This window comes from Talpa occidentalis, unplaced genomic scaffold, assembly GCF_014898055.3.
Source record: "Talpa occidentalis isolate TD23 unplaced genomic scaffold, MPIMG_talOcc4v2.1 talOcc4.10, whole genome shotgun sequence".
Taxonomy (NCBI): domain Eukaryota; kingdom Metazoa; phylum Chordata; class Mammalia; order Eulipotyphla; family Talpidae; genus Talpa; species Talpa occidentalis.
This window is the reverse complement of record NW_023600993.1, coordinates 11,394,406-11,951,453: the sequence shown is the minus strand read 5'-3', so window position 1 is coordinate 11,951,453 and position 557,048 is coordinate 11,394,406. Positions and strand designations below refer to the sequence as shown.

The 557,048-nt window shown below is 42.1% G+C and overlaps 8 protein-coding genes and 1 long non-coding RNA gene across 31 annotated transcripts; 5 read left to right on the top strand and 4 right to left on the bottom strand.

The window, feature by feature from the left end:
* The first annotated feature begins 12,894 nt into the window (after positions 1-12,894).
* Positions 12,895-129,825, top strand: COL6A6 (collagen type VI alpha 6 chain). 5 transcript variants are annotated; one of them, XM_054689701.1, is made up of 39 exons: positions 12,895-13,101; positions 21,373-21,486; positions 27,238-27,299; positions 43,241-43,338; positions 44,228-44,824; positions 45,737-46,357; positions 47,663-48,223; positions 48,995-49,552; positions 51,856-52,431; positions 54,542-55,111; positions 61,577-61,920; positions 62,006-62,084; positions 66,745-66,899; positions 70,341-70,433; positions 71,702-71,755; positions 72,161-72,232; positions 72,319-72,345; positions 72,614-72,658; positions 72,739-72,792; positions 73,813-73,875; positions 75,878-75,943; positions 77,176-77,229; positions 84,071-84,106; positions 85,746-85,808; positions 87,765-87,827; positions 93,524-93,586; positions 94,993-95,055; positions 95,627-95,677; positions 96,773-96,808; positions 97,513-97,575; positions 101,991-102,053; positions 103,081-103,116; positions 103,236-103,272; positions 105,390-105,401; positions 108,768-109,261; positions 110,994-111,090; positions 114,745-115,416; positions 117,033-117,126; positions 124,423-129,825. In XM_054689701.1, the coding sequence occupies exons 4-39, from the start codon at positions 43,272-43,274 to the stop codon at positions 124,610-124,612; spliced, it is 6,789 nt and encodes a 2,262-aa protein (XP_054545676.1). In that variant the 5' UTR covers positions 12,895-13,101; positions 21,373-21,486; positions 27,238-27,299; positions 43,241-43,271; the 3' UTR covers positions 124,613-129,825. The 5 variants fall into 5 exon arrangements, with proteins under 5 accessions (XP_054545676.1, XP_037380381.1, XP_037380367.1 ...); XM_037524484.2 differs by lacking the exon at positions 27,238-27,299 and having other exon boundaries at positions 43,264-43,338; XM_037524470.2 differs by lacking the exon at positions 27,238-27,299.
* Positions 127,543-176,292, bottom strand: PIK3R4 (phosphoinositide-3-kinase regulatory subunit 4). Of its 2 annotated transcripts, none has more exons than XM_037524501.1 (20): positions 176,271-176,292; positions 168,578-169,354; positions 164,203-164,336; positions 161,889-162,471; positions 158,452-158,586; positions 156,357-156,578; positions 154,288-154,461; positions 149,519-149,664; positions 146,449-146,652; positions 142,887-143,088; positions 140,831-141,018; positions 139,902-140,112; positions 137,442-137,607; positions 136,115-136,279; positions 133,546-133,757; positions 131,910-132,041; positions 129,478-129,578; positions 128,970-129,058; positions 128,687-128,795; positions 127,543-128,079 (listed from the first exon to the last, which is right to left on the bottom strand). In XM_037524501.1, exons 2-20 carry the CDS (start codon positions 169,308-169,310, stop codon positions 127,909-127,911), a joined length of 4,077 nt encoding a protein of 1,358 aa, XP_037380398.1. In that variant the 5' UTR covers positions 169,311-169,354; positions 176,271-176,292; the 3' UTR covers positions 127,543-127,908. The 2 variants fall into 2 exon arrangements, with proteins under 2 accessions (XP_037380398.1, XP_037380392.1); XM_037524495.2 differs by lacking the exon at positions 176,271-176,292 and adding an exon at positions 170,164-170,489.
* A 44,741-nt stretch (positions 176,293-221,033) lies between these two features.
* ATP2C1 (ATPase secretory pathway Ca2+ transporting 1) lies at positions 221,034-326,521 on the top strand. 5 transcript variants are annotated; one of them, XR_008549547.1, is made up of 29 exons: positions 221,034-221,447; positions 278,085-278,195; positions 279,619-279,735; positions 281,525-281,614; positions 283,608-283,643; positions 286,057-286,118; positions 286,658-286,766; positions 293,245-293,400; positions 294,001-294,069; positions 295,219-295,294; positions 297,665-297,731; positions 301,819-301,943; positions 303,101-303,198; positions 305,015-305,110; positions 305,194-305,283; positions 307,035-307,139; positions 311,824-311,980; positions 314,538-314,708; positions 315,684-315,781; positions 316,911-316,961; positions 317,896-318,062; positions 318,780-318,848; positions 319,450-319,566; positions 320,349-320,496; positions 320,936-321,031; positions 322,173-322,314; positions 324,453-324,577; positions 325,140-325,245; positions 325,602-325,639. XR_008549547.1 is itself a non-coding variant. In XM_037524404.2 (29 exons), the coding sequence occupies exons 2-29, from the start codon at positions 245,122-245,124 to the stop codon at positions 325,158-325,160; spliced, it is 2,775 nt and encodes a 924-aa protein (XP_037380301.1). In that variant the 5' UTR covers positions 244,602-244,641; positions 244,949-245,121; the 3' UTR covers positions 325,161-325,591. The 5 variants fall into 5 exon arrangements, 4 of the variants coding, with proteins under 4 accessions (XP_054545055.1, XP_037380297.1, XP_054545089.1 ...); XM_037524404.2 differs by lacking the exons at positions 221,034-221,447; positions 325,602-325,639 and adding exons at positions 244,602-244,641; positions 244,949-245,127 and having other exon boundaries at positions 325,140-325,591; XM_054689080.1 differs by lacking the exon at positions 325,140-325,245 and having other exon boundaries at positions 325,602-326,521.
* A 5,595-nt stretch (positions 326,522-332,116) lies between these two features.
* On the bottom strand, positions 332,117-343,259 carry ASTE1 (asteroid homolog 1). 7 transcript variants are annotated; one of them, XM_037524421.2, is made up of 6 exons: positions 342,752-343,259; positions 341,066-341,188; positions 339,613-340,920; positions 336,900-337,110; positions 334,981-335,176; positions 332,117-332,613 (listed from the first exon to the last, which is right to left on the bottom strand). In XM_037524421.2, the coding sequence occupies exons 3-6, from the start codon at positions 340,897-340,899 to the stop codon at positions 332,283-332,285; spliced, it is 2,025 nt and encodes a 674-aa protein (XP_037380318.1). In that variant the 5' UTR covers positions 340,900-340,920; positions 341,066-341,188; positions 342,752-343,259; the 3' UTR covers positions 332,117-332,282. The 7 variants fall into 7 exon arrangements, with proteins under 7 accessions (XP_037380318.1, XP_054545348.1, XP_037380323.1 ...); XM_054689373.1 differs by having other exon boundaries at positions 341,066-341,166; XM_037524426.2 differs by lacking the exon at positions 342,752-343,259 and adding an exon at positions 342,084-342,273.
* On the top strand, positions 337,051-492,291 carry NEK11 (NIMA related kinase 11). 8 transcript variants are annotated; one of them, XM_054689165.1, is made up of 18 exons: positions 342,611-342,685; positions 342,764-342,911; positions 345,553-345,820; positions 376,793-376,958; positions 388,720-388,838; positions 395,486-395,550; positions 397,095-397,221; positions 404,598-404,747; positions 404,836-404,914; positions 407,088-407,173; positions 409,966-410,085; positions 411,134-411,227; positions 411,884-411,988; positions 413,756-413,870; positions 439,342-439,496; positions 452,998-453,058; positions 463,655-463,751; positions 487,946-492,291. In XM_054689165.1, the coding sequence occupies exons 3-18, from the start codon at positions 345,603-345,605 to the stop codon at positions 488,217-488,219; spliced, it is 2,031 nt and encodes a 676-aa protein (XP_054545140.1). In that variant the 5' UTR covers positions 342,611-342,685; positions 342,764-342,911; positions 345,553-345,602; the 3' UTR covers positions 488,220-492,291. The 8 variants fall into 8 exon arrangements, 7 of the variants coding, with proteins under 7 accessions (XP_037380352.1, XP_054545164.1, XP_054545140.1 ...); XR_008549589.1 differs by lacking the exon at positions 342,611-342,685 and having other exon boundaries at positions 342,703-342,911; positions 487,946-490,627; positions 492,091-492,287; XM_037524455.2 differs by lacking the exons at positions 342,611-342,685; positions 342,764-342,911 and adding an exon at positions 337,051-338,669.
* Positions 343,394-343,911, top strand: LOC119256670 (10 kDa heat shock protein, mitochondrial). The gene has a single exon (XM_037524448.2). It carries the CDS (start codon positions 343,495-343,497, stop codon positions 343,801-343,803), a length of 309 nt encoding a protein of 102 aa, XP_037380345.1. The 5' UTR covers positions 343,394-343,494; the 3' UTR covers positions 343,804-343,911.
* On the bottom strand, positions 359,239-367,789 carry LOC119256700 (uncharacterized). The gene is made up of 5 exons (XR_005127863.2): positions 367,709-367,789; positions 359,946-360,095; positions 359,705-359,801; positions 359,436-359,576; positions 359,239-359,341 (listed from the first exon to the last, which is right to left on the bottom strand). It is a non-coding gene; the product is annotated as an uncharacterized LOC119256700 (long non-coding RNA).
* Positions 492,292-494,880: 2,589 nt separating the features above from the next.
* On the top strand, positions 494,881-498,321 carry NUDT16 (nudix hydrolase 16). The gene is made up of 3 exons (XM_037524436.2): positions 494,881-495,018; positions 495,099-495,368; positions 496,073-498,321. Exons 1-3 carry the CDS (start codon positions 494,881-494,883, stop codon positions 496,241-496,243), a joined length of 579 nt encoding a protein of 192 aa, XP_037380333.1. The 3' UTR covers positions 496,244-498,321.
* A 22,973-nt stretch (positions 498,322-521,294) lies between these two features.
* Positions 521,295-553,471, bottom strand: MRPL3 (mitochondrial ribosomal protein L3). Its single transcript, XM_037524393.2, has 10 exons — positions 553,260-553,471; positions 551,792-551,976; positions 550,753-550,844; positions 549,875-549,973; positions 542,390-542,489; positions 540,288-540,348; positions 529,165-529,273; positions 526,756-526,833; positions 526,385-526,462; positions 521,295-523,078 (listed from the first exon to the last, which is right to left on the bottom strand). Exons 1-10 carry the CDS (start codon positions 553,349-553,351, stop codon positions 522,926-522,928), a joined length of 1,047 nt encoding a protein of 348 aa, XP_037380290.1. The 5' UTR covers positions 553,352-553,471; the 3' UTR covers positions 521,295-522,925.
* Positions 553,472-557,048: the final 3,577 nt, after the last annotated feature.

The following is a 557,048-nucleotide window of genomic DNA, read 5'->3' as shown; positions in this document are numbered from 1 at the left end:
CCTAAGAATCATGTGTCTGTGTGTGTGTGTGCATTTGTGCATGTGTGAAGTGCAAATATGTACATGATGAATACATAAGATCCTTAAGTCTGAAATTAGAATGGGTTGATCAAAAAGACAAGCCATAGGAACTCACTCTTTGCTGATGGGAGTACAAATCTTTGCACCTTAAAATAGTATTTTATCCATATCTCATTAAGTTAATGCATATATCCTAAAACACAGAAATTCCACTGCTAGATCTCTATGCCTATAAAAGCTCTCACACATGTACACAGGGACCAAATGCAAACGTTGACCACTGTGTTGCATGTTTTGGTGAGGACTTGAAATCAGCCAAAATGTCCTAAATGTGGTGTATTCATACAATACAACCATTAAATTGGTAAATGAGAACTATATCTATAAACATGAACAAATCTCAAAGATTATATTGAACAAAACAGAGTTGTAGGATACATTAAGACATCATTTTACAACATGTACTATGTACAATATTTTAAAACCTGATCTACAATGCCATGTGTTGCTTAGGGATACCTCCAGGTACAGTAAAAGCATATGTGAGAATGATGAGCACCAAATTCAAGACAGGTTATATTTCAATGAGGAGGGGCAAAGCAGGGTCCAGTTGTCATTATAATGTTTTATTTCTCACCTTGATGATGGAAAAATGGGCATTCCATTTATTAGTCATGAAAATAAATGCAAAATTTGATTTTTTTAAGTAAATTATTATGCTACCTTAAGAACTGTGTTAAGATTTGTCAGGAATTAAGTATATAAATTATCCTTGCCCTTGAAAAATTTGCATTAAGTCAAGGTCACTAGAGTTGGGTACCATTCTAGAACGATGGTTGCCTTTGAACACCAAGCGCCAGGGAAACTTGTCCCCTTCTCTTATATGCCACATAATTTTGATCAGTGTATAAAGTTGGCTTATTTTTACCACTGAGTATACATTCATTTTTAATGTGGATTTATGTCTGAATGGTTACTCGAGGTTGTATGGAGCACAACAGAATTTTATGCATATGAGTGGTAAAAGGAGTGATATGAAGTGACAGTTTTCCCTGGAGGAACGATTAGATTGTCAATATAGCAAGGTTTTAAGTAAATTTATTGTCTATTTCAAACAGTCGAGCCAAATATGTAATGCTTGGACGTGTGCTGTGGGCACAAAATAGTTGAGAATCAACAGCAGAGGGTAAATGCAAGATGATAAAAATACTGAGCATGAAGGCAGAGGGAGGCTGCTAGTAGGGCCAGTCACTGCTTTGGAAATCAAAAGAAAGAACTACTGACTTGGGTTCAGATCACTAGAGAAGACTTCAAAAAAGAAATGAAATGCACTCCAGGTGTCTCTGTCTCTGTCTCTGTCTCTGTCTCTCTCTCTCTTTTTACTGACCCTTAATGCTCTCCTTCCAGGTTCATGAAGAAAACAGTACAAACTCCTTCCACACCTTGAAAGACTGCAAATGCTGACCTTTCTCACCTTTCCAACCTCATCTGTTCCCATTGCAAGGAATCTGCTCTCCTCCCTTCTATCATCCTTCTGGGTTGGCTCTCATTGCTTGGGAACACCCTCTGTGAGCTCCCCAAAACTGGTGAGGTAAGCCCATGCCACTGTTGTACTTCACTGTTTTCTCTTAGTCCCCGGGCTCTCCCTCTGGGTCCTCCTGAGGAGGGTTATAAGAGCCTGGCCCACATACTTGAAGTGAGCACCTCTGTTTGTTGTCCCCACCAGCCCCCGAATGGTACCTGGCCCTTGAAAGGCACCCAATGAAGATTTGATGAATGGGTAAACAGACTCATCTGCAAAGATAAATACGGTTTCATCTGATGGGGGTACAGGGGCAAGGAGCAATTGGCATGAACGATGAAAGGAAACAAAAGCTAGTAAGAACTGTATACATTTGTGCACTCAGGCGAGTAAGAAATTGGCAATGTGTAAGCAGAGGCCATTGTGACTGGGTTGGAGATGGTGGAAGCTGAGGCCAAAAGGCAAGTGTGGTGACTTGCTAAGCTACTGAAACACATTTTTAGAAGCTTTGAAAAAAAAAAGCAGGGGCCTCCCTGGTGGCATAGGGGTTAAGTCTCAGCACTATCATGCTGTCACCACTGCAACCTGAGTTCAATCCCTGGGAAGGGAGCTGATCCACATGGCACAGCAGACCTCTCCTGCTTTACCCACTGCTCCCTTCAGCAGTGTATTTCAGTAGATCTGCCTGTTCCGCTCCCCATTCTGTCTCTGGTGAATCCTCTTACCCCCCGCGCCATGCTTCTGGCCTTCACCCCAGTTCTTCTATGCATAAATAAATAAATAAATCTTTAAAAAGCAGCAAACTTAAAATCTTAAACCTTTCCACAATAGTCAATCAATTTGAATATGTTATGATCTTTAAGCAAAATTGCATGCCCTCAAAAAAGAACCTGCAGCACATACATTTAGCACTTATTTTTCCTGGGCGGAAATGACCTATGACTGAGTCACTGCAGCCTTACATGACATGACAGTGCCGTGTAGCACAGCTGGTCAGAATTACAGATGACTAAGAATCCTGTGATATCTCTGGCCAACTTCATCTCACATTTGAAAGCTGATTGTAAATCTTTTATCTGAGTGTGAGCAATGGGGTTGAGAATTTGTGCAACCCCTATTGGGCTCCCTAAGTTAGAACCTCCACCTCTAAAGTATAACCCTGTAATTTTCCTTTGAATTTCTTCTCTAGTTCACCATTGACAATCCCAGCACCTCTCGCCTTGTGGAATGCTGGGGGTTAATGGGTGCTAAAGTAGTATTTTCCTTTGTGCAGGAAGGGATAAGCAAAAGTTAGGGATAAGTTCTATTTTGCTCAGCTTGGCTAACAGCCTGGTGGCCTCCCTCTCTTCTACTATCCAGCTTCTGCTTCCCAAACTAAATTGGGATACTGTGTTGAAAGCAAGATCTGTAGCAGAAGTTTGTCCTCTATCCACATGCTGCTGATAAGGAAGCTCTTGCCTCCTGTGATGAGCACAAGAGCCATCTGGCTCATAAGACAAGTGTTTGCATGCTCATAAAAATGAGTATATAGGACTACAGGATATTATGAGAATAGGCTAATAAACTGCATAAATCATCTTTTATTCTCTCAATTCTGCCGCTTCTGCAAAGTGCAGTTTTTCCTTGCATGGCATAAAATGATCTACAGGTGTCCTGTATTTCATGGCTTCAGAAATCTGCAATCTTAGCTACTCAAAATGTAGCTGATGGTCATGAGCCGGAAGGATCAGCATCATCTGGGATCTTGTTAAAAATGCAACACCTCTTGGCTCCACCCCAAGTCGATCAGATCAGAATCTACATTTTAATAGCATCTCCAGGTGTTTCTTATGTACAACCACACTTGAGAAGTGCTGGCTTAGAATTCACTTGCTGGACGTTCTGCAAGTGAGTAGCTACATTTTGTAGACTTTTGGCTCAAGCTTGGCATAGTATACTGAGCATCTACCATGCAGCATGATGATGCCAAGCTGGAGAATATGAAACTAAATAAAAGGTGACATATACCTTAAGTTCATGGTCTAGCTGGGAATTCCGACCCAGAAAGAGATCACTTCTATTTAATATGGTAGTGCTAAGGTGAAGATATGCAGAGAAAACCGTGGAAAGATAGACCACTCCTTCCCCTAGACAGGGGGCCAGAGAAGGTTTCTTCAAGAAGTCTTTGATATGAATGAAAATGATGGACTGTAATTGAACCAGACAAAAATCAGGTAAGTGATCCAGCAAAAAGGAATTATCTCTCCTGGCTATTTGTCCTTAAAATGGGTTTTTGTTTAAACAAATGTTGGCGAGGTTGTGGAGAAAAAGGAACTCTCCTGCACTGTTGGTGGGAGTGCAAACTGGTCCAACCACTATGGAGAGCTGTGTGGAGATTTCTGGACCTACTAAACATAGAGCTTCCATAGGATCCAGCAATTCCACTCCTAGGTATTTACCCAAAGGACACAGAAACATCCATTCCAAAGAACACCTGCACCCCTATGTTTATAGCAGCACTGTTTACAATAGCTAAGCTTTGGAAACAGCCCAAATGCCCAAAAATAGATGACTGGATCAAGAAGATGTGGTATATATACCCTGTGGAATATTACTCAGCATTCAAAAAAGATAAACACATGCAATTTGCAGCAACATGGATGGCGCTGGAAGGGATCATGCTCAGCGAAATAAGCCAAAAAGAAAAAGAAAAATACCGGATGGTCTCACTCATAGCAGGAATCTAGAAAACTTAAATAAGGGATCAGGAAAATGAATAACTATAAGAAAGTGAAAATCAAAATCAACAAAAAACTATGAAACAGAGACACTTTTTGGGGGGTGGGGGGCGGGAGGGGATGGATTGGGGTCAGGATGGGGGGGTTGCAATTGTATGGGGAATATAAAAATAAAATTTATTATAAAAAATGGGTTTTTGTTTAAATCTTAACCCCCATTGTGTTGTGGGCAGGGAGAATTGACTAAGTGGATTTGGTGTTGCTAAACTGTGTCTAGAAGTGATGGGAGATGAGGAGAGAAAAATGAGTGCAGTCAGCCATAGAGGACCTTGTTCACCATGTTGAAAGCTTAGTTTCTGTTCTGCAGACACCAGAGAAGGAATGTGATTAGACTTTTATTATGGGTGCTACTGGATGCTGAACAGAGGGAATTGGAGGGAAGAAGAACTTGTCTCAGGCTAATCAGTGAGTCATCCAGCCAAGATTAGCCAGTGGTGCTCAGGTTGGAGATGAGTGGAAAAGGGAAATATCTAAAAGGTAAAAAGGAATAGGGTGTGATAATGGATTGGTTTAGACAGAGAATATGGGAGCGCACTGGATATCTGGACCAGTGATTCTCAAACTTGAGTGTGCATAAGAATCCTCTGGAAACCCCACTCCTAGAGTTTCTAATTCAGCAGGTCTGGGGTAAGACTCAGAATGTGCATTTCCAATAATGCATACCTGATGCTGCCGTTCTAATGTGGCCCAGTGGTTTTCACTTTTGATGACTTGTTGGAATCCCATGGAGAGATTTTCTAACTACTACTGTCTGAACTTAACCCCCAGAGAGTCTGATTGAATTGTAGCCTGGACACTTGGCATTTTTAAAGCTCTAGGTAATTTAATTATGCAGATGAATACCTTACCCTATGAATCTTTTTTATCTGTCTGTTGATTTGTATCCTTTAGGATCCTTTATAATAGATCAGTGATCTAGTGAGTAAATGGGTTTATAAGTTATGTATGCTGCTCTAGCAGATTAATCAAGCATGAACAGGTTGTCCTGGGACCTTTGATTTATAGTCTGTCAGAAGCACAGATAATAGTCTGGACACCTGAAGCCTGAAGAGGGGCTCTTGGGAACCACCAATCTGTAGCTGATTGGTCAGAAGCACTGGCTTCCACGGGGCTCGCCAGACAGCATCTGAAGTGGAAGGTGGTCTTGGGAGACTGATGCCTTAGTCTGTGAAATCTGACACTACCTTTGGATAGTGTTAGAATTGGGTTGAATTCTTGGACACCCTGTTGGAGTTGGAGAATTGCTTGTTGATGTGGGGAACACAATCCTATTGGAAATTGGTCTGTAGAACATCACCAACAACACAGTCCCAGGTGGATTTATTCTGCCCTCATGCTTGCTTGAAAGTTTGTACAGGGTTGAATACTGTCCCCCCAAAAATTCATGTCCACTTGGAACTTCAGAATATGATCTTGTTTGGAAATAAATTCAGATGTAATTAGTTAATATTAAATCATACTGCTTAGCATGGGCCCTTAATTCAGTGACTGGTGTCTTTATAAGAAGCTCATGTGTAGCTGTGGTAACACTTAGAGGTCTTATGAAGACAGAGCAGAGACTAGAGATGTGTTTACAAATCAGGGGATACTCGGGGTTACTGACCATCAGAGAAGCCAAGAGAGAAACATGAGACTTTCTCAGAGCCTCTGAAAGCAATCAGCCCTTCCTACACCTTGACTATGGACTCCGGACTCCATAACTGTGAAAGAATAAATTCCTCTTGTTTTAAGTTACAAGTTTATGATACTTTGTTAGGAAAGTAATACATGATCTGTGTGGATATAAAGTTCTGTGTGGAGCATAGAATTGAACATAATCTGCTCCCAATTGCAGCAGCCTTGCTCCATGGTATTGTGCCTTCCAGAGTTGGCTTGAGAAGTCTAGTGCCATTTTAATTCCTATTTCTTTGTACATGAAGTCCCTTCTCCACCACATCAGGATATTTATCTTTGGTGTCCTAAAATTCATGTAGACCTTTCTTATTTTTTTAAATTGAGGTAGGCACACACGGAGTCTTTTTAATCTAACAGATCAAATCTTTTAGTTTTGAGAATTGCTTTTATGTTACTTCGTTGAATATTTCCTTTCCTCTATTTGTTAAAAGTAAAAAACTCCCCAATTGACCTCCTCAAATTTCTCATCCTCTCTTTCCTTTTCTCTTCTTCTCCTTTCTGATATTTTGTTTGAGATTCCCTTGGTCCTGTCTATAGCTCTATTATCTCCAAGTTGGTTTTTCTGCTTGGATCTTCCTCATATTGGAAACTTTACTCCATTGTGCAGTGATTCTTGGTTCTCCGTATCTAAGACTGTGGCAGCAAAGAATTGATTGGAAACGCTCTGAGGATGAGAGCCTTGTCACCCAACACGAGGAAGAGAACTAAGGTCACAACCACTTTGGATGAAAGATTTTAAATACCTTTCTATGGCCTCATGGTTCACCCACATCCTTTGCTCTTCCTGCTGCTCTAAATCCTGAACTTTTACAAGGTTCTGAGGGAAGAATGAGACTGTTTCTTGTAACTCTCTCTCTCTGGCACCCAAAGTTTGTAATTTTCTTCATTCAGATAAGAAAGTCACCATAGTCTTTAGAAATTTCTCTTCAAGAGTTTTGTGTTTTCATTGCTGGTTACATGTTCTCTAACCCTGTTGTCCTTATGCATTAACATTCTTTTTTTCCCTCTCATTTATTTTTTTATTTTTGTCTTTTTTTAGAGATTTATTTATTTTTATACAAGAACCGGGGTACAGCCCAGCTGCATGGGAGGGTAAGAGGATTCACCAGCGACAGAGTGGGGAACAGAACAGGCAGACTGACAAAATACACTGCTGAAGGGAGCAGCATGCGAGACAGGAGAGGTTTGCTGCGCCATGTGGGATTCTCGCCAGCTGGCTGGCTGGGATCAAACCCGCACTGCAGAGGTTGTGGGCAGCCTCTGCAATGCTGTGCTCAACCACCTGCGCCACCAGGGAGGCCCTCCTCTGTCATTTAAAGCAGTTCCAGGGGCCTCCCCTTGTGGTGCCGGTTTGTTCCCCAGCTGCCAGGGAGGGTCCCACACACACACAAAAAAAAAAAAGCAGTTTCAAGAAGAGGAACTAAATGGGGTCTATGTACCATGTTGAACCAGAAGTTTCTATGAGTAGCACACAGTAAATAATTCTATAACACTGTTTAGTGGGAAACTTCCGGTGAGACCAAAACATTGGTATTGGAATAGAAGCAATAAAGGTAGACCCAGTTCTATATTTACTAAACATTTTTGTTTCTTCCTTAAAAGAGAAGTGGAAGCAGCCATCAGTGAGTAGGCAACACTAATGTACAGTGTTTGTGCTTTTAGCTTGGGGGTTGAGTTGGCATTAACTAGGTCACAAGTAGGAAGAAAGTGACAGAGAGCTTTGGGCTAACACCTGTCCCCTCCACAGACCCTCAGCATTCTCCCCTATGGTGTAGGATAACAATGGGAAATGACTCAACAGAGTTACTGTTATAGAGATTTTTTTTGATAGTGATAACTCCAAAGAAAAACATCAGTGAAAAACACAAGCTCTCTCTACCTTTGGTGAAAGGGTGACATCTCCACAAGATTAGGGATAATTAGAAATGAGTTTCTAATTAGGGATAATTAGAAATAGTTTCTAAAGACAGTTTATCTTTTTCAAAATCTGTCAGATCCCTCAGGAACAAGAAAAATTTAACTCAGAGCCAGAATTCAGAAAGATAAAACAAATTACTCATGGCTCAAGAAGAGACTTTTCACACAATGTGTTGAATTATTGTATTAGAAATACAAATGTTCTCAAATTCCCACATGCTAGATCCAGACTGACTGATTTCCTCAAATTTTAGGTTCTGCTCAATGAAATATTATTTCACTAATAGCCAAGAGATTCTTATTACTGAAAAGTAGAATATTTGTACTGTGAATGTCAAGAAAGTCACATTTGGAAATATTTCATTATTTCTTGCTGCTAAAGATGAACTTCTATTTTCAAATATTACTTTGCTGGTTATAAAAATAATATGTCCATCATAGAGAATTTCAAAAGTACCATTCATACCAAAAAATTCTGATGTTACAGAAAAAGCTGGTCTCAATTTGGATGTTCAGTTTTCATCAAAAAAGCCTAATCTATATTTATATTTCTGAAAATTAAAAGTTAAAAAAGTAGATTTGGTATAAATATATGGAGTATAGAATTTTTTAAGGCAGTGAAAATATTCTGTATGAACCCATAATGGTGGATGCATATTATATATTTGTCCATACCTGTGGAATGCACAATAGCAAAAGTGAACCATAATGTCAATGGAGAACTTTGTGTGATTATGAGTCAATGTTGATTCATTGATTACCTAGAAATGGTATTACTAAGTTTAAATATGCCAAGTCTTAGTGAGGACTCTCCAGGGAAAATCAAGCTGGTGGGATATCTATCTGTATCCCTATGTCAGAGATTTATTTCAGGAAGTTGACTCATGCTATTGGAGAGGCTGGTGAGTCCAAAATCTGCAAGGTAGGTCAATGCCCTGTACTTCCAAGGAAGAGTTGATGCTTCATTGTGAGCTTGAAGGCAGTCTCCTGGCAGAATTTCTTCTTCCTCAAAGGAAGACCTTCAACTAACTGGAGTAGGCCTACCCATAAGCTATAGAATATAATCTGTTTACCCAAAGTCTACTGATTTAAATATTAATCTGATCTAAAAAGCATCTTCAAACATCTATAAATATCTACAAACATCTTGTAGAAAAATGTTTGACCAAATATCTGAATACTGCAGGCTAAAATTGTCACATTAAGTTTTAAGTTCTTGATACACAATGACAAATCAAAGTAATAATTTATATGCTCATCCACGATATATGAGCTCTCATATTACACCCTGACAGGTAGTCATTATTGCCTTTTCCCTATCTTTTCCTCTTTCTAACTTTTCTCAACACAGAAATATTCCATAATTTTAATTTACAAACTTCTGATTCCTATGAAGTTAAACATTCTCTCATATATATTGATCATTGTGCTTCTGTTAATTGTCGACTCATTATTTTTTGCCTGTCTTCTCCATACTAAAAGTAATGAATAAATCACAAAGGAAAAAAAAGTGTATTACATTTAGTTCTACAAAAGTTAAGAAAATTTGTATAGAGATTAAAAAATAACAGATTAGGAGACCATTTGAACAGTGATCTCATTCGGCATTGATTTATTCATGTCAAATCTCTACTTTCCAATTATGTTTTGGGAGGCAGTGAGCTTCCCTGGAGAGACAGTATCTAAGTCAAGGCATGTATCCAGTGTCAGGGATGCTCCCAATTGGATTCCAAAATAATAATCCCCTAAAATACTTTCACCAAAATGTGATACTAATAATGTCCCTTCCTCCAACACTGGCCTCCTGTACAAAGATCTTTTTTTATAATTCTGGCTATTTAGTTGAAGTATTTAGTGTTTAATATGAAGTATTTAGCGCAAGTATCCATTTGACACAAGAGCTTTCCATCAATGCTAGCCAGGCACTGTCCTAATCACTTTACAAACTCATACCATCTTTACAGCATCCTTATGCATAGGTACTATTATAATCTCCATTTCAAAGATGAGAAAACTAAAGCCTAGCAAGTTTGAATGATTCAACAGTGAGTTATAGAGTGGTGACACAGGCTTGGCATTCACACTTGTGTTATTTCCACTAATATGGCTGGTTATGTGTTATTTATATTTCCACTGATCCTCAGAATGATCTGGGATGCCTTTCAAAAGTAAAAGAGCAAAACTGAACATTGTTCGGATATACTGAGGTGAGCACAAGGAAGCAAAAGGAAAGGGGAGAGACACTTGGCAGGAACTTTAGAGTGGCCTGTACTGTACCCCCAAACTTTGAGGACTTTTTTCAAGATACATTGAATTTTGAAGAGTAAGGAACCAACACTGGTTTCCCTTCCTCAAGGAAATGATTCAGAAACAAAAGGAGGAAAATTCTGGTAAAACCAGTTTCCGAGGGACAAAGACTGGAAGTGGGGGGAACTTGAAATGTGAGCAGTACCTGCCTCATGGACCAGCGCTTCCCAAGTCACCGTAGATGGCAGATCTTGAAGGGGAAGCTTCTGAGCCTCCAGTCTGACTTGAATTGCAGCTGACTTCCCCTGGTGTGAGCCTGGGAGGGAATCGCTCCAATTCTGGACAGTTAATAAATGAAGAATACAAAAAGTCCCTAATACTGAATAATAAGTGCCCATAGGGAAGCAGATGGAGTGCAATAGAAAAATGAGCAGCATCATGCTTAAGGATGAGATGACTTCATTCAAAAAGTACCTATCAGGCAGCAGCTAGGTCAGTCCTTCACACTGTGCACAAAATCAGACAAGTTTTCAGATGGGAATTTTATAGATGCATGAGGGAGACAGTCATTAGTCATATAACCACGGGGGGGAAACCTGAAAATACAGCTGTGATAATACAGTGAAGACACATGAGCCACTGAGATACCTGCTGTAGTCCAGACTATTGAGGTGGGTGACCATGGAAGAAGGGATGGGATTAAGACCTGAAGAATAAGTAGGAGTTAGTAGGGGAAGGTGGAAAGGCAAGTTGGAGAGAAAAAGACAGTGTATGAGAAGATATTCGGGGCTGCCCTATAACAAAGTCAGGGAGCTGGGTACCTTCCTCCTCAAGTCAAAAATGAAGAGTAATGCCTGTCCATGCCACCATTATCGAACACTACCCAGGAGATACTAACAAATGAGTGAAACAAAATAGGAACCGAAGAGGTGAAATTATTATTCTCAAATAACATGATTACCTACCTAGAAGCCCTAAGAAAAATGTATTAACATACTACTGCTATTGGGTGTTTAGATGAATGATTGGTTAGACAGATGTACAGAAATCTGTGACTTCTTATATAGTAACCATGAGAGCAAATTATTTACAATTATAGTAATGTAGGATACTTAAGCATAAACATAATAAAAAAAGTAGAATAACTGTAACATTCTACCCATCAATATGAAAGAAAGCAAACAAATATAGTCCATATTATCTTAAAAGGCAGGAAATGTAAAGATGTTATTCCACCCAAACTATTTTATGACTTATCATGTTGGGGAGGGTAGGTATGGAAATTGTACCAATTTACACTCTTACCAGCAATTATGAGCAGAGCCATGCCCTCCAAATCTTAACAAAACTGGGTAATAACATTCATTTCTTTAAATCTCTGTAGTTTAATAAGTGGAATTGTATCTCATCTCTTTATCAGAGACTAATTTCATTACTGTTGTGGGTGAACATTTATGTAGATTAGTGTTTTTTCACCACAGGCACCAGAAAACAATTCTGAATTATGGCAGGATGTCAGGAAATGAGACAATAAGGAAGACTAAGGAGAGAGATAAGGACTCTGAGTTTGGGGTCTGCTCTGCATGCTGTGGGGAGTCCTTTGAGGGCATTAAGTTAGCAGAGTGATTGATCAGATTGTGATTTAGAAAGATCCCTCTGTCCGAAGAATGAAGGACGAATTGCCTGGAATTGAGTGGGCTGGAATAGATTGGACTTTCAAAGGTCGAAGAGTAGGCAACTTCAATAGCTTTAGGGTCTGAACTCTGAAGGTCTAAATGGGCTAAGTTTTAGAGACTTTTAAGAAGTCTGTAAAGCAGAACTATGGTTGAACAAAGCTCCCCCATCCCAGACTGTCACGGTAGACCAGCTCCTGTGTGTGACTTGGGCTAAGAATTGCCCTTCTGAAAAGGTGATGATTTAATGAGGTTCTCTCAAGTGTCAAAAATCCATCAAGCACTTCTGGCACCCACATTTCCACTCAAGTTACAGATGTTCCTATAAAGACCCCAGAAATATAGCAAAGAAACTGGCTACTTGCCCAAAAATCAAGGGTCGCTAGTCCAAAAATCAAGGGTTGCTTACTGGAAATAATTAGGGTCTCTTTAGGCAACCAACCACCTGTATTTACAAGATCCAAAGACCATTTTCCTCTCATTTTTTTAACCCTAGTCTGGATGAAAGGCAGCCTAATTTTGGGGGTGTTGGTCAAAGTTTGGCCCAGTTCTGGACCTGAACTGGAGGTGGAAGTGGGAAGGTGAGCGCCACTTGGATCTTAGGGTGCACACAGCTGCTAGTGTTGGTTCCCAGGCAAGAGAAATTCCCACCATCTGAAATGAAAACTCTCTGGCTCCCTTTGAGCCCCTACCTTCGCAAAAGGACCCCAGAACAAAGCTGTCAAATGAAGGCTTTTGTGCCCAGAGTTGCGCGCTGTGTGGATCTGCTGGGTACAGAGAAGGCGAGCACCCTAAGCCCCCAATAAGTCCCTTTTAAGCGCGCGGGTGAGGACCCACAGCCGTGCAACCCGTTTCATATCGGGGTTGCCCTGTAACACCATGGCCCGTGCTTCTGCCCAGGGCAGAGGTTCCACTTAGGAGAGAAGCCAGTGGAGCAGTTGCAGCCCGCAGGATCCCCACCTCCCTATGGTTGCGCCCCCTTCCCGGGGGACGAGCGCTGGGCCCGGGGCCACCGGGGTGGAGAAGGGTCGGGCTGGGGCGGGGAGAAACATTTATATAGCAACAAGGAGGGATGTGGGAGCTGCCACGCGCTGGCGGGACACCGGGAGGCCAGAGGCAGTCTGCGCGCCACCACTTCTGGTCCCTTCGCTGTTTCCAAAGTCGACCCTCCCTCCTCCGGTCTGCGGTCTGCGCTACACTCCCTCCGGTGCGCTCTGTGCACAGGGCTTGGAAAGTGCAGGTTTGGGGAAGGCGTGGAAGTTTCCCTGAGGTAAGTCCTGGGGCTGCTGTCTGCTGGGACGGCGGGAGCCTGAAGTAGGTTTGCAAGTGGCCAATAGTTACCTGGGAGGGAAGTGCTGGACTGAAGGGTTGTGAGAGGACCTTGGTGAGGAAAGAAGTAATTTCAGAAGCCCAACGCTGCCTCCTGTTTTTCACTTCCTCTAGGCAGAGGCAGCAGCCCTCACCCTGTCTGTCTTTTAGTCCCCCCTTTCTGCATTCCTCTGCTAGAAGCCTCGGGACTCCATTTCCCCCACCCTGCACCCTGTCCCGGAGCCAGCACAGGGCCTGGCGAGTGGCAGGCGCTCGGGATTGCACCAGGAAGGAATGAATGAGGCTGACCGAGGTCAGGAAAGTCGCTCCCAAGTCTGTACCAACCCAAACTGTCCTTTTGGTTCTGCATCTCCCACAGATTTATTTGGGGTGGTTTAAGCTGTATTGTCTGAGGGAAAGGGAGAAAGCAGGGGGGTATAGGCACCCTTTTATGAATGCCTGGCTCAGCGTCAACTGTATAAATAATTCTGAGGGGGCAAGAGGAAAAGAGTGGGACCAGCAAGTGGTTTCTTTACTTCTCTGTCCTTTGTGATAAAGACTTCTCCTTTCGCATTTTGGAAATCTACTCTGTGGAAATGTTTAAAGGTGATCTTTGCCAGTGGGGGGAAATATGTAAAGAGGGGAGGGGTGGTGATATTCCTTAGGAACTGCCACCTGTTCGAGGGACACTTACTTCTGAGAAGACTTGACATAGGAAGGACTTTAGAAGTCTTCTGGTAAGAATTTCTATAATTACAGAATTAGCGGTTACATTGATTTTGTTTTAAAAAGAGGCATCTATTTGACAAGTGGTGTTTTTAATATAAAATTTTCAAGCATGGCACTTAGAAGTTCCAGTGTTAAACTCAGGTTTTCATGTCCTCAGAGGCGGACTCACCTACATATGGATCCTGAGCAGTCTAAAGTGTTTTAAATTACATGGCCTTTACATAGATTTCCTTATGAAAGAAGTCATCCATTTCCTCCCTCCTCCCTTGTTTTATTCCAAAATATTAGAAATGCAGAGGAGAACCTGAAAAGAAAGCTTGTCTCCCACCCAAAAATACATGTATTTTGGACATCGTGCCTTATGAAATCATATTTTATGATGTGCAGAAGAAAACGTGTTTAGCATTCACTGGGCAATCATCTTTAACTTTTTTTTTAAGTAACAAAAATCTTTCAATTTTGCTAAATCATTTTGTGAAGCATCTCCAAAAAAAGACGATTGTTATTTGTAATATTCTCTATTTCTACTCTTCTGATTCCTTCCTGGTAGCCCAAAATTCAGAAGACTTTGAATAGTTGGAATTTTTATAGAGAAAAGATTTGTTTGTTTGCATAGATAATGCCAAAGTGACTAAGTCACTACATAAAGGTTACAAGAATTGTGAATAAATATGACTGAATTATTAAGTTATCTATATATAGACTATACTACACAGTCCCACAAATATAGTGGCTTAAAAATGACAAAAAATTTCCCTATCAGTAAATATCCCTATCCCTGGAATTTCTCAAAAATAAGCTATTGCAAGGGATACATCTGCAAGTAAAGTGAGCCAAACCTATGAGGATGTGGTTGCCAACAAAGATAGCTCACTCCTACAATCCCAAGAAAGTAGTATGAAGATTAAGTTTTCTGTACTTCCACTTTTTTACATATCTTCCATCTAAGACTTTTCCAGAGTGATCAAATGTTGGTCAAAATTGATTATCTCAATTCCTGACCCTGGTTGAAAGTTGAAAGTTTTGCTCTGAAACAGACTTAGTTTCATGTTACAGATCATGCAGGTCATTCCCTAAACTTCCCCAAGTCTTTTCCCACCTGTCCTATGAGCAGAGATACCTTCTTCCCTCCCTCACAGGGATATGTGAGAAAAAACAGGAAGAGCCTCATGATATACCAGGCATCAGTAGTTAATAAATGGGGTAGGCAGTGAGGATGCTGGTGGAACTGAAGGGCCAAGACAAACAGAAGTGATTTCCAAAATTCAGCTAACCTGGAACCCAATTTTATTCAGTGTTTTGACCTCACTGAAAAACCTTTCCATGAATGTAACACGATTAACAGAAAATGCATAACTCATCAACACTGTACACTCCCCTGTCTCCCCTCAGAGTATTCCATTTCAGGAAAGATCTGTCTTGGAAGAGATGTTCGGGGCTTGAGGCTATTCCTATTTCACACATGGCTCTTCATATCTAATGATTTGCAGTGTGAGGCAACTTTCCACCAATAAAACACTGTTCCTGCATAGAGGTGGCTTTGAGAAGTACACTATGTTTTCATTTCTTTGTTTTTTTTTTTTTTTAAATAGAGGCATGTTTTTATTTATCCATTTATTTATTTGTTTGTTTGTTTATACATGTACTGGGTACAGTCAGAAGCACGGGAGGGTGAGAGAATTCACCAGAGCCAGAGCGGGGAGCAGAGCAGGCAGAAGGACCGAAGCACACCGCTGAGGGGAGCAGCGGGCGGCAGGAGAGGTCTGCGCGCCATGTGGGACCCTCCTCCGGTGGCCGGGGAGCAGCCGGGGATCGAACCTGTGTCGCAGAGGCCGCGGGCAGCCTCGCAACCCAGCGCCCAACCGCTGCGCCACCGGGGAGGCCCTGTTTTCATTTCTTTGGATAATGGTTTTAGGGCAACAGAAATACCCTTTAATTCTCAATAGAAAGGTATTATGGTGATATTTTCAGAATTTTGAAATAAAGACCCCCCAAAATAATCTTAAGTTCTTCAAGGGAATGCAGAGTTTAAATAGCACAGAAAATTCTTTACAAGACCGTGATTGACTAAGGGCCAACTTTTTAAATGAATAATAGAAACTCGGTCTTACTTCTTCACCAGATTCCAAACTTTTCTTTTCTGGGGATAACCCCAAGGCCCTGGCAGGGGAATTTTATGGAGTACCATGAATAAAAATAGGTGCTGTCTGGCTAACACAACATGTGCAAAAGAAGAGGTCTCTTGTGTATTTTCTATACCTTAACCCTTCCCACAGTACCCAACCATTAGGAGGTAATTCAATAAATACCTGATAAATGAATGATTTAAAACTTAGAGTCTAGCTGAAGTATCTTCTCATGTACTGAGAAAATCTACTAACGTGCAAAATCTCAAGCAAGATAAAAGAGGCAGCATTACCTCTGCTTGTGTCTCTGCTTCTGAACTTCAGTTTTGCTAAAGCAAGACAATTGCACTGTCACTACTGACTATAAACTTCATTTTGCTGAGCTGTCTTGCTTGATTGGGATGACCCTAAATGCTGACACTTCTTTTGAGTCCAAAAACAAGTCTAAGGAAATGTGTTTATTTAATTTTGCCGTGAATTGAAAGCTCAGTTCTCCCCCAAATGCTCAAAGGAAGAAAAAATAGAGCATCCACACTAATGTAGCCTCGTGAAGATAAGTCTTAACATTCCCCTCAAGTCATGAAGATGAAGATAAATATACATTTACTTTATTAGAGACATGATCTTTGTGCCTTTACAATTAAGGATTGGGTGGCGACTTGGCCCTGAAAGGTTTTTTGTAATGCTCTAAGTACTGTATCATCGACTTGCAAAAGGAAAGATTTTGCCATAGTTACTTGGCAAAGGCATTTCAATTGGCTTGAAAAGCCATAAGCTAATCATTTACTGAGTCCTTTAAAAACAACTTGATTAATATTTGGAAAGAAATTCTGACTTGAAGGCTCCATGACATGAGTCCAAATGCAATAGAGCTTTGAAGATCTTGAGCCAGTCATCGTCACATTTAGTTATTATTATTTGGTGGAAAAAAATCCCACAGTTTGTCAAGTGGTTCCTGTGCCATATTTTGGTCTCCCTACCTCACTGTCAGTCACCCTGTATAGTTTAAAAAGCTAGATTCTCACTTACTTCCACGTATCTCTGCGACAGTTAGAATCTCTCATACTATGAAGATGAGTATATGTGGTAGCAGATTTCTCTAGTTTTTCTGTCCTCTTTTCTATTGATTAGCAAATGATGGCAAAGCCCTCTTCACATTCCCACTGCATCCACCAATGTCAGTGGATTCTAGAGACTTTCTTTAGGCACCTGTGAAGGTGGCTTTCCCTAGCCTTGAGAGCTTGCCTGACTCATGCAGGGTACAGCCAAAAAGACCTGGGAGTTGACCCCAGGGAGCAACCCCTCATCCCATAATACATGAAGTTTGGTGAATAAATACCCGCCTTCCTCACACCTTGGAGCAGGCAGCTGGGGTGGGGTGTGTGTGAGCTATGCAACCTCCCCCAGGGACCAAGGGGTGAGCTCCAGCTGCTGAGAGTGTTCCTCTCTGCTCAATAAGTATTCTATGGTGACTTCCTTCCCTTCCAGGAGTCACTCCCCACTCTTCTACCACTGCTTCCAGGGAGTGTCTCCTAAATAAACTAATTGCATAAATTCTTGTGCAGGGTCTGCTTTGGGGGAAACCCAAACTACTATAAGTGCGTTAGCTATATATTTTATTTTAGTAAATGCTTGTACCTGTAGTCTATTATAGGTTCCATTCTAGTCAAAAATTATATCAAAAATGGAATTCTTGCTTTCCATGCCAGAGAATAGGATTTTGTTCCTCATCAAAACTGTTTCACTGGTGTCTGGGTTGGTTAGTTTGTTGGTTGTGGCTTGATCCTGAATTCCCACCAGCTCTTTGAAAGCTGTTAATGGTACAGGGAGAGAGTGTGAGCAGTGAGGTCTCAGGGTGACCCCATTGTTAGAGAAGAAGCAAGGCGTGCTGGCCGTGAGAAGTCGCCCAAACACAAGCTCTGTAAACCTAGAACTGGCTTCTCTGTATTTGTGTTGGGTCACCACTTACTGTCTTAGTCAGGATCCTCCAGGGAAACTGAGCCATAGGTGTGTGTGTGTGTGTGTGTGTGTGTGTGTGTGTGTGTGTGTGTGTGAGTGAGTGAAATTGTATTATAAAATTGGCCTATGTGATTATGGAGGCAATAATTTCTCTAAGCAGAGCACCAGGAATTGGTATATTTCAAGTCTGAAAGCCTGAGGGCAAAGGGCACCAACATCCAAAGGCAGGAGCACTCTCCCAGCTCAAGCGAAAAAGGCCGACGGCCTTTCTGCTGCTTTTTTGTCATGTTCAGGCCCTCAGCAGCTGGGGTGCTGTCCAGTGGTGAGGGTGATCGTCTTTCATATCCATAGATTCAGATACCAACTCTCAGAGCCTCACAGACTCATCCAGAAATAATGTCTTACCATCCCCCAGCTCAGTCAGGTGACAATAGAATTAGCCAGCACGTTAACCACTTGCCTCCTAACCCAGCCCCTCAAGCCAGACCTCTCATCAGAACTCCAGACCCAGATATTTGACTGCCCACCGGCTCTTGGACATCTTCCACCACAAACCCAGCAAAGTCCCCGTCCCCTACATTACCTTCCCCACAATCCTGCCCCTCTTCTTATGAATGGCACACCAGAAAATTCTAGAGTAGCCCTGTCCTCCCAGCCTTCATTAATAACCCACCTAATCCATCTCCAAGTTCTAACCATTTAATTTCCTAATGATCGCTTCAGAATTCTCCCCTTCTTCCTGTCATCTCTGGTCCTAGCCCCAAGCCCCATCCTCTCTTTCATCCAGACAGCAACTGCCTCCCCAGGTGCCTCCCTGCTCTGGCCCTGCTCCTTTTCTAACATTCTCCAAACTGCAGCCTGAGTGAGCATCCTAAAACCATCTACTCATACTTCCTCTACTTAAAATGCTCCAGTGCCAAAATCCTTACTGTGGTTGAAAGTTCCCCCACCATGCATCCTTTGTCTGCTTCTCCTGCCTCATATCTCCCCATTTCTTTGCCAGAATCTCCCATTTCTTTAAGAAGGCCTTATTCTCTCCTACCTCCTGCTATTTACATTTGGAATTTTCTCTGCCAGAACAGTATTCTCTAGACTCTAAATATATGCACACCTTCTTTTTCTTTAGGGCTCAGATAATATGTCTGCTTCTTGAAAAAGCATTACTGGGCCCTTTTTGATACCCAGACTGGGTTCCCATAGTACCTTGGGCTTCTCTGGTCACTCTTGTCTCCCACTAAATGGTGCTTACTTTGTCTTTTGTGTACAGTGGACTGTCTTCAGTGCTAGCCACTGAAGATGCTCTATAGCCACTTAGCAGATGCTCAGTAAATATCTGTTGTTTGAATACATGAGCTGAAATCTGCATCCTGACTAGCTGATGACCAGGAAGAGCAAGACGTATGAGCTCTCTGAGCTGTATCTAGTCCTCTAAAGTCCTTCATCTAAAGTAGAAACAATATCCAGGCCCAAGATATTGGAAAGAACTTCACGGAATTATAGCTCTTTGGTAGCTGGTGCTGGATAGGGGATAATTCCTTGGGACTCAGCAAGAGAAGTGCTCTGCTTGACTTGAGACTGTGATGTGTCAAGACAATAAAGGTCACTTTTATCATTAGGTATAAACTAAAAGGGCCCTCAGATATGCAGAGGCTTTGGGTGGAAGCCAGAGGAGAGTGTCATTGCACTGAAAGCTTCCTGCTCTCTTGATCTCCTTTCAAATCGTGCATGGAGTGAGTTTTGGAAATGTAAGGAATAGAAGAGCGTATAATGGCATCTAATTCCCTCGCACCATTCTTACTAACAAGCCTCCTTCTCCTCAGACTTCAACATCTGCAGTCCCTGGACAAATGCCATGAATCCAGTTTCTAAAGTGAGGAGCTTTTTCCAAGAATTTTGCCTTAATAAATTATTCCCAACTGCATTTCCTTCTCAGTTCCCCCCTTCTCCATGATTACTGTCATCATCCTGAAACTGCGCCATTAAGTACCTAATTGTCACTTCTCAGGGGATCTGTCACAAAATGCTCACAAACCCCAATGCACATTTGTAGGTGTTTAATTGGGGGAGGCAAGCACTAAACACATTATCGGACTTGTACTGGTCAGTGACTAAAGCAAAGAACTTTTTAGTGGGAAGCAAGTTAAATGCATAATTGGAGAAGAAATCAGCATAATTGCACCTCAGAGAGCTGTCTGTGCATTTTAAAGACTGTTGGTTCTTATTTGGTAAGTTACTGTCTTGGCGACTTACCTCAGCCTATAGCAATCCAGATTTCAAATTCCCTAGGCCAGAGGTACCCCATCCCACCCCAATACACACATTTTGTAAACCTCCTTTGTTTCTATTGATGCCAACAATTTGAACACACACAGTTATTTGTGATTTACAGTCAATCTATAAATGGTTATTGATATTCAAAGGTGTTGTCTTTATGGGAAAGCTATCTCAGAGGTCCATAAATATGTATCTTTAGACACAAAATACTTTAGATGGCTAGAGGGTTTTCATGTATCCACTTATGCATTTCATTTCTATGTTCCATTGGTTCTTTCAATTCTTCACAGAGAAAGTTGCAATTAAGCAGGGATGTTCCAGTGTCACCTCATTCATCTCAGTCAGTAGCTGTAAGTCTTATTGAGTTGGGAGAGGCTGTGGTTCCATTCATGCACTCCTGCGAAACTGCCCCCTGAGAAAGGAGACTGGGGGCCGCCTGCGTGCACCCAGAGCTGAAGCTATGCCCCGAGTTCCAGCCAGCAAGCAAGAGGTGACTGACCCCAGCTAGAAGGAAGTGGTTGGCCCCAGACTTCTTTGAAGGGTTGATCTTTGAATATTCCAATCCAGGGTGTTGGCTTTATCGATTGACTCAGGGCTTACTCAGCACTATACATATATATGTCATCACATTCTGTGTCTTCAGATTTCTTTCTCTTTACTTTTTAATTCTTTCAAAAAAATTTTGTTGGCATGACACTGAGTTCTAACCAAAGTTTCAGGCAATGCCAATGGGTAAATGAATAGAGAAGAGATGGTGTATGTGTAGACATGGTGGAATAATACTAGGCTATTAAAAAAAGAAAGATGAACTCTTGCCATTTGCAATGACAATGGATGGACCTTGGTAGAATACCAGAGAAGGACAAATACTGTATGATTTCCCTCACATGTGGCAGAAAAAGAAACAAAGCAAATGAACAAACAAAACAAGAATAAACTCTTAGGTACAGATTGGTGGTTACCAGAGGGAAGGAGCTTGGGTGGGGGTGGTAGGGGTAAGGAGAGCAATTCCATGGAGGTGGAAATTGGACTTGTGGTGATGATGATGATGAAGTGTAGAGAAATACTGAATTATAATATGTTATCACATTTAATTCTCACAACAATCCACTGAAGACAGTACTGTCATTATCTCCCTTCCACAGATGAATGTCTGAGGTTCTAGCTTGTCTCAACTGCTCCAGATCACAGCTGGCTGGTAGAGAGATTTGAATGCATGATGTGGTGAAAACCCAAGTCTGACCTGCCTATTCTGCTGGGTAAGCTGGAGAATGTGTACTTCAAAAGCTAGATGTTTCTTTCCTTTTTTTTTTTTTTAAAGATTTTATTTATCTATGCATACAAGAACTGGGATACAGGCCAGAGGCGCAGGAGAGTGAGAGGATTCACCAGAGACAGAGTGGGTAGCAGAATAGGCAGATTGAGTGAAAACACTGCTGAGGGGAGCAGCGGGTGAAACAGGAGAGGTCTGCTGTGCCATGTGGGTATCTCCCTGCCTGGCTGGGGATCAAACTCATGCTGCAGAGGCAGCAGATAGCTTCACAGTGCTGTGCTCAACCCCTTGCACTACCAGGGAGGCCCAAAAGCTGGATGTTTCTAAGGCTGATGTTCAATCTATTGATGAATCCCTGCATAGTCAGAATCATAGTTAAGAATTTATATTTTTCAGGGTGACAGGAAACTTTGACTCAACATATTTTTAGATGAAGGCAGAGAGGGAGTGTTCAGGACACAACACAAAGATCAAGTCCCAAAGAGATGATGTTTGAGTCGCTACAGAATTTAGTAGCTTGAATCTGCCTGCGAAACTGATTTCAGTGACTATTCAAAAATCCTTCTCATTTTGCTGTTTGAATTTTCATAGAATCCTAGAATTTCTGAGCAAAAAAATGGGTCTTAAAGTATTGCTAATACTTTGGCATTAATGTTATTATTAATATCTAATTAAAAGTGTTATTAATACTTTTCAAATATTATTCATAAACAAAAGTGATTGGTTCTTCCCCTACCCTTCTCCATAATGAAAATCCTCTAATGACTTCCCATGGCTCTTGGGATGAAAACAGAAACCATTAAGAGGCCTAGCAGAGCCCTGCCTTTCCCAGCCACTTCTTTCCCAGCTTCACTGAGTGCCATGTCCCTCCCCCCACTCTCTATGTTGGGTTCATACTGAACTTTCTTTGGTTCCTTGACCACGTAGTTCTCCTTCCTACCACAGGACCTTTACACAAGCTATCCTCCCTCCTAAAAACTACATTCCTGTTGGCCTGGTCAATGCTCACCATTCCTCCAGAACCCGACTCAAATAGCAGTCCCTTAAGGAAGGCTTTCCTGACCTTTCTGAGTTAATCAGTTTTCCTTATTATATGCCACTCTGGTATTTAATAATTCAACAAGCACCTACAGAGCACCTTTTAATGCACAAGCCCTATTTTAGGGGCTGCAAACCAAGATTGGTGAAGTCCCACATCCAGGGAAACTATGAACAATAGAGAAATCAACAATTAACTTCTTGGTGGTGATAAAGGTTAGAAGGAAAAGGAGTTATTTAAGGGGTCAGTGACTGACTATAAGGGGGAGTCACTTTGGAGGGGATGGTCAGGAAGGCGTCTTTGAAGGGGTGATGTAAACATGTGAGACATGAAACCACATGAGAAGAAAAGACATTTCCAAGCAGAAACCACTTTGCATATTTGGAGAAAACCAAGGAGGCTGGTATGACTGGAAAGGAGGGAATGAGAGAGAGCATAATAAGGAGGAGATCAGGGATCGGGGGAATTGACCCATAGCACGTAGAGCCTATAGGCCACACGTCCAAGTTTTGAAATGTAAGCCTGATGGAAGGCATGGGAGATTTTGAACAGGGTGATTTCCATCTAATTTATGGTATTCAAAGATCACTCTGACTATAGCATGAAGCATCTATTAACAAGGGTAAGAGTCAAAGAGGGACATCTCCGATTGTAGTCACCCTGACAAGAAGCGATGGTGGGAGGAGGTGTGACTTAGAGAAATGTCCTCTTCACAGCATGTCACACAGGTGCAACTTTACCCTTATTTGATGTGAATTTTTCAAAAATACCTTGCTCCCTCAATGGACTGTAAGATACACAAGGACAAAGACCTCCTGATTTAACTTTTCATTGCCTACCTGACATCTAACACAGTGCCTCGCATCCATAAATGAATGGATAAGTAAACAAAAGGCATGCTATTTGACAGAGAAGGACCATCAGTCTCAGAGTTCAAGTTAAAGGATCGGACCCAAGGCCTCTCAGCTCACGGCCCACACTCTGCCCGCAGGCTACTTTCCTGGTACAGTAATGCCCCTTCCACTGTGCTCTTTCATTTGGGAGGAAGGGGGACCCCCAGGCACACATGGCAGTCAGCATTATTCCAGTCACCTCTAAAACTCAGCTGGGGCATCTTGAGTCTGAATTTCTTCCTGTGTTCTCTGAGCTGTTTTCTTCAGTCATCATCTTATCTCACTTTTGGCGAGAGTTAGTGCCGAGGACCCAGAGGACCCAGCCGAAGCCATCTGACTTGGGTTCTGGTTTGAAAGGCACTACCTTTAGACCAGAGCAGCTGGTGTGCTTCATTTTCATACAAGAAATCAGCCATTCAGAAATGTTCTACCCCCTAAGGGCATTTGGAAAAAATCAGTGGAAGCAAGCTGCGATTAACAGGGAAAAAAAGGGAATAGAATACAATTAGTTCCCTTACTTCTCTTGGAAGGGAAAAGCTGCCTGAAATGTAACTTTCTTAAGCAATGATCACATCCTTGGCCCTCTGCCTTTCTAATTAAATTCCCGATATATATGGATATTTCATTTAATGAGCAGCTGGTAAAATTGGATCCTTGCTCTGCGGAGGATCACCAAAGCGCTTCAACGTTCCTGTGTGATTGAATACTAATATTTAATCCTGGAATTACAAAAAGAGGAAATTAAATCTAACCTAGCTGCTCATCATCCAGGACCTCCTAGTGGACACCTTCCCTAGGCTACATAATAATTGGTTTTGTTCCTTCCCACCGAGGCACTTCCACGTTGCTCTTCCTCTTTCCACTGCCCCCTCTGGGTAGCAGCCCCCTGTGTACGCTCTGCTCTTCAGAACTCTCCCTCATGCCCTGAGACTCAGCCTCCACCCTCCTGAGGCTTCCACTGTAGTGGAGGGACAGAGATTAATGGATAAACTCTCCAGTGTGTGATGAAGAAAAATAATGTGCCCTGAAAGAAAAATCATAAAGGAGATCTAATTGATGAGGCCAGGAGAGCCCTCCTGAGTTAGCATGGCTATGGAGGGGTCTGTGTAGGCGTGAGGAAAGGGGGCAAAAAGTGGCAGAGAGGCTGGACATAGGCAGGGATTCTCACATTTTGCCCTACATGCGGCTCACCTGGGGATCCTGTCCCACTGCAAACAAATGCACGGGGGCTGGGTCCTGACATTTCTAACAGGCTCCCAGCCACACTGATGAGGCTGATTCATGAACCTCACTGTGATTAGCCATGGTACAAGACAGGGGTTGGCAAAATTTTTCTCTATGGGTCAAACTGCCTTTACTGCAAGTGCTCCACTGTGCCACTGTGATATAAAATACACATCTATGGATGTGGCTGCATGCCAGTAAAACTTTTGCTAAATAGAGCAAGCCCTAAGGGTCAGATCTGACTTGCTGAGAGTAGTTTGCTAGGTCAGGTGTGTCGTTTTTCAACCTTGGCTGTACATTAGAGTCACCTGGGTTTCATACACCTCCCAACTAGGTCCTACTCAGTAGGACCAGTAACATCAGGATCTCTGGGAGTGGGGCTAAGGCATTAGTAAGGTTGAAGAGCACTCCCACTGATGTTAGGGTACAGTCTGGTTGGAGACCCACTGTGAGTCTTAATCTTTTTTGATAGTCCCATGTTCTGTGAACTCGAATAGAGGTAAAGAAAGAAACAATGCTCCCTTTCTTTAATTCTGAAACCAAGGGCCCGACAGCTTTCAAGGACAGGAAAAAAGCAGCAGGAAATATACATGAATGTTAAAATCAGGGTGGGAGGAGCAAATGTTCATTTTGAAGCCAGAAATGTTTTACTTTACTGAATATGTGAATATATAGACAAGGAAAATTAGGTACAGATTTATTGTGCAGATCGTGAGATGATGTGCCAAGAAGATTGAGGCAAAATATTGTAATTTATCCTGCTAACTGTCTTTGGGTCCCCACATGTGCAAGCACTTCCTCACAGGTACATGCTATCACCCTGTTTAGACACACTTCACCTCCTCCACAGAACCCCTGTGTAGTGGCAGGAGGACACGGAGCAGGATCTCTATGATCTGAGCAGATGCAGTAAGGATGAGAGAGTCCTGGAGCCCTCAGTGGCTTTTGCAGGCTTTTATTGGGATTTATCAGGCACACAGCAGGCAGGGGTGCCTCCCAGCCCCCAGCAAGTCTTCATTCTTTCTGGGCTCTCCAGCGTTTTCTCACGTTCTCTCGTGGTTCTCTTGTGGTTCTCTCTGCTTCTCTCGGCTTTTGCTGGCGTCCCCGTGACGCTGCCCTATAAGCCCAGTCTTAGCCCAGGTGAATCCCATCTACATAGGCCCACACCCTATTCCAGGTGCCGGCCGTCAGGCAGGGATCCATCATCAATCCTAATGGCGGGAGGGCAGAAAAGCCTGATACTTTTTCACTTACCCTACATCCTGGTTTCTCTGCTTCTCCCCTGGCTCTCAGTTTAGCCACCCACTTCTTCTGGGGTGTCTTCCCTGGCTCCATGCCACAGGAATGGGTCCCTGCTGGGCACCCCTCCTTTAACGAGGTTCCTGTCCACGTCTTTCTGCTCGTACAGACTTATCCTCCAGCACTGGAGACGTCATGAGGGACCGTGACTGCTTTGTCATCATTTTATCTCTGTCACCTGGTGTGATGTTGTGATTTTTTTTTTTTATGTGTTTGATCTTCACAGCACCATCACAGGCTCACAGCACCCTAAGCACTGAGAGCACTTTTTGTTAGAATAGTTGGTTTCTTATTCTTAGTTGTTGAAATCACTTCAGAATCATAAGTTGAAATGGGCGTTTGACTATTTATAACAAGCCCCTTTCCACATCCACAACCTTTGATGAACACCTACAGGTGGGGCTGGTTGCCAGGGGAACCAACCCTGAAGAGATGGTTGGACCCTTCAGTCCCACCCCCTGACTTCCGGGCTGAGGCAATCGCCAATGGCTAGAGACTTAATCAATCATGCCAACGTGGTGAGTCCGCTATAAAGACCAAACAAACAGCCGCCGGACAGAGCTTCCATGTTGGTGGACATGTGGCATCTGGTTCTGGGAAAGCGGAGCACAGGTGAGCAGGGGAGCTCCGCGCCCTCACCCAGACCTTCCCTGTGTGAGTCTTCTGGCTTTTCCTGAGTTGTCCCCTTTTATAGCACGCTGGTGGCATAGTAAGTAAAAGGTTTCTCTGTATTCTGCTCTAGCAAGTTAATGGTATCTGAAGAGTTAAGACTTAGAACCCTCTAGTCAGAAGCACAGGTGACAGCCTGGACTTGTCATTGGCCCCTGATGGGGTTGGGGGCTGAGCCCTTAACCTGTAGGGTCTGACACTATCTCTGGGTAGGCAGTATCAGAATTGAATTGAATCATATGTTGAACGGCTGGTGTTCAGAATTGGTGGGGGCTGTGAGACCCCACCATCCGCCTGCACATGGAAATCAGTGGCCAGACCGTGTAACTGGAATGCAGCAGGGACTGGGGAAGTTGTGGAACGTGTGCGCTGGGGCCAGTCCTGCTCACCTGGACTCCTGGTTTAGAACATTCATTCTACCAGTTTCTATCACCTGGGAGGTCAATAGAAACGCAACTCTTTGGGTCCAACTAGACCTGCTGATTCAGAGTCATGAAGTAGGACCCACCAATTTGTTTTGATGAACCCTCCAGGTGATTCTGTGTGGGGACTATACATTAATTCTGAAGCCAGATTGCCTGGCTTGAAAGCTGCCTCTGTGGTCTCATTACAGTAACAACAACAGTGGCCTTGACAACAGCAGAGGGGAGCACCTGCTCACAGTTAAGTGCTCAAGTAAGTTAACTGCCGTCAGCATGACCCATGCAATGATGGGAGTATTAACTTCTGATAATTTTACTTTAAAACAAGACTAAAAATCTCTACCTCACAGTTTTGGAAGTTCAATGCATGTTAACTTTATCTGTCACTTGGTGAGGGCATGGTTCCTTGGTCAAACACCAGTCTAGACGTTGGCAGAAAGGGATTTTAAGACGTGACTAACATTTAAGTCAATAGAGGTCTCCATAAAATGGTGGGCCCCATCTAATCAATTGCAAATTTAGACAAGACTGAGATCTTCCAAGTCACCAGAGAAGACTGCTTCAGACCCCAGATTGCAAGTCAACCCCGGCCAGAGTGTCCAGACTGCCCTGCATATGTCAGGCTTGCCAGTCCCACAGTCACGTGGCAATTCCTTTAAAACCTTACCACTTTCTGCCTCCGTATACATTCTACCATCAATCTAGATGTTATAGAGATAGTTGAGACATGAACAACTAGGGGGTTAGAGGCTTTTGACCCCTGTGTCATCAAAAATCTGAGTTTAACTTTGACTTCCCAAACTTGACTATTAAGTCCCAAAACTGAACTATTAGTGTGCTCTGGATCAGAAATCTGACTGATAAACTGTTGATTCACACGCACTCTATGTTATATGTATTCTGTATTCTTACAGCAAAGTAAGCTAGAGAAAAATGTTTAAACAATGAAAGTACGTTTACAGGATTAAACTATATTAATACCATAAGTTTGCATCATCTGTTTCCAAGAAAATCCAGGTTTAAGTGGAGTCTCAAGTTCAAATCTGGGTTGTTTAATGGTCCACTAGATATTTAACATACATATTATATATAACATGCTGTAATATACACACATGTCATATGTGTATACACATTGAGCACCCTGACTTATACAATCAAGATCAGATAATTCTTTGCTGTGGAGGCCTGCCCCATATATTGGAGGCTGTTGAGCACCATACCCACTAGCTGCCAGAAGCATTTGTCCCCTTCCTGAGCAGTAAAAATAAATTTTCTGCAGACTTTGCCAAATGTCCCCCAGGGACAAAACCACCATGAGTGGTTGAGAACTGCTGGTATAAATTATAAAAATGCAAGAGACATCTCCCTAGTACACTCCCATGAAACCAGACTGTACTTTGCCCCAGTAACCACACTCTCCTCCAGTCAAAAAGGTTTATCCCTCTCCATGAAATCTGGTTCTTAACCCACTGCCAAGAAAGGAGACCCTGATAGCCTCCCTTCACCTTTGGCTCTCGCTTTTCCACCATCTTTTCAGTTTTCAGATCTCACATCCATGTGTTTTGTGCAAAGGAAGGGGCAGACCTGGTAAGAGGAGTAGACATTTGGATTCAAGTCCAAACCCCACTCTGCACCAGCTCATGACCTTGGGATAGTCCTTCCTGAGTTTCAGTATTGATATCTGTAAAACAGAAAAAGAAAATTCTAATTCACGGACTAGTTAAGAAGTATGAGCATTGTTCAACTGTAAAATGAGGATCCCCCCATACACACACACACACACACACACACACACACAAGAGAGCAAAATCATCCATTTGGTTTGTTTTTAAGAAAAAAAAGCTAGTACAGAGGGGGTTTAGGATGAAATATGACCTTGGAAAATGACAAATGAACAAAAGAACACATGGAGTTGCTTATATTTTCCTATAATTTGTTTTACTGTCTTCTGATAGCTTTTGAAATAATGTAGGCATATCCTTTCTGTGTCCTTCTGAAATTAATATATAAATTACCTAATGGGCCTGTTGCCAAGGCAATGCAATTTGCCTAGTGATTTCACGTTCCCAGAAATGATGGAACTCATCAATAATTCCGCCTCCTCCCTTTGTCCACATTTTTATTCCTCAGGGAGTGCCCACTCTTGAGACCAAATATCTATGTTGGAAGCAATCTTCCAGAAAAATCACCTCGCTGTCCCCTAGCCACCTCCCCTACCATGGTATTGAGATGCCTCTTTTCTGCTTTCCTGCACCGCCCCCTCACCCTCAGCCTTGTCCACCTGCATCGCAGCATTGCTCTGCCTCCTCTACCAGACTGTGGGCTCATGAGGTTGAGGACTGTGTTTACTGAGTTTTGCATTCTGAGGGGCCAGTGCTGGTCTGAGCAAAGCAGGTGACCACACCAAGAGTATGACAGTGAGTCGCCAGGGCTCTGAACCTGTGAGAACATTTGCCAGCAGCTCTCCATTTCTATGATGGGTAGGCTCTAGCAACTCAGCATTTTTAAAAAGCTTTACTTGATCTTCCTGTACCAGTTATCAAATTTTGCAAAACAAACCACTCTAAAATGCAGTGACCTGAAAACAATCTTTGTCCCATTGTTTTGTGGGTTGGCTGGGCTCTCCTGGGTGGTCCCTGCCAGGGTCCTGGTCAGATGGCACCTGGGTCTGAAGTCAACAGTCATTTCCCTCTTATTGATAAGATAAAGGATTTTTTGTGTGTCTATTGATGTCTGCTATGGATTGCCTTCTCATATCCATTGTCTATGTTTCTATTTGGTTGAAGAGTTTATTAATTTGTAGTGATAATTCATGTATGTTGTTCCTCTAGCTTTTTACTTACATATTTTGTTAACATTTAACATTTTAATGGACTTACATTTATTTCCTTGTGGTCTGTACTTTATTATATCTTCCTTAAGAACTTCTTCCAAAGTCATAATGATTTTGGTTTGTATTTGTCATGTTGCTTTTGGAGTTTTTAGTGGGATATATCACGGTTTAGCCTTAATAAATAAATACCTGTGCTTTTCTTGAATAATACTCTCCCCCACCCTCCATGTTATTGCTGTTGAATATTTTAAAATGATGCTGTATTTAAACACCCAAAATTAATATTTTTCCAAGGTCAATATGATAATGAAAATGCAGGGAGGGAGGGGGAATATAAGGGGACAGGATTTTCAATAGGGTACAAACCAAGAGTCTCTGGAAGGAGAACATGATACCTAAATAGGCATCTAAGCAAAGTAAGGAAGAAGAAAATGGAAAGACTCTGAGATAGAACAAACTTGCCTGGTTCAAGAAAATGCAAGATTAGTGAAGCTGGAGTGGTGTGGGGTATTTGGAGGAGATTAGCTTAGAGGATTCGTGGATTATGATCTTTTTCTTTAAAACAAAGTACAGGAATTTGTGATTGAGCAAGAGTGGGAGCAAGGAGTCTCCTTAGGAGGTTTTTGCTAAAATCCAGGTGAGATAGTAGTGTCTTAGATAAGGGTAGAAGTCAGAAAGTTGTTGAACAATGCTCGGGCTGAGATTTATTTCTTCAAATAAAATCAATAGTTACTTGTACAGGGGTGGGAAAGAAAGAGAGGAATCAATGATAACTCCCATGTTTTCAGCCTGGGCAACCTGGTAGCAGTGGTACCATTTGCTAAGCTGGCCATTCTAGGCAAATGGACAGAATCTAACAGCTCATTGTCCTTGAGTTACTTAGTGTATTTGCTACAGCTCAACAAATTTATTTTATTTTAAAGATTTATTTATTTATACAAGAGTTGGGGTACAGGCCAGATGCGTGGGAGGGTGAGAAGATTCACCAGAGACAGAGCGGGGAACAGAACAGGCAGACTGACCAAAATACACTGCTGAGGGGAGCAGCGGGCAAGGTAGGAGAGGTTTGCCGTGCCATGTGGGTATCTCCCGACCCGGCCGGGAATGGAACCGGTGCTGCAGAGGCTGCGGACAGCTTCACAGCGCTGCGCTTAGCCCGATGTGCCACCAGAGAGGCCCGAACAATTATATTTTAGATCTATGCCCCTCAGCATAGGCAAACCCTATTGGAGACACTGGGTTCACAACTAAATTGATTGATTAGTTGATTCTATCAATTAAGGGCTATGTGACTTTTAGCAAATGACTTAATCCTGTGACTTAGTCTCATCTGTAAAATGGGTCTAGTATTTGTTGACACTCATTGGGTTATTGAGAGGATTAAGTGTATCCCTTAGAGCAATGCCTGACATTTAGTTGGTGCTTGGGATGTATTAGCTATTATTACTCACTCTGGGGACACTTCCTCCCAATTATAGTCAGTTAAGTTGGGGATCTTGTGTGTTACTTTATTTATGCAAAGTCAGAATACATTTCAAAGCTGATAAAGAAAATCTTTGTCAACTTCAAGATACCACTCTGTCTGAATCTCTTCAGTTACCTCTTGCTTGCCAACTTGAAATTTGGGAGGAAAACAATTAGATATTTGTTGAATGTAAACGGTGGGCTGTCAGAATGTTAAAGAGGACCAGTTAGACCTAATTGTTACTTCCTGCCATTCTAAAGCATGTATGCTTTTTATTTAGCTCCAATGAAAAAAATATTTTATGTGATCCAAGATATTCCATTGCCTCTCTAGGCCTTCTGAGTACTGCTGGACAGCTATCAGACTAGCTGATGTCATTGTTGGCTTTTGTGAATTGTGTCAGTATGGCTGCCCTTTTATAACTTCAGCCAAATACAAAAAAAAAACAGCAACTTGGAGATAAGAAGCCTCTATTCAGACTAAATGAGATCAGCTATAAACAGCAGAAATTCACAGCAGTTGATATCCAGTCATTGAGAAAGAAGACAACTTAATTTTGAGTAAAAATAATTATAAGCATTGATTATCTAGTACATTCTAACGTGTTAGATAAAATGCCTTCATCTACAGAAAACTAAATAGCATGCAAGATTTTGCCTCAAGCAAAGAAATATGATGTCGTGGGAAAAGCACTGCGCTCAGAACACTGAATCTCATTTATAATGGCATAAAAAAAGATGCATTAGAGTTGAGTTTAACTAAGGTGATGAGAGGTCTGTACATTGAAAATGATGAAAAAAATGAGAGACACAAATGGAGAGCTATTCCATGCTACTGAACTGGGAGAACTGGTATTATTAAAATGTCCATGTTATCCAAAGTAATCAACAGATTTAATGCAGTCCCTATCAAAATTCAAAATTCACTCTATATATCTATGAAATTGAGCAAGTGATCCTAAAATTTTTATGGAACTATAGAAGACCCTGCTTAGCCAGAGTAATCAGAAAAAGACCTTTTCTTGTTCCTCATTCTAAATAGAACACTTCTAATATTTCCCCAAGAGGATGTTATGTCTTAAAGATTTTTAAAATGTATCAGTTGTCAAATTTTTTTCTCCTAGTTTGCTAGGTTTTTAGTGATAGGTTGTTTTTCTTCTGTATTTATAGTTTATCTCCCTTAATCTTATCTCCCTTAATCTGTAAATGAGGTGTCATATTAACATGTTTTATAATTTTAAAACATCTTGCATTCCTGAGATAAACCCAGCTTGATAGTGGTATGTCTGTCTTCTATGCACTGCAGGAGTTGACTTGCTAATGTATATTTAGGATTTTTTATATTGATGAGTAAAATACTCTTCAATTTTCCTTTCTCATTCTTGTCTGGTTTTCATATCAAGATTACTCTGGCCTTGGTAAGCTGGGAGGCTTGCCCATGCTGGGCGCCTTCTAGCCTGCAGTTCCAGCCCAGAGGGGAGCAGCACCCACCGCTGGGGCAGACCGGGCGTGCAGGGGAGCGCGTCCCCGGCTCTGGCATTTTGCAGCAGGGACCCTTCTTGCTGGAGACTGTGTGAACCCAGCAGAAGGCTCACCGAGGAGACAGAGCAGGGACCTGTCTTTGCTGGAGACTTGTGAACCCAGCAGAAGTTCCCCAGAGGAGCCAGTGGTGAGCTGGGAAGGTCGCCCAAGATGCCGGCCAGTACCAGCAACACAGTGTCACAAGGAATACGGCAAATTAGAAAACAGGCAGTAGGGAGTAGAAAAACAACATGCAACCCAGCAACTCCGCAGCAAAATAGCACACCACAAAAAGAAAACCATCTACCAGATTGCAACGACAGTAACTTGGAAGAACTTCTGAGCCTTCCAGATAGAGAATTTAAAATTGCTGTGATTAAAAAACTGACAGAAGTCATAAAGGAAAACAATGATAAGGGGAAAATAATTAATGACCAGAAGAATGAAATTGAGTCCCTAAAGAGGGAAGTAAAAGAAATGCAGGAGATCAAAGAATTAATGGAGATGCTAAAGAACTCTGGGAAAGGCAGTGAAAGCAGAATAGATGAAATGGAAGAACGAATAAGTACTCTTGAAGACACAGAAATAAAAAGAACTAAAACAGAAAAGGAAGGAGAAGTACGAAGGAAAAAGACCGAAGAAAGACTTCGGGAACTATCTGACTCCATGAGGAAAGGAAATATAAGAGTTATAGGAATCCCAGAAGGAGAGGAGAGAGATGTAGGAACAGAGAAAATATTCATGGATATAATTGAAGAGAACTTCCCAAACGCTAAGAAGGATCTGAAAATTGATATACAAGAAGCAAGAAGAACACCAAACTTCCATGACGAAAGGAAAAATACAGCAAGACACATAATAGTAAAGCTCCCAAGAATCCAAGACAAAGAAAAAAATAATGAAACTAACAAGAGGGAAGAAACAGATAACATTCAAAGGGAAACCAATCAGACTGACATCAGACTTCTCTGAAAAACACTATGGGCAAGGAGAGAGTGGAGGGACATAGTCAACAGACTCCAAGAAAACAGATGCCAACCAAGAATACTCTATCCCGCAAAGCTCTCCTTCCTCTTTGAAGAAAGAATATAGACCTTCCCAGACAAACAGAAACTCTGGAATTTCATTGCGACTAAACCCCCACTCCAAAAAATACTACAAGGAGTCCTAAAGCCAGAACCTCAGAGGGACGAATAACAACAAAAGAAGGCCAAAGAAAGTTATTAAAAGAAAAGTAAATAAAATCAAAGGAAAGACAAACACAATGGCAAATACAGATGCTAACATATCAATACTAACTCTAAATGTAAATGGACTAAACTCTCCAATAAAAAGACACAGAGTTGCAGGCTGGATTAAGAAACAAAACCCAACCTTTTGCTGTCTCCAGGAAACACATTTAGCTGCAAAAGATAAAAATAGACTCAAAGTTAAAGGATGGAAAACAATTCTGCAAGCAAATGGACCAAAAAAGAAGGCAGGAACAGCTATACTCATATCAGATAAAACAGATTTCAAACTTAAAAAGATAAAAAGAGACCCCAGTGGTCATTACATTATGATCAAGGGGATAATACTTCAAGAAGAAATAACACTCTAACATATATTCACCAAACGAAGGAGCACCAAAATATATCAGACAACTATTGGCATCTCTGAAAACAGACATCAGAGAAAACACATACGTAGTGGGAGACTTCAACACACCACTATCAACAATGGATAGATCAACAAGACAAAAAATAAGTAAAGACACTAAAGCTCTAAATAAGGATCTAGAGTGCTTAGGCTTAACAGACATATATAGAACACTAAACCCCAAAAAATCTGAGTATACATTTTTCTCAAGCGCACACGGATCATTCTCTAGGATCGATCATATACTGGGGCACAAGACAAACATCAACAGATACACCAAGATTGAAATCATACCAACCATCTTTTCTGACCATGAAGGCATCAAACTAGAAATAAGCCATAAAGAGAAGGCAAGGTATTCTCCTACCTCGTGGAGATTGAAACCCACACTACTGGAAGTCCACTGGACTAACGAGGAGATAAAAGAAGAAATTAAAAAATTCTTTGAATTGAATGACAAGGAGGACACCAATTTCCTAAATGTATGGGATGCAGCAAAAGCAGTAATAAGAGGAAAATATATAGCAATAGATGCTCACATCAAGAAACAAGAAAGAACTCAAAGAAACAACCTAATCTCGAAACTCAAAGATCTAGAAAAAGAACAACAAAAAGCCCCAAACCAGTAGAAGAAAAGAAATAATAAAAACCAAAGCAGAAATAAATGAAATCGAAACTAAAAAAAAAACAATCCAAAAGATCAATGAAACCAAGAGCTGGTTCTTCGAAAAAATAAATAAAATAGATAAACCCCTTGCCAGGCTCACAAGGGCAAAAAGGGAGAAAGCACAAATAAATAGGATAATAAATGAAAGAGGACAGGGCCTCCCCCGTGGCACAGCGGTTGAGCGCTGGATTGCGAAGCTGCCCGCAGCCTCTGCAGTGCCGGTTCGATCCCCGGCCACCGGGTGAGGGTCCCACATGGCGCACAGACCTCTCCTGCTGCCCGCTGCTCCCCTCAGCAGTGTACTTCGTCAGTCTGCCTGCTCTGCTCCCCGCTCTGGCTCTGGTGAATTCTCTCACCTCCTGCACTTCTGACTGTACCAGTGCTTGTATAGATAAATAAATAAAAAAAAAAAAAAAAATAAATGAAAGAGGACAAATCACAACGGACACAGCAGAAATCAAAAGAATTATTAATAACTACTATGAACAGTTATATGGAAACAAGTTTAACAATCTAGAGGAGATGGACAAATTCCTACAACTCTACAATCACCCAAAGCTAGATAAAGAAGAAATAGAACACCTAAACAGACCAATTACAATTAGCGAAATTGAAATGGTAATCAAAAACCTCCCCAAAAACAAAAGCCCAGGACCTGATGGATTTACAAATGAATTCTACCAAACATTCAGAGACGAATTGGTACCTATCCTTCACAAACTCTTCCAAAAAATTGAGAAGGAAGGTATAATACCTAACACGTTCTACGAAGCCAACATTACACTAATACCAAAACCGAACAAGGACAACACAAAAAAAGAAAACTATAGGCCAATCTCCCTAATGAACACTGATGCAAAAATCCTCAAAATTTTAGCTATCAGAATCCAACAGTGTATCCATAAGGTAATTCACCACGACCAAGTAGGATTCATTCCAGGGACACAAGGATGGTTTAACATCCGAAAATCAATCAACGTTATCCAACACATCAACAAAAAGAAATATAAAAACCATATGATAATATCAATAGATGCTGAGAAAGCTTTCGACAAAGTGCAACACCCATTCATGATAAAAGCCCTTGAAATTCTTGGGATACAAGGAACGTACCTCAACATCATAAAGGCCATCTATGACAAGCCAACAGCCAGTATCATTCTCAATGGTGAAAAGCTGAAAGCAATTCCATTAAGATCTGGAACAAGACAAGGATGTCCACTTTCACCACTGCTTTTCAATATAATACTGGAAGTCCTAGCCAGAGCAATAAGACAAGAGAAAGACATCCAAGGAATCCAAATAGGAAAAGAAGAAGTCAAACTATCACTCTTTGCAGATGATATGATAATATACATAGAGAACCCCAAAAAATCCACAGAAAAACTAATTCAACTCATCAATCAGTTCAGTAAAGTGGCAGGATACAAAATCAACACGCAAAAGTCAGTAGCCTTCCTATATACAAACAATAAATCTGAAGAAGAAGAAATCAAAAAAACCATCCCTTTTCTTATTGAAACAAAAAAAATCAAATATTTGGGAATAAATCTAACAAAAGAGGTAAAGGACCTATACAAAGAAAACTATAAAACACTGTTAAAAGAAATAGAAGAAGACACAAAGAAATGGAAAGACATCCCCTGCTCATGGATTGGGAGAATAAACATTATTAAAATGGCCATCCTACCAAAAGCAATATACAGATTCAATGCTATTCCAATCAAAATTTCAACGTCATTCTTCAAAGAAATAGAACAATTATTGATGAAATTCATATGGAATCACAAAAAACCCCGAATAGCCAAAGCTCTCCTGAAAAAAAAAGAAGGGAATGGAGGCATCACACTCCCAGACTTCAAACTCTACTACAAAGCCACAATCATCAAAACTGCATGGTATTGGAACAAGAACAGACATACAGACCAATGGAATCGAATAGAAAATCCAGAAATAAACCCACAGATTTATGGTCAACTAATCTTTGACAAAGGAGCAAAGACTATGCATTGGAGCAAAGAAAGTTTGTTCAATAAATGGTGCTGGGAAAACTGGGTCGCTACATGCAAAAGAATGAAGCTTGACCACTACCTCACACCATATACAAAAATCAACTCAAAATGGATTAAAGAACTAGACATAAGACCTGAAACCATAAAATACATAGAAGGAAATATAGGCGAAACACTACATGATTTGCATATCAAAGACATCTTTACAGACACATCACCCAAAGCAGTGATAGTGAAGGCAAAGATCAACAGCTGGGACTACATCAAATTAAAGAGCTTCTGCACAGCAAAAGAGACAATAACAAAAACAAAGAGAAACCCCACCAACTGGGAGAAAATTTTTGCACCCAACACTAATGATAAAGGACTGATCACAAAAATCTGCAAAGAGCTGATGAGACTCAACAACAACAAAGAAAATAATCCAGTCAAAAAATGGACAGAGGAACTAAAAAGAAACTTCTCTGAAGAGGAAATGCGAATGGCCAACAGGCATATGAAAAAGTGTTCAACATCACTTGCAATCAGGGAAATGCAAATCAAAACTACCATGAGATACCATCTTACACCAGTGAGAATGGCACATATTAAAAAAACTAGCAACAACAAATGTTGGCGAGGTTGTGGAGAAAAAGGAACTCTTCTGCACTGTTGGTGGGAGTGCAAACTGGTCCAACCACTATGGAGAGCTGTGTGGAGATTTCTGGACCTACTAAACATAGAGCTTCCACAGGATCCAGCAATTCCACTCCTAGGTATTTACCCAAAGAACACAGAAACATCAATTCCAAAGAACACCTGCACCCCTGTGTTTATAGCAGCACTGTTTACAATAGCTAAGCTTTGGAAACAGCCCAAATGCCCAAAAATAGATGACTGGATCAAGAAGATGTGGTACATATATACCATGGAATATTACTCAGCATTCAAAAAAGATAAACACATGCAATTTGCAGCAACATGGATGGCACTGGAAGGGATCATTCTCAGCGAAATAAGCCAGAAAGAAAAAGAAAAATACCGGATGGTCTCACTCATAGCAGGGATCTAGAAAACTTAAATAAGGGACCAGGAAAATGAATAACTATAAGAAAGTGAAAATCAAAATCAACAAAAACTATGAACCAGAGACACTTTTTGGGGGGTGGGGGGCGGGAGGGGAGGGATTGGGGTCAGAATGGGGGGATTGCAATTGTATGGGGAATATAAAAATAAAATTTATTAATTAAAAAAAAAAAGATTACTCTGGCCTTATAAAAATGAAATGACTAATATGTTGCTCTTTTAGGCTCTGAAGTACTTCATAAAAGATTCAAATAATCTGTTTCTTGAAAGTTTGGTGAACTTGCCACTAAAACCACCTTGGCCTGATAGTTTCCTTATGTGGATATTTTTAACACTGTGTCAATTAAAAAAAAAAAAACTTTATCAATAATTATGTCTCCTTTGTTCATTCATACAGTTAGTTACCTGTGTTCCCCCCCACACACACACACACAAGGCCCATATTTTAAAGCTTAACTTTATCTTTGCTTATTAGTTTGCTGATTTCTACAAATTTTTAGTATCTATTTCTTTTGGATTTCTTCTGTACTTTTTCTAATGTCTACATTGAACACATCATTGCTAGTGGTTTGCTTTATTGAAATTTAGTCCCATTATGTTCAGGTAGTTGAATCCTGAAGGTTTCCAACATATTTTGGCCCAGACAGGGACATGCCAAGCCCTTCCCCTTGCTGCTGCTGGCCCCTCCAGCAGAGGACTGCCCCAGGGGTTGGGGTGGGGGAGGACATGGAGGGGGCAGTTCCCTGCTTGGGACAGTTTGAAAATAAGTGCTCAGTATTTTGATGTGCTCTTGGCTTAATTCACATTTTTCTTCTAGCGATACTTGTTAGGCCAGAGAACTGTTACTGTGGGGGGCTGCTGAGATCCAGAGAGAGGATAATCCATTGTGCTTCAGATTCGGAACCTGCAGAATGAGGTGGAGTGTAAGATCACACAGCAGTTTAGGGGTTGCTGGGAAGGAAGTGGAACCCAGTCACCAGACTGTAGTGTGTGCCCTTTCCACTGAGTCAGGCAGTCATTGATACAAATGGTGTTCATCTTACCAAGAAGCAATGTCACCCGCATGGCCTTGTTCAAATACAATTAACAAATACAGTCTCTCTTTATGATTCCGGAAAATACAGTTGGAGGAAATTGTGGGATTGACAGTAAAACTGGGTGTGCCCGTGAGTGCTTATGTGTTTTGCTTTACTTACCATCATTGATTCAATATTGTGTGTCAAGGATTTATCCTGCCACAGTGACTTTATTGTTGTCGTTATCATTGTTGTCAGTCATTTACAAGTCTGTGCAACTTTGGGGGTACATTTTCACTCTTTTGTAGGAACACATGCTTCATGGACCCTCCACCAAACTCTCTTGCCAATGCCTGGTCCCATTCCTTCCCCGGTTCCCTCTTCCCACCCTCTGTGGTATCCAGTATATTCTTCACTGCATCTAAGAAATGCTTTTACTGTTCTTTGCGAGGATAAGTTTTTGGTTGTGTATATTCCACAGATAAGTGAAACCATCTGATATCTTTCACTTTCTGGCTTATTTCACTTAGCAGGACCATTTCAAGATCCATCCATATTGTCCCAAAAGGCACTTTTTCATCTTTTTTAATATCTGAGTAGCATTCCATTGACTGTATATCCCTCAATTTCTTAACCCAGTCATCTCAGTGGGCACCCAGGTTGACTCCATGACTTGGTGATTGTGGACAGCACTGCTGTGAACGTAGGAGAGCATACGTCTCTTTGTATTAGAGCTTTGGGTAAATACCCAGCCAAGGTATTGCTGAATCATGTGAGATTTCCATTTTTTAAAAATCTCACTTTGAATATTTTTCTTTCTACCTTTTGTGTTCTGAGAAGTCAAATGGGCCTGAGGAAGGGAAATAGTGAAGAAGTTGGGTTAAATAAGCAAACCATAGATCTTGAACTGTGGCACAGACTCTGTTGTTCCTTATACAGTAACAGCTGACTATTATTTTTTCTGAAGAAAAATAAAATCAGCACTTAGAAATGACATACCCTACATGCTCATCCTAAAGGGAAAAATGGTATTTATCTTAATTCTGCTTAAATCACTTTTATTCTTCTGGAGTCTTAATATTTTTTTATCAAAGACATGTCCTGGATTATGAGTTGGCTGACATGGGGTAAAAGCCTTCCTGAAACCTCTGGTTCATAATAACCCCTAGAGGGGTATTGCACAAGTTCTAAACATTCTGGATTTTAAGCCAAGGGTTGGGTGGCTATGGAGCTTTTGCAGCTGTAGTTGAAATTAGAAACATTCTACCCTCTCAACAGGAAGTTTACAGAGATCGATTTCTCAAAAGGCTTTTTATAGAATATAACATCCAAAAGAGGTTTATTAGCTTCAACCTTCTTGATTCAGAATGAATAGAGTGCAACAAAATTCAGATTAGAGAGACCTCTACCTTTGAGAGTTTCTGTAATGAGAGGCAATCAATCTCACTGTTAAATTAAGATGGAGAGCACCATGAATTTAAATTTTATTTGCTACTTTAAATATCTCTTCAGTTCTCCCCTCTTCAATGCTGGTATATTTTTTAAATGCTGGTATATTTTTTAAATGCTTCAATGCTGGTATATTTTTTAAATGTTACGTAATGTAAACCCTGGCCATGCCTGATAGTAGAACAACATACAGATTTCAGGAGCTTCATCTGTGTTTTCATATGATCAAAATGAACCCAATTCTACCATGAACTTGGAGGTTTAGTCCTAAAACATGCCACTCCCTCCACCCCACCCGACTCAAGTCAGGGCATATAGGACTTCAAGAGAACTTTTCTCTGGGCTTCCCCATTGTACATCCTATGGCACCCCAGATTTTGGATTCCATTCAAAGGTTGAAAGAAAATTGTTCCACAAGACACTAACCCAAAAAACTCAGCATTTAATGTACTGGTAGTAATGACCATCTGCATTGGGAAATTTCCTGATGCTGTGGCTGTGCCTAATCCCCACTGTCCTATCCAGGTGTTCAGCTTTCAGTCTGTGCCATTTTCATCCATCTTGACTGCTGAAACCTCTGACAGTGATTGCTACTGTCTTCCCAAAGCATCTTCCTTCTATCACGCATAACTCCTTAAGGCAGGACTGACTTCTAAAGCTATAATATAAGCAGGGAAAAAAGTGAATAGCCCAAAACCCTGGTTTAGAAAATTAAAAGTAAAAAGGCATGAAAACAAATACCGGTATCTCCTATACTTAAGAAAAACCCATTAAACAAGGAAATTTGGAGACACTTTTTGTGTTCAGAACATTGTTCAGGATTTAGGGTAACTGTTAGAAAATGGAGATTTTACAGTGAGATATGTAGACTATCTCAACTGTGGCTCATTTTATTACTGGGACCGTAAGTTAGTTATTTACTAACTAACTAATAGGAATGTTTCCTTCTCTGCAAAGCAGGAATAATAGCACCTGCTTCTAGGTTTGTTATCAATATCAAACAGGAGAATGAAAGTAAACCTGTTAGTGCAGGACCTAGTACATAGTAAAGCCTCGAGAAATGGTGAAATTTGTTATTGTTCAATGCCTTAGAATATTTTTATAGGTGGTATGACTTGTTTTAACTTTGGGCAACTCTGGCATTAAAATTTCTTTTAAATGAAAGGATTAGACAAAAAGTAGCCTCTGACTGGTTCCTTCCAACTCACTGATTATCTCTAAAATTTAGAGTCAAAAAATCAGTTGACTTACAGCCTGAAAAGTTTATATCATTTGGACTTCCTGTGAAGGAACTGAATAGAGTCTCCAATTCCAGAATGTCAGAGCAATGATGGAATAAATGAGGAAATTGGGATGGAATCACTGATGGCACCGTTCCCTTTTCTAAAGGGGTGGAACACTGAGCAGTAGGGGCCTGCCTGACAAGAAGTGAGATGGCCATATATAATAGCCCAGATGGTGTGGCTCAAAGAGTTAAGCATCAGCACTATGAAGCAATCCACAGCTACTGCAGCATAAGTTCAATCCCTGGCCAGGGAGGTGACCCACATGGCACAGCAGACTTTTCCTGTCTTCACCTGCTGCTCCCCTCAGCAGGGGTTTCAGTAGATCTGCCTGTTCTGCTCTCCACTCTGTCTCTGGTGAACCCTCTTACCCTTCCCCCACACCTCTGGCCTACACCCTGGCTCTTGAATGCATGAATAAAATAAATCTTTAAAAAAAATAACATCACAGATACATGTTTGGGTGAGAATTGAACACATACTGGCTTATTAATATGATCAATTCATTTTTCATTCAATGGATGAATGACTCCAATCTGCTTAGTTAAAATATCAAATTTCAATATCTCTAACATCCTATTTCATTCCATGAAGAAACTCGTGAAGAGGTGGGAAATGCTTCAGATCACACTACAATTGGAAAACCCTACCTCAAAGCTCTAGGTTGTTGGAAGCAAAATGGTGCAAGACACCGATGGACTATAGAAGGTCACTGCTTATTTTTTCACATCTTCTCTCAAAATTAAGGGTAAAGGGAATTAGTTATCTTTCTAATCATGCAGGAAAAGAAAAAATTTATTTTGCCATGTCTAGAAATACCACCCAAATGTGAAACACATCTACTTGTTCTTGGAGAAATTTACGGAATGGGTATTAGACTGTGTCTCAACCAAATACTCAGAATTGTCTTGGCAAAGTGTGGACAGGAATGACACGAGGGTACAGGGAAAATGATTATTAGGAACACACAATATTATTGGAACTAGAATGTGTGTGACTACTTCTACTGACGATCCAAAATCTCATGTTTCTACAGGGCCAGGGGACCTGTAGAAACTTCCATAATTCAATAATTGTTGGGGTTTACTTTAAGGTACTTGACAGATTAGAAGGTGAGGAAACCTCAGAATCCCCTGTCCTTTTGTACCTACGTACATAATTTTGTATGCTCTTATGCTTGTGACTATTGATTCCAACCAAATAATCTCCATAACAGTTTTAGATGTTTATATTTATGCCTTTTCAGGTTTCAACTTGGATATTTTTCAGATGAGAATATGAAAATGCTGCTGATTTTGTTCCTTGTAACAATGTGTTTCCAAGTTTCTGCAAGCCAAGATTCTGGTAAGCAAAAAAAAAAAGGAAAGAGTTCTTTAATTTTCATATGAAAAATAATATGAGTTTGGCCTACTTAAACATTAGAGTTCTATTTTGCTTTTGATAAGATGGGGGTGATAACTCAGTTTTTTTTATGATGTTGCCTGCTCTTCCTTTGAAGATCATGTGTTTCTGGACATTATGCCTTGATAACGAGAGCAAGATATGAGGGCTGTTCTTGCGCCCTCATTTTCAATCCCTTTAAGGTCTTCTGGGAGGTTACATGAAAATTCTCTCTCAATATTAGGTTCAGGCCTGGAAAATGTGAAATGTCTCATCTTAATTTGTTTGTGCTAATATGTGTCATGATTAAGCATCATCCAGATGTTCCTCTTAATTTAAACTGTTTATGGTAAAGAAAGTGCTTTTACCCTGAAGAGAACATTCCATAGATGTCTTCTATCTGTCAAGTGGACTGTCAAATGGACTGCAAATCAAAATACTTGCCTGCCCTTCACTGCCTCTGTCACATTTAAAGCAGTGTGATTCTCAATTAGAATTTTTATAAATTGAGACCAAATTCTTAAGGAAAAAGGGAGAAATTATCCACTAGAGGTAATAAAAACCCGTGATTTTTTTTTTTTTACTTCTCTACATTTATCTGTGTCTAATTAACTGATTTCTTGTGAACAATTAATTTTGTGTTCCATTCAAATGAGAAGATATATTTAAAAATCAGCTCAGGAAACATATTTCTTGAGAGATGTGTAACTTCAGGCTATTTTCAGTTCACTGGAAGGTATTAAAAATACAGACATAAAAGGAAAGTAAGTTTTGCCCATGTGGTTGCCATTAAACATGGTAGTTAAATTTAAAAATTTTTGCTTTGTTTATATGTTGTTTTGTGGGTTTGCAGCCCCTGAGTACGCAGACGTGGTGTTTCTGGTGGACAGTTCCAACCACCTGGGAGCTAAGTCTTTCCCTCACATGAGAACCTTCATCAACAAAATGATCAGCAGCCTCCCCATCGAGGCCAGCAAGTACCGTGTGGCCCTGGCCCAGTACAGTGATTCGCTCCACAATGAGTTCCAGCTGAGCACCTTCAAGAGCAGGAACCCCATGTTGAACCACCTCAAGAAGAACTTCACGTTCCTGGGGGGCTCCCTGCGCATTGGGAATGCTCTCCGGGAGGCTCACAGGACCTATTTCTCCAGACCCACGAATGGCAGAGACAAGAAGCAGTTTCCCCCAATTCTGGTGGTCCTGGCTTCAGCTGAGTCCGAGGATGACGTGGAAGAGGCTGCCAAGGCCCTGCGGGAGGACGGGGTGAGGATCGTCTCAGTGGGGATGCAGAGGGCTTCTGAGGAGAACTTGCGGGCCATGGCCACAGGCCAGTTTCACTTCAATCTTCGGACAGTCAGAGACCTCAGCACATTCTCCCAGAACATGACACAGATCATCAAGGAGGCGGCTCAGTACAGGGAAGGCGCGACCGATGATGCTCTTGTAGAAGGTAGGCTTAGGGGGCATATGTTAGGATGAGAAAATGATTTTGAAGGAAACAGCTTCAGTCCCAACCCTCTATTCTGCAGAGGACCCTGCAGGGGCCCTTGGAGGCAATGTGCCCTGGCAGGGCTGCAGTTTGAAGTCAGAGGGAGGCAGGTGGGGCATCTGGACTCCCAGGCCATGTCATTCAGCCCCACGCTGCCTCCCTTTCCGTTGTTTGTTGTAAATTTGCTTCTCTGCAATTCATTCACCTCCAACCTGCTGTCCCGGTCTGTCCTCTACAGATTGTTCAATTACAAGAATGACCAAGAGTTTATGAAAATCGTTCATATGAGAGGGCAGGGGAGAACCAGGGAAAAACAGTTTGTTCCAAGCGTAAAGTCCCAATAAGTAGCTTGGGAAGCTCATGTTATTTCTGGTTAATTCGGTTTGAATGAGTAGACAGACATAATTACCAGTTGATAGAGAATGATTTTCTGGTGGTAATCCATGAAAATATAAATCCTAGCATCTTTCCCAAATAAGGTAAGTGAAAGTGTAATTGTTACTCCATCGACACCTCTTAGGAATATGTGGACCCTTAACTACTGATCTGAACAGCTTGGATTACATGAATGATTTGAACGTGATAGCAGTAGTCAGTGTTCATTGAGTGACTCTTAGGTACCAAGCCCCATGCTAAGCACCTAGTCTCATGAATCTTCATAACAGTTTCATGAGAATATTATTTTCTTCATCTCACACATGAGGAAACAAGCTAGGAGTTTAGCTGAGCCCTGGGATTTGAATCCAGGACCCTGTTCTCAGCTTCAGAATCAGGTTGTAGGGCTCCCCCCTGAGGTGTGTACCCAAGCTCTGCTAGCATTCTGGACCTTCTGCTGCCCAGCTAAAGCCCTGCTTGTTGTGCTTGCTCACACAGTGTGCCAGGGCTCTTCTGTGGCCGACCTTGTGTTCCTGTTGGATGTGGCCATCAATGGCAGCCAGGAGAACTTCGACTCTCTCAAAGCATTCCTGGAAGGAAGCGTGTCTGTTCTTGACATAAAAGAGCACTGCATGAGGATTGGCCTTGTGGCCTACAGCAACGAGACCAAGGTGATAAGTTCACTGAGCCAGGGTGTGAATAAGTCACAAGTTCTGCAGTATATACAGGACCTCTCACCCCAGGTCGGGCTGGCCCACACCGGAGCTGCCATCAGAAATATCAGGAAGGAGGTTTTCAGCACACAGAACGGCAGCCGGAAGAACCAAGGGGTGCCGCAGATTGCCGTGCTGGTGACCCACAGGCCCTCCGAGGACAATGTGACCAAGGCCGCCTCGAACCTCCGGCGCCAGGGCGTGACCGTGTTCACCTTGGGCGTGGAGGGCGCCAGTGATGCCCAGCTGGAAAGGATCGCCTCCCACCCGGCGGAGCAGTTCGTCTCCATGCTCGAGAACTTCTCCGACCTGGCTGCTCACAACCAGACGTTTCTGAAGAAGCTGCGGAACCAAATCGCGCACATGGTCTCTGTCTTTTCAGAGCGGACTGAGACCCTCAAATCTGGTAAAGTTTTTGCTTTAATGCACGTCACAACCCTGTTCTTCTTCTTCCTCCCAGGAATGATATATGCAGAAGGGATGGGTGGGATGTGAGGTGGCGCAGAGAATAGGTTCCTCCATGTTTACTTTGATACCGTGAGATATAGATAGGCGGGGGGCTATAGGCTATTGGAGTATTGGAAGGGGGAGAAGAGATTTCCCCCTTACTTTTGTACTTCCTTGAACTGGATTCTTGGTTACTTGCCAGCACCAGCTTACATCCTTCACACCTTCCCCTGTTTCCTTTCTCTTCTTTGCCTCTCACATCCCTGCTTTTTCATCCTTTAGGACTTTTCTGCTCGCACCCCCAAATAAAGAATAAATGATTTGGATTGAGGTCAGAGTGATTAATTTGATATGGAATACTATTCTGCTTATCTGACAGCTGACAGAGAGGAATGTATTTTCTGCACTTAACATAAATACTTACATGCTTTAAAATGATCTGTGCATACATGTCTATCAGTGTGTACATTCCTCAGCAGAGATTTACAGCATGTTTACTATGGTGGTGACCTTGACTTACACACATTAAGTTCATTGCCAAGTATCCCTAGCTTTGCCAATGACTAGGAGTGAGGGAAAAAATAATTTATTCAAGGTTTCAAGAGAGGGCGCTACTATGTACAGTGTCTAATTAACTACTTTCTCCATTTCACAGTGATCTTGGCTTTTCGTTAAGCAGTTACTCACTTTTGAGAAAGTGATGTGCAAAAAGCATCTTCATGTTTTCTTTTAATCTTTTATTATATTCAGATTTTCCCTGATTCATGATAGAGAATTATCCAGGGTCTTCAATTGTCAGGAACAATTCCTTTGACCCAACTGATGGCTAAAATAGCCCATTTGAAGCTGGTAAACCTCTCTTTTTTTATTGCTATAAAATTGACATATCAGTTTCAGGCATACAACATAGGATTTGATATTTGTATATATTGGGAAATGATCACAATAAGCCTAGTTACCATCCATCGCTGCACTTAATTACGCGTTTTTTCCTTGTGGTGAGAATTTGTAAGATCTGTTTGCTTAGCAAATTTCAAAAACAAAGTTATTAACTATAGTCCCCATGCTGTACGTTTTATCCCAGGATATTTGTTTTATATCCGAAAGTTTTCTCCTTTTGATCCCCTTCACCCACTAAAAGCATCTTTTGAGCCTGATCACTTACATTTCTGTGTCTTCAGAGGCACCTGCAGTTCTTCCCAGCTGCTCCCATCTCTTTCTTACTTGCCCCAAATGCCACCCTCAGCATCTTCTTCCACCTTAGGTTGTGTGGACACTGAAGAAGCGGACATCTATCTGCTTATTGATGGCTCTGGGAACACCCAGGACACAGACTTCCAGGAAATGAAGGCCTTCCTGTCAGAGGTGGTGAGGATGTTCAACATTGCTCCCCACAAGGTGCGGGTGGGGGCCGTCCAGTATGCAGACAGCTGGGACTTGGAATTTGCTATCCACAAGTACGCAAACAAGCAGGCCCTGGGAAAGGCCATAGAGAACATCAGGCAGATGGGTGGGAACACAAACACAGGTGCGGCCCTGAACTTCACGCTGGGTCTGCTGCAAAAAGCAAAGAAGCAGCGAGGAAACAAAGTGCCTAGCCATCTCGTGGTCCTGACGAAGGGCACGTCCCAGGATGGTGTGTTGGAGCCTGCAAATAGACTGAGAGAAGAGCACATCCGCGTTTATGCCATCGGGGTCAAGGAGGCCAACCAGACGCAGCTGCGAGAAATTGCAGGCGAGGAAAAGAGGGTTTACTATGTGCATGACTTTGACGCCTTGAAAGACATTAGAAACCAAGTGGTTCAAGAAATCTGTGCCGAAGAAGGTAGGAGAAATGGCTTTACCTTTTGACATCAGCTCACAAATTGCCTTGTTGCAATATTTGACACCGCTGGTGTAGAGAAACATGGACATTTCCGAGTTGAGACCGGTCGTCCTGTGCGGCTGTGTCTGTTCTCCGGAACAAAATGAGGCCCATGATGGTGTTGCTCTGCTTCATGCCTGAAGCATAAGAAAGGGATTTGGAGGCCCTCTCCCTAACAAGTATTATCTGCTTCCTTCCACACATCTCAGCTAGGATAGGTGACTGATGAGACAATGCATGTATAATGTAATCAAACGAGCTTAGACTTTAAAGAGTACTTCAGGTTTATCTAAAATGTCTTTTTATAAAACTTTTATGAAATTTTTTAGAGCTATATGAGGATGAATTTGAACCCTCAGGGAACACTTGGTGATGATCTAGAGATGCTGGTGGTGCTGGTAACTGGGTATCTAGTGGGCAAAGGTCAGGGACGATGGTAAACATTCTACAGTAGCCTGCAGGGCATGGTTTGCTACCCACGATCGGTTATCCCAAAATGTCAGTGCTGAGGTTAAGAAACCTTGACTTAACTATTGAAGCAAATTACTAAATAGCAAACAGAATAGTTTCATTTCTTTGCCTCTGATGCTGTATTTGCTGTCTAACAATTCTTTACCAAACACACATTTAACTTCAATATAGAAGCATTTGTGGGTTGAACCTTCCTGTTCAGTCCTAATGTTTTTAACTCTAAACCAACTTTGAATCAATATCTCCCTTTCTCCCATGCAGCCTGCAAAGAGATCAAAGCTGATATCATGTTTCTGGTGGACAGTTCTGGTAGCATAGGACCTGAAAACTTCAGCAAAATGAAGACATTTATGAAAAACCTGGTGAGCAAATCTCAGGTTGGAGCAAATCGGGTGCAAATCGGTGTCGTCCAGTTCAGTGACATCAACAAGGAGGAGTTCCAGCTCAACAGATACGTGACCCAAAGTGAAATTTCAGATGCAATAGAGGCCATGGCCCTCATCGGAGAAACCACCATGACTGGCGGTGCTCTCACCTTTGTGTCCCAGTACTTCAGCCCTGCCAAGGGGGCCCGGCCCAACGTTAGGAAGTTTCTCATCCTCATCACAGACGGTGAAGCTCATGACATAGTCAAGGACCCAGCTGCAGCACTTCGACAAGAAGGCATCATTATCTACTCAGTGGGAGTGTTTGGCTCCAATGTCACGCAGCTTGAGGAGATCAGTGGGAGGCGGGAGATGGTTTTCTATGTTGAGAATTTTGACATCCTGCAGCACATTGAAGATGACCTGTTTTTTGGAATTTGCAGCCCCCGTGAAGGTAGGCCTGGGCAGGTCCACTGGTGGGGTGACCCAATCACCATGTGTCCATGCCAGTCATTATTTCTTTTTTTATTTTATATAATTCTTACATCATTTTTCATTTTTGCATAATGTATGCATTTTCATTTTGGTTATATTCCCCATACAGTTCCCACCCCAGTCATTATTTCTTGAAATCAGTAGGTTACTGTTTGAGCATGGCAAACTTTTTATGCGTGGAGATGTTTATCCTCATGGTATTTGACTTGGACATGAAAGTCAACAGAACTGTTGAATTTGGAGACCACCTAGACTCTCGTCTGTAGACAAGGAACATGAAAGTGATGAAGCCTCCATTAAGGATGGGGCCTTCATGTAAGATGATGTCACATAGGGTCATTAGTCAGCTTCCCTAGAAGCAGAAGCTGAATCAGGGGCTTTGTTGGGAGTGATTTATCAGGGAGGCGCTTCCAGTGGGGGTTAAGAAAAGTAGGACCGGACATGGAGAGGAGCTGCACAAAGGTATTTGTCTTAGTAGGAGTCTTGTTTCAGCCTCGTCCCATGCAGAACTCTAGAGTGTGAGGCATAGCAGAGTGGGCTCCACCCTGAGTACAGGGCCAGGCCTGGTCTGGCAAGTTCTTGGACCACAATGGGCACTAAGGAGGTACTTGAGGGCGTCAGCTCCTGGGCAGGTGGCTCCCCTTTGACCCAACACTGACTCTGTGTGTATGTTGGTTTGTATTTTTTTAAAATAATTTTTAAAAAGTAATTCTTATATGATACAAGTAAATATTGGTTAAAAATACTTTGATATATATTCAATCCTAAAACAGAGGAATATAGCACTAGAACTCAAGCAATGGGTGCTTCAGAGGACGTTAGTAGCCTAGTCCCATTCCATGAAGCTATGAAAGGGAAGGTGGGATAAAACCCACCCTTAGAAGGGATTGCTTTAAACCATGGCCTTGGGACCTGATGACAGAGGCATTCTGTATAACCTCTATGAAGGAGATAAAGCTTAACTGAGCTTTGAGGGAAGAGAGGAACGTTGTTCTGTTACTCAAATAACAGTGCTGTTCAGCTTCCCTAGATGGCCTGGGAGTGTTGGTCTGTGTGTGGTGGGAAGAGGAGTGCACCTGGGTTGTATTTCCTGGTGATCCCACCCAGAACAAATGTGAACCCTTGGAAGGGTTTTCTCACACCACCCAGCTTATCCCCAAGCCCCTGATCAAGCCAAGCAGGCTCCCAGGGCAGCCAAAGGCCAGAGAAGTGTGACTCCTCCTTTTGTGGGACCAGCCTTCTGAACAGTGTGGCTTGTGGCTCTGTACATGGGGCTCCAGTAGTGGCTCCAGGGTTCCCAGCAGCCCTACCACATCGCAGGCGAGTGGCTGGCAGGAGATGGAGACATGCTGAGCCTCTGGGGGGCAGGTGCAGTTCCGTTTCTTCAGAAGGGATGATTTCATGTTTGGAACATACCTTTTTAAGGGCTGAAGAGAGATTGTTTTCCATAAGGACTAAATAATTGACCATCTCACAGGGCCACTTCCCCAGGATGAAGGAGTTGGGGTTTAGAGCTCTGTACCTGTGGACAGAATATATTCCTCATACATGGATTAAGTATTCACCGGGGCTTTCCTTCTTTGCTTTTCCATGGCATTGGCCTAAGGCTTCAAAAGTAAATAGGAGCATCATGCCAGGACAACTTAGGTTTGGCCAAGTGTGAAATGGGCTTATTTCTACGATGAGGACCAAGGATGAAAATAGATAATGTTATATGAAGTAAAAAAGGGAGAAAATGTAACCTTGAAAAGTCAGCAATCATAGATCCATGAAAAAAAATGGTGTTGCCAAATTCATTCTTACTTTGTCATTTCCCCAAGGTTTATCTTAAGAATAAAATCTCATGATCCCTGTGACTAAAACAAACCAAAAAAAAAAAAATTGTATAAATGAAAGCACATGTTGAAAGAACCATTTCTACAAGATAATTTCCAAGGATTGTGGGGTTTTTTTTTTCCAGTACAAAGCATTTGAAATGTTTATTCCTGATGCCTCTGATTGTTGCCCACCCCCTCCTGACCTCCACAGTAGTTTTCACATCACATCTGCACTGTCCTAAAATCTCACCTAGTTGGGGATCACTGTATCCTGGCAACATAAATGTATATGTGCTGTGTCAGCTATCCCAGGACTGAACACTGGAATGGATTCCACAGAGAGGACACACCCCCCAGTTACAAAACAGGTGGTGGGAGGGGACTCAAGCCTCCGGTGTAGGCCAGAGCTAACCAGGATGTGGTTTTCTTTCTCCTCCTCTTTCAGAATGCAAGCGGATTGAAGTTCTAGATGTTGTATTTGTTATCGACAGCTCTGGCAGCATTGACCATGATGAATATAGTATCATGAAGGACTTTATGATTGACTTGGTGAAAAAAGCTGATGTGGGCAAGAATCAAGTCCGGTTTGGGGCTCTGAAGTACTCCGATGATGCAGAGGTGCTGTTTCATCTGAACAGATTTGACACAAAATTGGAGGTGATCTCAGTGCTCCAGAATGACCAGCCCAAGGGGGGCAACACTTACACTGCCAAGGCATTGAATTTCTCAAATCACATGTTCACAGAAGCTCAGGGCAGCCGCCTGAACAAGGGGGTCCCCCAAGTCCTCATTGTCATCACCGATGGGGAATCCCATGATGCGGACGCCCTCAATGCCACAGCCAAGGCCCTGCGGGACAAAGGCATTCTTATCCTGGCCGTGGGGATTGCTGGTGCCAACCCGGTAGAGCTGCTGGCCATGGCGGGGTCACGTGACAGATATTTCTTCGTGGAAACTTTTGGAGGCCTGAAGGGAATATTTTCAGATGTGTCAGCCAGTGTGTGTAACTCTTCAAAAGTAGGTAAGGTTTGTCAATTCCATTTTTCTCCATTACCAGCAGAGCTCCAAATAAGGGAGACACCAAAGCAATAGCCCTTAGGAACAAGGAGAGAAGAGAAGGAACAATAACTGTTTCAAAGGACTTTGACATTATGAAATCTCATAATATGGGTCGGAAAGATGTCAAGAACATTTCATCCAGCCTCCTCCCCAAAGGGGAGAACCTTGTACGTTCTTACTCCTCCCTAAACCTCATGATGGGGAATTCACCATTTTCAGCAGGCTTTGTTTATAGATTTCCCCAGTACTAAGGGTTGAACATTTCTATTGGGTAGGTTATTTGCGGGATGCTGTTATTCATTTATATGAAAAATTTTTTAGCATTCCCAGAAACAACCTACCAAATTATACCAAATAGGAGCATTCTACTTTCAAAGGCAGAAAAACTGTACTGGAACACAAATTTGCTCATGTATCATATCCACCCACTAGTTCTTCCTGCTCTTTGCATAAGAAATCAAATTCCATCTCCAAGAACCAGCAGTTGTTAACCGAAGTCTGTACTCATGCTGGAACTTCCTCATTCCATCTCCCTGTTTCTATCATGCACGTGCTTGCTTAAAACACAGAGCCGAATATTGAATACTAGACTGGCCTTTGGTGTTTCCAATGCAACTACTGTGACTTCCTTTTGCCACGTGTCTATTTTGGCAACTAGAGATTGCATTGTTACATTTATTCATGCAATGGGTGTATAGTCATCCTTTCATCCAGCTGCCATTTTATACTTTTCTTTCAAAGGGAGATTAAAATTCCTTTGTATTTTGGGCCTCCCCTGGTGGTGCAGCGGTTGAGCGCTGGGTTGTGAGGCTGCCTGCAGCCTCTGCAGAGCCAGTTCGATCCCTGGCCACTGGCAAGGGTCCCCCCCCCCCAAAAAAAAAAAAATCCTTTGTATTTTTATTAAGTTGTATTTTACTAAATCTTGATGTGATCAATTGCTGCTAATGCAGGATTCCAACATCTTGATGCAGTTCCCTTCAAAAAAATCTGACTTTATAGGTTTCCATATGGCTTCCTTAGAATGCAGTGCCTAGCTTTTTATTTTACAAAATTAACAGAATCTGAGTCTTACTGGAAATGAGCTTTTACCTTTTTGTTAGCCGATGCCTAAAATTCCATCTGTCCTCTACAAGTCCACTGTTCAAGCCCATTGAATTTTAATATTGAAATTTCTCCCTTGGACCAAAATAAAAGTACTTTATTTCCTTTACTTGAATCAAACTAGAGGAATTTGTTGAGTTAACCAGTTCCTGAAGGATCTGATTATCATTCCTATCTTTTCCTTGCTTATCTTGACAGCAGGAATCTCAAGACACCTTTCATCTCTTCTGAAACTAGAATGAGAATTAAGTTCTGGTGAGATCTCTAGGGAACTCAAGGAAACACTAATGCTTTCCAGAAGGCAGAGACACACTTGAGCATGTGCCAAGCATAACTCATGCACTGGCACTGGTTTTCCCTGTTCCTTTTGTTTTGTGTCCGCTGTGTTGTTACAAGAGACACATCATAAAACTATACTACACCGATCAAAAGTAATTATTTTCAAGATGTATTTGCCTGTGTGCACCAGAAATGGGGCTAATACAAACAAAAACTGACTTGATAGAGAAGTCATGATTTGAAAACCTCCCTTCAACTTGTCCTAAGAAACTAGAAAAGTGCTTGTTGGCTCAGCCAGCCAGGGACAAGTTGGTAGAGCCAGCCGTCCTCTCTTGTCACAGCCAGTAAGTGGACTTTGTTGTTTCAGTTTTCCTTGCTGTGCCACTACTGTCTGGGGGAGGCCGGATGGCAGCAGGGGAGATGCCCCCTGTAGTACCATCCCCAGCTTTCTGCCCTTTCAGATAAGAAAGTGGCATAAGACCTGATAGGCAAGAGGAGCATCACAGGATACGCAGGTGGTTCACATAACAGTTTTGATTTCCTCTCCAAATAATGTGGCCACCAGAGGGCATGCAAACTATGACACCACCTTCAGAAACGTCACCTGCACAGAGGCAAACGTGCAGTTTACTCTCAATGATTAAAGGAAGACTAACTATCTGATGTTTCCTTGTTGTTCCTTTTGCTTGTAGATTGTGAAATTGAAAAAGTAGATCTTGTTTTCCTCATGGACGGCTCAAATAGCATTCACCCAAATGACTTCAAAAAGATGAAGGAGTTCTTGGCCTCCATCGTTGAAGACTTTGATGTCAACATCGACCGAGTGCGTGTCGGAGTGGCCCAGTTTAGTCATACCTACCGGCAAGAGTTTCTGCTGGGAGCTTTCACAGGCAAAAAGGAAATCTCATTTCAGATTGAAAACATCCAGCAGATCTATGGGAACACACACATCGGCGCTGCCCTCCAGCAGGTGGGGCATTACTTCCTGCCAAACAGGGGCAGCCGGATAAATGCAGGTACCCCACAGGTGCTGCTGGTCCTCACGGATGGCCAGTCCCAGGACGAGGTGGCGGAGGCCGCGGAGGACCTGAGACACAAAGGAGTCGACATCTACTCCGTGGGCATTGGGAACGTAGATGACCAGCAGCTCATGCAGATCACCGGCACCGCAGAAAAGAAGCTGACCGTTCACAACTTTGACGAACTGAAAAAGGTCAAGAAAAGGATAGTTCGCAACATCTGTACCTCGGGAGGAGAGAGCAGTGAGTATTTAATGCATCTTATCTGTCCCTCCCCTGTCTTCAACTGAGCTTGCCTCGGGCTCTGTGGACATCCCCAGAGGCTGGTGGGAAAATTTACATTTGTACCTGTAGTTGTAGTTTTCAAATGGAACTTTTCACTGTTAACAAGTCTATTTTGGTGTGACCTGCAGGTTGAGAAACAGGGCCTCTGAGAAGCTGTCTTTTTTTCTCCCTGCCTCCTGGGAACAAATGCCCTCTTTGTGAAGGGGGAGGCCGTGCTTCAGAAGGTGGGAGAAAAAAGGCCATTGTTCAAAATCTGCTTGGTTTTAGAGGTGCAGAACGTGTCTGAAAGACATTGACTTTGAAACACTGGGTTGCCTGGCAGTGGGGCCTGCAGGGCTGCTGGGTGCTGCAGTGTTTAAGTGCAGAGGCCAGTCCTTAGAGCTGGCTCTTTAACATGAAACTTCATGCAGAAGCCAGTAAACGTCTCCTTAAAAATTTGCACACTGTAACATTTCTCCAACAGATGGAAGGAAAGGTTTTAAAGGAAGGGTGCATTTTTCTTTTTTTATAAAAGTGCAGATGGGTTGGCTCTTTATCCTGCATCATCACCATGGTGAACATTAACCCTGGATTCCCAGCAGGGATGGGAAAATGACATGGTGGTTAAGAGGCAACTTGAGAGACAGATAGCCAGGCTAGAAATTTTCTCATCTGTGACACATGAACACCAAGGAGCACCTAGCTCAAAGATGACCAGGAAGGTTAAGTGAGAAAATGCCTATTTAAGCTGGCTTTGAACAAGCATGAAACCTGAGATGTAATTACAAAGTCACTGCATTTGAGTTGCCACTGACCCATTACGTTTATTCCTGAGCCCAGCTCTTCCCTCGCCCCTGGTCAATTTCAGGAAATAAGTGAACCATTTCTCGGTGATTAAATGTCCATCCCAGTGTAAATATGGAAACATCAAGCAACTTTCAAGGTTACACCGCTTTTCCAGCCCGATGTCTGCTGCTCACCTGCCCATGAAGAGGCTGCAGGTGGTTGGCATGCTGACCCAATGTTCCATTGGCTGCTTCTACCTCCCTTCTCCCAGACCCTGCCGCCTCCTTGCTATCCTGGGTCTCTGGCCTCTCCAGAGTGTTCTGGGAGAAGAACTAGGGTACAGAAAAGATTTTCCTTGATGACACTTGTAAGAAATTGGTTTTCTGTGGCCATAGCCCAAGTCTAAGTTGGTCTAGTCATGAGTGCAAAGATCCTCCACGCCCCACTTCACCCCCACCATGCACATTCATCAGAGGATCTCACAACCATTGTTCCTTGGAGGACTCAGTGCCAGGTAGGCCTATGCCTTGCTGTGCATCCAGGCACCTGGGGACAGCTGCAGCTATTTCTGCTGTGATCTCTCTGTCCTCCCAGCAAGCCTTCTTAGGCAGGAGGTCAGAGGTGCCTGCAGGAGGCTTTCTTATAAGTGGCTTTATCAGCTCCATAGGAAACAATAGCATCTCTATTGCCCCCCCAAAAACACCAGGAGTCACTCTCACCTTCCCTCCAGTGTGGCTGCCTCTTCTTTGCCGGGAGGCTAGCATGCCACTCTATGTCTCGTTCTTTAGAATTTCTAGGTTTGCGTCATCTCCACATTATCTCTTCAGGCTTCGCTCTTTAAAGAGGAAGCTACTTCCTCTCTTTGTATGTGTGTGTGATCGTGCATGTGCTGAAGCCTTTAATAAAACCCAGCGTGTAGGTTAAAGGTTAAGTGCCCCGTCATCAATTAAGGACTGCAGTGTGCTTCATGATCTTCCCATGCTTTGAAATGTGTGTACTGACCTTAGCCAAACTTTCCACATTAATTTCCTATTTCACGTGAAATACCCAGTTCCAATTACTAGGCCAAAAATGGTCTTGAGACCATCTCGAGTTGACTTGAAAACAGTAGTCACGTGCAGAGTTCAAACCAGGAGCGTCTACCCCAGGTAGTGAGTTGCCTTTCGAGGTAACTCATTAATCTGAAAAATAAACAGGTAAACAAGGAAAGTGCTCTGGGTTAAGAAACTGAAATCATTACTCTAGCAAGTAAGAATGTGAGTCCTCGGGAGCCACTGTGGGATGAGGATTGATGGGCCTGCAGTAAACACTGATAAAGCTTCAAAGGCATGGAAAAATATATTAGTGGATGCCAGTTCTTAAATTATAAATCCCAAACCAAGGCAATTGGACAGTAGCTTGGCGAGGGTCAAAGCAAACCAGACTTAGAGCCTGAACATCTGGTTTTGCTTGTTAAAATGTGTCTGTTTGGGAAAGTCAATATCCTTTTCTCATCCATAAAGATAAATCATCTTTGAGTTTCTTGAGTTGAACACTGTGATTCAATACATGCGAAAGGGAGGTGGGCTGCCTCAACACACAAGGGAAGTGACTAGTATTTTTCAAGCATCTGTGAAGAACTGAGCAAGAGGCACTAGGCATTTCAAATGTTTTATCATTAAATTCTCCCCAGACCCTATGTTTGTATTTTTACTCCCAATTATAAATGAGGGATCTATGGCTCAAAACTATATAACCTGACCCAGACTGTACAGAAGCCATAGACCAAGAAAATGTGGGTATGTTTGACTCAACCCATTTTTTTTTATTATAATTTTTTTTATATTCCCCATACAATTGCGACCCCCTTATTTTGACCCCAATTCCTCCCCTCCCCGCCTCCCCACCCCCCATAGAGTGTCTCTGGTTCATAGTTGTTTGTTGATTTTGATTTTTACTTTCTTATAGTTATTCATTTTCCTGGTCCCTTATTTAAGTTTTCTAGATTCCTGCTATGAGTGAGACCATCCTGTATTTTTTTTTTCTTTCTGGCTTATTTTGCTGAGCATGATCCCTTCCAGTGCCATCCATGTTGCTGCAAATTGCATGAGTTTATCTTTTTTGAATGCTGAGTAATATTCCATGGTGTATTTGTACCACATCTTCTTGATCCAGTCATCTATTTTTGGGCATTTGGGTTGTTTCCAAAGCTTAGCTATTGTAAACAGTGCTGCTATAAACATAGGTGTGCAGGTGCTCTTTGGAACTGATGTTTCTGTGTCCTTTGGGTAAATACCTAGGAGTGGAATTGCTGGATCCTATGGAAGCTCTATGTTTAGTAGGTCCAGAAATCTCCACACAGCTCTCCATAGTGGTTGGACCAGTTTGCACTCCCACCAACAGTGCAGGAGAGTTCCTTTTTCTCCACACCCTCGCCAACATTTGTTGTTGCTAGTTTTTTTAATATGTGCCATTCTCACTGGTGTAAGATGGTATCTCATGGTAGTTTTGATTTGCATTTCCCTGATGACAAGTGATGTTGAACATTTTTTCATATGCCTGTTGGCCATTTGCATTTCCTCTTCAGAGAAGTTTCTTTTTAGCTCTTCTGCCCATTTTTTGACTGGATTATTTTCTTTGTTGTTGTTGAGTCTCATCAGCTCTTTGTAGATTTTTGTGATCAGTCCTTTATCATTAGTGTTGGGTGCAAAAATGTTCTCCCAGTTGGTGGGGTTTCTCTTTGTTTTTGTTATTGTCTCTTTAGCTGTGCAGGAGCTCTTTAATTTGATGTAGTCCCAGTTGTTGTTCTTTGCCTTCACTATCACTGCTTTGTCAACCCATTTTTTTTTAAAACAGGCTTAATTCACTTCTCATATATAAAAACTATGTGGTGGCCACAGCTGGAGCCTAGGTCCTCTATACAGAGAGTCTGTGTGGGTCTTCACAAGATAAGATGGTCAGTGACTTCCTCATAGGAAGACTTGAAGACAGTCTCTTACCAGAGGTTGGGGGCAGATAGCTGAAGGTCATGGAGATGGCATCAAAGGTGCCTTGGCAAAGTTGGCCAGGCTGGTAATGCAGCCCCTGACTGAGGTGTGGCAATTAACAGCAGCTTCTTCGACACAGGAGCTGAGACCTTGCAGTTCCCCTCGGGGCAGGGGTGGAGTGCATCATCACAGAGTCACACAGGCCGGTCACCTGGTAAGGGATGGTGGAGAGGGGGGGCAGTTTGCTGCTCTTGTTCCCTCTGTAGCACCAAATGGAAATGATGGAGAGGTGGGCCAGGATGATGGCTCCTCGGATGGCACTGGCTACCTCCTAGGGGCACTTAACACCCAGACCAACTGTAATCACCATTTTGACCCCTCAGGAAACACTGATCTCAGATTGTTTCTTGGCCTTGCCTATGCGAGCTGAGAGGCTCCAGCCTGGACCCCAGTTAGTGTTGAAGCTTCTTTTCTGTTTTTATTTTGAAGATTTATTTATTTATTTATGCATACAAGAACTGGGGTATAGGCCAGAAGTATGGGGTGTGAGGGGACTTACCAGAGACAGAGTGGGAGCAGAACAGGCAGATCTACTGAAATACACTGCTGAGGGGAGTAGCGGGCGAGATAGGAGAGGTCTGCTGCGCCATGTGGATAGCTCCCTGGCCGGGGATCAAATTCATGCTGCAGTGGTTGCTGATTGCTTCGTAACACTGCAGCTTAACCCCTTGCACCATGAGGGAGGCCCATACTGTTGAAGCTTCTGCAGAAGCCACCGAGGCCTCTCATTCTAGGGTCAGCCCTGCCAGTCATGTGGATTACCTTCTTAATTTCTCTTGTATTAATTATCTCATTACAATTCCCACTCTTGCTATCCTAGTTTAATCCTTCATCACTTCTCTTTGGAAACCTAATTTGAGCCTTTTGCCTTGCTGACTTGTTAACTTTGAAGGGCTCCTGACTTTAGGGTAGCTACCTCCACAGAATTGGCGAGGCCGTTCCACGGGAGCCCCCTTGATTAGTAGGATCTGCTCACTCTTCTTATGGTTAGATACATGGCTGCTGCCTCTGGACTTGATCCCCAAATTCCATCCCTCTGATCACATTATTATGAATCATTTGTTGATTTGAATCAGTTAAATAAATACAAAGACCTTGGTACCAGTTCCGAACTATCAGTAATCTAGATGAAAATTCTCAATGTTTACAGGGGACCCTTCCCAGGATAAACTGAGCATCATTTTGACATTTTTGCCTGTGTTTAATTTTTTTTCCACAAAAGACTGTTTTCCTTAAAGGCAGTGACCTGTCTTGTCACTTGAATGGTTTTCTGTTCAGAGGTTGACACAGTGTTCATGCAGGAGTAAAACTTTCCACCTAAGATAGAAATGAAAGGATAAAGGCTGAAGAGAAATCCTGGAGAGGACATATTCCCATGTTTCTCTTCATCTCACCTTCTAAATATCTGAGAAGAGATTTTTTTTTTCCAACAAATACAGTAAAATAAGACCAATGTCCAGATTTTTTTAATAGAACATTGATTTGCCCTAAATCTCGTGATGAAAATTGATTATCAAATAAGCTTTTCTTGCCCTTCACCCAACTCATTAAAAATGAATCAAGTTACTAGCCTTTGTTTTGTTTTCAAAGATTTACAAATGTCCAACTGACTGATGCATGTGGAGGTGGTGCGGGCAAGCATTTGTCCACATAACAGATATCTGAAAAACTGCTTATCAAAACAAAACAAATTAAAAATACATACTCTTCTCCCTTTTTTTTTTTTTTTTAATTTACCATGCAACCTGTATGTGTTGAATTTTCCAGAAAAGATTAAGGGTATTAGCCAATCAAAAAAATTCTTGAAAGAAATTATATAAATCCTATGACTTTATCCCTCTCTAGTTATTTGCCCTTTAGAGATTCAGCTTATATTCAAGCTCCTGCCAGTTTCTCTAGTGCTTAAATGACTTGAATTAACAATGAGAACAAATGCAGCCTCTCTTCAGAGATCTCTAAACCCCCAGGTGGCAGTGTCTTTGGCTTCCTCAGTGTCTGCAGGTAGCACCATCTTTGGGTGAATGTGGGTACTTCAGTGCCCCTTTCTCCACTTTGGAACTTAAGCCAAGTAAGATTTCAGAACGTCTCTTGGATTTTTTATTTTCCTTTTTCTTTTCTGATAGGATGTTAGAAAACAAAAAGAGGGAATCACAAAATCAGGCCTGACTTTAAAAAGTCCTTTGTGATTTGCATTTTCTAAATGACTCTACTCAAATGTTTTTATATTTTCTTTATAGTCATCATTATTTAAAACTTGTTGGATCACCTCAACCTGATAGGTAGCATGACAGGAGTTTCCTATTTTAGATTATTAGCCTCTCCACTAGAACCTTGAGAGATATTTAAATGAGCCTGTATGACTTTTCAGTGGCCTTAATAAAATCTTTCAGAACGTTTTATAGAATCATCTAGGTTTTATACCATCTGAAGACATAATATACACCTCCACTTTCACAGCGTAATAAAAAATGATTCTGAGCCTCGTCGATTTTTCACTCAAGCGCTTCCTTGTCTGCTCACTGTACAGCTGGAACAGAGTAAGAATTCCAAGTCCCCCGATTCAGACCTGGCATCCGGATCAAGTAAAGCTATGGGATGATCTAATAAGACACAATTTTCCTTTGCCTCCTAGATTGTTTCGTGGACGTGGTGGTGGGATTTGACATCTCAACTCAGCAGAGTGGCCAGACTCTCCTTGAAGGTCAGCCTTGGATGCAAACCTACCTACTAGACATCTTACGTGCCATCAGCTCCCTCAATGGGGTGAGCTGTGAAGTGGGCACTGAGACGCAGGTTAGTGTGGCCTTTCAAGTGACCAATGCCAGGGACAAGTTTTCACCCAAGTTTGAGATCTACAGTGAAAACATATTGAACAGCTTGAAGGATGTGGCAGTGAAAGGACCATCTCTTCTCAATGTACACCTCCTCGGTTCCCTGTGGGATGCATTTCACAATAAATCAGCCGCCCGAGGAAAGGTAACTTGGTTTGATTTGATCTGTTAGTCTGTGGTTGCGATTGCCTCCTTTTTAATCATTTTTCTTTTTTGAATACTTTTCCTAGGTGGTTCTTTTATTTTCGGATGGGTTGGACGAAGATATTGAAAAACTAGAGCAGAAATCTGAAGAACTTAGAAAAGAAGGTACTGGGGAAAGAGTGGGGAAGGCATGTTTGTTAACTTTGTAACTTCAGGACTAGACTCTGGCTCTTCAGTTTCCAGGCGCTGGAACAACCCTGAATTTGCCAAGCCTTGCTCTGTGGATTCACTTGGCAGAGCAAATGAGTTCTCAGAACATGTTGGCACCTGCTTTCCCCCTCATGCCCTGTATGTTTGCAGCAGTGCCGAATGTGAAGTCCTGGCCTTTCTCTCGTAGGACTGTGTTTCTTCTTCCTAAAATTTCCTGGCGAATGTTCCTGTCTCCCTTGTCCCCTTTTTCTGATGATGATGTTGCATTAGCATCAGCAGAAGTGAACATTGTATTTCTCCTTGACCAAGAAGGAAGAGTTGGATTCTTTTCTTCTACTACTCTTAGAGTTTCCAGAGTTACAAGTGTTGTTGGACCGGTCTGTTCACGTTGTGGGGCTTTCTAATCCATTCTTCAGACCACATATGGCCCAAGCATGGTGTTGGTGAGTGTTAAAGCCCTGGCACCAGGCTCTGGGCTTTAGAAACCAATGTCCAGCCTGACTTATTATCACTTCTTAACTAAAATATGAATCAGTGGAAGAAAAATGCCCCCACATGTTCTGGTTTGATTAAAATTAGAAATACTTTCCTGTAAGTGGGGTGCTCCACCCAAGCCCCCTTTCCAGCACCTTCTCCCTCCTCCGGTGGCTGAGTGTGGCTACTAACAGCTGTTCTCTGAGGAGTTGCCTTGGCCCAGGGGACCCCCTCGCCTGAAAAGTTATTCTCTATCCCAGCCCTGGGCACCAGATGGAGATCAAAGATTTAGCTCTTTGCCTCAAAACGGACACTATCCTGTGGTTTGATTATGCTCGAGTTCCTGTGGGATCCATGAAACTAGAACCCAATCCAACTATGTTGCTCAGCCCCCTCCCTCGCCACATCCTACTTCCCTCCCGCTCTCTTCTGAGGGTATTTCCCCAATAAGTTGTATGCCTCCAAACCCGTACCTCAGGCTCTGCACTAGGACCCCTGATCTAAAGCATCCACCCCCCACGTTGGCTTTAGAAGCTGACTAGATTTTGTCTCTTCTCTTTAGTTCTCTCTCCTCAACCATAAACAAATTGTAGTTGGCTGAGTCTACACCTGGAGAGAAAGGATCTTTATTTTGCCCTTTGTTGACTAGAGCTGTTTTCTCTTTATCAAGTCATGGCCTTTTTTGTGTGCTCCAGTGGATAGTGTAACAAAGACGGAGAACAAAACCCTTAAGTGCTTAGTCTGGATGGTAGGGTTTCTTCAGATTTTCTTTTATGGGGAAAAGATATATCTCTAATAGACATTGGTCGGTGTTGGCAGTTTCTCTCTGAATATCCAGATCTCTCGACCAGTTTTTTTTCTTTCCAACTCCCAAGAAATAAACTACTAAATGAGTTTCAACTTCAGAAGGTAGATTTTGAATATCCTCATATAGGATCTTTGCGGGAGCTAAGAGATAATGGGTAGAATGTTCTTTAAAGTGTGAACTGGCTCTCGATGTGGTTGAGGAGTTGCCTCTAGTTCAGGCTTCCATATGTTAGCATCCATGATTTCAGTTGATGTTGGGTCCTAGAATCTGTTGACCTGGGAGAACCTCCCTAATTTGAAACCAGGAATAGATGCATGTCAACTGCAGTCATCACAGAAAGAGTGGAGAAGAGGAAAAGAATCTTCCATGGTAGATGTTGCTTTACAATTCATCCTTATGTAGTAGAGATTGTGTGAATTAGCTTCTTAATTTTGAAAATCAGCTACTTTAGGATCTAGTCAATGAGTCTTTATTCTCCCAATTTTTGGAAATCTTGTCTTCATTAATTCATTGTTTGAAATTGAAAACTCTGTATTCCAGATCATATTACTCATTTATTGGATGATTCTGGAGGGAGCAGGATTGGCATCCCCCATCCTGTTGAGAAAAACAGCTACAGATTATAATTGTATGCATATTTACTGTAAATCAATAATCCATGGTTCTCATAAGTCTTAAATTTTTACATTGCCTAGAACACATAAGAAAAATCAAATTTAAGGTTTTTCCCCTTATTAACAGGCCCACCAGCATCATGCCTTCTCCAGATCACTGAATGCCAGCAGATGAACTCAGCATTCCTCATGGCCTTTCCAGGCCAACCCACCATCTGTCTTACCCATCATTCTCCTTCTGGGGAGAGGGACTAACTCTTGTTTTCTTGAGAAAAGCCAGAAACTATCATCATGAGCATGAAAACCAGGAAACTCCAGCGAGCCAGACAAGCTGGTGATTCCAGCCCTAGGTTTTCTTCTTATAGCCCACTCATGCCAGCCACTCAGATGCCTCTCCTAGGACCTGAGCATCCCTCATGTGCCCCTGAAACTGTATTCTCTTTTTTCTCCTCCGGCACTAACCCCTCATTTCATTCAGAATCATAGTATGCAAACTCAGATAAGAAAGCCTTCGTACCTCCTAGGCAAGGCCTTGAACACTCCTGGATCTATTCTAACACACTGGTTTCCAAGTCCCATCCAAAGAATTCTTTCTTCATCTGAAATGAGGAAACACCTGCCAGTAGAGTCAGGTCTTCAAAAATTAAATGTCTTCAATTTCAGGGTTGTTCTTTATGGTTGTTCTTTATGATTTTTTTTTTAAAGATTTATTTATTTATTTATACAAGCACTGGGTACAGTCAGAAGTGCGGGAGGGTGAGAGAATTCACCAGAGCCAGAGCGGGGAACAGAACAGGCAGACTGACAATAGGCACTGCTGAGGGGAGCAGCGGGCGTGGCAGGAGAGGTCTGCGTGCCATGTAGGACCCTTGCCAGCGGCCGGGTATCCAACCAGCGCTGCAGAGGCTGTGGGCAGCTTTGCAGCCCAGCGCTCAACCACTGTGCCACCAGGAGAGGCCCTGTTCTTTATGATTCTTTATGCTACATTTTGGCTACTAAAGTATCCTTTGAGTGTAGGCTTTGGGATTGGGTTGTCTGATTGAAACCTAAAATCGTCACTTGAGCCAGCCATTTCACCTTTCCAAGTCTGAGTTTGCTTGTCAGTAGAGTAGACTATAATTGTACATACTTACTTTGGTTGTACTGGTATCTCACAAATAAGATAATGCATGTAAAGCCCTTACCCAACTTCCAGGCATCTGGTAACTGTTAATAAATGGGAGCACTGTCATTGCTGTGCTTACCTCCCCCACAGGGATTTCTAGATGTATTAATACTCTTCAGTGTTCTTCCAAGATAAGCCAACCCTCTGTTAGTACCTAAACATTTCTTTTTTAATTATTAAATTTATTTTCTTACATCATTATTCATTTTTGTACAGTACTTGCTTTCTTCCCTCAGGTGTAGTCCCCATAGTTCCACCACCATGACACCCAAGATCCATCTCCACCACCCTTTGGTCTTCCCTCCCCTGCTTTGGCCCCTCTCTCTGCCCCTCCCCTGCTATAGGCCTCAGATTTATGGTCAGCTTGCAATTTTTTACTTTTTCCGGATCCTTTGGCTGGCCTCTCTTTATGCCACATATAAACGAAACCATCCGATATTTCTTTTTCCTTCTGACTTATTTCACCAAGCATAATCCCCTGCCAACTTCGTCTGTGTTGCCACAGATGTCATGCATGTAATCTTTTTTGACCACTGAGGAGTATTCAGTGGAGTTGTGTATATATATACCACATCTTGATGCATTCTTCTGTTTTGTAGTCCCTAAAAGTTATCTTTAAAATATTTTGGTCTAGGGCCTCCCAGGTGGCGCAGCGGTTGAGCGCTGGGTTGCAAAGCTGCCCGCGGCCTCTGCGGCGCCGGTTCGATCCCCGGCTGCTCCCCGGCCACCAGAGGAGGGTCCCACATGGCGCGCAGACCTCTCCTGCCGCCCGCTGCTCCCCTCAGCAGTGTACTTCGGTCCTTCTGCCTGTTCTGCTCCCTGCTCTGGCTCTGGTGAATTCTCTCACCCTCCCGGCTTCTGACTGTACCCAGTGCATGTATAAACCAAACAAACAAACAAACAAATAGATAAATAAATAAGACATGCCTCTAGAAAATTAAAAAAAAAAAAATATTTAAAAAAAAAAATATTTTGGTCTATAAATCCCAAAGCTCTGGATGATTACATGTCACTTGTTTCTCACTGCCTGTCAGTGTCTCTTACTGTCTCCTGCTACCTAGGATTATCAACAATTTATGAAGTTATTTAGAGCTGCGCTTCTGTCTTTAATGTGCATACAAATGACTGGGGATTTTATTTAAATACAGATTCTGATTCAATAGCTCTGGGATAGGGACCTGAGACTGAATGTATAAGCTAGCAGGACCCCCTTTGAGTGGCAGATACCCGGTACACCGCCTTCCTTGACACCGAGTTCCTCTGCACTTTAACTGCTTTGTGGACCCTTTTTAACTCACTTCAAATCATAAGGGAACTGGAAGTTCTGTTACAAATTCCTGCATCTCCTATTTAATTAGTCATGCAAAAAGTAATTCATTTTGTTCTCTGCTTATAGTCTTGTCACCTGTTACTTGTTTTTTTTTTTTGGGTAGACAATAAATTGAACATCTTCATTAAGTCATTGTTTGCCTGGAGTAATAATTTGATCCATAGGCTAAAGAAAATGAAAATAACCAAACACCTCACCCAGGAATGGTAAACTTTGTCAAATAGGCCTGAACGCCCTCCTGACGGTTGCTTTGGATGGAGCCACCGATTCAAGTGACCTGTCTGATCTTATCTACATTGAATTTGGGAAAGGCTTTGAGTACAGGACCCAGCACACCCTTGGAATGAGGGATCTGGGGAGCCAGCTGTCAACGCACCTGGTAAGTTACTCAGAAAAGGCTGGTAAGTTTCGATTCTCTATTTGTTTTGTAGATGGGTTTAATATTTATGGTTATGAATTAGAACTAAGTTTGTTCATTTGGTAGTGAAGAGAGGTTTTTGTGATTGAGTGAGCAGTCTAAATAATAGTGTTTTGAAAGAAATGCAGTAGAGAAATGGCAGGGGAAGTCTAATTTACATGCTTGATAAAAAAGAAGGAAGAGAAAAACCACCTACCATCCTGCCCAAATGACATTCGGAGGATGTAAGTGCCAGAGAAAATCTGAGATGTGAAGATGCGGTTGGTTTTCACAATCCTGGTAGTGTCCCAGCTCACCACGCTCAGTATAATTCAGTGTGTGACATGCATCTGCCCTGCAACACTGGCTGTGGGTGAGAGAGTCCCATGTAGAGTCATCCAGGGGAAGAATGGGCTGTTCTAAACAGGAGTCTAGGGCAAGACATGGACTCTCCTACATAGTACTTTATGAGCCTTCAGAAGATTCTTAGTTTTTCTTCCCTCCTCATGATTTTTGCCGTGGAGTCTATTTAGAGCCTAGTGACTACATAAGATGCACCTCCACCGTATTTTTTAGAAACACAGAAAATCGCGGGCCTCCCGGGTGGTGCAAGGGGTTAAGCACCACATTATGAGGTAATCCACAGCCTCTGCAGCATGAGTTCGATCCTGGCCAGCCAGGGAGCAACCCACATGGCAAGGCAGACCTCTCCTCTCTTGCTGCTCCCCTCAGCAGTGTACTTCAGTCAGTCTGCCTGTTCTGTTCCCTACTCTGTCTCTGGTGAATCCTCTCACACACACATACACCCCCCCCCCAACATCTCTGGCCTATACCCCAGCTCTTGTATGCATAAATAAATATTTTTTAAAAAAAAGAAAAAACACAGAAAATCCAAACTAGAGTGAAGTATTAGTTTTGTGACACTGTTTTCACCATAACATATGGCTAGTAATTTGTCATTTGCTTATGATTTATGAAATTGTAGTCAGCATAACAGAACACTTTCCAAGGAAGTGCTAGCTGCTTCTCTTTCCCACCTATGGCATTTGTATATAAATAGGTAATTAGTTTATTCAGTGTATCAATTATGTAAATTACTTTAAAAATATGGGTGTTTTGTTGGAATTCCTTTCTTACATGGCAAGACTTCTGTCTACTACATTTTGACATCTGTATTGGTAATTCACAGAAGGAGGAAGTTATTTTTCAAAACAGAGATATCTCTGTAGATATCTCATAAATGAAACACTGAATAAGAAAAACAACAACAAAGAAAATAATCCAGTCAAAAAATGGGCAGAAGAGCTAAAAAGAAACTTCTCTGAAGAGGAAATGCGAATGGCCAACAGGCATATGAAAAAATGTTCAACATCACTTGTCATCAGGGAAATGCAAATCAAAACTACCATGAGATACCATCTTACACCAGTGAGAATGGCACATATTAAAAAAACTAGCAACAACAAATGTTGGCGAGGGTGTGGAGAAAAAGGAACTCTCCTGCACTGTTGGTGGGAGTGGAAACTGGTCCAACCACTGTGGAGAGCTGTGTGGAGATTTCTGGACCTACTAAACATAGAGCTTCCATAGGATCCAGCAATTCCACTCCTAGGTATTTACCCAAAGGACACAGAAACATCCATTCCAAAGAGCACCTGCACCCCTATGTTTATAGTAGCACTGTTTACAATAGGTAAGCTATGGAAACAACCCAAAAATAGATGACTGGATCAAGAAGATGTGGTATATATACCCCATGGAATATTACTCAGCATTCAAAAAAGATAAACACATGCAATTTGCAGCAACATGGATGGCGCTGGAAGGGATCATGCTCAGCGAAATAAGCCAGAAAGAAAAAGAAAAATACCAGATGGTCTCACTCATAGCAGGAATCTAGAAAACTTAAATAAGGGACCAGGAAAATGAATAACTATAAGAAAGTGAAAATCAAAATAACAAAAAACTATGAACCAGAGACACTCAATGGGGGGTGGGGGTCGGGAGGGGAGGAATTGGGGTCAAAATAAGGGGGTTGCAATTGTATGGGGAATATAAAAATAAAATTTATTTTAAAAAAATCAGTTTTTTGGGGGGCCTCCCCAGTGGCATAGCGGGTTGAGCACCTTGCTGTGAAGCTGTCTGCAGTCTCTGCAGCGTGGGTTCGATTCCTGGCCGGCCAGGGAGAGTCCCACATGGCGTGGCCGACCTCTCGTGTCTTCCCCACTGCTATCCTCAGCAGTGACTTTGGTCCGTCTGTTTGTTCTGTTTCCCTCACTGTCTCTGGTGAATCCTCTCACCCTCCCGCGCCTCTGGCCTGTATCCCAGCTATTGTATAAATAAAAAATAAATCTTAGAAAAAAAAGAAAGTCATTTTTAGAAATAGGTCATTTTTATTGTTCATAGTAAAAGCTTTGATGCTGTAGGATTTTGGTGATCCAGAGAAAATTGATATCTGATAGGAAGTCACAGAATCCATTTTGTTGTCATTATTACTTGATTTCACACATTCAAGTTTCATTAGTTTTTCTGATATTTTCAGGGACAAATTTTTCCTAATGTCAGAAAAGAAACATTCTATGATAGGAAACAAAGCAGGAAATTGCTAAATTGTTATGACAAAGGATTTTCATTTTTGGTCATACTTGCTATTTGATGGGAAACGTCTCAAAACAAAGATGATTCTACTCCACTAAAGTAAAACATGGTCGTGACTACAAAAAGAATTTTCCTAAAGATAAATCTTATGAATTAATCATAAAAATGCAATAGAATAAGTCATTTATTCAGGGAGTGACTGGATGAAATTTTCCTGGATGAAATTCACATTTTTAAATATTTCACATGGGTTTTTGGCCAATATATAAAGAAGACTATTCTCCCCTCACCCCCCCACCTCCACAACAATTGCTTCTAAAATACTGAGACTGTAATTGGTGTTTTTTAAATCCTATTTTGCAGACAGTGTTTTGGAAATGTTTGCCATTGGACTTGGTTCCAGCTGGTGTGACATTGGTCACTGTGTAGATCCTCTAGGGTACAAAGATTTCACAAAGTAGGAAGGAAAGGAAGCCACAGTCAATCACTTGACTGAAGAAAGTATTCGGGGCAGAGTGATAAAGGGTAATCAGTAACACCCGGTCAGTGCTGCGGTGGGAATAGGAAGTCACATTAACACGTTTGTCTGCAACAAGTTGGCCTGGCAAATGTAAAAGCATCTTTGAATTGATGCTGGGTTCCTCGTGTGGTGCAGAATGCAGAGCACAGAGGGCAGTGGCACCAGGTCTCCCTCTCCAGAGCACGGTCATCGGCATGGAGCACAGGCCTCTGATGCGGAGGTGGAATCTGAATCATGCCCTGAGCTAGGGTGTGTGGCCTGGGAAGCGGTGCCACCAAGTGTGATGTGTTTCCCCTCCCCCCAAGGTCAATGTTGCTGAGAGGACGTGCTGCTGTTTGTTCTGCAAGTGCATTGGGGGAGAAGGCACGATGGGAGATCGTGGACCACCGGGGAAAAAGGTGATTTTAGTTAAGGTTTTGGGCTCACTGGATTCAAATAGGCTGCGCCTTTCAGACCTGGCTCTAGGTAGAAATAAGGGGTGATTTTAATTTGTAAGTGCAGTCTCTGAGGTAACTGTATTAGTCTTTTGATGTGTCAGGGTTTTTCATCGGCATGCCAAATTGCAGTCTTTTTATAAAAGAAAAAAAAAAAAGAAATATTCAAAAAAAAAAAAAAGAAAAAAAGTTAAATAGCAGCCTTGGGAGAAATAACTGCCAGGATTCTTGACTATCCAGTGCTCTGGTGGTGAAGACACTGATGCAGAAAAATCAACTCTGATCTCTCACGCTGAGTAGTGAAAATCCCCTCAGTGCCCATAGCTCGCTCCATCCCCACATCCTGAGAGTATCAGGTGGGAGGTTGTCTGGTCTGCAGAAAGTCAGGCTGGATCACACATTTGTCACAGAGGAGATGCCCCAGCATCTCGCTCAGCTCTGGCTGGGCCCAAGTGCTGCCACAGATGTGCAAGCAAAACATGGGTCGGTTATAAAACTGGTAACTGATGACAGAGTCATCTACTTCCTAACTCAAAAAAAAAAATTACGTATTCTTCTGTAAAAAAAAAAAAAAATGATTTGGGATTTTTGGAAATGTCCAAATACATAGGAACATGCTATGGATATATTTAGTAATGATTTTAATACTGCTTGTTTACATATGTGTTTGATTTTGGGATAATTTATAGATAGCACCATGACTTCCCAAATCACCATAGCTGTGTCCCTGAAGAAGGTTTTTCAGACTAATTATTTCCTAAAGGCTTCAACTTCATGTCAAGAGAGTGGTAGAGTTTTTGTTTTGTTTTGTTTTTTAAAAATCAGCGTTCAGAAAGAACAGAAAGAAGTGTGTGTGGTCTCTCTTTCTGTGTGTAGCATAAATCCTAAAAAAGATTCTTGTATTGAAAAGAGGATATATCTAGTTTGTTAGGGGAAAATAGAGCTGTGTTCATTTGAATGTTTGTAAAATAACTCCAGCACTATATATAACCCCAGAGAGAGTTATGGATAATATTATGATTCACACACACATGCCCTTGAGTAATCTGGATCCTGGAATCAAAACTCCACTTGTTTTCATGTATGTAAATGCAGCCTAGGTTGTAGGGGGAGGACTATTATGTGTAAAACTCTTACATAAAGTAAAACTGTAATGTTGAAGATTTTTGGTTGATTACCTTTGGTTTTTTCTCTACAGAATTCTCATGTTTTCTCCCTTTCCTTATTTCCAGGGACCCCTAGGTTTTAAAGGCAGTGAAGGCCACCTGGGAGAGGAGGGCACTGCAGTAAGTCAAGGTTTTTCTCAGTTGCATTTGTTCCTAAGAACATGTCTACAATGTGAAATGATGTGTGTCAATTCAGAGGAAAGCAAAAAACATCAGATTCTAAGCATGCAGGTGCAGAATCAGAGGTCTGTCTTAATCTTCATCGTGCTTCCTCGTGGAGGAAGGTTTATTAACCTGCCCTGTGCTCTGACTCCCCATCACCACTGCACCATGAAATCATGCACAAGTTCCCCTCTTCACCAGGGGAGTCAAATCACTGCCATTTCCCCCAATCCTGCACCATTTTGCTCTATTAAACCAACTCACTGAATTGTTCATCAAGGAGCTATTTCTTGCAGCCAGCCTGCCTGCCTGCCTGCCTTCATTTAACAGTGATATACTCATCTGGTATGCGCTCTTTCTCAGGGAGAGAGGGGAGCTACTGGACCTATGGGAGAGCCAGGTACTAAGGGATGCTCTGGTGCCAAAGGCCCTAAGGTAAGGGTCACATACGACTTTGTGGAATCTTCTCGACATCGATCCCATTTTCCTACACTAACCACTACTCTCCTTTCTGTTTTCAGGGAAACAGGGGACTAAATGGACAAGAGGTATGGCTCCAGACACATCTACTTAGTAGATTGTACAAGTGAAGTTTCTGTTGACCATTTTTAGTACCATTCATTTCACTTTGCTCATTTTATTGTATTCAGGTGACATGTATTATTTGTTGAGTTATTTTTACTGAGTAGTCTTTGATACTACCTAAAGCCAGCCAAATAAAGAGACTGTATATGGCACCCAAAATTAGACCTTTTGTTTGTTGTTTGATTTCTTCCTACATAAATACAATGGAGTCTTTTCTGGTCATCTTTTCAGGGAGATGTTGGGGAAAGCGGAATTGATGGATTAAATGGAGAACAGGTAGAGTCTTCTCTTGGTACATAAAGAACTTTTTGAGCTATTAAGAAAATGGAAATTGGAATTTTTTCTTTGTTTTTTAGGGTGACAGTGGCCTTCCTGGAGGAAAAGGAGAAAAGGGTGATGAAGGAACCCAGGTAGGGATTCAATGAAGGGGCAACATGAAAACTGTACTGGGCATTAAAGGTGTGAGGAGAACAACTGCACTGGGTGTGTTCACTGGTGCCACAAAATTGCTTTGTGACAATCTAAAAATCTCCATCTGAAACAACAATAAACCCTTATACCTGCATATTTAGTAATTGAGAGTTTCAGCTGATCTAGATAGAACACGGATGCCTCATGTGTCTGTAGGTTAGCTGAGGCCTTTGTTCCAGGTGTCTCTTGTGCTCCTCCTGGAACCAGAGAACAAATCTGGTCAGGTTGGCCATGACCCTGCCATGACCAAGGCAAAAGCACAAGGGAGCAAGTAGAAACACACAAGTTCACTCAAGACCTACTGAGGCCTAGCTGTCAGTGATACTGCGGGCTGTCAGCCAAATGACGTCCTGAGCGTATCAGATGTAGGGAATCTCTCCCACCATGGCTGGAAAGCACAGCAGAGTGCCACGGCAAAGGGCATGGACACTGGAGAGGGTGGAATAGGGGCATTAGGGAAAGGCAGCTGCCTCACGAGCCACAGCTGAAGGCCAGGGTTAGCGGTACAGGGCAGGACAGAGAAGGTATGCGCCATCTAGAACCAAGACCACTGTCGCCATACCCTCTTGCTCTTTAGAGTGTGAGCAGGAGAGGCAAAAACCCACTTTCTAGTAATGCAGCCACCTTGGGAAAATGGAGTCATCTCTTTGAATGACGGCCACCTCATTAAGAGAAAGATAATGAGCAATGCCTGGTTCATAAAGTACTTGTAAAAACTCAACTTGACAGCGAATGTGTCTGGAACACAGAGTTCGCCACTGTGGCACATAATTGAGATCACTCTTCAATTATTCATATGATGCCTGAAACTATTTTTTGGTTGTTTCATTTTCCAGTTTAGTAGAAAAAAAATCATTATTCAAAATTATTCAGACTGGGGATAAGATAAGCTCTGTGTTTCCTCTGCTTTTATGGATGTTGCTTAAAATACTTGTTCTTCTGATTTGTGTTAACTTTAGGGAAGCCCAGGAAAGAGAGGGATTTCTGGTGACCATGGACCAAAGGGCCTTCGAGGAGACCCTGTAAGTGCCGGGGCTGTGAACTAACATCAGGGCTTGTTCTCAGCTGCCCCTATGCTAGGGAGCGACCTCCCCATTTTTTTAAAGATTTGTTTATACAAGAATTGGGGTACAGGCCAGATGTGCGGGAGGGTGAGAGAATTCACCAGAGACAGAGCAGGGGGCAGAACAGGCAGGAGGACTGAAGTACACTGCTGAGGGGAGCAGAGGGCAAGACAGGAGAGGTCTGCTGCACCATGTGGGACCCTCGCTGGCTGGCCGGGATCGAACCAGTGCTGCAGAGGCTGCGGACAGCTTCACAGCACTGTGCTTAACAGCCTGCGCCACCAGGGAGGCCCGAGACCTCCACATTTTAAGGTGCTGAGGATTTAAATAGCTATCCCGAGCTTAAATCATCACAATTGTTCCAGAATTTTACTAGCCCATCCCTTGTGTTAAATCCTCTGCATACACCATGAGGAGGTATGCAGTGAGCATGGGCAGTGAGAAGCCCTTAGATAGGATTTGTGCATGTCTTGTGTGAGAAAGCACATTCAGAAGTATCTTTGTGCTTAAGAACTATGAGGGACTCTGGTCCATTCCATCATCTTCCTCTGAGTACCTCAAAATATGCGCCAAACGGCAGAACAGGGCCACCTTCTCTCTTCTGTTCTCCAAGAGTCTTTCTCAACTGAGATCATTAAGCTTCACTTCCTCAAATCCAAGCAGCTCTGACTGTACCAGATCGTATTCAGATTGACCAAATGATCCAAATGCAAATCATGACGTCCAACTCTATCGAATGTGCTGCTGTGTATTATTTTTTGAATGTCATCTCATCAAGTAGTTCAGCATTGGACTACAATAAAAGGTTTACACATCTAGTGGAATAAAATTCAGGGCCTGCCTTTTCCTTGCCTTTCTCACTAAATACAGTTTTCTTACATTGTCATTTAGGTTTATCCTCTTTAAAGGACTTCACAAATATTTAAACTTAAGAGTGAAAACAAAAATGGTCTTTGGTTTTGGTATGTAAGGGGAAAGAAGTAATTTTCATACATTTTAGTAGTATTAACTATAAGAGTAAATTCTAAGCCCATCTTTTTCACTCCTTTAGCCTTTAAGTTCTAAGTGTGGAAACTGCTTGTCTAAAGAACTCTAAGTATCTGGAGTAATGACATGTCCCTGCTGGTGATCTCAAATTACTTATTGATTGATGAAGGCAATCTGGGCTGCTATCAGCCCAACAGTCAGACAGTCGGCGCTCAGCAGGACTGGATAATTGTCCCCTCTCAATTTATTGCAACATTGACTGAGTTGACTGGCTCAATTGATTGCCCTGGCATCCCAGTGACACTGCTCTGTTGCTGGTCCTAACTAGCCAAGATGGAAACTTGACCTGCTAAGGACAATACCCCACAATGTATGCCTGTTGGCATTGAGTTCCTGCTGGAACGTTTGTGTGAACATAGGGGGAAACTAAAGCATGCATGATTTTCTGAAAACCAGAAAATGGGGGTAGAAAGCAATGAGGAGAAGAAAGAGACAGTGTGGCAGATTCCACCCTCAGAATTGCTCCAAGTACACATAACATTCTGGAAGAATCCATTGCAAACTTTTGCCTTTTCCCAAGGGCAGAGGAGAGTAAAATCCACCAACCCTTAAGTTTAAACTTGCGTAGGCGCCAAGAAAAAGTTTAGGGCAAGGAAAGTCAGTAGCAGGAAGGATACCTGTGGACCCAGGATACGGACTGTTATAAATACACATCATGTCACCTTGTTTCCCTTGGCTAAAACTTTCCATCATGAGTCCTTGCTTTTCCCAGACACTGTCACCTCAGGTCTCCACTCTTGTACAATACACAGCACAGGAGGAAAAGAAAACACTTGTAAATCATTTATAATTTGAACCCGTTCCTGCTTTCAAGTGGGATTCCTCTGGTCAGTTATTGCATGTATCATATATAAGTTAGGCTTCTAAGGAGAAATGTTCAATACCTATTCATTTTTCTCTGTTTTTCTTTTAGGGAGTTCCTGGATTTGACAGTAACATAGAAGGACCCAAGGGCTTGAAAGGAGAACATGGAAGACAAGTAATTATGTGGGCACTTGAGAGTAAACTTGTAAAATGATGATGAGATACCATGGGACTCAAGCATTTAGGGTTAGAAGATGAAACGCACAGAAAGAATTTGGAATCTGAGTGGATAATATATACTTGATACAGAAAAGCTATTTTGAGGAACAAAGGCTTTTTTTTTTGTTGTTGTTCCTCCTGGCGACTACTTTATGATTCAAGAAATAGTTGTCATCTTCTGAATTTGGAATAATTAGTTTCACCAGGCCATACCCTTGAGGTCTTCATATATGAATGGTTGCATCAAAGCTCATAACTTAAAATGTAGGACTAGCTGATAGGGAAAAAAGAGCTATTGACCTTTCCAGGACCCAAAGGACACATATCTTATCAGCACCAGTACGTGATAAAGAACAGGATCGGTAGACCTAAACAGTCCATACTTCAAAGCAAGGCTCTGGAATTAATCTCATGCAGTCTCACAAGTCACAATTTGATCATCTTGTTTTTCAGGACTGAAAAAACTTATCTGGGACATGAGTCTCTGGATCTTCTTGATGAGGAAGATCCTTTGGTGACTCTCCCTAGGGGCTAAGTCCACTGCAGGTAGAAAGAACTTTCTACTGTGGTAACAGGTCTAGATCTGGTTCCATGTCCTGTCCTTTAACAGTTTTGTGGCCTTGGGGTACCTTTTGTAAGCCTCCATTTTCTCATCTGCAAAATAGGACAAAGAGCTTACTTTGAAGGTTATATTGGAAATTTGATGACCTGGTCCTACTACATCATAAACCTTAAATAAATATTAAATATCACTTGTCATTCAAGGTTCATAATTCCCTTCTTTGCTATCTTGGGGACACCTGTAAGTATTATGAGATTTTATTCACATTAGACTATTAGTGTACCGGTTTAGACAAACCAGTAGTCATGCCTGAGCTATGAGCCCTTCTGTGGTGACACAGTGGGATGACTTGACTTGAAATGTCTGTGACTTGCATCTCAAACATAAGTTTGACAGTGGTGAAGAGCAGCTAAAGGCTTGTCATTAGCATTTTGTTCCGCAGCCCCTCATCACCCATGTAGAGATGTGATTTAACAACCAGTGGAGGCAATGCTTCATTCCAAAGGGAGGTACCTCTCTCATTGGTGTGTACCCATATATCCTCCCTGCAGCACACAAGCTGAGATCAAAGAGGAAATGTGTCAATGCTGGGTAATCACTGTCACATCTGTCTGTTCATTTGACAGGGTAGAAGAGGCTGGCCAGGCCCCCCTGGAACTCCAGGCTCCAGAAGAAAGACAGTAAGATCCTTTATGGCATCTATCAATGATGGAAATTGTTGATAGTAGGGAATAAGTGGGATGGTTCCACTGGGGCTCATTATCTTGGGGAGATTCACTGGGGCTATCGCTGAGAAAAGAGCTGGCCATGGACTTGAGAAGGTCCTTGAAGCTGAGGCAAGAAGGTACTGGCTGAAAAGAATATCAGGAGGGAGAGCTGGGCAAAGAGAAGGGAAAAACAGCTACATAGAGGAAGAGCAGTCAAGTGTAATCTACTCACCAGCTGACTGGGTGCCATTGATGTCATTTGAAACCCAAAACTCCATTCCTCTGCCTGGTGTTAGAACTACTTGGTAAAGTCAGCCCTGGTGTAAGGCTTCTGTTGTTACTTCCATGTTCTCTGCCGTGCAAAGAAGAAGAATGTGTTCTAAGATGCAAAAATATTTTCTTTATGGCATATAACAGTTGGTTCTATGAATTTCTGCTCAGAGAATATAATGCTTAGCAAATGCCATATGTTAAAGTAGTTTTTATTTGTGTTCTCTTTTAAGACATATTTCTATAGGCATAAAAATATCAAAGAATGAAATTAAGTCTCTTGTCTTTGCTTATGGAAAGTTGGGGGTATTTTTATTGTTCTCAAGGTGTACTTTTAGAAATGTTCTGTGGTTGACTTCTTGGAGGTGCAGAGACTGTAAAAGAAAATCTTTATCTAATCAGAAGTGATGATTTTAATAAAATATACTTCAGTACTTGGACTAGGTTCTGAATTAGACCCCCCTTTCCTCATTTAGCAACTTTTTTTCCATTCTTTATTTAGTTATCCGGCCTTCTCCAACTTCTTCTATCTCCCATCCCCCAAAAAAATATATTTTAAAGTTGAGCACAAATAAAAACTCATAAACTGTATTTATTTTGCCTTGTATTTTTGGGGGCATTAAATGTTCATAGAACCAGCTGTTATACTCCATCAAGAAAATATTTTTGTATTTTAAAACAGTCTTCTTTCCAAAGCAGAGAAAGTGGAAATATGAACAGAAATTACACATCAAATGTGTGGTTTGATTACTGGGGGAAAGCATTGCTGTTGCCATTTGAATGCAGCTAAGGATAAAGAAATGTACTTGCAATTCATTTCACTTTCTGAAAGGGTGTAGCCAGCTTACATACCCCAGGAAAATATTTTGAACTTAAACAATATCATCCAAAAAAATCCTGGCATGGGAGTTGTACTTGTGTTATTTTATAGAGCCTATGGTCTCTTTAGAAGCTAATGCAGTGTCACCATGTATTATTTATGTCGCACATCTTCTGAGAAATAATGACCCCATCTTGGGTTTTAGATTCGGCAGTGTCATTCAGGGATAAAAGTACGACTTCCGCCTAAACACAGCCAAACCAAGGTGTTTATTTATACTAGTCTTTTGCTCAAATCACCAAAATCAACACAAGAAATTAAAAACAGATGAATTGAAAATATCACAACATCAGGCCACAAATGACAACAAGTTTGGCCAACTCTTGTTGAATCTGGATCCTAATTTGGGCAGAGAGGTGTGGGAGAGCTGCCAGTTGCTACCTCAGACCTCAAGCGGTAATCAGAGTCCCCCAGGAGTAGCTGCCTTAGGGCCACAAAATGTGAGCAAAATCCAGAGGCACTGTAGATTTAATGTACCAATAGAAACACTTTAGCAGAGGAGGCATAAATGACACAAAATGAAGAAAACTCCACCTTTGTCTGCAGCTAGCACTCCGCAGCAGAAATTGTGACTTATGGGACTTTGTGTGAGTTCCATGAGTCTCCTAAGAGCCAAAAGTTGAGGGGAGAGGAAACTGCAAGGTAAAAGAAAGAATTCATTTGATGTTTGGGAAAACATCTCTATCAGAGCTACTGACCCAACGCCAGCTCCACCTCCCCTTGCAGTTAGTTATGGGTGCCCTATTGGATGGAGATTAAAAACCAGAAATAGTTATCGTTTTTATTATTAATCAGAAGATAAGTCATCAGGACTTATGCATAGAAATTGCAAGAGGAGAGGAAAAGACACGAGCAACTGGAGGATAAACCCTCGTTTCTAGAGCAGTTATTCAAGGAAAAAGAACAACTCTGGCAAAAGTTCTCCAGAGTCTCCAAAAAAACAAAAAAATTAGACCACATGATTGCTTTTTTAAAGATGTGTTCAAAGGAGGGACAACATGGTGAAGAATGCAAGCTGATGGTGCTTGGGAAGCAACAGAAAAGTGGGAAATGGAGAAAACAAAAGAATTAGAAATATATGACAGCTGAAGGTGCAGTCAGACAGTGGCAATCGGGCCACAAAAGCAATGACAGAGGGCCTCCTTCGTGGCACAAGGGTTAAGACGCAACCTATGAAGCTATCCGCAGCCATTGCAGCATGAGTTCAATTCCCAGCCAGCCAGGGAGCAACCCACATGGTGCAGCAGACCTCTCCTGTCTCACCTGCTGCTCCCCTCAGCAGTGTATCTTGGTCAGTCTGCCTGTTCTTTTTCCCCAATCTGCCTGTTCTGTTCCCTCTGTCTCTGGTGAATCCTCTCGACCCCCACACCTCTGGCCTGTACCCCAGCTCTTGTATGCATAAATAAATAAATCTTAAAAAAAAAAGCAATGACAGAGGTAGGGTGCACACAAAGCGGAGCCAACAAGTGTGCAGCTTGTGCTATGAACGTGAACAGAACAAATATAAGTCATAGTCAGAAATAAAAGATAACATCTTGAAACCAAGATTGAAAAATACAGAAAATGCATAGTCTCTGGGGAAGAAATGGTACAAGAATATCAACATGAAGCCACACCCAGGTGACTTTATATTACAAAGTGTATATAAAGTATGAGCATTTCTTAACAGAAAAGATAGGAAACTTGGTCTGCAGCCCTGTTTCATCATTCAGAGTCAAAAGGGAGCTGTAAAATGGCTGCAGAGTTGTGAGTGAGTGTTATATACCCACCCACATTGTCCTTATGACTAATCAGCACAATCAAGGCTTCACACGTTCAGGCAGAATCAGCCCCAGTACGCTTTCTATAAAATTTTAAGATAATCAATTTGAATTCCTTTAAGTGTCAAAATTAGACTAAACCATAGGTCACAGGAAAAAAATGTGAATGTTCTACATTTAACAATTTAAAAGTCATATACAAGTGGAAAAAGTACAATAGACTATGCCCTCATCTTTCATTGTAGAGAGTCGATGTCAAAAAATCCTCTTAAGCTAGAATATTTATTACAAATGTACCTGAACCCCCTAATTTTTTTTCATAAGTCTTTCTTCTCTTAGGAATGGATATCTCTATTGTCAAGAAATGCTGCCATCTGACACTTCTAATTCTTTTGAGTTTTATTCTATTAAATTCTAGTAAAATTAAATTTAATTTTAAAATAGTATTATCCTATCTTAATTAAAAGTACCACTATTTAGAATTCTATTTGTAAACATGCAAAAAAAGATAATCAAGAATCATGATTACCAAATGCTAATGATAGTTATTTCTATATGAAGGATCTGGGATGATTTTAGCATCTTTATTTGGTGTATTTTCTGCATTTGGAGATTTAAAAATCAGCATGTGTCATTTTTATAATAGCAGTAAAATAATTATCCTTTTGGAAAGAAGAAAAATCTCACTCACTGAAAAACTAAATGTCTTATAATGAGCATTAAGTATTCCTCAGTGCAGCAAGAATCTACTGAACTAATGAGTGATTGGAGAATGGCCAGTGGAAGGGTGTGGCCAGCAGGGAATAACAGCAGCTGACCAAATCTGACCTCGATCCATCGGGCAGACATTTATCAAGCACCAGCAATGTACCAGCAGCTCCACTAACTACTAGAGCTACAAACTCAAATAAGACATAAACTTTGCTCTCAAGGAACTAAGGATCGGGTTGTAGAGTGTGGTGTCTCAACTAACTATTAATATTTGGGCTGAATAATTTTTGTCGGCTAGACTGCCTTGTGCATTGTGCAGGGTATTAGGTATCATTGTGGCTTCTACCCACCAGGTGCCAGTGGCATCCTTGACTTGTGACAATGAAAACGTTCTCTAGGCAATGCCAAGTGTGCCAGGGGAAAGGGTTGGGCTGAGCCCTCCTCTTGCAGTGGGAACTCTTCATTATAGAGGGGCTGGGCCTGGTGGGATAACAAGCTGTTACTAGCGCCCTGCCAGGAGTCTGTAATGGCTTGCGTTGGTGGGAGGGAGGAAGACTCAGAACCAGAAAGCTGCAGTTACTGGAGCAGGAGGAGTGAGAATGTGGATTGGCTCTTTCTGAGCCAAAGTGTACTGAGAATTAGAAGAGATTCCTGTCCATGGATAATGAGAAGCAACTGCCTCCAACTGAGCATGGCCCTCCGTCCTGTTCAGCCCGGAGACTTGTTAGTTATGCTTTGCTCTTTTCTCCCTTGGCACTGCTTTGGGCAGCTGGGAGTATGCGGGGACGGTGGCTCAGCATTGTGGGTGAGCTTGCTGGTAGACAGCACGTTAAGCATACTGCTTTAGTCCTGGGGACCCTGTCTGGAGTCAGTCCTTACCCAACCAGGAAAGTGGGCCCTGGTAAGCCACCGGAATTCAGCCTATGCGGAACCAGGGGACTGAGTGCCCTGTCTGGGGTCTTGTTAACTCTCAGGCCTTTCTTGGTTGACGTGCCGTTCACTCTCCTTTCCACAGTCTGGATGTGTTACCACCATCAGCCAGCCCCTAGGCACACCTTAAGACCTGTTGAGATGTCATCTTTCCCATTTGAAAAATTGAGTCAAAATTGTAAAATCATCTCCCCTATTTCTTTGTCTTTTTTCTGTGTCTCACATCTACCCAGTGAATCTAAACTCATGATATTCATTCTGTTTAAATCCCAAATAGCCATTCATGAAGATGCTTCTAGAGATATTTCTATGTGAATGGTGGATGAAAACCTACGAACTCCTGTCTAGGGACCAGAGTCAGGTCTGGCTCACCCCCATACCATACCCTAGTGCCTTAGGTGGAGCAGGAGCTCAATAATGTATTGAGATGACTAATTTTTTTTTATTGCGGCACTATTTATTTTTTTTATTTTGTATATTTTAACATCATTTTTTGCACAATGTATGCATTTTCATCTTGGGGGGGGGATTGTATGGAGAGGACTAATTTTAATCAAGCTCTTTCAAAGCCAAACCATAAAGACACAGAAAACAAGCATTTATTGATGTTTCAAATACTGGCAGTGGACCAAAGAAAGATTTCTGGACCTGGGAAACAGTCTCATATCCCTTAAATGATGGCCTACAGGAAGCTCATTATTTTATAGGAATGTGAGTTTCCATCAAGTCGTTCCACTACTACCTGAGGTACCCACCTAAGGTCAAGGTCCTGCCAGTACATTTCCTGCTCTAAAAACACAGTGTTTTCTGATATAGTATCTATCTTCAGCCTAGTAATTTCAGGCTAGTAAGCCTGCTCCTCCCCGATCCTCACACCTTTGACCCAGGCTTCCCACTATCAAATGCACCCTCTCTGTTCTCCTCTGCTTCATTTCTGAGGCTGAAACCTCATAGAAAGACCTGCTACATCCTCTACCTGTAAATCTCCTACCCATCCTCTGAAAACATCCTAAGAATCTCTTCCACCAGGAAGATTTTCCTGTTTTGACCCACTGGGTGCAATTTCTGTCTTCCCCTTTCTTTACCCTGGCCATACTCTGCCATGTAAATACTTGTAGTATTTATCTGCTGCCCATAAATCGAAAGATTGAGGGTCACCTGAGCTCAGGTACTGTGTGTGTGTGGTCTTTATGCTCCTGTGGTTCCCATTCAGTTGGCTTTGTAGGTAATAGATCCTTGGTAGATATTTTTCTGATGGAAACTAAAGTGAACAGAATCAGAAAGATTGTGCTAAAGAAGTGGAAAGAGTATCTTTCCTCCTCCTGACAGAAAAGATTCAGATTATCAAGATGACTCACCAGGATTTTAAAGAGAGAGACTTCTAGTCACTTCCCCAAATATACAGCCTGCCTCCTAGATAGCAATATATTTTGACTGAAATATGATTAGTAGAATTTAACGTCGACATCTCATAGAGGCCTGATTAAGTTTCCATCAAAAAAAATACTGATATTTATTTGCGATTTATTTTGCGAATCCTAGACCTCAGACTTGCTGTAGCCTAACTGAGACATCCTAAGTTAAACAACAAAATGTCTGTTTCTTAATTTCTAAATTTATGAAATGTTGATCAGGACTGTATCCAAATCCTAATGTCACATAGGAAAATAGTAGGAAAATCCACATGATGTACTACTGCTGTTTTAGGTGGGTGTTTTAGAATTGAAGTGAGAACTTTTGAGTGCTTAGGATGATGATTTCATTTTTTGATAAGCATATTATTTGGCTTTGAGGGCAGGGAGACAAAACTAGTCTGGCTCTCTTTATGTTTTTAATTTAATCTATAATAAAGTTTATGAAGTTAATTCTCCCAGTTTTTCCTCTTGATTCCTGCCTTTTGGCCACATCACTCCTGATTTATATCTTTCGTGGAAAAATGAAAGAAATTCAAATCAGTCCATTGTGGAGCTTGAAAATAGCTAAAGTAACAATTCAGTGGAGCACAAGCTATTGTCCACATCTGGTCTCATAAGGATCCACAGATTTCAATTGTCTTTGATTTTAATTACCTATTGCCGTAGGATAGAAATTCAGATTTGGGAACATTTTGCTTTCTTGGTGCAGTGGATAATTAAATGTTTTAAGCAATATGTAGAAACTTGTTTTTTTAATGTCAGCCCCTTAAGGTTCATTACTAATTTAAATAAAATGTAAAAATCTTTTTTTCAGAGTTAATGGTATCTGCATTTTTCTCCTATTTTAGGCAGTTCGTGGCCAAAGGGGACTGTCAGGACCCCAGGTATGGTGATTTTTTTTTTTTTAAAGATTTATTTATTTATTTATACAAGCACTGGGTATAGTCAGAAGCGTGGGAGGGTGAGAGAATTCACCAGAGTCAGAGCGGAGAGTAGAGCAGGCAGACTGACAAAATACACTGCTGAGGGGAGCAGTGGGCCGCAGGAGAGGTCTGCGCACCATGTGGGACCCTCACCCTGTGGCCAGGCATCAAACCAGTGCTGCAGAGGCTGCAGGCAGCTTTGCAACCCAGGGCTCAACTGCTCCACCACCGGGGAGGCCCTGGTGATTTATTTTTAATGCAAAATGACAAGTAATCTCTGTCCAGTCTAGGAACTGGAATAAAATCTCTTCCAAGTCTGGAGTTCATTTGCTTTTTTATGATATTGGTTGTGTAATAGAATATTAGAAAACATTTTGGGCTACAATTTTAAGAACTCCAATCTTGAAAAAAAAGAAAATGTGGGCACTTTAATCAATAACCATAAAAATTAATGACCAGAGATAACTACTTGGCTCAGTAATTATTAAATCTGGGTTTCAGGTACAAACTCCAGTAACTTAGTGGGTAACATTCTTGGTTTTTGTTCAGTTAGCTCTAAAACCTTAAAATTTGCACAAACCTCATTTAAGCCAAGAGAGTATAATAAAACTCTAATACAACTGGGATATTTTAAATGTTTTGTTCAAAGATTGACTTGACTAAATATGTTAGCATATTCCATTTGTTCACATTGGTGATATTTCATGAACCTGCAGTATTTATGAAAGGTTAATTGTCCCTTAGAATGACACAGAATTGAGGAAACATGTTAAAAATACAGTGAGCATAAATAATCCATTTTTGATTGCATCATGGTGAAATTCCAGAATGTTAAAGGAACACTACCAGAAACGACAGTTTTACCCATGAAAGGAATGACAAATTGATTGCAACAGATTTCTGTCTGGTAGATGAACCCTAAGAGCTTACCACTCACAGACATTACCCCAAACATACACACTTTGAGGTCAGACTTCAACAAAGTGCAGAAAAATTGAGTGAAATAAATGAAATCGGGGGAAGCTACAGTAGTAAGAAATTTTCTATTTCTGATTTCTAGGAAGAGGTATCAGTGAGGGATATTTATATTAGTGTAACAACTGAGACATAAACTTGGACTATCTTAACAGTTGTCTAAATGAAATTGTCTTAATTCATCCTTACTCTTTTGTGGAATTATTATCTGCAGCAGAGTTCAAGGACGATGTGAAGAGAACACTCAACTTTTGATCCCTAGATATTTTATCTATTTGAATATAATATAATGTTTTAAGATGCCTAGATATTTTTGAAGAAAATATGAAGCAAATTGTGAGTTTTTCAGACCAAGTATCCAAGTTATATATGTGTTATTTTAGAAAAAAAATTTGTGAAAATGTATGCTTGTATGCAAAGAGTAAAGCAAATACAATAATACATTAGCCGTGGCTGTTTCTGCTTGATAAGATTGTGGGAGATTTTATTTTCTTTGTGCTTTTAAAAATTTATCACAAGATCCCATACTGCTATTGTGATTGAAAAAAATATTTACAATTCTACAGATAAAGAAGACAAAACTCTCAGAAAACAATGTTAACAGGTTGATTCTCTCTCACCACAGGGGGAACCAGGCATTCCAGGCCCAGAAGGGCTGGAAGGCTCACTCGGCTTTAAGGGCCCTCAGGTAAATATCAGGCATAACTAGGGTGTGAGAACATAAAGAGGAACCTGAAATCTTGATAGAACCCCTGCAATCAACCCCTGCAGAATTAGAGATGTGTAAACTGTTTTCAGGGTCATACGGCTGCAGGAGTTGTCTACAGCATTTGGTCATCCCCCAGTTTTGTCAACAGTGGAAAAGAAATAGAGGATACTAAGTAGTGATCCCTATGTGATGGGCCCAATGTGACCCCAGGGCTTTCTGGAGAGACTTTGCGCCAAGAGAAATATTGAGCCCAAAACAGGAAATTTGGGTCATTTTCTCACAGTAAAAGCTTAGTGTTACATATCTAGATGCCCACAATGTGGAAAAGTTGGCTGTACTCTAGGAAAGAATTGCTCCTCCACAGCTGAAGTCCTCCACTTTGACCTGAAGTGTGGCGTGCAGCCGGTGCGCTCCAGCTCCCTTCTCCAGGGAGCTGATGCCAGCACTTTTTCCCTTTGTCAGGAATAAGCCACGATTGGCTCTTTACACTGGCCCATGAGGAGAAAGGAAACTTGTGCCAGAAAAAGCCAAATGTACATAAAATAATAACAAGATGGGAAAGGAAGTCTTAGAAAATGCTGGGAAGAAAAGATCGTCTACAAGAAGTTCGAACATACAGATTTCTCGCCCCCCTCCCCCCAACCAAACTTTAAGTTTTGAAAACCTGAGAAATAATTCTACTGTCTGGCAACCACAGGACAATCCCTGGTTCTGCAGCTTTTCAAAGTTTGAACCCATAGTTTTAAAAAAAATTAGAGTGACTCTTGTATGTTGGTATCTCAGTGCATGGAAGTTGGGCAAACTTTGACTTCAGAAGAGAAACTTTGTGCCCCTTGTGCCAAGATTTCAGAACAGTGAAGACCCTGCCCCTCAGACCTCTGTCTCTTTCTAGTTTGATTGCTTTCCTTTGGCTTGCCAGCAGAGGAAAGGTCACTTTTCTTACTTTCAAGTAAGGAATATTTGCCACTGGGTTGGGGTGGTGTAGTGGGTAGGGAGAAGCATTTCAAGAAATTGACTGGCTTTACTTTAGTTCATGCTAAATCAGTAATACAGCAACATCCCTTCTTCCATTTTCTAGACTGACTTTCTTCATGACATTATTTAAAGGGAGATTCACAAAAAAATAAAATAACATAGTGTGAGGTCTCTCTGCACAATGCATGGAAGCCACAGTGAACAGACAATATAATAGTCCAGAAGAAGAAATACCCAAATTTGATTCTAATGTGTGCCGTATCTTATGTATGACTTATCTTCAGTGTGGTTGTTGAATAGAAAATCCATTTAAATATTTCAGGTTTTTAATAACTAAGGGTTATTCTTGATCTAAGAAACACATGCATTTGGAGTATAAAGATGATTAGAATAATTATGAAGCAGTACTGAATAGTTCACCTGTTCACGATTTGTTCACTTTGCCAGCAAATGCCCAGTTACCTAAATACCTTCAGATTAGACCATCAAGTCCCTGCAGGAGGGAGAGCTGCGCCACTCCAGACAATCAAAGGCATGTGTGGATCACCTTCCCAGTTGTTTTTTTTTTTTAATTTTCTTTTTTTTAAGATTTATTTATTTATACAAGCACTGGGTACAGTCAGCAGTGCAGGAGGGTGAGAGAATTCACCAGAGCCAGAGCGGGGAGCAGAGCAGGCAGAAGGACCGAAGTACACTGCTGAGGGGAGCAGCAGGTGGCAGGAGAGGTCTGCGCACCATGCGGGACCCTCCTCCGGTGGCCGGGGAGCAGCCGGGGATCGAACCGGTGCCACGGAGGCTGCGGGCAGCTTCACAACTCAGCGCTCAACCGCTGCTCCACCGGGGAGGCCCCACCTTTCCAGTTTTGATTCATGTTCCTGATGTAGTGTTTCCATTTTTAATGCTTAATATCCAAATGTTCTCTTTTAGGGAGAAAATAATGCTTTAATTCTGTGTATTTAGGGTCCAAGAGGAGAAGCTGGTGTCAAAGGAGAAAAAGGAGGTTTGGGAAGTAAAGGTCCCCAGGTATGTAACAGGAGAAAGTGACTGTCCCTGGCTTTGACCTTGGCTTCCAGATGGATGTCATTGTAGTTTATTCCCTGCAGGTGAAGTTATTTTCTGCATGTGAACCTGTGAAGTGTATTAGATTTACCTTCGGTACTCTGTGCAGTGGCTGCGTGGTCCCTCCCCTGCAGAGTGGGCTGTTGCCTGTCAGGACAGAGGTGGAATGCTCGAGAGCTCAGCCATGACTGTGAGGTTAATAATTCCCCCTCTGTGAGACCAGTTCGTGCTCCTCTCCACTGTACAGGGTGTTCCCATCTTATCTCAAATACAACATACTCTAGTGGCCATCAACCTGTCCACACAGGAGTATCTCTGGGGTCAACAGTAAAACACCTGAGACCCTCCCCAGACCACTTCTATGAGAATGTCTGGAGGCCAAGGTATCAGAAACTTTAAAATCTCCCCAGGTGATTCTAATACACTCATCCAGTGAGCACCAAGGTGATGGTGATGTTGCTGGTCCCTAGACCATACTCTGAGTAGCAAGACTCAGCATGACCTGGTTTCTGCCTAGTGCTATCAGAATATGTATTTATTTGCTTAACCATCTGTCTTCCCTTCTAGATTTAAGCTTCATGAGGGTTAGGACTTAGTTTTTTTTATTTAAAAAAAAAAAACATGTATATAAGAACTGGGGTACAGGCCAGAGGCATGGGAGGGGGGGCGGTGGGAGGATCCACCAGAGACAGAGTGGGGAACAGAACATGCAGATTGACTGAAATACACTGCTGAGCAGAGCAGCAAGTGAGAAAAGAGAGGTCTGCTGCACCACGTGGGTAGCTCCCTGGCCGGGGATTGAACTCGTGCTGCACTGGCTGCGGATTGCTTCGTAGGTTCAATCTTAACCCCTTGCGCCACCAGGGAAGCCCAGGACTTAGTTTTGCTATACAGCAGGATCTCAAATAATGTCATTTTGTTCAATGTTGTTTAGTTATAATTTTCATCAGAAAGAAAAATAGATTCCCAGTCTGGGCACTGTGTGGAGTTTATATGTGGGTTTTCTTTGTGGGTTTTTACTGGGTTCCCCCAATTCCTTACACATCACAAAAATGTGCATGTGAGGGGTATTGAGTATCTCCATTGTCCCAGTTGGGGAGACAGTTGTGTGTGTGTCCTGTGATGGAACCCTGTGTGGGGTTGGTTCCCACCTTGGGCCCTGAACTGCCAGGATAGGTTCAACCGTCTGACCCAGACCTGGAATAAGCTGGTTGGAGGATGAATGACTGACTCAATGAATGAGTGAATGAATATAAATTATTGTTTGATATTGGATGTGTTTTGGGTCTATATTAAGAAGTTTGGTGATATTTTTGTGACCAGAGATATGCAGTAAGGACTTAACTCTTATTTATGTCCGATAAATTACGTTAAAACTGGCTCCCTTTTGCTTGAAGAGGCAGCTCCCTGCATATGATGCAGTAAGTGACAACTTCCTATGCTACTGTCTCAGCTCAGATCACTCATGCTGGCACAGAAGAGCTCAACACATGTGCATAATGAATCAATTAGTAAATGAACAAATGAAATTAGTAAATGAGTGAATGAGACTCAGTCGGGACTTGCATCCTCAGCTAACACAGGATAAAGGGACTCCATTACTTCCTGGCCATTAGTTAACCTGGGCAGTGGTCCAGCCCATAAGTGGATGTGTTCATCATCAAAATAAGAAGTTATTTGCATAAACTTGTATCTGTATCTCTTGACAGTGTTTTAAAACATTTTAATTACTGCTCCTGAGGATATTTGTTCCCAATTTTGATGAATGTGTTCCTTCAAAAAGCATGAAAATGATAAAATTTCTTGGTAGAACTAAACTGATTGATGAAAAGTAACTATTTTGCATCCACATCCTTGAATCATTAAGTACTTGCTGGCACTGTAAGTTGGATAAAAAAAACAAACAAACAGTAAATGCCAAAGGAAACATATATCAGGTGATTAGATTAGCTCATCTGTTTTTATAAAATATTGAACTATAGATGGGTTGAAATCCAAGGAGCTTAGCAATTCCCTTCCTCTAGAATACAAAATTGTACCCAAATAGCTTTTCCCTGCAGTCTTCATCTGCGAGTGAGTCCCCCTTAATGTGGTGTTGGCAGGCTTGGCCATGGTCATAAATCACTCAACCACCTGGCATTACCAAAAGGCTCCCCCTCTCCAGTCTAGCTCTCCGGTTTATCTAGCTGGAAATGGCTCTCTGTCTTTGTGTGCTTGCTTGCAGTATCCCTGTCAACACAGTGAAAATGTTGTTTCAAAGACGTGTAGAATTTCCTATGTTCAGGACATGATGAATGAGATCTCAGATTTGTCATTTCCAAAGGAAAACCACAGAGACAGGCACGATAAGACGTTGGGGAGGATGTTATTCTTTGCTGAGTCTAAATCCACTGCCATAGAGGTTTCATATTAACACCCACTGGGACCAGTCACTAGGGTGGAATAATGAGTGTTTTCTGATTGCAGGATTTAAAGTTTTTCTAAGGATATACAACTAGGAAAAGGGATGTGATTTCTGCTATAGTATCCTGAAAATATCTAGCCAAGTGACTATATTATAAAAGAAATACAGTCTATTCTCAGAAAAAAAGGAAGAGTTTTAACAGGAATGGCTTATTCCTTCCTTGCTTGGCTTCTTGCTTGGCTCACCCAAAGTTCCTACTCTGATGTAGCCAATGACTGGAAAAGAATAGAAAATCAGACACAAAATAAGTCCAGTTAAAGCCGGACTTACTCTTTATTATGATGAGGATTTTTTTTAAGTGAAATAATCATTAATTTCATGTACAACCTGGAGGAAGGCTAGAATTATTTCATTGCTGATTTGTGATACAAAGTAGAATTGTTATCATTTTTGCAAAGCATAGCCTAGTGGTTGAGGACCTAGAGTCTGCAACCAGTGTTGCCAGTTTTGTAACTTCCTAGCTATGTGGACTTGGGTAATTAACCTTTCTGCACCTCAAATTTTCTCTGCCATGAAATAAGAATGGTTATAGTAGATCCCTGCTATACACATCTGTTCCGCTCAGCTGTTTGGGGGCACTTAGGTTATTCCCACAGCTTGGCTATTGTAAACAGTGCTGCAGTAAACATGGAGTGCAAATTTTCTTTTGAATTAGTGTTTTCATATTCTTTGAGTAGATAGCTAGGAGTGGAATTACTAGGTCACATGGCAGATCCATTTTTAGTGTTTTGAGAAAACTCCAAACTGCTTTCCATAGGGGGCTTTTGTGGTGGGTGTGCTGCGGTAACTACATCCAAAGGGGGGGGATTTTATATTCCAAAATACTAATAACAGTGTAAACCAATGATACGTCAATAAAAAATTTAATTAAAAAATTTTTAAATGATTTAAACCACATAACTTCTCAGGATAATGCCAGAAATATAGTAAGCCCTATATCAATAGTTCTTAATTACTGCTGTATGCCTCAGCATTACCTAATTTAACAGGAGCATTTTATGTCCAAAGCATGCCAGTCACTGAACCAAGAAAGAGCACGATAATAATGTAACAAATATGGACTACATATTAAGCACATCTTTAACTTTGTTGAAGAAACATACTCCCGAATTCCGATTTTCACACCAAGTGATAATAACAGCCTGGCATTTTAAATCAAAAGGAGAAAAGGGTAGGGAGCAGTGTAGAGAGCGGTCAGGCTACAATCAATGAGACCAGGAGTTTGGGTGGAATGTGGGAGGGCCCTGAAGCAGACAGTGGTGATGGGAGGACACAGCAGTGGGTCTTGCACAGGGAGAGACTCTGTGGGACTTGAGATGGATTGGAGAGGTGAGTTAGAGAACAGGGTCTAGGTGATGCTTAGGTTCCTGGCTTGGGTTTCAGGGAGACTTAAGGGCGCCGCCATTCCTTAATAAAAAGAATATGAGGCTCGGAGCGTTATCTCCGGTAAATGTGATTATTTTGGAATCACACTAACAATTCCTATGGGATATTCAATAGGGATTTTAATACATGGATCTGGTCTTAGGTGAGTGGTTTGGACTGGAGATGCATGTTTAAGAGTCATTTTGTAGAATGATAGAATGTAGAATGGCCATGTGAATCTATGAGAATGTCTTCCGGAAGAGAATATAGAATGAAAAAATAAGGTTAGAGGATGAAGCCATGGGACATGTGGCGATTTAAGTGACAGATAGAAGGGGAGGACCTGATGGTTGTTGAGAGGGGACCAGAGAGGCACAAGGAAGACCCTGGAAACTGGGTTCATAGAAGGTGGTGGTGGTGTTTCATGTGACCCATGACCAAACTGCAAGAAGATATGGACAGAAGAGTATCAGTAGGATCCACAGAGCATGAAGTTTATGCTAACATTTATGTGAATGAAAGTTAAGTCTACCTTTAAAAAGCCAGCATTTTTGGAACTGGAAGTTAGAAGGGCGTGGATTGAGAGCAATGGAGAGAGAAGAAACTGAGACTTTAAGGTGGAAAAGGGAGAGGGCTGGTTGCATGGAGGGTGTGGAAAGCCCATAATTATCTTCCTTGGCAATCAATCCATTGTTCAACAACACTCCTTCTTATTAGACGTTTTTATGAGCAACTTTATGTTTAAAAGATGACAAGGTTAATGTCATGTTTTTTCTACTGAGCAAAACTAATTTGCTAAGTATCATGTTTATTACACAGATTTGCTTTATTTATTTTTAAATCATAGTAACCATGGCAAAAAAAAATTGTGAAAATGACTTCAATTCACGGGTATTGGGATTACTCACAAGTACTTTAAACAGTTTCACCAAAAAAGATTTCTGTTGTCATGTTTGCATTTCCCCAAGGAAAAATCTGATCTCAAGTGTCCATACGAGACGAAGACAGTTGTGCTGTCTCTGAATTGGTTTTCTTTTTAATTTTCAGTTCTAAAGCTGTTCCAATAAAATCTGCTTTCTAGAAATGTTGGAGACACTTCTATTATATCAAATAGATTTTCCAATTTAGACACATGGTATGTTTATCTAAGTTTTGTTACATTCTTTAATAAGAGCTGAAAGCTTTTTTATGTAGGCCTTATATCTTTGTTGTTATATTTACTCTATGTTAACAGTGTTTATCTCCTACTGGTAACTAGGAATTTATTTATTTTTACTTCTCTAACTTAGCACTAGGAAAGAGAAAGCTATTTGGGAACACTTGTCTTAGACCAGATGAACATTCCTTCTTATGAATGCTAATTATTTTTAGTAAACTTTATTTAGAACTTTCTAATATATAAATCATATTATTTGCAAATAAAGATAAGCTTACCTTAAAAAAAAAAAAAAGCTTTCTACCAAAGCAAGGAATCAGTAATGATATAGGTCAAGGCAGAAGTCATTTGAAATGCCTTCTTTCAGTGTTAGATGTTTTAGCCACATCTGCTCCTAGAGTAAAATGGTGAGAACCTAAAATTTCTTTGGAAGAGAAGACTTACAAGGAACTACAATCATTTAGGCAACATCTGGCATGAATTACTTTATTAATTTTTTTTTTATTTTCTAGTCTTTATTTGACAGCTATGATACTTTTTTTCCAGAGTAGGAGTCAGTATAACCATAACTCTTTCCCCATCTGTGCTTCATTTGTGTTTCTTAGAAGAAACAAAAATGCTTAAAGGAAAGATGCTTTATGTTCTGCTAGATTTACAATTCTTGTTTTGTTTCAGGGGCCTCCAGGACCAGAAGGAGGGGCAGGGAGTCAAGGCCATTTGGGAAGCCAAGGAAATAAAGTAGGTCACATTCTTCATACCCACCAAGCTGAGGGTTTTTTCCTCAAGGGAAGTGTATCTGGTTGTATTAGCCAGAGTCCTTTCAACACAAGGGGAACATATCTCATTGTCCCTGCACCCTGGCTCAACTCCTAGAAAGTTAGCAACCTCTAGCGACGTGGGTGTGAAGTCAGGTCATGCTCCAGCATGAGGACAGGGACTCTAGCTCACCAGAATCTCACAGGGGGCGTCACCCCATCTGAGCTGAGGGACGCTTTTCCTCCCATTGAAGGACCTTCTACAAAATACCTGCCCAGTGTTCCTAAGGACTCTTCAAGTCATCAAGAACCAGGAAAATCTGCTAAATTGTAGTGGCCTACAGGATCCGAAGGAGACATGACGGGTGGGGTCGTGGCAGCAGGTGAAAGCCAAGGAAGTCTGCATAAGGACAGACTGAATCTGGCTTCCCTTGCTGCAACAGGTGCTCCCTACTGAGGCCACGACTGTGGGGTCAGCTACAGAGGAAGTGTGGGTGGGGAAGGTAGGAAAAAAATTATGAAAATGACTTCAATTCACGGGTATTGGGATTACTCGCAAGTACTTTAAACAGTTTCACCAAAAAAGATTTCTGTCATGTTTGCATTTCCCCAAGGAAAAATCTGATCTCAAGTGTCCATACCAGACAAAGACAGTTGTGCTGTCTCTGAATTGGTTTTCTTTTTAATTTTCAGTTCTAAAGCTGTTCCAATAAAATCTGCTTTCTAGAAATGTTGGAGACACTTCTATTATATCAAATAGATTTTCCAATTTATCCACATCTGTGGCCACAACATTTCTGTAGTCAGAAAGCTATTCCAAACTTAAAAGTGTTTTTGTTTTTGTTTTTTTAATGAAAGGAGTTAACCTTCTTTTATAAACCTTTGTTGTCTTTATAAGAAGTTGGACTTTCTTCAACATCATACTGAGATTGAGTTAGAACCCACAGTAGATATTCCACTGTTCAGAAGTCAGAAACTACTGCCAGGAATGTCATGTGCCCTCGGTTATCTTGACTCAGCCTTAAAACCTTAGACCTGGATGAATGAGTGTGCTGTCTCTACAGCCGCCTCATGACTTGCCCAGGTCATCATGAAAACAATTCTGTGAATTTTTCTGCAGCTCTTACAGGGGAAATGAAGTGGTGCATGATGTTTCCAAGGGAGCGGCTACAATGGCAATTTGCACCGGGGTTTCTTTACCAATGGGGAGACCTCTGCAACCAGGCCAGCAGCCCCCCATCTACTGCTTGCACAACCTGGTCTGGTCACAGACTCATGACCCACATGTCACTGTGTGTGACACACGTGATTGCTTTAAATCTTTTGTCTCGGTGCTCTCATTTCTCATTCCCATTATCAAAAGCCTAATAACCCCTTTCTGTTTGGCAGGGTGAACCTGGAGACCTGGGAGAAAAAGGAGCTATCGGCCTTCCTGGCCTTCGAGGCTTGCCGGTTTGTGTTTTATCACTACTGGTCCTTGCAGGTACCAAATATATCCTGGACAGGATGCTCGTGAAGCCAAACAGACAAGCTTTATCTTTAGTATCACCATAACACTTCTTCCGGCCTTTCCTCCCCCTGGAAACCATTCATCCAAAACCCAGCCTACCTTTACCGCAATCTCAGAAATTCTCAGTAAGGCCTTCTAGAGGGTGCAGGCAGTGAGGAAGTCTTACATTTACCTAGCAAACTGAAAACAGATCAGAACTAAGGAATTAAAGCACAAGTGTTAACCAGAGAAGATAGCACTGCTACTTCCTTTCGCTAAGATTACTGTATGCCTGGACCTCTGTCATTTAACCCTCCTTGTGATACTATGTGAGTATAATTGTTCCTGTTTTCTCAGGTGAGACTAAGGAATAGCGCAGTCTGTTATGGAGAATGACTTTAGTCCACTCTCCCCAGTGTCATTGGCTGCCCCCAGGAATGACCCACCTCCACGTTTCTTCAAACCCTTGGGCTGGCCATCTTGTTTTCTTGGGAACAAACCTGGGGTGTTTGTAAGGAATTTCTTTGCTTGCAGGGTGGTGACGGCAGCCCGGGCTATGGGGGAATGGGGAGTAAAGGAGCCAAGGTAAGATGCACCTGCTGGAAGCAGGCTTTGCCCACTGACTTCTTACCTCCTTTTGTTTGCCACATTTAAGAGGGGGAGGCATTAGAGACATTTTGATCATTTATTTGCTGAGACTCTGTCAGGAATGTGGTATAGTCCAGTCCAGACAAATGGACTTGTCGTAAAGTCCGAGCCCTTTTAAAGGATCAGTGTAATCCGAGTGATGTTGTCCCATGCGGATAATGCAAGAAGCTCTCCAAAAAAAAAAAAAAAAAAAAAAATGCAAAAGGTAGAACTTCTTTGAAAAAAGAAGCTAATGAATAAAAGATTTCCAGTGAGGTGTTCACTAGAATAGAAAATATTTGAAAACAACCTTATTCTCATAAAAGGCAATTATTAAGTGATCTATAGAATTGAAATATTAGCCACCCTTCAAAATTCATGATGTTTATAATTATGTAAAGAAATAACTATATGACAGTGTCAAGTGAAAAATCAGAACATAAACAGAAAAATAATCCCAGTTGTGGTAAAATGCAATTTAAAAAGCTCAAAGAAAATATGACACATTATTTCTAATGGCTAGTTCTGGGCAATAGGATTTGGGTGGTTTTTCTTCCACTCCATATTTATTAGAGGAGATGTGACTTTTAGTAATGAGACAGGATATTTTAAATGAAATAATTCTTCCCCGGGTGGAAATCACCATGCCTCTTTAACCACAGGGAAGTACATGGAGGCTCAGAAAATGAATGAAGAAATGTAGACACTTGCCTTCCCAAGTTTCTCCGTTGGACTGTATTAAGATAACCATTGCTGAGTTACATGCCTAATCCACTGTCCTGCTATGCCTGCCATAGAGAAACTGATTTAAAATTCTTCAGCTGTCTGCATTTGTCCACTTCTCTTAGATTTTCATTTTGGTAAAACCAGTAAACCATTTTAGAAATTAGAGTGTGTTTCTCAAATGCTGCTCTACAATTTCACATCGAATTGCTTTAGCTCTTTCTTGGCTCAGAGATGCCAAAATAAATAAGGCGGGAGGTAAATTAAAATTGACATAAACCTACCTTGGTGAGAGGTGCATATATTAATTTTCTCTACTGTCAATTATAGGGGCAAGAAGGATTTCCTGGAGAAAGTGGACCTAAGGTACCCTGTACTCATGCTAACTTGATGTCAAACAGTTATTTTGGGGGCTACAAAATGTACTACAGGATAATTGAAGAGTAGCTAATTGTAAATAAATACAAATAAACCTTTGGTGGGAGGTGGGGTGTGAGGGGAAGGAAGAAAGAAACAGGTTTTGGTTTTTTTTTTAAATTCAAGTCTTGTTTCTTAATTAGTAGGTAAAGGAAAAACGTCATACTTATTTTTGTCCTCAAATGTGTGCCTTCCCCCTACACCCCCATGTATTTTCTTCCTTGATCAAAGGAAAGTGAAATGCGCGGAAAACTGCAATGACCCGATTTCTCCTGGCTCAGTTTACCCGATGTGTTTTTCTACCCCCTTCCCATGATGTTAGCAATGATGTCCTCCACCTTCAGGCTTTGACCTTTGCTGGAATCATTCCCTGAGCTCAATAAATGCCAGGTCCTGTGATAGGATCAGGCAACAAAATAAAGGTTAGAGTTTGTGTCCTCATGAAGGTAGTGTTGTCGCCACAGAGACAGCAGGTGAAACCAGGCGGGCACAGCATGCAGTGGAGAGAGTTGTGAGATGAGTGGGGCCCAGGAAGACCCTTCAAAGAATTAACGATAAAAACATACATGAAAAGCATCTCATGTACCTCACACACTGAGCTATCTCTCTTTGATTGCAATAACCATTAAATTTTATTTTTCTGTATTTATTAGGGTGAAATTGGGGACCCTGGTGGTCCAGGAGAAACCGGGCCTAAAGGAGTGAGAGGCAAGATGGTAAGCTTCTAGATTTCACTGCCTTGAAACCTCAGTTACTTTGAGGAGTTCTCTTTCATGCTTTCACAATAATTGGCATTTATCACTTGGTCCCAAAGACTGGCCACATGTGGGTGTTTTTAAGGGAAACTTGGTGAAGGACAAACTATTACTCATCCTTCCATGCCAGCAGAATATCAGGAACTGTTCACTTTTAGTGAGTAAATTCACCTGCTCTGGTTGTCAAAACACCACACTGGAAATAAAAAAAAAAAAAAAATTAAAGGAATCTTCCTGATCCAAAATATTTTTTGTACTGCCCAAAGATGGACAATTTGATTAATCAAATCTCCCTGATAGATTTGGTGCATCCTAATGCCTTCCCCTGCAGCTTGTCATCACCAGGAAGATTTTGTTAAACTATTTAACAAGACATATACCCCGAAAGATCGTCTCCTTTATCTAGCTCATGAGGGAGCCTTATGAGAAAGTTCCCATTCATTACGTGGGTGATCATGTCTTGACTCGTCCATGGAGGGAGGAATATATTTGCCCACTGGTCACTCAGAATAAGCATGAATTTCAACTCTGTCTTCTGGGCATCAGGTCCTGTGGGTCAGGAATGGCTTTTTGCTTTTGCTAACCTTTTAACTGTGAATAAATGAGATGACTGCTTTAGGATAGCCATCTTCATACATTCTTTGTCTCTTTTTTTAATGGAGAAAATTGTTCTATTTTGAGTATAGAAAAGGATTGCAATGGTCATTTGACTTAGAAGTTTAGGGATTGAAATGGAATAGTAGGAGAGAAGTTGGGGTAACTCTTCACAACAGCACTGATCTTAATACCATGTCAATCAGCAGGAAAAAGAAGACATAAAATCTGATAAAAATTGATACGTGGAGTCTTTTCCAGTTTCATCATCATAACTAATATTATTCTGATATGTTTTATTTTTATTTTTTATTTTTTTTTAAAGATTTTTTTTAACAGAGGCATGTTTTTATTTATTTGTTTGTTTGTTTTGTTTGTACATGCACTGGGTACAGTCAGAAGCACGGGAGGGTGAGAGAATTCACCAGAGCCAGAGCAGGGAGCAGAGCAGGCAGAAGGACCGAAGTACACTGCTGAGGGGAGCAGTGGGCGGCAGGAGAGGTCTGCGCGCCATGTGGGACCCTCCTCCGGTGGCCGGGGAGCAGCCGGGGAGCAGCCGGGGATCGAACCGGCACCACAGAGGCCGCGGGCAGCTTCGCAACCCAGCGCTCTACCGCTGCGCCACCTGGGAGGCCCTATTTTTATTTTTTAACAAACTTTAACAAGACCTTTATGTACAAGAGTACTTTGGGGTTTTAGGGGTGCACCAAATGAAGAAACTTCTCTGTCCCTCGGTCTTGCTCCCGAGGACTGCGTCTCAGCTATAATTCATTTCCTCATCCATTATTTTGGACGACTCTCCTTTAACATTATGCTTGGGGGGAAAAAGGGGGATCAAGACTCATATAATTAGAAAGATAATTGGAAAAAACTTTCAAATTAATGCAGATGTCATCTGGAATGAAATATCTCAAGCTCTCTTCCCTCGGTTTGATAGGGAAGACATTTACCCTTGAACCTGGGGCTCATGCTGACAAGTTCCATGGTCGCTGCTCTTCCTCCCCTCTGTGACATAGCCATCAGTTTTTTAAAAACAATAAACAAATGGGGAATATATACACTTCTTCTCTTGACCTTTGTTTACATGAATTTCTATTCCCCCCAAATTGGGTCAACTTTTCGATTCTTTTTTTCCCCCGCCAAGTCGCTGCTTCCACATCTGCTATTTTTTAATTTGAAGTTGAAATACTGAAAAGTCCACGTTTTCTCTTTGAAAAACCTGCCATTTGTGTTGGGAGATTTGGGTAAAGCTTTGCCTGAGATTTTTGGGGCCTCCTTAGTTTTCTTAGAATGAGTCTATCCCGAGTTTGTTTTCTAAATCTCCACCTTGATTTTTACCCCCAACTGAAACATGGTCTCGATTTTTTTTTTCTACAATGTGCAACCAGTTTTGTGCAGACCTGGTGTTGGCCTGTATCTGTGCTTACCGTGAACTTGACACACGTTTCAGAGTAAGGTTTCACAGCCTCAGCACTGCTGACCCTCGGGAGGGAGAATTCCCTTGAGTCCTGCTCGCTGACACTGTTGAGCGGCCTCCCGGGTCTCTGCCCACTAGATGCCAGCACCATCAACTGTCTCTCCTCCCCCTTCCTGTAACAGTGCAGCTAAATTCATCTCCAGACACTGTCTGATACCGAACCACTGGCTTGACTAGTCACACCATCTCGTAGCCTTGTTAAGGGGGGCAGTGCCTCCGCCCCTTTTCTTGGCTGTCTCCCAGGTGGTCTCTTTGCCCTACTTTCTGGGCGGTTTCTTTGGCTTTACCTTACAACACTCCTCTTACATTTTAATTTTCAAGAACTCATTTTTGTTCTCTGATTATTTTTTTATGTGTCCTATTCTGGTTTCATGGTTATAATGTCTTCTTTCTCTAAGGCTACACAGTAACATTTTTTTCAGTCTTCTTTGCCCAACATAGCCTTTTCCTCCCTTTTTTTTTTTTTTTCTATTTTGCTATTCTGTTTTTGTTTATTTCTATTCTATTTTTGTTTATTTTCTGTTTTTCTTTTTTGCTATTCCTCACAAGTCTCGGGAATGGGTGATGGCTTTCTAGTTAAGGACAGAGGACAAAGTGCTGATTGGAAGCCCCAAGGACAGAGGGCTGGTCAACCACAGTACAAGCTTCACTGGAAAGGGGTCTGGCTGTGTTCCTAGCAAGCCTCTGCTAGCAGTATCTCAAGACTTTCTTCCTGATCTAGTGAGATTCTCCTGAGAAGTTACTTTCAACTTCCTGCCTAAGGGTAAAGGTCTGACTGGCAGCTTTCTAGTTGCTAGGTGGAAAAGGAGAGTGGAGGTTCTCACATCTGTTTCTTACACCCGCACTTGATCTTCCTGTTTTCCGAACTGTGTCCTTGACCTTCAGTCCTGCACAGACACTTGGTTTTACCTCTGTCTGTTGCTGGGGTGCAAGAAGGGTTATTGTCCCAAGTGTGGAGAAAGGAGAGGGAATTTGGAGAGTCTGAAAATGATTTTCAACCAGCCTCCTCATTAGCTTCTCCCCTTCCCCTCCACTCCTAGAGCTGCCTGGTGCTGCCAGTGCTGAGCCTTCTGGGACTGAGTCACACGCACAGAACACACTTGCCTGCCGCTGGCTTAGATGCAGCTTTTTGTGATCTGCTACGTCATTTAACACTTAGACATCTGCTTTCCAGCCTCCAAAGGTTTATGACTGTTTCTCCTTCTCCCCATCCTTGTCAAGGTTATTTTGGCCTTAAAAAAATCCTTACTATCATTTCAGTAAGACACTGGGCAGGAGCAAAAATGAGAATATACATTCAACCCGCGATTTTATATCCTGGGGGTGAATCTCTGTCTTCTAAACAACATATGCAGTAATTTTCTTTTCTCGTCCCAGTATACTGTAAATATCATTGAAATATCCAAGGGTATTAATAATTATTTGCTCTTCCATAAGCAAGGCTTTTACATATTAAGTTGATTTTAGACAACTTCATTTTTTATTCCTATAAACGGTCATAAAACCTGTAGCATTTTGAATCAACAAAGGAATGTGGCCCTAATTTTAAAACTAAATTATGTTTCTTTTTGATTATCTTGTTGAATACACATGGAAAAATTCATGGCACATAGTAAATAGTCAACAGCTGTTGTTTTTCTAACTGCTGTTATTCCCCCCCACCCCCCACCATTTCGCTGCAGATATTTTCAGGCAATTATTGCTTGTTTTTTTGTTATTTCAAGGGTTTTTATATTTAAATGTTTTTCTTGACTTTTCATTTGTTTTTCAGATATTTTCCTGCTGTTTAATTTAGATAAAAATGTCTCCTTTGACCTACAAATTCCAGTTCTAGCAATCCATGGAAATAATCAATATTATGCATATAACTTTATAATTGTGTTGCTTACTGTAAAAACACCAAATCCTAAATGCCAGAAATAAAGGACTGATAAAATAAATCAAGGTACATCCATGTGATGGAATAATCTGCAGTCCTATAAAGTGATTTTACCAAAGAATTTTTAGTAACATGAAAATGTCCAGAAATGCACATTTAGCTTAAAAGGCAACAGAAAAGAAGTATAGCATTATATGTTTAAAAGAGTATATATCTTAATAGCAAAAGAATAATATTTAAAAGCAGAAAATACACCAAATGTTAGCAATGATTATTTGGGGGAGAAGGAAATATTGAGGATTTTTTTTTCCCTTCTATGTGCTTTTTAGATAGCTCTTAATTTTCTAAGATGAAAGTGTATTGTCTTTGAAATTTAACTTACACACATATATAAAAATATAATTTTGAAATACATTCTGTTTTAAGACATCTGCTGGGCTTCCAGGAGAGCAGGGATCCCCTGGGGAGCAAGGACCTCCTGGACGCAAGGTAAGCTGAAAAGCCATAAACAACACTAGATCCTTTTCCAGATAAAATGTCCATGGAGACATTTTTTTGTCAGTGGAAGACAATGGAGTCTTCATTGTCCAAGCATATGGCATTTTGTCTTTGCAGCTTGGCTACTATTTTCACTGTTTTCCCACATTTTAGTGCTCAAAAAGGAGGGTAAATGATAATTAAATATTGGTTGCCATTCTTGGGGCAGGGGGGAATTAAGAGAGAAAATGAAGAGTATTACACTAAAATGAGATTTCTCAATGATCATTAAGTTTTGTTTATCAGTCCAATCCTTGTTCTCTTCTCATAGTCAATAAGTGATCAGTGAATGAATCAAAGAGAAAATAATGAATAAAGGATCAAAGTTGACCCATATGGAACTTAGTACCTCCAGGAGTTTGGGGGGAAACTCCAGTGCAGTTTTCCTGGGGTGTCTCTTTTTGAGTAGCCAGACTCACCTGTTCCAAGATGGGATTGAGCACTTGGAATAGAGCCAGTTCCATGTCATTCTTTCTATCCCCAACCCAGACAGGAATCTATATCTGTATTCCTTTTTGGAAGACAGTTGGGATTACCTTTCTGTATGTTGGGTTTGAGTCTGGTCCCCTTGACCAGTGATGGGAACAGACACAGGTTTGGCTCCACAGCCTGGAGTGGAGGAACCCCAAACCTCTGCCTTCAGAGGAGTGGCCACCATGGGTATTGCGCCATCTCGAGCTCTGAGTCATGGGCTGCTCCCAAGCACTCCATCCTTAGGTTCTGGGAAACCCTTGTCACCCAGAGATGGGGAAAGTGGCTTTTGGAGTCTGTATACTTCATGCTTGCTGCCTGCGGTTTATTCCCCTTAGAATGCCTCTCATGTAGTTGATGGGTATCCTACCAATGGTCTTATTTCCCCTATCTTAATAGGAAACACCTCAAAAAGTTATCACTCTCTTAGGATGAGGCCGTTCGCTTTCTTGCTATGGATGTATGTGTCTAGAGCAGTAAGCTTGCATTTGTTTGTCTGTTTCCCTAGGGTGTGAAAGGGACCAAAGGACTGGCTTCATTTTCCGTATGTATCTCCTGGCTCAGCAGTGTGCTCTCAGCACTCCCTTAAGCATATTTATTTTTTAAACCTCAGGACCTGGCAGCCCGTCAGTTAATCCCTTCTTTTTTATTTTTGAACTGCAGACATGTGAGCTCATTCAGTATGTGCGGGACCAGAGACGTAAGTACCTGCTTAAAACGATCAGCCAAGGAGTCAGCATTCACAGAAGGCAGTGAAATCTGTACTCAGAATTGAGACAATTTAACAGCCAGTTTCTTAAAATTAGAAATGTCAGTGCATATATTTTGAGTTAGAATAGATGGGTGACTATTAACTCCCTTCCTGGCTGCCAGTATATCTATTGGAACCCGTTCCAAGCACTAAGTAATAATATATCTAGTACTTTTAATCCAGGAGAAATTGTCCTAGGAGGTCAGAACCCTGCTGATGTTGAAATCAATCTGTAGAGAATCAGATTGCACTTTGGAAAGTGATTATTAATACCTGACAGTCACTGACAGGTGACATCACCTGGTGTGAGACAGCCATGATAATAGGGCACCCCAGTGGGTGGGGACCCTGACTTTGGCTGATTGTTCATTACTCCTTTCCTGGAAATGCATGCTTGACTGCTTTTAGCCGAATGGATTGATAGGCTTGTAACATCATTCATTCTGCTATTATATTCTCTCTGGAAATTGTAAAAGCAAAAAGGCACTTTGATTTGGCAAATGCTCTTTGTAATTTACTTTAAGATCCCGATAGCAGCCTCTTCTATCAGAGTGTGTGTGTTAGCACATCAGGGGAGTCCTTGTAGAACACGAGAGAATAGACTCATCTGTTAAATAGTCCGTAGACTTGAACAGTTTGCAGACTGTTCATCAACAAAGGCACAATGACACCCCAAATAAACACTAGGACTGGAAGGAAGAGTCAGAAGTTTCCCAGAGCATTTTGGGGGAGAAAAATAAACTCTAGCCTGTTTCTGTAGTGAGCATAGATTGTCAAGATGCAGAGATATCAACAAGCTTCGAAGGCATGGGTGATCCTCTGCCTCTGTAACAGGCTGGACCCACCCATATGTGATGGGATTTTCTGCATGTCATAAAAGCACAGGGCTGTGGGGACATGTGCCCAGGGCCCCTGCAAGTGGGAGGCTGGCACCCGTGGGCCAGTAGAACTTTGGTGCTGGAGGTGGCCACTCCCTGTCCAGTGCTGCGGCCACGAGCTGCCAGGGACTCTGAGTACTGAGTGTGCTTGGTGCAGCAGGAGAGTTGAATTCTCTATTCCACTTAATTCTGATGACAACATAGTCACCTGTGGCTCGTGGCTTCCATATTGGACAGTGCAAGCCTGAGCCTCAAGCTTCATTTGCTTCCCAGCAGCTTCAGCTCTGATGTTAACGTGTGTGCACAGGTGTACAGGAAGAGCATTCACCTTCAAACTACACAGGGCGGGCTGTGTGTGTCTACATCCGTGCTGGTTTTCTTGTAAACAAATGACATGGTGTAGACAAATGCATCTGTACTGCAAATGTGTTTTATCTTCCTTGTGATTCTTTCAATATTGTCTTTTCTCCAGCTTCCTTTATTGTAGAAAGTCACATATAACATATACAAAATGTGTTAACCAACTGTTGATAGTGTCAGTGAGTTCAACAGCAGACTATTAGCTAAGTTTGGGGGGAGCAGTCAGTAGTGATATGCAGGTGTTTTTGAAGGGTCAGCCCTCCCAGCCCCAATGAGTCAGCCGTATATGTACATGCACCTATGTGTGCGTGAGATGTATACACATGCGTGTATGTTTGTATGTTATATATATGTATACACCTTCTATACATACATACACATAATGTGTGTTTGCATGCACATATATTCACAAGTTATATGGCTATATAATTGATACATGTGCATAAATAAAACTGATAGCTCTAGATAGCTAAAGTGGGTGGACCAGAGTTAAGAGAGGGTAGGACCTTTTAACCTTCCAGACACAGTGCGCTCTGCAGCCTCCTTCGTGGGAGACACATGTCCTTACCCCCTGACGTGGCTGCAGGCTGCTGATTCTGGCTGCCTACTGTCCAACCCCCCAGTCCATTCCCTATGGAAGGGATGATGCCTTTACACAGAGGCTGAGATCTGTCTGCATTTTCTCCAAGCCCTATGTGTGCCTTGATTTTTGAGTCATCTGCAAAAAGCACATGGGGCAGAGCCTCGGCTCTGTGTAGGTCATCATCCTACACAGTACAGGACTGTTCTACCAAATAGTAACCAGTCTCCTTTGTGCTTCTTCCCCAGCTGGCGGACATGGTGAGTGGTCTTTATTTGCAGCATATTATAATCAAGCCCCAAAACATCACACAGCTGGGAAAATGAATTCAAATATTGTGTTGCCTGCCGAATGACACGAATTTTCTCTGGGCTGTCTCTGCTGCTTCATCCTGGTAACCCAGACCTGCGCTAATAAAAATCACTGAGTTTTGGTGGAATCTTACAGCTATTCTTCAACCAGCTGGTTTGATTTTTTTTATCTTTAATATTTTCGTGATTAACATTGCTATTTTACCTTGTCAGTGGATTTTTTTTATGCTAGTATTTTTCCCTCCTTTTTTTTTTTTTCCCCTTTTTTTCAGTATTATTGTCTCTGCAGTCTGGTGGTTAAGGACTAAGAAAGAGTGGGCAAAGCATGGGGAAAAAGCAGACGTGAGCCCTAGCATGTAAGCTGCACTTGCACTCGGGAGGCCGCTGCCCCTGCTCCCCGCCTGATGTTAATGACCAGCCAGGCTTGATGCCTCTCAATGCTGGTTTTCAAGTATCGTACAGATGTTTATTATATGATTTGTATCACCTACTTGTACAGCATCACCCTTACACCTTTTTTATAATTCCAATTGATTTTATGTATATATATTTTTAATTTGTATTAATTGACCCCTGGTTTACAATATGGTCTAAGATTTGGGAGTACAGCTTCATGTCTCCATGTGTGTCTGTCCCCCCATGGGCACCCCTGGCCTCCAATTACTGCTCGCTCATTCAACACATCTTTATTGAAAGCCTGTTATGTGCCCTCTCTGTGCTAGGCCGTGGGAACACAGAGCTGAATAGGATGGATATGATCCCGGTCTTCAGAGCTGGGTCCTCATGGGGGATCTAGATAGTCACAAATAAAAGAATTGCAGGATCCTGTGGTTGCCATGAAAGAGCTCAAAAGCAGGAGGCTCCATCACAGAATAATGTCTAGGAAGAAGAGACTCGCCCTTGCATGGAAGGCGCCTCTGTGAGGCAGGGACTATAAGGTTTGGGCTGAAGAAGTGAAAGGAAATAGTGTTTGGAAACCAGGCAGGGAGAACTCAAGTGTTAAGGCCACCAGCTAGGACAGCCCTAGGTATTTTCTAGAAACTGACAGAGGCCCAGTACAACCAAGGCTTAGGGAAGGAGAGACTGGAGAAGTAGGCAGGGACCAGATCAAGCCAGGCTTCACAGGTGATGATGAGGAGGCTAGTTTTGTTTGAATTGTAAGAGGTTATTAAAAAGGTTATTGGAAGTTCTGGAAGGAGGAGAGTGTGATCTGATGAATAATTTCTTAAGGCTTATTTGGGCTGCTGTGGAAGAGGCACGGGGAAGGGAGAACTGGAGGGCTGGCAAGGAGGGTAGTGTGTTCTGGGCGAGGTGGTGATGGTTGGGAGGGGCCACCTTGCCGTGTGTTGGTTACAGGCAGCCATTTGGGTTTGCTGTCCTATGTCCTTGTCATCCCCTGTACTGTGCCAAACAGGAGCCATCCACATAGACCGTGTGTGGCCGCAGAGCCACGGGAGGGCTCACCTCGTCACCACAGCCCCAGCAGGCCCTCCTGGCTGCCATAGCCATTCAGGTCTGAATTCCTCAGAGCCGTGGGATTCCTAGTAGCTTGCTGGATCATAGAGGATGCATTTTGCCATTTGAATCGACCCTTAGGTTTTTTTCCCCAAAACTGGAGAAATTTTTTTATTCGTATCTTCAGCCAGTCCTGTGAATCTTTTTTTCCCCTTGATCTCTAAATTATACCTGCAGCTGTGGCGATCACTGTGTCTGTATGCAAATAACATTCCCAAGGAAAAGCTACAGCACCACTTTCTCTGGGGTTACAGTTCCAGATTTTTTTTCTTGTAAATTGACATCTCAATTTTCTTTAATACCTAATTTTTGGTCCATAAATTAATAAATTTTGTCCTGTCTCTATTGAGATGCAGTTTGATTTGGCTTTGACTGTTTATTACTAGTCAGAATAAGGTCACAGGGTCCTGGGCCACAAAGAGGTGACGCCCTAACACTAAGGTGACCAGGACTCCCTGGGTTCCTGTGGGGATGACCCCTCCCTGGTCACCCTGGCCTAGCCCAGTGGGTCTGAGTGCCTGAGCTCCCTGGGAAGGGCTGGTGAGTGCAGGAAGCATTTATTTAATCTCCCTGTCCGACTTGCTGGCATCTGAAGGACGTAACATCATTGAGATTTCCTTTTGCCAACATACATCTCAACGCCAGGCATCTCAGCCATTATTAAAGCCCAGTTTTCTTCCTGTGCCTGCAACAATGAACTGTCCTTTGTTTCATTCTTTTTCATGCAGTCAGTGTTTAGGAGGTCCCAGATAGACAACAGGGACTAATAATGTGGCAGATCAGAGAGAAAACATCCCTGTCACTGCATGTCATAATTATGGGTAAGGCAAACATTAATCAGATCATCAGACAAATAGAAATTGCCAACTGTGAAAAGTGCAGGGCACTGAGATTAGAATGAATGAATCCATGAATAAATCTGATATTAATGGCTATATTGAAGTGTAAGTCTCAATTATAATTCAGTGTTTCTCTAAGTAATAAGTCCTGTTTCTTGGTTAAACTTGCATTTTTACTGTTCACTAAAAATATGTCAGTGAAAGCTTTTCTCAGTCTTTCAATGATACAGTTCTTGAACACATGAAAAGCTCTAGGATGAAAATACTCACAGGGGTGGCTTGTGTTAATTGAGCACCTACTATGTGCCAGGTACTGTCACTTAAGTGCTCTGTGTTGATTCATTTAATCCTCGACACAGGGCTGTGCAATGGGGGCTCTTGGGGTTGGGATTTTGTAGAGGAGCAAACTGAGACACAGAAAGTGTGAGTCATGTGGACGAGGTCCTGTGGCCAGTAGGGGCTAGCCCAGGGCTTCTTGCACTCCCTGCAGCACCTGAGGTCTTGGCAGCTGGGGGTCTGCTCCGTGTACTGCATAAGCATGCTTCCAGTCTTCCTGGAAGTATCAACAGAGCCTTTGCATCCTTTTCTTTCCAGGTAAAAATTGAGTAAAGTTCCAGCAACAAACAAAGCTACTGATTCAGTCTCTGTAGGTAACGCAGTAGATCTGCCTACCCAGAATTCTTTATTATTTACTGGCAATTTGGTAATTAATGTGCACATTTCACTAAAAAATTGAATTACAGACTTTTGCTTAAGAGAACAAATTCAGTTTTTGGAATAGAATTTTTGCCCATTCAAGATTCAAATAACATTTTAAGTCTTTTTTACATTTAAATTGGTCATGCTTATTAAATCTTTAAATATTTGACTCTGGTATTTACTGTTACTTTGCCATCTATGTGTTTTGTATTATTTTGAAGTAAGTGGGCTCCGTGATGAGGATCAGTGTCTTGTCTTTCAGGGAAGCCAGAATGCCCCGTGCACCCAACCGAGTTGGTGTTCGCTTTAGAACAGTCCCGGGGTGTCACCAAGCAGGACTTTGAGCGGATGAAGAGGATGGTGTCCTCCGTGCTGAGGAACATGAGGGTCCGGGAGAACAGCTGCCCTGTGGGCGCCCGCGTCGCCATCCTCTCCTACAACTCCCACACCAGGCACCTCATCCGCTTCTCAGACACCTACAGGAAGAAGCGCCTGCTCAGGGAAGTCGAGGCCCTCCCCTATGAGGAGTCCTCAGACGGCGGGGAGATTGGCAAAGCAATGAGGTTTATTTCCAGGAATGTCTTCAAGCGCACGCTTCCCGGGGCTCACACCAGGAGAATCGCCACGTTTTTCAGCAGCGGTCAGTCTGCTGATGCCCAGGCCATCACCACAGCCACCATGGAGTTCAGCGCCCTTGACATTGTTCCGGTGGTGATCGCCTTCAGCAACGTGCCCTCCATCAAGCGCGCCTTTGCGGTAAGAGGGGTCAGCCTTCCTGTCACTTGTAAGGCGTGCACTCCCTAGGAAGCATGGACCATACCACGTCACTGTGGAGTCTGCTAAGCCCTTCCTGTGTGTCACCCTGGTTGAGTCACAGCGATGGGAGGCAGGCGTGGTTGCGGTTCCTAGTGTGTGAGTAAGAAACAGCCGGGAGAAGTCACCTCTATGCCCAGGGCCTCACAGCTAAGAAGTGACAACTGTCGGGGCTCAAAGGTTTGCTTCTCCTCGGGCCCCTCTGGGTTAAAGATGGGAAATCAGAAGACCCATAAGCACCCGTGGGTGTCACTTTATAACTGCATAGTAGTCGTTGCTGTATCTGAAAACCAGTCACCTGGTTTTATAAACTTATCAGTCATGTAAATATCTGACTTTGATCAAGGAAAAGCCATTCCTGTGACGGCTCTTTAGCTGGAGGATGGAAACTTGACTGTGTGGTCCCGAAGGACCCCGGGGCCACGGTGGCTCGGAAGGTGCCTGACAGTGAGGCTCAGCCACAGGGTCACTCCCAGGAGTCCTGCTGGCCCCAACAAAGCATCCACCCGCTGCTGTGAGCCACCCGCTACTCGGGGAGGGACAGAGGCCCCGTCCAAGCCAGCTGTCTGTCCTCCCGCCATAGATAACGCACAGGCAGAAACGTCCCCGAGAAAGAGACTCAGTCGGAGGGGTCACAGAGGAAACTGCCCTCTGCCTCGTCCCTGAGGCATGAGCTGGGATCATACCTACAATCTCCCTTTCCCTGATCCCTGAGTCAGCGAGCTGGAGAGCTCGCGATGCTTCACTGCTTGGAACCTTGGAACCGTCTTATCGCCCCGGCTCGCTCTCCTCAAATTCCCCCTGCAGATCGCTAACCCGCAGCCAAATGGGGAAGGACGGGGCGTGGTTCAGAGCACAGCTCCCCGGCCCAGGCTCTGCTCTGTGTCCACATGGCAGAGCTGCTTCCCCAGGTTCTGGGCGGGGTGGAGGGAGGTTCAGAGATAGTGATGAAGCAGGGCCCACAATTCCACGTGGTTCTCTGGGACTTGGGGCGGGGTGGGGGTTCCGCTTTTCTTCCTTGAGTAGCTTCCATGTAAGTGACTTCTTTTTTAAAGATTTATTTATTTATACAAGAACTGGGATTCAGGCCAGATGCGTGGGAGGTGAGAGGATTCACCAGAGACAGAGCGGGGAACAGAACAGGCAGACTGACTGAAATACACTGCTGAGGGGAGAGCAGGTGAGGCAGGAGAGGTCTGCTGCGCCATGTGGGACCCTTGCCAGCTGGTCAGGATTGAACTGGTGCTGCAGAGGCTGCGGACAGCTTCACAGCGCTGTGCTCAACTGCCTGTGCCACCAGGGAGATGAAGAGAATATCAGTCCCTTCATCTTTCTCCGAGTTTCTGTGTCCTCCTCTGGGTGATGAATGTAAGAATGAACTCCCGGACTGCTGAGCTAACAGGTAGGGACATGTGGCTCATAGCATGCAGTGTCCACCTGGGCTACGAAGCATTTTCAGTTGCGACTTCAGGTAACGCTCACAGTGTCCGATAGCTACTGGTGTGATTGTTCCTTGAGGAAACAGAAGCAAAGTCACTTTTCATGCGGCTAAGGGGAGAGTCATGCTTCGCCAAGCCTCCCACGACCCTCTGGGAAGGGGCAGCACTGAGCTCTCAGAAGCTCATGATCAGCACGACCTCCCACTAAGCTGCTATTTCTCTTCTGTGCCTTGCAGATCGACGACACTGGCACATTCCAAGTTATAATGGTTCCATCGGGGGCTGACCACACACCAGCGCTAGAGAGACTACAACTGTGCACATTCTGCCACGGTAAGACCCACAGAGAGAGCATAATTTGATTAGGCCTATTAAGTGCGATGAGTCACCATTGGCAGGAGCGGCTGACACTTGGCAGCAGGGATCTGAGTGGTTAGGGACACTTTCCCTGGCGCTCCAGGCTCACCTCACCACCCTGCGTCATCCACAGACAGAGCTGCTCAGCTCAGTGACGTGGGTCTCCACCTATCAGGATTGCATTCCAGACCCCTCCACTCTGTGGTTTCCAGAAAACAGTAATGACTTTTAGAAAAGTCAGCCTGTCTCATTGCCGAGTTATCATGCTGTCATACAGGTTCATGTTTTCTCCATCTCCAAAGAAATGCTCCACAGCAGTTCAGCCCCTCCTGCCTGCTTGGGAATGTGTTTCAGTAGAACGGAAGTGAAATTAGCAGAAATTCATGCATCTCTCACTGGAAAGAGATTTGATTTTTTGCAAGATTTATTTATTTATACAAGAACCGGGGTACAGGCCAGATGCACAGGAGGGTGAGAGGGTTCACCAGAGACAGAGCGAGGAACAGAACAGGCAGAAGGACCGAAGCACACTGCTGAGGGGAGCAGCGGGTGAGTCAGGAGAGGTCTGCTGTGCCATGTGGGATTCTCGCCGGCCAGCAGGGATCAAACCAGAGCTATAGAGGCTGCGGACAGCTTCACAGTACAGCGTTCAACCTCCTGCGCCACCAGGGAGGCCCAGGGGAATGAGATTTATATAGATTCCCAAATGTTAAACATCAGAAAAGATCTGCAGGGCCGTTTTGTCTTTTATGTTTTCTACCCAGTCTAGAGATGTAGCCTAGCTGGAAAACTAGCTAGCCCTGCTTTTGCGCATTCTAGCAGTTTGCTTGCTCTAGTGCTGAGGAAGACAGTGGAGGCTTCTGAGGTTACTGGTGGTGGGCATGATCATGCATGATTTAATGCTTTGCATGATGATGATGATGATGATGATAGTTAGTCCTTAAGCTGTTGTGCTTATAGTGCTCCAGGCTCTCTTCTAATTATTCCACTCAGTCCTCTAGTGGTCCGAAATATTTGCACTATTACTAGCTTCATTTTACAGATGAGGAAGATGGGAAGAGAGAGAAATTGCCCAGGGCCTCACATCTATTAAAACATCAAATTCAGGAAAGCTGACTCTTTTTTTAAATCTCTGATTTTTTAAAAAAAACTTTATTTTCTCACATTGGTGTTCATTTTTGTACAACCTTTGGTTTCCCCACTTGGGTGTAGTCCTCATAAATCTCCCACCACCACATCACCGTGTATTCCTATGTTTACTGCTGCACCATTTACAATAACCAAGACAGGAAACAACCCAAATCCCAAAAACAGATGACTGGATCAAGAAGATGTGGTCTATATGCACAGTGGAATACTACTCACTGACCAAAAAAGAGAAACTGATGCCATTTGCGGCAACATGGATGGAGCTAGGACTATGCTCAATGAAACAAAAGGAAAAAGAAAAATATCCCTCCCTATAGGAGGGAAATAGGGGAACCAAACAAAGGGTCTAAGGCAAGAAAAGAAAAAGACAAAATTCAAAGGCAAACTATAGATCTGAGACAAACAGCAGGGGAGGGAAGGGAGAGAGGGAGGGACGAGCACAGGGGATGACGGTTCGCGGTGAAAGCTGCCTTTTAAATGCCTGCAATGTGGGAGTGAAGATTCCATTTTACTACTCCCAGAAACTCCCTAAGAAAATGCTTAATTCCTCTCCACCCTGTGTCAGTGAGATGCTAGTGCTTGCCATATAGATGACCTCACAGGGAGGTGGTAACTCTGGGAAGCAGGATTTTCTCCCCAGCAGGTGGCTCCCAGCAGTTCTGTGCTGACGGTGCTGTGGGACCTGCGTCCCACCCTCCACATTCTCGCATGTGCTCTCAAACATGTCGCTACAGCAGCGCGCTGGGATGTCACACAGGCAGAAGTGGCACGTGTGTGACTGGGGATGGATTTTGGCTCCATTTCTTGGCATCGACCCTTGTTTTGACTCTTAGGCATATAATGGAAGATTTTTTGGCCGTTGTTTCCTGCCATTAGAAAAAATGAGCAAATGGGCAGCCTGTTGTCCCCGGTTCCAGAATCTGCCTCGCGCACAGGTGTTCCCTGTCACCTCACCATTGAACAGGGCCATGAAGTCTCCCTGAGCTCAGTAAGGGAAGCATGGCTGTGCAGAGGCTGCGCATGAGACTGATGTGGGGAAACTCGTGGCATCCCTTGGGATCTGTGGTCTTAGGCTTCCACCTAATACAGCTTTTACTCATGGCTGTGTCCATAGCCAGCACCAGTTTCCATGTGCATGTTATTCCCTTTCTCTTCTCTGGTTCTCAAAGAGGCCATTCTCAGTCTTCAGCCATCAGTTACTGCTGAGCACCAAGGACTATAAAATGTGAGCCCTGGGAGGGCTCCCTGGGTCAGTCTGATCAAGCACCTCACCCTGCAGATAGATCCTGTGGCCCGTGCTGGCCCGATAAGGCACCAGTGTGTCTGGGACAGACCAGAACGCAGAGTCCTGGCTCTCAGACCCAGGGGCCTCTCCCCATTAAACCCCTGGTCTCTGTTGCGCCTTAGACTAGACTGCTGACTTCATCCACAGAACCTTCTAGAGGACACTGCTGTGTCCTTTGGAAAATGATTTTAACTTCTCTGGCCTCTTCTGACAATTAGAATTCTCTAATTATCTAATTCTTTAACTTCTCTGGCCTCTTCTGTCTCTTTGGACTATTAGAAGATCACATGAATTCTAAGAGCCTTCCATTTCCATTGTTATATTAATCCCCCTGAATATTCATTGCGGCCAGATTTCATTTTCATAAAATTCACTATGATTTTATTACTACACATTCTTTTGGTAAATGAGATGTACATATTTATAAAAAAAAAGATCTTACAGTTTCGGAAGCCCATTAATATGCAGTATTTATATCTATTTATTTTACAAGCACAAATTGAATTTTCAACTGAAAGCACCATGGAGATATAAATAGGAGTCGTAACTTTGTCCTTAACATCTAATGTACAGCTAGACTTTGAGTTATAAACCTTTATTTAAGTTGAAATAAATTGAAATAAATGATTGGTTTTTTTAAATTCTCACTTCTTAAGCAGATTACTTTTTTTTTTTTTTAAGCAATATTTGCTTCCCCCAAACCCTCTCAGGTTGAGTCCCCATAGAATTTCCTTCCCCAAGGCACCCGTGCACCATCACCACAATAAGCAGATTGCTTTCCAGAGAAGGAACTGTGAGCATAGTGCTAAGGCCACTGACCTCACCTGCCTATTGTCAACCTAGAGATGGAGCATTCGTTTTCACGTCATGATCCAGCACACCCTACCAGTGTGATGAGCGAGATCCTCCGCTTCAGTCTTTAGGGATGTAAAACACCACCGAGGCTAAACTTGGGTTGAAAGCAGCTTAATTTTAAAAAGTCAAGGAGCCTTAAGGGGCTGGGGGTGAAGTCTTTACTTTGGGGATGGAGGTACAAACCGTGCACTAGGAGACCTTCCTGTCGTTGAGATCAGAGTCATTTAATAACTATCTTAACATCAGAGATGAAGCAGTCTCTAAATGTCACGTCTCTGTGGTGCTGTGCTTCCTCTGCTCTGCCTTTCTGTTCAATAACCCCAGTGACTTTGGGCCCGCAGATGTGTGCAACCCAGATGCTTCTTGCCAGGAAGCCCGACCACCCACCCTGCAGTCCTATGTGGATGCCGCCTTCCTTCTGGACAGCTCCCGGCAGGTGGGCAGTGCTGACTTCGAAGACATAAGAGACTTCCTGGTGGCCCTGTTGGATCACTTTGAAGTGGCTGAGGAGCCAGAGACCTCTATCACTGGAGACCGGGTGGCCCTCGTGAGTCACGCCCCCCCCAACTTCCGGCCCAACACGCGCACGAGCCCTGTTAGAACCGAGTTCAACCTCACCACCTACTGCAGCCAGCGCCTCATGAAGAGGCACGTGGAAGCGTCGGTCCAGCAGCTCAACGGTGATGCTTTCATCGGCCACGCCCTGCGGTGGACTCTGGACAATGTCTTTTTAAACACGCCCAATCTGAGGAGAAACAGAGCCATATTTGTGATATCTGCTGGGGAGACCAGTCCCTTAGACAGGGAGACCTTGAAGAAAGAATCTTTGCGAGCCAAATGTCAAGGATATGCCCTATTTGTGTTTTCCCTTGGGCCTGCTTGGAATGATAAGGAGCTGGAAGATCTCGCCAGCTCCCCTCTGGATCAACACTTAGTCCAGCTTGGCCGAATTCATAAACCTGACCACAGATACGGTGTGAAGTTTGTGAAGTCCTTTGTGAACTCGCTCAGGCGTAAGTCATAAAGTGTTCTTTCTTGCACATTGGGGTGAACTTGGTATTTCCAAAACGAGGAGTCTTGGAAACCTCCTGTTTGTTTTGAAGGGTATTGTGGGGTCAGAAAGGAAAATATGTGATGATGAATGGTGGCGGGTGGAGGGGAGGGAGCCCTCCTATGCAGTCAGTGTTCTGGCTCATCTTCTTTGACTGTCCTATGGTTCCTGTGGAGAAGCAATCATAACAGACAGCTGCTCACATCTGTCTGCAGGGAGCAGTAGAGTCTGGGGTGTGAAGTCACAGATTCAGCTAGAAAGTAGAAACCCTTGCCAGGTACCATTAGTACCCTGCCCTTTGATGGCAAATTCCAGCAGTTAACGTGCCAAAGAGAGAGCCCAAGAAAAATGAAGCTCTTCTTGCCTTTGCTTTTTGCAAGTTCCGAAAACAGGACTTGAAGTGCTTAGTATAGATACCACTTTACCTTTAAGAATGAAAGCTACATCCTAGCAAAACGTTCTCAGCCTGGTTAACATTTTTTGTGATTTTAGTAATTAGTGTAACTGGTGCCCATAAAAAAGAAACATGGGCTGTATTTCTTGGCATGAACTTACCTTGAAAGTGTGCCGGCCCACAGACATTCATCTGCCTGGCACTGCCATGTCCATCCGGCCCCTGCCCCTCACAGCGCAGGTTTGGTATGCGGAGGAATGGCCAGAATACACATGGTCACTGCCCTCCTGGGACTCCAGTGCAGCTCATCTAATTCATGGTGACACTGGTGCAAGCAGAGTTGCTCTTGAGCACAGCCTACTGCCAAATCAGCACATTTTCTAAGAGGGGGAGGTAGCCTACTGACAAATGCCCTGGCACCTCAGAGTTAATATACACACACAGGAAAAAATCAAAACTCAGGTGAACGAGGAAGGGCATGTCACAGCCATGGGCATCCAGCCCAGAAGCGCACAGACTAGCTGCAGGCGTGGCTCGGAAATGGTGCCTTCGATGAGCCTGGGCCACCAGGAAGACACTGTTTAACAAGTCTGGTCAACTGAATGCTTCCAGGAAATAGGACACTTTTTAAAGCTTCACATCAAAAAATGGCTTTTGAATGTTTAAGTGGTGTGGAGAAGCATGCTTTGGTAGCGTGAAACATGAATGTAACTTCAAATGAAATGAGCCCCTACTGAATTAAATCCAAGATAGCGTCACTGTTACTGGTGTTGATGACGATGCAGTGACCACGAAGGGGACGTCCCTTTCTACTTGCAGGTGAAGATCCCAAAGGAGCCAAAAAAAATTCTGATGAGTTCCTGTCAATCAGAGGCCAGGGTCTTAGAACTGGTTCATAACATTTCCTCTAAGGTTTGACCAACTTCAGCAGCTAAGGGCATCTTATTCAGATGGAATTCTTATTGATTTGGATTCTCTACCTGTAAATTCAACAAATATATATATATATATAGACCCAGTGTTAGAGATGCCCCCAAGAAACCTGCTTTTATCTTTCATGGACAGCTTCGTTGGTATCTTTCTTTGCTGGACTTTGAAAGCGGAGAAGTGACACGTAGCATACAGATTGCTGCAGTATTAATAGCCATGAGCAAGAAACTCATCACAGATTTTTCTCTTCTTAGGTGCAATCAACAAATATCCACCAATAAACTTCAAAACAAGGTGCAGTAGAATCAGCTTGACAGACCCAAAGCAGCCCCCACGGCAGTTGCAAAGGTACCTTCTGCTCGGCGTTACCTGCTGGGTGAATGTGCCCTCTCCCTCCTCCTTATCCATTGTTTCCATGCCTCATTTTCTTCCACTTCTTTACCCCAGTTGGACCAAATTTATTGCTCCATGATATTTAAATATAGTTGAACAGAACAAAAGATCACTGGAAACGACCGGTTGATCTGAAAAATAACCAAAGAGCGGGTCTTTGAAGTGTTAAATCTAATGGTTGAAATGTAGCTAATGCCCAGATTTTGACTTCTAAATGCCATTCCCCATGAAAAGGATTTAGGGATTCTTGGAGAAATACGTGATTTCTAGATTGCAGCAGGGCAACTTGTTATGGTTGACAATAAGAAAGTGGTCAAAAGCTAACAGTGTCATGTCAAAAGGACTAGGGAACAATCTTAAAAGGAGTCCCACTGGTCTCATTTTGGGCAGTTTGAACATCAGAAAGAATAATGATGATAGGCATTTAAGCACAATGACTTTTTTTTTATATTTCCCATAGAATTGCAACCCCCTTATTTTGACCCCAATCCATCCTTTCCCTGCCCCCCCACCCCCTATAGAGTGTCTCTGGTTCATAGTTGTTTGTTGATTTTGATTTTTTCTTTCTTATAGTTATTCTTTTTCCTAGTCCCTTATTTAGGTTTTCTAGATTCCTGCTATGAGTGAGACCATCTGGTATTTTTCTTTTTCTTACTGGCTTATTTCGCTGAGCATGATCCCTTCCAGCTCCATCCATGTTGCTGCAAATTACATGTGTTTATCTTTTTTGATTGCTGAGTAATATTCCATGGTGTATATGGACCACATCTTCTTGATCCAGTCATCTATTTTTGGGCATTTGGGCTGTTTCCAAAGCTTAGCTATTGTAAATAGTGCTGCTATAAACATAGGGGTGCAGGTGTTCTTTGGAATTGATGTTTCTGTGTCCTTTGGGTAAATACCTAGGAGTGGAATTGCTGGATCATATGGAAGCTCTATCTTTAGTAGGTTGAGGAATATCCACACAGCTCTCCATAGCAGTTGGACCAGTTTGCACTCCCACCAGCAGTGCAGGAGAGTTCCTTTTTCTCCACATCCTCGCCAACATTTGTTGTTGCTAGTTTTTTTAATATGTGCCATTCTCACTGGTGTAAGATGGTATCTCATGGTAGTTTTGATTTGCATTTCCCTGATGACAAGTGATGTTGAACATTTTTTCATATGCCTGTTGGCCATTTGCATTTCCTCTTCAGAGAAGTTTCTTTTTAGCTCTTCTGCCCATTTTTTGACTGGATTATTTTCTTTGTTTTTGTTGAGTCTTGTCAGCTCTTTGTAGATTTTTGTGATCAATCCTTTATCATTAGTGTTGGGTGCAAAAATTTTCTCCCAGTCAGTGGGGTTTCTTTTTGTTTTGGTTATTGTCTCTTTTGCTGTGCAGATGCTCTTTAATTTGATGTAGTCCCAGCTGTTGATCTTTGCCTTCACTATCACTGCTTTGGGCGATGTGTCTGTAAAGATGTCTTTGAGGTGCATGTCATGTAGTGTTTCACCTATATTTCCTTCTATATATCTTATGGTTTCAGGTCTATGTCTAGTTCTTTAATCCATTTTGAGTTGGCTTTTGTGCATGTAGTGAGGTAGTAGTCAAGTTTCATTCTTTTGCATGTAGCGACCCAGTTTTCCCAGCACCATTTATTGAAGAAACTTTTTTTGCTCCACTGCATATTCTTTACTCTTTTGTCAAAGATTAGTTGACCATAAATCTGTGGGTTTATTTGTGGGTTTTCTGTTTGGTTCCATTGGTCCGTGTGTCTGTTCTGGTTCCAATACCATGCAGTTTTATTATGGCTTTATAGTACAGTTTGAAATCTGAGAGAGTGATGCCTCCATTCCCTTCTTTTTTTTTTCAGGAGGGTTTTGGCTATTTGGGGTTTTTTGTGGCTCCATATGAATTTCATCAATATTTTTTCTATTTCTTTGAAGAATGACATTGAAATTTTAATTGGAATAGCATTGAATCTGTAGATTGCTTTTCGTAGGATGGCCATTTTGATAATGTTAATTCTTCCAATCCATGACTAAGCACAATGACTTTTTAAAATCCACAAATTTGCAGAAAACCCAAAAGGGAAGGAGGGAGGAGAGGAAAAGTCTTTTTTTTCCCTTAAGATAGAAGTACATTTGCTAATAAACATAGGAGTGGTAGACTTAGAAAATAGCTGATTTGCAGTCCCCAGGGTAATGTGAACTAAGTCAGGCACCAATCAAGGATGCAGAAACACTGGTGTGGTTTGTTGAGGGGCAAGTTATTCACAGGGTCTCACAGGACCACCACAAAGTGTTCATTACAAAGAGGAAAAAGTACCTGTGGGTGGTGAAATCTGGCAGTAACCATTTTCACCAGGATCTGACTTTATGAGCCTTGGAGAGTGATGCAGTGGGGAAATAAATGTCACTAGGTGAGATTCTTACTGAAAGTGTTTGACCTAAGCCTAGCAAGGCAGAAAACGCTGGCTAATTCCAGATTGTGGGATATTCTTCCTAGGTCTGTGTCATGAACAACAGAAGGAAGTGGGGTGCTGTTCCAGAAAGGAAGGGACTAAGGAGACAGAACAATCAAATGGTGTGAACTTGGATCCTAGATCAGAAAAAAGAGCTTTTATGAATGACATTTGTGAGGTTCTTGGAGAAACTTCAATATGTTGGATGTTAGTGTTGATTCATGTGGATTTCCTGATGTATGCTTATAGTGTTGTATTCATGTCAGAGAAGATCTTTGTTCTCAAGAGAGGGATGTGCAAGTATTTAAGAATAGCATGCATAGTGGCTGCAGCCTGGTCTCAGGTAGCTTTCCTACAGGATGTGTGTGTGGTGTTGTGTGTGTGTGTGTGGTGTATATATGTAGGTGTCTATACACAGACTAGCACAATGGCAACAGCTGGAAAGTCATCTAGGCAAGAGGTAGATAGGAATTTGTTCATGGTTCTGTTCTTTACAATATTCTGTGAATTCGAGAATTTTCAAAATAAGACAACTTTTAAAACTCAATGAATGGATTAAAAAGTAATGGACACATCTGAAGAGAAACAGAGTGAACTGCAAAAAAAAGTTGAGGGAATTCCTCAGAATGTAGAGTAGATATAAAAAGTTTAGAGACAGAACAAATACATAGGACTGGATAATAGTGTATGTCAAACATAGTGTGTGTCAAAACTGCTGGGATGCATCAGAATTTATAATTTAGGAAGGTACATAGTCTTACTTTTTATGTGAGGGGAATTCTTAAAGCTCGAAAGCTAATGAGCTAAACGTTGTTTTTAGGATGTTATGGGGGGGTGGGGGGCGGGAAGAAAAATACCCAAAGAAAGAAATGAGTAGAACAATGTATTTTTCATGAGAATATGAAAGAATATATCAACAAAAGCAAAACAAGTTCCTTTAAAACTTAATAATGTATGTAGTTATCACATCTCTCACATGTATGGACATCACTCACATTTTTAAAAAATAGAAATAACTTAAGCAGCGAGGAGAGTGCGTGTTTCTGCAATGAATCAGTCACGCTGACCTAAACGAAGTCTGAGCTTAAATGTGCACCGACCCCTGGGCATCGCACCTAAGCCAGAGTCTCAGCCACATGCAGCGTGTGTGGTTCCATGAGATCCGGCCTGAGAGGCACCCCACCCCCACGCCCCCAAGCCAGAAGCCTGGCCCCATCAGCTCTGAGCCTTTGAGCATCCGGCTCCTCCGTGGGCTGCGGCAGGGGAACTGTCCAGCAGCGAGGGCCTCCTGAAGTCAGGCCCTTCCAGGCCGGTGCGCAAAGAGCGGGGCTCCCCCTACCGCAGGTGTCCGGGAGTGTGGAAAGGGGCCTCGCTTTCGTTTGTCCGTGCTCCCCGCCCTGTGTACTGGCCACCGATGGCCAGAGCAGACGCTGGGCCAGCTGAAACCACTCCCTCACCACCCTCTGCAGTCTGAAGAACATGAGCAGGGGAAGCAGTCACAGTGCTTTCGGGAAATTTCTTCACTTTGCACTGACAGCACTGCTTCTCTTCTGTACCCTTTGACTTGTTGGGGTGGCTGACGTTGGAGACATGTCGTCCCTGCTGCCGCGACCCCCCTGACGGCCTGCTAGGCTGGCACTTCCCTAGGCCCTGAGTGGCCACAGACTGTACTAACAGGTAACAAGCTGCGCAGCTACTGCTGGGACTCCCTGCGGAGCCTTTCAGGAGGACTGTAGACAAAGGGAGCACGTCGGACCGAGGGAGCTGAGAACGCCTGTTCGGCAAGAGGTTGGGTCAAAAGACGACTCGCGACGTCCAGAGAACATAAAAAAATCATAAAGCGTAAAAATCAGGTCCCAGTGAGAGATCTGAAGAAATACAGGTAGAAGCTCATTCTTACTGGATGGGGAAAAAATGCACTGAACCAAATTGTAGGCCACTGAGGCGACAGATGGCCATGGGAGGTGAGATGCAGGGCCACCTATTTGTAAGCAGTCAGGTCCACTCGGAGACGTAAGGCAGCCACCTGCGCTCTGCTTCATCCTGGCAGGGAAGCCCGGTGCCAGATTTTAAAGTGGTGAAGGCCAGAGCAGAGCAATCAAATGGTAAAAATGGACACAGTCACCAATGCCATATGAACGATGCATCTGTTGCGATTCTGCATTCCAAAGCATGTCTTCTGGACACACAAAATATATTAAGATAAAAAGAATTCTGGAAGCAGAAGCATCTTGTCAGTATTTCCTAGCACGCCCATGCACCCAGTTGTGTAGGAAACTCGGCATGGCCGACACCTGCTCTTCCACATCGATGGGGGAAACCTGGGACGGCTGAGAAGTGAAATCTGTAATTAGTCCACACACCTCAGTCCATCTAGTTGCCATGTCTTTTAACAAGCTTCCCTGGAGCCAGGCACAAATTGCAGAATGAACTATTTTACTCCTGGGTCTTCGCCTTGACTACCTATTGTTCGAAAGAAGTGTTTGCATATAGAGTCAAAGTCCGCATGGTTCCCAACTAGCGTCATCAAGTCATTCTTACCAAGCACTTAGCAAATACAGATGCCTGTGTGCCACGCGGTGTGGGGGCAGGAATGGGGGTGCAAATTGTATTGAATGTGTTCCATTCTTTTGAGAGCAAAGGTGTTTCAGGAGTGTAGGGAGGGAAGGAGAGCAGTGCTGTGCTGGTGAAGCAGTTGCCAATTCAACAGCTTTGTCCGAACACAGAGGATGAGAACCTGGACAACTAAACTTGCCACAAAAGAAGACCCGACACAGAAAAGGAAGTGGAGGGCGTGTAAAGGCAAACTTGGGCATGAAGAGGTGTCCCAACACAGAAGAATGTTCTCCCTGTGGACAGTGGAGCCACGTGGCCAGAGAATATTGGACCGTAATAGTCTAGAAATCAGAGGAGAGAGCAAAAATGGGGGCCGGGAGTGAGGGGAGCTTGTGGGTGAAGAGCACGTCTGGTAGCACCGTGCAAGGCCTGTTACAGGCACTTGGGGCCTTGAGCTTGAGCAGCCAGATACACATTATGTGAGGCATCAGGGTCAGGGTCTGTGTAACGTGAATGGTGTGGTTCTCCTTCACCCCTGACTCTGTGTGGTGTGTGAGACAATCGAAATAATTTTGAATTTTCTGTATCTTTCACTTACTGTACACAGTGATGTTTTGGTGAGAGCCATCCAATTCGTAGCTGGTGAACGCATGGAAATCCTAACATGAAGGAGCAGGTCCTGGTGAATGTTGCCTGTCCTCCTGGTCTGTGTTCTTGAGTTCTCTAGAGTCTTCCCTTAACCACAATTCAGCTCATTTCTGAGGCTTATCAGTATTGAAAACCTTCTCTTCTCGCACCTCCAGGTGCTCTTCGTTCTTTCTAAAACGTGCAGTGTCGATGTGCCAGGCTCCTCACAGCTTCTTAGCTGCCCAGGCAGCCCCAGGCCATCTGCCTGCCTGGGGTTTTGCACCCATATCCGGGCACTTCTGAAAGCATGACATTTCTCATTTTGCTTTCTCTTTCCAAGTAATCTTGGTACTATCCATAGTGTCCTGAATTAAAACCTAGTTCAGAGGAAATAACAGAGCACTCAGTGTTAGAGGAGTTGGGTTGTAGTCTCAGCTCTTGTCACTGACCTTCACCCTGTATGCATCTCGGTTTCCTCATCCATAATTAACAGAACACCAACATACCAACAGTTGGTAACAAATGTAGGGGATTTCAGCTGTTGCTCACATCACAGGTTGTTTCTATCCCCATTATCACACCTGAAGTAGCAAGGATCGCTCTAGTTAAGTGATGTGTAGAGCTGGTCAGCTAGTAAGTACAGGAGTTAGAGTGTAAGAAAGTTTGGGGGCCCAAAGCCCTTTATACTACCTCCCTCTAAAGTTAAAATTTGTCTGAAGTGACTCGTGTCCCACACATTCAATGCAGTAGCCACTGGCTTTCAAGTAAATGAAATTTCAGATCAGTTCTTAAGTCACAGTAACCACATATTGAGTGCTTCACAGCCACAGGTAGCTAGTGGCCGCCATACTGGCCCTCGAAAATTATAGAACATTTCTACCAGCACAGAAAGTTTCATTGGACAGGCTAGAACTTCTAGGTACCTGGCCTCTATGATTTCCTGGTTTGAGCCTGGCATTCTAGACCTTCTAGAGTCCTACTCCAGCTCTCCTGAATCTCACCCATTTTGTGTCTACTGGGCTGGTGGCTATGCCCACCCTGTACCCAACACAGCACCATCTGTAGGGCAGGTAGTAAATAGATGGATGGTGGAGGGAGGGGGGAGGGATGGAGGGAGGGAGGGATGGGTGGATAAGAGGAAGGCAAGGAGGGAAGAAGAGGGAGTATTCATTCATGCTTTCATTAGATATTTTAGACATTTACTGTCTTCTGGGTTCCTGGAATTTCTATGGTGACTACATATGGTCTATGAAACCTTCTGCCTGGGAGGGGGGACAATGCAAGTGGGAAAACTGTAGCTATGTTGGTCTCTGAGGAGGTCCCCTTTGAGCCCAAATCTGAACCTGAATCATCAAAAGAGAAGCCAACCACATGACGTGCTAGGTAGAACATGGTCCACGAAGAAGAAACTGTGCTGTTGAAATTATACTTTTGCATACTGTGACGAGCTGTCGTATTCATCAGCTTCTTAGCCCAGTATAAATCCCCAGTTTAATAATCTTAATAAAATTACCCTGAAGCATTTTACAAAGAATGGATACAATTAATTTAGGAAGATGGATTAATAGTTTATTAAAGTTGAATTGGTATTTGTCTCCTATCATATTTCTCCTCTTTCATTATATAGCTTTGTTCCTGGACCACAAAAAGCTGCTCTCAAAGGAGATATCTTTCGGAAGGCAAAATTCTTTCAAGATAAAAAATTTCTTTCAAGAGTAGCAAGAGGCGGGAGAGTTGATATTGTTCAAAAATTTGCCAGAAATATATCTCATGCCTTTAAAAATGGGAAAAAAGTAATAAAAACTGCTCCCAAATGACAATGAAAAAACCAAAAGCTCAAAGAATTCTACCCTACAAAGCATGGAAAGACTCCGAACTGAACTGATTACACCGCACAAGTCTGGGCGACTCTGCCTGGGCCTGCTCTGGAGGCCGCCGGCCTAGGCTGCAGACTGCAGACTGCCGGCACCTTGCCGCCGACACTTTGCATGAGGACGCCTCTTGCCCGTTTGCTTGACCACTCCTGCCAGTGGCAGCGGTCTAAAGCCAATAGGCTCAAGAGCTGTTCTCGTTAAAAGATGCCAAGAATGAAGTGTTTTGAAAAGTCCTGAAGGTAAATTTTAGTGTATTCCCGTGTGTAACGCCGACTCTTCTGACATCTCTCTGCAGGTGCCAGTCTCTGTCTCAGTCCACTTTCTGCAAACCAAGTCCTCTCTCCTAATTTAGCAGTGCAGAGGCTCACCTATTTAACTGCAGGTTAATGTTTTGAAAGACCGCAACATTTACTCCAGAAAGCGATGCTGTTTGTATGTCATGATTAGAAAATTTGACTTTCATTCTTTATTCCACTTAATTCCACCACTGTCTCTGAATGGATGGGCTAGTCCAACGCGGGGCTTATGCTGGAAGATTCCTCCCACCTTCTGCGTGTTTGCTTGGACCAGGTGAGAAGCAGAGGGCAATTTTCCCCTCCTTACTTGAGAAAAAGTCATCATTTTCCCCAGAATAGAAATTGCTTTTTAGCCGTAAGTTCCATCTTCATTCATGCTTGGTCATTTTGATGGACTTTTATTCTTGATCATTTTTTTACTAATACATCCTTTAGATAAGAAAAGACACATCTTGCCTCTGGTGAAGCTGAGCTACTTTTTACCATCAGGCAGCTGTCTAGTCAGTGGGGAACAGCACCCAACAGGACTGGAGGAGTTCTGCCAGAAGCCTTAAATGTCTGCTGAGTTTGGAAAACCGTAACATTGTTTTGATCCACAAAATTTATAGGGGACTGGAGAAATGTGGATGAGCTTGGAGTAAGTAGAGCAGGAGAGGTGTTTCTCTCTTCTCACCCTCATCCAGGAGACCTAACTCTTACTCTTATTTTTTAACAAACACCAAAGTAGCATTATTTCATTTAGTTGTAATGTTGGGAACTTACCTCGGATTCTAACAGCTGGCTCTGCAGTTGGTAACATGGCCCTGCAGGGGCGAGCGTCGCTCTGTTGGGAGGGAGGCCCTGCTTGGATGTGTGGAACAGATGGTTTCTGACACCAAAGACCAGCAGTTACGGTCTAATTTTCTTTTCTATGTCTATCTTCATACAACCCGTGTAAAAGAGCCACCTCCAGTATTTGTTAAGCCCATTTCTGCCATCTTTTCTCAGGAAACTCCATAGAGATGGCTCCTAAAATGTCTTCAGAGGAGCAAGGAGTTAAATGTCATATTCGTGCTCAGGTAACTGAAAAGAATACAATTCCCAACATGGCTTCTTCCTATGTCCTAAGTGGTGCTTTTTAGGAGAAATTTTTTATGTCCTAAGTGGTGCTTTTTAGGAGAATTTTTTTTCCAGTATAGGAAACCGCTGAGCAGCGTCCAGGAGGTATTTTAGCAGCAGGGGGATTTCCAGTTAACTTTCAAGTATGCAAAAATTCCTTGTGTGTGTTATTTTTAAATATTTTTGGCACCAAATAATTCCTTGTTAATGGATTTGGGTCACTTTTTCAAGTCGCTTTTAAAAATCCCTAATATTAGTATTTTCTCCTCTCCTTAAAGGGGAAGCAGCAAAAACTGAGTATAAATTAAAACTCCGTTAAACCAAGACTAGCACAAAGCAGCAGGGATGCTCCGTGCTTTAAAATGTAAATGAACTCAAGGACGCGCATCCTGTTATCTCTGCCCTGAGCCACGAGTCAAATGGCGTGCCCAGCTCGTCCTACTTAGTAACAATTCAACCAAATGATCTTTTTTTCAAAAAGGGACTTTTCAGCAGGGAGGAGGAGGGCAGGAAGCTGGGGGGAGAAGGAGCACGCAGCCGTGCCCTCTGTTCCTCCCCTCAGCACGTCCCACACGCGTCAGTCTATGGCTTATCTAATGGTTCCAGGCTGGAAGCTCATTCTCAGCTAAGTTTATGGCTCAGAAATTTCCCCTAACCTCTGCCTCTGACTTAGAATGAGAAATTCTGTAACTACAGTCTTAGCACTTAAGGGAAACAGGCAATGCCAAATGTGCGGGTGCTGACCCAGTCAGCCCTCTGGCCTCGACAGGGCTCATCACGCCTCATGTCACCCTTTCTGAATGACAGGATTTTCCAGTAGTTTTGTTGTTTGCCTGCCTAAACAATAAGTGTAGCGAATCGTGAAGCCAGACATAAGCATTGCAAGCTCTCATGTAATTAAGAAATACTTCAGTTCTCTGTATTTTCCCCAGATTCAGTTTATCGATTCAACTTTTTGGTTCTGTAGACTCATGTAACTCATTGAACACCGTACATCCTTGCGTGAGTGGATGACAAATGAATTAGGTTTGTGTATAAACAATAAAGTTGAAAGATTTATCTTAATAGGAGAGGCCAATTTGGTCTTTCATCAAAAATATAAGTTTTGTCATGTTTTTGAGTTTAATCCTTTTTTTCTTTTTCATGCATTTAACAAATAACTACTCCGGACAAAAGCCGATGGACCAAGTTTCAGGACTGATTGTAGAGCCTATTAAAACAGTAATGGTGGCCAAGAAGAGATCTATTTCTCTAGAGCTGAGACACGGGAGATCAGTTCTGCAGTGTTCTAGTAAGGCAGAGCATAAAACAGGAAGAAAGGTAAGAGCAGGAAGGGCAAGACACACAGAGGGCAGAGAGCTGGGGTAGGCCTGGCTCTGTCACTGATTCTTTACAACTAAATCCATTTCTGTACAAGAAGTGCTGCTAAAATTTTTTTCCTATCCTAAAGTTAACTTAAAAATAGCAACAAAAGGCCCTTAAGATGTTTGAATATAGTTTATTGGCTAGTTTGAATAGCATTTTTAATAGCAAAAATGTGTTCGTAGCTTACAGCCATCCTTTTCAATACAAAGTAAACAGATATGTCTTAGCACTTTAAATTCCTTACCTCTGTGACATCAAATCACCTGACACTGGCCTGGCGGACTCTCGCAGAGATACACACGAGCAGATGAGTGCAACTTCCTTAACCACCTTGGGTGGGATTTGTTTTATCATAAAACAGTAACATGATTTTTTAAAAATTAATCAAAATGAATCTCTTCTTGCTTCTGTTCTCTAAAAATACCTGTTCTCTTGAGTGTATTTATAACTTTATTACAAATTATACAAATCACTAGGTTTTCACTTCCACACCTTAACAATCCCATCTCTAGAAGCGGTGACGATGAAGCCCTGTGTTGTCTGGAACGTGGCGACATCAGTGATGATGTCATGGTGACCCACAGGCAAAGACTCTGGGCCCCTCCGAGGCGTATCATCACTCGGTCCTACCTTCTGCTTATTCTGAATTTCCTGTTTTGTGGTTAAAAATGAAGGAGAAAGTAGTAGTTAAAAGGCTGTACCACATATTCTGCCTCGTCTCAGTCTGGCTTCTGGGAGAGGCTGTTGAAACTAACGCCTCTCGTGAAATGAGTAAGGAGAGTCCAAAATGATATTCTAGGTTTCCAAGTCACTGGATTCCATGATTAGCCACTTAATACATACAGATTATTGGCCTGTGTATCATTTTATCTTTTGTCAACATCAAGATAAAAAGCAGGTGTCCTAGCATTTCTACAGCTGTCTTGAAGGACGCATGCTATCATCTACCAAGCACTTACTGGCTCAGGGACTTCCAGGTATGAATCTTTTTTGCTGCTTATACTAGCTGCGTGATCTGACAAATTACTGAGCTTCCTCATTTGTAGAAAAAAAATAAGTTACACACTTACTTTGTCCTAAGACCATATAAGAAGGTGCTTACTTCGAGCTCTACACTCACATGTGCACCTTTTATGTGCATCATACCTTAATACAACTTCATTTTTTAAAGTACAGAAAAGTAAAAATATACTTCTTAAACTCATAGTTCCACTCCTAGCCAAAGTGATTTTAATCAACTCAAAAAGACTGCTTGTACCTGGACGACTTCAGTGCCTTCAATTATCTTCCTGTAGTAGGACACAGATGGAGAAGTAGTACTTCCTGCAACAACATAGGACCTCTCTGGGTAAGCCAAGTCCCAAAACCTGGGGGAGAGGAAATGAGGTGATAATCTCAGCAGGAGAAGGGAAAAATAATCACTGGTTTACATTCATCCAAGCATCAGCATATTCTTTAGCATTAGGAAAACAGAATTTTCTCGAAATTAACACCACGTAGTGTTAACCATAGTGTCCACATTATATTACCAGTTACTGTACCTTATTTTCATGTCTGAACCAGCTGTTAGCAGGATGGGATTTCCATCTGCAGGACTACAGTAGATCCCATGGACACTGTGAGGAGACGGCTTAAAAGAAATAGACATTAGTCAGATGACACATCAGAGTTCTGTAAATGATGCCCATGAGGAGACGAATACGTGCATCTTGGATATGTCTGTCTTTGGAACTTTGTGTTCTGCTTCCTAAAATGTTCTATTTGGGATGATAAGGACCCTGACTAAAACAATTCTCTTTAATTGCCCAGTGTCCTTCATGGGTGAAAAACAAGTGTGTAAGCGAGTTGTGTTCCACACTTCACACTGGGCTTTTCCCAACTAACCCAGATTTTACCAGGGTTCCCAAGGGACACCACACACCTTAGAGACACTGGGACACCTAAGGGATTGCAGAGCACCCACAGCCCCCTAGTTTGTTTGACAGAATGTCGAAGTGCTCAGGATGTAGGAAATGACATGGATCTTTAGAATAAAGATAAAGGTCAAACCTGTATCTCAGAAAGTGGAGGTGCGCTGCTCGCCCAGAGGGTGAATCTCCTGTCACCGGTCTCCATGTCCCACATGGACACCTCGTTGTTGCCCTGCACAGCTGTGGGAGACAAAGGCCAGGATCATTACTCACCCAAGAACAAGCTCAGAGCTTGGCAGTTCATCCTTTCTCCCCGTCCTGCAAGAAGTTTCTGTGGCCTTGTCAGCAGACTGTGTGTGACCCACAGCAGGTGGCTAACAGCCCACCAGTGAGCACTCACTGGTGTTCAAACAAGGAGAACTCTGAGGAGGAAAGGTGGATCATAAACTGATTCTGCCTTCAAAATCTCTCCAGTCTAACAAAAAAAAAAAAAGGATTAGACAAGGGAGGACAAAGTTCCACTGAAGGGGAAAAGAGCCCCGCCCGTGGATGAGAATCAGGGCAGAGATGTTTTCACCGGGCCTGCAAGAACAGGTAGAAATCATTTTAGGCAAAAAGACTGCAATGAGGAAAAAAAATCTCTGGGTATCGTGGAGACACGGGAGTAATAGGTTTCACGGCAGCACATGTGGGAGGTGAAGGCAGAAAAGTGACTTTTGAGCAGAGGGAATTACAGTAGCACAGGCGTCACTCCCTCACTGGTACTTACTGAGCCAACATCACTTCTGTGAGCTAATCACTGTCCTAGACACTTAACAAAAAGGAAAATAATGTAAAAAAAAATTCCATTTCATGAAACTTACATTCTCAGTGGCAGGGTAGCAGGGCAGTCATCCCCACTTGCACTCTTCAGGTTGGCCTGCATGGGCCCCAACACCACGCTCCTGCCCTCTGGCTTCTAGATGGGTTCAGCCTGTGGTCCCTGCCACCACCTTGATCTTAGCAAAACTTAGTCTGAATTTCTGGCCTCTTAGAATTATCGGAGAATAAATGTGTGGTGATTTGTTACAGCGGTCAGAAGCCTGAGTAGGAGAGCAAAGGGGTGGCTGAGAGTCAAGCCAGACACCTCAAGGTGCCTGAAAATCATTGCTCCACTCAATGTGGCGTTTGCTACTCAAATTCTTTGCATACTCCAGTTACCACCCTCCCTGCCTTCTGCTCTGCTAGTACTAGCCCTATTTTATTGCACTATCTTATGAAGCTCCCACACCCACGCCTTTGTAAATACTTCCTCTGAAAATAAAGCTTGGATTTTCCAACCTTGGGTGCACCATCTGTTTCCTGCTGGAATGCTGACTAAGACAAGTGGCAAGGGGGCAAATCCCATAAAGCTTCTGGGCCAGGGTGAGGAGTCTGGTTGTCTCTTGGGATGAGAATCCAACAGACTAAGGTAATGGGCAGAAGAATCCAATAGAAGGGAACGGGCAGGAGTCAGAAGACACTGCATTAACAGAGAACAGAGGTGACGGTTGTCTGGACTAGAAGGACAGGAGGACAGTGCCCAGATGTGGATATATTTCAAGATGTACCACACAGCAGTGGCTAATGGTCTGAGAAAGAAAGCTCAACAGCAGGTTTTTTCTGAGCACCTACATAAAAGAGCTACCGGTGACTGGGAGAATGCCATAGGCAGAGCAGGTCTGTCTTGGGGTGAAAGAGTGGTGGGGACTAGCCGAGAGGAAACCAAGTGTTCAGGTTGGACTTGTTAAATTTAAGACAGTGTATCAGATACCTTTGAGAAGATTTTATATAAACAGGTATAACAATCTAAACGAACATGGTATGTAACACTTGGGGGGCAGTGGAGTAGGAAGACAGCGTCCTGGGCAGACCACAATTTACAAGTCAAAGATGAGGAGGAACCCGCAATTCAACAGACAGGAGACCCGAGTGATGTTTTTGAAATGGGGTAAGGACAGTCTTTTAGAGAGGAAGAAACCAAGCAAGTGTTGAGAGAGGGTCAAGCGAGGACCACTGAATCTGACAGGATGGCCTGACAGCGCGCGCCGGACCACGTGTGAGAGACCACAGCGAGGAGCTGGAGCTAGACTGCGTCGCGCACTCGGCCGTGTGCCAGGCTGCATCTTTACCTATTTCATCTCAGAATTTCCCAGCCACATTTTCCAGATAAGGAAAATGAGTTTCCCAGACTTACCCAAGAATTCATGCAAAAAAGTGTGACTGCCCGATGAGGGACAGGAAGCTTGTAAGAAATACAACAGAAGAGTTGAGACATGGCTGCCGCGAAGGCTGCATTAAGGCGTCTCACTTCATTTCTAGGTTAGTTTTAACAAAAATCGTGGAAGTGGGGAAGTAAAACAGAAGGGGCAATGGTGGCAGACAGGAGTGGGCGGTTGATGAGATCATGATTAAACGACAGGTACCAGAGGTGGGGACTTCCATAAACAGACCAAAATCAAGCAGTCAGGTCACATGTAAAATAAAAACTTAAGAATAGGAATCCTGGCGGCAGGATATTTTGCCCTTTCCAAGAAAATCCCCCCCACTTACCTGCAATCACCCAGGACTGATACAAAGGATGCATTGAAAGGCGCCTGATCCGAGCTCTGGAAGGGTGGCAGTGACTAGAAATTGGCAGCTGGAACCTCATGTCCCAACAAGCCATAGTGCCGCTGCTTGTTCCTTAAAGAAAATAAAGCCACAGAGCACAGCGGTTACAGCTACACGAAGGGTAATCACGTTACCTTATATGAACATATTTTAAAACAGTCAACTAAGAAAAAGCCTGTTCCCGTGAAGCTATCTCCCTAATTTCAAATAGCCTCTCTAGCTGTTAAATAACAGGTACAAAAAGGCTTATCACAATACTGCGGTATTGTGACTGTGAGCGGTCCAGTGACTGTGAATGGAAAAAATTCATTAATTACTGGTACTTAATGTCAGAGGCACCCAAGAAACAGGCCTACACGAGGAATAAAGTGAACCTGCTACATCAGTGTTGAGACCGCCTTCCACCAACAGGCGTGTGCCCCTGGCACTCAAGGAGCACCTGACCAATCTACAGCAGCGCCAGCTTATAACTGTTGGATCCAGTCACATCTGTGAGCCTTTTTCTCCAAACATCCTGGAGACAGAGATGGTGTCCAATCACGGCAGACCTGGGGTGGGCACCTGCGCATCTGCCTGTGACAACTTAAACTCCAAAGAGCACCCCCCCCCCACCTCAGTGCCTACGCTGACACTAAGTATATTCTTAGGTGGCCTCCAATTCCAGTGGAGAGACTGGTGAGGGGGAAAAGTGGGCAGCAAGTCCCCTGTGTCACTCTCAGAGCTGCAGGTGGCACTGGCTGCCCTCCTCGGAGCTGACCAGGACACCTGTGAGTCATCACTGCCCTTTGCTGAGTGCAGATCTAGTCTCCTAGGCCTGGTGTTAGACTGCAGACAATTTACACAAAAGGCAAAAATGACTATTCCGCATAAACTATACAAAGTAATAAAAGGAAAGGGCAATGTGACACATGTGGGTTAGGAAATCTAGAAACCAGAACACAATTTAGAAACACAGTGGATTTATAATCCTAACAAGAGTGCCACGTGGGCAAAAATAATATGCGGGACCTTCTCAGGGGCAGGCCCAAAGCCTTATGGGGGGGGGAGTGAAACTAACACAGAGGAAAGCCAGTCGCACGGTATGTCTTCAGCCTTTGAGGAAAGGGGCGTGATGAACCCTATGGCAGGAAGACATTGTTTAGCTCCTTCCTCTACCAAGCAGTGCGATGCTGCTTATGAAGCCCCCAGAACAGCCCCCGCCCGGATGAGCCCCCTCTGAAGAGGAGTTAAGTAGCTTGCCTGAAGCTGCTGGAATTTAAAACCAAGTGCACCCAAAATTCAAATGCTGCCATGCATAAACCACGCCTGCAGCTTTCCTAACAGAAGAAGAACATCAGCAAATCTGATCATCATAATTTTTAAAGTAAATAGGCTCATTTAAGAAAAAGGAGAAAGAGAAAATTGCTTTATGTGTTGGGATACTGATTTCACGCTCAAATCTTTTTTAATGAAAAAAATTAAATTGCAAGTGATTACCACACACTAATTATGAGGGAAAAAAAAAAAAAAAGACGGGAAAAAAGCCATTTCAGGCATTAGCAGCATTCAGAACGCAACGATGCAGCAGCCAGCTCACCGATGCAGAGCCAGCACTGGTGGATGTCCACAGCAAAGGAAGTGATGAGGCCAGACTTCAAATCGTGCTTTAGTGTCCACGCGTTGCTTGAAGACCTGAGGTCCCAGCCGACCAGAGAGCCGTTCACGGTGGCGTAGGCCAGAACAGACTGGGCCCCGGAGTTGAAGTGGTGCATGTCCACCACGCAGCCATCTTCCTTCTGGTCTAGAATCCTAAAGAAACACCAAAAAGCAAAGACGTTGCCAGACACTAAACACACAACACCAGTGTCCATTTAGGATGACTGTACCTGCTGCCCATCGCCAAGAAACTTAAAACTGACTCTTCAAGACAATGACAACTGAGGCGTTATTAAAATAATTCAGGTGCACAGAAGTTACAAAATAATACAGAGGATGGTGTCTGTATATTCTTCACCCAGCTTCCCCGTGTTGACACTCAGATAAAACCACAGGGCGCTTATCAAAACTAAGACATCAACCTTGGTGCAACACTAGAAAGTAAAGAACATTTGGATTTCGGCAGTTGTTCTACTAGTGTCCTTTTTACCCTTCCAGGTCCCAAGCCAGGATAGCACGTGGCGTTTACCCTTAAGTCTTCTCTACTCGTGACAGCTCCTCAGTCTTTCATGACTTGACATTCCTGAAGATTACTGCTTAGTTTCTTGGTAGACTGTCCCTCAATTTGGTTTGCCTCATGTGTTCCCCCAAACAGAATGAGTTTATGTCTTACTGGGAGGGAGAGCACAGGAGTCACAAGCCCTCTGAGCACACACAGGAGGAAGCAGCACGTGTGTGACTGATGTTAACCTGGCCATTTGCCTAAGGTGGAGTCTCCAGGCGTCTTCACTAGACGCTTATTTCTCCACTTGTGAGTACTAAATATTTAAGTGAAACTTTTGAAATTATGCAAAAATCCCAATTCTGCTTAAATTCTGCCCACTAATTTTAGATCTTCTGATTATGCCTGTGGTGTTCTAACACTGACTGGTTCTTATGCTTACTGAATTCTTTTGTAAGGAAGAGTTGTCACCTCTAATTTACTCATGTGCTGCTTGTACCAGTACGGACCTATGGATATGGATTTTGTTCTCAGCACAGCCCAGTGCTGCCACTACTTGTGTGGCCCACAGTGTCCCAACTCTGGCCACAGGAAGCTCTCCAGGCTGCAGTTTGCTGAGTCCTGTCTCGGATAAACAATTCTATTTACAAACATTCTAATACTGACTATATTCCTCTTAAAGCAATGCAAAGTACCAAAATGCATGCGAAAAGGTACCACAAGTAGCTCTCCAGTGACATTACAACAGTGGAGCTGAAGGAACAAAAAAAAAAAAAAAAAAAGGTTCACGGCAAGTTCCCTTGGAGCACACCATCAGGCAGTGACGTCTAAACTTCCAGGCTCTCTCTCCCACTCTGGGTGTCACGTTAGGGTACAAACAGCAACCTTCACAGTGAAAACTGCTGTCTGCTGAGAGGTGCCTGGCGTGACTGCCAACACAGTCACAGCACGTCTTCCAGCAGGTCTTTGTTAATTTACATGGTGCTCAATCGGTGTGTTGCTCTATGTCATCCTCTGCTGAGATGACTTTAAACTGGCAGTATCTGTTTTGCAGTTAAAGGCCATATATAATGCATCATGACAAAAGTCTCAATCCATCAGTAACACTAAAACAATATAAACAATTAAAATCCTAGGTGAGCCAACAAATGTCCTTTTTTGCCTTACTTCTGACCCCATGGTGATGACTTATAATCCACTAAGCTATCATCATCTGCTCTTTCTGCTTTCCCCTGTGGGGCCCACCACCAATGGCGGCCGTGCCCTACTGACCAGCCTGACGTGGATGGCTGGGTCTCACCTCCTTCAGGCCTTCTGCCCTGACCCCTGCAGGTTGGCGCCCTGGCCCTGTGATATGGCACATGATCACACAGCACTGACACCATCTGTTGCCTTGTCTGTTACTCCACCAGCGTGTAGTTTCTGAGAATACGTTACATGACTTTGTTTTGGGGCTCCTCATTGTGTGGCACATACTGGGCAGAATGTTAGGCTTTAAATATCTTGCCGTGCACGAGTAATCTGTAAGCAGCCACAATTTGTAAGATGGGAAGCAAATTCTTGAATAAAATCAGTGTATATTTTGTTTTAAAATAAGCAAATCATCTGACTAAATGTCCACTCCAAGTTCAGAGGCTTTAGTGCTAAGTGATTGTGAAATACTGGTAACATTTAATTCCATAGTGAAGACGCAGTCTCAAAATCATTCAGCTAGAGTTGGGCTTTTAGGAGTTGAGACAAAAGATTATTCAGACAGATTCCAGACTGGGAAGAGCATCAAGTTCAAAGCCACCACCCTGACCTTTTGATAAAGTGGAAGAAAATCAGATACGTATGCAGTTTTCTGAAATCACATGTGATAGATCTGAGCTGGAAACAGTCTTATTTCATGTATTTAAAAACAGTATAATGTCTAGTAGGCCCTGGCTGACCCACACTCCATTAGGGAGAGAGTGTTCAGTGGCCCTTGTCCACTCAACACTGTTTAAAAGACATGAAAGACAGATACCTGCTTTGTAGAGGATGGATCTTAGGAGACTTGGGCAGCTTAGATGCCTCAATTGCTAGAAGCTGGACAGCCCCGTTGTCAGACGCGATGGCCAGGTAGTGGGAGCCCTGGCAGAACGTCAGCGTCTTGACGCGCCCTCCGATCCGATTATATGTAAGAATAGACCTGCACATGGGAGAGGTGACAGCGTGTCCGGAAGGGTCACAAGGGCATTTTCATGAACATTAAATAGCTATGAGATTAACAAACAATTACTAGGTAGACGTCCATTTCATTTCCTTGCTCTTAGGACCAAAGAAAAGAATCTGTCTCAAAAGCACTGGTACAAAAATCATTTTTACTTCCGCTATTTTCAAAAAGTCATCTTCACACACTCCCTCCTCACAGAAGAACTGCCCACCTCTCCGTTTGGACTTCCCCGCGTGCGGTCCTGCCACAAGTTCTCCTTCAACTCTTAACCCTGCCCTCAGCCCTTCGGTTATTCCGTAACCCCCGAGATGCCGCGTGGCCCAGCAGGAAAAGCACTGGCTTTAGAGCCAAAAAATCCAGTTCCACTGCTGACTACCTCCACGACGCTGGCCAAGCCGCTCAGCCTCCTCAGGTCATAAATGAGATCCCTCTCGACGTAACAGTGGGTCAGCGGGCATCTTCTCCTTACATAGCAGTAACCAGTGCGTCATTTTCTCACTTTTCTCTTGCACGTTCTCCAGTGACTGCACGTGTGTCCTCTGTAGTCTACTCTCAACACACAAGTCAAAATGACTGTTGAAAATCTGACGTAGATCATGTTTTACTTCTGCTTGGAATCTTCCAAAGGCTCCTTAACTTATTCAGGCTGAAGTCTTCCACAGCACCCTACTCCCCGCTCTTGCCCGCTCTACTCCAATCACGCCGGCCTTCCTGCTCTTCCTCCAGCACACCAAACAGCCTCCACATCAGGGCCGTGGCCATCCCTGTTCTCTCTGCCTGAAATGCTCCTCCCAAGACATCCACGTCTCTTTCGCTCACCCTTGGCAGGTCTTTCCTCAAGTGACGTCTTCTCTGCGAGGCATTCTCCAGGCCACTTACTTACAATTCAACCCCATGCCACCCGACTGCATTCCCTCTGCCTCGTTGCTATTGTATTTTTCCCCAGAACATGTTTACCATCTGCCATCCTATAGACTGTAGTTATTAATACTGTTTGTCTGACATTTCCCACTAGAAGGGAAGCGCCCCAGAAGAGGGATTTTTATCCATCTCTCATTGCTGTATCCCTTGACACCTACAACAGCGCCTGTCAGAGTAAGCGCTTGATAAATACGTGTCTCCTCCAAGCACATGTTACCTGGTAGTGGTTGTCTTCCCCTCCATCTTTTGACTGTTCCAGATTTTCACTGTGCCGTCATTTGAACATGTAGCAAACAGTGAGTGTTCATCAGAGACTCTAATTCGATTCACAGCAGATTTGTGTTCATGAAGATGTGCAACAAGTAGCCCTTTGGGACGCCATCCTAAGGACAAGCAAAGGAGTCTCAAACTGTAATTTACCAAGGCCGGCCTCCCCTCCCCCTGCCCCACTCCGTCACCAGCCGCCAGCACAAGAACAATCAGACCGAAGGGACCAAGAGCTCGCCCACACGGAGGCGTCTGCTGGATCTGGGCAGATACCAACGTAGTGATGTTCAAACAGCCTTAGAAAGTCTGCACTTGGGGCCATCAGCTGGTGACTGAGAAGGGACGACTCTCACTTGCTTCCTCAAAAATCTCATTACTTGCTCAATGGCAAAAGGTGAAATGATTATCGTGACCCAGAGAAATGAGTCACTAGAGAGGGAGTTTGAGTCTGAAACTCTCAAAGACCCAGGCCCACCATACCACAGATATGTGACCCTGAGGAACTTACTAAAACTCCCTGAGCTTCAGTCTCCTCAAATGCAAAATGAGGGAAATATTAATCCAAAGAGTGACTATGGATAAAGGAGATGTAGAGTCTGATGCTGCCCCAGGCTCATAGTCAACACCCAAATCTTGACATTCTCTACACTTGTAATATTTATTCTATGGCATCGACATGTTAGTATAAATGGTTTTATAAATGATAGCTTCAAAATGCCCACATATTTTTTAGTACTTTCTTTATAATATCTATACTTTTGTTTTATTGTTTATACTTTTTGCTTATGATTAATTTCCTCTAATAAAGTGCAAATTCTGTGATGCCAGACTATGGCCTTATCCACTGACAGGTACCTAGCATGTTCCTGGTTTGTAACTGTCTTCACTGTTTGATGAATAACCTTTTATGTTCTAGTAAATATATTATCTAGTAACATTTAATATTACTCATTTTTAAAATAAAGCAAAAGAGAAAGCTCTGCTGATGATCATACAGTTTTGGGAACCAACACTGTGCCTAATTAAGTCATAACAATGTCATTGTAGGAAGAAATTATTTCTTTTTACCAAAAAACAAAAATGAAGCCAAGACAACTGCCAGACTTGGCTGACTCTGAAGATAAACTAATCATCTCCCTTTGGATCTCTAGTCACGTTTGTGGCCAGAACAGCTGATGTGATTTCAGGAAGGGCAGGCTGGATTTGAAAGTGATCAAAAACACTTCTCCATGAAATCCAGATAATCTGCCAGAATAGTTTGAACATTTCCTGATAAAGAAAACTGATGTCACACAATCACTCAAGTGTGGAAAGAAAAAAAACCCCAAAGTGCAATACTCATTGCACTGTTTTCCCGAACTACAAAATACTGTGATTATTGAATAAAATGTATAGTCCCACTTAAGTGGAGTGTAGAAAATGCCACATAAGTATAGATTCTATCATAAAATAGTTTATGGTCAACATTTTTAGGGTTTTAAAGCAGGGCTGGTAATAATACCCAACCATATTATAGAACAATTTGAACATTCCAAGATATTTTGATAAAGATTTATGCAACCAGAATCTCGACTCACCACCTGAACATATTTTTAAAATCTTTAAATCACTGGTCTTTATTGGCATTTTCCCCGAGTTCACATGGGAGCCCAAGGGAAGGCACGTGAATTTTTAAATCTCTACACACAAGCACACCATGCATTTCTTCTCAGAGGTGAAGTTAAATTTTTATTAAAATTAAAATATATATATATATATATATATGTATGTATGTATGTTCTCACTCATAGCAGGAATTTAGAAAACCTAAATAAGGCACCAGGAAAAAGACTAATTATAATAAAGTAAAAATCAAAATCAACAAGCAACTATAAACCAGAGACACACTACGGGGGAGGAGGGAGTAGGATCAAAACAAGGGTGGTGGGAATTGTGTGGGGACTATAACCAAGATGAAAATGCACACATTGTGCAAAAATGAAAAATGATGTAAAAAAATACATAAAATTCAAAAATAATAATAAAATAAAAAATAAAGTATCCATTATTTTCTAAATGTTTTGTCTTTTTTTTTTTTTAAAGAAAATACATAGATGTTAAACCCTTCAGAAATTAGGCCAGAATCTATTTTAGGAAGCCTGAAATTCAATGAGAATGTGGCATAAACACCAAGCAGGTGAGTAAAACCTACCACTGCAAATGGGGAAAATGAACCCCATTTGCAATTGGCCTCCAAGGCTAGGAAGACCCCACTCTACAGATGATGACTTAAGATTTCTCACTTATCGCTCCTTCCTCTGGGCTTCCACTGCCAGTTTTGTTTATTCCTTCGCCCAGCAATGATCAGCTTCTCCCATTACACTAGGCCTCAGCCTGGGACGGACAACGACTACCCGCTGTGGCACTTTACCCGGCGGTGGTGGTTTACTCTCCCACTCGGCGTTCTCCATCATCTGCTTGGCTATCCTCTCCGCTGTGCACTGCTCCCGCTTCTGCTGTACGAGCTGCTGGAGTTCTGTTTTGCAAGTTGTGATCCGAATCTGGTAGGTGGACGGTAAAATTGTACTACTTAAAACCTGTATTGTTGGTTTTCTATTTTGGACAACTGTCACTTCTGGAACCTGCAAAACAAACAGAATTATAAGTACTTGTGTCAGAACGTACCCATGTTCTCTCTAGCCTTGGCCTTACTTACCTATCAGTTTTTAAATCTATTTAAATACAATGACATGTTTTCAATGAAAATCTAGTTAAAATGAAGTTTAACCACAAATATTACATTTCCAAAGACCTACATTATTTTTAAAAATTATCATTCAACAAAAAATCTTATAAATTAAAAGAGCAGAATTTTAATTTCTCCATTGGTTCAATTAGTTTTTCATCTAAAATATGACTGGCTAGGAAAGAGTTACCTTAATCTATAAACTTATTTCAAGTATGTCAAAATTACCATGACATTTCTCACACATGGCAAACCTGGGACTTTTCTTCCAAGAAATATTTCTGCTACATTACAGATATAACTGTTACATTAGGGAAAGAATAAAAGACTTAACAGGCTCACTGGAACCTAAGTATAATCACAGTTCATAATGATGTCTTCAAGCCACAATTTGAAATCACTTTACTGGTGAGTACTTTAAAATAATACCTTCTTCGCTGCCTTCAGTAACTAGATTTCCTCTTGGCTTGAAATTAAAGATAAACCTGTCTTAGAAAGCTGTCTTCCCTAAAGGACACTGTATTGATTTTCCCAGCACAGTATCCAGGCTTTTAAACATCTGAAAGAGCAGAATGGGAATGAGAGACAAAAGGACATTGCCTAGGTGACAGTACCTGTGGAGAAGTTGACAAAGGGGCACAAATGCCAGCGGAGGACTCAGAACGAGGAGGCTTCCCAGTCTGAATTACCTCCTGGTCACCCCCTTTAGGTAAGGCCTGTGGGATGTTTGCTGGTTCCAGTGACCCAAACATGCTTTTCCATTCTTCATTTACATTGGAGTCTTGTTTCACATGTTTTCTGGCTGAGAAAAAAAAGATTCAGAATAGTTTGAAGGAAAGCTCTAAAACTGCTGTGCTTTTATTGCCTTATGTTCTTTGATGGAGGGACAACAGGGCCTTCACATCCTATTTATTCTTTACAATCTAAAATTTATTTACCTTTCTGTATCAACTCATTAACTCACTTCATCTCTAGGGGAGAGCGAGCAGATGCACTTTCAAAGGTATTAATAACTAGACCTAACTGCTTCCTAGCTGCCCAAAGCTAGCTCACATTCCAGTAACCATTTTATCTGCAGAATCAACAAAAACTTTTCAACTGTCAGGATGTCTCAATATGATGTCTCATTTTCCAGTACTGGTTAATGGTGGAAAAAGATAAAAATACAGCAATCGCTATTCAGCCAGCTCCTGACTATAGACAGATGAGAACCCTCCCTGCTTTTTTTTTCTAAATCCTTGTCTGATTACAAGTACATTAACACCAAAATATTAGCACTGCCAAAATATTACAAGAATCACCCCTATAACTTTGTGAAATATATAGCTTGATGCTATGCTACCATTTTCCTTTGCCAAAATAAAATGACACATTTCAATTATTTTCCTTTTTTTTCCCATTGGGAAAACTCTTTTTTTTTTTTTTTTTTTTTTTTGGTGGGACCCTCGCCGGCGGCCGGGGAACGAACCGGCGCTGCAGAGGCTGTGGGCAGCCTCGCAGCCCAGCACTCAACCGCTGCGCCACCAGGGGAGGCCTGGGGAAAACACTCTTTTATATATTTCTTCACATGCCTGTCAAAGTATTTCTTCAGAGAAATTTCCATAACTGAAGTGAGTCAAAATACATTACCTTCTAAAAAAAAGTATACTCAGTTTACCTCACAAACAATGTAGGAAAATGCCTTTCTCTCTAAGCCCTTGCTAACACTAGGTATCCTCAGTCTTTGCTAATTACCTAACCAGAAAATGGCATCTCATTGTTTTAACTTGCATTTATTTAATTTGCACTTAATGACTTACCTTTTCAAACATATGCATTTCCATTCTTCTATCAGTTGTATATTCAAATCCTTCACTACTTTTCTTTTGGGGTAATTGCATTTCTGTCATTAATTTGCATGAGTGCTTTACATATTATAGATGTAAACCATTATTAATTTGCATATTACTTTATCCCAATTTGGCAGCCAGAGGTTTATTTTAAATACAATTCACCAGCTTCCCTCAAAATCTTATATTGGAATAGAGATTAAAAGGCTTGAAACAGAGTCTGAAAGGAAGTGATTATACCTCCAGGAAGGTTAAGGAAGAAATCAAAAGGTCTTAAAAACCCCCTATAGTCAACGTCATTGTCATAAGAGCTGATGGTTGCGCATCTCTAGACTTCAAATGGTTAAGGCTGTTCTGGTCGCAATTCTTCTATTTTACTGTTAATAACAAGACTGTTCACTTTACTGGATACTGTCTACTAATAAAAAACTAAAAACCTTATTTCACTTTTCATCTACTACTGGTTTGGAGAGGGTATGGAAAGGATTAAAAAAATAGAATCTTATTTTCAATCATTCACCTTCACAGAGGCAACATGATTTTACTTCAACAGCAGAGATCTGGAGTCAGGCTTTAGTTTGAATACTGATTCTGAAACATACAGAACCATGATTTTATCAGGTTACTTAATCTCTTAGTTGTTAATTCATTTCTCCACTTCCCCTCCTCCAAACTGTCCTGTTATACCATAAAGTCACTAAATTTGAAAGCACTACATCTGGGAAATTTGACTTTTTCATTCGTTGCCAGTTAGTTAAAATTAATCTTATGAAATAACAAGTTACACACACACACACACACACACACACACACACACACACACACGGGGAAATGTACTGACCTCGCTTGTCATCTGGTTCTTGCTTGGTTTTAACAAGGTCAACTTGCCTCCCAGTTATGCCCAGGGCTGCCAAGTCAATCACACCTTTCTGACTACTGTCATGAAGATGGCTCTGGTCTACTATATTGGCCTTTGCTTTATTAGATTTCATCATGAAGTCTTTCAGTGCCAAAAGTTTGTCTTCCTCTTCCTCTGTCATTCCCTAAAACCAAATACAAATAAGTTTTAGCTTATTTTTGCAACTAACAACAAGCCTCAAAATAACGAACTAAAAGATCATAACACCCAATGTAAAATTGTAAGACAGGATAGTAAAATGAAGCAAGCAGGGCCTCCCCGGTGGCGCAGTGGGTTGAGCACAGTGTTGTGAAGGTGTCCGCAGCACGTTTCTACCCGTTAACACAGTGCTGGGAATCATTCATGTTTCCACCAGGTAAAGGGGAACAACCTCTTATTAAACTCAGCATCATGTTCTCAGAAATCCTTAGTAGACAGACTAAATTGGCCAGTGACCAAAGATTGCTCTGAATCTGTCTTAACAGCTTAAAGCAAAGTTTGAAAGGCATACACTGACTCCAAGTAACTTAACTGCACAAAGCTAACCCCATATAAAGGAATTCAACACCCAACAACATAAGATTCACAATAACAAAATTGTGTGGATGACAGTCAGCAACTGGAGAAAAACTTACATCCTACCATCTTCTTATATCTTTTCAATTTTATACCTTGTGTCTATACCACCAAATAAAAAATTACTAAAATCAAAATCATTGAAAAGTTAAAAATGTACTTGTCATTTAAATGCATGAAATCATTTTGTATTTGCTATTAATGCCTGATTAAACAGACATGAGTAAAACAGGGCGCTCTTGTAGATCAAACAGCCTGCCATGTGTAATCTCCAGATGGTTAAGTCCCACTGAAAATCTGGACAACAGGCAAATTCCAACTCCATATGGGTAATGTTCCAAAACTCTACTTTAAGTCTAATATCTGAAACTCTGAACATATTTCCCCATTGAAACAATGCTAGGCTAGTCTAAAATGGCCTATTTTACCCATAATGTATCTCCAGTGTAATCCTATACAAGACAGCACTTAGAACTCCAAGCAAAAGAAATCTGTAGGAGTTTCAGATTCCCACATATGTCTTCACTCCATAGCCATGATAGTGGGGATAAGGACTCAATTCATACCTCCAAAGATGCTCCCCTGACCTCCCTTCCCTGGACTCTAAGTCTCTACAAGGAATTCCAAGACTTAAGCAGTGTGGGAAGACATCAAGGTAGAGAAAAAGCTTGCAAGGGGCTGAAGGAGATAAGCTGTGCATATGCTTTTTCCTAAGTCCATATAAAACATAAGCGAGTTCTCAGTCTTAGCCCTCTGTCCTGTGTTCGAGAAGCAAGATGGCATAGTACAGGAGCATGGATTTTGGTGTTAGACAAGTTTAGGTTCAAATATCAGCTTTTAAATTTACAGAACCATGTGAGCACAGCTAGTTAACTACCCTCATTGAGGCTCAGCTTCCCTATCTATGAAATGAGGATGACATCTGCTGAACCAAGCTAATTTTTTTTTAAGGTTTATTTATTTATTTATACAAGCACTGGGTGCAGTCAGAATCGCAGGGGGGTGAGAGAATTCACCAGAGCCAGAGCGGGGAGCACAACAGGCAGACTGACGAAGTACACTGCTGAAGGGAGCAGCGGGCAGCAGGAGAGGTCTGCACGCCATGTGGGACCCTCGCCCGGTGGCCGGGGATCGAACCGGCGCTGCAGAGGCTGCAGGTAGCTTCGTGGCCCAGCACTCAACCGCTGCACCACCAGGGGATGCCCATGAACCAAGCTTCTTTAAAGTACACTCACAAAATGGAAAACACCAATTATAGTGGGCAACTCATTGTAATGCTTCAAAAGAGATGGATCCCAGATATTCTGGCACGTTCACCCTTCTACTAGCAGCAACAGAATACTCCTAACCCGGGGATCTCCTCAAACTAGTATCAGAAACAACATAAAACAGGCGATTACTTGTTCCTTGTTTTCTACTCATACATATGATTACATCAAACACTGACATTTCAGGGAATACAAGTCAATGAGTTTTAGTGATTTCATCATGGTCCCTGGTAATGGGGTTGACATTGAAGGAGTGCAATGGGGAAAGAACAGTAGGAAGTAAAAACTAGAACGGCTTACCCATGGCAGTGCCAACAATGTAGCAAGGACAAAAGCCTAGGACCAGGGGTTAGGATAGCTACATGAAGTAACTAATGACTTATTGTAAAAAGCAAATTTCAGGTTTTTAATTTAATATACAAGATTTGCAGGAGAGAAAAATACAGAGGCTCATATTATCCAAGCCCTAAAAAATATACCTAAATTGGAGTGGTTTTTATTGCATGGTGAAATTTTTTGATAAGAATCAGGAAAAATAACAAAAAAGTTTGATTCAACATCCATAAATTGCTTTCTGAAATATAAAATGCATCTTCTGTACAAGTCAAGGTTGAAAGAAGATTCAAAGAAACAGCTCATTGGAAATTCAAATCACATCAAGTTAAGTATTCTAAAATATAGGAAACAGAACCACTGAACTGGAAGGGACATTCAGAGGCAACTGCAACCTCCAGGCAAATTTAGCCCTGAAAGAACCCCGAGGAGTCTATTCCACATGCAATCACCCAAACCAGCATCTGGGCATCGCACAGCACTGATAGTCAGTGACAACTACAGCACATGAAAGGAATTATATCCCAACCCCAATAAAATTCTCTCTCTGCAATTGAATTATTTTCTCATCTTTTTTCATTAGCCAACACATGAGTGACAAGCATTCTCTTAACCAAAACGTCCTACAGACTTTAAGATGGTCATTAAGGCTGTCCCTCAATATTTGCTTTATGGCTCATGGAGCATTTAGTCAGAAACAGTATTCCTTATTTCTAACCATTTTTATTCTTCTCTTGACTGCCCCAGGTGGCACACATCCCTCTTGAAACTGGATACTGAGACTAGTCTTATTGTCTAAAGAGGTCTTCCAAATTAAAGATTACTTCCTGATCCTACCAAGATTTATTAATCGCTCCAAACTCATGCTCTTCTACAATACAGCAGTAAACTGGTTTATGCAATAATACACACTCTAAATCCTAGTAATTTCAACTGTTTGCATAGAGTGGAAACTCTAAATTTGAATCAACACGGACCATGATTTTTTTGTAGTGCACCTGTATTTTGCAGTGTTTTTCCTGATTGAATTTTAACACACTTTTGGTGAGATATGAAACAAAATCAAGATTATGTAAATTTAAAGTTATATCTACTCTCTCCCTCATTTATATAGTAAAAAGAAACTTAACAGGTATCCCATGATGCTTTGAGGCACAACCCAATGCCTAACCAGCAGCCCAATATTTTCAAGATGCCAAAGTAAATGCAGGGGATGCTTGCCAGACGTACACACTTTCAACCAAAGATATTTTCAGTAACTAGAAGGAAGAGTCAACGTTTTTATGAAATTTACATTTAAATGTAAGAGTTCAGAAAGGCGACACAACCTGTGAAATGAGTTTCTTCAAAAGCTGTGCTATGGCAGGATCGTCAGGTGGAGGGCAGTCAGGAAGAGATCCATTTCGTTTCTTTTGGCGCAGGTGAAGATGTCTGAACAAGCTAGTGATATCTTTAGACCTCAATGCATAATCAAATATAGAACGGCTCACTGGCTCTTTTAAAACACTGAGTAGAACAAGTTTCTTTTCAATCTATATTTAAAAAGAAAAAAAAAAGAATAAACAAAAGAGAAAACACAGAACAGTTATTTTCAAATTCAATAATTACAACCTGACTGAAGTTGGCCCGTTTACTTGCTAAGAAAATGGGAGATACAAACATCTGCAATTTCTGCTTAGAAGAAAAAATACAAAAGGCCTTTAAAAGAGCTAAGATCTTTCTTTTCATTATTAGTATCACAGTACACATCTGTGCCTATCATACTGAGAGACTACTAATAAACATCCAGGCCAGAAAGGTTGAAAACAAGATCTCAAGCTGGCAAATGACTTCCTAGACCTAAAAAGTACCTGCACTTCACAGGTCTAATTAATACCCAAAGAGTAGAGACCCAGAAAAGACAACAGTTACAGGGCTTCGCTTCAGTCATGTCTCCAATAGATTCAACCACCTCTAAAAATCATGACTCTCCACACAGTTCACAACATCCTTCCTTTTATTATCCTCAACAATCCTTGCCTTGCCAGCGCAGGTATAATAAAAAATATGAGCACTACTAACAGTAACTAAAAGGGCAGGGGAAACCAGCAGAAGAGTGTAACTAATTCCAACTAGGAAGACTGAGGAAGGATACATCTAAATTTCCGAGTCTAGTCTTTTCAAAATATAAAAAAATGATAAAAGCAAAAAGAAAATTTTTTTCCTTAACAGAAAGGATCTGCGGTGCAGATTTCTAACCAACCGCTCATATGTTAAAGTTACTATAGTCAACTACTATTAAGAATTATTACAAATGCATGAAACTTTCAAATCCTAGGGACAGTTTCTCCATACTGTGCTACAGAAGAGTTTACTAAACAAACTTCTAAATAGAATAAGTAGTCAAGGGTAGTAGAGATTTCTAGACTTGATTTCCAAGAAGCTTTAGTAATCTTTAAAAAAGGCATTTTCCGGGCCTCCCCGGTGGCGCAGCGGTTGAACGCTGGGTTGCGAAGCTGCCCTCGATCTCTGCGGTGCCGGTTCGATCCCCGGCTGCTCCCCAGCCACCGGAGGAGGGTCCCACATGGCGCGCAGACCTCTCCTGCCGCCCGCTGCTCCCCTCAGCAGTGTACTTCGGTCCTTCTGCCTGTTCTGCTCCCCGCTCTGGCTCTGGTGAATTCTCTCACCCTCCCGTGCTTCTGACTGTACCCAGTGCATGTATAAACAAACAAACAAATAAATAAATAAATAACATGCCTCTATTAAAAAAAAAAAAAAAAAAAAAAAAAAGGCATTTTCCTAGTATATTATCCATCTTTTATGTATACATAAATTTTCACTGGGTTATGTGCTGTAATTTATAGGAAGTATATATATTTGGCCGTTCAGATGACCAAAATAAAAATCTCACACATGTTGGTCTTTATCCACAGTTCTCATTTCACAGCTTCCCCAAAAGCCTAAGCATTTCCTAAGGGTTTAAAGTGTTAAAAATAACTTTCATGTTATGTTGATGAAAATAACCATTGGTAAACTCCAGAGATGGGGGTTGGTTGCTAGGGAAACCAACCTGACTAGAGAGTAAGACATTCAATCCCAACCCCTTTAAATCAGGGATGAGAGAGGGGCTGGAGACAAAGTTCAATTGTCAATGGCAAGGAGTTCAAGAGCCTGGGGAATGAAACATCCATAAAATCTCAAGAGGAGAGGGATTCAGGAAGCTTCCAAGATGCCCTGCCTGACCCCAAATTCCATTAGGATAGAAACTCTTGTGTTTTGGTCCAAGACCTCGCCCTGTGTTTCTCTTCATCAGGCTATTGATATCCTTTGTAATCAATTGGTGATTTAGTGATTAAATGAGTTTCCTGAGGTCTATCTGCCATTCTACCATGTTAATCAAACCTGGGGAGGAGGTCTGGGACCCTCTGACTGAGAGCCACAGAAGTACAGATAATCTAGGCTCACAATAACGACCTGAAGTCTGGGGATTGCTGGTTGGCATGGGAAAGCCGCTACTCATACATTCACTGAAAGTGGGTCCAAGAACCCACAACAAAGGATAAAAATAAATTCAGCAAACTCTATGAAGTGAAGAATAATGATCCCCAAAAATGATGACTCTAGGGGAAAAATAAAAACTGAAGGCACAACCAACACCTCCTTGTTCCCAAGGGAGATCCAAAGCCGTTTTCTCCAGCCAAAAGGAAGGCACATAGAATGGAACAAGGAGAGAGCCAGAAAGGCATGTGAATTTGTAAATGAGAAACTGAGTTTTAGTAAAAATAGGATATTTCAGGATGTTTTAAGTCAGTCATCCCTCAATAGTCCAATTTAAGTATATATTTTAATTCTTAGCTGTCCAGCAAGAGGAAGGGTATAAACCCCAACAAGTTGGATAAAAAACTTGCCTTGTACAAACCAAAGAAAAAAAGTTTATCATCAACTTTACTATTGGGGTGGAGGGGGTGTGGGAGGGGCAGGGGCATTAGACTCAAAATGGAAAAAACCAGAACCAATTTAGTGGTCCAAAAAACAAGCACCTGAAAGAGCGTCTTCTAATTTATTATAAATGCTGACTTGAGCTGAAATCAGTTATACTTTTTAGAATAAAAAGAAATCAATATACATCTCTGCTAGATTACATTCCACTTTAACAGATGTTTTACAACATTACACAAATGAAAAGTATGAACCCTGAGGTCTATAGCATGCATTAACATAATGTGTAACCTCATATTCTCTTGAATTTTTCTCATCTTCAAAAGTGCTGGTTAACTACTTTGAAAGGAATGTGAAAATGTTGTACCCAATTTAAATCTTTAAAAATAGATTAAATAAATATAGAACTGATTCCCAACAGTTTCTAAAGTGGCACAGGTTTTTGGAAGGAGAACTGACACCAAGTTGGAAAATGCATACCTGTATAATGGGTTGGGTAATGTACGGGTCAAGGTAAGGCATCAGTTTGCAGTAGACATCAGCGGTGCTTATCTGATGAGCTACCACTGTGATGAACCCCACAGCACCGTAGCGGATCCACAGATTGGGATGGCACAGGAAGGGAGCTACAGAGCAAAATGAAAAATAAGGATCAATTCATGTTCAGAAATACTTTCAAACTATCTAATACTTTTCAAACTAATTTATAAACAAATTTTCACTGCATAACATAATTGATAAAGGGATTATACCACAATGGTCCCTATCAGGAGTCCCCACAAATTCAATCATCCTGTCATAAATTCAAACATAATAACAACAACATTCCCTGTCATAAATCTCAGCAATAACATAAAAGAACAAAAAGTCTCTTTTCTAAGGATTTAAATAGATATTTCACTTAATAGGTGGGCACCTACTCATTTATAAGACTGGGTATAAAAACTACTTGAACATTATATATGCAAACTATTACTCCCCCATCTACTACCCACAGAAGCCCAAGGACATACCCTCTACTACAGAGGGGTAAAGAAACTGAGAAGCAGTTTTTTCCCCAAGGGATAAACATTAAGGAAATAATGCCATCTGATACATCATTCATAAATTCATTCCCAGGCATTATGAATGAAAACAAAAAAGGTACAAACCATGAGCCTATTCTTTTTTTTTTATTATTATTTTTAAAGATTTATTTATTTATTTATACAAGCACTGGGTACAGTCATAAGTGTGGGAGGGTGAGAGGACTCACCAGAGCCAGAGTGGGGAGCAGAGCAGGCAGAAGGACAGAAATACACTGCTGAGGAGCAGCGGGCGGCAGGAGAGGTCTGCGCGCCATGTGGAACCCTCGCCAGTGGCCGGGGATCGAACCGGCGCTGCAGAGGCTGCGGGCAGCTTTGCAACCCAGCGCTCAACCGCTGCGCCACCAGGGGAGGCCCCCATGAGCCTATTCTTAAAGAATTTAAAATATAAACTTAAACCAGAAAAATTAAGTGAATGTCTCTTCACCACTTTTCACTATTTTGTGTCCTAAACCCCAAATCAATGACTTCACCTAACCAAAATAAGATTTAGGATAAATTCAAACTTCTGAGAGAAAAAAATTTCTGCATTGAGCAAGCAAAAACATCAGGATTCAGAGCATATTTAAAAGAAATCCATGCTAACAGAGAAATAAGGTACTGTCACATGCTAATGTTATTTATATAAAAGGAGGAAGGAGAAAAGATTTGTTCAACATAAATGTTGCCAAAATTCTCCCATTTCCAATTCTAATTACATGGAGAAGGCTTTTCATTATTTCATAAACACCCTGGAGCCTCTATGGCCTCCAACAAGGGGGGCTGGTAGCTTCCTTTTGACAACCAGAAAAACACTGAAAAAAAAAAAAACCCCAAAAGTAATTAAATTCAAAAAAACCTGGCAAGAAGCAGGCACTCTGTGAGGCTGAATTCCTGGCCCCCTTTCTTTCTGTGGATGTCCTACATGGTGGCTCCTGCCATGTGCTCACGTTGGACAAAGAGGACTTCTCTGCCTCTTGCTTTCAGGTCACTCATCTTACCTGCCTTTGCCAATGGGATAGCAGTGGATGCAACAGAGGCTAGGCGTGCTATCTCAATCTCCTGCCGTCACCCACAACATAACCCAGGCAGCTGCTGCCCCTCTAACCTGGGCCCCAGAATAAGACAGATCAATCAGAGTCACCACAGAGACCCTGGAGATGCAAAGCCTACAGCAGAGACCCCTGCACAGCCCATAGATGCCTGATAAACACTACTGAAGTGTTATGAGATTTCTGTGGCTATGTATGGCATTCTTTGTATCCACAAGGAGCTAACTGATACAAAGCACCTCAAACATCCACAGACAAGAAACCAAAAGGAGACCTCCTTATAATGCAGTAATATCCCATCTTTTCTCCGTCCATTACATTTCAGTTATCTGAATATAAGCCTCAGAGAAAGTGAGCACAGAAGAGAGCCATTTTTAGAAGAACTACCACAGAACTTCCAGCAATCAACACCACGATCCCCTTTAAGGTGGACTACAACAGGCTAGCTAAGTATGGTTTAGAGCCACAACAGAGATTCTAGTTTATCATATACTTTAAGCAGGTGGGTATTTCTAGGTTACTAAGAACTGTTTGTTTGTTTTTTAAGTAGTTTAAAATACCGACAAAAGATTTTATTTTTCTCAGCAAAGATTCCTCTCTTTCCCCAATAGGTGGTACCACACTCAGTTCCAGTTCTAAGGGTCTTCACCATCCAACAACTTGCACCACACTGGGTTATTCAATACCTAAAGGTAACAATTTATTGTGATGCTAAGATACATAAAGTACCCCACAAGTTCATCCTATAATCAATGACTAGAAACAGCAGGGTGCATGAAAATCTTGGCAAAATTTGAGGGGTGAAAAACTGAGTTTGATGATTTTTGCTTAGCAATTGGTGGACATCTATTTTTCAGATAAACAAAATGTTATTATAAGTTATACTAAATTTCAAAAATAATTTCTGAGTATAAGAGTACATGTTTATATACAAAGTCATTAAAATAAAGATGATAAAAGGAAAAAGAGCTCAACCATTTAGGGGTAACGCCACTTACAGAAGAAAAAAGAAAACACTGATGTAAAAATTCAGAAAATGAGAATGAGCAGGAAAACACACTTGCAGGTAGCAAGATATGTGTGTTAAGATGATGTATTTTCGGGCCTCCCCTGGTGGCTCAGCAGTTGAGCGCTGGGCTGTGAGGCTGCCTGCAGCCTCTGCAACACCAGTTTGTTCCCTGGCCGCTAGCCAGGGTCCCAAAAAAAAAAAAAAAAAAAAAAAAGATGATGTATTTTCTTTTTAATATCATTTTGAAAATTGCCTTCTGGATCTGACTTACATCATGCAGGACCAAAAATTTTAAAAATCTATTATCTTTTGTTCTACTATAATACTAATTTCTGGTTTTGAAGTTCTCAGCTCTTAAAAATTGGGAAAAATAGAGATATAACTCTCTCAAGGGTCAATATTCTATATGAAAAACCAAAAACATTTCAATGTGTTTTTTTCCCTCATTCTTATGACTGTGCTGCCAATATCAACAGTTCTCTATAAAATGTGTAATCATTTTCGGCCTCCCTGGTGATGCAAGAGGTTAAGCACTGCACTATGAAGCAATCCGCAGCCTCTGCAGTACAAGTTCCATCCCCAGCCAGCCAGGGAGCAACCCACATGGTGCAGCAGACCTCTCCTGTCTCACCCACTGCTCCCCTCAGCAGTGTATTTCAGTCAGTCTGCCTATTCTGTCCCTCACTCTGTCTCTGACAAGTCCTCTCACCCCCCGCATCTCTGGCCTGTGCCCCAGCTCTTGTATGCATAAATAAATAAACCTTTAAAAAAAAAAAATTGTAATCATTTTAACATAATCATCAAAAAACTCAAACCCAATCAAGGTTATAAACTAAAAGAATTATACAGTATTAAAGTGCAAAATAAGAATTGACATATACTTAAAATTACCATAATTTTTTACAAACCTCTATACATGCTTTTAAAATTTCCAGAAATGTTATGTATATCTACCAACTGCCATCTAGCTTCTCATCAATTAAAGTAACTCCTTTGCCTTTTTCCTCTGAGGATTGCGCAAGAAAAACCAAGTCTAACCAATTCTGGCATCTTTTAATTTTCCTTGGAAGCAATTACATGTTTTTATCTAAAAAGGCAATTTTCTAAGATTTCATGTCCTCCCAGTACAGAGCTACTTGTAATCTTATACTACTAACTTTCTCAAAATCAAGTGATAAGAAGTTCCAGATGTCTTAATTTTAGATCACATCATGTTTACTTGTTCGCTCCTAATCAAATTTTAAGTTCAGGGAAGTAAGTGTCATGAAGGTCAATGGATGAGGTCCTTTCATTTGTTAATAAAATTACTAATAGTTGTAACTTCAGCACCATGAATTCTTAATTGGCAATCAGTAATGGTAGATGTCAAAGACAATCCTCCATATCCAATATCCAATTCCAACATGACTAGTGGTCAAGCATCCAAAATAATACAAGTTGGGCGTCCTCTGTGGCACAGCAGGTTGAGCACAGCACTCTGAAGCTGTCTGCCACCTCTGCAGCACGGGTTCGATTCCAGGTCGGCCAGGGAGATTCCCATATGGCGCAGCAGACCTCTCTTATCTCATCCGCTGCTCCCCTCAGCAGTGCTTTCAGTCTGTCTGCCTGTTCTGCTCCCCACTCTGTCTCTGGTGAATCCTCTCACCCTCCCATGCCTCTGGGATTTAAAAATTTAAAATCTAAAAAATTTTTAAAAAATTAAATTTAATTTAAAATTTAAAAAAAATTACAATTTAAAAAAATTTTTAAAAAATTTAAAAAAAAATACAAGTTGATTCTTCAGAAGTTAAATACTTCAGTTACATCATGTTAAACAAAAATAAATAAATAAATAAATCTTCATTTTTCAAGAATCTCAAAAATTAACTACAGATAAAAATAAAGAGCTATTGCCCAACCTGGGCTGGGAGACCAAATGATCCTGTTTCTTTGCCTGTCTCTTACATACATACAGACACAGACACACATGCATATATATAGGCAGGAGCATGCGTGTACACACAATACAAGAATAAAGTGGAACATCTGACAATACTGCCTAGAATTTTTAAATGATCTATCAGTTGTTATTTCTCTTCCCACACCCACATTTTTCCAACTTTATTGTGAAAAACAAAAACTTACCAATATCATTGGCAAATTCATATACATGTGGTTTTTGCAGCAGCCCTAACTGGCACATACAGGTAAGGGCATTAAGAGCTTTCACAATAACAAATTCCTCAGCATCACTAAGTCCTTGTTGTAGCAGGGGTTTGAGAATTGATGAGCTTTGCCAGCCAACATAAGCAGCAACACCTGAAAAAAGAGAAGCAACATTACATGATCATCCTATATCTCACAGTATAAATGTGACTACGTAAAATAATCAAAAGCCAAAAATATAAATCACATTTCCTACCCAGCATGATAAATGAAAAAGACCCACAGCAAAGCAACTAATCAAGAACTCCAAGGGAATAAAAGAACCTATGAACTTACAGAAAGAAATACAAGTACCCTAAAAATGAAAGAGAATCAGAGTGGTATCAGATGATCAGCAGCAACAATGGAGGTCAGATCACAACAGAGCAGCACTTTCAAGGTCTAAAAGAAACTTTGTACTCAAACTGTGAATAAGAAAAATAATGTCATTCTGAGACATACAAGGGCTACACAGGTTTGCCTCACATACAACCCCTTCTAAGAAAGTTTACTGAGGATGTACGCCAGCAAAATACAGATGGAGGCAGAATGTATAAAATGGAAGACATACCCCAGGAATTCAAAGGCGGTGAGGGAAATAGAACAGCTAGCAAAGAAACAGAAATCAATCTGACTAATTACAACAAAAAGCTAATAAATTTCAAAATTATTCCCAAGTAGAAAAGTGGATTAGATTACAAGCAATAAATAAAATTAGTAAGAAAGAAACTAGATATCACAGACAAGATGAAGAAAGTTATTATATTACTTTTACCTTAAAAGGAAAACAAAGCAATTTAAAACTCCAAAACAAGAAAGTCACGGTATCTATATGAAATTAAAATGTGCAATGTATTAGTAACTGGTAGAGAACAGAAAGAGGACTCTGTTGACCTGGATGCTATAAACATATTCATTAAGTGATACAGGGTCATGGCACTGGAATTATGGTAAAGCAAATATAAATAGTACATTATCTCTTACTGATTCTACTTCTGATTTGGGGTACAATGAGCTTAATGCCTGTTTCTCTCTTCTTTTGTTACTTTTGGCGGATAATACAAGTAACTGTTAATTGACAATTCAACCAACTACAGAGATGTACTGGGTTACAAAACGATAAAGCTTTTGTATCATTAAAAAAACCACCAAAAACAAAAGAGCAAATTATGGACTGGGAGAAGATATTTTCACATCATATATCCAACAAGGGTTAATTTCCTAGATAAAGAAAGAACTCATACAACTTAACAACAAAAAACAACCCAATCAAAAAATGCACTCCTATGTTGATAACAGCACTGTTCACAAAAGACAAGACATGAAATCAGCTTGAAATGCCCACTGACAAATGACTGGAATTGTGGAATACACAATGGAATGTTATGCAGGTATCTAAAAAGATAAAATGGTGCCTTTTGGGGGAAAAAAATAGATGGACCTTGAAGTGATGATGTTAAGTGAACTAAGTCAGAAAACAAGAGACAGTTAGTGGATGGTTTCACTTAGCTGCAGAATATAAATAACCAAAGAAAAACAACAAAATTAACTCTCAGTCTCTGAAAAATATAGTGATTATCAGAGGGGATGAGGGAAACGGAGGTGGGAGTGGGTATAAAGCAGGGACTAGGACAGGGTATTGGCACTGGAGCTCTAATGGAAGGTGAGTGAAGCATGTGTACATACAGAGGTGTGAAGTTATACTCCCCAAATTTAGACAGATATATAAACAATTAGCAAATTAATAAAATTTAAGAAGGAAAAAAACATACACAAAACAGTTTTCAATGACCACATGGTATTCCTTCATATGAACCTATCGCTGTTAATTAACCAATCCCTTGATCAACTAAGGTATTCCTATCACCCAAAAGCAGCTTAACAAGAGACTAGAAACTCATTTCATTATTAATGAAATTTGTTAACAGTATCACTGCCGAGATCGCATGAATATTTAAGACAATCCAAAATCTTAAAGACAAAATTTGAAAACAGGAGAAAAAACATACCAACTATACTATCAAAAAAAGCACCACGTAGATGCCAATCATTCTTGTCATTTAGGAAAGTGATCATATGGGACAATAAAACATCATTGGCTTTCTGACGTCCAAAAAACACACACAGCCGGGTTATTCCATTTTCCATTAAGGTTTGTTTCACGATATTTTCAGGATCACTTAACAAAGTGACAACTTTCTGCTGGACCATTTCATGTAGGGCTTGAAGCTCTAAAAAAACAAAAAAAGTAAAAATAGATCAACAATAGACCCAGTGCTTTCTTACTCCTCAGGGATAGAATAATTACATAATTTACCGCTGAAAATCTGCAATCACTAAGTATCACCCTACTCAAAGCTCTGAAGGAGAGATGGCAAAATGATACATAAACTGAAGAACATCCTAGCAAAGAGATTCCACAAGCACCGTTACCATCTTGTTAATTAAATAGTCCTATTCATGAGGCTCAAGGAGAAAACCATGGGAAGCACCAGGAAGACCACACTACCCAAGAAAATCAACTTAGCCAAGAGCTGAAAATACTAGATTAGTTCAGGATATAATCTGACAGTACAGGGCAATACTTTTATAAAGTGTTTTCAAAGGTCAGTTAATATATTTTAGAAAGCCAGAAAATACACTGTAAGTCCTCTGAAGGTTTTACATGACCTGGCCATTGCCTTCGTCTCCAAGCTTACCTCCTACCCAACCTCCCCTTCTCATTTACGTATTTACTTGTCTGTCTTTCCCATATTAAAACACAAGCTCAAGAGCAGGTATCTGTTCTGTCTGATTTACCACTATACCCCTAGTACTTAGAGCAGACACGAAACTGCTTAATACAGACCATATGTTTAACAATTACTCACTAGCTAAATGAATGAGGGCAGAAGATCCTCCGATACAGCCACTGTCAAGGGAAAGGCTGAACTGATATTCAAAATTACATGTATTAATGTTAAGACAACTCCGTAGAAGTTTTAACACCTAACTCCATTATGTAAAAAGATCTAATTAATGTAATAAAATGTAAGACAAGTCTTTCTGTAAGTTCAAAATTATTCTGTTGTCATATAAAATAAAAAATTCTGTTGTCCTCAATTCCAGATAACATATGCTATCTAAAACGATACCATTCTATCATAATAAATAACCAGAACAGTCCTTTCAGTTGTCTATAGAATAAAAATCTGAAAACTAGATTTCTCTAGTTTTTCTCAACTAGAAACATCTTGGAACAGATCTAAGTATATTATTTTACTTTTAAATTTTTACTCAATAAACATTAAATAAAAGCCTATTAAGAACAGTATAGGGCCCGCCTGGTGGCGCAGCGGTTAAGCGCTGGGTTGCGAAGCTGCCTGTAGCCTCTGCAGCGCCGGTTCGATCCCCGGCTGTTCCCCGGCCACTGGAGGAGGGTCCCACATGGTGCACAGACCTCTCCAGCCGCCCGCTGCTCCCCTCAGCAGTGTACTTCGGTCCTTCTGCCTGCTCTGCTCCCCGCTCTGGCTCTGGTGAATTCTCTCACCCTCCCACGCTTCTGACTGTACCCAGTGCTTATATAAGTAAATAAATAAATAAATCTTTAAAAAAAAAAAAAAAAAAAAAAAAGAACAGTATGGATGTAGATAAAACTTCCAAAAGGACCCTAAACGCAAAAGAATTTACCATCATATCTGCTCCTTTACAGTAAAAGATGTGGGTTTCTATATGATCATATATTATGAAATACACAGTTTCTGATTGAGAATACTCAGAATACACTCTCATATAAAGACAACAGATTTAGATTCTTTTGTTATGAAGTTTCCAGTGTTTTTGCCTTTTTTTTCCCTCTAAGAATTATATAATTCAGTTAGCATTACTGTTAACACAAATCAATTCTGGCTGAAAAGCACTGAGCTTAGAATCTGTGGTGACAAGCTCATCATTTCCTGGCTAGATAACAGGATGTAAGAATAGAGAGAACAGTCAGACATCAGGGGCCTTCCCATCTGTGTCTGGTATTCTTTTGTCTCCATGAAAATTATAAATGGTAGGTTTGTGCCAATTTGCAATTCATTCTAAATTAACAAGAAATCTCAAAGAGAAAAATCATATTACCTGTGTCATAATTTCCATTGGGATGTGAAACTTCTTCTATTTCTTCACTATTTGGGTCATTTTCCATATTGAGATTTTTTAATTGTACTAATTCCAGAAATCTCAAAGCTGTTTCTGCCAGCAAAGCTATGTTTTCTGTAAGATAAAGGGAGAACATTTATAATTATCATCGTAAACCTTTGTAATGCTTATAACTTTGCCTAAGTCCATATACATATAATCATAAAACAAAGGAGGCAATGGAGGAATTTTCAATTTAACATTTAACCTAATTAGTTTAGTAAGTTAGCTTGTAATCTACAACTATCCCAAGCTACCAGTCTTAATAACGAAACAAGCATATTTTTAATACCAAAAAAAACCCCACCAAAATACAGCACTCAAATGAAATAAGAAAAAACAAACAAAAAACCTTAATCCCTCTACAAAGATCTACCCTTTAATAATATCCTGACATTAGACTAACAGAAAAACATTCACAATTCAGTAAAATATCAAGGTGGGCGGTTAGAATCACACAGATCTTGGATCAAATCTCAACCTAGCCACATTCTAGTTGGCTGGCTAACCAACCATTGAGTTTGTTTCTTCACAAATAAATACGACAACGAGCCAGTGGCAGGCTGAATCAACCATTGTTAAGTAGTCTTCCAAGTGATACTATGACAGATGACATCCTAAGTAAAGTATCAGTCTATTTGCCACGCTTCTGCAGTGTCTATTTTCTCTCCTTTCTGATAATGTATTTGTTTATCGAAGGCTGTTATGCCTCACTACTGTCACATTTGCTATCAATTTCATCTTCTCTTTGCTTATACTTCCTTCCTTCCATTTCATCCACTCATGTGTCTCTCTCTCTTCTTTCCCTCGTATGTCTCTGCCTGACACATGACCATACAATTCAGACTGCACCCACTCTCCCTACTCTGCAGTGAGCAGCACTCACCGTAAAGTTGAACTACCCTATTTTAATGATTCTTGGACTCATTTTTTTACTTTTTAAACACCTCTGAAATTGAGATGCATCTCACAATAGTTGAGATTTCGGAGTTTAACAAATGCAATGATTCCCTCCATCTTGGTCTCCAACTGCCCACCTCTACTAGGTTCAAAATTGTTCTGAATAGAACAAAAATTTATCTCCAAGTAGGCAAGATATTAATACCCTATAACGCCCGCTTCACAGGAAGAAGATGGGAGAATTCTGGGTCATCCTGGGATAAGAAGTTAAATCCTAGAGGAGTATCACCACTTTGGTGATTACTAAGTAAAGGCTCTTCTTTCCTAGGCACCTCTAAAGTCTGGCTAGATCTATGCTTATTTCTCCATTTAAGTTCACAAACCATAAAATACTTTAGAGTTTATACAGAATACAAATCTATAACAGCATCTGAGTTAAAAACTACTGGTTAAAAAAAAAATTAAAAATCGATTTTAAGAACTCTTGTAACAATCATGAGCAGTAGATGCCCTGACACACAGTAGGTTTTTCAATAAATAGTAGCTATTATTTTTATGCTATGATTATTAGTAATTGAAAGGTCAAAACAGCTGACCCTTGAACAATGTGCAATTAGGGACACAAAACCCTAGGCATCCAAAAATTGGTGTGCAACTTAGGAATTGGTGCTTCCTGTCCTCCCTGATGGCACAGCAGGTTGAGCGCAGTGCTGTGAAGCTGGCCAGAGCTTCTGCAGCACCAGTTCAATTCCCGGCCAGCCAGGGATATACCCACATGGTGCGGCAGACCTCTCCTGTCTCGCCTCCTGCTCCCCTCAGCAGTGCTTTTGGTCTATCTGCCTGTTCTGCTCCTCACTGTCCCTGGTGAATCCTCTCACCGCCTTTCCCCCAGCCCCATGACTCTGGCCTGTACCCCAGCACTTGTATAAATAAAATCTTAAAAAAGAGAGAAAAGAATTGGTCCTTTCTAGCTGTAAGTTTCATGTCTGCAGATGGAAACAACAAAATTCTGTGGTTGGTTAAATCTGTCAAAGCAGAACCAACAGACAGAAAAATGTCCACATACAAGAGGATTTGTGCAGTTCAAACCCATACTGCTCAAGGGTCAACAGTACGTATACCCGGCACTATATAGCCACACCTTACCTATTTTACACAATTAAGAAATGGAGTAAGATATACTGGGCCAAAATAAGTCCTGAAATTCTTTAGAGATAAACTTTTAACTAGAGATAAACCTATAAACTTTTCCTTCATTTTATCTGGTGCAATTATTTACATTTGTCGAGTAAGTCACAAATATGCTTTGCCACAGATGATAAATTATTTAAACAAATCCTGGATTTTCTAGGCCTGAAGTTTACATGAACATTTATGGAAACCAGAAATGATAAAGAGGTAGATAGGCAGATGAAGAAATTTAAATAAACATATATTACAGGTCTTCCAATAACATCATTTCATTCTAATGATGAGAAAGAAAAATTCTGGGCTGACAATGAACAAAAAGACACTATTGCAGGATCTGCTTTTGCTATATATTCTTTTCAAGAATCTACTAACAATGTTAAATGAGAACATACTGTGTAAGGAGAAAAAAACCACCCTACAACCACCAATCAGTTTGTGGATATGCTAAAAGATAAAGTCAGACTTCAAAAACCATTTGTCACATGTTCCATTAAAATAATTACAGGAAAATCATAAAATGAATTAAGCTAGTATCCTTCCAAAAAGAGACACTATCATCACCACATATATTTTAAATTCTGCTTACAAAGACTGCAAACCAGAGTCCTTGATTTGCGTGATTACATTTTAGAAATAAATTATGGAATTATGTAAATGTCTCGATGACATTTTCCATGCAGAAATAGCATTTGGAATTAATTTCAGGTGCATAAATCTGTATCATCTGATTTTTTCGAGTGAGAATTACAAGTAAAACAGGTAGGTGTGCCCAATAACACACCCACCTCATCACAAAGAAGCCATACATCCTAAGCACTGTAGTACCTAAAAGAACCTTAAGTTCAGTAAGTTAGCAGGCTTTCTTTCGACAATTACCAGCAAAATCAAACTTTTTCAACAGTAATAAACTGTCACATCTTAAACCTTATATTCAAATAAACATATGTGGTCAAAAAACTTTATGCAGGCCCAAAGACCCTAGATCAGAAGTACATACTTGTCTAGAAGAGTCTTACTCCAAATTAAATGTAATACTCCCAATAAAACGGTAAAAGTCTATATTATGTACTTTTTACTTGTTAATTCTTATCACTTTGAAAACAAGAATACATTCAAAAGCTGAGTTCCATGAACAGATTAGCTATAAATATAACTAAAATGTACACAAATAGTTCAAGGACTAAAGTTCACTTGGAATTCCCAACCAAATTACAGAAATGAGGTATGATTATAGTCACTAACTTAAAAAAATATGAATGGTTAGTAGCTGGACAATAAACTCTTACCAGCATAGGCTAGCCTAACAATAGTAGCATCATCTTGGGCTAAATGAGCTATGCCTGGCAGAATATATTCTGGGTAGATGTTAATATCATTTCGAGGAACCTCTTTGACAAGAGCAAGAACTTTGGTCAACGTCCTCAAGGCTTCAGCCCTCACTCGAGGAACAGAGTCATTGCTGAAATGCAAAAGGTAGGGAGTAATACGATCCAAAAGAATTTCTACACTTAATTTTGGGGCCAAATGGAGAATTAGTTCCAAAGCAGCAAGTTTGGAATCACAGTATTTAAGGGTCTGTAGGCAAGATGTTATAACAGACACCAAGATGACCAGTCCATTTTCCTTCGGCTCGCCTTCTGTTTTTTCCGACAGATCATGTCCACAGAGATTGTGAATGATGTTGCCCAAATCCTTCCGTATAACCAGAATACGCTCATCTGCAGAGAGAAATGTTTCCTTGGCAAACTGAGCCATGTATGGCTGAAGGAAAGTGTAAAATATCTCAGGAAAGGCATTGCCGCGCTGCTGCTTTAAGTAATCTTCTGCCTCTAACCGTTTATCTGGTTCTCGGTGAATCATCTGAGTTACCTATACCAAGGGGAGAAAGGGAATAAAAAATAGACTTGAGAACAGCAAATTAAATTAGATGAAAGCTATGAGGGGAAATGTGACACCAGACTTAATGGATTTTCAAGGTAAGTCTGACTATGCTCAATGTTTACCTTCTAAACTAACCAGGACCTGATTACTGAGTAATAAGTAATTCTATTTTTGTCTTAGAAAGCACTAGAAAATTACACATTATTACAGATGGCCCAAACACACAAAGAGGAGAAATATCCTTTCAATATTCCCTATTTATTAAGACAGGGAAATAACACACTACTGCTCACAGTTCAAGGATCCTTAGTTTTCTTAGCAGGAGATAACCATTGAGAATCTGAGGAAAGAAATGGAATTTTCTCCAAAGAAAAATGTACACACACAATTTTTGTATACAAAATTGTACACAATTCTGAAAAGAATCATAGAACCCCTGAAATCTATTTACATATTAGAATCTAGATTAGAATCCTATTACCACAAGGAATACATGGGTTAAGTGTGTGGCTCTAGGGTCTGGTCAAAAGGCATCAGTACTTCGAACTTTTCAAAATATAAAAGAGATGTTAAATCCTGTGAACACTAGAAATGATATAACCTATGTGAATCTATTGTGTTTGCTAGCATAAAAGGGAAATATTTTTTTCAATATAAAGTTCAGTCTCTTTCCTAGACCCTCAGTGTATTAGTCATCATTATTTAAATATACAAAATACAAAATATGTATCTAGTTATTTTAACTTTGTTTATATTCCAAACAGAAGGCTAGCACTGAATTTGGGAAAATCAAATGTACTATACATAAGAAAAGGTAACTTTAATAGGATTACTTTCACATTTGAATTAAACCATAAAGGTTAGCCAAATCCATTCCTCTCACAGTTAAGAAATCATAGGTCCATATTCACAAGTTACTTGGCCAATGTACCAAGACAAATCACTGCCATTTTTAAGAAAGAACAGTCAGTTATGCCAATTCCTAATCAGGAGCACTGTGCAATGAATATGAGCTAAATACTGGCTCACTCTGAAGCATCTTGGCTTTTATTATTTGCCATTTTGTAAGAAAAAAGAAAATGTCTATTTCCCTACCTACTAACGAATATTTTAAAAAATACTATAACCTTTCCACGATTCAAGGCCATCAGCATCAGCATCAATCACTGTACTGACTACCTTAAAGATCCACTCAAACGGCAATATAAATTCCTCATATCTGTTCTGCTATACTAACTTGTGATTCTATAGTTCCCTTTCCAGAACTGCCCTCAGGATCAAAGTCATACAAAGTTACCAGCAGCCATATAAAATGGCCCTACACTGCTATATGAAAGTTGATGCTTCCTGTTGTCCTCATTTTACATACATGCCTTCTTCACTTCTTTCTTGGAAGGTCTATCCTGAACAACTCTCCAACCTGCAGGGATCCTGTTACAAAATCTGTCCACAGCAAAACTAAGGAGCATAATGGGAAGATACATGTATATGTATATAAATATTAAGTCAAATGAGCTGTTTCTGAGAAGAGTAAAAATTATACATTCTCCCAAAAATCATACAACATTTTACAAAGTAAAATCAACAGACTGTTTGAATTAGTTTATGGGGCTTTGTTGCTTTGTTCCACAGTCGTAACATTCTAAAGAGCAAACTAATGTAAAAATGAGAACATAATTTTATTAAAAATTTTATGGCAAATATTTGTAGCATAGTTACCAATTCTCTGATACTGCCATCTTCTATTTTATTTAGCACTTGTTCAGGGAAAAACTGTCCATTTCTATAAGCCAAAAGTTGAGAAAGATCAAACAGTGGCACGCCTTCTGTAAAAAGTTCAGCTATTACACAACCTGGAAAATAGATATAAAATTCCATTAAAAATAAGAATTCACAGAACAAAAAATACAAAACCCCAAGTTAACTGGATTAAAATTTTAATACAACAGGGGCCTCCGTGGTGGCGCAGGCGGTTGAGCGCCGCACCGTGAAGCTGTCCACAGCCTCTGCAGTGTGGGTTTAATCCTGGCCGGCAGGCAAGAATCCCACATGGCGCAGCAGACCTCTCCTGTCACGCCCGCTGCTCCCCTCAGCAGTGTACTTCGGTCCTTCTGCCTGCTCTGCTCCCCATGTCTCTGGTGATTCCTCTCACCACCCACACCTCTGGCCTATACCCCAGCTCATGTATAAAAATAAATCTTAAAAAAAAAAAAAAGTATCTACATTCTCAAAAGGACAAAAAGGCTCCACCAAATCATTGTGTGGCATGGAGTTAAAGTCTAAAAGAAATCCTTAAATAACCTTTGTCACAGCCTTGCATCCGCTGGGCCCTCTGGCTGGAATGGAATCTACCCCTCTACCCGCTTCCCCATATCCACATAGCTTGTACCTCGACCTCTTCAGGGCTTTAATCAGATGTCGTCTCAGCGGTAAGGCCTTAACTGCCCAATTTAAAATCACAAGTCCTATCCCCACAGCTATCCCATGTTCTCTGTCTGTCACATTCTCCCTTTTCTGTGGTATCTTCCCCAAGGCACCAACTGCCCAATGTATTTAATGTATTTACTTCTGTCTTGTCTGTACAGCCACCAGGATGCAACCTCCGTAAGGAAGGAATTGTCCTATTTTGTTCACTAAAAAAACTCCAGCAACTAAGACAGTTTCTGACACCTGTAAACCCCCAACAGATTTCTTAATTTCTCTACCTAGTGTCAAGTTCTAGAGAATATTTAAAATAGCTATTCAAGATCCCATCAACACGAAGGAATCAGAAGACCTGAACAACACTACAAACCAAGTGAGTCTGAAAGACATCAAAGGAACAATTAAATCAACAATAGCAAAGCACAAAGAAAAGTACACATTGTTCTCAAGCACACATGAAACACCAGATTAGACCACAGACTAGATCATAGACAAGCCACGGAAGCTTAAAAGGATTTAGAGCATACAAATTATGTCTTTGAAACCACAATGGAATGAAAGTAAGAACTCGGTAATAGAAGAAAATTTGAAAAATTCACAAATAATTGGAAATTAAACAATACACTCCTAAACATCAAAACGAGCTGGGAACTGTGATGGCTGAAAGATTATTTGCATGGTCTTAAAGTGGTTTTTGCTTACCAGTTGAAAAAAAAAAAAAAATTGCAGAAGAGAGAAATTGGATAAGACCTTGACCAGAGATCAAAATTAACATTCCCGACAGATGCCATATGCCTCTAGATGTGATGCTGTGAAGATACACCATCACCTTGGCAGTACCTCTACTCAGTACTTCTAAATCTAATCATGCGAAAACAATCTTACGAGCCCTCTTTCAAAGGCCTATCTTCAGTCAAAACAATGTAGGGTTCTTTAGTCTGGAAAATTAAATGGTGATTTAAGAATTTTCTTCAGGTTTACAAAAGTATAATGCAAAAACAAAGGATAAACAGAAATTCTTCAACCTTAAAATTTAAAAATACCAGTTATAAAGCCATGGGAATGGGTGTATAGCATGAGACTATAGATAACACTAATATATATTTGAAAGCGATTACATCTTAAAAGTTATCATTACAGGAAAAAAATTTTAGACTATGTATGGTGACTGTCGTAAACTAGATTTACTGCAGTGATCATTTAGCAATATACACAAATATCATTAGCTTGCACAACTAAAACGAATGTCATAGGTCAATTACACCTCAATTAAAAAAATTTTAACTCAATTTAAATGTAATTTTAAAAAATACCCAAAAGCTAGAAAGTGGTCACATTTCTAAGCCAAGAGTCCTACTCACAAGACAGTAAATTCAAAAATGTTAAAATGGTTCAAGAAAAATGTAAATATTCAATGATCAAGAAAATTGTGATTCTGGGGCCTGTCTGGTGGCGCAGGGAGGGGTTAAAGTCTCAGTGCTATCAAGCTACCACCAGCCCCTGGGGCAGGCATGAGTTTGATCCCAGGCCAGGGAGTTAACCCACATATGGCACAGCAGTTCTCTCATCTCTCCTGTCTCGCCTGCTGCTCCTCACAGCAGTATATTTTAGTAGATCAGCCTGTTCGGCTCCTCACTCTATCTCTGGTGAATCCTCTCAACCCCCACACCTGTAGCCTAGGCCCCAGTTCTTGTATGCATAAATTAAAAAAAAAAAAAACACAACAAAAAAAGAAAGTTGTAATTCTGATGACTATTTCTGATCTTGTATTTACAGTCCGAAGGCTACCCATAGCTGACCAAATACACCCACCACTAGATTGTCTTGGGACACAGATTAGTGAGCTGAATGGATGGACAGAGGTGTGATACAAGCTAACAATTCTTATTCATTCCCTTGAACTAGACTTCTTCATTAGTCATGATATTGTGCCTATGTATTCTAAATTATAGCTCATTTTTTCTTTGCAGTAAACCTACCAATGAAAAAAAGATTAGCTTTAATCTTTGCAAAATTTGTGGAAAATGGCACTGATGCCAGACTATGCAGTGTTCATCAGGATACCATTTTCAAGCCCCCTCTTCTCCTAGACGCTTATAACTCACCTAGAATCCATGGCACAGCTTCCTGGGGTCTGTATATGTGAAATAATGCACAGCAATGCATGGTGCTTTTTCCCAGGGAGGGAGGATAATGATTTCATCAGATTCTTTCAGGGGATTCCACAGAATCACTTCTTACTCCATTGGCTACAGTGACTACCTATTTCCTGGTAACTCCCAAATCTCCATCTCCATTCCAAAAGCTCTGTGCCCCATGACAGACAACCATACGCTGTACTTCTCCTGGATGTCCCCCAGATGCCTTCAACTCAGCATATCTAGTACAGTCCTCATCATCTTGCCTGCTCCTCCTCCTATCTCGGTAACCAGCGTCTTCATCCCCGGTTTCCCCAGCGGGAGGAAAGGCGTGTTCTTGACATCATCTTCCAACCAAGTCCCAACAATTCAACCTACTGATGATCCCTTCAGCATTCCCTCTCTCCACGCCCTCTCTAATTCTCTCACAGCTGTAAGCCATTGGGGAGCATGGTACCTGGCTTGTGGCAATTTACTACCTACCATCTCCAACGCAGCTCCCCTGCAATCCAACAGCCATGCTCCAGTCTGGATTTTGTCTATAACCCACATCTCTAATGTCCCTCTAGATCCTTTCTGGTCTGGGCCTTGCTGACCTCATACCCTCTGTTCCAGATACGAGAACTATTTAAAATGTCCTAATATATCAGCGCACCATGCTCTGGTCTTCAAGTCTTTGTAAAGGAAACATCCTCTGCCTGAAAAAAACTATCCTTACCAAAATTAGCTATTATCTTTCTGCTCTCAGTTTATGTTTTATTTTTAATTAATGAAGTACCACTGTTTTACATCTTTAATATTTTGACAATATAGGATTTCTCCCCTCAGGTGTGGTCACCATAGTTCTCCCACCACCAAAGCACCCATAGTCCTCCACTGCAGTCCATTTGGGTGCCCCCTTCTTATCCCTCTCCTTCCCCCTTGGATGCCTCAGATCATGGTCACTTTTCAAGGGTTGGTTTTAAAGTTTGTCTTTGTTGGTTTCTCTATATTCCACATATAAGTGACACCATCCAGTCACCTTCTGGCTTATTTCACTCAGTATAATCCCTTCCAGCTCCATCCATGTTGTCTGGTCTGTTAAAATGTCAAACATCTAATAGAAACTTTTTCTGATCCTGCCTTTCTACCCCTCTCCACCATGGTGACTTACTAACATACAAATCTACATATCCCTATAACAGCACCTTATATTTATCACCACCACAGCAAACCACTGAAGTCATTTTTCAGTATCACTTCTATCACCTTGAAAAGAGGGATACAATAACCCCAGTCTCCAGTGTTTAAACCAGTGTCCCACACATATAAAAGAATGCACTATTGTGAATTTTCTAGGCACATGTCCAGTGAAAGAATGCTGCATCTATCTGAAACAATGTATGAAAACAAAGCAGAAAATTAATTTTGTTAAGTATGGGGACTTAAAAAGTCCCCATTAATTTTGTTAAGTATGGGGACTTAAAACTACATTTCTGTGTTTTAAAGTTAAAATAATGCACATTCCTCTTAGCAAATTCCAATTCAAATACCTGCTGAGAAGATGTCCATTGCTCGCTTCAACTCTCCTCTTGTTCTCTGATTGCTATTTAAGTCTACAAGTGGAGTTGAAGGATCTCTCATATGTTCTAACTCGGTGGCAAATAACCCACCATCAACAAAACGTTCCGGAGCAATATAGCACGTTCTCCTCCGTGAAGTGTCAAAGAAATAGTTGAAGTCTGCTGGGTTGTCCTCTGGAAGATAAGTGGGTTTAAAACTGGCAAAATCAGTTAGAAGGACCCAGTTCCAACTGGTGACCATTACATTCTCAGTCTTGATGTCCCCGTGACGGACTCCAGATTTGTGCGCTTGGTCCACAGCTGTCAGGATCTGGAACGCGATCCAACGTTTCTCAATATTATTTAAGAAGGGGCGGGTGCTGATGCGATCATAAAGGTTGTCTCGCACATATTGCCGGAAGAGCATGGCTGCTTTCTCAGATGCTTTTTCTGCTGCTTTCTGAAAAGGTAGACAATTCTGTGCAGAATGAAGCCTGATTTTCAGTTCCTCCAGCTCTTGTTTATAGCTGGTTAATGGCAATGTTGGATCCTGAATTGCAAAGACCTTCACAACCACCAGACCTTCTCGGTGCTTTGCTCTAGCAACTTTAAAAAATCGAGTACTCCCCAGGCTTTTATCATACTCAAAGTCATGGATGTCCGAAAAATAACTCTCCACAGAGAGGATCTGCGAAGGTGCTATGCCAGCAAGCTGATTTCCCATAATGGCAGCAAGCAGCTATGGGTCAGTAAATTAGGATACAACACCTACCAAAAAAAAAGAGAAAGAAAAGAAACAAGCAATAAAATGCCATTATTTACCAGGTCTCTTCCTCAAAGATAGATGCACCCTTTTTCTCTTCCACTAGAGCACTGTACAAGCCTTATAGGCAGCCTCTACGTTTCGGACACACTGATCTAAAAAGATTCATTTTACATCATCCTTTCCAAGAGTGTTACTATATTTAAACAGACTTTTCAATATTAAGTTGAAAATATCATAATTGCATATTTTCTGAAAGTTAAATATGAACTTTTACTGTGTGTTTTGTTTGGGCTATGAAGGTCACAACATTACTACAAGACAGTCTCTGTCCAAAAATCTTTGAGTCTTGGATAAAAGACACAAACATGTCAAAAACTTAAAACTGACTACGAATCAGCTGATAAAAATAGTCACAACGGAAAGATCAGGCTATGATCCAAAAAAAATCGGTATCACCTGTGCCCTTCTTGGAGCAAAAATGACAAACACATTAAAGACTTGAAACTAACTAAGGAACCAGCTGATACAAATAGTCATTGAGCTCCTAAAAGGTCAGGCTGGGATCAAAAAAAGCAGTATCACCTGCGCTCTTCCAGCCTCGTTCCACTGCGCCTTCCTCTCCCCACCCACCCCCACCCCCAGCTAACAACGCACAAAGTTGTCTGGTTTGCAACCACCGGGGACAAACCCTGGCTGAGATGTTAAAGTAAACCAAAATACACTCGTGCCCTACACTGTCCAGGATTCTCCTAGCTCAGGTGTTGCGGGGACAGATAAACACACTCACGCCATGCGCACACACATAAATTACCCCAGGCCTCAGAGTGCCACAGTCGGTCACTAGCTCACTCTGAGGTCATGGCGGGTCACTGTGGGGTCTGAGCGGGAAAGGCGTGAGCAGCCGGGTGGGTCTTCTCTATGAGGGGTCGTCCTTCAAAGCCAGGAGGTGGGATGCTGGGGGAGGGACGCAGAAAAGCCCCAACCCCCAGAAACTTCGGGGGTGCGCGGGGGGGGGGAGTGGGAAAGCTCCGGGGACCGCAGCGGACGGGCGAAGTCTGGCCGAAGAGAGGCCGCAGGTACCCCAGGAGTTGCCCCCGCCAGCCCCCTCCTCTGCCCTGGGGGCCACACGTTCCCGGGCCTCGCCTTCCTCTCGCGCGGATGTCCGGCCCCTCGAGGCCCTCTGGACGCGAGGGCCGCCCCACCCGGAGGGGAAGTGGAACCCGGGAGAACGGGGGAGGCCGCCAGTTCCAGGGAAATGCCACTTCTGAGCCGCTGCAGACGCTGCAAACACCGAACTCCCGGGAAAGCTGCCGGCTCTGACTTCACTTCCTGCCGCGGGGCGGAAGTGACGCAGGAGTGAGGCAGGAGGACGAGCCGGAGGAGGCCGACGGTTGCTAGGAAACGAGGAAGGGGCGTGGCCTCGCTCAGAGAGGCGGAAGAAAATAGGACGCTTCTACAGGGAACCCTGTTATTTCTACCGGTTGCTCCCCCAAAGGCTTCTGACTGGCCTCAGCACCTGTTCAGACACCCCTTCAGCCCACGTGCGCCAGAATAGAGTTATTTGAGTGTTTACAGGCATAGTTAGGAAAATTAATATATCCCAGGTTGAATTTAAGAGCTTGAGATATGGATACTGTAAAGTGTACTACTTAAAATACACAGTTCAGTAGTTTTTTTATATTGAGTTGTTCAATCATGGCATTACTATAATTTTAGAAAAGTTTCATCACCCCCAAAATGAGAGCCTTTAAGTAATTCCATCTCCTCGGCAACTCCCCACCTACCACTCCCTAGCCAGGTAATCATTAATCTACTTTCTGTGTCCATAAACTTGACTCCTGTGGACATTTCAATAAATGGTATTTGATATGAGGTCGCTGTAACTGCTTCTTTCACTGACGTTTTTAAGGATTATCCTTTTTGCAGTTTGTACCAGAAGTTCATTCATTGCCAGCTATTCTATTGCATGAATATTACACATTTTGTATATTCGTTCACTAGCTTGTGAACATTTGGGTTTTTTCACTTTGGAATTATTGTGAATAAAGCTGCTGTGAACATTCAAGTTTTTTATGTAATCACGTGTTTTCATTTCTCTTGGGTAAATATTTAAGAGTGGAATTATGGAGCCATATGGTAACTGTTTAAAATATTGAGAAACTGCCTATTTTCCTAATGTTTCTACGTCGTTTTACATTCCTATCAACAATATATGGGGATACCAATTTCTCCACATCCTCACTGACATTTGTTGTCACTTTTTCATTATAGCCATCCTAGTGGGTATGAAATAGTATCTCATAGTGGTTTTTATTTACATTTCCCTGTGACTGTTGATGTGGAGCATGTTTTCATGTACCTACTGACCATTCTTCTTTGGAGAAATAGCTATTCAAAATCTGCACATTTTTAAATTGAGTTATCTATCTTTTATTATTGGGTTATAAGAGTTGTGTCTTCTGAATACAAGCCCCTTATCAGATTTGCAAATAGTTTTTCTCTGTGTTGACTTTTCACTTTTTTGATGATGCTCTTTGAAAAACAAAACATTTTAGGGCCTCCCTGGTGGCGCAAGGGGTTAAGTCTCAGCACTGTGAAGCTACTGAAAGCCACTGCAGCAGGAGTTCAATCCCTAGCCAGGGAGCTGGCCTACATGGCACAGCAGACCTCTCCTGTCTCGCCCACTGCTCCCCTCAGCAGTGTATTTCAGTCAATTCTCCTGTTCTGCTCCCCACTCTGTCTCTGGTGAATCATCTCACCCCCTGCACCTCTGGCCTATACCCCAGCTCTTGTATGCATAAATAAATCATTTTCAAAAAACGAAAAACAGAACATTTTAACCCTCCTTTCTTCTCCCTTCTCCATCTCACTAGGTAGCCATACAGCTCACTAGATTCCTTAATAATGTCCTTACATCATCCTTAACTCCCTTCTATTCTCTCCTTAGTTCACCTTTCCCCAATCAATAGTCTCCTGGTTCTGATGCTTGCAACTCAAAAATATGCCTGAGTCATATACTACCATCTCTCCTGGATTTGGGAACCTGCATTCCAGGAAAGACATTCTCCCCTACCCACAATATTTTTATATTTCCCCCATGATTTTTTCTGGTTCTTTTATAATTAATTTTGTAGCCTTAAATTTCTGAATTTATGGATTTCTGAATTTATGGATCTAACTTAATTTTTCTTTCCAGAGATACTTATCTAAAATGTTAACAAGTAATTCATTTTTCCACTTACTCGAAATGTGTATTATCACATACAAATTTCCTGTATGTATTTGAGTTTTCTACTGAACTTTGTCTTCTGTCCATTGAGTTCCCATTTAATTTATCTGCCACAAGTCCCTTCTAGATTCACCTCTATGACATGCTTTCTTTTTCTTTCATTTTTCTGTTTTTAAATGGCAATCATAGCTGCTTATGGAGGCCTCTTTAAAGAAATCTCAGCTAATTCTTTTCAGAGTAAATAAATAAAATGTGCTTGCCACTAGCAGAGCAAAAAGAAGAGCCAGCAAACACTCTTCTATCTTTAGCGAAAGACCTCTTAGCTGCACTGTGGATAGCTGACTACTTCTGTATAAAATAGATGTTTCTGGAAAGTAGCTGTATATAGGAAGTCTTATTTTCCAGCCTTGTTCCCTTTGCCTATAAGCGGGAGCAATTTAACTCTCACAGTTAAGTACCTGTGGAAATTAAGTGTTTTATTTCCAGGTCAAAGCAATTAAGGGGTGAATGACTTTCTTCACTATGTTTCCTGTCAGCCTAGATGCAGGGGAAATCAGGGCCGTAGGTAGTTCCAGAGCCACAAAATGGTAGGAGCCTGTGTCCCTGAAACACAGGCTAGAGAAAGAGCATTTGTTAAACAGGAACACCCATCTAGGACTTCTACATAAGTAAAAGTCAACGCCTATATGTTAAGTTAATTAATAATTGAAATGTATTTGCCAAAATATTCACCTTGATAATGATTAAGTCTCTGAATTAATGTAAACAGCCCCAATCTCCAAATTTCTTATTATTGAGAAAATAAACACTTGTTGAGTAGTACTGATTGAATTTTCTGTTACTTAAACCAAAGACCTTCCCTGATTGACAAAGTACTATAGTTAACTATTTTATATTACTCTAGAAGGTCAAAGTCACTTAATTCCAGGGGCCATCACTGTTCAGAGTTTGCAATTATACTGGAGATGACTTTTATATTACAGCCTGACCTTTACAGGTCTCTTGTTTGTAGCAGGTGGGTAAGCCCATGTGGCTTGAAAAATAAAACTAAACCCATGGCCTTTAGTTCATGTGTTTCTACCAGTTGAATGTGGTTTGCTTGTAGGAATGAGAATTTGCCTGAAATGTTAATTGATTCAATTTGACAGTACTTCACACATTATAAATCAATATCATGATGTTTTGTGAAATAGTGATAAAGATAGTGGTCTAGGGGAGAATCTGGTAGTCTGGGGATGAGTATGGTTGATCTTTTTATTTTTAATGAAACACGGGACGATTGACTCTCCTTTCATGGGGGGTGGAATGCCTGTGTGTTTCAGTGTAGGACGGGACAGTATCAGTTTTATGGGCTAAACTTAAACATAGTACTAATCAAGCAATATTAGAATGTCTACATGTTTTAGTTATCTAGTGCTATATTTTAAAGTTCCTCAATACATAGTGGTTTAAAATAAAAAGAACTTATTTTCTCTCATGGGTTCTATGGTTCTGGAATTCAGACAGGGACAGTTTGTCTCTGCTCTATGATGTCTGGGTCTTCTGCTGAAGACTTGAAGTTTGGGGGCTCAAGTCACCTGAAGAGTCTTTTACTCAGATGTCTGGAGGTTGGTGCTGACAGTGGTGGAGACCTAACTGGGGTTGTTGGCCACAATATCTACACGTAGCCTCTCCATGCAATCTTGCTAATAAATTGTAGAGAGATTCCAAAGTTAGGCATCTGGAATGTAATGACTAGGTGGAAACTGCGTTGCCCTTTATAGTCTAGCCTCAGTGACAAAGTCATGTCCACCACCTTATACTGAGAGAATCAGTTTATAGAAGTCTGCCCAAGCTCAAGAGAAAGGGGTACAGACCCCTTCCTCTGCCCATACACCTCTCATTGGAGGCATGTCAAATTCACACTGTAAGAATAACAAGTGGGGTGGGAATCACACACAGACACACACAGAATCATCTTTGGAAAACAGTCTGCCATGCTATACTATTCCTCTATCTCTAAGAAAGACCCCTTCCTTCCTTACATACAACTGTTTTGATGATATTGAGGATATCCAAAGATATATTTTATTGTTATAATGAGAGAGGGTGAGGGCTGTTACTTAATTCTAGTGATTAGAGGCCAGGAATGCACTTAAACATTCTACATTGCAAACACACGCATACATGCAAATACATACACACATGCACACACTCAAGAAATTATTTTCAATAGAGATGGAAAAATTTTGCTTTATATTAACACTCTAAGTATTCAGGATATTCAAGGGGTATAGGAAGCCTATAGAAAACATCAAATTCCTGAAGATCTGGTTGTAGATTTAGCATTTATGCATTATTTATGATCTACTATTAGTGAGTTGTACCAGGTCATTTCATTATTTAGTCAAATTTTGATTTCAAAAATATGTTGGACATGTTCGCCTCTCAGTGAACACAAATAGATGGATAGATAGTCTGTGCTCAGGGATAAGAAGAATTACTATTGTTAAAATAGACATACTACCCAAGGCTGGCTATAGATTCAAATGACATTTTTCACAGAAATAGAAAAAAACAATTCTAAAATTTCCATGGACCTGCCAAAAACTCCCAAATAATCCAGGCAATTCTGAGAAAGAAGAAAAAAGTGGAGACATCACACTTTCTGGTTTCAAACTATTTTACAAATCCATAGTAACCAAAACAGTACGTTATGAGTATTAATGTAGATGCACAGACCAACAGAATAGAATTGAATGCCCATAAATAAACTCTCACATATATGGTTAATTAACACTTAAAAAATGATCCAAAAAAGACTCAATGGATAAAGGTGATTTTCTTCAATAAATGATGTGAAGAAAACCAAATAAAAACATGCAGAATGTGAGTGAACCTCTATCTTACACCACTCACAAAAATTAACTCAAAATGGATTAAAGACTTAAACATAATTAAAGACTGATGAAGCCATGACACTTCTACAGGAAAGCATACAGGAAAGGTTTCTTGATGTTGGTTTGGTAATTTTTTCTTCTAAGACACCCAAAGCACAACAACTAAAGCAAAATTCAACAAGACTACATCAAATTAAAAAGTGTCTCTAGACCAAAACAACCCACAAAACAAAAAGGCAATTTATGGAATGGGTGAAAATAATTGCCAGTCATTTCATCATATGTAAGTATCAAGTAAACATATTATCTACCTTAAATTTATACAACATTATCAGGTCATTATATTTCAATAATGTTAGAAAATAAAAAAAAACTCCTCTCAGTGAGCATAATGAGTGTTTTAAGTGTGTACTCCATAATTTTTATCTATCTTCTATTTCTAGAATAAGGAACATTTCTGTCATGGACTTTTCTGCCCTTTCAGTGGTAATTTTATTTGTGTCCTTGTTAGGATTTGACTATCTACTTTCCTATCCTAAAAGCTAAGCTGGGAGGAAATCAGCAATTTAAATGTATGGAAGGAAGACAAGTCCTTTCCTAAGAATCCTTGAATCACACTTTGATTAAATATTATACATGCTGCAGAAGCCTGTCTTTGCTGCTTCTCTTTTTTCATACTGGTCATTCATTAAGCATGAAAAGACATCTAATTTTTAAAAGTCAGCGGTCTAATAAAGATGAAACTGGCAAGCAGGCCCCTCCTCTCTATAGTATGCCCCACGGGCTGCATGCAAAGCAATTACAACTCACCAGTCAGTCTTTTTCATGAGATAACATCAGCAATTTTGCTCAGGGCTTCTTTTTTGATGAACAGTGGCAGAAATAATGCCTTAAATCACTAAAAAAAAAAAAACCAAAACTATGTCTGTTTTCTCAGAACAATCCAATATTAAACCAAGTCCTTCCTAATTAAACCAAAGCCATTAAAATATGCATTTTTTTACTATGAAGACTTTTAACAATAATGAAGTGAAAGAGATTCATTAGAAAAATATCTAAAGCTGAGGAATTAATGTGAGCTCAGAGGAAAACAAGTCCTGGTATTTGAAATTCCTATATTTTAAATGCATTTCCCACTTCTTTATTGCCCCCCAGAGAGACTACCTTGTCTCAGTGCTGGTCCTAACACACAATTTGACACATCCTCACGCCTCTAAGTATAATCTGAATCTTGAAATCCCCTGTTACTTCAGGGAACAGAGTGGCCATGTTGATTTCAATGCCATGAACAATTAATTCTTTTTTTAAAAAGAGATTTATTTATTTATGCATATAAGGACAGTGGTACAGGCCAGAGGTGTGGGAGGGTGAGAGGATTCACCAGAGACTGAGAGAGGAGCAGAACAGGGATCTCATTTCTTGGGATGACTTTCTGAACTTAAGCTAGGGTTCACTTTAATTTCCACCACCAACCCCCAAACTGGAACGAATCATGTCCCTCTACATTAAAGGAGATAGGAAAAAAGATCTTTCATCATCTCACCACGCCAACCCCCAAACTGGCACTAATCATGTCCTTTACATTAAAGGAGATAGGAAAAAAGGTCTTTCATCATCTCACCGCATTTAAGATAAAATAGTAGCAATAAATGTTATGTCATAGAAAACCCCTTTTAATCCTGGGGACAGGGAAAAGGGTGCCAAGTTCCTTACAAAGAGAATTCCACTAGAGGGCAGTGCTTCCCAGTGGAGGGTAGTGGCGTGTGTTCTCAGGAGGTTGAATGATTGAGTAGCAAACATGGAAAATACTTGTGATAAGATGTGAAGTGAAAAGAAATTAGAATGCAGATACTTGGTAAAAACTATGCATATGTGTAAAAAAGTATCACATCGTGGTACTTAAGAACGTAATCTTGGTCTCAGACCTTGGATTCATGCCTGCTGTCTCCACTTTCTGGCTGTGTTGAGACAGCCAGATGGGCGATGGCTTAAACGCATCTAAGATATGAGATGGTGTCACTAATATGCGGGCTATAAAGTAACTAAAGTAACGTACATAAAGACAAGCTGAAAAACTAACCTTTGATCGCTGACTACAGAACTGAGACACCCAGGGTGGAGAGTTGGAAAGAGCAAGAACAAAGAAGAAAGGACACACAAGGGTTATGGTGGTGGAACATGAGTGAGTTGGTGGGTGTGCTGTGGTGATGACGTAACAGGGTGGTCCCCAGGAAGGGGAGATTCCAGGTTTCCTGCCCCACCAAGGAAGGGTGGCGTTGAGCAGAGAGAGGAGGAGAAACTGCAGGAGAAGGATGGAGAGCAAGAAGGAGACCTGGAGGAGGCACATGGAGCAGAGACAGGTGAAGAAGCTGCTCTTGGCCTTGGACTGTGGGGTTTGGGGGACACAGAAGGAGACATTTGAAACAGACATGGGTGAGAGACCCATGGGGAGGTTAACAACGGCAGCATTTATTTTGATTTTGATTATACTCTTTTCCCTCCAGACTTGTTTGGCCCCTCCTGCCCCTTTCTATGGGTCCCCACCAGAAGGTGCCTTAGACTTGTGGCAAAGCTTTCGGGCCTTAGTGGCCCTGCTTTGAGCCAAACTTGTTTGTCTGGACATTTACCCATGAAGGGATGGGTAACTTCGGGTGTTTCACATGAAAACTCTTATCTATTCTTTCCCTTCTTTTCTCTTTATTATGCACACTAATTGTATGAAAGTTCCTTTCCATTCAAGGTTTTACGCACTACAGTATGTTTTGTGTTGATGTGGTGGATGGCAAAACCTATTTAGAGTGGGCAGGTTTGGGGGTTCAAGGTGACCCTCACCTTGCCCAGTAACAGTAATACCTGATTGCAGGGAACCCAATATAACTTTAGTTACATAATATCAACCTCTGAGCCTCCATCTCTTCATCAGTCACGTGGAGACAATTACAAATAACACAATGGCTGTTGTGAACATCAAAAGTGATCATATACATAAAATTCCCAGGTTGATACCAAGCATAGATTATTGCTCAGCAAAAAGTAGCAGGACGATGACAAAAAATACTACAAAAAGGAGTATAGAAAAGTAAAATAATTTTAATTATTAGATGTAGTTGCTCAAAGGTTTTTCATCCTTTTATTGAATTTGTATTAGAGAGTTTGTGGCGGAATAACATTTTAATGGATTTTAAATAAAATTATTCTCTTTGATAAGCTCTCTGTGTTTTTCCAACATCCTTTAAATTTCAGAGAGAAAATTTTTCATGTAACTAGTGTTATTTTCGTCACCTTAACATCTAGAATGTCATTAGCACATCTTTGCTATTTATTTTCATTCCTAACTGAATAATCTATCAACATGCAAGGAAAAAATAGAATTATAGATAATCTGTGGCGACATATATCTGAAGAGGTGTGATCCTGTATCTCTGAATCATATACAGTGTTGTAAACCAATGTTGCATGAATAAAATTAAAAGAAAAAGCGTTATTTCTCATGAATTATGTAGCCTTTGGGATGGTATAGAACACATCTCTTAGTATTTTGTGTCAAAATGTTTCTCTAATAAAAAACAGAAATATTTAATAGATTGTCCCACATGCCAATTACATCTTACAAAATGATTCTTTAAATACAGGTTCCAGGCATCATTTACGGGTTACTTGACAACATTACTATATGTAAGAGAGGCAAACAGGGCAGAGCAACTTAACACTAAAATATTCCATCACTGACAACGAAAGGTCATTCAGAAATAAAGATTTAGTGCTTCTGAAATTATAGTGTGAGTCAAACTGGAAATACTTAATTTATAAAACGTTGATTTATGTATTGAGTATGTTCTTAGCCTTTGAAAAGTAGCCAAGTCACCATCTATCATGTGAAAAAGATCCAAGAAGCCTGCCCCAGGCAATAGCTGTTAACTCAAACACCACCTAGTTTATAACTACCACTCACGCAAGCATTGTGGCCATCATGAGTTGGTGATCGCCAAGACGGGCACCTCACTGACATCTCCACAATCACCACTTCTTCCCCTGCCTGGTACACTTTTTTCATCTCCCCACTTACTTGGTGCAACCTAGCCAGTTAGAGAGGAAGAAAGTTGGTTTTCTTGTTGCATTCTAACCTTGGGTATAAATGACAGTATAATCTTCATGAAACTGAGAATGGGGGCCTCCCTGGTGGTGCAAGGGGTTAAGTTGCAGCACTAAGAAGCTGCCCACAGCCACTGCAGCATGAGTTCAATCCCCGGCCAGGGAGCTACCCACATGGCGCAGCAGACCTCTCCTGTCTTACCCGCTGCTCCCCTCAGCAGTGTATTTCAGTGGACCTGCCTGTTTTGCATCCCGCTTTGTCTCTGATGGGTCCTCAACCCCTGCACCCCAGGCCTGTACCCCAGTTCTTATATGCATAAATAAATAAATCTTTTTAAAAATTCTGTATCCAAATGTTACTGCATACAGTGGTTCCCAAACCCAGCTGATAATAAGATCCATCTGAAGAGGGCAAAAATTTTTGGTTGTTTTTATAATCTAAAACAAAATCTAGAGGTTTAGAATTCAGTAAGAACTCTACCAGAGGATTCTCATTGTTCCAAAGGACCTCGATGAGAGTCCTGCCTGTGCACCAATCCTGGCACCACAAAACTCCCTGACTGAATGTTCTCTGAGTGATGACAAGATGATCGCTGTGGGGCCAGACAAGGAAGGACGTTCTTGTAAATCTAAGGTGGAATCCCTGCCTTCTCCTCGCCCGCTCTGGCCCCGCAAGGCAGAAAACTGAATCTGGAAAAGATGATGATGGGATCACAGCAGGCCCAGGGAAAGTGTTGCAGAAGCACTTGAGCTACCCAGCCCCGGTTTTCAGCCAACTAAGAAGATCCTATTAGAGCTCCAGAGCTACATAAAGGAGCCCAGGGAATAAGAGCTTCAAAGGCTTCTTTCTAATCTAGAGGGATGATCTGCTCTTTTCACAGACTAAAAACACTTTCATCCGTGAACAACCCTGGATGACTCCATTTAAATCCTTTTTAAAAAAAGATTTATTTATTTTTGCATACAAGAACTGGGGTTACAGGCCAGAGGTGGGGGGGGGGCAGTAAGAGGATTCACCAGAGACAGAGTAGAGAGCAGAACAGGCAGAACTAAATACATGGTTGAGAGGAGCAGCGGGCAAGTCAGGAGAGGTCGGCTGCACCATGTGGGTAGCTCCCTGGCCAGGGATTGAACTCAGGTGGTGCTGCAATAGCTGTGGATAGCTTCAGAGTGCTGACGCTTAACCCCTTGCATCACCAGGGAGGTTGTCCATTTAAATCCTTAACGTAATCACCAAAGACTTTGGGAGTTAGGAGCAGACCAAGATGATAGAAGGGTCTGATAGATCTTTTCCTAATTCTAAATCTAAATGGGACATTCTGGCAATGGACTTTATTATACATGACACCACCACACACACACACACACACACACACACACACACACACACGGACCCCATTCCATCTCTGACAATTCTCAAAAAGAATGATTAGCATTCTCTCTACCCTCGTCCTCTTCCATCATATGTCGTAGCTACTGCCTCTTTGATTGTCGAGATCATCTTTTTTTCAGGGAGGAGCCAAACACCCAATCTCTGACTCTAACAGCCTTTCATATTTTTATCATGTAGGATGCTACTCAAAATATGTCCAAAAATTCCACATGCCTTCTCTCTTGTCATCCTCTATAGACTGTTTACTTAAAAGAGCACAAAATTTTGGTTTGGGGCTTTGCAAAACAACCCAGGAGTCAAGGGCTTCAACGCCTTCTCTAATCCAGTGAGATGATGCTTTGTTTTCCACAGCAGCTGGGAGCCAGTCTGTCTCTAGAGGAGATACCTACAGCTCAAGAAAACCTGCATGCCAACGAACACGTCAACGGGCATAGAGAAACTCAAAGTGGTAGCTCCCGCCTGACTCCCCTCCCATGGCCAGCACCCCCACTATGCCAAAGGCCAGAGCTTGGTCCAGAACACTTCCGAATAATGGAAATAGTCTGCCCAGCATCTAGGACCCCTCTCCCATCTGTCTCCACCTCAATTTCACTATTTGCTGCTCACTACCAAGATCCTCTGCTCTGCTTCATACTCCAGTGCCCAGCCCCAGCTGCAAGGATGTCAAAGCTTAAGCTAGTGTCGGGTTCACTAGGGAAAGCATTACTGCAAGAACAATCTTGGGATTCTGCCTCTCCCCTCGGAAACAGACTGTTACGGGCTATGTGTATACCCGATGAGCAGAGGAAATCAAAGGAAATGCATCTCCTGGCTGTCCCTTTAAATGGGACTGATTTGCCCATGCACTGCCCCAGAGGACAAAGAAAAAAAGCACATAACTGGCAATGCTGTGTTTCCAGATGGGCACAGAAGCCCATCACTGCTTCTGACATTTTTTTTTTTTTAAGATTTATTTATTTATTTATACATGCACTGGGTACAGTCAGAAGCGCGGGAGGGTGAGAGAACTCACCAGAGCCAGAGCGGGGAGCAGAGCAGGCAGAAGGACCGAAGTACACTGCTGAGGGGAGCAGCGGGCGGCAGGAGAGGTCTGCGCTCCATGTGGGACCCTCTTCCGGTGGCCGGGGAGCAGCCGGGGATCGAACCGGCGCAGCAGAGGCTGCGGGCAGCCTCACAACCCAGCGCTCAACCGCTGCGCCACCGGGGAGGCCCTGCTTCTGACATTTACTTAGAGCCTCTTCTTTGTTTTGGACTCTCATTCAACCACATTGGGTACCATGTACCAGGTTCTTCCACTGCCCCTACCACCACTGACACGCCTCTTGCCTTCATCTGTCAAGTCCAGGGCCTAATGCATTGGACTGTCCTTGCTCTTTGCTAAGCTTTTCTACTAGAAGTAGAAAACTGAGAATACAGAACTTTAAGACAATCACTAGCGGATGAAGTTAGCAAGGAAGTTCTTCCCAACCAATTTAATACCTTATGTCTGACTGTGGATTCCAGGAAAGACCTAAACCACAGAGAAGCTAATTTCCTCATATCCAGGAAGGTGAAGCTTTCGATGGCAGCAATTAATATCCATCTGTGTTCTTCTACAAATGTGGTTCCAGCACATAGCTAAGGACTTGGCAGAGTGACAGAGGATAGCTTTGTCTAGGCACAGAAGTGATTTATTAAGAAGAGGTGAAGGGAGACAGACGCAGACAGGTGTTCTTTGAATTACTGAGAAGAAAGTTGTCTAGGAATTTTCAAAGTAGTATTATTATAAGTGCGCTGGTTTGGGTGGTTTCTGATTTTTCAGAGGCCAGCCTTTGAATTCAGCCTCAAGTCCTGAAGCAGAAGGCAACATTACAGGAAGCTTTCAAAGACTTCTGAGCGCCATGCCTGAGTTTAATTATCTCTCCCCAGTTGTGAAATTTGGCAACTTTACAGGAGTGCTACTGCTCTGCCAGCAAGCTGCCCCTTCCTGTAGAGACTGATAAATCATTCTCGATCTGGCCAGAATTCTCATCACACTTTACAGTCATTGATCCATGGAAAGCAAATTAATAGCACAAGTAGGAAGGCAAGGCATCTGATGGAGGCATTTGCCAAGTGGGCCACTGCTATGGTTTGTGTTTGGTGACCGAGGGCAGTACTGGGTGTGCTTCAGCATTTAAATCTGATCCATTAAACATGTAGCTGGGACATGAGCAACTCTCCCCGGACCACCCTCCACCATGGGCCATCACCACTTGGTCACCTTTTCCTGGATCTCCCACTGAGCTCTTAAATGGGTTGAATTAATTAATTTATTTTTTAAAGATTTATTTATGCATGCATGCATGCAAGAGCTGGGGTACAGGCCAGAGGTGCGGGGGGGTGAGAGGATTCACCAGAGACAGAGTGGGGGATAGAACAGGCAGATGCACTGAAATACACTGCTGAGACGAGTGGCAGGTGAGATAGGAGAGGTCTGCTGTGCCATATGTATTAGCTCCCTGGCCGGGGATCGAACTCATGCTGCAGTGGCTGCAGATAGCTTCATCGTGCTGCATTTTAACCCCTTGCGCCACCTGAGAGGCCTGGGTTGATTTAATTTAAATCTAACCCATGAAACACACTTTCCATAGGAAACAATTCACATGTTACTGATAGATAAGTCATGGATTTTGCTGCCTGAATATGACTCAGTGGAAATGAGATTCTTTTTAAAGCTGGATTTTGAACACTTTAGGACAGATTAACAAAAATTGTGCTAAGGATGAGAGTGCCCACATGAATTAGAATAAAAAGAAAAAAATAATCAGAAAACCAGACTCAGGATGAAAAATAGGATGGCATCTGTTAAATTTGGCAGGGCTCCTTGAAATAACTTCACACTGCCCCAAGGCTGGCACTTGGCATAGCCAAAAAGGCTCAGTGATTGAACAAGCCAGAATTTCCCTCTAGATATGGACAACAAACTTCCTTTTACCACTCCAGGATGGACCTCCAACTTCCCTGATCATTTTCCAGATCAGTGTTGGCTCTGCCTTGAACTTGACCGTGACTTCACATTCCTGGTCATGACTTTGGATCGATCCATGACTACCTCCCATCTCTTGAACCTCCAGGTTCAAGCACCCTCCTAGCTTGACTATGGTCCCAATATCATCTTTAAACATGGAATGCCCCTGTTCCCCAACTTGACTCTATAACAACTACCTATTGGGATTTGAAGGTCATTGGGAATTTCTCATTCCTCATTACTTGCCTTCTATGGAAGTTTTCCTGACAGGTTCTTACATTATTGGCAACTTCCACCTTTGTGTTACTGGTGTATCTTTGTTGCAAAAATTGTTTACTTAATTAACTTACTCATTGGCTATTTCACTTACTCAATTCCTTAATGGCACATACCAAGTGTCACTTAAATTATTTTTTATTTCCCCATTGTCTTATAATGGGCCTGCATGACACAGCTAAGCCTTCAATAAATACTGGGTGAATCAATGACTGCTTTCATAATATAGTCATCTTTCTCCCACAAACTGGTTGAAATTTTGTTAACAGTTGAATCATTTCCACTTAAATCATCCTAAAGTTAGTAGTGTGTCTATCAATCACAGAAAACATTACACCTACTTCTGGGAATGTTATATGAACTCTCAGAGTCCTCCACTCAAGAATGCTGAATTTGTATAGTGTGTTTTCATTTACATGGCTTTTTTTTAGATGATCAATTATCACTGACATTGAATACTTACTGTGCCTTTGGCACAGTTCTTGGTACTTACACGTATTACCTCCATAAATCATTACTGCAACCCTGTGAAGCAGGTATTCTGGCCATCCTGAAGAAACTAAGTCTAGGATGGCAAGGAAACTTTTCCAAGTTGAGAAACTAGAAAGTGACAGAACCAGCAATCAACCTAGCCCCTAAAATTCCAGAGCCTCCTTCTTATCCACTAGTCGTCTCAGAGAATCTGTTCATCTGCCTGATATACCCCACAAAGAAGACTGTAAAGAGAGAGTGGAGGCCCCCAAAAAGCAATATTATGGGGTATAAAGGCAAGGTCTGAAATGTAAATTCTATGATTCCCTTGCTAATTCTTTAAATATTGTTCTGATGGTCTTCTCAAGCCAAAGGGCTATATATGGAGTGACAGAATTGTGTAATTCTTTTTTTTTTTTTGTGGGACCCTCACCAGTGGCTGAGGACCGAACTGGTGCTGCAGAGGCTGTGGGCAGCCTTGCAACCCAGTGCTCAATCGCTGCGCCACCAGGGGAGGCTCAGAATTGTGTAATTCTTAAGCCCAAGTAGATGTCACTGTCTCTTTTAGCTTTCTTTCTTTCTTTCTTTCCTTTTTTTTGGTAAGTTTGAGATAGCTTTGCTATTTTTCCTCTTCATTCTAGTTCATTAGTCTTAGATTTTTCTCTCAGATATCTGACACAAGAAATGTGTAGGAGAAAGGGGAGATGTACAGAGCAAGGTGAAATAGGGAGACTGCCAGGGTAGAAGCAACTCCCGCCCTTGACTCCCCCCATTACAGTCAGCACTGGGGAACTTGAAAGGCTCTGTCTTATAGCGCACAGAAGAAAAGAATGTCAATAAATGCAAATGAAAACTGAAACATCCACATGATAACATTTCATAGCCATCAGATTGGAAAAAGTTTTAAATCTGGTAATTCACTCATCAGAGAACAATTCAGCAATAGCTAATGCAGATGAATATATGATACCCTGTACCTCAGAAATTCTGGGGTACATCCTATTTTTTGGGAAGTACATCCTTAAAGTCACCCTCTCACATGCATATTCAGAGATGTTATTTAAAGCATTGTGTTGTGGGCCTCCCCGGTGGCGCAGCGGTTGAGCGCTGGGTTGCGAAGCTGCCCGCGGCCTCTGCGGCGCTGGTTCGATCCCCGGCTGCTCCCCGGCCACCGGAGGAGGGTCCCACATGGCGCGCAGACCTCTCCTGCCGCCCGCTGCTCCCCTCAGCAGGGTACTTCGGTCCTTCTGCCTGCCCTGCTCCCCGCTGGCTCTGGTGAATTCTCTCACCCTCCCGCGCTTCTGATTCTACCCAGTGCTTGTATAAACAAACAAACAAACAAATAAATAAATAAAGCATGCCTCTATTTAAAAAAAAACAACAAAAAACAAAAATAAAGCATTGTGTTGTGACAAGAAAAAAAATTGGAAATGTGGTGTCCATTAATACGGGAAGTCTATTATGGGAATGGATAATATGGGAATGGATAAATTTATGTATATTCAAACACGGAAACAATTAGCAGTGACGTCAATGACTTTGATATATCAACATAGATGCCCCAAATCAAAATGTTCAGTGAGAAAAGCAATTAATGGAGAAGATTCCATATAGTGTAAGATTTATATGAACTTAAGAACATATAACTCCAGATATTTTTTATGGAAATGTCCACACAGAACAGAAGCATAAAGACAGGCACAGGAAGGGGACATATCCACACTGGAGTCGGGGTTGTTGCTACAATGAGGGAGGCAAATAGGACTTGGGTGGAGAACAAGAGGGGTACATTCTTTCATATTAAAGGGGATCTGAAGGGGCCTCCCTGGTGGCACAAAGGGTTAAGATGCAGCACTGTGAAGCTATCGACAGCTCCTGCAGCACGAGTTCAATCCCTGGCCAGGGAGCTAATACATATGGCACAGCAGACCTCTCCTGTCTCGCCTGCTGTTCCCCTCAGCAGTGCATTTCAGTCAGTCTGCCTGTTCTGTTCTCCACTCTGTCTCTGGTGAATCCTCTCACCCCCACACCTCTGGCCTGTACCCCAGTTCTTGTATGCATAAATAAATAAATCTTTACGAAATAAATAAAAGGGATCTGAAGCAAGAAGACCAAATACTAAAATGTGTGAATTCAAGCTAGTCACTGTTCAAGTGTCAGTTACTCTTTTTGTCTTTCTGTTTAGAATTGTTCAGTGAAAAACCAAACACTTCCCCACTACTGGGCAGTTTTGAAGGAGTCAAACCTAAAGCGTAGTAAGGGGAGCTGACATTCAGGAAGGGGAGACTTGAGGATGTAAGTGAACTTGGACAGCCTGATGCTCCAGAGACCGTGAATCACTGTCAGGGCCCGTGGTGCATCAGCTAGAGGAGGCTTCCTCCTTGAGGTTGGCCACATTTAATTCCCAGCAAGAAGGATCGTTTGAACCTGTCAGGCAACCTTCTGTTTCTCCTACAGTCAGGTAGAGTTTCTGTGATTCATAATCTAATATCGCTTGATTTTGGTAAATCTTCCCACCCACACAGGCATGAGTCTAACAACATTAAAGCTAAATTCAATTTATAGCAAACTATGGTTTGCACAGGCTATAAAGCAAATTTCTTTAAACAAGCCAAACTAAATCTTCTTGGTGCAAAATTCTTTTTTCCTTTGGTCCTCTCTTACATCCAGATTCTTGCTGTTAGAAGTCTTTAAAAATATGTCTTTTGATGACTTGGGAGGCAACTTGAAAATTTGCCCCCCAAATGGGTCCCTTTTAAGTATGAATAAAAATATCTGTGGGAGGTCTAAACACATCTAATATGTTTAGTGAATTCATTATCTCTCTCTATCTCACACACACACACATACACACACACACACAGGCTCGTTGGTCACCATGGAGATGTTATTTATTTTGAAAATTGATAAACTAAAGAAACATTTATCCAGTCTTCCCTTTATGAACTATATCATTATACAATCAAATAGCAAAATGACAAAGAAGACAAAGCTTCATTTCATAACTGACTTCCAACAATACATGAAGAAGCAAAGTTGGAATGGAAATACTGCCATTTTGCAACCCCTACAGAATTAACTCCTCGGGACATTAAGCACAGGCACAAAAAGAGGAACAATAAGGCATAATATGAAGAACACAGAACCACCTATATGACAATCTTGCTAAAACCATCAAATCTGAAGCCTCAAGAGCCAACCATCAGTTTACAAGAATACAGAGGGCAGAGGAACATGTTAAAGGGGAATATAATCAGCAAATCCAAGCTGTGAGAAATCATTGCGTGTCTATGTATGTATATACACCTATGAAGACATTTTCCATGGAAATACTATACACAAATGCTCATATGAGTTTTATTTAAAACAGCAAAACACTGGCAACAGCTCAGATTTCCAACAAGAAGTGAGATGGGTGAATGGATCTGCTAATTGTGGTTTATTTATATTTTTATATTTGTGTATTTGTGGTATATTTATATAATGGCACTCAGTGATCACAGGAACCAAATACTGACATGCACGACCCTCTAGATAAATCTCAACATAATGCTGAGCCAAAAAGCTGGATTCCAAAGAGCATACACAGTATGATTCATTTAATAAAACTCTTGAACAGGCAAACTAATCTATAGGGACAGAAAGGCACTTAGCGGGTGTCCTGGGGAAGAGAGAGTGGTGGGTAGAAATACAAGGGACATGAGGGACTCTGATATGGCGAAAATATTTATCGTGATTGTGGTGGTGGATGCAGAGGTATATACATTTGTGAAAACCCAGCAAATATTTAATATGGGTGCATTTTATTATCTGTGAATTATAATTCAATGACGTTGATAATTTTAACAGTGTTAGAAGAAATTATGTGTTAAAAATGCTAAAAGGGGGCCTCCCTGGTGGTGCAAGGGGTTAAGCACCACACTATGAAGCAATCCACAGCCTCTGCAGCACAAGTTCGATGCCCAGCCGGCCAGGGAGAAACCCACATGGCGCAGCAGACCTCTCCTGTCTCCCCCGCTGCTCCTCTCAGCAGTGTATTTCAGTCAGTCTGCCTGTTTCTGTCCCCCACTCTGTCTCTGGTGGATTGTCTCACCTCCCGCATCTCTGGCCTGCACCCCAGCTCTTGTATGCATAAATAAATAAATCTTTTTAAAAATGCTAAAAGGATTCAGGATTTAAGATGGGAAAAAAGTTTAGTATGCTGTGGTCCCCAGACAGCGATTCCTGGAACAAGGATTTTTGAAAGGACGAAAACCAGACCAGGGAGACAAAAGAGCAGGAGCAAACCCAAGAGTAGGGAATTGACACCGTGAAAACAAGAAAGAAAGGTCATTACTATGTTTTGAAGACAATTTCTTGGACAAAGCTGTGTTGCCAAGAATTTGCGCTTTTGTTATTTTCTCAACATTGTTTAGCAACAATAAAAACCCTTTAAAATGCACCAACAAAGCTTAGCTATTGTAAACAGTGCTGCTATAAACATAGGGGTGCAGGTGTTCTTTGGAATTGATGTTTCTGTGTCCTTTGGGTAAATACCTAGGAGTGGAATTGCTGGATCATATGGAAGCTCTATGTTTAGTAGGTCCAGAAATCTCCACACAGCTCTCCACAGTGGTTGGACCAGTTTGCACTCCCACCAACAGTGCAGAAGAGTTCCTTTTTCTCCACACCCTCGCCAGCATTTGTTGTTGCTAGTTTTTTTAATATGTGCCATTCTCACTGGTGTAAGATGGTATCTCATGGAACAACCCAAATGCCCAAAAATAGATGACTGGATCAAGAAGATGTGGTACATATATACCATGGAATATTACTCAGCATTCAAAAAAGATAAACACATGCAATTTGCAGCAACGTGGATGGCGCTGGAAGGGATCATGCTCAGCGAAATAAGCCAAAAAGAAAGAGAAAAATACCGGATGGTCTCACTCATAGCAGGAATCTAGAAAACTTAAATAAGGGAGCAGGAAAATGAATAACTATAAGAAAGTGAAAATCAAAATCAACAAAAAACTATGAACCAGAGACACTTTTAGGGGGGCGGGGGCGGGAGGGGAGGGATTGGGGTCAGAATGGGGGGGCTGCAATTGTATGGGGAATATAACAATAAAATTTATTAAAAAAAAAAAAATTATGGAGAAAAAAAAAAAAAAAAAAAAAAAAAGAAAATGCACCAACAATTAAATATTGCAGCCTTTAAATACTGCTTGTCAAGCTTTGCTAATGGATTTTTAGGGGGCCGAATGGTTGTGTTTAGTCCTTGACCTGCACTGTTTAATTATCCTTATCGACTGACTCATGAAATTCTATCATGCACAGCGGTGCTGTAGATGAAGCTTTGTTCCCTTCATGAAACTGAGAGCTGTCTCCCTTTCCTCCTGGCCCCTGATCAAGAATTGAGCTGCTGTCTTCTCCCACTGCCTAACAAGACATATGACCATGCAAGAGACATCTTAATATTCCATCAGAAATCCACACAAACCCCTCTCATATAAGATTTATTTTTTTTTACTTAGGACCAGGCACTCTGGCAGGGAGAGAGGTGACAGAAGTGGGCTGATTTCTGTACATTTGGAAACCAGGCTGCCTCTGAAAATGTATCTTTTAGCTGACTGGTGGCCCAAGAATCTGCAAGAAAGTTCCTTTCCTGTGGCTGAGGCATTTTAAAAATAGATGACCTTTAAGGTCCCTTTCTACATGGACATTTTGACATTCTAAATTAGCACTTTAAAACTCAACATCCTTGGGCTGAGACAAGTCTGCATATGTTATTCCGACTCCCAGTGTTCAATATATGTGTGCGTGTGTATGTATATATTCAGAATATAAATTCTGAATACTTGTGTGTATATGTATAGACACTTAGAAAAAGTTTAAAGACTCAATAGTATTATCCTCTTAAGTTCACCCATCCAGGTTAACTCATTTTTTCATTGTTTGGTCAGTGATTCTGTTAGTTACAGAAAACTGATAACATAATGATTCTTCTCCAGGGAAGTGTAAATTTTTTGTATCCAATGAGATGTAACTGATTATTGCACAGATGAGTGGGTAGATCCATTCTGTGGCTAGATCTTTGTTGCATTTATTTGGAAATTCATTTCAGAATTCTTTAGTCTCTGTTAAGTCTTTTCTCTTTCCAGTGTCCCTTGAACTTGTAACATCTTACTGGTTACCTCATTAAACAAAGATTTGACAGATGAACATTTTATAGCCAATTATCTCTTTTTAAAAATGTTTTAAATATACACAGTTTGGGCTCTCAGGAAGAGACAGTGAGTGAACCCTTAACACTGTGGCCGTTCTCCATGCATTGTCCTCTTGAATTGTTGCAAGTTTCCTTTCTTATTTGTTTACTTTGATCCTTTCTCTTTATCCCCAAGCCTCACCCTTATTTTTTCCCCCACTCCCACCATGGGAAACTATTTTAATGTGCATAACATGGAAAAGAATATGTGAAGACCAAATAGATATTTGCAAGAGAAACCAAAGAAAGTGATGTGATGAAGAGTTGGGAGGACATGAAAATAGAAAGAAGACTGAAAATTATGTGGTTTGTCATAAAGGTAGGAAGGCAGAGAAAAGAAAATTTGGTGGAGAGGGATGAAGGCCCTTAAGAAAAGAAATAAGTACAGTAAGACGGGTCAGACTGAGGTTGGGCGGGTCTCTTTTGAGGGTAACAAAAGGCATAAACAATACAGACCCTTTAAACAGGCAGGATGTGAGGCATAAGGGAAATTCAGATCTTAAGTTCAAATCCTATGTCTGCTGTGCCATGTGGGTAGCTCCCTGGCCAGTCGGGGATCGAACTGTTATTTTTCCATTCATTTCCCCGTCTGTGAAATGGAACAAATACTATGATCTACTTCAGTGAATTATTAGGAGGATTAAGTTAATATCTGCCAAGTGGCTGGATGATGATAACATCATGTAAGTGTCAACTGCTAAGTAGGGTGGAAGCTGCAACTGCGATGGGGGATAGAGAAGAAGTGCATGATCAGGAAACCAGGCAGGGTATTACAAATCAGGAGCCAGGAATAATGCTTGTGAGCAAAATTAACAGTGTCTTACTGAAGGCTGTTGGATAGCATCAGAGAGGGACTATGGAGATGGTGATGAAAAATCACTGTCAGCATTTAATAATTTGATTTTTCTTTGTGACCTTGAATCCTCTCTGTGTTAAGAATACATCCCCATCTTCACAAGTCTTTAAAAGGTCATGAACTTGGAAATAAGCCTGCACTTTGTCATCCCTGGCTCTTTATTTGTGCTGCACAAAGACAAAAGCTTCCAATCTATTAATAACATGAGTCTTACAAACAAGGGTGTTTTCTCTAACCTGTTCTGAGTCCTACACCCTCCTATCTGCTCTTATTTAGATGTGCTTCCCAACTAGAGAAAGAATAAAACTGTGATTTAAATTGTGTTTGTCTGTCTCAATGGGAAATGATGGAAATGGCTTTTGTTATGCCAAAGTGAATTCAGAGAAATGAAAAGAGTTCGCTAAATTATTATTACCTATGCGCATATGTAATTATGACAAAACCTTTCCTCGCAAGCTTTCACTTAGAAAGAGAGAAATAAAGTCTCCCCAATGGTTTCAGCTTTATGAAAAGACTGGCTGGAAGAAACATGAACAATGACAGCCACACTCGAACACCTGGGAATAGCAGGACATTGTAAAATCTCACACCGGATCAGGATTTGACATTCACCCAACTCTGACGCCCATGGCATGTGATGAACTATGCTAATAACATTTATGCCATACATAATTTTTCCTTTTATAGACATATTTCAAATACTAACATTGTGAGTTATTTAAAGAATTAGTTCAGAGTTCAGTTTTTCTATTATATGTGACATGGCAGTAGCAAGCCATGCATAAAGTTGAATTAAAATATTAATTTTCCAAGAGTTCTGGGACTTGCAAGCTTTATTTCTGTAGCTATTTAGCACATCCTAAAAATGAGCTATGGCCATTTCGATGGTTTTAGTAGAATGCCCCTAAAACCTTTTATTTTCTTTCTTGACAATCTAGGTTCTGGCTAACAGTGGAAAGACAGCTAAATGAAAGGTGGCAAACTCATTTGCTGAAACCGTTTTCCCAGTCTGAGAGATAATGACAGTGATAGCCCCATGTGGGAAAAGGGTTTGAAGATAACCTAAAAACCAATCTGTGCACCTGCTGAGACTCATAGGATACAATATGATTTAAAGATGGGTCCGTCAGCCTTTATCCTCAGTAAACAAACATTTCTAAAGGGTCCACTGCACATAGGCTGTGTTGTTAGGTTTTGTGGGAGATTCAGAGTAAACAGAACTCATAACTGCTACTTCTGAGAATGCTGGTAGTCCATTTGAGAGAGAAGAACCACAAATATACTTGAAAATGGGCTAAAATGTCAAAACAGATGTCAGGATTTCTTGTTACAATTAAGAGATGATCACTTGAATAAAGAGAGGGCTTTACGATCAGTAGGTGTGCTCAGCTATGCATTGTCATGAAGGACCTACTTGCTCTCTCTCTCCACTCTTCCTCTCTTCAGCTACCTGGCTTCTTCCAGCATGATGCTGCAGATCTAGGCTCCACCTCTGAACATCACACTCACTGTTCTGCAGCAATTCAAACCAGACTGCTGGACTTCACTCTGATTGGCCAGCTTGACTCCACAGCCCCCTGGGCGCTGGATGGGTTCATAAACATAAGACAATTGGGAATCGATCCCAAGAGCTAGGGGGATGGGGAGCTACAGAGGAATCGATAAGCAAAGGAGAAGCTGGGTGCTGGGAAGTGAGAAGGCGATTGCCCATGTTCACCCAGGAGATTCTGAAATCTCTTCCAGAATTGGTTTTAATGTTTCACAATTAAAATAGCAGCTATTTTGTTGGCTTAAATCACTTTTTGCAACTTAAGCTAATTTATTTTTCTTTTATTCAGAAGGGAGCTGGAACACCATGAACTCTCTCCTTTTAATTTCTCGTCCACCCTTTTCATTTATTTGAAAGGGGCAATTAGATAATGTAATCATTTAAAATAATTTGAATTCCTTTTATTCCTCAAAACTTGCTTGAAAATTACCTATTTGTTTACTTCAGGGTTTTAATCTCTGTTCTGTGGTTGCATTTCACTGTTTCAGAATATCTTATTAAAGTGAGGAACATCGGTGGAACCCAGTGCTTGCTAGAGCTTCCAAAAGGCACCCGCCTGAATGGGAGAAATATTTGCTCACTGCATGTCTGACAAGGGGCTGATAGCCAAGATCCACAAAGAACTCATACAACTCAACAAAAGGAAAGTAACCCAACAAGAAAATGGGCAGAAGAGGCCTTTCTCCAAAGAAGACATACAGATGACTAACGGGCCCATGCAAAAATGTTCACCAGTCACTTATTGTCAAGAAAATGCAAATCAAAACCACAGTGAGTTCCTCTCTGGTGGTGCAGGGGTTAAGTCTTAGCATTATCACCCCTAAGGTCTGAGTTCGATTTCCAGCCAGGGAACTAACCCTCACATGGCACAGCAGACCTTTCCTGTCTCCTCTGCTGCTCCCTTTAGCAGTGAGTTTCAGTAGATATGCCTGTTCTGCTCCCCACTCTGTCTCTGGTGAATCCTCTCACCCACCCCCTTGCAATCCTGTTTTACACCTCAGTTCTACAAAAAAATTAATCAAGCTATTAAAAAAAACACACAATGAGATACCTCACGCCTGTGAGAATGGCCCATACCACAAAGACCAGAAACAACAAGTGCTGGCAAGGATGCAGAGAAAAAGGAACCTTCTTACACTGTTGTTGAGGATGCAGGTTGGTTCAACCCCCGTGGAAAACAATATGGGGGGTTTCTAAAAAGATTAAAAGTGAATCTGCGACAACACCCAGCAATTCCACTCCTAGGTAGCTACCTGAAGAATACAAAAACACTAATTCAAAGGGAAACATGAACTCCTGTGTTCTCTGCAGCACTATTTACAATAACCAAACTGTGGAAACAACCTAAGTGCCCAAATACTGATGAGTGGATCAGAAAGATGTGGTGTATACACACAGTGGAATACTATACAGCCATCAAGAAGGATAAACTCTTAGTATATGTGCTGACATAGATGGAGCTAAAAGGGATTTTGCTAAGCAAAATAAGTCAGAAGAAAAAGAACAAAGAGCAGATGATGTCACTTGTATGTGGAATATAGAGAAATTAAACAAAGGGGCAGATAAAACCAAACGAAGAACTGGCCCTAGAAAGCTGACCTTAGAACTGAGGTTACTAGAGGTGAAGGGAAGCGAAACGGGTGAGAGCAAGTTGGGGAGGGAGCACAAAGGACTATGGGTTTGGACTATGGGTATATTGGTGAGGGTGGGGTGTGGTGGGGGAAATCCTAAACTTCTAAAGCACAAAGATGAAAACCAATGTTACCACAATTTTTTAAAAATCTATGAGGTTTTCATACTTCGGCTAATTAAAAGCTCACAACAGGGCCTCTCCGGTGGTGCAGTGGTTGAGCGCTGGGTTGCGAAGCTGCCTGCGGCCTCTGCAGTGCCGGTTCAATCCCCGGCTGCTCCCCGGCCACCAGAGGAGGGTCCCACATGGCACGCAGACCTCTCCTGCCACCCGTTGCTCCCCTCAGCAGTGTACTTCGGTCCTTCTGCCTGCTCTGCTCCCCGCTCTGGCTCTGGTGAATTCTCTCACCCTCTGGCGCTTCTGACTGTACCCAGTGCTTGTATAAATAAATAAATAAATAAATAAATCTTTAAAAAAAAAAAAGCTCACAACAAAGCAATTACATCTGTGATATAATCCATATTTTAAAGATAGTAAAAGTAAAGTTCAAGGTTCAAAGTAAAGATGGTGAAAGTAACTTGTCTAAACTATGACACAGCAGAAACTAGATCAGATGCCAGAAGTCTCTGATTCCAAGACCTGCTTTCTTTCCATTAAGCCATGCTCCCCATAAAACTAATAGTGGGGTTTAAGTAAGGCTGAGTATAACCAAAGGAAAAAATTATTTCTGCACATTAAGTAAATATAACAAAAGAATAAATGTCAGCACCTGTAAGTCTGTCATTTGAAAATTACTCCAGGGTTAACATATTAAAACAAACTATCTTCCGTAATCAAATTGTGCCCTCCCCCCCAAACCAAGCAAAGGTCCTCTACAGCCAGGTTTATGAAGTAATATGGGTCAAAAGCCCTATGATATAGAAATGATTAATGATTTGTATATGCTAAAAACATTTTTATTAGCCTGGTTCCGGTCTTGCTGATTAACTGATTTTAGACAAGTTTACTTAAATTTCAAAATGTAAGGAAATGAATGGCTTTTGCTTTCAAAGTCAATAGAAATTCACTGACAAAAGCAGTTATGGGAAGGGGTTAAACAGAAAAACTGCAAACAATTATATAATGAGTTTAAGGGATAAAGGGCCTCAATTAAACCAATGTCAAAAAAAGTAATTAGGCTGCATCTCATTGTCAGAATGAACTGGAACAAGGAAAATGAGAAATTTGGTCAGGAGGAGAGGGAAGCATCATAGTGGTGGCCCCACGTGGGTGCAGAATGGCCTGGCCGTGCCTTCCTTTACCTCTCTTTGGGAGGAAACTTTCTCTTCACATTTGCAAATGTTTCTGACAGTCTTTGCTTGGTCTTACATCTAATAATCAAAGCATTAATTTCTAAAGTTTTTTCTGATCTTTCTCTTTTTCAAACCACCTCCAGTGTATACTGGAAGTCAGATTCTGCTGGGTCTATGTGACCTCCGAGAACCACATCTGGTTTTGATGCCCTTTCAGAAGGAACAGAATCTTCACCCTCTATTTTATGGAGAGACCCAGTTAACTCAACCCAAATATTATGATTTACTGGGAACATTTTCAATTATTAAAAGAAATTTTTAAATGTTAGTGTTCGCTCTAACATGTTTTTCTGATTCAGTACAAACTTATTACATAAATGTCAAAATAAATTATGTCTATAATAATTATAATGTCTATCATGTATTTGTACAAAACAGCTTAACCCTTTTGTTAAGCAAACATACACATACACACTTTCACTAGCATAACAAATTGACTTTTTTCCCCATGTTCCTTTCCAGTTTTTGTCTCTCTCTCTCTCTCTACATATACATATAATTTAAAATTTGTTCTAATTTTAATACAAATACAATTTTGTATAGTCTTATGCATTTAATGTTGAGTGATTAATGTTTTATAATGCTAAATTTTGATCAAAAATAGTTGATCTATATATATATACAAAATTTAGTTTAAAAAGTAGATGTGCAGGGCCTCCCCTGGTGGCACAGTGGTTGAGCGCTGGGCTGCGAAGCTGCCCGCAGCCTCTGCAGCGCTAGTTTGATCCCCAGGCCGCCGGCCAGGGTCCCACACGACGTGACAGACCTCTCCTGTCTCACCTGCTGCTCCCCTCAGCAGTGTATTTTGTCAGTCTGCCTGTTCTGTTCCCCGCTCTGGTGAATTCTCTCACCTTCCTGCACTTCTGACTCTACCTGGTGCTTGTATAAATAAATAAATTAATTAATTAATCTTTTTAAAAAAAAAAAGTAGATGTACATATAAGTTCTTCAAAACTTACTTGAAAGTTTTCCAATAACTTAAGTATCAGTTCTTCAATTTAAATTAGTGAATACTAAGTACAGTTAAACATGTCATTCCTCAAGCTCTCACATGAGGCTGATGCATTGGACAGCACAGAGAACACAGAGGTCTTACAGCTGGGATTTTTCTGAGCAAGGTCCACAGTACATGGAACCATTAATTAACATTTACGCCTTGTTGGGAAAAAATATCTATATTGACTTACTTGGAAGTGTCAGTCACCCCTCCCTCTCCACAAGAAAAATCATTCAATAATCATTCACATGCATTTTAGTCAAAATGGTACATGGGGAGGCAGTAGATGGAGTTCCAAGCTCTTCTAGAAGACCTGAATAGATGGATACTAAAATCAGATTTTTTTGAATAAAATGTTCCCATATGAAATGAGAAAGAGCTCTTTTAGATGTGTCTTCAGAGGGAGGTGGAAAAATCCAATTAACTGTTTTCATAGCACCAGCTGGTTCTTTGGAGCAGAAAGAAATAACACCTCCCAGGAGTGAACATTTATTTCACTTTGAGTCAGAAATGCAGTCACCCTGATTCCCTAAGAGATCAGGGTACCTGTTAAATAATATTGATGGTAATTAGGATGACAAATAACAACAAGTAATAAGGACATGATTTCTCACCCCTGTGGCTCTTCTCTAATCTTTATTTAATTTGTCTATGTGTTTTTGGTACTAATGAGATGAAAAAAATCTATTTTAAGTTCAGGCTCACTTCCTGTTTTATGAGAGTGCAGTGTTTCATGATCATTATATAATGCTAAAAATAATAATGATAGCTTCTGTTTTATTTTGTAAATTTCCAGATATTATTATAAGCATTTCAAATTATATTTAGGTACCTAATACCCATAACTACTGGAGGTTAAGTCACTTGTTCAATGATATGTAGCTATGATCTTCTTAGACATTATTTTATTTTTTTAAATGTTTATTTATGCATACAAGAACTGGGGTACAGGCCAGAGGTGTGGGGGGCGGGTGGTGAGAGGATTCACCAGAGACAGAGTGTGCAGATTGACTGAAATACACTGCTGAGGGGAGCAGCAGGTGAGACAGGAGAGGTCTGCTGTGCCATGTGGGTTACTCTCTGGTCAGCTGGGGATCGAATTAGTGCAGGGAATCAAACTTGTGCTGCAGTGGCTGGCGATAGCCACCAGGGGAGGACCCTTAGACATTATTTTATTTATTTATTTTTTTATTTTTCAATTTTTTAGAGAAAGCATTTATTTATTTATTTATTTTAAAGATTTATTTATTTATTCATACAAGCACTGGGTACAGTCGGAAGCGCAGGAGGGTGAGAGAATTCACCAGAGCCAGAGCGGGGAACAGAACAGGCAGATCGACGAAATACACTGCTGAGGGGAGCAGCGGGCGGCAGGAGAGGTCTGCGCACCATTTGGGACCCTCACCCAGTGGCCGGGGATCGAACCGGCGCTGCAGAGGCTGCGGGCAGCTTCACAACCCAGCGCTCAACCGCTGCACCACCGGGGAGGCCATAGACATTATTTTAGATGGGAAATTTGTTATTCAATATTAAGTTTCTTTCTAAATGACTTTTCAACACACAAACCTTACTCATCTTCCCCTCCTTTATTCCCTCCCTCCTTCCTTCCTCATTTTGTAACTCCTTTCCCCACTTGTACAACTCCTCACAAGCTAGTCTCTGCTACTCCCACTAATGACCTCCTAAGTGGCCAGCTCTAGGGGTCAGCCTTCAATTCTCTGTAGGAGTTGGTCTCTTTCCAAGTTTCCTCTCTGGATGTCTAAGGCACATCTTCCCTTCTGGTTCTTCCCTCATATTCTCCACAACCTTGCTTACTCGCTTTTGCTGTACAACTCACATCCACTGTATATATGGATGCCATTTTGGAATGTGACATTGCTGCCCCTCCCATCAAAACATGAAGTTTCTTTCTCTACCCTTTAACCTGCTTTGGCAAACAGAATGGAGGTGAAGTGATATTAACAGAGTTCCAGTTGTGGTCTCAAGGGGCCGTGCAGTTTCTACTTTTCTTTCTTGCAACCACAGGTTTGCCATGGAAAGATGCCTGTGTTAGCCTCCTCAACAAGGAGAGACCACATGAAGAGAAATGCCAGCTAGTGAGGAGAGTCATCCTGGGCCATCCATCCCCAACAAGCCACCAAATGACTACAACTATATGAGTGATCCCAGAGATCACTAGAACAACCACCCCCTTGAGCACAAACCAAATTGCTGACCCTGACAACTATGAACAAAAAAAAATGTGGTAAGCCATGAAGTTTTGGAGTCACTTGTTAGGCAGCAGGAGTTAACTTAGATGAGAAGCAATCCTCTTGGAGGTGGCAGAAGAACAGGATGGAAAGGTGATACCTGGGCTACATAATGAAACAGAAAGACTTGATTGTCCTAGACTATTAAGTGAGAGAAATAAACTCTATAGTTCGAATCACACCTCACATACATGATTTCATTTCATTTTCCTATCACCTTTGAAGTAAATACTGTGAACATATTGCAAAGTGTTCTGGAAACTATGCCTCCTTGCTCTAGCTGACAAATGAGCAAACTCATCTATGCAGTCTTTGAGTCTGTGAACAGCTATGCAAAATCTGCTGCCTGTGGGTAAAGTCAGTCTTTTCAAGCCCCATTAATGACCAAAGACTTGGATAAAGATCTAAAGTAGTGGTACCCAGGCTTTGCATCTCCACAGTACATTCTTCAGAAAGAAAGAGATTATGTCCTAGTATTGCCTTCCTCTGCACTTAGACTCAACATATCTTTTTAATTTATGCATACAAGAACTGGGGTGCAGGCCAGAGGCATGGGGTTGGGGAGGTGAGAGGATTCACTGGAGACAGAGTGGGGAGCAGAACAGGCAGATCTACTGAAATACACTGCTGAGGGGAGCAGTGGACAAGAGAGGAGAGGTCTGCTGTGCCATGTGGGTCATCTCCCTGGCTGGGAATCAAACTCGTGCTGCAGTGGCTGGCAATAGTTTGACGGCACTAAGACTTTTACCCCTGCACCACAAGGGAGGCCCAGGATCAACTATCTTTTGGTCAAAACAATTTAGAACCAGAAGTTCCCTGTCAAGAATTACATTTTTAATGCCAATGACTCACCATTCCTACCCATATAAACTAAATTCAAACTGTGATTGTTGGAACAGTTCTCACAGTAAAATCGATCAGAATGCTTCCTAGGTTTGAATCCTCACTTTGATTATCTAGTAAATTCTTTATCTAATTACCATTGAGACTTTTATTCCAGTTAACAAGACCAAGATATTTTCTTCATTTTAGAAAAGATGAAACAAAAGCTCCTAAAGGTGTAAGAGAAAGCACTCAAGCAGCTTAGAAACCTGTGGAGTGAGGATAAATGGATCTGATTTGAGAAAATGATTTTAACACTGTTTTAAACTGCTTGCTCCATGTAGTAAAAGCAATTTATATAGCAGTTACTATTTGAGAAACACCATTCTCAGCCCTTTATGTGAATACATTAATTCAACAAATATTTATTGAATATTTGCTGTGTGCCAGGCACTATTCTCTGCACCCAGGATACATCATTGTACAAAACAGAAAAAGGTGCCTGTCCTGTGCAGCTTATGTTTCAACAAAGGGACATAATAAACAATGACCATGATGCAGAGATTAGAAGAGAACATTTGCAAGTCAAATATATCTGATTAACCACATATCTGATAAGAGACTCATACCGAAGATATTTAAAGAACTCTTTTAAGGATTTGCACAGACATTTCTGCAAAGAAGGAACACAAAAAGTCAAGTTTGTAAATATAATAAAAACCATTGAACTATATTTAAAACATGTGAATTTTATGGTATATAATTCTATCTCAATAGAGCTGCTCAAAAAAAAGGAGTGAAGGGCCACACTGTGAAGCTGTCCGCAGCCTCTGCAGCGTGGGTTCCATCCTGGCCAGCTGGCGAGAATCCCACATGGCATAGCAGACCTCTCCTGTGTCACCTGCTGCTCCCCTCAGCAGTGTATTTTGTCAGTGTGCCTCTTCTGTTCCCCACTCTGTCTCTGGTGAATCCTCTCACCCTCCTGTGCATCTGGCCTCTACCCTCGTTCTTATATACATGAATAAATAAATCTTTGGAAAAAAGAAACGAGAGGCCTGGTCAGGTAGAGTTTGGTAGACTGTGGTGGAGACCATAAGAGCCTCATTACATTTGATTTGCACTATTAAAGGATAAAATCTATCTGCAGTCTTGGGAAACAGAGCTTGGCAGAGCAAAGGTGGAGACAGACTAGTTAAGAGGCTGTTAACTCATGAAGAAATGGTGGCGGCCGAGACCATTGGTAGATTGTAATGGGGATGGTTAAGTAGCTGAAATCTATAGAGATATTAACTCTTTAATTCTACCAATAACCTTATGAGGTAGCTAATCACATCATTTCCATTTTCCAGATGAGGAGAATGAGGCATAAATTCTCAGCTTCCAATGTCACACAAGGAATAGGCTGGGAGTTAAACCCAGTCAGCCTAGACCCGGAGTCTTATTTATACAGCTAAACTAACCCTCTGAAAACTCATCTGCTGTTCCTGGGGCCTGTCAGTGCTGATATGTGTGGATTCTTAGACGCATGCAGGCCACAGCTTCATGTTAGAAATCTCTTCCAGATAACTGCGCTCCTAGGGCTAAATCTAACAATTTCAAACTCCTATGGAAACAATTTGTTTCCCTGAAAAGTAAGCCATCAACACTGAACTGAACAGAAGAAAGTCAAGGCCCAAAATGAAAATGGAAAAAAAAAAATCCCAAACCCGTAAGACTGGAAAGGATGGCGTTGGCATTGCTGTGACAAGGAGGAAGAAAATAAATGTCCTGGGAAGAGACACCTGGCAGATACCACAGCGTGGGATTAGCTGTGAGCCTTTGTGAATTAAAATTTGGGGTTTGACTGAAAGCCTAGATAATGGGAGTGAGATCCTTTTGGCTTTTGAAGGTGTCTGAGTTGAGCCTTTATGTAGCTTTTGCTCATCGCCCTGATGACACATCTAAGTGCAATCTTGTCCGCTCATGCTGGCCCCAGGTTGGCCCCCGTCCAAGGTTTCTACAAATCCAAATTTCTGAATTGGAAGGAAATTGCACATGAGTGGTTTTCCTTTTGCTCCCTCTAGACAATGATCTCTCAAGGAGAGATCAGAGCATTTCACCAGAATCTATGTGTGCGCCCCTTTCTCTTCGCCTTCCCCTCACCCCTTTCAACCTCACCCACACTTCCTCCATCTGAAAGATACTCCACTTCCTCTTCTGCTCTGTGTTTCAGCTCCTCTTGATCATGTAAGATTTCTTTCCTTTACTGTTTCCGTGCATCCCTTCCCCCAACCCCCACCCAGCACCCCCTGGGGTGGCAGTGTCCATCTTAGAGCTGGAGGGCAGTGCCAGGGTGCCAGAGTGCCAACTCGTGTTCAGAGGCTGAGCAAGCTCTGGAATCGCCTTCCTCCAGACTTATAATTACAAATCCCACCTTTTTCTTCTTTCACAATTTTCCCTGGTATCGGCCAGGGGTGGGGGGAGAGGATAGAAGGTAGTTTTACCTCCACCTGCCAGCTGCTCAGTACCCAGCCGTACTGGGACTAGGTTTCTTTGTATATGGATCTCTCTCCCTCTCTCTCCCTCTCTCTCCCTCTCTCTCTCTCCAGCCCCTCCCCTCCCTTTCTCTCTGTCAACTCAAGTCCTGTCCTAATTCCAGTGAGTTTCGAAAATAAAGGATCTTGTAGAAATGAGAAACCACCTTCCAAAATTGTTATTTCCCCACTGTGGTCTGTGTTGCAAAAGGGGTAGCACAAGGTCAGCGTAACAGGAACTTCCCACCAACTAATCTCGAACCCCCCTTCTCGAATGCAACCCCATCAATTTTCCAGTTTCATAAAATACTGTACATTTTTGGCACTTACTTCCATGGTTTCACTTGCTTAAATATTTTTCCCATTCTAAAGCAATTCAAAATGCAATACATTCTGTCAATGATGTGTACTTTTAAAAGTTTAGGTGGCAAAACATAAATATCTTGTCTTCCCTTACACAGAGAATGTTTTAAGACTTGATTGCTGCATGCATTGCTGATAGCTGCTTCCGCAGCTCTTTAATAAACTCAGCTCAGCCAAAGCCCTTGCTCTCTCCATGCTCTTTTGTTATTGTGACATTATTCTGCTAAGATGGATGGAAGTATCTGACAATATCCTGGCATATTAAAAAAAAACTGTATTTGGGTTGCCTAACTTTCTTAAAAACTTCAGTATACTTACTAAAGCAATCCAGATTCTCTATCAAGACCAGCTTGTATTGCTATTGCCTTCCTGGGCTTTTTCTTTTCTTTCTTTCTTTCTTTCTTTTTTTTTTTTTTTTATGAGTTTGAATGAACTTAGGATCTATCTCAGACTTGGGAGTAGAACACACTTTATGATTCTGCAGAGTTGTTTTTCATCACAAACCAATAAACAGTAGACAAAGCTCTCTGAGGAGTCTGCTTGCCAGATCAGACCTCCATTGTAACGCTATTTGGAAAATTAAAATAAAGGAAGGTCAAAAAATCAAGTACACCCACAGATAGATGGCTGTTGCTATGATAAGCTTGTCATGTAGGATTGGTGACAGGGTCTGTTTCCCTAGAAATTAAAGGCTGATAAGACATTGCGACAGAAAAATGTCTACCACATTGACAGTTTACTTCATGGAGGCTACAGAGCTGATCTAGCTCTTTCACATTCCACTGATAGAAGAATTTAAATTCTATCCAGAGAAAAATTTTTTAAAACATGTTCATTGAAAAATAGCATTTTTCGGGCCTCCCCGGTGGCGCAGCGGTTGAGCGCTGGGTTGCGAAGCTGCCCGCGGCCTCTGCGGCGCCGGTTCGATCCCCGGCTGCTCCCCGGCCACCAGAGGAGGGTCCCACATGGCGCGCAGACCTCTCCTGCCGCCCGCTGCTCCCCTCAGCAGTGTACTTCGGTCCTTCTGCCTGCTCTGCTCCCCGCTCTGGCTCTGGTGAATTCTCTCACCCTCCCGCGCTTCTGACTGTACCCAGTGCATGTATAAACCAAACAAACAAACAAATAAATAAATAAATAAAACATGCCTCTATTAAAAAAAAAAAAAAAAAAAAAAGAAAAATAGCATTTTTCCCCTTTTTCTTGAGATATTCATTAAGTCTTTGCATGTATACAGAATTCAGCCCCACATATTGTTTGTCTTCTATCTCGGGTTTGTGGTTGTTTTACTGTTATAAATGACCTGGAGTTGGGCCTCCCTGGTGGCACAGGGGTAAAAGTCTCAGCACTATTCAGCTATAGCCAACCACTGCAGACCTCTCCTATCCTCGCTTGCTGCTCCCTCAGCAGTGTATTTCAGTAGATCTGCCTGTTCTGCTCCCCACTGTCTCTGGTGAATCCTCTCAACCCCTGCACCGCTGGCCTACACCCCAGTTCTTGTATGCATAAATAGATAAAAACAAATCTTTAAAAAAACGACCTGGAGTCTTCCAGTATTGGGTACTAGCATTCCAAAACAAGCTGGCCTGTTTTAAACCCTCTTCAAAGTGGTGTGTATTGAAAAACTAAAAGGACTTGTTCATAAAGAACCATGGACGGGACCTTAAAGGCAGTGTCAAAGAAATCTCCTGTCCTTTGGACTTGAGGATGATTCCATGTGGCATAAGGGAGTCCTCATAAATGACAGAGAGGAGGAAGAGGATGGTCATAGTTTCATACTTAGATTTCAGCTTACCATGTCATTGCTAATGTCTCTGGGATATAACAGACCAAACAACACCAGGTAGGAGCCTCTCAGGAGCTTAATTCAGTGAAATTATACGGTCTATAATTATGCCCTAGCCCAGTAGTTAGCAAACTTTCTCTTACAGAGCCAGAGAGTAAATATTTTAGGGTTGTAAGCCATATGGTCTGTGTTGCAACTACTCAACTCCAATGTTGTAGCTCAGAAGCAGTCAGAGACAATACATAAGCAAATGGGCATGCTGTGTGCCAATTAAACATCCCTTATGAAAAGAATCAGTTCGCTGGGTGTGAGTCATAGTTTGCTCTAGCCTTTGCCTGTGGACAGAGAGGTATCCTTAAACAGAACTCCAACGGGAAGAGCCATGCAGAGTGGGCACCCTGGCAACTGAACTTCATTTTTGTCAAGTCCTGACTGTAGGTAGCATTCTGGGAAAATTGTCTTCACTCCTCCATGTCTCAGGCTCCTCCTCTGCAAAACCTGGGAGAATAGTAGTACCTCCTTACAGGGTTACTGAGGATAAATGATTCCAAGTACATAAAAAGTAATTGTGTAAAAGTGACAACATATGAAATGAGACAGTGTATGTGTGTGTATTTCAGATGAGCTTACCCAAAGTAATTTGTAACCCATAAGGGGCATCCCTTAATCAATAACTTATTGGGTATTAATGTGTTAACCCCAGCTCTCCTGTTCTTGGGTCAGGATTATAACGAAGTATGCATTTTATGCCATTTTCCAAAACTTCTGTATGGTATTATACTTCAGTTGTACATTATGGGAGCTGCCTTAACAGTGTAACCCTTATAAAGCCTTCCTTTCTTTATAGTCTGTCCATCTCTTACTTTCTCCCCACCACCCCCCATATTCACAACACCCCAAACAAACCAAGTGTACTCAATCTTTTGCTTCAGATTTGCTTCTAGAAGAAGCCCTTCTAGCACATCTCTCTGTAACTGATTGCTGGCTTAGCATGTTTTAGACTTATCAGGGATGTGAAAATGACTCTCCTTACAAATTCTGTAATTATAAGAACAAATGCAGATGCACGACGAGGCCAATGTAAGAATAAGATAATGCTATTTTCTTTCTCTATTAAAGAATCGTTGGGAAGTAGGGTTGGTAAATAGGGTAAAAAGACAATTATAAAGGAAAGGAAAAAATTGGATTTTTAGTGGTAAACTTAATGTAGTATATATACATGTTGATTTTCGGTGATATACATCTGAAGTTTATGTAATGTTATTATACAGTGTGACTGTAATAAAAAACTGAGGAATAAAAAGAAATAAAAAACACAGACTTTTTTGCCAAGAATCATTAAAACCAGAGGACTGTGTCTTTATATGAAATGTGCCCCTAAGATAGAAACACTGAAACTAGGAAGGAAGATGAAGACAGGTAGAGAGATGGGAAAAGGGCAGGAGGTAGAGGGAGAGAAGGAAGAAGCAAAGAAAGGGACGGGGCCTCCCTGGTGGCGCAAGGGGTTAAGATGCAACCTATGAAGCTATCTGCAGCCTCTGCAGCATGAGTTCGATCCCCGACCAGAGAGCTACCCACATGGCACAGCAGACCTCTCCTGTCTTGCCTGTCGCTCCCCTCAGCAGTGTATTTCAGTTAGTCTGCCTGTTCTGTTCCCCGCTCTGTCTCTGGTGAATCCTCTCACCCCCCACACCTCTGGCCTGTACCCCAGTTCTTGTGTGCATAAATAAATAAATCTTTAAAAAAAAAAAAAAGGGATGGGGGAAGGAAGGAAGTCAGGGAAGTAGGAAGAAAGAAAGGACAGAAAAAAAGAAGAAAACAATCAGTGTCTGGGAGACTCAGGAGTCCATAAAGAGGATGGGCCCTGAATTTCTGGGCAATAAGGAAAATTGCTTTGAGGCAACAAGGTAATAGGAGAACTCCCTGTATGCTATGAAAGAAAAACAAGATATGAGAAGCAAATGAGAGGGCTGTAAATCACTGGGTAACCAAAGCAAAAGCTAATCTGCAGGCCCCCCTGGAGAGCTATCAGAAGAAGAAAAGTCAGGTCAACTCTGTGACTGACAAAGCACAAAGCCATCAAGTCTCGAAACTGCAGGGACTCGTTTAGATATTTGTAATGGCATTTGGTAGCTGGAGTGGCTGCCATGTTCTTCTGAGAATTGGAAGGAGGGGGCTCTTGTTGGATGTTCTTGTACGAGGAAGAAGATAACTTGAACATCTTTTTTTCTCCCCACTGCATCCTGAAAATTGAATTGTGATGATAAAGATCAGGCAGTTGTGCTGAAGCACCGAACTCTTCATGAAATAATAACCCAAGTGCTGAACTCTAATCTTGTTTCCCTCTTTGTTGGAAAAGGGACGGATTTACTTCTCATGACATCACCTGACTCTTCAGGTAGGAAGAAAGAGCCTGAGCTGCTGTATGCTCTGTGGCCAACATCCTCCCTGATGAAGGGGGCCGCCAGGCAATCACTCTCACATGGAAGAACAAAGGCGACCATGTGTGTATCCAGAGGAGAGAAAATACTTGGGACTGAAGAAGGGTTAAGAAGTGTGGGGGCCTCCCTGGTGGTGTAAAGGGCTTAGTCACATCACTATGATGCTTGCCACTGCCACTGCAGCACAAGTTCGATCCCCGGCCAGGGAGCTACCCACATGGTGCAGCAGACCTCTCCTGTCTCTCTCACTGCTCCCTCAGCAGTGTATTTAAGTAGATTCACCTATCTGGAGTACCCCAGATAAAGATTTATTTATTTATGCATACAAGAACTGGGGTACAGGCCAAATACCTATCTGGAGTTTAGTAGGGATGCCTGCTAGCCACTCTGTCTCTTGTCAGTTCTCTCATGTCCCTTACCTCTGTCCTACACCACAGTTCTACCAAAAAAAAAAAAAAAAAAAAAAAGGTACAGTTTTTGCTCCTTGCCTGGAGGATAGAGCCTTCTAGAGGCTGTAGTTCTTTACCACACAGGCCTACCAATCCAGCAACTGACTTCATCTGATCAGCAAGGAGAGTCTCTAGAGCAAGTCTGCTAGTGATACAGAGGCAAATATAATGTAATCAGGAGAATGACATTTCATTGCCTTTACCATATTCTACTGGTTAAAAGCAAATCACAGGTCTCATTTTCACTCACACAACATTATGATTACCAGAAGATTTAAATCATGGTGCGTCGGTCACCTTAGAGTTCATCTGCACAGCAAATACTCAATTACTCAATAGAAAGAACTTCTAAAAGAATGCCAGTAGCTATCTGGTATTTAGCAGGGATACCTGCTAGCCAGGGACCCCAAAGAGCAACCACTGTTCTTTAGTCCTCTCATATACCTTTGTGGTCTGTCCTTCCACAGCTAAGCTAGGAGAGAGTCTACCCACTCGGGCTTCAATACCTGCAAATGCACTAGCAGCTGCCGCTAAGCCATTTGCTCGAAGGCCTCTCAGTGACACCAGGTCCCCTCAGAAAAGGGTTACAGATTCTTCTTTCCCTACACTTGGAAGTACACGTGTAATAGAATCATACAAAAACTAAACCCTGTTTTTTCTGCTCAGGGAACCAAACAATCAAAGAACTAAGTAGAATAAATTCAGCCATTGGCTTGTGAATAACAGAGACTTACCATGTGTAAAGGTAGGAATGATACAGGACAGGTTTTCTGTGATCCAGCAGACCAGGTAAAGGAGGAGTCCTGGAGCCCTCAGTGGGTTTTGCTGGCTTTTATTGGGGTTCACCAGGCATATGGCAGGCAGGGATGCTGGGGGGCCGGGAGGCTGGGAGGCCTCCCAGCCCCCAGCAAGTCTTCACTCTATCTGGGCTCTCCAGCCTTCTCTCTCTCGGCTTCTGTTCTGCTTCTCTTCTCTCGGCTTCTCTGCTCCTCTCTCGGCTTCTGCTGGCGTCCCTATGATGCCGCCCTTAAAAGCCCAGTCTCAGCCCAGGTGAATCCCATCTACGCATGCCCACACCCTACTCCAGGTGCCCGCCATCAGGCATGCATGCAGGACCACAGGGTTCCATCATCTATCCTAATGGCGGGGGGGCAGAAAAGCCTGACACTTTTTACCTTACCCTACACCATGGAATCAAGTTCATTTTAGTTTTACCATCTCCCCCCTCAGTAATGCCCATTTCCATAGAAAATTTCCACAGAAAAGTTTCATGGATCTGGCTCCAACCTTGTTTTATCCTTGAAAACATCCTCAAGCGCCAAGTAAACCAACAATCTGAAGTAGCGAAAGACTAGCCTCAACAGCTCTGAGATTGCTAATGAAAAAGACTTGGCTGGCTGAAACGGCCGGAGATTTTCTGGATGTCATCATTATGTGGCTGTGCTTCAGCGCTCAGAAATAATGGCACTTTAATCTGAGGTCCACCCATCACCATCTGAAGAGGGGGAAAAAAAATCTGAGGAGATAAAATACTGAGGAAAGGTGAGGGTACTGCCTCATTACCCATAAAATATGGTTTTGTTTCAATGCTGAGATATAATTCTGTTTCCTTCTAGTACCATGAGTTATTTAGTCTTTGCACTTGAACTTTTACTTCATGGATTAATTTGAGAAAATCTCATTTTCCTTTGAAATTCCAGTTTTTGTGAAACTGTGTCCTCTGTAAATGATGGGCTGCCTTACTCCTGCAGAAATGCACTGTCTATATAACAGAGATGCAGGGTGTCCTGGTGCTCTGTGGAGAGCAATGCATGCAGGGAACAGCATGCAGCCCAGGATAGATTAGTCCAAGTCTGAATAGGAGACATCCTGAGGCTTATAATGGGTCAGGGATGGGATAATTAGCTATCATTACACACATACATTTCGTGCTTACTTGATCCCTTTGTAAGAGTCGGTGCAATCGGCAACCTTCTTTGTCAAAAGCAGAGAACAAGCAAACAAAAAAGCCTCTGGAACACTATGTTACCTTTTCCACAATACTGCACTTAATAGTGCTCTTTTTAAAATCAACTTTAACCCCCTAAATATTTGTCAGGTCATCTCTGGCCTCTTCCAGCACTTAAATATGGGCTTTGCTACGCATCAGGTAGGCAAAGCAGGCTAGGGACTAAGCCTAGTCCCTAGGCTTCACCTGGGTCAGTCTCAGCAGGCCCATCTATACAACGGGGCTCATGATAGCACCCACTTAATTGTGTGGATTGACAGTGCAGACTCCTAGATGGTGCTGGGCCCATGATACACCTCTTGGATTTCCTTCTTTCTACCCATTATTACCCTCAGAGATGGCCTCTCCCAACAACTTCAACAAGCACTGCATTCGGACAATGCCCAAGTTGAAATAAACAAGCCTGGCATCACATCTGTGCTCTACTCTATTGTGGGTATTTTTCTCTGAAAGTTCAGCTGCCCCTCAACAATGGCATGTCTAAAATCAATCTGATCACCAGATTCTCCTTGAAAAAAAGACATTGGAAAACACTTGGTAGCACCTCCAAGTATATACGTTTAATATTTCTGGTCATGTCATTCTCGTTTTTCTTAATTTTTCCTCTTTAATCAAAGTTTGACCATCAAAACAAAGAGGATCCCTGGAACTATACATTTTACAAATTAAGCAAATCCAGTCCTCAGAAGGCCTCAGTTTGAAAGGAAGCCTGTGGGGCGGCTGGTTAAAGGTGATGTGAATATTTCAGGGTGTTTTCAAGACAAGCTGTACCTTCCTCTATCAAAATGTTACCAATCTTCTGGTTTTGGAAAAGTTCCTCGGAAAAGGACCTGGGAGAAAGCAACACTAAATCGCCCCCTCAGATTGTGGAATGTATCTTAATAGCCACTAAATGAAGGCATCCGTGTGTTTCCACAGATGGCTGTTGAAAAATGAATCATGCCTATCAATTTGAGAAAATACAAAGAAAAAATCAAGGAGAATAGAATGTCCTGATTTAGCCAGGCCTTGTTCCATCTCATGAATGGCTCAGATCAAATAATCTGGAGTTTGCTTTTCCCTAGTTCTTTTCTCCCTCACCTCAACTTCAATTAACAAATAGCGTCTATTGGGCCTCCCCAGTGGCGCAGCGGTTGAGCGCTGGGTTGCGAAGCTGCCCGCAGCCTCCGCGGCGCCGGTTCGATCCCCGGCTGCTCCCCGGCCACCGGAGGAGGGTCCCACATGGCGCGCAGACCTCTCCTGCCGCCCGCTGCTCCCCTCAGCAGTGTACTTCGGTCCTTCTGCCTGCTCTGCTCCCCGCTCTGGCTCTGGTGAATTCTCTCACCCTCCCGCGCTTCTGACTGTACCCAGTGCATGTATAAAAAAAAATAAAAAATAAATAAATAAAAGCATGCCTCTTTAAAAAAAAAAAAAAACAAATAGCGTCTATTACCCACTGTGCACTGATCACCATATGGTCTGGTGATGGTAAGTAAACACCTACGCGGCCTACTTGGTTGTATTCTCTGTCTTGGGTTGCTGTGACAAAGTACCACAAACTGTGGCTCAGACAACAGACATTCATTCTCTTACAATCCTGGAAGCTAGAAGTTTGATTTGAGGTGCCAGAAGGAGGAGGGCTGTGAGAGAAATGTCTTTTCCCTGGCTTCCCGATGGCCTCTCCGGCCATCTCTGCGGCATTGCCTCTCTATATGTGTCTTTGTGTCCAAATCTCTCCTCTTATAAGAACACTCACTATATTGGATTAAGGCGGATGCCAGTGATCACAGTTTACCTGGATCACCTCTGGAACGTCCCTATCTCCAAATAAATGTTCCAAATGCTTTGAGTTCTAGAGGCTAAGGCTCCAATATGTCTTTTTGACAATTCAACTTGTAACATGGTCTATGCAGCTCAAGAAAGAGCTGGGACAGAGGCCCTTTCTCTTAATAGCTAGGAGACTGTTGGAACTGGATCTATATACGCGAGTATATTAGTGGATTGAAGACATAGCAATAGGGCCTCTCTGGTGGCACAAGGGGTTAAGCACAACCCTGTGAAGCTATCCGCAGCCTCTGCAGTACTAGTTTGATCCCAGGCTGGCCAGGATATGGTTTTGTTTCAATGCCGAGATATAATTCTGTTATATCTGACCCACATGGTGTGGCAGACCTCTCCTGTCACGCCCACTGCTCCCCACAGCAGTGTATTTCAGTAGATCCACCTGTTCTGTTCCCCACTGTCTCTGGTGAATCCTCTCAAACCCCTGCACCTCTGGCCTGTACCCCAGTTCTTGTATGCATAAATAAATATTTTTTTAAAGACATACCAATAGGAGGTATAAAAAGGAAAACACAGGAAGAAAAAAGAATACTAAAAAAGTGAGTCAGTGGACTCTGTTGCACAACTTCAAGTAGCGCAATACTCATAATATTATAGGAATGCCTAAAAGGGAAGGGGAGAGGAAATGGTTGAAGAAATAATGTCTAAAACATTTTCCAACTTTTATGGAAACTAAAACACCCACAGATTCAAGCTCAAAGAACAAGGAACATGAAAAACATCAAGTAAAATACACCAAGATCCACAATCAAGTTGATAATAACTAGTGAAGAAGGACATGTCATATGTGACATGGGGTGGATGGAAAGTTTTTCAGAGTCACTGGACCGATTTGGGACTGGGTTCTGGAAATTATACATTTTTATTATCTTTTAAACATTTTAAAGACATCCACAATTTGGAAAGATTAGATTTGAAAAAGTCAAGAAGCAAAGAGACAAGTCAAGAGGGCTTTTCAGTAATCCAGTGAGTTCAGTGGGCCTGAAGTAGGTTGTGAAGTGGAAATTTAAGAAGTAAAATTGAAGGTAAAAAAAAGTCATTCCTGCTGGGAACTGGTAAATGGTGTCAAAATTCCTTGAGCAAAGGGGAAGACAATGATTTAATTTTAAATATTCTGAATGTCTAACGGAGAGGTGATAGGCTCTCCATTGCATCTACTAAAGATGTCTGGCATACAGATGCATGTTAGGGCATCATGAACACCTTACTCAGAATATCCCCAAGTCCTCCAGCCTCTCATGACATCCTTCCCTTAAATAGCCAACTAAAATGACCTGAATTTCAATTTTAGCCCCATGCAAGCAAAGACACGACATCTGGGCCCGTGGAATATTCTTGCGCAAAGTCGGGAAAGAGGCGAGGCCCAGCCCTCTGAGGAGGCAGCCCTGACCAGGTGGTACTCTGGTCTCTGGACTCAGAGGAGGGGCCTGCAAGTGAGGACTCAGACCTCTGTAGAGAGGGGCTGGCTGTGCTGGTACCTCTGAGACGGGCAGTGAGGCTGATCTTGAGAGTGTTGGAAAACTGCAGGCTGGATTCCGCCTCTGCTATGGAAATGACTGTAGCCTGCCAGGCTGCTGCTGGGGCGCTCGTGACTCAAGACCAGGAAGTAAAATTGAAAGAGAAAGAAGCAACTCCCTTCTTACTCCTGCAGACTTGAGGGGTCCTCCATTGGGAAAGCCAAATTGGGAACAGCTAGCAAAGGGGGAAGTGGCTTGAGAATTTGAACATCACTAAACAAAGAGTGGAGAGACAGGACAATGATGGACAGATCCCCCTCTGGGGGTGGAGCACAGTGCTCACCCTTCACTCACAGTTCGCTTTGCTTGGTTTCAGTTATGGGAGATAACTGCCATCTGAAAACATTGAACAGGTATTTTGAGAAAGAGAGAGAAAAGCCACATTTTCATAACCTTTATTATTATCTGTTGTTATCATCGCTTTATTTTATTATGCTGTTCCCTAATTTAGAAATTAACCTTTATCATAGGCATGTGTGTGTAGGAAAAGCATAATATATACATGGCTTGGGACTATCTGAGGTTTCAGGCAAACACTCGGGGTTTGGGAGCATATTCCTCCAGGAAAAGGGAGATGACTGTACCTTATTGTCCTCTTCTTGGGGTTCTGAACAGGAATTGTGGTTCCAAGCTTGATGATCTCAAGTTGCTGGCTGTGCTTTCAGAGGACAGTGGAACATGACCTTCCTCTTGGAGGGAGGCGAACTCAGCACACTGGAGGATGCAGAGGGAGAACTTAGGCTAGGATGATCCTGAAAAACTGAGGTCCTGTAAAATTCTTATAAAATAGATTCTCTAGCTCTCACATATTTAAAATTATCATAACAAAATTCTTGGTTCAGATGTCCTAGTCACTTTGACGCACATTAAAATTCAAATGGTAGTCTCCACCAATAGTAAGAAGCCCAGAACAGACTGCAGGAAACTTCACAGCCCTGGTTATGTTAAATTGCCAAACGAAGGCACCTGTTACAAAGCTGCCTCTTTGGAAAACAAAGGATGGTGCTCCTAATAAGGACAAAGCAATGGCAGGTGAAGGTTGCCAGTCCTGCTGTTAAGGTCAAGTGCATTTGTGTCTGATAAGATATGCCTGGGAGCAAGCCATCAAAAATATAAAGAGGGAGTTCTGGAGTGGGAGAAAGCCTTGATATGCTCTTGGAAAACGACATATGTATGAATTTACAGCACATGAAGGAAGGGGACTCAACCCAGGCTGTCATTTTGAGCTACTTTTACAATTCTGTAGGAGAGTAACAATAACAGCAGTTCTGCTGTCCTATCCGCCTCTTCACCCTTATCTTCTTTTCAAGCTTAACAAGCCTAGAGTTTAAAACATTGCTTTCATCATGGAGAATCTCAGAATCATAGCATGTCAGCTCCAGACAGAACCTTGGAGCAAGAGAAATCATAAAGAACCGAAAGGAATTTTGTAGCAATAAAATTTTTATGACTATAAACAAAAGCCTCTGGGGAGATAAAGTTATATGTAAGTGCCTGAAAACTAATATCAAGGAAGAAAAGAGGTTGTTTGGGATAGTTCAGGGAAATAACAACAAAAAAATTAAATAAAGCCACTGAATTAGGATGAGAATTACACCCTACTGCATAAAATAGAAAGTAGCAGAGACAATGTTTGACACACAGTAAGTCATCAACTAATGGTAATTAATAATAACTTAATATTTGAGCCTTACAAGTTGGGCAACTAGTTTAAAATCACCTCTTTATAAGGATAGATTGTTACAATAGAGGTTGAAATAAAATACAATGGGGGGCCTCCCTGGTGGAGCAAGGGGTTAAGTCTCAGCACTATGAAGCTATCTGCAGCTACTGCAGCACAAGTTTGATCCCCAGCCAGGGAGGTGACCCACATGGCCCAGCAGACCTCTCCTATCTCGCTCACGGCTCCCCTCAGCAGTGTATTTCAGTAGATCTGCTTGTTCTGCTCCCCACTCTGTCTCTGGTGAATCCTCTCACCCCCTGCACCTCCGGCTTATACCCCAGTTCGTGTATGCATAAGTAAAATAAATCTTTAAACATAAATAAATAAATAATAAAAATTTCATGGGACTGCCCTCATTAAGGGTGTACATGCACATGCGCGCGCGCGCGCACACACACACACACACCCCACTTAAAAGGACAGGTGGAGTTGAACACAATGTTTCTCTTTATAGCATCACCCTGAGTGCCCCGCTTGCTATGAACCAGCTACACCAGAAAGGACTCAGCTTGTGAGAATAAATGTCAGAGGGAGCCTATTCTAGACAGAACAGTATGGAAACACTTTCTAAGGAGTTATTATTTAAGCTTAGACCTAAATGAAAAAGGAGGCAGCCACATACAGGGAGAATTGGTCTACACCTCTGTTCTCTTTCAAACAACAATGGATGTACTGAGAAATTAATTTTTTTTTAAAAGGTGCAAACCCAAAGAACTGAATGAATAGGAAAAAAAGGTAAATTTCAGTTTTGGGGGGAAATTTCAGTCCCCTGCTTAAAGGAGTCAGGTAGGGGCTGGTCCAAATGCTTCTAGAAATTTCCAATCAACTCTCTTGTTTCTACCTTGACTTCAGAGTTACTCCACCTTCTGCTTCCTGAGCCTCTGGGGAATTCAGCAGTCCAAATTTGGCTTCTTCTCAGCTTTCCTCACTGTTGCCTTAGTTCATTTGTTCTGCCAAATCAGGTACTGCTTGTTTTTCTGTGCCCTGGCTTCCAAATTTTGCTTTTATCTCTGCTGGGGGTTAGCAATAAAAATGATGACCAAGATATCCTCCCAGAGCATACATTCCAGGGACTGAGAACCCCACCCACACCCCCCAAAAATGAGTACATAAATGAGTAGGAAGAAAATCAAGCCTTGAGGCTAAGGCAACAACCCCCACCCACCAAATCTACCAGGAAGGATAAGCTTGCTGGGGGCTTTTTGTGTTTCTCTTAAGGAAATAGTCTGTAGTGTAATTCAGAGAGGAAACTCTTTTAAGATTTTTTTTAAAGATTTATTTATTTATGTAACAAGAACTGGGGTACAGGCCAGATGGGGGGGGGTGAGAGGATTCACCAGAGACAGTGGGGAACAGGTGGATTGACTGAAGTACACTGCTGTGAAGTACACTGCTGAGGGGAGCAGTGGGCGAGACAGGAGAGGTCTGCTGCGCCATGTGGGTATCTCTCTGGCCACCCGGGGATCGAACTCGTGCTGCAGAGGCTGCAGACAGCTCCATAGTTTCAGGGAGGCCTGAAACTCCTAAGATTTGATGGAAAAAGACAGCGTGTGATGCAAACCATGACCGTGTTGAAGACGGGCATGGTCTGTGGAGGGCCATAATTCTGGAGCTTCTTAGTATGAGGGGACTCTTGTTCTAAGTCTGAGATTCCTCCTTTCCTGTACAGATAGAAACAAGAAGCTGGTAAGAGAGTAGGGAGGGAGGGAGCACTGGGTAGAGCTGGCTGAGGTTTCTGGCCCTGCACTAAGACTACTGATAGTGAAGCTTAAACTTGATAAGAGGAGCTGAACCAGAGAGTTTGAGAGCAAGCTGATATCAAGTCCAGATATCCCTGGGGAGACAGAGCTAGGTGGGAGGCCCTTTTGAATCCTGATGACTGTAAGGAGCTCTCTCAAGAGAAGAGAGGCTGCAAGAAAGACTGGCCCTGCAGATGGGGTTTTTAGTCCTCAGACTCCACTAGAGAAATCCCTCCACTGCCATGTCTTTACCTGACAACGCCCAAAGTGAGGTCCCCAGACCTGAAGTTGTTACAAATACAAAAGCTTGTTATTTACCTCAGACCTCATGAATCACAAATTTTACTAAGACTGGGACCAGTCACCTCTGCTGTCACAACAAGCCTCTAGGTGATGCTGATGCCAGTTCAAATTTGGCCTAAACAAAGCAGAAAAATATTGTTCCTAAGTGAAGGTCAGGTGTCCCCCAGGTGCAGAGTTATTGTTAAATTTGAAGAACCAGCATTTGAATCGGAAAGCAAAAGATTTGCCGAGCTCACAGAGCCATTCCAAACAGCAGTGTTTCTTAAATGTGGATGGAATGGGAACAAGGCGGGGGTGGGGTGAGCAAGAATTCCAGGAAGGTAAAAAGACACCAGATGCAGATGTGAGAAAATGACTCCCTGCTTGGTGGGGGGCACCAAGAAAATATCACCTGGAATAGTGTAAGAGCTTTCACCATGTGGAAAGGTGAAATGTTGGTGCTATGTTAACGTGTCCTAATGAGCAGGTTACCTGTCCTGTCTCTCTCCTGTCTCGATTTCATTTAAAACTGCCCTCTCCTAGCATGAAGACTGGGTCAATAGCCACAGACTTACTGGGATGAGAGATTTCTCTGTGGCATTCATAATGAAAAATGGTCTCTGCTTTCTGGGCTAGCTGCTTCTCCATCATTCTAATGACTTGCCCTTCGCTTTATTCTGGGTTGGATTAATTCCCAGAAAATGGAGTCATTTTCCTGATGAAAACTCTCAGCACTGATTGGAAGAAGAACGAGAAGGGGGCTTGCAGGGGGCTGCCCTTTTTGTCGAGGTGCAATTTGGAAACCCATCAACTCAAAGGTATCCTGGAGACACATTTTTCTTTTTTCCTTGCCTGATTTTCATCCTGAATTTGATATCTGGGCCCCATTTTTTTTATCTGCTTGCCTTTCCCCTTTAGTAAGTATCCGTTGACATACCGTAACAAAATACCTACTGTGTGCACGTTAGATGGCTTCACAAACCCACATTTTCATCCTATCTCCTGCAACCTTTGAAAATTATTAAACTGTGAAATATGCCTCTCTTCACCCACTTGTCACTCTTTTTCTGGCTTTGGTTTTGCCTCTTTATATTGCTCTTCAAAGAAAAAAAACCCTGAGATTTCCCATATTTTTAGCTATTTGTATAAAAGCAGATAATTCTTAGAAGCCAAAGAGAACACAGGAATATCCTTTCGTGGTGGGGTTCAACCTTGATCTGTGACTCTTGTGGGTTTTCTGTAGTTACTTTTCTATTGAATAACGGACAAGGGTGGTCATGAATTATACAAATAACAGTGATCCCTTCCACTCTTGATGGGGCTACTCAGCAGGGGCAGAATCAACCTCTTATGGCTCAGGGCAGATGCATTGTATGCTCAGGTTCTTGCAAATGTACATTGTTGCCACCAGGACGCTGGTCAACTGCCTTCCACCAAGGCAACTGAGTCAGGGACAGTCAAAACGGTACCCCTTGAGCCTGAGACAGCAGAGCGGAGTATGGACTGAGAACACAAAGGGACTACTGACTCTCACCAAAAAAACAGAGTGTAAAACCGCCCATTGTATTGGCATTAAATCTTGAGTGAAATGGGTCCTCACAACCTATGTCAAAGGGAACTGGAGATCACAGTCTCTTTAATGGATATTTTCAGATTTCAAAATTGAGGAAGCAGAAAACCTGTATCTACTAATACAACCTCTTTTCAAAATTGCAGCGATCATGTCATAAAGGAACCTCTAAGAGGTAAGTAATGAGCATTAATCTTATAGATAGAGAATCTAGGCTAGGAAGATGCGTGATTTGTCATCAAGATGCACCTGGCCTCTAATCTATTCATCTTAGTCTGCAAATTCTTTTCTGTCTCTACTGGTATTTCTCTTTAAGGAAGCAACTCCATATTTTTCCTTCTTTGGGTCCTCAGGAATTCATTTCTGGATGTAGGCTATAAGGCTGTCCTGGCTGGGAATGGAGACTCTGGTGTCTGTCTCTCTGGTTGGAACCTCTCCTCTGCTTTGCAGCTGTGTGACCTTGGCAAGTGGTTTGCCCTTTCTGAGCCTCAGTAGCCACGCAAGAGTTATGGGATCACATGAGCTAAAGTATATAAAAGAACTCAGTACAGTGCTGGGCCCCAAGGCCCAATAAATTAGATATGATTTATATTTTTATATAAATGTACATTATATATAAATCTAAATCATATTATATAATATAAACATAAATACAAATATAAATCATATTAGAAATGATTTATATAATTCAAGGGAGATTAGCTAGATTTGTTTCACCGGTTTTTCTTTTTCTGCTCAATCTCATCAGGAGAGTTTTGAGTTTGGGTTTTTTCTTTTTTCCCCCTCCCCATCTCTTTTCATTTCTCTCTGCAACCCAGGAAAAGGTGGTGATGAAACAACCATTTGAAATGAAGTTGCTTTGTGTTGATCCTTTGGGAAAAGGCTTTGATCGCCAGCAATGCTCTGGGTGTTTGGCAGGCTGCCAGCTTCTGCCCACAGGAAGAGCCACCTCTGAACGCTTGGATATTTAAAAAAAAAGCAGCAGCAGCAAAAGGGAAGCTTGTGGATTCCTCGAGGGTGTGTATAAATGACACCTTTGCTGACCCCCGATATCCCCAGTGCATCCCTCTTTCCAGGGCCTCAAGTGGCCGGCTCTCCAGGTTTCCAGCCTTCTTGTTTCTCTGGGCTGAGTTGGCAGGGAGCACGTAGCGCCGTGCCCTAGCATGCCGGGGCTTGCCAGCACGGTGCTCCTCTCTGGCCTCATTAGAGTCAGCAGTCTCCCTCCTGCAGCGGAGAACTGAGGACGAGAGGGCCTCTGCTCCAGCAAAGCAGCAGTGGGCCTGAAGAGGGGACAGGAGGACAGGGCCTCCTCCAAGGAGCCAGGCCCAGGAACATTATGTAAATGATTTCTTGGAATTGCCTACCTGGCTGGGGAAGGCTGGAAGATCACCTTGCAAGTGGGCCCCTAGCCAGCACCACAGATGGCCGTGCTGCTCACAGTACAGCCTACATCCGGCCTGTCAAGTTGTTCCCTGAAGACTGTGGCCCAGTCTGGAGAGCAAAGAGGCTTTCTGGGCAAGGGCTCGGCTGCCACTTGGGTTCCTCAGCTCCACCTGTCCGCTTCGCCCCAACCTGCAGCTCCCACTCTCCAGGGGAAAAGACCAGCCCTCTCTTTCCCTTGAAAGCAAATCCCTGGACCTCAGGATTTCTGGCTGATGTCTGGCCTAGACTCTACATGATAGCCCTTCACAGAAGTGGCTAAAGCTTACATCAAATGAACCAACTACTGCCGAGTTAAAAGGGCTAATAAAATACAAAGCATACTTGGGGACTTTGTTCAAAAAACCCTGTAACTTCTACAGTATATTAAGAAAATATTGAACTTTTAAATTTTATGATTTCAGGTCCTCTAAGACCACAGACCTCTTATGTTCTTTCTTTTTTTAAAGATGAATCCTTTTTATAATAGCTAGAAAGTAAATGTGTAACGGTTTTTTCTCCTATACACTTAGAAAAAAGCCGGAGGAAATGTAATGTTTCTGGATTCAGCCTGTGGATTTGAGATAAGGATTCAGGAGAGAAGCCTTTTAACTCAGAACAGAATCTGTTTGCAGCTGTTGTTCAATTAATGTAAAGGATCTGGTTGCTGGGCATATTGCATAATGCATGACAGTGTAAACCAAACGCTTTTAGTGCTGACACTGAACTCCTTGATAACAATGAAGAGGTAATTTGTACATTTTTTTAGAAGCTCCCTGAAACAATGCTTCTCAAGACTGAGTGAATCAACACCTCAGAGCAAGATGCAGCCCAGCGTGGTCTGCGTGTGTTCAAGAGGATAAGAAATCTAGGAGGAAACAGGAAAAGCCACATGTCCTGTCCTCTTTAAGAGCTAGAAAGCTGTCAGAAGAATTAAGATTAAACCTCCTGAGAATCTGTGGGTGTGGAAAGTCATCAGCTAGCTAATATTAACATAGCTTGCAACAGAACACTGTTGCTAGAAATAGGACAGTCACATCACTACTACTAAAGCAATTTGCATTCTGTGGACCAGCCCCAAAATACCTCCTGGCTTCTACTGCCCTTCGGGCATTGCATTTCTGGAGGCTTTTGGACCGTGCTCATACTTGGCGGTCTGGTCTCACCAAAAACTCTACTCAAAACAGGAAGCAGGAAGAAGAAGATCTTTGTTTGCAGAAGAGTAGTCGTGCTACAAGCAAATCTAATCATTCGGGAACTGTGAAGCTTCTAGATTTCACTTGGTTGCTGAAGGGAGGGGCAGACAAGGCCGTTCTGCTTTCCGCACCATGGATAATCTGTTGCCTCAGTCTAGATTCACTTATTTCAAAAAATATCCTCTCCATGCTATTAGGAAATATTTATCGATGCTGAGAAGCCAAAGAGCCGAAGAACAGGTATCATTTTGTTTGTGCTGTCTTAAGGTTAATGGATATTTGCTTTTGGGTGTTGCTCTGCAGTCACTTGGTGAGCTCTTCTCTGCTAGTTGACATGTTTATAGGCACCGGTCGCTCTTGCTTGCAGCTGTTCAGACTTAGCAATCAGGAACAAGCAGGCATGTAAGAATTTATTTGAATTCTGTGATTAAGCTGAAGTTCTATAATAAAACCATGTGCTTTTATTTCTTCTGAATAGCTAACCTGCTCTATCCGCATTCAAATGTGGATTCCTTGACCATTTTTCAGTGCCTCAAATACAAATTTTAAGACTACTGATATCTTGACAAAGTAACAGGTCCTGGAAATACACTGGTTTGATTGTATGTGCTTACGGGTATGTTAACATCACGAGGACTTGCAAAGTAAAAAACCTTTTGTGGACTGTACCTATTGAATAGCCTTAGAATATCCTTAATGAGCTCTGAAGATCATTCAGAGGTAGTTTGTTTTTTTTTTTTGGTGGAGGGGTGAGGGTAGGACATTGTAGTTTTCAATCTTTTTTAGCCAATCAAAAGTTAGGATTTCTAGCAGTAGACTCTAGCATGTGGGAATGTGAGCATTAAAAAAAAAAAACTGCTAAAATGTCAGATCAGTTCTTATTTGAAATCATGCATTCATTTTATTGTTTAGATTTATATGATTCTATCCCTTATAATTATGAACAAGGCATTTCTAAATACTGCCTTTCTGAATTATACCAATTGTTAGAAGAAATCACCATCTCTGATCCATTTAACGTATCTGATCCATTTAAATCTGGTGAGTCCTTCTGAGGTAAGCGTGACAATGGTAAAAAGATTCAAAGTCACACATTGCTTGCACATCATGTTTGTAACCAGAACAGAATAACTGTGTGGGAGATATTAGCTGTGTCCTGTATTTGTATGAGATGACCTACTTACTAAAACACTTGCGGAAAGTAAAAGCAGAGGTCAAGGGACAGAAAATCCTCTAATGACAGGTTTCCCAAAAAGTTGATGCGTAATTTGGAATATAAAAATCATTACTGCTATTGGAGAGGAAACTGCTGTAATGATATGCTTGAATGGTTTGATAAGAGCTGGAAATTCAAACAGACTCTCACTCAGGGAGTTGGGCTGGTAGAGTTGAACTCTTCGGGAAGATGTCAGGATCACAAGGAAATCTCTTCATTTTCAAGTCTCAGCACGTGTTTGCTTTTGAAGCAGACCGTCAAGACCCAGGTGGGGATGCTCTGAGTTGTCTGCCTTACTCTCAGTCCAAGTTCAGGTACTTCTTCAGCCCTCATGGGGGTTGGGGGTGGAGCAGTGAGCAATGAGGAGAGGAAGTCACTGAAAAGAATAGGGTTGAAACTGTGGAATGTACATTTGGTGATCTTTTTTCCTTTTCTCAATATTGCAGATTTTTACAAATGTGTCTATATTGTTTGTAAAGATTATATTTTTTAATGTTTTAAATATTACAAAATGCATTCAGAAGAGCATCAGAATTCAACATGGATCCTCTGACTTGACTTGGTGGGTGGTCTCCTCCCCAGTTTACAATCATTTGGGAAGGCCAGGGAGCAGCTGTGAGCACTGTGTTGGATTTTTAACTTCCTCATAAATTAATGGCAAAAGGAAGACAAATAACATATTTGATTCCTTTCTGAAAGCAATTACAGCTCTGCAGATATAATGTCTCAAGAAGAGAAAATGGGTCAGAGTCAATCCTGGTTAACCTTGGAAAGCTTGTTGGAAAGTTATAAAGGAGGTTAAAAATAATTTTAGAACTTGCATGTGTTGTTTCTGATCTTTTTGTTCCTGTAAAATGGATCCTCCTTAGAAACGTGAAGGAAGTAAGATTTAGAGACAAGATTGGAAATCTTGTCCAAGGCCACCCAGCTAGAAAGTACTGAAGAAAGATTTGAAACTGTCTTCCTGGCTTTAAACTTGATCTCTGAACAAGCAAGTGATAACAACACAGCTAACTAAAAAGCCTTTCTCCTGGAGAGTGTTTCTAGCACTTAGATATTCACATGCCACTGCCATAATTCTTACTGTGTTTATCACTTGTGTGATGAGCTCCTTAATATTTTTCTGTATTTGCATTCAAATCACTTTTTAAACTTAAGTTTTAGAAAATTTCGTATCACTGCTATAAATGGAAAACGATTGTCTCTTGCAATAAATAGAAGACAAACTTAATGATAATGAAGGAAAAGTAAGATTCAATTCTAAGTATATACTGCTATCTTTGAAACCTCTGAGCCTGAACCTGTTTGGGTTGTTGAAAAGGAAGATTAGCTTTAAAGAGATGAACATCCTAGTAGCCAACTCATAAATTCTCCTGAGCAAGAATGGAAAGGAATTAAAAAATAGACAATTTTTTCATTCCAAGTGAGTCCTTGTTATTTAATGTAGGATTGGCATGCCACCTAAAATCATCTCCCACCCCATCTAGCACCACTGGGTCCCACCAGTGTTGTGTTCTATGTACTTGGAGAATATCATCCCAGGCCCCCCATCTGCTTCTCCACTGCTGTGCTTTCAAATATGTGCCTCCCTTAGCCTAGAATTCTCTCCTTATAATTAGTCCACCTGGCGACTGTATACATCCTTCAAGACTCAGGTTAAATGGGATCAGTATAAAACTTCTGACGGGAAGAGTGAAGCACGGCCCTTCCTTTTCCACAACATTCTGTCTGCTCCTAATTGGTCCCCTTACTACTTGGTGCTTAGTAAGCCATTTTCTACATGTCTATACACAATAGGCTGGTGCTATCTTGTTCTTTGAAGCCTGGCACAGGCTGGTGTAGGAGTGACCCTGCCACAGGCAGATTGGCTATGAAACACACCTCCTCTCTTGCCTCTGCCCATCTCGTGATGAGTCCATAGGGTCCCCCCATGTCCCAATCACAGTCATTGCCATAATTGCATTGTCCACAGATACTTCCCTGTTAAAACATTTCCTATGGTTCTTCCCCTTTTGTTGGTGTCATACAGGCATGAAGATTTGACCCAAGGGTTGGTTTGTTTGGTTCTTTTTGCTTTTATTGTTCCTATTGTGATGTGTCAATCAATGGGCGAACCAGCTACTTAATCAAATTGAGAACAGATGTCTCACCCTTTGTATTTCTAGACTCTTATTATAGTAGGCATTTCACAAAGTCAAGTTCCTAACTAGGAAAGCCATTCATTAGATGAAGAAGATGGGAAAATCTGGTGATGAAACTTCATAATTAGTATCTAAACCTTCGATTACTATTATTCAAACTGTGAAGCAGTGGTGGTGATGGTGGTGTAGGCAGTGGTGGGAACTCAGCCTGAGTCTAATGAGGATCTCAGGTGAGTTTGGGCAGGTATGCAGAATGCATGCAGTTAATTTCTTTTGGTTTGATGGGAACAGCCAAGATCTGGCTCAAATGTTGGTATCTGGACTCATGGGAGTAGAATGGGACTTACAGACATTATTCTTCTGAGCACTGGTGTGCCAGAGCCTGCTCTGTGACTTGGGTAATCTGATGAGGCACTGACTGGAGAAGGGAGAATTTGCTCCACTTCTGGGTACAATGAAACCTCGCTTCAGCCCAGTGAAGTCTACAGAAAACGAAAAGTCCTATAAATCTCCAGGGAAATACTGCTCTTCAGGTTCAGCACCATGAGGGTAGACATTATTCACAACTGCCAGTACCAAATAATAAGGTAGTTTGTGAGGTCCTCAGGACAGTTTACTCTGTCCCTTGGTGAGTTCCTCCATTAGCCTGACTTCAGACGTCACTGGTCTGCTGAAAACTCTCTACACATCAACCTTGTCTGTCTAATTGCCTATTTGACATCTCCATCCTCATAGCTTGTAGATGTTGTGGGCTGTGTGTCCGAAGAGAACTCACAAGTCCTACCCCCAAGCTTGCTTCTCCCCAGATCCATTAATCAACTTAGCAGTTCAAACCACAAACTTGAGTGTCACTTTGAACATTTTTTTTCTCTTTCTCACTCTCTTTTGCAATCCCATAATAAGTGCAGTCAAACTACTTCTGAAACAGTTCCTGAATTTTCCTCTTCACCTACCATCTCCTCTCGCTTGGGTGTGCCATGTTGCTCGTTTCTCTACAATCCAAGTTCCTGATAGTCAGAATCATCTTTTTTTAAGACAATTTTATTTTACTTGAATGCAGGAACACGACTGCTTAGCCCCAGTGTCAAGCACAGTGATGAGGTTCATAGTAGGATATAAATTTATATAACTGAATGAATGAATGTGGAGGTTGGGGAGTTCTGAGGTTGGGAGGCTGAGATGCTGTTATGTGGGTGAGGGTAAGTGATGATGAAAATAGTATTATCTTTAGTAAGCAGAGGCTGGTGAGAACTAGGGGAAATTGTGTAATTTATTTTACAGATAGAGAACCAGTCTCGGTGGTTAGGAGATTTGCCCAAGGTCACAAGATCATTGGAATCAGTGTGAGGATTAAAATTTGGCTCAACTGATTCTGCAACTCTTTCCAATATATACGTGCGTCTTAGCAGAGATGTAGAAAAGGGCAATATATGCACTGTGCAAAGAGGAAAGGACTCTGCGGGCTGGATCCAGAGTGGGAGGCCTGTAAGTTAAACAAGGAATGCCCCTTAATGAAAGATGGAGGCAGAGAAGCCTCCATCAGTCACTGACTGAGCAATGTTTGGGTCAACTGCATATTGCATGTGCGACAGCAATACCAATAGTGTATATTATACGGCCTAGGTGTGTTGAGGGCTATACCCTCTGGTTTGTGTAATTCCATCCTGTGACATTCACACGAGGAAGATGTGTAGTGATGCATTTCTTGCAATCCATTCCCAATGATAAGCAAAACTAAATGACGCATGACTGTATTTTGAGCTCTTGTCCCTCAGCTTATACTGCCCTTCATCTGCCTCATCCACTGAAATCTCTTCTTTTATGAGTCCTTCAATGAGGGATCAGATAAATGCAGTATGGCTAATTTAATAGGCAAGAATTGTGGATGATCTGTGCCTACAGTACCTTGTTTCTTGAATAGAAAGATTTCTGAACAAGAAATTCCATCTGTTGACCTGACATGTCTTGCCTATTAAACAGTGGAGAGAGGGTGGCCTTTGGAGTTGGGGCATGGATAATAGCCATCTATAATTTTGTTGGACGATGATACCATTAGACCCTTGAACTGGTATCATATTGTCTTCCAACAAAATTAAGCCACAGTTTTTTTTTAATTCCTTCTGTATTTTCCTTATCTGAAAGTACAATTATGTTACCACTGATTTCCTTATATAAATAAGGACACAAACGTTGACCTGAACAGGCCTGAATGCAGTGTTAATAGAACTGTGCTTTGTCATCTTGTTTTGTAGAATCCCTTGGATTATTTTTTTTAAAGACTTATTTATTTATGCAAGAACTGGGGTGCAAATCAGAGGTGTGTGGGGGGGGGGGTGAGAGGATTCACCAGAGGCAGAGTGGGAAACAGAACAGGCAGATTGACTGAAATACACTACTGAGGAGAGCAGCAGGTGAGGCAGGAGAGGTCTGCTGCGCCATTTGGGTCAGCTCCCTGGCCAGGGATCGAACCCAAACTGCAGTGGCTGCATAGTTTCATAATGCTGAGTCTTAACTCCTTGCACCACCAGGGAGGCCCACCCTTCAATTATTAAGCAAGTTTTTTTTCACATCTGTTGTGTGTGAAGCATTTTTATAGGTGATGAGAGCGTAAAATGAATTAGGTGGAGTGTAGCCCCTCTGTGATACTTAAAGTCTCAATGGGTAGAAAGAGCTATATACAAACATTTATAATATGAGGCAAAGCCTGTGGTCATAGCAGGTATATTTGGCTCAAGATCTGCTCTGACTAATCTGCTTAAAATGAGGAGCATGGTCTTTGGGGGCCAGGGAACCTCTACAGAAGCTGTATTTTAATTAAGGATTCGAACCAAATTTTGTTTAGGAGGCTGTTCCAAAGTTTTTCTTCAATGGTTTAAGAAAAGGTTTCTAGTGCAGACAGGATCACTGAATTTTTATTCCTGCTTTGTTACTTAATGAATGCTAACTTCCAAACTGGGTTGTTAGATACATTCTTGAATTTAATCAGAACCTTAGAAGCTTAGATCTTCATTTTGGCTCTTGTATCTGCTCTGAATAACAATATGAAAAGTAAAGATTCCCACGTGCTACATCACCCCCACAAAAACTCTTTCGAGATTTGGAACATTACATAAGGGTTTTTTGGGTTGCTGATGCAGGTTTTCTTCTCTAGGTAAAAGGATAGAAATTCCACTACAGCGTGGCTTAAGAAATAGAATTTTCACATCCTTAAAGTAAGTGAGCTGGTTATATTTTGAGAGTAAACCAAAGTTATCTCTTTTTAAAGGCCTCTTTAAAAAGTCATGAAATGGTATTGATAGTTCAAGTGACAGCTCAGGGGAGAACTAAAGATGTTTGCTCTGTGTCCTTGGGCTTGGGTAGAGAAAAGACTTTAATGCTTCAGAGGCAGGAGGGAAAAATGATCCCTATGGAATCTAAGATAGTGGGCAGAGATCCTGTGGAAGAACTTGTGTAATTATACATAGGTAACATTGACAGTTAAATTGCTGTGATAATATGAGATTGAATCTTAATATTCCTAACTATTAAATATGACATTAAAAGTTGAACTATTTTATCACAGTAATTATAACAGTCTCCTATATCTGAAGGGAGAAAAAAAATTTTAAGAGCTATATATTTACCCCAAAAAAGCCTTTAAATTTTCTCCATGTCTGAGTCTGCTTGCGCGGCTATAACAAATACCATAGGCCTAGTGGCTTAGAGACAACAGAAATTTATTCCTCCTAGTTTTGGAGGCTGAAAGTCCAAGATCAAGGGGTCAGCAGATTTGATGTTTGGTGAGAGCCCACTTCCTCGTGGGAGACCCTTACATTTTTTGGTTGTGCCCTTACATGGTGGAAAGTGACCAGAGAGTCTTCCAGATTCTTCTTTGGTCATGGCACAAATGCCACTTATGAGGCTATATCCTTATAACCTAATAAGTCATCAAGCATCCCCTCCTAATACTATCAGAGTGGGGGTTAGAATTTCAACAGATGAATTTTGGGGGGACACAAACATTCAGTCTGTGGTGCTCCATTACTTATAAGATGTCGAGAGTTATACCTGAGAGCTTGCACGAAGATGAATGTCTCATCATTACCCACTCTCATGGACTTCCCTCTCCCGCAACCTGTCTTCTTACTTGCATCCATCCTCCTCTTTAGACAGGGGCCTCAGAGTCATCTTTAGCACTTTCTACTCCCTCAGTCAATATCGAATCTATTACAAGTCCTTTTAATTCTACCCCTAAATATCCCTCCAATCAATCAGCCTGTTTCTCTCTCCCTCCACCCTCACCCACGAGGACTGTGCTGGTGTGGATATCGTGTTTTTACATTCCCTCATCTCTACAAAACGCCAATTTTTGCCTTCTGCTTTTGAGATATGCAACACTTAATTATAAACCAGGCTTTGTGTGAGATGATTTTGCCCAGCGGTAGGTGAATATAAGTGTTTTGAGCACACTTAAGGAGGCTAGGCTAAGCTAGGCTGTTTGGTAGGATAGGGATAGTAAATACATTTTTTTGAAGATTTATTTATTTATGCATACAAGAACTGGGGTACAGGCCAGAGGTGTGGGGATGAGAGGATTCACCAGAGATGGAGTGGGGAGAAGAACAGGAGGATCTACTGAAATATGCTGCTAAAAGGAGCAGCGGGCGAGCCAGGAGAGGTCTGCTGTGCCATGTGGGTAGCTCCCTGGCCAGGGATCAAACTCGTGCTGAAGTGGCTGCAGATAGCTTCATAGGTTGTGTCTTAACCCCATGCATCACCAGGGAGGCCCAGTAAATGCATTTTCAACTTACATTATTTTCAATTTATGAGGGGTTTATTGGGAGAATGGGAAGAACTTCCTTGACTTAGAATGGGGTTACTTCCCATTATGCCTATAGTTAAGTTGAAAATAGAGTAAATCGAAAATGCTGACTAGGAGCTGCCACTGGCTGCAGCTACCCACCATCGTACTAAAGGGTATCACGTCGTGATTCCTACGAAATACTTATGGCTTTCAGACCATCCTAAAGTCGAAAAATCTTATGTCACACCATCAGCTGAAAAATCAAGTCAAACCATCTTAAGTTTGGGGCTGTGTATCCTAATGAAGTCGTTGATGCACAGAGACACAGAAATTTCAGGTTATTTTGTGGCACTGTGTTTTCCCGCTTAATATCATCAAGCCTCTTTTACCTTCATCTATTCCTGCCCCCATTTAATGCCCACAATGGGCTCCTTATTTATGCTCCATTCTTTTTGTCTGCATCATCACAGCTGAGGAATGTCAGACAAGCCTGGGAGACACCTGGGCCCTGTCTGAACTGACATCTGAGATACTCCTAATCCCATCTTCTGCTTCTAAAAGCTTTCCTAATCTACTATGCCCAGATGCCTTTGAAACACAGAAGTTGGTGAATGGATGAACCCCCAAACCTTTGTCTTTGAATAAACATGTGAACTCAAATATAAGACCCTTTTTTTGGTGAAAAACAGTGTAGTTTTTTATGCGGCTCCCTAAATTGTCCATTCTATTCCACTTCTTTGTCTGCTATGTTTTATTTGCTAACTTTTGTTCAGAATGGAAAACATATTTTCTCACATTGTACAGACAGTTCTATGCCTTCGCAGAAAAAGAAATGAATTTCCCATATCAGTTGTGCTGCACATAATTGGCTGTAAAGAGAACAGGAAAGATGCAGGGATTCTTTCTTTCCTGCTCATCTTAAAGGCAACATACTAGTGAGTCTATTTTAAGAAATACAACTTGAGCTATGCATTCAACAATGAGGACATTTATGCTGCTGTAGCTAAAAGTTCTACTGCATTGCTGCTTCTAGGCCCCTTTGTTCTTTGCATGTGGGTCAGGACTATATTCAAATTTGTTTTTAATCTTGACAGAGAGCAGATTGGCTTCAGTTTGAGCTCTGGACCTTTGTCATATCAGCCTGAGTAGAGCCCAGTAAGAAGAAAAAATAAAAGAATAAGGAATTTAAAATTTGCATTAGGGCCTCCCCGGTGGCGCAGCGGTTGAGCGCTGGGTTGCGAAGCTGCTCGCGGCCTCTGCGGCGCCGGTTCGATCCCCAGCTGCTCCCCGGCCACCAGAGGAGGGTCCCACATGGTGCACAGACCTCTCCTGCCGCCCGCTGCTCCCCTCAGCAGTGTACTTCGGTCCTTCTGCCTGCTCTGCTCCCCGCTCTGGCTCTGGTGAATTCTCTCACCCTCCCGCGCTTCTGACTGTACCCAGTGCATGTATGGACAAAACAAACAAACAAATAAATAAATAAAAAAAAAAAAACATGCCTCTATTTAAAAAAAAAAATAAATAAAATTTGCATTAAATGCCTTCCATGAGCCAGGCACTCACAAGGCCCCTTACAGATGTTGCCATTTAATCTTCACAGTAACTTTGCAAAGTTGGTGGTATGACCCCTACTTTATGGATGAGAGAACTGAAGTTTGAAGAGGTGATATAAGTTGTTTCATAGCTCGTGTGTGACGGCAGTGAGTTTTCAGCTGCAGGTTTGTCTGTCTGATTCCAAAGTCTGATTCACTACCCCCTACTGAGACATCCCATAGATGGGGTCACTTTCTCTCTCCTTCCCCCTACCACCCCTTCATTTCTTTTCTTCCTGCTTTCCTTAACATCAGATCTTCTTTCATTTATTGAAGATAGAGGGCTTAAAAATAAAACTACTATAACTATTGTGCAGGGAAGACGCTTTAAATCCTTTTTGGAACAGGAATGTAGGTGGATTCCAGATTTTTGAAAGTTTTGGCAGTTATTCAAATATGTGGGGAACTTCTTTAAGAAAAAAGGTTATAAAATTATAAATATTAGAGACAAAGTGAATATTCATTTAGAACAGAGTAAGAAATTACAAATTTCAAGATCACATAATCCAGAGAAATAAGTGTTTCCTAACTAATTATCTGATATCACCTAAAATGTTTTGTTCACACATCTTTTGACGACAGGGTCTTTGATCATTTCTTCACATGACAGTACTTTTCTCTATAAAGAGATAATCACAAGAGAATTCAGATACTCTTCAAGCACAGTTAATTTATATGGACGTGTTTATTAGAGTCTAGAGTTCCATATCAGAGTCTAACTTCTGACTGTTTCCCCTTTGCTACCTACATGCTTCAGGTACTGGGACCCACAGGACACATTCATGTTACAATTTCAGACCTTGAGTTACTACAGTAGTAGTAGGAATATTTCTGGATGTCATTTCTTCACCAGGACAGCTGGCAATAATCTAACCATACATAGACATGACTGCAAAGCATGTTTATACAAGTCACCAAATTTAAACACAACCTAAACGTTTCCCCATCTCAACTTCAGTTAAGGCAGATTCCAAGTTTGCCCAGTGTCAGGTCAATGTTATGTGATAGACGAAGCTTGAAGGAGGAAAAGTCAGCAAAAAGAGCATTCCTAAAATCAACTGCAGGTAGAATATCTTTCGCAATTTTTACCAAACCATGAGATCATGAGAACATTGCTAGAGTCTCTGTCAGGGCCTTAAACGGAGCCACACAAGTGAAGGGACCCTGTGACTCATGCTTCATTGGTTTCCAAGAAAATTCAGCTTGGGAGGGATGTTATAAGAAGAGCAACAAAGTGTTATTCTATAAGGCCTCCCTGGTGGTGCAAGGGGTTGAGCACAGCACTGTGACACTATTGCAGTCTCTGTAGCATGAGTTCCATCCCAGACCCCAGGGAGGTGACAGCAGACCTTTCCTGTCTCTCCCGCTGCTCCCCTCAGCAGTGTATTTCAGTCACTCTGCCTGTTCTGTTCCCCAGTCTGTCTCTGGTGAATCCTCTCACCCCGCAACCCCTGCCCTTCTGGCCTGTACCCCAGTTCTTATATGCATAAATAAATAAATCTTAAAAAAATAAAGAATTTTTAAAGAAGTGTTATTCTACAGTAAATAGCACTATGGAGATGGGTATGTTCTGGTACTCCTAAAACTCAAATCCCCCTAATCCCTATCCCCGTTTACATTTGCAAAACACTGAATATTTGCAGCAGGATTACTTATAAATACAATAGCGCTAATATTGGTCTAATTAATATTAAATGCACTATTTACTCTCCTTCCAAACGAGTCACAATGCACATGGAGAAAAGAACATGTTATTGCTGTTAAAGACTACACAGTAGAAAACTGGAGCAGCGTTATAGAAAGTCTTTAAGAATTCATTAAGAGGGCCTCCCTGGTGGCGCAGCAGTTGAGCGCTGGGTTGCGATGCGGCCTCTGCGGCGCGGGTTCGATCCCCGGCTGCTCCCCGGCACCGGAGGAGGGTCCCACATGGCACGCAGACCTCTCGTGCCTCCCGCTGCTCCCCGCAGCAGTGTGCCTCGGGCCCTCTGCCTGCTCTGCTCCCCGCTCTGGCTCTGGTGAATTCTCTCACCCTCCCGTGCTTCTGACTGTACCCAGTGCACGTATAAACAAACAAATAAATAAAAAAAAGAATTCATTAAGATGTAATCAAGCTTTTGCAAACTCATCTGTTATTTGCAGTTATAACAGTTACTTTAACTTGTCTCTGGATACAATCACCTTTATGTTATATTTCTTTCCTGAGTTTTGCTGTAATATATTCCAGGGCCCAACTGTCCCTCTCATGTATATCCTCTTCTTAGCAGAAACTCTTGACTCCTTTATTCTTCTTCCTTTGTTCTTGCTATGAATAAATTCTTTAAAAAAGCTGTCCTTAGAAAAACATCCTTAAATGTAAGGCGTCCTTGTAACTGGGTCCTGTACAATTAATCTCATTATAATATTTACCACCAAGTTATGGATTAAAAGTACATCTTTTAAAAAGCTTTTGGTCCTATAGAACAAGTGCATAATTTACACTTAAATTATTCAAAGCAATTGAATAGTAAGACTAGTGTAAAACCCTGACTCACTAGTATTGAAAAACTACCCTTTTGCTCTGTCTCCAATATACAGTTACTGTATTAAGTACATTTATTATGTAAGTACATTCTGTACTTGCTTTCAGAGCCTCTGAAGTATTATATAGCTTTTCTGTTTTGTTTTAAAGGGATGAAGCTATTTCTCTAAGGACGACACTGTTTCAAGAGAATGGCATTTTCTATTTGTGAAGCTTTCCTTCCTTCCTCCTTCTAACTGGTGCAGCTAAAGTCTGATACACCTGGTCAAAGAAGCATTGTTCCAAAGGTCCTGATCTGGAATGCAAAAACAAAGACTGACTTCATAGCTGGGAACACAACTGGGGCTCCTCTGCCTGTGCCACTGCCACTGCCCTCTAACTTTGCTCTTTTCCCTTCCAGGGCCATGCTGATGGTCACGCTCAAAGCCACTTAAGAGGGAGAAGTTTGTTCTCTGTATGGTCTTTGTGGCCTTTCCCCTGGTCCTTTAAAATAACTGGCTTTGGGCCAATAGATATCTATCTGCTCAAAGAAATTCAAAGCCCTGTATGATTTAAGAATGTTGCAGGTTTCAAATACTGTTATACACTTTCACTCTGTTCTTTAGAATTGAGGATTATTAGCATGAACAAATTATTTTTTAGCTGAAAGTTTTATTGTATTTCATGTAAATCAGTGCTCAAACTTGAGCATGCATTGGAAATACCAGAAGGACTAGTTAAACTCCGAATCCAGGGCCCTACTTTCCAGAGTTGCTAATTAAGTAGATGGGAGTGTGGGGCCCCAGATTTTGCATTTCTAAAAAGTTCCCAGGTGGTAGGGGTCACAGCTTGAGAAAGTCTGATGTAGATTATTTGATGATGCAAATTTTCAAAATCAAAGCTGACCGGGGTTGTCAGACCTTCTCAAGAGCTCTAAACCATTTACAAGATGGAGAGTTGTTGGTGAAGCCAGGAGATAGTGATGAAGACTTAGTTTCATGGGTTCTTAATTGACTATTTTCAACCACAGCTGCCCCATGCCCAGTAGCATTGTTTAGTGTTTACTAATGCAGGAAATCATTAAACTGTGTCTTTTCTTGGAGAATATAATCTAATCTATGTCCTTATCTCTTTAATTCATTCTTTTGTAGCTGTTAACTGATTAAACTTATGGTAACAACTGAGAATTCTAATTGTTGATTTAAATTATGGAATACAAAGCAGGTGTAGTACTGTCTAAAGCCATTATGAAGTCTTAGCATTAAAAACGAAATCTCCCATTTTTTCCCTTGCTCCTGCTATGGTTAATATGTAAATATAAAGGACTCAGAACAAAGAAAAATTTTACCACTTGGAAAAATAAAATCAGTATTCCTAATACTCTTTAGTGGTAGCAGATTCTAGAGCATGTGCTTAGCATGTATTCTGTTGATTTTTCAATAACGCATGTTAATGAACATACCTGGATTTACCTATGCAATAATCTCTCATGCCTGCCTCTGGTTATTTACTCATAAGGTCACACTCCATTTATAGCAGTTTTTTAACTCTGAGAAGATAAACCCAGAGAAATTTAGAATAACTTCAGCTTGGAGCAGGATTTCCCCAATGATGGGTGTCCAAAGGTTACATAAGAACAAGTGAATAAATGTAGACAATGACCAAGGGTGATTTAAAATCAAGCAAGTCCTTATTAATGAATACATCCTTGACTGTCACCAAATGGGCTATGGGGTAGTTATCTTAGGGCAAGGAATTCATGGCTATCAAGGTTGCAGGGTGTCCCGCTGAGTCAAAAGATGCAAGAATTTAGCAGAACTAAATGATAACTATAGAGTGTAACTCAACAACAGGGCAGCTTCTTATATAGTCTCTGCTGGGTCATTGTGGAAGTGTTAGGAGAACTGAGGCCAAAATGGATATTCAACTCCTGGCTTTGACATTGAATAGTGAGAAGTTCTGGTGCAAGGAGCTTCATTTGTGTCAGTTCCAACTTGGTCAGCTATAAAAAGCAATTAAAAGATGTGGTGTACTTAACTAATATGGCTGTGAGGTTGACTTTTAATTATGGATCTGGAAGTGCTCTGTCAACTGAAAAACCCCAAACGCATGTAGTTTGGGCCACTGTTCAGTGACAATTGATCCTCATTTCCCTAAAAGCAATATCATTTCTATAATCAAGAGTGCAATGTTGGCATCTTTATCTTTTCAAACATTTTTCCTGGTAAAAATGGACAATTTGATTTTTAAAAATAGCTTTTTATTTTTATTTATTTTTAAAGATTTATTTCTTCATGTATACAAGAGCTGGGGTGTAGACCAGAGGTACAGGCGGGATGTGTGTGTGAGAGGATTCACCGGAGACAAAGTGGGGGACAGAACAGGCATATCTACTGAAATGCACTGCTGAGGGGAGCAGTGGCAGTGGATGAGACAGGAGAGGTCTGCTGCACCATGTGGGTCAGCTCCCTGGCCAGTGATAGAACTTGTGCTACAGTGGCTGCCGATAGCTTCATCGTGCTGAGACTTAACTCCACCAGGGTGGACCTGCATAGCTTTTTTTTTTTTCCCCTAGCTCATCTTTGTATTTTATTTATTTTTTACTTTTTAAAAATATTTTATGTTATATAATTCTTACATCATTTTTCATTTTTGCACAATGTATGCATTTTCATTTTGGTTATATTCCCCATACAATTGTACCCCTCCTTATTTTCACCCTAATCCTTCCTCTCCTCGCCTCCGCCCCATCATACCTTTTTAATTGCTCTAAAATCAAACAAGAGAAACAACTTGGGGCCTCCCTGGTGGCACAGGGGTTAAGGCGCAAACTATGAAGTAATCCGCAGCCACTGCAGCAGGAGTTCGATTTCCGGCCCGCCAGGGAGAAATCCACATGGCGGGACAGAACTCTCCTGTCTTGCCCGCTGCTCCCCTCAGCAGTGTATTTCAGTCTGTCTGCCTGTTCTGTTCCCCACTCTGTTTCTGGTGAGTCCTCTCACCCCCCATGTCTCTGGCCTGTACCCCAGCTCTTGTGTAAAAATAAATAAATCTTAAAAAAAAAAAAGAGAGAAACAACTTGATGACTCTCATAGTAATAAATATCTTTGTTAAGTTTGTTAGGAAAGGGCTGTCATACTTTAGGAAGGTGTAAACTATCTCATTTTAGCAATTTCTGTCACAAGAGTCATCAGTTGGAGAATTAAACAAAAAAGTTGAGGACACACAACATCAGAAAGTAAACTTCTAAAATCGAACTAGTTTTGAAGATTAAAGTGCAGTTACATAATTTAAAAATACTCCTAATTAGTAATAAGAAAAACTCATCAAAGGAGCTTCTGAAATTAGTAGTCAACTTTTCACTTTATATACAAATATGGAAATAATTTAAAAAACAGACTTTCCCTGTTCAGTCTCTGACATATTTTATCACTTCCCATTGATAAACATTGCCTTTAGAATTGTAAGTAATTTAATATTTTCCATTTGGATATGTCATATTATGTTAAACTTTGAACTTTGAACTTTTATAGGAGTAGTCAACACATCAACCTACTTATCTAAACCATTTTTTCTTAAGACTCTACCAATTACGATGCTTCTAGCTGCAAGTAACAGAAAATAGAATTTGTTTATTATCTCACATTAAAGTAAGTCCTGTTGTAGACAAGCTCCAGGGTTGGTTGATTTATTATCTTAATTATGTTTTAAAGAACTTGGCATCCTCTCATCACTACTTTGCCATCCTTGGTATTGGTTTTTTCATGAGGAATGAAGGGAGGAAGGGGTAAGATGGCTGCAGTGCTTCCAGGCATCCAGAATTATGGTGAAGAAAGGCGTTTTTAAAAAAATATTTATTTATTTATGCATACAAGATCTGGGGTACAGGCCAGAGGTATGTGGTAGGGGGAGGTGAGAGGATTCACCAGAGACAGAATGGGGAACAGAACAGGTAGACTGACTGAAATACACTGCTGAGGGGAGCAGTGGGTGAGTCAGGGGAGGTCTGCTGCGCAGAATTATGGGAAGGAAAGTTTTATTAAAATACAAATGGTGGAGGACAACCCCCAGAATTTCTGACTCAATAGGTCTAGGTGGGATCTGAGAATTTACATTTCTAATAAGGTCCCAAGAGATAATGCTGCTGGTAGTCCAGGCCACACTTGGAGAAACACCAACTTAGACTAATGATCCTGGAGAAGAATGAATGTTTGGGGATCACTGCTAATGTTCATTCCAAGAGGTGTTTTTATTAGCTGGAATAAAAGAGACTTCTCTTTACTCTCCTCATAGAGCCTGATGCTGTTTCTACTTTGTCTACTTCCTGTTAAATGCTCACTTGGAATACCAAAATTCCTAGTAGTTGATGTAGCTGTTTCTTAGAAAATAATTCTGCATTCAGCTGTTTGAATTGGGGACTGGTTTGGGCCAGTCCTAAATTTGTACTTCAGCTTATTTGCTCCTGACCTGGAGAAAACTTTTTGCTTTTTCTTTCCAGAATCCCCATTATCCTAATCCCCTACATATAAGATATTTGGTAATATTAAATTATTCTTAATATCATCTGAAATAGGCTACATAAACATTATCTTTTATGAAGCAAAAATAAAGTTGCCTAAAGATACATGTCAATGATGTTAACCTCATTTTCCACCTGATCTTTATTTGTAGTGTTGAATACTCTAACCTAAAGATTGAACGATTTGGTTGTGTTGCAAAAACTCCTTCCTGCCAATTTGTAATTCCCCTTCTCTATCACGTATCTTGCAAACCATCTTTTTTTTTTTTAAGATTTATTTATTTATGCATAGAAGAGCTAGGGTGTAAGCGGGTGTGTGTGTAAGAGGTTTCACCAGAGCGAATGGGGAGCAGAACACGAGGATCCACTGAAATACACTGCTGAGGGGAGCAGTGGGCAAGGCAGGAGAGGTCTGCTGTGCCATGTGGGTGGCTCCCTGGCCAGACAGGATCTAACTAATGCCACAATGGCTGGTGATAGCTTGACAGCGCTGTCTTTAACCCTTGCACCACCAGGGAGGCCCGCAAACCATCTTTTTGGTGTGGGTTTCCTGTTTTGTGTGGCATGGACGCTAGGACTCTGGTTTGTTTGCATGAATATTCAGAGCTAAGCTTCAGGATTTGCACACAGCTTTGGGCAATTTCTTTACTGTGGATCTCCCCTAATTTTTTATTATAATGACATTTTTGTGCCGTTTTCTCACAATAGGAAGCACAGTAAAGAGAGATGATTTCTGTAGGGGGCCTGGAAGGACATGGGACAAGTTTAGGCAAAGATGCAAACTTTGCAAAACATATTTCAAATCTTGAAAATGGTTGGGTAGAATACTTTTAAGAGCAAAATGGACCATTTTGGAGGTCTGAGGAAATACCAACCTTCCCAAAACACTCTCAAACCCCAGTGTGCAGCAGAGGAACGGGAGATTGAAAATGTTTCTGATGTGAAATTGAGAAAACATTTCAATGGAGTGAGGAGGCCAAGGCTATTACTGCAAACACAGCAGGGGACAGTAGACATGCTCTGGGCTCTGATAGTTTCAGCTATTTATGACAACCAACCCATCACAAGGCTTTCAAAGTTATTAGAAGATACTGGTCAGTAGCAATTTAACTCACCAAGCTATTATACCCAGTCTCCTACTTGTCTTCTCCAAGAATTACGACTAGATTCTTTGATCCCTGAATTAATATCTGAAGACTATGTTGGAAATTATAACACTTTGACTTTGTCAGGCACTGATACGCTATCATAAAAGACAAAGCACAAGCTCAGTTGAAGTTTCCTATGTGCGTGGAAGCAACCACCTCAACATTGTTATCTTTTCATTTTAAATGGTTAACTAGGCTCAAAACCTGCCTGTGAAATTTCATCTCTTCTGGGCAGTGCTTAACATTTAACACTTTTGCGATGTTCAGGGCTTATTCTGGTTCAGATCTACTTGTCCTAGCTAACCCCTTTGTGGTTTGAGATGCAAGTTCATTTTAAAACCTTTGAAAATCCCTTAATTCTTCTTTGCATTGCAGGAAAGCAAAAGCTCATGTTTTGCTTTGATCATAGGAAGCAAGTAGAAAAGTCAAAGGTGGGATTGTTTATTCATCCCACAACAAATATTTGTGATGACCATTTCCCTGATTACTCATTATGTCTTTATTCCATATTTATTACAGACAAAATGTTTTGGGACCAGAGATGAATTATGCCAGTTTGGAAACTAAATCGAGTATCTTTTAAATGTGTGCTTTAAATTCTCAAAACAAATCTTGGGGTGATTGTGAAATAGAATATTGCATATCTGTTTTCTACGAAAGTAATGAAATCTGGAGTTGATTTTTGGATATGGGACTCACACTTTGCTTTCCCTCCCTCCATTTTTTATCCTCAACCTGTACACACTCCCCTCTCCTTCCCTTCCCCCCTTAACCTTACCTCGAGCCTAGAAGATGGGTAGTAAATACCAGAGATCCCAAATATCACCACAGGTTCAGAAACTGCTGAATGGGGAAACTCATTCATATTTGAAATAAACAATAAAAACTAAGTAAGTATATTTGAAATTCTCCCACTTTTGCTCAGTTTATCAACTGATGGTTAGAAAACTAGCAAGTGTAGAAGCTGTACTGTAGGAATATCGTGGGCTAGTGAAATACTTGTACTTGAGTAATTGTGTTATTAAAACCGACCAACACAGGTAGTTCATTTTTGAGTCGATCTGATTTATTTATTTATTTATTTATTTATTTATTTATTTATGCATACAAGAACTGGGGTGTAGGCCAGAGGTGCGGAGGTGTTTGTGTGTGTGTGAGTGTGAGAGAGGACTCACCAAAGACAGAGTAGGGAGCAGAAAAGGTGAATCTACTGAAATACACTGCTGAGGGGAATGGCAGGGGAGACAGGAGAGGTCTGCTGAGCCCTGTGGGTAGCTCTCTGGCAGTGGCTGATAGCTTGATAGTGCTTTGACTTTAACCCCTGCACCACCAGGAAGGTCCATCTATTTGATTTTTATTCTTGATTTCAATTTTTACTCTTTTAACACTGCTAAGACACAGAGCTAAGGAGTTTACAGTAATTCTTGCAGGTGGTTGCTAGACACTCATTTTATGACACTTCTTGCAATAAGACAGTATTTCCCTAAACTTGCCGCTTAGCAAGTTACCCAATAGGAGAAAAATTAAATTAGCAAAGAAAGTCATTATACTAATAGACTGAGAGTCATAGGATCATTGCATGAAGCAAAAAAAAAAAAAAAAAAAGTGGTGTATAGTCACAATGGAATACTACTCAGCTGTTGGAGAGGGATGAACTCTTGACATCTGTGATAACATGGATGTAACTAGAGAGGATTATGCTAAGGAAAATAAGTCTAAAGGAGAAAGACAAATATTGACTGTTTTACTTATATGTGGAATATAGAGAAATGAAACAAAGGGTCAGACAAAACTAAACCAATAATAAAATCTAGAGATCTGACTGTGGAGTTGAGGCTACAGGGAGGAGGAGAGAAGGTAGGAGGAGATGGCACAAGGGACTCTATGGTGGGGCCTCCCCGGTGGCGCAGCGGTTGAGCGCTGGGTTGCAAAGCTGCCCGCAACCTCTGCGGTGCCTGTTCAATCCCTGGCTGCTCCCCGGCCACCGGAGGAGGGTCCCACATGGCGCGCAGACCTCTCCTGCCACCCGCTGCTCCCCTCAGCAGTGTGCTTTGGTCCCTCTGCCTGCTCTGCTCCCCGCTCTGGCTCTGGTGAATTCTCTCACCCTCCTGCACTTCTGACTGTACCCAGTGCTTGTATAAATAAAAAAACAACAACAACAACAAAAAAAACACAAAAAAAATAAGGGACTCTATGGTGGAGGACCAAGGGTGCCTTGGTGGTAGGTGTTGTGTGGGGACAAGCATCTCAGGATGTGTGATCCTAAGCCTTCGAATCACAAGTGGTATTGTAAGCTATGTCACCTCAGTTGAAAGAAAAAGAGAAAAGATACACTATATAAAATTTAAAAATGGCAAAAAAGAAAAAAAAAGCACTTGGTAAAATAATAAAAACTTTTACTGAACTAGAAAGAAAAAAGGAAAACAGAAGAAAAATATTCCTGTTGTTCTCTTAGAGTAGGTTAGCTTATAAAAATAAAGTGTTGTGTCTAATATAGCCTTTTAAAATAATCCAATTAAAAAATAATGACTACCTCTTGCTAGCAGCCAGACAAGATTCCTTAACTATTAACCTTTGGTGCAGAAAACAATGTCAAAACAGTCTTGAAAATAATTTATTTTATCTGAGGAAGGGCTTACAAATACCTTTCCTAAGTTTATTTTTAAATCCTAAAAAGTCACATATTTATCATTTAGGTTTATAAAAATGTCAGCAATCAAATTTGATATTAAAACAAGGTGTCTCACATTCTTTGTGTAATTAGGCACAGTGTAAGTAAAATTAGAACATGGTGACTGACTATTCTTTCTCAATCTTCCCTACCTGTACTATTTTCTCTAAAGATGCCTGACAAATTCCCCCTCCAATGTGCATAACTGACCACTTCTTGCATCAGATATTTTTAATTTTGTAGATTAAACATTTAGAACAAAATGAGAGTTGAGGCTTTTTTTAGAGCATTGATTTTTAAAGAAATAAGCGGTAACTTATACATTACACATTTCATACCATCACTATCATTCTAGGTAGTTAGTACTTTTGCTTGTTTCTCTGTATAATAATCTTATACCTTTATAGCGTTTAAATTACAACCTCTCTTCACTTTATCAGATCCCCATACTCTGAGGGATTTGGAGACATATGCCCATATCTATAAACTATAATATATAGTATGTATGTGTATACGTGGATATATATCCACACATCTATGTAAATGCATGTGTTTGCATGTAAAGTGGTATACATATATTTTAGTTCCCTTTCCTTTAGATGAGATGGAGCTGCTATACAAAACTCTTGTGTCAGGTTAGCCAGTCAGAGGTAACGCTGGGAGAACAAAGTGGATTTCTGAAATTTGTTGTTCAAGCATTCCCTACTGCTATGGCTTAAACAGTATTAATCATGCTCTCTTTTAAAAACACAGGAAGTCTAATTGGTGCTATCATCTTGGTTAGAAAAGATGATCAGGCATAGGAGAGGAAAATGGCTCTGTAGGGGTATGTTGATGAGTTTCAAGAATCAGAAAAGTGCTTCAATCAGCTATCCTTTAAGGTTTTTTCTGCTCCCAAGTCTAGGAATTTGTGAGATTACAAACTGGTTTAAGAATGGAGCATGTAACAATTCTTCTGCATAGAGCTGGTTTTATCCAGTTTCTTTTTCGATTTAACAATAGGAACAATGGCTTTCACAGTTAAGGCAACCAAAAATCAGTGTAAGCTACAATAGGTGTAAGCCATGGAGTGGTAAGTCTTCGCAGGGGAGTGAATTGTGGATTCAGTGTTAATGTGGAGTACTGCAGTGCTTAACAGACTACCATGGAAAAATGCCTTAGGTAAAACGCTTGAGCTAATTAAAATAATCCAACAGCAAATTCTGTGCAGTGAAATTACCCTCTATTTTTGTCATATCATATTAATGTCAAATGTCTATCATGAATATTTACTTTAGATGGTTTCTTTTTATGATGCTGCTGAAATGTCACGATCCAATAAGTAACAAATAATGATTACAAAATCGTCAGCAAGAGATAGCACACTCACTGTTGTACAAATCACAGGCTTCTAACTCTCCTGGGTACAAGATCATTAAGCAAGCAAGTTAAAGGAGGGTGGGTCACAGACACCTAACTCATGAGACTAGAAATCCGTCACCCTGATTTTGTTCTACTTTTGAAATTTACAAGTGACCTGGCTGAATAAAATCCAAATGTCTCTTCTAAGGAAAGTAAATTGAGAAAGCTGCCCAAGATTTTTGATCTTGGACCGAGTAGTTTTCACTTATTTGGAACCAAACAATATGAAAACAGGCAACCGACCCATTTGTTTATTTTGACCCTAAACCTGTGGTCAGAGAGCATATTGGGCTATGTTACAGGGCCCCAGGAGAGGGGCCCATTTTAAAAATGGGTTTAAGAGCTGACAGAAAAACACCTCCAGGACTTTTGAGATCTTTGGAGGATGCGCTCGAGCTGGGCACGCCTCGCCCTGCCCTCTAGTGGAACTGGAGGCGAGAGCACTTCGGCTCAAGGTTTCTTGTCAGGCTTAGCAAGGCTGCGTGCAATCAATTTCACCAGATGTCGCTTATTCGGGGACTGGGTTTGAAATATTCAAGTGGCAAAAGATACAGCCGGTGGCCGAAGGTGGGGGCCGCTTGCAGCACCCATGCCTGGGCGCTCGGCTTCTAGCTGTGTCCACCTGTCGGGTGCGCCCCACTTCTGTCCACCTGTCGGGTGCGACCCACTTGAACGGAAAAGGTGGACCGGGCTCTCGGAGGCCGACCCCCGCCCAGGCGCAGAGCCCGCCGGGGACCCCGACTCTGGGAGGTCGCCCCGCGAAGCCCCGCTCCGGCCGGGGGCACCCGCAGGCCCGGCCGCGAGGTCCCGCGGAGAACACGGGCACCCGCTCCCGCCCGCCCCTGCCCCTGCCCCCGGCGGCTTCCACGTCGCCCGCCGAGATTGTGACGGCCGCCCCGACGGGAGGGGCTTCCACCGTCGCCCCGGGGGGGCTGCTCCAACACCGGGGACGCGGCCATGACCGCCGGCCCGCTCGGCCCGACCCCGCGGCTGCCTCCCGAGGATGCGCGGCCGGCGCGGGGGAGCGGGCGGGTGTCTGACCCTCGCGCCCAGCGGGTGCGTAGAAACGGGGGGGGGGCCCGGCCCCGGGTCAGAGCGCAGTCCCCGGCGGGGCGGGGGGCCGGGCGGCGGCTGAGGCGCCGGGGCGGCCGCCCCGCCGCGGCCGGGCCCCGCCGCCATTTCCGCCTCCCCCGGCCGGCGCGCCAGTGCGCGTGCGCGCGCGCCCCTCGCGGCGGAAGTGGTGGCGACAAAGCTCGGCCGCGGCGGGCCCGGGAGTGCGGGGCGCGCCGGGGCGGCGGGCGGCGGGGAGGGGCGGAGCGCGGGAGGCGGAGGCAGGAGCAGACCAGCGCGGCCGCGCGGAGCGGGCGGGCGGACCGTCACGGGCCCCTCACCTCCTCTTTCCCCTCCCCGCCCGCCCTCCCGCTCGCTCCTCCCGCGCGCCGGGAGCCGGCTCCCACCTGGCCCCGCGGGTGAGTCCCCAAAGCCGGGAGGAAGGGGCGCCGGGGCTCGGGGGGGGGGGCACCGGTGTTCCCTCCAGCGCCCCATTTCCAGAAACTTCCAGGTGCTGAGGGAGGGGGCGTCCGGGGGTCCCCTGGCTCGGGGTGGGGGTGCCTCTAGGGCGCCGCCCCACCGGCTGGAGCTGGGGGTGTTGCGGGTGGCCGAGGGTCGGGGTCGCGGGATCTGGGGGGGCTTGGGAGGTGGCGGGGGGCTGGGGGCTGGGGGCTCCCTCCTCGCCCCCGCTCTCGTCAGCGTCGCTTCTCCTGGTTTCTCTTGCAGATGCTGCTGCTAGGGGTGGTGGGAGCAGCCGTGGGACGTGTGGCCGGGAGCGGGGGTGACAGCCTGGGATTCCGGGGGCTCTGTTCCTTCTCCTCCTCTCTCTATCCCCAGTGTGGCCGCGGCTGGCACTAAAGACTTTGTAGCCATCAACCCAAGTGCAGTTTCCATGGAAGATGAAGGTAAAGGCCCCTGGCAGATGGGTTGCAGCGCGGAGTTGAGGGTGTGGTGGTTGGCTTTTTAAGTTCTTTCTTTTTTTTCCACCTTTTTATTTTCTCGATGTTATTTTTCCCTTGGAACGTGAAGTGTCCTTTTTAGGATCTCTCGTTTGCATGTTGGCAATATAGGGCACTTGGAAATGAAGGTTCTGTGGGTTCACCGAGCTTGATTCTGCTTTCCTGAGGAACCTGGTGGCTTCAGCTTGGGGAAGGGAAGGGAAGTTTTCATTTCCGATAGCATCGACGCTTGTTGAAAGAGCTATTGGAGAAGAATCACTCGAGGGGAAGTGGACATGGGAGGGAAGGGGAGGCACTGCATCTTGTGACATTTGCATATCAAGCCCTGATGTGGTCTGTGACTGCCTTCGTATACAAGGAAAAAAAAATCGTTTTAAATGCAGCTTTGGGGGAAAAAAAACACAAAATAAAACTCGTTGCTTTCGGTTATAAGAAACAATCCCGAATTTAACAAAATCCTTTGAGGTGATTTCCTTAAAGTTGATTATTTCAAACCATGATTTGGGAGATTGACAGTGGAACCTGTTTGTTCACTTTACACTTTTGGATGCACTAGATTAGCATTCACATGTTGCTTAATTTTTTGGGCCTCATTTAAATAATGAATGCTTTTCATACACAACACGTTATTTAAGTCGTTGACCAACTCTTGAATAAGTGATTTTCCCCCTCCTGAAACAATCAGAGTTATTCTTTGGATTGACTACTGACTTGTTTGATAGTGTGATAATTATTTTAAGGGGTTGCAAGATGTTAAAAAGATACTTACAAATTACAATTTGTCCGCTTGTATCTTTGGTTTTTAAATTCAGTGTCTGGTAAACAGGAACTGCAATTGGGCTTGCCGAAAGCTTTTAATTGTTGAGAATATAAGCTTGATTGTCCTAAGTAGGACTAGTAAATTTAAAATAGATATTGCTTATATGCAGTCATCTGTTTTGCTATCTGAGACCCTTGAGATATGTGGAAAATGTGATGAGAGCCACAATTATATTGCTTAGTTTTACTCTGGATGAATAATTGCTGGAAGACATTTTCTGAAATCCTGAAGTATGTAACTGCAGAGGAGTTACACTATCTAATTGGGTCTTCAGAAACAGCATTTGAAAGCAGTAATGATAATGTTTTTGTTTGGTGGTATGGAACATTACTTTTCTGGGTCTTTTTCCTCTTTGTCCTTTAGTTAACAGATTTAAGAAAGGCAATTTTTTTTTTCTGCAGAAGAGACAATACCAAATGCATTCATATACCTGTTTCTTTGTAGTTGCATCTCAAATAACATTTGAAACTTGAGCTGCTTTCAGAATGTTTCCAGATTTAAGAGTGGCCTAAAGTAGGTGGATTCTTAGATGTACCTTTTGTTTCTTGATCTCTGGAAAAAGAGCATGACTAAAAGCTGACTCTCATATTGCTGATTGAGGTGGGAGGGAGTGATTGTGAGACGGGAGCATGGTGCATGCTTGAGTGGTGTCTGACTGAGCCTCTGTATTTTATGGTCAAATAATGATTTGGCTTCATAGTAAAAGATGATACAATTCTTAAAGACTTGGGGGAGAGGTTTCTACTCCATATTAATCAAGAGGCTATTTTTGTCATTTGCTCATTACTATATCATTTTTTCTTTTTTCATAATTAAACATTTAGGGAAGAATTTGTATGTGGGCTAGACATTTTCAAAAGTGATTCACCGTTTTGAAATACATATATTAATATTTTCTATTTTATAACTAGCATTCTCCTTTCGCATGGTATGTTATCTTAGAAGTGGAGGAACAATGGATTTAAATCATGCCTTGACCACTAAAAATTATGTGATTTTAAGCAAATTACCTCTCTGAGCCTTTGCTCACTTCTAAATTGGGATTGATAATACTTGCATTACATAGTTAAGAGGGTTAAGGGAGAAACCCTGTGTAAATTCTCTTGCTTTAAGAGCATGTGATGTGGATGTGGAGTCAGACAATCTGATTTGAATGCTGTGTTTAATTAAAGTTTTTCATCTCAACAATAAGAACATTACTAGGGCCTACTGTAAGAGGTTATAAGCATTTAGAACTGTATCTGGTATATAGTATACAGTAAGCACCCAATAAAGGTTTCTTGTAAATAGCCTAGCCTGTGTTTGCATACCAGTATGCCACCTGGTATTAATGTTTTGGCAGTTGAATGTTGAAAGGGGGAACAGTAAGTTGCCAAAATGCTGTTTGAAGTTGTCAGTATTGGTGAGGTAAATATTGGTTAAGTAAGGAATATTCTGTGGTGTTAGGCCTTTAAGGCCATAGAGAGATTTGGTGCTCTCCCTTGAGCCAGGGACAGTGTAGTAAGAGACAGGTTTGGATTTGAATCCTGAGGGTAATTTTTTTACTTTCCTAGATGTGTTACTGTGCTTTTCAGCTTTCAAGTTTTCTCATCTATAAATGGGATTATGCCCTCTTGGAGGACTAGTGTGAGGAATTAATGAAGCCTGGTATGCTAACTGCCCGGAAAAGTGGTGGACACACAGCATGCATGTCCTATTGAGTGATTGCTGTGTTCCCCAGAAACAGAATACTCCAGAAGGTAGTTAGATAAATTATATCTCTAGGTGTCTGCAGGGTGGAATTGATAATGGTTCCCTGGAGTGTTCGCATGAAGTTTCTTTGCTATTGTACTCTGCAGTGGTTCTTGGAGGGAATGACTTCATCTATGTGGTTTATTTCAGCAGTGGTGGCATTTTCTTTCCCTTTTTTTTTTTTTTAAAGATTTATTAATGCATACAAGAGCTGGAGTGTAGGCCAGAGGTGTGGGAAGGGTGAGAGGACTCCCCAGATACAGAGTGGGTAGCAGAACAGGTGGATTGACTGAAATGCACTGCTGAGGGGAGCAGCAGGCGAAATAGGAGAGGTCTGCAGCACCATGTGGGTCAAGCCCCCTGGCCAGGGATGAAACTCCTGCTGCAGTGACTGTGGATAGCTTCAGCGTGCTGAGACTTAACCCATTGTACCACTAGGGAGGCCAGTCGTGGCATTTTCTTTTCGACTTCAGTTTCACTTCTAGACCTTTCTCAGTTGGTCCACTTAAACTTTATCAGGATTATGTGACCAGTTTTTGTCCTTGGCTTCCAGAATCTTTCATGAATAGTGCCCATTAGGAGATTTCATTGCGTTAATTTCCTGGAATTTCAAGAACTGGTCCAAAACTTACATTTATGGGTTAGGATTTTATCCACATCATTTGAAATTACTTTTTGCATGTTTGTCACAAATCTGAACAGATTTCACTTTAGGAATCTTGAGATGCACAGTAAAAGATAACCAACTCTTTTACTGATTTTAAAAATTGATCATTGGTATGTTTAAAGGGAAATGAAAAGATATTTCTAGCTAAAGAATTTTTCAAAGTTTCTCCTTCCCTATGGTGGATTTTTTCCTTTGGAGTAAATTTGGCCTTCCCCATAGAAAAACCATTATAAATTTAATGCATTTTAAACAATTTAATTCAGCCTTAAATGTTTCAATGACTAGTGGCTAGAACAGAAATAATTTTTAAGATTTTTCAGACATGCTTAATTTGAGGTTATAGCAGCGCTAATAGGTCAAGAATAAATTCCTCTGGTCTCTTTGGAGAGAATTTGAAAATGATAATGTATTTACACATTTTGAAATAATTTCTTATTCAAATTCAAACTGTTAATCATAAAGGAATGTTTCAAGAAAAGTTTGGGGAAAAAGGGACCAGAAACTATCTTAATTGTATTTCTTTAAAGAAAAAGAGGCAACCAGGTTATAAAAGTATTTTTTGTATTGTTCAGGTGTGGAAAATATAATTTACTTTATTTGCAGATTTATAAAAAAGATAATCAGTTTTTCTAGAGAAGAATTAGAACTAAAAGATGATGTGACAGCATTTTATAAATTAGTAGTTTTTAATCCAGAGGAAGGATACTGCACAGATTATTGTAAGCAATAGGCTTTTTTTAAAAATTAATTAATTAATTAATTTATTTAAGATTTATTTTTATTTATTTATACAAGCACTGGGTACAGTCAGAAGCACGGGGTGAGAGAATTCACCAGAGCCAGAGCGGGGAGCAGAGCAGGCAGAAGGACCGAAGTACACTGCTGAGGGGAGCAGCGGGCGGCAGGAGAGGTCTGCGCGCCATGTGGGACCCTCCTCCGGTGGCCGGGGAGCAGCCGGGGATCGAACCGGTGCTGCAGAGGTTGCGGGCAGCTTCGCAACCCAGGGCTCAACCGCTGCGCCACTGGGGAGGCCCAAGCAATAGGTTTTTGATCATTGAATCCTAGCTACTTGATTTGTCTTAATGTGTTAATCATCCATTTAGTGTCTACAGAATTCAACATTGTTAACTGAAGCAATATAAATCAAAATAAGTCTCCTAGTGAACATATTCCTTGGGGCTCAAAACTAATTTTTTGAGATCTTGGTTGTTAACCATAATCTAATGAGGTTTTTTTTTTTTTTTTTTTTAAGGTGGAAAGCACCATAGCTTGATGGTAAAGTTAATTGGGGTAAATTTTAAACTATGCCATTGTTACATGTAACATCTTAAAAAGTTCTTAATGATAAGTTCAGAAGATAACCATACATTTACTTTGTTAAAGGACAAATCCTTTTTATAATGATTTCAGGCATCATTATAAAATTATCTTAAAATTTTCATATGGACAGGTGTCAGTAAGAGGCAGTAAACTGCCTGGTTGGGTGAGCACTAGGTTAATTGCTATCCGTTCATGAAGGAACAGATGACCTGGAAAAAAATTCAAAATGTCATGTTAAATTGATGTACTTTCACTTGAATTTATATGGTATTTATATGTATTTGTTAGTATGTATTCCATGTTAAAACCTTTAAGTTTTACTGACAAAGGTATACATCTTAGAATTACAAAGAAATTGCTCAAATTGTGTTAATTAGTTTAGGCTACCGGACACACTTAGAACAAATTTGAATGAAATGCTCCAAGGCTATCAGGTAGTTTATAGGCAGAGAAGGAAAATAATAGCAGGGACCAAAAGTATTACTTTAAGATGGCTGTACTAATTCAACTTCAATGTCTGCTTTTTCCCTGCTTCAGATTAGAGAAATGTGTGAACTGGAGTTAATATACCTGTAATATTTAATTAAAATTCCTTGCTTAAGTAAGGCCATGTGGCTTTACTTTTGATCAATTCATAAAGGTGCTGACTCAGACTTGTGTCCCCCAAGAGGAAATAAAACGCAACATTTTATTTTTTTATTTTTTTTTAAAGATTCATCTATTCACACAAGCAGTGGGTACAGTCAGAAGCACGGGAGGGTGAGAGAATTCACCAGAGCCAGAGCAGGAACAGAACAGGCAGACTGACAAAGAAATACACTGCTGAGGGGAGCAGCGGGCACAGCAGGAGAGGTCTACGCGCCATGTGGGACCCTCGCCGGTGGCCAGGGATCTAACCTGTGCTGCAGAGCCCACGGGCAGCCCTGCAGCCCAGTGCTCAACCGCTGTGCCACCAAGGGAGGCCCACAGCGTATTCTTAATTCTTTCAGAGAATTCTGAGACATTGAAACTTCCTGGTAGAAATTATCATGTAGTTATTTATTTACTTTATTTATTTTTTTTAAAGATTTATTTATTTATTTATACAAGCACTGGGTACAGTCAGAAGCGTGGGAGGGTGAGAGGATTCACCAGAGTCAGAGTGGGGAACAGAACAGGCAGACTGACGAAATACACTGCTGAAGGGAGCAGCGGGCGCAGTAGGAGAGGTCTGTTGCACCATGTGGGACCCTCGCCGGCAGCTGGGGATCGAACCAGTGCTGCAGAGGCTGTGGGCAGCCTTGCAGCCCAGCATTCAACCACTGTGCCACCAGGGGAGGCCCTATTTACTTACTTTAACAAATAACTGATGAAGTAGGGGTAGCTGTAGGACCTAGACACTAATTATATTTGCCATTTTATACTGTTGTTTGACATTCAGCCCTTTATAACTGAAGCAAGGAAAAAATATAGTTATAACTGAAGCGGAAGTATTTAGGATCTTATTCATCATAGATTTCTTGAACATTGTTTTTTTAATTTTTTAAACCATGAAGTATTAAGTACAGCTTTGGGTTATGAATTTAAAATAATTGGATTTAATGTTATCTCTGCTGTGGTATCTTACAGGATAAAGCACTTTCTAAGAACCCTTAGTATAATAAGGTTCTAAAACAGGTCCTGGATTAAATCAGAACTTTTCATTTGCAGCATAAGTAAATTAGCCTTTTGATGCTCTCTATTCACATATATTCTGAGTATACACATGTCCTTTCGTATGCAATTATTTCACTAGATTTTGTTGACCATCTGTCTTAGTTTCCCTAATAGAATGTTTGCTTTATCTGTAATCACCATCTGACTTTATACAATGCGAGAGGCAGAAATGATAGCTAGTTTAAGCTCTCTTTGGGAATCTTACCTCACTTCACTGATGAGTCCGTTCTACATTCCTTAGGATCAGACAGAAGTCATTCATGGCACTTGTGCCAGAAATATCATGCAAGCCATTTTTTAATGGCATGCAAACTAATCTCGGCTGTGTCCTTAATGCTTATCAGGGCTGCTCTTGGCTGAGAGTTAACATCTGGTTGTGAAAGTGTCTGATCATATGGGAAATTCCAGGTTCCTTTCCCGCGTAAGCAAGTAGTCTTTGCTGGCCACTCTTTGAGGTCTGCCTGCCTCCCACCCTAGACAGTATATCTTGATGTTATTCCATTTGCGGGACTAAGACTGTTATTCCTTCTGATTTCTTGTGTTAGGAAAAAAGGAGTGGAGATGGATTTATGTTTACATTATAATGATGGGAATGGGGACTAGGGATGATTGAGAGATACTTTACTATTGGGAAAACCTAGCAGACTTTGGGCATACAAATGGAGACAATGAAGGGGACAGTTGAATCAGAAATGACTACAAGCTGTTAAGTTAGCGTGAGTGGAGGTGCCTGTGACTGTGGCTGGAGGAGTTAACTGATTGGGGAATGGGCCAAGGGAAGTATGTTGAAGGTCAGAGTGTCAAGGCTTGTGTGTCATAGGTCTGTGTATGGAGAGAGGTTTTAAAATCAAATGTTATATGGGCTGGAAGACCAGGGTTCAGAGTAAGCTCTTATGAGCAAAGACCCTCAATTTTCCTTAGTTGGATTTGAACAGAGTCTAGCATGTGGCAATTGTACATTGAATGCAAATCCTGGCTGCATGACTCAGTGCTTCTCAGCTGGGTGCCATTTTACTCCTTCAGGGACATTTAGCAATGTATAGAGATTTTGTTCACAAGTGGGAGGATGCTGATAAGCTTACTATGCTATACAGTACCCCCTTTTGTCCAGCAACAAAGAATTATTTGGCCCAACTGTCAAAGGTACCCAGATTGAGAACATTGTTCTAACCGAAGTCAAGGAAATTAACTCCTCTGAGCTTTGGTCTCCTCACTTAGAAAGGGATGATGATGACTACCTCAAGCATGTTGGTATAATAGACAAATGTGTGTCTGGTATGAAAGGAAATGCTAATTTCCCTTTCCTAGTTTGATGAGTAGATTAGGGGAAATTACTTTCGGCATTGGTCTCTTAACTTCTGATTTCAAGACTTCACTTATTTTTCTGAGAAATGAATGGAATATTTAGGAAAACTGGAGTAGCTTTTATAATCTTAATGCTTTTTTTCATGGATTCATCACATAATTTTTGACTTTACTTTGGCTTGGGTTTTGAGTATTTCATGATTTGTGACTAGCAGTAGGCAAAATTATTGAAATTGGATTGAAAGTTTATCCTACTAATCAGTGAGGTGAATATTCTCAGATTTTTACTGTCTGAAAGCACTTTGGAAGACTGAAGTGTTCTAAGTTATTTCCTTTGGAAAATGCCAGTCCTCTAGTGTCTGAAATGCCCTTTTCTTTTTCTTCACACACGAAATTTCAAGTAAACCCATCTCTGAAGTCAGAGCTCGTCTTCAGGTTTGCTTAAGGCCTGCATTAGGAGGTTTACTTTTATATGTCAAGAACCTTTTTACTCTCTTTTGTAAGGTGTGAACATTGCTAATAGCACTTTCACTTGTGTTGGGGATAGGACACGTGTGTTTTCGATTCTAATCAGAGGACTCACTCCTTAGGAAGTGCATCCCATAGTCACGCTGTGGCACACATGTGGCACATACATGCTTGGTCATGTGGCATTCTCATTTTTAAGGAGTCGTTGAAAATCTTATGCTGCTGACTCTTTACTTTTAGAAAAAGAATTACTTCAGTTTCCCGTTCTTTACTCTCCCCCTTCTGGTACATGAGATTTCTAGGTAAAGGTGCTTGAGTTTAGTGAACTACTTTTTTTGATTCTCCTATATTTTTTTTGTTAATTGTGGGTTGAAGGAAAGCAGCATTCTTCTTTTTCAAATTAAGCTAGGATTATTTAAACATTCGTTAAATCATTGGTTAGGAAAATTAACTTGAGGAAAACCACTAAACGTGGAAAATGTATGTGATAATAGAGTACTTTTTGTGGCAGCAAAGACATTCTCATTCAGCATAAACCTGTGATATTCAAAGTTGGCAGCTTTTGATGATACTAAATGGTATCTGACCAAAATTGCTTAAAGGGCTTACTCTGCTCTTTCATCTGTAGCCATTTAGGTCAGTTAAGTTCAGGGTGAGAAGGGTGCCACGGTCATGACTGATTTCACAAGGGTTTGGCTTGCCATGGATATGAAATTAAGCCTACCAATTAACTGCTGTATGAGATGAGTGCCATTGGTGGTGTGGGAGAACTAGGAGAAGGAATGCAGGAATCAACCATTTGTCTCTGCAGTTGAATTACTGGCTGCTGGATGTGATATATTTAGCAAAGTAGGACTACAGTCTTTAAAAAAAAATTTTTTTTTGAGCTGGGTATTATTAGTAAAGTAATTGTTGCTAGCTGAAGGTTTTTAGACACATGGTTGCATGTTTAATGTAGTGTAACAACAATCAAATTTTAAAATAAGTTGATAATATACCCGTCCCTCCAGCCTTGCACCAAATTTTTGTCAGAACTTGGAATAATTTATATAAACTGATGCATCAGTAAATGAAATCTTATGCCCACTTTTAAACTCAGTGATCAGGGCCTCCCCTGGTGGCGCAGCGGTTGAGCGCTGGGCTGCGAGGCTGCCCACAGCCTCTGCAGCACCGGTTCCATCCCCGGCTGCCGGTGAGTGTCCCACATGGTGCGCAGACCTCTCCTGCCGCCCGCTGCTCCCCTCAGCAGTGCATTTTGGTTCTTCTGCCTGTTCTGTTCCCTGCTCTGGCTCTGGTGGGTTCTCACACCCTCCCGCACTTCTGACTGTACCCAGTGCTTGTTTAAATAAATAAATCTTAAAAAAAAAATAAACTCAGTGATCAGAAAAAAAAAAATGCCAAATTCTTTCTAGGTATAATTGTTACCTGTTCTTGAAATGTTTGTTATTGTTTAACTTTCAATTATAGGAGAAGGATTTGCTTTACTTTCAGAGGTTTTTCTATCTTTTTAAACTTTTTAATTGCAGTAATTATAGATATATATCAAAAATGCAAAATGAGTATAGAGTTCCCATATACCCTTTTCCAGTTTCCCCAAATGTTAACCTCTTGTGTAAGTATAGTATAATTATCAAAATCAAGAAACTCACATTTATAAATAATCCTTTCTCTGGTCCAGAATCAATTTAGGATTTAGGTACCATATTTGCTTTCATTTACCTTATTTCTTAGACTCTTCCCATGTTTGTTACCCAGTCTCTTTCTCATTTTTATGATCTTGACACTTTTGAAGAGTGTACTCATCTGTTGCTTTTTAAGACTGTACCTCAGTTGGATATGCTGGTGTTTGCTCATGATTATTATGTCTTGGACTGACCATGTTTACTATGGTCACTGGTTAAGGTGGTGTCTGCCAGGCTTCTCCACCTTAAAGTTACTGATTTTTAGTTAATGGTAGTAATAGTTTATTAATTATATGTTATTAATTTATAGTACACTAAAGGTAATTAATGATAATGAATGTAACAATAATACATAATAACAAATGTACTTTTCCTTTTGCACTATAATAATTTTGCTCCCCCCCCCCCACTCCTGTGGGGCTGTGCTTTGAAACTGCAGAATCCTGTGTCTAATACTTTTCATGGATCAGTTTTTGCATCTATGAATGATTGTAGCAGCAGTTACTATGGTGGTCATTGCTTAATGATGATTTTCTATTTCCCTCCTTCCTTCATTGGAATTCTACTGTTAAGGAAGAACTATTCTTTTTCTGCATTTATTAATTTTCCCATTTTTTTTTTTTACATGGATTTGCGGATATTTATTTTACTGTACTGGTTAAAGTCTAATCTTTTGTTGTTCAAATATTCAGTAGTTCCAGTGTTGGTTTTTTTTTTTTAAAGATTTATTTATTTATACAAGAACTGGGGTACAGGCCAGATGCGCGGAAGGGTGAGAGGATTCACCAGAGACAGAGTGGGGAACAGAACAGGCAGACTGACGAAATACACTGCTGAGGGGAGCAGCAGGCGAGACAAGAGAGGTCTGCTGCGCCATGTGGGACCCTCACTGGCCAGCTGGGATTGTACTGGTGCTGCAGAGGGTGGGGACAGCTTCACAGCGTGGTGTGCTCAACCGCTTGTGCCACCAGGGGAGGCCCAGTTTCCAATTTTTTTAAAGTCATTTGAATAATTTTAAGTAACATGTAATTGAGGGTAAGTTGAAAGTGTAAGGTTTGGGATTCTCAGTACGTCTTTAGAAATGCTCCTTCTATCCAGTCATTTCAGAGGACAACCTGCTTTAAATAGATTCTGCCATCCACTGCATCAAGACTAAACACATAAGACCATTGGTAACCTCCCCACGAGTCTCTCACCCACATCTGTTTCACCCAGTCCAGGACCAAGAAGCAAGTGCATTTTCTTCACATGTCTGTCTGCTCCATGTGCCTCCTCCAGGCCTCCTCCTAGCTCTCCATCCTGCTTCCTTCTCCACTGTCGGTTATTGAGGGCACTTTCACATTTCCTCCTGTGCCTTTTCTACAATGACCCCTTCATTTTGTGACTGCTGATTTACTTTCAGGTACCAAAAGATGTTCCAGGGGCATCTCATATTTTTCTTACTTGCACCACATAGGAATCCATAAATTTTCCTGAAGTTGCAGGTTGAGGAGAAATGGTATCTAGGCGTCTCCCTGGTGGTGCAGGGGGTTAAGCATCAGCACTATGAAGCAATCTGTAGCCACTGCAGCATGAGTTTGATCCCCTGCCAGGGACCCACATGGAGCTGCAGACCTCTTCTGCCTCGTCTGCGGCTCCCCTCAGCAGTGTACTTCAGTCGATCTGCCTGTTCTGTTCCCCGCTCTGTCTCTGGTGAATCCTCTCACTCCCCGCACCTCTGGCCTGTACCCCAGTTCTTGTATGCATAAATAAATAAATCTTAAACAAAAATTAAGAAAAAAAAAGAAATAGTATCTAGAATGGTATCTAGAAACCAGGATGTGGGTGCCAGGTGTGCTCAATATTACTGGGGTGTCATTGTTTCTAGAGCTCAGGAGATAGAGCTAGCAAATCCATGCATAGAAATATACATATGCTTTCATTTCCTTATCTCCATCTGTATGTGTCAGTTAAAAACCTTGAGTCATATTGATGGTACCAATTCTTTGCCCACACCTCAAGGTTTATTCTAGTTTGTTTTATTCCTCTCTAGTCTTTTTCCATGTTACTTTGTTCTGGAGAACCTAGTTTCATTCACAATATATTTTCTTGTTTGTTCAATTCTAGTATGTACACACGCACACACAGACACACACAGGTAGTTTCAGAGTTGCTAGCCCATTCCCCTGTGAGAAACACATTTTAAACTAGGATACACTGTCTGTAGCTTTACAGTGCAGAGGCAAAATCTTGTTTTCCAGAGTTCCTGAGGTTAGTACTTTTTTTAGTCTATTGTTATTCATTTGTAAAAGCATTAGTTTCATTTATTAACTCTTTGTGTCCCAGACATGCTTGATTCTAATTTCTTTAACCCACGGGAACTAAACAGTGACCATATCCCTACTCCATTTATCTGTAACAAAGACCTGTCTTAAAAGGACTGAATAAGCTTTAAAGTGAGCTACAGCTAATTGCTTTAGCTGATAGCAGTTCACTCGAAAGGAATTGTGCTCTGGAGATCATTTCTCTCGGGCTTGCTTGCCTGGTTCCTTAGTTACGACTCTCTACATCTTCTGCACTTGGGAATTTATTCCATCTCTGGTCCTTTAACTGCTTGAAATCAGCCCCCCCAACTAAATCTTTGTTCTGCATGTATAGTTTTAGACCCAAAGTCACCTACGGGCTGAATACTAATTCTCTTATTACTGAAGTAAATTGAGAATTAAATTGTTTTGCACATGCTGTCCTTTACTACCCTTTTTTTTAGCTATAATTCACATACCATAAAATTTGCCATTGTAATGAGCACGATTCAGTGGTTTTTAGTATATTTACAAGGTTGTGTGTTGATATTATTCCATAACATTTCTTACACCCCTCCTCACTCCAAATAAACACCCTTACTATTATCAGTCATTTCCTGTTCTTTCCTTTCCCCAGCCCCTGGCACTTACTAATTTATTTTTTGCTGCTCTTTGCAAATTTTAGATATTTGGTAAAATGGAATCATAGAACATGTGACCCTTTGTGTTTGACTTCTTTCACTTAAGCATCTTTTCAGCATCACTCAGACATGCCTTACAGAATGTGTCATTGCATTCTTTTTTCTGGCTGAATAATATTCCATTGTATGGAATATTTTTGTTTATCCTTAAGCTAGTGGACATTTGGGCTGTTTCTGTTTTTTGGCTATTATGAACAATATTGCCATGAACATTTTCATGTACAGATTTTGTGTGAATATATGTTTTCAGTTCTTGTGGGTATATACTTAGGAGTGGACTTGCTGGGTTATATGGCAATTTATGTTTAATTTATTGGGGAATCCCCATAATGATTACACCGTTTGTCATTTCCAGCAGCAATTTTTCAGGGCTCCAATTAATTTTTCCACAACCTTTCCAGCACTTTATTTTCTGTGTGCTTTGAAAAAATTGTGGTCTTAAGGCACATGAAATAGTATATGGTTGTGGTTTTGATTTGCATTTCCTAATGGCTAATGATTTCAGGCATCTCTTCATGTGCTTTTTGGCTATTTGGATATCTTTGGAGGAATGTTTATTCACCTCCTTTGTCACTTTTTGTAAGGTTAGTTACTTGATTTTTTATTGTTGAGTTGTAAGATTATTTTTCCATTCTGGATATTAAGTACGAATGTATCCTGTACTTGTACAAGCATACAAAGAGGTTTGTGCAAGGATATTCACTTACAAGATCTTTATCATATCGGTTTGCAGATAGTTCTCCCATTGTATAGGTTGTGTTTCTATTTTCTCCGTGGGGTCTTTTGTAGCACAAACTTAAAAATTTGAAGTCCAATTTATCTCTTCTTTCTTTTGTTTGTGAGTTAGGTATTAATATCTAAGAAACTTCTGCTTGATACAGGATGACAGAGACCTATGTATTCTTCTAAGAATTTTTATGTTTAGCATTCAGATTTGATCCATTTGAGTTAATTTTCATATATGATGTGAGGTAAAGATTCAAATCCATTCTTTTGCATGGACTATCCAGTTATCACAGCACCATTAATTGAATACTATTCTTTAATCACTGAATCATTTCAGCATGGTTGTCAGAGATCAGTTAACCTTAGAGGTCATGCATTTATTTCTAGATTCAATACTATTGCATTGTTCTGGGTCAGCCCTGGGTGCTAGTACCATGCTGGATTACTGTAGCTTTTGTAATAAGTTTTGACACTGGGGAGTATAAATTCTCCAAATTTGTTCTTCTTTTTATTTTTTTTTATTTTTTTTTTTATTTATTTTTTTTTTTTTATAGAGGCATGCTTTATTTATTTGTTTGCTGGTTTGTTTGTTTGTTTTGTTTATACATGCACTGGGTACAGTCAGAAGCGCGGGAGGGCGAGAGAATTCACCAGAGCCAGAGCGGGGAGCAGAGCAGGCAGAAGGACCGAAGCACACTGCTGAGGGGAGCAGCGGGCGGCAGGAGAGGTCTGCGCGCCATGTGGGACCCTCCTCTGGTGGCCGGGGAGCAGCCGGGGATCGAACCGGCGCCGCAGAGGCCGCGCGCAGCTTCGCAACCCAGCGCTCAACCGCTGCGCCACCGGGGAGGCCCTGTTCTTCTTTTTAAAGATTGTTTTGTTTTTCTGAGTTCCTTGCATCTTCATATGAATTTTTACAATTTGTCTATTTCTTTAAAAAAAAAGAAAGGCAGTTGTATTTTTCCCAGGCATTGCATTGAATTGTTCTTTACTTAGGGGCTGCGTTATTCTTACATAGGTACAAACATAAGGTCTTTTATGAACATTTGGATGGTGTTTTATTCTAAGTAACTGTACAAATGGCTTTAAAAGTTTGAGTTAGTTTTATTTTATTCCTCTCTTTGCTTTTCTCCCCCAAGAATAATTTAGTGTGGGAAAATGTATTACTCAATAAACGATATAGGGCTCGTTTACTAACTTTCAGGGGAAAAATGTGAAACTGGAATGACGAGTCTTTTAAGAAAACTAATCATAAAGTGAAACCTCAAAGCTATAGTGGAAACAACTGAAATACTTGATCATACAAAAATTTTAAAGTAAGACAGAAAGTAGATCAACTGCAAACTAAGTAAAAACACTTAAAACCAATGACAAGTCTCTGTTCACACAGAAGGCTCTTTAAGTCAGTAAGATAGAGCTAATAAGCTGTAGGGGGAACAGCCAAAGGACACAAACAAGGCATTTCACAGAGAAAGGTGACAGATGACCAGCAGATATATGGAAAGATGTTTAACCTCAGTAATGCAGAAAAGCAAGCTAGACTAACCATTTCCCACTCATGAAATGTGCAGAGATTACAGCATGGAGTGGTGCTTAGTCTTGGTTAGATTGCAGGAAATTATTACTGGGAGTTTGTTGGAGAGCAATTTAGCTATAACTGTCAGAATAAAAAATACAAACACCCAGGAGGTCCAGGTCCAGGTCCAGGAATGTTCCTTGTCCCTGTACTTGTACCAGCTAACAAAGGATGTTCACTCCAACAGCATTTATAATAGCAGAAGTTGGGAAGAACCCAAATATCTATCAAGTGAAAACTAGTTAAATTGTGATACTACTATATAATTAAATGTGAGCAATTAAAAAAAAGGCTAAAAACGTGTAACCTACAGATATGTTACAGAAAAAGTTCACAGAGGTTCCTTTTGGCAGTAGGATTGGTGAGAAGAGTTTGTTAATTTGTTATATTAAACCCTTTCTTATTACTTGACTCTTTAAAGCCAATGAACATGTTTTTGTTTTTTTAAAAATCATTAAGGGCCTCCCCGGTGGCGCAGCGGTTGAGCGCTTGGTTGTGAAGCTGCCCGCAGCTTCTGCAGCGCCGGTTCGATCCCTGGCTGCTCCCCGGCCACCAGAGGAGGGTCCCACATGGCGCACAGACCCCTTCTGCTGCCCGCTGCTCCCCTCAGCAGTGTACTTCGGTCCTTCTGCCTGCTCTGCTCCCCTCTCTGGCTCTGGTGAGTTCTCTCACCCTCCCGCGCTTCTGACTGTACCCAGTGCTTGTATAAATAAATAAATAAATCTTTAAAAAAATCATTAAGAATGCCTTAGCATAATTTTATTTTATTTATTTATTTTTTAAAAGATTTATTTATTTATTTATTTATACAAGCACTGGGTACAGTCAGAAGCCCTGGAGGGTGAGAGAACTCACCAGAGCCAGAGAGGGGAGCAGAGCAGGCAGACTGACAAAGTACACTGCTGAGGGGAGCAGCCGGCGGCAGGAGAGGTCTGTTATGCCATGTGGGACCCTTGCCTGTGGGCAGGGATCGAACCGGCGCTACAGAGGCTGCAGGCAGCTTTGCAGCCCAGTGCTCAACCGCAGTGCTACCAGGGGAAGGCCTTAGCATAATTTTAAAGTTCTCTTTGGGAATAAGAACTTTGTTTTTTTTTTTTTTTCCTGTCAGGTTTTTATTTTGTGTATGGTCTCTGTTGATTTCCAGAAACAATTTTTTTTTTTTGGTGATTTGTATTGCTTTACTAAAAATGGAATAGAATTATCTCATGTATGCAAATATCAATAGTATTTAGAACTTCCTCATTCCCAAACATTTTAAGTATAGGAGAAAAATAGAATTCATGATTGTGATGCTGAAAACAATTTGTGATTGTGCTAGTTTTTCATTTGTTAAATGGAAATGTCTTAAATGCTCTTCTACATTTGAGCCTAATTTTGCCACTATTTTTTGGGCCCATGCCTTCAAGCTTACAGATCAGTGTGGAAGGTAAACATTTCACAGTCACTCCCTTAACAGCAGTTACTCAATCATTCATTGTCAGAAACCTGTTACCAGAGAAAATAAGGAGGCAATGGTGTCTCCCTGCACTTTGCCAGGCCATTCCTAAGGTGTTCAGGAGACCAATTTCCACCCATATACAAGTCAGCATTCTCTCTTAGACAGTTCCTGGTAATTGGAAACTCTTGCTTTTGTCTGTTGATGCTGGTTCTGGCAGATTCAATTGAGGCAGAATGTTATGTTTTATATAACAATTCCTAAAATATTTGAAGGGGCCTGCCATAGCCTTTATTTATTTAGAAACCTTTGTTGAGATCCAGTTAGCAGCCATGTACTGCCTTCTTAATTTTATCTAGACCAAATATTCCTGTTTTTCCATCAATCTTCTTAAGATCTCATTTCCAGAAATGTCACCATAGTCTGAAGAAGGTGGTTATAGCTCTCTAGCCTTGAGTTGGTGTCTGCTTGGATAAGCTTACTATTCAGGTATTTATATGAGTTATTAATAAAACATTTAATAGGATAGAGCCTGGTGGCACAGCCATGGTAGTGAGTTTTAATACTGTTGGCTCCCCTAGCCAGAAGTTTACACAGTTTAAAGATATATTTATTTATACAAGCACTGGGTACAGTAAGAAGTGTGGGACGGTGAGAGAATTCACCAGAGCCAGAGCGGAGAGCAGAGCAGGCAGACTGAGGAAGTACACTGCTGAGGGGAGCAGTGGGCGGCAGGAGAGGTCTGCGCGCCATGTGGGACCCTCGCCCGGTGGCTGGGGATCGAACTGGCGCTGCAGAAGCTTTGCAACCCAGCCTTCAACTGCTGCGCCACCGGGGAGGCCCTACACAGTTTTTAGCTCATATGTTTTCATTTAGGTTATGTGAAAGAATTTATAAAATGTTTCATTGATATCAGATATCAGTATTCTAAGATTCTAAGATTTGAGAAATTTTTAGACATTTTGAGTGTTCATTGTTTTCTTCTTTCACAATTTTCAAATTTCAAAGTCTTCAGATACATTCAATAGATTTTTTTTGAGTGTCTATGTTGGGGGGTGGTGGGGGAATGAAAAGCTTTTTTGCAAGAAGGTTTCTTTTTTGTAAAAAAGAATTTTGTTCTTGGATTTTTAAAAAATAGCTTTTCTGAGAAAAGTTCTGATACCATACAATTCTCCCATTTAAAGTATACATATCATGGGGTTTGGTTTATTTATTTAAAAACAATGTTTACATAAAAATTGCTGTTTTAACCATGTTTAAGTATACAAGTCAGTGGTGTTATGTATAATACATTCATAGTGTTGTGCAACCGTCATCACTATTTCCAAAATTTTTTCATCACTTTGTACTGAAACTTTGAACCCATTAAATACTAACTCCCTCCTCCTAGCCCTCGGAAGGCTCTAATGTACTTTCTGTCTCTATGAATTTGACAATTCTAAGTACATCATAAATGGAATCTGTTTTTGTGACTGGCTTATTTTACTTTGCATAATGGCCTCAAACCTCATCCATTTTCTAGCATAAAGAAAAAAAAAATTTCTTCAGGATTCTCTTTTTAAGGATAAGGAGGGATTTCTGTCATTTCGCTATTTGTGTCCTATATGTCTTATAATTTTTTGTCCCTCATTTCCTTTATTATTCTTTCGTGTTTAGTTGACTATTTTCTTTTTTTTTTTTTATAGAGGCATTTTTTATTTATTTATTTATTTGTTTGTTTGTTTGTTTGTTTTTTGTTTATACATGCACTGGATACAGTCAGAAGCGCGGGAGGGTAAGAGAATTCACCAGAGCCAGAGCGGGGAGCAGAGCAGGCAGAAGGACCCAGGCACACTGCTGAGGGGAGCAGCGGGTGGCAGGAGAGGTCTGCGCGCCATGTGAGACCCTCGCCCAATGGCCGGGGAGCAGCTGGGGATTGAACCAGCGCCTCAGAGGCCGTGGGCAGCTTCACAACCCAGCGCTCAACCACTGCGCCACCAGGGAGGCCCTAGTTGACTATTTTCTAATGAAATATTGAAGTTCCTTTTTCTTTGTCTTTCGTGTATATCCTGTAGCTGTCTTCTCTGTAACATCCTAAAATTCTAACACTCTTGATTTGGATTTGTATCAGTCCAGTTTCAATAACATACACACATTCCACTCCTTTTTGTCTTCACCCTCACTCCCTTCAGTTGTTGTCCCAGAATTATATTTTTATATATTGCATGTTCAAAATCATCATTGAAAAATGCGCTATTTCTTGAATCATGTAGAACCCAAAATGTAGACTTACAAAGTTACATTAATGCCATTGATAGCTTTTAGAGCAGTTAGTGCTTTTCTAAAAGTGTGTTAATCTCTTAATCATGTTACTAAACAAAACATGGTATTACAAACCAAAATTACAGTAATACTACTTCTTATAGTTGTCTATGGATTTGCTAAGATCTTTATTCTTATGTTGTCAAGTTACTCTCTAGTATCTTTTTATTTCAACCTGCGGGACTCTCTTTATGTCAATGACTGCTGGCCTTTTTGTATGCACCTCTGTGATGAGATGCAGCAGTCAGTCAGAGCACAGATTCCCCTATTTTAGAGGGAAAGGGACCTTTTTTGCCCCCGCTGGATCCCATAAACTGGGTGCATGTTGCTTTACTCCACGAACATGTGTGCAGCTACCTGTGCATGGCAGTGGGAGATGGGTGGTTGCTATTGTGTTGAGCTGGAAGTGACTGAAAGTATCTGCATTTTACCATATAAGCCTTCTAAAAGTTGCAGGCCTTCCATAGACTCCAGAGATTCAAAATTGACAGATTCTGTTGAATCAGACATTCTGCCAGTGCAGTTCTCATGAAGATCAGAGAAAAATTCCTGATGTTTTCACTATCTTCTCAGAATCCCTCTTCTTAGATTTTAAATCTAGTCTCACCATATAAAAATTAGTCCTGTCCCAACCCTCCCCCCTACACACACACATATACCCAGCTTAATTTACTTTGAAATTTGGGATTATCTGCTAAATTTATATATAATTGTTAAGAAAGAGGATATTTGAGTTAGACTTTGGTTCAGTTCTTCAATCTGTAATTTCCTCATCTATAAACGAGGAAAAATAAAAATGCCCCTTTCAAGGAGTATGAGTATTGCTTGAAGTAATAGAAGTAAGTCTGTGTCACCACTGATACTGAGCAAGTGAAAATGTCTTCTTCCTCTTACTGTGAGTCCTCTCCCTAGTTCCTGTACACCTCCTCTAACTACAGCTGTGATGACATTTCGTAGACTACTGGTATGCTGAATAAGGAGTTTCAGACATTTTCTTTTTAACTTGAAGCTTCAAAATAATCAAAACAGGGCCTCCCCGGTGGCGCAGCAGTTGAGTGCTGGGTTGCCAGGCTGCCCGCAGCCTCTGCAGCGCCGGTTCAATCCTCGGCTGCTCCCTGGCCACTGGAGGAGGGTCCCACATGACACGCAGACCTCTCCTGCTGCCCGCTGCTCCCCTCAGCAGTGTACTTCGGTCCTTCTGCCTGCTCTGCTCCCCACTCTGGCTCTGGTGAATTCTCTCGCCCTCCCGTTCTTCTGACTGTACCCAGTGCTTGTATAAATAAATAAAAATAAATCTTTAAAAAAATAATTAAAACATCATAAATCTTGCAGATCCTTTGGGATAAATAACTTACTTTTTATTTATTTATTTTTTTAAAAGATTTTATTTATTTTTATACAAGAACTGGGGTACAGGTCAGAGGTGCGGGAGGGTGAGAGGATTCACCAGAGACAGAGCGGGGAGTAGAATAGGCAGATTGACTGAAGTACACTGCTGAGGGGAGCAGCGGGCGATACAGGAGAGGTCTGCCACACCATGTGGGTTTCTCCCTGGCCGGCTGGGAATCGAACCCGCACTGCAGAGGCTGTGGACAGCTTCACAGAGCAGCGCTCAACCTGCTGCGCCACCGTGGAGGCCCATAATTTATCTTTTAAAAGAAAGTGCCCTGTGAAAGTTTAATACTGAGAATTTGTTACTCTAGTTTTGAGATAAACCATACAATTTTGTAAGTAAAAATTCATTGAAATTATTGATTTATGTCCAATTTCTTTTGGCTACTTTAGGTTCAATTGAATTGTGGGATCTTTGATTATATCCTAAAAAAAGAATTAGAGATTGAAACAATGACTTAAAAATACATGTGAATTGCTGATGGAGCGATATAAATAACATGGTATAAATACCATCCAGGTATTCTGAGGTTATAATGCAGGACAGATAGAGCATTAGCAAGGCAGTTGCTAATGAGTCTTCCTTTGACTCCTTAATAACTTTGGATGTTAAGGGGGTTTTGCTCTCTAGTATAGATTAGTGAAGACAGAGTTTAAGTATGAATTTATTGAAATTAATTAGTTCTTAATTATAGGAATGCATAGTTTTGTTTCAAGGACATTGTGTTGAAACCGTTGAGGAAGACAACTGTTAGTTGTTCATTTAGCCTTTTAACAGTTACTGAGCACTCACTGCATGCCAGGCATGGCCGCCATTCACCCATATTTCTTATAGCCATTGGCTTGATAGTGTAGCAGAGGGAAAAGACATGTTTGGAGAAGCTGAGATAGCTAAACAGGTACTAAAGGGTGAGTAGTTGAGAGTTGTGAGGCGATACTACCAAAAAAAAAACCTCATAGAAGACATTAGGTCTGAAAGCTTAATGGGGTGTGGTATGTGCAGGCTGAACCTGTTCCCTCTGTAGAGTTGTGTTGTAGGCATTTCGGGCAGTGGGACTAAGCAGTAGACTTCTTTTCCCACACGTGATGCTTAAAGTGTTGTGGTTTTAGACTTCTCATTTAGCTAGCCCTCTCTAAGGCTTTTCATCATTCAGATCCAGTTGTCACTAAATATATGAATTGTATCTTAACTAAATAGAGCGGAAGTCCTGAAGGACAGCATTATTAGGACACATAAACATCATACAGCTAATAGGATTCTTGTGGTCTACTAGGTTGCATTCCTTTTAGAGATCACTCATGGGGTGTGAGTGTTTAAAGCCAGGTAGGAGCTGATTTCCTTGGGGGTCAGGCACAGATGTGATTGTGTCATGGAGTTAATCAAAGCCTAGATTTGTGTTTTTCCAGTTTTTGTTTGCTTTCAAACTTGGTGTATTATTGCAGTACCAATTTCTTCAGGCTTGAAAGGGAAACAGCTGGTACCAGTGCAGGCAGAATTCAAGTTGTCTGACTAATAAAGTGGGGGACTGACTCTCCAGTGTCCTTGCTTTCTTGTGTAACTTGACCGTTCATTTCTCTTTATCTTTTTATTGTCCATATACAAAATGCCTGCCCTCCTCACTCATCTTAAGGATTGTTTTTTAAAAACATGGCTTTTGTTAGTGTGTACTGATCAGGAATTAATTTCCCTGATGGTGTCCTTGGAAGCAGCTAAGGTCATTGGGTAGCAGAAGCAATGTGCTGAGGAGTGAATTTTACAAAGAATAAACCTAACTATTGAATAAAGGACTTTTTTTTTTAAGGTGCGCAGATTAAAAATGTGAGCTCCTTTGGATTGGTTTATTCATTTTATGTAAGACTTTAGTTTCAGTTGGACTACAGATGGTTTACAATTGTATTCAGCAGACAACAGCTGGGAATGAATGCCACAGTGTATTTATGAATCTTGCTTAAAGAGTACTGTGAAATTAAAATTAAACTCGTCTGATTTTATTTTACTTGGACATTTAAAAAATCGACTGAAACTTGTGATCAGGTGGATGAAAATTTGACAAGAGAATGTGGTTGTTTTTTTTTTAAAAAGATATTTTTATATAAGAACTGGGGTACAGGTCAGAGGCGCGGGGTGGTGGTGGTGAGAGAATTCACTAGAGAGAGTAGGGAGCAGAACAGGCAGACGGACTGAAGACACTGCTGAGGGGAGCAGTGGGTGAGACAGGAGAGGTCTGCTGCGCCATGTGGGTTTCTCCCTGGCTGGCTGGGAATCGAACCCACGCTGCAGAAGCTGCGGACAGGTTCACAGAGCAGTGCTCAACCTGCTGCAGCACCGGGGAGGCCCCTGTGATTGATTTTTTGATGCATTGTTGCCATAAAAGTGCAAACTTAGAAAGCACTTTAAGAGTTGCTTTACTGTTCAAGAAGTTTGTATATAGAAGTTTTTTTCAAGGTAGAAGTAATCAATGAATATAGGTAAACTTGAAATGTGTCAGTAATCCCATTCTTTGCTTCTGGTGTCATAATGGGATAAGAAATGAATTATATTTGTGAAAGAAACTGGGGAAGAACAAAAAAAAAAATCGCTCTGGTGGGGTAGGGGATTGCTTTAAGTGTAGCAGAGGACTACCAACATTTAATACCATAGTTAAACATTGACTGAGTGGCTCAGGGGAAAAAAATGTCTCCATGTAAAACACTATTGAATGTATAATGAACTAGATGCATAGAAAGGAAGGTAGTGGGTTTGTAGCTGTCACAGTCTTTATTATTTTTAGACTTTTTATTTTAAGAAAGTACTTAGTATTCTGATAAACATGAATTAGCAGATAAACATGAAAGTATTTACTTTGGGAGAGAGAGAAAGTTGTAGATTGAGGGAATACTTTAAAATACTAAATTGGAAGGAATAGAACTAGAGAAGGAAATACCAGGACTTTGGTTGATAAAAACCTCTGTTCCAGTTTGTGTGCTTTCATTTTGGAGAACAGCCACCTTTTTGTTTGTGCTTAGATGTAGGATTGCATGAAGAGAAAACCCTCATCTTTACACTCTTAGATATTTGAGGATATGACTGTGATCATGCATGTGAATTCTGCATTACAAGTTTCATTTACAGGGAGTTGATCAAACCTCCCAACTGATTTGTAAATATTTGTAATAATGTGTGCCAGAGTAAAACTAGAGTCAGCGTTGGTTAATTTCTAGATGTTGCAGTCCAGTTCTTTGGATTATTTTGGAGGGGAAGGATGGAGTGGTTTTTCCTCTTAAAGTATAGTAAATATTTATGATATAAAATTGGTCACTTTACCCACTTTTAAGTGTACAGTGCAGTGGCATTAATTACTTTCATGATATTTTGCAATCTTTGCCACTATTGCCAAAACTTTTTGGTAGAACTAGCCAAGATATCTAACAGAATAGGAGAAAATATTTACAACATCATATAGATACGGGGCTAAGATCCATAATATATAAAGAACATAATATATAAAGCATTAGGGCCTCCCCGGTGGCGCAGCGGTTGAGCGCTGGGTTGCAAAGCTGCCCGCAGCCTCTGCAGCGCCGGTTCGATTTCCGGCTGCTCCCCGGCCACCGGAGAAGGGTCCCACATGGCGCGCAGACCTCTCCTGCCGCCCGCTGCTCCCCTCAGCTTCTGTCCTTCTGCCTGCTCTGCTCCCTGCTCTGGCGAATTCTCTCACCCTCCCGTGCTCTGACTGTACCCAGTGCATGTATAAATAAATAAATAAATAAATAAATAAATAAATAAATAAATAAATCTTAAAAAAAAAAAAAAGTTACTTTACACTAAAGCATCTTGCAAGCACACCAAAAGGTTGAAGTAATCTTAATGATTAGGAAAAAAAAAATTGAGAGCATTAAACTATAGTAAGCTGACAGAAAATTGATCAAAATACATAAAATACCCTCCAAAAACATAAAAATGACACTTAAACATATGAAATGATTTCAAACTCATAATTAGAGAAAGGTAAGTTAAAATACACAGATGCCATTTTTAGTTATCAGGTTGGCAGAAATTAAAGTCTAACAATCCATCATTGGTAAGGCTATAAGGACACAGACATATATTCCTGATAGGAAGCCAAGTTAGTACAACCCTTTATGAGAACTTGGCAATATTCAACAGACTTCCCTTGTATTTGCCTTTTAATTTATCAGTTTCAATCCTAGGAATTTTCCCCTGAAGGTATACCTTCGGCAATATGATTATTCATGGAACATTGTTTGCAGCTCGCAAGTAGGAGGGATGCTGAATAAATGGCATAGCCACCCAACAGAATACTATATGGCAGTGAAAAGAATGAAGACCTTTTCTGAACTGAAGAGGTGATCTCCAGGTATCTCCTTTTGTGTGAAAGAGACCCTATGTTACTCTAGACAAAAGAGGAGATAAGCAAATATAAAACATCTGCCCATTTGCACAAAACGGAAAATAGAAACTAACGAGATTGGCCACAAAGAGAGCTTGGGGTAGAGAGAATGAAAGAGTCATTGATTTCTCCCTTGATTTCACCTGTTTTGAATAGTTTTGAGTAAAGAACGAAGTTAATGTTTCATATCCTCAACATGAGTAAGGATGGGGGACGGGGCAGGGAAAAATCCCAAATGGAATAATGCAAGCAGAAACAAATGAAACTGTTTCAAATGAACAGAATAACCACACTGAAGGGTAGGCATGGGAAGAACTAATTTAAGTCACTTGGAATGCAAGACTTTGACTATATAATCTAAGGCTTTTGACAAAAAGAGCTATAAACAAACCTGAAACTAAAGACGAAAAGCACTGTGCACAAATGGGGTATTCTAATTAGTAGATTTCTCTGCACAGTGGTATTGTCAAAATTTAAAGACTGTTCTGTTTTCTGGCATATGCTCTATATAATGGTGATAATGAAAGTCAGGTTTTTCACTGTTAGAGAAAAGAGAGGAAAAAATAAGGGAAAGGGGAAGGTGAAAGTGAACTCGTGTGGAGTTAGAGTGGGCTTGGCAGCTTCAGCAGCGCCCGTGGAATTTCATGTAGACAGGTGTGTGTCTGTGGATGTGTTCCTTAACTGGGTCTACTATGAAGGCTTGGCGCTGTGACACTTCTGAGTATTGTTGGTCAATAAAGAACTGAGGCTTTCTGGAGAGATGACTAATATTAATGCTGGGCTTGGGGAAAGACAAAGATGAGTTGATGGTGCAGGAAGTAAAGCACGTGCCCAAAATCAGTGAGGACATGTCAGGGAGACATAAGAGGCAGCTGTTCAGCCTCTTCATCAGCCAAAACCGGACCAATTTGAGCAACAAAATGAACAGTCATAGACCTTATAACCCCAGTAGGAATCTATGCTATAAAAGGCGCACACAAAGGGAAAAAGGGAAAGTTTTTCCCCTTACTGCTGGGAGAGTAAATGGTGGAATTGGAAAAATCACCATTTGGTGTAGCAACATAGTAGTAATTGTTTCAGGCAGGAGTTACTTAGTAAAGTATGATGAGACACAGCATTTTTTACATAGTTTCAAAATACCTCTGTACTTACTACATATGAAAGGGAAAATAGTAACTTCAGATAGTAGGAAAACCTCCCAGATAACACTTTATTCAAGTGATCAAGATGAACGTCACCACCACTAATGGGACAAACATTATTGTATTATCTGCTCAGACTGCCCTCACAGACTACCTATTGTAGACTGAGTGGCTTCATAGCGGAAGCCTGCTGCTCTCTCAGGTCCCGAAGCTGAAATCAGCTTGTTGACGGTGTTGGTCTCTGGTGAAGCCTCCCGGGAATGGTGCAGTCTTCCTGGTTTCCTCCTATGGCTTTCCTCTCTGTCTGCCTGCTTCTGGTGTGTCCTTCTCTCTTTTATAAGGACCCAGTCTTGTTGGGGGTAGGGCCCCGCCCTTTGTAACCTCATTTGAAACCTTAATGACCTCCTTAATGGCCCTGTCTTTAAAGGCCATCACTTTGTGGGCGGTGAAGCTTCGTGAATTTTGGGAGACAATTCAGTTTATTACATCATGTGGCTATTGATTTGATGTTTTGAGAAAGATACATTTCATCTGTGGTGTTTCTCTCCCCCATAATGCCGAAATCGAATTAGAAAATCAAATAAATCCAAGTTGTAATTTGTATAATAGGCACATTCTACAAAGCAACCTGCTGTACTCTTCAGAGTGTCAAGGTCCTGAAAGACAAAAGAACTGAGGGGAACTGTTACAGATTTGAGGAGACTAACAGACAAGTTAAATGGCAACTGCCATCTTGAATTAAATTTTAAAAAGTTTGAATCAAGATAGAAATAACAACCACATACTAAGAATGGTTGACGTATCTCTTAGTCTAAAAATGTCCCTTCTTTTTCCTTACAGTTTATTTCTTAACAGAATCAGGTTTTTTTTGTCCAGTAGAATCACCCACCACCTGGATTTTGCAGAATGCATTCTTTTGAAGTAATTGAATGTGCTCCTCTGCCTCCTAGATGTCCTATAAATTATGCAGGAGAGGGGTGTTACAGGAACTCGCTGTATGTTTTCACTTGAAGAGATTAAAAAAAAATCTATCCCTGTGACCCATGATCACTGGGGATTTGGACTTAATTGGTCTGGAGCTCTGGTTGTAGGAATTTTTCAAAGCTCCCAGGTGATTTTTGTGTGCAGTCAGGGTTGAGAACAATTGCTGTAGACCTAGTTACCATCAGTCAGATTATGCTTTAATTTTTTTTCACCAAGAATACTTCATAGCATCCGTATCCGTGTAAGAAACACTTCCTGCTCAGCTGATTCTAAAGACACCTTAGGTTTGCAAGTCATGTTTCATCTTGCCTTTTAGATAGTAAGACAGTTTTTTGTGTCGGTTAATTTGTCAGGAATAGATAGAAAAACTTAGATATGACAGGGGGTGTTTGTAGGTGTTTCTGAATTAGTTACAGATGTGGCCTTAGATACAGTGCTTCACTGTGGGCTTTTCACTTTTTGTTTAGGGTGTTGCTGAACCTGCTTCTCAGGTCAGGTCTGATTTCATAAGAACGAGCTCTTTATAGTGCCCTTGCCTGCCCACGTCAGCCTTTCTTACTGGCGGGGCTGAACAGTGATCGATCACTAAGCTGTTGCTCCGTCCACTCCGAGATTTGCCGGCTTCTTCTCTGCTCCATGCCAGCAGTCTGATCCCTGACGAGCCTTGTCAAGGACAGATGGACTTTTCCTGCTTACATGGCAGACACATTTTGCCAATAAAATAGTTTCAAGTGATTGGAAACCTCAACCTCACCACTTGGAAAGGTGAAGTACATGGACTTGCCTTGTCCTTGTAAAGATTCTAATTAATGGATGATCAAATAAATTCTTATTCTGATCATTTCTGTCATCTTTTTGTACAGGTATGTGTCAGGATACAGGGCTTTTATGTTGCCATGTAATTGTTCATAAGGGCAGACTATCCCAGTTTGTTTGCTTTTTTTCCTGGTAGTATTTTGATTCTGAGTCTTACTAAGAACTTTGCAGAGTTGACAAAATCCAGGTTAGGGTTAGATCTAGGGGATGGGAGCTAGTAGCTGAATATACATCAGCCACATGTTTTAGAAATGGTTTTCTTTGAGTTTCTTTTGAAATAAAAATGGGCATTATTTTTTTCACTTGAAAAAAGACACAAAGAAGTTAAATAAGTTGTTCTGGGTCACATAGCTGGCAAGACATGGAACTGAGATTGTAAGTTGGGATCGAGTTGAGTGTGAACACTAGGCTCCTAAAGGACAGCAGCATCAACATTCCCTGAGAACTGGTTAGAATTGTGCTTTCTGGGACTCCCCCAAACCTGCTGATAAACTCCGGGGTTGGAGCCCAGTAACCTGTGTTTTAGCAAGCTCTCCTAGGGATTCTTATGCTCACTGGTAAGTTTGAGAACCACTGTGCTGGAATGTGCCCCCACCCCTTTAAATCCGGAAAGCGCTTAGTTTAAATACTTTGTCTTGCTAAAGTCGAAACATGCAAAAAGGCAAAACTGTTGTTTGAAGTTGGAGTGGGACTTGGGACCTGTGGTGTCTAATCAGGTCTGAAGAGGACTTGGTTTCCTCTCTCCTGCATTATACTGTTATCCCACCCAGCTAAGAATGCTATCATTGTTGGCGTAGAACTGAATAAGGTTTAAATTAAGCCCTCACTCCTGACCCAGCAGGTAGGCTTGGGAGGCTGGAATAGATAAGGGCATGGAGAAGGCTGCCTTGGGGCAAGGCCATGAAACAGGCCACCATGACCAGAGAAACCAGCCCCACTCCAGTAATGGAGAAATAGAGGTGAGAACATGCTTCTGTGTCAAAGACCAGTGCTGGAGACCAGACACCCAGCAAATGACTGGTGCAAACTGGCGCCTGCACCAAGGTAGAGAGCCTGTGAAAACAGTGTAGAAGAGAGCCTCAAAATGCTCCTTAGCACGCAGACGTCCTCTGTCTCGCTCACGGCTTGTCTTAGCAGTGCATGTCAACAAATTCACCTGTTCTGGTCTCCATTCTGTGTCTGGTGAATTCTTTCACCCACATGTTCCTGGCCTCACCCTGATCTTTTCCCCACAACAATATAGCAGTTATAAATCAACTTAAGTAGCATTATAGAAAAATACTCAATGGCTTGTTCTTATCAAAAGATCAATTAAAGAAACTTGGAATCATTCAGCATCTTTGGGACTAATATTAATTACTAATGATAGTGTCTCAGGCTTTTCCACAAATAGGATGTGCAAATAGATGCCAAAATGGCAAATTCTGCCTTCTACCCGGCATGTGTTTTATGCTCATAAGTTTCTCTTTGAGTAATTACAGCCACATCTAGGTGAAATTATTTAGTCATTCACTTTTGACTTTCATCAACAGGCAATTGCTTCTTAAGCTGAGCAGGTCTGCTTGATTTTTGTAGATCACTGTGAACCAGGAGTTCCTGATTTGGAACTGCTGTCATTAGTGTTGTCTTGTTCTACCTTCTGTGTTTTCTTCTGCCTGTTTATGCCTTCTTCGCATTTGCTTAATGGCATTGTTGGCTTTGACTTTTAGTTGCTAGGCCAAACCTACTTTCCCATATAAGTGTTAAATGAAGAGAGGTACTTGGTTCTTTCAGCTTCAGTGCCCAGCACACTTGATTTTCTTGGGCAGTGGATGTCTTTCTGACTACTTGCAAGTGAAACTTGGAAAACTTTTGTTGTCAAGACTTGACCTGAAAAATTTTAATAACCCTTATTTAATATTCCTGAACTTTGCAGAGGTAAAATATTTTGTTTTCCCCCATGACTCGACCTCTGTTGGGTAATTTGGGCTCCCTTTGCTGACTTGCTTTTTAAAACTATGTTTCTATCTGTGTGATGAATAAAGTCACAATATATAAAACTAATTTTCCCTAGGGAGAGTTTTTAATATGGTGGTAACTCATTTTAGAAGGTATTTACCTTTTAAAAGTAAAATACTCTTTGAGTTTACTGTAGCCATGCCATTCCACCACATCCTCTAGACCAACTCTGTATATCAACTTTGGCTTCACATTAGAACCCTCCCTGGGGAACTAAAAATAATATTTTGTCACCACCCAGACCTATTAATTCACACTCTTCAGAGTTCGTGCCTGGACACATGGATTAAAACTAAAAAAAAGACCTCTACCTTCTTGTAGTCTTCACTCTTCTGTCTGCTCTAACAGAATCCTATATAGGCTGAGTGACTTAGTTGGCATTTATCATTCACAGTTCTGGAGACTGCAAAGCCCAAGATCAAGATGTTGTCCAGTTCACTTCCTGGTGAGGGCTCTCTTCCTGGCTTGTCGCTGACTGTCTTTGTTCTGTGTGCACACATTGTGGAGACAGACACAGAAAGCAGAGGCGCAGACACTGAGGCTACACGTGCACACGCAAGCTCTCTGGCATCTCTTATAAGGGCAGTGATTCCACCTCAAGGGGCCTGTGCTCGTGGGCTGATTATCTACGAAGAGCCCCCTGATGAAATGCCACTACATTGGGGGCTAGGACTTCAACATATGAAATTTGGGGGAGGGGTGTTCAGTTCATAGCAATCTGCTAGCAGTTCTGATTTGTGTCAGAGTTGGAAACTGGTGCATAGTGTAGTGCATAGACTACAAATCATGTGGGAATGCTGGTAAGATGCAGATTTGGGTTCAGTAGGTCTGTAATAGATCCTCATATTTGTATCAGACCCCATATTTAAATTACTTATTCATGCTAGACATCTAAATGTTTCTGCAGTTTTTACATGGCATGCAATTAAAAACACTACAGTTTGTCTTACTGTCTAGGTAGACAAGGGTCATTTACTAGACGTAGAGTTGCATAATAAAACACTTATTTCTTTCTGGCCATATTGATCTAGACACATACAAATACGATTTCCATAGCTATGGCTTTTACTGGTGTTCTTCTCTCACTTGGAACACTTCCATGGCACGTCTTATGCCATTCTTTGCCATCTGGTCTTCAAGACTTAACACAGGTAAGTTTTCTCAAAATGCCAGGCTGCATTGGTCTCTCTCTGGGAGTTTTCAGACTTAATTGCCACCATGGTAATGTGACACTCTTGTGGCAGCTTTTTGTTGGTATGATGGGGCTCTCCAACTGAGTTATTCATCCCCACAGGGTAGAAACTATGGTCTGTGTGGTTGTGTGTGTGTGTGTGTGTGTGTGTGTACGCGTGCGTGCGCCCACACATGAGGTGGGGGTGTGTACATGAGTTAAATAATCCAAGGCCTATGCCAGATAAATGCTGTTAGTCAAAATGAAGGTAAAGCAAGCATGAAGAGATTAAAATATGGTTAAGTCCAGGGTTTTAAGGCCAGGTAGGAAGTAAGTAAACAATATCTAGTGTTTGAGACCATAGATAATGAGCTTTCATAATACAAGTGATAACGTCTCCTGAATCGGGTTACCTTGAGATGATTAAGATGAATATCTTCAGCTAAAGTTAGTGATTTTACTTGTATTTCATAATTCTCAAAATCAAACCATTATTAAATTATTTAAGATTGTTTTTGAGCTGAAAATGTTGTCTTCATTTAGCAGGGAAGCTCACAGGTTTGCACAGTATATGTAATAGCTGCCAGACCTTTTCATCATGGTTGCACCTTTTTTCTTTTTAGTGGTTGCGCCTTGAACAATTCCACCAGCAATGTATGAGGGTCCCTATATATCTCTGTATTCACTAGCACCTGTATTGTCGTGTTTTGATGTTAGCCATCCTAGTGGTATCTTACTGTGATTTTGTTACTGGAATCTGGGCTCTTCAGTTCTTCAAGAAATAGAAATAATTGAGTCCTGCAGGTACCAAGTGAAAATTTATTCAGGCTTATGCAGTGCAGCCTCCGCAGCGGTGGGGGTGGGGTGGGGTCGGATTAGGCACAGGGTCTATGTGCTGCTCCCCAGAAAACAGGTAGAGGCTCTGTTGAAGCAGTTTGAACCCAGCTTAATTAAGGGGCTGGGGTCCTGTCTCTGTTCTTCTTTCTGTGAGGTCATTCCATCTCTTGAACTCGTGATCTTCTCTTGCTTGTGACCTCTTCATGATGAATTCCCTATCATTAGCCGAGAGGGTTGTTACCCTAACGTGATGGAAACTATTTCATCTAAAGGAGCACTGGGGTTCCTTCTTAGTGACAGGGACCGTCACTATCAGAGTGTGGGGAGGTGACCTTCCCCTTGCATCTCTAGTGGAGAAAGTGCTACTTTTTGCTCCACAGTGACCTGGTCAGCCTTGCCTGAGTGAATGTCCAGGACCGTGTAGCCTCCCCAGATCCTGTCTCCTGCCTCACATAGTTTTTTGCTTGTTTATTTTGTTTTCTAAAGATTTATTTTATTTATTTATGCACACAAGAACTGGGGTGTAAGTCAGAGGTGTGATGGGTGAGAGGATTCACTTGAGACAGAGTGGGAAGCAGAATAGGCAGATCTACTGAAATACACTGCTGAGGGGAGCAGCCTGGGAGACAGGAGAGGTCTGTTACGTCATGTGGGTAGCTCCCTGGCCAGCTGGGGATCGGGAATCGAACTTATGCTGCAGAGGCTGCGGATAGCTTCACAGTGCTGTGCTTATAATCCCTTGCACCGCCAGGATGGCCCTGAGATGTTTTCTTTTTTAAAGTTTCAGTAATGGAGAGCTTTTGTCTATAAAGAATTTCAGGACCCAAGACAAGTTTGGATTGGGGAGTTCTTTCTAGAATTGTGTTAAACAGTTTTCTGTAGCAATTTACTTGTATATTAAATATATACCCTGGTTACCAAACCTTCTCTGCCTTTGCTTGTTCATTGGGCATCTTTGTTAACCTGTGCATCCTGTTTGTCTGGACTCTGTTGGGTTTTGTTTTTCATCTAGTTTGGGAATGGATCTGATTAAGTCTGATTGGCTGTCATCGTGCTTTAGAGGAGTGAATAGGCAAGTGTCCTTTCTGGGATGTTAAGAAATGAACAGTAGTTACAATGGAGACAGCTTAGCTGTTCCTTGTCTCTTGTGTTAAACACAATGAGTTCAGAGGACTATGACTACATGTAATCATCAAGATTTGTTAGACAGGATATTTGTGTTTTATAGTGATGCTATTGGTATAGAAATAGTATTTTTAGCTGTCTGGTAGCTTAATTTTTGAAATGGGCTTTCTGGAAAAGAACACATGGTTAGTATAAAATACTAGGGTTTGATATTCATTATGATTTTTGAAAATATTTGTTCTCTAACTGGAAAGTAAGTTGCTGTGAACATTTTTTCATTTATTCTAGAGAGCATTATAATTGTCTGGTGTATTTAATAGTTTTCCTTTGGTTTAATTTCCTAGGTTGCACGTTTTCAAAAAATACCTAATGGTGAAAATGAGACAATGATTCCTGTATTGACATCAAAGAAAGCAAGCGAATTACCAGTCAGTGAAGTTGCCAGCATCCTCCAAGTAAGTGCTTGGTAGGGGAGGAAGGACCAGAAGGCCAGTTTCAGTCACGGAGGCCCTGCCTACAGAAATAATCTTCTGTTATTACAGAAAATTTGCTCCGCCCAGTCGAGATACTGACCACTAGTTAAACGTGGCTGTTGTGGTTCTGAGGTGTGGTGATACAGGGGAGGAATATACGCTAATAACTGCGCACAATGACAGGATGTTACTTGACTGGCTGCTGTGATGCTAGATCAGCAGTATTGTGGGGACGGTGCTCTGTGAAGAGAACTGGGTTAGCTTAAGAATTTCATTCACATGAGTAGACTTAGGAGTTTGTTTCTTTTAAGTGTTTTTAAGGTGAAGTAAAAGCTAAGTACAAGTTCAGATCTGCAAATAAGCTTGAGCTGCTTATGTAATTTAATCTCTTCCTAGTTTTTAAGAGCACATCCTAATGAAACACAAAGAAAAGAATATTTTTCTTTTTTCTTGTGTATGTATTTTAGTGATGGCTTGAAAAGCACTGAATGACCCTTTTTGAGTTTTTTTTTGGGGGGTAGACTGTTGTTTTTATACTTTTAAAACCATTTATTTAAAATATATTTAAGTGTTGCAAAACTCTATTACTAAACCCTATTATAAAAGCTTTTGGCCAGAAAAACTAATTATTTTAGGTATGCAGATAATTTCATTGTTTAATAATAATTACAAAAATAATGAGCGACAGTGACTGAGGGATGTAGGTGGTGTGCATAGAACATAAAATGTCCTAAGAATGAGTTCATCTAATGTCATTATTTTGAGTTAATTTAGGAACCACAACTTTCTGCCTGAAATAATTATGTAATTGAAGAACAAAAAGTTATCCCAGCCTCAGGGTTTGACAGGTAGAGAACAGGAAAGACCATTATGATCCATTGAATTTTCTTTTGGAGAAACAAATTTTAGAAAACAGTCATCAACAATGGAAAACAAAGGAAGTTGCTTAAAATATACTGATACTTTCTTTCTCATTAAGTCCTGTGACTGGTTTGTTGTTACTTTTGACCCAGAGAAAAATCACAAGTTTGCTTATTTGCTTATTAAACACTATATTGTTGCTTATTAAAAAAAGACAATATCATTTTATTGAGGTATAATTTACATAAAACACATTGTGCCCATGTTAAGTATACATCTGCATTTGAAATGTAACCACCACCACAGTTAAGCTATAGAACACTTCTAATCACTCTGGAAAGTTCTTTCATGTCCTTTTAAAGTTATTCTGTCCCAGTGTGTTTCCCCTGGCTCTAGGCAACCTCTGGGTATGCTGTCACTTCCGGTTAGTTTTGATTTTTGTAGAAGTTCTTATACACAGGACCATCTAGTATATATGCCTGTGTTTTTCTTCTTTTGCTTTCTGTTAACACTTTCAATTACTTTTGTATGTAAACTTGAATAGGCTGATCTTCAGAATGGTCTGAACAAAAGTGAGGTCAGCCACAGGCGAGCCTTCCATGGCTGGAATGAGTTTGATATCAGCGAGGGTGAGCCACTATGGAAGAAGTACATTTCTCAGGTGAGATGGCTTTATCTCCTCTTCTGCTGTGTAGTTTACATGTAGTTTTGTTAGTATAGTTGCTTACTTTTGTGAAGTTACTTACAAAGAAAGGAAATAATCTTTTACAGATTTTCTCTTCGGATTTTCTATTATACTGGAATGTCTATCTCTTTTAGTGTGAATCTTAAAGGGCTTATGGATATATAAGCCCTGTTGTTTTTACACTTAGTTTTAAAACCATTTATTTTAAAATATATTTAAGTTGCAAAACTCTATTACTAAACCATTACTATATGAAGACGATGCTTCATGTAGTGTAACATTAACAGTTTCTTTTGTATGTGCCTGTCATACTTTTTATTTATAGGAATGCTAATTTTTTTTAAATGATACTGCCAACTTAGGAAATTAGTAAAAATAAGTTAGGTAATTTGAATCTAGAACTGCCTGGTTATAAATTCAACCTTTATTTCTTAGTAGCTGTATGATCATTATTATCCTCAGAACCTTATCTATAGTATGAGGTTAAGCTGTCAATAGATGACGGCTGTTTTTAATTATATTGTACAATTTCCTAAGGCTGTAGGGTTTTTTCTTATCTTGATACATTAGTATTATTTATTCAATTAAGAGTCTTGTGGCCAGCTTTCAACTAGAAGGGTTAGTTTGTGAAACAGATTATTTTTAGTAAAGAAAATTTCTAATCCCTTCTAACCTGAAGGTACTTTATTTTCAAGGGATCTGTGTTTAACTTTTCTAAAGGGCCATTGCTATTAATGAGCCCAAAAGTATTGGTCATAACTTTGCAAGGAAGTTTGTCTAAAATAGAAAAACTGGTATTTTAGATATTAAAAGAACCTTCAATCTGTCTTATTTTTAGCAAATATATTTTAATATATATTCTTTTCAAGTGATTCTGATGTGAAACAGGGTTGGGTGGGACCACTAGGGTTGGAGCCACAAACAGCGTGGGAAGTGGTAGCATCTCACCTAGCGTCTCGGTGTCTCAGGGCTGGGACTCTATGTGGGATGACTACTTTGTTGCCCAGTTGCTCTGTGCCTTTGACAGCAGTTGGCACTGCTTCATCAGAGGAGGCGTTTCTGGCAGCAGAGCTGTGATGTTTAAGGGGTAGGAAGTCCAATTGGAAGAATTTGGGGTGTCCTTAGAATTAATGCTTGGTCATTTAAGTGCTGCCTGATTGGGTTGGTGCTGTGGTCCTGTTTCTCTGGACACCATTGCCTTGGCTAAGTAGACATGAGGAAAACCAGTGTTAGGAATGTCTTGAGTTTCTTCTGTGGAGAGAATGTTACTGTCTGTTCCTGGTTGCCCTGGGAGTTATTCCTGTAATGTATGGGTTAACCACAGAATTCCAGTCTGTACTAATTTACGTTGGTATAGGAATGTTGAGGAATATTTGAATCTCAGCTCTACTCAGTGTTTAACCTAAATATTTAGCTTAAAAATCATAGCTTGCTAGCTAGCCTCACAAATTCAGAACAGTGTTTATTAAATTAATATACTAAAAATAACTGTGTGCTTTAAGGGATTGCTATATTCTCAGTTTTAAGAGTTGATAATTAGTTTTTTTTTTTCTTCCTGAAAATGAGCTGTTAAGAAATGGTGAATTTTAACTGTAGTTAACACTTTTTTTGGTTAATTGAAGAGATTTATAAAACCAAACGTAGACTGTCAGAAATTTCTAATCATATTCTAAGTTTTTTTTTTTTTCCTTAAGGCTCTTGATATGAAGGATCAATACTGTCATTCATATAAAATTGTTGAATTGGTGTTTGTTTTCACTTTCAGTTTAAAAATCCCCTTATCATGCTACTTCTGGCTTCTGCAGTCATCAGTGTTTTAATGCATCAATTTGATGATGCTGTCAGCATTACTGTGGTAAGAAAAATATATGTATATGTTAAACTGTTGATTGATCATATAAATTGGATTGGCTTTTATTTTTAGAAAGTAAATTGAGACACCTAAATGTCTCTTCAGGTTTCTTGTTAACATTCAAATTTTGCTTTTAGTTAACATTCAGATTTAGCAGTCATCTCAAGTAATGTTCAAAGGTCCTGTAATTGACACATGTCAAAATTATTTAGCAATTTAATTTCACAGATATATTTTATAATTTTGCAGTTAAATTTTCATTTTATTTTCCAATTTAGAATGTTTTCACTCACTGTGAACAAAAACTTGACACTTGTGAAATTAAAATTGTTACATAACAATGCACACTGTATTTACTATTTAAGATTTTATTTTTTCCAGCTAGGTTGTTCTGACTTTCACTGAAAATTACCTCATCTTTTTTTTTTCTTCTTGCTCCCCTGTTTCATTGTAGTATAAAAATTTGTAGCAAGTGCAAACATTGATTATAGTAAATGTGTAATACTTAAGATTTAATAGAATTAATGTAGGAATTGTAGTTTTTGAACTCTTGTTTATTGACTTCCAGGAGTCTCTGAGTACCTGTCAGGGAGCATGTGAGGTCAGACATACTTCCACATTAACTAAAACGCTATTTGTGTTTTCACTGTAAACATTTGCATCAGTGGTGCAAGTACAATGGCAGGTAAAACTATTAGAGCCTTGACTTTAATCAGAACAATAGCACCAAACTGTGCTCAGGTAGTTGTTGTTTTCTTTCATTGTGTATGTCTTAGGAATGTTTTTGATAAATCAGTTAAAAGCTAATTTTATTTATTCTTGATCTTTGAATACATTTAAAGCAACTTGTGTAATGAAATGGGAAGTATGTAGTAAAGAACCTTTGCATATTGACATATGATGGTTGCCTCAAGGGAGGTGATTGTAGTGAGCTGAACTAGCCTTTTCCTTGAAAGAGTATAAACAAGCTATGGATATTAAGACTTGGATAACAAGCATGCTTTTTTCTTTGAGTGAAGTGAGCCTGTCACTTCAGAAAAAAGGTACTCACAGAATTTGTTGTCAATGATGAAATTTAAGCTTTTAAATGACAAGTAGAATTAGAAAAATTTTATGCATTTCTATGTGCTGAGTAGCTGTCCTGTATTTAAGACTTCATTCTAATGAGATCAGTAGTCATTTAAAAGAATGTGATTTTTTTTTCTTCCTATAATGTGTCAACATTTGAGATTTGAATAACCAATATGTTCCAAGTGACCAGAGCATGATATTATAAAATTATCAGTGGTAGACCTATTCAAAATGCAAGATAAATTAATGAATAATATAATAGATTATGGAGTATTCATTGATACAGTTTTAGATTCTATATTGCAAATTATTTTTAAGTAACACTTGTCAAATTTCAATGCAGTGGCTAAGAAGAATATGTACAATAATCTGAAAAAGCTATTAAATTATTACCCCCCCTTTTTTAAAAACAATATGAGGCTGGATTTCTTTATATTCTTTGGCCTGAACAACATATTACAATAGAATGATTGTAGATAATAAAGATGGAAAAATTTTAGAACATTATTACTTTTCTCATAATTTATTTGGAAAACGTATTTTACATTGAAAAGTTATATGTGTTACTATATAATAGGTTTATTATTTTTAGATAAATTAATGAGTAGAAATTGAAACCAAATAACTATGAAGTAATCAATGTGTTAAATATTGTAGAATTTACCTACAGAAACAGATCTCTTCTGTTTCTAAGAGCTTAAAGGGATCCTGAGTTCAAAAAGTTTGAGATGCTGTACCAGGGGAGGCAAGCTGTGTGCTTCCCTGACAAGCCTGAAGCACAGTTGTGGTATCTCCCCATCCCAGTTCAGTGCTGCTAATATTTGGTATCTTGGCACTCCAGATAGTCAGAAAAACAAAATATGGTTAACTTATTTCTGAAGTTATAATGTCTGATTTTAAAAGATTGTTTCTTTGTTTTGTTTAGGCAATACTCATTGTCGTTACAGTTGCCTTTGTTCAGGTGAGTAGAGAGCCAATTCTACCAGTGTGAAAATGACACTTTCAGTTACTGAAAAAAGTTAGTGGCTTATGACAAAATCTGTAGGTATTGGGTGATGGTAATGCTTGTCAGAATTGTTTATTCTTTGTTTTTGAAATAATATCAGATATAGACACTGCTCCGGGGAAGTTTGTGGGACTAACTTGACCGCTTTGATTTAGGTAATAGCATGAAGAAAATCCAGGGTTCTTTTGATGGTGTTAAAGATAACTAAAGCTGATATAAACAAAATGCATAGTAATAGAAATAAAATCCAGCAGTAGGTTTTTCAGTATTTCCCAATTAAAAAAATTGAGTCAGCATTTAAATTTCTTACTTTTTGACTGAAAGAATGTTCTAATCTGGGTCAAACTCCCTATTCATCATAGGCAGTGAAACAGTACATAAAATCTATGAAAAGGAACCCCTCTTAAAATTTGATGTAAAATGTGGAGATAATGTCAGGATTTTTATTGACAGGTTAGGAAGAAATAAAGCATGGGCTTGGTCTTTATGTTTCTTTAGATAGCTGATAACTTACACAGATTTTAGAACAATATTGGCACATCTTATTTTATGAGCTAAAAGCTTCACATTGTGGTTAATAAGAAGAGAAGGATTGCTCTAGTTTTGGGGAAAAGGATATATGTTGTGAGCCTGAAGTTCATGTTGTTTTGAATCTTATGACTATATTTTAAGTGATTGTGGTTGTTTTCCATAGCTATAATTTATTCCCTGGGTATTTCTTATCATTATCTAGGCCTCATTTGGTATCTCTAATTTAGTTAATAGTTTTGTAGCAGCCCAGTATATAGAAAAACCAGTAGGAATCAGTTATCTGTGCCAAGTTCATGAACTCCATCAGTAGATTGTCCAGGATCCTATTTCTAGGAATTCCTGAGTTAGAGCAGACAAAAGTTGCCCCAGGGCAGATGGAACTGGTTATTCCAGCAGAGGTCCCTCCAGACTTTATTCAAGGCAGTTATTCTTTGCTGTGACCCACTGGACTAGTCCTGGAATTCTCTTACATCTTTACTGATGTTACAGATGGTCTAGAGTGACTTTTCTTCAGCTGATTCCTGCAGTGTTATTGCTATGTATGGAGACCCTATGGTATCTTACTCTTTTTGGTAGAGAGCCCTAACCCTTAAACAACTTCATAAAATTTTGATTTTAACTTAGTCAATGTGAATATGCAAGGAGAGTGTTAATGTACTTTAAATGAGATGGCTGAGACTCTCTGCTAAATATCTTTATGATAGGTTCGTTTGGTGGAAAACTCAAGATAGAATCACAAAACATTTATGGAAAGTCCAGATTCAGATTGGTAGGTGTGGTTTCTTGTACAGCTGTGACCCCTTTTACTAAATGCGCCTGTGAAACCAATGAAGGATTTTATAAACAGCTACTATTTTTTCCTAAAAAGATCCTATTTACTGTCAGCAGAACTTATCACAATGCATTGTCAAAAGACTATCAATGATCTATCAGAAATTCTTAATGAAAAAGTTTGTGGTAAATGCGGAATTTTGACCAATACTAGTGCTGCAGTCCTTTTCAAAACAGTCCTCAACTTTCACTTACACCACCCCCCTTTCTACTTTTTAACCTTAAGTCAATAAGACTTTGGTGTGCTTGGTGCACACATCAGACAAAAATAGTAGTGATGTAGTGTAGTGTGAAGCGATACTGCTTATGGACACATGGGTTAAATAGTATAGTGAGGGAAATGCTGTCTCTGGCCCCCTCAGCTCTTGGGTATATGGATTGAAGAAGGCTGGAGCATTACAGAATACGGTTCCTAAGAATTTCCCTTTGTGAATAATTCAGGGTGATGGGGATGGTATCTATCAAGGTAGGACTGTCACATATCCTGACTCCTTGTTTAATGTGTGTTCTTTCCAAGCAAACTTGCTTCATAAACCTTTGCAGTTAGCATGGGCTTAGGTCTTCAAAACAAATGTTCCTTGCAATTAATTCTTTGACTTCTGTGGTTATTAAATACGGTTATTTAAATAAGTGTAAAAGTCTCTCAGTTGTGAGGATCAATGACCTTAACTTTTAATGACTTAAAATTATATACTCTTGGGACATACTAATCATTTTCTCCATTTCTTATAAAGAACATGGCCCTAGGTTTGCACACTGAATATTAAAATGCAAAATTGGTAGTATTACAAACTCGTCACTACAATTTAATGTTGTTTAGTAAGGGATAAGCTTATGAGGTTAGGAATCTACAAATAAAGGATAAGAAGAAAAGACAAGAAGGGGGAAATTTTAAATAATGATTGAGATTAATATTTAAGTCTAATTTGGAATGTGTCCATAGACCCATACATATTTGTATTTCTTTATAAATGTTTTTCTTAATTGTATTTTTTTTTTTAAACAGGAATATCGTTCAGAAAAATCTCTTGAAGAATTGAGTAAACTTGTACCACCAGAATGCCATTGGTACGATCCTTGTTTCTGATAATGGATTTCTACTCTTGAAAACAGAAATTGAATAAAACTAGTGCAATATATATTATACCCCAGATTTGTTATACATAATGTAGAAACTATTAATCTGGCATGAAAAATTCATGCTCTATTCATCGTAACAAAATATGCTATTAAAACTCCAAGTTAGTTCTGATTTTGAGATTCTTGAGTCATGGATTCAGTCAACAGATATTTCTGTGGGTGTGGCTATGTTAAGCACTCTTGTGGGCACAGAATGCACAAACAGACCCAAATGATTCAGAAGGTTGCTTTAGTTTTCTCATTTTGTATCTGAATAACCAGTTTTTAATACTTCTTTGTCATTTGAGCATCTTAATTACCATGAACACAAAAATAATCCTTTCCTTGGTTCTTATATTTGACTTCTCTCCTTTAGAAGTGCTAATTATTCTGTATTTTCCTCAGAAAACCCCCCTGGAAAGAATTGTTTTAAATACGTGGCACAGATTCCATTTTTCAGCCATGGCCATTTCTGTTTCATGTTACAGTGTGCGTGAAGGAAAGTTGGAACATACGCTTGCACGAGACTTGGTTCCAGGTGACACAGTTTACCTTTCTGTTGGGGACAGAGTTCCTGCTGACTTACGTTTGTTTGAAGTAAGTTTGGTGTATTAGTCTTTTTGGATGACTGTAACAAAATACTATAGACTGGATAGCTTGTGTACAGTGGAAATTTATTTCAGACAGTTCTAGATGCTGGAAAGTTCAAGATCAAAGTGCCAGCTTATTGCATTCTAGAGAGGGCCCTCTTCCTGGCTCAGAGCTGGTGCCTTCTTACTGTGTCCTCACATGGAGGAAAGAACTAGGAGAACTGTCATTTTTAAGAAAACTAATCCCATAGGGTACATGACTGTACCCTCAGGAACTGAGCACCTCTAAAAGGTCCTGCCTCCTCATATTGTCTTCTTTGGGGGTTAAGATTTCAACAGACTAATTTTGGGACTGGGACTACAAACATTCAGACAGTAGCATTTGGGGATCTATTTGTCAGAGGGGAAAATACTTGGATGGAAATTAAAGGATAAACATTAGCAATTTTAAGTATTAACACAGTTGATTTGAGTGTTTGGTTTTCTAATTTAAAAACTGACATATATAAACATGTTTTTTCCGTAGGGTTATATCTATCTTTCCCATAAACTCTTTCAAGGAGTCTTTCTTAGTGAATCAACACATCCTCATGGAAATGTGTGTTAGGCATGGTGGGAGACACAATGATGATGTGATAGAATTCTAGTGATCAGCGACATACTGTTTATGCACCATAAAATGAGGTAGGACGTAGTAAGTGAGAAAAGCACGAAGAATGGAGTGTGAAAAGCTAGAGAAGGGAGCAGTGGTGATTGAAGGTAATTGAAGAGTAGTACTAGGCAGAGATGCAGAAGATAATAAGGCAACAGTGTTCAGATCACTGTGACTATTCCAGTATGTGATATGGGGGTAGAGTATGTTAAGAGTAGAAAATGTGAGATGGAATGAGATTCAGAAGGGACTTGGATATGAAGTTACACTTACAATTTCATTGGTTAGGAATTAGCCTTATCGGTTATCTGCAGTTTACTAAGGCTGTTTAACTTTAATCTGGCCACAGTATGCAGGTTATGTTGAGGGGATGGAATTGGAGTTAGGCAGCTAGATTAAGAGGCCATAATAGCCCATTAACATGTAGGTGTCAGTATTGGTAGCCAAGGAATGAATAGGTGTCGTGGCAGTAACCTTCCCAGCTTAGGAGGCTTAGGGTCCCAAATGGAGCTGGGATTTCTTAGAAAGAAATGAACTATAGGCCTATTTTCAAGGTTCTGTTTTTTTTTTTTTCCCCCCCTGAGGATTTTTATTTTAATTTTTAATGGTATTTGAGAAGAATCTTACTTAGTTGTTATGTTCCTGTCTTGAGGCTTACATTCTTGTACACTTTGGTTGAAAATCACTAGCAAGTATCTTCTGTGTTGGGAAACTCCATTCGTGGAACTATCTTTTTGTGCCAGAGCATCCTAATTTTCTGGGTTACAAAACACATTTCCCATTAACTCAATGAAAGATTTGATATTCTGGCAAAATTCAGATTCTGATTTGGCTTACTGGGCTTTTTCAGAACAGAACCTTTTCAAACATTTGCTGGCATATAAGCATGTAATGATATTGTAAATTTGCTTATTTTGGTAATGAAATGACTTTAGACAAAATGCAGTCCTTTCTGGGAAAATCAGTCTGTGTTATGAAGCCACATTAGCCATTCAGAAATGTTTTGAGTACTCTGTATAGAACACTATACCAGACTTCAGGACTAAGAAGACAGTATGTGTCCTTTCTGATGGAGACACAAACAACTGTGATTCAAATAATAAAACGTGTCTACTTATGAAGTGAATCAACTATGTGGGTTTAGGCAAGCCACTTAGAATTTTCAGACCTTAGGGTTTTCTCACTGTAATATAGAATTACCCTAGAGCAATGTATACTAATTTGTAACTTGCATAGGAATCACCTGGATACTTTTTGTAATGTATACTAATTTGTAACTTGCATAGGAATCACCTGGATACTGTGTGAGCAATGTATACTAATTTGTAACTTGCATAGGAATCACCTGGATACTTTTTGTAATGTATACTAATTTGTAACTTGCATAGGAATCACCTGGATACTGCGTGGGCCGGTCTGGGGCTATGGGCCGGTCTGGGGCTGAGATTCTGCATTGGTAAATCGCTCATAGTCTGTGCCAGAAGTTCTGGTCCATCCAACATATCCTCAGGGTTTTTTTTTTCCCCTCCTTTCCTTATTGAATTCACATCTCTTATGATGTGTATGTTTAAAAAGTACTATTCAGTGGTTTTTGGAAGAGAGTTCTGAAGCCATCACCCCAGTCTGGTTTTGGAATATTCTCATTTTCCATGAGGAAACCTTACCTTTAGCAGACCCTGGCACTAACCTGCCGGCTTTGTTGGTATCCGCTTGATGGTTTTTGACATTTCATCCAAGTGCAGCTGTATACTGTGTAGTCTTTTGTGTCTGGCTTTTTCACTTCCTGATGTTTTCAAGGTTTATCCATGTTGTAGTTTGTAACAGTGCTTCCTGGCTTTGTGTTGCCAAATAATATTCCATTGCATGGCAGTGCCACACAATTGGTGAGTTTAATCCATTTACATTTGAAGTGGTTACTGGTGGAGAAAGATTTATGTTCTTTAATTCCACCATTCTCCCCCTTTTTGTGTTTTTTAAAAGTATACTTTGACTCCCTTCTCAATTCCCTTTTTTTTCTGTATATTTGAACTTATTAGTGGTTTCTGTGGGTATTACAGTTAATATCCTAAATTTTATAACAATGCAGTTTGAATTGCTACCAACATTAATAGCATACAAAAACTTTTCTCCTATAAGCTCACTCCTCCCCTACCTTCATATTGTCACAAGTCACATCTTTCAATTGTGTCAGGTAAGACACAAGAAAGGCCAAAACACACAACCACACTATTTTAAGAACAAGGTCCATTTTAGCCCCCTGGCCAGCAAGAGGAAATGTCAGGAATACATGCTTCTGTCTCAGTGCTTATTGCTACATCACTGGGGAATAAGAGACAGTAGACAAGTAAACAAAAATAACACATGTTTTCTTACGGAAATTAAGTTGCCTTTTTTTGTCATTAAGCACTTTTTGATTCCAAAGTTCATTCTGTCAGTTTTTGCCAACTTGTGATTGTGTTAAGTGGCGGGATTATGACTTTAGAGTGCCCTACTCCACTATTATCTGTGATAATTATCCTTGAGCTGTAAGCTTAATATTGGCATTAATTCCTTTTCTTTCTTTCTTTTTTTTTTTTTTGGTGGATAAATTGATTTTGTAGTGTGTTGTTGCCCTTCATTTACCCCAGAAACTTTACTTTTAAAAGTATCTGAATTAGTACGCTTATGTACAAACATATTAAAGAGAATTTATAAACATCTTAAGAAGTGGAGATTTTAAATTAGGTGTTGAGAAATTGAGTGTAATGTTGGAGAAAGTATATGGTATATTTGTGGAATCAAGAAACATTCCTGGTCTCTCACTAAAAACTATTTGATTCAATATCATTTGTGTTTGGCCTTGAAAAGGATGTCTATTTCAGCAGTAGTAATGTTACTACACAACTTAGAGAACTACTACTATTCTGAGGGCTTAGGGAGTGTGTCTTGTCTGAGAGGAGTAGAAGAAAAGGTTATTGTTTTGATGTCTGGTTTTTATAGTCTGTGATATAGAAGCAGAGTGAACTGAGGAATGCTCTTCATGTTTGAAAGGCTCAAGAGAGAACTTTTTTTTTCTCATTAAGCCATTAGAATTAGAAAAGACAATATGGGTGGATTAATAATGAGCCTGAGTTAGTGTCTTGAAGATTCCAATTTCATGTTGAGAATCTCATTTCATGTTGATGGGGAAGGACTTTTGCAAAAGTATATCCATTTCTGAAATTTGTTTTCTTTTAATTGTTGTTAGTGAACTACCTTAGAAATCATTAACCCAATGATGACCTTTACATTTTCACAGCTTAATCAAGTTGGAATCTATGCATGTGAGTCAGAAAGTTAATAAATCATGCACACATTTACCACAGGATAAAATTCCTTTCATGCAGCCTTTTCAATAATTTATAACACTTGTTTAGTTGGGGTTTGATTGTTAATGAAATAGAGCTCACGAAGAATTTTTAATTACGTTTGCCTTCATTTCATTTAACAGTAAGAGGAGGAACCTTAGTTTTTGAGAGAAGTAAGAAATATTATCATCATTAGCCAGCTGCCGATGAATATTTTGGAAGATTGTTTTCTGGGAAAAGAAACTCATTTCTGATTTGCTTTTGATTCTAGATTAGTGAGGGGATTGACTTATCAGCCCACAGTACACCAAGCTGTTATTTGGTTGAAGAACTTATTTGTAACTCCAGTTGTTTCACAGTAACCTTAATTTTTAAAATAAGTCATTCTTTGTCAGGAAACCTTTGTGACTTTGGCATGTCCTTTCTTTTCTGACTGGTCTTTTATAAGAATTTCCCTGTAGGTTTTTCAACCATTTTTATTCTGTAGGTGATAAATATTAATTGGAGATTATATATGCATCTTGATTCTTATTTATAGCCTGGCTTTTGAACTGTGTTGTGTTTTATTCACACTTCCACAGAGTGCCTGAGGAAGAATGAAGAGAAAGTAAAATATAATCGGTTTCCTTAATTATTAGGGGTTCTGAAGGTTTAATGGTTAAACTTTGGCTAGAAGGCATGGAGCTGGCTGATGCTTTCATTTAATTCTATCTTTCTCTCAATGCAGTGAATAAATGACTAATATCTTTCTTTTTAGATGAATTAAATTGTGACTTAGTAAACTGTAACAGACTTGCCAAAGTTTTAAAATACCACCCTTAGGCATGACCTCCTTTTCCTTACCCCCTCAAGACTGCCTCTTGTGAAGACTTAGTTACCACTAAGAGAAAATAACTCAGAAAGTATTCTTGTTTAACAAGAGTACAGTCTGTGCAGTTTCCTACATTGTATAATTTAGTAGGTGAGTTTCATCAGTAACATATTCTTGAAAATTTGAGTTTTACAAGTTTATATTTATATAGAACAAAAGATAAGGAGCCAGCACGCATTTCACTTTGAACTAGACAAGGCTGGTTACCATTGTACTAAAAATGACATGCCTCTTCTCTGTAGAAAAATCTGATTTTTTTTTTAAGTCTTTCTTAAGAGTTAAACAGCTTGTTTAACAATGGTTATTGTTCTGCTAAGGCTGACACTGAACAGCTCAGCTGTGACAGCCAGTAAAGCCGTGCTTCTCTTCCCTCTTCAAAAAAATCACTTTATTCCTATAGACAACTACCTAATGTTAGTATTTATCCTGGTGGAATATTTACAACATTTAAAAAGTCTTCCAAGGGAAAAGACAAATTTTATCCTCTCAGGAGGATTTCTGTAGATGACACACACCCACTTGGAGTCCTAAAGACCCTTGTGTAGGTGCTTCTGGAATGAAGTGCATCAAGATGTGTGGGGAAACACTCTTCCTTGGCTCCTCTCGAATCTCCTGGAGATTCACCCTCCCTGGTTCTGTGAATGGGACTGTGAATTCTAACAAGTTCTAGGGTGTAAGAGGACATGCTGGTCCTGCCGAGACCACACTAACACCCTGTGCTCTGTCTCTGTTCCTGCAGAGGCGATTCATGCCATGGACGAAAAGTTTTGAGAAGCGCTGCAATGGGGGGAGCTGTTTAATTCTTAGCTTAGCATGCCCTCCCCCTTTGTGTGTGTGTGTGTGTGTGTGTCTGTCTAGCTGTCTGTCATCTATCTGTTATACTGCACATGATTCCTATTAACACCCATAGGCCACACTTTCAGAAACAGCCAGGTCATACCTACAGTGTTTTCTATGCATAATTGATTATTTTGCGTGGTTGGGTAAGTGATCACTTAATTATGTTGAGTGAAACCCTCAGAATTGAAGTCTTTGCAGATTTGGAAGATACTATGATACTCATGGTCTGCATAGAAACATTTAAATACATTTTTGCTTATTGCTGATAGGTATTTGGGTTAAATGTTGGGATAATGCAACTAGAAAAATTTCATGAAAATTGAGCCAGAAATGAAGTGTCTTCTTTCATAAGACCCTTTATACCCTTTGTGTGGTGTTTTTTGTTTTGTTTTGTTTTGTTTTTTTTGGTCATGGCTAGTTTTTAATCTGCCAAACACATTTTCAGAACTTCAGGGCATGGCAATATTAGGAAATACTGTTTCATCATGAGATTTGTGCTTCCTTTAAATAAAGATAGTCTCAAATAATATCTCCTTTTCTATAGCTGTATTTTGAAACTTAAGCTAATCTTGCTTCATGAAACAACATTCTACTTTGCGTGTTGAACTTTGTTCTCCTTTTTAAATACGGTGGTACTTAAGCCTGACCTTGTCTTAGACTAATGGATATAATGAAAAGATTTGGATACTTGGTAGAAAGGAGACATTTGAAGAAGAGATAGTTGCACACTCTTTAGATATTACCTGTAGCATAGTCTTCAAACTTGAACTCATTGCAATGCTTCCTGTTCCCTAAGGCTGTGGATCTTTCCGTTGATGAGTCCAGCTTGACAGGAGAGACAACGCCTTGTTCGAAGGTGACCGCTCCTCAGCCTGCCGCAACTAATGGAGCTCTTGCATCAAGAAGTAACATTGCCTTCATGGGGACCCTGGTCAGATGCGGCAAAGCAAAGGTCATTGTTTTTCTTGTTTTGAAAATAGCAGTTCCTTTGATTCAACCATTTTTTTTTAGAGTTTTTTTGTTTTGTTTTGTCTAGTTTTATGTGGATTTTTTTCAAAATATATGACAAATAACAGAATTGAACCCAATCTTTGGCAGCTCTTTGAGACTGAGGAGGGGCTATGTCCCTGAGATATAATATGCCCATAGTTCTGTCACTGTCCAGATAGCAGATCCTTAAAAACATAGTCCTCAGTGCTTGAGCTATTTTTTAAAAATAGAAACCACGCCTCATGGATATGATCATTGCTGGATAAATATAACTTTAATTTAGCTATAATATTTCTGATTTGATATATCATTCACCTGCTGATTCATTTCAATATTTTGTTTACTGGATTCTAATATTCTACAAATATGAAAGGCTTCATTTAGTCATACAGCGTAAGTACTGATGAACATCAGGGGTAAACTTGCTAAGGTGACCTTGGATATGTATGTGAGACATTGTGATGGTGGGTAAGACCAAGGAGAAAAGAAATGAGGAATTTTATTTTTTGGCTGAGAGACATTCCATTTAAATGTAAATATATTTTCCTATTTTTCTCTATAGGGTATTGTCATTGGAACAGGAGAAAATTCTGAATTTGGGGAAGTCTTTAAAATGATGCAAGCAGAAGAAGTGAGTACTTTGTTAGTGGTGTACTAGTTGCAAATCTAAAAAGAATATTGTTGCATTATTTTATATATTATTGAGTATAATACTTTATTCACGATACCACTCACTTTTCTGTGCTTAAAAACATAATTGGGAAATCTGTAATTTTTGAAAGGAATTTGAATTGACATGGTTAATATAAAACCTTTAGATATTTGTGTTTTGTAGAAGAAAAGGGTTTACAGTTACCTATAGGGCATTATTCCTTTTATAAATTAGCTTCATTAATTAGTTTATGTGTAACTCAGAACATGTCTTATATCCAAATTTTCAACTTTACATAATTTCAAGTAAAAAGTGGGGGAAAGATTACAAAGTAAAATAACCTGGCATATATTCTTGTTTAAGGATATGGAACATTAGTTCTCTCATTTAAGTTTGATCCCCAGTCAGGGAGCTACCCACATGGCACAGCAGACCTCTTTTGTCTCACCTGCTGCTCCCCTCAGCAGTGTATTTCAGTAGAGCCACCTGTACTGCTCCCCACTTTTTCTCTGGTGAATCCTCTCAGTCCCTCACCTCTGTCCTGTACCCCAGTTCTTATATGTATAAATAAGTAAAAATAAATATTTAAAAAATAAAAATAAGAAACACTTTATTTTATATCTATACACACACACACACACACACACACACACAAACACACATATATATAAAACAAAGGTTTCATTCTACAAATGTCCATTCTCCCCAAATCTTCTGGATTTCTCAGGCAACCTGCTAAGATCCTCTATTATTTGATTTGCTGTATAAAATAATTTGAAGAAGCTTGTCAGTGAAGGCAGATGGGAGATCAGGGGACCACGAGGTTAAAAGCATTGGGTTACTAGCATTTCTGTGAATACAGGAAGAAGGAATATTGGAAATGTGAGGGAGCACAGGGAGAAACTGACAGGGAGAACAGATATTTCCTTATATTCCTTGCTTTGTGAGTTTAGGCATTGTTTAGTCTCAACCTCATTCCTCCGTGAAAGGGATGGTAATTACTTTAAGGGAGAGTTATGTATGCCAGGCCCTGGCATGGGTTCTTCATGCATACAGCATTCTCCAGCACCTAGTGTGGCTAACCTAAATTTTGCTAGTTGTGGTGACAATCTTCTCCAATTTGTCAAGGCACCGAAAACCCCGCTGCAGAAGAGCATGGACCTCTTGGGAAAACAACTTTCCTTTTACTCCTTTGGTATAATAGGTAAGAGAAGAGTGAGTATGTGTATCTCATATATTTACTTAGGTTTCCTTGTTGAGGGAAATAATTAAAATTAAAATATTTTAGATATTTAGATGCATAGATTGTTTTTTAGCTTGCTGTTATTTTTTTTAATTATAAAACTAACCCCCAACTATTGTCCTTTTCTACAAAGATAAAATAGAACTCTGTGTAATTTGTGATCAGAGAGCATTCTGTAAATATTTTAGTAATATGTTCTAGTTTTCAATAAAAATGTGATAGTATTATTTTATGGACTGCTCTTTTCTTTCAAATATCCTATAAACATCTTGTCATTAAGTAGATGCTCACCTGAAAAACGTAAACATCATAGTATTTCATTTTGTGAATATATATAAAATAAGTAAGGATATGTTTTTACGTAATAAAATCAGGCCTCTTAGACATTTATGTAGCTTTTAAAAAAATTTTTAAGGTTATGTAAATAATTCTTCAGTGCAGGTATCTTACTGTAAACAATGTTCATTTCTTGAAGAGAAATTCTTAACAATAAAATCATTGGGCCAGTGAGGAGCCATGTTATCTTAATTTTTGGTATGTTTTTGAAAGTTTTTGTTTTATTGGCAAGATAAAGTGTCTTGCAGCATTCTTGTCAACTTTGAGTGTTGTCATTAACAGGCGAATAAAAGACTTTTTATTGTTTTATTTCACAATTTATTATTAGAGAAACTAAACACTTTGTCTTATGCATGTTGGTTCTTATTTTATGGCCTGCCTGTCTAGCTTTGTTTGGTCCTTTCTTCTCATGTGGCTTGTTTTAGATCGGTAACAACTTCTTGTATAATTAAGATGTCAGTCCTTTGTTGTTTAAGTTATAAGTATTTTTTTCCCCTCAGATTTTTAATAGTCTTTTGAGGGATATATAATAAACTTGGAGGGAGATGTGTGTAACTGAAGCATGCCCTTACCCTGAGATTTTGAGAGCACATTCCTATTGACTGTCTTTGAAGTGATGGCTTCTTTGTTCCATTCATACAGGCTCTTCCATGTTAGAAAAAGTTTTTAATTGTTATTAATTTAACCTTCTTTAGTTTTTTTTGACATTAAATTTTTATTTTGAATTTATGTCAAACTTAAGGTCATCACTTTTTAGCTCCAACTTAATTATCCTGGTACCCTCAGTTCTAGAATCCATTCTTCATTGATTTGACATGGTGTTTTTCATACTTTAAGTACTTATACCAGTTTTGCAGTCTTTTATTTTTCTGTGATATTATTTTAATTATTCTTGCTTAATGCTTTAAAATTAGTATTTAATTTTAAAGCAATATTTCTACTATGCAGTTTCAGTGAAATAATTCTTTAAATGTTAATTCTACCGAGCTATCTTAATTACAAACATAGGTAGAAGGTAAGAAGGTATTTCATTGTTCTTATTTTAACAGGTATGTATGTTCTCATAACTTCATTTATTGATTATTGGTATTTTTAAAAAGGTATAGTGAATTTGGTAAATCTGAGAGAATTTAGCCAATTGAATCTTTCCAGTCTATATTAATACTAAACCATGAAACCACCTCAAATTTAATGATAAAAATATTTCTACTTTATGATTACCTGGTTTTAGTATAATGTATCAGACATTGTTATTTCTTGTTAAGTTAGTATATGGAATAGGATGAGGGTCAAGTTCAAAATTAGGAGTCAGCAGAGTTTTTTGTCCAAGAACCAAATAGTAAGTATTTTAAACTTGTGGTCTGTAGTCTATATTGGGTTTCTGTTGTAGTTCTGTTATCAGCATGAAAGTAACCACAGACAATACATAAACAACTGAGTATGACTATATTCTAACAAGCTTTATGTACAAAATCATATAGGAACCCCATATTTTTAGTTGACACCTGGTATGAATTATTGGACATAATTTCTTTGGTCATGATAATATTTCAGGTAGAATCTAAGAAGGTCACCATCTAGATCATCATGATGAAAGAACTTGTTTAAAGTTTCCAAGTTTATCTAGAATACAGTTTTGAAATTGCTTATTTTACTAAAACTGATGATACTGTTTCATTGGTGGTATCTTGTGCTACCTTCTTTTTTCCCCCTCCCATTGTATGAAAATACTGGTAATATTTTCTTACAATGACAACTCTCAGGGACTATTGCTTTATGGGATAGGTGGCAGCAGTGGCAGCAAAAGGTAAGACTGTATGTGTTGATGTGCGTTAAACAGCATTCACTTTAATCTCCTCTGCCTAAAGACTTTTGTGAAATCTAGTATTATTGATCGGATATACTCTCCTATGTAGGCTTCCTTCGGCTTCTATCCCTTCTATGCTGAGATGAATTTAAATAAAAGAGAAAAGTAGCTATTTCGTTTTTTTCCAGGTATCATCATGTTGGTTGGCTGGTTATTAGGAAAAGATATCCTGGAAATGTTCACCATTAGTGTAAGGTAAGTTGTAATAAATTATTTATTAATTGAGGTGTCCTTTCTTTCACTTATTTCTCTGATAAACATAGCTCCTGATCCATTATGGAAGGATATAAGAGCACATAGAGTGTAAAGTATCTTCTTGAAGAATTCAGAATTCATGTGTTGAAATGAACTGTAGGAAAATGAAAACTTACATATATGGCAGTGGAGAAAACAAATATTTGATGTCTGGTATTACCAACCCAATATTTTATTTTATATGTAAATAGACAATTAAGGATGATCAAACTGAAAACTGCATCTTAAAAGAAGAAGACCATAGTATAGAAATTGAATAATCAATCTCAGAGGAAATTGAAAAATTTCAAGAACTAGAAGAAAAAACAAAAATAAATAGCATTTATATTTTTAGAGATTTGTGAAGAAACTGCATTCATGACACAAAAGGGATCACAGAACAGAAAAAGAGTTTTTAACAAGATTGATGACTGAAGTTAAAAGTTCAATTTAAGGGCTATAATATAAAATCAAAGAGGCCTCCCCAAAAAATAGAGTGAAAAGTCCAAAACAGAATGAAATTGAGGTGACAAAGAGAATAATTCAATAAATCCAGGTCTATCTAAAAGGAATTTTAAAAGGCAGTAAGAAGAAATATTTTAAGAAATGATACATATAAAGTTTCTCAAGCTGAAGCAAAGCATGAATCTGTAGTTCGAAATGATTCTTCCAATGCCATGCAAAATGAAAAACTCCAACTCCTTGTCAAACTTAAAAAAAGCAAATCATGTAGTCTATAAAGGAATGACAGTTAGACTGGTATTAAGAGTTCTTATTCGCAACTACAGTTCTCGTCACAAAGTCTCTTTATGTTCTACTAAGCATTTTAACTCATTTCAACCCTCTTCTGAGAGTGTCCTTGCAGCACTTTAGTTTAGGTACAGATGAGATGACCTTGTGAGTGCGGGAGCTGCCCTGGTTAAAATGCATCATCATTCCTTTCAAGGGAATCAGCATCTCTGGAAGCTTAGATTTTCCAGGGTTCCTGCAAGAAATGAGACCAGTTACAAGAGTTACTACATTCAGGAGCTCCAAAGATAAGGCTTCCTACAGGATAATTACAAGTCTCCCAGTCTCTTAAAAGTTTATCAGAGGAGTCCTTTATTACAAGCTATGTTGTCTCGCCATAAAGTTGGCATGCTACCATACCCGGTCACTGGGGGAGCAGAGCCAGAGATTTAGTGCAATACAGAGAGGGAAAAGGATTTTACTAACCCTTTAGTGACATTAAATTACATTAGAAGACAGTGGGGGGAACAAAATATGGGGGAAATGATTATAAGTCTCTATGTCTAGCCAAAGTATCAATCTAATTTAGTATGTATTAACCTCCTTTTATAAATTCCAGCAAAACAAAGGTGAAAGAAAGGTAGATGTTGATATGTGGGTGTAGATGAAAGAGTGGGACTCACCTAGGCTTGTAAAGAAAACAAATTCTGCTTGACAGTTCTCTAGTAGGCCTAAGAGTAATAATTCAAGTATTAGAGCAAAAATCAGTGCATTTTAAAAAAATTGGATGGACTCATTTTTAGTTTTTGAACATTTTCTTATGCTCAGATTAATTATTTGTGAAAGAGTGACACCTCATGACTTCTTTAAGGTTTTCTGAAGGAGAAAAATTAAAAATTTTTTTAATAGACTAAGAACTCATTATTTTGCAATTACGTGAATTTGTTGGACCCATGAGTCTAAAAGATACATTATGTGATCTTTAATGATCTTATTTTTTTTATGTCTTGAAACATTTTGCTATATCATTACCCTAGCAATTATTTTAACCATTACCTCCAACTGTGCTGAATGTGGGCAGAACAATAAGGATGAAAAAGAATGATAGGATTGTTGAGAAGGATGATATCATTTATAAATAAGCACTATTCTATTATCCTTTACTTTTATTATGTTGTCCAAAGTGTTACATTTTTATTTAAAAGTCTAGAGACACAATTTTTGTAGTGGTTTTTGTTTTACATTCAGAATTTTTCATTTTCCAACATAATGGCATAAAGAATAGACAGAATTTTTCAGATATTAGACAAAACAGAAGATACCACTGTAGATACTAATGATGAGGATAAAATTGAATTATGTAAGTGAAATGTCAAGACTGAATCCTTGAATGATGATACTCTCAATTTTCTCAACTCCTGAATTGATGAGTGAGCAGTTTGATTCTAAGGACAATAAGGGAAAGATATTCTCATCCAGTTAGTCAATCCCCAGCAAGGACTCTTATTTCATCATGCCTTGTTTCATAGCAAGAACCTGAGCCTTATCTTTTGCTAAAAGGATGTGTGATAGTAAGAACCTGAGCCTTATCTTTTGCTAAAAGGATGTGTGATAGTATTCTTTCATCTCATTTGGTGTTTGTTTGCAAACATTTACTTCATACCATTTGTAAGTGGAGAAATGTTAAAGGCTGGTATAAGTATAAGGGTTATTAAAAGGGAATAGATGGCACTGAAGTGAAAAACTTCATTGCCTTCACCATTGTAATTGATGTTTGTATGTCTAAAAGTGAAAATAATTTTTGCAGTTGTCACAAAGATGACTGCCCTCAGCAAGGTCAGGAGCCATCAGCATTTTGGAAGTATTGATTTTGAAGAAATAAATACAATTAGAGGAACTCGAATAGATAAAGCTTACAACTTATTCAAAATGTTATTTGAATTTAAAATCAGTATTTATAAGGTGACTGTGATCCTGGTTTGTTCATCACAGTTAGATGCCTCCAAAGGATGTTGCCTGTTTCAGATAAAAATGCAGTTTCAAATTCAGGAATATAGCTTGGGGTCAAAAATCAAATTAAAATCTCTAATGAATTTTTCAATTATTCTGCAAATTCTATATAAAATAACTTAAATAGAAAAATCAAAAGACCCATTTGATCTAGGTTGTAAAATTATGATGCCTGTTTTTCCTGACATAGTGAGGCTTAATGGAAACATAAGAAAAAGGGTTCTATTTGAGCTCAGGGTAGTTCAAAAGAAAGAAGTATTAGTGATAACATGTTTCTTGGTTCTTCAGTGTACACCATTTAACCAATGGTAAATGTGACCCATTGTCTTTCAGCTTTTAGCGTCACAATGTAAAGTATGAAAAGTTAATTTTGGTTATAGAACAAGATACTAATGATATCATCAGATGATGCTAAAGAAAAATTAGATTGTGGAAAACAGAATAAAGACTAAATACGCATATGTCCTTATCTGTAGCAGAGTCAAGAGATAATACTTGGAATGGGACAAAAAAATTAGAAATTTAATTTGGTGTTTTTTATATAATAAAGGAAAAGTGAAGTAATTAAAGTTTTGTTATGATAGAATATGCATACCATAAAATGTACTATTTCAAAGTGTACAATTCAGTGGAATTATATACATTCACAGTGTACAGCCATAAACAGTAGTGTCAGAACATTTTCAGAACCCCCTAGAGAAAACCCTACGACTATTAAGCAGTCACTCCCCATTCCCCCTTCTTCCTAGTCCTTGGCAATCACTAAACTGCTGTCTGCCTTTATGGACTTGCTCTTTCTTAATATTTCTTTTAAATGCATGTGTTTTTACTTCTTTGACAGCATAATAGTGTTAAGAGTCATTCATGTTTTAGCACTTCTTTTGTGACTGAGTAATAGTGCCTTCCGTTGTCAGTTGGTGAACATTTCAGCTGGACATCTTTTGGCTGTTGTGAACAATGCTACTATGAACAATTGTGTGCAAGATTTTTCTGAACACCTGTTAACTATTATCCTTATAGATGAGGAAACTAAGCTATAGAGGTAGAATAATAAGTAGCTCTGGATACCCAGGTAAAAATTGCTGAAGCTAGGGATACAGATCTAGGCTTTCTGATGCCCCTGTCCTTAACCCGGCTGTTAGTTGGTATCCAGTAAATGTTAACCCGCTTCCCCTGCCTTTGGAGAAGACCATTTTTGATGCTGAGGGTTTTAATTTTGCATTTCTACTAGCTTCTATTTTAAGTAACAGCCAGTTGAAGTTACCACAGTGGGGGCTCTGTTTCAATACCGTGTATTTGTTGGTTTCAGCTTGGCTGTAGCAGCAATTCCTGAAGGGCTTCCCATTGTGGTCACAGTGACTCTAGCCCTTGGTGTTATGAGAATGGTGAAGAAAAGGGCCATTGTGAAAAAACTGCCTATAGTTGAAACTCTGGGTAAGTGTGTGGTAAAGTGGACTCAGGCAATGACTAGGTAGTTCCCTCCAACAGCATCTCATCTTTGGACTCTACATTTTTGTCTTTTTAAAGATTTATTTATTTATTTATGCTAGCACTGGGTACAGTCAGAAGCACGGGAGGGTGAGAGAATTCACCAGAGACAGAGTGGGGAACAGAACAGGCAGACTGGCGAAATACACTGCTGAGGGGAGCAGCAGGCGCGGAAGGAGTGGTCTGTCACACCATGTGGGACCCTTGCCGGCTGCCAGGGATTTGAACCAGCACTGCAGAGGCTGCGGGCAGCTTCGCAGCCCAGCGCTTAACCGCCTACACCACCAGGGGAGGCCCTGGACTCTACATTTTTTGTTTCAGAGGTTTTGCATAGTGCTGTTTGGCTGGTGGCAATATTGAATATGGTTTTTAGCAACCCAAAAAGGTAATTCAAAGTGCCTTATTACTCAGGATACAGAATTCCCAAAGCAATATTCTTGCTTTAGAGAATAGTCTGTGATTAAATCATGCTTAAAAAACTACAGATAGCAAATAAAACTTTGGAGTAAAATTAATAGGTTTTTTTTCCTTTTACTGTCTCAAGGAAGATAATTGATAGTTAAAGACCCTATGGATAGTTATAGTCATACTTGAGTTGACTTTGCTGATAATAAATACACAGTAGTTCTATTGCTATAACACAACTTTGTGTGCGATGTAGAAGTTTGGTGACTTTCTTACAACATTTTTTTTTAAATTTTACGATTCCCAAAATACTGAATTTAATTTATAGTTTGCATTTTAATATTGAGATGGTAAAATACATTAAAATTCTGACTGAAAAAATTACATAGATTTATGTTTAGGTACTATTGAAACTTTCTAGAATGAGTATTATGTAAAATGATGTGAAGGTAATATCTAACTATTGAAATTAAAAGTATTTACTAATATTTAATTTAAAATTTTATTTTCAGAACTTACCTTATGACAAAGCAAACATAGTGAAAGAAAGTTATATAAATATCTGAAATGATCAATGAGCTTGATTTATGCAAAATTCAGAGAAGCAGGACAGGCTTCCACAGTCTTTGATTTGTTTTCAGTGTGAACTTGTGTTTCTCCCTGATGCTTCTGGTAATGTGTGATGATTTATTCTTTAGGCTGCTGTAATGTGATTTGCTCAGATAAAACTGGAACACTTACGAAGAATGAGATGACTGTCACCCACATATTTACATCAGATGGTCAGCATGCTGAGGTATTCCAGAGTATTTTTTTTTTTTAAATAAGTGTTCCCTTTGTTAAGAAACTTGGTATTTAACATTTCTATCCATTTCAGTGTCTTACCTTCAAAAGGACTGTAAATTAGTCAGCAGCAGAATATTTTCCTTCTCATGTGATTCTGTCAAGTCTTGATCCTGCTCCACTTGTTACATTGCACTTGAAGTACAGTACAGAAGCTTTGAATGTCACTTATACTTCTCTTTAAGTCACCCCTCCATCCATTCATGGCCATGCCTTGATGCTCTCACTGTGCTATCTTTTAGATCCAAATTTTGAGCAGGTCACTCCCTAACTTAAGACTCCTTGTGGCTCTCTGCTATGATGGGAATTCTTGAATGTGGCCCCTCAAGTTCCTGCATGTTCAGTACTTAGCGCTTGTTCAGCCTTATTCTTTGCCCTTTGCTTTCTGTGCACCAGATATACTGACTTTGTTTTTTGCGTATGACCAGATTCCTCCAACTTCAGGACATTTGCTGGTGATCTCATTGCTTAAGACAGTCTAATGCCTCTTTTCTAGCCCCACTTTTGCATCCCACCATTGCACCTCAATTCTAGCTCCATTAAAAACATTGCTGATTACCCAGAACTGATCTTGGTGAGATGTTCTAATAGTACTCCATACCTCTTAGTCCTTAGCCCAGTAAAATGTTCTGTTCTTCTTCCATTATACTATCAGTTGTAACAGAGCATGGACTTTGTTACCTAGACAGGACCTTACGGTTCAAAGAATGAATACATGGATGAATTATTTAATCTGTAAAATTACATATGGACAGTCTTTTCAAGTGCACATTAGCACATCGGTTAATTTTGAAGCTGCGTGAGGACAAGTTTAGCCCATGCAGGATTTCTTTCTGGAATGTTAAATAATACTACTTATGATGGTTGTATTTTAGAATGTACTTAAAACCAATTCGGATTCTCTGAGCAAAGTAAGCAGTAGACAAACTGACAGAAGTTGTGATTAGGTTTGTTTAATTCTATTTTGCATGGATCTTAAAACAAGACTCTTGGTGTTTAGATCTGGTTAAGGATACCCAGTGCTCTGTTGTTGAATTTGCTGTCTGTGTGACTCAGTCTTACTGAGGTTATATGATCTTATATGTGCTTATATGATCCAGGTCTGGAAGGCAGGATACGAGTTTCTCTTTTGTTTTAAACCCATAATTTTTTAAGCAAAACAGTAGCCTCTCTAACTTTTTTTTTATTGTGAAATTTCCCGTTGTTTGGCTTGGTTCTAATCACACAAAATAGGTATCTGGTTTGCTCTACCTCTTACTTTCAAAATTTGTGTGTCATTCTGTTAGTTTGTGAATACTAAAAGTAAATCACTAACTGTCTCTGAGCCTCGCACAATTGCAAAAAGAATTCTGCTTTTGTCTAGGTCATAGATTTGTCAGGACTGTTAGCTGTGATAATGAATTTGAAGTCTTTGCAAATTGTATGTTATAGAAATGTAATATAAATGTAACATATAAATTATGCATAGAAACTTCCTGATTTATATTTTTATAGTATGTTGTTAAATGTAAACAATTAGTACCATTATTAGTTGTAATATTAATAATAATTGTTAATATAACTGGTTACAAGTTTAACATTGTGGAGAGCACCTGTATTCCTTTAACTATCCCACTTTCTTTTAGACAACTACTTCTCTAGGCTTTCTCTCACAGGGTCATGATGTATAAAATGAAGACAATTAACCATTTTCTTCATTTTCATAAGTATGGTTACTGTCAACTAGTTGCACACAGGTTTTGTTATTCACCCCACTTTATGTTCTTTAGGTTACTGGAGTTGGCTATAACCCATTTGGGGAAGTGATGGTTGATGGCGATGTTGTTCATGGATTTTATAACCCAGCTGTTAGCAGAATTGTCGAGGTAAATAATTTATTTTCTATGAAAATGACTTCATAATGACCTAGAGCACAGTGATGGGTTCACAGTTTGTTTCTGTCTCTTAGGCGGGCTGTGTATGCAATGATGCTGTAATTAGAAATAATACGCTAATGGGGAAGCCAACGGAAGGAGCCTTAATTGCTCTTGCAATGAAGGTAGGTGCCTGATCTCTTTTCTTTGACATGTGAAACTCTAATATAAGACTGTGAGACCATCAATTTCAATATTATTGGTTTTTAAGTGTAGAGTGAAGAAGTTTCAACATTATTCATTTTTTTGCTACCTTTTGGAAGCCAGTTTTATTCTCCTTGGGAATACAGTGCATAGAGCTTTATCAGTATGACTTTATTCCTTGCTTGCAAGATACAAACTAATGACCAGTGATGAATTTCTTCTTATGAAATGTCTTACTTTATCTGAAATACTTAGTTTTGTGTGAAAGGCTTTGCAAATATATGTAATTGCTGATAAATACTCTCAAATGAATACATTGTATAGTATTTCCCTGTGAAGATATTAATCATGAAAAATTTTCTTTTTCCAGTCTACTTCCCTTTCCATCCATTATCAGTTCCTTAAAATGAGTAAAGGAAATTTGTACTGGGGACATAGGGTACAGTTCCTTTGGCCCTTTCATCTGTCACTTCCTAAGTCCTACATTGATTAAGTTGAGAATCCTAGATATCCAACCTGACATTCCCATAACAAATAAAAGCTCCTGCTTTTAAGAGTATTCTTAGGAAACTTTGACACCCTATGAAACAGAATGCCTCTAAGTGAAGTTGCCTGAATTGAGACCCAATATAGAAATATAGGCTATTATAATCTATTGAATTTAGTAACATAAAATGGGCAATTTTGTAATACTGTGTTTCCTTAACAGAAATTTCTTTATCATTTGTTCTTATTACTAAAATAGCATAGTGTAGCTTTCAAATAAGACACTCAAACATTGAATTTGCAAGCAGGTATTTAAATGTTATACTTTTACTCTTTAAGGCATAGTGTGAGGCCACCTCCCTGCCTCACATTTTAGGTAGGGAGTTACATGACATGCTTAAAATATAGGCATGCCAAGGCAATAGACAGTTAAATCCTGAACATTGAACCACAAGTAAGAACAGTACAAATTCAGGCTTGGGATCTGGACTTTGAAGGGAAAGAAGGGTTTAGATATGAGGTAAGGTTGGGAGAGAGGTACAATATAACATAGAGGAGTAAATAAACAGATGGATTGTGGTTAGCATGGATGAAATGAAAGGTATTTGAGTAGTCAGGAGGATTTTAAACATTGGTATCATGGATTTCTGGAGAATCTTTAAAAGTCAGGAAGAAATGCTGAACATGTTTTAATATACAACAGAGAGCTCTAAGCTAGGTTTTTGAGTAAGTTAAAAATAAATTTGAATATACGGAGGAAATGCACAGGGTGCTGGGAGAACAATGAGTGACACTGGTAGTAGAATGTCATGCGGTGTGAGAGAGGATGGCAGCAACAGGCAAGATGTATTTAAATCCTCGTAAAGTGAGGGACTGGATCTGAAACTGCTATTGAATGTGAAAGTACATGATCAGTATTTTTGGTACCTTTGTTTGTGACCTGCTTCTTTAAGAATTTGATCCTGAAGAAACTTTAATATAGGCAACATTGACTATTTGATAGCATGCTTTAGACTGTATCTGTACACCCAGTCTTTTCATGTTGAACATGAATGCAGCTGTGCATAGAAATATGGTCTATATGTAGATTCTAGGTCTATATGTTCTGTAATGTAGATTTCATTATTATTTAAAAAATAATCCAGTTATCTCTTGCTAGCCTAACTGTAAGTTGTGACTCTTACTGTTTGTTAAAGAGAAAAATGGTCACGTTAGTAAGAATTAACTCTGTTTTTGCACTGTGTAGATGGGTCTTGATGGACTTCAACAGGACTATATCAGAAAAGCTGAATATCCTTTTAGCTCTGAGCAAAAGTGGATGGCTGTTAAGTGTGTACACCGAACACAGCAGGTATCCTGTTTAAAAAATTTTTATTATGTCTTGTTTAAGCTGGATAATTATTTTTCGTATAGTCTCTAGATTGATACAGTCATTAAGACACAAAGACCTCTTGCTTTAAAATGTGTACAAATTATTACCTACTTATCCCTTGTTACTGTTATGTTTTCCTTTACTTCATGCATGTATTTATCCAATTCTGTTGTGTTAAACAAAGGAGTTAGAGCCTGGTCTCAATTTCCTGGAACTTTTGACATCATATTATCTCCATGTCTTTTTTGTTTTTATCATAGTTTATTATAGGTCTCTGCTGGCTGTTGTTGATCTGTATTCTTATCTGCAGAACAAACAAAGCCACATTATTTTGTGAAGTGGTTATCAAATGTGTAAAAGTCTTGTTAATTGATCAAGCTTACAAACTTTAGATAAAATGACTTACTGATATTTTAAGCTCCTACATTATTCCTTGATGCTTTAGAGATTTTCACATAGTTGATGTAATAAGAGTTCTCAGTTATTTCCAATGTATAACTGTATTATTCAGTTGCTATAATCAGTTTGATGCTGACACATAATTTGCCTTTGAAAATATTTATTTTTACATTTCCTTTGATAGGAATTGATAATTGATTATGTGCTTTCACCTATGAGTACACACTTTGCAACCAGTTAAATTTCTGTAAACAGGAAAGAGTGAGAGGGTTCCCCTCGCCCTCAATAAGTAGGAAACCATTGGTTTTTAAAAAAAAGGCTAAGTTGGCCAATAATGAACTTGAGAGTAGGAGCATGCCAGGAATCTGTTCAGAATGGGAGAAAAGATTTCTGTGTGCACTTGAAAGGAAGTTATATAAACTCCTGGAAAGGGAACAATTGGAAATATAACTATAAAAATAAAATGTCTGTTACTTTAAGCCTCCTAAATAAAGCTTTTTTAAAAATCATGCTTAGAGGTAGTTTTCAGCTGATTTCCCTAGACCATATAGTTATATATCAAGAATACATCTATGAGTTTATTTGGAAGATCTATTTTTATGTGCTTCATATGCCATCACATAGTACTCATGGTGATGTGACTCAAGTAAAGTTTTTTTTTTAATGTTTCCACTCTTTCATTTATTTATTTATTTATTTATTTAAGCACTGGGTACAGTCAGAAACGCAGGAGGGTGAGAGGATTCACCAGAGCCAGAGCGGGGAGCAGAACAGGTAGACTGACGAAATACACTGCTGAGGGGAGCAGCGGGCGAGACAGGACAGGTCTGTCACGCTATGTGGGACCCTAGCCTGTGGCCAGGGATTGAACTGGCTCTGCAGAGGCTGCGGGCAGCTTCGCAGCCCAGCGGCTAACCGCTGCGCCACCAGGGGAGGCCCTCAAGTAAAGTTTAAAGATGTGAATTTTCAGTAGTTTTGAATCTTACCACAGTTTTGTATGTTGGAAGTTTTGAATCTTCTCACCTGTGGGGTTGTGAGACAGGGAGTGGCAATGTTTGGAAGGATTTACACGCTTGCTCTTCCCATTTACTGACCTGAACTCTCCCTCTTAAAAAACAAGACAACCCATTGAGGTAACAAAATCTAAAACTTCTCATGTGACTCAGGATCTAGATAAGGTCAGCCTGGCACAGACAAGGTTAAACTTACTAACTTTAAAACAACCCCAGTGGTTCAAATAGTTTGTCTTTAAAGTACTTTCATTTTAATATGACAATATGTATTGAGATTTAGTCTCTCCAGAACCTGATAAATGACAACCAACAATAAATTGAATTGGAAAAAAAAAAAAAGTGTGAAAAAGACCCAGGATGCCAGGGATCTTTGAAGGTGGAGCTAAGGCATAAGGCTAAGGGATCAGGTTGAAATTCTGAGTAAGGAACCAGTACAACTTGCCCAAGTACCTTTTCTGTTTCTTGAGGCCAGATCATTAGTCCTTCTTTACCCATGTGGAATAATAGAACTCTGATCTTGGGGGCAGGAGTGGAGGGCAGAATTAAGGTTTAAGACTGAAAACAGAGTGATTAAAGAAAGTCTTTGTCCTAATAACTAAGCCTCTAGGCTCTAACTACTTGGTAAGATACCTGTAGGCATGTGTCTCCCTACCCTCATTCTCTAAGTCAGATCGAAGAGTTTTGGGAGGAGCTAACTGGTTCCAGGGAGAGTCTGTCAGTACAAACTATTGCTAACTAAGCTCTCTTTCATTGGAAGAGCATACCTACTCCAGGGTCCATCTCAGCCCCCCACAGCGAGGGCCAGCAAATGTGGAGAGACTGCCAAATGTCCATGGAGCTTCTAGACCTTTATTCGCTTCACTCTTGGCTGATAGTCAGGGATTGCTAGATATTTAGGGAGAGTCTTCATATGAAAGACCAAATCAACAGGAAGGCATTTTAGAAAAACAAAGGTAATGCTGGATGTTGAAGAAAATTTCCAGACCATAAAAAATTACAGCAAAATAGGTAGTTTTTCAAATAAACTCAGGAATCTGTAAGGAAGTAGAAAAGTCAAAGAAGTGGAAGACATAAAAGATTATTTACAAAACTCGGAAAATAAACATAGGAGATCCTGTATTCACCTAATAGTGGTTATAAGCAGAGAGACCAGAAGTGGAAAAATTTTTTCAAATACACCAGAATATTTTCCAGAGGAAGGAAGGACATTAGCTTTTAGAATAGAATCACCCACCAGCTGCTCAGTACAATGAGTATGTTAAAATGGGTTACTGGGGTGAAGCTTTAAACACAAGATCCATAATCAAGAAATTTGAGGACATTTAGGAAGAATTCTAAAAGCTTCCAGAGGATTTGAACCATGAGGGAGGGTGAGGACTAGATTAGATACAAAGGTTTAGGAAGTAAAATAGCTTTTTTGGACCTTCCAAATGCAACACTGTACACAGGATGCTGGAAGATAATGAGGAAAGCCTTCAAATTGAAAGGAAATTTATTCATATAAAAATTAGAGATAGCATAAAATTTGTTTCAGTGTTATAAGTCTCTGAATTGTATTCCAAGTCTCAAAATGTGTATCGCACATAGCTTTTCTTAGAAAGACACTGATGGTTATGTTCTTCAAAGATAAAAGAATAAACTAGGAGGGAGGGTTAGAAGCTGATTAGTCTTGTCCCAGGAGAGGGGTGAAAAGAAACCCCAGGATGAAGGTGAAAGGAAGTTCCTGAACACCAGGGGTGCAGCAGGCCTAGAAGTCACCCCAAGTTAATTAGAAAAGGGCAGAACAAGACTTCAGCAGTGATGGGAGTGCTGGCCGACGTGCACATGTGATCCTGTGACAAACATCACTGACATTACATGGAAGAGTTCAAGAATAGTTAGTAATAGGTATAAAGAAAGTAAGGAAATAAAAAGGCTACTAACTTTACAGAAGATACAACTTGAATAGGAAAAGAAGTATTTCTTTATACAGGCAATAGAAACATCATCATGATTTTCTGCTTCCTCCCACCCCCAAAATGTACTCACTGGTTACTTGGGAGCCGGGCAGATGGCAGCGTCATCTTGGTGTGAGCACACACTGTCATAGCAGGGCACAGGAATAACAGATTATTCACTCTCCCTACATTTTCATTTGGAAATGACGCAAGTCCTGACTTCAAAATGGGAGAGAGGGGCGGGCAGGGAAATCAAGTCCTGGTCTGTGCTCATCAGGAGAACTGGAGTGCCTGTGCACTACTCTAGGTACTGCTGCTGCACTCAGTAGTCATTAAGAGAATAAGCAGGTTACGTTGTATTATGTTGTAAGGGAGAGGGAAGGGGAGGGGAAATTGGCGGTGGTGGTGCCACACCAACACCTGTCAGACAGTGGAATGTGGATGAGTGAAAATGGAACAGTGGAAGTTTATTTTAAAACATGGAGATAGGGCCTCCCTGGTGGCGCAGAGGGTTGAGCGCTGTGCTGTGAAGCTGTCTGCAGCCTCTGCAGTGCGGGTTCAATTCCCGGCTGGCCAGGGAGAAACCCACATGGCGCAGCAGACTTCTCCTGCCGCCCGCTGCTCCCCTCAGCAGTGTACTTCGGTCCTTCTGCCTGTTCTGCTCCCAGCTCTGGCTCTGGTGAATTCTCTCACCCTCCTGTGCCTCTGACTATACCCCAGTTCTTGTATAAATAAATAAAACTTTAAAAAAAACAATTAAAAAAATAAAACATGGGGATAAACACCAAGGAAAACAACTGAAAGGGTTAAAGTTGGTTTGCTTTTATGGAGCAGGACTAGGACTGGGGGTGAGGAGGTTTGGTCAGGAGGCTGCAGTTTTTCACTGTACATTTTGTGTACTTTTGTATGACTTTTCTAGGCTAAGAAATAAAAGAAAAAGTGATAAATATCTAGAAGGTGGTTGTGAGAATTAAGTGGGACACGGACACACACACACACACACACACACACACACACCCGAACCATTGTTTGTGGGCTGATCTTCTTCCTGCTTTGTTATGAGCCTCTTCCCAGATCTTAAGTGTGGCTGGCCCAGGGCTTAGTGTAGCACTGTTTTCAGTGGGCGGGGTGGGAGTAGATGCCATTTTCTATAGAGAGTTCAGAAAGTGCCACATAGGAACTTTAATCATCAGAGTTCAAGTGCCATGCTCTTGGGGAACCTTCCTGGGGGTTAATCAGAAATGTATGCCACTTGTTTCTGAACTTTAGTAGCAATACAAGTAAGCGGAATCTGTTTGCTGGTTTTCTTCTTAGGACAGACCAGAGATCTGTTTTATGAAGGGTGCTTACGAACAGGTGATTAAGTATTGCACAACATACCAAAGTAAAGGGCAGACCCTGGCCCTCACCCAGCAGCAGAGAGATCTGTACCAGCAGGAGAAGGCGCGGATGGGCTCAGCAGGACTGAGAGGTAAGGCTGTTCGGCATAGGATGGAAAAGAAATGCTGCCGTTTCATTGTAGATGATTTCATGCTTCACGCTTGAGCTGTCTGACTCTGTTCCTGGCCTTGCAGAACTCTGCCATTTCTCAGCCATTAGTTTTAGTTGACCCCCAAAACCTGAAAAGTTGGGAATTTAGTAAAATGTGAAAATCTCCAGTTCTTACAAACTTGCAGTGGTCTCTAAGTAGCAATAGAAATTTTATTTCAGACAAGTGTGTCTTGTGAGAAGGGAGGAAGGGAGGTGAATTTCCTTATTTCATCATTTCGAGTGTCTTCCTTATTAGTAGGACTCAGATTTGCTTTAGTATTGCGGTCTTAAGCCTCGACTCTGTCCTTTAAACTGAAGTGATGGCAACTTGAGCCTCCTCTGCTCTTTCCCTTCCCTTGCCATTGACCAGAGAGGTGGAGAAGGGCACAGGCCTGCACGTGCGCTTCCTGGCGGCCCAGCAGCGAGTGCAGCGCTGGTGTGCAGGGGCAGGGGGTAGAGTGTTGGGGGGTAGAGGTGGGGCGGGCGCCATAGCTGGTCCTTCCCTTTCAGATAGTCATCTGGTTTATTTTATGAATTTAAGTATATATATTCATATGCTTAGGTGGTCTCACTCAAGGAAGAGTAGTTTCCCCTAACTTTATTATTTTAGTGAAATGGGAGTTAAGCTATATAGTTCCTGGGAGAAAGGAAACAAATTATATTAAAAATAGTCTTACCCATGTGACTGAGGCAAGCACTTTCTCTGGATAGATTTTTAGGACTTCTGCTCTAAAGAAAAACTAGTTTTGGAAGGGTTTTCCCATGACTCTGAAAGGTTTTGTTATTATTAGTAAGTCACAGCAGGAGGATTTCAAAGTTGGCTTGAATTTAGCGATCCTGAGAAGTCCTAACGGTCTCATATGTCCTGGAATGTGCCCCGTTTTCCTTAATTATTGGAATGGGTTTCACACTCTTGGATTTCGCCTGACTCTTTCCTTGTGAGGGTTGTACAGGTTTGTGTGCAAGTGGTTTGGTGTTGTGACCTTGTGAAACACTCCAGAGTTTTGTAGAGGAGAAATCTTTGTTTCCTGGGCTTTGGGAAACATTCAGGTTATTTATCTTTTACTTCATTGCTTTTCTTCTTCCTCTTGCTCCATTTTTCTCTTCCCCCTGAAAAGACCATAATGAAGAACAGCAGAAAGATTCAAATTTTAATATATGCTTATGTTGCATCTTGTAAGTTTAAGTTTCTTAAAATATATGTGTAGCCCTTACTTTTGTAATTTGAATGTGTTTTGGTTTTATATTTCAGTCCAGGGCTCACCACGTGGAAGTTTATCTACCCTCATCCCAAACAGTACCCACATCCCAGTCATTTGTGCTAAAGAAGTAAACAGATAAATACAGGATACTAATCTAGATTCCCACCACCCCTCCATTGAGAGTGCCGAGAGCCAATCTCCCTTTCATTTGCTGAAACTCAAATTAGTACTCACTGTCTCCTCCTGTTTCCATCTGCCTCTATGCCAGCGCCAGGGCCTGTCAAGTGGCTCATTCTATCCAGGGTGAAGCCTTTTGGGCCACATCCATGCAAGTAGTTAGGTATATTACTCTTTTACATGGAAAAAATAGGCATTATTTACCTTTAACCTTGTCTTTCCAAATACCTCTAATACTCTTCTTGATTAACAGTGGCTACATCCTTTGCACTCTCTGGGACTGTTTGGTTTCTCCACCAGCCGCCTGTGTTTAGTTTGTCTGCTATTTTGTATTTTCTTACATCCCAGATGGAGCCATATCCCTTTGACTCATAAGGTAGTTTACCAGAAGTTCCAGAATTCTGAGCATAAACTAAATGATATATTTGGAAATTAAAATACTTTGTGCTTTATCTTAAGTGGCCAAGGATAACAGGAAATTAAGTATAAATAATAACATGGTGGTATAATTATGTACTCTTATAGAACCAAAGTTACAAATTTAGACCTGTGATTGTTATAGAAAGTTGAAGGAATCCAATCTGTTGTTTATATTAGTGCCTTTACAGATTAACTTTATCTCTTGTGGTCTGTCATATACAAAATTAATACAGCCTTTGCTGTTGTTTAGGAGACCTACAAAATGGAAATATCATGGTACTTGGGTAGAAGTTACCTTCAAAGATGTTTTGTTTAAAATTGACTTTGAAGTTTAGCAAACTTGTAGCTTCACCAAATAATGAGTTATATTTTCTAAAGAGGCAATACTTTATGTTGAAAAGAGCTGCATGTAATTACTTTGTGAAAATATATTTTCATTTGCATTTGGCTTATCTTTTCTGCTTACCTGTTCTTCAGTATGAGTTCTTTAAATTTTTTAATAGCTTAAAGCAACCCCCTACCTGAAGCCATTAAAGTATAATGTCGTAGCATGTAACAATTTTTATTTTTAAAATTATGTAATAACTATGATGACATTATAGTCTTAAGTGAATTATTTGAGAAATGTTTTAGCTTTTGTCAGCTAAATTCTAATGTTTTTGTGATTTATATTTTCTTTATTGGCTTTTGTTTCCTAAGTTCTTGCTCTGGCTTCTGGTCCTGAACTTGGACAGCTGACATTTCTTGGCTTGGTGGGAATGATCGATCCTCCAAGAACTGGTGTGAAAGAAGCGGTTACAACACTCATTGCTTCAGGCGTATCCATAAAAATGATTACTGGGGACTCACAGGAGACTGCAGTTGCAATTGGTACAACAAGGCTCTTCCTTTTGTTGTTGACAGTTTTTCTTAAATTAGTGCAGTGCTTTGTGAACATGAGATGTGTCCAAATAATATTGATTCTTCGTTGTTTTTTTTCCATTCATACTCTGTAAAAGTGTGAGCAAAAATTTTTCTTTAAAAAGTAGTACCACTAAAAATGTATAACTACATCATTATGAAATTGCATATATATTCACAAAAGGATAGATGATTATTTCCAATCTTATAATCTGCTGACATGAAAATCACTAGGTCATAAATATGAAAGGAAGCAAAATTATTTTTGTCTTTCAACTTAAATAAAATAGCTTATGTCTCTATTTCTGTTGTCTGTATATATGGCTATGCTATTTAAGATTAAGAGGTACAGGAGAAAAAAGGAAAGTTACTCTCCCAGAACCTGTAAACTATAATTTATACTGATAAACAGTTCACTGGAGTTTATTAATTCTGATTTTAATGTGGAAAGAGATTAAACCAGAAGTTTCACACTTTAATGTTATCTGACAACAATCTATTACTAGAAACAAAATTAATGGGAAGATTGCACCTGGAAAAACTTTTCAACATTTACTTTTGTTTGTATACAACTATTTGATTACCAAAAATCCGTCACCATTTTGTTTGACTTTGGATTCTCCTCTTAAAATGCACTCTCATCTTCATTAAAATTGAGGTATTGAGCAGAACCTGGTTGGTCTAATTTCAGTTCTTAAGTATGGTGGGATCAATTGTAAAAAAAAAAAAAAATCTAATTCTTAAATTTAAACAAAAACATTGAAAGCCACAGTCTTTTCACTAACTCAGATAAGTTTGTTTTAGCAGTAGTTGGTTTGTGACTCACTGTTACGGAGACATTTTATACTAAAAAAGAAAGAGAATGTTTAGCAAATCATATTAAGTGGACAGTGTGTTGACTAAACCAGTTTGGTTAATTATGTTTTCTCTCCCTTTTCATTTTAGCTAGTCGTCTGGGATTGTATTCCAAAACTTCACAGTCAGTCTCAGGAGAAGAGATAGATGCGATGGATGTCCAGCAGCTTTCACAAATAGTACCAAAGGTAGGCTGAGACTAAAACCTTTAGATTGGAAGGCAGGCCTTACTCTGAGTGTTCCCCTTCCTATTATCTTAATGAAACTGTGAGAATAGCTGGGACATAACCACCAAATTTGTTGGTCTAAATCTAGAAATGCAGTATTACTATTGAAATCAGTCTTATCACTGAGGGAATGTTTGATGTGATCATTATAAGTATCAGTGCAAATTCGTTAACTTCAGCAAGAACAAGTTTTCTCTGAGGAAGGTACTATGACAGTTAGCAATGGTTGTGTTGTATTTACAAAGTACGGTGCAAAGAGAGAGGTGTCATTCTCTTTCCTTTAACCTGAGTGCTCTGAACTGGAGTTAATGAATGTTGTTTTTCACAGCATCTGGGAGCAGTGTGTGTGTTTGTTTTGTTTTGGATTGAGAGGGGAAGGTTCTCTAAATCTGAAATGTACCCTATGTATCTGTCCTGCCTGATAGTTCCTTCCTAAAATTTATTTCTGAAGGAATAACTTCCATATTAGGTTCCCTGGGGGACATTGGGACAGAGTGTATATTACTAAATATATGTGAAGCCTGTAGTTAATTAAACATTTTCCCATTAGACCTTCATTCATATTCCAGAGATGTGAGCAAGTAGTGAAACTGACTGATTTAAAATTTCGTTTTATTTGCTTTCTTCAGCTCACTTTCTGGCTTGCTGATAAAAATGCTAATGAACTCTAAAAACACTATGTAAAAGTAGTTAGAGAAGAAGGAAACAAATTACAAATTACATCATTAGTCTGCACAAATTACACCATTGGTCTTTTCCAAATAAGAGTTTTTGTGCATTTATTATGGCAGATACTCTGATGTTATTACACATGATTAAACCAATATAAAATCTCAGACTTGTGAGAAACTCTGAATTGCTAGAAGTCCTCCATCTCTAAGGAGGACTTTTTTACTAGGGTTTTCTCCCTGGTATTTCATGTCTTTTGAATACATACCTTTTTTCTCCAAGTATTATTAATGAATTTTTTTAGTCTTTTGGGCCTAGCTAGACCTCTCTGCCCTCCTTTATCTTTTTCCTGATTTCGTGTGTGGGTCATTGTAATCTTTCTTAACATTGAAGATTTTTAGTGTATCCTGTATTTTAACAGGTTGCGGTATTTTACAGAGCTAGTCCAAGGCACAAGATGAAAATTATTAAGGTGAGTCTCTAAGAATCAAGGTAGTTCTATCTCATTATGCAACAAGTACACAACTTTTGGCCTTTCATTATAATTGTATGACTAAGAGCATGGAAGTTGGAGGTGTGATGAAGCAAAGCAAGTGGTATATTTTTGAGAGCCTGCAGTGGGAGAATTTAGTTAGCATAGGAAGATGTAGAAGAAAAATTTACTGAACTACCTGCACCCTCCTTTAAACAATTCAACAATGTAGAAGTAGGCTCTGAGGAAGTTAGTAGCCAATGCATCCCAGTGTGAATAGCAGTAATCACTCAGAAACTGAATAAATGTAGCCTTCCCACTCCCAAAAAATAATATTTTGAGCATGTAAACAATATTTAAAAGGTTATGGCTACTTATATTATTAGTCAAATATATATATATATATATATATAAAGTGGCTGACATTGTATCCATTAGTTAATGGACTCCAGTTATTTGTCATCTTAAAGGCCTGCCACTTCATTAGTTAAGAGTATTATTGACATCTGGACTGGATAATTCTTCATTGTGAGAGCCTGTTTTGTGATTTGTAGTGTGTTGAATGGTGATCATGGCATTTATTCTCTTACCCTCTTCATACCACTAGCATTCCCCAAGTCATGACAGTAAAGTAGATCTCTAATATTGCCGGCTGACCCCTGGGAGACAGAATATCCCCTGAGAACCATTGGATAGTTAACTGACTGTACACCAGGCGTTAGATATATAGTTCTCTCACACAGAAGTATCAGTAGCAACTTTTCTAAGCGTTATCTTAAGCCCCGCAATATATTTAAGTTTGTTGTAAAATTGGTGGTCTTTATTATTTTCAATCTTAACTATGTGTTAAAAAAAAAAGTAGAGAGGATTTGTTTTTCTTTTTATCTGTGTGTAAGCAACATTTTTATCAGAATTTCTTCCTCTTGGACTCTAGTCTCTGCAGAAGACGGGATCAGTTGTAGCCATGACAGGGGATGGAGTGAATGATGCAGTTGCTCTGAAGGCAGCAGACATTGGAGTCGCAATGGGCCAGACTGGCACAGATGTTTGCAAAGAGGCAGCAGACATGATCCTGGTAGATGATGATTTCCAGACCATAATGTAAGTTTTGTTTCAGTGAATGTGCATCTTAGAACCTTACCCCCTCCCTTCCCATACCACACCCCCCACCCCGACAATTCAACTGACAAAGAATTGGCAATTTTTAAATATTGGGCAAAAACTAAACTATTTCACTAGGTTAATTTTATTTTATGTCCTAGTGTGTAGTTTGCAAGAAGTTTATTTGTATGGAATGCAAAAGGCATAGTAGTAAATGGCAGGGCCATTGATTTATGAAACATTAACCAAGTACCAGCCAAGTGTCACACTTTCTGGCCACTGGTGTGGTATTGTAGTGAACCTCATGGAGCTTTTATTCTAATTAAATTCAGGCTATATGAAATATGCATGCATTTCATATATTTAAGAAAAAATGAACTTGGAGAGGTAAAGAAGATCATTATTTCAATATAATGTGTAGTATTATCACTTGTATTGAAAGACAGTAAGTAATTTTAATGTTGAAATATCTTTTTAAGATAAGAATTTTAGTATTGTGCACAATGAAATTAAGGTAGACTTAGATTTAGCTTTAACTACTTGCTACAAATGTCCCCATTTCTTTTTCTAATCCAGATTGTGTGAAGATAATAAGATTATTTTATTGATACATGGGCTTTGTCAGTTGGAAGTTGTTTTCAAAGTTAGCTCAACAGTTTTTAAGTATAGATGTATCTTTATTTTTGTGTGATATTTTCTTTTTTTTTTAAATTTCAGGTCTGCAATTGAAGAGGGTAAAGGCATTTATAATAACATTAAAAATTTTGTTAGATTTCAACTAAGCACGTAAGTTTGTAAGAAGTTTATCTTTATGGGTCTTACAGATAAACAAAAAGTAGAATTTAAGCAGAGTCCTAGAAGTTTCTGGGTTCTTGTTTCTGAGGGTTGTTCATGTATAAGTTTGGCAAAATGAAAATTAATTGTAGTCTGAAATTTCAAATGGTGTGATAGTTTCTAAATGTGTCAGAAAGCTGTATCATCATCAACATATATAAACCCTTATAGATTACTTAATAGCTTCTAAAATTACTAAAAAGGGGGCGTGAAACCTTAGTGTTTACTTTTAGTATCTTTTTTCCAAAAGTAGAAAACAGACCAAAAACAGTTAATTGTCATTGAAATGCTTCGCTTCTGTGTAGCACCAGCTACTCCAAACTCAGTTTTTAAAATCTCCCTCTATTTACTGTTGTTCAAATACTGTTTAAATATTATGGATTCTAAGGGTTAACACAGCTTCAAAATGTTCACATGAATGAAACATAGATCCTTAGAAACATGGCCTTTAAAAAGTAGTAGTAAATTGAATTTTTTAAAAGTTAAAAAAATATAAAATTAATAAGAATTTACTATGTGACAGATTTTTTTTAATGACTCTTTTTTTCAACAGGAGTATAGCAGCATTAACTCTAATCTCATTGGCTACATTAATGAACTTTCCTAATCCTCTCAATGCCATGCAGATTTTGTGGATCAATATTATTATGGATGGACCTCCAGCTCAAAGGTAAGCATTTTTTCATGTATAAACTCAAAACAAGGAATAACAGTGTGATAATTAAGTTTTAAATTTCATTCATGGAATACATGGGAAATATTTGCAGCAGCATCTGTGTTATAAATTGTGGTAAGTACAAATGTATATATCATCTATATATCATTTGTTCTCTGTGGGTGCTCATTCATACATTATGGACCTGAACCTTTATGCTGTGTTAAGTGTCCTGCCTTGAATTGAGAACAGAACTGGGAACTGGTACAAGGTCCTGATCTCAGGAAGTAAGCCTTTTGTTTCTAAGAATGGACTATAATAGGAAAGCTCTGAGTCTAGTGTTCAATTAACTAGGTGGTTTTTTTCAATTTAGAGATTCTAGGAAAGTATTGAAGGACCTAAAAAAATCTAAGTGTTCTTTTTTTAAAGAAGAGGGCCATATGTATGGTTTCTCGACACAGAGTAGTGATACATGTCAAGGGAACCCTGCAACACATCAGTTCAGCTGCAACTTCCTTACATGGAAGATAATTCAGAGTTCAGCTGATACTCTATTTCAGGCCATGTTTAAAATAAGTAAATGTAAATGAAATTGGATAGTTTCTTTTTAAATTTGACTACTGAATAATTAGGAGGGAAAGATAAAATCAGTAGTTATTTTCTAGTTATCATAGCCAAGGTTTTCCTTGTGATTCAACATCTTGTTTTCCTGAGAAAGCATTTAGTTTCCTGAATAATTGAGTAACAAATCCAAATCTTAAATTTTAAAGTAATTGACTTTTCTTTTTGTTTTAAAGCCTTGGAGTAGAACCAGTGGATAAAGATGTCATTCGTAAACCTCCACGCAACTGGAAGGACAGCATTTTGACCAAAAACCTGATACTTAAAATACTCGTTTCATCAATAATCATTGTTTGTGGGACTTTGTTTGTCTTCTGGCGGGAGGTATATTCACTGGATAAATTGCTTTATTAATGTGTGCTTTGTATGATGGGCTCTTGGTTATTTTGATGTGTTACATGGAAGATGAAAAGTTAGGAGAGCTCTTTGAAAAATATAAGAGCTGTTTAAAATAGTTTGATTTCAATATGTAAGTGTTAATAAAACTTCTGTCTATTAGAAAAATTTAAATCTGCAGAGAAGTATCAGATACAATAAAAATTAACAAATTTGGATAAAAGCTAGAAAATCTGTGTTTAATAATATAGGAACTTTATTGTCATAAGAGTTATTTTAATATCCAATATATGGTTTGTAAGATTATAGCTGTTCATTTTACACTGAAGATGTTTCATCCTAAGAGAAAGAAAATAATAAGCTTTTCAAAGCATGTGGTATTTGTCCATTAAGTTCAACCACTGAAAAGTCTTGTTCCTCTTGACAGCTACGAGACAATGTGATAACACCTCGAGACACTACAATGACCTTCACATGCTTCGTGTTTTTCGACATGTTCAATGCACTAAGTTCCAGATCCCAGGTACGGTTAGGTGATCATAGCTGATTGATTTAGCTGGGTAGAGCATTTTCTAATAGTAAGTAGGCAAGGATTATGGATTTTTAGCATTGCTTGCTTTTATAACCACAGATTACTGCTCTCGATATAGCTTTCCTACAAACTTGTGCCTGTAAGCGTATCATCATGGAGATGGGGCAATTGGAGAGATAAGCCTTACCTTTGACCAGAAAGAAGATCAAAGTAAATCACAAGTGTCATTACCTGATCTTTTTTTCCATTCTCTTATTATCTGTAGCTCTGTGATAGGTTCAGATTAACATTTTCTGAGCATAGGACAGATCTCATGGATTCTGTTACCGCGGTATTAGTCTTACTTTAGAAAAAGAAACAGAAGTACAAGCACAATTTGGTGTATATGAATTTTTCCCATTACTTCCATCAGTGTGTCAAAGCTTATGACACTTAAAATTTTCTCTTCTTCCCCCATTGTATCTTTAGATGTAACTGCTTTTCTTAATCAGAGTACTTCATTAGAAAAAGTGGAGTAGAACCTAGTGGTACTTTTCTAGAGCATATCCTTGAAAGGTTGTTCCATATGATACCTGACTATTCATTTCAGTTTTACAGCACCTTGTGAATACTTAGCTATATTACTATTTACCATGCTAAAATTTTTCAAGTACAGTAAATTGAGAAATTTAGACTAATTTTTAAAGAATCAGTAGTATTTGGTTTTTGTTTTAAGAAAGTCACTTTTACTCTTTCAGTATACACATAATCAGGTTTATTATTCAAGAAAAGCTCTTAGATTATCTACCTTAAAGGACAGAAATGATTTAGCAAGGTAATTATATACAAATGAAAGTTTTTTAATGCTTTGGCATGCTAAGGTACATTTCTCTCTCTCTCTCTCGCTCTTGCTCTCTCTGTGTGTGTATTTATATAGCAGAGCTCTTTTTGAGTAAGCCCTTTTTTGATAAAGAGAAGCTGCTTTAAAATATGTCCTGTTCCATTTGAGTTATTCCAGAATTATAATTAAGAGATTTCATGGTACTGCCAGTGTATTGTTTAATAAGTTTATTAAAAATTGAAGGTGATTGTATTAATAATAAAGTTGGTTCAATGACCAAGGAGTAATAATTGAACTCTTCTTTGCCAACAGACCAAGTCTGTGTTTGAGATTGGACTCTGCAGTAATAAAATGTTTTGTTACGCGGTTCTTGGATCCATCATGGGACAGTTATTAGTCATTTACTTTCCTCCACTTCAGAAAGTTTTTCAGACGGAGAGCCTAAGTATACTGGGTAAGGAAAATGTTATCTTTATAACATACTTTAGATCAGTTGTTGCAAGTATTTGTATTTTTTCTAATAAAGGTTTTCTTTTAAAAAATGAAATATGAAGAGGCTAGCTTGGCTTGGAAAAGGAGTGTGGCACTCTTTTTTTATTTGGACAGGTTTAGGGAAATCACTTTCCTTACTCTAGATTTTTTTTCTTGTAAATTTGTTATAGATTATCAGTTATCAAAGTCCCATTTGGTGACTGAAGTAGAGCTAATCAAACGTGTTGAGTAATTGTGATTTATAACTTTCCAGTCTCATAAGAAAAGAAAATTGGGGCCTCCCTGGTGGCGCAGTGGTTGAGCGCTGGACTGCGAAGCTGTCCGCAGCCTCTGCAGTGCTGGTTCGATCCCCGGCCACCGGCGAGGGTCCCACATGGCGCGCAGACCTCTCCTGCCGCCCGCTGCTCCCCTCAGCGGTGTACTTCAGTCTGCCTGTTCTGCTCTTCCCTCTGGCTCTGGTGAATTCTCTCACCCTTCAGCGCTTCTGACTGTACCCAGTGCTTGTATAAATAAATAAATAAATCTTAAAAAACAAAAGAAAAAAAATTAGATTTAAAGTCATTAAAAACCAAATTGTTCCTCTTTAAAACTACAATTTTGCTAAACCAATAGTTTAAATTCTTACTAATCAGCTTATTCTAATTATATGAAATAATAATCTGATCATAAAGGCAGAAAACTCTATTAAGATAATGTAGAAGATAAACCTTATTCTTTCATATACTGTGTTTAGTGTATTCTCATATAGTTCATTTAAAAATTAACCTTTCTATGTAAGTGTGAGAATGACACATTTTTATGCTAATGTTACCTTTAATTCTTGGGTTTTAATTTAATTTCAATAGTTACAAAATTGAGTTATACAACCTCACTGACTTTTTTTCATTTTAACGTTTACCTTAAAGTTGAGCTAGTTTAATTACAGTATTCTAATTTCATATTAACATTCCTGACTATTTTTTAAAAAATGGAGTTTTAAAGTCACAGCTGTAATTTTTCAGGCAGTAAATATGAATGGGGTTGTGTGGATATTGTTGCAAAGACGGGAAAAGATGGCGTTCTTCTAGGCTTTCAAATAGACTAGATACAGACTTCCAGGTAATCTTCAGATAGGCATTTTCATAAGTTATTTACCGCTCTTGAATAACTTTTTTAAAAGACTGATTTCCAAGTAATCTTCAGATAGGCATTTTCTTTTAAAGATTTATTTATTTATGCATACAAGAACTGGGGTATAGACTAGAGGGGCAGGGGGTTGGGGGTGAAAGGATTCACCAGAGACAGAGTAGGTAACAGAACAGGCAGATCTACTGAAATACAGTGCTGAGGGGAGCAGTGGGCGAGACAAGGGAGGTCTGCTGTGCCATGTGGGTCACCTCCCTGGCCGGGGATCAAACTCATGCTGCAGTGGCTGCGGATAGCTTCATAATGCTACGACTTAACCCCGGGGAGGCCCCTAGATAGGCATTTTTAATGAAATTACTTACCACTCTTGATTAACCTTTTAAAAAGGCTATGCGAGGGCCTCCCTGGTGGCGCAGGGGGTTGAACACAGCGCTGTGAAGCTGTCCATGGCCTTTGCGGTGGGAGTTCAATCCCCGGCCGGCTGGGGAGCAACCCACATGGCACAGCAGACCTCTCCTGTCTCGCCCACTGCTCCCCTCAACAGTGTATTTTGGTACATCTGCCAGTTCTGCTCCCCACTCTGTCTGGTAAATCTTCTCACCCTCCCACAACTCTGGCCTGTACCCCAGTTCTTAAAAAAGATGTATAGATTATAATAAATAAATAAATAAATAAATAAAAAGGCTATGGGATCTATGAAATAGAAAACACCTTTTGCTTGTGTTGCTATTATAGTCAGAGGACTTGGGTGCTGTTGTCTGCTTCCTTCCTCCCCTCACCGGGTGGCTCGGGTTAGATGATTTAGTACGCGGGAGCCATACTTTGATTTTTAAACTGAGTCAGATTGTGTCTAATGGGGTGGTTGTGAAACAGTGTACTTAAAAGCTGTAGTAAAAAGTTAGAAAGATGTAAGCTGTTAAACTTTGCAACTGTAAGTTTCAAAGAATTGTAAAATGAACTTAAATTCTCTTGCAGATCTGCTGTTTCTTTTGGGTCTCACTTCTTCGGTGTGCGTGGTGTCAGAAATTATAAAGAAGGTAGAAAGGAGCAGGGAAAAGATCCAGAAGCATGTTAGTTCGACATCGTCGTCTTTTCTTGAAGTATGATGCATATTGCATTCTTTTATTTGCAAACTAGGAATTGCAGTCTGAGGATCATTTAGAAGGGCAAATTCACGAGGATAATGAAGATTTGAGAACTCCTATGCTTTTCATTGACTAAAAATGAGTGTTAATGTTAAAGACTTGATTTTGAGACTTTAACCTGCTGGCAGTCCCAAACAAAATTATGCAACTTTGATAACATATTCCTTGATTTAAGTTGGCTTTTGCGATGGAGTGGAACTTTTTAAAGTTATAGGGCAGTTATTTAATTACAAAAAAAGGCAAAACCTGAACCACCTTCTGCACTTAAAGAGGTCTAACAGTACAAATATACTATCTTCTTAGATATAAATATTTTTTTTTAATTTTTAAATATTGTACTATTTATGGTGGTGGGGCTTTCTTACAGATAAACAAATAAATCCAGTCATTACAGAGGCATTCTATTATTTGGTTTAGAAGTTGATTCCCAGGAGTGCCATATTTCAGCTACTGTATTTCCTTTTCCTACAATGTAAGCAGTTCAGATAACTTTGTGTTACCATTTTTGTGTCTCAAGGTTTTTTTGCACAGGATGTGACCACTGTCAGATCACTGTTCTTTTCTTTCTTTTTGTGATTGAAAAGGCCTCTACTGCAATTTGAAGTAAATGTTTGCTTTTCTTAGTAAGTATAAATGTTTGCCTTTTTTTTTTTTCCTTTTAAGGTATGAGTCTTGGTCTAGCAAAATTAATACAGGGTTGTCAAGTGGCATTCTAGTTAGGATAGCAGTGTCTGTAATTGATGCGGCCATAGAGAGAAAAATATTTAAGAATGATTGCACTGAAATTTATAACACTGTTTTAACATGTTTTACTATCCCTTTTTTGAGTCAAATATAAATGCATATCTTGTTAAATACTATCCTATCCTAAATACAAATCCGAGTACATCACCTGAATAACTGAATTTTATTTCTTGAAATGTCTCTCTCTCTCTCTTTTTTTTTTTTTTTAATGTGTGTTTCTAAACATCATTCTTAGGGTAATATACTTAAAGAATAAAATTCCCAGCAAGCAGATGGTTTATGAACCAGGTGTATATGGAAGAGTCTGTGCTGGCCTTGCTCGTCGTGTGTCTGGGGCTGCTTCGGATGGCAGCACAGCCCCGAGTCCCTCCTCTCTTACCTGCACCACGTGTTCTCTGCCTTCTTTCTGTTACACTGCTAGAGAAATAAATGGACTTGTTCTGTGTAATGCCATCATTTTTATAATAATATGAGGAGGTGTAGGTAATCTCTTTTGAATATATGACAGATTTGGACTAGAAATTCAAAGTTAGAAATCCATTTTCCTGTTGAAATAGAAACAGGTCTCAATTTTTTTTAAACAGGTTTAAATTTTGTTGAAGTGAATGGGGTTTGTATTTTATAATTTGCCATTTTTAAAAAACTCAGGATAAACTACTCTCCAGTTTTTATCAATATTAACCTACCAGTACAAGGACTAAAATGTTGTTTTTTATAACAGGGAAAATATTTGTTGAGCCCTTGTTACTGAAACAGTCAAGTATGAGGAGCTGACATGTCTGTAGAGTATTCGACTTGACTCTGTGAGGCTGACTAGTCAGATGGACTTTGTTCCATGTCATCAGATGGAACATGATACAAAGTCATTTTAGTGCCTGTCTCATTCCTATATTTTGTCATTTTTCTTCTCTGTTACAGATACTTGAAATGCGTTTAAATGCATGTCAGTCTTCTGGTTTGCATTTTAGTTTCAGAGTATGATTCCTATGAAATAAATGTGCCTGTCCTTTCCTTCAGTATCTGAACCAAAAAAAAAAAAAAAAATTATTTTAATATGTTACTGACCATCCAGTTAGGACTGTTAACATTAAAATTATCCACATGTATTAAATGAGACAGTACTCAGGGTACACAGAATGTTTGGTTTAAAAATAAGTTAAATATAGAACAAATATATAATACAGCTACATCCAGGTTTCTGTTTTTCATAGCATATTAACAAACTAGAATATTTGTATCTATCTTCCTTAGTATATTATCCAAATTAGCATGGAAATTAATTTAAATGTGCTACCATTGGAATTTTAAACATTTACTTCACTTCCTAATCCTAGAGCTTGCTAGAGGCAATTTTATAATTTTAGTTGATTTTTTTTTTCCAGTTAAACTGCCTCATGTTATTTGGCCTCAAATAAGAAGGGGACTTAAAATCAATTCACTAGCTAGGTAGACTAGACAAGTCTCAATATAGCTTAGTGTCTTCTCTCACATTTGTATTGGGCATTGCATGAAACAATGGAAATGGGAAACCTAAACAACATCCTTCCTCAAGTTTAGTTAACAGAAGTTTTTAAATCTTTTCTGCATGTGCAAGGCACAGTGAATTTACCTTGGTAGTCATTCTGAAATCACTTTATTTTGATCTCTTTCATATAGGATGTAAGTAAAATGAGTATTGGCTATAGTTAAAATAGTTTCTCACTGGAATGAATTGGTGGTAAGAAGTAAATACCATAGGGCCTTTCTGGTGGCACAAGGGGTTAAGACACAGCACTATGAAGCTATCCATAGCCACTGCAGCACAAGTTCGATCCCCCACCAGAGAGGTAACCCACATGGCACAGCAGACCTCTCCTGTATTGCCCTCTGCTCCCCTCAGCAGTGTATTTCAGTACATCTGCCTGTTCTGCTCCCCACTGTCTCTGGTGAATCTTCTCACCCCACACCTCTCTGTCCTGGACCCCAGCTCTTGTATGCATAAATAAATAAATCCTTTTTTAAAAAAAGTGAATGCCACATCTAAGAACCTTAACTTTACTAAACTTTTCTGCCTCTACCATTTGACAGTTGTTGAGCTTTTTACTTCTACATACACCTTCCCCCAAAACTTAGATGTCTTTCAGTTATTTAGTAACTGGAAGGTGCTAGAACTAGAAAGATAATGATAACACTTCCCATTAAGAATTCATGGACTGGACTAGTAGGGGATATGAGTGGTCTTTGCTCATTATTTTAAAGTATACATACATTAAAATCAATCTAGCATACGTTGTACTGGAAGATTCCCTTGACATTGTCATTTGGAATTCTTTGAAGTACCTTTTTTAGACTGTGCTGCAATTCAAATAGTAGCTTATTTGAATACTAAAATACAGTATGCATAAATATTAATCCTTACTGTTATGTGCCTGGAAAACATAATCCAGATAATTAAACTGACTTGAACTCAGTCAGTACTTGGTACAACTATTGAGTTATCATTGAACAACCTTATTTGGGGTTTTGGTTTTCATTTTCAGAATGCAACCATAAGTTTGGCATGAAATTCTTGGGTTCTATTTTTTAGGAAACATGAAAAAGTTCAATGTAAGCATTTCTTTGATAAACCTGGATAGCAATTTTGTGTAATCTTTTTTCATTCAAAATTAAGTGTTGAAATTTGGGTAGGAAAGTGAAAAATACTTGAGCTATTAGCTTTGATTCTTATAAATTGTTTTCTGTTTTTTTAAAAGATTCATTTATGCATACAAGAGCTGGGGTGCAGGCCAGAGGTGAGGGTGGTGAGAGGATTCACCAGAGACAGAGTGGGGAACAGAACAGATGGATCTACTGAAATACGCTGCTGAGGGGAGCAGTGGGCGAGAGAGGAGAGGTCTGTTGTGCCATATAGGTTAGCTACTCGTCGGGGAGGGGATTGGACTCATGCTGCAGTGACTGCTGATGGCTTCATAGTGCTGAGACTTAACCCCTTCCGCCATTATATTTTCTAATCTAAATCTGCCAATTTCTTGATTCCATGGGCCTCCCTGGTGGCTCAGGCGGAGCCTGTGAAGCTGTCTGCGGCCTCTGCAGCGCCGGTTCGATCCCGGCTGGCCAGCGAGGGTCCCACATGGCGCAGCAGACCTCTCCTGTCTGGCCTGCTGCTCCCCTCAGCAGTGTATTTCATCAATCTGCCTGTTCTGTTCACCACTATGGTGAATCTTCTTGCCCTCCTGGGCATCTGGCCTGTACCCCAGTTCTTGTATAAATAAATCTTTAAAAAAAATTATGCCAATTTATCGATTCTTGGCCTTTTGGCTAAGATCAAGTGTAAACCTACGTACACAGGTGGAATGTAGTCATTGCCTGTGTGTGTACAGTTGCTCCAGGCAGACGTGTTTCCTGAGCAGATCACTGTACACACCTGACTTTGGCATTACTATCACTTTTGGCCCCAGTCTAGCCAAATTGACAAATACCTTGGCAAAAGCTCGCATTTCTGTAATAGATTCATGGCTATCGTTTTTTCATATCTAAATCAAGGTTGCCCCGTCACCATAATTTCTTCAGGAAAATGGCGCTGTTCTGCTTAGTAATCCTCTGATTAGCATCTTTGTCTCAGGGAAGTACGCCTGAAATTGCACAAGTTGTTGTAAATGAGTCTAGAGGTGTTTGTGGATTTCCAACTTTTGAACTCAGGCAAAATGTACTTTTTAAATAGTTTTTTAAAAACTCAGCCATTCAACTGTATTAAAAGCAATTTTCTAGTAAGGCCTTTGAAGGACAGCGAAGCACCTGTTACTTGAGACGTGACAATTTGGTGCCATCTTGTGGTCACAGGCAGTACTGTAATGCTCTGACCCTTTTCTGTTTTCAATCAAATCTGCACCTTTAAAGCATAATCTGAAAATGCTTGGTTTGTGAATCTTACAGAATATCCTTGGAGCATTAGATAGCAGGCCTCACCCAACGGGAAACTACAGAAATGATAGAATATGTGTGCTTGATGGGACAGACTGGTGAATTTTGCATTTAAGCATTATTCGATCAATTTCAGGGAGAGATGAATGTATTTTCAATTCCTTTCTCATATTCACTCATATGGTTGCATAATAGGATTGCATTAGAATTTATAAGTATCTGTCTGTATGGATCAGGTCTGGATGGTCCACGAATTAGCTACTTCATACATATAGTTAGACCTATGGTGGTTGCACCTGGACTCAACATGTACAAACGCCTTGTCATTTCCCCACAAACAACACTTTATAACAGCTATTGATACAGTATTAGATTTTATAAGTAAACTAGTGAGGATTTAAGGCATACGATGCCATTTCATATGAGTGACTTGGGGTATTTGTGGACTTTGGTAACTGCTGGGTGTCCTGGAGCCAAACCCCACAGACGCTGGGGGGCGACTGTACTTGCCTCCCTCATCCATGTGGAGCTGGGAAGTCAGCATGCAGGTGGATACACGATAACCTATGTTCCAGTTCCATCTGCTACTGGTTTGCAAATAAAGATTTTTTGTTACGCAGCTAGCATTCATTTTCAAAGTGTTTCATCACTGCTTCATCCTGGTTTTAGGTACCAGTAAGAGTTTGTTCCAGCAAGGAAGTGAATTTCTTTCTCCTAGTCTTGGAAGTGACCAGAAGACACGGGGCTCCTGGTGTGCCAGCAGGTGTAGCAGCTACGAAGCCCTGGAAACCTCATTAAGGGAGATGCTAGGTTTGGTCTCCTTAGGGTTATTGGGTAGAGCCAGGTTATAATCCTGATAATTGCAAGAGGAAATTTGCAGGAAGTGGTAATATCTGCCTCTCATTTTTCCCATCTTTAAATGTATTCAGAGCTCTTTTTTTGGGTGGTTTTTGGAAATTGTTTATTCATTTGCTCTTTCAATATGCTTACTTAAGCTGGGTTTTAAAACACTACAGAAAATTCCTTGATGGTAAGAAAAAAAGAGCAGAAGGGACACAGGGACTCATATAGGCTAGTTCTCCTGGTCTTTTTTGCTTTCTCTGGGGTTGAGCTTAGCTACCTGTTCTCATTCTCTTTACACTTTCTCTTTCCAGTGTGACAGCCTGACACCTCTGAAGTTGCTTTGTTCTCACAATCTTGCCCTTCTTATCATCTTAGCCATATATGATGGTGTTGACACCCTTTGCTTCTGCAGAATTCTTCTTGTGAGTTTGGGCACCATTGCTGGTTTCAGTGGAGCCTGTTCTTCCTGCTCAGCATGCTCCCTTCTTCCCAGACATCTTCCTTTGCCCTTGGTTTTCACGTGTGGATGTAATGAGGGCACTCATTTGTTGCATGTTAATGTTGGGCACTGTGTTAAGTAGCATAACAGTACATTATTTTATTCTTATTCAATTATTTGAATTATTTGGAGCCTCACTTTATAGTTAGGATAACTAAGTGTAAGTCATTGATTCTTTTTTTTTTTTTTTTTTTAATAGAGGCATGTTTTATTTATTTATTTGTTTGTTTGTTTGTTTTTTGTTTATACATGCACTGGGTACAGTCAGAAGCACGGGAGGGTGAGAGAATTCACCAGAGCCAGAGCGGGGAGCAGAGCAGGCAGAAGGACCCGAAGTACACTGCTGAGGGGAGCAGCGGGCGGCAGGAGGGGTCTGCGCGCCATGTGGGACCCTCCTCTGGTGGCCGGGGAGCAGCCGGGGATCGAACCGGCGCCGCAGAGGCCGCGGGCAGCTTCGCAACCCAGCACTCAACCGCTGCGCCACCGGGGAGGCCCAGTCATTGATTCTTTTATGCACAGAGGAAGAAAAGATAATTCTAAGACCTTTCTAGGTGTAAAGGTCTTTATCTTCTAAGTTTGTTCATTTGAATTAGAGATCCAACTTCAAATGCCAAAATTACTTTGAATTATTTTTCTCATGATCAAAGCACATGAAAGGACTTGAGTTTATAATATACAGCTATTAAACTTTCCAGGTCCATGTACATCAAGAAGGGTTCATATAAGTAAAGTTCATGTATAATTTTATGACAACTAAATACAAAACAGGATTATATTAGAGTGTTTTTCTGTCTTCAGCTTTATTCCTGAAGTTTGTTCATCTTTGCTGCCCAGCTGTCCTTTTGTTACTTAAAGTGCTAACTAAAGATTTACATTTCCAAAATCTCAGGTCAGAATTCACTAGCTAGAACTGAATCCAATAAATCAAGACCTAGAGACAATTAAAAATAGAGGAAAACAGATTTTGCAAATGGAATGTGGGACGTGGGACATCATTGTCTTCAGCACCTCATTTGAATTATGTCCCTGTGTCAAAGTCAAGCTCAAAGGCCAGGCCAGAGACTCCTTTGACGTATCCTCTCCTCAGCCTGGTCCCCACCTTCTCTTCACTGTTGGAGCATTCAATCTGCATTCTGCCTTTTTGCACCTGACAGGCTGCTTTATAAAATGTTCTTTTGTGACAATTTCTGTAATTACAAGTAAAATGAAGGTCAGAATATACTTTCAGATCTTGCTCAAGTGTATTCATTCCACTTGCTTTTTTATTTTTAAGTTCTTTATTTGGAACTGGCCATCACCTTCACGATTCTGTTATGCTTCTAAGTTTTGCAGCTCTAGTACAGCTCTAGTATGTTCCACACTGTGCCTTTCTAAGTCTTTTGACTGCTGAATGAGTGGGTGCAGCTGCAGACAGTAATGATTGTAAGCACCTACACTTAGAGACTGTCAAATGTGAAATGGAACACAAGAAATACACACATGCTTAAAATGTGTTTAAGAAACAAGGAAGTCTCTTAAGGTTGTATTTATTAAAAGCAGAATACAGAATACCCTGGAATTCAAAGATTATTGCAATGTTTAGCCCCTGACAGGTTAGATCTAAAGGAAAAAGTTAAATTCAAGGGTAGTAACAAAATTTTAAGTAAGAATTACACATCTGGTTGTAGGCTGAGTTTATTCAAGCTTTGTAATGTCAGTATGATCTTCTGGGTTATCAACCATTAATATCCCAAATCGATTACTCTCTTCTTGCCAACTCCTAGTGTCTGAGGTAGTTCCCACTCTGTTCTTTGACTGGCTGGTACCTTGTTTCTTTGGCTTTTTTTTCTTTGAACTGGATTTGCCCTTTGGAAGGAATAATTCAGCAGGGGCATGTGACTTTGTGGCATTGAACAGCTGTTGATATAGGTGCTGAGCCTCAGAACACATGCTCAGGAGACTTTCTACAGAGGCTGACGCCAGCAGCTGTCGGCACAGGCTGTGCACCAAGCTTCCACTGTACAATCTGTTCGATGGGAGGGAAAAGGTGGTGGTAAAGATTGGGTTCAGTCATTAACCTGACTTCATAAACAATGAGGGTGGTTCTTGCTTCCATAAAATTACTGTTAAAATTACTTAAGAATAATCAGTTCTATGAAGGAAGAAACTGAGTTGTTATTACAAGATTACTTCTTTTGATGGCGATATTTAAAATTTTTTTTAAGATTTATTTATGCATACAAGAACTGGGGTACAGGCCAGAGGTGTGGGGGGTGGGAGGATTCACCAGAGACAGAATGGGGAGCAGAACAGACAGACTGACTGAAATACACTGCTGAGGGAGCAGCGGGCGAGTCAGAAGTCTGCTGTACCATATGGGTCACCTCCCTGGCCAGGGATTGAACTTGTGCTGCACTGGCTGCGGTTAGCTTCACAGTGCTGTGTCTTAACCCCTTGCGCCACCAGGGAGGCCCCAGTATTTAAAATCTTTTTACCGACAAATTAAATGATGCTTGCTGGTTCTTAAACTAACCCAGAGTTGAGCAGGCCCCTTAACTCTTTAAAGAAAAGGAACTACAAATGAGTTTGATAAGCCAAACAGGCAGTTTGTTGAAATCAGAGAAAATTTAATGGCGTCATTTGCAGCCATTCATTCTCTTGGACTAAAAACATACTTCACAAATAATTAGGTGGAGTTAACTAAGTTATGTATATAACTTACTGGCAGAGCGATACGTGATGAAATGGAACCATCACTCATTGGTAATGCTGAGATGTAAGTACAACCCTGGTGAATCATCGGAGAACTGTCTGGTCTTGTTTTTCCTGTTTTAGGGGATCTGTACTCTCTGTATGCCAGGCAGTGCGGCTACAGCAGTGAACAGGCCCCTGCCCTCATAGAGGAGACACGAAGCACATACACAATCTCAGGTTCATTTTCTAACCATCTCCTTTTAATTTCCTCATTCACTCCCTCTGGTACCTCCTCAATGGACAATCGTCAGAATGTTCAATTCACTGATCTGTGACTTTTCCCCCCGCCTATATCCTACGTGCTATTATTTCTCATTTCTCAAGCAGCCTAAACCCACAGTTAAACATTAAATCATGCCCTGGCATATTGGCTGCCTCCCGCCCTCCCTCATACTTGCCTGCTTAAACAAAAACCCCTAGATAGTGTCCACTTAAGCGTCTAATTGTGATCTCATTAGTAGAAAAGCTCCATGGTGGCAAATATTTAAAAAATGTTTCATTCAGTACAACCTAGCACAAAGTAGGCATTTAATAAATATTTGTGTGAACAATATGCCAAGTGATAAGAAATGCAATTTGAAAAAAATATATGAGGAGTCAGCTGAAAGCGAGTAGCGCTAGTGTGATACTTCGGAAGGAGGGTCAGATAGAACTTCAGTTACATCCTGAAGGGAGATGAGTTACATCCTACCAGTCCACTGCCTCTTCTTTACTTTAAGGACTGATATTACCTAGATTTAACTGTTTTCAGTCGGCTGAATATTAGTATTGTTATTCAAATTAAATTATATATATTTGATGTTGGGTAAAGCAACTAATTCAATTTTTTTTCCTTTTTATTTGTAAATAACTTTCTGTTGAAGTAACATTGTATTATATGAGTTTCAGCATCTGCACATACTACATCAAGTTCACCCCAAAGGTCCAATTTGACCCTGTTGCCTGATTCTGACCCCCCTCCTTTCTGGTAACTACAAATTTGACCTTATAGCCTAAAGTTCTATTTTTGTTTTACTTCATTAGTTCTATAGACCACATGGTTAGAAAATGGTTAGAAAATGAACCTGACTGAGAAAATGACTGACTGAGTGTACGACCCTCCTGGTCTTTCTACGGTATTGAAAATGACGTGTTTTGTTTTTTTAAAGATTTATTTATTTATGCATACAAGAGCTGGCATACAGGCCAGAGGTGTGGATGGTGAGAGGTCTCACCAGAGACAAGAGTGGGGAACAAAACAGGCAGACTGACTGAAATACACTGCTGAGGGGAGCTAGTCAGGAGAGGTCTGTTGCACCATGTGGGTAGCTCCCTGGCTGGCCGGGGGATGAACTCATGCTGCAGAGGCTGCAGATAGCTTCATAGGTTGTGTCTTAACCCCTTGGGCCACCAGGGAGGCCTGATTTTTTTTTTAATAACTGAGTAATAGTTAAGGAACCTATTTTTAAAAATAGGATCTGATCATGGGAATTTGTTTTGGGAGTACGGAAACATCTTCCTGTTTCCAGCTCTCCAGGTGTAACAGTGACCTAAGACCAGTTATACTAAGATTAACTTTTAAGATAACTTCTTTACTTTAAATGAATAAAGTATTTATTTCCTTGTGCAACCATCTGAAGTAGTTTCCCGTGGTGCTTACCGAGTTAGGTCTGGCTCTGGGAAGGGACAACAGAGCAGCTGGTTGAGATAGAGCCCCATCTGCAGACAGCTCTGCCACTGACAGAAGATGTGAGCTGTGTCTAGGTCTAGTCTGGTGCCCGGCCGCGTCTGCTGCTTCACTCTTTGGAGCTCTTCATACAACTTTTTAGCACCACCTTCCTGCAGCTCTTCCTTATCTAGAAAAACAAACAGCACAAGGGCAGTGTTTCCAGATATGTTGGATAAGCTCACCATGTTCTCCACAAAGAAGAAAATTTAGTTTCACTAACCAAAATGCTTCTGTCTTTACTATTTTAACTTCAGTGTTGCAGTCTTGCTCCGTGAATTGAAATACTGAGAGGCCTTTTTTATTGACTAATGTTATTCGACATTGTATTTTTCCTTAAAATACCTTTTCCACTGGCCTCGTACCTAGGCCTTTAAAACAAAACAAAAAAGGCATCTGAATTCTCTAAACTCTAAATTCTCTAAACCTGCCTCTATGAAAATTACTATTACTCCTCTCTTTACTTCTCCTTCACTTGACTTCCTTTCATGAAGACCCTGTGCTATCTACCTAGTGTGCCTGTGTAAAGAAAGAGCCTGTGTGTTCAAAGTACATTTGAATTTAACGTCTGTCTTCTGGGAGGAAAACAAAAGTTTGACTCAGAATTTGGAAATGAAGAATGCTGCATGTTCAGCTCTCGGCTTCGCAGGTTTGCTTGAGCAAGGGAAGTGCAAAATTACATCCAGGCTAACTTGTAAGTAAAAAGGAGGCCCCACTTTTGACCAGTGAGTGAGCAGCAAGGCACACTGAGCCTGGGTGCAGGGTCCTCAACTAAAAGATCAGAAACAGACCTGACATGCCCCTTCTTTTGGATGCAGGTTAGAACTTAATAGGCTCGTGCTCTGAGAATTTTCTTCACCTGTATTTAGTATTCAGCGAGAAGAAATGCCCCAAACATGTCTTCAACCAGCAGTGGGTCTCATTCGCATTAGGTGACTGTCAGAGAACAGCAGTCCTTCTGATAGCTGCTGCCACACACGGTGTCTTAGAGCCGATGCTGGTTCATTCGTCCATTTAACTTAAACCCTAGAGTAACAACAGCCAGTAGAGCTTTCTGTAGTGACAGCGAGGTTCTGTATCTGCTCTGACAGAATCATTTCTAGCACAAGTGGCTGCTGAGCACTTGAAAGGTGACCAGTGTAGCCGAGACGCCAGATTTTTCATTTACTTTTAGAGCTACATATGCCTAGCAGCTATCTTCTTAGTACTGTCCACAGTTTGAAAACTATTACACGTGTTTAGATAGCAACAGAGCATTCTTACTCTTTTAAAGAGAATAATTTCATTAGAGAATTGAAATGCTCCAGTACATCAACATTTATCTCACCTGCTATTTAAATGCAGATGAAATTGCCTCAAAGTGTAAATTTCTGTAATGGAGAGAGGTTATAGTTTTTACCATCACTACTTAAGTAAGTGAAACTTCAAACAGTGGTGAAAGGAAAATTAAAAGAGAAAGCACAAGTGTAGATGTTTCTTCTGGTGTTTGGAAGTGATCAATTGGCAGTTTTAAGTGCCTAGTGATGATGTTGCTCTGTATTGAAGACAGGGATCGGGAACATTCTGCCAAATGCAGCTGGCGTGTTACACTGTCTCTCACCCTCACAGACGAGAGTGCTGGGGACAGCACAGGTGGGATCGGGTGGTGTTGGCCTCCACTGTCAAGCCCTCCAGCATTGAGCCTGGCACAGCTGTGCTCCAAAATATTTACCAATGAGTGATATTTTTGGTGCCTCCATCTGTAAATTTTGATATAACTGATGGGAGTAAGTAAGCCAAAGGATGTTTTATTTAAACTTAATAATATGCAAGTAACATGCAAAAATTTACTCCCGGAATTTGGAGGTACACACCAGGGCTGTTGATCATGGCCTGCAGGGGCCCCAGCAGCATGCCCAGCAGCAGGGCTTGGAGATGATGCATCTTGGCCTTGGCCTCCGAGTGCTGTAACCAGTAGCAGCTGACAGCAATGGGCAATTTCAACAAAGCAGGGATCGGGTCCAGGACAGTTCGTTTCACCTTCAGAGTTTCTGTTAGAAGCATTTGCCGACTGGCCAAGGACAGCTGAAATAGATCCTGCAAGTTACTTTGGTTTTCAAGTAGGAAGACATTTTCATACTTGAAACTGTCCTGTCGGTTTCTTTCTGTGCAAGATAATCAGCCACACTTAAAGCATTTAGAACATTAATGAGGTGCTTGTTAATAAACCTGGATGACTGGCTGTGCTGCCAGCCCCCACCTCACAGCCCTTGCTGTCCGCACACCCAGTGTGGAGGCTGGTGAATGGCTGTCTTCAGAGTGTCTGTCACTTGGGAAGCTGGTTAAACATTCAAAATCAGGCCCCCAAACTCCTAAGTTTGATTCAGCAAATCCAAGGGAAGCTCAAGAATCTGCATTTTGAACTCTTCTGCTTTGAGAGCCAAAGCTCTGTGCTCAAGCCAACCCTTATTTGCCAGTGAGTAATTAGGCCTTAACTTCTCCACTACTGACCAGCTCCGGAAGGCAGACCTGGAGGATAAGCACCCTGGCAGCGTATCATACAGGGTCCTGTCTCAGGTTCCTTCTCAGGTTAATGCATTATTGCATGAGAGCATTAAATACAATGGTTATAAACCATGGTCTTAATGATTTGATACAGTGAGCAAATCTTTAAAATGAGAAACATGCAGAGTGCTTAGCCATATAATTGTACAGAAACTCACATTAACTACTTATATTAAAAGTAAGAACTATCTCTAACCTCCTAGACTGGTTTAAAAAAAAAGAGCAACGCCTAAGGCTAAAGAAAATGCCTGTAATGCTTAGATTATTGAATTCTCCAGCCAAGTTATGACTTTTCGGAACAAAGTAGTCTGGGCTTTTACTGTTGTTCCCTCACTAGCTCTACAGCCTTGGGCAAGTTTTGAGCTTTCCACAGTCTGAGCAGTCTGTACAGTGGACATTATATAATGAGTTGCCCAAGACATTTCATGAGACCCATCTGTCCTTTGTTCAGAAAAGAGTAACTACTGTGATGAGATTTTAGCCCACGTGACACCCCACCCTAACCCACCCCACAGGAAGGCAAGCACATGCCTGGGGAAGAAGCTGCCACAGAGAGGCAGGGGCTTTGAGAGAGGCTGGTCTTTGCACTTACTCCCCAAGAACCATCCACTGCCATGTCTCCTTACCCTTAACTTCTTGTGGCTTAACTTGAATGGCGTTCTGTCCACTGACATAACCAAAATGGAGCCCCTACCCCATGTGGTTACCATGGGAATTAAACTGGAAATTGTAAAAATTGATTACAACAGCTGACATAAGGCAGGTAAGGTATTAACCACATTATGTTAACAACAATGAACAGATACTGTTACATTTTCTAAACTTGTTCCTGCATTTGTGTTTGGAATCACATTTGCTCATGATACTGTTAGAGTCATCATGGGCTAATCAGAGCTAAGAAGACTGAGTTGGATACAAATTGATGCTTTATGGCAAGGGAAAGCCAAATGATAGCACAATACAGAGAACTAAAATTGCACCCTACTTTCAACACAGGTAAGTGATGTCATCTCTACCCGGTAAGGAGTATAATCAGCATGCTCCGCTCATGAACTCAACTGAATTTTCAGGGGAGTGGGGTAAGTATCCTGATCTATTTCATATCACACACATATAAAAAAAGTCAGTTCTAGATAGCTCCACAAGTGAAAGGGAAAGAATCATTTTCATGACATTGGAGTAACAATAATTTCTTAACTAGGTCACAAAAGTGATACCCATAAATAAATAAAAATTTAAATTAGATAATATAAGCAACTACTCATCAAAATATGACACCAGTGAATGGGAGCGGCTGCTCACAGTTAGAAACAAACACAAGAAAAGTGGACAGGAGACTTCGAACAGAAATATAACAATATCTAAATGGCCTACAAAAAGGTAGTCAAGTCCTCTGGGAAATGAAAGCTAACACCCACCAGATTAGCTAATGTGACACTGCACAAGGAAGTAAGAGGTATCAGCAAGGGTATAAAGTATTGGCTCTTACAAGCCGCTGGGGGAGTATTAATTGGCATGGCCACTTGGCAACAGCATCTGGTTGTGGATAGTTTATGCCTGACCCAGGTCTTCTCCACTCCTGCTTACAGATGCAACAGGAATGTGTCATATTTTCATTTAAAGGAGGTGCACCACATGTTCATTGCACTGTTTGAAACACCCCAGACTACAAACTCCCCAAATGTCCATCAACTCAGATTTTTTCCTTTTTCTTTTAGCCACATAACCCATTGTATTGCTACCTAGTATCAACAGAATAGTAGTACTAATGCAAAGAGGACATGAAGCACATGAAAATAGCAGAATTGGAGCTCAAAGATTTGGGTGTGAGTCCCAGCACTGACACTGGCTGAGGTATCTGTTATTTACTTTGGAGTCCTCGTTTTTCTGGCTGTGAAATGGGGGCAACACAGCAAGCACACTCAGATTAAGCACACTCAGACAAAAACACACAGGTATGCGGTAACCTGTCCAGCACGGTACAAAGATGTCATGGTACAAAGATGTCACTGTTACACTCACCTCTGTCAAGTTGCTTACGTCAAAATGATCCTTGGGAAATTCTACAGCAACAACCGATGTTTTGATATTTTTATTAATCCTCTCCACTTCGCTAAAAACTAGAGGCTGAGGTGGCAATGCCTCCTGACAGGGACAGGCACTCAAAAGCAGCCCGTAGATGACCTGCCGGATGGGCTGCGAGATTCTGTGGGCACTTGGGCGCTGCATGTGTTCCACCTGGGTGTGAAGGAAGGTCCGTCTTAGCACCAGAGCATCACTGATGAAAGGTGACAGCTGGCCTTTGGCCAAAGCTGCTAGCACCCATTCTGGTAAACCCAGATCCAAGGCCCCCGGACAGGCATAAGTACCACTCTGGAAGAAGTCCTGCAGCTTCACCTGGGACTGCTGGTATTCTTCCATGGAACTGCAGAGAAGTTCCTTAACATTTTCTCTGTTTTTGGAGGGAAGATATTTCAGAACATTCTCTAGTGCCTCAGCAGCATTAGAAAATTGAGACAACCAATTCAGAAGTCCCAGAACTCGGTGGTGTCTTCTCCCTTTAGAACTGGTAGCTCCAAGAGGAGGACGTACTCTGCTGAAGAAAGTCTCCATGATGGGTAGATTAACATAGTCATTTCCACAAAGCACGGCAAACAGAGGGAGTAGGTCTCTACTTATGTTGCTGAAGCGTCGGCAGAATGCATCCAGGGAAAAGCACTTGGCTGGGATGTAATAGTCTTGCGTGCCCTTAATAGTGTTCCTGTTTCTCCAATGAAAGGTATTAAAAGGGCAAAATCCAGTTTTCAGGTCAAAAATGCAAAAGTCACTATCGGATGATAACACGGGACAATTCCAGTGATTAGCAAGTGTCATAATGTCCCGATCTGCTTCTGAAAAGCACTGGACAAAACACACCCGAAGCTTGCTCAAAACCTGTATGAACACTTCCCGGATGAGCAAGGGACATACATACCCACCCCCACCAACAGAAAGGGAATGGGCCATTTGGATCTTCTCTCTAGCTCGATCCTTTATAGTTGTAAGCTTTTTATCTGAAATATCACACCCTCCATCTAATACAATGTATGGGCATATATTGCAAGCAAACAATGATTCAAAGAATTTTTCCACAACATCTGCAAAAGAATCATAGTCCCCTCCATACTGGAGCTCCAAGCCCGAACTGAAGCAAAGCCGGTGGAACAGAGCATAACCATCGATAACAATTTTTGTGTTTCGCAACTTCAAATCAGTGAAGAACTCATCACCATGATCTTCCACAAAGCTCATTAGTCCTCGGATACCCATGATGATGCTCTGAAGAACTGCCTGTTTAAAACAACAGAACACATGTTCAACTGATGTTGGTTACTGGGTACCTAATCATTGTTTCCAACACCACTGCATCATCATTATATGTTATGAATGCTCTTTGGTTAAAATATATTAGGTATCAGCATGTGTGAATTCTTACCTAGATCCTCAGGCAACAACAGTGAGCTGAGTGCGTTTTCATTCTCTTGCTTTTCCCCATGAATTACAAGGCAAAAAATGAATGGTTTCATGGATTTTGACCTTTGGATGGAAGTGGAGATTCCTGGTGAGTCCAAAGCAAAATCAGTTAAAATCATTGACACAATAATATGGAATTTATGTGGGTTTTGATATTGCAGTTACCATCTTACAGCAGAATATTCCGTTGAGTCAAAGTAAAAAGCCCTAAACTAGGAAAAAATAATGTTCTCAATCTCCTAATTAATAAATCAGAAAGCATTGAGCTTCAGTCAACTAAAGTGTGTCGGGGCAATGTTCTTTTTTTGACAGCGTCTGGGAACTGCTCTCAGACCTTAGGAATTTGGGTGCATCTTTACTGTCATAGTTTTGGGTAAGGAAACTTCTGCTTCATGCCTCTCAGAACTCATTTCTCCAGTTCACTTCCTCCAGGGTCTGTCTTCATCTTTGAAGACAGACTAACTTAACTCACTGCAAAAAAAAAAAAACCCAGTTATTACTGTTTTTTTTTTTTTTTCCTGGACTCAGGCTCCAGGATGGCTCAGCTTGGCACTGCTAATGATGCTCTTTATTTAAAATTGTGACATTTTTGTCAAACATGGGTTTCCAGCATTAATTCTGACTTTAAGGGATCCTGCATTAACATGTATCTCGATGACTGAATCTTGGGCGTCCCTTTCCATTTGGTGTCCGAGTCACTCATCGCAGACTCGGCTCTCGACCTTCTCCTGCGTAGCACTTACAAGTTCACGCCTTGGAAAGCTCTTGCGAGCAGGGCCCGTGCGGGCTCACCCTAAGCTAAGCCCAGGCCACTGCAGGGCGCAGCAGTTCAACTAAAGGCGCGCTGCAGAGTGAAAGGCGCACAAAGGCTCGAGCTCAACTTTCAAACACCCTCACGCCTTGCGCCACCGGGGTCCTCACACCCCGCCACCCACGGCGGCCTCCCGGCCCCTCCCCAGGAGCCCCCGGGAGCCCCGCACCTGAGAGTCCCACCCCCCCCGAGCGGGAACCGGAAGTCTCAGGTCTGACGTCACGGGGGCCTGGGGTCTCTGAGCCCCCGGTGTCCGACGGCGAGGGAGAAGGTGCTCCCGGGCTTTAAGGCGCGAGGGCGCCCGCAAGGCTGGGGTGGAGACTCGGCAGGGCAGTGAGGCCCGCAGGGCGCCAGCCTTTTCCCCGCACACCCGGTGGCGCACGCTTCCGCCTCGGTGACGCGCACGCTTCCGCCTCGGTGACGCGCTCGCGGCCGCCGCGCCCCGACTTCCCGGCACGACCCGCGCCGTCTCCCTGGCAATGATGCCAAACAGCCGTGGCGGGCCCGCGCCTGGCCGCGCACAGTGCAATCACGGGCGGCACTCAGGGCAGGCCCCGGCGCCCCGGCTCCTGGCCGGACGCGGAAAGGTAATGCAGAAGGCGCTCGGCGAGGGGTGCCTGGCTCCCCGTCGTCGGGGAAGGAGTGTTCCGGGCTGTCCAGCCGGCTCCCGCGTCCCTGGGCCGCCCCGCCCGCGACCTCCTCGCGCCCCCCAACTCCAGCTCCCAGACCTGCGCCGTCTCCGGAGACCGCGTGTGGCCTGTGCCTCTCGATGTACGTTACCCCCCTTTGCAAAAATGCACATTTTTAAAAGTTGAGGCACCAAAGTGGCTCTTTTACCTTGAAGTGAAGATTTCCCTTTCAGGTTAGAGTCAGTCCCACGTTGGCGGAGCTGCTCTCGCATGTGCTTCCTCTTGTTGATTATTACCGGAGAAGAGAACTGCTTGGTGTCAACCCGTGAAAAACACTCACCATTCCTTGTCCTTTGCTCCTCAACCAAGTGAGTGGCACTTCCAAGGCAGTTGTCTCCAGCCGTTCCCAAAGTTCCCTTCCCGTTTTTTTGTTTTGTTTTGTTTTGTTTTGTTTTTTCCCTAACAAAGTGTTCTGAACACCTGCTGTATGCCAGGCACGGAGGATAGAAAGATAAAGTTTGTTCCCCCGTACTCAAGTTCTCCCAACTCACAAGTGTGGGGGGAGAGGTGCGGCGAAGGAAACTTGTGCACAAATAGTTCTAGAATCAAGAGGGCGCTGTACATTCCTTGGTGTCTGTATAGGGACTAATGGTATGGGAAGGTCTGAAGGTGAACCAGGCAGGGCTACTGGGCTAAGTTTGTTTGGTTATGCAGAGGAAACCTAGTCCCAAAGCCCCTTCCCCCCCTCCCCCCGCCAACGCCCCCCCTGCTTTGTGGCACCCCACTCGACTGCTTAGCTACTCCTGTCTCTTACAAATTAGGAGCCTCGGCGGGCCCGCGCGCCTGCGCGTTGGGCGGCCTCGGCCCACATTCACGTGTCCGGAGGGCCGGGCTGCGGGTCTGTCTTTTTTGCGGCGGCGGGAGAACAGGGCGACTGCGGCGGCCGGAGTCATGGCAGGACAGGCATTTAGAAAGTTTCTTCCCCTCTTCGACCGAGTATTAGTCGAAAGGAGTGCAGCTGAAACTGTAACCAAAGGAGGCATTATGCTTCCAGAAAAATCTCAAGGAAAAGTGTTGCAAGCAACAGTAGTAGCTGTTGGATCAGGCTCTAAAGGAAAGGGTGGAGAGATTCAACCAGTTAGTGTGAAAGTTGGAGATAAAGTTCTTCTCCCAGAATATGGAGGCACCAAAGTAGTTCTAGATGACAAGGATTATTTCTTATTTAGAGATGGTGATATTCTTGGAAAGTATGTAGACTGAAACCAAGATTGAAATGGCATCATGTGAAGCAGCCCATTCCACTCAAGTTCTGAAATCTTTCATCATGTAAATAATTTCTGTGTCTCTTTTATAATAAACTAATGCTATCCAAAAAAAAAAAAAAAAAAAACAAATTAGGAGCCTCTGGGAAACTGAACTGACCAGAGAACTATTCTGTTTTGTGCTGAACAGGAGGCCTTTTCTCTAAAAGAGGAAGAATCGCTGAGTGATTTTAAGGGTCCTTTGAGTTGAAAAGGCTTGTGAGACTAGACATTTCTCTCAACAGCTTTATTTGTCCAGGACACATCATTTTTTATATCAGTAGACAAAGCAAACAAAAGCCACATTTGGTGGCCTGTTGTCCATTTATATTTTCAGCAGATTTCACTCATATTTTCTGTAATCTCAGTAATCCCACATAATTGCTTGTGTTTTAAGGGATTCTGAGGTATGACACCAGCGCTGTCATTCCAGCTTAATGCTGATGTTGTTTTAATAGAGTTGTGCCCAGGGCGCACTCAGGTGATTTGGTTTCTCCCTTTCTTCCTGCCTTCCTACCTTCCCCCTGCACCCTCAGGGAGACTTAACTGATTGATATATTACTTCAAAAAAGAAAACACTGCAAATGGACATTTACTTGCTTTTTTTTCTATTCTGAGGAACTTTGTAATTGGCCACCACCATGTGAAGCCTGCCCATGGGCCACATGCCCCAAACTACACAGATAACACCTTGTTTTGACATTATACACAATCGATTTTTGTCTTATAACTTAGGAATTGTTGACTATGGAAACTGTCTGTGCCTTGGAATAAGGGATAAACTGTCTATGCCTTCTCCCAAGGCATAGACAGTCTTCAACTTATAATCAAGTGTGTATACAGATTTAAAACAAAGCCCACATTTTATGATTACTCAAAAGCATTTTTCATTTTGAGGAAAGAAAAGTGATTTTACCATGCATGTGCTCATATGAAACAGTCCTGCCTTCCGTGATTCTACTGTACATTTAGCTCCTGAAGGAATTAATAATTTCCCTAGATTTCTAGTCGACTAACATTAAAATACAATTTTAGGTTTGAATTTCATTTGTGACACTTCTTATTTCCAATCCAGGGCGATTACTCAATACGCAGCGTGAATAATAGAAATGTCAGAATCTACTTAAGGCAGGAAAAAAACTCATTCTGATCCATATCGCTCATCACATCTATTCTAATAAATGCAAATATCATATAGTCCATAGGAGGGAAAAAACTAAAGAAATGAACATTATGCTAACTTCTGGTTTGATGCTCAATCACTATTTGTAAATCAAAATACACATTAGCTAAGAATAAAGAATTGCAAAAAGGTTGATGCAAATAGATTTAAGGAAACAATAATGTTCTTATTTTTTTATATGTGCTTTTTTAATGTGCTTTTTTTAAGTATGGGAGAATATAAATCTTAAACAGATTGTTGATCAGAAACATCTGGACATCTGAGAACTTGGGGGAAATTTGAGTGAAACTCAGGTTTGCCAAATTTGGATGTATGAAGGAAGGCTTTCTCCCTGTGAAACACTGACTGCCTTCTATTGGAATCTGCAGTATTGATACCTTTCAATGTTTTCTCTCACGTCATTAAACTAATAACATGATATGGTGTCATTCGGCTCACTAATCAGGGTTCGGGTATCACTGCCCAGACTTTACAGTTTTTATTAGGAATAGTTCAGACCTGAACTCTGGATTTCCTATCTTTAAGGTATTGAATGATGTCCTTGGATGAACTTGACCATCTCCTTGGAGACTTGAATGTTGAGTTTCTTTGAACATCTGAGCCAGTTCTCTCTCACTGGAGCAATGCTGAAATTCCAAGAGACTGCTAAGTGTGTGAGTAGATCAAGAACCATTTCCACATATCCAAAGGGCTTGATTGCGAGAAGATATGTGCTTCAGCAGAAGCTTGGCAGTGGAAGTTTTGGAACTGTCTATCTGGTTTCAGACAAGAAAGCCAAACAAGGAGAGGAACTGTAAGTAAAAATATTTCATACAAATCTTGAGTTGACGGCCCTGTATGTGGAGTTCTGAGCTGATTAAAAACATGGGGTACCATTCACTTTGCTTTTTGCATTAAAATGAGAATTTAGTAAGAAATAGGAAAGCTCCTTGAATGGTCTCTTCAGATAAGGGTCTTAAAGGCATTTCAGCAGGTGAGTAAAGTACCCAGATGACCTAGAGAAGGGAATGGGTAGATTTTGTGAAAAGAAGGTCTTTATGCATTCCAGAGTCTCAATTACAACATTGCTGCCACTTCACTTGATTGGCACTTCTTGAATGAGAGACTAAGAATTGTTTATAATGACTGCGTTTTTAGAAATGTTATGAAATGCAAATGAATGGTAATTCACATTTGAGGTGAGGAGGGCGTACGAAGTATACTATTAATTTTCTTGGGCTTTTTTCTATGAACGAGATGTTCAAAGTCTGTCTTCATACAGTCCCCAAATTACATATTTAAACTGAACAGGGCCCTTCATCTCAGATGAACTTATGTTGGTGACCTGCCTTTCCTTTCATATCGATCAGACCACACCAACTTTTCTAAGTAGAGAACAACTCTTAATGCAGTTATACAAGAGATCACTTACAGTTAAGACTGAATCTTCATTTTTAGCTTTGTTTGAATTTTCTGTGGTGAAAAGTTCATGAGAACTGAAGTCAGGATAAGAAACTTATACTTCAGGAAGAAGAGAAAGAAGCAAGAATGAACCAAGAAACCAACCCTTAACTCTGGAAGAACAAATTTCCACTTAGCTTTGCAAGTGAGCAGGTCAAGAAGCAGGCCCTACTCTCAACTGTGAGGTTAAGGCTAGGCAGCTTCCTAATATGAACTTCAGTTTCATCATCCATGGAATGGGCATAAAACCTTATGGGTACCTTTTTTTTTTTTTTAAAGATTTATTTATTTATGCATACAAGAACTGGGGTGTAGGCCAGAGGTGCAGCGGGTGAGAGGAGTCACCAGAGGCAGCGTAGGGAGCAGAACAGGCAGACCTACTGAAATACACTGCTGAGGGGAGCAGCAGGTGAGACAGCAGAGGTCTGCTGCACCATGTGGGTCAGCTCCCTGGTTGGGGATTGAACTCATGCCACAGTGGCTGGGGATAGCTTGATAGCGCTGTGTCTTTAACCCCTGCGCCACCAGGGGGGCCCTCATAGGTACCTTTTGAGGGAATAAAGAAAATATGCCTTATATCCCAGATTATCCCTGGCTTCCCGTTCCTGAAGGAGTGGCTTGTGCAGGCCATGAGTCTGAACTGGCATACTTGTTAAATAGCCCCATGTGAAAGCTCGGGCCACCTAATATACACTTTAAGACTTATTCAAAGAATCAGACAAAAAGGGAGTAGGTAGCATTGCTTTTTCAATCAGGATAGTGCAAGCATCATTGTGCCACTTGGTGGCGCCTCGCTACCATTGACGTTTTGCATATTTCCTGAATGTTAATTACAGTGGAAATACCACATACCTTTCCATTTTAATTCACTTTCTGCGTTAGCCATGGGATGGGGAAAAAAGCCAGAGGGATTACACCTGACTAATGTATGTTTGGAGAGAGTTTTCTTTTTGGCACAAATATCTACCATTGCTTTTTTAATTATAGTAGAATAGATTTTATTACATTCTGTGTCATGAAATTAATAAAACAATATTTGGAAATATTTCATAATGATAGAAACTCTGTCCTAATGGATGTGATAATATTAACTCATCCCTCAAAATCTAGTTTTATTCAAGTTCTAATTCTTTTTCATAATTTTATATTTTTGGTAAGCTGTGAAATATTTTTTAATGAGCTCATGGATTTTGATGAGCCAAGAAGTTTGGATCTTAGTATAGTATGTGTAATTTCTTCAAAAAGAGATGTTTAGGGCCTCCCTGGTGGCGCAAGGGCTTAAGACGCAGCACTATGAAACTCTCCACAACCTCTGCAACACGAGTTCAATCCCTCACCGGCCAGGGAGCAACCCACATGGCACAGCAGACCTCTCCTGACTCGCCTGCTGCTCCCCTCAGCAGTGCTTTTGGTCCATCTGCCTGTTCTGCTCCCTACTCTAACAGAGTCTCTGTGAATCCTCTCACCCACCACACCTTTGGCCTGTACCCCAGCTCTTGTATGCATAAATAAATAAATCTTTTCTTTTAAAAAAGAGATGTTTAGGAAATAGGTTTAACCTCAAACACTCAAATAAATGATTAAACTTGTACATGGCTACTTGTTCATTATAAAAAACAGTTAATCAAGGCCAAACTGCAGTGAATTGCAACATATACCACAGCAGCATAGATTGCTGGACTTTAGATGTGTGTATTTTATCACATTTAAGATACAGTGATATTATTATGTGGAGTTGATTTTCTGCTGTCACCTATTTCAGTCTGTCATCTACCAAGTACTTACTACAATTTAAGTATTAAACCTTTGCTATGAACCAAATACCAGGGAGGAATCTGAAACCATAGAAGATAAGTCTTGGCCCACATGAGCTTCTGGTCTAAAAGAGAGACAGTAGTAACATACACAGAACTACTGGCAACAGCCCCCTGCTTAAACATCTTATGGCATGCATTTCACAGAAAACACGGATGGGCATTGCAGGAAAATGATCCATGATCCTGCCACCTAACTTCTGCTTTTTCCTGTCTGCATTAACAAATACTTACTCTTTTAAGGAAACTTACAGTTGCCTCAGATATGGGGGATGAAGAATGAGGGAGAGTTGCTTTTCACGGAACACTTTTTTTGTACATTTGCCATTTTGTACCCATGCAAGATTAAAAACAAGACCCCAGCAACATAAAGAACTCCACATACTGGTCGCCTTTGCCAATCACCTGCTCTTCACAAAGCCTGAGTCTAATACAGTGGCTCCCGGCCTTGACTCAGCAGTGCAGTCACAGTATTTCAAAATACACATGCTGGAGTCCTTTCCCAGTGTGTTCCGTTTTAATTGGGTCATCCTCCAGGCATCTGGATTTTTGAGACATTTCACATGCGTCAAACGTGCAGCCAGACTTTGAAAGACACTAACTGTATCATCATAAAAATAAGTAACTACAGGGCCTCCCCCTGTAGGTTGAGCGCAGTGCTGTAAAGCTGTCCGCAGCCTCTGCAGCGTGGGTTCAATTCCCAGCCCGCCAGGGAGGGTCCCACATGGCGCGGCAGACCTCTCCTGTCTCGCCCGCTGCTCCCCTCAGCAGAGCTTTCGGTCTGTCTGCCTGTTCTGTTCCCCGCTCTGTCTGTGATGAATCCTCTCACCCACCCGCGCCTCTGGCCTGTGCCCCAGCTATTGTGTAAATAAAAAATAAATCTTTAATAAATAAATAAATAACTACAAACTGGTATAGCTGTTGTGAAAGAAGAGTCGGGGTGGCTGTGGGTACAGCTGACCTACCTACGCTGGCAGGGTGGGGCTGGCGAGCTCTGGCTTCCCTGACAAGCTGCTAATTCAGTGGACACCCAAGAGTGGCTAAGAACTAGCCAGTGGTCTTAGAATTGCCTGGAGGGCTTGATAAACACCAGTTGCTGGGCTCTACTCCCCAAGCTTCTGATTCAGTAAGTCTGAGCATCTGTGTCCCCACTTCTGCTTGCTGCTGGCCTGAGGACACCGAACTAGGCACAAGGAGGGAAGGAGGCTTCATTTGGTGCCAAAGGCCCGAAGATAGAAGGAGGTTCTGTGCTTATGTGATTTTGCACTTTTTTTTTTTTGGAAGTACAAAAACATAAGTATTTTCCTGTGTTTTCAAATACTCTTAAAAGCACTTTAAAAACCTGTGTTAATGGTCTACTCTGTGACTTTAATATCATTTATCCTGGCTCCCTCTTATCGGATATGTGTGTCCTAGTACCCGCTTTGAAGTCAAAGTAGGAAACTGTTAATTGTACCACTTAGCATCTGCAGAGATGTGACTGCTTCAGTATGTTCTCTGTTAATGGTATAACCCTGAAAAGCTATAGAAGAACCTTGGTTTACCCACTTCAGTCACTGAGACGTGATGGGCACTCGGTGGCACCTCACTGAAGCCTCTTTGGACCAGTTGTGAGTTATGGCCACATTTCCTGAGAGGCTCAGTTGTAATTGGGAAAGAATGACTTCATCCATTTTCACGTTTATTTCTGACACATTGAGAAATGGAGAAATTGGTTTTCATATTGTGAGGAATGAACCGAAAAGCCTCCCTTTCTCTGTGTAAGTTTTCACTATTTATAAAAAAGGACATTATTTCCTCTTACAGAATTAATAAGTGGAGCACAGTAGCCTGACAGTGTCAAAAATAATTAAAAATGAGTAATAGTTCTTCCGAGAATGCATAGATTTTAGAATTTTTGAGGCAAGCTCTTGGTGGCAGAGCGTGACAGTAATTTCTGCTTTTTAATAGCTGGAGGCCTTCACGTAGCTAGTGTTTATATTTTGTACCTGCTAACACCTAGCTGTAGATTTTCTGTCTGATTTAGCTTATCATTCTAACATGCCCTTACTTTCAATTTGGAGTCAGTATAAACGAAGCATTAGTAGATTTAGTGAGTCCAGCTTTGAGCCCATTTGCTGTACTCTTATTAAAGCTATTATTTCTATTTTATGACCAGGAGCTCTCTCCAGTGGGTTCCGTGAAGGGAGAATCGGGTTATTGAGTGGGCTGAGTTAATTTAATAGGATTCATGGTTTACACAGTGGAGAGTTATGAAAGCAATTTGGGACAAACGAATGATTTTTCCCTGCCAGAAAACACAGCTTTCTTCAGTTTTTCATGGTCAGGTCTTTTTCCTTTAAAATCTTCCGTTTACAATCTTCAATTGCAATGTGAAAGCATATTGAGATAGTATGTTTGGAGGATCTTGTGCTGGGATTCCTTTAGGTAAATCTGGAAAGGGTGAATTTGCTCTTGGACTTCACTTAGGATTTTGTCATTCATGGCCTGCCATAAAGTCAAGGCTCTGAGCTTTGGCCGGATTAAAACTAGAAGGTTTGGGAGATCGAAGGGGGAAAGGGAAAAGGCTCCTTATCTCTGTCATGGTAATGAAGTCGATATTCTGGGGTAAATGATTTACATTTTCCCGAGGCTGCTTTGCTGCATATATTAGTATAAAAGAACCCGTGAGCTTTTTATCAGGTTTTTAATATTTACAGATGAGAGATGACTAATAAATAAAATATTTTAGGATGAGTAGGATGCGGGGAAATCCTCGGTCTCATTTTGGCTTGGGCAGGAGGCCAAAAAGAAAAAGCCTGCTTTGAAAACTAAATCACCAAGAAGCATTTAGAAAGAAGACAATAGCATACACAAAGTCTTTTTTTTTAAAAGCCCTTTAAAAGAAAAGACTTTCTTATATATTTTCTTTTCTTATATCTCAAAGGCTTGAGAGAAAATGAGAAGTGATTTATATTTAAAATGCCACACATAGATGATTGACAGGAAAAGAGTATAGACCTATTACTAGATTTTTCAGACTGGCTGTTTAAATTGTTATCACATTCTTTATTCTTCCAATGTATTGTTTTGGTGGATTTGTGAATAGGGTGGCTAATAGTTTTGCTAACACTGAATAATAACCCCAGGAACTAAGGAATACTATTCTTTTTTTTTTTTTTTAAGATTTATTTATTTATTTATACAAGCACTGGGTACAGTCAGAAGTACGGGAGGGTGAAAGAATTCACCAGAGCCAGAGCAGGGAACAGAACAGGCAGACTGATGAAATACACTGCTGAGGGAAGCAGCGGGCGAGACAGGAGAGGTCTGCATGCCATGTGGGACCCTTGCTGGCTGGCCGGGGATCGAACCAGCACTGCAGAGGCTACAGGCAGCTTCGCAGCCCAGCACTCAACCGCTGCGCCACCGGGGAGGCCCAGGAATGCTATTCTTAATTTAAATGTATGGGATAGGGGGAATATCTAAACTATTTTAGTAAATGGTAACTTAGAAATGTAATAGAATATGCTAGTCCCTTTACATTGTCATTACTGAATGCACCAAAATTTCAAAAAGCAAGATTTGTGAGTTAAGCTTATTATTTTAAATGTTAATCTCATTTATTCATTAAATAAAGCACTTTCAGGATGAGTGCATATTATGTGAGAACACAACTTCATGGATGTAATTCATGTTTAACCCCCACCCCCCAAAAGGACTTTTTTTTGGTGAGATGTATTTGATCAAAGACTGAGCTAACTTTTAGTAGATTCCAGAGGAAACTCAATAACCAAATCCCAAGTTTTTAGTGGTTGAGTAGGAATAATTCTGGACTAACTTTAATTTTCTGACCTCAGATGTAGTCTGTAAACAGCCCTTCTTGTTCTTGGTTATTTAAGCAATGCTCTTGGGAGACTTGTTCCTCCAACCACTTTTCCTCCAAGCAGCCCAGCACTCTGCCTGGCATACAACTGCACACACCCCTCACTCCAACAGCCTCAGCTGATGGAATCCTTTTCTTTCTGGAAATGGTATGCTTCCTTTTTAGACATGGGTGTTGACCTAGAAGCAGATACGGGCAATTGTGGCCACCACCCAACTTTATACCCAATTTGAACTGAAATTTGAGTTGTGCTAGCATCCACCTCTAAGAAACTTGGATTGAGATATGTTGATAACTCAAACATCAGAGAAATAAGAAGATGAAAGACTTTCAGGATGAAATTAGTTTCTGGTTCATTTTACTATTCTTGACACAAATTTCCTGGGAAAAATTTCAGTTTTAGTTGTCATGACTTCTATGTCTAAAAAGTGAGCTTAGAGTGATATCTATGACTTAAAAGTCAACAAGGGGGAAAAACAACCTTTATGTTATTGTTAGTTTCTTGGTCAGTTAGTCCTTTAGCTTTGGAATTAATGATTTGTAAATTTGTTATTTATATGGGATCTTTGGAACTAATGATTTGTAAATTTGTTTTTTACATGGGAAATAGACATTGTTGACACCAAAGAGTTCTAAAAGTAGTTTGTATACTACACTATGTATTATAGAAATAATTTCATGTAGTATTAAAAATAAGCAGTTAACATTATGTGACCTTCATTGCTTTAAAATGCTGTGAAACTGAATTTCTGTTCCAGAGGCTCATAAGAACATAGTCACCTACTTTTATAACTTTAACCCTGTTATACCCGATACTCATATGAATGAATGAACAATTATAAAATGTTTGAGATGTTATAGAATAAATTTAGTAGTGTAGCAGTGTTGTTATTTAGTGATTATGTGAAAAACCCACCCAAAATATAGTTGCGGTTGATGGTTGATGATAGACACACTGATTATCTTAATTGATGATGTCATGAGCATATACATATGTCCTTTATGTGTCAATTATTCTTAATAAATGTGTTTAGAAAACACAAACACTGGACGGCGATGAAGGAAAACTTCTAAGATGTTAAACCGGCTGGTCTTACGGTAGCTAGTGATACTCACCGTGAAGTTTGATCGTTTAAACAGAATGTTGCTTTTCAATCTTTTTTTTTTTTTTAAATCTTTTTATTTTTTTTTTTATAGAGGCATGTTTTTTTATTTATTTATTTTGTTTGTTTGTTTTGTTTATACATGCACTGGGTACAGTCAGAAGCGGGGGAGGGTGAGAGAATTCACCAGAGCCAGAGCGGGGAGCAGAGCAGGCAGAAGGACCGAAGTACACTGCTGAGGGGAGCAGCGGGCGGCAGGAGAGGTCTGCGCGCCATGTGGGATTCTCCGCCGGTGGCCGGGGAGCAGCCGGGGATCGAACCGGCGCCGCAGAGGCCGCGGGCAGCTTCGCAACCCAGCGCTCAACCGCTGCGCCACCGGGGAGGCACGCTTTTTAATCTTTGGATTCAGACTAATCAATCTTTACTGTTTTGAGTTCAGAGAAAAATGATGAGCTTTGGGCTTTGTTTCTCATAACCCCTTATGAGGGGTTGATATTCTTGTCGCCAGTCGTAGAGTTCTCAATTTCTGAGAGTGAAAAGTCACTCCTGAAGCTTCGGTTAGAATGTGTTTCAGTGTCAGTTTTTCCAGCATTTTAATTAGAGTGTGAATGATGTTCCACTTTCCTGTTTGTTTGAATTTGGAGAAACCCTTTAAAGCCTAATCAGTGGCCTATCCCTGCCTTCCCTCAGAGGAGATTTGGGGAAGATTTGTGGCCCAGCAGTTCTTCTCCTGTCTTCTTTCTCACCTTCTGCCTCTCCCTCCACCAGTGCAGCCCTATTGTAGGATTCCGAGCAAGATCGGCCCGTTCACTTTTCACATGATTAGATTTGTTATTTGTTCATCAACTGCTTTTAACTCACGTGCTCTTTAAAAAAAAAAAAAGTTTCAGTGTAATGATTATTGAGCTCTAATGAGTAGTGTTCTATGGAGAATTGTTTTGGAAATGAAAATTACAAGATGGATCAATGACAACTGTGGTTCTCAAGGAGTTGACCATCACTTAGGAAGGGAAGCATTTGGATATTGGATATAGAAGGGACTGGAAATTCAATTGTAAGTCCTACTGTCTTCAAAAAAGCTGAGTTTTGAGCTCATACCATAAGTTATATTCAAAAGATTTTGAAAACTGAGAATAGTAGATAATTTCCTCCAGGTAAAATACTTTGATGTTATTTTGCTAGTTTTGCATAATCATAAAAACTCTGTGTGGATAGGCCTCTGTGTATTCACAGACACACACACATACAGACTACATGTATATATGCACACCCACATAGGTGTGTCTACATGCATGCACAAGTGCGTGTGTGTATGTGTGCGTATTCTTGATTTGAGTTTTTCAGGTCAACACGAGCTCAGCGGCAGGGATGCTCAGCTCATGCAGATGTCCTGGTCTGATGGATGAAGAGGTCAGGGTTCAGTGTCTCATGAGCATCTAGGGCAGGCACTGGCATACCCTGGGGGGAATTCTATTGTACTTTATGAGAATTCAAAAGGCATTAACGTGGCCCCTCGTTGCAAAGCCCACGCTGAGAGGGACTTACTCCCTGGGCCTCTGCAGCGTGGGGTAATTGTGGGGCGGCCCCTCAGCAGCTGCCTCCGGCCTGCATTATGCCATTAGCCAGATTCACTCCAGGATTCCTTGGAAACCGTGTGCCTCCCTGAATTATTTATTACCCAGCGATCAATTATTCATAACTCATTATTACAACTGATATAAATCCTAAAGGTAGAATCATTTTGCCACTTATGAATATCCAACAGATCGTCAGGAGGTGGCAGGGGGGTTTTAAGTCCTTGGGTGCCCACTGCCTGTTTCTCTGAAGGGATTCCAAAGTGAACAGCCCTCTGAGAAAGAATCAGAATCGATGAAAGCAGGAACAAACGGCCTCCCGTTGGTCATGCTGCATTGGTTCATCTATTCACACTGTCTGTCTTTTTAATTCTGGCCTATTTACGCCTAGAAAGAAAACTTCAGTTTGAGATCATTTAGGAGACGTTTATAGCACCGTTGGCTCATTAAGCCATTCTTAGGAGTTACACAGAGTACAAAACTTGTCCTTAGAATATCTTTTCTGGGATAGGATGTCGTACCTTTAGTACATTTTCTAGGTACATTAGTCATGTTGCGTGTGCTTGTCCCATCTGAGTTGTATTTGATTCATTTATTGGCCCACATCTCTCATAGAAAGAGATGCCATGTTTGTCACATAGATAAAAAGCGTTTAAATAAAAGTACTGTGAAAGTGTAACTAAAAGAAGCCTGATTCCTTTTCAATTCAGGAACTGTAGTGAGAAATTACCTGGTTTAAGCCAGACTGGTTAATTTTTTTTAATATAATCTCCAAGCTTTTTAAGATCTCTGGAGAGTAGTCAGAGTGTTGGGCACAACGTGGGCTGTGCAGCTCGGGTTTCCCTTTGGGGGTTGGCTGTCCCTGGCCACCCTGGGCAAGGATGGGGTGTCGCGCTGTGCAGCTTCTCATCCCAGTTTCTTGTTCTACAACGTGGCGCTTTCTAGGTAGTCATTTCCAAAAGTAAGTCAGTACCCATTTTGAGCGGAAGAGTTGTAACTCACGGAGGTTACCACTGCCACGTTTAAAAAGCCCTCACCTGTAGATTAAATAAAACCCCAAACTGTTGAGCAAGCATTTTTTTAAAGGTTTATTTATTTATGCATACAAGAGCTGGGGTACAGGCCAGAGGTGCACGGGGTGAGAGGATTCACCAGAGACAGAGCGGGGAGCAGAACAGGCAGACTGACTGAAATACACTGCTGAGGGGAGCAGTGGGCGAGACAGGAAAGGTCTGCTGTGCCATGTGGGTTGCTCCCTGGCCGGCAGGGGATCGAACTTGTGCTGAGTATGAGTCAGGCTTGTGGCCTTGAGAGCGGTTATCAGTTATTCCCTAAAACGTTTAGTCTACATTGTGGCTTTATTTTAACATTAGTTTAGACCTTTTCCACTTCATTATCAGGTTTTCTCAGGGTTAATGTCGATTCTCCAAGAGGAATAAAGGCTAAATACTGAAGCAAGTTTGAATTGGCCTAAACCACTGGACTGTATACACGGGGTTTATGTTTACTTTGTGAGAATATTTGGGTAATTAAAAAAACCAAAACCTCAGGGCAAATATGACTGTCATGGAGCAGAGTGAAAAGTTTTGTATGATTTTTAAAGTTTTTTTAAAAGATTTATTTAATTTATGCATACAAGAGCTAGGGGTGTAGGGCCAGAGGGGTGTGTGCACGCATGTGTGTGTGTGTGTGTGTGTGTGTGTGTGTGTGTGTGTGATGATTCACCAGAGACACAGTGGGGAGCAGAACAGGTGGACTGAAATACACTGCTGAGGGGAGCAGTGAGCCAGACAGGAGAGGTCTGCTGCTCCATGTGGGTCAGCTTCCTGGCCAGGGATTGAACTGGTGCTGCAGGGGCTAGTGATGGCTTCATAGTGCTGAGACTTAACCCCTTGTGCCACCTGGGAGGCCTTGATTTTTGAATTTTTATTTTAATTTTGATAGGTGATATATTCATGTGGCTTAAAAATATATTCATGTATCTTGTCCAAAGTGTCTGCTCAGTCTTGTTCCCCTTTTCCTGAATTCTCATCCTCTTCTTCCAAAGGTAACACCTGTTGGCTGTGGCTCCTGCCAGAATTGCTTCATGCATATTTAGGCAATTCTGGAATAAAGATTTCTTATTTTTGCCACCCTTCCCATAAAACCTGGCATATTGCCCACTTCTGTTTCTTGCTTTTCTTCATTTGCCCAGATATCTTGGAGATCTTTCCAACTTGGAAAGATCTTTTAACAGTCATTCAGTGTCTTCCACTTTTGGCTACAGCATGTCTAGCCATTTCCTGTCAATGTAGTGTACATTGGGTTGTTTTTAATCTTTTGTTATTCCAATCACTACTACGGTGAATAATCCTGAACATTTGTGATTTCACAAACTTGCTGCTATTTCTTGTGTGAGTTTAAAAAGTAAAGCCTGAGCTTTCGGGGACGTTACCTGCTCTTGGCAGTACCATTCCGAGGGTGTGAGTTCATCCTTCTTTGCTGCTAGTGGTATTTTGTGGGAAAAGTAGGAGAAGCAATCCTATAAACTTGTTATTGAGGCCTCATGGTGGAATGACGTTTCACTTTCTGAAATAACTTTGCAGTGAAGGGAGAGTGACAATAATGTCAGTTTGCCATGCTGTGTTTGCTGGAGGGGATGTAAGAAAACCTGGGTAAATCTGGTAGCAAATTATTTATAAGCAAAAATCATGTTGTAAAGTTGTCTAGTTGGTTTGCAGGCTTTTGATACAATGAAACAGCTTTGAGTTTTTAGAACAGTTTTTAGAACTCAGTACCTTAAACCCTAACTCCCACCAAAGGCTATCAAATATTAATAGGCAGAGTACATAAAGGGAAGGTTCCATGATTAAACACTGGGTTCCACAAAGAGAAACCAGTTTTTGCTGAGGGTCTCTGGGATAAATTATGACTCTCCAAGAGCTTTTCCCAAAGTTCACCACTGAACTCTTTTTTTTTTTTTTTTCCAGGCCACTCTGGTTAGCTCTAATCTACTGGGGGGTCAACTCGGGAAATAGTACCCATGTCAGATGCCATGTTGAAATTAGTCATAAGTAGATGTTCACATTTACAAAAGATTCAGTAAGGGGGAGAGAAAGGAAAGTCACTATTTTAAACCTGACCATCATGAACAGCAGATGGTGGTCACGTAATATGCAGGCCAACTACTCGGACATGGCAGTAATTCCAACGACAGTATTGTCACTGTCCATACTGTCATCTTAACTTAATTCGAGTCTACCAGTATTCTAATTTCACTGGCTAAGTAAATAAAAGGCTAAAAATAACTTCTTCCTAGGAAAGCACAAGTTGGCTAAGGAATAAATTTGGAGAAATCTTTTTCTGTCTTCACATTCCATTTAACTGGTGTGCAATAGGTCTGGTTTTTCTTGCCGTCTATCCATTAGGTAGATGTTCACTAGTTTAAGTGTACACAAAGGGGGATGCTGTCTCTCACTTGGAAGAAAAAGCCATCATGTAACCACATTCAACTCTCTCTTGTGCATGAAAACTGGCAAAGAGCAGTTTTAGGCTGCCAGACACAGAACAGCCACAGCCATTATCCTCCAGGAGCTGACATTTGGGCTGAAAAGAGGATGTGAATGCAAATCTGTCTCTATTAGGAGGGCCAATGGGGTGAGCGAGATCAGGGTCTTTTAGAGCTGAGATACCCGGGCCACTTCTAGTCTTTCCAGGTCTGTTAAAGGTAAGACTGTATAAAGCAAAAATCGGGTTATGTCTTTAATGTTTGTATTTAGCAACAAAACAGGTGATACACAAAAATGCAATGCCATGGGATTATACTACTTACATGATAATTATAGGATTATTGAACATTTTCATTCTTGATGTATTACGCTTGGGGTGGCCCAGTCATGGGAAGTACATTTCAAGTTGTGTGGTAAACACCTTTCAGAGCTGTCAGTGTGTCTGTGACAGAGCTTGGCTTTGAGATCTTACCAAGGTTCGGCTTTGTATGTGTTCTTGGAAAATTGTCTATTCAGGCGTTCTGTCCATTTTTCAATTGGATTTTGTTGTTATTGAGTTGTACAAGCTCTTTATATGTTTTTCTTTTCTTTTTTAAAAATTAATTAATTAATTTATACAAGTACTAGGTATAGTCAGAAGCACGGGAGGGTGAGAGAATTCACCAGAGCCAGAGCGGGGAACAGAACAGGCAGAAGGACCGAAGCACACTGCTGAGGGGAGCAGCGGGCGGCAGGAGAGGTCTGCGTGCCATGCGGGAACCTCGTCCGCAGCTGGGGATCAAACCGGCGCTGTAGAGGCTGTGGGCAGCATCGCAGCCCAGCGCTCAGCCGCTGCACCACTGGGGAGGCCCCCTTTATATGTTTTTCAATATTAACACCTTCCTGGATATATGATTTGTGAATAAGTTCTCAAATATTCAGTGACTATTCAGCAGGTTTGCTTTTCATTTTATTGATGGTTTCCTTCACTGCACAGAAGGCTTTTAGTTTGATGTCAGTCTCTTGGCTTATTTTGCTTGTGTTTCTCTTGCTGTTGGAGTCGGGTTCAAGAAAACATCAGTAAGACGAAGGAGCTTACTGCCTGTGTTTTTTTTTTCTAGGAGTTTTATGATTTCAGTTCTTACCTTCAAATCTTGAATCCATTTTGAGTTTATGTTTACACAGGGTATAAAATAATGGTCCAGGTTTGTTCTGTGGCATGTGGCTGCTAGTTTTCCCCCATGATATAGTCCTGCTTCCTTGTCATCTGGGCACCCAGTGTCTGCCTTGAGAGAAGATAGCAAAGGGGTTCAGAGCGGTGCCTTCTCCATCTTGAAAGATGCAGTCATGGGGGATGGGGGCAGGCACCCCCTTCTCGCCCGTGGCCCCCAGTTGCAGGGAAAGCAATACCCACTCTGGGTCAGGGCTGTGTAGACACTGAAGAATCCTCCATTCAGGTGCAGAGCAGAAGGCTGCGGGTGGAGTATCTGGATGTTGCTTCTCCGTTGTGTCTGATGGAACAAACCCCGCTGACTCAGCTCCATCACTTGATATCGCAAAGCCACTGTCACAGTTCCCTTGTATGACCTACACTATCGGACAGACAGGAAAGGAAAATCACCCCAGCCTGAGATCCCAAGACCCTCACATCCTACCTGCTTCTCATAGAGACATCTGTGCAGGCGATAGGGTTGCTCCTAGCTACAGCCGAGGTTGCTGAGGAGAGGTCAGAGCCGAATCTAAGCAGTGCTGGGGAACGGAGAACTTCCAGAAGATTTCCTGCCTCTCCGTTGAGGGTTTAACCACTAAATTTTGAAAATAAAATCTGTAATTGATAGAGAATTTGATTTTCTTTTGTCTTAATTTTCTTTCTTTTTTTTTTTTTTAAAGATTTATTTAGTTATACAAGCACTGGGTACAGTCAGAAGCGCGGGAGGGTGAGAGAATTCACCAGAGCCAGAGCAGGGAACAGAACAGGCAGACTGACAAAGAAATACACTGCTGAGGGGAGCAACGGGCGCGACAGGAGAGGTCAGTCGCGCCATGTGGGACCCTCACCAGTGGCCGGGGATTGAACCGGCGCTGTAGAGGCTGTTGCAGCCCAGAGTTCAACTGCTGCGCCACCAGGGGAGGCCCTGTATTAATTTTCTTAATTTCAATCAGGTAGAAAACTGATTAAAGTTTCTGAAATTGTGGGATGCATAAAGTAAAATTCCATAAAACTAATAATCCCTTTTGTCCAAGAAAATTGTCTTTTTATAAGCTGTTCCCCATTAATAATAGCATAACTTTTGCTTGGAAATAAACAAAGCACTTCAAGAGCATTATTACATTTGATTTCATACTGGTTCTAATGAGGAGGCTTCCAATGAAAAGGTTTTTAATAAGTTCCATGTAAGCTACAAGGAATTACTGATCTGTAGTTCAGGATAACTGTTAACACTGAAAATATGTTTTCAGATAATTTTAAGGACAAGCATTATTTTTCTTGGTTCTATAAAAAGTATACTTTAGCTTATCAAGACTACCTTGAATTGTTTCAGTTTGACTTCAAGGTATTTTTTTTTTTCAAACTAGAGATTTCAAACACAAGTGGAAATTTTATATAAAAGTACTTATTTTTATATAAGATTTTTAAAATATGCATTCTTGAAGAGTTAGGATAAAACTATTCTGACTTAATAATCACATTTCCCTGACCTGTTGGAATTTTAGAAGTATAACCCACAAGAAATAAAACCTGACTTTGGAATGCAATAAAAATCCCATCAGAGAGTCTCAACCTTCCTTGAAGGTCTGTCACTGTGTGTTTAATTCTTCCTTTTAGGAACTGAACCAAATTAAAATCTCTCCTCATGTTGCAAGGTGTATGTGTTTAATGGGGCTTGTATCAAAGTGTGCACACAGTTGATTCCCACTTGATTGACCTTTTCTACTGACTCTAGAAAGTTAATTTTTAAGTGGCCCCACTGGTGGGAGCATAGCTCTGAGCACCTGATTTGCATCAACAGCTATTTCAGTCTCTACAAATGTTTCAATGGCCTCCAACCCCTCCTATTTAAGAGCACTCCTGACATTGCTAGATGCAGGGAAGGCTACCTCACTTTATCCAGTGCTTAAGAGCAAAATTGGTTCTGTGGCCAAGAATGAAATTGGTTAGCATAGCAAGAGTCCATTACAAATAGCTTTTATGTCCAAATATTACAGGCAGGACAAGCTACATGATTTGCAGGGCCCAGAACAAAATGAAAATGCAGGGCCCGTTGATAAAAAACTAAACATCTCAAGCCAATGACAGCAGAACATTAGACTCAGTGCAGGGCCTGTCTTGTCATTGAGCCCGGGACTGCAAATGTCCCACGTTTAAGGAGCCGGCCTTGAACATGGCACTCGCGGGTATTGCAGGGGGCGAGGCAGGTAAAGTCTCCCCATGAGTGACAGACCTGTGGCATCGCTCAGTAGCAATAAAAGTAGATCTATATTGAGTGTCTAAAAATAATTAGCAAGGTGAAGTCACCTTGTTTGAACAGCTCTTTATCACCTCACATGGAATCTTAGACATAAAGGTCCCGGAGGCCGTGTTTAATGAGAGGAAATATGCTTTGTCTCATCACTGTTAACTGGGTTTCCTTATTTTACTCATCGAGGCAATTTGTGTAGCTTCTGATGACTAACAGAGCTGAAGTTTACCTGGTAAAGTGTCCTCTGGGGTAAAAGAGGACAGACTGAGAGCAGGTGTTGTCACTTACTCCATTTACCTTCCTCACTTTCTCTGTCACCTGAGAACAAGTGACTCTAAAGCCCGATCTCTCCTTTCACCCGTTATGAAGCCTCTTATTCCCAGGGTCTAAAGGAAATCTCCATTTCAATAGCTAGACAATGTCTGATGTTTAGGGAATCAACTGGAAAATATCCTTTATATTTTTTTCCTCGTCCACTGCTGGTTCTTTTTTTTCTCCTTAAGATGGGTAAATAGTGTCGCATGTGTTTGCCTTCTTTGCCCACCACAGGCCTAACCACCTGCCAACCCTTCCTCAAGAATCACCCAGATTTATCTTCATTCTCCATGGTCACCTTATTTTAGCCTCTTGAAACTTCAAATCTGTAGTAGTTTATTGGCTGGTAGGCTCCTCTACTCTCTCCTCAAGCTCATTTTTCAAAATATTACTTTTCTCATGTCACTTGCTTGCTAAAGATCTTACAGCTCTTGAATCCGTCCTGTCAGACAGAATTTAAATTAAGCCACACATTCAAGGCATTGTGTCGACGGGACCTCTCTATCTCTCTGAACCGTATTAATCATTATTCTCCAACACCGCCAGTCTACTTCTCTCTGTGCTGATAGGGGAGAGAGAGTGCAAAGGCATTTTAATTTTAGCCTTTCATACAAAAGATTCTCTAGTTGGGACACAAAGGCTGCAAAATGTCCTTTCCGGTGAACAGAGCCCTGGGGCTAAGGGAGAGCTGCCAAGTGCCCTCTTCGCCTTAGTTGGGCGGCCAGGCACAAGTTAACCCCACAACACTGCTGCATAAGGCTCTGCACACACTGCTGTCAGCTTAAACTGTGCTACCTTGGTTATGGGGAACCCCATATTTGCTGCCTGACTACTTTTGTATGTCTCGTGCTCACCTAAAATGTAAGCTCCTAGAAGGCGTACCTTGAGCCCTCGAGGGTTTTTTTCCCTCACATGCCCTATGATGCCCAGTGTACCTGTTGAATTCATCCATTCATTATCAACTGAGTTATCCACGATCAAACTGTGCACTCTACAGTCTGGTGCTCTGGACCTGGATTTAAGCAGCAGTATGTGCATAGGAAGGCCTCTAGTGGTAGCAGCGACAGCAGGATGGCGTTCCCGCGGCAACAGTGCCCAGGGCCCAGCGCCAGCCACCAGGCAGGGAAGCTGTTCCTACTCTCATCCTCCAGACATGCCTGGTGAATCTGTGACTGTCCCATTAAAGTTGTAATGAATTCCTTTATGGCATTAGTCAGCCAAATGGAACCAAGTTTGGAACCAAGAAACCCGATATAGAACAGATTGCTTTTTAGCAGTCTTCAAAATAAGATAGCTTACGTGGATCTGGTAAACTCTATTTTTCCCTCTTTTTCAGAGATGTAGGGAAAAACATCCAGAGGCAAGAAAAGCATACATATTCTCTTTCGTTGGCGACTCAGAGTCCCTTTTAGATATGACTAATACCAGGCTATGTTATTTAATCACAAGGCAGAATATATAAAATTTAGTGGAATCTACCAGGTTGAGAAATGGCAACGTTTCCTTCAAGGACCTTGTGCTACCCTACAGCTGACTGAACTATCACTCTCCGTTATCTCAACTGTAAAATGGGGATAATAAGGATGACTCCACATAGTTGTAAGTATTAAGTGAACTATGTGCATTCATTTTCCTAAGTGGTTGTTATTTCAAATACATTAGTTCTGTCCCTGAAGTGTCTCTGTTCCATGTGCAGCCTGATTTTGAGACCCTCCAACATCTTAATCATCATTCCTTGGGCTAAGTTTGGTGACAAAATTCCCTGTGGAATGAGGTTTCCAGGCCTGAACACAAGGGGCCTGCTGGAACCAAGTATAATATTCCTAAAGCCTTTTCTACATTTCAAAAGAAGCGTGGAGTCTCAGGAGCCCTTTTAGCAGTCACGGCTTCGTGTGGTCTCACACTGAATTTGGGGAGACAATTCTTCCCCGTCCCACATACCACCTGCGCAGCTTTTATAGATGGGCTGTTCTACTCTCCAGGTTTCACTCATCTTAGATGTGAGGATTTGATTTTCCAGGGTAGTTCCCAGTTCACATTTCAGCTTCGTCAATCACTTGGAAAAATGGACTCTGCCTATGTCTGTTGCTCACGCTGCTTGTGTCTGTGTCCTCGGCAGACCTGGTCGCTGTGTCCTGGGGTCTTCATCCCAGCCATATAAAGCATGGGTGAAGGTAGTGTTAGGGATAAGTCCTGACAGCATGACCTGCAAAGCATCCAAGACCACGGCTCCAGCGTGTTTGGTCCACATGAAGGTTGAATCTCTCCCATATCAAGAGATACCACGAGACTTCTCAGTGACATCTGTTAACATGATGTAAGGGCCGGACTGGGCACAGTGCAGGTTTTCTGATCCCATGCAGACCGGGTAAAGGAGGAGTCAGAGTCCTCAGTAGTTTTGCAGGTTTTTTATTTGGGGTTCACCAGGCATATGGCAGGCAGGGGTGCAGGCTGGGGGGCTGGGAGGCTGGCAGGCCTCCCAGCCCCCAGCAAGTCTTCACTCTATCTGAGCTCTCTGGAGTTCGTTCTGCTGCTTCTCGGCTTCTCTTTCGGCTTCTGCTTCGGCTTCTGCTGCTGCTGCTGCTGCTGCTGCTGCTGCTGCTGCTGCTGCTGCTGGCGTCCCCCCGTGACGCCGCCCTTAAAAAGCACAGTCTTAGCTCAGCTGAATCCCATCTACCTATGCCCACACCCTATTCCAGGTGCCCGCCATCTGGCATGCATTCAGGACAAGGATCCATCATCTATCCTGATGGTGGAAGGGCAGAAAAGCCTGACATTCTCTTTACCCTACACGTGACTTCATAAAGATGGGCTGAAATCATGATATACCATGACTGTTTGCTTCTCTGATCTCCCAAGCAAATAACCCTCTCACAAAAAGAAATGAGGCTAATTTAGTATGACTTAGTCTCTATAAACACATGTGAGCCCCTACTGGCCACAGTTTCATGTTCTAAATGCTCACAAGCCATCTGTTTCATCTTTGGCTCTTCAGCTTTGCCAGAGATTTGTGGCAGGCTTATTGGGCTACAATTTCTGCAAGATACTTTTAATGAAAGTTGCAACATGTGTTTTTTTTTGTGTGGGGTGATAGGAGTGCAGGAGAAGGAGGGCATCTCTTCCTTTTCCCCCAATAATTAAGATTATCAACCCGGGTGCAGAGAATATATCTTTGCATCGAGTTTGAGGTGTGCAGCTCTGACCCGCAAACTCAGGAGGCAGGGTCCCCTAGTCATGAAGTGTCGTGGAGTCAGCAGTGGGGGCTCTGGTTCATTATGACTAAGTGCGGTTTGCAACTTAACTGTATCTCAGTTTCTTCACTGCAGAAATGAGGATCAAAATGGTCTCTGGCACAGAGCAGATGCCACACGGCGCTTGTATTATCACAGTTGTTGCTACTTTAGTGTGGGTGCTCGATGCACAGGTGCTGAGTTGAGACATTGGACTTAAGGTCACAGTTGAGAAGCTAAATTAAGACATCCAAGTGCGTTATTCCACGTGTTCATGGTAAGTCTGGTTCCGATTAAATTCTGTTGAATAAGGTCCTCGAGGTCCTTGGTGACACCATGGCTTTGGGACTAAAATGAAAACTGGCTCAGAGATTGCAGTGCCCCCTCGTAATAGGCAAGAATCGCCCCCATGACATTGCCACCAATAACAGCCACAATAATAGTAGGACTAAGAGTCATGCGTTTCAGGAAGTTTGGAATTAAATGTAATGCTCAACGGTAGCAACAATTTTTGACAAGCATATGTGGGTGTTCCATTTCTGTTTCCATCTACTCTTGCTGGTCTCAGTTTTCTATTATATAAGTTATGGCAAATCCTCTGTGGAGTAAGGCTGACTATAAATACATTAAAGTAATAAATTAGGTAACGAGGAATGTCTGAAGGGTCAGTGAGCAGCTGTACCCTATCACTCCTGGCATCAGAGCAGGAGGAAACCAAAGCAAACCGCAATTTTCAGGCTGTGGGCTGGAATCATAAGGAAGATTTTCTTGTGGTGTTTTGAAACTGACCAGAGTTTTGGGGTCATGGGCGTTGGCTGTGAGATATTCTCAGGAGGGCGCTTGCCCAGTTGTGCGGGCTCTCTGGCACCAGCGTCCTCATCTGTATGGGGAGGCTGATCCGGCAGCACTTCCCACCTTTGTCGTCAAATGAGAGCTCGGGCTCCGTGGCCTAGGAGGGGGGCACCTGTCTGTCCTCTTGTTCAGGCTGCTCTTCAAACCCACCCTCCTCGGAGTCTCTTCACCATCCTGGGGCTCTTGGACAAATCTGCCTCGGCAGGTTTCTGGACCCTGCCTGCTCGAAACTTGCTACTTACTGGCAGTTTCTCCTGGACCTTTTAGAGGTCCCCACCTTGCAGACCCTCAGTGACTCACTTGCAAGGTAAACTTTGAGAAACACTGTTCTAGAACCCTGGCCCTTCTTTGAGTCTTCCTCAAATGTCGTGCTCTCAAATCTCACACTTCTTTTCCCTTTCGTTTTACTGACATGCAGCCCTTGATTCATCCTCATAGAGAGACTCAGGAAGCTCCAGAAACAACCTGGTGGAGAACTCGCTCAAGATCCTTTCCCGTGCTCTCTGCTCAGCGTCCTGGAGTGAGGCAGCGGTCTCCCCTGCTGAGCTCCCGTGGACTCCTGGGGAAGGCAGGACAAACTGTGCGGCCATCTCTGAAGTGCAGTGAACTAGAAGGTTCCAAAGCACTTATTTAGTCAGGTTCTCCTCTGCCTTCCTCACTCTGAAAAGATGCCTTGTATGCTCAGAGACAGGCCAGCCTGCGTCCCCGTGTCTCCTTCTCCTCGTAGTGACTTTTTTTGCATTACAAATCAGCGGGTATGCCCATAAGCTGTCATTCAGGGAAACTAGATCCTTCCTAGTAGATTCTAATTTGAGCTCTTTTGGTAGGACAAGCCCTGGCGTTCTGATGCAAGACAGACTTTTATTTCAGTAGACGCGCAACTCAGCACAAATATAAGACCCTGAATCTGCTTGTCCCCTCTCATGGGGGTGTGCTAAGACACAGCTTCAATTTTCTCCCCGTCTCAAAATTAAATACAGTGACAACTGGCTTCGTGCTTATAGTGAAAGAGTTTGAGCTCAAGTCCATATGTTACCATGTATTGCAGTCACCATGATGACATGGGGAAATAAAAACTGACACTTATGTCTCCAAACTGTTTGCTAGTTTGACTGTCTTTGTGAACTTGAAGTCAACCAGCACCTGCTACAAATAAGATTAGGGGACATTATTTCACTGATACCCTCAATTACTTTTTTTTATATACCCTCAATTACTTTTCATTTTGTTTTTGGCACACCACCCTTCCTTCCCTGAATCATAATTTAATTTTACATTAAACAGGGCTTCTCCTTTTTCAGTTTTCCCTAGTCAAGGAAATGGAGCTAATCAGTTTTTGTTGCTTCTGAAAATTCAGTTTATTACCACATCTTGATTTCATGGTAGGCTCCACACCACATCTCATTACCCCAGGGAAATCCATGATTCTAAGATTTCCCGCACTGTTCAAAATAAAAATATGACATGAATTATGCATTAGAGTAGATATATTGCATTTTGAAGATTAACCTAACATTAATTGTAAATTTGGAGCATATAACAATCGTAACAAAAGCTAACCTGTTTATCTATGGTAGATTGTTCTTTCACACCCTGACTGACATTGTCATGCTCCTCAGCTTCCTTGCTGACGTAAACAGGTCTTTGTTGCCCGCAGCGCAGTGCCTTTCACGCTGAGCTACAGTGATTTGTTGCACAGTCTTATGTCATCATAATGGTGGTTTTTAAGGCATAGTAAACTCCACTGTTTCACAATTTGGAATCAAATGAGTTTTGCACAATATAGCCTTTAAAAACTGGCCTTCACACACACACACACACACACACACACACACAATCACACTCTTTGGGTGGTGGTAGCAGCTAGGACAACCTCAAAAATGTAGATTTCAGCACCTTGCTAGGAAAGGAAAGTCCTGAGAAATACCTCTCCCTGCTCTGTATTATCTCATCCTAAACTCCCAAATCTGGGACTCTGTAACCAGCAGTGACTTTGAGTTATCAGTAGATTTTCCATAATACTCAGTGGATAATTAATGAAAAGCAGACATAGCCTCATTAGTGCCTCATCAAGAGCAAGACCGTAATCCCAATCACTATGAAGAGGTGTTTTGCTTTGTTTTTTTCCTACTTTCCCTAATGCTGAGGAGGAGGAGAGGAGGTAACAGTTTTTACTCTTTGAAAAATGGTTTGAAAATTGAAAAAGTTTCAGATTGTTATTAGACACTGAAAATCACTATACTAAAGCAAGGGGCCGTTCAATTTGGAGACAGAAGTCTGTTCTTCGGAGCTGTCACCTGCTTCTTCCTTCAAGAGTTAAATGGTGGCTTTGCTGTTCACTTGCCATGTGACCTTGGATGAATTAGCAATTCTCAGGGCTTGAATAGGTTGAGGTGCTTTGATTGATTCACTCAACAAGGGTCCTGTCTATCTTTAAAATTCTAGAAATTTGTAAAGTACGTTCCAAAATTGGGCAAGAAATTGAGTAAGGTGACAGGAGTAGGAAGAATGAAGTGTGCCACCCTGGCTGGCAGGAAGAGCTCCTTCACAGGAGGAAGTTGAACTCAGTGGTCCGTGGTGTGACAGTCCGCCCTGTGGGGCTCTTCCCCCCCTCACATCACCTCACCGACCTGCGACCCTCTCACTGCCTCATTGACTATTGGCACTCAAATCTGGTCTCATGGTTTGCTTCCTGGGGACCCCCAACTAAGATAGTCCTCCAGAGTAGAGCATGGCTTCAGTGGAAAATGCTGAGATGAAGACAATGAGAAAGTCTTGACAGCAACACAAGCCACAACCCCTGCTCCCTGCCTGTGATTTATATTTTCAAACTCCTGTAACGTATAAAAAGTGCTTTTTTAGCTAAAAATGAGGGGGTAGATAAATGGGTAGGGAGGCAGGCTGGCAGAAATGGCCTGTGAGCATGTCAGTTTATAGATCTTTAAAAAAATACATTTCCTTGGGCCTCCCCTGTGGCGCAGCGGTTGAGCCCTGGGCTGCGAGGCTGCCCGCAGCCTCTGCAGCGCTGGTTCAATCCTCGGCCACCAGCGAGGGTCCCACATGGCACGTAGACCTCTTCTGCCGTGCCCCCGCTGCTCCCCTTGGCAGTGTACTTCGTCAGTCTGCCTGTTCTGCTCCCTGTTCCGGCTCTGATGAATCCTCTCACCCTCCCGCGCTTCTGACTGTACTCAGTGCTTATATAAATAAATAAATATATCTTTTAAAAAATACATTTCCCTGTAACAGTTTCACGCTATGTTTCATAAGTATGTGTGGTTGTGTGTGCACACACGTGGTGTGTTTCTCTGAAGGGTGATATATAGGTATGTACATTCTTGAGTTTCTTAAAAAGTAGTTTTCTTTTTTAAAAAAGTCACATGTTTATGAAATTTCAGTCTACTCAAGGAATGCAAACATATCTTCCTCTACTGGCATATTGCTTTATACAAGGCAAATAGTAAAGAATGATGAAGTTGTTTCTTCTGCCCCTTGGGATTGGTCCGGGGAAAGGTGCTTCAGTCTACTGCAAAGTAGTTTGCAGGAGCACAAGGGAAGATCCTGGGGCACTAGTCTACAGATTTTACCTTTTCTTCGTTCCTCAAAGAAGGGTAAGGAGTCCCCACCCCCACCTCCACTCTACCATTCTCAGGAAGCTGTTAGCCATCACTTCTCATTGGCTTCCCCGAGGGACTGAGCTCTCTTGGAGGGAGGGAGGTTTGTCTTCTTCGTCTCTGTATCTCCATCACGTGGCTGGAGTGTGGCATCCAGAAGGCAGTCACCAGCTGGTGACTAGCAGAAGTGTGGGATTTCCTGTCCCAGGAAATTTGGTCACGGGCCTGGACCTTGTGTGGGGTCTGAGGTCTGCCCCCCATTGCTGCCCTCTGCCCTCCCCAATCTGCATGGCCCTGTCTCATGAGCCTTTCCGTGTCCCCAACCCCTGCTGCTGCCTGTGATCAGGCGTGGGGAGGAAAAGATCAGATGGATTGGAGATTTCTAGCCTCCCATCAAGCTGGGATCGGGGATTTCATTGCTGAAAACAAAAGCAGCTCATCATTAGGAGGCGTGATGATGACCTGTAAAATAATTTCATCTTTTTCTCTGGCCACAGACATTAAGGCATGTTTTTGAACTCCTGAGAAAAAGGAAGCTGAAATGAAGTACAAGTCTGTGTGCACAGAGCTCGCCAGGAACCTCTGCACTTCTTTCCAGCTGGTCCTCAGGCAAATTTAGTCCCTGAAACCCCCGACTTTCCATTTTTTATCAATGTGCCACCTCTGGGCAAAAAAATGCTACTGTGTCATTGGCTTTCCCACATCCTTTACATTTTAAAGTTCTTTGTCATTTTAAAGAAGATGAAATAACTTTTGAAGAGCTTTTCTTGCTCTCACGATATTTCTACTAAATGGAGAAATACTGTGGCCTCGGATCCCTTAGAAGATCCTAAATTGCACGACTCAAATCAGTCAATAAACATTAACCTACTTGAGTCAAACCTTTGGAGGTTCAGTTTTTATACCCCAAAGTGCTTACAGTGATTTGTGCTGTGTGTTGCCTAATTGCATGGGGCTAGGCTTCCAGAACCAGCCAAGAGCAGGCACCTCAGTTAAAGCAGAAGGAGATTTATTCTAGAACCCACCTAGCTCACAGCAGCAGCTGGAGGGCTGGGGAGTAGGCTGAAGGCTGCGTCTCTAGCAAGGTCACTCAGACCACGCACTTCAGTCCCTGCGCCCACCCACCCACGCCACATGTCTTATGTCACCTGTATTAGCAGACGGGAGCCCAGTGCCCATCCTGTGCCTACACACAGCTCACCCCCAAGGCACAGTCTTGGGTGGGGGCTACTGATGGCAGGATTTAGGTCACACACTGCATCCCAACTCAAGGGGAGTAAGGAGTCGATTTATTTGTTTTAATCCCTCTGGGGGTAGACCAGGGACCTACTGCAGTGCCGGGTCGCTGTCTACAGCTGCTGGGCAGCCCTGAGTGACAACTGTCTGCTGTGATGATGACTCATGAAAATAGCAGCAGGCAAACTGTGCGAAACAGTTTGGCCTCTACTGTTAAAAAAATAGGGCAAAAGACGGGAAGGAAATAGACAAAAATGTTAATGCTGATCATCTCTGGTGGACTATGGGTAATGAGTTCCCTCTGTTTTATTTTCAAAATTTCCTATAATGAAACTATATTTGCTTGTCAATTAGAAAAAGGGAGATTTTGCCATTTAAGAAAGGAGGATTAGTTCAAATAATTGCTGCCTGGCTAGGTGGATGAAAACTATCTTAAAAGCCCTTGGGGGATTTAATCATCAATCTTCGTTAAGCACATGAGCGCTGAATCAAAATAACAAACAACAAACAAAACAAACAAAAATTAGTCTCCTCTAAGGGAGGCTCAACTCTGTCTCAGCGCCTTTGCCCTTGGCGGGGGGGCAGGAGATGATGAATCCCATTAGAGTTGTGGCATCTTAAGCCAGGAGGCTCCTCAGATAACATTTACCCCAACTTCATTGCATTTATCTTGATTTGAAGTTTTTAAAAATATCAGTACAAACACACATTCATGCACATGTATCTGTTTAACATTTGTCTTCCTCAGTAGACACAAGGACAGAAATTCCAGTCCTGCTGCACTCTAGACACACAGTGTCTAGTGCTTATTCGTGCAGCGTGAAGTGCTGAAGTCCTGCTCACAGGGGAAGTTTTCTCTGGAGTAGATGCAAAGTCTCAGTGCCAGCAGCTGACTGGCCCTCCGTGAGATGTAGTGGCTGCTTGGGATTTGGCTTGCCTCGTTGGGGTACAGGGGACTCCAGGGCTCTGCTTACTGGCCCCTTGAACACTTTTCTTGGTTCCCATCCCTTACTGGACCCAAGAAAATGTGGGTCCTGCTATTTTCCTAGGCCCAACTTTGGAAAGAAAGCCTTACGCCTTCTGTTCTCAGCTCTCCTTCCCATCCTAAGGGTCTGTTCCTCGGCCCCTCTCTGGATCTAGCCTAGGGATATAAACACTTTCCAAGGGCTCAGCAGGTTTTCTTTTGGCTTCCCCTTACTCTGGCGAGAGGGTCCTCTCAGCTAGGGGCAGGGAGGGCACTCACCTACCACTCTAGCTCCCCCCAGAACTTTTGTCTTTGGCCTTGCTTGGTGTCTCCTTTGGAAAACCAGGGATCTGGCTCAATCTCTGCAATTCATGATGTCGTTGTTTCCCTAAAGAATATATGCTGCCTGCGGTGATGGAGAAAAAATGAAAAAGGACATTAGGGAATCTGGGGGAACCTCTGTTGGTTAATATCTCAAAAATATCATCTGGGGCCTCCCTGGTGGCGCATCGCACTATCGATCTATCACTGCAACATGAGTTCAATCCCCGGCCAGGGAGCTGACCCACATGGTGCAGCAGACCTCTCCTGTCTTGCCCCGCGGCTCCCCTCAGCAGTGTATTTCAGTAGATCCGCCTGTCTCTTGTGAATCCTGTCTCTGTCTCTCTCACACACACACCCACATCTCTGGCCTAGCCACATCTCTCACACACCCCAGTTCTTGTATGCATAAATCAATCAATCAATCAATCAATCAGTTTTTGTATGCATAAATAAGTAAATCTTAAAAAAAATCATCTGCCCTTTTGCATGAAGGGTGACCCCATCTCAAGGGAATGAAGCTAGCTGTAATCATCCCCAGATTTCCAGAGTCATTCACCAAAGTTTGTCAGTCCACTATTGATTCTAGAAAGAAAGAATCATGCCACATAGAAAAGAGAACAGAAAGTTCTCTTTTGAGTGAGCCTGCAGGGTCACTTACTTTTGCTGTGGTCAGAAAGTTTCTCCTGAACAGCTGAGCGAGGTTCTGCTAGAACAGGTTCTGGTAGAATGATTATCTGTCATGTTCCTGAGGAGGAGCGACAGGCTGAGTCACCAAGCCAGCCACGAGCTGGAGTCGGTAAGTTTCCATGCAGTCTTGGGCGGCAGGGACCTCAGCAGTAAGTGATATGCAAGGAGAGTTTTCCTCTGTCAGTTCGATGGCATGATTTTAGGTGAAGGGAGGTAGAATGTCTCCGCGTCAGCTAGAGATGATTGTATTAGATATCGCCTGTCTTAATAGCCCTGCTGAGCTATAGGCAAAGTGAGATTTTATGCTTTCTCGTCAGGCTGCCAGACGACTCAGGTAACTAGATGTAAAATCTCGTACTCTGTTGCACAGCAGTTGATGTTTGCATTGGAAAATAAGTATCTTAATGCCTTTAAAAAATTAGCTTTTGTTCCTTCACAGCAAGAGAACATTGCAAGTTTGTATAAAGTTTTATGTTTTCGTGCTTCACCACTGTGACTTTTACAACTACACGTCGGCTGGGGCACAATGAGTGGAAGCAGTAAGAAGATGTTGCTGAGCCTTGCTTGCTGCTATGTAATATTCAGGAGTTACAGAAAAGCATGGCTGCGCATGTCATCTCAAGCCCCTTTTGGTCAATGAACAGAGATGCCCCTCCTAAGAACATGAGGTCATTTTCTGCCTGCGCTTGCTCTGTCTCTCCACAGACAGCGTCACCAAGCAGGCATTTCTCCAAAATTTGCATCATTATCATGTAGGGACCTGGTAGAGGGGGGTTCCTAAAATGCCAGTTTGAAAGTGCCATCGGGAAAGGGAACCCAGTGCTGCCACTTTCTATTGACAAATTAATTGCAGGCACAGTCAGAGACCTGTGAGCGGCAGAGGGTGCCTCTGAGCTCCTGGTGCTGCCTTCCCTGCCAGTGTGGTTGCCCTGAGCTTCCTGGGGTTGCCCTGGGGTGCTTCCTGTGCTTTTTGGGGTGGCCAGTGCCAGCTGAAGCATTAAAACCAACACTTGAATGCTGACCCTAGAGCTGAGGCATCCAGAGGGGGAGAGAAAGGAAGAGGGGATAAGAACTGGGGTAAGGGAGGGGCAAGAAGTGTTGGTTTTAATGTTTATCTTTTTCTGGCCCTTTGGTTTCTCTGTATTCCACATGTAAGTGACCCCATCCAGTGTTTGTCTTTCTCCTTCTGGCCTATTTTTCCTTAGCATTATCCTGTCCAGCTCCATCCAAGTTGCTGCAAATGGCATGAGAAGTGGGGGTGGGAGGAGCACAATCGACTATGGGTGCTTCTGCGGTGGGAGCTCTATGGCGACCACGCCTGAAGGCAGCAGCATTGTATTGTCAATAATATACTGTCAAGGGCCTCCCTGGTGGTGCAAGGGGTTCAGACACAACCTATGAAGCTGTCCGCAGCCACTGCAGCATGAGTTTGATCCCCCGGCTGTCCAGGGAGCAACCCACATGGTGCAGCAGACCTCTCCTGCCTCACCCGCTGCTCCCCTCAGCAGTGTATTTCAGTCAGTCTGCCTGTTTCTGTCCCCCACTCTGTCTCTGGTGAATCCTCTCACCCCCTGCACCTCTGGCCTGTACCCCAGTTCTTGTATGTGTAAATAAATAAATCTTTAAAAAAAAATACTGTCAAACTATTAACAAGAATGCAAACAATAGTACTTCATTAAATAAGTAAATAAAATGAAGAACAGAATGTGAAAGGACTCGAGCTTTAGAAAAACTGATTTCCTAATGATGGTCATCTTGGAGTGAAGGTTTTCCTCATGAGATTTTGGAGAATGGAAGCTTTTATTGGTCAGAGAAAAAAACCAAATGTCAGCCTACACCAGATTAGGATAAGGACTCTTTTCTGTGTTTTCCTATTTAAGATCTCAGCTTCTAGGAGCGATGGTCTGACTTAGAAATTTTTGTGAACTTTTAACCACTAAGAAATGGGATGAGTGAAAATTGCACAATACGGTGCTATTGCAATATTGAAGACTCTAGGCCTTCATCTCAAAAAAAAAACCAAGTTCCATCTCTGGTGGTATCTGAGGAAACTCTTCTCCTTTTACAGTGAAACAACTAGCAAGAAAGTTCTGTCTGAACAAATGAAAAGTGTATGATGCAATCAGTTTTTTAGGAGTGGTCGGGGCCTCCTATCTAGTGTGTTTGAGTTGGTACTTGGTTAAAATAGAGGGAAAAAAGTTAAATGAAATGAATAACAAAACCATTTTCATCAGCTGAAAACATATCGTTGCACATCTTCTCTGAGGTTTTGATATTCAGCCAACTTCTAATGTCCTCTGATTAGAGGCCCTTCATCTTTTTTGCATATACTACACCCACAAGATATTAAATTTTACCTCCTTTGAGGTGGAATGAGAATCTGATTTCAATGCAAGCTGAATTCAGAAGATGAGAGTTTTACAATTTAAAGCAACATTTTAGAGTTCTTGTCAATTATGTTGTTTTTGTTTTTTTTGCAACTTATCACTCTCAAGTTTTTTGGTAAGCATCTGAATCAGTTTTCCTAGCAAAGATCTTTTACACTCATCCTTCATCAGTTTGTCACATTTAAGTCACGAATTTACAGCAATGAGCACAACTGGCATAAACAAGGTTGGGAGGAAACACAGAGACTCGGGTAAGCACATCTCAGCTGGAGGGTGAAGTTCGTGGCATGCCTGAGAGCACCACTAGCCGGAAGCATCCCCACGCATCATGCATCACCTGCTTAATCAATGAGTTGGCTAACGGGCCTTTGATTAAGAGTTTCTACTATAAATACATTTTCATTAATATGCACAGGTAGTAACTCTTAGGGAACATGTTTGTGAAATGTTTTCTACTCCGGGTCCTACGCCTTAATGAACAGCAAAAGCTCACTTACAATCAGCAGACTCTGTCAGCACACGTAATGCATCTCTCAAGGGCTTTTCCTGGCAGCCTCGTTTGTACCATTGCACATAATTGTTTCGTTCATCAGGCTCTTTTTTTCTTAGATGGGAGGGGGGAATGTTTTGGTCCACTCCTCACTGTGTTACCACCATTTTTAAATTACTAATTTGGAAATTTAAAGACCTTGTGTCCATTGAGATCCTAAATAATCTGTTAATATTTTTCAATGTTTTCTCTTCTCCTAAATAATGGTAGCAAGAAAGTATGATATGCTGAGGGTAGTTTTGAAAATAGATTTTATTTTTTATTCCTATGGATATTAAATTAATAGGGTTGGAAAATTTTAGAGCTGAGAGACAGAATCATGAGGCAGAGAGAGTCAAAGAGGGAAAGAGGTAGATAGGAACACCGAATATGAGATTTTTATTATATTATATTATAATTATATATTATATCATGTTAATTATCTTCACACACATAAATGCAGACAGAGACAAAGAGACACAGAGAGGTAGAGAAGATGCCAAGATAGTAATAGAGAAATAGAAAGGCAGACACAAATGGATGAAGAAAGAGTAAACAGGCAGGATCAGAGACGACAGGAGAGAAACAAACCGAGACACCTGGACAGACAGGACAAGCCATCCAGCATTGGTGCTCAAGATTAGCCCCACCTCTTCCCTGTTTGACTAAAACTGCCCAGTGCCAAGGTGCGGAGTCAGCGGCCTTGGGGAGCTGTGTCACTGAGCAGGACAGGGAGGCAGACGGACCCCCGGGAGACACAGTGTCATAGCAGGCAGTGCCAGACCTGCAAGGGGTCACAGCCTGGACATTGATTAGGTGACCCCGCACCACTTGTTCGTCTCTGTTCGTGTGTGTTCTCCAGCTCTAGATGAATGTATTTACATTTTTTTCCCCCTTTGGCTGCAGAAAGGTCCTAAAGGAAATCTGCATTGGAGAACTCAATCCAAATGAGACTGTGCAGGCCAGTTTGGAGGCCCAGCTCCTTTCCAAGCTGGACCACCCAGCCATTGTCAAGTTCCACGCCAGCTTTGTGGAGCAAGATAACTTCTGCATTATCACCGAGTACTGTGAGGTGAGACTCTCCTTATCGTTTGGAAATCTTAATAAAATTCTGTTTTGCTCTAGAAAGCTTTCTATAAAGAGACCTCTCAAAATTTCAATAACAAACCACAGACTGAACTTTAACCACCTGGACTCAGGTGTCTTGCAGCTAAGAGTGAACGTCTCCAAGTAACTGACAAACTCATTGCTAATAATGGCCGCCTCCCCTTTGGCAAACTCACAGTGAACATATTTTAGGGAGAAATTGGCGCAGAAAACTTCAATGCCTGGGTGGAGGCGTCCCCCAGATCTTCTGCAATGTCCTATGCTTAGGTAGACATTTAAATACCATAACGGAGACCTGAGTAGAGAGACCGCTCCTGAGTTCAGGGTTCTAGTGCTGTGGCTCGTTTTCTCCATGGACATGCTTCACATTTATCAATTTGTGATTTTTGGCTTCAGGTGTTTTCAATGTTCGCCATGACCCATGTTCTGTTCAAGTAAAAGCTGTGCGCTTTACTAAGTTCAAATGCCTGGAAAGGTGCCAGCAGGGAAATCAACAAGGTGCAGCTGATCTGGATCTGAGGGTCTAGGGAAAGGAGAGTCAGAGGCTTGGGTCAGGCAGAGCATACCTGAAGATGGTCTTACTCAAATCTCTCAGAACATTCTTACCCAGTGCACCTTGGGAGAATTTGGTACTATTCATACTTAAGAGTAAAATTAGCTTATCACCTGGGTGCTGCTGGGAGGACGAAGAGGATTTTTAGAGTGGAAGGTAGGTCTTTTTGGATCAGAAACTCTGGACCAGCAGAGGGTGTCATGTGTTTGAGAAGCAGAAGAGGCGTGATGAGAAGCTGCTGTAGTGAAGGGGTTTGCCTAATAAGGAAGACTGCCCTTGCCTGCCTTCCCATGAGCTGGTGTGTCATCCACAGTGAAACCAGCCGCCAGGCTAAAATTTCTGAGAATCTGGAATATTCCAAGTTGTAACCAGTCCCCTTCAGGTTAGCCTCCCCAGCTCATTCTTGCTAGATGTTTCCCCATCCAGAGTTTGCCCCTCCTCTGCTTGGAGAAAAGTGAGGGGAACCAAAAAAAGAACCAGGGCACTAGGGTGTCTGCTCCTCCTCACCGGGTAGGTCGTGAAGGAAGTAAATAAAATGACAAGGTGTGCAGTGGGGTAACGCTGAACAGCAGCTACCCTGGCAATTAGATCACCAATCCATGTAAAACCACAGGTATTTACATATGCGGCTGCGGGGTGATCCATCTGCTGTCATTTAGTGATTTTCCTTCCTTCTGTCCCATTCACTTAATCTAATTTGGGAGACAACTGCTTCCTGCTGCTCCTGACTGTTACCGCCACCTCTGCTGCTGCTGCTTTTGATTCACTGAATTATCCAAAGACTTCCGTTGTCTTAAAGTATTTTCCACTGTACTGTCCATAGAACTTCCTGTGATGATGCAGACTTTGTGGATTTGTGTTGTTCGGTACAGAAGCCACCAGTCACACATGCCTCTGAAGCACTTGAAGTGTGATTGAAAAGCTGGAGGGTAAATTTTATTTAATTAGTTGAAATTTAAATAACCACATGGGGCTAGTGGCCTCTGTATTGGGCAGGCTTAGATGATAAACTAGAACTTTCTGTTCCTGCATTCATTTTGTCCGTTTTTGTTTTTAATGTAATTTTAAGCTCCCAGAAAAGTAAACAGTTACACAATGAACCCCCATTTATCCTTTGTGCAGATTTGCCAACTGTTATCATTTTTCCAAATTTGCTTTAGCATCTATTCATCTTATCTATCCACTTATCCCTCTGTCTGCTACCTACATCTTTCCTTTTTTTCCTGAACCATTTGCCCCTTTGTCCTAACTGCTACTGTCAGGATTTCCTAAAGCCAAGGGCATTTTCTTACATAACCAGCGTAGAGGGATAAAAATCAGGGAATCACTGTCGATACAATGCTAAGATGTGTTGTTAGTTCTCAAAAGTGTGAACCCAGACCAGCAGCACCAGCGTGACTTGGGAACTTGTTAGCAAGACAGATTCCCCGCGTCCACCTCAGCCACACCAAGTCACAAATTCTGGGGGTGGGATTAGGCCACCTGTGTTTTGACATGGGCACCAGGTGAGTCTAAATCACACAGAAGTCTGAGAATCATCCGTCTGACTCTCAATCCATATTCAAATTTAGCCCTTTCCTCCCAGTCGTGTCCTTAGAAAGGACACTTCTACAGGAATGTTTTTTTTTCTCACACAGGATCCAATCTAGGATCATCTGCGTTAATTTTAAAATGATGCTGGTTTCCAGGGAATGAGCTGCGCTCTGGAAGGGGGGTGTTGCCATGGCGACGCTGCTGGCAGGGCCAGGGAACAGCTGCGGGGCTTCCTGGGCCCAGCTGTCAGGTGGCTGCTGCCCTGACTCCAGAGTGATGCCTGTGATGGCTCCGTGAATGTCTCAGAGATGGTTCTCACCCTCAGGCCCAAATGTGTGGGTAACTTGCAAAAGCCTGGCCTTAGCCCCTTATTTATCATGGTAAAATAATAATATTGGAAATGGCAAATGGCCAAAGTTGCACGTCATAGGAAGATGCTGTTACCTTTGAAGTAGCTGGGCTTTTCAAGCTCCTCTGCTGTAATTTAACATGGGCCTTGCAAGATGGACGTATTCAGGAGGCATATACATCCACCACCCAGCCTTGGATACAGCAGATTATGCGCGTGAAAGCAAATAGCAAACTCACATCTGTCAAGATCTAACGCAGGCTGTGCAGGGGGTCAGTCCCCAAACTCCCAGCGTGGCAGGATATTTCAGCTGTTGGCATCTTCTCTTCTCCTCTGCCCAGGGGAGGTGGGGCTACTTGTTGCTCCCTGTCTGTGCCCACAGCTGCACACCTCTTCATCTGTGCCTGTGCCATCTCCTCAGCAAGCTCTTCCTGCTTGCCCCCCTCATCTTCAAGTCCTGCCCATCTCCCCAGACTCAACTGAGATGCCATCTCCTCTACAGAGGCTCCCACCACCTCATGGCCTGAAACTGCTCACCACCCGACCCCCTCACCCAACTCTCCTGGCATTTTGTCTTGAGGGACACTCAGACATTGCACATAGTAGAATAAAAACCATCCCAGACACTCAGTGTGGGGGATTGAAATTTTTCTGATTTATTTTTGAATCACATCACAGACCTATGTAGTGAACCACAAAGAAATTAGCACTTAGGAAATTTTGTGTGTGTGATGATAATGACAAATTCTTCACCACTCGCTTCTAGCTGCCTCCCACCTCATTTCTGTCAAACACTAATGGTAAAAGGTAAAATTCTGGCTCTTTCTACCTGTCATATATGTCAAAAGCATTTTGTTCTACCTTATTTTGCTGGGACACTGAACAGCATAGTAGAGACTGTGGGCTCCCACCTGAGGTTTTCTATTGGGGGAGGATAAGGCCTCCCCAGAGACCTGGGCCTTCAGTTAATCACACAGCTGACTGTCAGAGTGAAAAGCAGGAAGGTTGGCCTTGTCTGTTTCCTGGTCAGTGATAGTAAGTTAGCTATGACAATTCTTTCAGTATAATAGTGCTGGGCTGTAACTGCATGATAGAATTGCCTGAGCGCTTTCAAAAATCCTGAGGCCTGACACCCACATCCAGGAAGTCTTTTTTAATGTGATGATGATGACATTCATTGTTTTCTGTCCGGAGGACACGAGATAGGCTTTGAAACGGTAGAACATGTGTGTGGACTTTGGCATCACTTTGATTTCTGTTCAAATCATGGTCCGTTTCCTCCAGCAAGTGGTTTCATTTCTCCCAGCCTTTTCCTGGCCTTTTGTTTAGTTTTCACAGGGGTTGGAAATGATGAGATGTTCTAAGAGTGACCAGAGCTTTGCTTCCTATAGCAACCCATCGAGAACAGATGTTGTCATTATAATGGTTCATGATTTCACTGCGCCCTCCACCCATCTAGAAAGCAAGTTCATTTTTACCTCTGAGTTTTTGGCTTGCAGCCTTTAGGATGAAGATTCACGCCAGAAGGAGGAAACATTTAAATTCTTAAACACTAATGGGTTTGATAGCAACTTGCAGGCAAGTGCTTTCCAAGGATCTGTTTGTACTGTAAAAATTTGGACTTTTCTCATATGTTTCTCATTTATGCAAAACTGCTTAAATAAACCAAGTAAGTGGGTTGATTTTATAATTTTGAAATACTAGTGGATGTCAAGAGTAGAATCTTGCAAGTGAATTTGGCAATCACACCAGGCTTGCTAGCTCTCAGAGGGTCCTGTAACTTCACAGCGATGTGCTGGGTCTACTAAACCTCCCCCTTCCTTCCAAGTCACTGTTTGTAGTCCTGGACTTCCGTCTGGGGCCATTGCCATCCAGAATTGGTTATTTATGGATGAGGGCCACTCCAGGAATCAATGTCATTGTGACATTGATTAGGGACCACATAATCTTAGCCCCTTCAGGCTGCTCTAGCAGAATATCATAGATTGGATGACTTGTACAGGACAGAAATTTATTTCTTACAGTTGTGGAAGCTGAAGAGTCTAAGGTGAAGGTGCCAGAAAATTCAGTGTTTATTGAGAACTCTAATTCTGGTTCACAGGCAGCTGCCTTTCTGCTGTGTCCTCACGTGGCAGGTGGGAGGGAGCATGGGGGTCTCCTTTACTAACGAATATGTTCATTATTACTAATCATTGCATTACACATTAGTAATTAATATAGCTATAACATTTCATTATTATTAATGAATACATTGCATTATGGGTGCTTTGGTGGTAAGACATTGGTGCTAACATACATCTGAACAGGTGTGATCTTACACCCCTAGATCATTTACAGTGTTATAAACCAACGTTACCTCAATACAATACAATTCATAGAAAATTAAAAAAGCAAGTAAAGGCACTAATCCCATCCACGAGAGGGTTACTCGTATGATGAATCACCCTCCAGACTCCCACCCATGAGACCATCACACAGGAGAGTGGGATCTGGACATGGGCACTTGGGTGGGTCAGAGCCATTCAGTCTGCAGCACCATCCCTTGTGGGGAGACTCCAAGTGCCACACACTGGGGGTGTCCTCAGTGGTCTGCTTTGCTGTGGTTGACGCTGACAGAGAGAATGAGTGCCATGTTCAGAGAGGAGGGTCCCCTCGGTTCACTCCGGCTTCCTGGGCAGCTCTGTCCCAGGTTTGTATTCCTTCCCGAATCGTCTCGGCGCCGGTTCTTGGTGTCTTTAATCATTTAGGGAAGACTGACTGTGTCTTATATTTTTGTGGACACACTAATATTTTCCTGATTTTTAAATACCAAAATGGATACCATTTCCCCGCCCCCAATGGCTTTCTTTGTTTAAACTCTGAAATAGTTAAACTTTTTCAGAAAAAAAGTTAAAAAATAAAGCCAGTGATTTTTTACTTAAAATCATAAATGTAAAAATTGAAAAGCAAAACTAGTTTCATTTAAACTAAGTGTATTGAGGCACTAACATAAAGCAATTTATAAACACAGTGGAACTTATGGCATTTGGGGTATTACTTTATGTAAGTGTTTAAAGATAGAATAAAAACAACCCATTTCAAATGGTTTATTTTTAAATCAACTCAGTGATTTAGAAATGAAAGCATTATTTCATGTCACTTCTTAAAAATGAAAATAAGGTCCACCATTTTTTTCTTATTTGTGTGCATTTACCTCAGCAGGAAGAACATTTATTCTAAAAAAAATTTTTTTTTATTTAGCAGGTAAACCCAGGGATGCTCATTATCAAGCATCCTGCGACGTAGCATGGCATTCTTGAGTAACTATTTAGAAACAGGATTAAGTATATATCAGTGACTTGAAAATTTTTTAGGCCGTCTGTTACAGTGAACTTCCAAAATTCTAAGGAAATGTTCAGATTCTACAGTATAAAAGCAGAAGACCTCCTTCCCCTTCTCCCCATTCCTGTGGTCATCCCCTAAGTAACATCAGAGGCTTTTCTAAAGGTCATTATGAAGCAATTCTTACTGAACCCTGACTTTCTCAAGTATATCTTTTGCTCTGGGGTTGTTCAAACTATGGGGCAAAATGTCTCCATTGATGAGTGAAGTATGAAGTTGTATTAATTATTGGGTAACATCCATGGACTATCTGTCCCAGAGTTGCTTAGGAGGCTTGTTAAGAATACAGATTCTTTGGCCCTCCCTGGGTTGACTGATTCAGTCTCTGTTGCTATGGCCCAGGTATCTGCATTTAAGCAAATGGCTTAGATGATTCTGGTGCTTGCTAAAATTTGTGGTTCTCTGGTAGGGTGTAGCAGAAGATTATTTAATGGAAATGTGTTAAAGTGTGAGGGAACAGCCTTTTAAGTTGTCCACCCAGTGAATTCATCCATAAGGGGCATCTTTTTCACTTTAAAATGAAGTAAGAACAATTTTTCAAGTTCCATCTAGCCCTGAAATCCTGTGATTTTCTTGGCATTTGGATAAGCTCTGAACACTGCAGTTTCATTATATTTTAGCTTCTGAGAATGCTCTTCTTTGGTCTTTTAAACTGATTATGTTTCTATTGATGACTTAAAAAAACAGATTAATTTTTTTTTTTAATCAGAGTGTTTTAAGATTTAAATCTTTTGAATGGCAATCAAAGATGGAATTTAGACACCGCCTCTGAGTTGTTCTTCATTTCTTCAAGGTCTTGGCATTTCAGAGTCTGTCCGATGTGGGGGAGGAGACAGGAGGTACTGTTAATCCACCAAATTGTACATTTTGGGCTGCAGCTTTTCAAACCCTTAGAAGTTAACATCAGGGCTCTTATTGCATGTTTCAAGGGATAATATTGGTGAAGGAAAGCATTTTCTGCCAGCAATATAGATTTAGGGTAACATTAATATTGGTTCAAGTGAAAGTCAATACTCTTTTCATTAAAGTTGTTTTAGCAATGGAAGTCATCATTAAATATTTCTCAAAGACAAAGTTAAGAAAACAGAATGTGCCTACAGATATTGTCATAAGAACTTCTTAAGCCAAGATGTGACATTTCATCAAAAACATTTGATTTTTACTTGGAAGATGCCTTAACAATAGAAATTAATAAACACTTCATATTGCTGAGTTAAAATCAGGCTGCTTCACAAAAACTTATCTTTCTTTGTTATATAAAAGCATAATATGTTTTGACTTAATCTGTGAATGGTCTATTTTAATTAAATCCTAAGAAAATATTCTACAGGGCATTTATTAAAGAACAAATTAAATACAAAACAAATAGTGCTTCTTGGAGATAAATATGCAAACTAAAAATTATAGGGAGAGTAACTCTAAGAAGCCTGAGATCCAGCTTTCTGATTAATTTAATTTTGGGTGTTCTATCTTCTTGTTGATTGAACATGTCTCTTGCTTAATACTAAAAACTGATTTATTTCATCTTTTTATGGTTCTACCCAGAGGTCATTTTGTTTTTCCTTAGACATTTCACTTTGGGGCCTACAGTTAAGTGTCCTGTTTTTTTCTCCAATAGTCTGAATATATATTCAGTGAGAGGAAGTCATGTACACACTTAATATCAGTGCAGAAGACAGAGAAGCAACTTCTACTATCTTTGAGGAGAGAGCACAGGAGGTGATTGTCACTAATCATAAATGTCCCCTGAAGAGTGTGCGCCCATGTGGCCCTTGACTCACGGAACATTTTGCTCACTCACAGAGAAAACCCTCAGCAAAACTGATACAGAGGTGTAGAGGTTCATTTCTTTAACTAATACAGTTTTAAAATGACCATAAAAAAAAAAAAATGAAAAGCAGGGGCCTCCCTGGTGGCGCGGTGGTTGAGCGCTGGGTTGTGAAGCTGCCCGCGGCCTCTGAGGCGCCGGTTCGGTCCCCGGCTGCTCCCCGGCCACTGGAGGAGGGTCCCACATGGCGCGCAGACCTCTCCTGCTGCCCGCTGCTCCCCTCAGCAGTGTGCTTTGGTCCTTCTGCCTGCTCTGCTCCCCGCTCTGGCTCTGGTGAATTCTCTCACCATCCCGTGCTTCTGACTGTACCCAGTGCTTGTATAAATAAATAAATAAATCTAAAAAAAAAAGAAAAAAAAATGAAAAGCAACATGACAGTTTGGGGGGAGAGTCCTGAAAGGAATGCTGTTTGAACATGCAGCTGAATTTCTCCATATTTCATTATTGTGACAATTAAACCAATGACCTATGCAAAGACTTTTTTTTTTTAAATATTTTATTTTATATAATTCTAACATCATTTTTCATTTTTGCCCAAAGTATGCATTTTTATTTTGGTTATATTTCCCCATACAATTGCACCCCCCTTTATTTTGACCCTAATCCTTCCCCTCCCCACCCCACCCCCCTGCAGTGTGTCTCTGGTTTATAGTTGCTTGTTGATTTTGATTATTACTTTGTATTGATTAGTCTTTTTCCTGGTCTCTTATTTAGGTTTTCTAAATTCCTGCTATGAGTGAGACCATCTGGTATTTTTCTTTTTCTTTCTGGCTTATTTCGCTGAGCATGATCCCTTCCAGCACCATCCATGTTGTGCAAATTGCATGTGTTTATCTTTTTTGAATGCTGAGTAATATTCCATGGTATATATGTACCACATCTTCTTGATCCAGTCATCTATTTTTGGGCATTTGGGTTGTTTCCAAAGCTTAGCTATTGTAAACAGTGCTGCTATAAACATAGGGGTGCAGGTGCTCTTTGGAATGGATGTTTCTGTGTCCTTTGGGTAAATACCTAGGAGTGGAATTGCTGGATCATATGGAAGCTCCATCTTTAGTAGGTCAAGAAATCTCCACACAGCTCTCCATAGTGGTTGGACCAGTTTGCACTCCCACCAACAGTGCAGGAGAGTTCCTTTTTCTCCACACCCTCACCAACATTTGTTGTTGCTAGTTTTTTTAATATGTGCCGTTCTCACTGGTATAAGATGGTGTCTCATTGTAGTTTTGATTTGTATTTCCCTGATTACAAGTGATGTTGTACATTTTTTCATATGCCTGTTGCAAAGACTTTTTATGGGGAGAACTGGATTTTACGTATGAGCTTCCCAAGGAAGAAACATCAGGTTAAAGCAGGCAGCTTCTGTGATACTTTAGGGCAAGTTTTCCTTCTTCCTTTTTGTTTCTATTTTACACCCTGCATTCTTCCCCTTCCTGCCTCCTTCTCTTCCCTCATTGTTTATTCTGTCATTCCTCATATGAAGCTATTCAGAAAGGGGATGGTAACATATAGATAAATAGCTTTGTGCCACTGGAGGTGGTTTATTATATTCAGAAAATGTAAATGGAACAATGAAAAGACATCTTGTTTTTTGTTTTAATTCTTTCTTTTTTATATGTGAAAGAAGGTTTACTAGAGTCCTTTTGGATAGAAAAGGAAAAATGGAATTGGAAAATTACACCTGCAACTCCCCTTTCATCTGAAGGGCTTCCCTGTAAACGTCACAGGATGCTATCATGATCTATTGTCAAACAATGCTTTGTGCAACTCATAGAAACATTCTGGCGGTATAGCTCGTATGAGCAACAGAAGTTTCATTAGCTCTGGGATTGAAAACAGAGGAGGAAATAAAGGCAAGTTTGGAGAATGAGAAGGAGTCATTATTTATTCACTGTGTTTTTCAGTTCCAACAAGCCTTGATCTCCTTGGCCCAGAAGGTCCAGCAGGAAGTTGAGTTGGAGCGAGGTTGGATGGTGGATGTGCCACTTTTTAAAATTTTTTTTTAATTTTATTTATTTATTTACACAAGAACTAGGGTACAGGCCAGATTCGCGGGAGGATGAGAGGATTCACCAGAGACAGAGCAGGGAACAGAACAGGCAGACTGATGGAATATACTGCTGAGGGGGACAGCATGCGCAACAGGAGAGGTCTGCTGCGCCATGTGTGACCCTCGCCAGCTGCAGACAGCTTCACAGTGTGACACTCAACAGCCTGCGCCACCAGGGGAGGCCCGATTTATTTAATTTTTATACAAGAGTTAGGGTACAGGCCAGAGGCGCGGGAGGGTGAGAGAATTCACCAGAGACAGAGGGGAGTAGGGGGCGAGACAGGTGAGGTCTGCTGTGCCATGTGGGATTCTCACCAGCAGGCCGGGATCGAACCCGCACTGCAGAGGCTGCGGACAACTTCACAGCGCGGCACTCAAGTGCCACTTTTGACTTAGCGGGCCCTGTGTGGGAAGGAGACAAAGAAAACGCTAGACAAATATTTGTACATTGCACTGAAAGGAAATACAAAATGCATTGCAAATGAGTTAGTCAGTTGACCATATGTTGTTTGATTAGAAGTAATTTCCCTTTGATTGTTTCATTGCCCAAAAATGCTTTTCCTTTGCAACTAGATGACTGCTCTGTCACACACAGTCTGTGAGCAGCTTCATCCTGGTGCCCTATGGGTGTGGGACATCCTTCTGCTCTGCCCAGGCCTGTGTTGTAAGCATCCTGCCAAACACCAAACACAGCTGCCCTTAACCCATCCCTTTCTGCAGAGAACACTTCTCCAATCATCTAATTTTTCAGCGTTTCAAGGTAGAAGGAAGTGGGGTTTGGTGTCCTTTAAGGCAATTTAGCATTTTCTGCTTTTGTTTCTATGGTAGTTGAAATGCACTCAAATGAGCATCTTCGGAGAGGGTCTTGCATCACACTGACAGGCAATTTCAGATGTTTGTCACTTGCAGTCATAATTACTCTTTGGCACCAGATCTTATTCTTTTGCCTGTCTTATCACCAGTGAGTGGTAGGACAGAAATGAAGTAAATGCTGAGATGATGTTTGGACTCCATATGAATGCACATTTACTGGCTTCATGAGAGTTTTGATGTAGTTAAATCAAGAGAAGGAGAGTTAAGCTCTCCCGAGGCACACTGTGGTCTGGGTGTGCAAAAGTGGAAGGGATCCCAACTCCAGCAGCCGACACTGTAGACACTGATGTACTTTCACCAAAAGTCATCATTTTATATTAAAGTGGTATCATTAATTTGATTGTTATTGGCACTCTTATTTTTAATTTGTGATCATGTTAAATTCGATAGTTACATAGAACTCTAAGCATAAGGAAAGTTATTCCTAGTTTTATGTGGATATGGAGAATTATGTGCTACAATGTAATATGTATAAATTTTGAGATACTATTTAGGTAATTAAAATAAAAACCCTTTAGAAGGGTTTCATCTTTAATGGCAGAGAAACACATTGGGTATTAAAATGGTGAGAACAGATTCTATTCAGTAACAACTGGCCTGATGTTCTCTGCCTTCTGGTGTATGTAGAGGGGCTTTTAAGGGGAGAATGAGAGAGTTGCGGGGGCAGCAGGGGGGTGAATGGAGTCAGGGAAATGAAAAATTACAAAACCTAAGAACTTGTTTCCCGTAAGCCCATCTGGATTTTCTACCTGGTGCTTATCAAAGTTATGTTCCTACCCTCCCACAGAGATGGGCTAGGACCCCATCTTCAGGTGTGGGCTGGAACAAACAGTAAATTCTCTTGGTAGCTTCGAGTCTTCTCAGCAGACACGTGAAGGCAGACTAGGATCACCCTGACCTTTAGCTGTTATAAATATGTTTGTGATTGTTCAAGTCTTTATCGTCAAGAGCGAGGCCACATCCAGAAGAGGGCTCAGAGGAGCGTGACTAGAGTTTGGTCAAGCAGAGACTCTTGGCAGTGATAGTTCCAGGCTGGCAGTATGTCCTCACTTCCTTATGATAAACAGTGACTGCTGGATAGTAACTGTTGTGGAGAGAGCTTGGTTTTAAATTCTTAAGCAATAACATATATAATGAAAAATATGCTATTTTGTTTCAGGGTCGAGATCTGGACTGTAAAATTCAGGAATATAAAGCAGCTGGGAAAACCTTCCCAGAAAGTCAGATAATGGAATGGTTTATCCAGCTGTTGCTGGGAGCTGACTACATGCATGAAAGGTATGTTCATTTACTATTGAGGACAGGATATTTATTAATACTTATGTCTGAACCTGAAAATGGATTTTGGTTGTAACCAAGATGAAAATGCATATATTGTGCAAAAATGAAAAGTGATATAAAAAATTATATAAAATTTAAAAAATGATAATTAATAAAGAAAGAAAAGAAAAGTCCAAATGGTAAATGACTCTAGTTACACATCTATAGTATGTTTTCTCATGAGCAAGTTTTATCTCGCAGATTCTCTCGAGTGGCATTTTTTGTTGTTGTTCTAGAGATCAAGTTGACCTTGAATACAGAAACTTGTATTAAAAGATTCTCTTAGATATTATTGGGCTGTCGGAAAAGTCATGATGCATTTTTGCTTGAAAAACATAGAAAAAATATGTCATGACTTTTCCGACAACCCAATATTTGGTCATAGCTTAGGAATCACAAGAGTTCTCAGATAGCTCCAGCATGCACTGAATTTATCGTATCTTATACCAGACAAGCTGTAAATATGCCAGCATGCTACAAATGAAGAGTGCAGTCACCTCGAAGGTGTCTCTGCACGTTGCTTGTGCTCACCTCCCAGAATGAGCTGAGTAACTGAGGCAGAAGATTTTCTCTGGCCTCGGAGACAGAAATTTTCAGACTAAAAGTCAGGTTGAATGTGAAATATATGTGAAGGTCGAAGATATTTTATGAGTTCAATTGTATATAATTTACATTTTCCAACCTCTGCCTCACAAATGTATTTTAAATCTGCATGACTTTTTCTATGGTCAAAAGTAAGAAATTTTAGATGTTAAATGTTTTCTAAACCCTTAAAATGATAGGAACACTTTTGAAAAGATGAACATACATTGACAAATAAAAGTAAATGTATGAGGCATCCCGGTTAGCTTTCCATTTGGGAGGGGCTGGCACGTGTACTAACCTTTTTGAACAAAAGTGGTAATTTATAGGGTACACCAAGGTCTGGCTATCTGTGGATGTTGGATAGCTAAAATATGTCATCTGATAGCATGAAAAGTAAATCGGATTATTTAGCTTTGCCATGTATCTGTTCTCAAACATATGCTTGATGGTACAGATAACCCTGCCTTATGGACAACGCATAAAATCTTCTGAGTGATGTCAAACTATCCTGAGACAACGATAAAAGAATATCAAATAATCTTTTAATAAACTACCCAAAGCCATTGACTGTAGGATTTCCATATCCATATACTTATAGTAGTGTTACTTTATTTTCTTTACTTTTTTTTTTTTTTTTTTTTTTTTTGTGGGACACTAGCCGGGCGGCCGGGGAATGAACCAGCGCTGCAGAGGCTGTGGACAGCCTCGCAGCCCAGCGCTCCACCGCCGCACCACCAGGGGAGGCCCTCTTTACTATTTTGTGGCATATTTGTTAGCTTACACATGAGGAAAACAACACATAGAAAGATGCCAACTCTGTACATTTTTCATAAAGACTAAAACTGATTGATTATGGAGCCCAACTATTTTTAATACATTTGGGTCTGTTTAGTAATAATTAAATAGGTGAACTTAAAATATACCTACAAAGAACAGATTTATAATTTTCAAATCCTTCAACATCCTAAGAAGTCATTAATTGTAAACATATGTGGTATATATAATATATAAATGCCAATTATTTGGATAATTGTGGATCTGAAATATCATCCTTTGGGATTCAAAATACAAATGATCATGCCTTTTATTCATTATATATATTTTTTAAAGATTTATTTATCCATGCATACAAGAACTGGGGTACAGGCCAGAGGTGTGGGGGATGAAAGAAGTCACCAGAGACAGAGTGGGGAGCAGAACAGGCAGATTGACTCAAATACACTGCTGAGAGGAGCAGTGGGTGAGTCAGAAGAGGTCTGCTGCGCCATGTGGGTATCTCCCTGGCCAGGGATCGAACTAGTGCTGCAGTGGCTGCAGTTAGCCTCATAGGTTGTGTCTTAATCCCTTGTGCCACCAGAGAGGCCCTTATTCATTATATATATATATTTTTTTTTTAAAGATTTATTTATTTATGCATACAAGAACTGGGGTACAGGCCAGAGATGTGGGGGGTGAGAGGACTCACCAGAGACAGAGCAGGGAACAGAACAAGCAGACTGACTGAAATACACTGTTGAGGGGAGCAGTGGGCGAGACAGGAGAGATCTGTTCCTTGGTCGGCCGGGGTTCGAACTCATGCTGCAGAGGCTGCGGATTGCTTCATAGTGTGATGCTTAACCCCTTGCGCCACCAGGGAGACACTATTCATTATATTTTTATAACCAATTATTGTGATGTTTCCTGTATGGACAAATTGCAATTTTATATTTTAGTTCATACATTCATTAGATAATAATAATTTAAAAATAAGTCCTAACTTCAAAGAACTGTTAATATAATAGCTGAAATAAACATGTACCCCAAACCTACAAATCATGAAGTATGATGATGGGTTCCATATCATTAACTTTGAAGATTGCTCCCCTGAAGGGTTTGTCCGTGGTGGAAACTATTTCATCTAGAGTAGCCTTGGTTCCTTCTTAGTGACAGGGAACCTCACTATTAGGGTGTGGGGAGGTGGCCTTCCCTTGAATGCTACTTTCTGCTCCACAGTGACCTGGGCAGCCTCACCTGAGTGAATGTGCAGGACTGTGGAGCTTCCCGAGGCTCACCCTACCCTGTCTCCTGCCTGACATATTATGAATTTTGTTTTGGAAAATTTTCATATTTCTTGGAATTTTGGTGGGAATGGGTGACAAGTTTTTCCATGTTGATCCAGTCTCCAGAATTGATTTTTAAATGGGGAAACACTCTTAATCATATATATGTCTTTCTTAACCATAAATATATCTGATCATAAGTACATATTTATATTTATTTAATTACTGTAAAATAGTTTTCAGTACTTAATTTGTGTCGTATTTCAGAAGTAAACTTACCTTAATTATTTGATTTCAAACAATTTAAATCTAAAAGAATGATTTTCTTAGCATATGGCTTAGACACTTATAAGTCATGGTATAAAGAGCTAAGGATATTTACAGATATTTACTAACACTACCTTGAGCAAGTAACACTAAGACTGGTTCCACTGAAGGGAGTTAAGCTTGTTAATACAAAGCCCCGCGCTCAGGTGCTATAGCCATCACTTCTCTCTCATTTTGCATGTTGGCAGCTGTAAGTCCGCTTTACCTGTCTCCCCACTCCAGCACCCACACTGGGGAGCAGCTCCTACCTGGGATATGCTTTCCTTATGGCAAAGGGGAAAGCAAGAGAGTTAGTGGAATTGCTCTTAATGCAATCATCCTTAAGGATTCTGTTGTGACAGTTGCCCTTCTGTTCACTCACCACTGGTCAGATCAGGTCTTGTGACCAACCCCGGTGTTAGAGGGGCAGAGACACCTAATTCTCTCAAAGGGGACATTCAGCCCACAGCACAAGAGGTGTGAGCATTTGGGAATAAGAATCTAACCTACAACTTAAATCTTCAATATAGCTAATAAAAAGATCTAGCTACAAAGTAGTATTCTAGCTTTTTTCTCATATGGTAGATAGTACATATTAAAATGTACTTTGAGAGCCTCCCTGGTGGTGCAGGGGTTAAAGACACAGCACTATCAAGCTATTGCCAGTCACTGTAGCATGAGTTTGATCCCTGACCAGAGAGCTGACCCACATGGAGCAGCAGACTTCTCCTTTCTTGCCTGCTGCTCCCCTCAGCAGTGTATTTCAGTCAGTCTGCCTGCTCTGCTCCCAACTCTGTCTCTGGTGAATCCTATTACCTTGGCAACAAAACACATGTAGGAGTTAGGCTGGGCATCTCAGTTGCAGATGTCTAGTACACATGCTGGGTAATGTGTGTCAACCTGGTGGGCCATGGAGTGGCCAGAGCGGGCATCAATCTGGTGTGTCTATGAGGTTGTTTCTTGATGACGTAGCATAAGAATCTGTGAACTCAGTGAAGTAGATTGTGTCCCCCACTGTGGTTGGACACCACCCAATCCCATAAAGGCCTCAGTAGAACATGAGACAGAGGAAGGAAAAATTCATCCCTCTTCCAACCTCCCTGCTTGGCCTGTGACATCTCATTTTATCCTTGGACTGAGGCTGAGAGGACTCCCCTGGTCCTCAGGCCCTCAGACTTATGCCACCAGCTTTCCTGGGTCTCCATATTGCAGAGGGCAGGTCATGGGATTTCATATCTCTCTATCTCTGTATCTCTGCATCTCCTGTTGGGTCTGTCTCTCTGGAGAGTTCTAATACAGTGCAGCAGCAAAGGAAATAAAGACCCTGAAAGAACTAAGAATGAGGTTACGGAAGAAATGGAGATTTTGTTTACTCCTTTGGAGCATTCTTGGACTTATTTTAATTTGGCTAATTTATGCATTTGAATATTCTAATTCTATAGCATATGGCATAAGCTCTTATAAATAATGATTTTCAAATTGAGAATATTCACAGTTCACTAGAAGCTATCTTGGGAATGCAGCACTAAAAACTCCTTCCTCCCCTAGACCTGAACCTTAAAAAAAATCTAAACTTTTTTTAAAGGTACTTGTGCTCCAAGGCTTTTTGCCAACTCCCTCAAGCTTCCACAGGCTGGTCCAGTATTGGAGAGACTTTGTAACCTTGGATGCAGAATGTCGGACTGTTTCTCTCCTCTTTTTCTGGAAAATGCGCCCCCTCACGTCCTGGATGTCTTCAGAGCCCTGAACCATAGTGTCTGTCTTCCAATCCCAGTGAAATGCTGTAAGATCAAGGTGGGCCACAGCATTCTGCTTAGGCCAAATGCCTGGAGGGATTGGCACAGTTGGGGGGTGTTTGTTCACCCCATGCCATTCTCTTCCATCCAGGAGCCCCCTCAGGTCTGACTCCCTTAGTTTACTCTAGCTGATCTCTGATATCTTCAAAGCACTGCTTCTTCTAATTGTCCAGATTATTTAAATTTTACCGTTTTCTCTATACAACCAGGGAAGCTGGGAGATTTAGTGAGATATAAGCTGATTCATCTTAATTTCAGGAATGTTTTCTCCTAGAAATTTTATTTGGTTGTTTCACAAACCGGCATTGTATTTTGGGGTAGTTTTCTGTTTCTATCTCATACTTTCTTTTCTTTTCTTTATGATTTTGATAATTTAAGATAAAGTACTTATTTTATAGTTTGTATCCTGTTAGATGATCTGAAATTCTCAGGGGCCTAATTTCATTGTCTGTTATTCTGCTGACTCTTAGTTTTGCATTTGCTTTGGCCAGATGTTCCAAGAGGACATTAGCGGCTGTGGACCAACTTTGGTATTAATTTCTTGGCTTGGGATTTCTGAGACCAAACAATAATTACATATTTGAATCTCAAATATGAACAAGCAGAGAGAGATGGTTATGAAATATGAGGGGAATATTATTTTCTCTACTCTTTCCAGGCCTAGAAGCTTTTTTATCACTTGTTTACTGGTGAGTGAGTATTCCTCAGGGTCATCCTTGTGAGGTGTGGATCACATGTTGGATTCATACCTTATCTATGGAGACTCTATGGAGTCTCCACTTTAATGGACGCAAGGGTGTGGCAATTGTTTCTGTGACATATTAAAGCCAACCCTTGGGTTACTGGGCCAGATAATGCCCTAAGCTAGCCGAGAAACCAGCACCTCCCACCCACTCTGATTTTCAGTTTTCTCTTTATGTAACCCCCAGGAACTGTCTTCATCTTTTCATAGGTCAGCTGTGCATGTGTGAAGAAACTTGTATACTTTATTCAACATTTTTGGAGAACGATTTTCAACTTGTTTAGTTCTCTGTAATCCCAGAAATAAAAGTCTGATTCATTTATTTAAAAGTCTGATTACAGGGCCTCCCCTGGTGGCGCAGCGGTTGAGCGCTGGGCTGCGAAGCTGCCCACAGCCTCTGCAGCGCCGGTTCCATCCCTGGCTGCCGGCGAGGGTCCCACATGATGTGACAGACCTCTCCTGCCCCACCCGCTGCTCCCCTCCGCAGTGTATTTCATCACTCTGCTGTTCTGTTCCCCACTCTAGCTCTGGTGAATTCCCTCACCCTCCTGCGCTTCTGACTGTACCCAGTGCTTGTATAAATAAATACATAAATCTTTAAAAAAAATAAAAGTCTGATTACATATCTGATGTAATTGATATAACTTACATCACTGACTTATAGTAAGACTAATAAAATGTTATCCAATAGCGTCATCAACATTGTATCCACAAATATATAAAACCTGAACATTTGGATTAAAATGTAATTTATATATGTAATCATGTATGTTATAGATATTATATAATTTCTATATATTGTAAAGCCTTACATTAACTGTTCCATGGTTATTGGTTCTAGTGCTGCATAGATGATGCTTCAAAAACACAATAAAATCTGTCCTATAGAAATAGTTGAAACTGTGTCACTCTTCTCCTACTATATGTTCCTCCAACTTACAATCTTTGCTTTAAAACTCCTATTTTCCTAGGGAAACTAGAAATGTTGAGGTTTTATAGCTTTTAAACATTAAAAGATATAGCCATGAAAGTATATGTTTATATGGGAATCCCTTTGCATATGCTCATGTATTATTTATATCAGGTTTTAAAATGTTTGTATTTTGCTTGAAATTGTATATCCTTTACTTTTTTTAGGAGGATACTTCATCGAGACTTGAAATCCAAGAATATATTTCTGAAAAATAACCTACTTAAAATTGGTAAGATTTTTAAAAATTTGTATTAAAAAACATGGGAGCATATATTCCAAATGTTTTCAGTGTATCAAATTGAAATATATGGTGCCCTGACAGGTTAGAGTAATTGTACTTGATATGAACTTCTCAAACTTTTGTTCTTACTTGCTGGGGCCCAACAAAACCCACTTATTTTGTTCTTGATTATCTGATACAAATTGAGATTTAAGACATTTCCTATATGCCCGATAGACTCAGCAGATCATTTTTGAATTCCTGCTCCATGCCAGGCACTTTGCAAGTGGTTAGACTCATTTTATTAGTTTGATTGATTATTACAGGCTTCCCCTCTTACCTGATCATCAGCAATTAGCAGTTATCACAGGTAATTAAAATGTTGATGTAATGACTTTGTGAGCCTTGGTTCTTCTTCAGATCTGTACCTCCACTCATGACAGTAACTGATTGTTTAACCTTCCTGTAGGATGTTCTCAGATAGGGAAGGTAGAAAAGCATGTAACTAATTAAGCAAGTGTAGAGAAGCCAATGGATTCAAATTTTTGTCATCATGTTCTTGGAAAGTCTCAGGTCTCTGATTTAAAACTTTTCTTTATTGGAAATTAAGAACAAACTGTCCCCCATCAGAAGAAATTACACATCTTTATATTCAACCCTTTCAGAATCACTGTTTGTTGTTATTCAGACTTCAAATAGCTTTTTGTTTCAATCTGCTGGCTTTCCATGATGCCAGAAATAAAGTTTCAGCTTCACTTTCCTGGCTCAAAGCCTTCTCTCCCCCTGTAAAGCTTATGTTTCTAAAGCTGTTCACCAGCATTGTGTAATTTAAAAGCCATCACTTTTCTTTCCCTTTAAAATGGTCTGAACCAATCATATTAACATTTCAGATTAGGGCCTCCCTGGTGGTGCGAGGGGTTAAGTCTCAGCACTATGAAGCAGTCCTTAGCCCTACAGCGTGAGTTCAATCCACCACCAGGGAGCTGACCCACATGGTGCAGCAGACCTTTCCTATCTGACCCACTGCTCCCCTCAGCAGTGTATTTCAGTTAATTCACCTGTTCTGCTCCCCACTCTGTCTCCGGTGAATCCTCTCAACCCCTGGCACCTCTGGCCTGCACCCCAGCTCTTGTATGCATAAATAAATAAATTTTTTTTAACAAAACATTGTCAGATTAGGGCCTCCCCGGTGGCGCAGTGGTTGGTTGAGCACCGGGTTGCGAAGCTGCCCGCGGCATCTGCAGCGCCGGTTTGATCCCCGGCTGCTCCCCGGCCACTGGAGGAGGGTCCCACATGGCGCGCAGACCTCTCCTGCCGCCCGCTGCTCCCCTCAGCAGTGTACTTCGGTCCTTCTGCCTGCTCTGCTCCCCGCTCTGGCTCTGGTGAATTCTCTCACCCTCCTGCGCTTCTGACTGTACCCAGTGCTTGTATAAATAAATTAATTAATTTTTTTAAAAAGTTTAAAAAAAATTGTCAGATTAGACAGTTGTTAATTTCCAGTGCTGATTTTTCAGTGTTTTAAAGTTGTTATAAAAATCAATTGTTATTTCAAGGTGATTTTGGAGTTTCTCGACTCCTGATGGGCTCCTGCGATCTAGCCACAACCTTAACTGGGACCCCCCATTATATGAGTCCTGAGGCTCTGAAACACCAAGGATATGACACCAAGTCGGACATCTGGTGAGTGCGCCTTGGGCGGCCCTATGACTTGTTCCTCTCTTGCCTGGAGGGATGGTGCGATTCGTCAACAGTCTCCCTTGCTTATTACCCACTGGTCTTAGCCCTTTGAAATATAATTCAGCCTGTGACAAGAATAAGAGGCTCTTTTGGATTGGAACTTGATTTATCCTATTAAGTTGATCTCAGAAATTTTCTTTATTCAGACATAAATTGGTTAGTTTGGATTTTTCCTTCTTCACCCAAAAGAAAGTTCTCAATGTATCATACACATTACTTTGACATGTTTTTGTTAGCCATTAAATAAAGCACCTGTAATCCCAAACACTGCTTTATTTTATTTTGTATTACTTTAAGGTTAACTTAGACCTCTGTGAAGGAATGCACTGCTTTACTTTGTTTTTTATTTTTTTCCCTTCTAGTTACTTTCGAGAATTTTTGCTAAAGATGTCAGCTTTTAGATAAACTTAAGTTTAGTGATAGTTGCATCTGAGCTTTCTCTGAGCTTTGTATCAAAAGAATTTCTTCTATCTCATCATGGAACCAGTTTAAATCTCAGTGCAGAAAACATGTGGAAAATTGTATTCTATTGTTAGCAATAGATTCTATTTGGGGAAAATTTCTTGTTCTTTGAAAAGGAATCTTACATAATTTTTATTTTTTTTTTATTTTTTTTATTTTTTTTTTTTTTTAATAGAGGCATGCTTTATTTATTTGTTTGCTGGTTTGTTTGTTTGTTCTGTTCATACAAGCACTGGGTACAGTCAGAAGCGCGGGAGGGTGAGAGAATTCACCAGAGCCAGAGCGGGGAGCAGAGCAGGCAGAAGGACCGAAGTACACTGCTGAAGGGAGCAGCGGGCGGCAGGAGAGGTCTGCACGCCATGTGGGACCCTCCTCCGGTGGCCGGGGAGCAGCCGGGGATCGAACCGGCGCCGCAGAGGCCGCGTGCAGCTTCGCAACCCAGCGCTCAACCGCTGCGCCACCGGGGAGGCCCCTTACATAATTTTTAGTTTCTTAAATGTTGGAAGGACACTCTAGCTGAGAGCTTGCTAATTAAGTCAATAATTATTGTATGCAAATCAACTTAAGTAGCTCTAAGCTTTCAAAGATGAGCCACATGAAAGATTGTATCCCCTCGGTTCTTCTAAAGAGGATAAAGTAGGAAGTTTCCTTTCCTCTGATTAGGAGAAAGTAAACATAACAGGGTAAATCATGCTCTGGAATTTTCCTAAGGATCACCACTCCTGCTCACTCAAACATGGGCCTGCGCGTGGCAGTTTCTCACTCATCCTGTCTCTTCCATTCACTCTTAGAGTTTCATTTCTAAGTTCTTTGGGAGTCTTTTCTTTGTTAGCATGTTTCTGCCCTGGTGGTCTTTTTCAGTTCAGCTACAACCTTCCTCTCACCCCCCTCCAAAAAAACAGAAGCAAAACAGACAAAAACCCACAATGGTGTGTTCCTAGAGTGAGTTTCTTTCAATCTTGCTCTGTCGAGCACCTATTATTTGCCGATGACTGTGTCACACCTAGGGTATAAACTCCAGTGGTTAGAGTCCCATCCCTTAGGAGAAATCTTCTGGTTCTTTTTTGGAGTAGCTTTCTCCAGTTTGAGAAAATCAATCTTGGACTTTGGATTGAATTTGAGTTACATACCTACATCCCTCTTCACACTTATTAACATTTAAAAATAGATTCAAACATGTAATTATTTACAGCTTAAAATCATATGGTATCTCAGAAAGATGCTATAGCATATCATTTGAATTAAGAGTAAATTGATTTGTGAAGCCTATCATTTAAGCCTTTGGAATTACATGCAGCAAGGAAGCTACATGTAAGCTACATGCATCTGCTTACCAAATCAGATGGGTATCTCCTAGAAACTGCTGCAGAACCTACAGGGGGAGTGCGAAACAGTCTTTTTTTGTCTCAGCTATGTCTGTCTTCTTTTTTAAAAATGTCTGCTAGTATTGCAGCATATTTGTTATATTATTTTAGACTTGCGAAGCTAGCATTAGACTAAGGCAAATCTTTAAAAAGCCAACGTCTTCCACAGATAAAAATTCAGGAGAATTTAAATATATTTTTATATGTTTTGCTGAGGTTATTTCTCTTTAGCAAGTGTGAGCTAAGAATTTATCTTCCTCCTGATCCCAAATAACCACCTTATTATGAATTTAGTAATTACCTTGGTTCTATCTGAATCAAAACAGGCTTATCTGGTAATGAGATTTCTACTACCAAACCTAATGCAGAAAAAGCCGCAGAGAACTATTAATTATAGTGGCAGATACATAAGTGTGATGAGTAATCTTTGGGAGACACTCAGAAAAATTAGGTTGAATGGAGTTGAGAATTTTTCTCTTATACTGCGTGTAGAATCTGTTTACTGTGGAATATTGTCTTAGGATTAGACACACTTATGAGTAATTGGCAGGTGTTTTGCTTTAGCACTAATAGCTGCACATATTTATAGTGCTTAGAGAAAAATTGGTATAATACCAATTATATTTTCATCTGTTAAAGTTCACCCATATGTAACCTATCCTCCTGCAATCTGTTAAACCTTTTCAAATTCATCTATTTATAGCATTAATTGTACAGAAGTTTCTCCCTTAAAAGCAGGTTAGTTTCCAAAAGTTTATAAACAAGTGTCTGAAGAGTCAGGATAATTAGGTTTTCTGAGGACAACATTTTGAATCTACCTGATTTCTATAAGCTATTGCTAAACATTTTTTTCCCTGCAGGAGAAAACTATAATGTGTGAGTTGGGTTTCTCGGCCAGTTCTTTAAATGGACATAAATAGTTACAATTTACTATTTTGGTAGGAGAAATAAAGGACATTGCTATCAGAACGGTACACCTATCAGAACGGTATTCTAGTTAAACAGAGTATTTCATTATTGGTGTTATCTTACTGTGAAATGTCAACCAGATGACTCTTTGATCCTGTGCCCTCTATGTGGTGGGAAGAATAGATACATTTTTGCCAAGATACATCTGGATGTGGAGTTAGGTGAGCTCCTTAGACGTGTAGATTAATATGTTTCATCAGATTTGGGAAGTTTCCAGCCATTATTTCTTTTAGCATGTGTTCTCCTCCTTCCTCACTTCTCTCTCTGCTACTCCCAGTCTGTGTACATTGGGGTACCCACATTTGTCTGATACAGTGCTTATTTTTCTTCATTCATTTTTCTCTCTGTTCTTCACATCACATAATATCTGTCAGTCTATCTTCAAGTTCACCAATTCCACCAGTGAAAATCTACTGTTGTCCACTCTGGTGAATAATTCTCTTCAGTTGTACTTTTTTAATTCTGGAATTTCTCTTTGGTTAATAATTGTGATCTCATTGTTGATACTCTCAAAAATCTCAGGTACTTACAAGTCTTGTTTTGTCTTCACATTTGGTGAGCAGGTTAATGAGTCTTCTCCAAGTTGCAGAGTTGCTTGGCTCCAGGCTTCCCAGTGCCAGGACTTAAGCTGTGCCCTGCTCTAAAATGAGCCTGTCTAAGGCTGGAGAGAAAGAGCAGGGACTGAGCAAAATCATGCAACTGGATGGAAAGTGCCCACTCAGATGTGGCATTCTGAGAAAGCCATGTAGCCAAGCCCAATAGCAACGGGAAGGTTAACTAGACTTCTTGTGTTGAATATTCTGACATATATCCATGTATCAAATCATTATGGTGTGCCCCTGAAAATGATGTTTTATGTCAGTTGTATCTCAATTTTAAGAAAAAGGAAGGAGAAGGGTAAGGTGGATATTTGCAAAGAGTAGGCCATCAACTGGGGGAATTAGTCTTATAAGGATGACAGCACAGGTTGTAGAAAATGGACTGGAGTCAGGGAAGCTCGTGGAGACAAAGAAGTGAACTAGGCAGTCCTTCTATTAACCTTCCACTTTCTACTACTTCTGGAGCTCTGTCAATCTTAAAAGAGCCACTGGGGACTATTAAAGATGATTAAAGCAGTTGGACCACGGCCATTCAACCTGAGTGTGAAGCAGTTTGTGCCACATGGCCAGCGCAGGCTGTTGCCATCCTCAGCTTTTCAGGAGTGACTGAGTGAAAAACACTCAGCAATGGCTGATGCTTGGATCCTTGTTTCCATTGCAACCTCCTTCTCTACCCCAGCTCTGAACAGTGTCCCTGTTATGTCCCAAACCTCGTGGTTTATATGGAATCTCTGATTATTACCCCAAGAATAGCCAAAGATGCTAAAAACTTTCTCTTTTATTTTCTCTTCTACTGCCATGGGATCAGCTGGTCCTCCCTCTCTCCCCGGTGTTGGTCCTGCCTCCAGTCCTTCCACTGACCAAAATCCTGTGGTATGGAGGGCATGGACTCCACAGGGGAGGAAGGTGAGATGCTCTTCCCCCAAACATTGTAAAGCTTGATTGTGGAAGAGAGTATTTAGTAAGAACTTATGTAGGGATGAAATTTGCCCACATTTTGTTTCTACAATTCTAAGGATCTTCTCCAACACATGCTACTCTATTGGGATGGTATGGTAGACGGAAGAAATTCACCTTTCCTTTTAAATATTCTTGTAAAAATTCAGTTCCTTAGACATTCTAGTAATTTTTCAGGTGCTTAGTACCCACGTGTGGCTAGTGGTTATTGTATCCAGAAATACGGAACATTTCTGTCATTGCAGAAAATTCTAGTAGACAGTCCTGAGCTATACTACTCCAACCCCTTTAGGTTCTGGGGTTTTCTTGTGTTCACCCTGCTTTGAATTGGGCAGACACCCTACTGGTTTTACCTACTATTCTTAGAATAGTCCTCTGTGCTTTTTAGTACTCAGTGACTAGTTTGAGGTTGTTCTGGTCTTGGGTTCTTCATTCACACCATCAGTCCCCTGTTCCTTTTCATTCAAATGCAAATAGTGCAGGTCATGTGGTGGTTGTGGTTTGTCTTCACTCACTTGTACTTTGAGGTTCAGTAGGGGATACCTTGTCTCCTAGTGTCATTGAAAGTGTTAGCTCTAGATTTGGGATTTGCTATTCTTTTTTTCATGGGGAGTCAAGGAAGATCCAAACATTATGCTTCCAATATAGCTTCATTCCTCCCATCCCCAGTACTTAGAATCAGCATTGTAACAAAATCCCTGGGTGATTTAATGCATATTAAAGCTTGGCAAGTACTGATGGAGGTTCTGAGACATGATAGGCCTTAATAAGCAGTCACTGTATAATGTTGCTTAAGTATTCATTCAGTCAGCCCAGTGTTTCATTATATTTAGATGCAGTTTATGGTGATAATCAATTCCACTTATGTGAAGACTTTTATTTAGGGAAATACACACCACAGCAAAAATACTCGTATTAAATTTTTATTACTCTGTTTATTCAATTAAGTTTTGTGGACTCTTTTCTAGATGGATGTCAGGATGGTCTTGATTATGTCAAATAAAAATATTATCTAGAAAATCAATAAAACTTCCCCCAACCAACCGCAGTCTTGCTTTGCGGTGGGATGGTCTTCTCTTTGCAGAGTCTGGGAACATTTCAAAGGGTAAATTGAGACAAGACAGAGTCTGAGTTCCATTTGCAATTCATTATCAGCCCATGCTTCAGAAATCCTCTGGCCAGTTCTAGTTTACTTGGACAGATGGCAAGTTTATGAAGTTCAGGTATAATTTGCTTCCCAGGCACATGATCCCAAACCTGCTACATTCACTCCCTCAGGGATTTATTTGCTTATTTCTTCACAGGTGGTGGTATTCAGGAAAAAAAAAAAAAGAATGCAAATCACAGACTTCTATGGAAAATGTGCCTCTCACTTATTTGTTTACTGCTCTTTCTCACTACTGTCCCCCTAACTTTCCACATTGCCAGATTTAAGACCTGGGGGTGAACTAATAGAAAAACCTTCAAAAAAGGATGGAAGTGATGACTTTGCAATGATATAATTATTTTCACGTAGAAATGTCTGGTTGAAAATTGGTGAAAATAGAAACTATAGATATGTTGATATACAGTTGCTATAATAGAAAGTATATATAATAGATTTTAAAATTTGTGACAGGATAATAAAAAATCTTTAACCCTATGTGTCATGGTAGTTTCTATAACCAGGTTGTCTCATATTTCAGTTATGTGTTCATGCAGGCAGTCACCAGTGCAAAAGTTTCCTTTCCCTTTCCAAAAGTTTCTGTTCAGTAGACAAATTATTCTCCATCAGTAGATCAAAGTAAAACAGGTAAATGGAAAGCAGTTGTGTCTTCAGTGTAGCTGAGAGGACTTCCAAAAAAGAGGATGGTCTTGTATCAAAATTAATTGATTACTGAATTAACCTCTAGATCGAATTTTTCCATGGTCTGGTAAACCAGATAAGTCTGCATCTTTTTTCAAGCTTGATAAATTCATTAAGTGTGGCTCAGGTGGAGTTAGGTCTCCACAAAACCAGTGTTTGACTTGTAATCAACTCACTGTGCTTAAGAGACCACTCTGCCCTTCCCCCTCAAGCAACAGAAATATAAAAGCCAAACTTACCTGCTTCTTTTCCGTTAGCTAGAGGGTCTTATTTGTGTACCGTGGTCTGATGCCTTCGCAGCTTGTCGAGTTATAGGGATCCCTGAAAGTGGGCAGTGTGTCCAGATACCACCTGAAGTAAGACATTAAATCTCAGCTATCATTGTCATTAAAATAAAAAGAATCCTTTATTCAGGACTACATTTAGGTAGGAATTCCCCCTTAGTTTTCTTAATGATGTAGAATTACTTTAAAGATATTTCTGTTGGTCTAGAGGTTACTGATTTGCCTGGTTAATCCAAACTAGTGTTGGATTGATCTAGAATTTTAATACTTTGTTCTACCCCTGAAGGGAGAATTACCCATTTTCATATAAGCTTCAAGTAGCTCTTCCATCCTATTTGCAAATGGATTATATTCAGAAAACAAATAAAAAGTGCCAGTTTCCTTTTATGAAATGCTTGGCTACACATTGAGGGAAGTTAGGCTGATAAATTAAATCTTTGTTTTGCATATAAACATCAATGAAACTGCCTTAGAAAGACAAGAGTTAGCTATATATTTTTTCTTCATAGAGATTAAGTAAAAAATTCCTTTCCAATGATCAAACTCTTATTGAGTCCTTACTATGTGCAGGCATTTTCCTGCCAGTTGGTTTGCTCTCTTTAGACAAAGAGTAGTCATTCAGACTTACATTTTGAGCTTTATTCTTTCACCTTTCTCTCTGTCTGATATAGTGAACATATATTTAAATGGGAAAAAAATGAGGAACTGAAATTTTTCTCAAAAGAGAGGTGCACGTTAGTGTCTCATAACCAACCCCCTAATACAACTTGTGTATGTGGCTATCAGACTTAAAATAGGACATTTGTTCCTTAATTCAATTCTGTGACTTTTTCTCCAGGTCTCTGGCATGCATTTTATATGAGATGTGCTGCATGCATCATGCATTCACTGGCTCCAATTTCTTGTCCATTGTTTTAAAAATTGTTGAAGGTGACGCGCCTTCCCTCCCTGAGAGATATCCAAAAGAACTGAATGCCATCATGAAAAGGTATGGTAACAAATGTTTCGCCACAGAAATGATTTCAAATTCTACTTACATTTTATTTGAAAGGTAATTCTGTTTTTAACATTTACAGCATGTTGAACAAGAGTCCTTCACTGAGACCATCTGCCATAGAAATTTTAAAAATCCCTTACATTGATGAACAACTACAGGTATTTAAAATGAAAGTGCTACTGGGAAACACGTGTTAGCATTTAACATCTATGTATACTTTAGGATTAGTGGGAATGAGATGCATTAAGAATCAGTGAGACAATGAAAGAAGAAAGGAGAAAAACTCAAATAGAGTCAAAATGAAGTTATCACAGACATCACAGAAATTCAGAGGATCATGAGGTGACTATATGTTTGTATGTTAGTAAATACAATGACCTAAAAGAGATGGACAGAATCTTAGAATTATACAACTATCCAAGACTGAACAGGGAAGAACAGACCAATTATAACCTAGGACATTGAAACAATAAGCAAAACTCTCCCCAAAGACAATAGTCCAGGACCAGATGGCTTCACAAGTGAATTCTACCAAACCTTCAAAGATGAGCTAATACTATCAAAAAAGATGAGCTAACTCTATCAAAATAGTTTGAGGAAGAGAATAATTCTAAACACATTCTTATGAGGTTAACATTACCCTAATGCCAAAACCAGATAAAGACAACACAAAAAAGGAAAACTCCAGATCAATTTCCCTGATGTAGGAGCAGTAGGGAAAAAGCAAACACTGTAAAGTAAGGAAGGGGCTTTGGTGGTCAAAGCTGGAGTAAGAAACATGAGAAGAAGCAGGCAGTATAAAGAGCCTAAGAAAGTGTTGAAATCATAGGGAAATAGCTGTTATAAGCCCTGACCTAGGTCATGTTCCTTTGAGGGAGGCTCAGAGGGGAGGGATCTTAACTAGGTGCTCCCAAGAGAAACCCCTTGAGAGCAGGGTAAGCAGGACAGGAGGGGAGCTGGGCAGAAGATCCCTGAGTACAATAGGCTCTTGAAAAACATGGGCTTAAACTCACAGGACACTTATACGTGAGTTTTTTCAGTAAATATCATCAATGCATGATTCGTTACATCTGTAAATAAGAATTTATTTCACATTATCTTTCATTTTTGATGTCTAGTGTTAGAAATGTGTGTAACATCGACAGTGTTTTGTGTCATGTATGACAATAGTCATGCAGGTACTAACAGATGACGCATCTTGTAACAAGATGACAAACTTACCATATAGATAAGTCTAGTACAGTACCGTAAATGTATCTTTTCTTACTTGTGATTGTTTTATAGCATAGTCCTTTCTCTAGCTTACTTTATTGTAGTACATATAGCATATAAAATATTGTTAATTGACTATCAGCAAGACTTCTTGTCAACAGCTAGCTATTAGTAGTTATGTTTGGGGGTAGTCCAAAGTTACATTAGGGAGGTCGGTGCTCCTAATTTACCTGTTGTTCAAGGATCCACTGTGTAGAAAGAGCTGTCTTCACTAGCTCCGGGAAAGTCCTCTGAAAAAGAGGTATAGGTGCCCATGTTATATTAGATCAAAACCACACTGACGGGGCTATGTGCATACCCCGCAAAAAGTCAAAAGGGATCCAAGGGTCCTATTGGGACTAGGGTGCAGCAAGTGAGGCATTTGCCCAGAGGCAAAATTAAAGAGGTCACCAAAAACTCAGTAACCAAGGTAACTAATAAGCTGATGCACTATTTATAAAATCCAGTAACAAAATATCAAAAGCTGAAAGACAGGATCCAACAGGACTAGGATTGGTTTGAGGCTGGTTGGGCAGGATGGTATAAATTCTGGGTTGCGTCCTGTCTGTAGTCTGACTTACAGTATTCATCACGACTTTTTGGTATTAATTCTAAATTTTAATAACATTACTTTAAAGTATTATTTGTCTTGGCTACTGATATGTTGTTGTCCCCTCAAATTTTGCATCTGTGATGGGTGCTTCTCATGTCCCTCTCTAGTGATGGCCTTGGGAGTGGGGACATTGTCCACTGCAGGCCCAGAAATGGGAGCTAGCAGGTGTTCTTGGAGCAGAGGGAGGACCTGCCCTGGCTGGGTGACAAGGAGTGAGAGCAGGGGTTGCAAAATGAAGTTGGGGAGGGAGGCAGGAGCCTGACTGTGCAGAGATCTGATTGCATAAGCTAACATGTAATTTTCTGTAACCCGTTGTCGGGGATAAATAGATATCAGTGGGTTTTATTTTCAAGCTCTCAGACATGGTCAATAATACTGCAAATCAGAAAAGACACCTGGTAGTTTTATGCCCTTTCATCCTTGAAGAGGAGTCATTAAGGTATATCAGGTTGGTTCTTTTTTTCCAGCACCTGATGTGTAGATATTCAGAAATGACGCCGGAAGACAAGAATTTGAATTGTCAGAAGGAAGCTGCTCATATAATTAATGCTGTGTAAGTAATTGCTTTGTTTTTAAAAAGCCCAATGAGCGTAAATGTTAAATGCATTTGTCTTTAAAAATCTATTAGTGCTAAACTGGCTGCATGTATCCTAGAATTCACTAAGTCTTGCCAAGAAATTAAGGAGCTTCAGTAACTTAGTGTTCCAAAGCTCTCTGCCCCAGGTGGTAGCAAATTGGAATCATAAAAGTTTAAACCACTGCACAGCTTACAGATCTGCAGGGTAGCTCTGCAGTCGCCTTGTACCTATCTAGAGAAATTACTATCTCAAGCATTCAGTGATAGTTATGCTAATGACCCATCCATATTAAGCATAAATGGCTTTCACAAGTTGGTTTAATGGGACCTGGCAGAGTATCTGTTGAAAAGGCAACATTCTGGAATCCCGAGACAATTGAAAATAACCCAAAATTTAACTTCCATGGGATACATAGAAGCACTAGAGTATTTCTTTGTGTATTTCACAAAGAACCATAATTATTTCCTGACCTGACTTCTCTTTCCTCATTTAAAATGTCTGTGCTGTAACTTACAAGAGACCAGAATGCTAGGCTACTTCAGAAAAGCTATATACAGCTGTGCAGACTGTGTACTGCACAACTGCAGGGCGCACCACTTATAAAGACTGTAATTTTGCTGAAGGAACACTCTATTTGATCTTACAAGGACCCAGTAACAATGGCAGAGCTGTGCAAGGCAGTGGGGTGAAAGCCATAGCCCTCAATTAGCCTGATCTTCCGGGCCAAGTAGCACAAATATGCGTCTCTAACACCCAGTCTGATGGTTTCTCAACTGCACCACGTTTGTTTTCCATCTTCATTTTCAAACTGAGAAAACTGTTGTTGGGGAGGAAAATTCTTCCTCTACCCTTTTAGGTCCTTATGGCTGGAAAGTAATTAAATCAACAGAGGACCGATTAACAGGAGAAAAAGACCAACTTAATTTCACATCCATGCAAATGCCATATGGGAGATGAATATGGAATCTGTGTTGGGAACAGAACAACACACTTATATACTTTTTAAACAAAAGAATTCTTGAAATTCTGGTTTGGAGAGCTAATTCAGTGAGTTAAGGAAAGCTTTTTTATGCAGGAGAAACCAGCCCTTAAAGCTTCACAGCGCTGAAGTGTGTCCATCCCTCCTGCTGCAGGGAGAGCCTCTTCACATGGTCATTTAGTTCCTGCTTTCAGGAGATAGGGAGGTTTCGAGTATCATTTCTTCATCTGCCATTTCCTAAGCAATCCTACCTCAAAATAATAAATAAGCCACTTTGGCACATCTTTGGGTAGCCTCTTCTGAGCCACGAAATTGGTTCACCAAAGATGTTCACTCTTTAATGATTAATCTTCATTTTAAAAATACTGCATCTTGGGAGACATTTTTAGGCATGCTGCTATAATGTAGTTTTCTGGGGTTACTACCTATTCTTTCAAGAATACCTGGAACTTCACATTTTATTTATTAACTAGAAATGTGAGAGTAGTAGATATCTTAATTTTTAAATACTGGACTAATTTTAGCTGCCATTTTTGCACTAGTTGTGACAGTTTGGCTGATACTGTTTCTGATGAAAGTGTGCAAGGGTCCAGTTGTTTAGATGGCATTTCACTTTATGAAATATTGATTTCAAATCATCACTGTTATTTTCAAGATCTATGGCTGTGTTTCAAGGAGATGTGTCTGGTCTTAAGGGATGTGTATTCCTGAAAGTCACATGTTCCCAGCGGCTCTAGTCTAGACCGTATTCCAGAAGGATGAGAACTCCCTACAGTGGTCATTATCATTTTCTCACAGTGTTTTTTCGTAAGGGCGTTGAATGTAGATAGTGTCCTGCAGTATTGGTCTCTGACCAATTCAGGGAGAGAAACAATTGTCATTGAGAGAGTAGTTGCAGACCTTTCAGTGAGTGAGTAATGTAGCACATTTCTGTATCTAAAGATATAGAAATAATATCTTAAATAATATTGCTTAATAATTTGGGAGATAATGATTTTATGCCTGACACTGTTAAAAGTACTTCGAGTACATTTAAACTCACAACAACCCATTGAAGCAGGTACTGTTATTATCATTATTATTCTTTATTGACAATAGAATTGTTAAGTTTCTCGCCCAAGAGGATAAAGCATATAACCTGGGAGCTAGGACTTGAATCCAGAAAATGTTAATAACCTTTGTAACTACCATGCAATGATGTCATAAATACCTATTGTCTTAAGCCTAGAATATAAAGTGTATTCATTGCAGTCTAACTATTATACTACCATTTGGGGGATGCTTTTTTATGTGACGTGCCCTGTACGTACTTTCTCATGTAATTCTCACTTGAGCCCATTTGGGTAATGGATGAGAAAACAGAGGTTCAGTAATCTCCCAAAGGCTACAGAACTAATAAGTGGTAAATACAGCATATAAACCCTGCTGCCTAATTCCAAATAGTATGTCTTGTCTACAATGAATTAGTCTGCCAGTCTATTTACTTTTTAATGGCCAAGATCCCAATTTGTCTTACATGATGAAAACCAGTCATAGGCAATGAAATGAGCAGAAATTTGGAAAGTACATAATTTGCTTTTAAACAAAAATCTAATTTGAAAAATGTTGCCAATTAACCACAGTCCTGGTTGGCTCATTACCCTTCCAGAGTTTATTAGCTCTTGCCTGGCCTGTCTCAAGATGCTCTTCCCCTCTCAGCAGTATAAGGATATATCTGCAAGATACTCACTTAGTTTTTCTGAGCATGTTTTGGATGGATTGCTTCTGGAGAATCTTTATTGTCTATAGGCAAAAGAAGATCCACCTGCAGACCTTGCGGGCGCTATCTGAAGTACAGAAAATGACTCCAAGAGAGAGGATGCGTCTGAGAAAGCTTCAGGCAGCCGATGAGAAAGCAGGGAAGCTAAAGTAAGCTGCTTTCCTGAGGGTACCCCACACCATGGGCCAGTTCCCGAGGTCTAAAGGAATTCACCAATGAAAAGCAAACACCAAAGCCAGAAATCAAAATGCAACTAATCATTGTATTGCTATAGAGCAGCCCCGATATTGAATGGGTTGACATCCTTTTCCCGCTAACAGTATGTTTGTTTATTCACTCCTTCGTTCCTTTAAAAGATGGTTATTTCTGCCCATAGATGGTTATTGGATGCCAGGCGCTATTAATATCAGGCCTTCAGTCTTGTGTGAAAAACTATTAGTGATGAAAATACAGAGTCAGCCTTGCTGTTACTGACACCTCTGTTCCTATGTACCCCGGCGAGAGGGCAAATAGGCAGTGTCACTATTCCATCATCCTTCCCAGAGGCTCCCTGTTCCCTGTCTGCTGATGGACCTGGCAAATCTATAGGGAGAACAGGCTGGCAGGAAATGGTTGATTTAGGAGGCAGACCTCTCCTGTCTTCTCTGGCTGCTCCCCTCAGCAGTGTAATTCAGTACATCTGCCTGTTCTGCTCCCCACTCTGTCTCTGGTGAATCCTGTCACCCCCTGCACCTCTGGCCTATACCCCAGTTCTTGTATGCATGAATAAATAAATCTTTAAAAAATAATAAATTCAACTCTACTAGAGGAAAGGAAGCAGTGAGGGAAATTTTCCACAAATATTTGACAGGTAGCTTGTTCCTGGCTTAGGGCTTGGTGTGTCCCAAAAGCAGACACTGGGTGACTAGCATGTGGCCAGTACTGTCTGGGGACACAGTACCTGGTCGGCACAGTCTGGGAGCATGTGGGATGGGTGCTGGGTGCCGGGTGCTGCTGCACATGAGGTGTTCTGAGTTGGGTTCAAGAACCACAGCGTTCTGTGAGTGCTTCATGAGAGGACCCTGTGAGTGCTGCCCTGCGCACAGCTGGCCTGGCTCCCCAGCTCCCCTGTTTGCCTGTTGAAACAGGGATCACACTTACCTGCATGAGGTTTTAGCAAATCGCAGCCATTTTTCTACATTCACTTTCAATTTGCAGAAAGCTTGTGGAGGAAAAATATGAAGAAAATAACAAACGAATGCAAGAATTGAGATCTCGGAACTTTCAGCAGCTAAATGTCGATGTGCTCCATGTAAGTACTCTCTTACTTTACATTTTACATCAGACCTTTTCTTGCTTCAGATTCTTCGGATTCATGGGTCCCTTTGGGGAGAGAAAGGGACAAGGCAGGAAAAAAAATGACCAGCTTTGCTCAATTCCAGGCAGGACATACTGGGGTTCATCTTAGACTGTGGGGCCAACAGTTAGTGATTACACTCATTCAGAGAAGCTGGATTCAGCTCTCAAAGATAATAGCCTCTTCCCTGCTGGTCCAGGCCTTAGAAGGGGTTGCTCAGCGCCCCCACATCAGCCTTTTCCCTTCTGCCCATTGTTGGCATCCCACCTTTTGTCTTTCAAATGTTGCCTTTTCTTCAGGGAAACCTTTGACCTCTCAGATGCACCGTGGACTGGCCCTCCTTCAAATTCCTAGGACTTACAGGACTTCTCAAACTTTAGAATGTGCTGGAACCCCGGTGGTCTCTTTAAAATGTAGGTTCTGATTTGGTTGATCTCCGGTGGGGTTGGGGCACTGCATTTCCGACAAGCTCCCAGGTGATTCTGATGCTGCTGGCCCTGGACCATCCTCTGGTAAATAATGGGCAGGAATGCGAATGTTTAATCCTCACTGCAGGTGAGGAAGGACCTGGACAGGCCACCAATAAACAGCCCTCCTGGTCATCTCTTTAGGAAAAAAAGCTTGTGACGGGAGCGGGAGAAGAGGAGACGCCTGAGGGGAGCCTTGCTTGTTTGCCCCGCGAGGAGGCTGACGCGAGGAGCCCACGCCTGGAAGAGGCAAGTTTAGTCATATCCGCAGGCGTGGGAGGGAGGCCGGGTTCGTGGTCCTCAGAGAACAAGCGGAGAGGAAGGAGGAAGCCCAACACTGTGCAGATGGACCGAGGACTTTCAGCATCTCAAGGGAAGGCACTGTTGAGCTAAAAAAAAGATGAAATAAAATGTAAGAAAGAAATCAGATGAGTTATGTGCAAGACTCTGAAAAAAATGTGACAACAAAGGGAAAGAAGAGAAAAAGGTCCTGTCTTTGCCCACACACATATTTATGAGTCTGTCTTGGTTCTCCCTTTTCCCTTCTCTTGCCTGACTGAAGCAAACAGACTTCAGAGGCAGTTGTAGGAGATGGAGTCCGAGGGAGTAGGGGTGAGGGTGGGCGGGCGGTGACCATGTAAGCCTGTTGTTAAGCCTGTTGTAGATTTTTTTGGAGGCATTTAGTAGAGTGACTCGGTTTGCTTTCCAGACTCTAACAGAGAGGGGCTTTTATTTTGTCAGGCGTTCTCCGCTTGGCTGAACTTGGGCTTTGAAATCTTGAAGCCTCATTGAACGTGGCCTCCTGTCAGGCAGCGTTTCCTTAAAGGATGAGCTTCAGAGCAGCCAGGTGCCACGGCACACAAGACAGGCCTGGCCTGGCCTTCCTACGTGTGTGACACTGCTGCCAAAGTTGGATTTCTGAACAGATCAGGCCTCCATACATGAAGTAGTAATGGGGATCAGAGACCCAAGCGAGGCCTCCTCTTTCTGAGAGAAGCAATTATGATAATTCTATCCATTCTCTTCAAAGAGAACCTCAGCAAATCAAAGTCAATTGAGAGTCCAAATGCTTATTTTTAAATAATTTCTGAAGGACACAGAGAGACACGTTTTGTGTGGCCTTTGGTCTTTGTTCTTAAAGTTCTCCGTGTGCTATCAGTGAGCCTTTGAAGTTTGGAGCCAGTTCCGCCTCCTGTGACAATTACTGTGCGGTACAAAACGCGGACCTCTTGAAAGCATTTTGACTGTGTTTCCACAAATGCTGCACCACAGCAGAGATGGCTTTGTTTTATTTACCCAAGGTTAGTTTGAACTTTCTGTTTTCAATGAGAAGACGTCCTGGGAGTAGCTCTCCACGAAAGCCATTTATCAAGGAAGGTGGTTACCTCAGCATTAACTCAAGCTCCAAGCGCCCGCACACACAAACCTGAAGGCAAAAAAAAAGGCAAAATGAATATATTTAAGAAGTTTAGCTTTTATTGTTTTGAAGTGTGAATACCGTCACCTGTCTCTTTCATAAACCTCTTTCTTTTCGGAAACTGGAATTCACAAAATTACACTTTCCAAGCTAAAAGAGAACTTGGAAGTCATCCAAATGCCTGTTGTTTCGAGATGAGGAGTGGGGCGGGCCGGGCCGAGGTGAGCCTGAGATCTGGTGCAGAGCTGAAGGAGGCGCCGCTTCTCAGCTGCCGGCTGGGCCTGCTCTGGCCTGAGCCCAAATGAAACGTCCCCTTCAATTTTGCACCCGGGTGCAATTTTGCACCAGCCTCGCCCTGGTCCTGGCCGTGAAACTGAGGTCCTGGGATGGCCAGTGTTTCCCCAGGGCTCCCTGTCCAGTGGACTCAGGGCTGACTCTCTTCTCCCCAACCGCCGTATTGAAATTTGAAAGTCTTATGTCTAGGAGAGGCTTAAGCAGACTTTTCTTTCCAGTCATCATAAACAAGAATTTTGTTTCCTTTGTGGGAATGCTGTTATCTTCTAGCAGCTTCTCGTAAACTCTTAATTCCCTTCCACAAGGAACCTGGTGACCTGACATCAGAGAAGCTGTTGGAGCCACAGCCCGTGTCTCCCTTGGACCTCAGCACACTTGAGTCCAATGTCGAGGACACCAGCGCTGACCTGGGAGATCACGGTATGTGTTTGCATCAGTCCTTGGCGAGGGGCAGAGGCAGGTCCTCTGGGGACCTCTAAGAGAAGCCTACGTCCGTGTGGTACCTCCATGCCGGAGCTGGGCTGTGCCCGGGCTGGAATGCAGAGAGACTGGGTTTGTCTGTCCTCTCCCATCTTCTTTGTACTAGTGAAGATGAGTTGAAATCTGTGCCAGGCGAGGGAGTGCTCCTTCTGCCTCAGTTACTCGGTACTCTCAGGAACCTGACCTGGGGACAGGGAGGCGTGCGTGCTCGCGAGCACTGCTTCCCTCTCCTGCGTGTGCTTTCCCTGGCCCTCATACATTTAAAGTGAAAAAATGAGGTCAGACTTTGAAAATCAACCATCTGAATGTGCAGTCATGGCCAGAAGAATAAAGGTGCTCAGAGCCATCACACAGGTGGGGGGAGCCATTGCCCAACTAGTCAAAAGCTTGTATTGTAGAGAAGAATTACAACCTACTAGCAAATCCCTGGCAGCCTCACCTCTCTAGGACTCAGTTTGCTTATCCATGAAGCAAGAATCAATTCCCCCTGCCAGGTTTGTTATGCAAAACAAATGAGGACAGACATGTGACATGGCCTTGCTCAGTGCCCATCACAGTCGGGGCCACAGAAAGGAAGGAGATGATGGCCCTTTGGGTGAGGGGGCTCAGGTAGAAGCCTCCCTCTCAACACTCTCCCCCGTGCCTCCAACCAAGTGCCAGGAGCTTGGTGGCACTCAATAAATATTTCTTGAGTGAATGAACGAGTGGATTAATAAGTGAATAATAATAAACTAATAAAAGGCTATTGCGAGAAGAAATGCCTGCATGGAAGGAAATAAGAAGGTGCTGGGAAAAACTGAGAGAGCCATCACACCACAGTTCAAATCTATTCCAAGTGAGAAGAAAGGTGGTTCGGTGGCTATGGACTCGTCTACTAGCAGACTAAGGCAGCTGAAGCATCAGGAAAGTCCTTATGCACAGCCAGCTGTCGGAGACTGCTGTGCTCTGGCACAGTCCTGGGGGCGATGCAGTAGCCTCCCATAGACAATGCAGGGGTAGATTCCAGAACAGCAGACAGTTGCGCTCCTGTGTTCAGCGCTCTGCAAGGCGCATCCTCCTGGCCACACAAGGCTAGACGGAGTCTCTCTGGCAGTAGTGAGTTCTCAGACTGGGAATGAAGGAAGTGAAACTTGGATTGGCTGGTCACCTCTACCCAAATTTGCATTGATATCTTTTTGATAAAACTGTTCAAGTTTGTGATGCCTTCTTTAGCCACAAGGAGATAGGCCCCTGAAGCTTTTGTAAGTTGGTATTTGTCAGGTTTTAAAATGGTGTGGCAGACATCTGGCTGGTATTAGATGGTACTGTTGAACAAACTATAAGGTGGATTTGTAGTTTAGATTATTTTGAGGTATTTAATATATGATTTGTTACTTTCCAAAAGTAGAGTTTGAAAGTCCAGAGCTCCCCCCTGAGCCTCTCCTTCCAAAAATATGCAACTGGAGTTAGGCCCCTGGGTAGCACTTCCCCCTGGAGTACAGCCTTCGCAGTCGTGAAAGGGGAAGCCCCACATCAGGATACTGAAGGGCTAGGTTCATTCAGATCAGGAAGTCTTGGCCCAGCTTCCTGGTTTAAAATACTTATTGTTTATTTCATAGGTAAATAGCCAAAGGCTCTAAGTACTTTGCTCCTGGACTCCAGAGCTCCTGCTTTCCAACGGGCGCCCTACCCTTTCCCCCAAAGTGTCTGTGTCTGGAGGTGGTGATGGGAGCCTCAGAAGTGGGCTTTCAAATGGCAGAGAGCCTGTGTGTGTGTCTATGCTAATTTTTGTGAACTGTAGTGGTTAAATTTCTCCTAAGCTGGCCCTGACCACCGGTTTCAGCTGCAGGCTCATGCTGGCATCTGCCTCATCTCTCCTTCTGTCTTTTGTCTTGGGGAACCACAGGCTTCCTTAGTAGCCAAACTGGAATAAGCTGTAAGATCAAAAGAACACAGAACTTTTATTTGGGTCAAATGTCTTGTGAAAATTGTAAACATTTCCCTCATTTTTTCCTTTCTGTACATTCGTATTTTCTGCATTCTACTTATTCTTCAATATTAAACCGCAAAAGGAGGGAGACTCAGAGTTGTGAAAGCATAACCTTTGGGTTGATGATTGATTAGAATGATGGGTAACTACAAGATGAGTCGTGATCACGTAGCTTAATCATGAAATTTTGAGACATGAGACTGTAATTTGGTGATGCATGCTGAATTGGTTCATTATTTTCCACATTCTGTTTGCCTTTTAGAAGATTTGACTCTAAACTTAGAGCATCCAGGAAGTTTGGGTTTTGGTTTTTTGTTTTGTCTAGCATGTATATGTAAACTAAAATCACATCGTCATTTTTTTAAAGCTCCTACACTAAATGTTTAATCAGTCTTTGATGCTGACTTGAAAAATTCCCTCTGGGATGTGAGGAGCTAGGTGCAGAGAAAGAAGGCAGGGTAAGACATTATTTATATTTGCTATGCATTTAGTTGATTTGGCTGATTTAATCTAGCCAGAGCGATGGATAACCATTATAATCAAATGAGGACGCATACTGGAACATTAAAGAAATTATCCCTACTTAACTCCCCATATGTAATGCTGATGATTTCTTGCACATTTTTACCAGGCACTTCCTTGCACTCTGGCTTAATTTTCAGCAACTCATAGCTGAATTTCAGAAGTGTCTCTTGTGAAGCTGGAAGAGCCCAAGACCTCATAGGCCCAGGCCCTTCCAGAGGGTGGCACTCAACTGTTGAGATGTGGACACTACACTGTGTGGGCCTTGCCAGCCAGCCCACAACCTGTCCAGCTGTCACCTCTTAATTTCCCTTTCAGCCACTTCCTGAGCAAATCCTGAGCTACTCCCTGCGTGCAGGGAAAGCTGTGCCATCAGGGGGGCCAGAGGAACTCCACGTGCCCTTTTCAACATGGGCTGCTCTGTGGCTTTTGGCAGCATCTCTTCCTTTTAGGGGTTCAAGCAGCAATAAGGCTACACTAAGGTGCCCAGTGGCTTCTGCGTTGAAGTCCTGGCTCTTTCGATGCTAGTGCTGTGATCTCGAGCAAGACCATGTCTCTGATTCCCACTTTTTACACTTAATTTTTTTCTTAATCAAGAGTCAGTAATACCAAACTTAGAACCTTACTGTTGTCAGTGAGATAACACTTTAGATGGCTGTCACTGTGCCGGCTCCATCAGTGGCAGGAGCTGCTGTTACTAAGTCAGCTACCTAACCAAATGGTCCCGTGGTATGTACCACCATCCTCCCATGCTGAAAGCCAGCTTCCTCTTCCATTTAACCTGTTGTGATCTCTCACCAGAACTTGGCGACCTTCTCAGTGACGGGCTTTTTCCCTTCAGATCCTGCCTTGTGGTGCCTCACAGAACCACGAGTGTGTGCCAGACTCATGCCCTGACCTGGATTGTGAAACTGGGCTGTCTTTGTTAACAAGCTCTTTGAAAATCACTTTTCAAAGCCATACAGAGTGTTCACATTATAAAGATTATAGACACAGGGTAAACAACCTAAAAACGGTCCATCCAAATTTCAATCAAATGAATGCTTGAACTTTCGAGATGAGACTTGTGATGGCTGTTTCTGATTCAGATTCAGGAGAGCCAGACATCAAACACAGCAACTGGGGATGCTCTGGAGGTGGGGCTGCATTACTCAAAGGAGACAGTCGTGACAAGGACACTTGCGTCCATAGTCATTTGAAGACTTTGAACTGTTGTGTTTTATGAAATTTCAGAGTGGAAAAAAGCAACTAAATATATCATTTTATGTAACATGAGAACTTAAGTTTAAGTTTGTTCTAAGTTATCAAAATTGATCTATTTAATTCTTATCCTTTCCAGTTTGACAATCAAATTTAATATTCTTACTGAAAAAATCTGGCAAGTCATTTCATTTTTTAGGTTTCTTTATTAGACGGTCACCACATTTCACCCAGTCTAAAATATACATCTTTGCACTGAAATGGAGGAGCATATTAAAATAGCTAGCATATCATAATTTAATGGGCAGGGGTTTTTTTCTTAGTAATTCATAAAATAATTGTGCATCTTACTGATGGTGTCTTTGATTCAATGACATACAGTATGGTAGGTCTCCGTTGTACCGGCTGGGCTGGGCTAGGCTTGCTGCTAGAATAGCTGCACCTGTTGACTTAGGTAACCAGGGTTTATATCTCATTTCTATAAAGTCCTATATGGATCAAGAATCTTCCCAGGGAAGCTCTTTCCTGTGGAGTGAGGATGGATTCAAGTTTCTGTTAGTTTATAGTGCTACCATCTCAACATATGACTTTTAGGGTCCCCACAAAAGCAGCAGGATGGAGTGTGCATGCCTGCTTATATGTTCCTCTGCTTGGAAATTATTTCCTCTCAATTTGAATGATTCAAACTGGACACCTGGCCCCAACTCCAGCAAGGGAATGAGAAGTACAGTTTTCCTGTGCCCACAGAGAAGAGACTCAGATATAGGTAAACACAAGTGATCTCTGTGACAGCAGCATGTCATTGTTACCTGGCTCTGAAATTGGGATAACTGACAAAGCCCCAGTAAAGAATTAAATGACATGAGGCCTGTGTTTCATTTAGACAGACTAATTAATCTTTACCCCTTCCGAAAAGAATTAATTGACTTGAGGAAAACATGAACGAAAATAGTTTTTCTTTACTTAATCACTAGACTCCACAAAGCTGATAATTACTTTTCAATATTTAAATCTTATGATTGAGTCTGAAAAGTGAAACTTTCACTATAGATGAGGCATTTCTTAAGTTGATTCTTAAATCTCTAATAATGTAGAATTCTTCATATGTAGAATTCTATTCGGGGGCCTTGTGAAGCCTTGCTAAAACTGCTGAGCAGGTTTGTAAGTGTAAGGGAAATGTTTAGAATCTCTGTGAATTCTCCACTTTTATCAGCTAAAGAACAAAGCAGGGCAATGGCCCCCAAAGATGCCCACAGCAAATACCTAGAACCTTTAAACCTGTTAGGTTGCATGGCAAAGGGGAATGAATGAAGGTTGCAGATGGAAGTGAGGTTACTGACGAGCTGGGGAGATTCTCCTCCTGTTTGGGGTGCACTCAGGGTGATCGCAGGGGTCCTTAACAGCGGAAGAGGGAGAGAAGAAGAGATGGCGGTGTGAGAAGGGCTTGGGCCAGTGTTGCTGACTCTGAAGAAGGAAGAATTGGACCATGGGGAAGAACAGGCAGTGTCTGAAAGCTGGAAAAAGCAAGGGAATGGATTCTCCTTCGGGCACCCTGAAAGGAAGGTGCCCTGCAGACACCTTGATCTCAGCTGAGTGAGATCCATGGCAGACTCCAGCCTACAGAACTCGAAGATAGTAACTTTCTGTTGTTTTAAGTCACTAGATTTGTGGTCACTTGTAATAGGAGCCTTAGAAAGCAAAGACAGCCAGGAAGGATGGTGTCTGCTTCCAGTCAGATACCTACCATCTTTGATTCATATGCTAGTTTGATTATTGAAGTGATTGGACTATTTTTTTAAGATTTACTTTATTTATGCATACAAAAGCTAGGGTGCAGGCCAGAGGTGTGTGTGTGGGGTGGGGTGGTATGAGAGGATTCACCAGAGACAGAGTGGAGAGCAGAACAGGCTGGCCTACTGAAATACACTGCTGAGGGGAGCAGCAGGGAGACAGGAGAGGTCTGCTGTGCCATGTGGGTAGCTCCCTGGCCGGGGATCGAACTCATGCCACAGTGGCTGCCAATAGCTTCATAGCACTGAGACTTAACCCCTTGTGCCACCAGGGAGGCCCTGATTGGACTATTTAGCCTTGATGTTTAGGCCAGACATCTGGTATTTGTGATAGACCTTTACATTTGTCTCTGCTCATCTTGGTAAGGGGACTTTCTGTTTTGTTGTAGGGAGGGCCACATCAGCATCAGCCACCCACCTCCTAGATTCACTTGTCAAACTCTCTCATTTTCAAAGTGAAATAGCATATCTCCAGAAAGCAAACCCAACTTTCCCGCAAGGAGCTATAGCTACAGTATCTAATATTCTTTGTCACTCATGCCTAACAGCAATTTCCACTGACTTCTCTTTCACTCCTGCTTCTAAAAAAAAAAAAAAAAAAAAATTCTAAATAGAAAACTCACAAACAGATCCAAAATGATTGTCATGTCTCATAGTAGTATGTGTGAGTACTATAATGGATTTTTCTAGAAATGTCAGTGTGTCACATCTATCTGCAGGGAGTGTATTAGTGACGTGGCCTGCATTTGCAGCTCACCAGTTAGACATGTCTCTGAGCTTACAGAATGGGTTCTTCATACCTTCATCTTACTGCTCTGTGTACTGGCGCCCACACGGCAGGATATTTTTGTAAGTGTGTCACGTGACTGTATACACCCAGCTACAGAGCTGACCTTGAGTGTCCTTTCTTGCCACCCTTGAGTTACTTGCATTTCTCTCTTGTAGCCATGGTTCCTTTAAATTATTCATGGACGTTTCTTCTTACTATTAAAGATTAGTCAGCTAAGTACACATCTGTGGATGAGTTTCAGATGTTGCAATCTTTCACAGCATTTTGCACCTGGGCCTTTGGGGTTGTAGACATCAAAGTGACTTTACCCTTTTGATATCTCAGATTAATTTTCTCTTTCCAATGTAGGAAAAAGGAACACACGCAGCCTGGCTCTCCAGCTTAACTCCCCGTGGCCCGTTTTCCTCCTTTCAAAAGCATAGAATTAAATGAACTCCCTTCCTTCCCTCCGCCACCCCACAACCCCATTTTAAGATATAGTAATCTAACAGCTTGCATAAGCTGTTGCCTATGAACATATGGTCTCTAGCTTTATATATTTGGTCTCCTTTTATTTGCAACAAGACTAACCTCTGTGTGTTCCTGGTATGCTGGATGAAAAATTTTAATAGTGGGCCTCCCCGGTGGTGCAGCAGTTGAGCACTGGGTTGCGAAGCTGCCCGCAGCCTCTGCAGCGCTGGTTCGATCCCCGGCCACTGGCGAGGGTCCCACATGGCGCACAGACTTCTCCTGCCGCCCGCTGCTCCCCTCAGCAGTGTATTTCGTCAGTCTGTCTGTTCTGCTCCCTGCTCTGGCTCTGGTGAATTCTCTCACCCTCCCGCGCTTCTGACTATACCCAGTGCTTGTATAAATAAATAAAGAAATCTTTAAAAAAAAAAAAAAGAAAGAAAGAAAAATTTTAATAGTATTTGTGAGAGAACTAGAAAGTCACTACCAGTTAAGAAAAAGCAGGCTTTGGATTTTTTTTTTATTTCCCTTGGCCCCATTCATTCTGCGGTATTGATGAAGCAAATGAGTCAGTGCCCGGACTGTACAGGTGTGTTCACAGGCCATATTCTCACCTGTTCTGGGGAATTGCATCATCCTTTCTGGTCATCTTGAAGTTATTCCCTATCACGCCTCTTCTTCTTACTCTTGGTGAATCTCTCTCCTATAGTCACTGATCTCTCAGCTCAATCCCATCCGTAGGCCTCATGGTAAAATGCTCCCATTACACTGATGCTGTTCACTGACTCAGCCCGCTGCCCGCTGAGCAGCACTGGCAGGCGAGGGGTGTCACAGCGCAGAGATGAGCCGGCCCCTTATTACTTAAGGCCTGCCTGGAGGACCGGCATCCCCAGCATCCTGAGAACTTGTCAGAAATGCCAAGTTTCACACCCACCCCTAGGCTTCCTGGGGCAGAAGCAGCTCTTTAACATGTCTGATTCATGTGCACAGTCAAGTCTGAAAAGCACTGAGCCAGATTCCAAGTTCAGGGGTGCCTGGTGCATGCCTGTCTGCTTCATCGTTTTATTCCCCCCTGCTGACATGATGACTAGCTTGGGGTGGATGCTTAGTAAATATTTGTTAAATGTATGACTCTACTGAGGGGAAAGCCTGGGAAGAATACTGATGCCTTTTGTCATAAACAGCACATTTTTTTGGACGAGATTAATTCATTGGGGAAATAGTAGACTAACAAGTTTCCAGAGAGGCTAATTTGTGTGCACTGGTGCTCACCTGTAACTTTTTCTCTATCTTCTGAAGGGAGATGGTAATCTGACTTACCAGATGGAGACTGGAAAGATGGGAAATAAAGTAGGTGTTTGGAGACAGGGGAGCAGAAATCCTTCGCACATGCTTTTTGCAGGCCTTCCCCATTGCCTCTTTCTTTATGGACACCCCGACGTTTCAATGTCTGTATAAGCAGCCAACAGTGTAAAAATATGGTTTGTTCTTCTGCAATATCCACAGGACAGTATTAGTTTATTATTTTTTAAAGATTTATTTATTTATGCATACAAAACTGGGGTATAGGCCAGAGGTGCAGGGAGTGATAGGATTCCCCAGAGAGAGTGGGGAGCAGAACAGGTAGATCTACTGAAATACACTGCTGCGGAGAGAAGCAGGTGAGACAAGAGAGGTCTGCTGCACCATGTGGGTAGCTCCCTGGCCTGCCGGAAATCGAACTCATGCTGCATGGCTGGCAATAATTTGATAGCACCGTCTTTAACCCCCACACCACCAGAGAGGCCCAACTGTATTAATTTAATAGAAGTGGTCGCATTACCACAGACTCCGTATTGTGTTTGTTAGCTGTACATAGACATTAGTTAGAAGAAGGGGGCAGGTGGGTTGTTCAGCCTGTTTGACACATTCACACTTGTCTCGTGTTTGCATCAAGTCTGGTCTCCCCATGAAATCCATGATGGCACCTTACATGGGAGCATGGTCAATGGGTTGCGCTGTGTTTTTAAATAAAAGGCTTACTTGGCCCTCTAGGAGAGAATACTTTGCAGTGGTTGGATTCTCTGGGAAGCAGACACTAAGGCAAAGTTAGAAGCACAGGAGATGTACAGGGTAATGCCTGCTGAAAGAATAACAGGAGGCAGAGCAGTCAGCAGAGAGATGGTAACGTAGGTCTAACAACCTCGAAAAGTGAGCAGGAAGGAAGGCGTGAGCAGGAAGGAAGGCGTGAACAGGAAGTGTGAGCAGGAAGAGCCTCAGAATTTGAGGACGCTTTGAGCACCTCAGGCAGCCCATTGGGGATTTCTTGATCAAATATTTTTTTCCATACAGGAATTCTGCCTTGGGCAGAAATGCCCTGCCCTGCTGTCCACCAGCTCTGGCACTCACCACACCCCCAGGTGCTGCCTCAGGCCTGTCAGCTCCCTACATGCCTTGCAGCTAATCAAAGAGTGACTAGAAGTTGTGACAAGCACCCCTCCAGAGAATTCTCCAAGGCTAATTTGAGTCATTTCATATGAAGTGAATAAAAGGGTATTTGGGTAAACAGTCTATAATTCAATTTTCTTCCCTAACATAGGGTAACCTTACCTCCTATATGTTCAAAGTAAGAATGACTAAAACTTCTGGAATATCCGGGGATATATCACAAAAACCCACTAGACTGGAAGCCAATGGTGTTATCGGAAAGAGGCTTGGAGTTTACCAACTGTGTGAATTTGGGCAGGAACCAAGTATCCCAATCTCAGTTTCTCACCTGTGTAACTGGAGTAATAATAGCACCAATTTTCAGAACCTAAGCGAGGAATAAATTAGATGGTATACAAAGAGCTTAGTACATTATACGAAACCTAGAAATTATACAATTTCTTCCTAAAAATGTGCAATCAGTGTCAAATCAATTGCAGTGTTTTTTCAAGTTCCACAGAAACGTTTGGAATTGGTGATGAATAATATTTCAGTTTTTAAACATCCAGCTGACCTTCTTATTATAATCACCTTCATCCTATGAATTAAGCGTAATTTGGAGCACAGTACTTTTACTTGCTGTGGTTTTTGCATTGCTGAGATATATAAAATGACTCAGACTAGTTAGTTCCACCTCTCGAATTATGGTCTTTATTATATGTGTCCAGGCCAGTTTGGTTTAGCACCAAGAAAAGTTACCGTCTTTGTCAAGAAGGTAGTTTGTCTGAGAACTAAAGCCAAATCCCTGCAGAGGTTTGCCACTCTGATACACAGAAGTGGAACCTAGAACAAAGTTCTTTCTTTAAAAGATATTCCTTTGCCCATCATCCCAAGCCCGTTAACTGGCAGCTAAAATTCCCAGCTATTTTCTCTAAATACATTATAAATGTAAATGTATTTTGTATTCAGGAGCATAATAAGGACAAGAATATACATTAGCTTTCCCGCTGCCATCTCATTTGGGATTTAAGCCACAGGCAGTAGACTAAAACATCGAGCAGGTAGGCATAACTGTGCCCTTTTGCAATGGAAATATTCACATAATTCATGCAGTTATTTTAATGAACTCTCTGCTTTGGGTTTGTAATGAAATCAGGGAGTTTGTCTGCTACATAGAGGTTTGTTCTGTATTCTGCTACAAAGGTTGTACTTCCTCCTGGCTGTAGACAAGTCGCTCTCAATTCCATTATTTTCTTCTTTAGTTACAATATGAGGAAATGTCAGCAGGTGGGCTTCTCCTGACAGATTTCTAAGATCCAGAAAAGTCTGTGCTGAGTTCTGTCAATGTAGGATTGCATTTCCCTTGGGAATGTACATGGAAGTAAAAATCTAAGTAATTGAAAATTAATTAAGATTGATTTTTATATTAAAAATGTATTAAGATTAATTTTTGAATTAAAAATGTAATCAGCTCTTCTTCAGTTATGACTGTAGGTGAAGAGTTAAATCATCTGATTCTTACCACAGATCTGGTGAGACAAGCAGGCTGTATTTATCTTAAATAGGGCATTCCCTAGAAGTGACAAGTAGTGGTTGATTCAAAACAGCATGTCTCGATTACTGTATGTTATAAACAACTATAAGACGTCCTCAGAAGTTTTCTGAAATTTGTAAGAGATTTCCCTAAAAATTAATTGGAAGAGATTCTAGATTATCTTAATACTAACAGAAGTCTCATCCCTCTAGTGAGGTGGGGAGGACAGTGGGAGTTGCAGTCAGAAGGCCACTGTGGCCCGTGTCTTGGGTCTGCCTGTAATGCAGCATCTCATCAAGGTGACCAGAGGTCTCGAATGGCCTCACTAAGGGAAGGCCGCTGGCAGTGGCCCTCTACTTTGAGGGGCTCCCTCTCAGGCTTGTCAGTGCTCAGGAGTGAGCAGATCTGAGAAATCTGGCTCAGGCTACCTCCTGGCTCCTCAGGATGGCTTTTCTTGTCTGTATTCTCAGTCCAGGCTTTCCAATGGAACAGCTCCTCAGAATTCCTTATGGAAAAATTTCAAGAACAAATGCCATAGCCTCTATCTTCTTAGACTCTGATTTAGAAGGTCCGTACCAGGGCTTCTCACACTATGCTGTGCATTAGAACACTTGCAGGGCTGGTGAAAGCACAGATGGCAGGGCTCCACCATGCCAGGCTGAATCACATGGAGTCTCAGGCCTGTGCGGCCCTCTCCTCCCGTCTATCAGCAACAGCATCTGCTGAGGAGCAGCAGCACGTGGGTAGCTTGAAATCAGGGAAATTGCAATGCTACTTCTCAGATCCCCCCTCTTTCCAAAAGCCAGTTGTTAATTTTCTCCCAGCATACCACTGCCAATTAAGAATGAAAAGAGAAGCAATGGTAAACAAATAAATGAAGTGCTAAAAGCCAATAGAATGTCTACAAATATGATGTTAGAAGGTAACCAAATAATTTCACATACTGCTCAGTTGTCCTTCCAGTAAGAGGTAACAACAGACAAGCATCCTCAAACTCAAAAAAGTTAGAAAATACAACACCAGAAGATCTTTTTGAAAATAACTATTCATAATAGAAAGAACAAAGTCAAATGAAAGGCTCAGCAATCATGACACTACAGTAAAAAGCGTGGTGGGCCCATCGAGGGACCCCTTCATTTAGAGCAGAATTCCAAGATCCCTATTTTAAAGACTAGGGATTGCTGGAAATCATGGTTTCAGAACAAAATATAATTAACACGGGAGTTATAAACTTTAACAAAATGCAATACGAATATGGTCTACCTAAAATTGGAGGTAAGGGAGTCAATATGGAAAAAGTCTTACTGTTTGGACTTTCTTATCAGTAAGAGCAAGAAGTCAGTCAGTATTATCTAAAGGGAAGCACATGGCTGATAAAAGCCATTAAGATTCCAGTCTCCATCCACATTTTTAATTGTTATTTCTTATCCTCAAAGAGATATTTTAGTAACTAATATCTTCTGTGGGAGAGAAATACTTATCTGAAGTGTAGCAATTACCCAGTTCCAGTTTTTACTTTGTTAATTTCAGGTAAAATCACATTTAATATCCAGAAAAGAATATTATTGACATATTGTTTTCCTATTGCCACAGTAACACTTTACTACAAACTCAGTGGCTTGCACCATCCCCGTTTATTAACTCACAGTTCTGGAGATCACCGTGGGTCTTGCTGGGCTACAGTCGGGTGTTGCCTAAGCTGCATTCCTTTTGGAGATCTTGACTTTCCTGGAGGTCACCCTGGCCCTAGAGACCACACCTTTCCTATTCAAAGCCAGCAATGTCGGTCCAGTCCTCCCACGGCGGCCATCTCTGTTTCTCTCTTCCTCCCTCCCTCCCTCATTCTCTGTAGCTCCGGATAATCTCCTATTTTAAAAATTATCCAATTAGCAACCTTAATTCCTCTTTGCCTTCAAGGGTCACAAGCACAGAGCGCAAATCCCAGGATAGGGACATGGATGATTGGGGAGGCCATTATTCTGCCTATCAGAAATATTCTCTGCATTACTAAAAATATAACTTAACAAATAAGTTAAGGACAGTAATTTCAATGAATAGTCCTAGGGAAACTGGATGCTTTTCTTATATCATGTGCCAAATTAATTCACAATGGCGCTAAGTCCTAAATGTTGGAGATGAAGCTCTTAGAAAAGGAGAAATGTCCTCACAGTATTGGATTTGGCAATGATTTCTTAAACGTGACACCAAAAGCACAGGCAAAACCAGAAAAAAATTGGAGTGTGTCAAAATTGAAAACTTTTCTGCATCAAAAGGATACTATTAACAGAGTAACATCGTAGCCCACAGAATGCAGAAAATACTTGGAAAGCACACATCTGATGAAGAATTGATGTCCAGAATATATAAAGAACTCTTATATATAAACTTACTACATGTTAATAGAAATGACATTTATTAACATGGGAACAGCCTAATTAAAAAATGGGGAACGGACTTGAATAGACATTTCTTTAAAGAAATACAGATACCCTATAGCACATGACAACATGCTCAATATCACTAACCATTAGGGAAATCTGAATAAGGACTGCAAGATACCACTTCACACCCACTGTGATGCCCCACACTTGGGCAGATGGTGCTGCTTCTCTCATAAACCTACCTGTGTTCCTTTTGTAACTGATGGATATCTTGAGAATATGACCGCCATATTAGATGAGGCAACTAAGCCTCAGAGAGGTTAAATGTCTCACATAAGGTCACACAGCTAGTAAGAGGCAAAGCCAGGATGGGACATTAGTTTTGCCTGACATGCAAGTCCACCCACTTCCTACTTAGCTGTTTTAGGGATTCATTGTCAGCAATAATTTACAAGACACAGCCAGAGCCAGGGACCCAACTACTGAGTAACCAGTAGATTAGACGTGTACTCAAGACACCTTTGCACAGTTAAAAATTGTTAAGGACCCAAAGAACCTTTGTTGATGTGATATAGATATGTATTATATCATAAAATAAAATCTATAATTTTAAGTCATTTAAAAATAACAGTAATAAGCCTATTACATAATAGAAATGGCATTTATTATGGAAATTATTTTTATGTTGTGATTATTTTTCCCTTATAATAGAAATACATATCAGTTTTTATATAAATTCTTTCTTACAGATTTATGTTACCACTGGACTTGATTCTCTTGCTGGATTTAAAAAAACACATTATTACAATAGCATCTTATTATGTTTAAATATTAGATGATACACCCTTTTGTTGATTTAACTTATTTGTTCACTTGTTTATTAGTGTTTTGCTGTTTCATCTAATTTTTAAATTTTTATCTTATTGTGGTAAAGATGGCTAACATGAGATCTACCCTCTTAACAAAATTTCCAAGTATAGATTATTGATTATAGGTACAGTGTTCTACAGCAGATCTCTAGAACTTGTTCATCTTACTTAATTAAAACTTTATGCCCATTGATTAGTCACTGCCTAGTTCCCCTCGGCCAGTCCTTGGCAGGCACCTCTCACTCCTTGAGTCTATGAATATGAGTATTTTATTTTATTTTATTTAAAGATTTATTTATACATATAAGAGCTGGGGTATAGGCCAGAGGTGCGGGGGATGAGAATGTTCACCAGAGACAGAGAGAGGAGATGAACAGGCAGATGTACTGAAATACACTGCTCAGGGGAGCAGCGGGTCAGTCAGGAGAGGTCTGCTGCGCCATGTGGGGAGCTCCCTGGCTGGCTGGGGATCGAACTTATGCTGCAGAGGCTGCGGATAGCTTCACAGTGCTGTGCTTAACTCCTTGCCCACCAGGGAAGCCCAAATATGAGCAATTTAGACACCTCACATAAATGGAATCATGCAGTATTTGTCTTTCTGTGACTGTCTTGTTTCACTTAGCATCATGCTCTCAGATACATTCATATTGTCACATATTATGAAAATTAGCTTTATTTTCCAAAACAAATTTGTCATGAAGATTGGCATTGTTCTGCATTTTTAAAATAACTGGTTTTTTAGAAGTTAATCTTATCTGCTTTGCATTTAGACTGTTGATATTACATATCACAATGTCTGGAAAAGTCACCTGGATGAGAGGTTGAGAGTGAAAAAGGCTAATAACATTTTACTATTGTCATAAAAATAGTCTCGATTTTTGATTCTCCTGAAAGGGTCTCAGGGACTTCCAGGGGTCCTGGGCCACTCCCTGAAAACAGTTCTTGGCTTATCAAGTGAGAGACTGACAGAGCCAGCATTAAATATTCCTGGGTGTCATGAATACTTTCTCCATTTGTACTGCCTGTTAAACAAATTTTAATAAACTGGAAAAAAGGATAATGAAGCAGCAGGAGCTCTTTCATGAATAGGGTGCTCTGAGGTGAGAACAGCTCTCTTTGAATTTCGTGGGTGTGAAATCATTAATAAGCAGAAATAATGTTGCCAGTGTTATTGTAACAGTCACAGTCTTACCGAGACGCTGACTTTTATGCTTTCATCGACATCACCTTATGTGCTAAGTAGGTGGATGCAAGATCTTGAAATTGTTTGAGGGGTCTCCTGCGGGGATAACTGCACAGTGAAGTATATTCATTTACTTATATATTTCCCCCCAGGAGTTTGGGAGTTTCTAAATCAGTCCCCCAATTGCCTGGCTCCAATCCTTGCTAGGCACAGCAGTTCTCATCACTGAGGAATCCCAAATAAGATGCAAATTGCCTGATAAATTATTTTGTGTTACTCTTCAGTTTTTCAGAAAAAGACTCCTTGGAGAGCTGTAACACCAGCAAGTGCAATCAGCGCCTTAAAACAGGTTGATTTTTCAGCCTTTGTCATCATGGAAATAAAACCTCCAGACCCTGGGAGGTATAGAACAGTAAAGTGTACACCTTCTCAGGGAGCATGGGATTGCAGAAAACATCTTTAGATGGGTTGTCTTATGTCAACATTCTTAAACATTGAGCTATCTCTATATCCGTCTCTCTAGCTATATTCTTGAATGCATCTATTCCTATTTTATTTAATTTTCCCTTCAAAGATATAAGATTATTTTTTAGTAGAATGGCCTGTGAAAAATTAGGTGCCCTTCATGATTCTTTAATGTACCGATGAAATCGAGACACTTGTGGTTTTATAGTGAATAGGCAGTAAAAGCACTGATGAGCCCGAATTTTTATTTATATGCACCTCACCCATTGTCAAGATTTATTAGATCGTCCAAGTTTTCTAGGGGCTTTTCAGTAGGATTTTATTAATTCAGATTCTAAAGTCAGAAATGCGTAACATTTTCTCATTTTAACACTGATAAATTTCCCCTTATCTATTGTTTAAAGTGATCCCTTTCATTTTATTGAGTGAGGCAACACAATACTTTTGCTATTTGCATGTTAAATTGTTATAAATTATTACTAATTATCACACCACCTTAACTGTGAAGCTTGCTTGTGTTTTAAAATGAATTTTGCAATTGGCTGAATGGGAGAAGCCACCGCCATTTATAAAACATGAAGGAAATTTTCCTCTTTGTTTCTCTAAGAAATGTTCATCCTACCTAGGTTTGTGCAATTGGATGCATTTTCTCAACTCTGTTTTCCATGTGATAAATGTAAAGCAGGAAGTCTGCCTAGTGTAGGGGAAAATCAAGAGATGCCGCTGAGATCTCAGGCTGAGACCAGCCTTCCCAGTCTGGCCCCATGCTGGAGTACAAGTTCCCGAACTTTCTAACACATCGACACTATCATCTATAGAGTGGATTAGGAGGAGCCTTTGCCCCGCTGCTCGAGCCACCTCCAACTGCCTAAGTCTAGGCAGCTGTACCCCCACCCTTACCTCCGGGGTCTGCAAACTCCAACTCGTTTATTCTCTACATGGCTGCTGACGTGACCTTTTAAAATGTAAACCAAAGCTTGTCATTATCAGCTGAAACCCCACCTGACTTTCTGTGGCGTTTCGTTTACAAAACAGAAAGCCTTCCACGTGGCCTGCTCGTCCCCCTGCTGCCCAAGACCAGCAGCCTCACACTGCTGCCTCATTCCTGTTGGGGTGACTAACCACCTCAGGTTGTCTGGGACTTGCTAGGGGACCAAGCCCTTCCCCGTGGTGCAGCGACACTGGTTTTCTTTCTGTTCCTCGGATGTGTCCTCTTCCCCACCTCAGATGCGGTGCAAGCGCTGTTACCTCACTGTGTACCTGCTTAGGCCTCTGTATCCTTCAGGTTGTGATTTAAACGTGATGTTCTCAGCAAATCCACTCCCTGTGAGAGTTTGGGAAACAGGGTTGCTGACGGAGGTTGGTATTGGAGGAAGACTTGACCGAAGAAGTCAATATCAGATACTCAGAGTGTTCTCTTACTCCTTTGACTGGCACGTAGAATCTAGAACAAGTTCCGAAAGAGCTTTCTTTTCTCACCACGGGGATTCTGGGATTCACTGGCCATGAAATGTTGTGTAATTGCGAAGTTCACTATGGATGGGTGCTCTGGAAGCAGAAGGGATTTGAAGTAGAGGCTACTCCCAGCTCCAGGTGCATCTATATTTATCCAGAGTGACCCATAGCTACTTATTGTCTCTACCAGAGCTTGACAAACTTTCTTAAATGGTCTTTTTTTTTTTTTTTTTTTTTTTTTAGCAAAAGTCTAAAGATTTTAGACTTTGCAGATCACACGATCTCTGTCACAACTGCTGAACTCTGCTGTTGTAGACAGAAAAAAAGCCACAGATGATGGCACTTTATTTACAAAAGCAGGAAGCCCAGATATGGCCCACCAGCCCTAGTTTCTGACTCTTGTTTCCATCATTTTCTGCCCAGTGCCCTTGTGGATGGAGCAGGCTTGTGGATACACAACACAGCTGGGAAAAGGGAACCGGAACATTTGCTTGGGAGCTGACATGTTCTCCTTCCCTTCATTGAAGCTTGGCGCTGGTGTTGCCGAAAAAAAACTTTTAACACTGTTAGCTGTGCAAATGTACAGCAGTGTGTTTCTCCCTAGTTACTAAATGGGGTAAAGGTAATTTTCAAGGGGAGGGGGTGACTTAGCACAGCTGTTTGTGAAAAGAGTGTGATGTAGGTTAGCAGGCATGCCTTGGGTGTCACTCAAGGACACCCGGAGTACAAACACATGTGCTCGAGGGGACGCAGCTGACTATTTCCCGGGAGAGGGCACCGAGCCTTGTGATTGCAAATGTTTTCTTTTTTCTTTCACCTATTGCAGTGGAAATGTTTGCCAGCTAAATATGAGTTAGAATTCAATAAACACCATGACTAAGCAATTCAGGACAGTACAGAAAGGGCCCAGTCCAGATGAGGAGGCCGATGATCTGGAGCTAAGGCTGAGGGACATCCTTTGTCCTGCAGGACAACTTCTGACTAAGCCCAAAGTGAACTGGAAGTTTATAGAGGGTTGAAATTTGGGCTGCGTGAGACTGAGTCCCAATTGGATGGGGCCAGAACAAGTTGAAATGTAAATAGCCACTGAGAAGTGTAGGTCCAAAGAGTTGAGAGCAAAGACGCGATTGGCAAGGTGGACCAGGGTAAGGAGCAGGCACTTTTGGAGGTTAAAGCCATGGTTTGGGGATAACTAATTATGTACCAACAGAGAGTTAATGCAGTTATTTCCATCTAACAGCTCTTTCTAGTGACTTCACATTTTTAAAAATTGCTTTTTAACCTCGGATTAGGGCTCTAGACATTATTCGAAGTGCTTTCTAGTAGTTAGCAGTATGTGTCTGGTGAGGATGGGTGGTTGAGAAGAAGAGGAGGAGAAGGAGCTGGCATATGGGAAAGAGAGACTGCAATGAAGTTTAAATGCATTTATGGGTTTACGACCAAATGGCGTAACTGTCTTTGAAGAATGGCCAAGAACATTTACATAGTGAGCATGAGCACTAGATTTGCAATCAGAAGATATGATTTGGGGGTCTGCGACTTTCAAGTTAAGGTAAAGAGATCCAATAACTCTAAACATCATGTCGTCGGTGGCACAGAGACCACTCCATTATCTCACACTGTTGTGAGGGACGCTTGGTGAGAAAATAAGTTTGAAAGTACTTTGTGAATTATGCAGGGGCCTACAGAGGCAACTAACTGTTGTTATTACACGTTGGGGATATAAAAATAGAAACTTCTTTAGATCCTACAGGCCATGCAAGAGTTCCTTTGAAACCTGGATTTAACTTGCTCTCTGAGACCAGATCACATTGAACAGGACTCATCCCGGTCAAGAAAGGGCAGCTCACCCACAAAATGCAGTGGAAACTTTACCTGAGTATGGACCACACACAGATTTGCCCAAACTATGTATGTGGTGGGCACATCATGATCATTGGCCTGTCTTGCCATACTCAGTTTGCCTGTTTATGTTGATGAACTAAGAATATATTAGCACTAGCAAGCATCTTCCAGTGGTTTCCTGACTGCCTCCAGCTGGCCAGTCAACTGGCTGGTGCTGCCAATGGGAAACAAATATTTTCCAGGAGAATGGACTTGGAAAAAATAAAATCCTAGCCCTGGCTTTCCTCAGAAAGGAAATCCCATTTGGCTTACAAGGTATTCTCTGCCAATAAACAAATTGCTAAATACATTCCAGTGTTCCCAGCCACTGTTAATGAGAAAGTACAGCCAAGTTCAAATATGAGAGAGGCAGAGACTTTATTTTGATTGCAAGTTCAATTCTTCAGTTTCGTGAAAATCTTCATTGTCATCTCACCTCTGGACAAATAGTGGGCGGCCAGGTGCAGCAAGCAGCAGCAGCTCTCCTTGACGCTCCAAGTGTGGTTCGTGCTGAACAAATCAGCAATGCAGACTCTCGGGCTCCACTCCAGACCTCGCAGCCAGAATCTGCATTTCATCAGGTTCCCCAGATGATTCGTCTGGTCGGCAGATGCTGGTCTGGTCCATTATGCCATGTCATGCACTTGCAAACCTCAGGGTGGAGAAACAAGCTGAAAGCATCTGTATAGTTCAGGCACCTGCTTTTAGGCTGGTGAGTTATTGCTGTCACCATTTTATAGATGGGACACCAGAGGTCCATGGAGTGTAAGCCACTGGCCTGAAGTCATGGAAGTCCAGGGTCTCCTGCCACCAGTCACAGCAGCTACTCACTAAGGGTCTCTTTTCATTCTTCTTGTTTCTGCTCCAGAGGAGATTTCCTGGCCTTTATTTATTTCTCTGAATCTGGTGGAGAAAAGATAAACTTCACATATTCATTTTGGCTTTTGCTCTGCAAACCAGAAGGAAAACTTCAAAAAAATGTTATAGTTTTGCCTAAGGGAGAATCATCTTGACACTCAGATAAAAGCACCAACTGGAGAGCCCGAGGGAGGCCTATTTCCAGAGAGATGCTGGAACTTATTTCTGTCCCTCTCGTGTGTGTGTCTGTCTGGCTGTCTCTGTGTGTCTATCTATGTATAGGGGTGGGGAATCTTTAGTACACTTGATCAAATAGATGTCATTAGCAAAAAAACTTAGAGCAGAACCTGCTATTCTATATATTAAAAAAAGCACTGCACTGTACTTAATTTAGCCTTCCACACAGAAAGGGTCATGAATATGCATTTTGACTAAGAAAACCATTTCTTTTCACGGCTTCCTGTGTGATGCTGCAGGCTAACCTAATCAGCATGGCTAATTTTAGCCTTCATTTTGAGGGTTATTTTAGAAAAGGTCACTGTACTAACCTGTACAGTGTGAGAGAACGCATCATCAGAGAGGTGCAAAGGCAAGCAACAGCTGATCCCCCGCCCCCGCCAAGACTATAAAGGTATCGTTTGTATTGAGGTTCGCTCCACTTGCAGTTGGAGGTATCAATAAAACGGGCAAACTGGAGTCCTGATGTGCAGTGGAAGGCGCTGGCTGCTGGGAGGTCCAGGGCCTGCCTATCTCCGGGCTGGAGGGTGTTATTTAAGCTCTGCTCATAGACACTGTAAATGAAGGTGGGAAAGTCACCTTACAGGTGAGGTTTGATCTGGCAGCTCCTCTGATGCGACTCTGGGGGAGGCAGAAGAGGCCAAGGTCAGGCTGGGATTCATTCACTGCCTCCCCTGAGAGCAGGAGGCCTCCAAGGACCTGCATGCACCACCATCTCCTTTTCCATGGGGTGGGATTGATGGTCATAGCAGGGGTCCTGGCCAGGGGAGGAGCTGAGGAGCAGCAAGGTGAAGTGACCCACATCCCAAGGCTTTAAAGAAATCTAGTTACTTCCTTTCAGCCAGAACTGCCATCTCCCAGGAAATCATCAACATGATGTACACAAAGGGAGTGAGGCGCCCACTCTGTGTCCTTTAGGTCTTTTAGAAAACATGGAGGTGTTTCTTTGGCCACATCCATTCGACTCTAGAAGGTGAGATTGTAGACATCAACCGGATGGGCGCTATTCAAAAAGGAATGTCCTGCAAGTGTTACCATGGCAACAAGGGAAGACTCTACAGAGTTACCCAGCATGCAGTTGGCACTGTTGGAAACAAACAAAGGGCAGGATTTTTGCCAAGAGAATTAATGTTTGTATTGATCGTATTAAACACTCTTAAGAGCCGAGCTAGCCTTCTGAAGTGCGGGAAAGAAAGTGATCAGAAAAATACAGGAAGTCAAAGGAAAAGGTACTTGGGTTCAGCTAAAGCACGAGCCTGTGGGAAGGTGCCCGAGTTGCTGGGACCCATGCCCTATGAATTCACGGTGTGATAGGTGTAGGGAAAAATAAATGAGCTCTGGGTTATAAAAAAAAAATCAAGATAGTAAAATTCAAACTGAAGTCTGCTCCCTAGCAGGGTGAGAGCAGGAATACTCTAGAACACTGTTGTGCCTTGAGGTGAGGTAGAACTTTCTGAGATGACTGAAATGTGCTGTAGTCTTGTCGTCAGTGGCTCTCGAGCATTTGAGATGTGGCTACAGCATGGAAGAACTGATTTTTTAAATTAATTTTATTTTCATTTAAATAGCCACATGTGTCTAGTGGCTACCATGTTGAATGTAACAATTCTCGAAGAGCAAGCAACATTTTAAAGGAGTGAAGTTGTGAAACAAGAACAAATTCAGGGGAAAATATAGAGGGTCCAGGTTACAGGAGCCAAATTCCTATCTCAAGGCACATAGGAGAACCATCTGGAAATCATCAGAAAAATCAAACTACCTGGACCCAGCCCAGGACCACCCAATCAGAATCCTTTTGGGTGCACATCTTTCACTGAGAGCTACCAAATTCACTGGTGGGAGGAGAGAGCCAGCTGATAGAAGGCCTTGGCTGCCATCCTCATGGGCAGGATGAGAGAGGAGCGCTTTGGGCAGGATTTGTGGCAGCCTGTGCAAGATGTGATGGAAGCCAAAGGTTGGGATTGTTCCAACAGCTAAGTGTTAAACAACTGGAGTGTTCATTTCTCCTTTGCAGTATGAGCATGTGAGCATGTTCATTTCACTGGGAGCTGTCCATATTCTTTCCTGGACTGAATATTTGTTCAGAATGCTTCTTAGCAAGTGGTTGCAAGACTCCCATCCCACCAATTGTTATGGTAATTGAAAAATTATAGTCATTTCCAAGGGCCCTGTAAGGGGGCTCTCTGTAGTGAAATAGAGGAGCAGCATCCATTTGGAATTTAGTGCAATGGCCTGCCTGGAGCCTTGGCAGGGACCTACACATAAAAGGGGATGACTCGCCTTGGAAGTAAGATCGCTGGTCCTGGAATCTGCCCTCTGCCCTCCACGACCTGCTTCGGAGCAGCTTGATCAGTCTTAATGGCCGGCCACGGAAACTAGGACACCAGGACTGACTCAGACCCAGCTGATGACTCACTGCCCCTCCTTTCATGCCTCAAGTAGGAGGAGATGGCTTTTGAAAATTAAAAAGGAAAAGTAAAATACAGTGTATATGAAGTGCATAAACTAACAAAATGCCTTTTACAAAGGAACGAAGTCCAAAGTCAGCCTTTCTAATGGTGCAGGGGAAGATGTGTGGAGGGATAAGAGACTGAGAACCTTGATGAGCTCCTTGGAAAATGGAAGGCTGGGGCTTTGGGGTGCTATTTAGCTGCCGGGTGGCATCTTGCTCCCATGGACAGATCATCTCTGCCAAAGGAGCGTTTTCTCTGGCTTCACACATAAATGCTGCTTTTACCGATCGATCAGGATGTAGCCAAATGACAGCTTGGCCCTCCCCGCCCTGTCCCTGAAAGATCTGCACAGCTGGCGTGGCGCTGTCTTCATTGTTGCTGTGCAGGCTGCCCTCTGCCTCGCTCTCTCACCTCTGTTTTGCTATCAGGCTTCCACATATCATATGTGCATGCTTTTATTATAACTGGTCATCTCCTAGAGCAGCAGTTCTTAAAGTGTAGCCCCAGGACCAGCAGGACCAGCCTCCTCCCCTGGGGACTTGTTAGAAACGCACATTTCCCGGCCTCTACTTAGACCCACTGAATCAACAACTCTGGGTGGGGCCCAGCAGGTCTGCACGTGATCCCCATGCGCTCTCAACTCGTAGAGGAAAGGATTTCTTCGGGTCTTAGGTGGAGGGTCTAACAAAGAGCTCCCTTTTGCCAGAACAGGCAGCTGCTTCTCTTTTCCTCCAGGGGGATGTGCAACAGCGGGTCCCAGCACAGGCAGCCATTAGTGGGTTCTTCCATAAACACCCTCCGCCACTGCCCCTCCTCCCCACTTAGTGGAGACCCAGCTGCCACGCCAGTGCATCTGCTACAAGGTTGACTTTGGGGGCCGAGGAGATGAAAGTGATTTATCACAGGCCAGTTTCCCTTCCGTGACCGGAGAAATGAGCCTGAGCCCAGCAAGGCTTCTGACCGAAGTGCACGGCGTGACACACGGTGTGAGCTGACTCACGCTGCCTTTGACTTTTCACTTTGAGCAGGAACCCTGTCCTAAGCAGCCCCGAGTTAGTGGTACTCGTTTAAAAATTCCCAGTCTGTTTCATCCCAGTCTGTTTCGTGATTTTGACATATGCGGTGGGATGGCACTTTCCCCTGATCCTTTCTTTCCTCCTTCCTTAGGAGGAATCCTCGGTAAGAGAGGGAATCCTCAGTAAGAGAGGGAAAGGGCCTACAACCCTGTGCCCAAGGAACTGAGTCATGGGAGGAGGGGCTTAATATTTAGCATGAGAAGGGTTTTTCTGTCGTAGAGCTGTGATCTGGCCCGCTGCCTGCTTTTCTAAATAAAGTTTTATTGGCACACAGCCACACTCAGGGAAAGGGAGGGCAAAGAGGAAGAAATGGGATAAGAGAACAGACAACTCTGTGAAAGAGACTCAGAGATTGAGGGTGAGGGGGAGAGAAGGGTTGCGGAAGGACTCTCTATGCTTCTCCCCACAGCTCTACTCTACCAGTCCATGCTGGACTCAGTAGACACAATACTACTCTCCTCATTCTGAGTGTGAGTCAAATAAAGATTTTTATAAAATGTGACCCTATATCAAGTCATCTATTTCATCTGCTACTCAACTGAAAATCAGTGATCTGAAAGGAGAACAGGCCGCATCAGAGTTACCAGGAGAAAGTATGAGTCTCCCATGCAGCCCTTCCAGACGGTTCGCAAAGGCAGTCTTGAATATGAAATGTAACTTTTGTCTTTTGAGCTGACTGGCTTTGATCCCCTTGCACTGCCTCTTGTGTTTTATGGGAAACCATAAACGTATTCCATTGGCAGGGAATTCTATACCCATTAAGTATTTTACTTTCAAAGGATTAAAGAATCAGTTAATGAAAAGTCCATCTTTATAGATGTATAAAATTTCCCTATATGCATTCTTAAGACTAGATTGTTGAATATTCATAGCCACCTTGCTAATTCCCCTGATGTCAATTTCACTGGAGAAATTGGAGTTTAGAAAATTCTAATTTTTTTGCCCAGCTTTTCATCTAAGAATTGGTAGAACTTGATTCAGACCTTGATTCTCTGAGCCCAAATTCCCTGTTTCCCCCACCAGACGCAAAGTAAAAACAATGGGGTGAAAACAGAGCTGTGTGTTACAATTTAGAAGGCTAATTTTTTTAAAGTCAGAGTCTAATGCAAAACTTGGAATGCCCAGTTTTACTGTGATAGGATATCTTTGTATAATTTCTTCCCCAAGGATATTTCCAGGTCCCCATTAGCAAACAGGAATTGAGATCATTGCTTTTTTTTTTTTTGTGATCCACTCTTGTCCTTTCTTGGCTGAAGATCACTTGAGCTACCACCTATATTTTATAGTTAGTAATAATGACTTAGGTAGTCACTTCTTGGTATAAACTGGAGCGGGTGTTCTTTCTTTCTTTTTTTTTTAAATGCCATATCTAAATATGTGTAAGCAGGACGTGTGAGCTCCATCTCAAAACCTTCCTACCCTGTTAGAGAAAAATTGTAATGTTTTCCTCAGCTTGCCAGAATGTCATTGTTCTACATCCTATCCATCTTGTCTGATCTCACTGCTAGCATTTTCTGTAAAGAACACATTCTCAGGAAGAATGCTGATATAGTTCCTTTCCAGTTCTGATCCTGCTTGTCTCCTCGTCCCCTCATTTGTAATGATTCATGTCTCCAACAGTAATGGCTTTGACGGATATCACTTCTCGTTTTGTGGTTACATTCCTCCACCTTCAGAATGTGGTTGCATTCTGTTCCTATTCAAGTCTCATTTTGCTGAATGTTTTTTACTTCAACTAAATGCTTTCAGGAAGCTAGAATTCAGCTCTGCACGCTATTGGTGCTTTGTTAGTGCAAACAAAATATACATCTCTGGGAAAATACAGGGGATCCTAGCATTGTTGTAATTTTAAAGACTGTTGGGACATGATTGTTGTTTGTTTTCTATTTCAGAGATCCCAGAAGACCCACTTATAGCTGAAAAGTACTATGCTGATGCATTTGATTCCTGTTCTGAGGAGAGTGAGGAGGAGGAAGAAATAGTGTTCTCAGGATCAGAGGAAGAGATGGAGCCTGAGGGACCTCAGCCTGCTTATAGATCAAACCAGGTATGTGCTGCTCCCCAGCAGATGTAGAACTGTCCAAGGTGCTGATTGGGCCATAACTTGCAAGAGTCAAGTCTCATCAACTCAAGTGGGGTTGGGAGGACTAAGATTCTGTCCCAAAGGATCCATGAGACAAGTCTTGGTTTAAATAAATCCAAAGTTAGGAAGAGCCTCATGGAATCCTGAGATTCTGTTATCGACTACGTTGGTGAGGGAAGTGTGGGATCTCTGGCACTTGGGGGAGATGACAGGGAGGAAGATACACATTACATTGTACACTGAGGAGCACTCCATATACAGTTAATGAATAAACAATACAAGTGTCTCTTTATCAGGGAGATTTTTTACAATATACTTTTTACAATATGCTTTTCACATTTGTGAATCATGTTCCAGAACACAAATACGTTCTGGGCTTAGGGGATGTGCTTTTGAGGGCCTTCCTTACATATACAGTGAGGTCTTTGAGTAGGTGCCTTTGCCATAAATCTCTTTAACTATAGCAAACTAAGCCCCATCTGGGTCATAGACCAAGAAAGAGCTGTGGCATATGATTTCTCTGTTGGGTGTCTGAGGAGGAGAAAAGCAAGAGGTATGTGAAGAGAAAGCAGATGACTTTGGGCATCTTTTATGCTCATATGCTTCACTTTTTCTTTTTTTTTTTTTTTAATAGAGGCATGTTTTATTTATTTATTTATTTGTTTGTTCATTTGTTTTGTTTATACATGCACTGGGCACAGTCAGAAGCGCGGGAGGGTGAGAGAATTCACCAGAGCCAGAGCGGGGAGCAGAACAGGCAGAAGGACCGAAGTACACTGCTGAGGGGAGCAGCGGGTGGCAGGAGAGGTCTGCGCACCATGTGGGACCCTCCTCCGGTGGCCGGGGAGCAGCCGGGAATCGAACCGGCGCCGCAGAGGCTGCGGGCAGCTTCGCAACCCAGCGCTCTACCGCTGCGCCACCGGGGAGGCCCTTCACTTTTTCTTATGTCATAACCTAGGAACCCTTCCAATCCTGAACTCTCATAAAAGTACAGAAGCTCTCTATTATCTGGGAATCATTAAGCTGTTAAAGTAAAAAGTCCATCAAGAAACATCCCCTATCAATGGAAACTTAGTCTAGAAGAAACTTAATCTAGAGAGAAGGCTGTCCACAACCCATTCAACCATTTTAACCACTTTATTGAAGACTAAACAGTCATCACCATATTTAATAAATTAGACAAGAGAAACTTTCAAGTTCTGCATAAGAAATGGAGAGAGGGAGGCAGGAGAGGGGAACTGGAATGGTATGGATACAGAGCTAGGCAGAGAGAGGATGAGAGACAGAGAGAAGGGGGAAGAGAAAAGTTGAGAGAAGTTAAGAGAGAAATAACTGAAGAGAAAAATAAATATGATAAAAATAGTCAGGTTATGGGGGGAGCATGATTTACCATGTCAAAACAGGAACACTTCTCTGTACTCTTTCCCCATTTTGTCCAGTCGTTGTTGGTAGACAACAGCACTTCCTACCGCAAATTGAAAAAAAAATTTTCTTTGTGTCTACACCGCTGTCCTAAACACAGAGACAGAAGATGATCACACTGTCATACACCCTTCACTCAGTGCCTGTGGCTGTACGACACGATCTGTAAAACACATGCTCAGTTTTACCCAAAGCATCAGGCAGTAGCATTTTACCCACTAATATGATTACTTTAGTGTGTTTTTTTTAATAAAATAGGAAAACTGACTCAGCAAACCCCATGAATAATATATATAATGAGCACCACCTGGGTCAGGAAGTAGAACTGTGCCAGCCACATGGAAGTCCTGACTTGGGCCTTGTTGTTAGAACATTGGGCTGGGGATTGAACTGTCTACGTTTCATCACCCTTTGCAAGATACTTAACTTCCCTGTACCTCAGTGTCCTAATCTGTAACATGGGAAAATAATGGTTTCTACTGCACGGAGTAGTTTTAAGAGTTAAATTAAGTAATTAATGTAAAATACTTAAAATCCTTCCCTGAATGTAATAAATGAATAATGAGACATTACTTATTACTGCTGATGAAGTTACCGAGCCATCCTGTGGCCTTTTAGGATGCTGTCAGAACTCTTTAATGTTACAGTGAGACCTTACAGCTGTGGGATAAACATCCCTTCTTATGTCTTAGGGCTGGTGATACATACAGGACAGCAACTCTGCTGCCTAGACTATGTGCTGCTCCGTGGATTGTAAATAATCTTGGGTGTCTGCTCTTATCCCTATTTTTCCAAATGAGAAAACTGAGTTTCCAGGAGAGATGACATGCCTGTGCGAGAGAGGGGTCAGAACCCTGCTCCAGGCCCAGCTCTAGCACCTTCTAAGAAGGTCTATTGACCTGGAATGGACTTGGTATAATAGAAACAGGAGCGGAGAGTCACAACAGAGTGATTTATATTAGCGACAGTAATTACCCCCCATTTGTTTTTCCTAGTAACTCTATATAATTTCCCCCTCCCCAAGGGTGGTGGCCATGGGGTTGCGATAGGTGTTTGACTCTTCCCTCTTTGTGTTATTTTATCAGCCACACAAGTTGCATTACAGAACTCTGTGCTGAGACCACAGCCACTCTGGGTTTGTGACCCTGCAGCCATCTCCAGTTTGATCTCTTCTCTCTCTGCAGTCTTGCCCTTGACACTTCAAACGGTCTAGGGTCTATTTTAAATGTTCATGATATCCAGTAATTGGACCACAGTGGCTTCCCCTTCCTTCAGATGGGGGTAAGAGCCACCTCCTTTTTATTTTAATGGAAGATGTGCTTTTAAAGAGCAACATGGGCTTCCTTGGGATTGATTGCTGAGTCCCTTGTGCCCCCCACGACAATCTTTTCAGCAGCACCATCCCTGGGCAATTTTATTAGGCCCTATTGTTATTGCTCCTCTGCTGTGATCAGCGGAGCATCAGCCACACCTTTTTCACAAGCCATTATCATATTGTTGATGGCATCTTGTGAAGTCTGTGGTCACTGAATCAGAACCAGCTTCTCAGATCCCAGGAGAATAGAGTTTATAGCTGTCATCATAACACGTCCTCAGCAGAATTTGTGGGGCCTGTCATGGAAAGGTGTTACATACGCCCTAAAGGACGTGTTTTAGGGCTCAGACTGAGGGGTGCTTTCGTGGATGCTCTGTCTTCCCCTTACTGCCATGACCATCTCTTCTCTCCCCAAGACTAATCAGTGTCCACACGCCAACTGCATGCACAGCAGTCGGACTGTGATGACCCAATGCCGACGCCCTTGGGAAGGACTGTTCAGTGAATATGGGTTTTCACTGATGCTTGTTTTAGAAGGCTCTTCAGACATGGTGTTTGCTCTTGCTAAGAAGGAGGGCTGCAGAGGACCATTTTCCCAGTGAATTCTGAAGTTTTCAGCACATTTCTCCCATATCCTTCAGGGGTTTTGAAATTCCCTCTAAACAGTGAAGTATTAGAAAAAGCAGCAGTGATCTGCTGCTTAGGACGGTGCCGATTATAAATGGAGACAGGCTAGGCAAGGCCTGAGCTGCTACTGAGGACCCTTGGATCAGACAGTCAATAGGGTGAGTGCCTCTCAGAGTGTCCTCTGCCAGTGGAGTCACATTATAGTCGCTTATCACATTGTAATTATTGTAACAGTAGCAGTTGACCTTTCCAGAACCTTCATTCAATGCCCAGTACTTTATATGGGGTGTCAGTGAAGCTCTGGGAAACAGATGCAATGCAGAACTAGATGTGAAAGTGAAGTGCCTGTGAGGTAGCAGCAAACCATAATGCTGGGCTGCACCTTTGAGAGGAAGGAAAGGTGGGTGAGGACATCAGGGATGCAAGTTTGTAAAGGTCTTGGCCAGGTCTATAGGAACCCCAGGACCAAGACTGCCCATTAGAGAAGTCCACATTGGGCAGGCCTAGCCTGGCCCTGGTATCCCCACTATGCTCCCACTGGCTGGGAGCTGCCTGGGAAGAGCTTGGCTGCCTCCGTGGCGCCCGCAGATGTGTCCCTTCTTTAATTCTTGCAGTGATCCTTGACCCGTGCATTCTAGTTGGACTTCTTTAAACTAGAATTTAACTGGCCAGGATTCAAATAAGGGGAAGAGCAAGAGTGAGGAAGACAAGGGTGGGAGAAAGGAAGAAAAGATGAGTGAAGGCGTCAGGCAGAAGTGCCTGACAGTGCAGTGTAGTAGTGAAGGCCTTGCGTGAGAGTAAGCTGAGAGCTGGACGTCCAGAGTCCCCCTCACCCTGCATCTCAGTCCCTGAGAACCTCTCATGGCTTTGAATCATTGCTCTCGACTTATATTATTCCAAGATACATGTTTTTCATACACTGGAGCCCCTAAGTGAAATCACTATTTCATTTGATCCTCAAAAAAGAAGCAACAGCGGAGGATCTGTTTTCTATAACTGATTGTCCTGTTAAGCACGCACTTAAGACCCAGGTCCCTTGAAAGATGAGACTGTTGCAATAACTTCACTTTGTGCAAGAGGAAACAGAGGCTTCGTCTGGAGAAGGAACTTCTCCAGGCCACACAGCTAGTAGGTAGCGGAGCCAGCTGACTGGCTCTGTCTTTACTTTCTTCTCCCTGCACAGCAGTTTGACTTAGTAAACACACCAGGTTCGAGAAAAAGTCTGAGGAGCTCTGCATTTATCTGGACCTGTTTTTCTGACAGTGTTAATGAGTTATGTTCAAGGCAAAATATGTGCTGTTTTCAGAAAAAAATGCTGCGTTATGAAAATTCACATCAAAAAGAGCCTGCCTCTCACATCTGTTATGGAATACAGATTTCTCGCCTGTTCCCCTTTGTTAATTTATTTTTTTTTCTATAGAAGGTGCCAGAAATCTTGAGTCTAAATAGTAGAATTGATTTACCTGCTGTTTTGCATGATCTGACCTAATTAATTTCATATATAGAAGCTTCTTTGCCTTGAATTGATCTTAGAGGTGCCAGCATGCAGGGACCCTACTTCTCCATAGCAAGGTAACACATTTAGAAAAAGGCTCCTCTGGACATCTTGGAAAAAGTGTCTCTGGACATTTCGGGGATGGCTGGGCCTACAGAGGTCATCAGTCCCGAACAGCAGCCAGCGTCACCCTTATAGCTGCACACTCACGTGTCCAAGCATGCCCCGTCACTACTCTGTGATTCAGCTACATAGAGAAATTTAATTTTAGTCTTGGAATGTTTGTTTCTGCTGGAAATAGAGCATGAGTCCCTTTTCATGGTGCTCGAGCTAGGAGAACGGGGTGCGACGCCCCTGGATGCTGTTGGTGGTGCCCTCCTTCCTACACGACCGGCCATCTGGGAGCCCAGGGCGCACCTCCTACCAGAGAAGTAGTATTCACGGCCTGCCCGATGCCTTATCCCCATGAATACTCATGAGCCCTTTGGGGGCTATGTCTCCATCCCACTTTACAAATGAGAAAACTGGGAAGCAGAGGGAAGGACTCATCTGCCAAGGTCACCAGGCCTTTGACAGAGTTAGGGTTCAAATCAGCAGGTACTCACTGGGTCAGCTAGTAGACATGCGGGGGGAGCATAGAACTTACTCTTTTAGTTGGTAAAGGGAGACTGGGCCTGAGGGAGCTCCCACACAGGTAAAATGGAATAGGATCTGATGATTTCACATCATGTTTAAGGCACAGCCAAAGGTTCCAGTGACTATGGGATTTAAATCAGGACAAAACTAGACCTGTTTTGGAGTGGAGAGTAATCGCCTGCAATAAAGAAGTGTGTGTCGCCAGGGTTACCTTTCTCTTCTTGTTCCAGTAAACCTTGTTTAGGTTGCAGAACTTTCTTCCTTTGGTATTGGACATGCAGCTTGTGATAAGATAAGTAGCTAACCGGGAGCAAGTGAGTTACAGAATGCGACAGTGGGTATGGGGGCCGGCTGACAGCAGGTTTGCCTCCACTTTGCTAGAATGCTTGGACAGACAGGCCTCAGCAGCCCCTCAAATTCCAGGCCTGTGCTCCTGGGTCGGCATCGTGAAGCCCCTCCCTCTGCCCGACTCTCTTAGCTTCTGCTCATCCTCTGCATTTCCAAACTGTCACCTAAAATGTCTTCAGAGTTCTTTCCTGGGTCCCAAGAGATGTCTGTGAAACCCTAAAACAACCCCACAGATGCCAACTTGTGCGAACCTGGGCATTGATAAGAGACAGCTGCAGTTAGGAGGTTTTTAATAATGCAAAGTAAACAAGGCATTATCAGTGAAATGTGGATGCATTAGCAGTCTCGTTTCAGCGATTCCGAACTCAGTGACAGAGGCAGTTAATGTTATAGGAGTCTGGGGGCTTGTTTGTGGTTTGAGTTCTGCAGATGTGGCTCTGAGTCCCGGTAGCTCCTTGGGAGAAGGCAACCATCAGCGGAGAGACAGGAGTTAAGATGTCAGCTTCCTGATGTCAGGGCCGCCTCCACAAAGGTGCCATGAGCTCCGTCCTATGGCTTTGTGCTGAATGGCATCCTCTGTCTTCCTATGAATTATAAATGCAGATAAACCAGAACTTGGCTTCTAATGAGATCAAACTGAGATGTGAAAGGTACATCTGAGTGTGCAGAAAATGGAGAAGGTCACCTTGGTGTTTCGGCTTCTGTACTTGGTGACATTTTTCAGGGCTATTTGTGGGTATGGTTTGAAGGAGCGTGGACTACAGCTTAGTTAAGTGACTTGCAGAGAGGAAAGTGGGGGTCGTTGCTCGGAGCATTCATTTAAAGAGCACGTGTTTGAGTGTCCTGGGCACTGCGTCTATGGCAGTGAACGAAACAGACACAACCCAGAGTCCACCTTCTTGGACCTCTCGCTCAGTCGCAGGTATTTAAATAATGTCTCTAGACCAATAACTCCCCAATGTATATCTTTGTTCTTTGGCTCTGTCTCCCCACAGCTCTAGAATCACATACCCTGCCTGTCCAGATGTAGGAACTAAACCTGTCTTAAGAGAACTGATTACCGCAGCGCCATCCAACTCACCTCCTCCCTAGTTGGCCTTGACTCTTGTCCTTTCACTCACGTCTACATCTAATCCAGAAACAAAAGCTGCTGGCTCAGCCTTCAGAGTATGTTTAGAATAAGATCACAGCCTAGCCCCAAAACCTCCATCTTCTTTCCAGTAGATCATGGCTGTCGCTTCTAAGTGGCCTCCGAATACCTCCCACTTTCCACTCAAAGGAGAAAAGGCAAAATCTGTTGCATGGCCACTCAGCCCCCCGTCCCCCCACTAATGGAAGAACCCCTCCATCCACCATGATGGGGTTGGCCTGGCTCTCTGCACACCAGTCCTGCAGACCCCGTTCCTGTTCTGCCTCGGAAGCCTGGAATGCGCCTCCCCAGACATGCACGTGCTCTTCCAAGTCTCTTTACATGTCAGTTTAGAGGGGAGGACCCTGACCACCATACAGAACTGCGTGTGCTGGCCTGAGAATTTGCTCTTCCCTTTCTCTGCTTTGCTTATCTCCATAGTCTTCAAACTTATCACACCATTGTTCATTTGTTGTTCATTTATGATCTGTTTTCCCTATGAGAATGCAAGGCATTTGGATAGAGATTCTGGGGTTTTCACTGCTGTGTTCCCAGCACTTTGAACAGTGTTTAGCACAGAGCAAATACTCAGTATCTGGGTGGAGGAGGGAGGCAGGGACGGAGGCCACTCCAGTGGAGCAGGTAGCTCTTACACCAGCACACACAGGGAAAACAGGAAAGGAAGAAGTTGCATAACAAAGGAAGTGGGGTCTCACACCTAAGGTGGCATGTGCGCGTTTAGCCTGCCTGCAGGCTGTGCCTTTGATGGGACAGGACTTTCAACTTCGAGAGGGTCCTGGTTGCTCAAAGTGAAGTGTCCCAGGAGAATCCTGCAGGCCTAGAATGACTGAGGAAGAGAAGGAGGGAAGAGGGTTCTGCAGGGAAGGAGCTGTACCGTCTGCGATGACCGATGAGAGACGGGACCAAGAGGTGGAGCACATCTGCCCCTCCACACCTGCTGGCGTTAGGGATACCAGAGGGGAGGATGTGCTGGGGGGTGACTGAAGTGATGCTGAGCCCCACAGCCGGCTGGAGCTGCAGTGGCAGGTTGTGTCCTCTCTGTACGGCATTCACATGCCTGGGCCTGCTTGGGATTGTCAGCAGTGGGAGGATGCGGCGTCCAGGCCCACTCCCACTCATGCTCAGTGCTTTCGGCCCTGGGAACAAGACACTTCCTGGCTGTGACGCTGTCTGTCTGGGTGGCTGTCCTCCAAGCCTGCTCTGGATAGGCCTTTGGGAATCAGCACAGCCCACCTGCCAGGAGAGAGCAAAGGTGCTAGAAGAGACAGATGGTTGTGTTTTCACCGCCTCAAGGTACAGGAGCAGTAAGCACAGAGCCTTCTGGAGCCTCCGGGGAATGTCTAAACATAGATGTAAAATAGCTGGGGGTGTCTCTGCCAAAACAGCCCTCGTCCCAAACTGAGGGCTGATGGCAGGAAGCTACCTTTCGTCGGTTCATTTATTCACTCACAACTCATTCTTCAAGGGGCACCATGCTGTATACTTGGTGCCATTCTACCCATCTCCCTGCCAACCTCTTTATCCATATATTTAGCTTCAAAGAGAGCTGTGTGAGTTGTTTCCATTTACCTAACTTGACCTGCTCCCATTGGTTTATCCCCAACTCTTCAAGTCTCATGCTTCTCTTAAATGCTTTGTTTGTTTCCTTCTAGCCAACCTAAGAGCTCTCGTCCTCCTAACAAGAGGAAGACATTCACAGGGGAAGATGAGAAGGGAAATATGGATCATCTTACCTCTCTGTCTTGCCTCTCTGTCTCCTTCCTTTGCAGTCTTCTCCACCATGTAAAGTGCCCTTAGGTTCTCCCGGGACACCTTATGTTGAGCGCCCAGAACCCTCACTCATGTTGGCCAAAGTTTGTTCATCAAGTTGTGATCCAGGGGGCCAGGTGCATTAGAAGCTGTTGAGCGCTTGTTTAAATCCAGAATCTCAGCCCTAACTCAGATCTGCTGATGCAGAACCTACAATTTTTTTTCAATTAGTAGTTCTTTTTTTTTTTTTTTTTTTTTTTTAACCAGATCTGGGGGGATCCCTGCACACAGTGAAATTTAAGAATCACCAGTAACAGGACTGTGTTTTCCATGGGAAATGGGACAGTTAGTTGCATCCAGACAACTGTTGGTCTCTGGGACAGTGTTAACCTGAAACATCAGCCATAAATGTTCGCAGACTTCCTCCTTGGGCAGTACCTCTCCTCCAGAGCTGATCTGAGACTAGAAACCAGGCCAAGAACCCCACTTCCCAGGAACAGGAAGCAGATTTAGGGATCCTCCCTTGCACAGGTGTGAGATAGAAATGTCCCCCAGCAAGATTTTCCTCTTCACTGCTTTCATTGCCCCCGTTACGCTTGTCTCCATGGCTCCGCAATTAAAAGGAGCGTGAGGGAGTCATGGAAGCACATTGAATTGTAATCTTCACATTATCACAGGATTTGACACAGGTCATCAAATGGATCATCACAACGACACTTCATCAACTGTGAGAGTTATTGATTCCAAAAATACTGTTCCAATTTTACCCTAAAATCCCTTTGGGTAACTATGACCTATGTTTCTAACACCAAAGTATAAAAACCCTCTCAGTTAACTTCTACAAAGAAACAAAGCAAAAGCATGCCCCATCCTTCTCTTTGCTCTCGAGGTTGCTTCAGAAACTAAAGGATCTTGATTCTAATGTAAAGCAGCAAGATGGAAGAATTTAGCTGAAATACTATTTGCTAACTATTTTGAATAAAATCATTCTAGGCCAGTGGCGGGGGTAGTAGTATTTTAATCTCAAATAAAGAGCTGAAAACAAATTTGAATTGAAAAATAAAAGGCATTTTCATGGGCCTCCCCAGTGGCGCAGCGGTTGAGCGCTGGGTTGCGAAGCTGCCCGCAGCCTCTGCAGCGCAGGTTCAATCCCGGGCTGCTCCCCGGCCACTGGAGGAGGGACCCACATGGCGCGCAGACCTCTCCTGCCACCCGCTGCTCCCCTCAGCAGTGTACTTGGGTCCTTCTGCCTGCTCTGCTCCCCGCTCTGGCTCTGGTGAATTCTCTCACCCTCCCGCTCTTCTAACTGTACCCAGTGCTTGTATGTATAAATAAATAAATAAATCTTTAAAAAAAAAAAAAGAAAAGAAAAAGAAAAGGCATTTTCATTTTAGGGACAGCAAAGCAAGCTTTTCTTCAATCAGAGGAATTAATAAATGATAGTTTAGGTGTTCTTGTAGCAGAAAATATTTACGTGGGAATCAAGAGTAAGAACCAGGAGCTTGGAGAAGTCTCAGGACCAATTCATCAAAGAGACCCAGGGGATCCTACACCTTATGATCTAGAATAGGAAGTTCTATTAATCTGCTTTTCTGTATGAGGATGTCCCAAGGAATGTTTCCAGAACTTTCTTCCATGGAGTGGACTAGATTTCATGGTCAATGAAGTTTGGAAAACAACAAAGTTAAAATTTCAGGTCTTTATGAGAGGCTTCTCAGAGCCTCCACTGGGTTCATGTGAGTTATGACTCTCCAAGAGACCATAAGTAGCCCCGAAGACCTGTTTTCATAGAGACCTCCAGGGAAGTCCTTTGATAAATGCCAGGGCACGTTGTTGAGTAGCAAAAGGGATGGTGTTGCACATTGAGTTGATGAGGAACAGTATTACTGACACCAAGATGGAGAAATCTGTGACCAATACAGTAAAGGGCCCCATTCCTCAAGGACCTAGTGTGGAATTAAGAAGAACAGCCAGCCAGCTCCAGGACCAGCCATGGAGCAAGAAAAATGTGACAGAGACCAATGAGCACAAAGCCAAGTTGGGGATGAGAGACCCTAAGCTACTCACACATTCCACCTGAGGCTTTTACCCCTGCCCCCAACAGTTGCATATCCACAGTGTCCGATGGTGTGTACCCCCTCCCACCAGGTAGTCCCTGGGAAGGTGAACATATTATATTAAATACCTACATAGAAGCATTATTTAAATGGTTGCCTCGGGTATCGGGGTTTTCTCAGAAGGCATGAGGCAGGTCTTGCTAATTGTCATGTCTTTTAACACATCCAGCCTGACCTTTTGCTGACAGCTACCCTCTCCTCCTTAGAAGCAATGTCTAACATGTTAGCCAAATTGCTGCATCTGTTTCTGAAAAGACTCTGGGTGTTTGAACTGAAATCTGTGGGATGACTTTTCAGAAAGGAATCTTACAAGAGGCTCCTCTGGCCTCTGAGGCGTGTTCCTGTTATGGAGGGATGGATGTCATGGGGGAAGGAGGCTTAAAGAACATCTAAATCAATCAGCAAGGGAGCCACTAGGTCATCCTCCCAACCTTTGAAAATTGGATGAAATGGCTGAGGGCTGGCGGCTCTGTAATTTGGCATCTAGAAAGATGTGGTTGGTCTCCCAGGCCACTTAGCTTCAGCCAGAGATCAATTCAAATTGTGAAATACTGAGGAAATGTAAAGTTCCAGTTCAAGGCATAATCCCACATGGCACCAGCCATAACATGCTCCTGAAAGAGGTTGTCCATGCCTGAACTTCTTGTGAAAGTGCCAACACAGAGCAGAAAAGCAGGAAACAGCTCTAGAAAGATGTGGCCTGCCTTTCTTCCTTCTCCCTTTTGTCACTGGGTGGGGTGTGTTTCTCTTGGGGTCATTTGTGTCCAATTAAATGATTATCTCTGGAACGTTAGGACTGACTCTGTTGCTGAATTAAGTTGTAGCGCAGTAAAACAAGCTCTTTGATGCCTTTCCTAAATTATAATTTAATGTTTAAAAATGTAGCTCTTGATGTTTGTTATCAGTTGTTTTTTGTAAAATGGAGAAAGTTTCATTTAAATGTTCAATGGTACAGTTGGCCTCATTCTAGTCTACGGTTTATAATTCATAAATATCATTTATTATGATCCTCAAATTGTTCCAGATTGGGCCAGTGGAAAAAAATATGTATGTAGAGTTAGACATGTAAATCAGGGGACTTCAACCAGGGGAGACTTTGCCCCTCGTGGGGCATTTGACAATGACTGATATTTTTGGTTTTCATATCTTAAGGTTGAAGGAGGGATGTGGGAACATCTTACTGTGCCTCACTTTTCTCAACTGTTAAATGGGGATTAAGATAGCCCACCTAGTAGAGTTTGAATTAATACATGTACCTTGTACTTAAAAGAATGGCAGTGTTAAGACCTAGTCTCTGTAGTCATCAACTGATTCAACTCTTGTTGATTCACTAACACCTAGGATGACAAGCTGCTTGGCCACAGCCAGCAAATTGGGAGGAACCAGTCTTAGAACCTGGGCTTGCCTGGTTGATGTCATCCCCTGTGTATGCCTGTGTGTATCTTTCTTGCCCTTCAGCAGAGGGCATCTCCACTGAGTTCCTCTCTGACACAGGTCATTGGGTTTGGAGACCACAGGGGTACAGAAGGAAGGATCTGTATTTCCTTCTCCTGTTTCTGTGTTTGGTACTTGATCCCTACTCCTGGGCTGGACACTGGGGGTCTTCAGTTAGTGCGTTGGCCTCACTGACCAGCATCAGCCAGGCATGTTTTCCTAATTTTTGCTTCCATACATTCAGAACATGAAAGGGTGCTGTGTTTTACCACTTGTGTGAAAACTGTCTGCTCACTCCCTCCCCTACCTCCAGATGTTATAAAATGAAACCCAACTTATTTATTTTAGAGTAGTCTATTACACTTCAGTGCATTTTTCTAAAATCCACAACTACTACAATATAAAACATGTTGCTTATTTTTGAAATGGACAGGTCAGCCATGAATTATCGACTCCACCTCAGTATAAGCATACACCTGAAAACAATTCAGCTCATACTTCTGTTGTTTGGGATACTTCAAGCCTCCCAGGTAGAAGACAGATATTTATTTCATATTGATGACAATATTTATTATCAAATACAGTTCCAGGATCTCCTCCAACCCTTGTGGGGGTGTCTGTCTGACTCTTATTGAGGGTTAAGGTAAATAAAACGTTCAATTCTTTGCTTTATGACTCCTGGAAGACTATAACCTCCAAGAGAAGAACTAGATCAGTAGAGATGCTCTCAAGGAAAAAAACTTGCACTTAATACCTGCTTTGATAAGCAGATTGCAGATTAAATAAAACCTTTTTTTCCTTCTAATACATTTACCATTTTTGTAGATTATGTAATATTTATTATTACAGAAAAATTAGAAAAGACATAAGCACATATAGGAGAAAATAAAGATCATCCATAATCCCACCTTATAGTCAAAACAAGTATTAACATTTATAGTCTTCCCATCAGAGATAGAGCAGTACATCCATGGACTGATATGGAGAGAGAGATGTAGATTACATGTATGTACACGTAGAAGTTTTCCATTAAAAAATGGGGTCATACTGTGAAATAACTTAGCAGATTCCGATTCTCTGTATGTGTTTTGTTATGTCAAAATGAAAGCATTTTCTCATGTCATTAAATATTCTCCTACCATATGGGGAATAAATCTCTCTTGTTTTGACAGGACAGTGATATTGAAGCTCTGGTCAAGTGTTTGGAGAACGTCTTGGGTTGTACCTCTCTAGGTGAGTCACCTTCTTCCGATTCCAAAATACTGTGAGACACTCTGATTCTAATGGACTAGCCAAGAAAAAGAGAGCTTGGGAGCAAACTTGTGGGTATTTTAGTCCAACCTCCCTATATTGTGGATGAAAACACTGAGGCCAGCAGAGGTTGAAAGTGTGGTCCAAGGACTGGGAAACTTCAAGAGGAATTGTTTGTGATTGTTCTCTCCAAGGATGAAATTGTCAAAATGAGGTTCCACAATGATCAGATGGTGGCCTGGCCATGCATAATCACTAGTTTCACAGATTCCTTGAAAAGAAATTTCTCATCCTCACTCACCCTACAGAAGCACGTCATATTCAGTCCAGCTGGGAAAACCATCACTCTCAAGGTCACTCAGCTATTGGAAGAGGTTTCATATAAAAAACAAAGCTGAAGTTGCCTTAGCATTGTCAGTGTGGATAAATAGGGTCGTTGGGCTTCAAGGATACGTCCCTATTTCTTAGTTTCTCCTCCTTTTTTAATCCAAAAAGCCCAGTTGTGATAACTTCCAGCACTCGACGATAAATTGTCACACCTGACAAGGAGAGAAGAGCAGAGGATATTTTTATAGGTGCTGAGTGGAATGGGCTGAGATGTTTTGTTCTTTGAAATTTGATTGTTACTTGAAATTTCCAAATTGCATGGCCAAAAGCAATCTCTTCAGGAAATGGCAAAGATTTAAGTTTTCAGGTGTGTGAGCATCCACCTCTGCTGTAGTAGGAACATGATGTGCAAAGTCTCAGTTGGGACACAGCAACCTGATTTTTTTCTCTTGACCCTCACCCTGTGGTCTGTTCACTCACACCTAGGAACGCTTGTTAGGTACATTTAACTCCGAGGCTTGGAATCGAAGACCAGGAAGGCTTTCATTTGGCCAGGTCACTTCCCCTCTGGACCTCACTTAGATCAGAAATCTCAAACTGGGCCCTTTGGGGACTCCAGGAGCAGGTAAGAGGCGTGACCTAAATGAGGACAGAAGCCAGCGGATAGAGTTCAGCGGTACACAAGAGGCCCTTCCTTAGCAGGTATCTTTAAATATCTTAAGAGAAAAGGCATGTAGACCCTGCTCCTCTACCAGCTCCCACCAAAGTAATTTTGCTTTTATCTGTTTCATAAATTAGATTTCCACCAAAGATCATGTTTTACTACTCCATTGCAAAAATAAATAAATAACTAAAATAACACTAGATAGGATAGATGACATCTAAATGCCCTCCTAGACAATGATTTTATGAGAAATGAGCATTACAAACAGGGAATGAAAGTACTTTTATTTCTGCCTTGAGCACCACTGAAATGACAGAAAAGGAATTAGCTGATAGAAACCTACAGGAACTAAGGGCATGGGAGGAGGTGGGAGCGGGTGAGAGCTGTTAGTGAATTGGAGAAGACAGAAAACAGATGGCTCCGTGGTAAGTGAGTTCGAAACCAGAGAAAGATTATGAATCAAGAAAGATTATTTGGGAAATTAACTGCACTTTTAGAAGTCGTCAGCGGAATGATATTGACCTTGGTAAACTATATTTAAAAAAAAACGTGTTGTAGGTCCAAACTGGGTGTTGCCCCGCAAGTAATTAGACTAAAGCAGATGCTTCAAATCCTCTGTACCTCCCAAGCTTCCTGTAGTTTGTTGATATGTCTGATCGGTTGGATTTTTTAAAATTGCTAGCCCTCAATTCTTCCACCGAACCTTGGTAATAACTATTTAATCTCTTCTAAACAATGTGACTGATGCAGACCAGAAAAGACATCAGCTTCTGAATCCCTTAGAAACTTTCTTTGCTTAAGCTCTTCAAACCCTAAGCCGTGAAGTGTGGGCATGACTGACAGCCACTTAACCTTGCTCTATTATGCTTTTCACCTTGACAGAAAGGAATTTCTCATGATAATTAGAATAATTTCAACATAGTGTTTTCTCTTTGGATACTGACAGGTTGGAGGGGGGGGCGTATTTGGATCATAAATAACTCAGATCATTTTGATGTGCATGCATGATATGTTGCCACTGTGCCTTCTTTGTATATACTGGAGAAATTTAGTCATTTCTTTAAGTTCTTTAACTTGAAAAGATGCAGGTGATTCAGAATTAATGGCAATTTACAGAGAACCTGCTGTGTCTGCTATGCAGACACTCATCTGGCAGGTGTGTGGTGATGGGAAGAGAAAAGAGGAAGAGCTTTGTAATACAAATAATTTCCTACAACAGTATTATCAATCATTCCTAGCAGTATACTCTGAGCAGAGAACATTCTGTATATTACTACTACCTAGGAAAAATAGTCCAGTAATCATGTCCCTAACTACAGGAGAAACTCAGCAAACATGCATTCATTTGTTAGTCACACATCAGTTTCCTCACTGTTAGTATGGTTCATAGAAGGAATGGTGTTAGATTCTGAGGTTCCAGTGTTGTGCTGAGTCTAGATCTTGCCATGAAAGCCTTAGGATTTTGGGGGTGCACCAAGACAGGATCAAAACAACTATGTCAGAGAGTAAGGGTTCAGAAAATGGAAGGTGGTTTTTAGTTGGGGAGATAGAAGACATCAAGGATGTTCATGGAGAAGGTCACACCTGATATAAGATAGATCGTTCTAGATGCAAGGATACATTTGGCCATGAGGAGATGGGGAGCAGAGGCCTGCAGGGGGAAAGGAAGGCGGAGGAAGAGCGCAGAGACGAGGTGGGGTCAGAGCAAGGGGGTCGGCTCAGTCTGTGAGCAGGAGGGCTCACTCACACAGCAAGTTGGCAGCGGGCCCCAGTTCCCCTCCCAGTTGCTCACAGGACTGCCTGAACAACCTCAAGGTGACTGAGGTTGAACATTGGGGGTGGTTGCTAGACCCCTGCCACCTCAGGCATCTGGCTATGACCCCCGCTTCTGCCAGGATGGATTCCGTACGATCACCACACCTCCTCCATGTCTGATGTAAGTCTGGGCAGGATGTCTCTATAGACAGAGGCTGATCCTGTGCTGTACCCGAACACCAGTGGAGCTGGGAAAGTGAGTGTCAGGCATTGGTAGTACTTAGTGGGAGCTGGGGTCTGCCTCACACAATAGAGGATTCTCCTAATGAGGGCAGGAGAATGTGAGGCCAAAAATATTAATGCATAACTAATCTTCTTGTTATAAGGATAGGATGTAAAAATGCCTTAGAGATGGGGAAGGAGAGAGGGCTCCTAGGGTTTTTTGTGGATATGACGCCTCTTTTGACTGTCACAGGAGTAGATGAGTCAGGATAATTATTTGTCCCTTTTTTTCTGTGCTACGGACGGTAGAGGGAGCCATTTGCTTCTGAAGCTGTGCTCAGGATTGCCTCTCAGGAAAGGTGAGAAGGTGTCCTTTGTTCTCACCTGAACAGAAAACCATGGAGCCCAGGATCCTGCTTGCAGAACCAAAACTAGGTTCTGGATCCTGCTTAGCCGAGAACTCAGTGAGTCTCGAATGCCACTCAGGTTGATCTGGAAGAGGTGCTAGGGACCCAGGCCCCCCGCCACCCATATCAGCCCCAGAAGCAGCTCTGAAATGCCCGGAGGTGTGTCTCATTGCATGCAACACAGATGGGGAAGGTGGCTGCTTCTGAACCCCAATAAATGAACCCATGAACCTGGCCACTGGAACTTGAGAGACTCCTTGTTCTGGCAGGGGCCACATGGCACTGTTCTTTCTGGCAGTAGGTTAGTTTCTATCAGCCTGACAATGTAAACTTTTTTACTCAACAAACATACTTCTAGGAATTTACGTTAAAGAAGTAAATCAGTTTTAAATAAAGATAAATACACAAAGATTCTCATGGCATGTTGTTTACAATTGTGGAAGTTGGAATCAAAATAAACCCCTAAAAATCAGGAGGGCTAATATCTCTTCTAGTGCAAGAAGTTCTTTATAGTTTACAAAGATAATAATGTAGTTACGTTTTCTTTCTTATGTTTTTATTTATGCATACAAGAGCTGGGGTACAGGCCAGAGATGTGGGGAGGTGAGAGGATTAACCAGAGACAGAGTAGGGAGCAGAACAGGCAGACTGACTGAAATACACTGCTGCGGGGAGCAGTGGATAAGACAGGAGAGGTCTGCTGCACCATGTGGGTCAGCTCCCTGGCTGGGGATTGAACTGGAGCTGCAGTGGCTATGGATAGCTTCATAGTGCGGTGACTTAACCCCTTGCGCCACTAGGAGGCCCAATGTAGTTACATTTTCAATGGCATGAAGGTATATAAAGTAATAATCTAAAAAAAAAAAAAAAAAGTTGTTTCTTTTTTTAAAGTTTTGTATACTAAACTATAAGCTGGCATACGCACACTCACACACACATTTGGAAATAGTGTTACTAGTTGTTCTCTGAGCAACTTTCCCTTCTGTGTTTTCTAATGTCTGCAGTGATCATGGGTGACTTAAACGTGCTTACTGTATGCTAAGAAGAGGGAATCTCACATGCTTTTACCTGAAATATTTTAGCCAGCCCAACCTGCTCTTATTAAAAAGCTGGCTTTGTTTCTAAAGCTATGATTCTCCCCGTTGGCAGCCTAGAATAATGACACCCCCTGGCAGGCACTGTCTCCCTGGGGCCACCAGCATACCTGGGAAGGTCAGGGTCTGGACCTGCGCTTACACCTACAGTTCATATCAATCCCAAATCAGACACGCTCTCCTTTTTTTTTTTTTTTTTTTTTAACCGCTCTGCTGTTTTCAGAGGTCTCTTCTGGAATATTCAAAGAGAAATGAACATTGAACTCCTGTTGTTTTTTTTATCTTCCAACCAATTCAGTTGAGTATTTGTTGTGTGAAATAGTCTTGTAAAAATAGAAATTTATTTATTTCCTATCTTCTGGTATTTATCATCTCTCCCTTGAGCAAGTTTCCTTTTCCAAGCTGACCCACTTTTTTCCCAGTGAGTTTAATTTTGGTGGAAGCAATGGGGGTGCAATTTATTTCTTGAGAAGTTGCCCCATGCAAAGCACAGGGACAGGAAGACACCGCCAGTTCACCCTGGCCCTTTATCAACAGCAAAGCACCTTTTGTAACTCTTTGCTTTTGAACTTTATTGGCACCTGAAAAGGTTAATTAATTTATTTTTTTGGTACCAGTGAGAAAACAAAATCACAGAAGCTGGTTGGACAGCATCCCACCTAGCCAGCAAAAGGTGCTTCCCAAAGCTGTGCAAAATCAGAGCTTTGTATAGGCAGAAAGGGCAAGAGAAAGAAAGAAGGAATCATTTCGGGTTTAGGTAACCTATCCATGGGAGTGGAGAGGGCTGTGTGGCCGATAATCTCTTCTTCCTTTCGAGAGTGGAGGGGCTACCTCATTGGAACTGACCAGGAAATTCCATACAGACATTTAGGACTCCTGCAGCTTCTCTTGGCCTCAGTTTCCCTATCTGTAGGATGATGGGATTTGGTTGAAGAGGTCTTGGGTCCCCTCCAGCTCAGAATTATGATGAATCTCCATCTTTTGGGCAAAGGCCAGTAAACTACAGCCCCCAGGCCACATTCTGCTCGCTGCCAGCTTTTTGTAAATAAAATTTTACTGGAGTACCACCATGCTCCCTCGTTTACCTGCTGTCTGTAGCTGTTTTCACACTGTAGTAGCAGAGTCAAGTCATGGCAACAGAGATCATTTGGCCTACAAAGTCTAAAATATTTAGCCCTTTTCAGGAAGAGTTCACCAGCCCCTAGGTAAGCCTTCGATCATGTACCATTTTAAAGAGTAGGATGAGAGATGTGAACCACGAGGAAAGCCTTCACAATAACTTGGGCAAAGAAGGGTGTCTGTCAAGTTGCTGTCATTTCCTGAGCTTTCCTTGGGCAGTGGAGAGAAGAGGAGGGTGAGAGGAGAAGTCTGTAAATAGGCCATGCCCAAGGGCAGCACCTGCAAGGATTCCTGAGTAAGCAGTGTCTCATGGGCCTGAGTGAAGTCTTCCTTGCCAAAATAGCCACCCCTGCTGTCCCTGCATCAGCTCTTTATAACCCACATGGTAGGATATTTAGCAGAGAGGGCAAATGCAGGTTTTTATGTTAAGATCAAGGTCATTTGTCCACTGAAATGAGTAAAGGAATTTTTTGGAAGAAATAAGAGAAGAATTTCTCTCACTCTACTGGTGAAAAGTCATCATCATCAAGCAGTCACCCTTTCAGGGAAAATAGCTCAGCAGGTAAGAGACCACAGAACTAGGAGGGAGCCTGACAATATTACTATTATGAGTTGTGCTGTGCCCTCTTAAGAAACACAGCTTCTAGTTGCTTAATGTCTCTTGATATCATTTTGTGTTCATCTCATCGTCAAAACATCTCGATGGGGTAGTATCAAGTGATGTAATCCTTATCATCTGATGTCTCATAGGTGTAAAGACTTCAGTTAAATTTAGCCTGATATTCTATAACGCCTGTAGAATTTATTCTTGGTCCCAACCATTTGCCTCTTAACTTTTGGTCCCTTTGAGTGCTATCTTTATTAGTCTATATGTTGCCTTCCCAAGTAAATTCTAATTCCCCTGGAGGTCTGAAGGTATGGCTTATAGATGTTTGGGTTTAGAAAATGCCTTCCATCTAATGAAACCACTTAAATATAAAATGAAGAATCTGGGCCTCTCTGGTGGCACAGGGGGTAAATCTCAGCATTATGAAGCTCTCCGCAGCCTCTGTAGCACGAGTTCGATCCCTGGCCAGGGAACTAACCCACATGGCACAGCAGTCCTCTCCTGACTCACCCATTGCTCCCCTCAGCAGTGTATTTCTGTCGATCCACCTGTTCGGTTCCCCACTCTGTCTCTGGTGAATCCTCTCACCCCCCACACCTATGGCCTGTACTCCAGTTCTTATACGCATAAATAAATAAATCCATGAAATAAAATAAAATGAGGACTCTGAGGTCCAGCAAGGTAACTGGAGGGCCAGGTAATTGGTGAGAGCAGAACTAGAACAAAACTGGTCCCTCAATTTGAAAGCTAGTGCGTCTACCTCTTTGTGGCCCCCATGTCTATGTATATGTGCTTTGTAGTACTTCTGGTGATGGCCTAGATGGATATCTTATCTTCCCAAGCTGATCACTAGCTCTATATGGGTTAAGGACCCCCCCTACTATTTATATTGCCACTGGCTTTAACTCCTACCTCTTGAGCATCTAAAACATATGGATTACCTTAGGAAACCAGAAAAAGATGAGCAAGTTAAACCCAAAGGAAGCAAAAGGAAATTAATAATGAAGATTAGAATTAAAAATAAGTGATGTAAAGAAGAGAAAAACAATAGAGGATATCAATGAGACCAAAAATTGGTTCTTTGGAAAAAAATTAACAAAATTGATAAATCTTTAGCTATACTGACTGATAAAGAAAGTAAGAATGACAACTCAAAAACAATAAATCAGGCGTGGAAGGGAACACACTACTACCAACCTTAAAGACATAAACGAGATTTTGAGGGTATGCCAACAAATTAGAAAACTTAGATGAAAGCAGACAAATTTCTAGAAAGACACACATGATCAAAACTGATTCAAGAAGGAAAAACCTGTATAGGCCTATAACAAGAGGATCAAATTAGTAACTTAAAAACTTCCAACAAAGAAAAGCCCATTCCAACTTGCTTCACCTATAAATTCTAGTAACCATTCAAAAAGAACTGATATTTGTCCTTCTTTTTGTTTCTCTTTCCCTAATAAACTTGTCCTTTTAAAATGTAAAATAAAATTGATACTTTTCCTTCACAACTCTTTCAAAAATAAAAAGAGGAGGGAACTTTGCCCAGCTGTTTCAGTTAGGCCAGAACCAGAAAAGAGAAAACCAGAACCAGAAAAGACATCACAAGAAAAAAAACAAATATATGGCCCAATATCAATCATCAATATATATGCAAAATCATAAACCAAATACTAGTAAATCATATCCAGTGGCATAATAAATGATTATGTACAATGACCAAATGGGATTTAATCCAAGGAATGCAAGGGTGGGACCAGAACCAGAAAAGAACCAGAAAAGACCAGAACCAGAAAAGACAATCACAAGAAAAAAAACAAATATATGGCCCAATATCAATCATCAATATATATGCAAAATCATAAACCAAATACTAGTAAATCATATTCAGTGGCATAATAAATGATTATGTACAATGACCAAATGGGTTTTAATCCAAGGAATGCAAGGGTGGTTTAACAGCAGAAAATTAATTAATGTAATAATATTAATTGATCATTTTAATAGAATTACTAATATTAACAGAATAATGAATGAAAATATTTGATCATCTCAGCAGGTGCAGAAAAAGCATTTGACAAAATCCATCACTGTAATTGCCTGGGAACTTATGAGAAATACAAGCCCTAACCACACAGACTAAGTCAGACTCAGCATTTTTAATGACATCCTTGGATGATTCAGATCACACTGAAGTTTGAGAAGCAACACACTCTGAAAGTTAACAACTGTTAGATGAAGTCTATGATCCTAGCCCAGTTGTTTTTTTAATCATGATTGCTAAATGTGTTGACATAAAGCATCTGCTATTCATTTTGGAAGGTGGGATGAAGAGGGAAAAGGCTAGCCAATAAAATACACTGAAAAAGAAACTGCTTGGAGCACCAGGCTTTGACAATCCCTGTTGCTTGAAATTATATTTGCCCCATTTTCTTTTCTTGGGCTCAAGGCTTAGCATCTTTCCCAGAAATGCCAAGAGCCTCCCTACAGGGAATAGTGGCTAGATTAAAGTACACTGCAGCTCATGGAAATGGCTTTGACCTTTATTAGCATAAGCTTCAGGAGGGGCCAGCTCTCTGGAAAAAATGGGGAGGCAGCACTTTCCCTTCACTCTTGCCAATATTTGTTTTTGAGCTGGCAGGTGGGTTACCTGGTGTGGTGCAGTAACTGTTTCAGGTCGTAGGAAGATGATCATAGAAAGAAACCAACATGAAATGATCCACTGTGCCCCCACTCTGCCTCCTCCCCAAAGCCTCCCCTGGGGAGAAGCTGTGGTCACACCCTGTGGAGACATGGAAGATGGCATGAAGCTGCTGTGTGATGAAGACTTGTGTTTTCTCTCAGAGTGTGGCAAGGGTGATCTCAGGACTGAGGAAAGGAAGGGGTACATCTCAGGCACTAGTCTTGACTTGGGGACATTACTGGTGTGACCCTAGGAAGGGCAAGCTTGTGTGACAACTACAGTGTGCTCTCTACAAAGCTCATAGCAGCTGATCTGGGAAGTCCCCGTCTAGAATCCTAGCCTGGGGAAAGATCAGAGATTCTGACAGAGTAAAGCAAGAGCTCAGCATCTCAGTGATATTTGTAAGAGCAAGAAGTTCCCAGTGGGATGCACGCCTCGGGGGGGGGGGGGGTATGAGAAATAATAGAATTTGCATGTAATGTTTGAAATTTAAAAGTATAAGAGAAAAGCTTTTCTGATAGGAATAAGGGGCATTGGCCTTCAACTCCCTTCCTGGCCTCTAAATCAGTCACTTGTCTGGTGACATCTGTTGGGGAAGAGCGGCAGCTTCACAGCATGCATGTGACGGGTGTAATTTATAATTGAGTATTAGGGTGTTGAAAGTTCTTTCCTAGTGGGGCGTGAGAAGGGGAGATGCACAGGGGGGAACTATGCCCCAGGCCCAGGGTTGACAAACAGGAGTATCCACTCTGGATTTCCCTAAGCCCTTGCTCAGGGGCCAGCTTTGGCTTCTCAGCAGGAATCAGTACTGTTTCAGTTGGTGGGTGATTTCTTGCCCTTTAGTTCCAACAATGTTTTTTAAGAGCCTCCAGGGTATCTAGGTAAAAACCGTGATCCCCTCAGCAGATTTCATATCATACCTCTCACGAGCCATGTTTTGCCTCCGAAACCCAACTTTGGAGTCTTCTGCTCCAACCTGAAGCTCAAGGCCGCGGATGAGCCTCTGCTCAGCACCTTCCTTCCACTGCAAGAAAAAAGCTCCTGGTTAAGTGTGGGACAAGGTAAAGGGAAAACGCAGATTTTTAGCAAAAATTCCTCATCCGTCAAGCAAATATCCTCAGCTGCTGAAAAAGAGTGGCCAAAGGCTTCCCAGGAATGTTTGCTTTTCTCTAGATGCATTTTCCCTCCCCTGAGATTTCTAGTATGAAAAGCCCACCTAAAGGATCAGGAAAAAGACTAATTATAATAAAGTAAAAATCAAAATCAAAAAGCAACCATAAACTAGAGACACACTATTGGGGGGAGGAGAGAAAAGAGGGAGTAGGATCAAAACAGGGAGGGGGGAATTGTATGGGGGACTATAACCAAGATGAAAATGCATACATTGTGCAAAAATGAAAAATGATGTAAAAAATAAATAAATAAATAAATAAATAAATAAAATAAGTCCTGTTTAAATAATCCTTTTCGAGAAAGGCTTGGTGCAGGGATTCCTTGTGCAAAGTAAAACCGTAAATAATCTTGTCATTTGGAATAAATCCTCTTAATGTGCATGTCATAATTGAATTCACCTCTAATGAGTGTAGCATTACCTTGTGGCAAAAGGTGGATTTGCTCCTGGTTTCTGATCACCTTCGAATGTTGCCTCGAGGTGGCCTGAGTGCTGATGAAGTCAGTAAGGGCTGTGCATTGATTTTCAGACACAAGAACCGTCACCAGCGCAGCTCCAGACGTGTCCCTTGGACCAACAGTCTTCAACAGTGCGATGGCTGAGACCAAGGTGAAGCGCATGAGGGAGTAAGTAGCATGAGACCTGGCCCTGGGAGAGGGCTGGCCCTGGGAGAGGGCAGCGTTCAAACAGCTTGACAAAGAGTGCGATCGGGTCACATGCTATTTTACTTATCTCCACAAATACCACAGCAGTGATTTCCTAGTTGCACAGCATATGCCTGGATCTACATGGAAGAACTGCTATTTATTGTCTGAATGAGCCCCCCCACACACACACATATCTCGAAATCCTAACCCCCAAAGGTGATGGTTTTACTGGGGGGAGACCTCTGGGAGGTGCTTAAATCATGAGGATGGAGCCTCATGAATGGGATTCTTGCCCATTGGCCAAGTGATAATCAGGCCAAAATGTAATCAAAAGGACCTAATTCGAGATTAGGAATCATGGTCAGATCTTAATCACGGGGCGGCCCCAAGGTGTGTCCCATCAGGTCAAGGAACAGGGCTCAGGCAGGGAAGTGTTCTGAGTTTAGGTCATTTGTTGTGAAACTTACTGGATTGGTTCTTAATTTGGCATGATTGGCAGTCAGAAGAATCCAGAGAGAAGGCTGCAGTGTGGGGGGTCTGTGGTCACCATCCACAGAGGGTCTCGTTTTTTTTCATTGTCACCCAGTAACCAAGTCAAGCTGTTTAACTTTCACCCAGTAGTTTCAGGATGGTGGCTTGGAGACAAGATGGAGTCTGTTTGACTCAAAACAGGTTCCACAGCATCTATTAAAAGAGGCCCTGGAGAAATCCCTAGCCCCTTCTGTCTTATGAAGATACAGGGAAAAGCACCCGCTATGAACCAGGACGTGGGAGGCCCTCACCAGGGGGTTGCCATGCTGGCGCTTGGTGGAGGACTTCCAGCCTCCAGAGCCCCAAGAAGTAAATGCCTGTTGTGTGTAAGCTACCCAGTCTGTAGTACTTTATTGCAGCTGCCCAAATGGACTGACAGCACTTGCTACAGACGTCTTGGCAAAGAAAAGACACCCAGCCTCCTGCTCTAACTTCTGTACCACTTGTGTTGTACGTGAGTAGATCAGGGTTGGCAAACTCTCTGTGAAGGACTCGATGGTAAATATTTTAGTCTCTGCAGGCCATATAGTTTCAGTCATCATTCCCCATTCTGCTGTTATGGTGCCAACACAGCAGACAATATATACATTAATGAGCACGACTGTGCTTCAATAAAACATTGTTTTCAGACTATGGTTTGAATTCTATATAATGTCCAGATATCACAAAATAGTGCTGTTCTTTTGATTTTCTACAGCCATTTAAACATGTCAAACAATTCTTAGCTCACGAGATGGACAAAAACAGATGGTGAGCCAGTGTTTGTGTGGCTGCCAACCCCTGCTGTAGGTGTTCCAACTCAGAAACTTCTCCCCCAAATCTGCCTCTTGTATTGGTGCTGGTTGAGTAGTTAGGGAAGTTTGCAAAATTATTTTTCAGTCAATTTGCATTTACATTGTTCTTGCAACACAGTGCATCATCCTCCCAGCCAGTGTTTGAAAGCAAAGGAGAAGTAGAGTGCTGAAAATTATTTCCAAATGTGAAGCTGGTAATGTGTTTAGATGCGTATTGCTTTCAAGTTCTGCCTTTGCCTAAGTGATCACATAGTAACACTGTTACCATGGGAACAGGTGACGCTCAGGAACTGGAAGTGAGGGAGTTTGGACTACATTCCCCACCCCCTATTTACTTCCATTTCTCTTCGCTAGGAGGCGATTATGGAGAATTTTCCAGTAGATAATCTTCACCATAAAAGCAACTCTTTTATTTCATTTTTAAAATTTAGTAAGGTATTAGCATCTGAATTTTGAGCTAGGAATTCATTACATTTGCTAACTAATGAATTCCATTTCCTAGCATATTATGAAACCATTTAAATAATTAAAATGAAAACATTTTTGTCAAAATAAATGAGCTAGGTGTGCAGTCTAGTGGTTTTATTCCTAGTATATAGTTTCTTTCTAATTGCTTGTCTGCATTTGACCAGGTATTTTCTGGCTCAGGTTGTAATGTGGATCAATGCACCTGGGACTCCTCCCCCACAGTAGTGTTGCTCCTCTGGTAGAATAACCTGTTGTGTTGGTGGTGGTGTCCTCTGCAGCCCAATTTCCAGCGGGGGTGAGGTACTGAAAGCTCCCCACACCAATAAGCAATTCCAGAACTCCAGCAGGATGTCTGAGAATTCAGCCCAATACCGACACTACCCAGAGATAGCAAGAGATCCATGAGTTAAAGACACCAAAAAGAGGGAATCTTGTGATTCTTCCAATACACAGTGAGCTATGACTGTGTGCTCAACATGTGGACAGCAACTTTTGGGACCTAGTGAACAATGAATGACATTTGTCCCTAGGGAGATTGTAGATAAAGCATCAAACTTTGAAGTGAAAAGTTAAATGACAACACTGTGGCTGTGTAATATGAGGTGATGACCTTGTGCCAAGCAAGCAGATGGTGGGGCTTCAAGGCCAGAAAGGGGCAGTTGAGGAGGCTGCTGAGAGAGTTGGGAACTAGGCCTTGGCCTGACCCAAGAGGTAGCGTTTGTATAGGTATAGAGAAGGGGAGAGCTCAGCAAGCGTCTATGTAAATGCTTCACCCAGAAACACCAGTTGTGAACATTTTATAATCTGCACACTCTCTCTACATCTATGTTAAATGTTTTTAAATGATTATAATTACTATTACTATGTCATTTGAGAGATAATTTCATTCCTCATGATTCATCACTCCTAAATATTTAAGTGTGCAGCTCCTAAGAACAAGGGCATCCTCTTGTATAACCACAATCAATGATTACATTTAAGGAATTTTATATTATTTAATGCACCAATCCATATTCAAATTTTACCAGCTGCCCCAATGTACTTTATAATACTATTTTTTTTTTCTGATCCAGGATCATACATGGTATTTAGTTCCTCTGTCTCCTTGGTGCTATTTATTCTGGAAAAGTTCCTCAGCTAATCATGGACATTTTTGAAGAGTACAGGCTATTTATTTTGTAGAATTTCCCTCAGTTTGGGTTGGGTATTTCCTTATGTTTAGATTCCAGGTTGTATTTTTTTTTTTTTTTGTATCCTATATAAGTGATGCTGTAGCCTTCCAAATTTTTAAAAATTAATCTTGGGAAGTTTCAGACATATACAAAAGTGGTCAGAAGAATCAATCCCAATGAACTCATCAACCCATTCAACAATTATCAGCTCCTGGCAAACCTTGTTTTATCTCTACTCCCATCTATTCTTCTGTGTAACCTTGAAGAAAGTTCTGTTCATGTCTTTTTATCCGTCAACAGTCAGTAATATGTGAATTTTAGCCTGCTCTTTGACCTCCCCCTATGGAAGTCCACGAGGCATTGCAAACTTAAAGTGTCCAAAAGTGAGCTCCTGATTTCCCTGCCTCATCTTCCCTCTCCACAGTCTTCCCTGTCTTCAGATAAGAAAGGTGCAGTCTAGATAACTGACCTCTCAGTTCACTCATCAGGGCTTTCAAAGGCTCTGCTGTGGTGGTTGAAGGGTCTTGGGCCAATGGCATCATCATCTGCTCTCCAAAGTTCTGTAAGGTATTTGGGGAGCAATGCCTGTGGTGATCAAGATCTCTCAGCTGGGGGACCCTGGGGCTTAGAGATCATTACCATACGCAGCATCAGACATAGCGTAGCCCATGGCATGGTGGTCAGGAGGAAGGTCAGGATGGATGGGAACAGCTGGAGTCGTGTCCCTGCTTATCATCACTAGCATGCGTCCCTGGACGAGCCACCCACCCTGCTTGTGCCTGAGATTTCTTATCTGTAGAGTGGGGCTAATAATGGTTCCGGCCTCATGGAACTGTTGTGAGGGTTAGTTGAGACAATGAATGTGTGAAATGCACTTAGGCTAGCTCATGGCACATAGTAGGTACTCCGTAAATGGTAACCATTTACAATAGACTCAATAAACACGTGGTTGTTTCCTCTCGAAAAGCCCCAAGCCCAGTGTCTCAAGCTGTTGGCGTGTATTATCTGCTAAGTGATGTTTTACACCTGAGGACATCTGTGGGTGAAGAAGTCACCTGTGAAGACATATAGCAATTTTTTTTAAGCATGCCAAAAGAAGTGCCAGTTCTCTGGGAAAATATCATGAAGCTGTTGGATATAAAAGTCCACTTCCCATCCTCCAACATTTGGCTTCCTGTCACGGCCATTTCTTACTCCTGCTGGGAGACTCCACAAATGAAACTCCCTCGCTGGGGGCACAGCCGGCACTTGGCTCTCAGCAGTGTTAGGTGGTGCCACTCAGAGTCCCTACAATGTTGGCAGAATGACAGGAAATCAGTTTTGACTTCCTTTCTGGCTGAGTAGTTTCTATATATGTGCATTTGAAGAGTGGTTGCCATTCATCTAGGGATGACTGGATGGATAGATGGCTGGGTGGGCCTTTGCAGCTTCGTGGGCCCCCTGAGGCCTCCACTGTCAGAGCAGAGTCTCTGGTTTTCTGTGGAGAAGACTACTGTGGGCTGGATTTGATTTCAGGCCCCTGTCAAGTAATCTCACTGGCATCCTGGGCCTTGCTATTTTAAGTGTGGTCCACAGGCCAGCAGCGCTGACTTCCCCTGGAGGCCTGTGAGTCCTGCCGAATCTCCAGCCTCACCCTTCGTGAGTCAGAACCTTCATTTTAATAACCTCTCTGGATAGTCACATAGAAATTACTGTTTGAGACACACTAACTCAAAAGGACTTTCCTCCTGGAAGGAGTTTGTTACCAGAATAGGAGCTGGGATCAATCTTAATAAAAGCCAAATATTATATAAAAATATATGTACATTGCTAAGGCTTCAGTGTTGAAATATTTTTTGTTCACTTGCTTTCCATTATGATTTTCCCCTGAAATAATCTTTATTTTAAGATTTTTTTTCCACTTACATTTTTAATTGAGATAGAATTGATATATTACATTAGTTTCAGGTGTATAACGCTGGTATCTGTATACACTGTGGAATAATCATCACACTGTGTAGCTAACATCTTTACCCATACATAGTTAATTTTACTTTAGTTTTTAAATTGCAGTAAACGATTTACATCATTGTTTGTGTATTGGAAGTACAGGCGGCCCGCACCCCATAACCACAATGCACCCACCACCGAGGTACCCACGGTCCAACTATTTTTTTTTATATCATTTTTGCATTTTTGCACAATGTATGCATTTTCATCTTGGTTATAGTCCCCATACAATTCCCACACCCCTTGTTTTGATCCTACTCCCTCCTCCCCCATCCCCCTAGTGTGTCTCTGATTTATAGTTGCTTGTTGATACACAATGGAATATTACTCAGCAATCAAAAAAGATAAACTCATGCAATTTGCAGCAACATGGATGGAGCTGGAAGGGATCATGCTCTGCGAAATAAGCCAGAAAAAAAAAAGAAAAAAAAGAAAAAGAAAAATATGGTCTCACTCATAGCAGGAATTCAGAAAACCTAAATAAGGGACCAGGAAAAAACCTAATTACAACCATTTATTTTTTAAAGGGAGGTATCAGGCATGATTCTTGTCTAGTAAAACTCACCGTTTTTAGTATATAGATTATGAGTTTTGACCAATTCACTTATTTAAAATTTAGGGCACTATGAATAACCATCACCACAATCAAGCTTATGAAGAGTTTTCTCACCTCCAAAAATTGTCCTGTGTTCCCTGTAGTCCATCTCTCCCACCATCTTATGCCCTGGCCACCATTGACCTGTTTTCTGTCTCCCTCATGTTGCTTTTTCCAGAATATTGTATCATCTGTGGTAATGGACCCATCTCTTAGCATCACAGTCCCCAAATGTACGTGGATGGTAGTTGTGGATATGGCTCTAGATCTATGAATGGCATATGTCACACTCTTGTAGTTCTGAATTCCTTTATTCTCCACAGAATTGTCCTGAGAACCAGGTTTTGGGATAAAGGCTCAGAAACCATTGTTCAAAAGACTCACTTCCCGTTTATGCTGAGACTGAACTTCTGGTTTCCCATCAGGGACTTGGCAGGTTCTTGCACTGGCGAGAAGGCCTAAGAGCTTGGAAACAATGTGGTAAAATTGACCTATGTCCTCTTGCTCCATTGGACCATGCATAAGGATGGAATCCACCTCATTAAGACTCAACCTGAAGCCATGGAGAAGGCCTGAGGCTCTGATGCATGGTGGGGAGCTTCTGAGCCCATTTCTCTGCCTGGAAGTCAATGTCCTGAGAAATTTCTGGGCCCTCCGAAATTTTCAGAGGGGGTCTCCTTGTGGTGACTGCAACTCTGAGTCAGTTCATGTGGAGGGCACAGGAGAAGCCAAATGTTTGCATGGACATCTGTCTCCCTGTGAGAGTTATAATTACACATATATCATCAGCCTTCTTGAAGTGGTCCCAAGGTCACTGATGCTCTGCTTATTTTTTTAGGCTTCATACACATAAAAGCTCTGTTTCATTTTGGAAAGTATCTATTGCTGTGTCTTCAACTTAATTAATCTTTTCTTCTGCATTGTCTAAGCTGCTGTTAATCCCTTCCAGTGTCTTTTTCATTGCAGACATGATAGTTTAATCTGAGTTTTATCTTCCATTTCTCAGCCTAACATTTTCAATATTTCCTCTAGCTAATTGAACAAGTAGAATGCAATTATAATAATTACTGTAATGTCCTTGTCTGCTAATTCTAACATCTGTGTCACTTCTGGCTGGTTTTGATCGATTGATTTTTCTTCTTATTCTAGGTCATATTATTCTGCCTCCTGGTGATCTGTGAGTGAGTGTCAGGCATTGTAAACTTTACCTTGTTGGGTGATGGATAATTTTGCGTTCCAGCGGTCTTGAGTTTTCTTTTTAGGATTCAGTTCAGTTCCCTGGAAGCAATTAAATACTTTGTCATCTTACTGTTGAGCTTTATTATGTGAAACCAGGATGGCATTTATGACTGATTTTTGCCTGCTACTGATGTGAGATCCTTTTTTGCACTCTACCAATGGCCAGCGAACCATTGAGTCTAATACTAAATGCAGGGGGTCGCGGGTATGAAAAAATACTATTCCTGCCCTGTGTGAGCTCCAAGCACTGTTCTAACATTTTCACATGGTTCTTCCCTTCACCTCAGCGGTCTCCTCACAAGCATGCCCTGATCTAAACATAGCTGAATGTGGGTTATATGAAGGTTTGTTTCAAATTTTTAGAAACTGCTTTTGTTTTATTACTGCTTCTTAATTATGTAAAATGTTTCTTTAGGTTCAAAGTCAAATCTATAAAAAGACATAACTTTAAAAGACCAACTTCTGTGTATAATTCCTTCTTCTATTCTCTTCCTTCCAAAATGGAAGTCATTTTTTAAAAAAAGTTTTATGGCTTAGTCTTCCGTTTTTAAAATATAGTCAAACAAGTGGCTCCTCCCTTTCCACTAAAGAAACTGCTAGCATATTATGTGCCATTTTTGTCTGCTTCTCTTAGCCGTATCTCCTGGAGATCTCTTCTGAGTGGGATATGCCAGACACGCCATTGCTATTCATAGCTTTCAAGCCTCCCTTATGTGACTATATCGTTGTTCATTCAACCTGACCCCTAGGTGAATATGTGGGCTCTCCTGTCTTTATCTATTACAGATAAAACCGTAATGAATAGCCTGTGCATTCAGGTTTTTGTTTGTTGTTTGTTTTATTGCCAGTTTATATTTGAGACAGATTATTCTAGAGGTAGGATTGTGTGGCCAAGGGATAAATGCATAGATAACTTGGGTAGTTATTTCCAAAGGCCATTTTGCTTTCCCGCCACCAATGTATGAGTGTTCCTTCTCCAGTTTCCCAGCAGAATGCTTAATCAAACTTTTGCATTTCATGTTTTACATGATCTTCATCTATTGTCTCTTTAATAAATATGATCTTTTACTGCAGGATCTATTTTATTTGCTTTTGGTATGCGCTTTGGAGTTTAGGAAGCTGTGTTCTCATCTCTCAGCTAATACACCTGAGAGTTGGGCACACAGGATGTCCCAAGTTCGGATTTGGAGTGGAAGGGCAGAGGCCACCGTGGGCTTCCGGTCTCGGCCGAGACCCAGCGCAGCTCACCAGTGGCCCCACTCAGGAAGTCCAACGGTGTTGCTCACGTAGGTTTCCAAAAGTCATACTTTTTTTCTCCTTTAGTCCCTCAGCCAGTGATTTTGTGTGAATTACCTTAATGGTGAAGGGACTTGGGGTGCACTAACTCTCTAACACCCAGGAGGGCTCACCTTTCCAGGGCACTTGGGCTCAGTGTCTGAGTGTCAGCTGTCGAGCCCGAGAGCCCGATCTCTGTGGTGGTGTGTGGCGTCGTGCCCGCATGGGCATGGCTTCGCCCATCATTCAGCACTAGTCTGCAATCTTTGTTGAAGCAGATGAGGAGGAGGGAGGTCTCATGGCACTGTGGGGCCCACACCGTGTGTGGTGGGCTGCGGCACTCACCTCTTCTCTGTCAGCGCATGCCCCATGTAGAGCATGCCACAGAAGTGCTCCCGACCAGTTTATGTATTAATGTTGGTGCCTGTGCTGTTGAGGCCTGCCTTAGGCAGGTGGCACTAGGTCTTGTGTCGGCTACTGGCTGCAGGGCCTTCCTGGAGAGCTGGGGGACTGTGGAGTTTCGTTGCTAAATGCTCCTGTCAGCTATTTGGAGAGGTCTCGCCAAGGTCAGAGCACGGCCATGGCGAGTGCTGTTATGAGGCCCGAGGTCGACCATTTAGAGGCAGCTGGAGGCACATGGAGGATGTACAAGCAATGCTGAGGGCAGATGTAGTGACTGGTTCAGTCTGGGAGAGCAGGCTTGCCAGTTCCTGACATTTTTCTTTCACCTTCAATCACAGAAGACCCTGATCGAGGAAGGTCGAACTAAAGATGAGAAACCCGTGACCTTTGTTGTCCTCCTCATTAACCTGATACACACTCGTGGCACAGTAGCAATCATGGGTGAAAATTACAGTGGAGCATGAAGCACTGGCTAAAGCTGTTTGCCAGACAGGGGAGCATGGGGACTGTAATAGTATCCCCATGGGTTCTGAGCTGGCCCCGAGCCACAGTGTCTGTGGGGAGCAACTCTCTTTCCTTGTACACCTGCTCCGTGCCAGGGCATGTGCTAGCCCGACCCACTAACGCACGCAGCCCCAGCACATACCTGTGATGTGCTAACACTCCAATTTATAAGTAAAGAGGCTGCATTTTAGAAGAGTTAGAGCTTTTCCTACTGTCATACAACTAGTAAGAGACATGGCTATGCTTTGAAAAGAAGTTTGGCTAATTCTTAAACCAGTGCTGGGCACTGCCAAAGTGGGATGGTGATGATGGATCCAAATGACACAGAAGCCGGGGTCCCCCCAGGAACTCAGAAGGAGCCTCTTAATTACCACAGGCCTGGCCTCATGCTCTGAAACCTACTTGTTCTCCTTTGGCAGTCGTAAATATGTCCCAGCCCACTTTCAAGAGAAGAATTTGTGGTTCAGAAAGGCCAAGTGAAGCTCCCAAGGCCAAGGCGAGCCTCCAGGCTTGGTCTGCTTGTCAGATTCTCTGCCCTTCGCAGGCTTTCCTGAGTGGCTGGGTGTTTGATCTCTGTATTTCGGCACCATCTCTTTCTCTGAGCCCAAGCTTCTCTTTTGTCGAATGTGTATATGTAATCCAGAGAGCTTACTATTTCAGGTTTTCCACATACTTTATGAATAAAGCTCCTTCTCTCTCCTTACTTGAAATGACCCTTCAATGGAGAGAAATAGATGAAGCAGTGACTTTTCTTCTTCACCTTCCAAACCTCATTGAGGAGGGGTTAGTTATGCCCCCGACTTGCCCTTCTTCAATAAAAGCTAGTGCTTTTGAAGGAAGCACTGAGTGAAGCCAGCATTTCAATTTCAAAAACAACAAACAAAACCTTATGTGTAGGGAAGAGGAAGAGAGCCCAGAAGAGCAGCAATTCTGAATTCACACTTGAGGCGGAGGAAGCCTTTAAAGAGCAGGTCAGGCTGCTTCTGGGCTGTCTCAAGGTCTTCATCTGTCTGTCTTGCTTTGCTTGAGTGCCTGCTGGCTGCAAGGCATGAGGTGCTGTGAGGCACATAACCAGGGAGATACCTTCCTCAGGGTGACCAAACTCCAGAGTGTGAGTCACAAGACTGTGGGGCATGCCAAGTGCCACCTGGGGGGAACCCACCAGGAAGTTCCCGTTTCTTATAAAGGGATGGGTGAATCCATGCACTGCTCAGACATCACTTTCTCCCTCAAGTGACAGGCCATATCTAATTCCCTGGGCCAGGAATGACTTACCCTTTTCAGTGAAGGCAGGATTCAGTCTCCTGACTCATCTACACATTGAACAGCTCTTCCCTGCCCCACCAATTCGAAGCAGCTTTGGCTCACACCCTCAGTCTATTTCCTGTGGCAGTCCAGGCCCTTCCCAAGACTTCTGCAAACCCCTGGGTGTTGGGAGTGTCTCATCTTCCGCCTCTGTTGTCTTCATGCTGTACCATGTTGCTTGATACTGAAAATTAGCTTCTTGGTCCATTTTCCCCAACACTCCTACTCACCCAACACATCTGTGAGGGTCCAGACTTTGAAGATTTGGAAGCTGGTGATAAAGCCTCTATGTCACAAAGACTTATGTGACTCCAAAGCAATGGTTGGCTATTCCTATTCAACTGTGTTCTTTAGCACCTGTGGTAGCTAGACTCACTGCAAAGCAGGCACTGAGACAATTTTTAATGCAGGAAGTTGTGGGTGTTTTTTCGGGGGGTGGCAGAGCGGTGAGCTCATGGTACAGTAGCAATCACTTGTAAATTTTCCAGGCTGCCATTCTACAGCACCAAACTTTATGCATTAATGTATAGTTGACTCTGAAAATGCTTATCATTTTGGGTTTTTCCTTACACAAACTTGAAATCTTGCTTCTAAGTAAAAAATCCTAAAGCGAACCCTCCAGCTATTGTCAATTGCAAAACAGCAGGATTGAGAATGGGGGGGCAGGTGGGGCCACAAGTTCAAAGACTTTGGGCAATGCTTGTGTTGCAGCCCCAAGCCTGCTTCACTGTCCCTAGTGCCTCCTGTTGACTCTTTGCTCATGGTTTTTTCTTCCCCGCTTCTTAGAGACCAGTATGTGTCTTTGATTTCCACTAAGACTGACAGGGAGGGCAGTACCTAAAGAAAATCCAAAGGCCAACTATGCCCAGGACCCCAGGAAAACACTTGTCAGAGCCAGTAAAGCAAGGGTGAGCCAAGAAATGCCCAGAGGGGAGACTCTTAGCCCCCAGCCCAGCCTGCTGCCCCACTGATGAAACTACATCCCAGAAGCACAGTAGAGGGGGAGTGACTTAGAAAATGCTGCCTGGACTGAAAAAACCAACACCCCAGGAATGCCTGCACAGTACAGTGTACCCCAGCAAGGGATGGAGTGAGCAGCCTTTTGTACCCTCCTGCCAGGGGCTCCCCAACCTTTCCTCGAAGCTTTCTTCCCTGAATTCCCCCGGGCCTCCTTGCTCTAAATAGACTCTCCTTGGCTTCTGCTGAGACATGGCTTTGAATTCTTTCATGGCCTTCGTCAAGGACCAAGGAACCCCCAAGCCCAGCTTGAACTCCAAAATCTGGAAACAAGACTATGCCTGAATTGTAGTAAATCGAACTTTTCCTAGCTGGAGGCAATAGGCATTATTTTGAAACAATTAAGCATGTTTATGATAAAATCATAATAAATGAGCACAGCTGTTTGTATATTATTTCGAACTCTCTCCAGTCTGTTGGATGCTGAAAACCCTAAATACCCCCGGCAGCACTGGATAAGCAGGCAGTTGCGTTTGCTGCTGTCCTCTTTGAGTTGGGGCCTCACTAGTTTTCAGTTTGACAAATTAGAAAAAGAAAGTGAGTGTGCAAGCCGACCCTTCCCACCCCAGCCTGGGAATAACCCGTCACATCTGGACTCCCAGCTCGCCCGACCTTAGGAAGGAGGCAGGCGCCCTCTGACGTATGGGGTCAGGATATCGGCAAAGGAAGAAGCCGAACGAATGTTACTTGGTTTTTTTTTTTTTAAGTTATATTTTATTTTATTTTTTTAAATAAATTTTATTTTTATATTCCCCATACAATTGCAACCCCCTTATTTTGACCCCAATCCCTCCCCTCCCCGACCCCACACCCCATAGAGTGTCTCTGGTTCATAGTTTTTTGTTGATCTTGATTTTCACTTTCTTATAGTTATTCATTTTCCTGGTCCCTTATTTAAGTTTTCTAGATTCCTGCTATGAGTGAGACCATCCGGTATTTTTCTTTTTCTTTCTGGCTTATTTCGCTGAGCATGATCCCTTCCAGCGCCATCCATGTTGCTGCAAATTGCATGTGTTTATCTTTTTTGAATGCTGAGTAATATTCCATGGTGTATATGGATCACATCTTCTTGATCCAGTCATCTATTTTTGGGCATTTGGGCTGTTTCCAAAGCTTAGCTATTGTAAACGGTGCTGCTATAAACATAGGGGTGCAGGTGCTCTTTGGAATGGATGTTTCTGTGTCCTTTGGGTAAATACCTAGGAGTGGAATTGCTGGATCATATGGGTATTCTTGATAAAGTGGGGTGAGTCAGAGTCACAGCTGTCCTTCCTTCTGTTCCTCTGGGTGTGAGAGGCACAGGCAGCAAAAGGAACAGCCACAGGCAGTCTGGGTGGAATCAGTACAGGAAAATGGGGGTGTGTTAGCAGGGCAAGAAAGTCAACATGTGAGCTTGGTTGCTGTGACTGAGTGTATATAATTTGGCTCTGAGTTTCCAGGAAACCAAATCAAAAAAGAGAAAGGATACAATTTCTGGTTCTTGCTTCAAGAACGTAAGTGTTGCTGGTCCCTTGGGGAAGCAGAGTCTCTCACAGTGTTTCATAGAACGTTGGAAGTGAAGTCACATCTTCGACGACAGTTGTGCAGGGCGTGGGGCAGGCATGGCTGTGAGAATGGTGGCTTCCTTGGTGAGCCCGAGCAGTCCTGTGCTGAACGACACTGTGGCGCACCCAGAGGATTGACAGTCTGTTCGATTTAATTAGAATTAAATGTTTGCATCTCATTTTTTTTTTTAAGTAAAAATAGGTGATCCTTGAAGTAGGGATAAGAGCAAAACTGAAGGCAGATTTTGATTTGAATTCTCTGAGGAACAGATGACAGGGGTGTCCTTGGCTGATGTGCTGAGTGTGTTCCCCTCTGCCATGCATTCGTTAACTAGCAGGGGTTTTTGACTTTGAATTTTATGGTTAACTCCTAGAAAAGAACAAGCACTACTGTAGATGCTCTAAGGAAAGCAGGACACAGGGGAACAACCACCCATCACTCGCTGCAGCGCCTCCTCAGACCTGGGTAGGCGGCTCTGCTAGCTTGGCCTGGCCAGGGCCACGCGGTCGGACCTTCTCCATAATAGCCGGGAAGGCCTTCATATCACGGAACAGGAGGGTTTTGTGTTTGTTTGTTTTTTAACTCAGAACTGTCTAAAATTGTCTCGAGGATTTGTTGAGTATCACCAACAATTATGAATATAAAAACAAATTCTCATGGCTAGATGGAAGGACGAGAGGTAGCGAGCATGATCAACTCCCACCCCGCCCCTTAGAAATGGGGGTTACTCTTAGAGTCTGCCTCTTCTGGTCTAGAATTTTTCTCCTCTTGGTAGGATCCACCTTCTGGACTGGAGTGGTCTGTTCTTCCGATCAGGGCTCGTCCCCTTTGCAGAAGTCACTTCTGTTTGCCCTGGAGGAGTCTCAAGAGTCAATTTCAGCGCCCTCGCCCTTGGCTGGTTCCTGGAAGGCACACACTGTCAGTCCTGCAGTCTGCGCCCTGCTTTCTGCCCTCTGCCTGGCCCGTTGCTGTAGCGTCCAGGCTCCTGGTCTGGGCGATGACTCCACCTACCATGGTATAAAGAAAAACATTAAAATTCCTTGGAACACACGCTTTCCCATTGTGTCTTGGGAAAAACCAAAGCCACACAGTTGGGCTCTGGAGCTGTTACTTAGATCATTGTTTAGAGTCTTTTGCGTTGCCATCAAAGTTAACCTGGAGGTGCCACTGCCAGGAGGCTGGACGCCGAGTGCCCGCTGCGAGACACACAAACCCTTCCCACCCCTGCCCGCAGTGGCATGACCTGCTCTCATTATGCACAGCTCCCAAACAATGAAGCTTCATTACCCACACCCCAATGACACCAACACTCTGTAGACTAGGATATTTGGGTACAAAATGTGTTCTAATTTTGTTCTTCCCAATGATATCACCTGCTGGAGCACAAGAGGCGGTGCGTACATTAAGTGAGGCAGTGAACCTTTTGCATGACGGACTGTAAACATTTCTAGAGAAAACACCCCTCAAGTTCAGAAATGTGAGGGAAGAGCAGATATGATGATAAGATCTCCTTATTGCATTTTGTCCATAAAGGAAAATTCTGTGATAAGCCGACAGAACTCTTAGTCTGCTTCGTGGCTGACTCCTCCCTACAAAGATCAGGTGCTCCACGGATAACTGAAGGATGAGTGAATGGACAGATGGACTACAAGGGCATTTGGGTTCTCCTTCATTGTACCCTTGAGTCTCCAAAGGGTTACTCAGAGATCAGTAATTCAGGTCCTGGGCTCCCCTAGATGGGTTGTGATTTAGATGTAAGGAAAAGGGGCTTTAAAGGGGCAGTTTTCAGATACCAGTGGTTTGTTTCTCTGGGGACACTGCTGGGCTGCCGTGAGGAGCTGGGTTCTCACGAGGCTCCATGTGAAGTGTTCATAGGAGACAGCGAGGCTTAACAACAAATTCTCAAAACTGCACGGGGCCGGATCCTGTGGGCACATCCGCTGGGGAACACTTGGGCCCTTCAAAAGATTTTTCCTTGTAACTTCTGCATTGTATGTGACAAGTGTGCTTTCTAACTTCAAGGGAAAAGCAGTCTCAGAGGCTGTGGCGTGCACGCCTTTTGAGTGGCAGCAGCAGCGGGATGTGTTTCCTGGCTGCTTCTGAGCATCAATAGATAGACCTACAGTGTGCATCTGTGCAGAAAGAGAGGCAAAGACAGCAGTACAGCAACATAATGGGGCATCTCCCTTTGCATCATCCCAACTGGCTCTAAAATAATGTTTTACTGTGGTCGATACCCCCCAATGGCGGTCTGTAAATACACAGCCCCCCAGCCTCTGCATCGCATGCCTCCTTTCTCATCCTGTGGTCAGGAGAGAATGAAGGGCCCACCAGCTCTGTTCACTGTTTCCCCCTCTCATGAACTCCTCTGGGATGAGGGGGGACTCCAGGAACTGCCCTCCTTTGTTTAAATGCAGCCAGAAGCCCATCAGCCTAGGAGATTTGGAAGCCACAGCTTTTGCACCTCCCTTTCCTCCTGCACTTTCTCTATTTGTTCAGTAAGGGCCTGAGTAAACGCAACAAAGAATGCAGACTCATGTTGTTCTCCGTGCTGCTGTGCTGCTGACTGACTGGTGGCTGGTGAGTCACAGTGGGGAAATGGATGATCGTCAAGACTGGCTAGCCACAGTGCGTGCAGAGGCAGCTGGTGTTTGACCTCGGAGGGCACCCCTGGATGGCACCGGAAGGGGTACCATTGCAGAGTATGGTTCTCGCCAGCGCTTGCTGGATGCAAATCAGGATGGCCTAGTGATAAACATCCTGAAGAAGGTGGCGATTTAGCAAAAGTTGTCAATCACTGGCTACTCTTTGTAAGAGTTACTGGCTGAATCCACGGAAGCCCGCAAAGGCTAGAGATACTTTGAATTCATTTTTTGTTTGAAGGAGCTGGTGGGCTTAACCGATCTTAGGAAAATACTAGAGCCTGTTGCCAGGTAGGTGCAGAAAAGCTCAGAAAAGAACCAGGTCACAGTCACCCAAGAAGCTAAGAGCTTTGCCCATAACATTCTCAGCTTCCAAGAGAAGGCACCTAAAGCCAACATGGGGGGATGTGTGGGACGAGGGCACCCTGGGGTGGCGAGGAGCATGGCTCTGGGAGCCAGGGAGCCCAGGTCCAAGCTGACTCAATGCCACTGAACAGTTCTATGACCTGGAGCAAGTCGCTTTAGCTCTTTGAGATTTCGTGTGATCTTCCCTGAGAGGTGGATGACAAGGCTTGTTTCCCAAGGTTGAAATAACTAGAAAACACATATGACGTGATTAGCACAGTGCCTGGGACTTGGGAAAGTGATAATTGTGTCATTTTTATGTCCCCAGCCCACCATGACTGCCTCCTCTGCCCTTTCAGTGTCACATCCTAGATCATGACCAAACAGGCTGGCTGGGAATGTACAAGCCCCAGACTGTGAAGATGATAACAGTTCTCAGGCCTTAGAGACTGTCCAGCATCTTCCTAGCCAGTGGGCCCTAATATTTAGCCTGGGGGGCAAGCAACATGGCTGTGAGCCCACTTTAGAGGGAGCAACTGGCAAGGCTAAAATAGGGTCAGCAGAGTCTTGGGTCCAGAAGAGCAGGTTTGGAGCTGAGGCAACAGCTCCAGTAGACACAGCCCACCAGCCCACTGCCCACCAAAGGCCCTCTTGTAATAGGCCGTGTGTGTGTGTGTGTGTGTGCGCGCGCGCGCGTGTGTGAGCCCATGCACCCATTCAGTTGTCTGGGACTGGCCTCTCCAAGCGCTGTATTCATGTGCCTTTAAATCATTGATACAAAGATATAAAAATGTTTATGGCTCCAATGCGTATGTAAAGAGAACTCTCAAAAAACTCTGTTTTCTGTGCACCGGGTAGACAGTAGTTCTGCGGTCAATATAAACATATACTTTAAACAGCCCAATATCTTAGAAAAGGAAAGAAACATTATGCCACTCTGATTTTTCTACTCAAGTAGAACTTTTTAATGCAAATGAGAGCATGAATCAAGCATCAAAGCAGCCTAATTGCTAATCATCCTATTTTTTAATGATCTCTAAGTAGAGCAAAATTTAAAGTGAATACAAGCGTATTAGAGACTTGTCTCATAGAGGCTTAATTTGTAGCTGTCACTCAGAAAGCTAACCCTGCATGTCCCTCCTCCCCCCCAGGCCTTGGAGGAACACATCATTTTACTCATTACTTTATTCTTAAATGCAAACACGCTTCCTAGGAGCAGACACAGAGGGTAGATTCAGCATCTTCATCAAGTGGCAAGGTCGTTAAGACCTGCATTTCTCTGCATGTTTTTAAAGAACACGCATGTGTGTGTGTGTTTCTCTCTGTGTGTGTTATGTCTATGTGTGTCTGTGTGTATATCTGTGTGTGCCTATGTGAGTATATGTCTGTGTGTGTGTTCACTGGTATCTTTGTATGTCTCCATCCTCAGGCAGACACAGGGAGGAAAGGTGCAAATATATCAGCACCAAACATGGACTTAGAACAGAGAGGTGGAAAGTGCCCCCCTCTACTTCACGTCATGAATTTTTGAAGTTAACAGTGTGCTTCCTCTGATTTGCAAGGACCGATGACAAAGAAATCATCCCACAGAAAGCATAAAATATAAAATCTTCCTGGGCCTATAGATACTTCAGCCACCTTAACTTTGCTGAAATGAGAACATTTCAGTGGGTGTGGTGAGACAGTAGGAACTTTCAAATGATTTCGTGTCAAAGGAAGTTTTGATGATCTAAAATCTGGACTGAAAGTCCTGCCTTTAAGTAATAATTCCTGTTTCTTTTCATTCAGCATAGAATATAATGGGGTGAAGCCTCCATCCTACCACCCGCAATTTGTGGGCACCCTCAGGACTGAGCCTAAGGCCAGCAGTTGCCACTTAAATCTAGGACAGTGTCAGAAATACCAGGTGTTCCATGCACCAAGGACACAGTGGAGGAGCGTGTGATAGACGTCATCACTAAATATTGGAGATGGAGCAAATAAAATATGATTTCAAGATAAGAGTTCCTGCAAGAATAGAAAAAAATAAGCACAGGTTTGAATGTAGCATTTGTGTGGTCCTGGAGCTGCTGAGGCCTGGCCTGGATCTGATGGGGGAAGCTGTAGTGACAGACGAAGCCAGCTCATTACTGTGGTCACCTTGTCACATTTGCAGGGGAGACTTCTGGCTCTAACAAGGGTTACTCACGGTCCTCACCCCTGATGGCTGGTGCTCCTGCCTGATGTTTCTGGTAGCTTTGTCAGCTGAGTCCAGCTGAGTCTCAAAGTGAGTGCAGACCAGCAACAGCAGCATCCCCCTGGATGTCCACTAGAAAGAGGACCTCAGCCCCATCCCAGAGCTACAGAATTGTAAGTGTAATGCCCATATGAAGGCAATGGTGGGCACCAGAGATCAGAGATCCAGGGAAAAGGAGGAGAGAGAGAGAGAGGGGCAGCCTGGAATTGATGGAGGCCCATTTTCTATTACTCTTATCAGATTTAAACTCATACTGTAGAAAACTAAATTTAGTAATTCAGTAGTGGGTTCTGGTATGGGGAAAGATGCCTCCGAGTTTGGATCTGAGCCCCTAAAAGCATCAGAATTTCTCTGTCAAAAGCTAAGAGATGGCTTTAAATGCTTTTTAGAGTTTTGGTATTCAAAGTGAAATGCACAGCTCCAGTAAGCATTTCTCAAATAAGTGCATACAAATTACTTGGGGTCTTGTCATGTTCAGATTCTGACTAGTAGGCCTGGCATGGCTCTAAGGTTCTAATAGACTCCGAGACCCCGGGGCCGTGATTTGAGCGGTGAGGTTTGAGTCGTGCATCCTTCTGACGGCCGTGGCTCCTTTGCTCTAAGATTTTCTGATCCTGCTGAGTGCTGAAGTCAAGAGGCTCCGGCTCACCATCAATGACTGTATAAAATGGAGCTAGCAAACCCATGTTAACAGTCCACTGAGGGCAGAATCTTTGGCTCTTACATAGGCTGAAACTTCAAAGATGACTTCACCCCACCCTTGCCCTCTGCCCCCCGCCCCATGAGCCTGCAGTTCCCATCCCACCCATGCCGCTGGACCTGGGAAGTGCTGCAGCATAAAGGTCTCTTGCAAATATTTTCAAGCAGGTAGAAGTAGCAAAAAAAAAAAAAAAAAAAATTGCTCAAAACCACTGGCAGCCCTCACCCTGATTGGGGTGCGGGGGAGGGGGTGTCTTCTCTTTTGACTTAAGAGAGGAGACAATTAATAAACCCAGTGTTTATAGGTGAAAGGTTTCAAGGGGATTCCCTCCTGTCCTGCTGCATCCCCAAGACCAGCAGGAAGGCACAGCTCTAGCTCGACTTGTCTGCACCTGTCAAGCACAGGTACCAGCTTCAGCTATTGTTTTGCACCTTCACCAGAAAATGAGGGACTGAGTCCCCTGTCTCCTCTGGTTTTCCTAAGGCCTGAACCACACTGGCCTTCCCAACCTCTCACGATCATTCTCTGTCACCTCCCTCCCTCTCTCCGTGAGGGCTGTCACACTCTCGGTAGGTGTGCTGTGATAAACCCATCTGTAGTCATCAAAAGACAGGTTTCTTAAAGGCAATGTGTGAACATGCTCGAGAGAGGTGACAAAAATCATCATCTTTTATTTATGGAGAAATATTTTAATTTGGACACAAAATGATACAAATCAAATGTAACTCTGCCTCAGGAGTCAGGAGTAAAGGAGGGTGTTCTGGTTTAATGCATCTGCTCTCTTCTGTCCTTTGTTATTTTCGTAGCTCTGTTTGAAAATCCAAATGGTTCTCTGTCATTGAGGATTCGGCCAGTAAATTTCATACCCAGTAGATAATGCTATAATTTATTGCCCAAACTGGGACACCTTCGACTCCTGGGCTGGGGCTCCTGTGCTGGCTGAGCACTGGGTGAGTGTGGCAGGTTAACCAAGACAAGACCACTTGAATTACAGGCAATTTGTGGTAGGAAACTCAGGAACACTCTGGCACTGGGAGGTAAAAATGTCCAAGAAAAACTGTACCAAACAGAATTCAACAGGTGAACAAGAATTTATTCAAGACTACTGTAACGGGAGTGAGCTTGAACTCAGCTCTGAATTCAGCAGAGGCTACTAGGGATCTATAGCCAATGGGCCACTGTAGGGGGTCAGTGGCTGGAAAATTGCAATGAGGAACTGGGTTAGGTATCAAGGGTGGGGGGATTCTTGCTGAGTGGGGCTCAGTAGGCCCAGGACAGCAGAAGAGGACAGTTCTAGGGGAGGAAGACTCGGAGGAGCCTGCTGAAAGTCTGGTCACGGAGGGAACCCAGACTCACAAAATGAAAGGCTTTTAAAATTGACTCTTCTCCAAGGAAACCCACATTTTCCAATAAGAACTCACTCATCCTTGCGCTGAGAAATTCTTCCAAACATGTTTGTGTTCTACCGCTTTCTTTTGTGGTTTCTTTTCATTTTCCTCTATGAATCCAGTTGTTCTTGTTGTGTTTTGATGAGGAAATCGATTTCATCTTCTGATCTTTGCTTCTCCTTCAGCAAAACCGGGTTGAAATTGACTTTTGAAAAATGAAAAATGTGGTTTGAATTGATGAAGGCGAGCACAGTTGTAACTCAGCCAACGACTTCATCAAGTGGTCCGAGCTTTGTGGCACGCCATTTGGTGTGCTGTAGAAGGCAGGAGGAAAAGCAAGGCAATCTATGTATTTTATATTTATTCCACGCACCTGCCGATCCCAGTGGGGACCCACTGTAGGATCCACTGTAGCCCGGTGCTCAGCACTGGACAAGCCGCTTCCCCTTCCTGCTATCAGTTTCCTTTGTCAGCTGAAGGTGTTAAATTAGATGAACTCTTTGGTAACTTACAGAGCTTTTCAGCAAAGCCCTGTCATCCTATCCCTCTCTAGATTGTATTTTCTTATTATAAAATCTCCATCTTGAAACCATTATAAAAAATCGGACATGAGTGATGGTAAATCAATCTGAAACTAATGACTTGGTGCAGCCCTCTGTCTGAAAAGCTGTTTTCCACGCTTGTTGATGTTTTGTAGCTTAAAATATTATAAATCCAGGAGATGCGTACTAGAATGTCACAGTCCCTTTATAAGTAGAAGTGGGCGTGGGTTTGGGAAGGGACAAAACAACCTGAAATGTGCTTCAGCAGAACGAATACTTCAGGCAGGGGAAATAGTGATGAACAGCACGCAGGGAAAATGAATCAGCTTTGGAATCCAAAAGGATAAATATCAACAACTCTGAGCAAAAAATGCAAGAAAAAAAAAAAGAAATGTAATGTCATGTGAAGAATAAAGAGCAGGATTAATTTATGAGAGATACATGCTTGCATATATAGTAAAAGGATTTTAAAAATGCTTGGTGATGGTAAAACACCAGAGTCAAAATCTGGGGATGAGGAAGAGGCATTATGATTTGGGAGCGGAGTTTACGGAGCTGCTTCTGTATTTGCGTGCGTGTCTGTCATGGCGATACCCTTTGCACTGTTTAGAATATCTTAAAATATTTGATGACACCCTTGTGATGAGGTGAAAGGTAATAGAGAGACATTGTGCGCTTAGGAACAGTCTCAGGAAGTTGCTGGAATGTTTCAGTGGCCAAGGCTGATGTACATCTACAATCTCGCCGCCTGTCCCACGTTTACAATACACCACACCCAGAAAGCTTGCCGTATACACGTTCTGAAAAACTACAGTCTCCTGAGTTGTAACTACCCATGTTCGTGATTACTATTAAATAATTTTAACTCAGGCTGATTCTGAGGAAATTTTATAAAACCATGTATGGATAGTGAGGTGTAAAGTTGTGATCGGATGCCAGAATGATAAATGGACAGTCTATTCTGCAAGTAAGTCCCAGCGCAGCTCTGAGCTTTCGGGTGGCCCGGGCAAGAGGGAGACCCAGTGAGTTCCAGAAATCAGTTCAGTAAAAAAGCTGAGTTTTTCCTGGTTCTAAAACTTGGGGAAGAATCAACTACAAGGATCCTTATGTAAAGAACGCTGAAGCATTTTGAGCAGTGTTTCTGCTGATTTGCTCTCGGCGGTGGCTCCTCTCTGTTGGCAAATCACGCAGCACAGTGTGCATACAGGGCTCACGTCAGGCCAGCCCTTCAGGGCTTCCCCTGGCACCCACAACTGAGTCAGGAGTCTGCAAGGCCCCTGCCTCTGCCCGAGCTTCACCTCCTGTCATTCTCCTCTGAATTAGACCCCAGCCACCCACCCTCGTCTTCTTTTCTCCATACAGAGGACTCACAGAGCCCCTGGGCATTTCCTCTTCCCTCCCTTGGGGATGCTCTTCTCCCCAGCCCTGGCAGAAATTGGGTTTTAACAGTCAGGCCTGCATTCCAATGTCATCCCTACTCCCGCCCCTCCTTCATCACCTTAGCAAAAGTAGCCTCCCTCCTCCAGAGCCACCCCAGGCCCCAGGCAAGGGGGGTGAGAAGGGGAGGGAGGAAAAAAGAAGAGGGGGGAGGAGAAGAAAGAAGAGGAGAAAGGAGCAGGAGGAAGGTAAAAAGGGAAGAGGAAGAGAGGAGACTATTAATTGGATGATGCTTCCCACCAGCAGTACTGTCTGAGCTGACACACCCGGGCGCAAACTGAAGCCAAGAGAGCAAGAGCAAGAGTGTGCCTATGTTCAGTTTTAAGCTAAGCAAGGCCACTGAAATCCACCCCTAGTTCTCAGGCGGCCTCCCATTTAGGAAGTCAGGTTCACGGCACAGTGGGGTTTGTAATCCACAGCCCCCTGAACTCTCCCTGGCGTGCAGACTGAGGTGGAGGCCATTCAGAACATCACTCACTGGCTCAGAATTTGCTCCTTGCTGCTCTTCTGACAATTTTTCTGTGACAGTCTGATCTAAGCAGACATAACCCTTTCCTTTAGAGCCCTAGGAGATAATTAAAGGCACACAGAGCAGTCAACAGTTGATGAGCAAATACAGAGAAGTAATAACATACAGTGTTTGGAAATAAAAAGTAACCATGAAAAGAGGTCAGTAAAGGAATTTGGAAGATAGGTGATTGAAGCAGGGGAGAGAAGTGCTCCCTTGTTCTTGAATGAATTTGTTCAACTGGAAATGTAGCCAAACACATGTTGGAGATTTGCTCCAGGCAGCTGAGATTTTACAAAAACCTGGAGAAGCTTCTGCCAACTCCCCTGATTCTGGGTGGGATGGTGACCCAGGCCAGGTGGTACACAGGGCCCCCCAAACTGTTGAGGGATGCATGCTTTAGAAGGGGTCCAGCCATCAGCTGTACAAAGGCAAACACTCCGTGTGAAAGATTTTTAATAGAATTGGTGTGTATATGTGTGTGGAAAGAGAGAGTGAAAAGAATTTCAAATATCAGCTTCCCAATAAAACTCCAAAAATTATTCATTCCCTCATGGGCAAATGCCCAACCAAATAGGCTTGGCCTGAAGGGAGCCCACTGAGGCCCAAAAATGTGCTATGAGATTCAGAGACAACCACTCAAAAGACTCGATGTTGCAGGAAGGAACATAAAATCCATCGTTAATAAAAATTCCTTGTGCTTGTTAGCACCAAATGATCACTGAGACAGCAGTATTAATGGGAAAATGCATTGCACCATTCTATTCCTGCAGTGACTCATACATATTTGATGTGCAGGGATTTCTTATAGTCTATAAAATCATTTTCTAGGTTCCCTTAAACTATGCCTGGAGAATAACCTATGTGTTCTCTTAATGCTTTCTGCTAAGCTAGATTTTCATGATTATTTCGCCAGAATTTATTTAACTCCTGCTGTGCCTCTGGCTTTCTTGTGGCATTTTCTTGTTTTCAAGTTCTGAAAGAGAAGATATTGAAGTAGCGTCTTAGGTAAAGGTAGAACTGTCACCAGGTCAGAACCTCTATCACTAGTTCTGGGTTCAGCCACTCACTGCCACATTAGACATCTGACAAGGGGCTAGTTCCAAGATGTATAAAGAACTCATACGATTCAACAAACGGAAAGTAAATAAGCCATTCAAAAGGTGTCTGGAAGAGCTAAATAGACACTTCTCCAGGCAAGACCTACAAAGGACCAACAGGCAGAAGACAAAATGCCCATCGTCATGTGTCAGGGAAATGCAAATCTGCACCACAGCCAGATGCCTCCTCACACCTATGGAAATGGCCCACATCAAAAAGACCAGACACAACAAGTGCTGGTGAGGGTGTGCAGGAAAAAAGAAACCCAACAGGTGAAAAAAATGAAAATAGAACGATAAATTAGAAGTATTTGATGAATATTGTTGAACGGCCAAGGTGGAGATGGCCCATCTTTTTTCCCCCTCCAACTTTTTTTAAAATCTCAGGGTTACAATGGCATTTGTGTGATTAACAATTTAAAAATACATTTTCTTGCAGATCAGCTGTGCAGAAGCTGGGTGCAGGCGTCTTTGAGGAGGTCTATAATTACCTCAAGAGAGCAAGGCGGCAGAACGCCAGCGAAGCAGAGATCCGCGAGTCTCTGGAAAAAGTGGTGCCCCGTGCCAGCGACTGCTTCGAAGTGGACCAGCTCCTCTACTTTGAGGAGCAGTTGCTGATCACTGTGGGCGAAGGGCCCCCCTTTCAGAGCCATCACACTGCAGCTATCAAAACCAAACCGGTTCAAGGGGAAGTTTCTGTGAAAAACCATTGAACACATAAGCTGGGCCCTGTCGTGGGGAAGGGCGCTTAGCTGGAACCACCGTCTTCCTTCCTTTCGGTTGCTTGTCAAAAGGGAGGCTGTGTTGGAGCACAGGAGACGTGCCTGCTAGGCCCGGAGGCCTGGGCAGTGAGTGCTGTCCCGGCTGTGCCATGAGCTAAGCTCGTGGATCAAGCTGGGCCTCCTGGGAAGCACCCCAGCATCGGGCCACGCTTGGCCACAAGAAGCCGGCTGCTCTCTGCCATCTCCATGTGGATGGATGCAGTGCCTGTCCACCTTGGGCCACTGTGCTGTGGCCAGCCTGCTCCTGGGGGTCAATGGACCTCGGACATGCCAGTAGCTGCCCAGGAGTCAGGCACACTTGCTCAGGTCCTCTGGTTTTGGTTCCTTTGCTCTTCCATGATCAATAAGCAAGACCTGGTTTCCAGAGCCAAAAAGTGATTCCCTTCTGTGATGGATCCCCCAAATTCATCGATGGAATATTGAAGACTCTATTCTTAATAAAATGACCTGGGGCTTTCTAGAAAGAAGTGAAAACCCCAAAGAAACGATAACAGGCCCGAGCGCGTACACACCACTTTGACAGGAGGGTGACAGATTTGTGTAAAAATGACAAGACAAAGGAAAGGGATTTGAGGTCCTCAGGGGGGTAACTTTGGGGACAGTGACTAGGAAATATATTGGGGAAACTAATGAAAGATCAGGGTGATTTTAGTAGATTTATTTGTACGGATCTATCTCAACATCAATCCTGTCTGCAGTGATAAGAATGATCTCCTTTCCCTGGGCCAGGGAAGGCGCTGTTCTCATAGGAACTTGTGCTTTTAGGTAGAAAAAGGAGGCCAGAGGTCTTCCTGCATCTGCTGTTTCCTTTAATGCTTTCAACTGAAGAGTGACCCCAGCGCCAATGTGGCACATTTTGGTGCCAAGCAGTGGGAAGACAAGTGCAGCCTGAAATAGGCCATCTGCCTGGGGTTGGTGCTGTTTGACCATTTCGGGCATAAGAGAATGGAAAGCTGGAAAGAAATGCCACTTTGGATCATGGCTCCAGGCCTCAGGCCTTGTAAAGGAAACTTCATCATGCTTACCTGGGCGTGGGGGTGGGAGCACGGGATTTAAGATGTGAGAAGGAAATACCTGTCCACAATTTCCCTGGAAAAATGCTTTCTCCCTCAGCCACACTCTGTCTTAAATTTGGGCCAGTCCAGTGTGAGTTTTTATCACTAACCAAACTGCAAGTCAGTGAGTGGCAATTGGCAGAGGAATTAAAGAAATGGGAAATTGTTTGTTATGAAACAGTCACAGGTATAAGGAAGCAAAGGGACCCTGCTAAGTTGCTGCTTTGTAAAAAATATATATATTTCACGAATGCCAATTGACCTTTCTGTCTTCTATTTATGCAGAGGAAATGCCACCAGCTATTTTGGGTGATGCAGAGATAAGGAACACAAAGCAAAGTGATGGAAATTAATTATTTAATGTATTTGGGGCTGAGACTGGAGTAAAAGTTGTACGTCTATTATATTATAAAAGACTCCAGCATCACAGTGGGCTCAGGATAAAGGAGGCTGACAAACTGAATGGTAGTTGTGGGGTGGGGGGAAACGAGGAAAAGCATACCCCAGTCTTCTTTTAAGATGATAGGACAGCTAACTAGTGTGTCAGAAGAGACTAGGACTAGGGAGCGACACAGACAGACTGATAGCCACAACTTGTAGAAGGAAAAAAGAAATTTGAACTTGATGCCAAACGACTTGGATTTTAGACTCATTGTCACCATTCACTGTGCATCTAGGACAAGTCCTCTTCTCGCTCGGTCTTATTTTCCTGCCCAGGTCTGAAAGTTGTGGTTGCCAGGGTGCAAAAGAAATCATCCCATACCCCTCTGGGTTCTTCTAGCCTGGGAAATAATCAAACAAGCACAAGACAGATCAGAGTCCCAAATAAGTTTAATAATAATAATGCTTTCAAAAACAAAATTCACAAATTTAAAGATCTAATTGGCTTTATTAAATGATTCATGAATCAGGCAGCATCCCATCGAGGTCTGCAAGGATAGTTAAGGACAGAGGTGAGATGAGGTATTTAGCAAACAAAAAGGTTATTTCAGGTAAAACCACCTTCTCAGAAAACCCTGAACCAGAACCATCCAGCTAAGCCATTCCTAATTCCTGACCCACAGACTCTGTGAGATAATAAACTCTTACTTTGTTGTATTGCACATTTCTGCAGCAGATCGGTAGACAGAAGGCAAAGTTCGGGTCTTACCGGCTGAGTTTGCTCTACCATGCCCTGTCGCGGGGCAGCCCCAAAAAAGGTGTGAACTGGGCCTAGCTGAGCTGTATCGTGGCACCAGAGGGAGGGCAGGTTGAGGAGGATGAGACTGGAGGCCGCACAAGCAGGTAGGCAGTGCCGTGCAGGTGAGAAAATGTGCAGACATGACTGTCACCTGGTAGGCCATAAAGAGTAGAGATGATAAGAAGGAACAGAGGACCGAGAACTGGATCGGTGGGTCGTCAGAGGGTGATGCCTCGGTTTCCAGCCTGGTGGCTGGGCAGGCAGTTGATAGGCCAAACGGAGCTGGGGATGTACGATGAGGTGCAAATGGGGGTATGGGGGGAGGAGGAGGTTACTGAGTTCATTCTGAGCATGTTGGGGTTGTGTGCCTGTGGGGTATGCAGGCATGAAGCTGGAGGTGTCTGAGAAGTTCTGTCTTTAGAGTGAAATGGATGCACCTAATGGGGTCCAGACAACACAGTGGTGGCTATTTTCTCTGGCTTCTTGGAATACCATTGCCTTTTGGGCTCCGGGGTGTGACTTCAGGGGTGTGAGGAGCTAAGAGAATAATGACAACAGCTTCTAGCCCTTGCTGGGGGTCCTTGAGGACACACCCCACCCTGGCTGCTCTGGCTGGTGGCCCCTCCTCCCCACCCCCACACTGTGTAGTCTTCAGATTCAGTGGCTCTCAACCACGACTCTGTATTTGAAATACCCTGGAGATTTTTTGAGAGTTAAGTGGAATGATTTAAAAACTACCTGACAGATGGTGGCTCTTGGTCAGTCTTCTTTCTGCCTCTAGTCTCACCAGACTGACTTCTCTCTCCCTCTCCTGGACCAAAAGGGATTCAGCCTATGAAAGGGTTTTGTGAAATGCAAAGTTTCATTCAAATGTAAATTATAACCTTTACTTTCAGCTTCATGTGAAGTCAGACATCTTTTTATTTTTAACTTTTTTTTTTTTTTTAGTATGGAAAACATCAAACTATATAAAAGTAAAGAGAATAATAGACTAAGTCCTTAATGGAGCCATCGTGCAGTTTCAAAAATGATCAGTTTGTGGTCAATCTTATTTTATTTATACTCCCACGCACTCCCCCCTTGCTGGGCTATTCTTATAGCATTCATAAATATTTCAGCAGCTATCTCAAAAAGATAAAGACTCTAAAAAAATAATTCACGGTACATTTTCACACTTAAAAAATTACAATTCCTATATTAAATGTCCGGTGTTTACATTTCCTACCATCTCTCAAAGTTTATTTCTTTAAATTAGGATCCAAAGACAGTCCAGTGATTCAACAGATGTCTCCCTAATCTCTTATCTACAGATTCCAACTCCATCTCTTCTATTTGTAATTTATTTATTGAAAAAAATAAGGTGATTTGTCCCCTAATGTCTGGATCGGCCCTCCTGATTTTTCAAAAATAAACTATTTTTTAGAAGTTTAAGATTTGTAGAAAAATTGTGGAAGTACATTATCATCTGTATTTGTTACAATAAGGGACTAATATTGATATTTATTATTAAAGTCTGCACTTTATTCAGATTTCCTTCCTTTTTACCTAATATCCTTTTCCTATCCAGGACACTGTCTGGTCGACCATGCTACACCTCGTCGTCACGAAGCCGTAGGGCCCTCTTTGTTGCGAGTTTCTCAGACCATCCTCCTATTTCATGACCCTAAGATCTGAGGCGTGCAGGTGAGTGATCTGTAGAATGTCCCTTAGCTGCTTCCCAGGGCGTGTCTTTTGGGAGGAAGAACACAAATGCAGCCATATTCATCACGCCCTATCAAGGGTGCAACCCACGGTGACTATGACTGTACCTGTTGCCCTTCATCACCTGGCTGAGGTACTGCTGGTCAGGTTTCTCGCAAAGCTACAAAGTTGGTCCCCACAGCTCCGCATACACCTTTCCATACTGCCTGGCCTGGGAGGACATCCCTAGTCGTCACCCACCTCCTCCAGGGCCCAGTAGCTACAGAAATGCTTTACGATTCTTCTGCGTACAGCTGTCTCTTCCCCATTTACTTACTCTGTATGTCTGCATGGACACAGGAGTGATTTTATACTTTACATTCTAATCCAGTTCTGCTTGGTTGCTTAAATTGTTTCAACTTTGGCCATTTTGAGCTCTTTCGGTTGGCCCCTGTGTCTCTGTCCCTTTAACATACTTGCATCAAGACAGGGTCTTTTCCTTCTCATGGAAAGTGATTTTTTGGCAACATGCTCCAGGCTCATGTTTTTATCATCTGTATTTTCGCTTTTGTGCCTGAATCAGCCATTCCCTCTAGACGTCTTGGCTCCTTTTATTGGAAAATGGTATTGGAGACCAACATCTGAGCACCAGGTGCGCTTGTTGCTCCCCAGGTGTCAGTTCTTCTGCGACCTGCCTCTCAGCTGATGGGGCGAGGGGACAGGCATGCTCACTAACCCTGACAGGCACACCAATCTATAAACATTGCTGTATGGAACCGCCTGCATCTAAATTATTCTAAACACCAATTCAGAATGATGTCTCCAACCTTCATCCACTAGAATCATCCACATGAATCATTCTAGCTCCTTCTTGATATTTAAGAATAGTAATCTTTTGTATTTCTTATAAACTGGTAGTTAGATCCAGACGCATGTTCAGTTTCTTGGCAAGCATAAGTCATAGGAGGCGGCGTGTTCTGCCGTCATGAGGCACATAACAACAGGTTTTCTTTCAGTGACATTAGCAGCCATTGATGTCATTTCCTGGGGTCTATTTGTTCTTTAAAGTTTAGAAAATCATGAAATTTTGATTGTCTCCTCCTTTCTTCTTTGATTAACTGGAACCATCCAAACAGAAACTTCCTGTCATCTACTATTTGGTAACCTGGAGGCAGAACCTGTATAAAAATGATAGGATAAATGCTTAATTCTTTTCCTTGTTATTTTGAGTGCCTTGAGGAACTGGTAGCTGGTCAGGTGCACACATTGCTGAGTGATCTATCTCCAGACTTGACTCCTGGGCCATCTGCTTAGGGTGGTGGAGCCAGGGAGGAGCAGAGGCTCAGATCTCCTGTTTGGAAAGTGACAGCAAGACCAGAGGTGGGGGGTTATCTTGAAGGCTTCATATTCATTCTTCCCAAAAAGCTCTGGTCTTCAAAGTCCTTATTTCTTGTGCTATTGCCTTGATTTTATAGATTAGAAATAGTCGAAAGAAAGCAGGAAAGCAAAATACCATAGCCCAGAGTTCTGAAAAAGCCATATTTGACCTTAAATCCTTCAAGGCAGCTGGTCTAGAAGAGAAACCAAGGCATCTTCGGAGTGTTGGGGGTAAGAGTCAGGGCTCTGCTCTCAACCTTGGTTGCTTACTAGAGTTACCCAAAAGACATTTTAAAACCCCCCAGGCCCCAGATCACCGCCAGAGAGTCTGATTTAATTGACCTAGATCCTGGAATTAGCATTTTTTTATTGTGCTTTTAACAAGGTAGTCCTATATTTATCCAGGGTTTTCTTTCTTTTTTGAATTGAGGAAACACTGCATAAAGTCTGGCTCGGCGCCAAGGCCACTGTACAGAGCGCAGGGCCGGCCGAGAAAGGTGGAAGCAGGCGGGGCCTGGGCTGGGGGTGCCTGCATCCTGGCTCCTCAATATCAAGCCCCGAGTAGCCCCTACTTTCGGGAGGGGGGAGGGGGGAGCTATTCTTCCCCTTCCAGCACAGCTCAAAGGTCTGAGTGAGTCTGACTTCAAAGGTGAAGTCCAGAAAGCCGGGCCACGTCTTCCACCGCGGACCCACGTCTCTCGCCTGCCGGTGCCTAAAGGGGTGCTTCACCCACAGCTCTTTCCCGGCTGGCTGCGCCTTTCTCCCCGCAAATCCCACCTGTCCTGTCTTACCCGCAGCTCACCATCCCCCCGGTCTCGGGCCAGCAAGCTCACTGCGCGCCTCGCTTCCGAGCTCCACCTCGGACAGGCGCCCCCTCCTAGCGCGGGCGAGCCCGCCAGGCCGCGCCGACCCGGGCCGGGCAGCCTCTCCGGGCCCGCGGGCCTCCCGCCCCGGCTTCGCGCCCCGGCCAGAGCGCGCCGGACGGAGCTCCCCGCGCGCCCCGAGCGGTTCCTCCGGCTCGTCTTCCAGGAGCGCCCGCGCAGGCCACCCATCCGCCGCGGCCCCGGCTCCCCCGACCCGCCCGCGCAGCCCCACGCGCCCGGGCCCAGCCCCAGCCCGGCGCCTCCCCGCGCGCGCCCCGCCCCGCCCGGCCCCGCGGCCCAACCGGCGGGCGCGCCCCACGCCCCGGCCGCGGCCGCCCGCAGGCCCCGCTCCCATTGGCCGCCCGGGCGCGGCGGGGATGGGGCCCGGCGTTCCCTGAGCGCCGCGGCCGGGCCGGGCGGGCGGCGAGCGCGGCGCCATGGCCGGGGCGCGCAGGCTGGCGCTGCCCGAGGCCCTGGCCCTGGGCCCCGGCTGGCGGCACGCGTGCCACGCGCTGCTCTACGCCCCCGACCCGGGCAAGCTCTTCGGCCGCTTCCCGCTGCGCTACGCCGTGCTGGTGAGGAGGGGGCGCCGCGCGGCTCCGCGCCCCGCGCCCTCCCCGGGGCCCCCGGCAACCCCCGCTTCCTTTCCCCGCAGATGCAGATGCGCTTCGACGGGCGCCTGGGCTTCCCCGGCGGCTTCGTGGACCTGCAGCGAGGCAGCCTGGAGGACGGGCTGAACCGCGAGCTGCGCGAGGAGCTGGGCGAGGGCGCGGCCGGCCTGCGCCTGGAGCGCGCCGACTACCGCAGCTCGCACGCCGGGCCCGCGCCGCGCGTCGTGGCCCACTTCTACGCCCGGCGCCTGACGCTGGAGCAGCTGGCCGCCGTGGAGAGGGGCGCGCCGCGCGCCCCGGACCACGGGCTGGAGGTGCGGTCCGCCCGGAGCCCCGCCCCGCCCCATCTCCCCACCCCGGTGCTCTCCCTGCCCCGAATTTCCTGGCGTGGATGGGGTTTTGCACGTGGTTCATCGGGGTGGCTGAGTGTCCAGCCTGGGCTCCCTGCGGAGGTTTCTCCCCTCCCCCTTTTACCGGCCTCCGCAGCTGTACAGAACTCTGCTCCCCGCGGGCGGTGGCCAGGCACTGCACCCGGGCTGTACCCCCGCCCCCCCCCCGCCCCCACCTGTGTGGAAACCCAGCACCTTCGCCAGGGGAAGCGGGGGAACCCATCGCTCGTGGAGATAGTTTTCAAACTGGCAAGTATCAGAATCTGGGGAGCTTATTTAAACAGCCATTACGGGCCCCACTGCCAATATTGTTGATTCAGTGGGGTCAAGAGAAGGACCTGAGAATATGCATTTTTGACAAATGCCTCAGTGATGCCTCTCTGGCAGGGGTGGGGACCACGTTTTGAGATTATGGTGTAGGGCCAAGCATGCGTCCTGGAGGCAGGGGCCACTGAAGGTTGGGTGATGTGGGAAGGATGACGTTTCATGGAGCTGGATAACCTGACTTCAGTCTTTTGTCTGCAGAGAGCTAGGCTCACCCGGCTCCACTAAGGTATGAGGCCTGGGATCTAGAAAGATCCAACGGGCATGTGATCAACCTCAGTTATGAGTGTCTCCTTCTTTCACAGGTGATGGGCCTGGTGCGGGTGCCCCTGTATACCCTGAAGGACGGTGTGGGAGGCCTGCCCGCCTTCTTGGAGAATTCCTTTATTGGAACTGCACGGGAGCAGCTGCTGGAGGCCCTCCAGGACTTGGGCCTGGTGGAATCTGACAGCCTTAAGCTCTCTGCTCCTCACTAGAGGCAGCCCTCCAGGGGCCCTTTCCTTCGTCTTGCTGGATCTCAGTCCCCCTTCTCTGGGGAATGTCCAGGGCAAGCCCTGTATCTATTGTTACTTAGCACAATGACTGTTCCATAGTATGTGCTCAATAAATGTTTGTTTGAATTACATTCATCTGTAAAATGAATGAGCGGATTGGATAAATTATCTCAAAGAGCCCCTCTTTGGCTTCCTAGTAATGTAAGGGAACACTCTCCCTCACTCTGTCCATCAAACAGGTTTTAATTCTTAATCCCTATGATACAGTTTAACCACGCATGCTGACAAAGCTGTTTGGAGGCATCCCGGCGAGTTCTTACCATGGTGACATCATGCTTCCTGCTCATCAGGTGGCGGGCCCAGCATAGACGAACTCACCTGATAGATATATTGAGGCTTGGAGCTCAAGACCAGCCTTACTGACTACTATATGATAAGGTTTTGGTGGCCCCTAGAGACACTTCCCAGGTCCTCATCTATCTGTTTCTGTAGTTGACGCTTTATGTCCCTTAAAAAACAGAATATCCATGATTTTTGAAGAGTGCCCACATCAGACTAAGTATGTATTGACTGTGTGGAACTTTTAAAGATAACATCGTTGAGTTGAGGTCCTATTGCTTGAATTTCATAATATCATTTTAAGGGGATTAAATTCCCAAATCATTGCTTCAGGTCTGCCAGTGTGACAGCTTGTTACAGTTTGTCCTATGCTAGTAGTGTGGGCAGGTCACGGTTGCAAGTTTATGTATTATAGCTAATTGTCATTACACTATGGTCTAAATTATTTTTAGCAAGTGTTCTTCTCTTACATCCTAATGTAAGATGGATGAATTGGATGAATGATAGAATTTTCAATTATCATTTAATACAGCTAAAAACCTTCCTGTTAAACCTGAAATCTGCCATCTTGGCATTCCCAGCTAGAACTTTCTGGGCTTTCTAAGAATAGGTCTTCTAAAACTATGAGAATCATTTAACTGTCCCTGTCTTCATATTTATTTGGATTGAGATTTGAGGACCTCAGTGTTTCTGATTGAATTTCTTACTAAAAAAAAGGGAAGCTGTGGCATGGTTTTATTTCAGGACATTTTTAAGTAAATACTACTTACTAGTTATGTAAAACCAAACAAGATGGACAGGTAGAAAAGGGCAAGTGATGCAAAACCAGAATTAGATCTGACACCCACCTGGTCGGGTTTAAACCTATTCCAAATGTCCTTAAACCTGTTGCTATTTCTTGCTGACAAATGAGAAAGTTTTGAGGTTGACCACATAGAAGCTGCTGCTGTACCCAGAGTCCCTGCTGACACAGTCATTGGCTAGTGAATGTTGAGGTGATTACCTGTCTGATGGCCTCATGGATGTTGGCCCGACCAGGTGGGTGTCAGATCTAATTCTGGTTTTGCATCACTTTCTGAGCTTTGCAACTTAACTGTCATTCATAGAGACTGGCAGAATGTGCAGTTCTTGTGTCCAAAGTTGCAAATTCAGGATTCTGGTTCTATTTCAGATGTGACACAGAATCATTTTGCTTGAGTAAGATTGTCTACCTTAATTATGTGAGCCGTTACAGGGAACTGTGGCCTGAATCCCATGTTAAGAAATGTGGGAAGTCAAATATAATTTTGGAAATGTAAATACATTTCTGTTTACTGATGGACATGTATTATTTATGAAGTTTTGGCTCGAAAATGCCAGAAGATCCAATTTAAACTTTCTTAGCTCATCTACCTGGAAATCTCAGAAATAGGTGGATTTCAGGAATATGTCATCCAAAGGTTTAGTTTTATTCTCTCACTCCATCTCACAGCTGGTTACCCTTATTTGTGTCTAAGGGAAGAGTCCTTAGCTTTGCTATGATCGACTCAGCTCTGCCCAGTCCATTTGGTCAGAAGACCACCAGCTAGCTGATTGAGACCCAGGAGACTTACACTGAGTCCACTGCCAAGGGGAATAGCATTAAGTGAAGATCAATTCTATTGAAATGTCAAGGCTGCTCACCAATGAGGAAAGGAAGCAAACTACAATGTCCACAGCCACAAAATTGGGGCCACGGAAGGCAGAACATTACCTGTGAATTAGGTACATGATGACTTTTGTCAACCAAAGTGTAAAGGGAACGCAGGTAAAACTTGTGTTGTTCTGCCTGATTTCAAACAATTGCCCGGAATTGAAGGATTTATGTGAAGCCGTTAGCTCTCCTTAGTGACTTTCCCACTTGTGCCCTGTATTCAGAGAGAGACAGAATGGATTTTGTTGTTTCTATGCTATGGTTTCTATTGTCTTAGCTTCTTTTGTTTAGAATGCTTGGGCAGGGCCTCTCTGGTGGTGCAAGGGGTTAAGCACAGCACTCTGAAGCTATCCACAGTCTCTGCAGCAGGAATTCGAATCCCCAGCTGGCCAGGGAGCTGACCCACATGGCGCAGCAGACCTCTCCTGTCTCGCTCGCTGCTCCCCTCAGCAGTGTATTTCAGTCACTCCACCTGTTCTGCTCCCCACTCTGTCTCTGGTGAATCTTCTCACCCCCCTGCACCTCTGGCCTGTACCCCAGTTCTTGTATACATAAATAAATCTTTTTAATAAAAATAGAATGCTTGGGCAGACACAACATCTTCAAGTTTTCTCCCTGGCATAGCCACTCTACTCCAAGTCAAAGCTGAATATTCAAACCTCAGCCACAAGATCTCAAATGGCCAGTTTTTGAAAAATCACTTACAAATTAGGCTGTTCTCCAGAGGGAGTTTTGAAACATTTATTTGCTTAAGTGACTATAAAATTGGTAATATGGTTAGGACTCAAATTAATGGGCTGGTGTAGTCTTGCAAGTTTATTTCACAGGCCCTACTTGGCCGGAACATTTAGCATGCACCTTGTCTTCCTGGAAGCCATGTGTCATCAAGCCTTTTACAACTGACAAAGTAAAACTCTCTTGCCTAAGAATCTCCAAGTGCATTGAAACTCTGTCACCTAGATGGACAAATTGACTGTGACTACGTACCAGGTGTGTCATCTAAATCATTGTATTTACTCTGCAGTCACCTTGTTGAAGGAGTCCTATGCTGCAGATAAGGAGCAGGCTTGGCGAGGTTCTGTGATTTTCCTGTAGTCACAGAACTAAGCAGCAAAGCCTGAATTGAACTCAGGTCTGTTTGTGGCCACAGCCCATAGTCCTGGCTGGCTGGGTCCTGAATCCATCCAAGATCTGACCATGTAGCTGAACCGCCTTCGGGTGTCTCAGGGGTTTGAATTACGTTACACTTTGCTTTTCGTTGTTCCATTGGTTGCCTCTCCGCAGACAACTATTTTGCCTGGAACTCGAGTTCTTGTTTCAGCCTACCCAGGGCAGGTAGTGTTTGGAGGAAGCTCTGAGGTCCTCCCACCCCTGTGGGTTTAGGGCGAGAGAAGGGGGCAAACCCCAGGGCAGGCAGCAGAGGTTTCCATTAACCTTTGTGCCTCCACCCACGGCTCCTGTGAACGGTGATAACCCCCCAGGCTTCTGCCCACCAGTCCAGGGAGCTGAGGGGGGCGGCAGATCAACAGTGGCTAAACTGTGTTCATCAGCTCTGGGCGCCAGCAGGCTCTGAGGGGCTCTGCTGGCCCCTGTTAAGGCTCAGCGGGTACTGACGCTGCAGGTCGTGGCGAGGGCAGCTGGGCCCACTGCAGTGCCGGCCTGGAGCCAGAGTCAGAGTTCTTCCTCGGCCCTCCCTGCTCACTCTGCCCTCTCAGAGTGTGCTCCAGGCTGCAGACACCTCCCACGTACCTGCTCCCGACAGCCTCTGCTTCCCAGGGGTGCCCACAGTCAGGGGTACTGTTGATGGTATCTGGGCGAGGCTTGCTTCTGTTTCTGCAACTTTTCCAGGGCGGGCTTGTGCGGAGGGAGCCCCCTGAGTACACTACCGGATGGGACTAGAAAGAGGCCCGAACACGGCGCTCACAGACTCACTCCTCTTGAGGACTCAGTGCCTCTGAAGGCCACGCCCTAAGTGGACAGGGCAGTGCAAGGACTTGAGGTCAAGACCAGCGCTTTTTTAAAAAGATTTATTTATTTATGCATACAAGAACTGGGGTACAGGCCAGAAGGACGGGAGGGTGAGAGGATTCAAGCACTTTTTAAGGGAGATGAAAAACATGGCGTTGTAGCCTTTGTCCTCAGGTTAAACTCAAGTGAACTCTGCTTTTAGGTCGTGACTCACACCCTGAAACCCTGTGATAATAGCTCTTGGTGATTCATCTGAATGTTTTACTCTGAAGTTGCTCCTCTTTGAGGAATGTTGATGTGAAGCTCTGGCTCCTAGGAAGTAGGGGTGAAGCTCGAAGTCCTTACTGCTTTGTGAAGTGGTTATGATAACAGTAATTAATAACCGTATTTCTCCTGGCGCTGCCAAAGCATTTGGGCATTGCAGACACGCTTGAGAATAAAGCAGTAGCTAGATAAGGCGCTAAAGACTTTAATCAAGCTGCCTAAAACAGTACCTTTTCATTCCTTTTTTTTTTTTTACTTGCCATGTATATAAACTTTCAAAATTAGTGTCTGAACTAATTGCTTGGGTAGATAGCAGAGATTGTCATTTGCAAAACTATATTATTAAATGGAAATAAAACTCGAAGATCCTAACATTCCTTTCATATGAATGCTGTATCTTGAGGCCTACACCTTTTCCACACGATAGATCCGCGAGGGTTCTCTGCCCAGCTTGTCAAGGCCTGGCCTGCCCCCTCCTAGCTGTGTGACCTCGAGCAAATTGCTTACTTGCTTGGCCTCTGTGTCCTGCTCTGCTGAAGGTGGTAGCTGGAATATATTAGATTCTTTCCTGCCTTAGAATTCATTTTAGCATCTTCTGTAAATGTAGATGAGCTTCCTGACCTGGAATATATTATATGATGTATGGCAATTGCCCACATTAATATCATTTCACGCATGTTTTCATTTTACTATAAAAAGGTTGAAACATCAAAAAGCAGAAAGAATTGTACAGAGAACACCCATATGCCTCCAGCCTCGATTCTGCCATTAATATTTTACTTCACTCGCTCTTCCACATTTTTATCCACCTCCCTACCCCTTTCTACTTCATATTTTTGATGTAGTTCAAGATAAATTGCAGGTACCAGTATACTTCACCCCTAAATGTTTCAGAATGGGCGGAATCCACCAGACTGTCAGCATTTATTTATGGTTTGGTTTCATTAAAATGTGTATACTATGAAATGCACTAATCCATTTTTTACAAATTCATTATATTTTAGTAGAAATGTTAAATTTAATTGAAAACTCTGCTTATACTATGTTTTTAAAATAATCTAATTGAGTCAAAGTTTTTTTAACCAAAGTAACCCTACATTATAACCTGATATAAGTTCCAGCTGTGACATGCACCCATCTTACTTGCATTTCAGAGGCGCTTAAGTAACTCAGATGTTATCAATCAAGATAAACAATGTTATCATCTCCCAGAAAGTTCCCTCATGCACCTTCCAACCAACCCCAGTCCTACCCCAAACGTGGTCCATGCCAATAGATTTGTTTGGGATGTTCTGAAATTTCATATAAATGGAATAATACAGATGTGATCCCTTTCGGGTCTGGCTTTCCCTGGGCACATTTTTGACATCCATCCATGCGGTTGCGGGCCTTGTGTTTCTTTCTTTGCTTCCTAAAAACAAGCGCATTGCAGTCAAGCCACAGCTTGCTCCATCACTCTTCTTCTGTCAGTGGACACTGGGCGATGCCGCTGTTATCTACCCTCAGGAGGTATGCCCCTTTCTGAGCCATGCCTTGCTTCAGCAGAGTCGTGCCTGGGAAATTGTGTCAAGCGCTTTGGTACACGCGGCCTAATCTGCTAGCGGCTCAGACCGGAGCTTCGCGAGGAGTCTGTACAATAGTGTTTTCTGAAGCACCGAGCTCTGAAATTGTACTGGGAAAAGGCCGTGGGCAATGCAACGCCTACAAAAAGTAAGGAAGTAGACGAGGCTGTAGAAAATAGAATCAAAATTTGCAGCAGAATGCCAGGAGGAAAGGCAAAAGGTGCTTTGGCTTTACATTGCCAGAAGAAATCAAAGTGGTAGTCTTTGAAAACCTAGGAACGAGGTACTCATGGTAAAGCAACAGATCAAAGGTAGTTGTGCATTTTCCGGTCATTTTCTCTATCTTCAGCAGAAGTGGAAAACATTGGGGGATTTTATTACATGTAATGAAGATTGATGATGAATTTTCTGGTGAAAATATTTCAGTGGAAATGTTTCAAGTACTGAGACATTTGAAAGCCACTGAACTCAAGCCTGGAGAAAACCATGGGCGGTGGTGCAGTTTGTGGAATTTATTGTAAAATGGGATGTTTCTGAACCTGTCGAGTTCATGTGTAAGACTTTTCCTAAATTATCTGGCTTTTGCTTTGAAGGAAATTTTTCAAATTTAAAAATGATGAAAAGACAGGTTTCCCTGCCATGTAAGTGAAGACAGGTGGACAATCAGGCTATTTGGCTACTTACACGCCAGTTTTCACAAAATCACTGATATTTGCAGAAGTGAAGGCTCAAAAATGAGAACTGTATGTTACTTCCTTACTGAGATGGAGGAGGTCATTTTTTCCTAAAATTACATTAATATAATTAGAAAATATTAATCATTCTTTTTCCTTGGTTATCATGTAATACTTATTCTTAAAATGTATTTCCCCGACCACAGAGAAGCTGAGCGTCTTTCCCTGTTTCTTCAATAAATCCTTCATTTTTCTCTTCTCGGCAGTGGCGATACTCAGGGAGCTCTTTACGAATGAAACCAACGGATTGTTTTCTGAGAAAAATACACATCTATGCATCGGGGTGGGCCTTTGCAACCTTCCCGAGACTGGCTCGGAAGCACCCTGTTGTCACTCCACAGGTGTGGAAACTCTGGACCATGATCTCAAACTAATTTAGAGCAGCCCCCTGCACTCGAGCCTCCGCTTTCTCTTCTGCAGAACAGGATCAATCTCGGGATTAATGGAAGGACGACATGTTAACATCTAAACATTTTAGGTTAAAGGTCCCAAAATTATTGCAAAGTTTGACCTATGGCTGGTATTATTTTTCTTTTCTTCACCTCCCCTGCCCCCTGAATAATTGTATAAAATTTGGATGCGTTTCCAGTGTTTGAAAATTGAGAGTTCTCTCTCACACACACAAATGCAAATTCTCTTAGAATTTCTCTTCTCTTAGAAAACCAGGAGCTCCAGCCATTCCTGTCCTGTACCGACAAGAGGCTGCTCCATCTCCAGGGTTGGCGTAGCCCAGCAGAGCCCTCTGTTCTCCTCGCTCAGTGGCCCCGCGACAGCATGGGCTGCAAGTCACCCTCTCACCCGCAGCTGCTCAGCTTAACTCACTTCACCTGCGAGCCAGGTAGACCTGGGGCTGGGAACACCCGCCCTGCACACTGAGCGTTCAACTGTGCGCTGACTTCTCGGGGTCAGCTCGTGCCAAGTTGTCTCCCACAAAGGTGATAAGGCTTGATCAAGATTGAGGGGTGCTATCTTTCTCTGGGAGATTTACTTGCATTCTAATGGGATTTAGGGGAAGGTCTGTCCTGATCTTTCTTGTCACACTCTGGGAAAATCCCAGTAATGACTTGAGAACCCTTGTGCAGCGAGGCCTGGACTAATGGTGGAATTGCAGTTGTTTTTTTACCTTCAGACTGTTTCACAATTCACAGCTCACCACTGTCCCACCCCTAATCCAAGCCAGAGGACTCCTCCGGATTCTTGTGAGACCAGAAAAAGGCATTGGAATATTCTTATTTCCCTTAGATAGTGTTTATTTTTAAACAAATCCTTCAAGCTTTAAGAACATTTTTAATGGTTTTATTATCTATTAAAAAATCTTATTTTCCAAATTTGGATTAGCCATTCTCTAAACTCAACACTTCAGGGTTTATTATTTTTCTTCTAAGGATGCAGTGCCTCTAAAATTACTTTATTAATATAATAGGTTACAAGATGATTTCTTTATATTTGTTGATTGAATTCAATTCTGCTCTCTCCACTGTTTTTCTCCATTAATTTTCAAATTTGGGGAATTTTTTGATGTTGTGGTGGATTTTTGCTGTTTTGTTCACTTTCCAACGCATCTTTTCTTCATTTCTGGAAACTGAAAGATGACGGCGGCTGAGATGAGGAAGACCGGGCGGTCTGTTCTGTGCTCATTCACTTTCTCATATTACGCTTCGCTCTGAGTGGGCAGTGTCTGCTTACCTCTCCTTTCAGGTTTGGCTCTCAGGGCTTTGCAAGCATCTGTTTCTTAGTTCATATACTAAACTTCTGCAAGAAAAAAGGACCTATCTATCCAATTTTCTGTGACCGGCGCTGAGGTGGGAGCCACGTGTCTTGTCCGGTGCTGCAGGACGACTCTGGGAGTCCGCGGTCATCGGGTTTGTGCTCGTCAAATGTCTTCCTTTCCGATCTGGGTCCTTCTGCCTTTGGCTTACCCTTCCACGCGCGCTAGAGCCTGTTTGGAGAGTGGAGTTCCCATGGGTAACAAAGCTGAGCTGAGCATTCTCCTGCGTTCAGGACTCATGCAGAGCTAGAGGTGGGACATCCCAATTGGGGGTGCCAGCTGGGTTGAGTTCTGGGGAAATCCCCCTCCTGGGTGGGGGCCTGCCCACTAACTGCCACATCCTCACGTGGTCGAGGTCACATTCGTCACCTTTTGTCTCTGCTGGGAGTTTTTCAGCCCAGATTCAAGGGGCTAGCAAACAAATCTTTGCGTGGGAGATGGGGGGTTAGACTGAACCCCAGCGACAGCTGTACACAATGGAGCAGGTTGAAATGGAATTCAGCAGGCGCTGACTTCTTGGAGATTGGTTCCAGCATCAAGGCAACTTGGGAGTGGAGCATAGTCAGGGACTCCCCGAAGTCTGGAGCTGATGCCCTCCAAACACTTCTTGCTGTCTGCTAGGCGCCCAGGCTGAGCAGGGAACCATGAGCTTGCAGTTCTGATCTGGCTACTGCAACATCGTTCTCGGGTTCATCCCCAAGGATTGGATAGAAGTGGGCTGGGCCTGACGCTCTCGGGAGCCAGCAGGCTCAGAGTCCCCTGTCCCTGTCAGATATCACAGCCTCCTGTCATCATGTGTTATGTTAATCAAGGGTCTGTCGTCTGACCTTGATAAAGCCCATAGGTGTCCTTTTTTGAGGCCCATTTCTGCAATGCTGCAAAGTGTTTTGAATCCCTGGATGCTTAGCAACCCTTTGAAGAATCAGGGTGTCCCAGTCCTTGAAGGTTCAAGGACTTTCTGCATGTGACAGCATCCTCTGGGGTGCTTGCTAGTCAAGCAGATAACTGAAGTCTCACCCCTGGCCTCCTAAGTCAGAATATCTAGGGTGGGTTCTGGGAACATGTACTTTAAAACACTCTGATCCTGGGCCTCCCTGGTGGCGCAGCGGTTGAGCGCTGGGTTGCAAAGCTGCCCGCAGCCTCTGCAGCACCGGTTCGATCCCGGCTGCTCCCCGGCCACCAGAGGAGGGTCCCACATGGCGCGCAGACCTCTCCTGCCGCCCGCTGCTCCCCTCAGCAGTGTCCTTCGGTCCTTCTGCCTGCTCTGCTCCCCGCTCTGGCTCTGGTGAATCCTCTCACCCTCCCGCGCTTCTGACTGTACCCAGTGCTTGTATAAATAAATAAATCTTAAAAAAAAAAAAGTTTAAAAAAATAAAACACTCTGATTCTGCATTCCCTCCACTTAAAAATCTCCAGTGATTTCCCACTGCTTCTAGGTTAAAACAGTATGTGTCTTTTGTCTAGGAGGCCCTGCATGACCAAGTCTATCCTCAGCTGAAATGGAGAATCATCAGTTGTGATTAGATGACTCCTCCAACAATTGTTTCCTTGAAGCTTCCTTGAAACAATTGCTTTTGGCTGAAGTAAAAGGTTTCTGACCTAGTTCCAGCGAGACGCCTAATGCAATGTCTCTGTAATGGCTGCCAGTTCTATTTGAAAAATGGCTTCACAGGTGTCAATTTCTCACAATGTGATAACGCAGGGAAAGGACTAGCACAGTGTCCGGTCTGTAAAAAAGCTCTATTATTGAGGAGGACACTGAGCTTTAGAGAAGTCCATCTGCAGTGAGTAAATGGGGGCCCCTCCACTCACAGGGAGTGTCCCTCCCTCCCCTGGACCCTGCATTGCTGCCTGTAGTTTAGTTTGCTGAGGCTCCCGGGTTCTGTGGCGTCTCCAAGTTCTTTGCACCTTCCCTGTTGTCAATTGTGCCACCAGGAAAAATGCTGCTCATCACCCCATTCATATCTGATGTTGGGGTGACAGCTCCAGTCCCTGCCTTGCGGAGCCAGCTCCACTTGTAGCTGCTGACTTGCACAGCAGAGAGTGAGCCACAAGTGCAGACCGAGCTCCCGCTCACAGGTGCTGCTTTGCTTGGGTTTTGGCCCCCGAGGAGGAGGGCGCCAGCGCGAGACTTGCACCCCAGAGATCCCTGAGCCAGGAGACACAGAGCCCAGGTCCTAATTCCTGGAATTCCGCCGTCCCTCATCACCCCTCGACCAGCGCCCTGGGATTCCTCTGCTTTCCCAGCTGGCGGAACAGCCATGTCACGCCAGGGAGCTACTTGACCTTTTAGGGCTGAAAACTGCAATGAAAATAAAGCATCCGGGTTCTGAAGAACAATCTGCAGCTTTGAAGAGAAGATGTCAAGTGCGCAGATCCTGGTCCAGACCTTTCTCATGTAAAATCACAAGTTGCAGAGGCCTGGGGCGGGCGGCTTTAATCGTTTCTACCTGGAGCTGAGCGGGCCGCATGCGCGGGCCTCCAGCTTCCAGGTGATGCTGATGCTGCTTCATTTGGAGACGCGCCTTCTGGAGCTGAAGTGCGCGTCTGCGCCCGCCCCAAGGCCGCTGGGGCCCGGGGCCCACGGGGCGCGCTGGCGTGGGCGAGAGGCCGAGCGGGCCTTGGAGGACGGCAGCTGGGTGCAGAGCTGGGCTCCCTGTGTGGGGGCTCGGCCCCGGGAGAGAGCGTTCTGCAGGGACCCCCCTTCAGCGACGCCCGCGAGTTTATTAGAGACAGGTGGGTGAAGAGCTGAGTCTTTGCCAGATCCACGGGCGCCGTTACATGTTGCTTTTTGATGAAAGGACTGGAATTTATGGCTTTGTGTTGGGGCTGGTTTGGTTTACTGCACTGCTAATCCTCCCTGCCCCCACCTCCAATTCCTGGAAGCTTCCATAGCTGGTTTTTAAGACTTAGGGTGCCTACCCGCCCACCCCCAGTTAACCTACGCCTTCTCCCATCAGTCGGTCAGAGCATTTATTTCTCCACTTACAAGTATCCAGCACAGACTGGGCGCCAGCCTTGGGCCGCCTGCGCCCCAGCACATTGCTATTCCAATGTTATCACTCACCGAAATTTCTCTTGAACCCGCCTGGCTCCCCAAGGCTGTGTTCCACTCATGCCTCCATTCCAGGGGTGTTCAGAGAGCTTCCTGGGGTGGCTTTTTAAGCACCTCCTGCGGAGGGGTGCGGGCCAGCCCCGCTCCTTCCTCCCGCGCGCCCGGAATATCTTTTCACAAGGATGGTTGCAGGTTTCCTGCATTTTGGCCTCCTCCCTCCGCCTTCCTCTCTGCTCCCCAGCTCTGCACCCTGCATGCTAAGCTGAGGCCAGAGGGGACACATTAAATGCTTGGAGAAATAATGTAACCTTCTAAACGGCAGACATCGAGTTTCCTTTATGGCCCAACGGTTAATGAGGCCAGACTCATGAGACCTGTCAATATATTTCCAAGGCCATGATGCCTAGACCTGGGACTGAAGCTGGTCAGCTTCTCGCATGCAGAGATGGGGGACAGGGGCTTGTCTGTAGTCTGAAGGAAATGTGTGGGGGGAAATCCTGGGGGGGATCTGGGGCTGCTCACTGTGAGGCCTTTGACCCTCTCCTGGAAGGTTTTATCTGCAAGGTTTTGTCTGCAAGTGTCAGGAATGGAGTCCCTCTGGCAGGAGGAATATTACGGTGAGGCCGGAGGCGCGGGGGTGAAAGAATTCACCGGAGACAGAGTGTGAAACGGGGAAGGCCTGCTTATTGGACTACCCTGGAGAGAGCAGGGCCCAGGCGGGAGAGCTCTGCACTGCAGAAGAAGGGTTCAGGGCTCCCTTTTATTTATTTATTTATTTATTTATTTAGTGGGACCCTCCCCGGTGGCCGGGGATCGAACTGGCACTGCAGAGGCGGAGGGCAGCCTCGCAACCCAGCGCTCAACCGCTGCACCACCAGGGGAGGCCCTGGGGCTCCCTTTTATAACCTGTTTTCATGGGCTTTTCATGACCAGGGGTCCGTTTAGGCCGGTTATTTGCTGGGATGTCTGGTCTAGAGGGTTGAGGCCTTTGACACAGAATGTGTCCTGGCCCTGCTTCCTCACTCTCGGTCAAAGTAATCAGTCTTATGCCTGGTTCCCATAGCAACCTTATTAATTCTCGTTCTTCAAGCCTCCTAAGCCCTCCTGTGGGGCAAAGAGCAGGGGCTTAGTTTTTAGCCTTATTAAATGATGCCCTGGCTGTCCCCAGAAGCAACGCTCAGTGACAGATGGGGGATTGGTGTAAAGGCCTAGCCGGTTCCCGTTCTAACTCCATCCCTGGTATTTTTTTGGGTCACTGTCCAGCTACTTAAATCCATGCCTTAGGGTCTGTTTGTGGGGGAAGCCAACGTTGGACAAGAATAGCAAGGCAGTGTTTAAAGGAGACTGTCCAAGAGAAGGAGGCGGCTTGTTCTTTCTTCACACAAAGCATAAGATGACAGTCAAGTAAATGGCATTAGTGAGCTCACCCACCCATTTGTGACTGCTAGCGCGCAGACTGAGGGGGTACCCGGGATCCCTACACTTGCATGCTCTAAATCGGCTTTGCCATCTGCTGCGTAAAGACAAAGCAAACTCTTAGCATGAGAGCACTTTAATAGAAAAGCACTTTATTTTTATTTTATATATATTTTACATTATTCTTCCTTTTTGTACAATATTTGCTTTCTCCTCTCAGGTGTAGTCCCCATAAAATTCCCACCATTCACCCGTGCACCGTCACCACAGTCCCTTGTGCTCTTCCCTACCCTGTTTTGATCCTTCTGCCTCTCCCTCCCCTGCAGAATGTCTCTGACTTATATTTTCCTATTAATTTTGTTTTTTAATTTATTTACTATAATTATTTTCCTGATCCCTTAGTTGGTTCCCCTACATTCCTCCTATAAGAGGAACCATCTGATATTTTTCTTTTTCTTTCTGGCTTATTTCGCTGAGCATGATCCCTTCCACTCCATCCATGTTGCTGCAAATGGCATGAGTTTATCTTTTTTGAATGCTGAGTAATATTCCATGGTGTATATGGACCACATCTTCTTGGTCCAGTCATCTGCTTTGGGATTTGGGTTGTTTTCGTAGCTTACCTATAGTAAATAGTGCTGCTATAAACATAGGGGTGCAGGTATCCTCTTGAATTGTTTTTATGTGTTCTTTGGGTAGATTCCTAAGAGTGGAATTGCTGGGTCATATGGTAGCCTGATTTTTAGTAATTTGAGGAGCTGCCACACAGCTTTCTGTAGTGGTTGGACCAGTTTGCATTCCTGCCAGCAGTGTCGGAGAATTCCTTTTTCTCCACAGCCTCACCAACATTTGTGTTGCCTGTTTGTTTTTAGTATGTGCCGTTCTCACTGGTGTGAGGTGGTTATGTCCTTGTGGTTTTGATTTGCATTTCCCTGATGACAAGTGACAAGTGATGACAAGTGATGTTGAACATTTTTTTCATATTCCTGCTGTCCTTTTGCGTTAGAAAAGCCCTTTAATAGGATTACTGTACAGAGAGAAGAAAGGAGATGGTTTCCCAATGAAACACCCAAAGTTACTCATCTCAGGCTGCTGAGGCCTGAGAAATCTAAAGCTCCTTCTGGCAGGGAACTATAGGAAAGGGGCAGAGGGGCCAGGCAAGTCTGGAACAAAAAGTGCAAAATCAAAGTACAAGTCAAGGTAGTGGTGGCCATTGTCAGCCTCCCCGCGGGCCTCTTCCAAAAGTGTCTCTGTGTGTCTCCTTCCATGTCCCCCAAGTCCCCGGTGCAAGCAGGACTTCTTCACATACATATCTCTGTTCCATGTGCTCTTCCAGGTCTTCTTCCAAGTTCTTTCTAGCCTCTTCTCCCTGCTCAGACCCACCCTTCATTAGGTTGGGCAATGGAGGACAGAACCTCCCCTTTTTGTGGAGATGACACTGTCACATAACCAAGCCTTTATGGTGCACCTGCTGTTGGCAAAATACTGGACTGGGCACTGCCCACCCCCTAGAGTTTAGATCTAATTTGACCCTAAGACACATAAATAACTTAATTCAACAAGAAATGTAATTATTATTTTTTTTAAAGATTTATTTATTGATTGATTGATTTATAATACAAGCACTGGGTACAGTCAGAAGCGCGGGAGGGTGAGAGAATTCACCAGAGCCAGAGCGGGGAGCAGAGCAGGCAGAAGGACCGAAGTACACTGCTGAGGGGAGCAGCGGGCGGCAGGAGAGGTCTGCGTGCCATGTGGGACCCTCCTCCGGTGGCTGGGGAGCAGCTGGGGATCGAACCGGCTCTGCAGAGGCTGCGGGCAGCTTCGCAACCCAGCGCTCAACCGCTGCGCCACCGGGGAGGCCCAAGAAATGTAATTAAATGATATTCAGATTAAGTGTTTCTGTGGGTCTGAAGACAGAGAACATGTGCTGGTGGTGGGGCCTTTGCCAGGAGCAGGAGAAGGGATTGTACCCAGAGTTCACTCTGTGTCGAGGAAACAGCAGTCATGAGCAGGTGTGAGAATGAAGGTGTCTGCGCAGAGGTGTGGGGGGCTCCATCTGTGTGGAGCCAAGGGTAGATCTAGAGAGGTCGGGGCATGGTAGTGAGAGGTCAGGAAGACCACCACCTGCCTTTGAAGCTTTTATATCAGAGGAGGGAGGGATCTCGTCAGAGCTGGACCCCGGGAAGCTTAATGTGCCTGGATAGAATGAACTAGAGGGTGAGATCTGGCTAATCCTCGAGGCATGTTGCTGGTAGAAGCAGAGAAGAAATTACCCGAGCCCTTGGGGTTCTTCTCCAGCTGAGGGAGCAATCAAAAGGATCAGAAGGAGAAAAGAACAAATCTAATTACGTAAATACATGGAGAGTGGGCGAGGGGCCTGGGCGTCCAGGGGAGGGAGGGCCCGCCCGGTGAGGAGGGCGCGTCCTGTTCACACGTTCGCCAGGCGGAGAGGTTTCCCCCGTCGAAAGGTTATTTCTGGTAAGATTGTAATTCTGGGTAGTTAGTGGTCAAGCTTCCCACGAGTCTGTAGGGCCTCGGTGGCGCTCAGTCCAGCATTCTCTACGTGGGAAGCGAGCAGCCTCGGCGCCGGCCCTGCAGGGAGGGGCCTCTGTAGACAAACCCGTGCAGCTCGCCCCGACCTTCCTGGCCCTGTCGCGTTTACTGCTCTGGGCCCCACCCCTGGTCCTTCTCCACATGGGTTGTCTTGAGAGCATGAGGCTTCCTGCCCGGTGCACGTCTCGGCGTCTTCGCTCTCGCGTGCAAGCTCCCGTGCAAGCGCCCGTGCAAGCGCCCGTGCACGGACACGCTCACTGGAACGTGTGGGCTTTTCCCCTGCTCCCCTGTCTGTCAGCACAACCTTCAGACCCAGCTAAGGGCCCCGAGAAGGGGGAGGGACACTTTCTCCCCCTACACCGTCTTCCCACTTCACCTGGAGAAAATGTGTCGTGAGACGGTCACTTGGAAAGGGGCGACCGGCTGCCCGCGAGGGGGGGGCGTGGGGGAGGCGCCGTGAGCTGCTCGGTCGGGAAACTGCGCTTGGTGTTTCTCCGTTTGGTGGCGTCTGTTCACGCGCTGTGCCCTGGGTTTTGTTGTTTTCCCCCCATTCTAAACAAGGACCAACACCGGTGCCGTGTTTCGGATGCGTTTTCTAAAGGATGGTCCCGTCGGCCGGGGCGCAGCCCTCGAGGCCGCTTCCAAGACAAGCACCTGCGCCTGCCAGGCCCCCCGCCGCTCGCCCCCTGCTCTGGGGGGGGGCTCTCTTGCTCCTTTCCAGGGGCTCTGCACCCCCAGACTGACTCCTTTGCTGAGGCGCAGTTTCCAGCAGCCGGGAAGCACGTGTCCTTTGCAGCAGCTGCTTCTCCCCTGGACAGTCCTCCCCGCGGCGAGGGCGCTTTGCGCGTCTGGGCACCCGTGAGACGCGGGCAGCGGCTGCGGGCCCGGGGCCTGCGTGTCCGTGGCGGCCCTGCGGCCCGAGCGGCCGTGCTGGCGGCCTTGGCAGGGGGAGTCCCGGGCCGGGCTGGCGGGCAGTGGACAGCGCGTGCATAAAATTAAACGGTGACAGGGCCTCCCCGGTGGCGCAGCGGTTGAGCGCTGGGTTGCGAAGCTGCCCGCAGCCTCTGCAGCGCCGGTTCGATCCCCGGCTGCTCCCCGGCCACCGGAGGAGGGTCCCACATGGCGCGCAGACCTCTCCTGCTGCCCGCTGCTCCCCTCAGCAGTGTACTTCGGTCTTTCTGCCTGCTCTGCTCCCCGCTCTGGCTCTGGTGAATTCTCTCACCCTCCCGCGCTTCTGACTGTACCCAGTGCATGTATAAACAAAAAACAAACAAACAAATAAATAAATAAATAAATAAAAACATGCCTCTATAAAAAAAAAAAAAAAATTAAACGGTGACAAACCAGGCCTTGAGCCGCGGGGTATGCGCGGGACGGGCTCCTGGGCCGGTGCCCCCGGGGACGGGAGTTCTGCCAACTGGCCACTTGGAGAGCGGGCAGAGGCTTCAGCCGTGTTCCGGCAGCTTCTCCACCCCCGGGAAGGCCGGCAGCAGGGCACTGGCAACGTGGCTCGCAGGAGGGGACAGCGGGGGTCATCCGTGTGCAAGGTGTGGCCTGTGTCCTCTTCGAACCTGCATGTCTTCCTTTCACCCCGGCTGTGGGCGCCCGCCTTGCTGTGAAACAGCATCCCCGGCCCCCGGGGGGCAGCGAGCAGCCCTTCCAGCTCATTTTCTGTCCACAGTTGGGCTTGAAAGTGCTTCTTCCCTTTGGCAGCCGCGCTCACGCGGGGTGCGCCGGGGGGCGTCTGTTTCCGCGGCTCTGATTGCTCGTTGATGTTGCGAATCACTGATTTGGTGTTTGGGAAATTGCCGTGTTTGGGGCAGCAAAGCTTTTAGTTAATGGACTGATGAGTTTTAAAGGTTTATAATTTAAAAAAAAAAAATAAAGGACCTTTAAGTTCCAACCCCCCATTCATCGCGCTCAGAATACGGACCCCCGGGCACCCGGGCACCCGCCGCCCTTTCCTGCAGCTCCGGCGTCCAGGCAGGGGCGGCCGCGGCCGTCGAACCTCACTCACGAGCATCCGGGGGGCCTTCATGACCCGGGGGTGGGGGTGGACCCGTCTCCTCCTCAGCCAGGGCTCTGGCTCCCTTCCGCCCCGGGTATCTGACCCGCGCGGCTGGTCGAATGCCCTGGAGACCAGGCTGCGCGCTGTTTTGGGCTCTGTCTGACTTGGTGACCCCCCGCCCCCCCCCTTCCACGGCGCTCTCATTCAGGAATAAGGTTGGCTGACCTGATGGCTTTGTCGGCTGCTGTTTGGGGTTTTTTTTTTTTTTTTTTAGATTTATTTATTTATTGATACAAGCACTGGGCGCAGTCAGAAGCGCGGGAGGGTGAGAGAATTCACCAGAGCCAGAGCGGGGAGCAGAGCAGGCAGAAGGACCGAAGCACACTGCTGAGGGGAGCAGCGGGCAGCAGGAGAGGTCTGCGCGCCATGTGGGACCCTCCTCCGGTGGCCGGGGAGCAGCTGGGGATCGAACCGGCGCCGCAGAGGCCTCGGGAAGCTTTGCAACCCCGCGCTCAACCGCTGCGCCCCCGGGGAGGCCCTGTTGTTTGGTTTTAAGCAACAAATTCTAAGAACACTTTGCCGCGCATGCTGCTGAATAAAGCCGCGCCTTGGTTGTCTGTTGCTGTGACAAGTCCCCCCAAAACTTGGTGGCCCGCAGCGACGGGGTCATCATCAGGCCCGCGGCTCTGTGAGCGGCTGGGGGCGTCTCGGGGCGCCCAGGGCCGTGTCCGGGGGCCGACCTGGGCGGTGGCGGCGAGAGGCCTCGGAGGCCGCCGGCGGGCGATGCTGACTCCTGGGGCGCGGGGGGCGGTTCTGTCACCGGAGCCTCGGCTGCGGGCCGCGGGTTCCCCGGCAAGGCAGCTGCGTCCCCCCATGCATCTTGTCCTGCTGGGGTCCGGGTCTCTTCTCTCCCCGATGCCGGCGGTCCCGCCCGGGGGCAGCCGCTTGGGCGCCCGCGGGGGAGCGAGGTCCGGGCCTCGGGGCGGGCAGGGCCGGGTGTCCGTCCCCTCCGGCCGTTCCCGGCCCCCACTGCCCGCGCGCCCTCCCCTGCGGGGCTCCCGGCTCCTCCCGAGCAGAAGGAGCCGCGCGGAGACGGGCGCGGGCCTCCCGCCACCCCCGCCGCCCCCGCGGCCACCCCAGGGGCCACCCCAGGTGCGCGCGTTCTGGGCGCGGCGGGAAACCCCGGGGCCGCAGGTAGGACGGAGACGGGGCTCCCCGTGACATCACCCGCGGGTTTGCCCACGCCCCCCCCACCCCGCACCGACCTGTCTGCGCTCCCACCCGCCCGCCCGCGCTCGGGCCCTTTCCAGGGGCCGCAAGGGGCCGGAGGGCTTCGGGGCGGGGCGCTTCGGAGCAGATGCAAACTCCCGCCTGCCCCGGCCTCTCCTTCCAGCCGCTGTGCCCCCCCTCTGTGCCCCCCCTCCTGTGCCCTCCCCCTCCTGTGCCCCCCTCTCCTGTGCCCCCTCCTCTCCTGTGCCCCCTCCTCTCCTGTGCACCCCTCCTCTGTCCCCCTCTCTCTCCTGTGCCCCCTGGGGGGTGGGCGGGTGTAGGGCGGGGGGGGGGGGGGGGGGGGGGGTGGGGGGGGTGGGGGGTTCTGCTTCGCATCTGCGCTCCCCGGGCCCCTCCAGTCTGCGCCGTCTTGTCCTCTCTCGCCTCCCGCCCCGTCTGCAGCTTCTCGCCGCCCCGCGCCACCGTCCCCCGGGCGCGGCGAGGGGTCTTGAGCCTCCACTGCCGACCCACCGGCCCCCCTGCCGAGACGTCGAGGGTGGGGGGACGGTGCTGGAAGCCGGGCTCCTGAGGTGCCGCCCGCCCGCCGGCCCTTCCCCGCGCGGTTTCCCGGCCCGCCCCTCCGTCCCTTCCTCGGCCGCGGCGCCTCCTCTCCGGGCGGGAGGTAAACTGAGGCTCCAGGGCGCCCTGGCGAGGAGCCGGCTGCCCGCGCGTCCCGGCGGGAGGGGCGCCTGGTCCTGCCTGCGGGGTGGACAGTTCGTCTGCGCGGACGGGACGGGCCGTCGGGCTGATGTCCCTGGAGCGCCTGACCCCGAGCGCCCGCCGGCGCCCGCCCGCGCGGCCTCGCTCTCCCGGGGCGCCCCCACAGCCCGGCGAGCGCCCGGGAAGAAAACCCCCCGCTTTCCATCAACCGGGCCAGGCTGGCATCCGGGGGGAGCCCAGAGGGAGGGCGAGCGAATCCCCAGGCCCCAGCGACAGACGCGAGGCCTCCTGAAGACTAATTAAAATTTCATGTCAAAACCACTGAAATGCAAGAGCAATAAAAACACTTGATTTTTTTCTCTTACTCGAGGTATAGCCCGGAGACTCCTGGCTCCAGCCTGCGACCCGCTTTGGAAATGATCGTCTTGGGGGATTATCTCAGGGATGCTGAATAATTTACTTTTAAATTCCACCACGGTTGCTTTCTGTTTTCATAACCTTGACTCTAATGTGTCTCCTGTCACCACCACGTAGTTTTAGCAAATGAAGGCTCTGGAGGAAAGACGGTTGCAAACTCATGCTATGCGGGAGAAAATCAGACCCCCCAGGGCTGATGCTGGCAGGGGCCTGGCAGAAGAAAGCACTGAGCTGGGCCCTGATTCCGGCTCTCCGTGGGCTGGGAGCCCCTCTCGGGCCCTGGAAAGGCAGCCTGGGCAGAGGACGTGTTCTGTCTGGCTCACTGCTGGGTCCCCACAGCCCAGCCTGGTGCTTGTGAATAATAGGTGCTCAATAAATCACTTTTTCCTTTAATAAATATAGAAACAGAGCACATTTCTGGAAAGTCTGCTTTGGAGCTGTAAGGACTTGAGACTCTGTATATTTTATTTTTGTGTAAAAGAACTGGGGTGTAGGCCAGAGCTGTGGGGGTTGAGAGGATTCACCAGAGACAGACGGGGAACAGAACAGGCAGACTGACTGAAACACACAGCTGAGGGGAGCAGCGGGTGAGACAGGAGAGGTCTGCCGTGCCATGTGGGTAGCTCCCTGGCCGGGGACTGAACTCAGGCCGTAGTGGTGACAGTGCTGAGACTTAACCCCTATGCCACCAGGGAGACCCTGGCCTGGGTTCTCCATGTGCTCTCTGGGGAGTATCCAGGAGGCTCGGGACCGTTACCAGGAACGCAGACTTGCAGCCTCCACCTGAGCTATTCAGGCAGCATCTGTGACAGGGTGGCTTGGTGTGTGAACGCCTGGGGCGTGCTGCTGCCGATGTCACCAGGCGCCCTTATCCTTGCCTGCCTGTCACTGTGGGGAGCCGGAAGGTGTGTGGGCACCGGGGTGGTGACTCCAGCGAGTCCGAGGCGTGGTCACTGACGGTCACACTTGACTGAGCCTCTCAGCGTCTCTGCGCCCCCACGTTCTTCTCTGTTAACTGGCGTCATCAGTGTCCCCCGCCAAAGACCAGCAGGAATTCAGTGCAGTGGAGCAAAGTTGAGGTAGCGGCTGGAACGCCGAGCTGGGAGCGGCCTTGAGGTCAGAAAGAAGATGCTCGCAGTGGCCGGTGGAGGATCTCAACTGGCGTCAGGGATGGGGACGAAATCCCAAGGGTGGCTCTGCTCCGGGCTGGGCGCTGTCCGCGAGCGGGAGCAGCTCTCCTCTGCCTGGTGAGACTAGGGCGTGGCTGCCGAAGTCTGCTCCGGAGGCCTTGAATGATGTATCTCTGCACCTGAAACTAAAGTATAAACTGTGCTTTATGTAGCTCGTAATAGACTTTATTAGACAATGAGATGGAACTAGTGTAACAGTTTCTACCCCTCGGTGGTGACAAGGCCCAAGGGTGAGCGCAAATGGCGGAGACACAGTCCCTCGGAGGGGGGGTCGGAGGCCACGCGCCGGCCGGCCCGGCTGGTCTTGTTGTGCGTGTGTCTGACGCGCGTCAGGGTGGTCTTGCTCTCGTCTTGCTCCCTGTGGTCAGAGCGGCCTCGTCTGAAGTTGGGGTCCATGAACTTGCCTGTTTGCAACATGTGATGTGAAATATATTAATCAAGTCCTTTTTTGGGGGGGAGGGCGGGGGGGGCACCAAGCCTTACACTCCTGGCTCTGTTTTGCTCTCACGTCATGGCTCAGTTCAGACCACGCACATTTCACATGCCCCGGGCTCAGGGGACGCGTGGAGGCCGAACTCCTGTTTTGGCAAGTAGAGCCTTAGTTGTTCCGGAGACGGGGGGTGGGGGTGGGGGGGGTATGGGGGAGGATGGGGGGCGCCGTAGGGGGACTGCACCCGCCGGCCCCACTCCCCAGGCCTCCTTCTGCTCCCCGAGCAAGCCGGGCCGGCCGCGGGGCCCCGTGCTGTGCCTCCAGCACTGTCTGGTGGCTCCACCTGCGGGGGGTTCCGAGGCGCCTGCCCCAGGCCTTTTGGGCGACTGTGGCCCTCACTGTCCCACCCGTTCCCGCCCCTGCCCTGCCGAGCACGCTGTTGCTCTCAGTTTACAACTAATGAGATTATTTGCAAATTTAATACATACTTGAGGTATACTGGGGTAAGCACACATTTCAGTCGAACAACTCCGTACGGTTTTACATGGAAATGGAAAACATCTGACAGCTCAGAGGCTCCTGCCAGCTCCTGCCCCGGAGGCCCTCCCCTCCCTGCTGAGGTGCCTGCAGGTTTCTGTTCCGACCTGGCGTCATGGATCAGCTGTGCCGACTCTTACACTGCATGTTAATAACTGTATTTTTTTAGAATTTATTTTATTTATGCATACAGAGCTGGGGTACAGGCCAGAGTGTGTGTAGGGGGTGAGAGACAGAGTGGGGAGCAGAACAGGCAGATCCACTGAAATACACTGCTGAGGGGAGCAGCAGGGAGACGGGAGAGGTCTGCTGTGCCATGTGGGTAGCTCCCTGGCTGGGGATGCCACAGTATCTGCCAGCAGTATCTGCCATGCCACAGTAGCTGCCAGCAGCTTCATAGTGCTGAGACTTAACCCCTTGTGCCACCATGGAGGCCAATAACTGTGTATTCTTAAATAAAAGTTTTTTAAGCTGGAAAATATTTTCAGTTACAGGGAGATTGTATTAGTACAAAGAGAATCCACGTGACTTGTACCCAGAGTAGCCTATTGTCAACGCTTTGGCCCCATTTGCACTGTCTGTCTGTCTGTCTAGCTATCGTCTATCCTTCATCTGTCCTTTCACAGAATCTCTCCAGAATACCTGAGAGTAAGTTACATCCTCCAATGGCTATTTCTGTGCTTCGGTGTGCAATTCCTAGAAGGACGAACCTCTCTTGCGTACCCACAGTGGGGTCATCAGTTTCAGTGACAACACGCCATACTCCGATCGCTCACGCTCCAGTTTACCCGGACGCCCTTTGTGGCCCGTCCCCTCTGGCACGGGGTCGGGCCGGGCAGAGCATCTGGTTGTCCTGCCGCGTCAGTGCCTGCGCCTGGCTCCCATGCTCGGTCTCTTTGGGTCTCGTATGGCGTTTGCCCTTCCAAGAGTCAGCCGTCTATGGGGTGACGCCTTAAGACCGTGCAAATATTCTGCTCCCCGTCAAGATCTGCTCCCCCTCCTCGCTTAATACCCACTGATGACCCTCCCCTGAACCAGCCTTACCCTCTGCACTGAACATGCCGATTGCCCAACTCCAGCTCCTCTGCCCGGGCCCGCAACACCCCTGCAGGTCACGGCCCTCCCTGCTCGGGCGCTCGCAGCTACCACGGGCGTGGACTCACACTCCTGTGTTTTCACATCATGGCAGATGAAAACTTCTCAAAAACATCTATTTTTTAGAAATCTACAAACACAACAGTGAACACTGACAGTAACAAACTTTGCAGACTTCAAAGCGAAGACTGACAGCTTGTTTCATGCGCGGCTTTGAATCCAGATGGCTCTTTCCAAGGCAACCTAAGGCCGCACCTCGGCGTCCGCGGCTGTCTGGTGGCTCCTGATCGAGGGGTCAGACGCCAGGGTGGGGTGCCCTTCAAGGATGCTCGTGAAGCCCAGGTGTATGCGGAGGGAGGCAGCAAGCCAGGAGCCCCGCTTTCATGCAAGCTTCCCCAGCCGGGGTGCAGCCAGGGCGCCTGGGCCTCTCCGCGGGGGGACGTCAGGTCACACCCCTCAGCTGTGGCGGAGGCCAGTCCGTGGGTCACTGGCTAGAGAAGCACGCGGGGTGGGGAGCTGCTGCCTGTCCCGACTTCACGGGCAGGGAGAGGGGAGAGCTCAGTATAGATCACGGCTTCCCTCCCCCGCGGCCCTCCCTCGGGTCTGTTCGCTGCCCGAGTCCTCTCCGAACCCTCACTTCCTCTGGGGTGGCGTCCCCTCCCAGCACAGCAGCAGCTGAGCGCAGCTGGCAGGGCTCTGTTGAAGGGGGGCACCGCACCCTCCTCGGGAGCACCAGGGCTCGGGGGTGAGGTGAAGACCCCACGCGAGGTTTCTGCCGTCGGCAGGAGGAAGACAGGCGGGCGGCCAGCAGTTCTCCTGCCAGCCCGGCCTCCTCATTCGAACACAGCGACTTAGCGAAGGCGCTTTCTGGGGGCGCTCACGAAAGCCATTGATTTCGCTCCTCCTGACAGCCCTGTGAACAGCGCGTCTCTGTGAGGCGGCTTGTGGCGGAGCACTTAGGGCCTCAAACACAGCCAATCTGATGCAGTTAAAACTTGATGGTTATCTCATCCCTTCTTGTTAAAGACAACAAACTCTCCGGAGGCCCTGGTGCCTCTTGGAGGCCGCCCGCAGTCTGCTCGAGGGGAGAAAGATCACAGCGGTCACTTTCTCTTTTCTAGTCAAGGGCCGAGAAGGAACAATTACGCTCCTCCCAGGCCAAGAAGAGTCTCTGGCCGGCTGAGTTAGAATCATTTATTTGCTTTTATAGCGCTTGGAATTGCATTCATTGAGATTAATTTGGCTCGTCTAACTTGAGCGGCCACCTCGTTAATTTAAAGAGAATGAAAAACAACGCGCGACGTGGGCTGCTGTAAATTCTTTGGGAACAACGGTTAAAAGCAGAAAAGCCAACGATGAAATGGAGGCTGGCAGCCCTGCCTCCCCGGCCCCTGGCTGTTTTCTGGAGAGGACGATGACACTTTAATGGGGTCCTCTCATTTCAAGGGCGCCCCGGCAGTCGCTGGGGGCAGAGTCTGGGCGGCAGTCATTATTTGTCTCGTAGGGCATGCTTTGAGAGGCCGCTGACATTTCTGGCACCGAGGACCCACTTGGTCTGGCAGGAGCGAAGACAGGAAGCTGGCAGATGAGGCCTGACGGCACACACTGCATTAAAACTGGAAACTGCAGGGAAAATGTCGGCTCTTACACTATTCAACTTTATGGAAAGTTCCTGGAGTGCAGTGGAAAGTTTACCCATCATGAGTTAACTCAGCCTAGAAAATACTTATTCCCATGTGAGACCAGGCGGGCCTTCGGGGCCACGGGTTGCAGGGCGCCTGGGAATGCTGGCCCAGGGGGGCCTCGCAGCTGTTGAGCGCATCTGCGTCGCATGTGGGGTCAGCAGTTCAGCAGAAACAGGGACCAGCAACACGCCCCCCTTGCTGACGCCCTCCACGCTGAGGCTGTTTATATAACCAAGCCAAGCTGAACACAGCCGTCCTCCTGCACAGGTCCACAAGATGGGGGAACTTCCACAGCCGCGCCCTTGAGGCAGATCAGGCGGGGACGCGCACATTTAGTCACGCACACACAAGGGCCAGCGTCAGCCCAGGAAGAGCTGGCCACGAAGGAGCCGCAAGCTGGGCCGCTCTGCCGGGCGCACACAAGACGTCCCGGCACCGTATTCTTTCTTCTGATTATAAGTTTATATTCTCCCAGCAACAGTTATTCCTTTGTTTTGCAAGGTAACAGCTGCTTCCCATTGCTTTATCAGCAAACGTCATGCATCCCTGAAATCTTTTGTTTAAATGCAGCGAATGGGGAATGAAGGTGCACAGTATTCCCCACTGCACGTCAGAAGTCCGAATCCCGAAGCTCAACGGACCCTACTGCGAGAAGGGGGGCTCTTAGGTTCTGGTTGTTCCCGAATGTGTATTTTCACGTCAGTCTTGAATCAGCTTTCAAGTTACATTCTAAGCCTGACTGAGATGTTAAAAGCAGGGTTGAGCTGAATTCCTTGTCATGCTGAATCTTTCCCTTCATAACCGTGATCGTCCTTTCCAGCAGTTCCTCGGTGAGGTTTCTCTCACCAATGTGAGACCTGAGCTTTCTTGTTGGGCTTTTCCCCAGGTAATACTCTTTACAACACTGCCTTTGTGAATGCTAGCCACTTCCCCCCATAAAACTTCCCAGTCTTGTGCCTAGTTTGTGTATTAACCTGGTTTTCAGTCATTTCCTTGAAGAGTCACTGGTTCTCATACTTGTCCTTGAGCTCCCAGGCAGGGCATGCTTGCTTTTTACAAATAATGAAATTTATTCTAATACTGCCTTACTTCTGTGTCAAGGCGTTCCCAAAATACTGTTCAACAGAAGTAAAGTAGATCCTGGTTTGCTCTTACAAGAAGGGTGAGTAAAATTTTTGCTTAAGATATCTTTAAAAAAGGTCAGGGATTTTCAGTTTGAGAAGTTGTTTTTAATCAAAAATGGTGTGGTGACAAAACAGACTCCTGTTTAAAAGGATTCCTTTTGAGCAACTCGTGATTAAAGAGAAGTATGTGACAGATCTGGCCCCCAGGAAGCTCGCAGCAACAGAGAGCACAGCAGCCTTCCCGCCACAGCCACTCGTGGAGGAATGTGAGCCTACACCGTCGGAGGTAAAATACTCTTGCACCTTTTTTATCAAATCCATCAGCTATCAGGAAGCCACCTGCAGACCCAATACTGTATAGCTAATATTAGTCCCTTGGGTCTGAGGAAATGCAGTAAAGGAAGCCTGTTTGTCCTTGTTACTTTGTCATAAGTAATCAGCAGTAAATTCCCTGTCAGGCCTTTAACTATAACATACATATTAGTTTAAAAATCTTATTTCTGTTCTCTTTATGGCACTAAAACAGAGAATGATTTATAGGAAATGGTTTCTTTTGTTGAGATAGGTTGCACCAGTCCCTATTATGGTTTGCCAGTTTTCCACAACCACCCCATTCACAGACAGGACAAATCTTTAACAAAAGTTAAATTTATAAACATCTGAAGATAACTTGGGAAACAGCTAGTAAAAAAACAAACACAAATTACAAAGATTTTGCTAGTATGCAAACTGCCAGTCGATTTACATTTGGCAAATCCAATTTACTTAACTGGTTTGTTACAATTCAATTAAGGTGTGGATGATACATTTACACCCTTGACAAAGATGACAAGTTGATACTTACTCACATTGTGAGTAAGAAAAATATAATTCCTGGTTATATTACTGATCTGGTTCATCAAAGCTCACAGAATGTCAGGAAAATGTAATAGAAGGCGCACTGGGTTGACACACATTTTCATCATATAAATCTTCCGGTAATTCCTCTTCATCCCCATCAGGAAAATATGTAGGGAATGGTAGATTTTTACAGAAATCCTTATGTGTAGGCAGTTTAGAATCTTTGATCTAGTGGGAAAAAATCAAAAATTTTATTAGTGTTAGCAATTATGTTATTTAAAGATAGCCCATAATAGATATTATTCAATATCAAAGAATATCTAACATTCTAGAGTGAATAACAAATGATATAATAAGGAACTCAATCTATTCTTTTCATTCCAAGATATTTAATTCAATGATAGAAATTATGAGATAAATTAGTAATTTTATTCTTTTGGGGAAGATTTTATTTCTAAGTTGGATAAATTATATTCAATATCAATTATATGCATGTTTTCTTTTTTCCAGATGAAAGTGCTGACAAGCAATATATACCTAACAGGTATCAGAATCCACTTTTTATCAGATATTTTGAGCTGAGATTAAAAATTTTTTGCCTAGTATTTTTGTTAGTTTTGGTTATGTGCTCTTAGAATTAAGACTATCAATTTTTATTAAGGAAATTAGCTTACATTTGATAAATAGCATCCTTACTGAGAAATTAAGGAGAGAATATTTAGCAAAAATAATAAACCTGAAGTCTTTATAGTACTCCTGCTTATGCTTTATATTCTAGAAATATTCTAATTGTATCCATAAATTAAACAAGGAATAGTACAAATATTGATATGATTTAAAATGTTGCCTTTTAAAAACATTGGAGTCTTTAAAGCTTCTGACTCATTAAACAGCCTTCATTCAGAGAGAAATAGGAAAAAATACATGTAATTATACAGAGTAAAAGAAGGCATAATCATTTTGGCAATAAGAAATGAATAATTTGGTTGGAAGAAGTACACAGCTGCTAGGAACAGCTAAGTATGGAAAAACTTATCTATTTTAATCTCTCTCATTAAAATTGTTCCAAGAAATTATCAGTAAATTGCCCAGAAGAAAATAAACTGTTGGAAAAAAATTATTCACTAATGTTGGATTGAACTTAAACTTGGAAAAAATTTCACCAATTTAAACTGTCTCAGAGTTTAGAGTTGAAAATAAAACCCAAGGAAATAAACCCGAAAACCAACAGTAATGAAAACTTTGTGCTAATTTAATAAATGGGAAATTTAGACAGATGACCTAGACAGCTAATTGTTACCTTTACATTTCTATTGATCTATTCTACCTGAAGAAAATTTCAGACAAAAGCACTGCCTGCATTATATTCTGGCTCTAAACGCGCCAGTACTGTAATTCATTGCTCTGAAACAAACTGACCTCTAACTCTCTCGTCAGGATAGCTCTGGAGCGAAGGGCCGGAAGTTTGCAGCCCGTCCTGAGCCACGGGTGAGACTCGCCGGTAAGTACTTTGTGCATTTAATCCGACCCCTGGCTTTATTTCCCTGTCTTCACCAAGATTCCTCCAACTCTCTACATCAATTTTTATCAGTATTTCTCAGCATTTCTGTCTACTGGTAAACCTGTGAGGAAAGGTAGGAGTGGGGTAGGAAACACACACCACCCCCCCCCCCAGCAGACCTGAAAGTTACAAATTAAGATCTAGGGATGCGCGCGAATAGTATTAACACACACTACACAACAATTCTTCAGGCGCTCATCCACCTGGTGAAGCCAAAGAACAAAACATGTACATTTAAAGAAGTCAGTCATCCCTAAGACTCTCAGTGCTGATGGCCCTGGATCTTGAAGAAGCAAAAGCTCCTGTGCGGGGTGGGTCTGCACCAGGCTGGCTCCCCAGGAGAAACTGCCTCCATGGGGAAGGGGAAACAGTGAAGTGAATGATTTCAAAAGATATACCAAACTTTCTGACATTTGAAAGACAATGTCAAATTTGTCCCAATCCATAGTGCTTGGGACAGATACCTGTTTAAGGTTACAAAAGGCAGGTAGCTATTTGTCACTTCTCAAGATGAATTACCAAATAAGTTTTTTTTGAAATGTGAACTAGATGTGCTTCTGATATTACAGTTTCTAAAAACACATGGACTCCTATTTTGGAGCTGTCTTTGGTGTACCTTCTAAATGTCTTCAGGGATAGCCAGCCGTCATCCACTGACTTGATTTCCTGAAGGCAAATGTTTATTGAAGTTGGGGAAGGAAAATCAGAGTAATAGATGTTGCTGATTATATGCTAAGTCTAAACCAGATGAGCGTATCACTGCACATGCTATAGATTTTCAAAATGGCTGACCTATTCCTCGCTGGTGCTGAGGTGACACTCGAAGTCACGGCAGTTTGGCGGCAGCGTGGAACCATGGCCAGAGAAAAAATGGGAAGAAAGGAGGATCTAACATCTAAAGATTCATCTAGCCGGTAAGATTTTATCACGGAAAGTAATTTTTCTTTTTTCTCTTGTTAAATATGTGACAACCTAATATGTGATAAATCTGGAGGTAGAGACAATGCAGTATGAAGACAAATTATGAGAAGCACAATGACGACCTGTTGTCTTCCACTGTCACTGTGTATACAACTAGGCCGCCTGGAGACTGTCTAAAAACTTGTAGAAACTCAAATGCATTTTTGCAAATTTTTTAAAAACAGAATAGTCAAAGGGAAGAAAGGGGATTTAACATAGAAACATTAAAACAAAAACTGTATTCTAGTAATACAACCTATTTTAAGAAATGAAAATACCTAGACTCATTCTGAAAAATCTGAGCTGTAAGTTTCAACCTATTTTTGTTATTACTGAAAAGGAAAAAATTCTGGGAATAGCTGGAAGCACCTCTATCAGAAATCTCTTTCAGAATGGAAGACTCAAAATTTGAAAGTGACCTCTTTTAAGTATGTTGGCTTAACACCCAGGCAATTGTTTTAGTTGATGGGAATAAATTTGAGAGCATTAAGAATTTTTCTTCAAATCTATCCTGTATAACAGGCTTTATTTTTGAACATGAAAATGAATATACAGTACACTTTAAATGAAGACACTCAAAGGTGTAGTCAGAACAATGCTAGTAGTTATAACAATAAAAATATCTCCTTGAAATGCCTATACTTTTAAGTGCCGTTTTGGTTGACACTCATTTAATTTCTTTTCCTGTGTCAAAGTACTTTTAAAAAGCTAAAGTTTTTTTTTGGAAGGACAGAAATGTTATTTGGGCAATAGCTATCCAAATACCTTTTCTCTGTTTCTACAGACCCTTTACTTACCGGTACAACCCTTTTTGCAGGTTCTTGCCTTTACAGACATGGACTATAGAGGTCATGTTGCCCAATTTTTTTCACTCAGGTGCTACTACAAAGCAGAAAAACTTAAATGGCTGTTTTCCATGTGTGCTCTTATTTTTCAAGTCACGTTTATGGGCCGAAGGAGAAATTTATGGTAAACATTCATGTATCTGAACATTAAAAAATAGTTGTACACACCTTTACTAAGCAATTTTTATGTCCAGGTACAGAGCCATTTACATAGATTATATTGTGTCTTGTGTTCACTCTCCACACCTAAAGCAAGGAAGACATGAAATCAATCAATTAAAAATTTGAGGATGTACTGCCATTAAAACAATGTTGCTAAAAGCGAGGCTTTAGCCTGTAAATTAATAATCATATCAGTACTTCAACATGTTGAAATTGAAAAAATTCTTATGTTAAAAAGAAAACACATTTATATAAATGACAAACCAGATATATCTTAAGTGCCAGAAAACTCTTTGAATTTGTCTGAAAGATGAAAACATGTCGATTAAACACCCTAGTGTTTAACTAGTCCTAAAAAGAGCGACTTTAGCACTTACTTTTAGTCCAAAGGCGGTCCTATCCATGTTTCCCGTTTGTCCAGGCATTTTAGTTCCGGGCCAGACTCTGGCAACATCCTAAAATGATAGCCAAAATCAGCACTTAAAGTACTCTGTTTCACACAGCACTGATCAAGCCAAAATACAAACTAAGACGGAATTATTAAAATGTTTTCCTCCATTCTACGAGGTCCCACTAAAAATTAGCTTTGACACATTTATTCTAGTAGATCTCCTTTCTAAGTTGAATTGGAAAAACTAAGAAAATGATGTAGGAGAAAAACTCAGTAACAAGAGTATTGTCAACTGAGCAAACACTGGTTGAGAAAAATAAAGGACATACATACACACCACCAAGGAAAACTCAGCGACTGGTATGTTTTCACTAATCTGTATTAACTGATTTAATGTTTACCTACACTACTGCTGATGGACAGACCTACTCCCCACCCTGGTGTTTGATGTTACCTTCCTTCACCAGAATGATTAAAGGACAGAGTTATCAGAATATTGAGCTTGTCCTGCTATGGTAGTCTGATTCACATAAATCAAACAGCTTCATGCAGTCTCTCTGCCTTTGGCTTCTTTCATAATGGATAATATTCAGATGTAGACATCTGAAGAAGCAAGTCTGAATTACATCTGAAATGGGAAAGCGTCTCATAACATGAATTCTTAGAATATAAACACTTTTTGCATCACTACTTTCACATTAATAGGCGAACCTCACAGCAGGAAATAGCACACCATGTATAATCTTCATGCACAGCTTAAAAGTCAGTTCTGAGAATTATAAACCAAGGATTATTCTTATTCATTCTACAAATACATTTTGTGATAAATACCCTGCTTAACATAACATTACTAAAAAAGGATTAACTTTGCCCTCTATAATTACATTTATGTGCTCATTAAAAGTGTTAGCATTTACTAGCTAATCCTTAATGGAAGGACTTAAACACATATAGAACCGTGCCTTTCATAAATCGAGTCATAAGAATAGATTCAATATGAAAGGACCTAATCTGATTATTTGTAATCTAATCAGTGAGTTATATAATTTCATAACCTTTATATTTTTAAGAGATTTCTGAGATGCAATTAATATGCCACACCTTTGAAAGTGTATGAGTAAATGTTTTCAATATACTGAATTACTGTATTACAATTTTAGATCATTTCCTCAACTTACGACAAGCTCCATACCTGTTACTGGACAACCCCTCTAAGCCCCAGTCTGGTGTAACCACCACTTACCTATTTTACCCTCTAGATGTGCAGATGGACATTTCTTGCAAATGGAATCACATGATATGCAGCTATCATGGCCGCTTCTTTCACAGGGCATGTTTTTGAAGTTTACCCACACTACAGTATGTATCAGCACGTCACTCCATATTATTGTCATGTAATATGTATGAATACGCACTTTTAATTATCCATTCACTGACTGGTGAACATTTAGGGCTATTATGAATAATGCTACGCATACTCACGCATAAGTTTGTGTGTGTGCTTTCATCACACACTGACTTTCTCACTCTGTTGCACGCCCCATCGCTGCTCCATGCAAACTGTCAGGTATGGACACTTACGCATGTTGTCACAAATACTATATTGCAAAGACTAATTTTGTGCAAGTGCATCTTTACATTTTGGAACACATACCTTTAGGGTAAATTTCTAGGAGTGTTGTCAGGGGAAATATACATAAACAGAGTTAGATACTAACATTGAGGACGCACTATCTTGTATTCCTACCAGCAACACATGAGAGTGCCTGTTTACCTACGTTCCTATCAACACATAAGAAAATTAAACAGACTGATAATACAATCTGCCAGGGGAGTAATTAGTATCTCAGGAGTAGCTATAAGTTCTCTCTTATTTCAGAGAAGTTAATCCTTAAAGATTGTTCTTGCTTTACTCCTGCATTCCAAAGAATAAACACCCCGTGACAGTTTATGCTCTACCTCAGAGTCTAGGGCTGACCAGCAATACAAGAGCCTCCACTTCCATGTTCTTCTTATTCTCTGGTCACCGTTTCCTTTGAACCATAATACTGTCCTTGACAACCTTCCCAGCTCTTTCTCAAGACAGAAAGCAAATGTGAAGTAAGCAGTGGGGTGAGACGGAAAGGGTGAGACGCTAACCCTTTACCTCCTGCCAGTGTCTTGAGAATAGCGAACGGGAGCTGGAGAGGGCGGGAGGGGGGAGGCAGGAAAGCCCCGAATGCTGGCGGTAAGCATGTGGGCGCCAGCTAGATTTAAGATCAGGCTCCTGAAAGTGTGACGAGTACTAGAAGCCACCAGGACTCAGATAAAAATTGCGCCCAAGGACACACTCAAGCATCTATGTGCAGAAGCTGAACATCCAGTACGGAGAGGAACATCACCAAGTTGTACTTACCCCAGTTGAAATAGCGCCAGGTCTCCTGTGGGTTTTTGTCTGACCATGGGAAGCAGGCTGGCCTTTAAATCCCCACCTCTTCATGACGCCTTGGAAACCTTTACCAATACTGAGCAAGAGAAACATTAAAATTTGTATGATGAAAAGCACATAAAAAAACTCCCAATTGTACACTTTGTGACAGTACCTGTTTTAACAAGGCTCCTCATCTAAGTAACTAGAAAAGGCTCTATAAATAAAACTGCACATGAACCATCCTTTACCACTGTCCTGGCTGGCACCCCTTGTGGAGTCTCAGTCTACATAAATGATTAATTCAAGATCATGAGACCAACAGCAAATGAAGGAAAGGGAATTTCATCTGAACAGGGAAATTATAATTCTGTGAAACATGTTAAATGTGGATTTCTTGAAGCTCAAAACTACTGAGAAGCTATGTGGCAGGTGACTGTGATGATCCTACCCCTGGAACTCATCTCCTCGGGTGCTAGGACACAAAGACTGTGACTTCCGTCCTGCACCCCCTGTTCGCTGGGCTCTGGAAGAAGCCAACTGCCGTGGCAGATGTGGTCCTTCAGAGTCATGCGGCAAGGATGTCTCCAGCCAACACCCGTGCGGCTGAGTGCGCTGACGGCCATGCTAGCAAGTGTGGGGGGTCAGCTGCTCAGGTGCACCCTTGAGAGGACTGATGCTTTGGTTGCGCCTTGTGAGAGACCTTGAGACAGAGGCACCAGCTAAGTGTACTGGATCCCTGAGCACAGTAATAAACCTTTGCTGTTTTAAACTTATGTCTTAGGGTAATGTATCAGACAGCAATAGATCCAACAGAACACTCTATAAAGCAATAATAATGCCCTAAATGCTGACCAAATTTCATTTTTAGAAAATACCCCATGGATCTTGGTCTCAATGTTTGAATTGGAAGCTAACGGTGATATAAAATCAGACTACAGCTTCTTAAAAACCTAGTATTTCAGCTTTTAAGACACTCTTTTCAAATTCTGCTAACTAGACATTCTGTGATGCAGGCAGAATGCAAACAACACTGAGGTTCAAGCATCAATCAAGCCTGTCTCTAGGTGTATCAGCACAGGTGACACCTCAAAGGGTTACCAGCATTCTGGGGCTGTACCAGACATTAGATAGACTTTTAAGACGGACACCTTTTTCCACCCTTCACTAGATGATGCTGAACAGGTGTTGATGTGGCAGCGCTCCCACCTAACAAAAAGCCCCCCAGAGAGCGCACAGCTCAGGGCACAACAGGAGCAAAAGCAAAAGGCCACGGACCACTGTGTTACTTCCACAAGGACTTTGCTGTCCCTTTACCAGAGAGTGATGGTAAAGTCCATGTCAAATAATATAGTTTCAGATAAATCCTTTAATCTCAACTCAAAATAATGTTTATTCCTGATCAAAAAGGTAAGAATTTTAACATAATACAAAATCTATCAATTTTCAAGGACACTTACATTGAAGAAGAGAAACCATAATAGTAAAATAATTTACTGAAGTTTTGCTTAGGAAAGTTAACAGATATTTCTACTTAACACTGAATTTTAGAATATAGTTGAAAAATTAAAAGCATAGCCAGGGAATTTAAAAATAAAAAAACACCTAACAAGTCATCTGAACCTTTGACACTGGCGACAAACACTTTAAAGAGAAAAAGGAAGGAGACTGGCAACGCCGACTTGAAATGAACACACCTTAAAAATACCACCTTCTAACACTGGGCATTCTTGGTAGAATGTTTGTGCCTTCTGAAACCTCACACTGATTCAACTCTGACAAAAAGAGTGAGTGAATGTGCACACCAATCAAACACATGCCAGGTAAATTACAGATGATTTAGCTCAATTTAAGAGTAAAATCATTTGATTTTAAGATGAAAGTGGTATTCTCAAAGTGCTCCTTATCTGTCAGCTAATTACAGATTGTTTCCAACCTAGTTCTGGCGTGCAGAACCTTGAAACAAAAGGCTAAAACACCAATGACATGACACATTATTGGCTTAATTCAGACGAGACAAGATGCACCTGTTGCTGCACGGGCACCCATTCTACCACCGCTCTCAGCTGTCACCCAAGTTGAGAACAAAAACTAGAGCAAGAATGAACTAATAATCTCCACTGAGCGCACGCAGGCACACTTCAAACAAGGTTTTTCACAGGCCACATAAAACCATCTTACTGAAGCGCAGTACCATATGCTTTATTTCTCCCAACCTATCCTAATTGCAGATATCTCACTAAACCTGGAACTTCTAACATTGTGATCTTTCTGATTTAAGCTTTCCTTTTGCCTCCCCCTCAGTTGTCGTTAGCGGAGAGAAAGCGCGAGAGTGCAGACCAAGCGCGTCAGCAGATGAGTGTGCTCGGAAGCCCTTCTGCTCAGTCCTCTGGGAAGCGCACTTGCGTCTTTCCCTGGACACCAGCTTCTCTGAACTGCTCTCCCCCTTTCTCCTCTTCTAGGGAAGCAAACACTCTTGCCTCTCTCCTACCATCTGCAATCTATCCTTTTCCAACTGTTCTCTGGAGCTCACGGTGGTTAACCCTCTAATTCCCAAATCCAAACCTATTTTATTTAAACATTTTTTTTTAATTATTTTTAAGAGGCATGCATTATTTATTTATTTGTTTGTTTGTTTATACATGCACTGGGTACAGTCAGAAGCGCGGGAGGGTGAGAGAATTCACCAGAGCCAGAGCGGGGAGCAGAGCAGGCAGAAGGACCGAAGCACACTGCTGAGGGGAGCAGCGGGCGGCAGGAGAGGTCTGTGCGCCATGTGGGACCCTCCTCCGGTGGCCAGGGAGCAGCCGGGGATCGAACCGGCGCCGCAGAGGCCAGCGGCAGCTTCGCAACCCAGCGCTCAACCGCTGCGCCACCAGGGAGGCCCTCCAAACCTATTTTAAAAGTAACTTTTTATTATGGAAGTTTTAAAACATATTCAAAAGCAGTCAAGCCCTGTTTTGTTTCATTTCCCTTCCCTGCAACTCCAGTGGATTTTCTGAATACCAGATAGCATATATTTCATCCCTAAGTATTCAACATGGACTTCTAAAAGGTGAGGGTCTTTTAAAGCGTAAAACTATAAGGTCATTATCACAATCTAAAAAAATTAGTAAGTCCTGAATATAGAGTCAAGGTCCAAATTTCCATGTCTCTTGTAAAATAAAGTTGTCTTCCATCCTTCGTTCGGTCACCACCCTCCGCCCACCACCACCGAAGCAGTTCCTCCCTATATTCCTGCTTCCCTAACGCGCGCTCACAGGATCCTTTCCGCTTGCCCGATGTGAGCAGATGGTCGTTGAGTCCTGACCCTCTTCTCAGGAGGAAGCCCTGTAGGGCTTGGCAAACTGGCCTCCACTGTCACTTGTTTCTGTAAATGTTTTACTGGAACACAGCCTGCATATTTATTTAAATACTGCCTATGGCTGCTTCAGAGTTATAGTGGGAGCGCTGAGTAGCTGTCACAGAGATCATAATACTTGTAAACCTAAAATATTATCTGGCCCTTTGAGAAAAAGTCTGCTGAGTCCCAGAAGTTATTACTAATACTGGAGTTCTGCAAATTTTGCCCCTTTAGAAGAATCCTGCTACCATCCTGTGCCACAGAGGTACCAACCACATGCAAGTGGAAGGGCCTCATCGGTGGCGCAGCGGTTGAGCGCTGGGTTGTGAAGCTGCCCGCGGCCTCTGCAGCGCAGGTTCGATCCCCAGCTGCTCCCTGGCCACCACCGGAGGAGGGTCCCACATGGCGCGCAGACCTCTCCTGCCGCCCGCTGCTCCCCTCAGTAGTGTACTTCGGTCCTTCTGCCTGCTCTGCTCCCTGTTCTGGCTCTGGTGAATTCTCTCACCCTTCCGCGCTTCTGACTGTACCCAGAGCTTGCATAAATAAATAAATAAAATACTTAAAAAAAACAAAAAACAAATAACGCTGCAGAAACAAACCACCGCTTCCTCTAGTCAAGTGATCTTCACATGGTCACAGGGTGGAATTTCCATGGTAATCATTTTGCCACACGAGCCATCCCAGGCTTTACAAAGCAAAATAGCAGTAACAAGAATAAGCAAACCCACCCTACCCCAACCTTAAACAGTCCCAATAACTTCCTCAGTTTGGGGGAATATAAGGCCTTTTTTAACTGGGTTCAACCTACCTTTCAAACACTTCTCATCACAAATCCTAGCCACAGAAGATTATTCCCTGAACCCCTAAATAGGCCACACCGCTGTGCCCTTGCTCATTCTGTTCCCTCGCTTCAAGTGCCTGTTGCGTGACTGTTTTTCTATTACTACAAAAGAAGATCAGAAGTGTCTGTCATCAAGTGTTGCATTAGTTACACTATACTTGATATTCTTTATTAAAGAAGTCAAAATTCATACTGTACAGACTTTTCAATCAGAATCATTTAAGAATTAAGGTTTAACCTTCTCTGTTTAGCTAACTTATGCTGTAAAAAGTTGAAGTGACTTGTATATAACCTCTCAGGAAAACCAGCAACCGAGTATTGAAGGAAAGAACTCTTGACTTCTCTAATTTTGTATTTACTAGATAAAAATGGAGGTGGGTGGGAGGTGAAGAAATCATTGGTTTAAACCCTGCTTCTCTATGGTTAAATATAACATTTGAGAGAAGGGAAGAAGAGACTTGTCAGTTCCTTGCCAAGATTATAACACTGATCCACCAAAAACGGGTTAGAATAAGATGAAAGATTAATTGTGAAAAAGTACTGCAGACTATAAAAGTATAATGCCTAAATCAACAATGAAAAGAATTTCCTGTAGGATAAAACTTAACATTATTCTATGTTCTAGGTTCAAATTGCCCAAATGCTTTTAATTTTAAAACAAACCAAATCCCAATAAACATAAAAGCACAATTTTTACTAAAATAAATTACATGTACATAAAAGGCTGTATCAGCTAATGCAATTCTCCATCAGGATTAGTTTTTAATTCATGGTAAACTAATATATCACAAACATTTAAATCTTCCACTACAGCTTCTCTTCATTCCACCAAACTCACCCAGATGTTATCTACCTTCCACCTCCACACAAAGCTAACAGCCTCTTTACTGAAGAGCCCTGTAGAGTTTAGGAGTCAATTTTCCACCCAATTCTGTATTGTCTAAGCCTGTTTGATCAGTGCTGCATAGCTCCTGAGCTCACAAGTCAGTCATGGTGGAATTTTCCAGCGCTTTGCATTCTTCCACATGTATGTGTTCTGCCGTAAGTATTCCAAGCTGGCAAGGAATGTCTGTATAGCTGTTACCCTCCAGCATGAATGTGTGACAGCATGGCACAAAATTCTATTTCTGTCTAAAAATCATAAACCTTCCATCAATACCTGAGAACACTTATCAATAAGTGACTATTAAGGGAGCACTACTTATTACTTTCTACACCAAATCCAGCTCATTCAATAGTACAAAGAGACAACTAAGTAGTGATTCCTCTGAATCCTCTTATAAAAAGGGAATATTTCCAGGGTGTCCTAAACAAACCCAGAATACCACATTTGTCCTAAGTTCACTCTGTGGTTCTTGGAAAATTCAAATAAGGAATTCTGTAATATCTTCAACAGACCTAATAGTTTCCTTAAGGTCTTTGGACAAATCACCTTTTTTTAAAAAAAATAGATCAGAAGACCCTATGAACAAGTGCTATGAATCCACCGTTATGTTTCACTTCATTAATATACGAGTGAGGTATGCCACCTGGAAAATTCAGATTTTTGGGGGAAACATTTTCAGAATTGAAAGGAACCTTAGAAACCACTTAGTTCCATGCCCTTGCATTAAAGATAATGAAACCTACATTCAGAAGTCCCCGCCCCAAGATCAAATCCCTGGTAAATGGGAGCACCTGTCTATGCTTTCAACCCAGGTCACAGCCGCTTGAGAAACAGACTCTACAAAAATATAAAAACACCCAGCAAACCAGAGAGGCGTGAGCTATTTCAAGAGCCTTCTCATCACTCTACAAAGTCCAGGTGCACAGGTAGTGTGTGATTTTAACATTCCCTAGAGTGCTTTGTCATTATACTTTGTTACACAAGATAGTCTAAAGGCAATAATTTCATATTAGAAAATACAATTGAATTCTTTATGTCTTCTACTCATTTTAAATGATATTTCCTATTGAGAAAAAGTTTTTTTTTCTTTTCAAATATGAAAGAAATTTAAAAATCAGTTATGTCAACAGGGGTGGTAACAGTCCACAATCCTGAGCACCAAGTCTTGAGTGAAGAGCTTCCTATCTCATTGCATCTTTACAACGTGACTACCTGGGAGGTGTGTGATTACTGTCATACTAAAGATGAGGCAACAGAGGCTGAGACTGCTGTCTAGGCCTAGAGCTGAGAAGCGGAGCCTAAGCTTTTAGTCCTTCCCTAGATGGCCCCCATTAGGTCTTAATTTTGCTGACTTTGGGCTAAAAAATGTTGCTTTGCGGAGTTCAAGGGAGGCAATTACAGATGGCTACTATAAAAGTTAAACAGCAAAACAATAAAATTAACCCTGAAACACTATTCCCCAAATGCTAGCCTTTATTTCAAAAAATAGTCACTATGACTGACTTAAGAGGGATTTTTAAGAGATTACTTCCCTTTACAGTCTAAACACTAATCTTAAAATTGTTTCGCTAACATGCTTAAAATTTTTTACTTCATTGAATAGTCTGTAAGGTAACATTAAAAATGAGGTAACACTGAAAATGTGCAGGGCTGGACAGCAACCGTACCCTGAGGGTAGCCGGTACCCTGCTCCCCCTCCCAGGGCAAACCGCCTCCGGTGGGAAGGAGCTGTGTGTCCAGGGCGGCAGCGGAGGGCCGCAGGGCCTCAGCTCTTTTAGAACCAACCTGGCGTGTGGATCAGCTTTTAAGCATTTGATGGGCAATACTACCTCTGTACACATTCTGGTATTTTAAAGACAGATTCCACTCTAGCCAAATCTCAGTATGTGCAAAGGAGCTCTGTCTCTCACTTGACCTCCCAGCCCTGTACATTTTTACTACCCTGGACAACTCCAAGGGAAGTGCAGAGTTTTCTATGTTGAGGTCAAGGACAAAGAATTTAAAGGACAGTAACAACTTTAAAGTAATAAGATTGTGCCACAAATTGACGTTAAGTAATTAAGACCTTTCTGAAAATAAATGGGCTGTTTCAATTCATCCAAACTTGGTGACTAGATTGATTAGATTATCCTTTGTTCAAAAGAAAACAATCTTTTTAAGCAGAGGAACCGCTTTCTGATTTTAGTCTGGATTACAAATTTAAATAAATACATGAGTAAATAAATTCCAGACAACTAGAAAAAAAAACACTTCAGATTTCACTGCCACAAATTCAAAGTTTAATAAGACACCCCGCAGGAAGTGCCCAGGGACCTGCTGGGCCAGAGGCGTCACCCCGCCTACTCCTGCATGTCCTGAGACAGAGACAGAACATTCTCCCCCAAACAATGTAAAACATATTTTTACCATTTTCTTTTTGTTTATTCTGTTTCATTCCTTTCTGACTTAAAGAAAACAACAACACACCTACCAAGGAGAACAAGCGTCGCCAGGATCTAACAGAAATCGACAGGCTGAATAACCTGTGCCGAGAGCAGAATCAACACTCACACCGCATTCTGCCCACTGTTTATGCATGAGCTACAGCTGTTTCCTCCTCAAAACTGAGGAAGGAAAATTTTAGATCCCAAGCCATCACCGATTAGAAGCTGCGCTGGAATATAACTGCCAGCACAGAACACACACTCTGAAAAGGCACACAAGCTGGGGGGCCAGGGGACGGACATGTCATTACATGTGCGAGTCTTCACTTTTTATTTAGGCTGAATTACACAAAACTGCCATAAGGGAGAGAGTGGGCTTCGTCAGCTAGCAATAACATAATGAAACTGAAAAATGATTCTGCTAGAGTGGTTTTACGTATTAGATATCAAAATCTTTCCCATATAATTTAAATTGAATTTGTATTCTCAGACCCTGTAGATGAAAAATTATTTCTGATATACCAGTAAAAACTAGAATGAACTCTGGTAAAATGTATATTCACCTCACACCCCAACTGGTATATTTACTTAGCGAATTATACCTAATTTCACCACAGGTAAACATAAATGTAAGCATATTTCCCAATGCAATTATTAAAAAAAAAAAGCCCAAATATAAATTAATCCCTGAAGTAAGCAGGTTCTATTAATAACTTAATATGGTATTTTCTTAGACTTTTTTTGCTTTAAAATTTAGTTATTTCTAAAGTATATTGTATATCCAGCAATTAAAATAATTGAAATTGGAAAAAATTGAAATATGCAAAATAAAAGTAGATATTTAACAACTAAAATATAATCTGGTAACACGAGAAAAACAAAGACTCTCAACTAGAGATTAATTGGAGCTGCTTCTCTTGAGGAGTCCCAGTCAGCTCCGCATGAGGACAAGAGTGGTAAGATTAACAAGTGTGTACAGGCCCTTAGCAGCCTTCCAGCTACAAAAGTCACAGTGATGGGAAACATTCAGCAAAAGGTTAAGTAAAATCCAACTCCTTCTGGTTGCAGGTGACAGCACAGAAAGGTATGCCCACAGGGAACAAAGCAAGCACCTGTGGGGTAACCTCCCAACCCCAAAGGATGCAGTCAAAGGTCCAGTGCTGCACTGCAGCCTGGACCACAGGGAGGACCTTCTCCAATGGAGACCCGCCCTCCTCCAGAGCTTACTATCCTCCACCTTGGACCCCAGGGCTGGTTCATCTCCTGGCAGCTACCAGCTATCTCAGCCTGAGGCTCGCAGTGGCTTTAAACAATCCTGTTTTCTAGGTATACGATCTTTAAAAAACAAGAAATTTACCCATTCACTTTATAGTCACAAGAAGATGATGACAATTTAAAAAATAACTTTTAAGAAGTAGTCAAGAACACAGAAACATCAATTCCAAAGAGCACCTACACCCCTATGTTTATAGCAGCACTATTTACAATAGCTAAGTTTTGGAAACAACCCAAATGCCCAAAAATAGATGACTGGATCAAGAAGATGTGGTACACATACACCATGGAATATTACTCAGCAATCAAAAAAGATAAACACATGCCATTTGCATCAACATGGATGGCGCTGGAAGGGATCATGCTCAGCGAAATAAGCCAGAAAGAAAAAGAAAAATACCAGATGGTCTCACTCATAGCAGGAATCTAGAAAACTTAAATAAGGGACCAGGAAAATGAATAACTATAAGAAAGTGAAAATCAAAATCAACAAACAACTATGAACCAGAGACACTCTATGGGGGGTAAGGGGCGGGAGGGGAGGGATTGGGGTCAAAATAAGGGGGTTGCATTTGTATGGGGAATATAAAAATAAAATTTATTATTAAAAAAAAAAAAAGTAGTCAAGAAAACCCAGTAGCAAAATTTGAGATGAAAGCTTTCGCGGGACACAGACGCCTGAAAAACGAGACTCTCATCTGAGTCAGCCACAGCCCAGCCTCGAGGTATCTGCTAACCAGGTCTCTGATTTTCAGGGCTTCTCAGAATATCTACTCCATCCTCTAAAAGTCATAATGGAATTCATACACTATTAACTGTGCGGAACTTAACAGAATACTGTGAGATATGTTGGCATATGTAATAATTCATAAGTAAAATCATCTGCTTCACCTCCCCCAACATACCAGACAAAACACACATCTCCTCAATGAAACAAACCAAAGCATTACAGCTTCAATATTTTGAGTCTTGACAAGGGAAGGCAGAACACATCAGTGATTTAAGACCCCAGTAATCAGAACTGAGTCTGCAACAGTCAGAGGCAGGAAGAGAAGGAGAGGGTCCTACTCTCTCTGACAGGAGGACACGCCCTAGTGCTGGTCTGCCCTGCTCCACTCCTAAACAGCCAACGGTCAGGGCACCCAGCAGCTGTGTGCAACGGTCCACTGTGTGACACTGCAACAGTGTGGAAATGAAGGTATTATATAGAGCCCACTGTGCTAAGGACACTGACGCGGCACCCAGCTCACTTCCTTGGATGAAAGTGGCTCTGGCTTACGTGACTGACCATAAGGCTCTCTTGGAGCCCCTATAGGCCACCGTTCATTTTCAAAGGCTCTTAGTCAGAACTTTCCTGGAATACGGGTTGAGCATTGTCAAATGACCTAAAGTAGAAAAAGTGAGGCACATAAAGACATCAATTTATCTTCACCAAGAGAATGAACAAGAAACAGGAATCAACTAGAGCTGATATTTGGAGTTTAATATTGCCTAAGTCATGTGGCTTCTAGTAACCTATACTGAAAATTTTTACATAAACAGACATTTGGTTACTGCATTTCATAGTGAGGTAACCTCGATCAATGTTTGAAAACACCTACTGTGATATCTACAAGTTCTGCAGAGTAGGCAGCCAGAATGCGTTTATCTTAGTCATCCGAGAGATGGTAAGCTATGAACCAGTGCCTTCTCTAGATAGGACTCAAAACCAACATTTCTGTTACAGTGACGACTGAGTATTGATTTCTATGAAATTAAACCTTTAAGTAACAAAACTTTTTTGCATTAGTAAAAGAAATCTTGCTTATCTAGTCATGCTACTGAAGAGGCTCAAGGAGTAAGACACTTCCTCTAGCTGCAGAGAGGCTTTTACCAGCTACAGAAGTACTTAATCATTACCCCAGGGAAGCCTTAAGCACAACCACTATCACAAAGAGTAAAAAGTTATTTCTAATTTAATGGTTTCTCAGAACTGAAAAAAACAGTCAATTACTAAACTACATGATAGTCTCAAAAGAACTCCATCTGTGTTGCTCATTTGTATCTCACCAATCGTACATAGCCCCTTGTAGTCAAAATAGACTGGGGCCAGCCCACAAAGAACCTGAGCAACGGGACCTTTTTCTCAGGCCTGCTACCAGCAGCGCATGTCTGGGTAATAAGGTGAGACTGATGCGAACTCTTAACTAACACAGCTAATGCAGTGCAATTTTAAAACCAAGTCAGTAACATCAAACATTAGAATTATGAAAGAAATATGCATTTCTTTCACTTGTCTTTTTTAAAAAAAAAAACAAAACATTAAGGACAACAAAAGGAAAAGAACCTGTTAGATGAACCTACGTTTTGGCTGTGACATCCACGTACTGTCCCGGGCGAAAGTGAGCAGCATAAAGAGGAGTGCCTTTATAAAAAGAAAACAAAATAAAAAAAAAAAAAAGAAAGAAAGAAAAAAGAAAACAAAATCAGTATGAATTTGTGAGCCTAGAAACAGCTTCACTAAACACACACTACATCATCTAAAAAGTCTTCTCAGCTATCAGAGCTCAAAAATGGTAGAAGATTTTCTTCTTCAGTTACACCATTAGAAACAATAAAATTGTTCAAAAAACATGGCTTTTGACTGTGAAGAGCCGAAGCACAGCATGCCCGGCATGTGGCACTTGGAGCTGGAGGGAGTCAACAGACTGCAGCTGGCGGCCGGTTGGTGCCTTTGCGGCAAGTGTTCTTGTGGGCAAATCTGAGTTTGATTATTGGTCATGAATGAGAAAATACTGCATTAAGATATATTTCCTAAAATATATAAGGAAAGTGAAAACAAGGGAATGACTAAAACATGCTGGGGCTAGGTCAAATCATTTTTATCCACTGAAGGTAAATTATCCCAAAACAGCAACTTCAATTATTTGAACAAGGTCCACCTGATATTGGGTAATGATTACGGTAACTGTTATAGCCATAGAGTTTATACAGAGCAGATTTTTGGGGAACTAGTCACTGTTCCAACAAAAGTCATTCCAGCACTTGCCCAGATATTTGGGATGGCAAAATCACTGCCATTATAGGCACTCCTAATTTTATATACATTTCCAGAGCTAGTTGTGTATAAATAAAATCTTGTTTTAATTGCATTTGGGAAACAGTATTTAAAGGACTCTCGAAATAAAAGGCCTTCATATTTTGTTTATACAAATTTAGAATCAACACTTATGAGAACTATTTAATCTGGTAATTAATCTGCAAACATTTGTAGGTACTCTACTGTCAGAAACACAAAAGTCTAAGATATGGCATCTCACCACGAAATATACCATCTAAGTGAAAAATCAAGATTAACATAAGAGATTTCTTTAAGAGTAGTAACCAATGTAGTATAGAACTGAAAGTAACAATTAGAAACCTCAACAATAAAACTGTTCAAGAAACGTTTTTAATTGACAGTATGAGAGATGTATTTTTGTTCATTTTAAACAGGGGCAATATGTTACAGGATTTCATGGATAGTGTCCATTAAGGTAGATCCAGTCTGGATTTGTACAGGAAAAGAAAAATTCTGAATTAAGAAAACAGATTAAAAGTGGCTAAACTTCTATGAGTCTGAATGACTTAAACTGCTGATGTTCACTATTTCTTCCCCCACGAAACAAAAACAATTTCCACATGGTTTGAGCTACAGTAAAAATTAATGTGGACTTTTATCTTCACACTCCTTAGTTTAAACTTACTTTTAACTTAGTCTAATTTTAACCTTAAAGTTGCAAAGCCTGCACTACAAAAAAATGCTTTTAATTCTAGTCTATATTAACACTGACCCTCTGCCACTCCAGTAAGGTCTACTGCAACTGTATTTTACTTCAAGAAATTTAATTTGGATATTAAAATACCAAATCTTTAAAAGTTCTACTGCCTATTTTGTTAGAACTCAAGTTCAAGGGATCAGAGAGCTTTTCTGAAATTCAAAGTCTGTATAAATCAATATAATCATGTGTGAAATAGTGCCTTTTGATATTCTATGGATCAGGTAAAATATTTTGGTATTTTTAAGTAAGAATATTTACATTAAGGCGCTAGGGTCACTCATCACCCCCACTGCAGGCTCTATTTTCTCAAATTCTTTTCTTAGTGAGTAAAGCTACTTTTCATCTAATAGCGTGCCAGTGAAGTTTGTGTATTTATTTGGAGTGGCTTTTCCAAATGTGAAACTCTCTGTGCATTGACACAAGTGTTCCTCCCTCTCTCATGGAAAACAAAACGTTCTCTACAGCTCCACTGAAAAAAGAAAGAGGCTCACTTGTCCCCAGTGATTAAATCAGATGCGTTTTTATATTTAAAAATAAGTGTTTGGGACTTTGTATTTTGGATTCAGCTTTATTGAAAGGGCTGACATTAAACAAGTCACATATTTGGGTATTTTCACTGCCCTCCTCTCCCCGACCTCAGATTACCTGGCTTAATTACAGCATTATCGGTTACACGAAAGATCTTCACTTTCTGTTTTGGCGGCAATCCAAGTTCTTGGTAAAATTCCAATATAGATGGTGATTTCTAGAGGGAAAGCAGAACACAAAAATACCACTTTAAATACTAAAGGTAGAGTTTAATGCACAGAGATCAAAGCCAAGTTATTAACACCCCAGAAAACATGGAGCACCCTGTTCCCCTTATTTAAGGGAGGTAAGATTTTATCTATAATCCACTGCAATTAGGATCCCACCATGTGCACAATTCATACAGAGTACATGGGGAAACATTTTTGTTTCGCAGGGCAAGAAACACAGTTGTACGCATATTTGAATTCTGACTAGAGATTGCATGTACTGAGAACCCTGATCCTGTGAAAGTCTGTCTACTCCGTGCCCCCCCTTTCAAGCAGCTGAAATTTCTTTGAAACAAATTTCAAAATGAGTCCCAACCTACATTGTCATAATTAAACCCCTTTGACACTCTCCAAGGCAACATACCTTCTTTTAAAATCTCCAGCAATGTCCCTTCTCCAAACTTTTAGTTGATCATAATACTTACTACTGAAAACAGAAGACTCAAAAACACTGCCCCATGTTCACGTCACCTAATCAAACAAATTGCCTGCATGGGTCTTTACCTCCTGTCACCCTCTCGTCCTACTCAGGCTGCACGAGATACACGGGGGCGCTAAAGGTCTTCTGCTGGAGGCTGCAACTTCTCTGGTCTAAGGTGGCATCCAGGAGTGTTCCCTTTAGGCACCCCACGGATTCAGATGTGAAACGGGCTGGGGCTCACGATGAACTGTCCCCACACCACCAAGTCAAATCCCTCACTACAGCTGCTTTGCACCCCCTCGTCTACACAGTGACTGTACTCCTGAAACTGTGCCCACCATCTTCTGAATCAACAGATTCCCCTTTCCTAATCGAAGTTTCCTGTCAGTATGTAAAGATGTCACAATAAATCACACATCCAAGCAAAACTGCTTGATCAGTCTAATCTTTCTGACGCCCTGACAGCAAATTTCCTTATAAGACCTGCTGAGTCTACTTCTTCCCCTCCTGTTGTAAGCCAACATCAATAAGGTGCTTTCAATCCCTAACACTGCAAAAATAAGTGTCTGTCAAGGTCATCAACCAATGCCACATGGTGAAACACGATGATCAAAATTTCACTGGCTCTATCAGCAATGTCTGGCACAGGTGACCACTCACCACTCAGTTCTCTCACGTGCTAATGACCTTCCGTTTTCTAACTCCAATACCAAATTCTACTCTTCAATGACAGATTCCCATGTCCAAGTGCCAAATCACCATCCCACTTTGCCATCACACAGCAATTCAAGTTTCATATCCACACTGAACTCAACATCCCCACAAGCCTGCTCTCCAGGTTTTCCAAATCTCAGTGAGTGGCAATTCCAAACTTCCGCTATTTGGAACGAAAACCTTGAGGTCACCTCTGACTCCTCTCTTCCTCACACCCCACCCATCAACAATACTTACAGACTTTTACAATCCAGCCCACACCAACCACTTCTCATCCCCACCCCAAACCACATCTTTTGCCCGGATTATCTGAATAGCCATCTACCTGGTGTGACCCCTAGTCCGCTCTCCACTTACAGGCTAGCACCAACCTTTTAACTCACGTCTCTACAATTCCATATCATGCAGAACCAAGTCCTAAGTCCTTACCATGGCTTACAAGGTTCTTGTCAATCTGACCTCATCTGCCATTCTGCTGGCTCACCCTGCTTCAGGGACAATGCAGTCCTCTCTGTTCCAAGAACACATCAAACCCCTGCCTCAGTTCCTTTGCACATACCGTTTGTCCCCCCTGCTTAGAATGCTTTCCTGTCAGATTTTTGCATGACTTGTTCCTGCAAACTTCACCCTACCTTTCCCGACAACTTCATCTAAAACAGCACTCCCTGTCACCTTGTAATCCCCTCCACCTACTTTAACTTCTCAGAGCACTTTCATCTGCTGCTATATATATATATATATATATATATATATATATATATCTGTACTGTTTAATTGTCAATGGAACAGTCTGTCTCACACCCAAGAGCAGCGACTGTAGTGTGCTCTGTCCCCAGCTCCTGGTAGGTCCTGCTGTCTGTTTTTTCCTGCACCCCCACGCCCCCGTCACCCCACTCTCACTTTTTTAAATAGCCTTGAAACTTCAATAGAAAATGCTGGACATTTTTTCACCATTAAAAATGCCTGCTTCCAACAGACTACAGCCAACACAGGTGTGTCTCACTCCCGGTTCCCTCTCCCGCAACTGTCCTCCAATCATAATGACGCACTGGCAAGTCCCAAGAGCCAATGTTCTCTGTGTGCTGGGCTTACCCACCTGCCTGGGCCAATCTTTTGGCCTGTTATCCCTTACCCGCCCTGCACCACTCATTAAAAAACTATTAAACAGGTTTCTAGTCCCAGCAACAATGACATCTGCTGTCCAGCTGCCTCCCTGAGGGGCCTTGCCAGAGCAGACAGCTCCTGTCGATGTCACCCCTAGACCCTGCCTGCACCTCAGTCACTGGCCACACCGCCTTACACACCTATCTGACTTTCGGCCTGTGATGGCCTACACAGTGGAGGTTGCCTATTCTCTTGTGTCTCCAACTTCAGAGTTAAACACAGTGGCAGTCAGACACTGTGCGAGTGAGCAGAACAAATGCTAAAAAGACACAGGCGATGGGGTCTGGTGTAAAGTCCTGGTGTGTTCCTCCAAGTCACCCACCTTTCTACTCTGGCTGCTGTTGCCTCAGTTCTCAGCACACAACAGTGCTGTGTCTGCAGCTTGACAGAGCATGGTCTCTGTCTTCAAGTCTAGTTATTAAGATTTGTAGGCCGAAAATAAACACCACAACTTACTTTGAGAATGAACACATTCACAAGAAACTAAACTCTATGAAACTGAACCAATCATAATTTGTAATAGAAAAAAGCAGTAACTGGGCCTCCCCGGTGGTGCAGCAGTTGAGCGCTGGGTTGCGAAGCTGCCCACAGCCTCTGCAGTGCCGGTTCGATCCCCGGCTGCTCCCCGGCCACTGGAGGAGGGCCCCACATGGCGTGCAGACCTCTCCTGCCGCCCGCTGCTCCCCTCAGCAGTGTACTTCGGTCCTTCTGCCTGCTCTGCTCCCCGCTCTGGTGAATTCTCCCACCCTCCCGCGCTTTTGACTGTACCCAGTGCTCATATAAATAAATAAAAATAAATCTAAAAAAAAGAAAAAAGCAGTAACTAAAACACCCTAACGAACTTAAGAGGATACTAATGAAAACAAATTACTCGTCTCCCAAATTCCAATTGTCTGTCTGCACAGTCAGACATCTGCAGAATGACTGACTGCACAGTACAGGCAGGTAGTGATGAATTTTTTAAGAAGTGAGCTGTTAATGCTCCTTAACTTACCTAGTAGCCTGCCTTTAGTAAGCATGAAATTGCATGGCACTGGCCCGAAGTCTAGAACTTTACCCCCCGTCCCCACCCCGAGAATCTCCGAGACCCTCCACTAAGACCACAGAACTAACGCTGAGCAGCTCTGCCCTGGATGTCCACGAAGACTGTTTTGTACCTCAGAGTTCCCCCAAGAAGCTCTCCCTGCCTGCAAGAGTGACAACACAAACAATCCAGTCATTCTCTAGGCTCAGCAGAAATCAAAGGCTAATACTAAACACTACTCTCACCACAGTCCCTGCTTTTCCTCCTCAGTCACACTGAATTCTTCTACAACAAAAGCAAACATGACATTTCTTTTCAAAAGATGGCTCCTTGAAATTACTTCCTTGAATTATCAGTTCAGAGTAATTAAATTTTAGAACACACTTCAATTTTGTTTTTGACTTGCACATAGTCCGCTTGGTAGTTTAAAAGCATATTATTTTATTAGTGTCAGTTTTTAGGTATGCCAGGAGGCTTTTGAAAACAAAACAAAAAAACACTACTTTTTCAGTAATATAGACAAGATTAACATCTTGACCTATGTGACTATATATTAAGACATAAAAGGTAACCTTCCCATTTCACTAAAATTGAACACTTTATATATTTTCTTTTAAAATAATTATATATGGTGTCAACCATTAGAAAAACCAAATGCTGAGTTGAAACCAGCAGCAGTGTAACAGAGGTGGTTTTTTAAAACTTCCAAATGATTTCAAAAGGCAATTTAGAAGACTGACAGCAGGTCACACTTGGCTAATCCTATCCACGAGGCTGCGTTTTTTCCTCCCTCAAAGTTGTCTGCAATTACCCCTCGCACAATGAAAATGCTTTTCTGCTTCCAAGATGAATTGATTAACTCAACTTCTAGGGCATTCAGCTTCCTCATTCAAAAACACTATGTACCACATCTGTTTATATTAAGGTACAAAAATAGCAAAACCAAAGTAGCCTAATTTCTTGGAGGTCTAAATTCTCTAAAAATTAAAGGAAAAAAAGCAGTTGTAACCCTAGCATTCATAAAACTGATTTGACCAATGTATTTTAGAATGCTTAACTATGTAATATTTTATATTCATCTGTCTTGGCATTGTTTTTTAAACCCCACCGTAATTAATTTACTTGTAATTCCCTGAGGGTTGTAACACCCAAGAGGAAGTCTGTATACTTTTATTTCCAAAAATCTTTTTCCTTTCTGGACCAAAATGTTTTTCTTCTAAAAAGTATTAAACCTTCATTTTCATATCTCATTTTGAACAGAGGTGATCCAAAGGCAAGTTTTTTTCTTAATGTTGCAATAAGAGTCCTCTGGACTTAAGGAGTAAACAGGGTCCTTGCAGCACTTCTAATACTAGAGAATAGTTTTAACTGTTTATGTAATTTCTGAGGGTGACAGTCCACCCAGCATAAGAATACTGCATCCAAACCACTCTGCTGTGCTGTACATTTACTCAAGAGGATAAAGCTTAAAACATGTAGATCAGTCTCAAGCAAGATAGTGCTAAACTGTCACTACTGTAGTATTTTGAGTATTATGTTAATAAAATTTTATTTATAAAACACCTTCATCACTAAGTAAATTAAATTAGCTGCCAAATATATCTTGGGGGAATGTTTGTATGTTCTTGAGAATTAAAGTATCAGAGAACCATTGAGACTTTTAGAACTAGAAGAGAATTTAGAGATGACTGATCCAATCTCCTGCTTTTATAAGTAACAATGTATGTTCAAAAACAAGGCATGAAGGGAGCTAATGAAGAAATCATGATTAGAACTCAGCTTCTCTGACCCCACATCTACTTGTTTTCCCACCAAGTTTGAGGAAGCAATGTTCACAGATCTATTGAAGCAGAGTGGATTATTCCAATTTGATGCTTGCTGTAAAGCCACAAAGTTACAAAACTGATAGTGAAAATCAAGATGATGGTGCTGGCTAGAACAAAGCACAGAACCACTACTTGGAAAACAGTGGCATCTCTCAAACCAAAGATTTGTTCACATGGAGGCTAGCACATATTTTAAACATTTAAAAATTGAGTATTTGACATTTAAAAAAATTCGTAAATACTTCATTGTGCTTTTAATTACTATGGAATTATCGGAACTCTGAAATTATTAGTCAATAAACTGTCAATTATTAACAGCAGGACAGATATTATTTGAAAGCTTTAATGAGAAGTGAATGGAATATTACATGATCAAAACAGGCAAAACAGCTTATTTCTCTAATACTTGCAAAACAGGCAACTATCTTCTCTCCTGTTCAACAATAGGACGCTTATGATTTCAACCATTGTCAGTATTGTCAACCATATATATTATGGTCGCTGGTCAATCTATCCCACTATAGACAAGGTAACTCCACCTGGATTTTCTGTGAACGCCTCAAATATACATCTTTCCTCCCAAATTTTCCTTTCCTGTTCCTATTCTAGGCTATAGTGTCAGCCTGACCCAGCTGCTTAGAAACCACTCCCTGCCTGCGTCCTTTCACACACACTTCACAGAACTTTACAACCCCCGCCTCTTTCAAGCCCAATGCAACTGCCCTCATTCAAAGGATTTCTTCACTCTCCCCTAGTGCTTAAACTCCCAAATGCCTCCTTGTGTCCAGATTCTTCTCATTTAACCAAGATAACAACCCATCAACTTAGTGCCCTAGTTAAAGAATTCAGAAAGCTCCTTTGAGTCTACAGGATAAAGTAGAAACTCTAGCATTCTACTCTGACAGCTGCACCCTTTGCATCTTTATCACTTGCCCCCACTGGAGGCACACCTGCGTGCAAAGATCCTAATGCACCAGTTTTCCTTCCAAGCACACACTCTTCCACCATCTCTGCGGCAGAAAACACTCCCTCTGGAATGCCTCTAACACCCATTCTCCTTTCTCATCCCCCTATGAAACCTCAGATTTCCTCAAACAGCACTGGCAGTCCCCCCATTCTGTGCTTGTTGCATTTATAACACTGTACCAGGACGCTGGCTTTATCTGCCCACCTTCTTTCCCACCCTGAGTTTCTAGAGGGTGGAAATCCACATACAATTAAGAAAGGAAGGCTCTGAAGTCTGATTGTCATTATACTTCTTACCAGTGGGTGGCCCTGAGACAGTTACTTAACCTCTGTAGCCTCAGGCTGAAGAGGCTGCATGGGTTAACAAATCAAACATTACGTACGTAGCACACAATACATGCTTAATAAAAGTAAGCCATGACAAGGAAATAGGAGGCACTTGGACAGTTGTAGTGTAAGGTTTGTACCCTGCACTGTAAGCAATTTACAATGGTAAAACATTTACCTTACCTCAGAGATAAGCAACAGGACTTCATAAATTGAAAGATGTTTCATTACCCATCAGTGAAGACCGTCACTTTTTAGACAGGTATTCCTTGCTTTTAGTCATCCAATAGAGGACACTAATTGCACACTTTTTGAATGTAAACTACAAACTCAGCATTCTATTAGTATTCTATTTGGGAAAACATGCTTAAAAAAATAAAAACGATTTCATGTGGGTTCACCTACAACTTTCTCCCAAGTACCTAAAGTTCAATTCTAGAAGATACAAAATTAATCTTCACATACCCTTGGTGAACTGTTAAGACAACTGAGAGAAAAGCAACAACAAAATAACCAAATAGCTATAGTATATTGAGTTTGTTACATGCCAGGCACATCTGAAAAGTCTCATTTAATACTGGTAATATACCTCTTAAGTAGTACTTTATTCCCATTTTACAAATGGGCCAATATGGCAGCTTAGAGGAGGGAAAAGTAACTTGTTTCAGATTTTGGGGGAGTGGTGCGGGTAAAGGGGTGATTTACTGGAATAAACTCAATGCATTTCAGACTCCTGGGATTCAACGACTCTACTAAGACATCCCCCCCATATCCACAACTCATCTCATGGACAAATACAAGTTTATAGCTATGAAATATCTTTAAAATTCAAAGAATCCGGATCTGAAAATAATGAAAGACACTATTCTAGGAGTGAAAACACATCCTTACATGGAAGCGTGACACAGTTTTGCCTCCAACAGTCAGGGTTGCCATTTTCCCATCACAGTTTTCCTTTGGAGTATATTTCAGAACATGACAGTCTTGTACCTAAAAAAGTAAACAACAAAAAACCTAAGTATATAGCCCAAGATATGGTGAACATTACGTGCTAGCCACACTGAGGTCCTAAGACACTTAAAAATCCTTAAAGTTATTTATCTTTTCAACATTAAGCACAATCTTAAAATACAGAAGCTTTTTAAAAAATGGCAAATACACATAGAACATATAGATAACACATACAGAAATGTAAAACAAAGATACAACAAAATTAGTACTTACAAAGAACATACATGTAACCAGCACACATGTCAGGGAGAATCCACAAAGCTCCTCTGTGACACTCAAGCTGTCCCCTCACAGCACCCCCGCCCCCCAACACACACAGTTTATTCCTCAAGCTGAGTGTGGTCCTAAGTGTGGTCCTGAGACGAGGTGCATCAGCATCACTTGGGAACTTAAAAATGGAGATTCTCAGAACTCAGTGGAGCACTAGGAAACCAGCATCTCTATTTGATCATAACCCTTCGGGTTGATGCTGCTATTCCCTTCAACCATTGATTATGAACTAAACTAGCAGATTGTTGAGGCCAGTTAGAATCCTTTTTTATCCACTGTGCCAATCTCAATGCCAGTATCAATAAAGGGACCGTTCAGACTGAGAATATTCACTGAAGCCAACAGAAGTCAACTTCTTTAATAGTGTGGACACTCAACATTATGCTATTCCTCACCACAGTTACACTTCAGGATCATGTATTGCCCATTCAGATTTGCACAAACAGACCTCAGCACACATCCAAGTCATCACACCTTTTGTTTCTTACCTGAAGTAATGTGACCGCGTGCTTTTTACCATCTTTGGTCCATAAAGGCATCATACCCAGCTTCAGGGCAATAAGGCCTACTCTAGAGGAACCTAGCAATTAAAAACAAATCAGTGTAATTACAAACTTTTTCAACACTTGCCAATGATGCAACAGTATTTCCCAAACTGTGGTTTCAAGGAGGAACAGGCAGATCAGAAACAGGCTAATGCCTTCAGAGAGTAAAACTCAGCTGTTTAACAGCTCTAAGTGCCTTCAATCATGTCTGGCAATATATATTGGTACTCTAAATTTTTGTTAAAATCAAATTTCAGTGTATAAAATAAACAGGTAAACTAGCAAATTCTGGTTTTAAAATAATGGTATGAATGGAGAACATGAAAAACCCATCATTATGCTTTGCTTCCCTAGTATCAATTCATATCCAAGCTCATTAATGAGAAAACATCTACCACTCAAAACCCCAGGTATCAGTTGGGGTTAGAAGCACAAGTGGGCATGCTGCTGAAATAGGTCAGTCTCCTTCATGACACTTGGCTTTGTTACAACTGTCACAATAAACCCAAACCAGAGACCACACTGTTAACAGGAAAGGGCTTGTTTGCCTCAATCTGGCCACATCTGGGTTTAGCACTGGGCACAAAGAGCTGATTCTGGTTTACGCTGGCAACCTCAAGTGCCTGATAACATCCCAATTGAAAACACCTGTGTGGCACATTACAGTTAAGCTCACACTCTTCCAGCTTTGCCCCCCTAATTTATTCCCCCTCCTTTTTTTGTCTAAAGGAAACAATGAAAGCGTATGCAAAATAATCTTTCACCTACAAAACAGCTTAAGGAAGTTTAGATTATCCTCAGACATTCACTAACAGTAAATCAGAATGCTGGGAATAAACTTGCAAACCAAACTACAACAAAACAGACCCACTTAAATCATGAAAAATAAATTCGAGAGATAAATTTCTCAGTTGAGTGATCCTGAGTGTGCCAGCCACACAGTAATTAGCAGATGAGAACACATCAAGCAGAAAATAACCACCTGGCTCCCAGGGATGCATAGGCCATGGCTCGTCTTTCAGAGGACACAGTTTACTTGCTAATTGGGCTTTATTTTCATCAGAGGCCAGCTGCTTAACAAACGGGACATTTTCTTCAGAAAGATGCTCATCCCACCAAGTACCACTCTTGTCATGGAAACTTCTAGCCAAAAGCCAGATGTCTGTTCTGCAAAAGTGAAAATGAGAAAACCAACCATCATTCAAAAGGTTCCCACACTTGGTGTCGGGAAGGGAGGTCAGAGGCATTGGAAAGTGTAGTCAGGCCTTAGGAAAGGGTTTGAAATCTGAAAATTTTCTCTCTGCCAATCCTTATAACAAGGGGGCTCACATTTTAACTGTTCATGTTTACCCTGTAGTAAAGGTCTTTATCTTTTTTAGGATAAACCTATTTCTTTTTTTTTTAAGATTAATTTATGCATATAAATATGGGGTACAGGCCAGAGGCGTGGGGGATGGGGGGGAGGCTTCACCAGAGACAGAGTGGGGAACAGAACAGGCAGACTGACCGCAGTACACTGCTGAGGGGAGCAGCAGGTGAGTCAGGAGAGGTCTGCTGCGCCATGTGGGTTGCTCCCTCCCTGGCAGGAGGCCGGGAATCGAACTACAGAGGCTGCGGACAGTTTCATAGGTTGAGTCTTAACCCCTTGCGCCACCAGGGAGGCCCCTTAGGATAAGCATATTTCAAAGCAGTCTCGTCTAGACACAGAAGCCACCGACTCATCTGAACCTGTATCTTAATAGTTTAATATCCAGCGGAAGCAGCAGAATGTGGAACGCCAATCTCAGATAAGCCACCCCCAATCTGATAAGCGACCTCTTCCCTGCAGCCTCAGCTCTGAATGACGCAGAAACTGGGTGTCCAAATTTAAAAGATTCATAAAAGACATGACCTCTGGCCATTTGAGCAAACCAAAAAGGACGACGGAAGAGAGACCGAGAAGGTGATGTGTAATTCTTGCACGCAGGGACAGAAAAATAATAGTTTTCGCAGTCTATTCCCCCGTGATTCACAGACCCTATTTTGCACCTATTGGTTGAGGGATCTCAGGCGAGTTACTTCTAAGCCTCCGTTTCACCTGCACAACTGAAGAGTGATCGCATCTGTAGGAAGGATGACAGCTCGCCCATGTTTCACGAGCTGGGGCACCTATTTACCTTACAGAGATTTAGTATTCAGTAAACGCTCATGAATAGGCAGGTATTACCGCTACTGCTAAAGCTCGTGGTCAGTCGCTGGCTCGCGAGCGTGAAAAGCAAGCAAACAAAACCGTTCAACCCTTTAAGGGCACGTCCTTTGGGGAACGCTCCTTAAGCTTCTGTTCATGGGACTCAACAGAGGTTCTTCCCCTGCACCCAGGCTGACCCCTCCTCGCCCGGCCAGGCCCGGCTCAAGGGCGCAGTGTTGCAGGGACACCCTCCACACCCCCTCCCTCCCTGGCGCACACCCACCTGTAGCCCAGGCTCCCGGCGGCACCCAGGCCGCCCGCACCGCGGCTCCACACCTGGGCGCCGGCCTGAGCCAGCAGCCTCCAACCCGGCATGCCGTGGCCGGGGAGGGGTGGGCCCCTACACCTCCGGGAGTCCCGCCGCTCTGCTGTCAGGGCGTCCCCAAGCGGCCGTCTCGCGTCCACCAGGGCTCCCCGGACCCCGCCAGCAGGCCGCTGTGCCCTCCCGGGCGGAAAGAGAAGCGGCGGAGCCACTTCCGGTCCGTGCGCTATGCGCTCCGGCACCTGGGCTCACCACCCACCCGGAACTAGAGTTCCGCCTCCGAAATGGTCCTAGCTTGGATCAGAGTCAGGATGCGGAGGGCGGGGCCGGTTCTTCTCGCCCGGTGTTGACAAAGGCGGCTGGTGGGACTTCAGATTTTAGGAGACTGGGAAGAACTAGGAACAGGTTTCCTGAGGAAGCGAAATCACCCCTAAATAATGTCCACTGGGAGGGAGGTTATTTGTACTAAGTTGCTCTTGATAGTCTTACACAGGTATATGTTCAAAGTAATCCCCAAAAAGGAAATTATTTTTATATCATGAGGGAACTCAGACTCCGTTGTGGTGCTGGTTCATAAATGTACATCTGGCAGGTGTGCAGAGCTGACACTGAGGGCCAAGGACAGTATCTGTGGCTTCCAGAGCTGGACCTAAAGATATTGCTGCACTGTCGAGGCGCTCTGTAGCTCCCTCTGGGGAAGCCAGGGGCCATGTCTTGCAAGCTCCCAAATGGCTTTGTAGAGAGGCAGTTATGAGGACGAACCAGCTTTTCAACCACCTAGGAAGGGGATCCCCCAACCCAGGCAACCCTTCAGGTGACTGCAACAGGTAGAAGACCTCAAGCCTGAACACCCAGTCAAGAAGCTCATGGTTTCCGTGAAAATTGCTGGAGAATTAAATGACAGCTTTTCTTTTCAGCCACTAAGTTTTAGGGTGATGTGTTGCAGCAAGATAACTAATCCACCTTCCTTACAAACAAACCCCTGTCCTGGGTTTCAGACACAACCTAATTACCATGTGTGTGACTTGGACATTTATGCCACTACTCCAAAAGTCTGTTTCCTTATTTGCCAAATGTGTGTTTGTAGAAGTCTGGAAATTAAAATGTTTGGCCATTTCAACACCTTTTTATTGGTGTGCTGACTAAACAGGTAATGGAGTGCCCCAACTTAAAGTTTGATTAGCTTGTTGCAGCAAGAGAGCATACACCTGAGAGTCTCCCTACATTGAGGGGCTTGTTATAAGATTTGAACTGATGCTGGGTGTTTTTAAAGTGGTGTCAGGGAAGCAGGGATTGTTTTGGAATTGATTTTATCAAGAGATAAGGACAGTTCAGCAATTAGGCATCCCTGCAATTAGGCATCTCAATCATTTCCTTGTGCAGGCAAGGAAAAAAAGTGAGACTAAGGGCAATGCTGGTCAGAAAGCAGAAATCACTCAGAAGGAACTACTAATCAGCTTGATTATGGCCGGCTGGTTTACAGGAAGGCAAACAAGGATGATTCCAGAGTTTTCTTATGTTCCCTTGTGCAGCTTCTGGGTAAATATCTAGTGCTTCTTCTATTCAGAGAGACAAAAGACAGACTTGAAGGAATGTCCAAAAAGACTGAATATGACCGAGTATGAACAACAAATTTTAGGAAGGAGAGGAGACAGGTCATCAATGGGGATGAACCACTGACCCCAGGTGCCCTTCCACTGTGCTAGTGGCCCCTATTGGAGATGACGGGCAGCTGAGGAGTGTCCAGCCGAGAACTGCAAAAGGCAGGGAGGGGCACAGCTTGGCTGCTCCGGGTCACACAGCCTCTGTAGTCCCTCCTTCTGTGGTGTTTAGACTCCAACCAGGCCTTGCAAGTAGGATCGTCATGGCAACTCGCTTGCCTGCACGGCTGAGCTGAGACAGGATTCCCTTAGTAACCGTGAACCCGGGAGATGATGCTTAAAATAATCTTTTATGCCCAGGCAGAAATGCCTTTGCAGTTTTATTAACCATGAAGCATCATGGGGCATGTCTTTCACTCCCACTTTATTTTAAAATGGAACAGAATGGCTTTTTAAAGCAGGAATTTCCAGCCAAGGCCAAATGCTGTTCTTGCTCCACAGAGCATACCTCCTGCTGAAACCAATGAGTGTCACACCTGAGTTCTGAGAGAAGCTTCTGGTCTCTGTCATAAAAATTACCTTCAAATAAACCAGGTGCTCTCTGGCTGAGATCACTGGACTTCATCTCCTCTCTTTTCTATTATTGAAATCCCAGTCAGTCTCTCGGTAGGGCAAATAGAGTTGGCAACCATTTAGGGTTTGGGCCACTTAGCCTGACAGTCTCTTGCATCTGGCGCCCTCCCTGCTCTCACCTCAGCTCCAGTTCTCCCTCGTCTTCAAGGCCAGCCTTAGGCCTTCTTCCTCCATGAGGACTCCCTCATAATCCCAGCCTGGCTCTTTCTGCTGTTACCTCTCACCAGGTATATGTATGTTATTGTGTGGTATTATTCGCATTAACTCTAAGTAACAAGAATCCTCAAGTTTGTAAACCATGTCTTCTTGCAAATTCTCGAAAGACATAATTTTATCTCCAAACTCTCCCAGAAACCCTGTATTTATAATAAGAGATCCAGAAATACTCGGGCATTTTAGTGGAGGTAGTTACACAACTTTGTGAATATACTGAAAACCCTAGATGTGGGCCTCTCCGGTGGCGCAGCGGTTGAGCTCTGGGTTGCAAAGCTGCCGGCGGCCTCTGCGGTGCCGGTTCAATCCTTGGCTGCTCCCCGGCCACCAGAGGAGGGTCCCACATGGCGCGCAGACCTCTCCTGCCGCCCGCTGCTCCCCTCAGCAGTATACTTCGGTCCTTCTGCCTGCTCTGCTCCCCACTCTGGCTCTGGTAAATTCTCTCACCCTCCCACGCTTCTGACTGTACCCAGTGCATGTACAAACAAACAAACAAATAAATAAATACATGCCTCTAAAAAAAAAAAAAAAACAAAACCCTAGACGTGTACACATCAAAAGGGGGATCTTTATGGTGTGTGAATTGCACGTTGATAATAAAACAAAAATAACTACATGGAAATGTGAAATATGGAGAGAGCGAAGCCAGAGTTACCACAGTGATGGGAGTATAGGCACGCCAGAAAGGGTGTGAACTTAGGCTACCAAATGTCTATCAGAAAGTGAAGGGTTTTGCCCTACCTTTTGACAGGTTCCTTCTGCCGCTGCCTCCATCCACTCAGGAGGAGCCTGGGACTTGATTCATTTAAGGGGAAGCTGGGAGCTATCTTTTCCAGAATTGGGAAGGTCTGGGCTCAGATTCTGTTACTCGCCTATGTCATGCACCTGGGTAAATCACTTAGTTTCTCTGAGTTTCTTCACCTGTAAACTCTGATTAAAAATCCTCCCTCCTTCAAAGGCAACAGTATGGAGTCAATGAAATGATTCCTATAAAGTGCTTAACATGGCACTTGGTATAAAAAAAATAAAAAAATGCTGACTACTTTTATCAAATATTATATATATTATGTCCTACTGTCTATGTTTACATGCAATTTGTTAGATATCACAATACTTATGAAAACTCTCGATTCATCCCTTTCTAATTTTCTTATTCATATTTTCTGCGTGATGCAATTATATAATTTTCCTAGTAAGATGTTAGGTGTCTTTGTCACTCTTTTGGCTTCTACTGTCCTTTATCTTCATGTCTGTTGACCTTTTAATACTACAGCTATATACATACACTAGATTATGTTCTATT

Bases quoted from the DNA above. Each gene is read 5' to 3' on its own strand.
- COL6A6 (XM_037524484.2), top strand. From the start codon at position 43,272: ATGAAAATGCTGCTGATTTTGTTCCTTGTAACAATGTGTTTCCAAGTT. The intron at 43,339-44,227 runs GTAAGCAAAAAA...GTGGGTTTGCAG, and splicing joins TTCTGCAAGCCAAGATTCTG to CCCCTGAGTACGCAGACGTG. The intron at 85,809-87,764 runs GTAAATATCAGG...CTGTGTATTTAG, and splicing joins TCGGCTTTAAGGGCCCTCAG to GGTCCAAGAGGAGAAGCTGG.
- PIK3R4 (XM_037524501.1), bottom strand. From the start codon at position 169,310: ATGGGAAATCAGCTTGCTGGCATAGCACCTTCGCAGATCCTCTCTGTG. The intron at 162,472-164,202 runs GTAACTATGCTA...CCCTTGGTATAG, and splicing joins ATGGCAGTATCAGAGAATTG to GTAACTCAGATGATTCACCG. The intron at 129,579-131,909 runs GTAAGTGGGGGG...TGTCTCCCACAG, and splicing joins TCAGTCCTGGGTGATTGCAG to CTGTGCAGGGCAACAACGAG.
- ATP2C1 (XM_054689080.1), top strand. From the start codon at position 221,340: ATGGATAATCTGTTGCCTCAGTCTAGATTCACTTATTTCAAAAAATAT. The intron at 294,070-295,218 runs GTGAGTACTTTG...CAATTTGTCAAG, and splicing joins AAATGATGCAAGCAGAAGAA to GCACCGAAAACCCCGCTGCA. The intron at 305,111-305,193 runs GTAAATAATTTA...TCTGTCTCTTAG, and splicing joins CTGTTAGCAGAATTGTCGAG to GCGGGCTGTGTATGCAATGA.
- ASTE1 (XM_037524421.2), bottom strand. From the start codon at position 340,899: ATGGGTATCCGAGGACTAATGAGCTTTGTGGAAGATCATGGTGATGAG. The intron at 335,177-336,899 runs GTGTGTACCTCC...TTGTTTTTCTAG, and splicing joins GGCCATGATCAACAGCCCTG to ATAAGGAAGAGCTGCAGGAA. The intron at 332,614-334,980 runs GTAAGCACCACG...CCCATCGAACAG, and splicing joins CCAGAGCCAGACCTAACTCG to ATTGTACAGTGGAAGCTTGG.
- LOC119256670 (XM_037524448.2), top strand. From the start codon at position 343,495: ATGGCAGGACAGGCATTTAGAAAGTTTCTTCCCCTCTTCGACCGAGTA.
- NEK11 (XM_037524455.2), top strand. From the start codon at position 345,603: ATGTTGAGTTTCTTTGAACATCTGAGCCAGTTCTCTCTCACTGGAGCA. The intron at 388,839-395,485 runs GTATGTTCATTT...TACTTTTTTTAG, and splicing joins GCTGACTACATGCATGAAAG to GAGGATACTTCATCGAGACT. The intron at 397,222-404,597 runs GTGAGTGCGCCT...CTTTTTCTCCAG, and splicing joins GACACCAAGTCGGACATCTG to GTCTCTGGCATGCATTTTAT.
- NUDT16 (XM_037524436.2), top strand. From the start codon at position 494,881: ATGGCCGGGGCGCGCAGGCTGGCGCTGCCCGAGGCCCTGGCCCTGGGC. The intron at 495,019-495,098 runs GTGAGGAGGGGG...CTTTCCCCGCAG, and splicing joins CGCTGCGCTACGCCGTGCTG to ATGCAGATGCGCTTCGACGG. The intron at 495,369-496,072 runs GTGCGGTCCGCC...CTTCTTTCACAG, and splicing joins CCCCGGACCACGGGCTGGAG to GTGATGGGCCTGGTGCGGGT.
- MRPL3 (XM_037524393.2), bottom strand. From the start codon at position 553,351: ATGCCGGGTTGGAGGCTGCTGGCTCAGGCCGGCGCCCAGGTGTGGAGC. The intron at 550,845-551,791 runs GTGGTTATTTTC...TTTAATTGCTAG, and splicing joins TATGCATCCCTGGGAGCCAG to GTTCCTCTAGAGTAGGCCTT. The intron at 540,349-542,389 runs GTAATCTGAGGT...CTTTTTATAAAG, and splicing joins TAATGCTGTAATTAAGCCAG to GCACTCCTCTTTATGCTGCT.